The sequence below is a fragment of the Rousettus aegyptiacus genome, unplaced genomic scaffold, assembly GCF_014176215.1.
Source record: "Rousettus aegyptiacus isolate mRouAeg1 unplaced genomic scaffold, mRouAeg1.p scaffold_m13_p_3, whole genome shotgun sequence".
Classification (NCBI taxonomy): Eukaryota; Metazoa; Chordata; class Mammalia; order Chiroptera; family Pteropodidae; genus Rousettus; species Rousettus aegyptiacus.
The window spans coordinates 15,040,367-15,617,082 of NW_023416306.1; the positions used below are offsets into that span (position 1 = coordinate 15,040,367).

The 576,716-nt window shown below is 40.3% G+C and overlaps 1 protein-coding gene, 1 long non-coding RNA gene and 1 pseudogene across 2 annotated transcripts; 2 read left to right on the plus strand and 1 right to left on the minus strand.

Moving 5' to 3' along the window:
* Positions 1-2,107: 2,107 nt before the first annotated feature.
* On the minus strand, positions 2,108-223,539 carry PAPPA (pappalysin 1). Its single transcript, XM_016152350.2, has 22 exons — positions 222,691-223,539; positions 190,643-191,705; positions 172,030-172,175; positions 167,520-167,813; positions 160,033-160,225; positions 154,333-154,454; positions 146,327-146,825; positions 124,464-124,592; positions 119,968-120,059; positions 93,415-93,608; positions 67,813-67,926; positions 66,750-66,885; positions 64,229-64,442; positions 55,280-55,448; positions 52,889-53,072; positions 45,683-45,893; positions 44,828-44,999; positions 37,635-37,782; positions 32,428-32,537; positions 24,130-24,201; positions 19,426-19,524; positions 2,108-7,865 (listed from the first exon to the last, which is right to left on the minus strand). The coding sequence occupies exons 1-22, from the start codon at positions 223,109-223,111 to the stop codon at positions 7,758-7,760; spliced, it is 4,890 nt and encodes a 1,629-aa protein (XP_016007836.2). The 5' UTR covers positions 223,112-223,539; the 3' UTR covers positions 2,108-7,757.
* A 676-nt stretch (positions 223,540-224,215) lies between these two features.
* Positions 224,216-234,680, plus strand: LOC118614970. Its single transcript, XR_004956214.1, has 3 exons — positions 224,216-224,491; positions 229,011-229,071; positions 233,669-234,680. It is a non-coding gene; the product is annotated as an uncharacterized LOC118614970 (long non-coding RNA).
* A 112,079-nt stretch (positions 234,681-346,759) lies between these two features.
* Positions 346,760-346,877, plus strand: LOC118601514 (annotated as a pseudogene).
* Positions 346,878-576,716: the final 229,839 nt, after the last annotated feature.

Consider the following 576,716-nt stretch of genomic DNA (forward strand, 5'->3'; position numbering starts at 1 on the left):
GTGCTTTAATTGGCAGCCCAAAGGTTCCCCTTGCTGTGGACATTGCTCCTTCAGTCTATAAAACAACACTGACGCTTTCCAAAGATGGCATAAATTATGTTCTCAAAACCAGCAGCTTTGCAGGTGACCTGGATGATTTAAACAACCCCCTTCCCTTACCTCAGGTAAACTCTACCTTTATGTCCAGAATTTGTCCAGACTACTCATCATGGACATTTTTTTTTTTTTTTGGTTATTATAAGGGTTGTCTTTCCCACCCTAACTAGTCAGTCGAAGACAGGGTAGTTAGGGAAGTGAGCTAGAGAAGTGACCATAACCTGGGTTTGTGACCAGATCCATTCCAGGGACAAAAAATCTGCTAGTCATAGAAGGCAACTTTTGACAAAAATGCTCACTTAGCGCCAGTCATGGTACTAACTGGTAACTTGTTCAAAGGGATCAGGGTGGTACAAAGATGATTATGTCTCTAATCAAGTTAGACAGGAGGCATCCCGGATTAAGGAGAGAGAGGCCTGGCTAGGGAGGCAGAAATGGGGACGTGTGGCTGGATGATATGTAGCCCAGTCTTCAATTTATCATTTAACGGATAAATAATTGTACTAAACACCAAAAAGCAGATATAACATTTAAACTGCCATTATCCTTTTCATTTCCATAGTAGGCAGCTACAATAAGGAAATAAGTTCAGAGAGATGGTTTTCCCAAGGTCACATCACCCTTTTCCCTGGAGCCTGGGTGCATTATGAAAACCTCTCTCAAAAACCCAGCACTGCAATTATTACCAGTCAGTCAGTGCTGAGATTAAGTTGAAACAACTGCCATCACTGGAGTATTTAAATAACAGTGGTTTGGGCCCACTTTAGGACAGAAATGATCAATCTCTTTCTATAGATTAGGCAACTGTAATTCAAAGAGGTAGAGAACTGCCCGGGATACAGCATAGAAATGGCTAGGCTACCAGACCCCATCTGACTCTATCCTGATCCCTTCCCCAAATCCTCCCTCTCTCATCTTAGCATCTTTCCATGACAAAAACACAGAGGGGTCAGTAGGAATATTGCTTGAATTTCCAAACCTACACACCTGATCACATGGTTATGTTTTCATACCTTCCTGATAACTGATCTTTGAGAATAGCTAGATTTCCCCATCCCCATATTTTATTAATTAAAAGGAGACATAATAGGAACCCTACTTTCTGCTCAATTTTTATATAAACCCAAAACTTCTCTAAAAATAAGGTCTATTAATTTTTAAAAATCTAAAATCAGTTACTAGCAGTGGTATACAATGAGTTTTTAGAATCATAGAATGTTACATGATAAAGATCACGTTTTCCAATTTCACTGTTTAATAGATGGGGAAAAAAATCCTCTGCCTTCCCACTATTACCACTTTCATCCAAATAGCCATCATTTTTTCCTGAACCATACGATGTCCTCTACCTCCCTACATCTGCTCTGCCTTCCCTCAACGTTCCCCTTCACACTGCCAAATCTTTTCCAACCAAAAATCTGATCGTGTATGGCTCTTTAAAACAAAAACAAAAACAAAAACAAAAAAAACCATTCGACAGTTCTCCATTGCCGTTATTGCTGTTACTGCCTGAAATCCTCAAACTGGTTCACGATAACCAATCCATTCTCTCATTGGTCCACAGTTACCCTCTCTTTATACTTTCTAAGTGCATTACCCTTTCATTCAGTTTCTTGAGAGTGCATTTTTTAAGTTTTTTTTTTTTTATTATTATTATTTTGCTGGTCACATTCGCTAAAACACATCACCTGCCATTTTCTCATTGCCATCACCTCCTATCTGAGAAAAGTGGCTTGTTCCAGGTCACAGGAGGCAGATGGTACCCGAATCTGTTTCCCGGCTCTTGACTTGTGCTTTCGTTCAGCACTGCTATTTCCCACTTCAAACCTCATTCCTTTAGAGAGTTTAAAACATTCCTCCAAGGAATCAAGGCTTCTCCAGGGCCGAAGGCTAGAGAGGCTACGCTTTTGCCCTAGGTTCTTCCCGCTGACACTAAAGGTTAAGAACTGGGTGGATTTCCACAACAGACCAAAACAAACAAACAAACAAACAAAAACAAAAAACCACACCATTACATATTGAAGCATACAAGCTATTATATATTTTCATAATATAGAACTTTAAGGTATAATAATCAACAGTGGCAAAATATTTCTGTCTTAGACATTAGTTTTTTTGTGAGATCCAACCTGTAATTGAGACCAGAGAAAACAGTATGGGAAAACAAATCCATGAGAACAGGATAAAAATACCATGAACAGCAAAATATGTCTGAGTATTTAAAACCGTATAGAAAAAATAAATTAGATGAACAATTGTGTAAATATAAATTAAAAAAGATGACATTCTTAATAAATAAAGTTTACTATTTACATTTTTATATATTGCTGAAAGACTTAACTTAGATCCATAAAAACACATTAAACAGGAAAAAAATAAAACCCAAAATAGGAGCAGCAAATTTATGCGCGTGAGGTACAGAAAAAGGATTGGAATCGTGTTTTGTTTTTGGTGTTCAGATTTTTTTTTTTCCTTTTTCATAGCAGGCCAGTAGAATTCTCATGAGAACAGATTTGAAGCACTTCAATGGAGAGTCATTTTTTGGTAGTTTCCAGAAGGTGCCAAACAGATTTCAACATTATAATAATTAGAAATACCCATAACAATTATAACAATAATAAAAAGGTATAATATGATACATAAATATGGAAGAGCAGTTTGTAATATGAATACATTTTCTCTAGACGAGATCACAGTTTTATTTTGTAAATATTACATTTAAGTATATATATACACACATATATGTACAACTATATATACATGTGCATATATATGTAAATTTATATTTATATATAATATCTTTATATAGATAGATATCTGCGGACAGGTTATTGATTATAGAGACCCAAGAAAGCAACTCAATAATTGTTCAAAATCCTCCTCAATGACTGCTGGTGTATAGTTTAAGAAGCCCGAGTTGTTGACACTCAGAAAGCTAGATCTTCTTTTAATGAAACACTCGATGTGAAATTTTAAGTCTGAGAAAAAGAGGTTTTAGGGACTCCCTTCCTCTATAAAGTTGGAAATGGCCTGGATATATTGAATAGACGACAATAATAAACTGACTTTTACACTGCAGGAAATCATTGGCTTTTAATCAAATTATAGAACTGGCAAAGGCCAGAATAAGAGTGGGGAAGGGGGTGTTAGGGGGTGGGTGGGAGGAATCTGATTTACCTAAGAATGAAATATCCCAAATACAAGCCTCTCTCTTAAGCTCCAGCTTTATTCCTTGAAATATCAAATGAACACTGTCTTAAAAGGCCAACTGGCCTGTTCATTCTCGAAAGGTAACCCACGGACCTTGCGTCCAGCCTTGGCTCTCACAGACGGCCACAGCCTGTTAAAACCTCAGGGCCTCACAATCCCCTGGCCGCCCGCTGTGAGGTAGGTAAGTAGTAGTATCTCCATTTTGCAGCTGGAGAAACGAGGCAAATGGAGAGGCGAGCTGATGACTTGTTCAAGATCACTGAGCCCACTACTGCCTGGAGTCAAGAACTGTAGGTTCTTACTCTAGGGGCAGAATTCCTCTCTTGGCTATTAAACATTTCTTGTAAAGATCAATCGGTAGGAATTTGGCAAAACTTGAATAAATTTTAAAACAATAGGCTTTTATTCATTCACTATTTAGTTTTTCTCTTTGCTTGGTTTATTTCATTTGTCAGAACCATGGGAATCACCTGTCTGGTCATGTAGCAGCTTTTTAGGAAAGTGGACTGACTGTGCAGTGTGATTCTAAGTGCAGTTTTTATAAAGCCCAGTGCTCTACTGGTAAATATAAACATTTTATAATGTGAAAAGCACGACACAATATGCCCCCTTAATATTTGGTAAAACCATTTGAAAGCCCTCCCACTCCCTAGTATCAATGATTGCCACCAAACAAATAGACAAAATGCTCCCCCAACAACAACTACATATCAAGGGGGAAGATGCCTTATTTCCTGGACCTACCACAATGTACAGAAAATAATAGCGGTATAAAATCCCACTCTATGTCGCCTGCTAGGAAATCTTTATGCTTGTATCTACCTACTCAGTCTGTAGAAAAAGTTTCCTTTAGGAAGCACAAAAATAAGTTTTGCGAAAAAAAATTCTTATTTTTAATCATGCATTTTGTTTCCTTTTCCTTGTCTTCTATGAATTTCTATCTGTACAGTTTTGTCACCATCAATTTCTTTTTTATTTTCTCACTTGAAGTAATTCCAAAAAAAAAAAAGCCCATAAAGCCTCTAAACTGTTAAATGTATGGTTTCTTTTCTTCCTTCCTTTCCTTTCTTTCCCCTTCTTTTTTTTCTCTCCTTTCTTTCTGTCTAACACAGGTAAGACCTATTACGAATCGACAGTTACAACCAAGTTAAATCAAACCTGGAAGGGAGGTAGCCGAAATCTGTCTCTAAGAATTATTTTCAACAAATAGCATTTAAGCATTGGCCAAGGTGGGAACGAGAACAAGAGAACAGTCTAGGCAGTGACTCGACACGCTGCAGGCAGGAGTAGCACCGCCGTCCCACTGTTTATGATCATTAATCACTCCCTTCCATCCAACTTAGCCACCAACATGGACTTCCCAAGGTCTGTCTTCCTGTAATAGGTGGTTGGCACAGAATCTGGGGGCCGAGATGGGTGGGTGGGTAATACAAGTCCTCTGGACAGGCAGGTAGGTTGTGGCTTGAAAAGGCTTCCCAAGAGAGGGCTCAGAGGAATGTCTACCTCATTTCTTCTTTCTTGCTGCTAACAGGCTAATACTTCCTCAGACCCAGAACTCTGCCTCCCCCCACCCAAGCGCTGTAGGGCCCCTCAGCTGCTGACAGACAATAGTGCTTCAGAGCTGCCTTCTTGTAAGTATTCCATTGTCCTAGACAGAGGATAATTGAAGGGACGAGACAGTGAGTTTCTTCCCAGGAAGAAAATGAAGCTTAGTATCAGTGCATTGCACAAATAGTGGAGCCTCTCCACTAAGGTTTGGGAAGCGCCTATTAATTGCACCCTCTGACCAGGCGCAAAGCTGGCTATCAATTAAGTAACCTCTTTTGCCCAATAGCCTTGGGAACTATGAATTTGTAACAGGTTTGAATGACAGTGAAGGGACTGGCTGGATCTTTGCTCAGAAGGGATCGACTCAATCTGTGAATCTGAAGGTAGAGGTCAGCCTCCAGGAAACTCTGCTCAGCTGGAGAGTGTGGCAATGCACAAGGGCTAGAGTGAAGGAAGAAAGAGGACGAGGGTCGATTTGGGGAAGCTGGTGAGATTCTTCTGTGGTTCCTGCAACCCTGCCATTAGCAATGTTGTCGTTGGGTCTCCAAGGCTTTTCACACTACGTAGTGGTGTAACGCCGGAACTTGGAGGGCTGACACGTTACCTTTCTTAGTTTGGGTCTCCTACCACCACACAGGATGACAACTCAACCAGGGCAAGAGAGAGGTCTTAAGAGTTGGCGAGAGTTTTAAGATCTGGAGATACAAAATGGGATCAATTCTTCTATTATTATAATTTTGTTACCAATTGGCCCTGGTAATCATAGAAAAAAAAATGCTGAATATAAATGAGATATGAGTTTTTAAGGAGGAAACACAAAGGATTTGATCCTGGCCTTATTGATGATGGCAGTCTCTCCATTGTGGAACTCAGTCTCAGAGTTTATAATATAGTACAAGCCACACAAAACTATCTAAGCACTGAATCCTTATCTGTGGGCACCTGTGCGAAAAGCACCTTAATATGTTTTTTAATGTAACAGACCACAGATGGCCAATAAATGTCTTCTCAAGTGTTTCTGATCAGCTGGCAATTGCTGCTGGGAGTGACCAGGTAAGAAGCTTTCTGAAGTTATTTTTGGTCCCCATGGGAAAAGGAGCTATAACTTGTCAACAACGCCTGCCTCAGCTGCAGGGATGAGGAGGGTCAGCACACGTGCTCGGTACTTCCCGTTCCTGTGCTTGACTTTGTTTCCATTGTTTGTCTTTTCTAGGCTTTCAGTGACTTGATTTATAGCAAACTTTATGTGACACATCGAGTTTAGACCCTCCTGTCACCTCACTCTCTCAGTGCCAGGTCTTAGAAATTATGTCGAACTTAACCATTCTCTCCACCTCATTCTGTATTCATCTCTACCCATATTGATCAAAAGGAGTGGACAGGTAACTGGCTGAAAAGAGGCAAAGAGGAGGACTCCAAAGAGGTGGAGGCTCCCACGTGTGTTTGACTCATTTACTCTTAACTTTTGGAGGCTGAACTAGGGAGAGAGGGAAGGGTTACCTAGCCACAGGAGTACTGGCAGAGGGAAGACTGTGGAAGCATGATCATGTTGGGTTGTTGGGGCCTGAGGCTGTAAACTCTGGGGCTTTCCTCTGATGACATCTGGAACACAGACTAGATCGGTCATACTCAAGTGAGGTCCTTAGGACCAGAGCCTGCTCTAGCCTGGAGGGGCAGGAAGGCTTGATTAAATAGTAACTCAAGAGTTCCTACAATTCTAACAGTCTCTGGATAGCCCCAACATGATAGAACTTTTAACACTGTTCCACTTGATTATAAAATCTAACACTGGCTTAGACATTCTGGACTCTCAGCGAGGGTTCTAGCATCTTAAGTCCCTCGGTTTTCTTCCAGGATGAGAAGCTCAATCATGGGGGACTTAACTTCTCACCATGTGGACCAATGAGGGTTTTTCTCTTGCAGATGAGCTAGGAAGCAAGGAGCTGTGGGGGAAATGTGGGTCACTTTTAAGGCAGAATGTTTGGTTGTGTGGGGTTTTTCTTAACCTAGTCCTACCATCTTAGGGTACTCAATGTATAGGATAGAGCAGCAGGAAACATAGCAGCAAATGTGGTCCCAAGGCAAGATTTGGGGAATGGGTAGGTTATGGAGGGATGGATATTATGGCCTCAAGCCTCAAGCAGGGGGCTGTTATAATACCTTGACATTGCAATCCTAAGCCATTTCCAGCTTGGCCTCGAACCCTGGAGTTGGGATAAATCCCCCATGGCAGCGGAAAAATTGGGGAGCTTTGTAAGCCTTGGATTCTTTACCTCTTCCTGGATCCTACTTCCCTAGAAGGTAGGTGATCAGAGACCATCTCACTTCCAATCCCAAAGGACCACACCATTGTGCGTGCCCTACATATTCCAAGCCTCAAGGTGTGAGCTGTCTTGGCATTGCAACACTTGGCCTTAGCAGTTTCTGCAACTCTTTCTCCTAAGGACAGTGTTGGCTAGGAGCTTGGGAAAGGAAAGACTGGCTTTTTTTCCAATCTCTCTCCGCTCAGTCTCCGAAACTGCCCTCACACAGATGTTTGTATGGGTGCGTGTGCATGCATGTGTACTAACCACAGACATGCACACTCCTACATACAGAACATGTTTCTTGCTGTGGCCGTGTGACAAATGGTTAGAATCTTAGGAGGCTCTGGGGCTACAAGCTGTATATGTGATCCATCTAAGACTCTGGGATGAAATTCCATTCCATCATTCAACATGGCGAGACTTGGTTCATGCATCCCCACAGTGAGTCCTTCCTGGGTAAAATTAAAGGCAGACCGGTTGGGTGCTAAGGATCCCTGGTGTGGGGAGGCCATTCCATTGAGCAGCTGACTGTGAAATCAATACCAAAGGGATGCGGGTCCTGGCGCTGGGAATTCTTTGACAGCCCTTTGTCCTTCCTTAGCCATGGCTGTATCCCCGGAAGTCTTTCCGGCTGTGTTCTTGGGCCTGGGGGTCCCGACAAGCACAGTCACTTTGTAGGTCACAGGACATAGGGAAGGGGGTGACCTGCAGAGAAAAAGAGAGGTGAATCAGGTATGTTATATCTGAAGCACTGACTTTCAGAAAGGCAGTGCAGGACAGGGGACAATCAATGCATTGTGGGGAGAGCAGATTCAAGTTCAAGCCATGGCTCCTCCAGCCCTATGACAATTTTTATCAAGGTCACATGGTCATTATCGTAACAGCTTCCATTTTTGGTGGTATTTATTATGTGCTAAACACTTTCCAAGTAGAAAAACACCAAACCCTTTGACAAATCTGCACGATAGATAGTAAAATGATTACCATTTCACAGATGAGGAAATTGAGGCTCAGACAGGGGCAAGCATTTGCCCAAAGTAATATGTGACAAATCTAGAATTTAAAGTAGGACAGTCGGCTACCTCCTCGGAGCCTCAGACCAGAATCGATTCACACAATTGTGCAAAGGAATGGTGAACTTACAGGACTGTCATAGTGATCAAGGGGAATAAAGGGTGTGTCTCTTTTAAGAAAGACACTATTGGTCATTTTGGTTTGGGGAGCCAGTGATGGAAACGACGACGGCCCAAGTCCGTGTCTCAGTAAGCTCAGAGCACCTTCCAGGGGACCTGACGTCCTCCTGGTAGGGATCATTTTGTATAGAGAATCTATGGAGTAGATTTCGGCATAAGAAAAAAAGACATACGATATGACGATCTGCCATATGTGCACATTCCAAAAACGGGAAATTAAATAAAAATGAAAAGTTTTTAAAATTCAAAACAAAGAGAAAGCGAGAGGCCTAACTAAGTCTCAGTTCCTGCTCCATTCCTTCACATGCTCTGTGTCCTTGGGTCGGCTTTCCTTTCTAGAAACGGAGAGAAAAGAGCCTAGCAGCACGAGCTAGCGTCTTCCCCACGCAGCGGATGACCTGAGTTTCCAGAGCACGGGGCGCAGCACCTGCCCGAGCCCAGCCTGGGCTCACGCAAGCAGATTTCACCTCATTGCATCATGCCATTTGCATATAACCTCCCCCAGAGGGTCCCCATCTGCGCAGATGGATTTAATGACCTCATTCGCCTCCTGCCTCTGCAGAGTCGCCAAGTGCTCACAGAGCCTCAGAGAGCATTTTTGTCTCTCTGGCTTGTGGACGCATTCTCTATATCTAACTTTTTTTTTTTCCTGCCTCTTTCTCCTCCCTCCCAACCTCTCTCCCTATCCTGCAATTTGGCAACAATTTATAATGTAGGAATGAACAAGAAGATTGAAATAAAAGCCCCAGCAGCTCGGTCACCTAATCGAGGTGTGATCTGGAGCATGTGACATCTTCTCTGAGCCTTAGTTAACTCATTCATTAAATGGGAATAGTGGAAGCGTACACCTCCCTGAGGTTGTAATGAGGGATACGGGAACCAAGTGAAGAAAACGCCAAGCACACATTGCCAGACATGTGCTCAGAGCCCAGCCATGTATATGTCGGTCTCGTTCGTTCTCACTTTCCAAGGCCCAAGCCATGGAAAATGAATGAATGCACGCGTGTTCGTTTCTCTTTCTCTGCGACCCTTCTCTTGCACGCATAGCTAGCGCATCTCTTTGTTTCCTGTTTCAACTGAAATGCACGGGAGCTCAGTGCCCAGTAAGCATCTCACTGCTGCGTCTTCCTTGCAGGGCCTGTCTTTCTGCTTATAATTACTTGCTGGTCCCTCTTTAGGACATTTTTTTTTTTTCCCCCAGCCTCCATGCCTTCATGGAAGCTGTGACTTCTAACCTAGAATATTCTATAACTTCTTCACTTCCAAGGGAAGCACAGCATGTTAGAACTGGGAAAGATATGGAGACAACCCTCGAGGCCAAGTGGGGAAACTGAGGGCAGAGCCAAGTCTAAATCTAACAACTGAGGCTGAGTGGGGAGAGTCGATCACGGGAGCTAGGAGGCCTGGGTTGGTGTCCTCACTTGCCTCACACTTGAACGATTTCGGGAAAATCCCTTCATTGCCATAACCCTGAGTTTCTATCTTTATAAAAGAGTGATTTTAAAAATGCCATATTTCATACGGCTGTGAGGTTCAAAGAAGAAGAAATATGCAAACGCCCCAGCACACGGCCTGACACTCAGGAGATGCCTAATGCTCAATACACATGTGCTGACTCGAATTTCCCAACGGCTCGTATTTCACCATCTGCGACACCTTTTCTGCCCATTGTCCCCTCCCTCCCACCTCGCAGACATGGGCAGCCTCTCTGTCCTCAACTCACCCAACCTTTTTCTGTCCCCTTCTCCTACCCTTGCCCACCTTCTACCATTATAACGATCCAGTTACCTCTAATGTCCTGTGCACAATTCTGCAACTCTTTGCCATTGGGCTCCATGACCCATTAGGGTCAGTTTCACGTCCGATTTAGCTCTCATGCCTCCTGCTGCATCTCACACAGGCAAACATTCAACAGATTCTATGTCTTAAAACAAGACCTAAGGTCCTTCCCACGAGATCCTTGCAGGATCTGATCTCAGCATCCTTCACGGACCTCACTCAGCTTCTTCCCCTCTTCTCCCCCTTCCTCCTCTCGCTCTTGCAGCTTATTTATTTATTGGTTCCTCGAGTACTCCAAGTGCTTTCCTACTTTTAAATCTTTAGCCATTAATGTCCTTCCACCCTGCTGCTCTTTCCTGGCCCACCCCTCTTTGTTGTCCAGGTCTTATTTCAAGTGCCACCTCATCCCTCATCTGCCTGATCAGTGACACTATCACCTTCATCCCAGAACACAGCATCTGATTGATTTCTATGCCCTCCTTGTACTAAATCACTTCATCACTCATATGCCAGCCCAGCCTGGGCAGGGACCTTGTCTGTTGCTGAACTGAGTCTTCACATACCACAGAACGGGTGTTCAATGAACCCATGAATGAAGGGACAAATGACTACATGAATATACAGGCAGAATACAGGTCAGGGAGCCTCTCCTCTTGTACTCACTTGTTGGGTAACTGTACAAGTTCCTTCACTCCTATGAGCTTCGGTTTCCCTAGCTGCACCTTAGGGTTTGATTTTAATGGTCTCTCCCTTTCCTTCTGTCTGAAAATCTTCCTCAATTTTAGAAAAGCAGAAGGCAACACCTTGGCCACATGGACCTGGAAATGCAGATTCTCTAATTACCCCGCCTTGCATGGGATTTCCCCTTGTCACACACTTGCTCCTGATGGAGGACCTACAACTGGGAAGAGAAGGCGGAGATGGCCAGCTCCATCCACTCAGCCAGGCGTTCTTAGGTCTGGCCCGGGAAAGACCAGGGAAGCTTGTTTGTACAGGTTCCCAGCAGTGAACACCACTTTATACACACACACAGAAACACACACACACACTGGCATTTCCTGAGGGCCTTGCACATGTCTGGTGATTTGCTGATTCTGTACAATCTCATTAAGCTATCGTCTTTTAGCTACCTGATTTGCAGATGGCAAAATAGAGGCTTCAGAATGTTATAACAAAACAAACCTGCCTTGATTCTCACTACCAGTCAATAAGTACATTATGCAGGATCCTAAACCCCACTCCAAACACAGAGAGTACTCAGCCAGTGAGAGTCAGGGGAAGGCACCGTCTCCACAACCAGGCGAGGCTGACTGCTGATCTGTCTTTTCTAATAGCAAATAACACCCCTCCCCCTTTTTTTAAAAAAATCACTTATTATGTGCTTGGCTCTGAAACACTCAGTGTGCGTTGTCTCACTCACTCTGCCCAACAACCCTAATAAGGCAGCTATTTTTACTATCCCTGTTTTACATCTTAGAGGAAACTAAGATGCAAAGAAGTGAGTCACTGGGCTGGCTTCTACATCCCTGTTTGTAACCATTCCTCCGTCCCCCAAATGGCAAGCAGAGTGGGAGTCAGGGTCTCCTTTTCACAGAGAAAGAAACTGGGACATGGAGAGAAGAGTCACGTCCTGATAAAGTCAGTTCTTAGCAGGATCTCCAGGTCCCCTGACTCCCCCAGCAGCTTCCCACCTCCTCCAAATGGCTTCTCGAGAAAACCTACCACCCACAGCACACACGCCTGTGGTGGCCAGCTTACATTTGGGATTCCCAGCACCATGTGGCTAGGCTATCCCATAAATGGCTTGGCCACCCACTCTGGGATTCTGTCAACAAGCCCAGGTCAATGACTAAAGGCCAGGTTTGTCAACTTTTTTCCTCTGGGCTGGAGATGTTGCTCAGGCACAGGGGTTTCTCTCTCTGGGTGAGCTGCCCAGGCTGACACCTCCATCTGAGTGTGTGTGAGCAGCTCAGGAACGCAGCCCAGGCAAATGCACCACAAGGCCCTGGCTGCAGGTCTCATCTAAGGCTGGATTCTGACTCAGAATCAAGAGGGAGATCACAAGCAGAGAGTATGCGCTGTGGGGAGCAAGAGACATCCTGTGCCCAAGGTCAGAAAACCTTGACTGTCCACCTCCCACAGTGGGACCTTGGACAAATCATTTTGCTACTCGAGTCTCAGGGTGTTCATCACATGGATGGAAATATTTAATGAGATCAAGTAGACCAAGGTGTGATGTTGAGGATGTGGACCCCTCGTAAGCTCCTTGAGCGTAAGATAGATTTGAGCCTGGCAGAAGGCATGCCACAGTCGATGAATACAGACGCTTGTTTAAATGTGAACAAGTAGAAGATAAAATGGAGGGAAAAAATGCCAGCAAAGAAAAGCACCAGCCTAGAAGGAGACTTGGGTTTGATTTCTTGCCCTCTTATTGACTTAGCATATGCTATTAAACAAGTTTCTTCCCTTTGGGGGGCTTCAGTTTCTCTATCTGTAAAATGGAGGTAATAACAGTCCTGCCACATAAAAGCATTTTGGATAGAGTATCAAATTCAAGTAAAGCACTTAGCACAGAGCACAGCACATAATACATGCTCAGTGGTGATGATGATGATGGTAGTGATGATCTTGACGATGCTGGTATTCGTGGTGCTGTCGATGTGGTAATAATGGCGGGATGATAATACTGACAACAATTACAATGATGATAACTTTAGGGCATGGAAGAGTTTGATTCCTTCATAACAACAAGCTAAAATGAGTAATTCATACATATGAAAAGTCGAAACTACATCCTACAGGAGTATTTCATACCACTGTAGAAGCCAGTGATTTGGAACAAGGAGGAATTAATTAGTTCAATTGGCTTAGCCATTTGCCTGTTATCTCTTACTAATCTTCTAAGTTAAGCACATCTATCACCTCTTCCAGGAAGCCCTCTAGGCTCTTCTTGGCTGGTTCAGTGCTTAAAAATCATCGAACAGCCCCATTGATCTCTAAGTAAAATTCAGATCCCCTGGCTTGGCTTATAGAAGCCTGCTCATCCCTCCAGGCTCATCTCTTGCCTCTTCCTCTCTTGCACTGTGCTCTAGCCACACTCAGGAAATTATAATTTCCTTATCACTCTCCCTTACGTCTGGGTCTTTGCGCACACTGCATCCTCTGCCCAAAACACTTCTCTCTCTCATTCTTTTCTCTGGTCATTGCCCTGGATGGTTCACCCGGGTAAGACCTACTGCACCTACTGCATGTCTCACCTCTGGTGTTGCCTTCATTGACTCTCTTTGCTTTCTGCACCTCCATTAGCACTTACTATACTCTAGATGCCTGACCACTAGCCCAGAAGACGTGACCTCAGCATGGCTGCAGCCAGGTTCGTCTTGCTCATGGTCCAGCACAGTATCTATCACACAGCATCGGAATGTGGGATACATGAGTGAGTACAATGAATGCACATTCTCACCCTCATGAAACTGTCATTCTAGCAGCGAGAGAGGTAAGGATGGCCAGATGATAAATAATAAATACATTTTATAGTCTGTGGCAAAGTGATTAAGTGTTGTAGAAGGGGAAAAAAAAAGGAGAAGCCAAAGCAAGCGTGCGTGGAAGCGCCAGGGGTGATGGAAGGTGGGCAAGCAGGGAGGGGCTCGCTGAGAATGTGACACTTGGGCAGAGACCTGGAGGGAGTGAGGGGGTGAGTCATGGAGAAGAATGTTCTCATCCAAAGGAACGGCCAGTGACAAAGCTGTGAGGTAGGAGAATGCCTGGCCTGCGCAAGGGACTGCAAGCGATCCAGAGGGCAGGAGCTAGGTGAAGGCGGGGGCTGGGGGCACCGATAGTGGGGGCCGAGGCCCGAGAGGCAACGAAGGCGGGCAGAGCACGTGAATGCCTCACAGGCCGTTGAAAGGACTGGTTTTACTCTGAGTAAAATGGGGGAGACACTGCAGGGCTTTGCCAAGGTGTACCACCATTTCACTTGGTTAAAAGGGACCATTCTGGTTGCTAAGTTGACATGTAAGAGCCTCTGATGCACATCGCTGACATCCAATGTCCAACGCTTTATCATGGTCACTCTGCTAAGAAGGCTGCTTTCCATCTAATGGTGTTGATTATCTTCCCACGTCTTATACAATCACTAGCCACCTTAGACCAATGGGCTACATTGCGTTATAACATCCTTCCCTAAGAAACTATGTTTCCACTTGAATTTAGTAAATTAATGTGGTAGCCATACACGTAATGTCATCTGCTGGGCATGCCATCCTGTGATAAGACTTGTTTCTAGGGTTGACAGCTTACTCTCCGGGTCCCAGCTCCGACTAGCCTTCAAGTTTACACTCAGCTGACTATCTCATTCAAGAAGCCATGTGGAGGAGAGTCCTGAGACGTGACTCCAATCCAAATATCAAGAAATGAAAACATAAGGTGAATCTGGCCTGCCCAAGGTCACAGAGCTAAGTCACAGGGTTGGACTACTCCCTCACTCCCCAGACGTCTTCCAGAGTCAGTCTCTCAGCAGCTGCCTGAATGACCATAATTATTGTTCCAGGCCACCACGCCTTAGAAAGTTTGGGTATGTGGAATGTGTTAAGGTGGTTTTCCCTTCCTCTGTTACACCCCCAACACATGCTTGCTTAGAATAATTCCAGTTACAAAGGAATACTTTTTGTTGTTCTTATTATAAAGGGAAAACTGCTGAAGCAACCATTCTGGAAATCTGCTCTGTATTCGAGACTCCTCAAGGCTCCAACAGGAAAATAATAATCTGACATGCTGAGAAGCTGGGTCCTGCCCCTTCCTGTCTGCCTTGCTCTGCAGACAGGTGTCTGGGTGAGAAACTGGTCACCCCTGTCAGACGGAGTTTCCTGCACTGTCTTGCTCTTGTCTGTCAGCCGGGCCCAGGTCACCCCACAAGGCAGATGTGGGAAACAGCTGGTGTCTGTAGAGACAACTAAGGGAGGGAGGGTGGAGGGATCAAGCAGACATCGTTCTGGGCCAAGTGATCAGGAGGCCCCAGCTCTGGGGACAGGGAAGAAGTTTAGGTGGAGAACTGGCAAGAAGAAAGTCTAGGAGAATGTGCTGAACACTTAACCCTAGACCACGAGTTCTTGTCCAGGACTCCAGCCCAGGAGGACTATGAGGCAAGAAGCCCACTTACCAGGGGAAGGGCAGAATGCAGGCTCACTGCAGCAAGGTGTTCAGAACAGGTATTAGAGGCAGGTGCTGGGTCTGAATCCCAGCTCTACCACTTACTGGCTCTGTGAACTTAACCCTGCTAAGCCTCAGTGGCCTCATCTATACAATGAGGAAAAAATACCCACAAACAGGACTACTGCGCTGGATGAAATGAGACATATAAAAGCAGTTATTAGCACAATGCTTGGCAAATATTAACCTCTTGATAAATAGTAGCTGCTATTATTTGTTTGAAGTCAGGAATGCTAAATCCTACATGCAGCTGTGTACAGAGGATTACACCTCTCTGAGCCTCAGCTGTCTACCTTATTGGGTGGTTTTGGAGTCTAAGTGAGATACCCATGGCCAAGTCCATACTACATGCTCAAATAATGGAATTACTCTGATCAGGAAGGCACATGAAGCAAATCTGCCCTATCTACAAGTTTCTGAGTGCCAGTCTAGATGCTTATGGTCAGAGAACCTCCCATGATCTGTGTCGGGGGCCATGAGTACAGGGCGAGACCAGCAGGTAAGGGCCGTGATGGGGGTGGGGGGTGGAAGGAAAGAATCTGGCCCCTCTCCTGCCCTGAGAGGCTTCATGCTGTAGAAACAAGACAAGACAATTTTCTGCTCAAGGGAAGTTGCTGTCTGGGACGTGTGGGATGGCTGGCCAGGCTGGGAGGCTCGGTTACTCCCCACTCCGTCTTTGCTGCTGGGAAAAGCTGCCTTCACTTTTGCCAAGGGAAGGAGTCCCACACCCAGGGTTCCTTGGCAGTCTGGGTTCGCAGCGAAATGTCTCCTACCAGAACTAGAAAGGTCATGCCCAGGTGCTCTGAGGACAAGGTCCTATCCCCACCTGCTTTGCTCTTCTGAGACTCAGCCCCATGCAGAAAAAAGAGATGGGCTTGTGAGTCAGACTGAAGTGGGTTCGAATTTGGGCCTCGGCACACGCAACTAAGAGAACTCAAGCAAGTCCCGTTAAGTACTCTGAGCCACAGCCGGTTCACGTCTGCCATGGGGGTAAGAGAATAGCTAACTGCCGGGGTTGAAATGAGGATTAAAGAAGATAACAGAAGTCAAGTGTCTACAGTGTCTGGCTTATACAGCAGTTCGCTTATGGGCATTTCATATTCTTATATATTTTCTCCACCTATCATCTCTATAAACCAATCTATTACAGGGGATCATTGGGCATGTACAAGAGAAAGTAGAGAGGTTTCAAGACGATGGAGTTTATGTAGAAGTTAGACTGGCAGATTTAAATGGTAGGAAGAATGACTAATTTAAGAAACCTCTGTACTCAGAAGTCAAGACTTCCAGGAATCTCGAATCTGAAGGAAGCCTCAAACACGTCTCAAAAGCTAATAACAATAGCCAAGCCATGCACACACTAAAAGAGGCCTTTGGGCTGTAATCCATAGGTCACACAGAGCTCCGATGGCTCTCTTCATTCTGCCCTACCCACCACGCACCCTCACCAGGAAAAGGCCTCCTCACGGTTCAGGTCTCAATACAAACGTCACTGCCTCAGGGAAGCGTCGCGATCCAGCCCCTCTCCCGCACTGCCTTTTCCACACAGATGACTCAGTGCACAGTTGTCTGAACGCTTATCTCATCGCATGAAGGAAGCTTGGCCCTCTGCATTCTGTAGGCTTGGCTGGGAGGAAGAACCATTTAAGGTGGAAGAAGGGGATCTTTTTAACACACACACGAAAAGTTACACTGATCACGGTGGGAAAGAGAAGAAGGAGGACTGGGAAGTGCATCTAGACCTGGCGAAGAGCTTCCCTCAGTAGAGAGGCAATCCCCATCCCAGGGCCTCGGAGCCCGGAATTGCTGCCGCTGGACCCAGCTCACACACAGAAAGTCAGAGGGCCACTGGGGTGTTTTCATTTGCACCTGAACCTCGATCTCATGACTTCATGTCCCCACCCAAACACTGTAGAAAAGGCAATCCATTTAAGGAAGTTTCCCATTAAAAATAAACTAGTCTTATTTCGTATGTTTTAGTATGTGAGTTATATACCGTTGCTAGGGCAGTTCTTTTACTTGGAGCTGCTCCTCCACCAACTGATCGTATCAGAGGAATAATGTGTCCTCATGGTACGCAAACTTCTATTTACGATACAAACTTCATTGTTCACTCTTCTAAAAGGCTGACTCCAACGGCATGAAATAGATACCATTGAACACGACCGTATTCACTGGGCAACAAGTATCAAAAGCCTTAAAAATGCTCACACCTTTTATCCTAGTTATTTCAATTCTCAGATGCAGCTGTAAAAATGATTCAGTGAAGATGGTCATTAGAATCATTACTTAACATTGTGAGAAACTGAAATAACCTGAAGTTAAAAACAAAAGTCAGTGGTAAATGCTTATGTAACTCATCATACATCACAACCATAGAAGAAGAAGAATATAGCAAAGTAGACAGCTAAGAAGCTTAAACTAATATCGGATAATTCTTATGTGTAATCTTTCCTGTGCTAAGTAAACAAGACAAAACGAGACACCGAACTGGAAATGCTGTGATATATAAGTGGGCACAAATACCCAATACTGTTACACAGAATGAAATACACCACACGCAAAGTAGTTATCATCCTTGGGTAGTAAGACAATCAGTGCATTCTTTTGTTATCGTCTACTCTCTGGATTTTCTTAAAAGAGGAATATAGTTTCATAATAAAATTCATTATTAGAGAATGACTTTTATTATCCTATACTTGAATAGAAAGTGTATACCCTTCAGCGTTTTATCCAAAAAAAATTAAAGAATAAAGGAGGAGTAGGCATGAAAAGTGTTGCCTCTACAGTACCAACCGATCCCAGAGAACCCCAGCATCCTTATCATCAACCAAAAGATGCAGTAACAGTCCTCCTATTTGAGTGAGTCCCTTGGGTCTTGCCCTATTCATTTTTGGGTCAAAGCATCTTTCCTGAAAGAACTAATTCTCTTAACGATGTTGCAATATAAAAGGACTTGGACAGGAATCCAGGAGCCTTGCTCTGTTTCCATCATTCACTCTACCACCTTGGATGAACCATGCCTTTTTTTTTCCATGGGCCTCAGGGTCCCCATTAATGAAATGAAAATTTTGGACCAGATAATCAGAGAGAGAGCACTCTCCAACTAAGATGCTCTGCTTCTCTCGTATCAGGAACATAGTTGTCTTTATTTAAAATGAGAAATTAGATCAAATGGTATTTGAAATCTTTCAGCTCAGATTGTAGGTGAGTATAAAAATAAAAAGTGTCCTATTTATTCATTCATCACAAGAATACTTATCAACTCATGTTGCCCAGGTTGACCACCTTTCTCCTAGCTCTTGGCTGGGGCCCCAAACTCTGGTCCCAGCTCTAGACAGGAAGAAAGTGGAGGTGCCCACTCTTCTGTGAGTGGCTGATATGCATGCGTCTTGGTGGAATGTTTTGGTTTTACTATACACAACTCGAATCACTCCCATTGCCTCCTAACACACAAAGGAAAAAATAACAACAAAGACCACATCCCCTAATTCTACAGGTGTGAACAACAAAAGAGTTTATAAAATGCTCTAAAACCAGGACTGACCTTGCTGGGAATGCCCCATCTTTCCTCTTCTCCTAAACTTTTGTTGGATCCCCCAGAAATGCACGTTCTCTCCAGGATTTTGCATGCCAGTTGCCTGACCCTGACATTCTTTTCCTGGCCACCTTCCCACTTCTTCTCCTCATCCCTCAAGTTTTAGGCTTGAATGCTGATCCCTCTGCAGAGCCTTCTCCAATCCCATGCCTGAGCCCTTACAGCACTCTGTTCCTCCCTTCTGAAAGTATGCATTGCACTTTTGTCTGCTTCCATATTTGACTCTAAGCTCTGAGCGTAAGAGACCACAACTGCAAAAATCATCCATGAGCCTCCACGCCCTCCTCAGGGCCCAGCACAGGCTATTAGCTTAACTATTGACTAAGAATAAAAAATACGATACAATGTAATACAGCTTGTAGGCGAGGACTGGCACAACCAGGACAATGGGTAGTCCAACACGTAGGCGTGATCTTGGCCCGAGAAATGGAGAGGTCTGTAGGAGGTGGCTGCAGATGGCAGGTGAGAGGCGGGGGGCACAGCCTACCTTTTTGGTCTTCACCGTGGATGCGCAGCAATCCCCACCATCGTAGTTGCAGAAGGCTCTGTTGTTGATGGCATCACAGTAATTGTCTCCCATGAAGGGCTATGTAGGGGAACAGAGGCAGGAAGGAAAGGCGCCTCGTTAGCATCCTGGAGTGAGTAGGGGGTGGCCTCTGTAATCATTTAGCTGGCTCTCTTTTTTCACAAACCTCTACCTGACTTCAAATCCCAACACCCCTTGGAACGAGTTAACACTTTTTATAACACCAATTATAAAGAGCTGTCCAGCCAAGTTTCCCCCAACTAAGTATGGTTACCCTGGTAGATACATTCTGTATAATAAAATACACATGAGTACATTAGGAAGCTGAATGCAAACTGCCCAAGAATTATAAAGGTCAAACATAAGAATCCACACAAATCTGGCACAATGGTGCGTGATCGTGGCTCCTCCTCGTCTAGCATGAGAGTACAGATGTACTTGATGCCACATGCTTTACACGTTTGTCTTCTTCCTTTGTTCTCCAAACAACATGTGAGGTAGGCATTGCTATTCTCACGTTACAGATGAAGACTCTGAGGCACTGAGCAAGAAAAGGATTCAGCCAAGATCACACTGGCAGAGGCAGAAGAATGATTTAAATCTAAGTTTGTTCCATATTTTTTTCTTTACCATTCTAGGCTCTATCTAGCACATATTGGTTTCTTTCTTTCTTTCTTTTTTCCCCTCTCTGTGATGCTCCAAGATGAGAAAAGATGCTGGAGTTAAGTCACTACTGACATGACCCCAGAGCTCTCTTAGGGGAAAGTCTGGAGTCTCTGCAACCCCCTAGCACTGGTATTTCCCTATCTTAGCATGTAGCAAACTGTCTTCTATGGTCAGTTGATATGCAGCTGGTCAAGACAATGAGCTCCTCAAAGACATGGGCAATCTCCAGTTCATCTTTGTCTCCCAGTCACCTAGTTTAATGCTGGGCTCATCTTTGGCACCTTAGAGATGTTCTTTGAAATGGAATGTAATTATATTGGCCTAGAGAAAAAGGCAGTTGCCAGGGCTTTAGAAAATCTGAATTCCAGTCTTCCAAATTTCAGCCAACCGGGTGGTTATTTGATAGTTTTGGTTAAGTGGTTATCTTCTCTGGACCTCAGGGTTCCCAGCAGTGAAATAAAGAGTCAGGGTTAGTCTACTAATTTCTCAAAGCAGTGAACATACCCTTCCTTTCTCCCGTCGAAGGCAATACTGTGTAACGCCGAATATATAGAAAGCAGATGAAAGTGGACCCCCTCTCATTAAAGTTCTGGTAGGGATCTCTAATGCTCGGTGACTCACTGATGGGAAAGAAGATGTCATCAGTTGGCTACAACTGCATCCCATCACGACCCCTTCCCATCCTGACTTCTTCATCCTACTCCAAGCTCAGAGGAAGTCTACCCTCTAAGGCATCCTTGGTTTTGGCACCTCTGCTCCCAGTTCATTGCGTCTTTGTGCCCCCAGCTCATGACGCCTGACACCATTTCATCACCGTCCTGTTAGTGTCTACAAAATAGATCTTAGCAAGCCAAAGCCAAACACAGGCAAAAGCTGTGCTCAGGTGTATGTGTGTGTGTGTGTGTGTGCATGCACGTGGCTGTGAGCATAAGTGTGACTGACATATAACTGTCATAATAAACATATGATTACATTTATATTAGAGCAGAGAGGAACAAACAATAAACAAAAGTTAAGCCCTTTGTTTCTCTCTGTGCCTTAGGAGGTCGGCCTGTGGGCTATGTTCTTTATGTTCTGTCTCATATCATATATAAGCAGACTAATGTAGGAAACCAAATGTCCCGTCTTAGAATGGAAGGAACTGGCTCGCTAAAGGAGTAGCTCGGGAAGAAGAGGAGGAAAAGAAAAAAGATAAATGAAAATGATTTTTTTTTTAATTTGGCCCCTAAAAAAATTTCCAGACTCATCATTAGCTACTCTCTTCTATGTGCTCTTTCCTGCAGCCACATCTGTCCATCCATCCATCTACCCATCTCTCCATCTCTCTATCTATCCATACATCTTCTATTCGACCTCATTTATTGAATGCCTACTGTTATACATATGCTAAAGGACATAATAGTGAGTCCGTATAGAGTACTACTCTTCTAGATCCTACACTTAAGTGAGTAGATAGACTTCAGTCAAATAATCACACATGTAATGGGCGTTTCAACTCCGATGAGAGCTATGGAAGAAAGCTGCATGATACCGTTCGCATAAAGGGTAGAAGGATTTGACCTAATCAGGGAGTTTCGTGAAGATGTCCCTGAGGAAAGCACATTTCAGCTGAGATCACGAGATGAGTGGGAGTCAATTAGGGGTGAAAAAGGGAGACTTTCTAGAGAAAGGGAATAGCATGTGAAAAGATCAGCTACTTAGAGATTTCTCCTGTCTCCGGTATTTCTCATGCTGCTACTTTTACCAATAATGTGTACAGTTAAGCAGTTCATCCTTCAAGACCTAGACCAAACATTGCCCCTCTAAAATGCCTTCCCTGACACCCCCAAGACGTTCTGTGCTCCTACAGCTTCCTGAACTTGTTTGGTTATAGCTCTTGGTACCTATTTTAAAATGGTCTCTTTAGTTGTCTATTTCCTTTACTATACCGTGAGTTCCTTATGGACAGCAATGTGTCATCCATTTTTTTATGTCCTAGATTTACTAGCAAATTGCCTGACAAATTGAGCAAAACATTATCAGTTATGTTAAATGTTTATTTAGTAAAATGATGGATGGATGGATACACACATGCATGGGTAAATGAATGCATGGATAGGTGGAGGGCAAGAAGATACCATAGATCACCCAGAGAGAGCATAGTTACTGTTTTTACTTAAGATCATTTTATTCTCAGAACCGAGAAGAGTGTCGGGCAATAGGCACTCAGTGAAGCTTTCATAAATGAGGGAGTGAATGACCACTCTGGACATGGCTTGGGGTAGAGGGCTGGGACCTCAGGGGTCGCAAAACTGTTTCTCAATCTTGTCTACCTCTAGACACTCCAAGTTGATGGCTCCTCTCCCAACCCGGGATTTGTGTCTCTTTAAGTATACTGTTCAGCCCCAGACAAGAGACAAACTGTTAGCTCTCGGCTGTGGAAGAAAAAATACAAGAGGCCACCTGCAAGGGCAAAGGCGATAAGCATCACTGGCAGGGCTCAGAGTCTGACAGGTGAGGGTCTTTTAGGCCCCATTGCTGAGTCAAAGGAGGGATCAAATTCCGCTGTCACACTGCCTTGACCGCCGACTCAGCAGAATGAGTGCCCAAGTAACTCAAGCTTCCTTTTCCTGAAATGCTGGACTTATCCAGAGAGATGGGAGGAAGCAACAGCTACATGTCCTTGGCCTCGGTTTTGCTGTTTCTAGCTGACTTGGGAGAATGGGGGTTCTTAAAGACTTCGGCGTCAAGTGCCCTGAGAAGATGCCACAGGAAGTCCCTAACCAATACGCAGAAAAAAATTGTGTGACCTAGGGATTGTCTTGTGACACTTACAGGTCAGGGAATGGTTCAGGGACAGAAGACAGCTTAGTGGAGAAAAAAAAAAAAGCACTCGCCCAGAAGTCAGGAGACCTGGGTTCATGTTTTGGCTCTGTATCTATCATGCTGTGCAAACTTGGGCCAGTCCATCCTCTCTCTGGCACTCAATTTCTGGTCTACACAACAAACGAGTGGAGTTAGATAACTCTAAGAACCCTTCCAGTTTGAGCATTCCATCCAATTTTAGACCAAACGCTATCTAGGCTCCTGTTTCCCTATCTCTAGGGCCAGGTTTAGGTCACCTAGAAAAATAGTTCTGGTTCTGACATTCTAAGAATTTCATCAAATACCAAATTTTCTAGAGCACAACCTATTTCTTTTCACCTGCATTTTTCTGAGTGCGCTCTGTCCCACCCTCTCCTCCCCTGAGAGATGGGGATATCCACCTGAATGGGGTATGGGACTTCCTTTTCACCCCCAGGTGAGAAGAATCATGGGAGCATAGGGGTGCAGAGAAATGTCTTTTAGTTCCATGAGCAGAACCCTCTTGAGAACACAGATGACATCCCAAGTACCCTACCTTTGTCCCACCTCAAGCCTGTCACTGATACAGAGACAGATCTCCATAATGCCAAGTTCCAGGGCATGGCTAAACCGTGAAGCCAGAGATTTGAAAGGTAAGAGAGAATATTCCATTTTCAGCACAGTAGTTGGGTCTAAGGTGTCCATATTACTTTTGGGGTTGAAGAACAAGTAAATGACAAACATGTGGCAGAAGGAGGTGATATGTAAGATGCTCATCAGTAAAGTGGGAATTGAAAAAAAAAAACACCTGCCTTGTGTGGTTCTTTAAAGGTTAAATATGATGATCTTGGTAAAATGCCTGGCATATTATAGATGCTAAATCAATATGGCCTCCCTCCCACCCTCCCTTAGATGCAATATTATGCTGAACACCGGCTTAGGAGGCAGAAAATCCTGGCTTGGAATCCTGACTCTGTTACTTATTAAATGTATTTTTTAGTATGTTTGTTGATATCTCTATTACACCATCAATTCCACCATCTGTAGAACGAGATTGCTGATTCCTGTTCAAGAAAGCGGTTAAAGGGACATTTACAGCATCACTAGGTACAGTAAATGGTAGCCATGATTAATATAACAATAACAGTCACAGTAGGATCCTTTATAGGGACTCACCTCACAGCCTTTGACACAGTGAATCAGAGCAGGCTGAGGAAACCACTTGAGAGCAGCCGTGCAGACAACTCTCTGTAGAGAGAGGGAGAGAGAGGTCAGATGGGTTCGGGGCTGGGAGGGAGCCATCTGTCTGTTGGCACATTCAACCACACCACCTCCTCTTGGATCTTCAGAGTCCTGACTTCACCTTGGCATTTACCTGGAGGATTTGCCCGGGCATTGCAATAACAGGAGCCATAAGATTAAAATAATATTTGTGTTTGCTGTAGGTGTCCTGATTCTGTATTTCCCTGGCAATAATAAGGGCCAAAGAGAAGCAGAATTATGGGATGAAGGCAGGATCAGAAAGGCCCTTCAGGAAATGTGTGGCTGATGTTTGACCCCTGAAGAGAGTTGGGGCTAAGGTCTGAGAACAGAGGAAGGATAGAGCATGTGTACATGTGTGTGCTTGTGTGTATGCATATGTGTGATTACACATACATGTGTGGCTGCAGCAGGAAGATGGGAGAATGGCGTGGAGCAGGGAAAATGCCGCAGACCACCTTTCCAGGATCGGGAACACGTTAAGAAGACACATTCTTTGGTGCTGCCTTGGATCTAATGAATACGAATCTCTGAGGTCGGGGCCTGGGACACTGCATTCTAAAAACAAGCCTCCAGATGCTTCAGAGACACGCTGTAGTCTGAGAGCAGTGGGCCGGAGGATGAGCGAACTAACCTTTGGTTCGGAACCCTTGAGAAATGCCCCCTGCCTCCACCTGCTGCCATGTAGCTCACAGCTCTCCGAGGTGGCCCACACTTTCCGGTCCCATCCTTCCCTGTGATGCTGTGTTTTCTGCTCTCCCTCATTGAATGCTCTTCCCCATCTTGTCACCTGGAGAAACTTTATCTTTTAAATTTCTGCTCAAGACTTGACTTTTTCTGTGGTGCGTTCTCTCTCCCACTCCTGGGCAGAGCTTATAAGCATGCACATATGTATTTATTTATAGCCTCCTTTAATAATAATAACCATTGTTATGATAATGACAACTAAAATGTATTGAGTGCATTCACAGTGCTAATTACTTCATGCATTATCTTATTTATTTCTCACAGCCACGCAGTGACGTGGGCATTAATCTCAGGTCATAAGGATGATAAATTCCCCAAGCTCCAGAGCTGTTAAGTGGAGAAACCAGGATCTGAAACCAAGAAACTGTTTTTAGAAATGATTTAAGGCAGCTCATAACATCCAACATGATGATAATTTTTAAAGTAGGTGAAAACGAAGATAAAACTGGGAAGAAAAGTAGTATCAGGAATGGGGCTAACATTCTATTCTATCATAGATACTTTCATGCCAGATTATAACAATTTCTTTAAAAATAAAAAATAAAAATGGCCTGGAGGCAAACACTTAGATTGGCAATGGGAAGCAACTGCGTCAGGGGCCAGCCACGCAAGGTCTATATTGCTCTCCTGGCTGAGTGCCACTTGAATAATTTTAATTAAATGAACAGTCACATGGGCCAGAATGTGAAAAATCCATGTGACCAGCCCATTCTGTCCCTGAGGGCAGACCTATATGGGAGCCAAACTGTAATTCAGTTTCTCGGTGAGCTTGGAACACAGGGAATCGGGCGACACCAAGGGCCGGCTAAGACTGGGCTGGGCGCCTTTCCTCTCTGCCTCACAGCATCTCTGGTTCGCCCGTGGCTCTTCCATGCCTAGGATGGTGCCTGGTACATGCAGAATGCCCAATAAAGATTTATGTTCTAAATAAATGAATGGATCCATCTCAAAATAGAGATGATTTTATCAATGCATGATATTTTCTTCACCTATCTTCCTTATTTCTGGAGCATCAGAAGAATATTTGCAATGCCTAGCATGGTGTCTAGTTTAGAGGACCAGGTGAGTGTAGACTGAATTAAATTTAATATCTTGGATAAACAATCTGCCTGGAAGATCTGCCAACCAGTCTTGCAATGTGAAATCTATTATCTAAGCCTCCTACTGCCTCTATCGACACTGTCTACCTTCTTCCAGTACACATGACATGATGTCATATATGGTAAAGACTTCCGGCACTGAAGTGCAACAGGTGTGGTTGCAGTTCTTCTGACTCGAAATGGCTTGGGACATTTCCGCTCCGAGGCTTGGTTCTCCTATCTGTCAAATGGGTACTGAAATGTAATAGGCTTTGTTATAATGATGCATTGAGATCTACGTTAAGGAATGGTTAACCTCGGATCAATTCCTTAAGGTTCTAGAGGGCAGGGCCTGGAGTTGTAGACCTCTCTGTCTTCTTATAGAACCAGCATGGAGCACAAGCATGTTGGCCAAATGAAGGGACGTGAGTACCTCCAGCATCCCTCCCAGCTCAGCTATGTTCTTGTCCCCCGTTTCCCAGCCGTGGGGCCAGAAGTGGAGAGAATCACCTGCCTTCATTCTCTGGGAAACTTCACCAGATGCTCATCTCTGGATCTGAGAGTCTGTTCCCAGCCCCAGTTCAGGAATGTTGGAGGGGCACTTGGTAATGGCTCAAGCAGTAGAAAACAGCAGGGTTAGGATCCGCTAGGGATTTGATGCCCATCCCTCTCCCTGTTTATTTGAGAGCTAATTTAATCCATCTGTAGGAGTGTCTTGGTGTGGTTGTACATGTTTCTGTCAGCTGAGGTTTACCTGACGTGAGTTCAGAGAAAGGACTTTTATACTATCTGCATGAGTCTATTTATCTTTCCAAGGCGTTTGGATTTTCCACTATTCCTTGGGGCTGCATGCCCCACCTGTCTCACTACAGGGACCCCTCTGTATGCGAGGAGAACTGGGAAAGGGGACAAGCAGCAGGAGCTGAAGGAAAGGCTCGGCTGTTTACACCAAAAGTTGGGCGATCCCAGATGGGGCCCCTCAAATGTCAGGCTTGTTCCTCTTGACACCAGTAAGATTTCCAGCCCGGTCAGCACACTTTCAGAACAGGTTTTGTTAACCGCTTTCAGTTCCCACCTTAGTGCATAAGAAGAATACTCCGTCTTTTCCTCCTGGCTTCAGTGACCATCGGCATCAACACCACCACCAGCGCCATTATCAATATCTCCACCACCACCACCACCACCACCAATAACACTGGCACGACCACCACCAGCACCACCAGCAGCATCATTACCAGCACCTTCACCACCACCACCATCATCACCTTCGTCATCATTAACTCCATCATCATCATCCATATCCTCATTAACACAAAACCCTCTTTTAAGCAAATATAGTCCGAGCCCTGTGCTCAGAACTTTCATCTATTTAATTCTTACCATAACTGTGAGATAAGTACCATTTTTGACTCTGGTTTACACAAGAGGAAACTGAAGCACAGAGAAGTTAAACAACCTGCCCCAAATCACACCTAGGCAAAGACAGTCAGGAATTAAACTGACGTCTGTCTGATTTCCAGGTCTACACCTTGAATGCTACGTTCTTCTTCAAACTCCCCCAGCCCCTGAAGCTGTAAGTATAAAACAGCTTACTCTTTTGACCGATGGGAAGTCTCAGATTCAGAAAGGTGGAGAGGCTTTGAGACAAATCTAGAAGGGGGCAGAGTGTCTAAAAGATGAATTCCAGAAAAGATGGGCCCCAGACAGAGCCAGACATGTGAGAAAGCATGTGATGAGCACCCCCCGCCCTGCCATCCTGAGGCTCAGCACTGACACCCCCCCTCCCCGATATTCTCTAAGATGAGCAGTCTTTTCTCCTTGATTTTTTCCTTGATTTATAGGACCTTCTGTGAGTGAATCACATCATTTAACGTATATTTGCCTTTTGTCGTCAGTTCCTGAGCTTCTGGCTTTCTCCTGGGTAAGGTTTTTGAAAGCCGGGTCATTCTCCACCATATATCCCAGGTATGCAAAGAATACCTGCCATTTCAGTGGAGGCGCATGCTCAGAGTTTTTGAATGAGTTAATGAACAGACGAGCAGATGACCGAAGGTGAGAGCGTGTGCATGAGTGAATGAGAAACCACTGGGTTCTGGTCACATCACTCTATCCACGGGCTCCCCTGCCAGGGCGTGTAATCTCTCCCTCTCCACGTCAGATATTCACTCGGAACCCTTGCACCTCTGACCTTTAGACACTTGGTGGATTTTCCAAGGAATGAATTCTGCACCTTCATTTGCAAGTGTTGCATATGTTTATGATTTATAATGTGGAAGGTGGTTGCCTTGCAGGATGGATGCAGGAGAATTAGCCCTGGGTTCAAATTCTGTTGGAAACGTCTGCTGTGGCACACAAAGTCCTCAACAGAAGTCAAAATTATTTGCTAATATTTTTTTTAAATGAGAGATTTCATATTTTAAAGATTTCACATTCATTGTACTAAAGAAAAAATGGAAACTCCAGCCACCCTAGGCCCACGTGGCCACCTCGCCACACTCAGCTAGAGCTGCTTCATTTAGAAGTGGCATAGGTCTCCTCGGTTTACCACAGTCCCCACCCTTCCCTGCAGTCTCGCCAGCGCTGAGCCAGGGGGCATTTCAATCTGTCCTTAAGTTTGCATTGTCTCCTTTATTAGATTAGAGGAAGATTTCTTTGTATCCCTATAACTTTCAAAAAAGGGGGGGAGGGGCTACATAGGAGGAATACTTTAAAATAATAGAGACAGAGTGTTTTTTTTTCTTGCATGAAAGTAAAACTAAAACGTTTTCATACACCTGAAATTAATGTGATCTTATATGTCAATTATACATCAATTTAAAAAATAAGCAAAGCCAAACAAGGTTGCCTTGGTGTGTGGGACACTGTCTGGCATGGGGAGCGAAGGACTCGCGGGGAGTTAGAAAAATCGCCCCCAATGAGAGCACTGGTTTCATGACTGGGCACAACATAAATGTGTATCAAGCCTTATGCTTAAGATCAGCATGTAAGTTTATCTTGGTAGGAACTAAGGAAACTCAATGGTATTTGTAGTCTTATTTCTTAAGTGGGGTGGCATGTACACGAGTGTTATATTTTCTCTTAAGTTTTTCTGAAATATTTATAGTAAACACCACCACCACCACCACTACTACTACTGATGATAATAATAATAATAATAATAATAATAATAATAATATACCTAGATATTAATACCTAGATATTTAGCCTGCTTCACCCATTCAGCCTACCTGCCTGGTTCCGTAGGTATGTGAATTTGTTACTCTTGATTTAGGCCTATCTCTCGCTTCACAGATGGGAAAACTTCAGCCTAGAAAACTGATAGGATTTGTCCAAGGACATACAGCAAGGAGGAGCCTGGGCTTTAACTAGAACCTTTGTTACCTCACTCAGCAACCATAAATATTTAGTGAGCATCTGCTCTGTGCTAGGCAAAGAAGGGCATATCATGGTAAATGAGATGCCCACGGGCCTGCCTTCATGAAGGTCACCGTTCTGTCTAGCATACGGTCTAACACTGATCCAACACGCGTGCATTAGTCATGCCACATGATCTCAGTGGCGCTCTCCCATCCACCTAAGCGGTCACCTCCCATACATGCCAAGAGGTATGAGTGCTGAAGACAGAGCCTGCTGCGTGAGAAGCGCTGGTGGTGGGCTGCAGCCGGCTTGCATGGGCAGCTCTGTGTGCAGTGACAGCAACTTGCAAAACGTGACATCTGCCATGGTGGGAACGTTTACACCGCAGTAAGTGGCAAATGCCACAGATCAGAGCTCGTTTTTTTGTGGAGAGCTTGCTGTTAACTATTTCCCGGCACATCCCTGGTAGATCAGTAAACGTTTTGCTTTTGTTATTATGACTGAACAGTCAGGAAAGGCTGGCGTGGACTACGGTATTAGACTGACCTGGTCCCCCTTCGGTTCTTCTTAGGCAAGTGGCTTCTGTCCCTAAGGTTCCATTTCCTCTACTAAAAAAACGACGAGACTGATACCCACCTCGTAGGTGTCTGTGTCTGTGTGTGTGTGCGTGCGTGTGCACGCATGCACGTGTGCACACGTGGTGGGGGTGGGATGCGAATAAAGGATGGAAAAAGTGCCTGATGCAATGCCCGATGCACAGTGGGCATCCATTGACTGTCGGTTCTCACCTCTCACGTTCTTACCCCGGGGGCGAAGGTGACAGGAGCTGGAGCAGAGCCTTGCCCGGACCATCTCCCTCGCACCGGCACTCAGAGGCAGACACTCGGGAGGCGAAGCTCCCCGGGGCCCGCTTCTGGACGCCTGCACCAGCGGCTCTATTTCCGTAGCTCTCGCCACACAGGGGGCACGGGTGCAGCAGAGGCCAGCTTTTCTGCCGTATTCCTGGAAACCATCAATCTCTGCCCCTTCGCCCTCCTCCCTTTTTCTACCACATTTTTTTCCTCCTGGATAATGAGGCCTCCGGAGACCGGTGGAGGTCTGAACCTCGTTATGGCTCTCTCCGTAGGCCGGCATCAATAAAGGCCGGCAGACCAGCGAACTGGGTGGGGGCTGGGGCAGGCAGGCGGCGGGTGGGCAACTGGGGAGGGGGGCTTGCAGGCTTTCAGATCCAGGATTTATTTCACAGTGAATTATAACTGAACTCTTTAGTGCCTGAGGCTCATGGAGGGAAGGGAGAGAATTCACCCGGCGGGGCAGAGAATAGGCCTGAGTGGGCCAGGGCCAGGGGACATGGTCTGGGCCTGGCAACGAAGACCCCTGGTGCTGGATGTGAGGGTGGTCTCCCGAGTCTGCCCTGTGTGGGGTGCATTCCCCTGCTTTTGGGCGTGTCGGGGTCTGGGCAGGGTAGAGTGAGGGGAGGTACAGCGAGGAAGGAGCTGCCAATCGTGACCCTGGCTCCGCCTCCTGCATGCCCCTGGCCTAGTGCCCTCCCTCTCCACGTGGGCCCTGTGCAGGCCCCCGGGTGTGTGTGGCACATCTGCATTCGCCGGGGACTCGGTTAAGAATGTGGAAAGGTGTGTTGAGTGCAGAAAATGGAAGAAGGAGCATGAGCTCAGGGAAGCGCCTGTCTCGTGGATGTACGAGGGAGTCAGAGAGGGAGTCAGAGGCAGAGAGACGGAGGGAGACTGAGAAGATCGACAGGGAGGGAAAAGGTGGGCGGAGGGAGGTGGGGCGAGGCGATGGAGGTGCTGGGAGAGGGAAGAGAGAAACTGTGAAAATAGAGGCAGGAAAAGGAAATAGAGTTGGAGATGGGGTAAGGAAGAAGTGAGGAGAGGGGAGCACTGGGCTGCATCAGGGAGTAGAGTGGGGCTGGCCAGGTCCACAAGTCCAGAGTGCTGAGCAAGCCCTCACAGTCGTGCCCTCAGCTCATCTGAGAAACAGTACACCCCGTATCGAGTTCTGCCCAGCTATCCGGGCCGTGATCTGCAGCGAGCAGGCAGACCAGGAGGCCTCCCAGCACCCCAGGGAGAAGTACTGGTGGAGAGGCACCTCTACCTCCTACTTCCTCCATGGGGAGGAGCCAATGCCCAGAGCTGGTACAGGAGGCACGAGATGCGCACCGCCCTGGAGGACCAGAGTGGGGTCCCACATCAGTTCTGGGGTCTCTGACTGAATGGGGGAACACAAAGGAAAGTGGGAGTAGCCAGCCCCCAAATGGACCAGGCCATGACACTGGCTCCCTGGCCTCTGGCCTGGGCAGGTCATCGTGGTGCCATGGGAAGAGCATTGCACTTGGCCTCAGTCTTGGGTTCGAGCTCACCCCCTGGGCCCATCACTCACCCCTGAGATCTCACTGTCCACAAGCAGAGAATACGGACAATGCCTTCCACCCTACTCCATATGTTCTGAGATTTAATGCTGTCCTGTGTGCTAAGTGCTGGGTGCACAGAGTAGGCACTTCATAAATAATCGGTCTTATTACTTCTCCATATCACCTATTAATTGCTTTCCACCAAATAAGTAAAGCATGGAGTAAGACACCAGAAATCTAGGCCATGCAGTGCGGAAGGCCTTCCAAGAGCTTATACTAGACAAGCCCAATGGCACCATCTTTGTAACACACGACACGGGTACTGCGCACACCCAGGAACACACGATTCCGTGTTTTCTGTTTACGTGTTCTTGGTGTCTTAGTTTCCTCATCTGTAAACTATGAACATCAGTCTTCTTATTCCTAGACTGTCATCAGCACTCAGTGGAACAGTAAATAAAAGTTCCTTAGCACAGGGCCAGACAGAGGGAAAGTATTAAATACTTAAGAACTGGAGAAATGATTATTGCAAACAAGTCCCCACACCACAGGGATGTGTGACAATTTGATGATGATTTAACAAATGTAAAGGGCACGGTAAGTGATCGACATGGTCATCTCCCTCCCCTTAGAGGCCAGTGGGCAGCCCCTGTCACTTACCTCCACCCGTGTGGGGTTCAGCCAGTGGGGGATGTCCCGTACGGTCACGTTCACTGGCAGGATGACGGACTCGCTGTTGTGGTCCAGGCACGAGGTGGCACATTCCGACCCTGAAGAGAAGCAGAGTGTGAGGCAGCTGCTCGACCTTGTCTCTTGGCACCCATGGGCTGCTCTCAGGAAGTGTGGGCTCTGTCACTTCCTGGTTCCCAGTGGACTGGGCCATCCCACCCTGGAGGGCAATGGGGAGGAGCAAACTCCCCAGCATAACTGCTTCTGGTCTCCCCGACTCTATTCTCTTGTCTCCAGTCCAGCTGGCACCCATCGCCATACTCACAGGCCCTGAGCCCAGTTTGATCTTGTTCCTCTGCTGCTTGAAAGCTTTCCAAAGTTCCCCACACCCAGGACAAAGTCCAGTCCCCTCTGTCAGGCGTTCACAGCTTCCCATGGTCCAGTCAATCTCATGTCCCACTAACCACCTTCACGTTTTGCTTAGTCCAACTGGCCTGCACTTGGTTTTCCATCTGAGTCCCACACTTCCTCGCCTCTGTACTTTGCTGCTCCCATTCACTCCTTCTCTGGAATCATCCCCCATCTGCCTTCACACAGTCAAATCTTAACAGTTCTTCAAGGCTCAGTTCAAATTCTCCCAGAAACTTGCCCTGACTTCTGAAGCTGAGCGAGGGCAGTGTTTGACACCGAGTCTCGCTCCTGTGTTGGCCCTATCCCCCTGGGCCGCTTTTCCATGGTTACAGAGATGCCCTGGGAGGATGCAGACGAGGTGGGTTCATCTCTGAGCTTAACCTGGCACCTGACACGCAGGGATTCCGAGTGCACAGTGAGCACCTGAACGGAACACCAGCTTCGTGGCCACACGCTTCCTCCTTGCACGGGGCTTACATGCACGCCCTCCCACGTGCCTTCGCAACCTTTCCCGCTCTTCAACCAGTGATTCACTCATCACCCTTCAGACCTCATTCCAGTGCCATCTGCTAGGAGAAGGCCTCCATGCTTTCCTGGCAGGCTGAACTCCCTCGGAGGCACCCTTCACAGCATTTGTCACATTACCCCTTCCCATTGGCATTGGTGGCTTTCCTTTTAATATCCATAGCTCTCGTCCCTACTGGATTGTAATCTCTGTGAGGCCGGCACACTCTGAGCCCAGAGCCTCACCTGTGCATGGCAGATGTCAGACACTCAGGAATGAATGAAAGAGAGAATAAGTGAATGTCGAATAGGCATTTTTGAAGGAATAAGTGGGAGTGTAAATGGATGAATGACTGAATACACAGAAAGGAATACAAAGAAGTGGGAAAAAATGAATCAGGTAATGAGTCAGCGAAGGCACAGATGACTAACAGGGCCAGAGTTAGGACACAGAAGCCCTCGGTCCAGGGATTTCTCAGTGAAGACAGCTGACTTTGAAGTTCTGGGTTGGCAAATTGACTATAATTTGGCTAATTCAGTCTTTGCCCTGAGCTCACCCATTCTGAAAATCAAGCCTGTTCTATGAGGTGTCCCCAGGATTCCAAACAGGTGCTCCTTCATGCGGGCAAAGAACTGAGGTCTCAGAATCTGAGCAGGGCCCCGAGGCGGTCATTCCCCTGCCTCAGTGCCAAGACCACACTTGAACAACACTACGTGGTTCACGAGATACAGTCAACTCTTTTTAAAAAATATTTTACTCCATTAGCCATTCTAAAGTCTGCCTCCCAAACATATGTATATGTGTGCAAATGTGTGTATCCCACACACATAAACATACATGTGTGGTCGTACATATATACGTGTACTTATACATGCAGACATAGTTCATCTATCCAGGGCCCTTCCTGTTGCTGTCTCTCCATCCTCTTCAGTCTAAGAGACTCACCAGGACTGAAGAGGGGGCGAAGATGGGTGGCGGATGCAGATTCTAAAGGTTTAGAACCTCTTCATTTTAAACGTGGGGGACTGAGCCCAAAGAGAGAGATTCCTGCCTTGCTAGGTGTTTTTCATACGCTGCCCATTCTCCTGCGAATCGGCAAATCCAGCCCTGTGAGACAAGGGTCATCACACCGAAGTCCCAGGTGAGAGAGCAAAGGACACGGAGCTCAGGTGACAGAGCCGGCAAGGAGAGGGCCATGAATTAGTTAGTAGTACCCTGTCTCTCTGACTCGCAAGCACAGCGGTACAGGTGTGACGGAGCCACACGAAGTAAGGAGAAATGAAGGCAGCATTGGAAGGGGCCAGGGACAGGTGAAGGGCTAGAGGAGAGATAAGTAATGGGGGGAATGCAAAAAGGAAAAAAAAAAAAAGATGAGTGATGAGAATAAAGGGGAAAAATGCCGGGGAGTCAGAGAAACTCAGCCCTGCGTGCTTGTCATAGGATCACTGCTCAAGGTGTTTTTAGGGAGCAAGGACAAGGCAAGGCTGCAATGATAAAATTATTCTGAAAAAAGAAGACGCAGCCTCTGAGAAACAGACAAAAGCTGTCTTATCCCAAGAGGGGAAAAACAGGAAAAATCCAGCCAGCCCCAGAGGCCACTGCTGCCCCGTGCAGCAGCCCTGTCCTGGTGCCTCCCGCTCTGCTCCGGGCTGGCTCCCTCCTCGGGGCCCCTCCCCCACTCCTGGGCCGCTCTGGGCGTCAGGACCAGGCTGCTGTGTTGTGATATACGAACCCTAATTGGCATCATTACAGAGCGGTGATCTCACCAGGCTCCTGCCTCTCCTTCCCCAGGGTGGCAGCCCTGGTGGCAGGCGCGACTTCGCGAAGGCTCCTGACTGCCACAGAAGCCTCCTTGTACTGCCTGGAGAGGGGTCCAGACGTGCCCTCCAGCCCCCAAGCCCAACGCACACCAACACATACCTCACCCCTGTTTACAAGGCCTCTGATCAAGAATCTCTCCTTGGTTAGGTGGGCTCTCCCCAGGGAGGGGCTCAGCCTGGGAGGGCATCTGAAAGGCCTTCGGAGGTGAGGAGAAGAGGGAGCTGAGAGTCCTCAGGGAAACCTGCCTCACCTCTTCCTGCTCCCTCAGTGTCCGCACCGCGCTTTATCATCTCAGGTCCCCCATGTCCCCCCACCCACCATGTTCTTAAAAAAGCCGTCGACATGGCAGTGGGAGCGCAGGGTGCAGGGGACGGGGAGGAGATTCGGACACCAATATCATATAGACGTCTGTCCACTTCTGCTTCGACCATGAAAATGCTCAGTGGGAAATGGAATGCTACTGCCACTCCTCTGCCTGCTTCCAGATGTCCTGGGTATCATGGCTCATCTGGCTGTGACGCGTGGATACGATGTATGCACAGAGGGGCCACGTGATGTCCCTGGGTCCGTGTGTGTGAGCTCTTTGCCTCTTGCACATCTTTCTGGGAGTTTGGTATGTTCGAGGGCATAAGATGTGGTTGTACCTGTGACGTATGTGTACTTGTGTGTCACATTTGTGTGCATGCTAGGTGTAGCTATGTGTTTGAGTGACGCACCCGTGTGGCATTTGGCTGTTGTGTACATGTTAGGCATGAGTTTACTGAATGATGCGCGTTTGGGTCTGTTTCGTTATGAAGCATTTGTACTTGTGTTTATGCACGTGTGAATATATCTGAATGTGTCGGTGGATATAGACATGAAGAAAGTCTGCTTTTATAGTTTGTTTGTTTGTTTGTTTGTTTTAAATAGAAGTAACTTAATCAGTATTTTCTTCCAGGGGAGCTCATGATCGTCAGTCATGAGTATGACTGACTATTCATTTGTAGATCCTGAGCTGGGAGTAGGGACCACACCACAGAAAAAGCCTCGCCCTGGGAAACCCCAGGAGGAGGCTGTGGAGTGGGAGGGAATGCAGACTCGGGCAGGTTCTGCTAACGCTACTCAATGTCACTACGCTCCCTTCTAGAATGTCTGTATCAGCAGGTCCTATGAGATCCCCACTCTCTGCAGCCTTCCTGTCAAGGTCCTTGAACTGGTGGCTCCGTAGGATCTGAAAGCACCTTCTACGCCATCAGAATGGGCAACCTCGCGCCTTGGTGTGTTCCGACCCCTGCAGGAGCAAGTCCTGCAGACTAAGGGCAGAGAGGAGCACAGACGCCGACTCTAAGTTCGGGTGAAGAACCGCCACACTCTGAGGCTATGTGTGTCCATCTTCAAAAGGGGGAGGTCGGCCCCCGCCCACCTCAATGTCCAACCACAGCCCCGGCTTCTGGACATGAGGCAATAACTCTCATTTGGCTGGGTGCACAACGTGTTAGCTCCGTGTGACTGGGAGTGAGCGTGTGCACAGATAACCTTCTGCTCCAGACAGCCCTGGTGATTGTCCCATAAATCACACTGGCCATGAGAAAGGACATTCAATTCCCTGGGCTTTTCATCATGGTCAATTAGAGAATCAGCCCAAAAGGTTGGCATCACTGTCCTCAACTGAGGTTGTCATGACGTGTACCCAGTTCCCCAGAAAGCCTCAGCCTGAGACGAATGCATCTGTCCAGACGCCCGGTTTCAACCACGCAAATCCCCGGCATCAAACCCAGGTCTCCCCTCACTGCGAACGCTTTGCGAACTGGGCTATCGCCTCACAAACCGCATTTTGAAACTGCCATTTCTCTTCATTTTGGAGGCGACTAGGACACCATAAGAGGGACTCAGGCTGCGGAGTAGGACAGACCGCAGACTTGGGGCAGGTTCTGCTAACGCTTTGACTCTCATCTGTTAAAGGTTCTTGAGAGGATGAGATACAATGTTCTAAAGTGCTTGACGTGGGCCCTGACCCGTAGTAGGTACTGACGAGCGATTAGTGTCATGCACATTTTAAGATTACCATTAAAGGCAGCCACACAAACCACTACTGCTTTCCTAAATATGATGTGCGCTATCCTATCTCCTTCTCCCTGCCACATAGTTCCTTTTGTCTGGAATGTCATTTCTTGCCCAACAAGCTCTTTCTAACCCCTGTTTAAGTGTCCTTTCCTCTGAGAGCCTTCCGAGTCCCTAGAGGAACTGATCAGCTCTTCTGTACTCCAGGGCAACTATGGGCACCCCCCTACCATGGTCTTCCCCACATCTGTGCCCTTTCCTGTCTCTGGTAGGACGCAGTCTGGTCTTATTCGCCTCTGTTTTCCCCAGCACCTCGCAAAGGGCCCCACGCGGTACAGGTGTCCAACTACCCAGTCAAGCACCAGTCTGAGCTCCCAGAAGGCCCTGCCCTCCTGTGGCTCACCCAGGGCACCCAACGTACCTATGGCATAGCCTTCAGGGCACTGCAGTTTGAGGTTGCTGTTGAGCTGGCCCGGGGCCGAGCACTGGCCTTGCATCTCCTGGCAGATGTGGAAGGAGCCACTCCAGGTGCCATCTTTCCGGCAGTGGATGACATTGCTCACACGTCCCTGAATACCACAGAAACACAGTCAGGACCAAGAGAGACCCCCTTGAACCCTCGATAAGCTGTTCGAAATAAAAAAGAAACCATTCCTCATCTCCTCAGAGATCTGAAAGTGTTCTCTAAAATTTCTTAACAATGGCGGAAACCCAATCACCCCAACTAGAGACACTTTTAACATCTCTATTTCACAGGCGGGGAGACAGAGGGAGGGAGGACTCAGTGTGGGGAGGAACAGGCCCAAAGGTTCTCCGTGAGCCTACCTCCCAGGCTTCCTAAGTCCAAGAGTAGTGTTATGTCAGAGATTTTAATCAGAGGAATTTGTTTTGTTGGTTGTTTTTTAAACTTTTGTTTTAAGAAGTTAGGGACCCAAATGTACCGCAACTTGTACAGTGAGTAAGAGCAGGGGTCCTGGAGCTGCTCGTCAGGAGGCAGGTACACCCCGAGCCTTGCTTCCTCCCAGCCAGTGACAAAGTGACCCATGTCAGGGCTCTGCCATATGCTAGCTCAGCCACCTCGGCCCAGCTGAGCGGTTTTCTCTTCTGCGGCATTTACGTCCTCTCCTTTCCCTTCCCTTCCTTCCTTTGGCATCACTCCGTTCTGTTCCGTTCCGTTCATCCCATTCCATTCTTTCCGTTCCAGCATCTGTGCCCTCCCTCCAGTTCTTCAAAATAGGAACTACCAAGCTCCTCGAATCTTCTGCAAAGTGGTATGGAAATGCAGCTTGCAGACGCGGTCCACTTTCAGAGCCCCCTTTCAACGTCTCAGATTCAGCTCTGCAGAACTTTCAGAACTGCCCCTGAATTCAAGGGCCATTTCCTAGTGCTCGCCCGTGCCCACTCTTGTGGGGTCCAAAAGTAAAGCGAGCCAGTATCTGCTTCAGTGAGCCAGGAGGAAAGACACTCACGTGAGCAGCCAGCCGTGTCAGTATGACTGAGCTCCGTGACAGCGAGTACACGGGAGTCGCCGGCAATGAGAGGCAAACAGGGAAGTCCTCTTAGAGGTGACAGATTGAAGAGTTTTCAAGGAGGCATATACCAGGGATGGAAGCACATTTATGGAAGGCCGAAGTGCATGTGCAAATGCAAAAAAAGTGTAGTGAGCAGCAGGTTCCCACCCCTCCCCCCTCCCACACACTGCGTGGTTCTTATCTTGTGACTCAAGGGAGTAGATGGGGGAGGATGAGCTGGTAAAGGCCGATAAGGTGCGGGGCCTGAAACGTCAGCTTACATTTGGACTCTACCCCTCGGGAATAGAAAACCCCGCATGGTTTCTGCACAGCGAGTTGTATATTTTCTGCCCCTTTCGAGTTTATGATAAGAAAGGAAACTGAGGTCAGAGGAGCCGACCGTGCTCCACCAGTGCGACAAGCTGTGTGACGGCTCCCAAGCCCCTCGGCTTCCATTGAAACTCCCGTGTCTGGGCCCCGTAGGCTCCCCGGCCTTAACTCTAATTCTCCTGCGTGTTGCTCGCTACGGCACCTCCGCCGACCTTGAACTTCAGTTTAAATGGCCTTCGTTCTTGCATGCGCCATGAGCTGTTTCGCAGCACTGTGCTTCTGCACTCACCGCTCCTCCTGTCTGCTGGTTCTTTCCCTTCGCCTTCTTGCCCAAATAGATTATCTGGCACAAGCACCCTGTCCTAACGCCACCTCAGTTCTGCAGAGCGTACTACCTTCGGGTCTCCGACACGCCTCGCCTCTTTGTTTCTCATCTGTCCCATCTAGATGACAAGCTCCTCAAGACCCAGGATGGAGCCCTATTCATATCCACGTTCTCCTATTCATATCCACGTTCTCAGGGCCTCCCACAATGTTTAATAGGTCCTGACAGCCCAGCCCATTCACTACTCAATAGATATTTTTATTCATTCAAAAACAGTTTGTTTAACAAAAGATTGGATAAATAGGTAGAGAGTTTGGGAATGAATTTGTTTAATAAACAGGAACATTAATGAATGCATGGATGGGGACATAAATGAATAAGTGAGTAGATAAAGAAATGAGTGAATGAGGGAACAAATGAATGAGAGCACGCATGAGGAAATGAATAAACTCTTTGAAAGGGCTGATGCAGGCTGAAGCTCCCCTGTCTGAGAACACAGCTGCAAGGAGACAGGATTTAGAAAAGAAAAGGGGGCCCCTCTCTGGGCCTCTCCTAGGCCAGCACGAGGAGGGTTCAATTGCAGTGGCCATGGGAGAAGAGTGGCCCATCCCGAGTATGCAGCTGTGGGATGACTTGTAGAGTCCACCCAAGAGGTTCTGTGTGAGCTCAGGGAAATTTTTAAGCAGCATCATGTGGCTTCAGAGAACCCCGACTCTCCCTCCCAGAGCCCCAGGCCCCAGGCCCCATGATTCTGCTGGGCCCTCAAGGGAGTGGGAAATTGACCCCAATTTCCTGCAGCCTTGGCCTGAGCCTATGATGCATTTGGCCTCCAGCCCCTGAAGGGCTGCAGACCTCAGCACTACGTGGGCCAGAGCTGGCTGGGGAGCTTGCTTTGCAGCAGAGAATGTATTCGAATGAGCTGGAATCTGCTCGGGGAATTTCAAACTGGGAAGGCTCGGCCATAAAAGGTGGGAGCATAAAGGCACTGGTCTCGCTGCCTCCAGTCTCTCTCCCTCCTGCCCAGTGCCTCTGGCACTTTCTGCTGCTGACTAAATCTTTTAAAAAGACCGCTTCAGCTAAGACGCCTTAGCCTTCCAAACAAGGCATGCTCATGGGCCGGAAGTCCAGGGTTTCCACAAGGGAACCCAGACGACAGGTCTAGCCCTATCTCCTGTTGCGGGCGTGTCCTTCCGTCTGGTCTCTAGAGATTGGCATGTAGTAAATGCTCAATAAACTGCAGCTGCGATTAATGATTTGCCTCTGTTCCGAGCTGGTACCCTCATCTATATTCATTTCCTCTAAGCTAGGTACAGGATTGACATGTAAACCCAGGAGGAAGAACGTGCAGAAAATGTGGCTTGTGTGATGACTTGGTTAGGAGATCTGAGACTTTAAGATCTGACTCTGCTGGTCACTTGCTGTGTGATTTGGAGTAAGTCCCTTCCCCTCTCTGGGCTTCCGTGGCACCATCTGTAAAATTAGTGGGGGAATCTCTGAGATTCTGCACACCACAAACATCACATGGGTCTGTGATGTCTCTGACTTTCTCTAGGAAGCTCTGGGTGCATGGGTAAGCACTTGACAATGCTAAAGCTGGAAGCAGCCCCTGCTTGTGGAGGCTTAGCACACGCTGTGTCCAGAGCAGAACCCATGAAGGCAGGGCCCACTGCCCATCACTAGTGGCACCTCGGTGATCATGTAATGAACTGGGTGCCCTATTGATTCCACTCTCGCCCCCTCTCTTCCTTTCTTGCTCCTATAGAATTGCCGAAACCCACCATTAAATGCATGACTGTCCACAAAGCACCTTTACCCGTTTCGTCTCCTGCTGCGGCCTCTGTGTATGCATCTCGCACAGACCCTGTCCCTGTCCTGAGATGGCCCATCCTCTTAATCACAGAGCCTCCACCAAGCTCCTCACACAGAACTGAGCCTGAGTTATCACCTCAGACAGCGCAGGAGCATCTGAGCCGGATGAACGCTAAGACAATTAGCGGTTTTCTCCAGTGGCCTGGGATGGAACCTTTGCCACCAGCTCGCCCTGATAACGTCTGGAGGCAGTGGACAGAGCAGAGCTGTGCAGTCAGTCAACACTACCTGCCAACTCGTGGGCAAGCATTTAGCCTCCCAAGCCTTCTTTCATCATCTGTAAAATGGGCATATTGTTTCTTTTTCAAAGGTTTATCGTGAGTTGTCAGAATAAGAGAAAGTTTGGCATCCAGGAAACACTTAAAAATTAAAAAAATAAGAACTATTATTAAGCTCCTCTGTCTTCGTTTACCATAATAATACTATAAATTCTGGAGCTGAATGGTCCAATGTGGTAGGTACTTTACAAGTGTGGCTGTTTACATTTAAATGTGAGCTATTTAAACTTATATAAAATGTCGTATTTAGTTGCTCGGTCACTCTAGCATGTGACGAGTGCTTCACAGCCACATGTGGCTAGTGGCCACTACACTGCACGGCACAGATAGATACGGAACGCAGCAGAAAGTTCCACTGGGCAGTGCTATCTGGAGAGTCTATATCTTCTACATATCGTGCTTCCCTGTGGCTCATACGGGTCTCCCATCCCCACACCCTGGCCTCATGCATGATGATGGCCCCTTCTCTGACTTTGAGGCGCTAACTTTCAAGTCATCGTCTTTGTGTTCGGGTTCTGTAGGAGCCCACAGGGAACATCAGAGATTATTCTCCTCTGGAAGTGACCTTGGAAGCAGGCTAGTTTATCTGTGCCGTCCCCAGGGCTGCCACACCTGTGGTGGCACAGGCTGTGCGCTGTGCAATTCCAGGGGCGCTCACAGACATTCCGTTACCTCGTTTAATCCTCGCAAACTAGGAGGTAGGTGGTATCATTACCACCCACCCCACTTTCTGTAGGAGGCAACTGACACTAAAAGAGTTAAATAATGTCCCCAAGTCCTCCGGCTAGTCAATGGTGGAGCCAGGATTCGAACTCAGGTACCAGATCCGGCATCATACTGGCTCCCAAGGAATGAATAAAGTGGAGGTTTTTATTTGTTAATTTGCTTTTAGTGGCAGTGAGAGAGAGAGAATGTGAATCTCCCCTACAATAGCCCCTGTCCTCTCTGCCAGGATCTGGAACTTGTTTGGAAAGCAAAGAATTCCCGCTCCATACAAGCTGTTTGATTCAAGACGCTCTGGGCCGTACGTTTCTGCCGTGTTTACAGGCAGCAAGAGGGGATCTGAGGTGAATACTAGATTTGGCTCTCAGTCCCCTGGTCTGAGGGTAGAGGAAATTCATTTGCAGTACAAACTAGCAACGTCAATTGTATCAGGAGCCCATTTGGCACGCATTCCTTCATTCTTTGAGCCGACAAGCAATACCCTGCTCCTTTGCGTCTAGCCTCTCCGCCGGCTGCCAAACAGAACTGCTCGAGTTTCTTGATAAATTTACATTTTCCTCTCCTTTAAATGCAAACTGGCCATGAAAGGTACTTGGCAAGCCCCAGGCAGACTGGGTTTCAGTTTGATAACATGACCACGGCCAGAATATTATTTGGCTCAGTAGTCGGGGTAACTGTTAGCAACAGTTTTATGTAAGGGAGTGAGAGGGAAGCTGATCAGCCTGCGTGAGGCCGTGGTAATCTCTGGCCTTTGCTTGTTCCAGCACGGGCTTCTCCTTCCCTGGCAGGCAGGGATGGGAATGACTCGGGTACACAGACATCCATGAGCGTACACCAACAAGGATTTTCAGGTAGTACCTATCGGATTCAGTCCGTCCACAGTTGGGGGGACCTGGGTTCTGATTCTGACTCAGCCGACACCAGCCGTGTCTGTCACCTTGGGTGGTTGAGTGACTTCTCTGAACCTTCGTTTCCTGAACTAGAAAACGGGGAGATTGGTCCGGTTGCTCACTGCAGCTCTTTCTCAGGCCCTGTCATTTCCTGAGCCCCTACTCGGTGCCTGGCACTGCCCCAAGCGCTGAAATCACAGGGAAGAAGAAAGGTGTGGTCACAGGCTGGGGGAGGGGTATAGCAGGAATTATGGAGCACGGTGTCCGATGCTTGGAAGGGGTCCCCTGAGGAGGGACACTGAGCCCAACAGTGGAAGGATCATCATGAAAGGGTTCGTGGAGGAAGGGGTGCCTGAGCTGAATTGTGAAGGGTGGTTAGGAGGGAGGTAGCTGGATTAATAGAGAATGCAGAGGAAAGAGTCACCTCACTGGTAATGGGAGCGAGGTCTTGAATGCCACCCTGAGGACTTGAGATTTTGTCCTGAGAGGCAAGTCCCTAGTTCACAAGGGCCGTAAGCCGGGAAAATGTCACGATCTGATTTATGCGCTAAGCAAACCAGTCTGGCGGAAATGTAGACACTGCACTGGAGAGACGCAAGGAAGCAGGGAGATCAGGAAGCCATGTGGCGGCACAGGAAAGGGATGCTGGTGGCCTGAGATGGAGTGGTGGCATTAGAGACAGAGAACAGCAGCTTCGGGAGGTGTCTCAGAAGGAGAATGGGTAGAACTTGCTAGTCGTTTGGGTGTGGGAAGCAGGAGTGAGAGGAGGTGAGGATGGTGGTGTGCTGGTACCCGGTATTTGGCACGACCGATAACAACCAGTAAGGACTGGCTGAGGGTGAGACCTGCACCGGGCACAGCTGGCTGAACTCTGGCCGCACCTGGATGAAGATCCTTGCACACTCGAGAGACGTGCAGCGTGGTGCAGCAAGCCCTAACCGGTCGGGTCTGTCAAGGCGGAGCTCCTTATGAACCTTGGTCTTCGTCGGAGCCAGCTGGCTTCTCATTTCTCTTCCCTTTTTCAATTTCCCACACGTCTTATTAAGGAAGTGGGGATGTGTAAGGATTAAGGAAAATTCATTCACAGAACTCCAGCAAGGATAAGCAGGAGTATCGGGCTTTCTCTCACATCTATGTGGATTAAGATAAAATTTAATCCTTGTCATCTTCTCTTCTTCCTTCTTTTCCATCGTATTCTCAAAATTGCACCTCTAGTCAAAATATGACTCCCTTTCTATTTATGCTAGAGGATCCAACTTATGTCTTAAGATAGTGGTAGTCGTGTGATCTTACATATTTCAAGGACCAGTATAGTGGGATGGTGGTAGAAAGTTGGGGAAACAACCTTGGTCACGCCTATCAGAGTGACCTAACTTTGATCGGGTCCAGACACTGGGATTCCATATATGATTTGCTTCATAAGGGTTCCACCACTAAAATTTTTCAAAGCTAAGAATCCCTAAACAACTAAAATATGGTGTTACAGGAAGGAAAGCGAGGCCCAGAGAGATTAGAGAGAAGGTCATTAGAATCCAGTTTCTTAAATTTGGCATTGGTGATGTCGCCATTAGCCAATTCTGGCATTCGTAGAAAGTAGTCCTTAAAGCAGTTCTTAAAATATAGGCTGGTCTTTGATAAGCGGAAAGGAGAGGGACGAAAGTGTTGATCTCGAGTTCAAGGAGTCTCACCTGGGTGGCATCGCTGTCTTCGCACTTGATCCTACACTCGCTGTTGAACTGGAAGCCATTAGTGCATTGGTAGAGCCCATGGAACTTCGGCGCAGGTGGGTCACAAGTCACAGGAACACAGGCTCCCTCCTGCCAGCTGCCGTCTTGGGTACACTGAGTCTTGAAGGCCCGTCTTCAAGGAAGAGATAAAAGAAGAGACATCTCAAGGTCCCGATGGCTAGACTTGTGCCCTAAACTAAAACACGCACCCCCACCCCCAAGCTTCTCTGGAATCGCCCAGACTCCCATTTCCATTTCCCTTTCTGGATTCCCCGCCTGCCCTGTTGGGTGATGGGCATGTGTAGGGACTAAGGAAAACCCATTCATGGAACTCCTCCAACAGGGGCATGCAAGAGTTCCAGACTTCCTCGTACTTACATGTGGACTGGAATACAATCCAAGCCCTGCTAGTCCCGGTCCTCCCCCTTCCTGCCCGGGTGCCCTGATGGGTGCTGGCACTCTGGCAACAGGAACGCCCACCACTTACTGAACAAATAACTATGTGCCAGGCACCTCACGAGCACTTTACGTACATATCTTCATCTGTCCTTCATAACATTCCTGTGTGGTCACTTACTGCCATCTTCATCTAATTGTTGAAAAACAGAGGCCTGGAGAAGTGAAGTCGCTTGCCTGAGGTCACAGAGCCAGCAGGCAGTTATTAACAATGCCCTTCTAGATTCTCACAGGACAGAATGGGATAGATGGTGAATAGTGCCTCTGGCAGAGACCTGAGCACTTCGTTCTAATCAGAAAGCCGGGCCCGGCTCTCCTGCCGCCCAGAACCCGTGGGTGTGCACCTGCGGCCCCACTTACTTCTTCGCCTTCCGAGAGGAGCTGGGCACATGGTATCCAGGTTTGCACTTGTACTTGCAGAAAGAGCCCACCTTGTGCTTGTTCTCTCGGCACCGGGCGGTCTGGAGGTCCGCGTTGGGCACTGGGGGTGGAGCCAGGCACATGAGCTCGCACAGCGCTTCCGGGAAGGACCACAGCCCGTCCTCCATGCAGGTCAGGACGCTGTTGTTGCCTGGAGGACACGGACCGGCAGGGTTAGCAGATGGGGACGGGGCGGAGGGACTCCGAGAGCCAAGCTGATTCGCGAGCTGCCTGGACTTAAGCCAAGCACCAGAGGATTGTCCACACGTAATTCCAGACACTTTCCCTTACCACTGAGGAACCTAGAGACAATAAGAGAGCGGCCGTGGGAGAAGAGGAGATCCAGCTTGGGAAGTGACTTATCCCCCGTGCACAGTGAATTCAAATTCAAGACTCCTGACCTCCGCTTCTGAGCCTCGTATACGTCATAGAAGAAAGACCATCACACTCCTTCCAACCACCATCCTCCTTGCTCTGCCAGGAGGACACCTGGGCTCACACACGAAAGTACTTGCCTTCGAATAACTGAGAGTGTAAGCTCCTATCAGAACCTACTCAAAGCCTTGATATCCGTGTGCTCCGTGACCTCGGGCCGCCGCGCCTCCCTGAGCCCTGCACCCCTGCATTTATCCTAGCTCCCCTCGTGCCTGGAAGTGACAGCACTGTGGTATCTGAAGGCCTGACTTCCTTTTCAGGCCCCAGTGAGTGAAGCTTTGCCAAAGCAGCTGAGAGAGCAGCACTTCCCCCGCAGCCCGTGCCAGCTCTGACAGACGTGCTGACTGCCTTCGGGAAGCTGGCCTGATGGGGACCGTTGCAAATAAAAGTAAAACACGGAGAGTTAGGCTTTTCACTGCCAGGTCATATATTATCGACACGGCCTGCCCCAAACCTCCCCAAGACAATTAGAAATGGACCTAAAACTCGAGTTTCTCAATCAAGCTCTCTCCTTCCTGGTTATTACTGAATGGTGTTGACAGCCAGGGCTGGAAATACGTGGGAGGCTCTGGGGTTTGGGAGCTGGAAGGTCTGATTTCAGGTCGGTGGGGTGGAGTGATAAGGACGAAACTGACATTTACTACATCCTGAGTGCTTTTGATGTGCCGTCTCCTTCATTCTCACAGCAGGGCGCATAGTGTGATGCTTCGTGTTTGGAAATAGAGACCCAGAGAGTGACGTGACTTGCCCAAGTTCTCATAATTCATAAATGACAAAACTGAAGTTTAGAACCAATTTTGTGTAACTACAAAGATGTTTTTTTTTTTTTTTAATGAGAAGTTGGCTATATAAACTCACCAGAGTCCTTGTTACCCAACTCTCCTAACTACAGAGAGAAAACAATTGCTCTTGCCTCTCGTGGTGGTGAGATAAAATAAAACAACATTTATGAAAAGTCTCCAGAAGTGTGCTGTCAAATTCTTTACTCGCTCCACTCCCTCTTGCCTTCTTCCCATCCATCCTTCCTCGTTTTCTCCCTTCTCCCTAACCTTTTGACTCCATTAGTAGATCTAAAAGGACGGTGCGAGTTGCACAGAAGCCTTCATTTATTCAGCAAGCATCTATTTCTGCTTGCTATGTGCCAGCTGCTCTTCTCTGTGTTGGGACAAAATTTAAAACAACAAACAAACAAACAAACAAACAAACAAAACCTTGAACCCTGACCTCTTGAAACTTATATTTTAATGGGAAGGGGAGGAACACAATAAATTATACCACGAAGTCAATTTTTTAGTGCGCTATAAGGTGGTTCAGTCCTGTGGAGAGAAATACGGCAGGGAAAAACAGACAGAGCACCGTGGAATTGTGGGCCGGCTCCTCTGCTTCTCCCCCCCCCCCCCCGCTTCTCCGCCCCCCCCATTCGCTGTCGTCTTCCTCCTGCTGTCAGTGTGATTCACTGAGCGAGCACAGGACAGTTGAGTGTCTGTGCACCCCATAGAGGATTTCGTGTTGATAAACTGCGATACTGCAAAACAAACTACAGATATTTCTACATCGAGTAAAAGCAATAAAGGGTGTGGAAGGATGATTCATCTGGCCTCCATAAAAGCAGTGGCTTCCAGGACATCAGAGACTACAAACTGCTTTTTGAATTGCCTTTGTGATGGGGGTAGTGTTTTCGGGTGCCCGAGCATAGTGAAAGCTTAGTGGGGAAGGGGAGTTATAAAAGGTATGGGGAGAATGCCCTCTCTAAATTTTTTTTTTTTAATCCCCAAGAAAGATAAAATATCTATGGATAAAGAGTTGGGACTCAAGAGTATACCGTATCAGCTATGCGAATTGTAAATTTTGTAGTGAAAGTCGCAGTTCTTTTGTTGTGGCAAGATAACATAAAAATTGCAAAATGTTCATCAAGAGAGAAAATGCAACTGGAAATGTAAATTCTGGGAGAGGGTAAATAGGAGTTCGCCCTGTACCCCAGTCAAAAGAAGAACCATGTTAAAGCAGGAACTAATGATTCAGGACCATGGACATGCCCCCAGCCCACAACGAACAAAATCCAGGAGACACAGACGCTGAACTACACAGAATCGGTACTTCCGTGCTCCAGCTGTAGCCACTGCTGTGCATCCACCATGTGGCTTGGAAGAAAGTAGGGTGTGACACATGCTGAGCCTGCCTTGCCTGCATCCCCTTGGCACTGACTTCTATACTCCGAAGGATGCTTACCGCCCCTGCAACCCTGTCGGAGACCCTTCCTTCTGGTCATAGATGCCTGCTCCACTTGCATGCAAGGCAAGCTCACAGTCCTGTGATGTCAATGCCCCTGGAGGTAGCACCCAACCAGTGATGGGGTTGGCGGATTATCATGCCTGTTTCTAGAGTCGCAACGGCTCTGAGGAATATTCTCCCCTGTTCTTCAGAGGAACTGTGCTGTGGTGCCCCACATAGGCAGTTGGCTTTCGAAGAGAGCTTAGATGCATCTGTCACTTCCATGCCTCCCTTTCTCACTCCCCTACCTGTGCGATTCCTAGGGGAACATGACTCAGGACACCTGGTGATGGCATTTCTGAGCCTGGGGGGAAGAGTGCTGGTGTCAGAGGCTGGCCCCCAAAGGGTTATGTGAAGCTGACCTTTGGTTCATCTTTTGAAGTTAGCAAAATAAGTCTTGCTCAGCCCATCTCCAAATGTGCCTAAGGAAACTTTAATCTCTAATGAATAGTAAAATAACTAAACGCGCTGTCAAAAGAGATATGCCTATTTGTATTATTTAATTGAAAAGATTAACCAGAAGACCAATTCTCTTTGGGATTGCCTTTAAGACTGAAATTAACCTAGAGCAGAATACAAGAAATAAAATGCCAGGAGACCTATGGTCTGGTTTTCTAAGTACCTCATACCTGGTGTTGGCATTGCCCACATCCTAATGCCAGAGACTGCATCCTATGTGTTCTTTTATTACTAGCAATAGCCTAGTGCCAAACACATGGGAGGCCCTCAATATCTATTTGTTATGTGCATGACATATTACGTATCTGCCTGTGACCTTGAACAAGTCAACTCACCTTTCTGGCCCTAAACCAAAGCTGTATCGAGTTCTTGTCCAGCTCTAACATTTTGGGATGTGAAAAGCTACATATTGGCCACTGTATTGTTTTGAGAAAACAAAAATGCAGCTAGCTGGATTGGAACGATAACAAGCATTCAGGGGGCTGCGTCAGCCAAAGGCTGGCACTGGCGGACTTGGGAAGACATTTGGTTTCATTGCTTTTGGTAAGAATCAGATAGAAGTTACAGTGGAAGGAGAGGCAGAAGGAAAAAGAGCAGATAGTGGTTTGGACCCAGTGAGGTCCTAGACCCTGCTGTCTCTAAAACACTAGGGTGATAAGGTGAAACAACCCTTTTAGGGCTTGTATGAAAGATGCCTGGAAAGACCCATGGAATAAAGCTGAGTCCTTCCGGCTGTCTGCTTCTAAGAAAGATGGAAGGGTCACTGCCTGACAGGGGAGAGAGAATCTGAGAATTCCTAGAGGGGTCATGGCATGGTTCGGAAGTGACAAGGTAAGGGGTCAAGAAAAGAGCTGAGGACAAGCAAGAAGGTTAAGTGCTGGGGACTGTAAGATGAGGCCACTTCCGGTCCTCTCAGCTCATGTCCCTATCTTCAGTAAAGTCTAAAAAATCGGACAGCGCGTGATGGTATTGGGTATCTTATGGAAACTAGTGAAGAGACTGAGTTTTAAATCTCAGGTTAGAGAGGCAAAGTTGAACTAGAAAAGACAACAAGAGCCAGAGGATAAAGCAGGCTTTTAAAAAAGATCTCTGCAGGATGAGAGCTGGCTCGCTTTAGAAACCCCACTCCATAGTCGATATCGAGTGCATCTAACGTGGTTGAGTTGAGGTGATATAAGTAATGTTGCAGTTTTAGCCATTCCATTAAACATTTATGATTTTGATTTTGAAGTTGTTTTTTTTTTTTCTTAACTTGAGAATATTTGTTTTTCCTCATGCATTTTTGTAGGCTTATAGTGTTCATTTGATAAAGGACCTTGGCAGAAGTGATTCTAAGGCCATGAATTCTCGGGATATTTTTCATTACATCTTGAAGAGGGCTTGGAATTGAAGTCAGAGTCAAGAAAAATTCACTTGGAATGTAAGAAGCAAGTGGGTGTGCAGTGCTGTGTTACACCAGGTTCCCAGGGTCTACATGCGACTGCTTGTCCTAGGTGGTGGCTGCTCATCCAGTGACACTAACCTCCAGGTCCTGGAAGGAACAAGGAGGCTGGAGCATGTCTGCACAGCTCCAAGGACGAAGGCCTCCATGGGACAAACAGGTCAGGGGCTGGGAGAGCAGCCACCGCACAGGTCCTCACAAGGCCTCTTGGAGAAGATGTGTATTTACCGAGCACGTTCTCTGGCTCTGGCATTTTACACATGCCATCTCTTTTCCTGCTCAATCTGACCCGTCAATGGGCACTCCTGAGCTTATTTTATAAATGAAGGTCATGAGGCTTAGAGATGTGCAATGGCTTGCCTAAGATCAAACAGCTGGAGCAGAGCCAGGAGCAGAATCCTGGTCCTTCTGATTCTAAAGCTAGTGCTCATTTTGCTTTAAACTATATTGCAAGGGAAAGAAAAACAAAGGGAGGAAAGGAGGAAAGGGAAATAAATGAAATAATGGGGAGAAAATTGTTTTGATCAGTTTTTCACTTCGTGGCTCGGGAAGGGAGGCACTAATAAGCTCGGGACCTTCGCCGGTGCTTGCTGCCAGTGGATCCGAGCAGAGGCAACCGACCTGGAATCTGATCACCAGATGATGCTAGAAAACAAGGTGCATGAAGTGCCAGAGGGTCCCAGAAGGTCAGTGTGGCCAATGGGGAGATTCTTCTCTGTATTCTTAAGGGAAGAGCAAGTTGGGATCAACAGCCATCAAAATGATGGTCTTCCTGGGGCCTCCCCCCGACACACATACACACACTAACTACAGTCTGCAGAGAAGCAAAGGCAGGAGAGTCCGAATCACTTTGATGAAGGATTATTATTAGCCACAGTGAAGGTTGTAATAACCAACGCTAATTAATACACATCCCTTTCCCAAAAGCCTCTGATTGAGAGGAGAGGTGTGAGTTCCTGGTCTGGAGTTATTAACGCACAAACCTCTGGGCAAATGCGACCAAGTGAAGGGCTCAGATAGCCTGAAAAAATGGAAGAGTTTGCAATTTCCACTGGTCTCTTCACCTTGCTGAGATCAAATCTTTATAGTAGCTCAAATGAACTGCCTACAGCTGTTTTTTTTTTTTTTTTAATTCAAATCATCTTAGGTTAAAAATGAGGGAACCTAAGGGATGCATCTCCCAAGTTCTTTCTGCTTTTCTTTTGGGGCAGTTTAGTGAGATTATTTTGACTTTCGTTCATTTCGTAAAAGAAATATTTCTTGCGGTGTTACTGTCATCAATTCACCCAGCCATTTAGTCAATAGGTTTATTGAGTCTTACTCTGTGCGGGTCCTGAGTTTGCTGACAGCAATGTTAAAAGGAGTTCGACACAACCAATACCTTGTAGAGATTCGAGTCCAGGAATCTTTTGAAGTTCTGTATCCCCTTGAAAATCTGGGGGAACTGTTGACCCTCTCTGACCATCAAAATGCCTGAGACTCATGAATACATAATATTACCTCTAAGCTTGAGTGAATTTATATACCTCCCTCGAAAGCCTCCACACCCAACAGAAGTCTACTCTCGCACACTCTGCAGAATGATGGACCCCCAAATGGCATCTGTGCTTGAGTGAGATATCACTCTGGGTATCTGATAAAGGGATGATGTTTCCTCTGATGAACCAAACAAAGGGTCCTGGCACCTCTGAGAACTGGGTATAATGTCAAACTCAATACTCTCAGAAGCCAAGAGCATTTATCCTGATAGCATTGTTAACTTGCACTGTGATTTTTGTACAAAATTCCTCCTCTCACTGGACCCCAATTTCACCATCTTTCCAATAATCAGTTGTTCCTGCTCAGTTCTAAGAACCCTTCTAGTCCTGACATTCTAGGACACCCAGGCCAGCCCCTCAATCATTTCCAAAATGCAGCCTCTTTGTTACCTTCACAAATCACTTCTTATTTACATTCTAATACTATGAGAGCCCAGCCCAGGAGATGCTAGCAAAGGCTTACTACCCAAAGGGGCTCCTTGTTCCCCAGCTAACTTTTCTTAAAGAGCAGCATTTGGCTCTGGAGAAAGACAAAACCTGGCTCCAATATGAATCCCACCACTTATAAGGTGGCCTTGGACAATTCCTACCCTGTGATAATGGGAATGATACCTTTTAGGCTTACTGGGCCCTAACCACAGTCAGTGAACTAATCGCATCAGTTCCAAATGTTATTTTCTTTTAATCTTCTTTTCCTCCCTTTCTTCCTCCTTTCCTCCCTCTCTTCCTTTCTCTCTCTTTTCATTTAGCAAAATCTACAAGATCTTGGAGGGCATTCCATTGCTCATTGTCATACTTGTCCACACTCTGCTTTTTTCCTGAGCTGCCCAGCAGGGGAGTTTTAATTAGTGTAATCAGTGGAAAGAAATCAGGAGCCCAGATAAAATCCACCCAACGTAGGGTGTTTGAGACCCAGACGGAGAGCCTGAAAGCAGCCTCTGGACTTTCCACCGAGGAAGCGGGGACGGGGACGGGGCAAGCCGAGCCAAAGGGCCTCCGTACCTTTCAACTGCGCCGGGTAACGACACTGGAAGGAGCATTTGCTGCCAAAGGTGGTGCCCTCAGGGCAGGAGAAGGAGGCGGCGTAGACATGATGCTGCTCCGGGACGCCACAGTCCACAGGCTCACATGCCACCTGCTTGTTCCACTTGCCCTCAGTGCAGGTCACGGTGACCCTGGGTCCCGTCTAGAAGGAAGAGGTGGGCACAGTGAGTTGTGGCAGACCGTGGCCCCCAGGCTACAGCTCAGAGTCTCGTCTGGGCACCAGGAGACCGATGCTTCACATTTAACTGTAGCTCACTTTTAATGGCCCCAACAACTCTATGAATTAGGTATTTCAGTTCCCATTTTATAGATGCAGAAACTGAGGCTCAGAGACATTAAGTGATTATCTCCCAGTTACACAGCTGGAATGAGGAGAAGTAGGAATTGAACCCAAAGAATGTTCTCTTAACTGATAGCTGTAGAGTCTCCAGGTCATCCTTCCATTGTATTGATGAGAACCTTGAGACCCAGAGACCTCTGGGGCATCATGCTTCTTCCATGAAATAGCCTCTGAAACATGGCACAGCGTGGGACACTGGCTATAGATCTTTGTATCTTTTCTTGGTTCTGGAGGAGGTTACCGGGAACTTACTGCAGAGAGTGGGCATTGCCCTGGGATCTCGGAGACCCGGATGTTGGTCCTCTGTGCTGTGAGACCACGGGCAAGTCCCTTTCCTTATCTGGGTTCTCCCATTGGCATTGAATCCAAAGATTGTTCTAGGAACCACTCCCTACTCTGCAGTGTAATGGTTTAATAGTGAAGAGGGGTAGATGTGAAGAAGGAACACGACTGGAAATGGACAAAGGGTCGGCAGAGATCCGGAGCAAACAGGAAGATGGCAGGGCTGCTAGGGTAGAAGGGCGAGGCCGTGCTCCAGAGCCAAGGGAGGTGCGGTCCTCCCTGCCCGGGGGCTTCCATTCAAGGAGGAGGCCGCCAAATCTCAGGGGCTTAGGGATGCCAAATGTCGATCTGGGGTTTTAAAAGCAAAGGACATTTTCCCCCTCTTAAGCACACATCAAAGGGAATACAGATCCCTCTCTGCCAAAACAGCCTAATTGTTTCCGCAGGAGTTCAGTCCCGCCATGTCTGACACACGGAAGAAGGTGTCTAAGACAAGCAAGCGAGAGCTTCCAGAAGGTCTGAACAAATAGGTGTTCCCAGAAACGAGGAGCATGCCCTGTGTGTTTATCGCATGAAGGTGAAGTTGTGTTGGCGCGGCCCTGGGAAAGGCCACGTCCAGCGACAGAGCTCTTAATCCTCAAACCTCAGGGCTTCACTGCCACCTTACCCACTCCCCATGCCCATCTAGGACCCCACAGAAACATCCAGCTGAAGCAACATTCTGCCACATGTCAAAGCCACTCACTGCCACTCCCCTCAGCCAGGACACGTCCCTCTTCCCTGACCTCTTCCGATGACTTCCTGAGGGCTCTCCCTGCTGCTATTATTACCGCCAGTCTCCAAGCCACACCCAAGTGGGCAGCCAGAAGGACCTTTGTCCACTATGATCAGCCCAGGTCACTTCCTTCAACAGCTCCCTGTTGCCCAAAAGATAAACCTCAAACTTCCTGACCAAACTAACAGGGCCTCCCACCGGCAGACATGTTTGCCCCTCCGGCCTCACTGCTTAGGTGAGTTTGGAAGAAGAAATGTCTGTGGCACGCTTTTTCTCACCAATGGGCATCCACACACTATTCCTGCCCATGCCCAGAGCACTGCTTTCTTCCCGCTCCCCAAACCACACCCCTTTGCCTGGCCATCCAATTCTCAGTTTTCATGCCGTTTCTCCCAGGGCACTTCCCTCGAATCCTCCTGTGTTTTCACAACACCCTACACTTCCCTCCACAGAGCTTATCCCTCCCCGTGGTCATTACTCACTCACTGTCTGCTCCTCCATCACGAGTCACTCAGCTCCTTGAGAGCTAGGTTTATCTTAGTGACTTTTTTTCCCTTCTAGCATCCAGCATAGCCTCTGGTTCCCAGTGGACAGATGTTCTGTGACGCATTCATTTAAGTGAATGAATGAACACCTCAATGACAGAAAGCTGACCTCTTTCTAAAACAGCCCATTCAATTGTAGAGAAGTTCTGACTGTAAAGGTTACATTCAAAACGCTGACTGGCGACCTACACAGACTCTGATTCATGTAGTGTTGAACACTACTGTGCACAGAAATCATTACCTTAGAAATTCTAGATCAAGGATTCGCTCAATCAACACATATTTATTGAGTATCTATTATGTGGCGGCACTATTTTAAGGCCTGGAGAAAGAGCAGGGAACACATTCCACAGCTGGTCAGCCTTTCTGGGCTGGAGAGGGGCTCTGAGCCCAGCGTCTGCACACACCTGGCTCTTTATCAGCTCGTCGTCTCGCCGTATCTGCAGCACGTAGCCCGTCCGGCAGCTCACGGTGCACTGGGCGCCGTGGGAGCGATCGCTGCTGGAGCAGTTGAGAGAAGCGTTCTCCACAGCCAGCTCCGGGCAGTCAGTGGCCTCACATGCGAAGTGCACACAGCTGGAGAGGGAAGAAACGAGAGGGTAAGAAGGCGCTTCCTTGGAGGGCCACTGCGATCCAGCTGAAAGGTAAAGGCCAATGGCCTCCCTCTTCGAAATCTCAGGAGGCCAAGACTGAGGAGAGGAAGAGGAACTGGCTTGGGTGAGGAAAATTCTGGAAGCCATGGTCAGAGTTCATCATTAAGAACACAAGTTGTGACCCGTGGTTCAAATCTGGGCACCTGAAAGCTTCGTAGGTTACAAACCTTGCAGAGCCTCAGTGTTTCCATCTGTGAGGCGGGGGTCATCACGATGACAGGAAGTATGCACTGTGTTTCTTATCTGCCAGGCACCGAGTTGAATGAAGCCTCTTTACATTTTATAATGGCATTCACTTCGGTGGGGGCAGGGTAGGGGTCCTCGTGATAATTAAATCAGAGGGGATTCCGAAAAAAAGCACAGAGCAGAATTCCTGGCACTTAATTATAAAGGCACTCCATGAACAGTAGCTACTGTTATTAATGAATCTAGGCTCTGGAAGAGCTTATCTAGAAGCTGCGTAACTATGAGCAAGGTACATCACCTCTCTGAGCTTGTGTAGTGTCAAATTCAGCCGACCCACAGACTCGACTGAGGTGTCGAATGTAGAAGTCTTTAATAAACTGTAAGGTGATTTATGAATTGTTAGTAAGGCTGCACAGAAAGCATGTCTTGCGTGTTGCTGCAGCTGCTGCTCCAATCTTCCTGCCAATTTGAATTCTACCTATTCTTCAAGTCCCCGGGTGCGTGTACATTTCTACAGGACACTTTCCCTTTGTCCCTAGGTGAGCTCCCACCGTAGACATTCTGACCTCCTTTCTCTAATGCTGGTGCGTCTCGCTTCATGCACGAAAAGCACAGACCCCGGGTGCCCACCAGTGCTGGAAGGTGTGCTAGTCCCCAGGGACGCGAATGGAAACAACATGACATCCTTATGCTTGGGGACCTTTTCCCCTTGTGTTATAGTTACACCAACACTCAGTAACATTCACGACGATTCATTGATTGCTTATATACATGAGCTCACTCCATCCTCACCGCAACCTATGAGCTAAGTGTTATTCATTTTACAGTTGGAAAAATCGGGGACCAGTGAGATTAAGTTACTGAAGTTCCCACCCAGATGCGTGGCTCCAAAGTCCTTGTGGTTAACCTCACCCCGACACCTGGACTAGAACTTCCCTGAAGGTAGAGATACTGCCCGTCTCACCTCGGTACTCTCCTCATTGGCAATAAAAATGCCTTGCAGGTAGCAGACGGCTCCTAACTAGTGAGAAACAAATGGTGGCGGCATCTTGCAATTTTACGGAGGTCGAGGTGTTGATCCCTAACACTGAAAACTAAAGCTTCTGGGGGGCCATTTTTCTTTTACTTTTGCCTCTGTGCCTCTGTCTACCCAACTCCTGCCAAGCGTCTAATAGGTACAGATAGCTAGATCTGTATCCAGAGCCTCGAGGCTCTCATTTTCTTGTTTTTATCTAGGAGGAGTGCAGGGGTGGGGGTGGGGCGGGCAGGGGAAGCAACTGGTAGTCAAACCAGCTTAAGAAGAGTTCCCAACGTTTTTCTTGGTGCCAGTCTCAGGAGACACTGCCGAGGGTTTTACAGGAGCATGGCCACTCAGGGCTCCGTGCCCTGCTCAGAGGTATGGTGAGGAATCAAGTGGGGTGACAGAGGGGAGGCGCTAAAAACCTCCAAAACGCATCACAAGCAAATTCGCTTTTTTGTTGTTGCTATTCGACGAAATTCACTTTTTGAAATACCCAGAAAAAAACTAGCATTCGATTTAGGTTTCAGACTCCACAGAGACGTGGGCTTTGCACTCTACATAACCCCCTTTGGAAGGGCAGGGCGAGCAGATTAAGTGACACTTATGGAGATCTTCCGATTCTCTGCCCTCCTCCCTGCCCCCTGACAGCCTTGGCTTCGTGCCACGTTGCCACACGGAGACCATGGAGAGACTGTCACTGTGGCGTCAGCACAAGGCTCTGACACCAAACAATGCATCTGTTCACATTGGGTAAGTGCTGGGGGAACAGCCACATGGTTCCAATTTAAGTAGATTTACTCTGGAAGCTACCAGCTCCCAAGCTGGTCTTCTGACCCACGCCTTGCAGACTGGCTGGCCGTTCTCGCTCTGCACTCCCAGGGCACCCCTGGGCTCACGTGTGATGCTAACCCAGCGGACTCTGCAAGCCCTTTCGAAAGACAAGGGATCCAGGCTTCTCTGGGCTCTGGGGCCAACAAAGTAAGAACAGTGCCCACCCCCTCCCCTCCCATTCTGTGCACATTACTGTTCTTCTTATAGGAAAAGAATAAACTGAAAAACTTGAGTTCCTAGAATGGAGAAAGCACAGAGCTGAGCAATTGGGCAAATCTGGGCTCCAGTCCTAGCTCTGCCATTTGTCAGTTGTTTGACCTCGCATAGTCATAAAACACCCTGAGCCTCGGTTTCCTCATCTATAAAGTGGAGGCAATAAAACGATTTATCTCTCAAGATTATCAACAGGGTGACGTGCAGCCACACATTTACCTATTCAGCAGACTTTGCCTGGGGGCCTTGCTGCATACCAGACACCGTTCTAAACTTTGGGGATACAGCAGTGAAGGGGACCAGTCAGATTCCTGTCACCTGTGTATTTGAGAAGCGAGGACATGTGCCCAAGAAGTGTAATACTTAAGCCCATTTCAGACAGTGAGGCTTACAGTAAGGGCCCCAAACAAGGTGGATTTATAGAGGGCGACTGTTAGGTGGGGAAGGCAGGATCTCATGTATGGAAGGGTCGGGGGAAGCTTCTGTAAGGAGGGGACGTCTGCACTGAGACCTGGATGAAATGAAGGGACCAGCCACGCAAAGGTCTGGGGCACAGCGAGCTCCAGGCAGAGGCAGGAGCATGTGCAAAGGTCCAGGTCAGGCTGCAGCTCAGCGTGTTTGCAGGACAGAAAGGCCAGTGACTGAACAACGCTTTGGCAACTACTCAGCTCTGTGGGAAGGCGGCCTATCTACTATGGTTCTTTCTGTGCTAGAAGGAAAACACTCCCTGGACACCTGAGTGACCTGACCGAAAAGGTTCTCTGGTCGCATGCATAAGGCGACATTGGATTAAAGAGACCAGTCAGTTAGCTCTCTTTATGGTGGGCGTCTCAGAATCCTGAGTGTCCTAAAGCACACTGTAGATTTCCGGAAAAGTCTAAGGCACGCACCCTTTTGCAAAGCCTGATGACTGTTTTTCATGGGACGTTTCTTAGGGCTAGCGTCTTCCAGAACACACTTGGGGGAGTGAGGCACCCCCAGTTTTTCAGCACATCGGTCTGCACCTGGCTTGCAGACTTGAAAACAGAATGAAAGGGGAAGGGCGGCACTATGTGCTAGGCACTGGCTGCTGTGTTTTATCTGCATCGTCTTATTTGCATCCTCATGATAACTCCTTGAGGTACTATTATTAGTCCCATTTCTAAGACGAAGAGACTGAGAGAGTTTAAATTGTGAGAAAAAGCACTCTGTGTAGACAGAATTCAAGCTAGGATCTGCCTGCCTGTCCCCCCAAGTCCTTGCTCCTTCCTTTGCTTGCTTTCTGGATAGTTGGAAAGGGTTATGTGAACACACTGCCGAAAAATGATAAACATTGCCCCGACTACCCCTCCCAAATAACTCCCCGACACAGCCCTGTCATTTCTGAAACGCAAAAACAAAAATTAAGACGAGGAAAGCAAAACAAAAGAAAAGCCTCTGGCTTCGTCAAAAAGATAAGTAAATAAATGGGGGTAGGATGTCATGCCACTGATGGACAGTCAATAAAGATAATTTAAAAAGGAAAAATGAAGATATACTGTCTGACAGGGAGGGGCGTGGTTGATCAGAGGGATGGGGTAAGGGACACCGGTAATTTATGGAGGAAGTTCTCACTTCTGGGCAAAGCTGGAGACCTCTCTCCCACCCCGGAGGCGGAGATAATCGGATACTTATGAATTTGCTTTTCTTTTTCTTTTTATCTATATTTTATTTACTTACAGACTCAAGTTCCATATGGAAGGAAAACCTTAAGCTATCCGACAGCCAAGGCTCCACTCCCAATTGGAATGGCCCCAAGCATGCATCACGGAGGAGACTTGGGTCATTCCAGAACCAGGCTGGAGAAGGCCAGAAGTTAAAGGGTGGACGACAGCTCCTCTCCTGGCTCTGCCCCTCGACTCATGGCTTAGCCCTGGTGCCCTGCTCCTTAGCTGCAATTATGCCATGGGAAGTGGAGATAATAACGGGCAGGTTGTTTACAAATCATTCTGATCTGCTCAGACGGGGACGGCAAAAAACACAGCACGCTCGACACCGGAAAGTGAAGGGGAAAATGCTCTTGGGACGAAAGCTGCAGGGGCACTTGGGAAATGAGATGCACACAGAACTACCCCCAGGGGGCTCACCTTTGTGCTCAGAAATGAGGTGACTGGGGGAAGCGACCCTAAAAGGCTCTTCCGCCCTGGAATTTTAGAAGCCCGTGATGTGGTGGAACAGAGGAGAGGTTGTGCAGGGTAGGGGTGCAGGGCCAGTGGCCCGCAGGGTGCAGGCTGACGATGAGAATGGCAGGGGATGCTGGGAGCACCCGGCGAGAGGACACGTGTCCGGCCACGGCACCAGTTCTCCACGTCAGCTCCAGATTGCCTAGTGGGACTGAGGGCCTGGTGCTTCTACCCCTGGTGTATTTAAGAGGAAGAATTCTGTTTTTTAAATATAACTCTTCTGATATTTAATTGTTGGCAAGTAATTAAAGAAAATAACTAATGAGGGCCAAACAAACACAGGTGGCTTGTGGCCTGGGCTGGCCTGCGGGACAGCAGTGTTGAAACCTCTGACGAAGAGGCGAGAGCTTTGCCCTGGAAGTCCCGAGAACTGGATTCCAATGCCGGTGTTGCCCTTAACAGCTGGGTGACTTCGGGTAACTCACTTCCCCTGCCTGGACCCTAGATTTCCCATCCTCAGATGAGGGAGCAGAAGCACAGAATCTCTTACGGCTCCTCAGCTTCCGGGGGTCCTGGTTTCATGAGGACAAAACCACAGAAGGATGTCATTTCACAGAGCTCCCTGGAATGGGAAGCAACAGGCTTTGATCATCTCAAGTGCTGGCCGGGATGCAGGCAAGCAGGAACTCTGTCGCATTGATGGGGCTGTGAGCTAGACAGTTTGGAGAGACAGGCAGTATCCGGGACGGCCGAAGACGCACACGTGCTCAGGCACAGCCGTTCCGTTTGCAGGCATATTCCAGACCGGCGACCCCCAGCAGCTGTTCCGAGAGGGGCTGGTCCCTTTGGGCCGGGGACACTGGGTGAGCATGTGGACAGCGATCCGAGGCCCGTGGTCTCTGACCATGAGCAGCTTCATTTTGGGCTCCAAATCTAATACGTGAATTCCCACATATTCATCTAAGAGGGTATTCCATGCATGGGCTTCTATCGGTGCACAGACTCTAGGAAGTCTTGGCTCCAACCTGTAGGCACCCCTCACTTCTCACCTTGCTCCAACTGTGAAGTCTACCCTGGTTAGAAGGAGTTAATCTGGCCAAATGAAGACTTTATTTCCTCCTAAATTTGGCCTTCGAAAAGTTAGCTCCCTACCAGAACTGTCATCTTTGGATGGGCTGGCATGGAGAAAGTGGGAAGAGTTTAAGGTAGAGAAAGAAAAAATGCAAAATATAAAAGGGAAAGGAGAAGGAAGAGGGAAGGAAAGAAGGGGGAAGGAAGGAAGGAAGGAAGGAAGGAAGGAAGGAAGGAAGGAAGGAAGGAAAGAAGGAAGGAAGGAAGGAAGGAAGGGGAAAGGGAAGGAGGGAAGTTAACTGTCTAAACACAAGGCCCACTGGATTTTTTTAATAAACTGCTCCATCTCTGATTAGAACCATAAGGATAGATAGAGGCAGAGAGAGAGAGAGAGAGAGAGAGAGAGAGAGAGAGAGAGAGAGAGAGAGAGAGAGAGAGAGGCAGAGGGAGAGGGAGACAGTGTATTAGACACGCTGGAGACTCCATTCATGATTGTCTTTCTCACTGAAGAAGCCCCTTAGCTCACCCGTCACCATCACTATGCCCTGCCCCTCCATCTTTCCCTCTTCCCCTTAACTAGGTGTGGAGTTGGGGTTTGTAAGAATTCCACAACTGGACCTCTCATCAGAAACCTGATCTTGTTTTCTTGGACCTCTGAATTCATCCCAGGCACTGCCTGGGAACTGGGGACCCTGGGATCTGGGTCAGAACACACCACCTGAATCGATTTTGCTGCAGTGGTACTTCCGCTGTGGCACCCCACCAGATAGAACGTTCCTCCCAGGCAAAGAGAAAGAAAATGAGGAAAAATAGCGGTGAGAGAGGACGAGATAAGGGGGGAGAGGGAGGAGAGAGGAGGGGGAGCAAGGAGAGAAGGCGAGGAGAACAGAAGGGGGAGGAGAGGGGAAGGGAGGGAGGAAGGGCTGTGGGCGGAGCGTGAGGGGAGGGAGAGCAGCACCTTCCGCCACCTGGGGGAGAGCTGGGAGTGAAGGGGGATGTTTCTACGAGGACACCAGCTGAAATCCCTGCTATAAAAAGTGATGTCATTTACCTCGGTGTTTTTCAGAATGAAGAAAAACATCTCATGGCTTTGTACATTTGTTGCTTATTTTTCTTTTCTTCCCTCCTGGTTTGTTTGTTTTAATTCATTTACACATTTGCACAGTCCAGCCCGTTTGGGTAAATGCCGCTTCAGCTACCCAGGAGCAGCTGTTGTCCTTCTCCCCCTGGGGCATTCAGGAGGGGTTCCTGCGACCTGCAGCCTCAGCCCTGGGGGCTCGGCCTGTCTAAGCTCAAGGCTGAGCCAGCCAAGGCCCTCAGGGCTGTGTCTCCAGCGATTTACTCAGTTTCACTGACTAAATGCTCATATGTGAAAAGTCCTCTTCTCTCCTAGGTATGCCTTGCTCTGGTGTGCAGAACATGGCTTTTAGGGGCTGACTCACTCTATCAGTCCATACCTCCCAGGACAGATAATGAAATAAGAAAATAAAATAACAAACATCGACTCTTTCCTCTTCCTTCTTGCCCCTCCTAGCTCTTGGGAACCACAGACTGTTCAAATGGGAAAGAACCATGAAACACATCCAATCCATTATCGTTTCATGATGGGGAAACTGAAGCCCAGTGAGGAGTGTCTGGTTCACCATCGTACAACCAGTCAGAGACAGGACAATGCTTTGTCCCCATTCAATGTACTTCCACAAGTCAAATAACTCGACAAATACTTATTGATTGATTTGTTTCCAAGGTTAAACACTTCTTACTGTTTACTTGGGGCACAGGAACTGTTCATTAGGAATTCAAAGAAGTCAGTGCTGGCCTCAGTCAGACATCCCGCGGACGGTGCGGGTGGCTGGGTACGGATGGAAAGCATTGTGGAAAGGTCGAAGGATTTGCATTTTCCATCTGCATTGTTTCTCTGGGTTCTGAGAATTAAGTTATTTTTATAGCCTGGAGAGGCAGGGATGAAAAAGCCCTCTTAGGGTGAAATATAACAATGAGTGATATCTAAGGAGCTCTTTGGCCTCCGAAGGATTGCAACAGACTTTGCACAACAGAAGCTAGAGACAGTGGGTGCAGAGCAATGCGAGTTTTGCAACCACCTTTTGTATCCTCTGTGGCAGCAGGGGCGTGGGAAAGGCCGGTGGCCCCTTCCTCGCTCCCCTTTCCACGCTCCCAGGTACACAGGGCAGAGCCGAATCGCCTTTCAGAGGGCCTGACTCTAGGGGAGCCCATCGAGACCCCGACTCTTTCTCCTTCTGGATCTCATTAAACAAACACGAGAGAAGCTATGTGACTCTGGACCAGTACTTCCCCTTTGGGGGCCCTGGAATTCTAGAGGGTAACAAAGAAGTTTGGACACTTTGGATATGCTAGATGATCTCTGAGGCTTCTTCCAGCTGTGACTCTGAGTACTTTACATGGAATTCTGTGCTGAAAAGCACCACCATCATATGGAGACAAATGTTCTTTATTAATACATTATCTCTGTGTGTTGCCTAACCACTTAACCCTTAAGACCACCTCATGGGGTAGATATTACCCTTCTTTTTTTTTTTTTTTTTTTTCCAAAATAGAAAACTGAGACTCAGAAAAGTGACTTGTTCATGGACACATAGATTCAGATCCAGTAAGCGCATCACCAAACATCATAGTCTTTCCAGAAAACATCTTCCTCTCTCAAACCCTGAGGAAGTGATGTTATATAGCGGAAAGACAGGCTCTCAGGCCACCGGGGGGACCTCGGGAGCCTGGATGGGATGACATAGTGATTTCAGCCATCACTGAAATACACAGTGAACTGAGATGAAACAAATACCAGGCCCCCTCCATCCCGCTCAACTTTGGAGGGCAATGCCTCCTTTCTGTGTAACTTAGGAAGCAGAATATTTTCATATTCCAGAGCTGGAAGAGAGCTCATCCACAGACCTTCTCTTTGTTCAAATGAGGACCTTGAGACCCAGAAAGGAAAAGCGATATTCCCAGGGTCGCCCCGCAAGCGGCCGTCAGCTCTGGGATGGCAAGCCAGGTGAAGGAGGCCATCTTTCAACCACACATCCCTCCCTCGCCCTTGAAATTCAGAGACATGTGGGCCTCCCAGGCCCAAAGGCAAAGCTGATCAAGGTGCAGAGATGGAAAAGAGACTTTTTACAGCAGCGCACATGGCTGCCCGGGTCCCAGAATTCCTCCGTCCCACTTGGCTACAAGATGGCCCGGGCGAGCAGCCCCAGGGTGCCTTACCTCTGCTCGGCAGAGCTGTAGGTCTCTCCTCTCTGGCAGCTGCTCAGGGTGACAGGGTCAAAGTTGTCGAAGGAGCGGAGGGCCACCCCCGAGATGGCGACCAGGGGTGAGCTGAAGCTCACACGTACCGCCTGGCTGTGGTAGAAGGGCTGGCTGAGGTCATGGGCCACCGGGATAATCAGGGGATTGTTCCTGCAGCTCAGGACGTGGAGGCCTGTCAGGGGAGACAGAGGGCCGGGGGCCAGGCTCATTACTCAAGGCCAGTCACGCCCTCCCCAACGGGCCCTTCCCGAAGCCCCCAGACCCTTTCATGTCACTGCACAAAAGCACCATTGGGTGGCCGGTGGGGATTTTGAGTTTGATTGAAAGTTTCTTTGTCTGCCTTTTTTCCTTGGTTCCAAATCTTTCCAACCCCCTTGCCTCCCTGCCCCCTAAGCTTTCCCTTCACCTAGCGCCCAAAGCCCCTCTCCTCCCCCAGAGGGCTACCCGTCGGCCAAGCAGCACTGGCCCGCACGGGCCCGCACCTCCCTCCCACGTCGCATGGTCTGGGCTGCTAGTTTTCAGACAGCCTTCCCAGGAATAATTCACAGCAAGAGGCCGTTCCTGTGGGACGCGGGGAACCTGCTCTCTTTTTGAATCTAAGAAACTGGGAGGCAACCCTGTGATGAAGTAGGAACCTGTAACCAATCTGCAGACAGGAGAAGGAGAATCGTGAGCAAGAAGTGGCTTTCCAGAGGGACACGAAACAGCCAGGGATACAAAGTCCAAGTAGAATCCAAGCTTGCCCTCGGTACTTTCCAGAACAGGGAACAAGTCTCCAGGCTCCCAGACAGCAGGGAGAGGGGCAGGGGGAAGAGGCGCATCCAGCAGGAGACGGAAGGGAATGGTATGGGGTGGAGAGGGTCCAGCGGAAGCTGCCTTTGGTATTGGTGCAACTTGGTTCCATTTTGGCTTTAGCCGCTTCCTTATTCTGTGACTCCAGCAAACCCCTAAGACTCAGTTTCTCCACCCCCCCCCCCAAATGGGATAATCCTGAGCATCTCCCGGCAGGGCTGCTAGGTCGAGACATGAAGCTCCTAGTTCAGCAGTCCCCCCCGTCCCCCCTTCTGCAGTCCACTCTCTGAGCTGCGAAGCCTCTGCAGGGCATGTCAGGATGCTGGGGACAGAGGATGGGGACACGGTGGAGAGGGATGGGGATACGTGGAGGTCTCAGGCATCATGTCGTGAGATCTAAGGAGATTCTGCGGAACTGAACTTTCCCCCACTCCAGTGAACACCTCCCGCTCCAAGCCTGACTGTGGTCTTCTCTGCCAGGATGGCTACGAAAATATTTGCTTCCCACTTAGGGAAATTTCTCAGGAATCCAGATAAGTCCAGAGGGGTTTTCTTTCTCCCCTTTTATTAAAATGCTCCCCTCCCGTCCCATGCCTTTAAAATGAGTTAAATAAGTAAACATCAAAACAAAACAAAAATACCCTCCCTCCTCCCTTGGGTTCTACTTGACCCTAGAATGACCCCATGCCTGCTTGCCTCCCAGGGGTCTTTGAAATGAGCAGCTCCCTGTGGAATGGTGCCGGCCTGGAATTCCAAACACCTGGCATGACTGCCCAGAGGTCTGCTGGGCAAGGGGAACTGGAAATGTGGGAGCGAGTAAAAGGACTTCCTTAGTGCCAGGTCATGTGTTAGGCACAGGTCACAACAGTCTCAAGGAACATCTCCTTTACTATGTCGCTCTGACCATAAGTGGCATCATTGTCCCCAACGAGGACTGCGAGACTCCGAGTCAGGTATGAGAAGTCAAGAAAATTGCTCACATTATTAAGGTGAGCGAGTGGCAGGGGCGGGATTTAAACCTAGAATGCCAGCTCTGGAGCAGGGGCTCCTTCCGGTGTACCACGGCTCATGTGGGTATGCAGAGGTGGGTGGTCACGTGACAACCCCAGCCCTCGTCCTCCTTCTTCATCCTGTGCTGAGGCAGTTGATTCCTCACCAGCCCTCCTACTTCTGAGTCTGACCCTTTCTTATTCCAACTGCCATGGAAAAGTCTGAAGCTTATGCTGGACACACCCTGGCACTTTGGGGGCATTTACAGGCATCTCTGGCTATAAGGTAAAGAGCAGGGGGCTAATATTCTGGCAACCTGGCTACTCTACTCTTCTTGGGTACCGCCATATAACCCAGAGTCTCTCAATGCTTCTCTCTGGGTCTCGGGTGCTGACACATTCAGTGGGAAACAGCTTTTGCCCAGGCTTCCCAGGGGCTTGTGAGGACCACATGGGATGCCTAAGATTAGAGGCGTCTGGCAGAAGAGTGCTACTGAAGAGCGGACTCTCACACTGACCCCTCATCCTCATACCTGTCAGACTCAGACTTCCCTAGATACACAAACACGCCCTGATCTGAAGGCAATCGGAATGGCAGAGAACAAGAGAGAACGAAGGGGAGGGAAGAACTCATTCTCAGGCGAACCCTCACGACCGCTCGTGGGCAGAGCAAGTCAGGCCCGAGGGGGTATGCTCACCTAGATCGTGGCTCTGATCTTTGGTATCGAGCAGCTGGACGCTGATGGTTTCCTGCCTCTGGTCCCCATAATAGGTCCCATCAGTCACCAGGTGGACAATGACAGCTGCAGCAACCATCGGCTGAGAAAAGTATGCCTGAAATGCACATGACATCAGAGGGTCACTCATGCCCTCCGCCACAAGGTGGGGAAGCAGCCACAGGGAGGGCACCTCAAGGAGAAGGTTCTATTTCAAGAAGTGGACTACTCGTCATGGGCCCATGACGGAAGGAGGGAGGCAGTGAAACCTCTTAGGGACTAGCACAGACTTGGAGGTCAGAAACTGTGTCCCGGTGTCGGCTCTGCTCCATCCAAGACATTCCTGTGCGACATTCAGTGGTGGCTGAGCTGTTCTGGACCTACGTTCCCTCATCCCCAAGTGGTGGATTAAGTAAACAGCTACATCACAGGGTGACTGTGAGGCTCGGGAAGATAATGGGAGTAGGGTGTCCGGCACACGCTAGAACCACAAAAAATGGTACTTATTATTTGCCGCGTCTCCATGCTAACCTCTGTACCAGGCACCGAAGAGACAAAGCTAATAAGACATGGCCCTTGCATTTCTTCAGACTATGGATTCAAAGTAGGTCAGTGACGTGCAAATCAAAATTCAACATAATCCACAATCTTTAGTCGGGAAGGTGGGCTTGTAGACAGCTAAGCAATATCGTGCAACAAGTGTCAACCAACAGCTGACCAAACACGGACAGGACTAGAAGGAAGAGGACAGTCATTGTTTTCTGTGGGGATCAGTAAAGATTTCAAGGAAGAGAAGAGAATTTTTAAAAACCTGGGACAATGAATAGGAGGTTGCAGGAAGACAAAGGTATCCAAACTCTTGGCCAAAATAAGAACGCCGTGGGGATATTTCGTGGCAATTAAAGGATTCCATTTCAGAGGCATCCCTGTCCTTAAAATGAACACCCTCAGTGGGTGAACAAACCCTGTTGAGAAAGGGCCATGGGAGTCAGTGCTCCTGGGGGTCACTGCTGGAGAAGCTGAGGCTCTCGAAGCTCTGGCTTACCCGGAGCCAGAACGTGGTCTGTGCCAGCTGGGAGTATGGGTAGCTGATGGTGCAAGGATACCAGGCATGCTGGGAAATGCCTTCACTGAGATCGATCACCTTGGTTCGACACACCTGGGGGGAAAAAAAGAAAAACACATGTTGGAGAAGGTCTCAGAGGCTGAATTAAATTCAACTTGATAAGCCTTCAACTATCCACACATTTTGTGCTTGGCGCTGCAGGAAGAGACATGGATAAAGTGATAAGATTCTATTCCAGGAGTCCACATTCTAGAGTAGGAGAGAGACATCGTTACTGCTATTAAGAAAAGAACAGTTTTGGTGGTAGAGGTGAAAGAGTAATTCCCACGGAGACAAATCCTAGAGGAGCTGATATCTGAGTCAGGTGTGGAAGAATAGGTCAGAAGTAAGGGGAAGGACATTGCAAGTAGAGGGAACAGAAGTAGAGGCTCAGAGGAAAGCAGAAACCCAGAGTGGTTAAGCTGTGATAAGCTGCCTGGAATGATCAGAGCTTGAGGAAAGTGGCAGGAAAGGCTGGCTGAGCAGCTGGAGCTCACAGCCCCGTGAATACCAAGCAGAGCTCTTTAGGACAAATCTGTAAATTGTGCTCAGAACTATGTTAATGATAGAGCAAAGGCTAAGCTCTGCTTTTAAGCATTTCCACCCCCCCCCAAAAAAAAATCTCCATCACTTCATATATATATATATATAATAAATATATAAACATATATACACAAATACGTACACATATTCATTTTCAATGATAGACATACCAAGTGATTTTAAAGAAACACAAAGCCTGCATAGACAAGTAGAATTCTTCAAACTTAGGGGTTTCTTGTATATTCAAATGTCATTTCTTTCGCTGATTCATTCATTCAGTCAAATAATATTTATTGAATAACTGCTATTTGCCAAGCACTCTGGGACAAGACGGTGGACAAGACAGATGCTGAGGAGTTTAGAGTGACAATGTGTGCAATTATTCATCAAGTAATCACAAAGAGATACATAACTGTAAGCTGTAGAACAGAAAAGCACTATGACGAAAAAGGTTAGGAAAAGCTGAGTTGTTCTTCAGATTGGTCAGAATTTTCGCAGAAGGTCACCTCAAATTAGTGATTTTCCTCTGAGCTCTAATGTGCTCCTCTCTTAAAATTTCCCTGTGCATTTGGACCTGTCATTCCACATTGGCAGGTGTCAATCTACTCAGGAAGTAAGGCTGACCTATGACCTAGGGAGGCTCAAAATAGTCAAGGATCAAAAATATCCATTCCAGCAATATCTACAGTAGGGAAAGATTGGGAATAGTTTCCATGTTCATCAGTGTGGGTCTTGGCCAAACAAAATGGAAGAGCCGCTTATGAGTTCATAGACTTCAGCACAGAGAGACTGCACAGACATAACCTTGAGTGAATTAAAAGGAACAAGACACAAGTACATTATGATGCCATTTATAAAATCATGCAAAGCAAGACTTTCCCTATGGATTCATATAGACGAGAGTAAAACAAATTTAAAGTGGAGTGGAAAAGTTACACATCAAATTCACTAATCAACATCCAGATGTAACACATGGCTGCACTGTAATCTACAATTGCAAGCAACAGTGGTTTTCTTAAATAATTTTTTTGTTTGTTTGTTTTGGAGTAATTTTTATTTACAGAAAAGTTGCAAAGATAATTTCGGGAGTTCCCTATACCCTTCATCCAGTGTCCCTTAATGTAAATATCTTCATCGATTTGTTCTTGAAACCTCAAGTAAAGGAAGAAAGTTGCTTAACCAACTATAGAGAATCACACATTGTCACTCTTGGACAAGCTGGCTTTGGATCAATGAGACCTGGTTCTGGTCCGAGCGCCCGCAAAATGTGATGTTTAATTGTGGACTAGTTATCATGCCTCTTTGGACCTTGGTTTATCTTTCACATTTGAATGGATTGGGTCATAGGATTTCAAGGTGTCGCCTGTGAATTCCTCTGGTTCGTTCCTTGGAGGTGTCAGCCTGGGGTGGGGGTGGGGGGGTCAGAATGTGGGAAAATCTGCTCAGTTTCTGCTCCACTGTTTCAACCAGAGCATCATCTGAGCATCATCTGTTTTATATATCAAGCTGCTTTGTAATGTTTCATTTAAGGAAAGAGCTTCACTGTTTTAAAAACATTAAAAAGTATTGAAACTTGTTCACTGCCAAAGTTCCCCTCCCTACTCCCCAAGGCATCAGTGGGTCCTGGGAATATAGTACTAGTTTCCCGAATGTCACAGGTAACTTCTTAAGGAGAGTTAAGTTGCCAAGAATCAACCATCTCATTGGCCAGGAATTAGATGATGGCTTCAGTTATTCAAATCTCTGGAAGCCTAATACCCAGGAGACTATGGGTAAAACACAGTAACTTTAATGGGCTGGAAGATGTTTTCGAGTTTATTTATTTTTCTCAAAAACAACTGGGACCGAGCTAAGGCAGATCCGCCAGTGGATTGTGTTACATTTTACAACAGTGCAAGACTTTGCATAAACTATCTATGGCATTTGAAATCCAGGCCAGCAATTCGACATGTATTATTTTGGAATTCTTTCCTCTTGTGTTCTTAGCTGCCTGTCCCCCAGCAGAGCGTGGTGGAGGACATCTTTGGAGGGCTGGGGGAAGGAGGCTTATCTCTTCCTTAAAGCATTCACAGTCAGAGAAGTCTCGGACATGAACAAAGTCCTTATTGCTTAAATACAACGTCCTCTTATCTGTTATTTCGTCCCCTATCAGCACTAAACAGGGCTTCAGAAGAGCGTGCTGCTGTTATTTTACCCTCCTGTTTTCCTACTTAAGTTTTGTGTTTGTTTCAGGCTGGCTGGGATCCTGACCAGGGACAGTCAAAGCAGATCAGAGAGGAACAAACAAATCCAGCTGAACCTTTGCCCAAAGCCTCAGTGGATCTGAAAACCATCCATGTTCCTGGGGAGGTAAGGGAAGGCCGCAGGGGAGCAGACACTCAGCGAGTGTCCTGCTTTTATGGACCCCGCATGAATGTGCCCATTCAGCAGGCATTTGTTGAGGGCGTAGGGTACACTGGGCTCCAAAGTCCTGAGAGAAAAAAATGCCTTGCCCATGGGCATGAGGTTGGTCACCAAGAATATAAGTGTGATTCCAAGGTAACTAATTCTATGGGGAGGCTCTGTTCTTACTCACTCTCTTTTATGCACCTTCCACAAAAGCAAATCCAACTCTGCAAAGCATTACTGAGCAAAGTAGATTTTACCGAATATTTTGTTGGGGAGCAAGCAGGGGAGCTACATCGCATACTAAGGGTGGACTCAAGCTGTCACGTTGTCACCCCAAGTCCCTCCTTACCCACCGACTCTCCCCAGTGTCTTCAGGGTCTCTGGCTCCAGTGACCTTCCCAATTCTCCCAACCTTCTCCATATCTCCTAAAACTCATGCGGAGCCATCCTGATCTCCCCAGGTTCTCTACTCGGCCAGACACAGATCCTCCCGATGCAGCTGAGGGCTCTACCTCGCCTCCTAGCCCCATAGACGTCAAGAAGTTGAAGACAGTAAACCTTTTACCCTTTTTGTCACTAGTGATAACAAAATCTGATTCCTCCCATCACATTGCTCACTGCCATTATGGCGCACATCCAGGGGGCTCTAGAAATATCTGCTGCCTCTAAGTTTCAGGTTCCCTTAGGGAGATACAGAGGGGGTTTCCTGGAGCTGAAATCTGTCTTTCTGCTCACTCCCCTGTTCACTGCAGCATTATTCACAACAGCCAAGAGGTGGAAACAACCTAAATGCCCATCAACAGATAAATGAATAAATAGATGTGGTATATACATACAATGGACTATTATTCACCGTTAAAAAAAGAAGGCAACCCTGCCCTGTGAGGCAAGACGAATGAACCCTGAGGCCAGTATGCTAAGTGAAATCGGGCAGCTACCAAAGGACAAATACTGTGTGATTCCCCTTAGATGAAGGGCGGGATGGAATCAAAAGAATAGAATGGTGGCTGCCAAGGGCCAGAGGGAGGGGAAAAGGGAGTTACTGATGAACAGGCACAAAGTTTCTGTTAAGCAGGATGACTAAGCTCTAGAGATCTGCTGTACGACATTGTGCCTATAACTGACAATACTGCACTGTACACATAAAAGCCTGCTACGGAGGTTGATATCTTATTGTTATCGTAATTATATGAAATACAACAATTATTTTGAATGACTAAAATATTGTGTTCCCTGAATGAATGAATGCACTGATAAATAAATGATCTAGTAAAGGGGGAAGGGAGCAAATGTGGTGGGGTTGGCAAGCACCCCCACTTAGGTCTTGTCAGGGTTGGAGGAGGGATTTCCCAGTATCTTCTTGATTACTTCATGGGCCGATTTACTTGTGAACAGCTCTTCCCAACAGCCAGGGGAGAGATAGCTGGCTGTACTTCCTCCTGCTCTTTGTGGGAACTTGAACGGGTTCTTTCCTGAGACTGTTCCTTTTTCAGTGGTCAAGGAAGGTAGGTGTCTTCACAATATAAGACAAGTGGCAAAATGTTATGAAAACGCAACTTTTCACGCCTTTCTCTTGCCTATGTTCTGCACTCTCTCAATCCTGCTTTTGCTGAGTAGAATACTTTCTCCATCAAGACCTCTCCCTCTTCTCCCTAGAATTCACAGAGTGGATAACAGACAGGAATTCTCGTGCCCGTGCCACTCTCTCCTCCAGGAGGCCCAGCCTCAGGTTTCAGATGGAAGCCGAGCAGGTCACTGCCTCTTACCACCACTTAGCACCTGCAGGAACCAAGAGGCAACCAACCGCTTTCTCCCTTGGCCTTGAGGGGAGCCACTTATCTTTAGAACAATCCCTTAGACCAGCGGTCCCCAACCTTTTTGGCACCAGAGACAGGTGCTCCTAGGAGAATCTAATGCTGATCTGAGGTGGAGCTGAGGTGGTGATGCTAGCGCTGGGGAGCGGCTGCAAATACAGATGAAGCTTCGCTTGCTAGCCCACCGCTCACTTCCTGTAGTGCAGCCTGGTTCCTCAGAGACCACTAGTACCATAGGCTGGTACTAGTCCATGACCCGGGGGTTGGAGACCCCTGCCTTAGACTCCCCATCATCTTCAGTTGTATCTATACTTACTTCAGTACCACCCATGGGAAATAGAAGACTGGGTCAGTTCTGGCTGTGTCACTTATTAGCTGGACAACTCTCTCACATGCAATTTCCCACCTGTGACCTGTAGTAGTTGTAATGAATGACCTCTAAGTGCCCCAGGTGCTTATGGACGCCTACAGTAATAATACCCACCAAGGATCTCGGTCATAATATCACTACATGCTCAAATTTACTCTGTGAGGTTGGAATCATCATCCCATTTTTCTGAGGAGAAAATGAGGCACAGAAGCTTTAAATAACTCTTTCAAGATCATATATCCAATTGTGTATGACAGTCAGAAGTTGGAATTTGATGTCTCTGATTCCATGTTCTATGTATTCTATTGTGAAGCACAGTTATTACTTTACTTGGTTAAAACCTCCCCTTCCTCTGATGGAGAAGAGAGCATCGATTACCACTCCCTTTGCCTCCAGTTACCACATGCTCTCCCTGCTCCAAAGGTCCCCATAATTAACTTTCCAAAGTGAAAAACTAGTCATATCGCTGTTCTACTTATCATTCCCTCCATGGCTGCCCATGGACCACAGGATGAAAAGTTTACTAGACACAGCTGATTCCTTCACTGCCAGCTCTCTTCCCTCCGTGAGCAGCAGACAGGTGTCTGCATATATACCTAGAGGTGCTCCCTTCTCACTGGATGATTCCTTCTCCCACATGCTGTGGACTCTGCTACCATGAATGATGCTTGTGCCCAGACTTCTCCCTGCAACCCCTCTCCCCCGCCCCCAACCAACTCTACTCCAAAGCACTGGATTGACCATTTTGTGAAATACTACACATACTTCAAAGCCAGTTTCAAATATCACTCCTCCCCTGAAAGCCTTTGCTCACTCTCAAGCAGAATTAATTGCTCTCTCTTATGTGTCCATATAGTTCTTTATATATACCTTGGTTACAGCGCTTGTCAAGTTGGATTATAGTTGTTTAGAGACCAGTCCTATCCCTTTAAACTCTGAAGACTTCTAAGGTGAGAATCATGTTTTATTTATCTTCAAATAAATCCTAGCAGATTGCCAAGCACAGAGGACACATAGGTTCTCAATGAACAACAATAAAAATAGCAGCATATATTGAGCGTCTATTTTATGCTGGACACTGTTTTAAGGACTCCATATGTACTCAGCCATTCATGTAATCCTCTTGACAACTCTGTGAGGGAGGTACTATTATACCTATTTTATGGATAAGGACCTTGAGGTCCAGTAATTTGCCTAAGGTCATACAACCAGTTAGTAGTACCAGGATTCAAATTCAAGTATAAACCCAGCCCACACTCTTAACTGTCAATGCGAGGTTGAAAAGGTCCTGCCTTCATATCTCTCGGGGCTGTAACAGAGGATGGACTGGCATTTCTCCTTGCTGCCTTCTCTTGGGCACCTGAATAGAAGTTGCCTCAGCAGACAGAAGCAAGCCTGTCTAGGTCTACCTTGGTCAGGGCTATGCAGTGAGAGCCCTGGATGGGGCTCAGTTGCTTCCTTCCTTTGACACAAATTCCTTCCCACTTGCAAAGGATAAAGTAAGATGAATCCCCAGAAGGCTTTGCAGTTCTGTCCGTTTGCTGGCCTTCGATTTCTAGTGACTGCTGCTGAAGAAAGTGTCGACTCTGCAATGAAGCGTGATCATCCTGTTGGCCTCTGAGTTGACTCATGAATTTCATGTCTCTGACACTATGAGATGGAAAATTAATTTCAAAGCCATCTTTTCTAAGACAACCAGAGAATAAGATAAAAGTTTACTGCATCCATTCTGGCAATGTGTTTTTTTTTTTTTTTTTTTTATCATTTGTTTGTTGTTTTTGATACATGCTGCAAAAGAGCTTGACGATCTTCCCCCAGAGCTTTGAGAGCACTGGATTTGAGCTGCGATGGTCCTCAGACATGTGATTCTAGCTGTCACATCTGATAGATAGATAGATGGGAACAGAGCCCAGTGGGGAGGGGAGAAACAGGCTTGAAGGTATGCTATCAGCTCCTCTGGGATGGGCTAGGGTACCTAGCGGTGGTTGGGGTGCCCGGCCTGACAGCGCAGAGGCCTCTCTGGCCCCAGGACTTGGGGACGCGCATCCACTCCATGCACTGCCAGCCACTACATCCAGCACCCGCCACCAAAGCCCCTCCTTTGCCGACGACTGCTTTCAATTAGAGGAGTTAACGATGTCTTGCTTTCAAAGAGTTTTTTAAATCCAGTTTATCTTCCACCCACACACGACGTACACAAAGGCGGGGAGATAGAGGGAGAACAGGGGGAGCGGGAGTTCTGGTATTTTCCCACACAGGGGAGATGCCATGAGGTTTCTATTGAATTTCACTTTTACAGATTTACATGCCCTTTTGTCAATCACAGGAGGGAGGAAGTGCTTGTCAAACCTCTAGCCCATCCTCTCCAATTTCCTCTTTCAACCAAAGGGACTTGGGAATAAGGAAAAGGAATTGGGAGGGGGGGTGGAGTGTGGGGTTCATGCTGACAATAACAATACACAAAAATGCACAAGCGCACGCACGTGCGCATACACACACGCACCAGGCAGTGTTTCCCAATGTTTCTACTTAGGCCACATTTTAACCTCAGGCTTACAGGTCCAATGCCAAATTATTTTCCCAAGTATTGCAAGGTTGCAAGAGGGGCAGAGTTTCTTGATATGACAACTGGAGGGAAAGCTTGCTGGGAGGCAGCGCGTCAGACCCGGGCTGTAAAGGGCCCAGGGGGACGGGGACATGGCTCGGCTCAGGTAGGATAACGCCCCCTCTGTAAAGCCAGCGCGGCTGTTCCCTACAGAACACGTCGCACCCTCCCCAGTAGTCCCGCGTGGGAGGGAGAGGGCACCAACCCTTAAAGACAGCTGACCAGGATGGCTGCTTCCTGTGCATTATCTCATCTGACTCTCATAACAACCCTGAAATGTAAATATTTTTGTCCCCACTTTAGAGATAAGAACCCTGAGGTTTGGAAGGCATGGTCTTAGGAGTCAAAGCCAACTGGTCTGACTCAAAGTCCATTCTCTCCCCACCCTGTGGCTGGACTTCCCCATTACTCTTGGCCATGCCCTTTCTGCAATGCATTCGCAGTGCGGTTTCTCGTCTGTCCCTCTGTCTGCATGCATGAACTCTGAGGATAGCGGGTGAGCCTGATTTATCTCTCCTTTTCATTGGTGTCTAATATAAGTCACTGGGCAGCGCTGACCAAACGTTGCCTGTGTCGAACTAACGTGACTTTTCTAAAGTGACACACGTGGTTCAGAGATGACCTATCTGGCCCAGAAGCCCAGGTCTCCATAGGCCTAGCCCGACGTGCAGAGATGATGTAGTTGATGCAAGAAGGCCACCAGGAGACCCAAGAGTCATGCACAAGTGTTAGCAGGCATTGCAGCCAGACCCTTCTGCCACCCAGGCTCGCATGGACTTGATCTGCAGTAAATACGAGGATGACAATGGTAACTGGTAGTCAGGGTGATTTCTCTCATCGGTATAACGCACTCTAGAGCCTGTTTGATTCCATTATTTCATCTAATCCTTGAAACCGTCCTGTGAGAAAGGTATTAGTATTATCTCTCCTTCCCAGATGAGAAGCTGAGGCCGACAGCTGACAGGGAGTAAAACGGCCCTCGGGCCCCCTGGATCGGTCGAGGCAGCATCAGTGCTGCCACCCCCCATCTCCTTCCCGGGACAGACGTCATGAATTAGTGCATGTTCTTCTCCAGAGCACAGACCTCTGAGTCCATCTCAACACCAGCCTACTGCGAGCCACACACGATTGGTCAACACTGGCCCAGGATATGAACCTACCTGCAATCCCTGAGCTTGTCTGGTAGCTCACTGAGGGCAGGAATGGGGTCTTGTTTATTATATCTTCAGGATTAAGAGCAGAGGAAGCCCTAAAGTACCCACTAAACAAATATTAGTTGAATCAAAGAGTACACTAGCAACAATAACAATACATGATATTGATCCTTCACTATCTATCAGGCTTTCTAACAGGTGCTTCCCATGCCTTATCTCAATTGACACAGATATGAATACCTGCAATCCAAATGCTTCGATTCCAGGTTCAGAGCCTCTCCCACCCGGGTTGTCCTTCTCTCCACTCTTATGCCTGCCCCGACCTCTTTCCTGTGCCCCTCATTCCAAACTGACTCTGAACATCGCAAACTTAATGGGCAACAGAGGGGTAAAAGATATACGACACACATGTGTGCACACACACGCCTTTAATCCCCTCCTCCAACTTTCTTTGTACACACTTAATAGCAATAAGAGAGGTGGGAAGGAGGCAGAGAGAGAGAAGGAGAGAGAGAGAGATTGAGAGAAAGAGATTGACTGACAGACAGACAGACAGACAGACAGAGACAGAGACAGAGAGAAAAGAAAGCCAGGCTTTCTTTTATCAACCATTAGAAACAATTATCACTTTCCCCAGGCCTCAAGAGCAGCCTTCCCCTTTGACACAAGTCTTAAAGAGACAGAGGGAGGGGAGGGGAAGGGGTGGATTGCCTTTCTATCGATTTCAGGATTTATCATTTGGCATGAACAGACAATCAAGTAAAGAAGCATTTCCTGTGTGAAGGGCCAGTGTGCGGCAGATACCTTCTTCCTCACCCCTCGCCCCTCAGCCCCGCCCCCAGAGTTCTGGAAACAGCAGCAGACCTCAGGTCCTCTACCGGGAGTCACTTCCAGATAAGATAACTTGGCATTCTATGCCCTCCAGCCCTGGGGCTCAGCTCTGGGGTGATTAGCACCTCATTGCTCCCGGGGTCTGTCCCTAACATATTAAGCATTTCACACTCCTCAGGGGTCTAACATCCTCCAGGCCTGTACCTTCCCCCATGTCTGGAATCCTGTGGTTTGGGGTGCACGACCCTGGCCTGATCAAACAATCATGCAGAAAAAGTCTAGGCTTTCAAGAGGAATGGAGTGAAAAAATTCTTTATGACATCACTGTTCTACAGCATACTAGCACAGTAACATTTTTACAGGTGGCGAAACTAAACTTCTAGAAGAGAAATGGTTCAGCATCACAAAATTGATACTCGGGGACTGCTCATTCAATTGCTTAATTTCACAGACACAGGCATAGAAGGTGGATGTCCCGACCTTCAAAGCAAACGTTTACACGAGAGGTCTGACGAAGCATCCATGGTAGGTGGAAAAGCCAGAGTGTTTTCTGTACCCCTATTTGAACCAGGAAATGTGACCAGCAACTGTGTTCCAAAGGCAGATCCTCACAATCTTGTGAGGCAGGTAATACCATCCTTACTCACACTACAGATGAAGAGCCTAAAGGTCACAGGGGTAATAGGGTTGCCAAAGACACACCTGTCAGGAATGGTCGAGCCTGGGCCTGCCCCTGCCCACGTGACTCCAGGCTGTCTCCTATTATACAGGTGAGGAAACTCGGGCCCGCAGTGTACATGACAGGCATCATGAGAATGACGACAATAACAGTGATGACAGAGGCCGCCCAGCGCTCTCGCCTCCATCTTGCTCCATCCTTAAGTCACTGTGAAGATGCGTTTCATATTACCCAATTCCAGACAGGGAAACTGAGGCCAAGGAGGAGAAACAAATAATCGCCACAGCAGTGGTAGCGATAATTAAAATAAGGACACGGGTCAGCAACTGATGTCATATGAAATGTTCATTCTCATAGCCGTGGGGTCAGCATTCTCTCTCCATCTCGCAGACAGCAGAGCCAGGCGTTGGGCTGTGCCCATCACCGAAACCCAGACAGGAGGTCTGAGGAGGTGCTGGGCAGGGGGCTGGGGCTCCCCACAGCTAGTAAATCCTCTAACAAGGGAGAGTGATTAGTGTCGGATGTGGCGGTCTGCTTTTGTGCTGCTGACAACTCCTCCTTTTAAAGGCCTGGCCCGGCTCATTTCACATGGGCCCTCCAAGGCCTGCTCTGGTCTCTGTAATTATGCCATTCGATCGTCACCCAGGCCTGCCTCTGAACTCCTGACCCAGCACTGAAAAGACTCGGGATCTCGTTACTAATCTCTTAAGCCACCTAGTCCTCCGGAGGACACCCATTTAAGTTGGAGGCCAAGGCTTTGGAGGTGGGAGCTGGGGAAAGGGAAAGTCCAGCACAGGGACTTCTCATGACATGGCCATGTTCCCTCTCCGGGGCCTGTGGCCCACGCCACAAGGCAGCTGGCCTGGCTCTCCGGCTCAGCACAGGGGTCGGCTGCTTTGCTTAGAGACAAGGAGGCCTTCGGAGAAGGGGAAGGGCATCTGGGACCACCTGTTTGTAATTTCAGGGGTGCGGGCAGGGAATGAGGCCTGTGTTTGTTTTAATTATTATTATTGTTGTTGAAAAGGGAGGGAAAAAATGAGCAGAAACTGCTAACATCTGGAGGCTGCCGTCCAGCTTACGTAATCTCCCGCAGCCGAGGAGGGACACGGGATCCCCGACCAGATGGTCCGTGGGTGACTTCACGGCACATGTGTCTTCTCCAACAGTAAGATGCTGACGGGGTTAGGAGAGTGGGTTGTGGGACCTTCTTGAAATTCTTAAGGGGTGAGAGGCAGAGGTCAGGGGCTCCCAGATATTTCAGTTTTCTTTTAGAAGACTCAGATCTTTTTTTTTTTTTTTTTTTGCAGCGAAAGCTCAGATTTTTTTTCTTGTCTTTCTCTTTTTCCTTCGTAATTCATGTCCTCATTCAATATACATCTATATAGCATTTACTATGTGTGTTAGTTTCTTTATTCCTCATGGTTCACATGAGAAAATGGAATCCCAGAGAAATAAAAGCAATAAAGGGAAAATCTCTTCTCCTGAAGAGCTCCCAAAACCCACAGACAGAGTGGGCTGAGGGTAAAAGATTAAGTGAGCAGCACTCATAGAACAAGCAACAGGGCAGGTACTATGTTCCAGGTACCTGCAGGCCAAGGGAAGGGCGCAGAGAAGGAAGTTACCTCGACCATCTATGCCTGAGGGCTTAGACTGCAGTGCAAAATCTTAACTTCGAGTAGGCTCTGGAGAGCACAGGCTGCGGCGAAAAAATAAAAGGCAAGAGAAGGGAAAAAAAACTGGGCCACAGCTGAGCCATGAAAAACCCAGTTTCCCAGATGATGTCAATAGCAGAGGCATGAAGGATAAAGTTCGAGATGCGGAATCTTGCTGCAAACAGCTTTCTGAGCACATTGTTTTTTGAAAAAACACATCGCGGACTTTCTGGGTTTCCAAATCTCTCCCTCTTAAAAAAAAAAAAAAACAAAACATTTACACTGAAAGCAATTAATGAAATTTCATGAGTTCTAGATCAGGGTATAAAAGCAGTGTGGACAGTGGATCAGATCAAAAGGGCTCTACTAGCTTTGACCAGAATATTAACTCATCTCTAGATCAGAACACAGAGACATTGCTGGCTCCAGATATGAATCCTGAAGCATTATGATTTTGATTTCAGGGCTCAGAGGCATTGCCATTTCTAGAGAAGCATGTTGATCATTGAAACACTTCCAGGTTATCAAGATGCTATGATTCTAGAACAGGACCAGGTAGTGTTGTCTGAGCTAAATCCAGCACCCCCAACTGCCTGAGTAGAGAATCAAATACAGAAGCTCAAGAACACAAACGCAGTTAGCTTGAATCCAAAATACCCTCTCTACTGGTTCCAGGGTAGAATTGGGACACACCACCAACTCTGGAGTAAAACGCTGAAACATGGAAACCTCGACTACTCGGCTCAGACCTCCTTTCGGCCTTTCTCTGGGAGCCCTGGGACATTTATGGGTTAATCGGGAAAGCGATGACCACATCCAAGCTTCGTGCCCGGTCACCGAAACCCTTGGTTAGGAATAGCTGAGCAGTGGTTAATTGAAGTCTTGACCACACTGGCCTATTAAAGAAATGTCAGGGGAGTGACTTTTCGCTTAAAAACATCTCTGTGTTAAAAGAACAAGGTTTTCTCAAGTTTAGAAAACGAAGACTTCCCAGGTTGTTTTTTTCGTCGTCGTTGTTTGTCCTCCCCCACGGCCACTCGTCTCCTCCAGCTTTCCTAATTAAGATCTGTGTGTTCCGAGTTGTGTCCAAGATAAAGTATGAGTCACATCACCTGCAGGAATCCCGCTCTATGGCAGGATGACCACGCAGCGTGCATTGTCCCTGGGTTCTCCCTGCAGATCTTGGGGTCTCTGTTCCCCACCTACAACCTTGGTAAGGAAAGACTGAAAACCACCGAGCGAGGGGCTCTCTCCTCTTTGCTCTTGAAGAGCAGGCAGTGAGTGCTCTTGTCAGCGCTGCCTCCGGCTTGGTTTCTCCTACGATGAGGCTCCAAAGGATTCAATGCACTAACACGTGCAAGGAACAAGAGGCCCAGGGATTGCTCATACTCTTAACAGTGTCCTGCTGGACTTCCAGCTCAGACAAGGAGTCTCATTCTTAAGGACAAGGGTGCCGTTTCTCTCTGGCCTGCCCCTCCAAAATTCAGAGGTAGGGGCAGTGATCATGACATGCACACTGGGGGAGCTTTGCCCACCAAGTATTCAGTGAACACTGCTGACTTACATGTTTACCACCTCATCAGCAGATTCCTGTGAGGGACGGTCCTTCCAGAGCGCTGCTTTCCCCCAGTGGCACCCTTGGCCAAGGCAGCCCACATCTGCACAAAGAAGGGTGGTGAAGCAGCTGTTCTGAGATGAGGTCCCTGGGAACAACTGCAGCATGATCTGGGATGTGAACTTTTCAACAATCCCTACACCTGCCACTTTCCTGAACCTTCCTTGGAGCAGTGGAAGTCACATACATTTTACAGCCAAAAGGATGTGGGCTGGAAATTTCAACTGTTGCCATTTACTGCCTGCATGACCTTGAACTCTTCACAAAGCCTAAATTCCTACACTGCCAATAAGGTGACTGTGCCTGCTCTGGGGGGTTGTTACAAGGATGAAAACTGCCCTGGAACAATCAAGTGTTTAGACACTGCCCTTTATCTTAGAAACACACAATTAACATTTCCCTCCTTCATTCCTTCCTGCTTTCTTCCTGGCTCTGGCAGGGGTCCCGAACCACTGGGCTGTAGACTGGTGCCAGTCAGTGGCCTGCCAGGAACCGAACTGCACAGCAGGAGGTGAGCGTTGGGCGAGCGAAGCTTCATCTGCATTTGCAGCTGCTCCCCAGCACGAGCATCATGGCCTCAGCTCCACCTCAGATCATCAGGTATTAGGTTCTCATAGGAGCACCTGTCCCTGGTGACAGAAAGTTTGGGGACCGCTGCTTTAGAAGAGGAGAGACATGGGTGCAAATTCTAGATGTCCTCGCCTCATCCCCAGGACAGCTGCAGAGACTGGGATAAGTTACTTAACTTCCGTGAGAATCTACTTACTTCTCTGTAAATCAGAGAGTTAGTCGCTGTCTCATAGAGTGGTTAGAGGTGTAAAGGTGCTAAAACAGCATGGAGCTCTGGGCAGAGCTGTGACATGACTACCCTGATAGCCAGGTCACTCACATCGCTCCTGTCATTATTATCAACTTCTATAATTACAATTGTCATTGCTGTCATTCAGCACTGTTTAGTCATTGCTTTTCCTCTCTGCCTACTTTCTATTGTGCTCTTCTCTTCTCCCTCCACCTCTCTTTCCTCCCTTCCTTTTCTTTCTCTTGCTCTTTACCCCCTCCTTGGCTGGGCCTGGAAGACCTCTCTGAGGGTGAAACACACTCTCAAGCCAGCAAGACAGCCTATTATGTTTCCATCAACCTCTAGTCACAGGGATATCACCCAGACCCTAAGTGTTCCCACCGTAACAAGAGGGAAAGGGGTAGAGACTTGATCCCATGGTTCGGACTCTAGAAGCCATTTCCCACTTTCTACGCAAAGCTGTTGACAGAGGAAAGTGCAGGCTTACATGTAAATATTCATCGCATGCCTACAACATGTCAGACCCTGTTCTTGATGCTAAGACACATGGCAGTGAACACAGAAAAAAAAAAAAAAAAAAAAAAAAAACCCTTTCCTGGTACAGCTAACATTCTGGAGCAGTGGGCGATCCTGGAGGCACAGCAGAATGAAAGGAATTTGAGGCTGAGTTTCAAGACCTCGTCCCGCCCCACCCCCCACCCCCAACTCACCTGCCTCATCTGTAATGTAGAGGGTGAACCAGGGGACTTAAAAAGACCCTGTTTACTCTGGTCACCTATTGTATACACAAGAGAATCTGGCCACTTAAGGGAATCACTTAGAGATGTGGATTTGTATATTTAAGCCAATCACAAAGAAGACATCAGTCAGCAGGTGTTCTTTCTAACGGCATCATTCAGTGAATCCAGAAACATTCTCTGTGTGTTCTGTAGGCAGCCAACCCTGTGCTAGACACTAGAAGTGCCTAAAGGGATAAGACAACATTAAAATCCTTAGTTGTCACAGGCCATTTGGTATGAAAAGCCACGGACACAGGCAAATGCGAACTAAAAGGCGGCTTGTGCTCTGGGCCACTGGGTAACTCCAAAAGGGCCATGATATGTCAAAAGAGTAAGGGCTGCCCACAGACTGCAGTGGTCAGAGGAGGCCACAGGGAAGAGGTGCCTTTGAGCTGGACCTTGAAGGACAGTTAAGTTTTAAAGTGATGGAGAAACAAATGACAGATCTCCTGGGCAGGAGAAACATGTCTGGGGATTGCAAGTTGGCCCATTTTCTGCCTGGAACACACCCTTAAGGCCATGTGCTGTGAATTAGAGCTGGTACAGATCAGCAAGGCCCTGCCTGCTAAGGCTATTGGACATTGTAGACCATGGGGGGCAATACAGAAAGCTTCACAGGCAAGAGATCACTGAGACCAATATTTATTGTGAATGATGGGAAATGTATTCCAAAGTCAAAAATCCTCCATTGAGCAAATATGCAGACTTGTACGATTTAAGAAATCGTATCACAAAAAGATTAGTGTGTCATGTTTCATTCTGGGGAAGAGAACAATATTATTTTAAAAACCTACTGGGGCCGGGGGTGTGGTACACGGGACAGGGCATGGGCTGGAGAGCTGGCGCAGCTGCATTCACTCCTGCAGCAGGGGACCCTTTGTGAAACTTCGCTTCCCCATCTGTGAAATGGGAACATGATTCCCACCACATAAGTTGGTTAAAAGGATTTAATAAAACAACTGAATAAATTTAGGTACCATTTCTTTTACACCAAACCCTGTTCCAAGGGCTTTATGGGATCCTCACAATGACCACTTCGTTTTCCTATTTTACAGATGAGAAGACAGGCCCAGAGAGGAGAAGTAACATGCCTAAGATCTCACTATGAGTGGCCGCCCTTGGATGTGATATACTCTAGATAAGCTCAGTCCAACATGAAGCCTGCTACTCCCATGTGGCTATTTAAATTTAAATTAATTAGAATTCGAAGTTCAGTTCCTTAGTTTCATGATCCACATTTCAAAGGCTCAATAGAATTGGTGGCTAGAGGCTACTCTGTAGACAGGGTAGACACAGAACACTTCCATTGTCACCAAAAGTTCTACTGGCAGCTGCTATGGGACCTGAGCTCGTCACACTGACACAATTTTGCCTTCTCTGGAACATTAGCTCTGGCCCATAGCTCCTTGATGCATGCCAATGTAGCTCCTTCCTTGCACTGTGCTGAATTGATATTCTGTCCCTGGACCCCTTGCCTCAGGCAACTGCATTGCAGACCTGGGCATCACCCAGGTAGCATCCGCATTCTTGAAGGCAGTATCCTGCCAGCAGACCAGATCTCTCCCAAACCTGTGCCTCTGTCCCGGGGGGGAGAGACACACAGACATGAGCCAAACGTTCCTTTTCGCCAGCTGCACAGATGGGTCCGGTTTGAGAAAGGGTCCCAGGGTGGGCAGGAGCCCCAGGAAAGTCTTTGTTGAATGGCCCTGGCACAGAAGCATACCTCTCTGCAGGGGCGCCTCTCACATGCCTGTCTGAGTCCATCTCGCTCTGAGAAAGGAACATGTACAATGGTATCCAGGACCTCCTGGCACTTGGATCTGGCTAAAGAATTAGAAGAGTTTTAAGAAACCCATAGATGGGGTGAAAGAGAGGGTAGAAGGCCCTTTTTGGTCTGGTTCCATAGATAACCCATGCGGGCTAATTTAAAAAGTAAGGATGGGGGATAGAAAATGGAGGGCAGGGGACTGAGAAACAAACACAAACAAATAAGCACATACGCAAACAAAAACAAAATTCTGTGCACAGCCAAACCCCAACTCCCCCTCGGAACCTCATTCTTTGGGCCCAGCTTGAGAAAGTTTACTTTCAGACTTAGAGAAATGAGCATGTGGTTTGGGGGACAAAATTCAATACGGCCAAAGCAGCGGGCTCAGCAAGCTGGCTCTGGCTTCCTTAGTGCATTACAGCCTTGGAGCGTGAATACTGTTTACATTTTTTACATGTTTTTTGGGTACAGAACATGAAACTAAATTATACAGCAAAGGCCATGCTGGCTGAATATCAGTGCCCCCACTTAAAAATGACAACAGTAATTTTAAAGAAGAAAGAAAAGAAAAGACAAGAATGGGAAAGGGTCTTAAGGGAGCCTCGATGAATGATGGAGATGAGAGGATGGGGTCTGGTCCCAAATCCGAGAGTAGAGAAAGATGAGGGGCATAAAGATGACAGGATGGGAGCAGGTCAGGCTTGGAGAGGAGGGAAGACGAAGGCCAAGGAATCTTCCTAGTGGGGCCATGCAGGGGGTTGGCGGGGCCACGTCTGCTCTCTGTGGAGAGCCAGTGGAAGCATCACAAACCACAATGCCTTGCTCGTCCTTGGGCTTCAAGTCAGAACCCAACTGGCAAGCGAGAAATGAAGACTCGCCCTTCAAACCACGTGGCACGTTTCCTGCTCCATCGATACATTTTTGTGGCATGACTACAGATACTGGCACAACCTTTTGCTCACCCTTCCCCCTCAGTGGACATCCCTCTAAGGTTAGCTCTGTTTGTCCCCGGATGAGAACAGCTGGCCAACATTCGCCTTTTCTTATTCGAAGGGCCTATGTCAATGTTCCCTTTCCTCTACGGACACTACGGACTGCCGGAGGGCAGTGGTTGAGTTATTCATCTCATCCTCAACCCACTGCTGAAAGTGATGCTTTTAGACATAGGAAGTCCACAATAAGATGATATTGATTGTGAATCCAAATATCAGATTCATTTCATAGCAGAGAGAAGATTGAGAGGTTTAAGGAAGTTAATCAAAATCATATCTTAATTTAAGCAGCATAAGACCAAAGGACTCTCAAAGTCTCTCTCTGCTTGGAATTCTATAGCCAGAGGAGAGTATCCTTTTAAAAAATAGTATGAATAGAAACCATAAAACTCAATTGTTCCTAATTTGATCCCCTAGTTGCTAAAACTTCACAGGCAGAAAGAAGCATTTCTTAAAATGTTGCCAGTTGCTATCAGTATCAGAAGGAAAGTGACATTTCTGGATCAACTGTCTCATCCTTGACAAGCACCTGCCACATAGAAACAAGAAATTGCATAGGAACAAAGACAAAGTGACAGAGCTAGTAAGTGGTGGACCCTAGAACTAGAAACTAGGTTGGTCTAATCCTAAATCTCATTTTTCAAATAAAACTCTTGTCACTCAAAGTTTTCAAGGACAGGCATAGTGTCTGGCATTTCACTGGTATTGAAAGAGTGAATGAATGAATGAATGAATGATGGAGGGAGGGGACAAGAGAGGGCAGGAGGAGAATCTGATAGATTCCTTTGCTGGGATCCTAAACTACTCAATAGATTAAAGTCTACCCAGCCCCAGGTTCAATGAAAAGTTCAGGTGGTTACAGAGACAAGCTCTGGGGGCTCCTTGGTGACGCAGGCATTGTTTTTTACTCTTCTGGATGGATTCTGGGTGCCCCACACCAATAGGACAGGGTGTAACAGACCATGGGACTTTCTGTTCTGTCTCCTTAGATGACTCGCACATGTGCTCTTAAAAATTTTTTCAGAAACCACCAGGAGAAAGCAGATCCCTCGGGTATTTGGGAAAACTGCTTGAAACCTTCTCTGACATTTCAGCATGTTCCTCTCGCCTCTCTGCCTTCCACCATGGGCAGACGCTGTCCCATCCCAGCAGTGAGAAGAGCTGCATGCCACAGCGAAGATACATGTGGAGAAGGGACACCCCTTAGGAGTGACCTCAGCCTTGGGTGTTGAGTCCAAGATTTCTCTCTGCCCTCTGCAAATAATATCATATAAAAAGCCTCAGAGGATTGCTTATCTATGCAAAATTTGTGAGTGAGGCTATTTCAGTGTAATAGCAGGAACATGGTCCAAGCAAAGGAAATAAGGAAAAGCACCATATACGAGAGGCGGTTCATCCTCTGAGACTCAGATTCATCCTTAAGAGGGGAAGTAAAACCTCTCAGTTTTATAATGTGCTTCAAGCCCTTAGTTCAGGGCCTGTGTACAGGAAGTGTTCCACGCATGTCACTCCCCTTCCTCAAAGGAACGCCAGCTTAGCCCCCAGCTTAAATCCTCTGAAAAGCTCCCATCGCACTGAGAATAAAGCTTGCATTTCAAGCATCTGGAGGATGTCTTCGTATTCCATCCTAGCTCATCTCTCTTGACTTTGCCCTTATTTCATTGTGGCCTTTTTTTGGACGTTTATCTGTCTCTCACTCCATCTCTCTCTCCTCTCTCTCTCTCTCTCTCTCTATGCTCTTCTGCTCACACTCCTCTCTTATCCTTCGGTTTATCCATCCAGCCATTGCTTGGCAGCGACTCCCACCCCCTCTAGATTCCCCTGTCCCAGCACTTCCTACACTGCACTGTAAGTGCTTGTAGAACGATTTCTTACACTTGCATCCAGAGAACCCAGTGGGCATCCTCCCTTCCTCTGGGCACAAGGATGAAGAAGACACAGTTAAATGGCCCTGCTCTCCGGGCTCAGCGTTGGCGGCCATCAAGGAGTACACACATCTTAGGATTCTCCTACTGACCTTTCCAGGTTTCCTGTGTATAGCACATGGCTCGTGACAAACCTGTAAACTGAGCAGCTTCCTCTTCCCTTTATAACTGTCCTGTGTGTGCTTTTCATCCTTTTTGTCTCATAATCCAGAAATAATTAGGCATAGGTCCAAAATCTAAGAAATCGTTTTTACACTCAGAGCTTGACGACTTAAAACATTTTCTATGTTTCTCCCATTCTTTCATGCACGCTTTTTAGATGACTTTCTGGAGACTCAGGCAATGCTTAACCTTAAACAAGAGTGCTTACAGGTAGAGGTCTAGGCAGCATGGCAGAAACAGTGGAGACATATTTGGGGGATTGAAAAGGGGGGCTTTCTTGGCGTTCCTTGAACACATACTACACATGAAAAGATGCAAAAGACACCCGCTGTCCTGGCTTATCCTCCTGCGTCGGTCAGCGAAGCAGGCGTGAGCCGCCTCGTCCTGCTCTGGGCCCTACTGTGAACATGGGCCTGCATCCTGCCTCTGCCCCTGACGACAGTGTGCCCAAAGCTATCACTCGTCTCTCTGAGCCTTACCGTCCTAATCTGTAAAGTGAGAACAGTGATTCCTATTTTTGAAGCAGTTTTAGCAGGATTAAAAAAAAAAAAAAACAGATTCAGGGCCTGGAGGAAGTTGGTAAATGGTATTTTTTCTAATTCGCCCAGGACCTTCTGAAGATGGGCAGAGGACTTTTCCATCCCTACATGCTGGCTCTCACCCCCGTTGGCTGAGCAAACAGATAGTAGTGTGGTCCCCCCTCGGGAAAACGCCCTCTGAACCTCACGCTCTTGGGTCTTGGCCATGACCTCTGGTAGGACACACCCTCTGATGAACTGGTGAGCTCTTTGAGGGCAGCGAGAAGGCCAGAATATCTTTGGAGTTTCTCAGAATGCCTGGCGCAGTCCTGAGCCGGCAGGAAACATTCTCTAATACAACAGTGTTTAACTCGAGCAAATGTTGACTGAGCGCCTGTACCGTGTGGGTCACCGGGCCCAGCTCTGGGGTGAGGGTGTGGAGAGGAGCCTAACAGGAATGAAAGAGGGAATTGACATTTGGACTACCCGATAAGTGGAAAAAAACAAACTAATGCTAAGCGTGTTCTCTGCATTTGCGTCCTTAATCCCCAGCAGGTAGACGCTCTCATGCCCTTTTTCCAGAGGAGGACACTGAGGTCCCCAGAGGAGTCATTTGCTCAGAGTTCTCAAGTAAGAAGAGAAGCTAGGAGAACGAAGCCACATCTACCTGGTTTCCCTTTTACCTCATTAAGTGCCCCTGCCCTCTGCCTGCTCACATGCCTCAGTGTGGGCTACGGATACATTTCTGTTTGATCAAATGGATTAATATGTACATTATTCTAACACAAGACACATTATGATTTGTTTCAATAGAGGCACAAAGTATTACGGATGTGCCAAGGAACAGGTAGGAGCAACTCCTAGTGAAGGGGCAAAGAACTAATACAATAACAGGTGGATGGAATATAGAGTGAGAGATTCCGTTGCAGAGGAAGCAGAGATGCCTAGGTCCCTGATGCAGGAATCTCCTGTTCAATGCCCAGCTCCGCTGAATGCCTCATGACGGAGAGCTTCCTATATCACAAGGCACTCTACCCTACTGTGGATCGTCTTCATTCTTAGAAAGACTTTCTTTACTTTGGCTCTGAAACTACTGCCCTGGAAATGCTTAGTCTAAGTTTTATCCTCAGAGGATTAACCAAATCCACTGGTTGGTTGACTGAAGGTCCCTAATTCCAGGGAGAGCACTACGTGTCCCTGGTAGTCTCAGCGTTTCCATTTCTTCCTTAGGCCATTGCAGAAAGGGGCGGGGGGCGGTGTGTGCTTGGATAAGAGGAAATGGGCTTTTGTAGAAATGCTGGGGGTGGGGACAGGATGAAAGAATATCTGCATCTCGTTTTGGCAGCCTTTGGTGGAAAGCGCTAGAGAAATACAAAACATGGAGACGAAATAAGAACAAGACGAGATCTTTGCGAGTGCTTAAACCAAACCATTTCCGAGGCTCCCAGAAGAGGGAGAACTTGAATCTTTCAGTTCATTTCCATTTTTGTTCTGTCTCAGGGACTTCTTGAATTCCAGCTGGGCCAGGAAGGTGCGTGGCCAAAATATCCAAGGAATGTCTCTTGTTATAGGATGGTCAGCCCATTTGCACAACCAGGAAGTTTTGATTCTCCTGATAATGTCTGGATGTGAGACACAATGTTCAGGGTGGAGTAACGGCCCTAACCGAATTTGGAAATCTTGCTGGAGGAGAATGGATGAGAGGGACTGGAAACGATTAGAAGCGAAGGGCTTACACAAAATCGAAAATAAAGTTTTAATCAATTTTCTAGACTCATCTGGCACAAGGAGCGTTGCTTTTTCGCCGCAGTCACGGTGAGGGCCGGCCAACTTATTCTACCACGGCTGCTCCTCCCGATAGAATTCTCGTGCCTAAGTCTTGTCCGATGACAAGGTCAGAGGCGAGGTCTTTCGCCTTTCTGGTGTCTTCCGCAGACTCCAACCCAGGGCTGGACAGTTAACTATAACGGATACCTGAGTTTATCATTTTTACAGCATCAGGGAAAGATAAAATGGGACAAACGGGAACAACCGTCATCATTTCATCGCTGCCCAAGTCAATGGACATCCTTGTGAACAGCAGGGGACCAGGAAACAGGGATGCCTAGACTGGGAACGGCTGCAGTCGGAACCCAAAGGTGTGGTCAGTGACATGAGTCTGCTACGGGAACGTTCAAGTGCCTCGTGGGGTCACAGTGGCACCAACACTAAGATTCCCTCTGCTTGTTTCCCGGCGATATTTTCCAGGTATCCAGTTACTCCCAATGTTTGCACATAACCCGAGCTCCCACCATTATCTTCAGCGAGGTCCTTTCCATCCTAGATTCTCCACTTACGGGCTGTATGAATTTGGCAAGCCACTCCCCCTCTCGGTTTCTCCAAGGCAGGTGATAATCTCACCTTGAGGAATGACAAGGGGATGGGCTTTGAGATGTATGAGAGCGTCCAGGGCGGTGGCTGTCGGACTGGATAACCACCGGTTCCCTCCCCCGCTCTCCTCTGTCTGCCTTGGTACCTACTGTCCAGATCCACGCTCCTATGTGGTCTGTTCCTGTGTGCATGCATGTGTGTGTGTGTGTAAAAGAGACAGACTGGGGACAGAGAGGCAGAAGGAGGAGGAGAGTTTAATTGTGTAGGGGGAAGGTACATCTCAGTGCTTCCCAACTCCTTCTCTCAAGCCATCAGCCTCTTCACTGGAGCCTCTGACAGGGTGAAAATTAACTATCAGCCTCCTCTAATCACCACACAAGGTAATGAAGGCAGTGGTTACACTGCCTTCTCCTCTGCTCTGCTGTCAGAAAGTGTGTGTGTGTGTGTGTGTGTGTGTGTGTGTGTGTTTACGTGTGTGTGTGTGCATGATGGGGACACGGGGTGTGAATGATTTCTAGGCATTTGCTTTCAGAGGGGAAGTCGGGGGACTTTCGCCCTGCCGCCCTCCAGGCGGCCCTGCCTGGCCCTACACCTAGCCTGCACACACATCCCCTCCCCTGACCCTGTATTCTCCAGCGAGTTGATCTCATTAAGGCAAATTTAGTTACAGCTGAAGTCTCCTTGTAACAAAGATTGTGCCCAAGCCCAGAGTAATGGAGCCTAGTCGATTTCATTAAAATAAAATTGGTTACAATGAATAATTCAATAGGATGATTTTGTTTCCTCATCTCCTCTTTGTAGATCGAAGAGCGAGTATTTATAATGATTTTTTTTTAATTGGATTTTTGTTTAGGAAGAGATAATCACCCATAATTCCTGACAGCCCCCTCCTTACAAAAGTAGAATAATTGCCCCATGAAGTCTCTCTTTTCAAATGCTAAGACTGGGAGATTCTTTCTCTGTTTTCTCACACTAGTAGCAATAAGCTTTGGGTGATTTTCAAGCACAGCTGCTACCTCAGTTCTTGCCCATGTGAGATTCTGAGTGTGTTAATTCCCTTGTTTGAATGATGTTTTTAAACATTTCTAGGAACCGGATGCCAATGCTGAATTTGGAGTCTCTGGCTCTATTGCCAGCCAGCCCTGCTGTTTCTGAGCTGGACATTCTCTGTCATAGAGAGGTGATTCTCAAACATTTTCTCTTTGTATTTGTCCATTTGTATGTAGCAATGGGCGTACGTGCGTGTGCGTGCGCGTATCTCTAGCCAATTAAACACACATTTCCTGAGCACCTAGTCTTATCTAGAGTGAATGCCTGAAGATGAGGGAACAGAGATGAACAAACCCAAAACTGTTTCAAAGAAGTAGGAGCCTAATGCGGGAGTCAGACACACAAACAGATCATTGGAGTTCAGTACAATGGGTATAACCAAAGATGAATTCGGCAAGTACGGAGGTGGCAAGGGGGAGGATGAAGCCCAGACATTCATTCATTCATTCATTCATTCACTAGGCTGGCACTGTACATGGCACTCTACATCAGGGAATACCATGTTCCCATTTATTTCCATTCTCTTCAGGACAGTTAGAAACAAATGCAAATGAAGTATCTAATGAATGTAAACATGAGCAAACAGATAAATGAAAAAAATGACCAAATGAACGCTCTAACTTATAAACGAAGTAGTCTCATCTAGTACTCATCCAGTGATTTTTACTGGCCCCGGGAGAAGGTCACATCTCTCTTTCGTCTAGAAACCAGGCCTACCCCCGTCACCCCGAGTCAGGGAAGAAACATTAACATCAGAGCAGAATGGCTCATGTGTAAGGCCAGGAGGCAGGCTGGCCTCAGAGATGGCCAGTGGCCCAGGAGGCTGGAAGCACTGAGTCGTGTCTCTGGGAGATGGGAGTCTCGGAAGAAGGCAGGTGCTTGCTCAGCAGGATAATTGGAAAGGGAGCTCTAGGGACAGCACAACCATCCCTAGAATCACATAAGCTTTGGTGGCCCCAACACTCTTGCTCCCTCAACTATGTGGAAAGTCCTTTGGGGAAGAACCCGGGAACGTAAATAGTGCATTAAGGGACTGGGGGATGAGTCACAGCTTTTTAGAGTTGGGAAGGTCCTCGGAGATCATCAAGTTCAACTACTCTCTAATTTAAAGATGGGGAGAAGTGAGGCCCAGAAAGATGGGGAGACTGTTCCAAGGCCACACAGCAAATTCCCTGGGGTGTGTTTAAGAAGCACACAACTTAGCACACTCCACAAAATGTGACACTCTCCCAAAAGAACGTGTTCTTACCCCCACTGAATTACAGTGGTATATCCAAAGTGGAATTCTTTCCCTAAATATGAATGATACTACGTAAGGACATAGGAGCCCAGTCACCAACCCTGCTACGCTGATGTTCCTTGCACGTAACCACTCCATGTCTAATCCCTGAAAAATGGTACTCATGAGTCCCCAGAATTACATTTGGCTAGAGATATGGTCGAGTATGCCCACTGAGATGCAGTCTTGAGGAGCCGAGCAGAGATTCAGAATGTCTACAAGAAATGCCTTCCATGGCTGGGGTCTTACCTGGGATGCTGCTGGCTGGCCAATGATGACCCAGCCTGGGCATTGGTGGTCTTGATGGGAAACCGAAGCATTGGATGCCCACTGATCCAGGAACCCCTGGGGCGTGTAGACACCACAGTCCTTGATGCTCGTTTTTTGTTCAAACTCCTCACATACCCCATCACCATCATGGAAATAGCACCGGCTGGGTTCATCTACAGGAGGTAGACATGAAAGGGAGAGAACAGATGGATATTTGTTCTTTGGTTTCCGCTATCAGCAGCGGCTGTGGCATCAGACCAACAGAATGATCAATAATCACAGTGGAATATCATTCAGCTATAAAAAGGGAAGGAAATTCTGCCATATGCGACAACATGAATGAACATGGAGGACATTATACTAAGTGACATAAGCTAGTCACAAAATGACATATATACTGTATGATTCCACTTACATGATATATAAGTGGAATCATATACCGTGTGTACACACACACACACACACACACACACACACACACACACACACGTAGTCATTGAATTGAACAGAAGAAAGTATATGGTGGTTGCCAGGGGCTAGGGGAGGGGGAAATGGAGAGTTACTGTTCATGGGTATAAAATTCACTTATGCAAAGTGAAGATCTGCTGTACAACATTGTGCTCATAGTTAACAGTACTGTGCTGTACACCTAGAAATTCTTAAGAGGACAGATCTTGTGTTACGTGATTTTTACTACACATACACATTCACAAACTCTCCCACCTTCATTACCCAAGTGAGCCCACAGCAACCTTGTGAGGAAGGTATTATTTTAATTGTTATTTCAGTCTTCCAGATTAGGAAGCTGAGATTCCACGTGTCCTTAATAATTCGTGCAAGGCCACACAGTATGTTAATGCTGGATCCTGGTTTCAAACTCAGGCTTTCACTTTCCAAGTCCTGGGTACATTATCTGACAGATAATGCACCACAGAACTCCACAGTTGCAAACAGGTTTATTTAACTCCGAAGAGGATTTCGGTTTCATAAAAAGAGTGAACTTACTTATATATAAGAATCTGGCATCAGTCTCAGCTCTGAACCAAATCACTCTGTTACTTTATACAAGTCTCTTTGCCTCTCTGAGCTCAATCATCATTATAGAGAAGAGGGTTAGACTACTGAGCCTCTGCTGGGTCTCTGGAGCCCTTCCTGTTTAACGCTCTAGGTTCTAAGGGCTTGTTGGAAACCTTAGGCAATTCACGGAAGGTCAACTAAGCCACCATATAATTCAGATCATAGTAGAAATTTCCGCTTTGGATAATTTAAAGCTCAAGCTGGCTGCGATGATTCTCACTCAGCTGTAAGGACAAAGATCACAGAAGCACAGAGCTCATAGGATGCCTTCTAAGTAGGTAGGACCTTTGTGTATTTCTTGGTATTTAACACAGAACAATACAAGGAGAAATCTAGATATAGCCATCTGAAAGAGATCATCCTGCCCTTATTTTAATAACTTAAATGTCAGGTATTCTGTGTTTTCCCGAAGATTCTAGGCAAAGTTAAATACCTTTTCCTGTGTGGGTTCCCATTTTAGAAAGATCCCCACCGTAGCACTTTATCACACTGTGCTGCCATCATGTCTACACGTCATAGCTTCTCTAAAGATTGTGAGCTCCTTGAAATCTAGTCCCTATCCAGTATCTTAGGGTAATCGTATAATTGATCATCCACACTGTGCATTTTGAGAGTAATAGAGATTCCATTAAAAAAACAACAACAACAACTAGGTACAGGCAACAGGCACATATCATGGGAAAGGCTGACTATCCCAGGCAAAGAGAACATAGTCACCCTAAAGAGACTGCTTGATCTAGGACATCCTTCCCCTATTTACACCAGCATAAGGAAGTGGAACTCCATTTCAAACCAAGATTAGACTTTTGTCCCTATGTGAGCTATGTTACTTCACATAATTAGCTTTCCTGCTCAGCCTCTGGTTTCCCTGTATAACACAGAAATGATTGTCCCAGCCAAGACAACCCTTCAGGATAGCCATAGAAATCTCATAGAGAATAGACATAAACATGCTTGGTACATGCTAAAATAATGGTCAAGAGAAGAGATGTTCTTCATCTTTTAAGGGATGAATTTATTTCTAAGTGGTTGAGTTGAATCAGCTTGTGAAATCAGTACTCACTTGAAACACTTTTAAGAAGCATTCCGCTAAATAGAAAGAGCCCAGGTCAAACAACTGGAGTTTGGTTTCCTGTGATGCTGACTACCCGAAAAAGCGGTCAGTGAATTCAGGGGCAGCAAAATATTGAACCCCTTCCAAGCTCCAAAATCCCTTGTTTATTTCTGCAAACAGTTTACCTAGCAAAATACTATTAAGAGGGCCAGAATAAATTAATGCATTATAATTCAATTATTTAAGGATGAGTTTGAGCCAGCTGGGGACCCCAGTGACCAGTAGCATGCTTGGCAGTTCAAGCACGGAAAGAACACAGGCTCAGCACTTCTCAGTAGCTCCAATGTCTTGGTGGATGTGGCCAACTTACATATAGTAAAATTTAGGCCCAATCCAAAAGTGACCAACCATCAAGCCAGACTTTACTCATTAAAAACTCAATAAAGGGAATTGCAAAGAGCATAGGTTTTGGCATCAGGCAAAGCTAGTTTGAAATCCTAACTTGCCATAAATAAGCTATGCAGGACTTAAACGAAATAACCTAACTTCTATGAACTTCATTTCTCTCATCCCAACAAAAAAAGAGTCAGCGATGAGACCGCAAAGTGGCAAGAATTGAGACTAGAGTCGAGTTCTCATGAAGAAACATAATTTCTTCCTGATTATGTTTAAGACTTCAATATATCTGTCTGCTTGGAATCAGTGCAACCTGAGGAGAGGTAGATGTAGGCAGGTAAATAGATATGTAATTAGCTGATATGTAGATAGACAAGCAGAAACAGAGTTAAAGGAGAGATAAGAGATGGAGCTAAACAGAAAGAGAAGGAGGAGAAAGAGAGAGAGAATGAATGCTTGGTTTCTCCCCCAAGATTTTGCTGACAACGCTACTCTGAGCCCCCTTTTTTTTTAATAACATCCTTGGACTCCATTGTTCAGTTTCTCTTGCTACTGGAATCCCAGAGGCCCATGAGCTACGGCTGCCAGTCTTCATCTAGGGAATTCTCTGTCCCTCTCTACTACCATGTCCCACACACTGAAGAGAACAGAGTGAGGAATGGAATACCAATGTGTGGCCAGAAAAAACAAAGGCAGCAACAGCAAAACAGTAAAACAAAACTGGCCTTCCTGTTTTCATTACATCAATTTACTTGGTGCTTCTTAAATGCTTTATGCTTTATGCTGGGAGCTGAACAGATCGTAGTGAAAAGAGTTTGAAGTCAAATGATCACCCTGCCACCTGCCTTCCATGTAGTAGCTAGGTAGCATTGATAATTATACATCCCACTGGGAACATGTGTATTGGGTATTGTGAAAACCTATTATACTCTGAATAAGTATTTGCTGAATGAATGAATGAATGACTAAAATTTGGCATCCCTGGTGCTCATACTCTTGTCCAAATATAGTTTAGACTCTGTACCCTTTGAAATATTTTTTTACACTGGGTCTTAGAGTAAAGGGAATGGGGCAGAGATACCAGCAGTGACTGCCTTACAGTGTGGCTGCCCTGGGCTGTGTGACTTTTCTATCTCAGTCTATCTTCCCCTGACATAAGGGAACTCCTCAATTCAGATTCATTCCCTTTCATGCAGTGACACATTAGAAATCTGTTCTATCCACCTAGGAGACCAGACATGTCTGGGGAGGCACTCTGAAGCCTGTCTTCCCTGGTTGAACTTTTATTTGCAAGATACTTTCTTTTCCTTTTGGAAGAAAGGAGTTCAGCTCCAAGATCCCAAAGCAGATGGACTCTCTGTCAGTGGACAGACACAGCCAATGTTGCTTCTCATTGGCTTAATTTTCATTTTCCATCTGTCTGGAGCAAGGAGATGAAATGCCATGCCTCTGCATTCCTGAGGCATGGCTGAAAGACACTTATTTGAGATAGGCAGGTGTTGTCATCCCTATTTGAAAGGTGAGAAAACCACATCTTAGAGAAGTGAGACAAATTTACTTTTAGGTAAAAGTAAAGGCTGGGGTTCAAGATATTGTTAAAAGTTCTCATCCTTGAAGTCAGAAACCAAGTGGTTGTCTCTCAAACATCTATGTATGATGCCCAGCTGTGACTGAGAACTATTAACTCATTCGCAATAATTTCAGCAACAGATGGGCAATGGGTAAGAAGTACTAAACTTTCTGAAGATTCTAGGAGTGACGGATGTTATTATCCCCAGCTAAGACAGACTCTAGCTCCCAAATGAGAACTGGAGAAGACTATCAATGCTTTTAACCAATATTACTGAGTATCTGCTCTGTGTCTCTGATAATATTGGGGACACACAAATGAATTGGACAGGTCTCCTCTCTTGCTGAGGAATCAATACTACTTGGGAAAATGGGGGAAGGCTTCCTGAGAAGATGGTTTGGGGCAGTGTCTTAGAGGATCAAAAGAATTTGAGCATGTGGAGGGAAAAATATTAACAAGCCTTGACCAATATGTGTGTTTATGAGTATCCTGGCAAAGTTATGGTTAAGGGGGTGCAGTGGATCCTGAAAGTGATGAACTGAAAAGCTGATCTTAAGCCAGAAAAGCTGATCTTAACCCAGATTGAGGAATGACTGAAATGCCATGTTAGAGAATTTGAATTTTATCCTTCAGAAATGGGGACACTTTGAAGATTCTTCTGATCAGAAAAGTCATGTTATATCTGTGATGTCCACAGTCTTTGAGGCAGTGAGGTATAAGACCTGATTTTACTTAGCAGGTGTTCCATTTACAATTTATTTGACTTTGGGTAAATAACTTAGAATTTCTAAAACTTGGTTTCCTCATCTGAATAATGGCTGTGGGATTGAATGTTTATCAGAATACTAATAACAGGTGATCAATAAATGGTCTATGAAGATGCTTGTGGAGCTAAAAGCAAAGATTTCACTTTACATATGGGAAAGCTGAGGTTCATAAAGTTGGAACAATTTACTGAAGGCTTTAGAGAAAATATCCAGTAGAGATGAGACTAGACTGCAGGTTCTTGAACTCATAGTGCAGTGCCCTTTCTACAGAACCATGCTGCCTCATCAGACCAGGTTTTCAATATATAATTCTGGCCACAGAATAGTTTTTACTTTTAACCAAGTTTCAATATTATTCTGGGGAATTTCCGATTTCACTTATCACAACAGCCACTAGTATGGGCTAAATGTAACTAGTCTGAGAAGCTATTGAGTTTACCAAATCTACAGTCCATTGAGAAAAAAACAAAAAACAAAAAACAAAAAAAACCTATCTCCAGGTGGGGAGATGAGAGTTTTAAATAATAGGAGATGGATTTGGTTTAGAACTCAAGGAGGAAGTAAAGAATCTAAATACACTCTTCTTAGATGGGCTACCCTCTAAAGGATGAGTAGACTTACTTGTTTTTCTAAACTTCCTGTTTATGAAAATGGGTCAGCTTTTGAGAAATTAGCACGTATTTCTATTTCTAGCTGGGGGAACAGTGATTGACATTAGGGCATGCTCTTTTAGTCCAATGATCACTATTTTTTAAGCACCAAGAAAAAATAGTATTTTTTAAGTTCAGCTGTTTATTTAGGGATCGGTCCAACCACAACAAGCTTCATGCCACAAAACAATTCATCCAAACGACAACAACAAAAGACCAAAATATGCACAATCTTTGTGTCCAAATAATAGCTTCTTGGAACAGGGAAAATTGGAGTGCTTAACCCCTGCAAGTTTTCAAAAGTGAGGCTTGGGATGTGAGGCAGGGGTGGTGGTGGCTATATTGGCATGTGTTTCCTCTGGAACAGACATATCTGGACTTGACATCGTCTGTCTTTCAAAGGCTTCATGACAAACCCACACTACTGACCTCATTTAATTCTATTCAAGCCAGGTTTGTTCTTAATGTCCTCAACCTGATCAGCCTGTCCAGAGAACAAAAGACAGGGTGGAGAAGGGCTCCTGAAGAACCACGAATCTGCTAACAAGCTTCAGATGCCGATTAGGTCTATTGCATCTAAGGAGTTTAAGTTGGCTTCTGGTTCCCTCCAGGGTTGGCCACATATCGAAGTGGGCCAGAGATCCCTTCTTGTGTTTCACTGTGACAACCAGGCTCCATCTAGCAAAGCGAAACCACTACGAAGAGACGAGCGAATCTGGATGTCATCTTGCATTACCGCTCAAGTCCACGCTTAAGCCTATCATGAAGAGCCTCCTCCGGAGACAGCCTCGTCCTCTATCCACTTGGCCCTCACAGCATTCTCACAGCTGGCTTTGGGGCTTGCTTACTTCAATCCCTTCTAGTGAAGCCGCCTACGATCAGATGTAAATCTGATCATGTTTGAAATACTTAATCGACGCCCGTAAAATGTGAACTTCCCCATGGTTTATTTGCATCCTTTGTAGTCTAGCTCCGACGTTCCTATTAGTCTCATTTTCAACCTCACCTCCACTCTCAAATGCACACGGTTCCTTCCCAGGACTCAGAGCTCAGAGCTTCTGTCTTTATTTCCTTATCCTGATAGGTTAGGTTCTGCCTCTGTGTCTTCTATCAAGGCTTAATTCCAGCATCCCCAGCTTTGTGAAGGCTCATTTGCCACTCCTTTGCATCCCTTCTTGTCCAGCATGAATTAATTCCCTCTATTTCATGTATGATTATTTATTCTCTCCTTCCAAACCAGCAAAAGAGGATATTGCCTATATAAAAGTTTTAATTAAAAAATTAAGTAATATAAATTTTTAAAGTTAAAAATAAAATAAAATGTTTGATCATTCCACATCACCTTACCACTACATCTACGTCACGATTCTCTTTCCACCCTTCACAGTAAAATTTACTGAGAGTTACCTAAACGTACATTACCTGCTGCCTCTCTTAACAATTCTCTCTAATCTAGTTTCTGTACTCACCAGTCCACCAAGATCACTATTGACCTTAGTGTTGTTAAAATGAGCCACAATGTCAAACCATTTTGAAGCATATAAAGAAGTAGCTCATTCCTTTTTTTCCTGAGGTACTCTCTCTTCGATTCTATGGTACCATATCATCCTACTCCCTCTGGCTTTCAACTCTTCTCACATAGATTCATTTCCTGTGTTCTGCTTCCCTAGCTCACTACTAAATGTTACTAGGTTTCAGGGCTAGGTCTTAGGCCCTGTTTTTCTTATCTATCTACATCTCTCATCCAGTCCCAATTTTAAAGAAAAATTTTAAAATATGTACTGACTCAAACACATCTCCAAGTATGACTTCTTCTCAGAGTCCCAACTGCCTACAATGGCATTTCTACTTAAAGATCTATTTAAAGTCATCGCAAAATGAACATGTCCAAAACAGAAGTAATGCTTTCTCCCCACACCCCTTTCTTCCCCATCTTAGTAAATGACAACAGTCAGTGCTCAACAATGGAAAAACCAAAACCGTCTGAGTGATCTCTCCTATTTTCTCGACCCACCCTCCAATACCATGTAGTGTCTAATGCCCTATAAACTCTTTTACTTCAGAATATTCCAAAAGGATCTACTTTTGCTGCATCACTACTACCCTAATCCAAGCCACCAACACTATTTCAATGTTCAGCTAACCAGTCTCTCTGATTTCTCTGTTTCCTAATCTTCCCTCTGCCAGAGCACAGCTGGAATGCTCTTTTAAAAAAGAAAACTGTTTAAGACCATTCTCCTACCTAAAGATCTTCAATGGCTTCCCATGTCACATGAAACAAAATCAAAGTCTATACCATATCCTATAAGTCCCCACTTTCTCTAAACATCTCCTCTCACTCACCCCTTGCTCATTGCCTCCCACTCATTTATTCAGTCATTCCTAAATCCAGACATCCATCCAAACTTGTTATTGCTTCGAGAACTTGAACATATTCGCTTTACCTAAAATACATTTTTCTTGGATTATCTCACAATCTCTTCCTTTTCATTACTTAGGGCTCAGTTCACATACTCCTTCCTCAAAAAACAACCCTATCTACTTTCAGTAAGCTCACATCTGATTTCTCCACCCCCAGTAGAGAGTAGCATACCACCTTATTTCTATTACGGTATTATTTGCAATCTAAAAATAAATTTTATTTATGAGTGTTTTTTCTCCCAATATGACATAAATTTTGTGAAAGCTTGTCTCAAAGTGAAACTTTCTATAGGATCAAGAAAACTGACATACCATATTGTGACTGATATTTAAGACGAATGAATGAACATGTACAGCTCTTAGATTATAAGATATTTGGGGGCTGGCTCCATTCTTATTTCTATTTGTATCCCTTATACTTAAGACAATGTCAATCTAATAGCAGGTACTCAGTAAATGATGAATTAACAAAAGTTCTTTTGGAGTTTCAGAATCTCCGTTACTGATTATATTGAAGATGTCTCAAACCTGATTTGACTCTGTTTCAGTAGACTGTACTACAGAAAGATTTTTATAAAAAATATTAACTAGAATGAGATCATATTAAAAATCCAAGCACACATTGGGGTGGGGGGGAAGATCTAATTCTATCTAAACTATTGCATTTTTTTTCTTGTGAGACATCATGCTTCATCATCTGCCTTAAACATTGTTTTATTTTCTTTCTTAAATAAATCTGCAAAGAAATAGACTATCTAGATTAAAAAGGTGGTGCATACTAGACCGAAATTTAATAAAGAGATTTGATAGTCTTATGAATTGGGACTTGAAGATACATTTAAATCACCTTGAATTTAGCATAATTATTTGAATGGCCTAAAAAGATTATAAACAAAGATAGTGATCCTAATAAATGACAATATATTCAGTAGAAAAGAATGTTCAAAGCCCTGAATGATTTTTAGCTGGGTCTCTTTTGGGTTCCAGTGTTATCTCATGATATGGAAGAGGGGTGAAATTCAGTACCGCAATGAATTCTATAGTGGCCACGAAATGAGACAGGCATTCAAAGCACAGACAGGAGGAAGAGTACTACCTAGCACCCAAAGCCTTTAAAAGTATGAACAGGAAATAATAAAATGAGATTTATCTTAGATAATATAAGCCGATAATAAATGGAGGAAAACAACCTGCATCGTTCATATGCAGAGAATATGCAAAAAGTGACCAAAAAAAGGATGATAAAAGAGTGTCGGTGGTTTTAATGTGATCTCATTACTTTCAAATAAATAAATATATAAATAGGTAAAAAAAAAAAATGAATAAAGAATGGAATCATGTCTCAAAATCAGCAGCTTGGTCAAGAGAACTGGAGTCTAGAAGAGATGTCCTCTAATCTATCCATGGCTTCGGGCAAGTCATTTCCCTCTCTGGGCTGCAATTTCCCCTTCTATAGAATAAGAGAGCTAAATCAAGTAGGTTTATAAGCTCCTTAAATTGTCACTCTAAAATGTATTTGGTTATTGATCTATTTTTTTCCCTTTAATCATTAAACACTTTTTTACCCTGGAGATGGGGAAATGTGATTTCAGTAAAAATGAAGACTTAGGGGTGCAGATGAAAACATTCTGAAAAACAGAGCAGAGGGCTATAACGGAAAGTGGATGAGAGTCTGGAGATCAAAATTTGAAGCCCAACTCTGTTACTAACTTACCCTTTGGTACTGGGCAACACATGTCATCATTCTGGGTTTCATTCCTTTTGTCTATTAAAAATATGACAAAATTACTTTTCCTACCCATTTTAGAGATCGATACAATGAAGAAGTAAAATAATATGGAAACTACTCAAACATGTTGTTTTACATTTTGAAAATCGCAGACACGATCTAGAACTCATCTTCCAAATCATCAAATGGCCTTTTCAACTCCCTGTTTAAGTCTCAGCTCGACCATCACCTGCCCTGTGAGATCTTTTTTAACCATATTATCTTCACTGCAGTGTCTCTCTCCTCCACTAGTCTGTCATATTTTTTACAAGACATTACATTGCTTCTTCGAAAGTTGACCTGATCATCACATTCTTCCTAAAACAGAATGGTAGCTCCACGAGAGCAGAAATGTAGGCCGTTTTGCTCACTATCGCATTCCTACTCCAGGACATAAAAGACAATCCGAAAATATTTGCTGAAAGAATGAATAAATGAAAGTTTAACACTGCAAGGGTCTTTAAAATTATCTAGTCTTCATGTTTCATTTTGCAAATATCACAACTGAGATTTGGAAAGGTTGAGTAACTTGCTGAATGTTGCACAGTTAATTATTACAAGCCAAGAGTTTTGGTTGGATAAGTAAGGCTTATTTGATAAATACGGGGAATATGAAATGTCAAACATAAATTGGTCTGTGAGAAACACATCTATGTGAGCATAAAGAAAAACAATGCATTCAAATAAAAGTCAGCATGTACACATATGTGTATCTATTCTCCAATTCAGTAAAACAATCAGCCTATCTGTCTGCTGAGACATCCTCTAGATTCCAGGAAGGAGAGACTTTTGGACAAGTGGATGCTATGTGGATGCTATGTTAATAGTAGCCAAGGAATCGAGGATAAATCAGGGTACTACATGAAAACTAAGCCAGCTGCCCCTATCTGGCATAGTTGGTTGTGACTAAGTAACCACAATGGTGAGTTCTTGGAGGGGTTCCTATGCAAGAAACTAGAGTGTCAAGACAGATCCCTCAAACCCACAAGACCAGACTGGTGTGGTCCACCACGAACACTGTCCTCCTGACATGAGGTTCAGATAAATTCAAAAAGGATGAGGTTTTCAAGCCACAGTGTCTTCCATCTTCAGGTTGGTGAAACATGCTACAATGCTCTAAAGAGCAGAAGCCATGTCAGTGGGTAGGACGGCACTCAGGTGAGTTTTCTTTACTTTACATAATCGGTGGGCTACTCTTCTGTGCTTAGATGATTTCATGTTAATTTGAATCTATATGCTCTTTGATTTGTATTGTTGTACCGTATTTTGTTCTTACAGAAATCAGTGCATATGTCTCTCTCTGTTTCCAGTAAGGAAATAAGAAGGAACAGGAAGGAAGAAAGGGAAGAGGAAATGGAGGCAGGAAGGAAAGAAAGCAGAAAAGGGTAAAGAAAGAAGATAGAAAAGGAAAGGAAAAAAATTGGTTCTAAATCTTAAAGAGTTAACTGGAACATTTGAAAATATCAATCAAAACCACTGTATTTTGATCAGAGATAATAAAGGTCTGCAGAACTATTCATGTTCAAAGCAAAAAGTTCTAAGTATTAGTGGTCACTCAGAGATTAGTTTCCACCAACTGGAGAAGATGTTTGCCCAAACAAGAGCATGAGATTGCGGATTGCATTACGGGTTATAGATTCTAAAACTGAGGTCAGAGAGCTCCCCTCTGATTTTAGAGATGGCTGGACAGACCAACTCTGGGTCACTGATGACCAATGTGGCCCAAGATAGACATCATCACTAAACAATGTTTATATAGGTATGTATATGCTCAAGCTGAGGAAGAGAAGACTTAGAGGAGACACCATAGAAAACTCTTTGAACGAACTAGAATTTGTCTGAAAACGAAATTGGCTCAGAAGACACTGATACACTCTGCCTTTTCTGACAAAGCCTTGGTGATGACTGACAAGGAATAATTTTCTCCCTGTCTGCTTCTGCAGCCTTCTCTTGCCTTCTCTAATGCACTCTAGTCTCAGTTCCAGGCAGGCTGAAATCGTGCCCATTTCCTGAACGTACCATATTCCCTCTACATCCCCACCTTTGCGGCAATTTCTTCCTCCAAATCCCCAGCCCTGCTTTTCCTGAGTAAGTCTCCACTCATCCTTTATCCATAGTTGAAGCTGGCACTCCTCTGGAGAATCCCTCTGGCAACCCACCCCACAAAGGCTAGTTGTTCTTCTCTGTGTCTTCCCATAGCATCCTCTACTTCAGCAATTAAAATGATCGCTACCATGTAGTAAGCATATTTACTAAACGAATAACGGGTTGACATGGTACTTGCTAGGCGCTGTGTAAATGTGTAATGCCATTCAATCCTAGAAGAACCCAGTGAGTTTGGTGCTTTCATTATCCTCACTTAACAGACAATGAAAGTGATGTGTAAAGAGGTTAAGTCATTACATAAGGTTTCACAAGTTGCAGAATCAAATCCTAACTAGTTTGAGTCCCAAATCTACTCCCTTCCATCTACCCATGCTACTCAATTCATGTCTTTGTGTGGATGGGGCTACTGAGGTGTGTGTGTGAAGGGGGAGGGTCAAATTACTCAGTTGATCTTATTGCCTCTGAGATGTCCTACAATTTCACGGTACTGGGGGGCTCCGGGGTATGACAGAGCTGCAGTCACAAACCTGCTCTCCACAAATTAGCTAGGTATGGATGAGCATCTCACTTGATCTCTCAGTCCAAGTTTCCTTTTCAGGAAGTTGGTGAAATAATGACTGTCCTCCCAAACACTAAGGAGGTTGAAACGAGAAGCTGTCTAGAAAACGTCTAGCATGGCAGCTCGCATGAAAAAAGACCCTGCGAATGATGAGGACAGTCCCTTTCCCTGAAGGAAGCAATCTGTCTCTGCTCCCTTGTGCCAGTTAAACTGCAAAGGCTCACTAACTTACGTTTTAGTTAAACCTTTTTAATTTTTTAAAAGTGGAATCCGAGTGAGTTTTCGTTGGCAAGTGATTGAACACACTGGGGCCTTAGCCTCCAGGCTCACAGTCCCTTAGGGAATTTCCTAGGGGAGCTCGGAGCCTTCAACTCAAGTACTCCCTTCAGAGGCAATACTTACAAAGCCATCAATTTCCTTAACAAAGAGCGTTGCTTTAAATGCCCCTTAAAGCAGTGTTATTTACACAGCTATCCACTTCCTTTTGACTTCACCGCCTGGGGGGTGGCCTACCTGCAGTCCTTTCCAGCTAGAAGTTAATTGGCCTCTGTTCCCAAAAGGAAGCTAGCTGGGGCTGGGACCTCCTTTTGAAAAGCAGCCAAATTCTGGGTTATCAGAGTTCTGTCGCGTGATTTAAGTGACCACCGATGTCACTGGTTCTATACCCTCCCCACCCCCTTCTTCTAAAGCTGTAAAATGTTTGAACCTTGTCAAAGAGTTATGACCACGGTCAGTACTGAGGCAGAAGGAGAGTTAACATCCGCGCCCTCTCTCCTTCACAGGAAGGTAAAATGAGGCTCCGAGAACGCTAATGGCATGTACTGCTGTGTGTGTTCTGGCTCTGCGGCGTGTCAGGATAGTGATACTGCTGTTTTACAGATGTGGAAACTAAAGCAGCCCCCACCCCTTTCGTGGCAGAACCGGGATTTGAGCACAAGCAACCAAACTCAGAAGCCTGGGCATGAAACCAGCACTTCGAGCTGCCCGAACTGAGACATCTTGTCTGAGATGACAGCTAAGAGGTGCAAAGTCTGTGGTTCAAACTGAGGTTTGTCTGACTCTAAAGACCAAAAAAGCTCTACCCCACTTTGTTGCCAGAAAAATAAAACTTAGGAACGTTATCCTTAAGAAATACCCCTTTAGAAATACATCCTTCCATCACTCATATTCTATATTTATTGAGCCACGAATTATTTGCCATGTCCTGAACTAAATCAGATGAATTAAACCAGGTCTCAGAACACCAGGAGCTCAGAGTCTAGTGAGATGGGCAAGTAAGTAAATTACTGACTGCACAATGTTTTGCTCAGAGGTACAAGATGTGGTGGGAGCACAGAGTCAGGACCCCACCAACTCACACTGAGAAGGCTTCCCCTTAGGGGGTAACACCTGGGCTGAGTCTCTCAGTTAGAGGAGCCTGTGGGGATACATTCCAGGCAGGGGAACTCTATGAGCAGATACAAGGAAGCTTGAAGCAGGGTATAAAGCCCAGAAGATGCTGGAGCAGGAGCTGCATATGAACAGATCAGACCACACCAGCCTTGATGCCACAGTAAGGAATTCAGATTTATCTCAAGGGCAATGCGGAACCAACTGATGCTTTCAAACGGAGGGTGGTCAAATAATATTTGCATTTTAGGACGCTTGCTCTGACTATACTGGAGGATAGATGGAGCAAGCGAAGTTCCCAGGAACCAGGAACCCACCAGAGTTCTCTTGCAATACAGGAGCTGAAGTGGGTAAGCAGGGGGCAGGGGTCTCAGGTAAAACAATAAAGATAGGGAGAGAAGGGAGGGACTGATTTGGGAGGGAAAATGTTTTCAACATGAAGGGGAAAATGACAGAGAGGGAAAAGTGAAGGGTGTTTGCCAAGCTTCTAGGTTAAGGTCTGGTTGGCCCCACCAGGTGAGACTGAGAAAAACAGGAGCTGCAGCTTGTGTGGGGAGAGAAACGGTCAGCCTGGGGTTAGACGTGCTGAGTTCGCATGCCTGTGGGGCAGCCATACCGTTAGGAGACAAACAGGTCCATAGGGCATGGAAAAGGGCCCAGACCTACTGTGCCCAGGGATTTTGGAGTCTGGTTCTGAATGACGGACTTAGGGACAGAGTGCAGGATGGGAAGTGGGACTCTGAAGAGTGCTAATATTTAAAGAATGGGCAAAAGAAGGTCTGCGTAGGGATGGTCAGAGAGGTTAAGGGACATTGAAAGCAAATAACACTTCAGAGGTGCTGGGAGTTCAGAACTTCAAGTTGGACGGGGAAAATGTCGAAAAATGTCTATCGAATCATGCTATTAAAGGGCCCGCTTCGTGACTTCCCTGAGGAACGATTCCCAACTTTCTGCTTGTTCTCTTCCAGGGACTAGGAATCCTCTACTTGTAAGAGTTAGATTCTTATTCTCAATAGCTATTCTAATCAGTATTTATTAGTTGCTTTCTGAAGGACAGGAACTGTCGCAAGCACAGCAGATCAGGCAGCCTCGGTGCCTAGCACGGACCCGACACAGGGGCGCTCAATAAACACGTGATGAATAAATCCAGAAATGAATGAACGATGATACCATGAAGCAAAGAACATCACTCCTGTTTCTCAGATGGAGAAAGGTGTTCGGGGGCCCTCGGAGCAGCTGGGTCAGGCCAATGGCCTTGTCCTCTCACTCGCTCCATTCAGAAGTTCTCCTGACAAAAGGCAGCACACTGACAAATGGGGAAGCTGACGGCTTTAAGACACTCGTGCCCGCGCCATCCTGTCCTTGGTAATGGCGCTGAACTCAAGGTTTTCGCGTGGTTTTGGACTCCTAGACTGAGGGACCAGCTCCAGCCAGGGCCTTTCACGGTCCTGCCAACGGCGGTTGAAAACTTCAGTTCAATCTTATGGATAATTTGGGCCGGGTTCCTGACCGGTGTCGAAAGCCAAAATCATACTGACTTCTCTTCAGGTCACTTTGCCAAGAGTACTTTGCGAGCCCTTGAAGAACATCTCGCTGGGGGGAAGGTTGATCTTAAAACACTGCTCGTGGCACGTCATGCTTCTGCCAAGAAACCACTGCTTGCTACAGAATCACACTGACCCACCCGCCTACCTTGCAACTTCCCTAAGTAGCTTTCTTAGGGACTAGTTTACCCCCAGAACGACCCTCATTCTGGACTTTTATAGCAGCAGAGCACTGAGCCTGGTGTTACTGAGCCCAGCTGTTCAGGAAGCTGTCTCGGACTTGCCTACCCCCCACCAGAGGCTTTCCCACTCTTCTGGGTGTCCCCTCACCCCAATCCGTGCATATCCTAATGAGCACTGTCCTCTGAAAGTCCTTCAGCGAAGGATTCCTGTGGCCGTTTGTCACTCCCATCTGCATCCTGCCTAGCACAGAGCTTTAAGTATACAGCAGGTGCTTCATATGGACAAACCTAGTGTTCAATTGGTCACATTCGCATCCAGCTGTCTCTACAGGACCCTGTGGACGGAGGACAGAGGAGGCGACCCTAGCGCTCCTGAGCAGGGCTGCAGACACGGGGCTGGGTGGAGTATTTTATCTTCCTGTCTGGCAAATCGAAATTGAAGACCCAGTCCCTTAAAATACTATTATAATTTCAGATTTGCTTTATCTTCATTTCTCTTTGGTACTTAATCAGCAGCAGTCAAGAAAAAGTCACTTTTAGTTTCTCCCTCTGTTAAGTAGTTAATGATCTGTAAACAAACACTTCGGAGGGTGTTTCTTAAAGAGACCCTGGGATCTTTTTGTTAAGTGGAGACTCCTTTGGCATAGTCCGTTGTTTCCTCTTTTTGTTACCTGTGTGCTGGCAGGCTGTTCAGCTCTTGAGGGTACACATTTTTTTTTTTTTTTTTTTTTAGATAACCTTAATGATGAAAAGGTAGCCGAAATTACTAATTCAGCCTGAGGGCTTAAGAGCCAGACTTCCAGAGCCAGAATCCCTTACTGGGAGCCTTGAGTAAATCACTTAACATCTCTGAGCTTTTTTCTTATTTATAAAGCCAGAATAATATTAAAACTACCTTATAGGGTCAATGCAATTAATCATAGGAGTTAATAGGAAAAAAAAATAATCATTTTTAAATTAATTACATTAACGACAAACTATTTTTACTACGATGACTGTTGTTTGGGATGATGAGATGAAAGCAGGTGGTTTCTTTACATATTTCACCGCTCCTGCTTGTCTGGTATCTTGGAGGACGTTCCCAGGCTCTTCTAGTTTTGGAGTTAGGCAGGTCCTGGCTCAAACCCAGCTCTGCCACTTAAAAAGTACCTGCTTTGAACAGGTTATTTAATCTCTTCGAGCCTCAGTTTCTCCTTGCGTAAAATGCAAGTAACGAGACCCACCTCCTGCGGCCTCATGAGGATCAAGATGGAGAGAGGTAAGTGGCCCGTGGGCCCAGCGGGCGCTTCCTCTTGCGGTGTTTTCTCAGCTCAGTAAATATTTACTGAATGGAAGCCACTTTCTCAAAAGTCACTTAAACATTTGGGGGCTCTGTGGTGTCATGCGGGAAGTGGTGATACTGAAGCCTCACTGCCAGGGGTGCTGTGGGCTTGAAATGAGTCGATGCAGCAGGTTCTCCATAAACATTACTGCATTCCCTTCTATGTGCCAGGGGGCATCCGGGCCGCTGCCCCACGCTTTCGGGGGTAAGCTGCTTGGGCTCCCGAGGACCATTTTTTTTCTGCCTCAGTGTCATTTGATTCTATATACCAGACACTGCCTGGCTTGAGCTGGAGGCTGGGGACGCCGCGGCGGACAGCATGACTTATTCCCTCAAGGGTGAGGAAAATTGATGCGCAAACGGAAAATGTGGGGAGTTGACACAATCACAGCTATGCTGCTGTAGGCCCAGGAAGGAGAGGATGAGCTGATAGTCTCGCCCCTCTCTCTCTCTCTCTCTCTCTCTCATCTGCCTTGACCTCTCCTCAACTGGATAATTTTTCACCCACCTAGATACTCATCCATTTACGCCAACATTCGGTTAGCAACTTTCTCTGTGCAGTGCCAGACAGTACATATTTTGGCATTGTGGGGGCCATACGAAGTCTCTCTTGTAAACTGCTCAACCATCGTTGTAGTGGTAAATATCACCAAGGGGGCAGAATTGTGTTTCAGCCAAACTTTACCTACCCGAACAGGCAGCAGGTGGGGTTTGGCCATGGTATATGACCCCTGATCTATTCGAACATGCACTGGCCTACGGTGCCTAGTGCGGAATGCACACGTACAAGTCATCTTCCCCTTTCGTGCTGTAAGCAACAGCCTCAACACAGTCGTCAAGGACCTGAAGAATTAAAGCCTGCAAAGCTCCAGGCTCCTCACTCTTCCTCCTTCACTACCATCCGGTCATGCTGACTTTCTTTGACCTCTTCAAAAGTTCTTCCCTGCCTCCAAGATTTAATAGTCTGAATTTCTTGCGTCCTCACTCGCTGCCCCTGCTCCACATCTTCCTAGTTTGTCCACTTCCTATTCCGTCTTCCAGTCTCAGGTTAAATGCCATGTCTTTAAGGAGGCTATTCCTGACCCCTCAGTGTAAGGGATCCTTCACTTATACACCTCCCAGGATTTCCACGTACTGGCATTCTCAACGATTGCTTTTAAATAATTATTAGTGTCATTTTTCTGGCCTCTCTGGCCTCCCTTGTTCACTGCTGTTTTCCTTGCAACTAGCGCAGTGCTAGGCACACAGCAGGCATCAGTGAATGTGTGACTAGATGACGTGAGGTGACCCAGCAGCCAATTTGCACCATCTTCTGCCTAGTTCTGACGGCATATATTAGAGCACGGAGCTGCAGGCTGGAGCAGTGGGGTTTTCGCACCATCCTGACTGCCTATCCATCATTTTATTTTAAGCATATTAGTTCTCTGTCCAAAAAAATAAAAAAATAAAAAGAAGAAGAAGGAGGAGAAGGAGGAGGAGGAGGAGGAGGAGGAGGAGGAGGAGGAGGAGGAGGAGGAGAAGGAGGAGGATAGGGTACAATTAGGTCTACGTCCCTCACTTGCTTAATATTTCAGTTTCCCCCAGGGCACTCCCTTCAAGTAGAGATCACACTCATGAATATTAAATGTCTCTTCCAACCCAACATGTCCCCCAAGAAAGAGCAGAGAGCCAGGAGCTAGGAGAAGGCCCTGACACCTGGCCCCCAGGCCTGTCCCTTTCCCAGGCTACCTCGCTCACGACTACATAGATGCACAATGAGGCACATGCATGAGCAGGCAGGTTTCTGGTCACTTTAAATGCCACAAAGAAGCCCTTGTTCTTGGCTACCCGGATTCACCTGCCTTAGACTGGGGCTGCCTTTTCAAAGGCACACATCAAAGTTTGGTCCTGATTCCTCGAATTCAGGCAAGCTCCGAGTCCTTCCAAGCCCGACCCCTCCCTGAGAGTCAGGAAGCCAGCCTGGGCTGAGGGCTAGAATTGCTCCCTTCTGGCGTCAGAGGCTGACCTGCTTCTTTTCATTCCAGCCCAGCCTCTCTGTGGGATAGGCCTCCCGGGTTTCCAAAGAGGTGGTAAGCCATGGTCTGAGGCTGGATGGCAGGCTTGATCCTAACCCGTGCTGACTCAAGGGTGTTTGAATGCATCCATCAGACCTCCCCAGTGGAGGACTTCAGATCTTTGGTCTTGCCCTGCATGGAAGCCTTCCGCCCCATCGCCTCCTTTTCCTGCCTCTTTGTCCCCTCGGTGACCCCCTTTGACCCTTTGGGTTAAAGGAATTCCTTTCTCCTCCCCAAGCCCTCATTTCTTTTAAAATGCACAGTTTAAAAACAATAATGATCTGGGATTTAAATTCTAGAAGTCAGAGCTGAAAGGGCCCTGAAAGCTCATCTGGCTCACGCCCATCTCTTTATAGTTGGGGAAACTGAGATCAAGGGGGTTCAGTCACTTTGCCTAAGGTACCGCCACATTTTAATGGCAGGATCCAGTTTAGGACTATTTTTGAGTTGATAACTGAGAAAGGGGAGACGAAGGGGCATTGAGCAGCATTCTTGTGTGTTCACTAACTTCCATGCATTGTGCTAAACACTCTATAGACATTATTCCCATCTTTCTCTAAATGGAACTCTAGGTGCAGATGTTAAAAATATACGTCCCTTTCCCAGAAGGAGAGACTGAGACTCAGGGAGAGGATGGGAGACCCCCGAGATGGCACAACCAATAGGCATGTGAACTCAGGCTCCTCTGTCTCCGACACACTGCCACGACAACGGGAGTCAGTGTCGAAGTCCTCGTAAGCAAAAAAACAATCTATGGCTACTGTCAAAGGAGGGTGAACTGTTAAAAATGAAAATACGGCCCCGAAACACAGACGGGCCTTCTGTCGGAGGCATGGGCTTCATGCAGTGGAACGTTTACAGGGTGATAATAACTGAAAACTGTTGTGTTCCCGACTCATGAAAAAGGCACAGGAAGGACGTATGTACCCACTTTCATTTCCTGCTGTGAGTCAATGGTGCCAATGCAGAAATAGAGGGAAAGGGGGGCTCTCTGCTTTTGGGGGGCTTTCCCTAGATACTAGCATGGTCTTTAGAGGCAGGCTGATGGGATCTGAAGTTATCGAGCTCTATTACTTAGGGCAACTCGCTTAATCACTGGCTCAGTGCCTCAGTTTCCTCACCAGCAAAATGAGTGTTACTATTCTGATTAAACACAGTTGCTGGGCAGATGAATGAAATCATTTGGAAAAAAGGATTCTTGGCACAAAGGCTGATACAGTTACATGCATAATAAGTGAAATAACTTCATGGTTAAGTGTACAGACTCTGCTTAGGTACTGTGAATACTACCTCTATTTCTAGCTATGTGACCTTGAGCAAGTTACTTAACCTCTCTGAACCTTAGTTTCTTTCCTCTGCCAAACTGATAATGATATTATTTGTCTCACATGGTTCCTGGGAGGACTGATGCGACTTCTTAATTAATAACAATAACAATAGCAGCAAGTAGCAAACAGGCACGTGACACTTAAAACAGGTGCCGCTGTCTTAAATCGCTTTACCTATATAACCCCATTTCATTCTCACAACAGCAGTAAGAGGTAAGGACTGTTACTAACCCATTTTACTGATGAGAAAACGGAGGCACAGATCAAAAGGGTCTGGGCCAGGCTTTCACTCAGACTCCATCATGGGTGAATGCCGAATCCACGTGAATCCATAATTAATCATTATGCCATGCCGTGTGTCATTACGCCATTGCTAATCACGCCACCCATCCTAGCTGATGGGTCATCACCACGATCGCCCTCATCGCTACCTCCGCCATGCCCACCACTAAGGTTTCTCTTCTCTTATTTAAAAGGCCTGCCTTCAATCCAAGGGAAGCTTTATTTCAAGAAGGCATTTCCGTGAAAGTCACTAGTCTTCTACGGAGGGAGGTCTGAAGGAGTACACGCAACTAGGAGAAGTTTTGTTTTGTTTTTTAAATTTCAGTTTCTTTGTAAGGTGAGAGGTGGGTCATCTATTATGATTTCAAGTAGTTAGGAAGAAAAATAACAATAACGCGACTCCCAGCAGAGCCCATTCTCCGCCCCCCATCTCCCTCCCCTCCCCCCACCAGAGGCTGTTGTCCTTTTTCACCATTGTTGTCCTAAAGTCTCATTAGAACATCCACCGAGAAGACAGGGCAATTCATCTTTTTGTTTTCCTTTCTCGCCTTGGCTCGGAGCAGGCCAGGGCGGCCTGACAGAGGGGCCACAAAGTGGGGTGATCCTCCCCTTCCCAGCGACTGGTGGGGAGGAAAATTACTCCCTCCTCCTCCCTCTTATCTGCCTCACAGATAATTGAGTTATTGGCCTTGGCTCTAGGACAGGGCTGGAGATGCCGTGTGAGGACCAGAGACAAAGTAAGACTAAAGGCAGGGAACAGGGGAGAAGGGAGGAGTGAGGAGGGAGCGTGAACAAGAGACACACAGGGACTGCGTGTATGCCCGGGAGAGACAACGTGGTGGTCTCTTTGTTTTCTTAACTACGAATCAGCACCAAGCAGAATTTGAAACCCCAAAGCCTTTAAATAGATGTTTGACAAACGAAGGACTCCTGTGTCAGACGGGGAGAGAGAAGCGTTAGAGCCCTCACAGCCCAATCACTCTCACTTCACAAAGGAAGAAACTGAGGCTCTAAGATGCTAAGCGGCCACCCAGGCTTCCAGGTCTACACTGGGACCTGGACTGAGCTATCCTGAAGGACATAGGATTGTAAACGCAAACATGACATGAAGAGTCCTCCACCATCACATCTCCTGTAATGGACTAAATATCATCGCAGAAGGTAGCACATTTCCAGCACCGGCTCAAGATATATTACTAGCTCTAACCCCTTTCGGTGATGCTTCACATTTTGTCTAACTAATTTGACCATTACCTTCCCTCCTTCCTTCAGCTGTTATCAGCAGCCTGTCTGCAGTTTATGACTCAGTGCTTTTAGAAACAGAATTCCCAAAGCTGCTGAACAACGCCTCCAGCCAGTGCCTGTTGGGGGCGAGTTATCAGTTTACTGATACCACATTTTTCAACTGGAACCTCAGATCTGGTATATGTTATATTTTAAGAAGGGGAGAAAAGGAGAAGATAATTTCCATATCGCCGGGGATGTAGCATGCATTGCCTAAGAGATCTTGTGGATCGTGTTCCTTTTAAAGAGCAACTTGTTATGTGCTGGGGGTGGGGGTAGGGATAACAGCCCTGGGGGTGGGAAAGTGGGAAAGGGAAATCCCAGGCTGTTGCATAATAACGTATTGGCACCTTGGGAATACTTCCGGATGTGTGGGCTTCTGAAAAGTGAATGGGAGTGCCACCATAAATCTGTCACCCACCCTCACACTGGTGTTACCAAACCCAGGGAAAACATTAGCCTTACTAAATGGTCAGTGACAAAAAATAAGAAGAGAAGGAGTGAAGAAAGGAAAGAAGGAAGGAAGGAAGGAAGGAAGGAAGGAAGGAAGGAAGGAAGGAAGGAAGGAAGGAAGGAATGGAGGAAATTCAGATGGGGGCAGAGTAGAAAGAGCAGGGGCTCTCTGCTTACTCTGGAGATGGGATCATACCTCTATGAGCTGTGTGACTCTGGGTAAGTCATGACATCATTGTAGGTATCAGATCTGTCATCTAACATCTCTGGATATGAGACCTCGCATAGGCTCACATTAAAAAAAGGTGAATGACACAGGGCATACAACCTAGTGGGTACCCAAAAATGGTGGTTGTCATGGATACTTACCCCTTCACATGCACACATACACATGCACATATCCACACACCCACAACCCCCACACACATACACACAGAGAAAAGTAATAGTGTGCATTAAGTGCACCCAACTTGCTAAGAATGGGGCTAAACCGCATAGTATCTTATGACAACAATTTTCCGTCAGGATTCTGAGTGACGATCAACAGAAACCAACTTTGGCAAACTTAAGCAAAACAAGCAAACAAACAAATAATATTTAAAGAATATTGGAAATGTATGGAAGACGCTTCGGGAGGGCTGGAAAGCCAGGCTTGCATGCGCAGAAGTCCAATTTCAAGCTCGAGATTGGGCCCCGTGACAGGTTCTGTGAAAGCATCTCAGAGCTGTTGCTATGTGTCATCCCTTTAGTACTAATGCTAGTTGCTGTCACTGGTACTCTGGAAATGCAAAGATTGTGGGCACTCCCGCCATCTTTATCAAAATGGTTCCTTCAGAGTCCCTATGTCTTCTGATTCAGAGTCGTGGGGTGGTGTGTCTAACTGCGGGTCAAGGGGACAGTGTAGGTCTTGCTCCCACACTCAGCTACAAGGGGGACTGAGAGAGGGAGATGCCTGAGTTTTCAACTTCCATGTGGGGGTTGGGCTCTGCCTCATCATTATTATAATGAGGAGAGTTCTTTTCTAAATCTAGGGAGACAATGCAGATAGTGAATATCCAAAAACATTGGTAAATAACTTCCAGTTAAGTCTCAGGACTTTTACCTTTTTCTGGATGAGAACACTGAAGCTTAGCCAAGGTCACATGTCTAGACCATGTTATGAACACAAGTTAGTCTCACTCAAGCCTGTTCTCTCAGCCACTATCTTGACCACTGTCTTGACAAATGTAATAATGAGAACACTGTCCACCTCAGCAAAGCCTCCCACATTCCCATCCCATTTCTCTGACTCATTAAAGCTGGATCTTTGGGGAGACGAAGATTCATGTCTGTTCCTTAGCTGTGTTTCTTAGAGGATGATGGTTTTCTGGACTCAAAGCCATGGAGTGTTTATTCTTGAAATACAGTTCCTAGGATCTGGGATCTCTGGACAGACCCCTTTTTTCTGGAATGACCTGTGTGTCTGTGAGTCTCTGTAATGAAATTCTAAATGGCAAGGGTGGGGACTATCGCTGAGGTCCTACCCCTAACACAAGACAAACTTCCCATACAGGGGTAACCGAGGACCCTCCCTGGACACCATCCACACCACTGATGGTTTTGTATGCCGTTCCGTTAATTTATTCCATGAATTGTGCTGTAGTGGGACGTTCCTCATTCATCCCTGAAGCCCCACAAGACCAAGAGCTATCTTTTTGCATGCAGCTTACCACAGTGAACTCAGGGGTCTGCCACTTAACTGTTTATCCTGAGTTCACCTCCCTGTGCCTCAATGTTCTCTTTGTAAAAGCAGGGCAATAAAAGAGTTGTTATGAGGATGAGAGTTTATAAATGTGCTTGATACGTGATAGATGTTCAAGCAATGTCACCCTCAGCCGTAGAACGCCTAGAATCTAGTAAAGAATGACAGCATATAAAAACGGATCTGTGAGTGTCTAAGTCTCACTCTCTTGGTCACTTTCTCATCTTCACTCCTTTTCTCTTAAGCATTTTAGTCAACAGAGTTTGAAAATCGCTGAGGCCAAACCAGTTATTTTGGCCAAAGTACAGGTGGGGAAGAGAGGCCCAAGGACGTAAGGCAAGCTAGGGCTGGACTCAGAGTCGTGTTATTTCTAATGACGACTCCTAGGCCCCACCACTGTATATTTAAAATTCAGTTCTTTTTCTAAGAAATGTTGAACCATATCAGAATTTTCACTTCCTCTCTGTACCAGGCTCCAACCCCCAAGCTCATCAAAAAATCCAAATCCATGAAACAGGGGTCAGCAAATGTGGTCTAGAAAGGGCGAGGCAGTAAATACTTTGGGCTCTTGGGCCTGTAGGGTCTCTGTCGCAACCACTCCGTCCTGTTGTAGCAGGAAAGCAGCCACAGACAATATATGAAGGAACGGGTGTGCTGTGTTTCAGTAAAACTTTATTTACAAGCACAGGCAATAGGCCAGTTCTGGCCTATGGACAGTAGTTTGCAGACCTGTTCCACGGACAGTGAGCTTCTACCCGAAAGGAGCTATGCTATTTTTGTTTACTGCCGCACAATGCTAAAGCCGCAATGAATATGGAAGTCGGGAGCAATAACTTACCTTCACCACATCCAACCTTCTTTACGAAGCACTTAAAGTCACATGCGACCTTAGTGCAAATAAAACAGGTAGCTATTTTTCAGCATGATCTGAGAGTCATGTGGGGTGTCATGAGGATGACGGCAAAGATGAGGGTTTGGTTCAAGTTGAGCCACGATTATAAGAAATGGTAACACACCTTGGAAATCGTACAACGGAAGTGCAGGTAATGCTCTTAAAGTCTAATTAACCCAAAACTTTCAATTTATAGGAGATAAACTGAGTCCCAGACCAGGGGAATGACTTGGCCAGCTTTATGCAGTAAGTTCTCAGCGCAGCTGGAACCGAAGGCTGGATTTCTAAATTGTATAGTCCAAGGCTCTTTCCACCACACCATCAAGCTTTTATTACGAGCCAATCAGAAATCAACAGAGGAGAGGCAAACAACCAAACCAAAACAAAACAAAACAACAACACACACACAAAAATAAAAAAAAAGAAAACCGTCTGCCATTTAAAAACTCCCAAGGCCCTGCCTAGAAACTCCTGTCCTTCCTCCCTCCACATCTCCCTTTCTTCCATTCACAAACGGTTGCTGGACACCTCTATTGCGTTGCTCAGACCTTGGTGCCAAGAAGAGAGTAGGTGCTCAGTAAATGTGTGTTAAGGATAATGAAAGGTAAACGATACATGATAAAGACTGCACGGAGCTCACCATTTACCGGGAGAAGGTCTAAACGCGCCCCCGTAATGCACTGCAAATGTGAAGACCCGATGACATTTCCTCCCCTTTAGCCCTAGAAAATTGCCTTTCAGTGAGAAATCTTCCCACCAATGTTTTCATTCCCTCTGTAGCTGCCTTCCCTCTTCAGATAGAGCACCTCTGTCTTTTGTACTTGCAAATGAATTGTGATTAGTTTTCACCTCGAGCCCAGGGGATTAGCCCAGGGACCTTTGATCTTCAGGTATCGATTTGCATCTTAAAGGAAGTATGATCTCATCTGGGCCAGCTCAAAATTCCATCCCTGCCCCTCAACCCCTGTCTGTTTACCAGCCCCAGGCTGGCCAGGGCCTCCCAAGTGGGGCTGAAACAACAAGATCAGCCAGACTCCGAGGGAAGGCAGAGGCAAACAAATTTCCCAACTGACTTGGTAAAGGTGGGAAAAGGACATTTGCTTTCTAAACACAGGCTGTTCTGCTATTCCTCCTTCCTTAAGTCAGAGAGACTGCCCAAGGTTGTGAGTGTGCAGAGGGCACCATGGTGGCCCCTGGATCCTGGCGGGCCGGTGTATAGCAAAATGAACTGAGCACATGCTTGAGAACCAGGCAAAATGAGGTTAAAGTCCCAGTTCCGTCTTCGATCACTTCTATCCTATGCAACTCTGGGCAAGGTTTATAATTTCTCTGGCTTTTGATTTTTCTCATCACTAAAGTAAGAATAAAAGCCTTAAAAATCTATACAATAACCATCCTGAACGTTGGCTTAAAGAAGAGCAATAATGTAAATATGGTGAAGCTAGATCAAATAGTCATCACTGTCATCTGGAACATAAGCTCCATGAGGGCAGGGGCATCTGCTTTTTGTGTATTTCCAATGCTACATTCCCTGCTGCCTAAAACGGTGCCTGGCCCATGAGAGGCACTCAACACATATTTGTAATATGAAGGGACCAATCATTTAGTCGTAATGACTGCTGTTATTATAATTGACCAACTATTCCTCATTGTCCACTTCTCCAGACAGACTCAGGGAAATGACAAGGACTTACCAATGCAATTGAAGGAAACTTCCTGTTTGCAGAAAAGGGAGCAGCCATCACCATTGAGCTTATTCATGTCATCACATTCTTCACCTTCGCTTCTGCGGAAGACAGAAATGTGTCACATCAGCTTCAGAACCACAGCTGCACAGGGGACTGTCCCTCCCTCGTCATGAATTTTTGTGAGGCCTCGGGCAAGTCCCTTTCCCTTTGTGAGTCTCTGTTTTTACATCTTCAAAATGAGATGCTGAAAAGGTGTAAATTTATAAGATTCTATTATAGTTGCCTCATTTCTGATGACAAAGTAGAATTTCTGCTTCAAACTCATTCTCTGAGATCTTGGTTAACTTAGTGAGTCAGATAGGAATGAGAAATGGATGAATGAGTGAACAAATGAATAAACACATCCAGTTTCACTGTGTCTGGATAAATGTCACTGCCGTTTCAAAATGGTAGATTTAAGAGAGACTTTGAAGTTTTCTAAAATATAAATAAATGCCTTTCTTCACTATGCCCCATCTCAACCCTCTCCCTACTTTTCCAATACCCTTAAAAGTCAAGATTTTTCCATTCACATGCTCAGGTTTGGTCTTTTACCAAAAAGTTTTGCCTTCTCTATTGGTTGTGCCATTTCACAGCTTTAAGAATTCCTAGGCCTGTAGGACTATACTTCCAGGAAATAAAAATGCCTCTTCTCTCCCTTTCTCTCTTTCTCTCTCTTTTTTAAGGAATGATTTTCATCACCTAAGGATGATTCTGCAGAGGTTAGGATGGGCAGAAAGCGAGCAACAATCAATGAGAATACAAGCTGAAAGACTGGATGAATTGCCACTTTCTGGAAAATTCCCATCCTTTCAGAAAAATAAAACGTTTGATCCCCCTGTTCCAAACTACCTGTGTGATTCCTGACAAGTCACTTGATCTCTCTGTCTGATCTTTCTATTTTTGAAAATTCAAATCGATTAACAATAATTTAAAATTCTATTTCTCAGCTACGGTCGCCACATTTCGAGTCCTCAGTTGTTGGATGTAGCGAGTGGCTATTGTACTGGACAGTACCGAATATATGTCCATCGTTGCAGAAAAATCCATTGGACAGTGCAGTGCTATTTTAGATGTTGATTCTCAGTTTACTTACAGTTTAAAATGGAGATAATTATACCTACTCCTTAGAGCAGGTACAAGAATGAAATAAATGCACTGTAGAGTGACTGGCACCGAGTGTGACAGGAATGGGAATCACGGTTCCCATTCCCACTTTGTCCTGGGAGGTCTTCGCAAAGTGTGTGGCAGCTGTCCCTCCCTCCCTAGAGACCAGCTGGGATCTGTCACAGAAGGAAGAGGCCTCAGACTTTTCCTTTCACCCAGGGCAATTAACACTGGGAAATGTTTGTTGCTTTTAGGAGGTGTCAGAGTAGCAGGATGGTGCCTTGCAATCCATCTATCCTAAAGATGGCTAGGACATTGCATTGATCTCTGAAGAGCCACCCAAATTCTCTCCATGAGCAAAGAAGTCCAAATTCCAAATCAGGCCCACATTCCAATCTCTGCCAGTAAATCTCACACATTGGCCTTGTGCTTCTAAGCTATTCCATGGGTTATCTGGGGAGAGGTTTTTTTTTTTTTTAACCTGGGCTGGGTTCCCTAAACCACAAAGAACACTTCTTCCCTCACCACCCAAACAGTATGTTCTATTGGTTTAAGCCAAACATTAGAGTCACCACAAATATCTTTTAAGCACGACAGATCTATCATTAGACAGAGAGGTTCTGAGAAACCTTCCTTGACCTCCCAGGCTAAAGTGAGGCTATCTTATCTGTGTCCAAAGATACTGGGCTCCATCTATCACAGCACTTGTCAAACCCACTGCCCTTTCCTGTTACTTGAGACCCTCCTACACCAAGCATGAAGATGCCAAAGGCAGGGACCATATCTTTGTCACCCCAGCACCCCAATGCCTGGGACATGGCAGATAGCATGCAGCTACTCCTTTACTTGGTAGCTTTGCACAGCTGTCAGTCACACAGTCAGGCAATGGGGGATCCAGGGAAGGACTTGAGCCCTGGGTTCACATCTTGGTTCTGCTCTTCACTGTGAGCTTGAGAAAACCACTCCAGTCTTTGTGTTAGTCGTCTCTTTTGTAAAGTAATATAATAGGACCTATCGCATAAAGGTTGTTGGAAGAACACAAGGAGATGACATTTATAAATAGTGTCATCATCATCATAACATCCATCCAGTGTTTTCATCCACTGAGGACCTCGCTGAGTGTTGGGTCAATCTGCATTTCTTTGTAAATTCCCTTATGTATATGTAGCAAATTAGCATGTACCATCCCATGAAAAATCCAATTAACTAAGATACCATCCCTCCTTTTCTTCAAAGTTGTGTTTTTCTGTTTTGGTTTTTGGATGTTTTTGTTTGTCTGTTTTTGCTTAGGGAACCATTCATAAGCTGCATTCAGTTTCTATAAAGCATGTCAACAGTTATTTGGTAACTGATGGCGACTTAAGTATTTGATGTCTCTTCAGGATAACAACTCTGGGTAAAAACACTAAAAAATTAAGTTAGGATACCCTTTAAATTAATAATAATAAAGTTTTACATCAGCAAGGAGAATGACACTGTTGGCAGTGTTTTACCAATGCCTCTATATCTGGCTCCAACATGGATAGACTGAGCTATAGATCAGGTTCCACGTCTAGCAAGTTTCCTTTTTTATTCTTTGTGCTAAATTATAAAATCCCAGATCACAATTACGGGTTGTCAGCAATGACCGCAAGTGTTTCCTGGATATTCCATATACGCTGCTCCCTCTTGGGCCCACAAATGATGGGGCGCTTTCCCTGGAGCCTGCCTTGCTCAGCTGCTCAGTGTGCCACCAGACAGCATCTGCATCAAACGCTGGAAGTTGCTGTCTTCCTTTCTCCAATTTTGCTACATTAAGCATCAGAAACTCCATCTTCATGTTCAGTTGAGAGACTGCAGAATCTTGTACACACTACAATCTTTTTGCACAGAAGGTTGAAAAGTAATTTATTGGCCCTCATCAGATCGTATTTGCATCATTCATGATTCCCTTGAATGCTGAGACATAGAAAGTAAACTGCCAGCCAATAACTGATATCTGTGTGGACTGGCATTCATGTGCAAACTCTTTACTAGCATAACTGTATCATCCTTGTGCTCCTAGCTGGTCCTTTCATCTCAATGCAGGTTTCCAGTTTACACTCCATACGACAACATCAGCAGCACCAAATTAAATTGCTCTTCCCCTCCAGCACTAGTGTCGATGATGAACTGAAAGGAATAGTCATCTAGCACTGCACCTATTAGCTGATTCATGTTCTGCACATCAGTGGTTTCATTCAACTGTGAAATAAATTCTTTTTACAGTGCCCCTCCCCCCACAGAAACAGTCATTGCAATTGTATGTTGCACAGATATTATGTGACACCCAACAGTGCCATTTAATGAAGGAATTTTGCCAATAGCTTGATTTGTTTTGCCATCGCCACACATAATGTTTATCATTAAATTTGCCAATAGTTTTAAAAGTCTCTTAAGAATAGTGTGACTTGCAACTACGTTAGCGATAAGGAACATGACTTTAGCAATAAGGAACTTAATGGTGAATGATTTTTGGTCTCTGCTTCACATCTAGGGATGAAACTATTTGATTTTGTGCCAGAACATTTTTGTGCTTATTCTGGATGAAAAAACTCAAAGGTTTACTTCTTTTTTTAAACAATGTGAAAATCTTGATGGGTTCTTCCCCCAATTTTGTAGTTGCAAGACATCTTGCCCTGTGGACAAGGGGAAGACTGGACTAATGAGCCAATTAGATCCATTTTTTTTAGACACACAGCAATATATTTTCTAATCACACTTTCCCTTTTTGGCTGCTCATGTGGAATCTTCACACTTACTGATTAATTTGCTTCCTTGTACTTATATTCACATTCAATATTCACTCCAGAGTACTATTTATTATTTATGGTTTCAACATTATAGTGAGTTAAGATATTTGGCTATTTTTATGAGCCTCTGACCCACTTTGTAAATTGTTGATATAATGCGATACAATAGAAATAAATAAATATGCAATTTTAACATATATAAGTGGTAACCAGCAAAAAATGTAAAAGTGTTTTGACTTAGATGCTCTGTGACCTGTTAACTGAATGTGGGCTGGGATGGAAAAGGCTGCTAGAATCCTTGTGGACACACAATCGACTAAGAAAAAGAGCATGCTGGTAGTAAGTGCATTACGGTTGCTCTGTCGAAATCATATATTGTATTACATACTTGAGAGATGTATGTGTTCAAAAAGGAAGCATTGCTTTTCTTCTGAGACCAGCAAACTGCTTGCAGACAAACTGGTAGACAGCTGGAGATTGCTGTTAACTCACAGCTCACACGGGAAGAGTTCTACTCAGCACCCTGATCACCTCTTGGCCTAATTAGCATCACCCCCTCCCTTTTCTTTAGTTAGAACTACTTACTTCTGGATAATGCCATCACCACAGTACCCACTTCCATGGATGTATATGGCAGCAGGTGATGGCTCACTCTCTTCACTTCCTGAAATGGTGATGACCCGGTACTGGTACACGCTGCCAAGATTTAGGTCCCTGGAAAACATAAAGAAGAGTCTTAGCTACACAGATAGAATGCTGTGGGCAGACAAAATTGATCCCCCTTCAGCACATCCTATCAATCTTGCTTATTTTTGAAATCACACGCACATTTGGTTATCCAGTAATTTTTATTGTCTACTGAGGTTAAGGTCCTTTCCTACACATGATGGACTACACTAAAATGTACAATAACTAGCATCATTTAACAGCTGACCATGACTGTTACTAGGTATTTTTTATTGTTAATTTAACCTTGACAATAACCTTGGTGGATAAGAATCAGATGGTATGTGGCCCATTACGAGGTGTTTGGGTGAGTGCCGTCCAGAGAAATATAAATGGGATAAGCAAAGGCAGAGAGGTAGGCAAGTACCAGGACGGATTCTGTGGGTGTTGTTCGATCCTTCCCCTCATTTTAAGACCTGAGCGGAGACCACGTTGCACGTGAGCAAGCTCTTTCCTAATGCTGCACCACCAGCAGTTTCTGCCCCCCGCCTCCACTGGCTCCTCCCTTTGTCTCTCACTCTTGACTAAAGTAATAATAGCAGCATCCATTAATTGAATGTCAGGCCCAGGGCTAAGCGCTTTTCACGTACTTTCTCATTTGAGAATCAAAACGACCTTCCATGAGTACCAGTCTGTTCATGTTTATTTTACACAGGATGAATCTGAGGCACAGAGAGGTTAAGCATTTTGCTTACAATCATATGCTATTAGATGGCATCTTGAATTCTGTTTCGCTAATCTCTAGTTTAGGCCTGTTTTAATAATCTCATCTCTTGCAAAGGGGGATCTTGTCCCAGAATGGCCATTCTAGGCACTGGTTCCTACCAGATTTCCAGTCGGCCTAGAATGCATCTCTCTTCTGACCTCAAGACCTTCTAGTTCAATGCTTGTTGTGACTTCCCTCCCTCACTCAGCCCCTTTCAGCCGCTGCTTGAATTCATCCCACCATCACACAAACCTGGCCACTGCCAACTCTCCTCCAAGGCACAGACGAATTTATGTCAATTCCACATGGCCAAATCACCATCCCCACTTCCTGTTTGACCACTTTCAAAGGGAGATGTTATTCTTCCATTTCCTCTCCCTCTGCATCAATTATTTACTCTTTAATAATTAAGAAAAGTGTCATGGGAAAAAAACACAAAATGATAACGAAGAGAATTCCTATCAGATTCCAGAGTTGGGGGGGATTTCATAAACAAAAGGACGATGTCAAAAAATCTCAAGTTCTCCTGCCTATCTGTTGTTTCAGCTGTTGTCAAGGCTAGGGCTGTTTGGTTAAGGCCAATAAGATACCAGGTGCAGGAGCAATGGACAGACAATGTCTTCTGACTCTCAACACATCAATGAACTAGAGCTTACGAGAACTGAAGGACTCTGGAGAGGAACACAGCCTTCCTGAGAATGTGGGGCTTATGACCCAAAAGAATTTGAGCAGTGGTGGAACAGACAGTAATAATGAGGGTAGAATAGAATTCCCTGTGTATTCCATCAGTGCTCTGTTAGACTAGGTTGGTTAAAGGCATACAAATTCTGAGAGATTTTATGGATGAATGTACGAATCACTGTTGCCTTGTAGACTTCTGAAACGCTAATTTGTTAACATAATTACATTATTTCTTTCTCTTTTCCTCCTTCCCTCACACCTTTCCTTCTTTTCTTCCTTCCTTTTTCCTTTTTTTTTTTTTTTTTTTTGGTTTATTGGATATTCTATCCACCTCTAGACTAACAAATGTATACTTTTTTTCTAGTGGTGCTTCTAAAACTGGAATGTAGTGGGGGAAAGTTTTTTTCCCCCCAGGGGATACACGAAGGCACAAGATAAAGAGGCAGGAATTCTATATAGTACATTCATTTTGCTCTAAAATATGGAGGCATGTTTTATATTAAACAAACATGGCCATGTTATGAAATAAAAAGAAATTTTCTTCAGGCTACATCCCAGGCCACTGGGGGCATATGCTTACTTTCTGAAGCAGATGGAGTATTTCTGTGAAAATGCATGAGTATGAAAACTACTTCTCTACATTGTGTCTTTTATTGGTGGTATGTGTCATAAACCATTTATGGTTGATAATATTTAAGGTTCTCTAATAAAATTTGTGAATGTTTTCTCCCTCCGCCCTTCCTTGCTCTCCTTCTTCCCCTCATTCTCCTCTGCCCTCTCAATAAACACAACTTTGAGGCAAGCAAACACATGTTTCTATTCTGACCGCATCACTTACTAGCTGAGAAGTCATAGGCAGGTGTTTTACTGCCTTGAGCCTATTTCGAATTAGTCATAAACCTGGCCTCACAACATTTTCCTATAGCTTGAATCTGAGAACATACATAAAGACTATGATAAATAGATAATAAATATTAACCCATTACTATTCATATTTAGTTATCAACATTCTCATTCATTGGTGTTAGGCTATCCTCTTTTTATTAGAAGGAACGGAGTAAAGGTAACTACATGGAACCTGGATCAGGTAAACTCATGAGGATTGGGCCACCACCTACTATGTATGTCATAGCTTGACAGAAAGTCTCTTTTCTACTGTATCATTTGGCTAGAACACCCTCACTGCTTGCGGCTTGCTCTCTCTCCAGGTGGCTATTCCAACTTCTGAAAATTCTGGATCCCATAAGTTTTGTCTTTACCCTGGGGCAAAATCTGTCTCCCAATAACTTCCACCCACTATCTTCCTTCTTACTCACTGGCATCACATAGCACACATCTGATTGGTAGACCAACCTGAATAACTTTCCTTTTCCCAACTGTGTGTGCGTGGCTCAAGTATCATTCTCTCAGGAAAGCCTGACAACAGCTCTATGGAGTAGGGGTTGTTATCCCAAGTTATTGGATAGGAAAATAGAAGTTCAAGTCACTCCTTTCATAAAAAGGTAGGGATTTTTGTGATAAAACTACGTTTTCTTCAAGTTCAAATTAAAATGCAGGCTAAACAAGGGTGTTTAAGAACCTAGGTAAGACAGAATTCCCTCAGGACAGGCTAGTGTCTTCTGAAGGCTTTGCTGAAGGTTAGGACCTATTTCATGGTTGGTCTAAAAGTAGGACATTTATTTCAAGTTGTTCCTTTCAGCTGCTCCTAACACCATCTGGAAAGTCTCACACTCACTTGAGCTCCTTCTCCTCCTATGCCTCCCACATCCAGGCAGACCCTAAACCCTGTCAGTTCTTCCCACCCAAAAACTTCCACATTGTTCCCTCTGCATCCCTGCTGCATCCAGCATCTCAAACTTGATGGCTGAAGCAGCCTCTGGCTTGCTCACCTGCCTCTCGTATCTTCCTTTTCCAGTTCTGCCAACTCCATGAGGATACCGTTCAATACAAAGAGCCCCTCTCCGGCTCAAAAATCTTCTCACTTAGTGCAGTGGTCAGCATGCTACCAAGCTGCAACAACTTCCTACTTACTCTTTGTTTGTAACTAAAATTTTACCACTTCATTTGAAGCATGATTGTTTCACCACTTCTGATTTCTTTCATAAAATTCTGGATGCCATTTTAAATTAAAAAAAAAAAAAACCCAACCTCCATTAGTATTTAATCATCCATTCTTCAAACTGCATCTCAGATTAATTTCATGTTTTTAGGTAATAAACTTAAGTTGCAGTGTTTAAATGTGATGAGATTGTTTGGCTGTTTTCGAGGAGTCATTTTGTGCATCCTTTGTATGACTTAAAAAATGTTTTTAACATTTAGCTGTTGTTCTTTTACAAATATCTCAAATGACATATTTGCCTTAGGTTTGCATTTCTGGCAAGTTAGGACCAAAAATCTGGCATTCTTACCAGGTATGATTTTTCAGTATTGTTCCTCAAAAATGTCATATTAATGGTAATGTGTATCAAATTTGGAGTGTGATCTTATTGTAAAATTTAGTTACAGACTGTAAAGTCTTAATATTCATATATACATATGTATACACATGAGAAGACTAAGCACCCTATGACTTAGCTTTTGGCACAAATTACTATTTTTTAAGGTGCTGGTGTGTAGTTAATACGGTAGGTCAATTAAAACCCATCCGAAATCTGTACGTATGTCGCTTCACTTCTTTAGCTCAGTTTTTCTACATCTTAGTAATCTATGATCTTCGTCTCTAACCAATGTAAAGATAAAATGAGAAATATGAAAGTATAATAAAAGAAAAATGGGAAAGAGAGCCTAATTGCACTATGGCAACGTCCCATTTTGTTTCTTACAAGAAACCGTCTCTGAGCCTTGATTTTGCTGTACTGACTGCTTATTGTTTCCATATCACAGCATTCATTTGCCACACTACCTCTCCGAACAGTCTGCGACTGAATTGTATTCTTTGAAAATTTTTCTTCCGAAATAATAATAGCAATTGTCGTTCCTATTTGTTGACTATTTATCATATGCAATTGTCGTTCCTATTTGTTGACTACTTATCATCTAGAACTTTCCATGAATAATCTCTTTTAATCAAAACAACAGTCCCTTAAAGAATTATTATTATTTCCCTTTTCAGATGAAGGCACTAATACTTAGAGAAGTTAAGCTACTGCCCAGAATCACGCTGCTTTTATCACAGGACAGGAGGGATGTGTCCCGTGTCTCAGGTCGGTCTATCTAACTTCATCCCAAGACAGTGCTTTCTGGAGCTGGAAGCTGTCTTGAACTGGAACAATATAGCAGAACGGAAGTTAAGAGACCTAGTTTTGAACCAAGTACAGTCTACATTCTAAAGGCCAGTTAGAAAGTTCTAGAAGTTAGGAGAAACACACATTCTCTTAAACATTACTACTCCGAGAAGCCATTTCCTCTTGCTAACCATTCATTTCTTTATCCATCTATAAAAATGGGAAACTGGGAAGAATGTGATGATCAGCTCTGCAATCCAGAGTTCTAATCTAATGAGGAAACCTTTGTTGTATCTTTCTGTTATGAGGTTTTCCGCAGGCTAGGAGCTGCCTGAGCAGTTAAAATTCCGCACAGAGAATGGGTATAGTTCAGGATCTACCACCCAGACTGTCCAAGCTGGAAGGCACAGTGCCGGGACCACCTAGGATGTCTCTGGCTCAGGAAGAGCCCAAATATTCCAGTTCTGCTTCAGGCTAAGTATCAGAGAGTAATGCCTGAGCACTTGGTAGACCTGCTTCTAGCCAAGAATGGAAAGAGAAGAACACAATCACCTTTGAACCATGAGATGTTGTGCCAAGGGGCCTTATAGTACTATTATTATTGTTTTAATTAGAAAAAAAATATATCAATGCTATAGAAAGGTATAGACGACACTGTAACAAATGTCCTTAGACTTACTACCCAACTGTGTCAAATTATAACGTTTTGCTGTATTTTCTTCATATCTTTTACTTTTGATGTAGAAGAAATTAAATATACTGTTTTGTATATTTGTTTTCAATCCACTTGAGTGCCCTTCCTGCATCCTATTTCCCTCCTTTCCATCTTTTTATACTTTTTGTACATATGTATTGCTTTGCATATTTTAATCTTCATAGGTGTGTCAATACTATTTTTATTATGTATCTGACTTTTTATTTTTTTTTGCCCAGTAATGTTTTTGAGATCATACATATTGATACAAGTAAACCCATGTCATTATTTTCACAGGTGTAAGTATTTTACTTTACAAATATACACACATTATTTGACCATTCATTTCTTGATAGGCACCCAGGTTGTTTCTATTAATATTACTATCATTACTGCTTAATTCTTTTCGGTTGTTTTCCGATAACAATACTGTAAACATTTATGTTCATGTTCCTTCACACATGAGCAAGAGTTTTCTGAAGGAAATACTTCCAAAGTGGTATCGTTAGGTTAAAGGTAATCTCATCTTTAAGTTTATTATATGTTGCCAAATTATTCTCCAAAATGGTTGTACTAATTAACATGCCTACCAACAGACTTCCCATTGCTCTAGGTCTTTGCCAGCAATGATCCTGCCAAACATTTAATTTTTTGCCAATCTGATTAGTATTAAATGATATCTAGATATTGTTTATTCTGCATTTTCCTGATTATTAACAAGACTGGATATCATTTCATGTGTTTGTTGACCGCATAGGTTTCTAGCTATGTTCACTGTTCATCACTGGTGCCTGTCTATTGATATGTAAGTGTATTCACATATACTAGATACTTGTCCTTGGTAATTATAGGTACTGCAAAATGCCATTGCCAGTTCTGTGACTTTTATTTTTTTTTATTCCATTTATCCTGCTTTGTTGAACAGAATTTTTAATCATTTCCTTCATGACTTGTGCTTTTCATGCCTTGCTGAATACACATTTCTTTACTTCAAGGTCATAGAATAGTTTCTTTTATTTCTTTTGAAGAGTTTTAAGGTTTTTATTTTCACATGTATGGCTTCAATCATCTATACTGTAGTTTTTAAAATGATGCATGGTTTTTTCCTTCAAAATTCCTCTTTACTCTTCCACATGAATTTTAAGTTTTATTTTTAAAAATTTCTGTTGGCATTCTGATTCCAATTTCATTGAATTTATAGATATATTTAAGGAGAAAAGATGTTTTTGTAATATTGCATCTTCCCATTTATATGCACAGTTTATCTTTTTATTTATGTAGGTTATCTTTTATGGTTTCAGTGAAGTTTTAAGGCTTTCTTCATAAAAATTGTGATGATTTTTTAAATTAGATATATGTTCTTAATTCTAAGTATCTTAGAGATATCAGTGCTATTATAAATGGTACCTTAAAACTATCTATCTATCTAATTTGCACATATACACATTCATACATGTATGTCTGTATTTGTATAGTCATATTTGAGGATGATAAAAAATAATTGAGTTTTATAAATTGATATTCTATTTCAAAGTCCTCACAGACTATTTTATTAGTTCTAAGAATTTGTTGATTCTTATTAATTTTTCAATGTAGTCTCTTACAGATGAGGATAATGATAGTTTGCTTCCTTTCAGTTCTCAGAATTTTTATTTATATTTTTTGTCTAGCTGTGCTAGGTGAGACCAATGGTGTTAGTGGGCATTCTTGGTTTAAACCTGAAAACAGAAGGAATATTTCTTATATATTACCATTAAGCATAATGCCCACTATATTTCAGTACATGTCCTTTATTAAATGTTTCTTTCTATTCTTTTAATCATGAAGGGACCTGATTTTATCAAGAGTTTTAAAATGCTGCGTCTAGTGAGATAACCTTGTTTTTATAAAAATCTGTTAATATTACTTCATTTTTAGAGCTCATGAAAAAAAGAGTACAGGATAATTAAATCCAGCTAATTAGCTTTATGTTAGCTAATTATATTTATAGTTTTGACTACTTCTTCCAAATTCTGGATAAACATACTTGTATCATTGAATTTGTTTATACATTCATTCATCCAAATAGTATTCATCGAGTCAACCCAGATTCTCCTAGGTTTCAGGGATTCAAAGATCAAGAAAATATGGTCTTGCCTTTCGGATGCTCAGAGGCTTGTAGGGAGAAAAAAAAACATTAAAATTAATGGCTTTAGCATAGCCTAGAAAGTATAGGGGGCTGCAGGACCTTAAAGAGCAATATGTGACCTGGGCTGATCTGCAGAGAGTCTGAGAAATGGCTTGACTGGAGAAAGGTAAAGAGAAGACAGATCGGGAGAAGCAGGAGAGAACTGGCTTCCTAGGCAAAGGACATAATCATATTTATTTTGTGGAAGACAATTCTGGTAGTGATATAAATAATTGGTTTTGGGGAAAGGGGGAAAGGGAGACCAAATATTCTCTGTGGAATGAAGGATGCAGGAATAAACTGAATACCTACCAAAGTTGGAAGCTAGGCTAGATGTCTTCATATTCTATTTTGTGTAAAGAGGACTACAACAACAAAATATCCTTCTCCACTGAGTGACTCTGGAACCGGGTCGTCTTCTCAAATAATTTATTTCTTAACATTCATACATTAAGGTTACACTCAGTTTTTTCTACATGTGATAACAATATACTCGATTCCATTTTCATCTGTGTATCACCCTGAATTCGTAAGAGAACACTTTACTTCTGTTTAAGGCTGAGAGGTATTTTGGTCTTACTTTTTATTGGGGGGGGGGGGTGGTGGCTGTCAACAGATTCAGGATAGGGAGCATCATATGCCCTTGGAAGGGATATCTGAAAGGCAGTCTGACATCACTATGCATGTCATCTAGATCACATGTCAGGAAAAATGGTGTGGTTCTTTCGTTAGCTTTGGTTGTGATTTTAGATGAACGAGTTCTCCTCTCTGAAACGCAATTTCCTTGGGCCATCACGTGTGTGTGTGTGTGTGTGTGTGTGTGTGTGTGTGTGTGTGTGTATCAAGAATAAGATAATATGGTCTCATTTCCCTTGTATAAGTCAAATAAAGGGCACATGTGGACTTGCTAGTAGGAGTCATCCCAAAGATGAAGATGCCATCATTGGTCTCAAACAGTTCAAAGGGCAAAAGGGAGGATAAGAACAGTATGATTGTAATACAGGGAAGAGTCTAAAGAGTACCAAGAGAGAGGACTAAAAAGTGGTTGGAAGGATGAGAAAGGCTTAGGGAGACTTCTGACATCTCGACTAGGTCAAGTCCCTCTATAGGTGTCTTTGACACCCCATACTTTATTATAAAACTTGGCACACTTCATTACAATCAGATGTTGAATGCCTGGTATTCCCCGATGTAAAGTGCTTCAAGGACAGAGAACATGTAAGCCTTTCATTGCTATAACTCTGTGCCTACCACAGTGCCTAGCTTGGAATAGGTTTCCAACAATATCTGCTGAATGCATTAAAGTTTGAGCCAGCACACGTGAGAAAATGTCAAAAGATAAATGGTAAGTATGGTGTTCTGAGCAACAGGAATAGCACAAAATAGGACACAGTTAAACCTTTTTGGATAAAGAACGTTCATTTAGACTGAAGTTCAGGGTAAGCCACGGGAAGTGCTAAAGTTTTACTAGAATGGTCAATTTAGCGTGTGCTATAGATGGTGGATGCCGGCACTGAGTGACAGAAAGCCACCGTTATAAAATCAGGGGACGATGACTTCCTAAGCATACTCCACTCCTCCAGCTGTAGAAGTCAGAATTAGACGTGCTAACAGCAGTCAAGATACTGAACCAGCATCCAGGTCCTTAGACAGCCCGGGCTCCCTCCACTCCCATCTATCCCTCCTTCCAGGCCCCGGCACTCAGCAGACTGCAGTGCTTTTCACTCCACATGCCCTTGGATTAAAGCAAAGCTGTGATGCTGAGATCCAGTTGCCAAGACAGAATCTTTGTTTGGAAGAACGGACCTTTTTTTGCAATATCCATTGGCTTATCCTTCCCCGGAGAGCTCCAACCCATTGTCTGGATTCAGTGAATGAAGAATGAGATGACAGGGGTCTGAGAATCCACAGGATATTCAGATCCCTCCCAACGGGACTGGAGTTTGCCCCTCTCACACAGGTAATGCAAAATTTCATCCTTTTTTTTTTTTTTTTCATTCTGACAATGCCGCCCTCACTCTGCATAAGGCTCAGAAAGGAGCAAATGTATACATGCAGCTAATTAATTCCAGCAGCCTTTGATAGAATTGTCCAAAGATTTGCCCTGGTACCAATTTAAAGCACAGTAGCAAATTTAATAAAACTAACAGTTTGCAGCCAAGGCCTTTGTTATTTTGTTTTAATCATCTTTTACCACCAATTGAAATGATTTTCTACTTTCTTGGTGCAATGAAATGAAAATACGAGGGAAAGAATGGAAGGACAATGTGGAAATTAGAAAAGACCCGGAGCTTCAAACCCTGGGATAAGGTAATGGCAATCCCGAGGTTTAACTGGTTGTTTGAATCAGGCAGAGATTAGAAGGGAAGACATTTACCAGTGTGGGGGAAATGCCACACCTGGAGAGCATTAAAGAAAGGCAAGCGGAAAAGATCTACAAGGGACTCTTGTTTTTCCTGAATGCAACCAAAGGCGATGTGTGACAGCTTCCCCAAACACCCCTGCCGGTGATGGACAGGTCTCTTGATTACAGAGCAGGGGCTTGTGACAAGGTGACTGGTCGCCAAGGCCTCTGGGAGCCCAAACACCAGATACAGTTGGAGGTAAACAAGGCATGCAGCATAGTGTGAAAATCGAGGCCAAGCGGGGCCAGAAAGTCGAGCAGAGGGGCCCAGTGACAGCTGGTGATTGAGCGGCACTAACTGAACACAGTTGTTAAGACCAGGGGCCAGTGGGGAAAGCAATCTCCTTTCTCCTCCCTGTGGCCTCTCTGGGTGGCCAGCAATTTTATTACTGGCAGAGGGCGAGCCCAACAGCATTTTCGAATTTGGCACCACATCTAAAACCATTCGGGGGCTGGGCTTCTCTTTCTTCTCTCCCCCCACCATGAATGCTTTGGTTTCGGTGAAAGCCGGCATGCAGTTAGCAAACTCCATTTCCCCTCAAATTTTGAAACCCATGTGCACTTGGGGAAAATGTAATCCTTATGTTTCTGATTCATTTACACTTAACTCATCAAAACGCTATTTTGTAAGAGCTATTTGATGTCTGCGAAGTCTTCTGAGCTCTTTTGTAAGCCTCGCTTCTTAGAAGCAGGAAGTCACGTTTCTGACGAGAGGGAGAACTTGAACCTAAAAGGTTGAGTTTGTTTTGAAATGAGGGCTCTTGGAGGGTCACGTGGATCCTGAGCTTGGCCAAATGTGTTCTCTCATTTCCTATACCAGCCCCCCTCACCAGCACCAGCTGCCATGACGTTACTGCTGTCAGCTCTCTATGATTTCACTCTGAGCATCCACCGGAGACTTCTCTGTGATCAGAGAGAGCCCAACTCAAATCTGAGTCCCAAGGTCTGGCCAAACTCCAGCACTCCATGATGTGGGAGAAACAGCACCTGGATCAGGAATCAGGTACCACAGGTTCTATTCCTTGTTCTGCCATCAAAGGGCTGTGTGCCTCTGAGAAAGTGGCTTCCCCTCTCTGGACTCAGTTATGTCATTTGTAAAGTTATCAGTGCTCCAATGCTCCTTCCAGGTCTGAGAGATTTTCAGCCTAATTCCTAGACAGTAGGAAGTCTGAGCATCTCAGAATTTTCTTCAAAATTCTGGAGACCAAGTTTGTGTACAAGGGGCTTAGCTCAAGAAGGAAACACAAAAATGTGAACACAGAGCTGAATGGCTTCAGATATCACTTACCCCAAAGTTTCTCATTGTGGGTTGGATACCAAAGCCCAGAGAAGGAGAATAAATTGCCCCACATCACACATAAAACTAATGGCAAAGTCTGGCTTTCCTAATATTTTTGACTAACGTCTTTGGATGGAAGTTTCCAAACTTTTCAATTCATAGGACATTGATGCCGGGGCAAAAAACCATCCTACTCTGACAAGGATGAGAAAGCCGGCCTCAGAATGGAATGGGGGGACTGGCACTTCTGAGTGAGGCACAGTGAGGTGGCGTCTGGCTCATATTAAAGCCCATGAGTGAATGATTAATCCTGAGTGGAAAATAAAGCCCACGCCTTGTAATGTTATAGGTATTAGTGCTACGGAAGATTAACCCCACGATCCCCTCAGGGGACCTTTTCAGAACATTGGACTACACTGAGAATCAGGGGATGATGAAAACAGGTGGTCTCACAGGTCCTGTCCACCCGCCCCCAATACACAAACATACTCATTCACACACTCATCTGCGCATATGCACATGCGCAATGCTCAGGCTTACCTCGATTGTTCTGCAGCTCTACACAGGGAAGAAATGGGGTTCAAGGTGAACCTGCGCGCCCACCGCTGGCTCACAGGAGGGTGATGGAAAGGGATTCAGACTCAGCCTCCTCTTCGTGTTCCAACCCAAACATGCCTCTCCCTCCACGTCCTGTTTCAGTGAGGCCAGCAACACAGACATCTTCCATGATCCACTCACCTGCCTCCTCCCTCTATTCAGGCACCAAGTACTTCCATCGTATTAATTAGTATTGCTCAGCCCCATCCGGTTTTCTCTATTCCCGTCAGGACCACCAGTGCCATTCGCTCTTCAGTTTTGGTAACACCGTCTAACTTCCCTTACCATCCCTAGGTCCACCCAGGTAGCCACACATAGACCAAGAGCTGTCCTAAAAATGAAATTTAATCAGGATCCTTTCTTACTAAAGACACTCAAGGGTGGCTCCCCATCACCCTTGGGCTGAAGTTCAGACCCTTTAGCAGGGCACTCTAGAACCATCAATACTGGCCTCCTCTCTAACTGCCTGGTTTCTTTGCTCAAACTCTCTCAGATTTTACCCCTCAGCCAGCAGGAGCAAGGAGAATCAACTCCTTTCCCTGCCTAAATCCCCTGGCCTTAGCTTAAATGCCACCTTTTCCACAGGTTTTCATTGACTCTTTAAGATGAATAATAAGAGAAGCTCATGAGCTTCTCTTATTATTATTATTACAATTTTCTCACTGTTTTGTTACCATTTGTTCATTTGGCCACTTCCCATATTAATCAGACAAAGCTCCAAAAGGGCTGTGGCTTCCTTACTGCCTAGCACAGGGCCTGTTGCAGAGACAGTCCTACACAAACGCTTCTCGAATGAATGGAAGTCTGACTTCCATCACCTGGTCTAATCCCTTCACTTTCAGGATAAGGAAACTGAGGCCCCAAGAGGAGAAAGGACCATGCCACATGATTCTCTTTGGTCCATTTTATTATCTGGTAACTAATCTACCTCAGAAGTTAAAAGAAAGACCTCCAATATACCAGATATCATCTGTTTTATCTCAGATTTCTGACTACTTATCGACCTGCCACAGGACTGGTTCATCCATTCATTCGTTTATGCATGCATGCATTTATTAACTTTCTTTATTGACCATGCCTGGCCTTGCATGAGAAGCTGAGAATAATGTGACAAATACTACCTAGTCCCAAACGCTAGTACCTCACTGTCAAGTCAAAACGCCACTTAACAGAAAAAACACACCAATACATGCTGAAACTATCACAAAGGGAGAGCTTGGTAAACTCTATGAGAGAGAAAGTACATCAGGGAGGAGCTCTGAGTGTCCAAGTGTGCCTGGAAGTTTTTCTTTAGAAATGGCCAGTCTCCGAGCTCATGGTACAGACTTATTGCCAAATGCAACGTGTAACCTGCTCCTTCCACCCTTACAGAATTAGACACAGTCAGTGGTCTGAACAGAATGTCAGTACTGGGAATGTCCTTCAGAGTCATCTGACTATGCTTTCATGTTATAGAAGAAGGACTTGAGTCCACAGATGGGGAGTCACAGACCAAGGACATAGCAAGATTTCAGGTCAGTACTGTAATCCAGGTCTCCTGATCCAGGGCCAACATTTTGGTGGGTTTCCTCGTTTTTTTCCTTAGCTCCAGCTGCATAGATTAAAATGCGATTTATCTTTTCTTTTTTCTCATCCAACACTGAACCACAGCAACTCCAGTTTGTGTTTAGTGGGAAACAGTTTCATGTGTGTGTGTCTGTGCGTGTCCATTTGTTTGCCTTTCACACATACTCTCTGTCCTCGCCCTGGCTGAGAACAAACCTAATGAAAACCAAACAAGAGAATCACGAACATTTAAATCTTCATAGTTCCCCTGACTGCATGATGTTCTTGCAAGTCCATTATCTCATTAGTTTTTCAGGACACCCCTTGCGAAACTGCACAGACAGGAGTCATCACCTGCTTTTTCCAGGGGGAGCAACTGACTCTCAGACCACTGAAGAGACCCGGTCAAGGTCACACAGCAAGGCAGTTATGTGCTGGCCCGGGGATCAGATGTCCTGATTCTGAATTTGGCATCTCTAAGGCAAAAGTCTGAGGTTCCTGTTTTAACAGACACGTCACTAAGACACGTTCTAAAGATTCTCATCATGTCCAAGCACAGACTGGATGAATTTCGTCCACTCCTCTTGCCAGTCCCCACTGTGAGACAGAGTCCTCCATTCTTCCCACATCTGTAATTATTCTGACAGCTACTCGTTTTTTTCTCTTTCCTACTCATTTATGTGTTTTCTTAAAAATCAGGAATTAAAGCTGCACAGCCAAGTCCAGTCCATCCTACCTACTCCCAGGGTGAACAACAAAGAAGCAGAGAAGTAGGTGACATCAGGACATTGGTACGATCTGATTTCACTAATTCATTGTTTTCCAAAGGATCTCTTGATCCACCCCACCCTCTAAGCAAATTTAAATTAAAATCTATTCTTCTATTTCAGGAAATAACATTTCCCTCATTCCGAATTCTCCAACCAGAAATGAGAATCATTGGACAGCTCCTTCTTAAAACCTCTGCATCCGATACATCACATCGCCAAGTCTTGTTGATTCTACCTTTGAAACATACTTCCAGTTCACCCACCTCTCTATGCAAATAATCACAATCTCAGTTTGGACTTTAGCTATAACTCCTATTTGAACTTTCTCACTTTTCATCAATCCTTTCTTTACAGAGTCCCCAGAGTGATTTTATAAAATCTCAAATTTAATTGGTGTAGTCCTCTATTTCCAAGTGAATAAATCCAAACTCTATAACATGGGCCACAGTCCCTTCATTATCTGGCCCCTGTTTAGCTCTCCAGTTCTGCCTTCTATGTATTTCCCCTTCATTTAAGGGGGGGAATTATATTCTTTATAACTTTTTGTAATGATAATCTTTAGTTTGTAATTAGATTTTTATTTGGGCTATTATTCGGTTCAGCCCTCCTATCCAATTATAAAATTCAGAATTATGGTGCCAGCATTGAGACTGGCATGCTGTTGGGACTGTTATTGACTGAATGAAAGAATCAGTGAAAGAAGGAAGGAAGGAAGGAAGGAAGGAAGGAAGGAAGGAAGGAAGGAAGGAAGGAAGGATGGAAGGAGGGAAGGAAGGAACAAAGGAAGGAAGGAAGGAAGGAAGGAAGGAAGGAAGGAAGGAAGGAAGGAAGGAAAGAAAGAGAGAGAAAGAGAGAGAGACAGAGAGAAAGAGAGAAAGAAAGAAAGAAAGAAAGAAAGAAAGAAAGAAAGAAAGACAGAAAAGAAAGAAAAGAAAGAAAGAAAGAAAGAAGGAAGGAAGGAAGGAAGGAAGGAAGGAAGGAAGGAAGGAAGGAAGGAAGGAAGGAAGGAAGGAAGGAAGGAAGGAGAGAAAGAAAGAAAAGAATTTGTCAACAAAGCCTTGGGTCCTTCGTTTCACTTCTGTGGGCCTCATTTAGCATCTGCAGAAGAGACACTGTAATGGCCTGCTTGCTTTAAAGTTCAGTAGTGTGTCAGACTGATAACATAGAAATTTTTAAGATAAGTGAATTCAGTGGTGTTAGCATCAATCAGGGGCCCTTCACACTTTCAAAATCATGAAGATACTCAGAGACAGTCAGCACTTCTATGGCTGCTGCTGCTGACTCTGGAGATCTGTTGATTTTGCTAAACCTTTTGTTTACCCTAATGTTCTCAGAACTCGTATTTCATTCTGAGAGATACTTGGCCTAAGACTGATGAGAGGAGTTATAGGTAGATGATGCCCAGCTTCCAGAAATAGAGTAAGATTGTGCTGATTATGTACCCTGCTAACCTGGGCTAGGAAAAGAGGTATTTGCTCTGGGCTAGGAGAAACAGCTTTCACTCCTGATGCTGTTCTTTGTCTTGGGGAGCAGAACATCAGAACACAGCCCAGACCGTGTTCGGTAGACTCTGCTGAGGAGGTCTAGAATGGAGGACGCATTTCAGCAACAGGTTCCTGGAAACCACACTGGTCTGACAATGTCCACACTTTAAGACTCTTCCTCCTAATCTACTTACATTTATTCAAAAAACAAATGAAAAATCTGCTCTCTTCTTTTGTGTGTGTTTATTCAAGAAAAGCTAGTTTTGACAGCTATTTTCTCTATCCATCAAGATGTTGCCTCATCCTTTGCCTGTTATCATAGCAATGATTATGCTTAAAGTTTGTCAGACATATCCTTTGGGGTCAGGCAAGGAGATGTTAAACTTGACTCCAGCATCTATTAACTGAGGGACCTTAAATGAATGTGACCTATCTGAGTCACAGTTTCTCCACCTAAAAATAAGGCATACTGATCCTATGCCTCACTGGTAGGCTTACATGAAGTATAAGATGCATCTATGAAGTATTCACTACATGGTAGTTATTATTACTAGCGATGTTAGTACTACTAGTAGTGGATGCTACTAGCTTACACGAGGGTAGTTAACACAATGACTACATTTAGTCTCCACTGAGGGCAGAAATCAGGTTCATTTTTGTTACCCATTTTGTCTTCAGAACGTGGCATGTTTCTCAGCACAGAGAGCATATTAAGTTAACATTTAACTAATATATCAATGCATACATGATTACGCAGAGTAACTATCATAAATAACAGCACCCTCCGGACTACCTACTCCACCCTAGATTCTAATAACACTGATGGATATGAAAGAAGGCAAACGTTAAAAGCCCAATTTAACAAATGGCCAAACTGAGGTGTAAAGAAATTAACAACTGGATAAAACTTAAAGATATTAATAGTAAGTCACAGAAAAAAAATGTAAATAGCCAGTAATATTTGAAAGATGCTTAGTTGAGATGTTCGGTCACAAGAACATCAATGAAAAGTCATGTTTTACTCATCCAATGGCCACAGACAAAGCACTCTCGTTTTGTCCAGTAGGAGTGATGACGCGGAGCAGCAGGTCCTGCACCACACTGCTGCTGCGATGTGAGCTAGTTCACGCTCTCTGAACGCCACAGGTTGTAACCATTAAAACGAAAAAGCCTCATGTTTTATAACCCAGCAGTTCTATTTCTCAGCATCAACCTGGAGAAATGCTCACATGTGCCTGCAGGAGGTTTATCTAAGAGAGCTCACTGCAGCATTTGTTTGTAATAGAAAAATGTGAGAAATAAACCTGTTTGGCCAGCTTTAGGGGTCTGGCTATTCCTAATATGGAATACTAAACGGCAGTTAAAAAGAATGAAGTAGATTTAAGAACTAAAGTGATTCAATAGCTCAGATTACTACATTTTCCACCTCAAATCTCTACATTAGTTCTGCGATTGAACATGCACTTATGCTGTGAAGTACCATATGTTGGCGCATTGACTCATCGATTCATTCATTCATTCCTTTGTTTATCAATGTTTGCTGAGCATCTACTTGGTTTCAATCATCTGTACTGGCAGATCTCTTCAATGCTCAACTCTTTCATCTTTCAGGTCTCAGCTCAGACATCTCTTCCAAGAAACCTTCCTTAACCACTTCAAGCTGAGTTAGAGCCCTTCCTATGTTTTCCCACAATCCCTTGCACTGCTCGTACCATAGCACTTTTCACCTGATTCCTTACCTATTTCCCCTTTTAGTCTGTGTGCTCATGAGTCCAGGGATAAGGACTCTATTCTCCATTCCATGGTAACTGATACCCAGTAAATATTCGCTGAATGAACCGATGAGAAATGGATGGGCAGATGAATAGAGACATAATGACAGTGAGCTGCTATTCACTGTTCCTAATTTGCCTTATGCCTCATTTACTCTAAGACAGAAAAAAAGGCTTAGTTCTGTCAACTCTTTATTTCTTAGAGAAATTTGAAGATTCCATGCAAACCCAAGCAGCATGGTGCCCAGTACAGAGGAGCCAGGTTAACAGTTAAGTTGAGAAACAGAAGCTTCCCCTGTTCTATTCCCTAGTTAGACCCATAAAGGACTGGGTAGGTAACGCGTGTTGCTGGGCTCCAATACTGGGTCACAGGAACTGCCTGGAGACCAGAGGTCTGTGAGTTATAAGCCTGTCTCCTACTTGCTGTATCTTGAACTTTAGACAGCGTGGATGCATGTCTGAGCTCTAAAATTCTGCCTTTGCATTATTACAGCAGGAGGTGTTGTGGTATTGTGGTCAAGAAGGTAGGATTTGGAATTAGACCTAGATTTTAGACCTGGCTCTGCCATTACCAGATGTAGGAGATTGGATGAGTAAATTTTCTGAGCCACAGTTTTTCTCTGAGCTTCATCTGCCTCATAGATATTTGTAAGGTACTTAAAGCAGAGTGAGTATTCACAGTAAATGGTTATTATTAATTATTATTATTATTATCATCGTGATTATTGTCCACACACTACACAGTTCACTAGGGTATCCAATACCACACTGGGTATTAATTGTTGTAGACAATCTCTGCTGAGTCCCTTTTCCTAAAAAAAAGTGAATGAGTAACCTGTCACCTAAGAATAATTTCTATCCACATAGAATTGCTTAATGAGTTTTCCCTTCATTTTACAGATAAGAAAATTGAAGTCTAAATAAGAGATGCAATGTGTTTTAATGTCACACGGCAATTTAGCAGCAGAGTCCATGTGGGTCCCCTTTTCCTCTGCTTATGTTAGCTCCCATTCAATGAAAGGGTTTTCACTTTAGGGAGACATTCCACATTTCTTCCTTGTCCTGGCAAAAAGTAAACAGTCTACTGGGATTGTCCATTGGGTAAGCACAGAAGCGTCTCCCTTCATCAATGTCATACCTTGGGAAACTATCTCTAGTATAGATAACAGAAAGAATAAATATTTTTGCTAAGAGGAAAAAAATGAAGACAAAGGTCAAAGGAGATCATGTAATGGGTTGAGTTGGGGAGGGGAAAAAAGCATTTTTTTCCTCTCTCCTCTTTTTCTCCAAAACAGTCTTTATATAGAACTTGCATAAGAGCCAATTTATTTGATATGGAAAAAATGTGAAAGCAGCAAAATACACATACACACACACAGAGGTATTTGTGTTGGAGCTCAGAACTTGAATTACTAAGAGATAAAGGAGCTGAAATGGCAGGTCGACTTGGAATGATGTTTTACTTTGTTCAGAGTCTCAGAGAACATTCAGGTCAGGAAGCCCAGCCCAGCCCAAGTCTCTGCTGAATTACTTGGGACTCAGGAAAGACAAAGAGGATGGCCAGTGAATGCCTCAGTTTAGCCCTCACGCTTGTCACATAGTAAGGACTAAAGAAATATTTGTTGAGCGGAACGAAAGAATAAATGGTACACAAGAGCATGGACCTGTGGTGGTTTTGGAAACCAATTGGCACAGGACTAGGGATTTTTACTGAGCAGTTGAGGTCTTCAGTACTAAAGTGTGAGTGCCTACAGGGAAGGGATTGGGTCTGAGTCATCCCTCTAATCTCTACCTCCCAGTACAGACTCTGGCACATAGAATGTTCTCAAGGCATATTTATAAACTGAACGAGTGGCTGTATGAGTGAAAGAGACCCCGCAGATTCCTGGGCCCTAGAGATCATTTAGAGAACTGGCTATTTATCTTTAACTAGCATCAGAGTCATCTGGAAGGGTCCTGTACTCAGAGTCTCTGATTCAGTTGTCTGATCTGGGGCCTAAGGACCTGGCCTTTCCGTATACTTGGCTGATGTTGATGCTGATGGTCAGGGGCCATGCTCTGAGAGCCTGGTTTAATGCAATGGTCCTTAAATTTGGCTGCACATTATCAATACCTGGCGAGATTTTAAAAGTCTGATGGTCAGGCCTGATCCTTAACAATTACATTAACACCTGGGAGGCGAGGGAAGGGCTGAGAAGAGCTGAGAAGGTATGCAAGTGAGATGCAGGCAATTTACAAATGTCCTGTTTTCATGTTGTGCAAGTAGAGTTTGAGAACTTCTAGTCTAGCACAACCTCCCCCTTGCAGGGGAGGTCTCTGAAGACCAGACAGGTAAGTGACTCACCTCAGATCATAGAGCAAGTTAACAACTTAACTGAAACAGAATTCAGGTGCTTTGACTTCTTTAGTTTAATTTCCACCATTCCACACTCATCAACCCATGTCAGCTCTAACAGGCTCATAACTTGAGGCGAAAAATGAAGGCTGTGTTTAAACGGAGGTTTTAAGACCTCTATTATTTATTATTGCCATTGTTTTATAAAGAAATTTTCAGTGGATGCATATTTATAGAACTTTACTTCTCTAGACAAGTTAGGAGATGGAAGAGACAGAGTTATGGAGGATTTTCAAGACAGGACGATTCTTTAAATTTTAAGTACATTTTCAAACACAAACCAAGAGCTCCCTCTGAGTTCTTAAACAGATGTTCTTCATCTCCGAGTCAATGAATGGGCAAGGGTTTGCTTGTGATGTGCACATTAATTGCTGGCATGTAAAAGGAAGTGCCGGTAAAGTGTTTGAAAGTGGTTCTGTCTCTTAAAAAGATTAAAAGTTTCCTCCAGAACTTGGTTTCTATTAATGATTGGCTTAGTAAATATTTTCAAGTAGACAGAGCAGAGATTGTGTCTTATATCATTTTAGAATCAAAGAAAGAGCCACAAAAGGCCCGTAGAAACCATTGACTTTAATACTGTCATCACACAGAAGAGGAAATTGAGGCTCAAAGAGACTGACTAATTTATCTAACATTAGTAAGTGGACTGGCTGGAACTAGACATAAGGCGTCTGACTCCTGAACTGTTGTTCTTTCCAATACTCAGAGTATTCCCTACCAAAGTTCACTATACATAGTACTGTTCAACAAATGTTTGTTGATTGACTTCACAGATTCTTGGTACCTAAAGTAGGTGGCTAAGGCTCCCTCATTTGTTAGGTTAAAGCAGAATTTGGAATCACATTTTTAACTCAATGCTAGTTAAGTGCCCTGGCTTAGGAGTCAAGATGGAATCCCAATCCTGATCTCCTTAGTTCCTGTGAGATCTTGGACACATGACTTCATATCTTTAAGCTGCAGTTTTCTTTGTAAAACAAGGATAATAGGGCTGTGGATGTAGAGAAGGTGAAATGAGTAAAGGACGCAAAGACTTTAGCTCATCGTCTAGCAAACAGGAAAAACACTAATGATATCATTTGAATGTGGCTTCTCTCATAACAGCGACCGGTGCTCCTATGAGAATCTAATGCCTGACGATCTGAGGTGGAGCTGAGGTGGTGATGCCAGCGCTGGGGAGCGGCTGCAAATACACGTGAAGCTTCACTTGTTCGCCTGCTGCTCACCTCCTGCTGTGTGGCCCAGTTCCTAACAGGCCATGGACCAGCACTGGTTTGTGGCCTGGGGACAGGGGACCCTATTCATACAACCTAAATGCTAAGGATGTTTGAGGAGGGGTAATAGAGAGGTGGCTTGAGAAATAAATATTAAGGACAAACACTGTGTCATGTTTAAAAGCAGAGTACCCAAAAGAATCATGGAGAGCTAGAGCTCCGAGGACCCGCAAAGATCCAGTGAGTTTGAACGTGTGTTCCACTTTAGAAAAGAAAACAAAACAAGGACTGTAACTGGTGTAATTCACCTTCCAGCAAATTCTCATGCAAATATCCAGGAACATGGCCAATTCCCAGCCAACCCGCTATGATTTCACCTTCTTTTTATCTACTGAAAAAGCAATCTGAATGGATGAATCTTCTTCAATTTAATAAAAAAAGAAATCATTAGCAAACTTCAATTTTTCTACTTTCATTAGTAATAAATGACTTCCTCATTGCTAATCTCATCCAACTATTGGGAACACTAAGTTTCAGAAAAGTTGGGAAACTTAAGAGTCACACATTAGAGGTGTCACCAGAATCTAAGCCTCCTGGTTCCTTGTCCATTGCTCTTCTCGCAAAATCAACTCTGCCTTTTTAAGACAATTCTATACCCAAAGCCAAGCTATAAAGCCCCAGAAGTGACTCTGGCTGTGATGAACCTTTCTCCAGTCCAGGTCCCTCTGATTCTCCTTTTATCCCTCCATAGCCCACCTACTTGGTCCTCTCTCTATCCAGAAAGTGCACTTACATGTCTGTGAATCTTCTATTGAGATGTAGGATGGAAGCCACATCCACTGGGAGAGGAGGGTCCCGGACCACCTTGTACTGTAGGGGCTTACACTCTAGGCAGAGCGGGCTGTCTGCAACGGAGGTCATCATGACGGCATCAATCTCCAGGTGCTCATCCAATGTGTAGATCTGAATGCCATACACCACCTCGACCACATTCCAGAGTTTGACGGTCACTGGGACATCACAGAAGACATTCTGAGGGCCCAGAGAAATGTTCTTCCCGCTGGTAGTCAACAATTTGATGTCATTGACAGCCCCGCTAGAGTCCCAGTCAATGGAGACAAAGGTCACCCAGATCGTCAGAGATTCAGGGACCAAAGGGTAGCGGAATTCCAGTTCAAGGTAGCAGCCTTGTGGCTCAGGGCAGGCTGGAGGGACTGTGTGTGGGTTGACAGCTGAATTTGGGCTCCACGTGCGGACACTGGATTTACAGGGCTGTTCAACATCTGGATGACCTATGCAGAAGAGATGAGGATATGAGTTCCTGAAAGACCTATCTGGTCCTCAGAGTTACCTGCAGACCTTAGGAGAGGGTTTCCTTACCGGAACTCAGAAGGAGGAGAAAAAGAAAGTGCAAACTCTCAGTGTTTTGGTGAATCTGCTATATGCACAGTAACCAGCTCATCCCCACCACTGTAACACAGATCTTGAATGAATTACCAGACATTGGGTCAAAACTATATTCAAGTTAGTGTCTTACTGTTGAGTTAATGTCCAGACTTTCTTTCCTCATCTTCCACTTGTAGGCTTTGTGACTAGGATGTAAAGAAGAAAGAGTCTCATATTTGTCAAACACTTACTGTGTCCCATAAACTTGTTTAACTTTTGCAAGAATTCATTTCTGAAGTGAAGAAATGTGGAGTGAAATGACCAAAGTCCCATATCTTGAAGTGCAAAGGTCACCATTAGACCCCAGTTTTGTTTCTTCCAGAAGTTCGTACTCTTTGTTTTCACTACTGAATGCCACTAAAATAAACTAGAATCCCTGCGGTATCGCCTTTGCTGCAGCAGGCTTAATGACAGAAGGGCTAGAAACCCTCAGTAAAGAGGTGGTGAGAAAGGATAGCATCTGCCTCTTGGACTGAGGATTCTGGGAGGAAACTGTCTAGAGCAATGAATGACAGAGCTGGAAGGCAGCCTTGGACCCATCTTATCTCTCCTCCTCCCTTTCTCTACATGAGGTCATTCCATACCATTGAACTTCTTCATGCTCTATCCAGTCTGACTCAGGAAGGGATGGGTTGCGTGAAGAAAGGGGAAAAGGAAGGAGGGATTCTTCTGTTCTTTCCTCAAGGAGACAATGCCTCATCCCCACTGATCTCAGACTTCGGCAACTTCTGAATTTTTCTCTACTGAGATCATTAGTCCTAGACCCTCAGAGAGCTCTCCTTTGCACTGCTGAGAATAGTAATCAGCACTCATTGTAGTGACTGCTTATAACTTGTTTAAAGGAGTCTAGCAAGATATATAGATCTGGAGAGGGTAGGATGGAGGGTCTCAAGTCATCCTATTTGACACAATTTTTTTTTTCCTTTAGCATCAGTGGTTGGTGGAGGGTGAGGACGCTTGATATTTCAAAAGCAAAGGGGAAAATCAATCTTTGAAAAGCCTTCATGGTGCTGTTATAGCATATCAGGAATCACCATACCACAATATAAAAACTAGAAAGTCATTCTGGGTGGAAAAGCTATTCCAGTGAAGGCAGTTCATGTCTCCAATCTCCTTGTCTCTGTCCAGTCAAGGGAGAAGAGAGAAAATACCAAGTGGAGATGGAGAGAAGGTAAAAGGAAGAAAGAGGGGACAAAGAAAATTCACAAAGATCTTTTTAGATATAACACATCAGAACAAGGAGAGATGGACATAGCTATGAGATTCCCTCCACTTATAGGAAATGCTAGCTAGAAGCAACCCATAATTTAAGTCAAAGGCACAAATAAGACTCCCCATCCAGGCTGAAGTCTTTCTTGCCATCTACTCTCACGCTACTGAGCTCCTCATTCTCTTGACTTTGTGGGTCGTTGGCACACATATACCACTTAGTCATTTAAGCTTTTTTGAGCACAGCATTTTAATACACACAAAGTACATTCCATACAGCCATTAATTCATTCATCTGATTGTCACACAAATCCTGCAAGATCTTTATCATTTTTGTCTCTATTTTATAGCTCTGATTCACACAATATCATATAGCTTTGCTTAATACAGTGGCTGGTCCAAAGACAGTGAACATAGTGGATGCTCAGTAAATATGTGTTAAAAAAAGAATCTTCCATCTTGTTAACATAAAGTTAAACAGGAAGTTAAGGCTCCATGGGAGATAGTAGCCTGTCGAGTTACGGTGAGTGCCAGGTAAATATTCCATCCCCTCCATGGACTTTCTTCTGGAACTGGCAAGGTATAGAGCAATCTTTCTCCCTTCCTTGGAGAAAACGACTGTCAGTGGTGGAAAGCCACAGGAGAGCAAAGATGACAAATCCGTTTGGCTCCTGCTTTCTCTCTGGTTTCTTGTTAATTGACAGAGGAACCAAATGCTTTCCAAAGGACAGGAAGGTAAGTCTGGTCATTATGCTTAAGTAAATAAACATAAAAAGAAATCTTAGCAAGGTTTGTGCTTGTCTAGTTATCAGAGACACACTTTTAGGTGTAAAGAAGAGCCTCAAGTGTCACCGGTCCAACCCATCACTAAAGCAGCAGTCTCTGTAATGGTCCCAGTAACACCAGGCTTCGTGAGTGGACCGTCCTCTATGTGCTCCATGCCAAGCACATCGCAGGCCTCAGGTCCTTTCATCCTGGCAATAAGTTTATAATGCAGGTCTTAGGGAACTCGTTTTAAAGAAGAGGACACTGAGACTCAGACGATTCAGTAATTCCCTGATAGGGAGCAGAATATCACGTGATACTGCTGGTCTAAGTAGCAGGCTGAGCGGTGAAGCCATGAAAGTTGGGCAAAAACATCAGCTGTACAGCTTCTCGCCATGTCACCTACTGTAATGTTACCTCGCAGGGTTGCTGTGACACTCAAATGGAGTAAAATAGTTAATAGATGCTCACATATATCTTAGCTCTGTTCTGAAAAGTAAGGAGGAATTAACAAGGAAAAACCTGGGAAGAGGAGGCATTCCAAACAAAAACAACAGTTGACAGAGAACATGAGTTCACATAACTGGTTTGGAAAGCAATGTGAGAGCAGCGAGTGATAAAGCTGGCAAACTCAGTAGAACCACCACTGCGAAGGGGCTTGTACGTCACTTTAAGGGACCTGAACTTTATATTGAGACAGATGGGGAGCTATTGAAGGGTTTTCATCAAACAAGTGAAAGTTGTCTTTTAGGGAAAAAAATAAAAAAAAAAAACATTGTTTAAGAGACACACATACTATCCACCCATCCAACCATTCAAGGAGTAATTATTGAGCGCCTGTTTTGTGTCCAGGGTTGGGCTAGTCACTTAGAAAACAAGTTTCTAAATACATAATCTGCGTCCTCATGGAACTTCCAGTCTAATGAAAGTCATTTAGGAGGCTGCTGTACTAATGCACAGCTGTGGCTGGGAGAGAGGGGATATCGCAGGAGACGAGAAAAAAATCAGAGTCCCTAAGGAGAAAAATGGACATAGCTGGGAAATTAATGGAATGTGTGCTTGTGAGGCAGGGAGAAAGGCTGAGAAAAGAAAAGAGAGGAATGAAACAGTAAGGAAGGGAGGGAGAGAGAAAGACAAGTGCCAAGGCACTGTTACTTCATTATTAATAGGTATTTATATATATATATGATGACTAAATAAAAAGTTACATGTTTATATAAGCTGTCCACTGGCAATGAGGCCATATAGGTATGTAAAATATATTTATATATACTTAGGTTGATTTAAATTTACATTTATGAAGATCTATACAGACATCTATTATAGGTCTATGTATATATACACTGCAGCTGTTGACACAAAAATAGTCATAAAAACTTGGTGCCAAGTTCTTTCCAGATGAATACTTCAGCACACCTGAAATACTCTAGGCATTAAAAGAGGGGGAAAGACTCACGAATTAAAAAAAAATAATAATGGAAACAGTGCCATGTGTTAATCTCTCATGAAAAATCCAACACTTATCATGCATTATATACTTACATAAGTGATCTTAATTGGGATTTGAGTCATTCAGAGCTTGCTATCTAATTACTGGGCTACAAATGTAGCATGGTATTGAATGCCTCAGGGGAAAAAAAATCTATGAAATATAGTTTTTGCTAAAAAGGTAGGAAATGGGGTTTCTTTTGATCACAACCACTTTCTGCGGACAAAGGCGAGACTTTCTGTGACTGTATTTACCTGAAGCTCATGGAATAGAGTTAATAAAACAATGACTATTCAATAAATATATTAAATGAAGAATCTTCAATTTCTTGATATGGAGATAATAAAGAAGTTAAGACTCCATGGAACATTAGAGCTGGAAAGGACATTCATTCTGTGGATAAGATGCTATCTTCAGAGAAGCTAAGTGATTCATTCACGGGCATAGAGTATACCCGATGGCCAGAACCAAAATCTAGTCCTCTTCCCTGCCACCCCCCTCAACATGCTCTCTCCCCAACCCCAAAGATACGTCTGGCATCGCTCATGGATTTGGGAGTTTTATGTTAGTTTGGGAAGTCCAAAACCTTAAACACACAAAGATAAATAGGATGAAAATGAGTTGAGAAATAAATTACAGAGTTTGGCTCATGGAAAAGTTTATTTCTTCAAGGATATTAAAAAGGGTCTGAGCCAAACAGATCACAGAGCCTGTAATAGGATGCTCTAAAAAAAGAACAGTGTCTTTTCCTGGCCTGCATGTACTAAATTTACATATCCTGAAGGAAAACCCAGGGCTGCTGGGGTCCCTCAGAGGCCTAAGTCAGCAGAGGGAACCAGGGGCTCAGCACTTCCAGTTGAACTTGTCTCTGCATATCATGTCTTATGAGGGTCAGGGACAAACCAGCAACAGACTTAACCAATTGACAGTGGAGTTGGATGGAGATGTGAGGAGATGTCTGGAAATTATTTCATTCACACAAATGGTAGGAAAAAAAAGAAAAAAAAAAAAAAACAAGACGACTTTAGCCAGAGAAGTCTCAGGAGAGAGTCCTGCTGATTCTGCCTTCCAAATATCTCTGTGTCATTGATGTCTCCCTATCCTCACTGCCACCGACCTCACCCAGGCCACCGCACCTCTCCTGCAATGCTGCAATAGGCATGTAGCCGTTCCCTTTCCTCCCTCCCTCTCTTCTCCACAAAGTGACCCGAGCCATCTTTATGACACGTACATCTCGCCATATCCCAGACCCTTGCCAAGGCCCGTGACGTGTCCTCGCCACCCCGAGTGAAGCCACACCATTCCTCGTCTGGCCATTCTACATCTCACCCGGTCCAGCCTCTCCCCACTCCGCACCTTGCTCTTTACACTCCAGATCCACTCAAGCTCTTCCGGCATTTGGGAATAGCTTTTGTTTACGTGGGTCATGTCTATTAGTAGTTACCGTATCGTAAACTAAAACCGAGAAACGTCAAAACACAAGAACACAGAAGGATGTGATCTATATGCTACCAGAGTAATAATAACATCGCATTCCATGTAACTGCTGGAAAGCCCTACTGCTCTCAGGAGGGAGTCAGAGTGAAAAGGGTGAACGATGTCATGGTATGATTATGAAAATAATTTTAGATTTTGCGGATACCCTAAAATGTCTCAAGGAACCAACTTCATAAGCCTCCAGGATCACACTGGGAAAAACCACTGATCTACACATTCCAAATCTCTTTCACATTCTCAAATGCCCCTTACTGGCTGACGTGGTGACATTGCCCAGGAAGCCTGCGTCTCCAGTTCTGGGTGAAGCCTCTTTCCTCCTGGTGCCCCAGTGCTCGGTACTTCTATTAGCACGTGCTTCAACACACCGGACGGTGATGGCTCACTTACTTCTCTGACTCCCCTGTTACGTCAGCTCGGCCTCGCCCATGGCCTCAACACAGTGCCCACGCACAGCTCCTGTGACAGCCATAGATGAGACTGGTTCACACTCTGCAGGCACACAAAGCCTTGTCCGGTAAGAGATGCACGCTCTCTTTTCTGAGAACGCAGCATGGGTTAGGTTTGGGTGGGAAAGTCACGACTGCAGATTTGAGGAAGAACTTTCTAACAAATGGAGCTAGAAAAAGAAGGCCGCGGAAGTGCGTGAGCTGGTGTCGGGAGAGCCTCCGTGAGGGCGGGCACCAGGGGATCCCTGCGCTGGGTGGGAACTGGGGCGAATGACCCTAAGCAGCCCTTTCAAGTCTGACTTCCTGTGATTCTGTGAGGCCGAACTGAGGGTTTCTCCCAGACTTCCCTCTTGCTTTGCATTCCAGATGGGCTTGTTTATAAGAGTTCCCGAGATTGACTCTCATTTTTATTTTAAGCTACTTTAGAAGATAAAGTATAGTGTTGTCATTTTTCTCCTTCACTTTCCTCTCTGATCTCTCTGCTTTGCTTTATTCTATCTTGGCCTTTTTCTTTTCAATCTTCTAAAAATATAGAGGAAAACGGAGGAGTTCTCACTGAACCTCAATGAGGAATCGGATCCTGCTCCCTCTGACGGACTGGTGACCCCACCCAGGGACTATTGGCCTGAACTGACCTGCATAGGAGCAAGAGAGACATGGCTGGGGGTGGGGTGTGTGGAGGGGGAGATGTCCTTAGTGTAAGTGTCTATGAGGGTAAGGGAGGGAAAGACAGAAGACTGAGAAGAAAATGCAGGGTCTCTCTCTCTCTGCCAGCCTGCCTTCAGGGCTGAGCCTTGAAACAAGAGACATTGCAGAAGGAAAATGAAAAGGCATTAATTAGCCCACGAGATTCTCAAAGTTCCGAGCAGCCTTGCTTCAGGGACACAGTGCAACAAAACGCTGGGCAAAAGGCGCTCTCTTCATTTCTATAGAAAACCAAGCGGATCTGGCCACGATTGGTGCTGTGAGGGAGCGCAGAGCGCGGCAGCCCCTGGAGGCCCGGGAGGCCCAGGAGCCCTCCACGCACTCACCCCAGGGCACAGAAGAGTCTGGTCATGGGCAGAAAACACACCAGTGGTGACCACGAGCAGCTTACCTCAAAGGTCTGCCTTCAGTGGATCCCCAAAAGAAGGGCACATGGCAGAAACTGAGAGGAAAAGTTAGGACACATGCGAGAATGCCTGGGTGTTCCCAGAATAACTGAAGGAGAATCAAAGACTTCTGAGGTCTCGAAGGCCCTAACTATGTATATTGATACTAGGGTGATCTTGTTTGTACCTACAGCTCTCAGAGTCTGGAGGAATATATAAACACACACACACACACACACACACACACACACACACACCATGTCTTTATCAGGTGTGTGCCCTTGGGCACTTATTTAATATCTCAATGTTTCCTTGTATAAAAAGTGGGATGAAGTATCTAGGACAATGCAGATGCTCAAAAAAGACATGTGCTGAATGAATACAGGATGTTTTCACTCTTGAGGTTCGGCGAATGGTACAAAGCTCCAGTTATAAGGTGAGTAAGTTCTGAGGTTCTAATATGCAGCATGGTGACTATAGTTAACAATCCTGCATCCTTGCTAAGAGTAGCTGCTCAATGCTCTCGCCCGCCCGCCCCCCAAGTGGTAATTACTTGAGGAGATGGCTGTGTTAACTAACCTTATTGTGGTAATTACTTTGTAACATATACATGTAGCAAATCATCGTGTTGTATACCTTAAGTTTATACGATGTTATATGTCAATAATAGCTCAATAAAGCTGAGGAAAACAGGAGGAAAATTTAAAAATTTAAAACATGCTGGCCTTGTAGGGCGATCTTAAGATCAAGTGAGATGGTATGTGGAAAAGACTACTGAAATCATAAAACTCCAGATGCATTGATAAAGTTGTTCTTTGCACATCTAACATGCAAATGAGCTTCCGGGCTGGCTTACCTTCTGCTTCGCGGGGACTCCAGTGTCCCGAGGGGCCACAGGGCATTGGGGAGGAGGCGTTGAAGGCGTACTGCACCAGGAATCTCCCTTCCAGGCAAAGGTCACATGCTGATCCCAATTCTCTAGGAGGCCAAGGAAAGAAGAGAAATGCACCGACTTAGGAACAGTTGAATGAGCTTCTGAGTCAGTTAAGCCAAAAGCAATAGGTCAGAGAACACACCTGTAGTATGTTATTGCCTTTCCTCCCTATCCATACCAAAGCTTCCAGAATATGACCATAACCGACATCTCTCTCCATTGCCCAGCGAGGACCTTGTTTGGGTCTAAGTGGCTTCTGTTCTGATGGGGGATACACTCCTTTAACTTCAAGCAACTCAGAATCAACAGGCCAAAGTCTCACTTACTACTGGCAAAATCTTAATTTTATCAGCCATTCAAAGCTCCACTGAGAATTTTATCTGTGGTTGTGAAAAAAAATCTCTTGCCCCATTTGACCTCAAATTTTATTCTTTAATTAATATTTACCAGGTAGTTCCCATGTGCCAGGCACCATCCTGTGTCCTAAGTATTAAATAGGAAGAAGGCACGGTTTCGTTCCTTCATCTGGAAATGAGCGGGCTGAACTAGATGATGCTTAAAGAACCTTCCAGCCCTGACAGTATGAGGATGAATAGGTCACTCCTCGATTTAACAGTCAAAAGCAGTTTCCTTACCAGGCCATCTAATTCCTTTAAGTGGCTTTCCAAGGGCCGAGCCAACCCCTTAAAGGGACCAGCTTCAGAAGTGGAATATCGCGGTAGCTTCCCCGCCATCTGGTGTCTTTTGTATTCGGATTCCGCCTCCCTTTAGCCAGAAAAGGCTCTGGGATGCCACTTGTTCTCCATACTTGGCATACGTTTAGGAAGAGCAGTTACCAGGACGAAAGGGGGATGAGCTCTCTCCTTACTAGTATGGACCCTAAACTCTGCAAATCTTACTGACCTCTGCAGAGGAACTGGAAAGGGGAGAAAGACATCAAGAAATGTGCCCGCCCAAACCATTATTTTTCAAAATGCAATGATCCTGCCAATATTTCTTTCCTCACTCCTAGAAGGAGCTCCATCCTATGGCTACCTGCAAGGACATTATGGAAAGGCTTGTGATAGGCTTTCTCTTCAGAAGGAAGTCCTACAGCTCCTGGGCTCAAATGGTAAGAAAGAGCGTGCTTGTGAGAGCATCACAGTCTTCAGATGCTCTCCATTCCTCCTCCATGCAGCTGCCAGAGAGCTCATCCCCAAACCGAAATCTGAGCAAGTGATGCCCCTGCTTATCTGCTTATATGGTGGTCAACATGTGTACTTGGATGGATGGATGGATAAATACTAGTCACTCGGACATGTTGTTAAGGCTCCTAACTAACCTAGTCTAGACCCTCAAATTGCAGATTTTACATCCTCACCTCTATTAGTATAAATATGAAGGTAGAAATATATAGGTAGAAATTTTACAAGCACACTAGTATTCGGTGATAGCAGAATGACTGAATAACCTAAGGTTAATCTGCTCAATGGAATGGTAAACAGTTATTACAAAAAAAAATGTGTAAATTACAATGTTAAGTGAAAAAGTCATATTCAAAACTGAATCTATAGCAGCATCTCAGTGCTGTTCCAATAACTTTAATGTGATAAAATACTACTGGCAGTACTTTCCGGGTAGTGGAATATAGGATGATCCTCCACCCCTATTTTTATTCCTCCTGCTTTTCTGAATTTTCTCTATATTTTGAATATGTATGAGTTACTCCTGGACTAGCAATAATAACAATTATACAAATATATTTACAGGCAAAGAATGAAGAATGAAGAGAGGGACTTCCTCAGTATCACTCTGGAGGCCCGAGTTCTATTACAGTCGCCATAATCCATGCATAAGTGGTTCTGAGTGACACGGATGGCTTCATGGTGACAATGAGATTACAAATGTCCTGAGATGAAATCAGGAACCACATGATATTAATTGTCATTGAGTCTTTCTAACATTTAGATGCTTATTTTAAAAAGTTACACACATAGAGTCATCTGTACTTCCTTGAGTTCTTGACACATCCTAGGTTCTCAATAAATACTTTGATGAGTATTTGTCCACCTGACCGAAAAATGTGTCTTGTTTGCACAGAGTTCCACAAAGTGTATCCCCCCATATTCAATCATTGATTCGCATGTTCATTCGTTGTTTCATCTACTCATTCAATAGGAAGTCACCGAACAGCTTCTGGTTGTTGGTGCTGTATAAGTAGTAGGCATTGATCATCTAAGAGTGAGTATATTGGATGTGATGGTCCCATTTTACAGACTAGGAAATTGTGGTTCACAAGTACAAAGTAATCATCCTGAGGCTATTGCTTGGAAAGTCATAGAGTCAGTCTGGGTTTTACCCAAATCAGGCACTCTCCTACATATCCAGGTAGTGTATAATATGCGTTTCTTACTTTTGGCATTTATCTGATAATTAGGGGTACCTATATCTACACTGTCAGACACACACACACACACACACACACACACACACACGCACGCATGCACACACTCTGAAAGCATAGAAATACAGGATACCAATGCTGAAAGAGACACTGTTTCATTACCAGTATCATGAGAGTCAGTGCTTAACTCCAAGTCTATGCTGTCCAATATGACGGCCACCAGTCACATGTGGCTATTTTAATTAAATAAATGTAGAAACCTATTTACTTAGTTACACTCATCACATTTCAAGTGCTCCACAGCCATAACTGGTTAATAGCTACCATGGAGGGCAGTACAGATAGTGAATATTTCCATTATTGCAGTAAGTCCTGTTAGACAGGGATTGTTCTAGGCATCCGCCATATATAATGAATTAATTTCTCTCCCATGCATCTAGAATGGTGCTAGTTATGTACCTGCCTTAGGAGAATTAAGAAAATAGTTACTCAAGCCAGTTCCTGTTTTCTGAGATTTAGGACAGGAACCTCGGTTGAGAAAGGCTAGAACCCTTTGGTTTACAGGCCAGAACACAGGCTGAAGAAGAGGGCGTGGATGGGGTCACAAAGGCTTCGCACCCAGGTGTCTTGGTCCTCAGTCCAGCACTCTTTCCAATGCACCACAGTCGGTTGTGCAGATAGCTGAAACCATCCAGTCAACACATGTTTGCAAGACAGATAAAAATAAAGGAGTTAGAAAACCCGGGGGTGGCCTTGAATTATTTATTCAGTTGCCCATGTGTGAGGACACAGGCTGTGGGAGGATCTGAATATGTTTTTTTAAGGAAAACCCTTGTATTCTCTTAGACCACAGATGTGAGGAACAGCAGGAGGACATGAGGATGGCCAGGGGCGAGAGGTTGGCATTGATGGATGTGGTGGAAAACACCAGAGATTTTGCAGGGAAAGAACATTTTCAAGAAGCTGAACATCTCTGGAAATTTTTTGTACAAGATGGGAGCTAATATTTTTTGAGCATGGAGTGTGTGTGCTAGGCTTATCACAGATGTCGTCTTGTTGAATTCCCCACAGAAGCCAGGTGAAGTGAGCACCTTTTTATGGATGACTCAGAGGGTCATAGAGGGCCAGAGAGGTGAGATGGCTTGCCCAAAGTCCCAGAGACTGGGAGTGGTGAAGCCGAGAATAAAACACAGATGACCCGACATCAAAGCTTGTGTACATTGAACTAAGCCAATTCACAGGAGTATACACTCTGTATGTAAGAGAGAGTGATATACATAGTTCCATTCCTTCACGAAAAGTTATTGACTTGTAGGTTTTCCTTTAGCCATAGACTATGGTCTACGAAGCTGTTAACTCTAATTAGACATGTTTCTAAAATGTCAGGTTTAATTTAACATATGATAACTCCGTTATGAAACCTTAGACTGAACAGAATAGCTATTGTATGAACCTCAAGTACCAACTGACTATAGGTTATTAAAAACATATTGATTGAAGCTGAGGGCACTATGTAATAGAGACATATCTCATTACACAACAATTTACCCTCCAATAGGTTTCCAACAATCAGATGGTATTTATTTAATGGACAATAACTGCTTTATGAAATACAAATTGAATACATACACAGGAAGCTTCATTTACAAAACTTCCATTTTTAAGTGGAATCGAGGCCAAGTCTTGACCAAAAGTCCGATACTTCTCATTGCCACAGAAAAAATAAATAAATCTACGGGCTGCTGGAAAGCCTGTTCTGAAGTGTCACATGAGGTTTCCCAAACCTGGCTCTGCGTTCCCAGTGAGGGCAGCTGGGGCAGGGGCAGGGGGCTTTCTACAGAGGGCTGAGGGAATGCATTTCCTTTCCCGTGGTCACATTCCCCCAGCTGCCAAATGAAGGTTGTAGATTCAGGGACTGATGGTAGAATGGAAAATTAGAGTCCAAATTTAATGTGGTGCCATGAGCTAATATATTTTTACACACACACACACACATACACGCACGCACACACACACACGCACGCACCTCCTTCATAATTCAAGTTTTAGAAGAACATGATGAAAACACATGAGAGTCTGAGACCAGACACTGCAAAATGTGAGCTGGAGCCCAGCTCCTACCACCTTCTGTGGGCTCTTGGTCAAATTTCTCAGTGGAATGGGGAAGACGATCTTCCTTTTATAGAGTTACTGAAAAGATTAATGAGACTCTGTATATAAAGCATTTAGTACATAATCCGGCATAGAATAAACACTTGATAAGTGGTAGCAACCACAGTGACAGAGTAATATTAATGACTACCTGGTTATTTTCAACATCATCAATATTATATTATCATTATTGGATAAACGTCCCCAAAAAGGGCTGGGGAAGGGGCACTATACTAATCTGTCCTATATTATAGCTCAGTTCTAAAATAGACATCAACATCTTAGTCTGTTTTTCTGACCCTTTAAAATCTGGTCCCCTTAAAGCTTGAGATCCTCAAGAGACTGTTTGAATCAGGTCTCCATCTCAGGCCACTGCGGTATCATTAGACCTAATTTTCAGGGGAGGATAATAAGACTCAGGAAGGGAAAGTGACTTGCCCAAGGCCATACAGCTAGGAAATGACAGACAGCGATGCAGAACTGAGGTATTTTGTGTCTTAGTTTATCAGTCCCTGGTCTTCTAAAAATTCTACCTTTCATTCTATAAAGAAACACTGAGCACAGTCAAAGATTCTAATTATATATATTATATATACACATGGGCATTCGTGTATAATGTGTGAATATACACATATATATATATACATACATACATACACATCCCTTCATATAGAATGCGTCAATGAAGGTCTTTGCCAATTTCAGGTCTTGAGCTTATGAAGCCCACATTAGTACCTCTATCCCAGAAGTGCTGGCAATAGAAGTTTCCAGATTTTTAATAATAATAATAATAATAATAATAATAATAATAATAACAACAACAACAATGATAATACTAAAGCTATTCACTTAATGTTTTCTTACTTATTAATTTCTACTAGCCATCACTCACTTATTCCCTGATCCTCAAATTTATAACATGCCTATATGGACCAGTCCCTGTGCTAGGCAGTGGGGGCACCCTTTAAACCAAAGCAAAGACAGGGTACACAGCGACATCCCTCTCCAAGTTTTGCTTCCCTTCCAAGATTTCCTCTTCTTGGCAGGAAAGAGAGAAGGAGAATCGACACTTCACGGGCCACACTCACCTTTCAAAGAAGCGGCCGTCGATGGGGGGGAACCACTCCAGCATCACGGATTTGGTTGTGTGGCCCACAATCTGGGGGGCAATGGCGACAGGCGCCGGCTTCCTGGAGGGCTGCCAGTTCTGGTACACCAGGTCCAGGTAACAGTGCATCCTGGCGACTTGATTGGGCGTGAAGGAGTCAGTGCAGTCGTCATCTGCAAGTGGGCCAAGGCAGAGATAAGAACCTGGCTGCATGGGTGGGCATGCAAGAGAATCATGACGTCTCTTGGTGGCCAGAGAACCAGCACCTCGGCCCTTGCCAACTCAGAGCTGGCCTCTTCTAGTGCTCAGGAGTTAATGGTCTGTGAACAAATTAGTGTAGTCATCACTTCTGGAGACAGGTGAGAGGGAACAGGAGGAAGGGGAGGGTGGATGGAACTGAAAAAGTAGGTCTGAGACCGGAGCAGGAACGGCCCAGAGGTCATGGCTAAGGACGAGGACAAGACAAACTGTTTTCCATGAGCCCCAAGTCCACTGGTTGGTAAGTCGCACATTCCTTTATCTGTTCCCTCCCTCACCACTCAGTTACTATCTCTCATTCATTCATTCATTCATTCATTCACTTGTCTATTCATTCACTTATTCGTTTATGCACTCACTTGTTTCTTTATTCATTGCTTCACATTCATCTACCCACTCATTCATTAATTCTGCTATTTACTAATACAGTCATACTGTCCTTCAAACAAAGCTTCTAAGCCTCTATTACACATTTTCTGCTTTGTGCCAAGGGCCATGGAAAGGTAAAACTTAAAACGTTCCTGCCGTCGAGGAGCTACCAGTCTAGTTATAAAGTCATCAGTCTATTGTATAACAACAGTCAAGGTTGTTATAAGGCTGCTAAGGTCTGGGATGCTGAATACTGATGAGCAGAAAGAGACAACATGCTGGGGAAGGACAGTGAATCAGAGAGGCTTCTGAAGAAGGAGGTACTTGAGGTCAACCAGATTGCATGGCTAAGACTAAGAAAGAAAGCTGAGGGATTGAAGGAGACAGAGCTGCAAGACCGCAGAGGCATGGTGCCCTATGCTACGTGGACAGTCTAGAGAGTCACGGAGAGCTAAAGACAATCCAGGCCCCACATCCATGCTGGGAGTATGAGCACAGGCACAATTTCTGCACAATATTGACACTGGGGCACTAATCCTGTGCTCAGCACAAGCTGGGCATGGCGCACCTTGCTTTGGACACATTTCACTCCCCCACTATTTTTGGAATGAATACTGTGATTTTCTCCATTTTACAGAGGAGGAAATTGAGGCTGAGGGAGGTCGGGCAACTTTTTTAAGATCACGGAGCTAGGGATAACTCTGAGATTTGAACCCAGTTGGTCTTGACTCCAAGGCCAGGCTTCTAATCAATATGAGAACTTCTTTCTGAGACTTTGTATGGGTCAAGCATCCTACAGGTGCTTAATAAATAGGAGTTGAGCCTGAGTCTGAGGGGGCTGGAATATAATCTTTTAAATTTTTAGGTGTGATGACCTTCGATTCTATTCTCTTTTTAAAGATGTGGACTGAAGGCCATGACCCAAGTCTCGGCCCCCACAGAAGAAGCTTGCCTCCAGTCTCTTTTTTCAACAGCTTTATTCAGTGGCCCTGGGGGCAGAGCGAGGCACTACTTTGGCTTGGTTTCCAAAAACACCACTTCCCAGAAGCGTCGCCTGGTCAGGGTTTCCACAGCTGGACCCCAGACGGAGGAGCACGGGGCTCACCAGATCAGAAAATAAACCCACCACTGGGAATCCTACAGCATAAACTCACTTCCCTTTATCAAACAAACAGAAAATAAGTTTGGGCAGGTGGTGGACAGTTGGACGTGACCTTGAGAATCCAGCCTGGGAAAGGACAGGCGTGTGAAGAGGATATACACAGAAGCTGCCTCTAATCCCCTTAGTAATTTTTGACAATCTCCTTTCCAGCACGCTGGGTGAGTCTTTCATACATCTGAAGGAAGCAGAAGAGCCTGGTGCCCATTAGCAAGCTCTGTAAAAGAATGACTAACATAAAACCCCTCTCGAGCCCTGCTGCCCCTTGATACCAAATGTTCTATGGCTCCCCATCGCCTGGAGAATAGAGTTCAAATGTCTCAGTCTGAGAAAGGCCGAGTCATTGGGTAAATTTTGTTGTTGTTGCAATGAACTTTGAACTTCCTTCTGGAAGGCTTGAAAAAGCCACTGAATAGGCCAGAGGCAGGAGATGGGCATGATGGCTAAGGAAGCATGGTTATATAGATAGACTGGCGCATGAAGAATCTGGAGTCAAATGGGCAAGTGATTTCATGTCTTGAGTGCCTCAGTTCCTCATCTAGAAAGCGGAGATGATGATGATGATGATAAGAGAGCTTATTTCAGAGCATGGCTGAGGGTTAAGGAGAGTGGAGCACCAAAAATCATGATAAGTGCTCATTAATTAATTATAATTAAGTCTCACTTATTGGGAATAGTGCACACGCACACATGCGCATGTGTGTGTCTATGTGTGTGTGTGTGCACATGTGCATGCATGCATGCAAGTGGTTGGGAAACGGAAAGGAAAAAACAGAATATAAAATATTCATGTGATCTAGCATTATCACATTTAGGAATTCCATAGATAGATATTCATGAACAAATATGGAGAAATAAATGTATAGAGATTTTAAAAGCATCATTTATAATAGTAAAAATATTAGAATGAACATCTCTCTCTATTAATAAGGCAATGTCTGTGTACCTTAGGCACAGGCATAGAACAGAATACTAATCAATCACTGCCAAATAAAGGAAGTAACTTTAAAATTCAGGTCCCTTATGTATAAATTAGGGATATTTAAATCAATCCTTCTACATAGAGCTGTTGTGAGGATTCAATGAGCTGGCGCATACAAAGCATTTATCAAGATGAATGGAAAAGAAAAAACAGCATTTTTTTCTCTAGCCACCGATTTGTTTCTTCCCCACCCCCTCGAAGAAGTATATTTTCTTTTTATAATTTAAAAATTATCCATTTCCATTTTGTCAATTAAAAAAAAGAGTTTAAAAAGTGGATAGGTGAGAGAACCTGGTAGGGAGACAGACATGAATTTGAACTTGAGAGCTGAAGTCAAAAAATGGAGTCTGTCCCAGGGCACATCACGTAGAGACTGAGCCGCTATCACAGCCTTGGGCGAGGTACCAAGGGGTTTTCATTTATCATGAATGCTCTGTCTCAATTAGCTAATGTCTACAGTCAGCCCCTCTTGGCTTGCTGCCATCACAAGCTTCCCTTCCTGAGAACTGTGGCCACTTGATCCTGGTCTCCAGGACCATCGGCCCATTTTGTTCTTCTGTCTCCACTTTGTCCCCTAGCAGAAAGGACTTTGAGGATGTCATCATGGTGAGAGCCTGCACCCGTCCCCAGGCTGTTGATGCAGTGCCTGTGCTTGCTAACAAAACTTTGTTCTTAAGAATGTATTTCCTCCTGCGGGTGGGTGGCCATGGAGCATGAAGGTACAGGCAAGGACATGGTATCTCCATTCCCTGTGCAACCGTGGGCAAAATGCTGACCCCTGACAGCCTCATCTTTACCCACTGTAAAACGGGGAATAACAATGTCACCCACCTCCTAAAGCCGATGGGAGCATTTAAGAAGCTAACCCATGTCTGGTGCATAGATAACTGAGTTGCTCTTTATAAAAGTCCCTGCCTTTTTTGTTGTTTTAAACACAAAGATAATGACAATAGTAGTAATAACAATAAGAGATAATGAAAGTTATATTCACCGTAGAACACTTTGAATGTGGCAAAAAAGATTACAAAGAAATAAATATCACCCTCAACGCATTACCTACAGATAATAAATTAATACTTAGCACATAGGTATATGCATGTGTACATGGATATGAATATGTATAATTAATTCGCATCATCACGACCACATGCACACATACACGCACCCCAATCTTACACGATACATAAGATTCTGTGACTGTGACTGTTTTACATTAAAGAGCTAACAAATGATTCTACCAATTGTCATTGATTGAACACTGATTATGATACCGAGGATGGTTCTAAGTCTTTCACCTGTGTGATGATACCTACTATCACACAGTGTGAGTGTGATCATTCTCCATGGTATCGGTGAGATAACTGAGGCCAGAGAGAAGTAAATTGCTTGGGTCAAAGGCTAGAGCATGGAGGATTCGAGCTGGGTCCTCACTCTCCAAGCTTCATGCTCTGAACCACTAGGTCACTCTGCTTCTGTTTGTGCCCCTCGATCATCTCCCACATCACCTTTAGTGGCTGCATAATGTTATATCATATGGGTGCCTTATTTCAGCAATCCATTCTCTTTAAACTTGTAAGCGGTTTCTAATTTTGCACACATAGAAACATTCTTCTTCTATATCTGGTGGATAGTAAATACCTAATTGATATTTGGAGAATGAACCTTGCTAAGAACATTTGTATGACTAAATCTTTAAACTCATTAACTGATTTATTTCCTCAGGATATATTCCTTAGAAGTAAGACTGCTGGGTATGTATGTACATGTTAAGAGGCTCTGACACATAGGAAGATGGGAATAAGCCAGCTGCTCCCACAGGCTGGAGAAGGGCAGGTCACCATACTCTTAAGGAGGCCTTGACTTGTGGTGGGTCCCCTAGGGCCTATAATCTTCAGAATTAGGGCCAGGCAGTTGTCCTACCTGCCCAGGGCGTATCCAGCAGTCAACATGACCATACATACGCTCCTATTGTTCAACGAGGCTTGCCCCCCATCACGTGCCTGGTGCCTGCTTGATCTGAGCATTTGAGACCCTCTTAATGTTCCTTAGGATCAGAAAGGGAGCCATATAATTAATCAATAACAGGCTCTGTAGTAAGGAAGACTTGTCTTGACTTTGCTGTATGATGCATGGCAAGCTGTTTAAGCTACCTAAACCACCCTTTCTGCATCTGTAAAACGGGTGTAATAATAGTGGCACCCACCTCATTGGGTTATTTTGAGGGTTCTGAGACAAGCCTATGAAGTGTTCCACACAGTGTCCAGCATATCACAGGCACTCAGTAACTACTGGAGACCTGTGCTGACCAATATGATAGCCACTAGCCATGTGTGGTTACTTCGATTTAAGTTAATTAAAATTACTTAAGACTAACAATTCAGTTCCTCAGTCTCACGAGCCATATTTCAAGCACTCAATAGCCGCCTACGGCTAATGGCTAGCCTCCTGGACAGCAGACACAGGACACCTATCTTTTCAGAAAGTTCAATTGGGCAGTACCACACCAGACTCTTTACCCGCCTGGTGAGCAGGCCTGAGGAAGAGGCACCCAGGAAGGAAGGAACTCAAAGAAGTTGACCCTGCAAGGCCTCCACTCTCGCCTGATCGCACAGCCCCTGTGCATTGCTCTCCCCGGCCCTGAGAACCCGATCCTGTTCTGCATTCTGAATTTCATCCAGCTGCTTTTGTCACCTCATCTATCAGAGATCCTAAGGAAAACAAACATTTCAAAGCTCGTGGTCGCCCCGAATAAGCTTTTGCGGGTGTAAGTTTGTTATCGTAGCTCAGTGAATTAGTTCTGCTGTTAATGGGTCACTGAGCTGAGGGGTTCCTTTAAAAAAACAACAGTAAATCAATCACCCTTTAGATCTGTACAAAGGGGAACAGAAAAGATTTAGTTTATGGGGGTCTGGTAGCTAGTGGCAGCTCCTAGGTCCCTAACAGGCCGGCAAACTTCCAAACTCATGTTATTGTTTATTTTCCATGTGCGTTGAGCTGGCCAAGGAAAGGTGCTACAGAAATGGAACGTAAGCAGGGCTGTGCGAGGGGACAGGGCACCGGATGTGGGATGTCGGCTTGGCTGGGAATGGGAGCCCAGTGGGAATCTGCTTTTGAGGAAATACCCAGCACTCTGGTCTTTTTAAGAGACCTAAACCTAAAGACTCTTTATGGTGCTGGGCTAGGTTACCGACTCAACAGACCTCAGGTTTGGACTGTACGAACCTGAGGTCCCGAGAGGTCATCGGTCCCAATGGGAAAGCAGGAAGACCCATTGGGGAATCATTTAATTCACTGGATTTTAATAGCAACATCATTTCTCCACGCGTAATCTGAAGCAAAACCCCAACAGAAATGGAAAACTGTCAGAAGGGAGTATTCCTGTTTGAAGCAGAGATGGGGCAGCCCCCGAGGCCTCTCTGTGGAGAGCAGAGTGTGAAAACCACCCTGGTTGTTCCATTATTTAGGTCCCTTTTAAAGAGCGCCACAATAGTAAGAGAAAAAAATGCCTGGAGTCAGATGTGTGACCTGGGGCAAACGAAGTCCGTGAGCTGACTCAGTACTGTCATCTATAAAATGAGAGTAGTTCCTACCCCATTGGTTTTTGGTGAGAATTAAATGAGATGGTGTATATTAAAGTTCTTTATGGACCATAAACTTTTATATAAGTAGAAATACTATTATTTATTAGAATTAGTGTTATAGGCCTGTCACTAGAGGATTTATTCCTTTTCGTCCCTCCATGCTTCTGTCCCTCCCTTTCTTCCTAAGAAAAATTTATGAAGCATGAAGGTCCTGTTCTAGGTGCTAGGGACACAGTGATGTATCAGAGGCAATCTGTGTCTTCACAGAACTTGTCTGTAGTAGGGGAAACAGACGCCCAAACTGAATCTCATAATAGGATGTGTGCTGAGCCACCATTTGCAATTCTGCTGATCTCGCCTTACACAAGGGCTCTTTGCTTAAGAGGCCAGTGGTGAGGGTGGTGACTGCCCTGAGGAGGGAACTGTCTTGTTCTAATTTGCCAAAGATGTTCAAAGTGCTGGAAGGGGACTTGATGTATGCTTAAAGGAAGTCTAGGATATCCTAGAGCCCAAAGAATGAGTCCTGTACTGTTACCAATGGTATAAAAAAGGGCTTTGACAGGATATATGCAGTTAGGAAAAGGACATATCGATTTCATGTAATAATTCTGTGTTTGTACAACCAAAAGCAGTCTCTCTCTCTCTCTTTTTTTTTTTTTTTTTTGGTAATAAAACAGTAAAGGAGGGTGTGGGAGTTTTATGTTTAGAAAAAGTTTAAACAGCCACTGGCTGAGAAAAATAGAGATGTGAAACAAGAGGACACTTAAGAGGCAGAGTCCGAAGAGTCCTTTTTCCAGAGAAAAGAGAGGGGATGCTATGGACTGAAAAGCATTAGGTGACCTAGTGGCAGAGCCAGGCTTCCCACTCAGGTTTCCTGACTTTCAGTCCCAGTCACATTCCCAGGAGGGTCTTTCCGAGGAGGTTTCAGAAGCAACATCTTCCTCATACCCTTGGGGTGCTCGCAGAAGGACTATTATCCTGATTGTTCGGGATGAGAAATTATTGGGAAGAAGATATTTTAGCAAGGGTAAGCGGCTTGCCCAAAGCTATTGCGAGCCAGGACTAAAGCTCACATCTGACACCCAGCCCCATGCACCCGGCAGAGAGTAGGGTCCTACCTGCGTAGCTCATGAAGTTGTTGTAAGGAGTGTTGAAAAAGCTATGAAAGCCACAAGTGTCATTTCCTGGGCCTGGGTCACCGCAGAACTTGTGTTTTGGAGCTGGGTTGGTGTCACTGCAGAGGTCTCCGGTCTCAAAGGAAGGCTCGGTTTCCATGCAGGGGTCACTGCAAGACTGAATTTCCGAGATGCCCCGGAAGATGTGATAGAGGCCCAGGCTGTGCCCAATCTCATGGATCATCGTGTGGGTGTGCCCCGGAATGCCATAGAAAGATGGGTTCAAGACAATGCCACCTGCAAGGAGAAAACCAGAGCATTAGGCAAGCTGCGCACATTGCTTCCTGGTGCTGGAATCTCCCAATCGATGGGGTGCTACCTACCCAAAGTAACCACAGGCTTCTCCACCCTGTGAGTCCTCTACCCTGGGAGGTGTTATAACTTGTAATATGAATCATCAATTGAGTATGAAAGAGTCTCAAAAGTCATTTTGTGCAATCCCTTTATTTTTCAGATGAAAACAGCAATGCCTAAAGAGGTGAGGCAACTTACCCAAAGTGATTTCAAACTATTTACAAAAGAGGTGGCATGATGAGAATCCAAGGACTTTGATATCTGGGCTGGTAAACGTTTTTGCTGCAACTTCTTTCTTAGAAAGTAAGTCAAGACAGGGTTTATAAACATCTACATGCTTTTGTTTAAATGAAGCCCTCATGGTTGGACACTTCGGTTTCAGTTTTCATTCAGCCTTGACTAACTCTGTGAATTTGAGCAAGTCAGTTACCACGTCTGAATCCCATTTCTTCATCTCTATCCTCTAGGTAAGTGAATGCTCACGAAGGTCAGCACCACGTTGCATTCACCATTGTAACAGTGATCATAATAGTCAACATGTCGCGAGCATTTATGATGTCTCCTCAGGCCCTATGTAGAGTGTTTCTTGTGTATAATCACACTTAATCATTCACATCCCAATGAGACAGGCACTGATTCACAGAGAGGTGAAGAAACTGGCCTACGATCAAGAGTTAGTCAGTGTGGAGCTGAAATTTGAAACAATCCTTCTAAAACGAGGGGCTCTTAATCGGAGTCCTGCCGTTAATGCCTAGCACAGGGCCTGGAATATGGCACATCAGTACATGTGGGTTCAATATTTGTTGAATGCTGACCCAATGAAAGAAATTTTACCAGGTCTAATCCCATGTAAGCAGCTAGCATAGCACCTGACCTACAGCGAGTGCCCTACTTATGGTCTTAACTACTTGCTACTCTGAATGTGAGTCCGGAACGAACAGCATGAGCATCGCCAGGTGACTGGAAATGCAGACTCTCAGGCCTCACTCAAGACCCATGGAACCAGAATCTGAATTTTAACCAGAGCCCCAGATGACCTGTCTGTACATTCTAGCTTGAGAAGCAATGGTCTACACTGCACATCTTAGAAGACTGAGCATCGCCTGGCTTAGAGAGACAAATGGTGTAGATCTCAGAGGAATCAATTAATTGTTCCATGTTCATTTTAGGTATTAGATAAATATATAGAGGCTAGCAGAGAGATGCTGAAACTTTAAAATCTAAGTATGTCTAAGGGAAGGTTAAAACCCAGGTCTGAGCTCCCTGTAAGTAGTAACTTTAAGTGCGGAGCAGTGTCTTATAAAAGAAGGGTAAGGGGGCAGGGCTCTCCCACAAGTCTGGAGTGGGCATGGGGGAGTTTGTTTCAGATGGAACTACTGGGAAGGTGAGCTCGCTCAGTCATGGGGCTCACAGAGTCTATTAATCCTGAGCTTCTCAGAGCCTTCTAACACAGAGATAAAGGGGTGTGCGTGTGCGTGTGCATGTGCGTGCGTGCGTGCGTGCGTGTGTGTGTGTGTATGAGGAGGGGCAGGCAGAGAGGCAGAGAGGAAGAGAAATTGAGATAGGAAATCTCTCTCAATTAGTTTCTGTCAATCATAATATGAAATAAAATCCCCTTCCCACACAAGACTTTTTCAAGGGATCATGGTGTTAACAACAGAAGAGGGTAAAATATAAATATAAATATATATATATATACATATGTATGTGTGTGTGTGTGTGTGTATATATATATATATATATATATATATATATATATATATATATAATAAATTGGATTTGTTTGAGACTACTGCAGAGAAATTGCTTATGATCAATGTCTCCGAATGGGAAGGTGGCAGCCAGCTGGAGTTAGCCTGACATGGGTTGTAATCCTCGATGTGCTTCACATTGGCTGTGTGATTTTGGGAAAGTGCCTTTGCATCTCTGATGAACTCTCAAATAAATAGCAACAATAGTGCCCGCAATTCTCTGTCTCTCCATGAAGCTTCGACAGTGAGGTAATGGGGATCAGGTGGTAAAGACCCCACAGATATTTCCAGGGATAAGGACAAGATTGCAGACTTAATATCCAGGCTGGCTCTGTTGGTTTTACCTCATTCCCTCCCAACTCACCCTTTTTCACAGAGCGACACCACAGAGCCTGAGTCCTGTTTCATTGCCTCTCTTAAAAGGTGAAATAGCTTGAGCCTGACATCATCCTGAAACACTATAACATGCTATGGATTTATAGCCTTCTGTATTCCTGGTCCTGAGCCAGTCTCTGAAATTTGTGGAATTATCAGGAGTATTTTTCTCTAACTTTAGAAGCCTGCTGTTCAACTTGTCTAAGACCCTGATCATGGCCTTTTCGCTCGCTTTTCCAATAGGACAAAATTTCAGCACTGAGAAGGGTCCTTGGAGGCCATCCAGTCTAACCTATTCATTTAAAATCTGAGGGAAGTGGGACCTGGGGAAGGAAAGAGACTTGCCTAAGGCCATACTAAGTCGTCACAGCTGAAAACAACCGTGGATTTTGGCTCTGGACCAGCACGATTCCCATACATAATACTGGGCGTATGATATAAGTTTATCATCTACAAGTTTACCTAAGTTGCACATTCTCTTCTGCTAAATCCCTGTCTGCCTGTGCCTGTCTGTCTGCCTGTCTGTCTGTCTGCCTACCCATCCATTATCTATCTTAGGGTTTCTCAACCTCGGCACTACTGACATTTTGAGCTAGAAGTCTTTCTCGTGGATGCTGTAAGAGATTTAGCAGCATCGCTGGCCTCTACCCACTAGATGCCAGTAGCATCCCCCCATTTGTAACAACCTGAAATATCTCTAGACATTGCCAAATGTCTCCTAAAAGATAAAATCTCCCCAGCTAAGGACCATTACATATTATTTTTATATCTATCTTTATTTGCGCGCGCGCACACACGCACACACACACACACACACACACACACACATTGGTTTCATTTTCTTAAAAACAATTGGGAAATGAGAACAGTGTAGAGGGAACTAAGTCTGGAGTTTGATTTGGCACGATGTCATCATCTGAAGCTGCAAAGTTCCTCATCTCCAAGACATCATAGATTTAGAGCAGCTACTGGACTCAGGGTACACTCTTGGGAGACATCCAGACTGTCACTCTGCTGAGCCATAACATTCTCAGATGAAGATGCTCGCTGAGTCATCACTATTCATTGGTGTAAATAATGAGAACATTCTATCAAAGGGAAAATGTTTAAACAAAACTGTCGTGCCCCTCACTCAATGGACTATTATGTGGCCATTACAAATCTCAACTTTAGAGAGGTGGAAATAACCCAGAATGATTCTTTTGTGATGTTATGTGGAAAAGAAGTTGGATGGGAAGTGACAATGAAGCCTGCTGCAATGTGAAAAAAATGTAGATAGCCTAATATTAAGTGAAACAAAATGAACACAAAATCGCATCTATGCTATGATTTCAAATATACACCAATTAAAAAAATGCACATAGACATGTACTGGAAGAGCACATGGAGAAGTAAAAATTGACCAACTACAACATTTGCTGAAGGGCCTGGTTCAGTAACTGTTATCATTTCTGACTTTGGTGATTGGTTTATATAAACATATTTCTTGTTTATGGATATACAAAATTTGAATGTAAGAAGAGTTCCTGGTGTTGTTGGTGGGTAGAACAAGGAGGAACAAGGAGTTCTTACAAATACACTTTCTCTTGCCCCTGTGGTATCTTTTAAGCCAGCTCATGACTAGCTGTGCCAGCACGTTGTGGTTATCAGGCTGAGAATATTTTTGTATGAACAAAGAAGCAGGGGATATAAGGAGAAAGCAACCAATGGACAGAGTTGGAAACCTGAATTCGAAATGTGGCTCTGCCACTAACTAGTGTGTGACTTTGGATAAGCCCTAGTCCCTCTATGAATGTCAGTTTCCCCATTGGTAAAACAAGGTTAATAATATTGTGTTATTTTCTTCAGCATATTGCTTGGTGGTTGGAATAAGGAGTGCCGAAGTGTTCTATAAATTAAAAAGATAGATCATTCACCATTCCCACTATCACTACCATCACCACCACCATGATTATGATCACCATCATCATCGTTGGTGCTAAATTATTCCTATACTCTGCCAATTTCCTCCTGAAGAAAATTCTAATTCTCACCCAAGTGTATTAGAGCCTCCTTGTCCCATGGCCAAGTGGCTACTCCTGCCAATTCCATCTCCGAGGAGTTCGCGAAGAAGATATTGAGGTGTGTTGATCCATCCAGTCTAAGAATGTTCTTCAGTTCATTAATATCCAAGTATGCTCTGTAATAGAAAAAGAACCTTGGCTGTCATCACCATCCAAAAAAGTTATTATTCATAAAACAGGTACTACTACTTAAGTAAGAGTGACTCTGTGCCAGGCACTTGGCTAAGCTCTTTATAAACATCACCCCATTGACTTCCCCCAATAATGATATAAGGTATGTGATACGATCCCATGTTACAGATAAGAACATTGCGATTCTTATGAGTTTAAGAAACTTGGTGAGGTTACTCAGCTTATAAATAGCTGAGTTCAGTTTGGAACCTAGATGGATCTAAAGTCAACATCTGTGCCCCTAAGGACTCTGCTATATTGACTATTGACAAGGCCACATAACGTGGGTATACATCAAGAAAACAGATCATGGAAGAGATTACATGTTTTCTAGTCTAGGCTTCCTTCCTTTACTCATTCACTATGGACCTGGAACCACTTATTTGGCCAACATAGAGCTGTACTAGGAGACCTGCTTTGCATCTCTGTACCAACCTTGCAAAAGAAGTATTATTACCCTGTTTTCAAGATAGGCAACATGTGCCCCGATGTTATTAAATAGGTTGTCCAAAGTTGCACAATTGGGTTTCAAGGCCAATTCTGTCTGGCTTAGAAACCCATCCTCTTTTCACTGGGGCATCATGCAGCATATGATTCTACACTCTCTAAGCCTCCATTTCTTTGCCTGTAAAACAGACTAGAGAGTGTTATTGCTTTTGAGGTAGCTGCTCCTATAGTCTGACATATCTGGAAAGTGAATTACCGCCACATACGACAATCGTCAACTCTTTAATACATGGAACAAACACATGTTGGAGAGAAAAAGCAACGGTCTTTGGAAAGAGACTGGTATATCCTAGGTGCTCAATAAATAAGAACTCTTCCCTTACAGAGTAACACTCTCCCATTGGAACAGAAACGCTCAAGTTTTGGCTCAGTCACAGGCATATCATTCAACGGCTCATTTCCTAGATAGACAGAAGCATCCTGCTCCCCTCTCATGCTTCTTTCAGCTCCCATTTTATGTCTGTCATCATGTATTTTAGGGATCCTTGTGAGCAAGTGATTATCATTTCTTGAGAAAGTTGGAAATGAATCAATGCATAAATGAATAAAAACATAAATAAGTAGGCGGCTTGATACGGCAGGTGAGATAAAATCTACAGATAATGATATTTAATGTTTGTTGGACTCCTCTATGTGGCTTGACTTTACATTGATTATCTCCTTTAATCTTCTTAATAACACTGAGGTAGACAGTATTATTATCCCTATTTTCTAGAGGAGAAAACAGAGCCTTATTTGTCCCCATCTTACAGATGAAGTAACAGGGGTTCAAAGATCACATAAGTAGCGACAAGGCCAAGTACAAATCTGGAAGTGTCTAACTCTTCCCACAACTTCACCCTCATTTCCAAGCACACTCAGGGCCATGGTGAGAAGGGAAACAATGTGTGGGAGGAGAATGAAAACACAGAGAAGTTGAAGTTTTCTTGGATTAGCCCTTTCCATGTTATTCATTATTTTCTAATTGATTTGTCCATTTCCATCAAGTATTCTCTCGGGCAGAGCACACGAATGTTATTAGATTAAGTCACCTCTTTGCCCCATTGCTCTAGGCTGAGAACGCTTCTTGAGAGCAGGGAAGGGTGGGGTAGGCTGGGGAGCCGTTTTAATTGGTTGTTTATTCAGTTGTAATTGCAGAAGCAATCTTTTCAGGGGGTGGTATTCATTCTGTCCCAAGGCAGAGATGTGAGATGTTGGAGCCATTCTCCTGCTTGTACGTGTGTTGTTGTTGTTACTGTTATTGTTTCATACTTTGAGAAGTCTCTGTTTCTCAAAAAGGAAGAATCAACAGTAGCTATCCAGGTCCCAGGCTCTACTGGCCTCTTTTCTCTCCATGTTTTTGGGGGAACCCACCCAAAGGAAAAGAGCTCTATAGCTAAAAGTTTTCCTTCTGCTGGCTAAGGTCTTCTCGTCAATTTATAGCCAAGCTGGGTTATCTCCCAAACACATCAGGGAAAAATCTTGGGGACAGGAATACATGTAGGTATCTACCTCTTTCCCTCTATCTCTTTAAGATACTGTTTATTCCTTTCAGTTAAAGGATGGAGGAGAAATCACAGAAGGTCAAATCAAGAAGAACCATGAGAGGCCAGAGAGATTGATGATGAGACTTTCTTAGAGCCACTTGCCTTTCCATTTTGTCACTGTGGGAAGGTTGGCCCTATGTGTATATTAAAAATCGGTCAAATTTAGGTGCTTTTAAAAAGATCGGTAGCCCAGAAAAAATCAATCCAAATCCCAAACTCTATGTGTTTGTTTATGTATGAGGCAGTGCTACTCAGAATTGGATGGACAGACCTATGTCCATGGGCAAGCGGCTTCACCTCTCCAAGTCTCAGCTCACAGGGACACCAGCAGCGCTAAACAAGACAGCACAGCACAGTGCTGGCCCGCACGCCCCTCCATACCCTGGTCTATTTTCTCCTGCTAGGGAAAAACCTAAACTGATATCTGCCTCTAGGGGTGGCTCTCCCAGTCTCAGCTTTCAGTGTCTCATCTCTGCCAGGCAACCTTCTTCTTCCTCCCATACCCTCCCGCTCACGTTCTCATGGTTTCCTCATCTGAGAATCTCTGGTTTTCCCCAATTATGCCCATTCCCTAAGCATGCCCATCGTTCCCCCACCTCTGCCCTGCAATCTCTTTCCCTGACTCTCAACCTTTTAAAATCTTACCCTGCCTGCTAAATTCACTTACATGTGATGTACTCTACATGTACACTCGGGACCACCCACACCTGTGCAATGGGATAATGATGCCCATCTCTCAGGGGTGTCGGGAAGACTAGAGTCAACACAGAGGCAGTTCCTTTCACAGTGCCTGGCACACAGAAGGTGCTCAATCACTAGCCTTGGCTATTTTTATTGCAATATTATTATTATTATTATTATTATTATTATTATTATTATTATAATGATAATGAGTAGCAATGCCAAAAACATCATCACCACCTCTAGCTGAAAATTATTCCTTCCTCCTCAGAGCCCCCATCCACTTTTAATTCTAGTGGTTCTATTATTACCCTGCTTCGTGTTGTCTTTGCAGTGTGAGCACCTGTCTTCTCCATCAGGCTATGAGCTTCAAGCAAGTGGGGGCCAAGACTTTATCATCTCTGTGTCCTTGGAAACGTCCCCTCAAGAGAGCGTGCTCCCACTGACTGGCAGTTACTGAGCACCTCTCTCTTAAACTACATAATTTCAAAACAGGATAGGTAGCGCAGGGCTCAGGGAGGTTCAGTGACTCACCCAAGGTAACATCAAACCTGATTCACTAGCCTACATGGCAGTGCTTTTGCACCAGTTGGTAAAAGTCACCTCTGCCCTCAGGGGCACATGGTTGCCTGGGAGGGAGCATGGCTTGGAGAGTCCAGTGTGGAAGGGATTGCAGTCCCCAGCCTCCCCCTAGGCTGGATACCTCTGTGCAGAACCTGCATTGCCTTAATTTCTGCCCTGTTCCCACCACCCTCTGCCACCTGCTCTGCAGTTCAGAGTCCCCATATGGTCAATGAGCTTGTGAACTAGCTCATTGCCTTCCAAATCATGGTATATAGAAGGCTAAACCCACAAGAAACATAAGCATATTTAAAGAGAAAAAGTTTCTGAGTCAAATGGGCTTAGGATATGCTCTGTTAAACAAGGTTAAATACATATATTTTTTTAATTGCAAGAATTTTCAGAGTCTTTAATATGCAAAATGGAAGTCGGTTAGATAATGTATGAAGTGTTCCCAAAAATGTTTGACCATAATCCCTTCCCCCGCCCAAACTCTGTGTTTGCCAAAAACCAAATAACAGCATAACCAACATGGTTTGGAAAATGTTGGGCTACATCCCTCCTAACTTAGATCCTCTCCCAGAGTTGCCTCTCAAGAGAGGCGTTTTGCTGTGTCTTTTCTTCCTGCACAGCCCGTGCACCTGGATCCTACTGGGAAGGTTTCAGGTCCCCTGGAATGTCAGTTTCAAGGGGCCCAGCCCCAGAATGCCAAGGCACCCAGACTGTACCTTTCTGCCAGAATTGCATTTCAAAGCCATGAGAGTAGTTCTGGAGGGAGATCAAAGCTCTCTCAACTCAACTGTCATTAGGATATTTTCTTTATGCATCTCACTCGCTAGTGAATGCCAACAACATATTTCCTAAATGCACTGGCCTGAGATGGTACAACTCTGTAATAAGCTCAATGAGAGGGCTGTCAGGGCCTGTTTTATTGAAAGAGAAGCAAAAGGGAACCACATTCAAAATGCAGAACAACAAATCCTTTAAATTAAATCATGGAAGGCTCTAGTTTTTCCAGCTCCAGAAGCATAATACACTGGCTCCCCCATTTTGTAGATGGTTGGTCAGACTTATGACTCACAGCAAGCCCAGATCCAGACTGATCAGCCTCTGGTTCTATTCCCACCCAAAGCAACTGAGTCCCCACTGCAGAAGTAAGAGCTGAGCTGGTCTTTGAGAAGTGTCATGCCAACATTCCACTCCCAGGGCACTTGACAGGTACAGCTGGGTTACAGCAATGGTGCTTGCCATACACCAACGTCTTCAATTTGAGGAGGGTTAACCCTGACTGAGAGTGGGCCCCTTCCAAGCCACAGGCTGGTGACAGTTCTTTCCTGTTAAGGAAAAAAGCAGCAAAGTGCTAGAGAAAAAGCTACATGTTAAGAGAAAGACAGACTCGGTTCAAACCCGCCCTTTCCAACCAAGGGGCAGTGTGCCCTTAGAGAAGTGACAATCTCGATGAACTTCAATTTGCTCATCTGTAATATGGGAATTATCAAGTTCAACCTAGAAAGGAGAATATAAAAATTCGAGGAAGCAATACATGAGAAAGGCCTAGAAAAGTGCTAAACCCATGAAAAGACCCGAAGATGCATAATTCTCTCTTTAGCTAACTCATGGAGCTAGAGAAAATGGGCCTTAGCTCCCAAAGCCTGTTGTGCCTCCCTTGCATCAATGAACGCTGGTTCCTATCCCTGGACCTATGTGTTTACCTTCCTCACAGGCGGTTGCCCTGTTTCTCCAACTCACAGAGCAAGGCCTGTAACATTGTCGATTTCCAAATTCTGATTGCAGCCTGTTGTTTCCAGGGAGGATCTCAAGTCCGTGAACGACTCCTCCACTTTCAGAACACACTAAACCATTTGAAAGTGATTATCAAACGTAAAGATCAAAGCCACTCAAGACAAGTCATTAAAGCAAGATAAACCTCAGAATGTTTATTGCATCCATATCCTTGTTCCAAATAACAAGCTTTCTCCAAGTTGTGACCAGTTCTAAAACCTGGATTTTGTACTTATACCCAAGGGCCCTAATGATCTGGACTTTATTCTCCTGCTTAGTTTTATTGTCAGAAATACTTACATATGCCTCTCTTGTCTGTAAGGACAGGCACAGGGGGGAAAAAAGTACTTGGAAACTTTATTAAATTCTCAGAATCCTAAATGATTGGTTTCCAAAATAATAGGTTTTGTAGAGAAGCTTGACACATAGTTTAAGAAAAAAGTAACAGCGCCAATCAAAGATCTATTGAACGATCTATCATTCTTTCATTCATGTATTGAATATCATTATTTCATTCCCCCTCTTTCCACCCACTCTTCCTCCCTTTCTGACTGCCTTCACATCCTCCTTCCTTCCCACCTCCTTCCCTTCCCCCTGCGTATCATTCATTCAGTCTTTTCCTCTTTCATTCACCAATATTTATTGAGATTTTATCATATACTATGTTTTCAGCTAGACACTGGGCGTACAAACATAAAAGAGAAACAATTTTCACTATAAAGAATTAGCAGTTTTATGAAGAGAGCGAGACAAATAATCGGATGATCACAACATAATGCGATCATACTAATAAAATCACTATTTGGGGGCGCGTACTACATTCTGGCAGTGCCGAAGTATGTTTTTATATCATCTCTTTGAAGCCGTACAAAGCCCTATGTATTAAGCATGAATATCCCCCATTTACAGGGGAAGAAACCAGGGGAAGAAACCATTTTTCCAAAGTTGCTTCTCCCACTCAGGGGTTTCAGAGTCAAGACAGGCCCCTAGTCTGCCGGCTGATGCTGACCTTACTCTTTACCACTGTCTCTCACCTTCTCTTATAAGACGTGTCATGATGGGAGGGATGCTGAACGTGACGGAAGCACAGAGCCGTGCCACGTACACAGCCGAGGGGGGGGGGGTCAGGGATCAGCGAGGTCCTCACATGAAGAATACACCTCGATTGGGTACGGGACCGAGCGCGAAAGACAGAACACGGCAGAAGCTCCCGAAAGCCGAGAGGCATGAAAGGACGTGAGGACGGTGACAGTGCCAGTCCTCGGGCATGCAAGGTGGAGTGTCTTGAAAGCTCCAGGCAGGCTCTGACGGACTGGCTGGAAGAGAAATCGATCTGGTTCATGCTTTCCAACGATCTTTCTTTCCTTTCTGGAGGAATGTGGAAGGCGGACTAGAGGAGGAAAGAAAGTGGAGAAGGAGGCATTGGCGGCGGCTTCTGGAAGAAGGGGCGGGTCCGAGAACACCTAAGCAGAGAGGTCCTTACGCAGGGGGAACAATTTGATGCTGAGCGTAGGGGGAGTGAGAGGAGGTGAAATGGTGTGTGTCGGTTATGACGTGGTCTCCTGGAGTATTTCTCCTTTATCAGTCTCAGACTCTATATATCAGTGCCCCCCACCCCCACCCCTTATTGCTGACCTAAACTTAGGGCCCAACAGGAGCAAGAGAGTTGTCTCCTGGGGTCGTACCATCTACAGAGTCACATGGAAGGTCGGCTCAGGAAAATCACTCATCTGCACCTCTCTGGACCACAGTGCGACCAGGAGATGGATGGGATCAAGAGTCCTGAGGGTCTGGGTGGGAGGAGGAGAAGGTGTTGATTCACAGAAGCAGGCTGGGCCAACGGAGAGCTTCTCAGACCTCTGGACTGTTTAAAAACATCGAGGTGGAAGTAGTGACTTTTAACTCTAACGAATAAATAAAATTCATGATGTCCCTCATATAATAAAGGGTATTGGAGTAGTACTCCAAAGAATAAAATAGTCTCAGAATAAAGGACACTCATTTGAAATGAGTACCTTGACTGGGAACTACTCAAATCCTATTTTTCTCATTTGCCTTTTTGAAAGTGGTTGCTGGGGCAGAAGGCAAAGTGTCAGAACACCTGGTTCCTGGCAAGCTCAGCTACACTCACTTGGTGAACACGATTCATCCTTCAGGACTCAGACTAGAAATGACTCCGACCCCTTATAAATGAAGTACGCATCCTCTGTGTTTCCGCAGTACCTTGAATTTCTCCATAAAGCACTTCTCCAACCAGCTACTTATCTACCTGCACGAAATTCCACGAGAGCGGTATCATACCCATCCTGTGAAATGTTCATTGTTGTACTCCCAGCATCTAGTCTTGTGCCCGCACATAGTAGGTATGCACGTGCATGCGAGCACGCACACTGCTGAATGATCAGTCACTTCCTGAGAACTTAGCCTGGGGTTCTACAATCTCTGCTCTGACAGTCCCAGGCTCTCAGAATGGTGCTTCGTTTCAGGGAAACCATTAAGCATGAAGAACATCCTGGTAAGTAAGAAGCAGCAACAGTTCGGTGCCATGGTGTGTCGAAAGTACCAGAACGGTAATGTGATCATCTCATGTCGCACTGTTGCTTCATGACAGAAGCACGCGGTTCCAGGGCCCACAGCTACCTCTTCCCACCGCCTCACTTTCTTCTCAGAGGGTCCAAAACCACAATTGATAAATAATACAACTGACCACATAGAGCAAAATACAACAGCCCTGTGGTATGTGTTATATTGGAAGCACAATTAAAGACAAATCACCTCCATTTCATTAAATTGTAGCAGCCACAATGTTCTAGGTACAGGCGGTATTTCTTGAGACTTGTTGTTTGGCTCTAATTTTTAGCCATAAAATCGTATAACTGATGTGAAGACTGATTGAACAATATTATGTTTGGAAAGCAGAGAGCAAGAATTACAACATCATCACCAATATCTGTCAAAATGGCAACTTCCAGATTTTGGTATGGACTGTGGTCCCATACGAACCGCCTAACCTTAGGCAAATAGCAGAATGATCTAAAGTTAGAACTATATACAGTTGTTACAGTAAATGTAGATCTCTCTGGATGACCTGAACAGGTCTGGTAACCTCCCCAACATTGGGTTTCTCCTGGAGTTAAAAAAAGAGCTAGCTCTCAAAGGGTCTTGTGACAATTAGAGAATTCAAGTATGGAGAAATAATGCTGGAAAGCATGACATTGTATGCCAGGCTGTCGAAAGGAGAATTAAATGCAAACTGATTTTTGGAAAGAGGATGCTACATTCAGGGCCTGAGGGCCCTGGATAAATAAAACAGCAGACACGCAGACCGCCTGAGGTGCGGTACCGTCATTCGGCTGCTGCTAGGACTTAAGTAACAGGAGTGGGATTTTTTTTCAGCTTGTCATAGAGTATAATTGTTCCTTCACTGGTACTTCAAACACATCATACTCAATTCAGAATCAGGGGCTGGTAGAACACTTTGAAGGAAAGGCTGTCTCTTATTTCCCTGGACATCCACAGTGTCAGCGTGTGGCACTGTTTGTGCCTTTTTAAAATGATACTCCCCATTTGTACTCTAATCCTGGTCCCCACAAACCAGGAACCAGGATTACGGTGTCTGATTTGAAAAAGTCTGGAACACAGAGATCTTGGAAATAGTCTACCCAAATGCTCCCATTTTACAGATAAAGAATTCAGAGTAAAAGAAATGACTTTTACTCCATGCTGGCTAAGAAGTTACTGGAAATATCTAGTCACTTCCTTCCTGATGTTTTGCCAAGCCACAGGCGAACTGTGTTTTTCTACCATGAATCCTCACGGGAAAAAGCTCTCTCTTATGTCTCTCTTCCACCCTCTGTAAGATTCTGAGATGCTTCACGCTTTTTGGAGTTACAGTCATCATTGCCCTCTGTGGCCATAAAAATAGTTCAGTAGTCAGAAGTCACACTCAAGGCTAAGAGCCGCGGCTGGCTGTCTGAACTCAGAAAAGGCTGCAATCACAAACATCAGAAGCTTGATACAAAGACAAGAATCCCCTGACCTCCATTCTTCACCATCAGACCTCCAAAACAACTTAAAACATGGCAGAAAAGGAAGAAAGAGAAGCAGAGAGGGAAGGGGAAAGACAGAAAAATGTCCCTCCAAAAAACTGGGGAAATGAGAGCCTGTCCGGCTTAAGCAAACACACCCGTGAGCAAAACCCACTGCTGTTCGCACACTGGTGCTGTTTCCAGACAGTGAGAGAGAAGGTGTGGAGGTTCCCACTCAGGAGGTGTAAAGATCAGCCAGCTGTGAGTTTGAAGATGCAAGCCGAGCTGTGATCAATTTAGGGGAAATATGGTACGCTAAAACAAAACGTACTGGTGTCTGTCCTCTCGACCCTCCCTCACACCCCCACCGCTTTGTTTCCCAACCTGGAAGGGCATCTGACCGAGAGCACTGAGGCTGTCATGAGTGGTCAGTGTCACCAGTGGATAGAGAAAGGAAGACGAGAGTGCTGACCATGCCAAACCCAGGGTGGAAAAAACCCAACTGCCTCCCGCTGCAGCCTCAAAAGGGCACCAAACACTCCCGTCTGTCCAGGGAACTAGAGGTGAAAATACACATCTAAGAAAGGGGTGACAGAGGGGGCACCTCAGATCTCCATGAGCTGGGGGCTTCTCTGGCGAGTTCCCAAGAAAGCGTTCCAACTTTCCCCTGTAAGCTCTGAGAGACAGTAAGAGCAGTGGCCGGAGTCCCGGGCCAGGAGGTGGCCTGTTTCCCCTCGCACATTGCTCTGCGTGGTCCTGAGTGTGCCGGGGCTGCCTCCTTTCCTAGGACACGCGAGAACTACTCAGAGAGCCCCATCCCGGGGATCCCAGACATGACTTTGCTTTTTGTTGGCAAGGCATAAACTGAGTGTGGCATGCTGCTTATCTCTTGCGAAAATGAATACATCAGCATTTCATATGTGCGGGGCTGTGGAGTAAAGGAACTTTTTAAAAGTATGAGCTCTCCAGGACCCAAAATAAAAGGGCACTTAGGTTGTAAAGAGTGATCAGGTCAGCTCCAACTCCCATGCCAGTCCTGACATTCTAGTGAGGGGATCGAGGATCAAGAGGCGCTGGGAATTAAGGGATATGTATGTAAGAGGTCAGAAGATTTCCTGGAGGTGGAAAATCCCCAAACGACTGCCACTGTGATTTTGCATTTGCTCAGTGCCAGGCACTGCTCTAAAGGGTTGACTGTGTATTATTTGATTAAATCCTCGAAACCCCCAGTGCAGTAGGCTGTGTTACTTTCACTCCTGATTTAATAGTGGAGGCAACTGAGTCTTTGATATTTGTCTAAGGTCACAGAACTATTAAGGAACTTGACTCAAATACGCTCTGTCTTCCAAAACTTGCAGTCCTATGCATTTGCGAGACTGTACTGATCCTCCATTGCTTCTCACAGGTAACTGTTTTGAGTTCCTTATTCCTCACCTTTAGGGACCACAAGCAGTTCTTCTCTCGCTCTCCAGTCACCCCTCCATTCTGCTCTCAAAGACCAAAGTCACATGTGCACAAGGGTCACAGATAGGACCAGCGAGTAAAGGTGGACTCTGTTCAGAAGAAAAGCATGAGGGACACCCAGACCGATTCAGAGAAGAAGATGAGGCCCTGCGTACAAGTGGGCCTGGATGCGTGTGTGTGTGTGTGTGTGTGTGTGTGTGTGTGTGTGTGTGTGTGTCTACACTCAGGCAGGCATGTGTGCTGGAGATGGTCGAAAAATCGAGGAACTTCAACCAAACTGGCACACCACCCATTATGACCAATCCCAACACCGACTGGGATTGTTCCATGCAGAAATATGTGCTCTAACACGGTTAGACATCTGGGTCATTTTCAAAATAAACTAGTGTGCCAGCTCAATGAGTTTGATATAAGTTATGTGGTCTCTATTCAAAACGCCAATTCTGCGGCCAGTCCTAAAAAAAAGTTAGAATTTTAAGAATGAAAGTCATCTGGGTCAAGGCCCTCAGTGTGTGTATTGGTTTCATCCAGGCCTTCTTTAAGAGGCTGCAAGAAGGTGTCTCTGAAAAACAGTAGCGACAGAGAGGAGCCATGTGTGTCCTTGAGAAGGGTCGGGGCACTTCCTCAGCACCTACTATGTGCCAGACACTGTGTTACTGAAGTCTTCTGACATGTCCCATTTAAGTTTCCCGACATGGCCCAGGACGGCTGTTCTCACCCAACTTTTACAGATGACAAACTAGCAATTCTTACTGAAAAGTGGGCCAAGGTCAGACAGTAAATGAAGAGTGGAAGCAAGATTCAAACCCTGGTCAGTCTCCAACACACATCATTTTTCCACTACACCAAGCCCGACTCCCGTTATTGCTTTAATGAATATTAGTCACGTTAAATAAACTCTGATATTCTGATTATAAAATTCCAAGCAATTTCTCTTACATGATTACTGGACAAGAATGAACAAAGTTACTAAAAAATAACAATGCCTTCTTTAATCTGCACCCTGGTTAACTCTTCCCAGAACTCTTTCTGGGATATTACTTTATGTGACCCTAAAGGCAATCGTGTGATCCAGGCAGTCAGATATTATTATCACTCCCTTTTGAAAGACAATGAAAATGGAGGTGCAGGGAGACCTGCCTGAGACTGCATAGCTAAGAAGCTGCTGAGCCAGAGCAAGAATCCATTATCCTTGAATTTTTCTCTGATTCTAGACCAGTCTGATTCTTCAAGCTCTGTAAGCCAAAGAACAAATCATGGCATCTACCTGCATGAAGTCCCAGACTCACCCCTTTCTTACACCCTTCCCACTCTGCTCCCCATCTCAATCCTTTTGCTCTTACCCACCTCTTTCTATCACTACAAAGCCAACTAATGCTGGAAGATTGTTTGAATACCTTCTCCACCGGAAAGCCTTTCCTAATTTCTCCAAACCATTGTGAGCCTGCCTTTTCTCAGAGCGCACGTAAGCCTTATTGTCTACCTGGTTCACCTGGGAATTAATCATCTGCCTCCCTGCCATCTCCGGAATGACTGTAACCAAAGGTCATTAAGTCATAGCTTACAAGCACCTTCGAGACAGAGATTACATCTCAGATCCCTAGGGCATTTATTACAGTGCCTTGGATACCAAAGTGTGTTAATAAAATAAGGATGATGGGTAAGAATATGACCATACTAAATAGTTTTTCTAATTTTCAGTGGCAAGCTTCTAAGATAGCAGGACAATGTAGGGGGCTGAAATAACTTGGGACCAAGAGATGAGACTGGGTCTTGCTCTCCGCTTGGCCCCACACCCACTGAGAGGCCTGGGGCACTGCTTGCCCCTCCTGGGTGCTGAGTTCCCATATCCATAGCAAGAAGGGGATGGACCACTCTGCTGCTCTTTTCATCTCAGAGACTCCTTGATTCCATATAACTTTTCCAGATTTGGAGAGAACTTGGGTGAAGGGAACATATGTCCCAAGAAATCATCCCAGAAAGAAGTGAGAGATCCCAGTGAGCGAAGATGAAGCACTGAACGGCCTCTGATAGGAGGTGGGGAAGAGGCTGAGGAGGACAACAGCTGTCAGCGGAGGGGTCAAGGAGGCTGCCTCAAGGCTTACTGTACCCTTTCCAAAAACTTCCAGCAAAGTCAACTGGGGTCTAACAACAACAACAACAACAACAACAACGGCAACATGGCTGCAGGGAAATACCTTGTTACATTAAAAATAATAATAATAATAATAAAGAGAAGACAAATAAAATGCTTCCCTATGAGCCAACACTATGTATGGAAAGTCTCTTTTATCCATCTGAACTATTCCACATGAATAGATATTCATGGATAAAGGTGAAGTTCACCTACTGGTGCCAGAGCTTGTAGACCAAAGGGGTCCAAATGAACTTGGTGGGTTCGTTACAATAGCCTCTCTCAGTGGGGTGCACACAGCCCAAGGTGTCAAATGCCCCTGGATTTCCTACTAGTGTGGATTTCTATTAATGTCCAGGTGTTCCATTTTATTTATAAAAAGGCATGGGAAGCACATTCTTACTTGTATGTGGACATCTTTAATGGCTGCAGATGAAGTTCTGGCTCATCCCCAGCACAGTGGAGAATGGCTGAGGTTCATAGGAATGTCTTTTTCTGACTGACTGGTCTGATAGAAAGACTTCTACTGCTCACACAGACTGCTCCTCCTGGCTGACTCTGGGGGTCCTTCCTTCACATCAGTGATTGCAACGTTTACTTGCCTGTCTTAGCCCCTAGATGCTGAGCTCCAAACGGGCAGGGACCGGGCTGGGAAGTGGGTACATTCAACAAATATTTTATTGAAGGCGGAAAAGAAGAAAGGGAGGGCACGAGGACAGGAGGGAGGAAAAAAAGTAGAAAAGGAAGAAGAAAGGAAGGAAATAAGAAAGAAGGAAATAAAGTGAGGCAGAGAGTCGAGGCGGAAGGATTCAGCCTGAGATTAGGGTTTCCCGTGAGATAAACTACACCTTCCTCGGCTCACGGTCTGGCTGCCTGCCATCCCGACCGACTCCGTGTCCTCCCAGCCTTTCCTCACCCAACCCCTCTGTCTTGCTTATGCTGTTCTCTCTCCATGTGCTGGCTTTCTCTGGGTTCTGTTTGCTCGTCCACATCCAGTCCCCACCCCTCTTCACCTGCTCCATGCCCTTGAGAAGCTGGCCTCCTCGGGTCACATAAACAGGTTCCTCTGCCTTGTGATTTCCAGTCGGGTTCCCCAATGGGAAGCACTGGCAGGAGACTAGGAGGCAGAAGAGAATGACATGTAGAACGCAGTCTTCTGGCTTCCTTCTGGCCGAGGGCTGTAGGTTGGCTGTCCCTCTCTGCGGAGAGTCACAGATGCGGCCAGGAAGCCCTCTCCACACAGCCACTCTCAGTGGGTTCCATGACCACTCCCTCCTCTTGCCTGTACAGGCCAAGGATGAAGATGACTCCCCACTGTTGCTGACGCTGGCCTTGCTGTTTGTCCTAAACCCCGCTGTAAACAGCCTCTCCTTCAAAAGGGCCTCTCCTTCGATTCTCTTTATTCTTTTCGAGTGTGCCGTCTGTTTCCTGCGGGGCCCCTGACCGATGCACACTGCGTCTCTACCTCTCAACATGCTGCCTACTCCCCGATGCCTACTCAAACCATGCCTGCCTCAGCCGACTTGCCTCGTTTTCCCTAGTCGGAATGAATTATTGTGTTTCAGGTCTCCTGCCCCGCTGCGTGCCGCTACAACCACAGACCAGATCTTCTTATGTTTGAATGTGACTCCCCTACTATAGTGGAAGCCCCCTTGAGGGTAAGTAACATGTCCCACTCATTTCAACATGCCCAGCGAACAGCAGAGAGGCTGGCAGGGGTAGACGTGCCCAATAAATGCCTGTTAAAGAGGACAGAAACAGTTATCATTTGGTTCCCTAACCTCCTTGGAATTAGATGCCAGCAAAACATCAGGCTGTGTAGTGCTCAGTCTCAAACCCATCGAGGCCACCTTTTCCACCACTGCCATGATCCTGGCCACAGCCTCACCGAGCACACCTCAGGTGACGGAGCTCACTCAGCCTGCAGGGAAGCTCTGCCCTGGAAGGGCTGTTCTGATTACCGACGACATGATCTGTGCCTCAGTTCAAAGCTGCCTCTGTAATTGTAACACTCTGGTCTCAGCCGGGGCTTAGGAACCACACAGAAGAATTCTGCTCCCTTTTCCATGGGACCTGTCTTCTGATGCTTGAAATGCATGTGGCGTCTTATGAGAATTCTCTCATCTGGCCAAACATTTTCAAGTGGTTCTATGATACGGCTCTGGCCCCCTCACTGTCCCAGGCCCCTTTCCGGGGTGCATCCTCAGTTGGCTAACCTTATGACAGCCTCCCAGTAAGGAAAACTCACCGCCAGTGTAGCTCTAATAGCTCTCCAGGGGCTCACGGAAAGATTCTCCTCCAAACTCATTCACTCGACACTGCACAATCCTAAGCCCTCAAGGAAAGTTGGGAAGAACAGAGCAAGAACAGAATGTGAGGCGTAAGTATCTGTGGCCACAAGGATGTCAGGGCAGTGCTGGGACGTTATGCCATAGAAGACAGCCAGGATGCAGAAATCTAAAACACCCTTAACCGCAGGGTGACCACTAAGGGACTGTGTGAGCTTTGGTCCCAGTTTCTCTCCATGGACGGTAAGGGGTTAGGATAGTGATCTCCAAGGATGTTTGACATTTGATGCTATTTTGATGTTTTCTGCAGTCCCAGATCTGCTAGGATTGGGTGCTCTCCTGCAGTACGATAATTCTTGAGAACACAGAACACAGACTCAGGCACCCAAGGAGTGTCAGATAAAGAATGAGTTTCCATGCAGTAAAGGAAATGGCACTTCTCTGATGGAGCCTGCCAACCTGCCCAGCCGCGTCACTGGGCAAATGTGATTTTACCTAAGGGAATTCTACATAAATTGTCAGAATGATGAGTTTTCAGTAGTGCTACTCTATGTAGACAGTGCACCAACTACTGCTCGCTCGTCCAAGGCACAGCGAGTCCAGTGATGGGGAGGGAGCATTAAGAAACGTTCGCAAAACTCTGACACCGCTTCACCGCTCTTGTGGTATTTCATTTTACACAAGTTCATTTTTGATGCATATTACAAAGACATTGGTTTTCAGCGTATAGAGGAAAATAAAAAAAAAAAAATGAGTCCTTCGTTCACCGCCACAGATTGAAAAGTGGTAATTTAAATACTCTCTTTAGACAGAGAGAGAGAGAGAGAGAGAGAGAGAGAGAGAGAGAGAGAGAGAGAGAGAGAGAGAGAGAGAGAGAGAAACACCCTGGGCGAGAATTAAGTTCAGCTCTTTATTAAAAATCACCTAGGTCATGCCAATCTAATGTTCACTGCTTCTATCACAGGTGCCTGTCTTCTTTCCTTATTTCTTTCTCTCTCTCATTTCTTCCTTCCTCCTCCCTTCTCTACCCGCCCCCCCACTTTTTTTTAAAGTCAAAAAACAAATATTTCTGTACAAAGTTGCACAGGTTTCTCTGCACACAGCAGAGCTGATTCTGTAGGATGCTGTCACCCCCAAGCCCCGTCAGGAGATGACACGTTGCCTGGTGGGGCTCACCCAGGGCACACGACTTTCCCAGCCGGCAAACAAACGGGCTGCGGCGTGAGTGGTCACAGCGCTGGCACAGGGCTGCTCACAGGCATTCTGGGCGTGCAGTCCCATGACTTAGAAAAGAGGGAGGCCGCTGGAGCCTGCCAGCTCTGTCTGCTGATTGTGAGGTATCTCGGACCTGGGGCCCCATGGTCCCTCCACAGCAGCACAGTGTGCCCGCCACAAAGGCCAGCTGCCCTCGGTCCTGACCCAATCGTACTCAGCAGTTTTCTCCCAAGGCTTTAGTAAAGCCACCCTGCCTGTCACCCCTGTCCTTTAACTCTGCCTCTAATTGTTCTTTGAACTTGAAATACCCTCCTTCACTGGGAGCTTTGGAGTCCGTAGACCTAGGCTCAGTTTATTAACTGAATGACCTTGGGTGATCCCTTTATCCCTCTGAATCCTGGATTTCCTTCAGCAACATAGGGTGCAGAGTACGCACCTTACTGGCACTTGGTTGGTGCTGAATAAACACATGTTGCATGAATGAATGAATGAATGAATGAACAAATGGGTGAATAACTTCTATCTATTCCTGGCCCTTCACCTTCCCTCATGCCCACTCTGGCTGAGCACACTGGTAACTCCTGGGAGTCTAGCTCAGTAGTGTACACATTGCATTAACCTCAGAAGACTTGCATCTGTGACTTAACCAACTGACTTTCCTGACCCATGACCTTGGCGGAATCATTTCACTCCTGAAGTTCCTCTATTTCCCTGTCCATCAAACACAAATGCTAATGCCTGTCTTATCTCCCTTGCCAAATTCAGTCAAAGCCCAAATGACAGCAGAGATGAAAGGGCATTGTGACCTGGAAGGAACTGGCCACACACCAATGCTTCTTCCCACATGGGCTGCTCATGTGTCTGAGCCAAGGTGAGAGTCCAGGGGACCGCCCGGTGCCAGGAGGCTGAGCTGACGTGCTTCCTGGCTCGCCGCCAGGCACGACATTCTCCTGCCAGCATCGTCATTCCTTTGCACATAGGTATTTTGTCTGTGCATGGGAGGCCCTTGCTCTTTTGAGAGAGACATAAAGAGAAGAGTCAGCAGAAAACCTGCCGAGGTCTGCAAATGTGCTCGGACTATCAGCAAGTCCAGGGTCCCGTGGGCTGGACAGAATAGAAAAGTTCAGTGCGAATCTGGGACATCAGAAAAGTGGACATGGACTCTCTCTCTCTCTGGCTTGGAACTGGTTCTTCTAGGTCCCACATTGCATATAAATCGTCCATAGGTTCACCTGTGGGTTTTTCTTTGTGGCGCCTGGTTAGAGCTGATAGCACAAGGCAGGGGCTTAGGGAGGCATGAGACAGAAGGGCTCCCTTCCTGTCCTCTTCTCAGCAGGACATGAAGAAGTCCCTCTGCTTCAAGTGTCCTCTTTTCTCCCCTAACTGAATCTCTGAGGTCAAAATTGTACCTAAGCCTTCCCTGAGATACACAAGCTGCAAGTCGACTTTTTCTCTTTGATCTCTTACGGCCCTCCCCAAACACAGCACACGCTACCTGTCATTCATTATACCAATAATGACAAGTACACTTATTGAGAATTAATTACCTGCTAGCCACTATAAGAGAGACTGTGCTTTATATGTCCTTTCTCACTCGCTATCCTCAGAGCTACTTGACAAAGTAGGTCCCATGATGAGCCAAAACTGAGGAAGTAGCTTCTAAGAGGTCACATGATGAAGAAATAGTATTACCGGGATCTGAACCCAGGCTGTCCAATCCCAGCTGACCCTGGCTTTCCCTGCACTATCTGACAGACGACATTGCTCTGTCCAGTATGGTGGCCATTAGCCCTACGTGGCCACTGTATACCTGAAATGCGGCTAGGAACTGGATTTGAAACTACATTTAATCTTAGCTAATTTCAATGTAAATAGTGACACATGGCTAGGGACTACATATTGGCTAGCAGAACTCTACTGTGTATGGTTCAACAGCTATTTGTACTCAGTTCATGTCACCCAATTTAGACTCTGAGTTCTTTGAGAGACAAGGTTCTGAGCTTTCCTTCTTAGCTCAGAGTAGGCACTCAATAAATATTTTTGTAACAGACTAGGCTTGCATATGGTCCCCGTGATCACCTGGGTAACAGACTCGCCTCAGTCACAAAGCTGTTGTGTGAACTGGAAAATTCCCGTAACCCTTAGGGGCATCAGGTGACTTGCTTATAAAATGGGGGACAAGTTCAGCTCTTCACTGGGCACCGTCTGCCCAGGAGGTCTTCTTACCTGTATGGAGAGTCGGGATCAAAGCAAGTCTTGGTGACATCCGTAATGTCAGGGTCACAGCACTCTCCGCCATCGAAGTTGAACCGTTCGTAGTTGCAGTCCATGTCGCACACCCCATTCTGCTGCTTCTTCATGAAGGCGGGGTGACGCAGGTGGCGGCAGTCCCCGCCGTCGTGGCCGGTCAGCGTGTGGTTGCACTCGGGGTCGCAGTTCTCGTCCCCGATCTTGCCGATGTCACAGTTGGCCAGGATGAGGCGGTGACGCAGAGAGGAGTTGCTGATGTCCAGCACCTCCAGCTCCCAGGAGATGTTGTAGAGCCTGAAGGCCTCGGCCAGCTGCTGGTGCTGGAAGTCGATCTGCTGGCGGCTCACCGTGGGGTTCTCGTGGTCATCGTCGTACAGGTTGATCACACGGTACCGCACCACCTTGGGCCGGCGGAAACGTGGGAGCTGGTTGTAGCTGGCAATGACCTCTGCATTGTCACACAACGTCTGCCCACACAGAGGGGGCTCCAAACTCGTGTCCAGCAGGAAGCCATGGGGACCACTGAATTCCACCCGGGGGATGTTGCCGTCTTTCGTGGGGGACCAGGCGCGCTTCACGTTGTCCCAGTTCTCCTGGAGGAGGAGCTGAGGTAGGGGAGCATAGAGGCCACGGGCTTCCATGTCCAGCAGCAGCTCCCGCTGAGTCCTGGCCACCTTCCACAGACTGAGACGCTCGATGTGGCCCCGGAAGTTGTGATTCAGAGCACTGCCTCCCAGCATGAGCACTTTACACTTCTGGGTCAGTGGGCTGAATATGCCGCCCACCTGCTCCCCGGAGGTTGCCACCTGGGCACCGTTCACATAGAGCTTCATCAGCTGCCCATCGTAGGTGGCAGCTAGGTATACCCACTGCCCGGGGAGGTAGGTACGGTGGGCACTGATGGTGGTCACTTGCCGGGCCCGGTCTGTCTTCAAGGAGAAAAAGTAGCGTGGGTCTCTGTTGCCTTGGTCACTGATGGCGTGAATGCCCACAACCCATCCTCGATCACGAGAGGCATAAGAACATTTGTCGTACAGCCCTGTATGACCCCAAAAGAGAAAGATGAATAAGTAAAGGATGAAGGAAGATGGGGGTAAGCTATTTTTTCTCTAATAAATTTCTACTGGGATGTCTAGACCAAGGTCTTCAAACTATGCCCTATGGGATCCTGACAGTGACTAAAGGGGCCTCTGGGACCACCCCTAGGGCAGGGTGAGGGTTAGAGAAACTCACAGGACAGGTGAGTTGGGTGTGGGGGCTTCTCACCACAACTATAACCCAACTGGTTTCACTTTTATTGGTTGTGAATACGTAGCACACAAAAATCATTTTTGTTTTAAGAATGGGTACTTGAGCTAAAGAAAATGACACCACAATGATAATTAAATTAAATTAATTCAATGGTAATTAAAATCTAAAGACTTTTAATTTTGTTAATATGTTAGATAGGGAAGAAGACTTTATAATTAAGAGGGTATTTTACGTGTAAGATGATATAGGATGTAAGAGGAGAAACAGAGGAAGATAATAATGAATAGAAGATGTTCATTTCATAGGCTAGCCCCCATCGTGGTCACCATAACTGAGTGTACATCAGCCATTAGCAGTCATCGAATGATCAGTGGTGGTGATTTGTTGAGAAAGTTGGCCTGAAGACGTGAGGGTCAAGCAAAGGTGATGCTTCTGTTCTCACAGGGGTCCTAGCCAGCCTGACATTTATTCCCCCAAAAATGGCAGGCATGCTTCATATCTGAGCTGGAAAGAGTTTTAAAGATCACCACTTTCAACTCCTTCACTTGACACGTGAAAGGATTGAGACCCAGAGAACGGAAGTCATTTTTCAGGTTACACAGAGTCACTGACAACTTTCCTGAGACCCAATTCAGTTTGTTTTTCCCTAACACTAAAGTTAATTTTTTTTAAACGTGCAGCTTCTTAACATTAGCAGATGTTGGGGACTCCTGCATAATAGCTAATAATAATAAGCAAAAAGTACCAAGCTTCTATGGGCAGATCGAGCATTGTGCTAAATTCTGTGTGTGCATTAATTCATTTAACCCATGAAACACTCCCCAGGTGGTGATATTAAGTTAACAGGGAGAAAATGGAAATTAAAGGTAAAGAGATGGGTTTAAGGTCAACTGGTTGGTAAGTGGGTCTTGAATCCATCACACCCTGGGATTCACCGTCCTTTGCACTAACTCTACAGCACCTCCCTCTCCCTCATCAGTGCCGCAGTGGATTTGGATCGCACCATCTGCTTGGGGGTATCACAAGTTTTAGTTGGGTGTTTGGGAAAGTTCCAAGCCAGGCATCTCTAGATTTACTCTGGGAACCCCAGGAAGTCACTTAGCAGATTCTCTCTGGATCTAATTATCTTTACACTCACCAACCCTCACTCCCCAGCCTTCCTGGAATATACCCAGTGTCTTTGGCACAGACAGGCTGTTGGATGGAGAAGAGGGCTTTCTAATTAAGAGTGTATTTTAAGTGTCAGATGATGTATGAGGCCAGGTGGGAGGAGAAAGAAAGGGATATGAGAATGAATAAAAGATGCTCATTTAGAGGGACAGTCCCTACATTCAGCTGGAGAACTGTTGCGGTCACCATAACTTTGTGTATGCATCTGCCATCAGTGCTCATCAAATGAGTATGGAGAGCTTCCAGAAAAATCAATAGAGGAGGCCCACACAGTCTTTCCTCTTTTGTGGGCACTGGGGCCTTAGAATTTGTGTAAATCTCTCTGTCGGCAGCTGACGTGGATGGCAGCTTTGGCCGGGCATCTAAGTCTGCCTACTCCCTGCTTCTACTCCTACTCCCTGTCCAAAAGTCCTTCGGGAAATGGCCAGAGTGTCCTCACAAAGTCAACCTGCTCTCACAGGCTGGGCAACCGTGACGAAGCTCCAAGTACTTCTTCTGCGTCTTTGGTTCTCCACTTGGGAACTAAATGAAGTTCACCTCACATGCTTGATCCAACTCTGCTTTTCTGTGATTCCAAGAAGCTCTCCCTGATAGCCCTGTAAGGAATGATCATTCTCTTCTCTGAACTCATTTTGATTTTAGGAAACTGGACACTTGCTCGTTTTAGAGTCATCCCACTCCACCTCCCCTGACCCCAAACGAGGGCTTCTGGAGAGTGACGACTCTGTGTCATCTGTGCCCTGTCTAGTTGCTTGCTCCATGCCTTGCCTACAACAGGCACACAGTAAGCGCCTCATGAATGAGGACAGGAATGACAGGCTGTCGGATGGAGAATAAATAGAGTGGGAGAAGAGAAAAGGACAAACAAAATCAAACGCACTAATTTATGTCTCCATGGCTAAAGGACAGAGAGAATCAGAAGACAGTGTATTCTTAGTAGGGTAGAAAGAACAGGATCTCTGGACTTGGGGTAATTCTGATGCTAGCAATTACTAGCTGTACATCTGGGGCAAATCACTTCATCTCTGTGGGTCTTAATTCCCTCATCTGTCTCTCTCTTTAAGTATTTTGTCATACTTAAAAGATATAGCAGATGAACCATCTTTGGCATACAATGGCTCCCCAAATGGAAGTTCATTTTTAACATGCTGGAGGGTCTGGGAGTGATGTCAAGGATGAAAAGTAGTAAATAACAAGCAAAATACAGAAAAGCCAGAGAGAGAAGGTACCCTGAAGGCATCTTGACCAATACAGCCGGAGCAGGTAGCATGCAGTCTCAGAAAAGCACCAGTCCTCCTCCGATCCCCTGGCAAACCCCACTTAGAAACCATAAATCCCCATGGGCTTACAGGCTAGTAGGAGACGGGGAGTTAAAGGCTACCTCCCCACTGACCCCACCAAAGCCAAGGTCTTGCTCTAGATCTGGAATGCGTTACTTCACCACGGGAATCAAGGAGAAGACTGGTTCCCGAAGTCCCCACTCTTGTGCCCCCAACCCACCACCCCTCAACTCACCTTCTCTCCCTCCCCTGGCTCACCCCCTCCCCTTACACACTTCAACAGAAAACTCTTCTAATGAGGAAATTAACATCTGAAACAGGATCCTTGCTCCCTCTCTCTTTTTCTTTCTCTGCAGGTTTTTATTTTGCCAGGGCCTCTCAGTCCCTGGTTTTCCAGTTTTCTTTGGAAGGCTGTTGGTAGGGTCAGCAAGGTAAAATGTTTACACATCTGTAGGGTGCCCTCAGTTCAGAGCCTTCCTGGGGCTTGGGACCCTGGCTCGGGCCACCTAGTTTGCAGTTGAGAGAGAAGGAAAGAGTGAGAAAAGGCCAGACTGGGCAACACCAAGCAGAGGGCTGAGAGGTGGCTTAGCCCCAGGAGACAGAGAGGAAGGGCAAAGAGTTGGTTTTCAGTGGAACCAAAAGGAAACACGTTAAGGGAAATGAGAAGCTGGAAGCGGTGGCTTCAGAAGTTCCAGGGACGTATTTACTTGGAGTGTACGTGGCAAAAGGACTTCAGTAGGGATGGGTGAGGGAACATGATGGTGATGGGGACCTATTTCTGTATGAAAACAACTTCGTCAACAGAAGTCACACTTCAGGGGGCTGGCAGGGGGGACACTGCTGTATTACCAGCCCAGAACCAGAGATCTGGGCTCAGCTTGCTGGATAAACTTGCCCCGAACAAGCCAGACCACCCCGTATGCTGGTGGGGCCTCATTTACCTTCTCTGAAAAAGGAGGGGTTCGGATGAAATGATCCCCAGCTACAATTTAAGAGCTTTTTTGTTCACTGTGAGAATGATCCCTTGTAAGTAGGGGGTACTCAAAAATATGTGTTGATTTGAATCGGCTGTCTCATGTCATTCCCGATTCTGGCATGCTTAGGTCCCCTTTCCTCTGTGTATATCCACATGGGGCATGGAACCATATTCTCTGGAGGATACGGATTTAACCCTGACACCTCCACCCCGTCTCTCCTCATGGCTCTTCAGGAAGATGGCGACATAGTGAAAGAAACGGTGAGAGTCTGTCTGAAGTCAATGCCATCTGCATGGCACTGGAGGTGGATCCCAGGGGATGTATCCCCACCTGGCAAGATGGAAGGCCTCAGGCCATCCTGCACAGGTCTACATCCGATTAGCATAAGCCTGCCTCAAGGCTGTAAGCACATGCAAGGGGCTGTGAAAATGGGAGAGAGGCCCCTTCCAGGCCTATATGAGGTGTCTGGGGTCTGCCTCACAGATGGGAAGACGAAGGCCCAGACCAGGAAAGGAGCTCGCCCTGGGCCTCACAGCAATCACCCGTCACCAGAACCCTGGGCAGCCGGCCCCTCTAACATGTCCCGATCTTCTCGCAGATGGGCTTGCTGTGTAAAGGGCTCTATAGCCCCACCTTAAAGTTTGGTGTTCCCTCTAATTGCCTCTTTTTATCTACCCATTAAACCTCACCCCTGAAATGAAGAGCATGTATAAGGAGGCAAATCCGGAGGCAAAAGCTTGTGGGGTGTATCCTGAAGCCTTGGTCAAGGTTGGACTGAGAGACCCCTTGGGCTTTGGAGTCACCCTCTAAGGATCGCTTTTACTGACCCTCGTCTGACCACTCCATTCCACCCCAGTCACCGGCAAATCTTCCTCCCATACATTCATCATACTTCTTCCCGTCCGAAAATGAACCACTTCTGTATATCCAGTGTCTGTGTTTCCCACATATGTGTCTATTTGGTTCATTTCAAAATGCCCAGCATCTAAAACAGAGCCTGGTATCTTGTAGGTGCTCCACAGAGTTTGTTACTGAGAAAAAATAAAGGAAGGAAGTGGCGAGGGCCATCTCTCTACTGTCTTCTTTAAGGAGGGAACAATTGTGGGGATCATTTTATGAACTATGTAGATGTCTAACCAATGTACTGTATACTTGAAACTAATTATAATAAATTTTTTTTAAAAAAGCATATTACCCTTTATTTAGGAGTTGCTAAGCACCATGCGCTCTATATTAAGTCTCTCACTCAATCTTCACAACTATTGGCATTCCCCATTTTTCAGAGAAAACTGAGCTCAGGGAGGGGAAGAGGCTTATCCAAGGCAACACAGCTTAGATTTCCGGGCCAAGGTTCCTGATCATGTCACAGCCTTGAGCATCAAGTGTCGGCTGTTTGGAGGCATGGAGCCCTCCAAAAATACGTCTATAAGGTCCACAGGGCCAGCACAAGAAGCTGAATAGAACTGCAAACCAGGAGGCTGTTGTTCATGTCATTCTTCTGGCTGAGCCTAACTTAGAATCAATGGTTCTTTATGACTAGCGCTGAATCTCTTCCACTTGGCTCACTCCACCTCACAGGGACCCAAGATTTTCCCAGGCCTCGTTGTCTCTCTGGAGTTAGGAGTGCCTCTCAAGGTTGCTGTCACACCCTTGGCTGCCTCCCACCTTTCCCATTTGTGATGGGCTGAACTGTGTCTTCCCGAAGATCATATGTTGAAGTTCTAGCCCCTAGTACCTCAGGATGTGACTTTAAATGGATCAAGGGTCTTTACAGAGGCAATAAAGCCGAAGTGGGTCTGTAGAGTGGGACCTAACCCAGTATGACCGGTGTCTTTGTAAGAAGAGAAAATTAGGACACAGACACGTGCAGAAGATAGACCGTGACGTCGGGGGGAAGATGGCCATCTACAAGCTAAGAAGACAGGCCTTAGAAAAATAAATTAAGAGAAAATAAATTTCTGTTGTTTAAGCCCCCCCAGTCTGTGGTTTCCTTATGTGATGGTAACCCTTGGAAACTGTAACACCGTCATTCAACAAGTTTTCTAAGCTCTCCCGCTAAAATTTCTCTAATATCTTGCCTTGTGCCCCATTCAGAATCCTGTCTGGTTATGATGCACTGCCTCAATTTACTCAACACCTATTGTTAGCAAAGCAAGGTGTAAGGAAGATACAAAAATTGGGGGTTTGGTAACCCCAAGGAAATGTTGCTCCTGGTTGAGGGGGGCGGGTCTGAGATCTGAGTTTCAGCTCTAAGGTACATTTCTGAAGCACCTGCTGTGTGTTGAGCAGATAGATAGTTGCTTCTGTGCCAAGATGTCTCACATAGAACCCTCATAGAACCTTGTATAATAGCTGCTATTTACAAATGAGAAAACAGACTCAGAGAGGTGAGATCACCTGCCCAAGGTCACAAAGCACTAAGCAATGGGAAAGACTGGAACCCCAGGCTCCTAATTTCAAGTTCAGTCCCACACAGACTAGCAAGAACTCAGCTATACCTTCATCCTGTTTGCTGTTGTTGTTTTTGTTGTTGTTGTTTGTTTGTTTGTTTTAGAATGTTTTCCTGAGATGGTTTAACGCAACACAAAATTAACTCTGATAACATTCGACTTTCTTTCATCACCGTCGAAGAAGAACAATTAGTAAAGGGTGACAATTTATATCAAGTTTCTATTATTATTTGTTTTCTCTCATTTGGATAGTGGAGGTGGGATTAGAGAAAACTCTTCCCGGGTCATTTCTGCCTGTGATAATGTAGCATTTTCAAATAAGTAACAATAATAATAATAAACATTTGTTGAAAGCCTCTAAGTGGCAGTCTCTCTGCTGTACACAGGCACCCTATTTAGTGCTTATAATGACCCAGCAAAGTGGGCTTTCTTGGTATTCTTTGGACAGAAAAGGAAACTGAGGTATAGAAAGGCTAAGTAACTTCCCTCCCCAGGGGTCCCAGCTAGAGAGGGGTGGAATTACAACCACACTCACTTCAAAGCCTGAACTCTTCTGGATGCTTTTCGTCCATGGGATAACTCTTAGGCCAAGGTCAAGGTTCTTGTGTCCCTGCTCTGCCACTACTCTGCTGTGTGTCCCTGGGAAAGGGGCTCCCCTCTTAAGCTTCTTCATCTCCCCACCCTATGAGATAGGAGGGTTACACCAGAGTTGCCTTTTGTCTCATACACTCTGCGACTCTGAGATCCCAGGCCCTTCAGATGTCACAGCTTTGGTTCCCACCACAGCATAGGCAAGGTCACGGAGGAAGGGAAGAAGGAAAGGAAGGCGGTTTCAGGTCCTCCAATTTAAGGATGACCACTAGCGGTGGGACATCTGCCAGGGGAACACAAGCAGAGGTGAGAGGAGGTGGGGATGAAAGGGGGGAATTTAGGTCAGCAATCTGGTTTCTTTCAGGAGGCTAAAAAAATTAAAAGCTAAAGGTTGAAGCTGGTGCCTTTTTTGTTGCATTTTGTTTTGTTTTCCCTTCTGTGATTTAATGGCTGGTATCAAAGCTACAGAGGAATGCTTGAGAGAGCAATCCTATGGAAAGCTTTTATCTGCCCAGAGGATAGTGATTAAAACAGACAGATTTGGGTTAAGTGTATCCATGGTCCCTGCACTTGGTTCAGTCAGGGGGAGGACCACCAAAATGACCCTAGAAGACTCAGGAGCCCAAGGCATTCAGAGGAAGGCTAGGACGTCACAGAGGCAGGTAGATGAGGGGCTGCTCCTCAGCATCCTCATCCCTCCAGACCCGCCTTAGATCAGAGGATTGATCTTAGACTCAGTGGAAGGAGGCGGCTTGAAGTAAATCGTACCTGGCTGGAGGCTTATCTCAAACTATACTGCATTCTGGATATGCCTCTCGCCTGGTGTAAAAGAGGCTGGAGCATCGAGAGTGACTCTTCGGAGCAATTCCCAAGGTCAAGATTAGCTCAGACGTCTCTCCTGTGTTGACCATGCAAGTGAATGTGTGGGGCCAGATTTCCCTTTGCAGGCCCGTGTGGAGCAGCAGAAAGAGCATCCATGGTGGCATGCACGTCTGCTGTCTGCCTCTCTTATTTTTCCATGTTGGGAACCATCATCTGAAAGTCCCCTGACTACATGAGTCTGCTTACCTTTTGTAATAGTCGTGTGACCTTGGATGGGTTCATTCAACTTTCTGAGCCTCAGTTTTCCCACATGTACTTCAGGGATTAAAAAGTTTCCTATGAACTTCATAGATCATTTTTCAGAGAGAAAGGAGATCAATGTATGCCTATTTCCCTGTAAACTATTAAAGGCTCTCCAGATGTAAGGCAAGGTTGACGACAGTATGCCTAGGGGCTCCTATAACCCATAAGCTTTATTAGACTTATGCTGTGTGTTTGGGATGGCAAAGTGTCCTTGAGGGCTCAGCGTGCACTTGCGTCTCCCTCGGGCTCTTGACTCTCCAGCCTGCCTTCTTTGCTTCTATGTCAGTAGGCTGTGTAGATACAGCCAGGTTAGGGTCTTATAGATCGACGACTGTGCATTCAAACGCTGGCTCTCCCATTCACTAGCTACGTGATTTGGAAAATCAAGGCTCTCCTACTCTTAGTCTTCACATCTGCAAAATGGAGAAGATACTATCTCCTGCCAATGGTTGTAGGGAGAACTAAGGCGATAATGAAGGAACCAGGACTTGGCGCGTGGTCACTAACAAGATAACACGTGTTAAGCATGTGTACTGTGGAGTCTGATCTGTTGGAATCCCAGCTCTGCCACCTGTTAGCTACGTAGCCTTGGGCAAAATCTCTTCACCTCCCTGATAGCTTCATCAACTGTAAACTGATAGTAACAGTACTTAATGCGTAATGCCATTCTGAGGATTTATGAGAGAATGCAAACACTCATTTGCATAGCGTGTGATAAATGTTGGCTACACTTTTTATTGATATTAGTCATAAAATGTCTGTTCTTTTTTTCTCAGAATTAGAATCATTTGTTTTTTTCCCCTTCTTTTGTGCTGTTAAACTTTATTCTTTCTGACTTGTTCCCTGAAATAGACATGCTTTTTGCTCTCTTTTTTCACACATTGTCAATGAAATCAGTGCATGTCAACTTTAAAAAACGGGAAGTAAGAGGAGGAGAGGGAAAAAAAAGACAAAGATGAAAGATAAGGGGGAGTTAGAGGGAAGACGGGAAGGAGGAAGAAGATTCGAGCATTTTCTTTTTGTTCACCCTTCAAGGTTGCTGTAGCATAAACCAGACCCTGGTAGACTGAGTGGTGCTGATGTTGGAGAACACAGCCTACGTGTGGTCACTTTGCCAATGTGAGAACCTACAAGCTCTCCCCGCTCACTTACCAAAACTCAGAGACAATGACATCACTTCTCTGCAAATTGTCAAGGACCAGCACATCCTGCCATCAACATCCTTCACAGCAGCTCCAAGCCCTCACCTTTCATCAGTCATGGAATCAGGCATAGTCAGGACTAGAGTTTCCCTTAAATCTTTAAACCATCCCTTTTTACACCCAACCTCTAGCTTGAATCGCCTGTAACACATCTCCACAAGTTACTGTTCATACTTCCAGAATCAGAGAAGTCCTTGAGGTCTGAAGAAGGCTTTTTCACTTTTGGGCATTTCTCAGTGCTCTCCTGGAGTGAACCCAAATCATCTCCCTCTCCTTTCTACCCAGTGGTCCAGGAACTGGTGTCCGGAAACACACAGAGTTATTTTGTGCCCTTTACTCCAGGACAGCCCTGGAGACATTTGAGGCTTTTGATTATTATTCCTATCTCTTCTATTCCCCAAATTAACAACTCCGAGTTCTGCCTGTTTTATCTACTTATCCGTTCACCGATCTAGTCAACATATATTCAGAGGCATCTACTGTATCGGGTCCTAGCTGGACATCCAGGTTATGGACCACACACAGGCTACACCTTCTGCTATTCCCTAATTCTAGTGCCAGTCCTTCTTGTGTAGATACAATAGCAATGATACTATGCAATTAGGAAGACTTATTATTACCATAGCTGCCTCTTGATATTATCCCTAAGATCATTACCCTGATTTTCTAATGCCATGCAGAGCCACTTGAATCAATTGAGAAAAAAGTGGAGGCATTTCTAGGGTTCCATGCACAAAGTCAAAGAACTTTATGTGCATTAGCTCTTAAATTATTATAAATACTTTATAAGTTCTTTCAGTCTCATTTTCTAGATGAGGAAACTGAGACTCAGAATGTTGCATTGACTTGGCAAAGTCCAGTTGCCTTGTAATAGCAAATAGGATTAGAATCCAGCTCTCTGACTCCAAAGCCAGGTACTTAACCAATGCCTTATGTTTTCTATGAATAAATATAAACAAAATTATTTTTAAATTAGTTGAATATTTATTTCTTCATATAGAGAATTTTTTAAATCTTCCCCATATCAATTATATACATTCTGTTGGTTATAACAATACAGGAAACATTCTTAAGTTTACTTAAAATTTTAAAGTGTACAAAGCATCTCAATTATTTAATTTGCTTCTCCCAGAACTCTCTAAACGAGGCAAAACAGAAATTATGATTCCGTTTGCACACATGGGAAAAATAAGGCTCCAAGAGGGTAAAGAGTACATGTCTGTTCACCACTTTGCATCCAGACTTCCATATGGTTCCTAGAACATAAATACTCTGTAAACATTTGCTAAATGAATAGATGGATGGAAGGAAGGAAGGAAAGAAGGAAGGAAGGAAGGAAAGAAGGAAGGAAGGAAGGAAGGAAGGAAGGAAGGAGAGATAGAAAGAGAGAGTTAGAGAGAAAGGGAGAGAGAGAGAGAGGGGAGAGAGAGAGAGAGACTCGGATTCTCTGACTCGATCGCTACGCGATATGCGAGAAGAGGAGAGAGTAGATCCTTCGCAATCTCCCTTCCTTCCGTCCTTCCTTCCTGTCCTTCCTCCCCGTCCTCCCTTCCGCTCTTTCTTGAGAGAGAGGGAGGGAGGGAGGAAAGGAAAAAAGGGAGGAAGAAAAGAAAGTTCCAAGGCTTGTGAGGAAACTTAATTTGAACAGATTTTGACAAACCATTTTTAGACTACTGGAACAAAAGCCTCAACTTGGGGGCAGGAGTGGGCATCTTTGTGCCATGGGCAAGGCTCTTCTATCTTCTGACCCTCAATTTCCCCATATACACAGGGGGAGGCTGGCATCAGCAGTCACTAGTTTGGTTGTATAAAGTACTAAAATAAGTAATAAGGATCAGAAAAGCACAATGAAGCCGAGTGCTGGCATCGCCAAGCTGTGTGACCTGAGGCAAGTTGTACCCTCTCTCTGGGTCCCTTTTTTTTGTCATCTGTGCAAGGTGGAGATTATAATGAAATAACTTCTAGGGATTTCCTTGAAAACATAGAGAAAAGATTTCTAAATTGGGGACAATATGAACTTTTGCCTTGATTTGCCACTAATGTACTACTGATCTTGGGCAAGTTCCTCTTCATCCAAGGTCACATCACCACTTTCACGGGCCCTGAGCTCTTTTTCCATATGTGTGTGGAAATCATATGTGTATGATTGCATTTGGTATAAATATGTATATTATCAAGAGGCTGGGTTCACTTTTACATAAGTTTTTCTTCTGATTTTAAAAGAAATTAGTCCATTTTTATGGACCCCTAAAAGTACTGTGGACTTTAGGCACTGTGCCAACTTGCCTAATGGGTAGGTCAACTTTGGTTCCATCTCTAGACTTCAGATCCTCATCTGTAAAATGGCATCAGGAGGGAAACTGAGCACCTGTAGCCAGTCCAGAGCGCTCAGAAGGATGGGAAAGGTTCCCACACAGCCAAGCCAAATGATGTCAGTTTCATAACTGACGCAGGCCCACAGCAAGTTATGTAAAAACACACCCCAGACAGTGTGGGCTGAGCTCTGGAAACAAAAGCTCCTCTCTGGGGTGAGCCTGCCATCACCTCATCCAGGCCCACACAGCCAGGGGAGAGCCTCTCAGGGAGAAAGATGACAAAGGGAGATAAGGCAGGGGCGCGGCCAGACAGGCAGATCCCCTCTTTTCAGGGCTGGTGCCATCTGGAATTACTCTCCTGTATAAGGACAGCAGTGACAGCTGATGCCTGCCGAGCGTCCACTGAGTGCCAGGCACTGTGCTAAGCTCTTTGCACGGATTAGCTCAGGCAGCTTTTATAAAAATCCAAGCAGGGAGTATTGTTAGTATCTCCATTTTACAGATGAGGAGACTGAGAATCAAAGAAGTCCAAATTACTTGCCCAAACCTGAGTAAGTCACGGGTAGGTGACAGGGGTGGCGTTCAAACCCAGGCAACCAGACTCAAGAGCTCTTGTTCTTAACTTTTACCTTATGCTGTCCAGACAGAGGAAAACTGACCATGTGAGGAGGAGGGGCAGGTTTTAGTTATCAATAATTAAAGTGTAACAGAGTGAGTTCTAGCACAGGTAGAAGCAAACAGAGCTACTTGATTCAGACAAGAAGGCTCAGGGAAGTTTTCCTGAACGAGTAACTCAAGGACTGAGCCTTGCACAATGAATAGGAATCTGGTCAGGGAAAGCTGGACAAAGACCTTCTAGCAAAAGATGAAGCACAAGCCAAAGCCATGAGCTGTGACATCTGCTTTTGGTGGAACAGAGGGTGCACAGAGTAATAAAGAGAAATGAAATAGCAAGGGCCGTCTGAGGCTAGATTGCAAAGGGCTGTGAACGGCATGCCAAGAAATCTGAAATTTATTCCGTAGACAATAGGGGCTCTTTGGTGGTTTTTCAGGAAGAGAGTCCATGGGGGTGGGAATCATTAGCTAGGGATTTCATGGTGTTCTTATTCGTAGGGTCACAGAACTGAAAGACCAGGACATGTCTCAGGACTCCCTGTCCAGTGCTCACTGGCAATCTGTAGTTATTCAGCCTTAAGACTTACAATGAAAAGCATATCATAACTGTATGTAAGCAAAATTTTGAAGAGAGAGGGCTGATAGACTTTTCTCATATTAATTTTGTTGTTTCACCATCTGATAGAAAATTGTGAATTGTGACTCAACTCAAAGGAGCTCTTTAAGGCTCCAGATGAATAAATGGTATTTAGTTGCTCATTGAGACTTCAAAATTTTAATTTTATTCCACGAGGTGAAGGATGATCTAGCTTGGCTTTGAGTTTGGTCTCTAGTTAACCCTGATCAAATACGGTTGACCTTCTGGAGCTTGGTTTCCCCATCTACTCCACTGGAAAAGGCTGAAGAGTAGGTCTCTAAGTTCCTTTCTAGCTCTGACAGTCTATCACACAAACTCTTGAGATGCATGTATTGTGTTTTCTCTGACCTCATACTTTGAGTGCTTAGTCTGGGACTTGACACAGGGTAGGCCCAATGAACAATTGCTGAATACATGGAATGAACTGAGCTTTTAACTCAGGACTCCTTTGGAATCTTTAGGGGATTTTAAATGGAAAGTTTGGAATCAATGACCATTTTGTAACCTAAAAAGCATAAAGGCGAGCAGATCAGTAACCCAGACAGACTAGGGTTTCCTCTCTGTCTGTAAAAGATGTTGAGGAAATGAACAACTCTGGACGTCTTTCAGAGGAGATTGATGGGGAGGAGGTCAAGGACACTGCAAGGTCGAGGGGTAAACCAAACGTGAGAAAGCGTGGAGGTGGGAATCTATGTTCTAGGAACACCAGCTAACTTTGTTTAGTCAGAAGGATCCCCATAGGTCAATGGTTTGCAATCAGTGCATGTTTGGTCACGCTTCCGCAGACATTTCTGGTCATCACAACCACAGGGGAAAGGGCTGCCACTGCATCACGTGGGTAGAGGCCAGGGATGTCGCTAAACATCATACAGAGCACAGGACAAACTCCCACAGTAAAAAACTATTCGTCCCAAAATGTCAACAGTGCTGAAGTTGAGAAACCCTGCTATAAGGAACTAGAATAATTGTGGAGGGAAAGAATGTTCAGGGAGGAAGTTGAATGTGAGGCTAAGGAATTCTGACCTGATCTAGAGAGTTTCGTGGGGGAGTGGTTACGACATGGAGTCTGGGGACTGATTCTACCATTCTTTGCTGTGTGACCTTGGGTAAATCTTAACCTTTCTGTGCCTCAGTTCTGTTATCTGAAAAACTGGGATTATAATAATACTGATTTCAGAGAGTCATTTGAGGATTAAAGAGTCAATGCCTGCAATGTACTCAAAACATAGTACATGCTAAATATGCTCTTTTCGTCATTACCATGTATAGGTAATAGGGAGGCAGAGAAGACTCATGCTCAAGATGGTGGCAAAAGAATTCCTAGAAAAATGACGTAGAGCCACACAATCATCATGTGACTATGATATCTACCCAAATAATAATCCTTCTTCAATCAGCATCTGTTTCAAATGACACTGCGGGCTGGATGTGTCTGGGTCTGTCTTGCTGTTTGCAAACAACTCCCTGGCTGGGCTCTGTTTTCCAGATATCCATGAGGCCCAAGCCAGCACCCATCTGCTTCTCCAGTCCAGGCTCCTCGCGGCTCTAATGAATAAGTAGAAGGAGACAGAGGAAGCCAGACACGAAGACAAATGGAAAGACAGAATGGCAGGAAGCCTTCCACGAAAGCTGCTGCCAGTGACACACACTGCTCACAAGGACTCCAAGGACAGAGTCGAGAGCATGTTTGAGAGGTTTGTTTGAGCTCCCGATACTGTTCTCTCAGAGCTCTTGTTTGTAAACAGATATTTCTGCTGACACTGGGCTTTGTGAGGGCGAACAGAGTGGGTTCGGGGAGGGAGGGTGTTGGAGAAAAAGGCAGGTTATGTCCGCGAGCTTTAGACCATGTGTTTGTTGTTGAGAATACAAAGACTTCACTGTATTAAATGAAAATGCTTGTTTTACAAGGCGAGGGGGAATATGATAGGTACATGTCGAAAATGCTTCGGAAACTGAAACAACCCCATGCTACGAGGGCTTCCTGCTACATCATGCATCCAGGGGCACACATGGATCATGAAGGCTCAGAATCTCTATACAAGGGATTTGGGGGCTATGGGCAAAGGGAGTCCCAGGAGTCAAGTAACCGTGAGCTCCCTTCTCTGCTCCCTTTATAAAGCCTGCCCTTTCCCAAAGATCCCTGCCTCTCTTTCACTTTTGCTATTGGTTTCCCACCACCTGCTGACCTAAGGGTAGAAGCCGTTATTGATCTAAAATATTACTGTTGATAAAGGAGCCTCCAGTAGTCTAGACTCAGACTCAGAGCACTACCGGGACTACTTATAATTATATAGCTATGCAAGCAGACCACGTTAATTTTTTCAAAGTAGTTTTCAACTTCTGAATTGGGTTTTCACACTAGTACTCTAGTAGAAGCAAGGGGTTCAGTGGAGGTTGCCCAGGGGACTTTTTTCAAGGACTCACAGTGGCATAAGAACAAGCATTGGCGTTTCCTAACTCTTGACCCCTAGCATAGAGCCTGGAAGATTATATAGATGGAAGGGCAGATGGATGGGGGCATGAACTGATGGAAGAGTAGAGAGCTGAAAGAACCGATAGTCGAATGATGGATCAGAGGGAAGAAAAAAGAGGGAAGGGAGGGATGGAGGAAGGATAGGTGGGTGGATGGTTGGATGGATGGAAAAGTGGATGGATATTTAGGTTCACAGATTCATGGGTAAAGTCCACAGTGAATAATTATGGTCAGGACCACCTCAGACCACATTTGAAGTGGACTTGCCAATTTTAAAACTCAGAGAAACTCAGAGACCAGAGTTTGAATAAACAAAGTTGTAGATTATATTTCTAAGGAATAAACTAACTTCTCCTCAGAGGGAAAAACGTCCCAAATTCTATTTACTCCAACAAGGGTACAGATGAAGGAAAGTGCAATTCCTCAGACTGATATGACAATTCAACATCAACATTCTCATTTTCACAGATCTCCTAGAGTGTTCAGATTTTAAAGCTGGGAATAGGCTTCAGGAAATGACCTCTTATGCCCCCTGCTTTTCTGCATTAAAATCATCATTGAGGGGCCATAGACCCCTTTAAGAAACTAATGAAAACTTTGGACCCTCTATCCAGAAAAATGTGTACAGGCTAAAATTTTTACAGTAAATATCTTGGAGTTCACAATATCTTCAAGTCCCCTCCCTGCCCCAACTCTACAGATCTAAAATACAGTGCCAGGCAGGTATTTCAGTTGGTAATGGTAATAGTAAGGAAAGAGAACCTAATGATATTAACCAAATTACATTGTAACCTAATGATATTAACCAAATTACTTTGTAACCTAATGATATTAACCAAATTTAGTTGTAACTAAAATAACATCTACAATCAATTCACACTGTGACAATGGTAGAACTAAGATTCTACACATGTCCTCACCCTATAAATTCTCCACATTGAGGTCAGAGAGACCCCTGGAAAACCTACACCAGATATTGTAACTTCCTTGTTTGAAACTTTCTGATAACTCCCGATCTCGTCTAGATTGAAATCCAGATTCCATGACCTGGACTGCCTTCCCCTCCAAACACACACGTCTCCCAGTGGCTTGTACGTCTGCCGCTTAGACATCCTGAACTTAGAGTCTATGAGGGTAGGAACCTGCTCTGTCTTCTCACTGCTGCATCTCTCAAGGTGTCAGGTACATACCATCTGTTTGTTAACTACCTAGAGACACATAGACAGGCTTTTGGAAGCCTTGTTGTTGTCACTGTCTCACTGTGGGCCCTTGAACAAATCTTTTCCCCTCTTTGGACTTTAGACTTCCCAGTTGTTAAAGGATAGTTTGGGTCCTATCCAACTACAGGGTCCAATGATCTGAAATTTTTGTGACCAAATTCAAGAGAGCTGGGCCCGAATCCAAGAACAATATAGCTGGATAGAAAAAAGAAGATAACTGGGCTCTAGTCCTTTTCTGTCACTAATTTGAGATGGAACTTGGAATAATTTTCTTGCCTCTTCTGGACATCAGATTCTTCATTTGTGAACTGAGGAGACTAAACCAGATGCACTATAAATTGACAGCATTTATTCATCCAGAAACCCATCCACAAATATTTGTTGAACCCCTGCAGTGTGTCAGGCACTGGGAAGGTGCACTGATCATGGCACACACGATTCCTGCCATAGTTCTGCTCTTACACCCTCTGGGAGGTCCTCATGGCATAGGGAGGGACTGCAGGAGGAGCACGGTGCACCCCACACAGTTACACCTGGTTCTGTAGCAGCTCTCTCCAGGGATGGAGTTGGAGAAGCTAAGAGAAAACATGGGGAGAAAGGACTTAAAAACCAATAGAATGATACACTGCCTCAGCAGAAAGAAGGGAGACAGAGTGATGGAAAAAAGTGGTAAGAATACAAACCTGTAACTGGTCAGCTCAGAGAGACCAGGGCCATATCTAATGGCTAATGCCTTTCATAACATTTGCCTTCACTGCTTGGATTTTCTTAAGGCCCATGAGGTCTGTTCTCAAAGCACCTTTCCTTCATAGCACTCAACTTCCAGTCGCCTTGTCTCTCCCTTAGTTGGAGCCATCTCCATTTCCTTTACCAAAGTTTACCAAGCACCAACCAGTAATGTGTTAAAGGTAGGAATAATGCAGAGATGAAGACAGAAATGGTCTCTGCTCCTAAGGAGGAGCAGTTTGGAGGCAAGTAGGGAGAGACAGACAACTTTGAAGGCAAACCCGACAGAGTGATAAATGCCATGAGGGATATAAGGGGCTGTTGGCCTCGATTCGAATGGCGACGTATTGGACCATCCAATCGTTTCCTACTGTGATGCTCCTAAAAGGTACTCTGGGTCAACATCCTTGGCTGAGACATGAATCAAAAGTGTTTATTTTTCTAAGTTGATCAATGATTCTACATTTTAAATGACGTGCATGATATATCCACATGCAAGACAAGGCAGACACCCCATACACATACCACGCCACTTATTTCATAAACGACTCCTCAACCTTTCCAAGCGGAAGGGACCTCTTGTGCCCCTGAAATCTCAGAGCACTTTCTAGCCCCCATAATAAACACGAGTATTCAACAACACAGTGTTTCTGCCTCTGCGCCTGCCCAGGACTGTTAATTGCTTAGTTATAGCAGTTACCATGATGTCATGTATCTGTTTACTAGTCTGCTTCCACCACTAGGACTGGGAGCTCCTTGAGGGATGGAACTGTGCCCTGCTCTTATTTTTAACCCCCTATCCTAGCTCAATGTGTAATACACAAAGACATAAAGACTTCTCGATAACTATCTAATTTGATGGATGGAAGGAAGGACGGATGGATGGATGGATGAAAAGAAGGAAGGAAGGAAGGATGGAAGGTAGGAAGGGAGATTTACCTCTCCTGACACATTGCTATTTCCTGAACCTCCAGGATGCCCAGGACAAATGCTGGGCATGTAAGAAGTGCTTAAGAAAAGCAACTCAACAGCTGTATGATGTTTTCTAATAAGTTCACTAATGTGAACCCACAGATGTAACTGTCATCCCATACTATAAAGGAAAATGAATGGATCCAGCAGAAAGAGCACTGATTTGGGAGTCAAGAGACCTGAATCCCATTTTCAATTTTGCTGCCAATTTGTTGCTTAAGCTTACTCAACTTAGCTTAATTTAACAAGTTAACTTGCCTAGACCTCAGTTTCTCTACCTGTAAGGTGAGCAGATTTGATAAAGCAGACTAACATCGTTCCAGTTTCAGAATCTGGGAAAGGGATGAACAAGATGTTTTATTAGCAGATCAGACCTAATCAGCCCAGTGGGGCTGTTCTGTACAGGCATCATCCTGAGAGCTTAATACTAGCTCTACAGAGGCTTCATCAGCTCCGATGAGAGCACAGCACAAATCAGCCTTGTTACCCAACAGTCATTCTTCCACTCGGAACCCCATACTTCATGCAGCACAATCACCTACGCACATCTCAGATTTGGCTCAGAATGTACCAGGGCTTTCCTCAGAGTGTGATAATGTCTCAGTTGAGCATATCTGGGGGAACATGCCCCAGGCTCTGATTCCCAAAAGAGAAATCTGGAATCGTTTTTGGCAAAGAGCGTCTTTGAAATAAGTGTATATCTCCCTATAGACTACTTAAAGGTGGGAAATGCTCTTGTGGATGTAAATAGTCTTTTTGTTGAAAAGTCACCTGCAAATGAAATAAATTCTGCATATCAGAGATTTCTTAACCAATCTCTTTTAATGTTTATTCAAATTTTTCCTCCATCTCACCCTCCCTTCTTCCCTCTCTTCTTCCTTCCCTTCCCCTTTCATCCTACAAACAATCTCTACATGTTTGCATTAGCCACTGGGGACACCATCATTCTTCCATTCTTCCTTCCATTCTTTCCTCCTCCTCCTCCTCCTCCTCCTCCTCCTCCTCCTCCTCCTCCTCCTCCTCCTCCTCCTCCTCCTCCTTCTTCTTCTTCTCTCTCTCTCTCTCTCTCTCTCTCTCTCTCTCTCTCTCTCTCTCTCTCTCTCTTTCTTTCTTTCTTTCTTATATTCATCCTCTCATGGAATATTTACTGGACAACTGCTACATTCCAAGTAATGTGCTGGCCTTACGGATAGAGAAAAATTAAAATGTCCTGGATTCGAACCCTAGTTCCACCACCTTTTAGCTGTCGGGCTTTCAGTGAGTCCTGTAACTTTCTCAATCTAACTGAGAGGGTTCAAAGTGTAGTAGTCAGCATAGTGCCAGCACATAGTAAGTGCTCATTATAAGCTAACGGCTTTTATTACTGTTATTACTGCTGAGAATGCATACTCTCCCCAAGGGCATATAAACAGTGAAGAGAGGATTCCAGATCCTGAGGTCACCACAAGGTCTCACAAGATCAAGGGGAGCAGACAGAAAGCCCCCTCCCCCACCCCCGCCCCACAAGGAGGAGGGAAAAGGATGAAAACCCAGGCAACAGATATGACTGCCAGGACACTCGAGGTCCACTAAGAACCCGATAAGGGGTAGAAGGGGAAATCTGAGAGGAGAGAGTAAAGCTTAGGATTAGGTGTTGCAGTCTACATACAAAACAAATGCTTTGCTAACAGGTGAGGGCTGAGAAGGGAAGACCAAGGCTAAATAAAATGCGGCTTGGATTAAAAAGGCCGAAATGGGAGTTGAGGAGGCATTTAAATACACTGTCCCCTCCCCTCTCTGTTTTGGAAGACCAGATTTCTTTTCCCTGTGACTTCTTTGCTCAAGGGGAAATGGAATTAACCACTGTGTAATGTTTTTGAGTGTGACGCACGGGGATTGGTCATGTGCTTTGGTTACGTAATGCAACATGCCTAAGGTTCCTGAGATCTTTCCTTCCAGAATCATCAGATATTTAGCTGGTTCTCTTATGCAGTCATGTGTTCATTAAGGAAAAATACATATAAATCCTCTATGAGCCAGGTGCTCTGCTAGACAGCGAAGAAGTTAGGATGACCTCAAACATGCACGCAATTAAACGTGAGAGAAAGAATTCCAGGTCTTTTGATACACATGTGTAGAGGGTACAGTGGAGATGAATAAGGAAGGTAGGGAACCAGTTATACTTGGAGAGGAGTCAGGGAGGGTTTCCCAGAAGAGGGAAACTTTGAGTAGAATCCTATAGAGGCTTAGGTGTTCTGCAAAACGGGTCGTGGGAATATAGGAGGCACACCAAGTAAAGAAAATAAGGTGGAAACGCATAAGGTATCTGGGAGTACTGCAGATATTTCCAGTGCTATCGAAGGGCCTCTAGCTAAAGTTCGCATCTTGGAAAGATCTGATGACAGCTGAATGTTGAAGGATAGGCTGAAGGGGATATAGGGGTTGAGACTCAGAGAAGTGGGCATTACAATACTAGGGAAAGAGTAAAAATCAGAAATGCAGAGAGCCTACGCTAAGAGAGTTTGGCTATAAAAATGTCAAGAAGGCAGGCTAGATAGGAACGAACGAATGGCTGCATACGGCGGTTGATATATCTAGAGTAGGTGATACTAGGTGAGGACACAAGGCATTTCAGAGGACAGAGGGATTAGCTTTGGACATGCAGAATCGAAGGGAATCTTATCCAGCTTGGTCACCGATTTGGGTGAGCCACTTTTTGTCACCAACCCTCAGTTCCTCATCTATGAAACGGTCTAGGATGAGTGCTCTCACACACCTTGGTTCTTTGGACTTACGTGAATGTTAATTCACAAAACAGAATACAATATGTATTTCTTATGCTTTCTGTGTACCTTCACCTATCTCTTAGAGCGAGGCTTACTTGTTCCTGATTGGCTTGTTATCCTATCTTTCTCTATTTTCTCATCAACTTTTGTCGCTGAAAGATCTCCAATCTCATTGGGAGAAATAACCCCTTCCATACAATCACATTTAGTCATATTCTGCCTAGCCACATTTTGTCTTTATAGAGCAACAGAAATTAAAGAAAGATGGATGTGGGACAGGGTCACCTCTTCTACTCTTCCAGGTTTTATGGACACAGGGTTTGCGGCAAATAATACTGGAACACAAATATAAGTGGCCAAAGTAAATGCAGTAGGTATAAGGGGCAGAGAGAGAGAGAGAGAGAGAGAGAGAGAGAGAGAGAGGTGAAGACAGAGGGAGCACAATGTATTTCATAGGTAATGGTACTGGGGGTTCCAGGAAGGAAAGCGGAATAACCAATGGCTGCCGACTCCAGAGTTTTACTATTTTAATCATGAAATTATCGGATTAAAATGATAAGCAAGACTAAAAGGCCGGCGACCTACTCTGATGTCTGGGAACTTGCCTGGAATGACCTACTCTGGAATGACCAGCGACCTACTCTGATGTCTAGGAACTTGCCTGCATAGTAAGAAATATGAAATTAGAGTAATCTAACCATAAGTTAACTAAGTGATCACTGGCAAAGTCATTCAGTGTTTGTTTGTTTGTTTGTTTGTTTGTTGATATTTATGGCAGCCATTATTAGCCATATTATTAACAAAATGACTTCCAGCTATTGGGAAGTACCAATATTCCCTAAATAATGTCTTCAGTCAGTCTTTGAAATTCTAATCATTAGCCTCTTAGTTTTTGAATCAAAGCTTTTGGGGGAAATATTAAAGTATATATGTCTCTGGAGGACTAGCATTCTGAGTTCTTACCAGTCACTGATACCTTAGCAAGAAGGAACACCATGTCCTTGTTTTGAGGATGATGCTGGGAGAGAGGAAGCGTGTGGGCACTGGGCCCCTGAGGGAGATAGGCACAGGCACCACCTAGTGGAGGAAAATGCACCAAAAGAGGAAGAAAACCATAAGTAATACTAACTTTGCAATTTTGTCTTAGGACAGTCCTGACTAGGATTATTGATTCCTGGAGATCTCTGTTAGAAGGTTCTCCACGACAAAGATAAATTCCTCCCTACTCCTGTTGTTTAGATGACGAAAACTGGCCCCAAGACGTAAAGCAAATTGCCCAAAGTCGCAGAGCAAGCTAATGGATAAATGGTCTAAATCTGACATCTCATAGCTCCTGTGCACTGCTCTTTCTTCTCCAATACACGGTGGTCTTCTTTAGACAGCCTTGGGTCTGCTCTTGGAGCTCTTCTCCGGTGATACTGCGCGTTGCTGCCCCTCCTGACAACCCTGTTTAAATTCTACTCCTCCTGCAACCCCACCCCCATACAGCATTCCCTAGTATCCCTTCTCCACTTTATCTTTCTTCTCAAACATACACCTGACATTATATCTGTCATTCATTTGCTCATTTGTTGTATATTTGCTCATTCATTTATCCTCTCTCCTCACCTTTCCCCTCTCATCCTCTTCCAATATAAACTCCCAAAGGTAGGAGCCTTTTCTCCTTGTGTTCACTGCTCTGTACTCAGGGTCTAAAACTCTACCTGGTAGCAGTCACTCAATAAATGCTTATTGCATGTGGGTATGATCAAATTTTTACTTTGTCCCTTGTTTTTAACTACATTTCTTAGATTCCCTGTAAAGAGCACTCATTGCTTTTGTAATGAGAACAAGAGCGTTTATTGTCTTTCATTTGAATATTTGTTTTATGTGAAGATGATAGTAATAAGTCTTTCCTGAGTGGTAAGGGAGAGAAAGGCAACTCCTGCATGTCTAACAGTGCGATTGAGAGAATGTGAAATAATGTGTGGCAAGGCACACATAATACCAATATGAGTTAACGTTTACTGGGTGCTTACCCATGGTCCGGATTCCATTACTAAGCATTTTCCACATGGAGGCTCAGTTAATCTTCAAAACAACCCTATGAAGTAGGAGCCAGTGCTATCCGCATTTTGCGAATGGGAAAAGTGAAGCTTGGAGATATTAAGTAACTTGCCCAAGGTCATGCAACTGGTAGGTGGGAGGGTCAGGAAATCAAATGCACAGGCAGCCTGACTCTTGAGTCCTTGGTCAACCACTACAAAATACTTCTTCAGTAAACACATGCTCCTTTTCCGGTTCCTGATGGTGTCAAATTTTTCTGAGATTAGACAACTGCAGGCCATTCCGACAGGGCTCTAGTAGGTTGTAGGAGGCTCCAGAGGCAATTGGAGATGGAAAGAAATAAGGAGCCAGTAACGAAAAAGAGAGGTGTGTGGAAATGTGAGTGTGTTTGTGTGTGTGCATGTTTGTCATCACAATATGTTCTGGGTCGTCACGATGACTAGCAGATTCTAGGGAATTCTTATGCATAGAATCAAGGACACTGCATGTTTCACTATATGTGGGGCAGTTCTATACAGCAAAGAATACCCTCACTCAAAAGCTTCTTATTGCCCAGCAAGGCTCCAATTGCCCCTTCTACATGCCCCTCCTAAGGCTCTCCTCTTTTTCTTCCTTCCCCCTATCTCTTCCAGGATAATCAGTCACCTGAGTTTGCAGGTGTGCAGGGAGGTGGGCAGAGGAAGCTCCTAGTGTTTGAACCCCAGAGTGTGTTCTTTCAATTAATCTCTGTGTGACCTTGGGAGAGGCCTGAAACCTCTCCAAGTGTCACCTCTGTACTTGGAAAACCAGAAGCTCACCAAACACACAGGAACCTAAGACTTTAACTCTTCTTGTGGCTCTCAAACTTTTTTATTTTAAAAATTTTAATTATGAAACTTCTCAATCACAGACAGAGGGAAAGGCAAAAATGTATAGAAGCCCCATATTTCTATTACCTGGTCTCGACAATGTTATCAGGTTGCCAGTCTTCTTTCATCTGCACCCCCAACCCAACATCTTGTTTTGTTTGTTTGTTTGTTTGTTTGTTTTCTGGAGACTTTTAAACAAACAAAACAGACAGAAGATCATTTTACCCATAAATACTTCAGTATGCATTTCTAACAGATTGGGATCTTTAAAAATACATGCCATTATCACTCCTAACGAGATTAACAATAATTCCTTAAATTTATCCATGTCCATTCAAATTCTGTAATTAAGGAACTTGAACGTTCCTTCAAATGGAATCTTGTAGACAGACTCACAATTTAAGCAGAATAAGGTCAAGGGAAGGTGTGGGGAGGCAGAGACCTCCCCTTCGGCCTCTCCCTAGTGGCTCCATGAAATTCTGGGGGCACAGTTTAAGAGTCCCTATGATATCCCTACCCCTCATTGTACACCCTGAGAACACTGAGGCCCAGAGGACAGTTAATTAATTTGTCAAGGTCACAGGGCAAGTAGTATTTTTGGCAGATCTGTAAAGTCCCATCATGGAAGGACTCCAGTGAGGCCACAGGTAACAAAAGATTTGATAACTGAATCACTATTTATCATTTGCAGTGAGAATAATAATAAAAGAACCTATCCAGGAATGACCTTGATTACAAAAATCCCTCACATCTCTCCCTTTCTGGCTCCTATTATTACTGTTGACAAGAGGACCGAGTCTTGACCTTGGCCAAGAACTGCTGTGACCCTTGTGTCACCTGGTTCCTGTGACAACCTGCAAGACAGGGATGTTGAGTATAACCACTCCTCGGTCCCTCTCCCATGAGGCCCCAGTGTTTGATTCAGAGGCCCCAAGACACACAGCTTAGAGGAGGCCAAGCCAGGACTTGAACTCAGAGCTCCTGAGTCCCAGTTTCAGGTCTTAGAAAGAGTTAAAGGGCTGAAACCCACAAGTCAGTTCTCAGTTGAGCATTCCTGGTAAGTGCATCAAGGCATGACACGGAGCCCTTAGTGCAACAAGAAGAAAGATAAGGGGACGCTGAGGGGAAGAAAATTAAATTCCAAGGAAGGGGTAGCAGGTGAGAGGGGAAAAGACATCTGCTCAATTTCTGAGCACCCAGCTGAGGTAGACAAGGCACAAACTGCCTGTAGAGACAGTCTTCCTACCTGGGCTCTTCACCCTGCCTCATCTGAGAAGTCTGCAGCCAGTGCCGGTTTCAGAGCGATCGAAAGGTGAGGGGGGTTTGAAATATTAGGAACATAACCCCTCCCACAGGACTAGCCCAGGGCAAAAGGGGAATGCCTTAGAGCTGAGCTTCCCTTTTTTTTAATATCCCTTGTTCTTGCTCTGAGAGGATCCCCTCCCAAGCCCTTGAAGAGATTCATTTAAAATCAGATGGATAGAACCCAATGTGTTAGCCCCCACAGGAATGGCAGCGCCTTCAGGGCAGCCCCAAAAGGAGAGGGCGTGGCTTCACGCACAGGAATAGCTCTGGAAAATTTGAATGTCATGGCCAGGGTGCCTAAGGGTTGGGAGTGAGTGGGAGAATTAAGAATGGGAGAAGGCTCCTTCCTGGTGTTTGGCAACTCAGAACTGGAACAGTTAAATTTCTCTAGAGGCTCAACCACTAACCGGCTCAATAAGCCCAGAATGAAAACTCCCCTTTGGGTCTCAGTTTTACTACCTGCAAAGTAGGGAGACATCAGATTGGATCAGTGATTCTCTCTACTGATGGTCCTTGCACGATACCAGAGAAAACTTTGAAAACTACCAGGGTCCAGACCAACCCCACACTCGTGACATCAGAATCCCTGGGATGCAGCCTAAGCATTGGGACGTTTTCAAAGCTGGTGATGATCCTAAGTGCTGCCAGGGAGAGGAACAACTGGGCCCAATGACCTCTCCAGCCCCTCTGATAGGGGGTGGTTTATGAACATAGTTTAACTCTTAGTTCCTGTGTGACCCTGGTTCTCAGTTTTCCTACTACACAATGAGCTGCTTAACCCAGTCCATGCCTGGGCTGCCCATGCATGACCCACACGCCTGAGCCCCAAGCCTCTAGACTCACTTTGCATTCCTCTGTGCAGAGGGGCAAGGGTGATATAGCCTCCATCACCCCATCTGTCCACGGTGAATGGCTGTTTGGGGGATTATAGAAGTTGGGGTGCATTTGAGGAAGGGGTAAGAGGCATGTGACAGTAGAACTGTGACTTGGTCCCCACTGTGTCCATCCTCTGGCTTCTATTCCTGGGTGTGCATGCTCCCCATTTGAATCTACTGGTTTTCCTATCTACAGGTTCTGTGGTTCTAGGCCTCTTCTGGCTCTTACCACCAAGGGGTCATCCAAGTAGGTCACAGAAAAGGAAATCAAAGTACAAGAAAGGGATCTGAGGGGGTCTAACTCTTCCCCAAGATCTATCATCTAGATGGACTCCCAGCAACTCAAGAGGGGAAGCCCTAACAGGGCATAAACAGGCCCCAGTTTCTGAAGGTCAAACTAGCAAATTGGAAAAGAGAATGTAGTTACTTACTAGACTCAGCTACTGTTGACTGAGTCCCTAATATGAGCTGGAACTATGCCAGGTACTTTCTGCATATTTATTTTATTGCAATATCCTGATCTCATTATGCCCATTTCACAGATGAGCAAACCAAGGGATAGAAAAAGGAAGTGACTTGATTCAAATCAGACAGCAAGTAACTGGAACAGAAATTCCAAGCCTGGTCTGACAATCTGGCATTAAAGAAAAACAGCTACTACATCAAATCCAGGGTTCCACATGAGATTTCCATGTATTATCTGTCCTCTTTAATCTGTACGTGGATGGTTAGCACACAGAGAGGCAGAAAGGGATGAGCACATTCTGCAGCGAGACTAAGGAAGGCGGTAAGTCATTTTTTTTTCTCCCCAAAATCACTGCTGAAGAGGAAACAAACACTTGGGACTCAAGTTCACATCTGCGCTCTGCTCTCCCAACAGCCTGGGAGACTTTGGACAAAGTCATTTCAACTCTCTCTGACTCTGTTTCCTCATTTGTAGAGGTGAGGGTGCCCACCACTCAGGGTGGTTGTGAGAGCGAACTGTGCAGGCACAAAGCAAGCACCTAGTACAGTGCCTGGCACCTTGGAGGCACCCTGGGACAGCTGGTTTCCTTCCAGCCTTCAAGTGTCCTCAGTCCATAAAGTCAAGACTGAGATCTTTGGAAAACCATGTCCAATAACAAGAGTGAAGTTTACTAAGCACTTACTGCACACCAAATCCTGTTCTGAGCACTTTCCGTATATGAGCTCATTGAATGGCTAGGTGCCCATACCATCCTAACTTTGTAGAGGAGGAAACTGAAGCCCAGAGGAGTCAACTAGCTTGCCCAAGGTCACACAGCCAATTAGAGGCAGAGGTGGATTCCCACTTAGGCAACTTGACTACTAAAGCTGGCTTCCAACCATTGCGATATTCTAGAACCCAGGTATGATTATGAATGTTGGGGGAGGCTGGTGTTAATGTGTGGACTCCTTGAAACCTAGCCTCCCCATTACAGCAATGCTAACATTAAGTAAACGCTGGCCCTCTTTTTGTGGGGGCTGAGTGGGCAGCAGGAAGTGGGGAGTATAGAAAGGAAAGGGGAAAAGACTTCCGAATCATCAGGAAGTCCAACATTTAGAACAAAGGAAGAAAGCTTAGCAAGCAGAGGGACTGGATGGGGTTCAGGTAGATCCCTTTCCCCTCCTGAGCAGGGATTGCAGACCCCTAAGGGCTGAGGGTGGGAGGAGGGCAGCACTTGTGGGGTCCACAACTCACTTATCTAACAGGTCAGGAGAAACTTTAACAAGATTAACTGCTGCTCAGGGCCTCTGCTCCAAGGAGCAAATTCAGCCTATTGTTTTCATTTTCTTCTTTCTCTTTCAAACTGGAGGGCCTGGGGGTGGGGTGGGGCACTTGGTGATGAGGGGCAGGGGTCCGGATCCTGCCTGCTATGGCGCAAAATCAAAGGGATGTGTCAGAGAGTCCCCCACACCCCCCGACTTGAAAGAGAGCCCAAATCATGGGCATGAAGGCTGAAGGCTGCACCTGGGTGGTGGGTCTGTGAGGGGTGAGAGGTGATGGTGTTTATTAGAAGCATTCTCTCAGGGATGTGGGAGTAAGGACTGGAAGTCAGGATGCTGGGGATCAAATCATTGTTTCTGCCTTTGAGGATCTATGTCATCCAGCACATGCCCATCCCCTCTCTGTGTCTCTGTCTCTCTATTCGGCCAAAGAGAGAACTGGCCTGGGTAACCTCTGAGGACACTTATCCCAGTATCTTTAAAGGATTCTTCAATACTAAAGACCATCCATTGTCATCCAGAGAATCCTCCACACAGGCACTTTCTAACTTTAGCTTTGTTTTTGCCTGTACAAGCCTTTCCTTTTATATTTATTAATATATATATATGTGTATATATATAAATGTATGTATGTATGTGTGTGTATATATATATTTTTTCTCTCCTTCCCTTTTGGAAAAATAAAAGGCATGTTTTCTGAGCTTCAGAAGCAAACTGCTTCTTCACTCCTTCCCCCTGCCTCTCCAAGCGCCTGTCTGAACTGGTGTCAGTGAAGTTTGAACCGGGGCAGAAATAGCATCCCGGACAGATCTGGGAGCACAGCCCGCCTACCAGGAGCGGCAAGGCCTGCCTCTGCCAGACGACAGACCTGGTTAACAGCACCGTAAAATTAGACCTTTACGAAACCCAATTGAATCCTGCAGCAAAGAGTGATGTAAGGCAGCCTGGCCTGACAGCAAGGCAGCAACCCTCTGCCTGAAATAGCAGCATGGTCCCTGCTGAGAGATGCCTGCTCTCTCAAGATAGGTGACCAGGGATTCCTACGAAAGTGGCAACGCCCAGAGGAAAAGAGCCAGCAGAGGTCAGGCAGCAGACTGGGTGCCGGAGGTCACAGGCAGTGGAACGACATGACTTGGCATCAGCACCCCTGCTGCCCGTCTTGCCCCTGCCTCTCCCAGCCCAAACTTACATGAAGGGAGAAGCTGAAAAAGTCCTTCTGCAAAGAACCTCTGTTTGTTTGCTTTTTAATTCAAGGAGAAGCAGGTTCTTTTTAGTCCGACAGTCTCTACCGTGTGGAGGATACATAGAATGAGTCTTTTCTGGCTCAGGGCCAGGTGTTTACACACCGCCAAATCTGGCTCAGGCTCGACCAGGGGAGGGGGAAAAAATCCACCAGTATCCTCTGGAGAAAAGCAACTAGCTTTCTGGTGCTACGCGACAGCAGTGCCTTTTTTTTTTTTTTTTCTTTTTGAGAGGAATGTTATTTCCACACATAAAATGGACCAGGCATTTTATACAAGCAATAATAACCCAACGTCCCCCCATCCAATTAAAGTATTTTACTGCACAATCTTTGTGTGAGAGAGTGAATTGAGTGCTCAAGAGAGCGCGTGTGGAGAGAGGCTCCTTGTCTGAATTACAGACATTTATAAAGCAGGCTCCCGTGGAATCCCAGGTGTTTATATATATATACATACATATATATATATGTATATACACACACACACTAATACATATACATATATGTGTGTGTGTGTGTGTGTGTGTGTGTATTTTAAAAATGCATTTGCTACCTTTTCATTGATGAGACCTATATAACCCTGGGCTCTCCCCTCTGGAGGGGAAGCCTTCCAAATCACTGGTTATGATAGGTAAACACAAGGGGAAAAAAAGATCTACTCATTTTTTTTTTTTTTTAAATCATCTCGAAGCTACAGTCTCTGCTTTTCCTATGTTCCGAAAGAGAAGTAAACACATCACGGTCCTGAATTATCATCATCATCGCTATTATGAATAACCTTTTTCCTCTACCCTACATTATAACCTGCTCTGGGTGACTAGGGCTTGGGGGCTAAAAGTGAATGAGCCCAGTTTCCCTCTCCTTCCTCGGGAGAAAAAAAAAAAAAGAGAAAGAAAAAAATAGCATGCGATGACGTCATATGTGGGGGAAAGTCATTTTCTTGCTCTCGGTTTGGTAGCGGAAAGCGGGAGCTTTGGGGTCACATTCTTGTTACAGCAGCAGAGTTTAGGTGCCCCGACATGGACTTTATGTAAATAAGACAAAGTCAGCGCGACGTTGGAGAAAGTCCACGCCGAGACAGAAAGGAGCAGAAGTGCCGAAGGGCTCAGAGCTTTCCCTTCTAAGAAAGTGTGTGTGTGTGTGTGTGTGCGCGCGCTTAAGGGAGTGGGATCGCGAAATGTCTCCCCACGATCTTGGCCGGAGCGAAGGGGGAACCCCTACTCACTCGAAGATGTCCTAGGACATGTCAAGATCGTGCAGGAAGGGAATCTCCCAGCCAGAACAGGCAAAACTTTTCTTCTGTCCTCCAGCACCCCCCCCACCTCTGCCCCCCAGTTTTATTAAAGACATTGCCACAAATTAATTTAGACGGGGAAAAATGGATGTTGGACCATTTCTAAGGTTTGCAACCCTCGCAAAGTGTCCGGTTTCACTAAGGGCTTTGCTGTGGAACAGCGAAGGGGAGAGAGAGGGAGGGTGAGGAGGGAGAACTCAAATTCATTACGGACTCTCAAACTCCCAAATGAGAAAAGCGCCCCGTTTCGCAGCGGAGTTCGGGAAGGCTGTCGGGGTGTGCATTAGTAAGGTCTCGCCCCAGCCCTGAGCAGCGCAGGCAACGGTCTTTAAAAGCGATGACATAGGATGGATGGTTGTGTATATGCGTTTGGCTGGGAGGAAGGGGTTGAATCCCAGAGACAGACATCAAGCGGAGAGCAACTTTGGGGCACTGCAAGGACTTCTAAGTCCAGGCGGTCACAACAACCTCCTTGTAGGCTTCAGAGTAACAGGGTCACGTGAAGTGGGGTCACCTCCATTAAAAAATCTAAGAAATAGAAACTCTCTTAGCCTATTTTCACATGCATCCCAATGGGGCCATCCTCCCCTCCATGCCAAACAGGGACAGTACTTCCAACCATCCCGAGCACGGTTTACGTGCGTGAGGCTCCCCGGTACTGACTGCGGGTCTCCCTGACAGGAGCGCTCCCTGGGCTCCTCCTGGAGGGGTTAGGTGGCTACGCCTTCTGAAAGCGCCCATTCTGCAGATGGGGCAAAGCGAGTCTCGAAGCTCGCCCGGGGTGCCCGCTCGCCTTCGGCGGGGCGGCTCCCGCGCAGACACACCCGGCAGCCCCAGACCAGCCCGCCACCCGCGCCCAGGCACCCGCGCGCCCCTGGGGCCGCGGGGACGGTGCAGCGCCCGCTAGGGCACTGTCGCCTACCTGTGATCACCGCCGGAGACCTCTGGCCCCCCTCCGCTCGCAGCCACACTTGCAGCGTGAACGCGTCCCGGGGCAGCTCGAGGTCGGCCCGCAGGCGCAGCTGCTCGCCTCGCCCGCTGAAATAGAGCGCCCGGCTCGGCGGGCTCGGCTCCTCGGCGGCGCCCCTCGCCTCCCGCTGCTGCCGCCGCCGGGGGACGCGCACGGCTTCCCAGGCACCGCCCGGCGGCGGCGGCGGCGGCGGCGGCGGCGAGGCGCGGCGGCCGCGGGCCGCCCGGGTGGCGCAGGTGGCCGGGCCGGCGGCGGGGCGCGGGGGACGGCCAGCCCGTGGGTCTCTCCGGGCCCGGCGGGGGCGCTCGGCCAGTCCGCAGCCCAGCGCGGCGCTCAGCAGCCCCAGGCGCAGCACCCAACTCCAGAGCCGCATGTCCGACGGTCCCCCCCGCCCCCCCTTCGCCCCTGCACCGCCGCCCGGAGCTGCCAGCTTTGGGAGCCTCGGCGCCTCGACTTTCTTCGCTTCTTCACCCTTCTTGGGCGAGTCCCCCCCTTCCACTTGCTTTTTTCTTTTCTTTCTCGCTTTCCTCCTCAAGGTGTGTGCTCCACTCCCCCCACCTTTGAAAAATACAGCCCAACTCCTCCTGGTTGGCAATTAATTTCTCTCCGCGCTCCTTTATCTGCCTTATTTCCCCCCTCTAACAGCTGGTTGCCTTCCTCCTTGTTTTATTTCATTTTATTTTATATGATTTCTAGCTCTACCAAAAAAAAAAAAAAAGCTTCTCTAAGACACTGCTCCGCTGAATTCCCTCCCCCCAAAAGATGCTCTAATTTATTTATTTTTTGCTTCCTTTATAACACAAGCCACAGCCCCCTTCTCCCCCCCCCCCCCGACTCCAGTTCCCCCTCCCCTCCCTCCTTCTTCACAAAATGAAAGGAAAGAGGGGGGAAAAATCCCTCAGAAGATGAGTAAACAAGCGTATGCTAATCTGCTCCCGAGCGCTCCACCTTCCCAATTGAATGAGTCCCTGTTAAAACTGCGGGGATCATGACTAATCAATCAGTTTGGAGAGGCCGAGCTACCCAGCCTGCCTCCACTTTGCCGTTTGCCTCCTTTCCTCCGCTCCTGCTTCTCCACCCCCTCCTTTTTTTTTTCTTTCTTTCTTCTTCTTCTTTTTTTTTTTTAGAAGACAATCTTAAAGTAACAATTTAATGAAATTCTGTACACACCCCCTTACGGTCCTCCCAGCTCTCTTCACTCCTGCTCAAAACACACATTCCTGTTTTTGTTTTGTTTTGCTCGCTTTTTCCTCTTCTTCACCACCCCCCTTCCCCTTATTATTTTTCCCTCTCCTGGCAGGAGAAAAAAATCTCTCTCTTCTCTCAGGATCCCCTTTGCACTTTGCTGGTAAACCTCATCCTCTATAGTACATAAAGAGTCTTGAAACTTGATTCTCAATTTTTTTTTTTTAATGCTGTCTTTCTCCCTCTCTTACACTCTACTCTTTCTCACCCTTTCTCCTCTCTTCCCTTCTTTCTCTCCCTTCCTCCTCCCCTCCCTCTCTCCACTCCCTTTCTCTCCTTCCTCTTCCCCTCCTCCTTTCCCTTTCCTCCCTTTCTCCTTTTCCCTCTCAGAATTCCCTGAAAGTTAGGCAATGAAGAAAGTCCTCCCTCTTCCCTGAGCCTCGGTGCTTCTGGCTTGGCTGGTCCAACTGTTGTGTCCATAATCCTCACCGAATCATCAGAAGAAACCAGAGGAAAGGCATTTTCTAAGGCATTTGCCTTTCAGAAGCTGTGGACTCAGCACAACCAGGTCTCTGAATTCTCCTAAATACTCTTTAAGATATTCTGTTGGTTGTTAGAAATTAGTTTCACATTTAAAAATGAGGGGGAAACATTAATTTGCCTTTTTTCCAACCTAAGAAATTCCTCTGACATTGTTCAAATTACAGGTAAGGATCTAACCAATTTGCTGCTTTGTAGATCTGTTTCGAACTGGGACATATATGTAATATATTTTTGTTCTTCTTTTTCCCCCTCTTTATAGAACTCAAAAGCTCCCCCTTATGGCAAAAACAGTTCTTTTTTTTTTTTCTTCTCCAAGTGTTTAATAAGTCCAAATGAGTGAGTTAGCAGTGGTGGATTACACATTATTAGTTACCAGTCTGTTCAAATAATGTAGTGATAAAAATATGCTGTGTGAGGTTTGCATGTGGATAGCATGCTCTCAACCTGGGGTGATATTAAGTCCACTAATGTGGGGCTTTCCTGCCCATGGGCTCCTGTCCTCAGGGCTGTTCCAGATCCTGAGAGCTGGGATCATTCCTGTCTGCTTCAGGGAGAGGGAACACCAGTGGAGAATAAGTGTTGGTGAAACTATGCAGATTTATAGAATGAGAAAATGAACCAGACATCCCCTCTGAAAAAGCCAGAAAGCAGTGTGCGGCGACTATGGCACCATTCTGAAAAGAGGGGAGCCCGGATTCAGATCTTCTTGGTTAGAGGAGAACATGCCATATGGTCTTGTGCCAAGAAAATTTGAACTCAGTTTCTCCAGTTACAAAATGAAAATGGCATCATATCCTGCATGCGTTTCCAGAGACTGGCTGAGAAAAGAGGCTCGTCAGTGTACGATGCCGTGGGTAAGGAATTTGCCTAAGCAAATCTTTGAATTTCTGCAACTCCAAGTTATCTAGAAAAGTCATGAGGCTGCCGTTCAATTAAAAAAAAAAAAAGCCAATGTTGAGCTGCACAAATTATATCCCCCTGAAAATCATCCTCTTTCCCCAATAAAGGTTGGAACATGACTACTAATTTACTTTGATTGTGGCAATTAGGCATTTGGAATCTGTATTTCTTCCAGGGCCTTATATAATTCTACATAAATCATTATATAGAATAGTTTTGAATATTCCTAGATTTTTGGGACTTTGTCATCTCTTCCAGGGAGAGCCAGAACATGAGAGCTATAGTCATAAGTCCCCACTCACTCCAACACGTCAACTCTATGCCCTAAGCGAATCGCTTCACTAGCCCTGTACTTTCTTATCTGTAAAATGGGACTAGGTATTTCACAAATTTATTTTGAGGACAAAATATGCTCTCGGAAATAATAATACTTTATAAAATATAAAAATGCTATATAAATATCATTTAATCTTTTTTTGTCAAGGACCAAGTGCTTCTTAGGTTCTTAAAGACAAAATTCTGGGAGACCAAGTTTTCGTTTCTCTCCTTTTGCAGACATGAAGATGAAGGGACAGAGAGATCTAAGTCTCAGAGCTCCTTGAGCCCGCCCCCCACCAAGGAGTCCCTTGTTTCTTGGGATTTTTATATTAAAACTACTTTTTAAAACCAAAATACTTCTGTTCCCTTACTCTTATGATATGGTCTTTTAATATTCATTTTATTTGAGAATAAGCAAAAGCAAGGTGTTTTGGCAGCGAAGTGTCAGGGTCTAGTGGAAGTGAAGAGAGCAGTATCTAGCTGGAGTCCTAAAGTGTGGGAAGGGTTTGCACGGGTGAGGGTGGTTAAGAGTACACACTTCAGAGTCAGCTTGACATGAGTTCCTATGATGTTCAGCAAGTTGCTTAATTTCTCTGAGTCGCAGTGACCTTATTATAGATGTGTCCCGAGGACAATGTGCCACTTAACATATAGTAGATGCTCAATAACTGAGCGCCCTCTCTTTCTTTCCAGGGATCTAAATTTTATGGCCCTCTGGGCTTTTGTCAGCTTTCATCTAGAGTTGAAGTCACATCGACTTCCTGCTCTAAGCTAGGAAGATCATTCTCATCGCAGAATGCCTAGACAAGCATTGACTGGATTAGATAGGATCTTTCATTGTTCTTCGTGCCCTGTTTACATCTTTCCTGCAAGATTAGAACCCTTCCAGGGCAAGGATCCTCAAAGGCCAGTTCTGTCACCACATCCTTCCCCCACCAACCTGAAGGGCTCCCTCCTCTGGGCTCTCATAGAACTTCCTCTGAATTTCTCTGGGCATATCCCCCAAACCAACTATCATACTTAATTACATATCTGTTTGTCTCCCTTTCTGTGCAGGCAGAGACTCTGTTGCATTCATATTTGTATATCCCCAAATGCCTAGCCTAGTGCTTTGCATCTAGCTGCTGGTTCAGAACCATTAAATTAAATTATATATGTATATGTATGTGTGTGTGTGTATGTGTGTGTGTGTGTAGAGAGAGAGAGAGAGAGAGAGAGGCAGATTTGTAAGTCTATAGATATATAAATGTATGTATATGTATTTTTTCTTTAGTTTTTTTTTCTGTGATACCAATATGTTAAATGCTATGAACATATTAGTTTCTTAGTAAATACTTAATTTCTTCATTTTGCCAGCCTCCCTTTTCCCAGTTGATGCATATGTGGGCATTTAGACAGATATATTGAAGTTCATTGGCTGCCCAGGTGAGAGACTCTAGAAAGAATGTGGAGTTTGGAGTAGAAAGAATTAGATTCAAATCCTATCTTTCCTAAATAACAATTCTATTAATAGCTTACATTTATTGGGTATGCACTGTGTTCTAAGCAATATTTAAGTGCTTTTTATAGGAATGATCCCATCTAACCAACATACAGAGGAAGTCCTAATCATTCTATTTTACAGGATGAAAAATACCCCCCCAAACCTTGAATCACTGGGACAAAAAAATAGTGGAGACTCCAGCCAATCTGGATCCAACACTCTATGTTCTAACTTCAGGAGCTACGACGAATCGCTTAACCTTTTGAATCCTCTTTTTCATTTATATAGATTTCATGGAGTTGTCTGGGAGATTAAATAAGATAGATGATGGATATCATGTTGAATAGTGACTAGTACATATGTCAGCAGATGTTGAATAAACATTAGCTTCTCTACATCCTACCTAACAGTAGTTTAATTATATTAACACATGTAGTAGAGTTGTCAATTATAGGAATCATGCCAGCAGAAATAGCCACTCACCTGCATTGAGTCCCTACTATGTGTTAGATACTGTACTAAGTTTTTAAGTTTAAGGTAGGTTATAACTCAGCCTATCTGAATTGCACAGCAGTTTTCTGTCTATCCTTCTACCTTCTTAACTCACATTACAAAATAAATTTATTTTTAGCCCTATTTTTTAGCATCTCCAAGCGCTGTCTGAAAAAAAATTAAGTCTGTAATTTAATAATTGCCTGTTCTACAAAGCCACAAAGGAAAGAGAGCCAGTGAGCACATTGATTGCCTGAGGTGCGGTTGGTGGGGAGGGGCGGGTTGAAAGTTAGGAACCACTCTGGCTGGAGGTGGAGCTGGTGAGCTCCACGTGTCTTCTGTGTATTTTTTGAACATTCGTCTACAAGTAGGTAGCTCTGGAATGAACCAGAGTCCTCTCTTAGTCTTCCTGCAGGCTTATGACTAGGGAGCTGAAACAACAGCTAGATTCCAATTCTGATCCCTGGACTCACGCCAAAGAGCCTCATTTTGTTCATCTCAGGTGCCCAAGGCATTTCTTAAACTTAGAATTTTAGTTGAAGATGAAGATCGCTCTTGACACTTCATTATTTTTTTTTTTTGGTAGAAAAATACATAGTTTCATGAATTTTATTTTTTACTCTCTTTAATAGGAATAATAATTAGTTATAATTTATTATGAGAGACACTATATTGAGTGGTTACTGTATTATTTCATTGAATTCACAAAACTATAATCTGTAGTTTTTCTTTTTTTTTAAGTGAGGCTTAGTAAAGTTGGATTTTATGACACATTTGAACTCAAGTCTCACTCACTCCAAAGTTCACATTCTTAACTGCTTGGCTCACCTGCCTCTAATCTCCTTTTAATCTTGTTGTTGTTTTAAATTGGAATCAGCAAAATATCTCCATAATGTCGTGGAAGAGGGAATTTTGTGAGAAATCAGAAATGGGCAACGGTGGGTGTTCTCTTCCTTTCACCATGTTTTGTTTAATGACAGATAAAACATTTGATAACCCCTTCCGCGTAATTCCAGGACAAATGTATCTTGTGGCATATATGAGAATAGGCCTTGAGCCACATGATGGACAATGATTTCAATTCTGTTTTCTTCTGGAAATTGCAGAATTCCTCACTTTCCTTTTGGCCACTTTTTATATCAACTGAGGTTGAAGTCCTACAATTGATTGTTCTTCAGTGAAGACCTTTCCATGGGAAACTCATCCGGCAATGCTTTCTGATGAACTTATCCTATACCAGTTAAGAATAACATGACTTGTTGAGCACCTTCTGTGTGCTATGTGTGGACCCGAGGGCACATAGTCTTACAACCACCCAATTAGGTTGGTTTTGTTCTGTTTCTTTTAACAGATAAGGAAATTCAAGTTCAGAAAGAGGGAGCAATTCATTCCAAATCACCTAACTAGAAGAGGTATGTCTAAACGAAAACTCTAACCTATGTGCTTTTCTCCAATCTAGTGCAAATGTCACTTTCTCCATAACATTATTCTTTATTAAACATTAAAATACATCATTCCCAGAGGATTATTTAGCTTTCTTTTTTGGTTTCCTATATTGTTAGACTTATGTCCTTGTCTTCCTTTCTGTGCCAGATCTTAAGTTTCTTGAAGACGAGACCTAAGTCTCCTACCTTTTGAGATCGCTTACGAGGTTAACCCTCTATGGTTTATGCTGAATAGAAGCTCAGGAAACATTTGGTGAACTCCTGGGGACCTGCGTAACTCTTAGCTATGTGTGACTTCCAGAATGACCCCCTGCTTCTTTCATTTTACCTTAGCTTGAGTCCTCTGAATTCTTAAAACCCAGCTGAACAAAGTCTAGGCTCTTTCAGGAAACTTTACTAACACCGTCTACCAGTCAGAATAAATTTCCCCCTCTTCTAAAACTCTCTCTCTTCTCTTCAAGCCGTTCAGCCAGCACTGTCATACATAGGCTTGTATCACTACATACCTTGTCATGTGGATGTAACCCAAACTGGATGGCATATGAGGATGATGTTAGTATGTGCTGCACCAGCCCATCGTCATATATGTTTTTTAAAATCAAAAGTGCCTTAAGTCTTGTTAAATCTAGCACTCTCACTTTATAGATGAAGACTTACAGAGGGGAAGGGATTCTCTAAGAGTTACACATCTAAACCTTTCCTAAGTGAAAATTTCCAGTTTCCTGGTTCCTAAACCAGTATTCTTCCTATTATAATGATACCCGTCTTATGCAGATGATAATTCATTTATTTATTCAACAGCTATCAGTTATAAATTTTGTGTCTCGCATTGTGCCAAGGTCTGGCTAGCAGTCTAGAACAATTTTTCACTCCTGGATTATCATCAGCATCACTAATATTTGAAATTTATTGTTTGCTTTCATGTGGTAAGTGCTTATACATCATATCATTTAATCTTTATAACACCCTTAAGAGACAGGTGATATGACTACTTTGATTTTACAAAAGAGACAAAGAGCTTTGGAGCACTGCATGAATTGGTAACAACTGAAAACCAAGTATACCTGCTTTCAAAGCCGATGTTCTTAACCATTAGGATAAACTACAGCAATGAGAAATTTGAAAGTTTCATCCAGATACTTGGAGATTTATTGTAAAGTGTCTCGGTGTCCTGCAACTAACTCATCAGTATAGAGAACCAGCAGTGGTCAGCCTTCCGCAGTGAAGTCAATTAAACTACTGAACACTGATAGAGAGTACCACTCAGTTCTGAAATAGTACAGATCATCAACTAACTTGGACTACGTATGAAAACACTAATTTTAAACTGTGAATAAATAACAACAAAAGCAATAACAATAGACTCAGATAAATGGCCCTATTATATGCAGAGAACTTTATGCTCCTCAGAAGAAAGAGGCATTTAACATTATTGTGTTGTATCATGTTGAGAAATGACCAGTTTCCACTTAGATCTGTTCCTGTGTTCAGTAAGGACATCAAGATACACTGGAATGACTAAGAAACTCTTGTAGGAGCCAAGAATCCATACTTTGTTCCCAGTTTTGCCACTAAATGCCCATGTTGCCTTAGACAAGTCCTTTCCCTTTCCCTTTGAGAATCTGTCAAACCTTCAGAGGTAGAAAACTACCTAGCCCCTGGACTGAGAGCCAACAGATGTGCTCTGGTAAGGCTGTGCTCTAGGACCATTGTCCATTCTGTTTCCTAGGGCCAATGTTCTTTCTGATGGGTTGGTGTCTGTGACCTACCAGTTGTAAAATGATTCTCAACATTACCCGCATGTTGATAATTCACTTCTTATTTTAGAAGATTGATCATCATCATCCTCATTCCAATGGCAATCCTGTTAAGACCCTTGAATGATGCTGCCTCTAAGAGTCCTACCCACTCAATTGTTCCTTGATTCTCATCAGTACTCTGGAGTCACCCCACATTGTTCAGGGTGGTAACACAGTTCAGGGTGGTAAGCTACCTCTTAAAGTCAAATGGACTCTGAGGTTGGAAGTAGTTCTGTGGCCAATGGTCTCAAAACCTTTCTGAAACTGTCTGGGCCACTCAGCACACATGTTCTTAAAAGCAACATATACGAATCGCATGTCCCACATTATTACCTTTACTACTCAGAGGGGAGGAGGAGCAAGCACTTTCCCAGAAAGATAAGTAGAGAAAATACTAGATGATTGTTACTGGCCCAAGTCACTCAGTGTCTTCGTGCTAAACTAGTTAACAAACCTTTTGGAGACAGAAGCAAGGCTGAAGAGAAATAAAGAGCATCCACATGGGCCCACACTGGCTGGGTTTGAATCCTGACTGTGTGACTGTGCAAAAGACTTAACTCGTCCATGTCTTGGGTCCCTCAGCAGTAAAGTGAGGGCAGTGATAATAACTATCCCGTAGAGTTTCTGTGAAGACTAAATCACTCAGTGTGCCTTAAGCACACAGAACTTCTCTGTGCAGAGTAAATGCTCAATTAGTACAAGCTATTCTGTTTTAGTAATCTTCCTACTAAGCTTTCCCCTTTCCTTAGCATCTCCAGATAAAAAGGAACACAACATTCTCTTACTAATTTAAGAAATATCTGTCAATCACCCACTGGGTACCAGGTACCAGACTAAGTGCCAAGGATTCAAGGATGACCTATGTCTTCATGAGCTTGTCTGTCTAATAACAATAATAATGAACAGGTGTTGAGGATCACGGATGCAAGGAGCCATTCACCTATTTGCTGTACTAACCTTTTTAATCCCCACAACAAAGTCCTGAGTTAGGTCCCAATAATGCCCTCACTTTACAGAGGAGGAAATCAAGACCCATAAAGGATAAACAACTTGGCCAGTGTTAAAATAGGGAGAAGTCATAATTCAAATTCAGGCAGTTTGGGTTCTGAACCTAGTCTTCAACCTTTCGGCTTCACAACTCCTTAGAAAGGCAAAACATTAAATAACTAAAAACCAAAAATAAAACAAAAATAAAACAAATATGATAGAAGCAGTTGAGATGCTATATAACCGGTACCTTTGGGGAAAGTGATGGGCTAGCCCAGGGCAAGCACACAGGAATGAGTCAACGGGACTCTTTGTATGGTTTGCTTCCACGTTTACAATGGAGACATATTTGTGTATGAATTTTGATATTAAAAAAGGAAAATACTTAGAGGTGAATTAGCAGTACAGACTCTATCTATACCCAGCCCACTTTAGAGTTTGCAAAAAGTTTTTTTTCTTCGTTCATGTTATTTGAAACTCAAGACCTCCCTGCAAGCTGGGTGAAGCAGCAGCAATCTTGACTTTCTCCACTTTAGCAATGAGTAGCGTGAAGCTGAGGAGGTCCAGTGACTGAACTAGGGTAAAACAGTTTGCTAAGAGGTAGTGAGCCCAGAGTTTCTCATGTGCACCTTGGTGCATGGGCACATTCCATCTTGGCTGGCTAACTCAGGTCGCTGCAATAAAACAAGATGATGATGATGATGATGATGATGATGGTGATGATAAAATAAGTAAAATGTCTAGGGTGCTTGCTAAGATCATGAACTCTGCTAAGCTTTAACTTATTAATAATTCTCAACACCCATTTGACATAAGCACAATTCTTAGTCATACTTTCCTGATGAGGAGACTGAGACTTACCAGGAAGACTAACCAATTCATTTGAGGGTCATAGGAGGATTCCAGCCAAAGCCATTGGACTAAAGACATTTTGCTTTTACCTGTTCTGCACTAATGCTTCCAGTGTTATCAGAAAGAAGAAAATAGACTCCTACCACCTCAGTGTCAAGGCCAACTCCAGAGAAAAACGTCCTTGAACTCCTGAGCAGCTGTCCCACCGTTATCCTTCTAACAATCACTCCAATCATCTACACCTCAGTTTTACCACGTAAAAAATGGAAACAACAATACCTCCTTCACTCACAGAGTGTGGTTATAAAAATAATATGATCCAATATACCCAAATCCCTGTGCAAAGGAGTACGCTTTGCAGAAGCAGCTCCTTAGCTTTGAAGTCTTATACAAATGCCCTCTCTGGCCAAGCGGGACGTGAATATCTGGAGAAGGTTTGTGTCTTGGAAACAAGCTTTGGAGCATGACAAGCATGAGTTTAATTTCTGGCTCTGTCACTTACAAGATGCATGCCCCTGGGCAAATTACCTCACCTCTCTCTCTTGGTCTGTTTCCTCATCTGTAAATAGGCTTAAAACTGCCTACTTTGCAGTGTTATTGTGAGGCACGAATGAGATAGAGCACTGGAGGCCCTGGACAGTGCTTTGCCCAGAGTACATGCTTAGAGACGTGGCTGTCTGTGTTAGGTGTCTGTATCTCATGCTGCATCAGCTTGTTGCCAATGTTCAAAACCCATGGAATGATAGACAGAGAATTACACAACTTTCAAAGGAACAATTCCAACCACAGATATTTGTTCCAAGGGATCCCATTCTATCCAAATGGACTCATTCATCCTCAGTCTGTATTTCATAAGGAAAAAAGAAAAATGACATTTTTTTTTTTATTTTCATTGGAACTTTCTTTTTTATTTTTTTAAATTTCAGACTCCTGAGGGACTGAGGAAGGTAACCTGAGAAGCTAAGACTGGATGCAAATGAATATATAATTGCTGGATTTTGAGCTGTCATTTTCTCTCTGCCACATCATGTGTTTCTGCCATGCCAGGCAAGCAGAGAGGAAACTGAGACAGCCCCTTAACAAGCGCACTTGACTCGTGTCCACTAACATGGCTTCCAAACTCCCTGCCCAGGCAACATACTAGGCTATAAATACCTTTTTTGTTCTTTTTTTCTGTTACCAAAGAGGATAAATATTTGTTTAGTAATGACAATGGAACCTTTGTAGTAGGTGTTGACATTTAGAACATGAAATGCTACTTATTTGAGAGCACAGGCAAGGAATGCTGTTGGACTCAAGTCTTTATCTCTGTCTCTTTCTTTCTCCTCTCTCTCCCCCTTTCCCTCTCTCTAAAGCTCCTTCCTTCTTTCTTCTTTCTATACAAACAAACATAGGCTCAGGAGTAAGGAAAACCGGCCTCCAAAGGAGATTTGGTAAATGGGCCAGTTGAATCATGGGTCTACGTGTCCTCCTGCCTACCTCACAAGTCTCATGTGCTGAGCACTCACTTTGTGCCAGACGCCATGCTGTAAGCTTCACCATCTCTATCTCTTGAAGTCGTACAGCTCGTATCCATCGAACGAGGACTCAACCCAAGTATCTTGCTCTCTTGCTCTCTTTACCCACTAAGAAATAACATAAACAAATTTAATAGTTTTCTGAACATAATATAAAACCAGATAGGAATTATATCGGTATTAACAATCTGAGTACTAATCCAGATCACAATGGCAACTGGTCCACTTAAGTACCTTAATGTACTTGATCTGATCGCTTACAGTCGTAGTAGTTGTGTGATTAATATTGTCTATGAACTGGTTGACGTGGCTCTCATTACTTTTTGGATTGTTACAAATACTTCAATGAACACTAAACCTCACAAAGGTTGATTATAAGATCTTCCTTATATATTCCTGATCTCACTAGTATGGAAATTTTGGTGTGTTAATAAAATGTCTCTGACTGTTTTTTTAACAATATTCTATTATAGTATCATTGGTGAGAAATATGCAGCTGAGCTAATAAAACCCATGGAAACATAGAGGTCAAGAAAGGCAGAGCTAAAAAGAAGCTTGTCTTATCCAACAGCTAGCTCCCATCCCTATTTTAGAGATGGGAAAATGGAGAAACAGAGGGGCCACCTAACCCTGGTCTTTGCTGAAATAAGATCCCACATTTCTCGAGTCCTACAAAAGCACCCAATCCACAATTGCTGTGGATGATGCTAGTTCAGCTGAACCTTTTTGGTCAAATATGCTAATGAAATGCTTTTGAAGCCTAGAAATGTTGATAGGACAATGAATAAGCCCAACTACCCATCAATCATAATAATGACACTATTAGGAATTCCATCATTCCATTCCTACAAATGATGCTTCCCTGTGCTGGGTTGGTTCCAATCCAAGGAGTTATACAACTCTACAATGCAGAAGAAAGGTTGCCACAGAGATAAGCATGCTATTTTAAAGCACTCATTAGTATTCCTTGTCCTTGAGGAGTGACTCTTATGCCCTTCACATACCTAAGAAAGTTATGCATATGTCCTGCAACTCCCACCCCACCCAGGTGCACTTTTGAGGTGATTATATATGTTTGTTGTTGTTGTTGTTCTGGATTAATAAGCTCCAAACAACACCTTTATTGCCTGGGGAAAGAAGTCTGACAGCTCCAGATGGTGGCCCATCAAGGCTGAATATGCATCTTGAATCCTCCAATTTCATGGTAGTAAGGTCCCTCCTGAGACCAACCACCACTGGCTTGCAGTTTCAACAGAGAAGGCTGGAAGCACTGGCTACTACCTACATGCTCATCACCTGAATCTCGATGGGGAGAGTTAAGACTCTGTTCAAGATCAGTAGCTCTCCCTTAATTTCTGCCTCTATCCCACTGAAACATAAATGGGACTATCTCTTGCTTGAAGGAATGCTTTTGACTTCTGATAGCTATGCTGTCCATGTCCCCAGATGGCACAGGAAAATGAAAAATCTCACCTCACTTGATTTTTCTTCAGATCTTTACGATAACACTAATTACATAGTCTAATTAGCAGGCTCCTGTCCGGAGACTGGTAGCTACATGGAAAAGAGGGTAAATCTTGAAATTTGCTTAATTTTATTTTTGGCTCAGTGCTTGGTGCCTTGACCTTTTTATAGAATGAAAGGGCCTAAGAATGAATATAAAATTTGATGATTTTTAAAATACCAAGTGGTAGTTTGAACAATTTCAATTTTTTAATTTAAAAATACTATTTGTCAGGCGACTGGGATGCAGTCTTTGTCCTAAAAGACTTTGAAGTCTAGAGAGGAAAACAATCTTGCAAAGATATGAGCAAAATAAAGCATTTAAACTGCTCTGATAGAAGTGTACGTGGAGTACTATGGCATCTCGAGGGAGAAATGGTTAATTCTTAGATAAGAGGCAGAGAGGGTGAAAGTTAGAGAAAGATTCAAAGAGGAAGAAAACATAAGTTTAATTATATAAGGAGAAAACTGACGTTTTCAGGCAGAGGTGACAGCATGTGCAAAGGTCCCATGGAAAAACTCAGACAATTTGAAAAATGCAGTTGGTTTGGCTGACTAGTGTATAATGTGTGTGATGATCAAAAAGCTGGAGAACTGTCCCTATAAGACATTCAGCAATATTGGACTTGATCCTGGGGCCAGTGGGTGATAATAATTGCTGTATGTAAGAGACAGAATTATGAGATTTGCATTTTTAAAGGCTCACTCTGGCTACTATTTGAAGAAAGGGCTCTCCTGGATGCCAGAGGTAAGGAAACAAGACTAGATATGAAAGACTAATGTGAGAAATGGTGAGACCTGGCCAATAATGCCTAGGGAATGAAAAAAATATGTTTAGGAAGTAAAATCAACAGGACTTAGTGATGGGAGAAGGATGAGACAAAAGGAAGACAGACAATTTTTAGAATAATAAACTTTGGAACTAGATCAAGGGGCACTGGAGCATGAAGATGGAACTTAACTCCTCATCCTTGCTAGTGGTCTAGGTTAAAATAGTCTTAATGAGGAAATCAGAGCCAGGGAAGGGTCCGGGGTAGCCATCTGGATCCCATAGGTAGGGGTAGTTTATTCTTTCAAAGCCAGTTGGCTGTGAGCTTCCTGACTCCCATACTCTCTATTTTCTAGAACAAGAACCAAATTCACTAGTCTTATTTACAACAAGGTGCTATAAATAAGAGACCCTCAGGCATTTAAAGTCCTGCCCCCGCCCCACCCCCCACCACTGCAGGAATTTCTCTTTAAACATTCTTTATCTTGGAACCCATCTGGCCTCCTTAAATACTTTCATGACCAGAAGCTCAATAACTTTCAAGAATGTTCTGTGTGAATTTGAGAAAGTTTAATGGCAGACATTAACATCAATAAATTCATTTTCAGTTTACACAATGCTGGTGACTAAATTAAATGCTTTTAGGTCCACTACCATCATGCCAGGTAGATTAGGAGACCAGTAGGTGGTTGTATCAGGTCTGAAACCCAGAAAAGGTACCCGGCTCTTCTGCTCCCATGATGCATATGTGTGCCTTTGTTCTTTGACATTGCATCGTCATCGTTTTCTGGTTTTGTGTCAATTTCCCCCCATTAATTGTAATCCCCTTGAGAGCAGAACTCTTTTCTAATCGCTCATCACATGCCTTGCTCAGGGATTGGCTCAGAATACATAGGTATTTAATAAATGTTTGTTGGAAAAAAAAAAGATTATGTTTTGAATCGGTTCTTTAAGTTGACAGCATAAAGTCTAAAGTCATCTTCCCTGAAACTTTTGATCATGGCTTCACTCTCTAAAGTCACAGAGAAGTATTTGTCTTTCACCTGAGAATCTTCAATCATGCCCTGTTAATCCAAACTTTGTTGTCCATAGTTTTTACATATGGCTTCCAGTTCTTCCTCCCAGAGGTAAACTTTCCTTTTTCCCTTTGCTTGTTCTGCTTTCTAAAATGTTACTAATTAATAATGGGTGCAACAAATAGATTCTCTACCACAACCAGCTGTTCCCTGATTAAAAAAGCCTTGCCCATGTATACAAACTCTTGATGATTTCAAGAGACCAGAGGAAAATTGTCACGGCATCAGGATTCAGTGCCCAACCTTCAGGCAGTGCCTAAGTAGTGCCAAACCATGTGGATGAAAAGAAAACCAAGATGAGTCAGTTGCCCAGATGTTTTGTTGTTAGGTCACCAAGGATCTGGATGATTGGAGGCCTGGATGCCAGAGTTTGTGTGGCCATGTATAGCCATGCTTCAAAGTGAACACAAGCTTAATAAAGCAAGGGCTGATTCCAGAACTGATGGGAGGTGAAACAGGGAGAGAGAGAAAGATTTGAGCAGAAGACGAGTTTCTAGGGGAGGAAAATTAGGCTTTCAGGAAATCAGGGGTGGGGGACAGGGCTGGGTCTACCAGATAGGCTGGTATTGGGGCGCTCGCAAGGTCTTGGGTTGCTGTTCCTAGAAGGAGGGGCATGGCACCAAACATTTTCTGAGTACCAACCCTATGCTAGAGACTGTGGAATATGCTGGAAGTAAGTGGCGAACAACACAGCCATGGTATGTGCCCATGTGTAACTTAGTGTTCAGTAGAGACAAAGGACATTAGAGTGCCTCCTGGTAAGTGTCCCCAACAGAGAAGTACAGGACACTAAAGGAATTCAGATCTGCGAGTGTGTGTGTGTGTGTGTGTGTGTGTGTGTGTGTGTGTGTGTGAGAGAGAGAGAGAGAGAGAGAGAGAGAGAGGGCATTCCAGAACAATTCCTCGAGGAAGTGAAATCTAAGCTGAAGACTGAAGCATGAGTAGGATTTAGCTAGGCTCTGTCAGGGGAAGCCTGTTCCTATCAAGGGAAAAGTATTGCGAAAGACTGGAGGTGAGATAACGAGCAGTTCAAGTAATGCAAGAAAGTTTGGTGATGTGCAAGGGGTGGCAAGAAACGAGTCAGGAGGAGTAATAGCAGGGCCACGTGCCGTAAGATCTCGTAAGCCATGCTGACACTAAACAAGCTGTGGAGTGGCATAGGTTTGCACTGTCCGAAGCCTTCTGCTGTGCAATGAAGAAAACTGGTTAGGATCCACAAGATGGGAGGCAGAAAGGTCAGTTATTTAGCTGTTGCAGGAATTCAAAAGAGAGATGATAGAGGCCCAGACACATACCAGGGGGAGTTAATTATCCCCTTTCAAGTTACACTTTGGTCCTTCCTAATTTATTTTGAGCATTCCTTTCACTACATCTTAATCCTTCATGTATTCCTACATCTAGAACATCTCCAGGCACATAGAGCTGCTCAAAAAATAGTTGCTGAATGAATAAGTGAACAAACTAGTTTTAATCTTTTTGTTATGGAAATTCTCATTCTCTCTCTCTCTCTCTCTCTCTCTCTCTCTCTCTCTCTCTGTTTCTCTCTCTCTCCTCAATATAAACAATTATCAACTTCCCAAAAGGATTGGGAGCTTATTAAAAGCAAGAATGATAATATCTTCCACTTCTCATATATCCATTACATAAATGGATTCCTGATGACTAGATTTGATTTTAACTTTTTAATTTTTTTTTTCTATCCTCTCTTCCCCACTGCAAGTGTATGTACAATCAGACCTTCTGATTTAATGATCTCCCTTAGGAATCATATAACCCAGCATTGGAAGGGACTTTAAAGATAACAGAGTCCTGCCTCTCTAATATATCTAATAGTGAATATATTAAATACTACCAGGTAACAGACACTGTTCTAAGCTCTTTTTGAAGTTTATCAATTTAATTCTCACAAAGACTCTTCGTTCAGGTACTATTATGATTCCCATATTATAAGGATTAAACTGAACCACAGAGAAGATAAGCAACTCACTCGAGGACACACAACCGGTAAGTGGTAGAACTAGGACTCACACACCAAGATTTTGGCCTCCAAAGTCTGTACTCCCCCAAAACTGTCATCTATGATGGCATTTCAATGCCATCTAGAGATTGAGGTCCTTCAGCAACACCCCCCAAAATGGATTTTCCATTTCTTCAATGTACTTAATGACAGGAAGGCTGGAAATACACGAAGGAGGAATGCCTCTTTCCAAAACACAAAACTAGATTTTATGAAAATGCCACCCATTGGGATAGTTGAATGATAACTTTCCTCTTCCCCCTGGGATTGTGTGGTGTGGGTTACATACTCCAGGAAACGCTGTCCTCTTTGTCATCCATCAATTCATCACTCTCCTTTTTAACTCCTTCCTCAGGTTTAGAAGGCTTTTTGTGATGATGAGGCTGGGTTATGTTCATCAGCTCTGTGTTCTGACAAACCCTTTCATGTTCCTAACCCAGCTCTTTTAACATGATTTTACAACTGCTTGAGTACTTGACTTTCCCTTTTGAGAGAGATGCTTGCCAGAGTGAGGATCTGTCCTGCCCTGTTCCTTACTGAGTCCCAAGTCCTAGTGCTGCGTCAGTGGATTGCAAATTGCTCAGCCAAAGCCTGTTGAGTTGATGAAATCTTAAGAAATAACATTTTCTATCACAGGGATTAATTTGCTCCCCCATTCTAAATCTATTTTTCTTTTCTTTTTCTTGTCCTTTTGCTTTCCAAATGAGATGAAGGGACCATCAGAGCCACACGATTAATTGGAGGTGTCATGGAAAGATCTGGCTTAGCCTGATTTTCCTCATTCTGCCAGGAGTGTTTGCATGACTTTGGGCAGTTCACCTGTGTTTCCTGGACCTCTATAAAATGAGAGGCTTGGATAAAGTTAGAAATTGCAAAATTGCAGCACATGGGCTGTGTGGGACATGCTATGTTTGACCTCCATAGTATTTTGTAAAATACTTGCATTTAGTGCCAACATTAATGTTAAAAAAAATTGCCGACTCATCAAAATCTGGATGCATTAGAGCCTTCCTATAATAATAGGAACATCACATCGATCCTGAGACCTCAGTAGCAACTTTCCCTTCAGATGAAGCTTGACCTTGCCTAGGTCACTTTTGCGACCGGTGTTACTCATTTACCTTCCCTTCCGGGCCTTGGTGGACATTTAAATTCATCACCTCTGGACCAAACGATCTCAAAGAGCTGCTCCACACTTAAAGTCCTTGGAGGCCCATTCCTGGTTATATGACATAATGGGAAGCAAATATCTTCTATTGATGCTTTTTTTCCCCAATAGAATAAACACTTTTAATACATTTTTTATATTATCCTGTGAAGCTATCACTAAAAAAGCTTCAAGGCGAAACTGGAATCACATGGAGAAATTAAATTATTTTTTGCAACTGCTAAATCCCTGGCTATTCTACCCCATATGACCCCCACCACCACCACCACCAGATAATTGAGAGTAGTGAGCAGCATGAAAAGTTGAAATGCAAGCACACTTAGGTATAAGTAGGGAAAAGAAAAGCTCTGGGAGACCTGAAAGTGTCACTTATTATGACTTAGCCCTAGCCAGGACTCCAATAGCAATCCTTATCCAAAGGTATGGTCTGAAACCAGTAAGACAAGATGGACTTAAAAGCAATTTAAGCATTAGAAGTAAAAGCTAGACCGAGATTTAAGGTGTACAGTCAGTACGAAGTCTACATGAGAAACATGTGCAGTATCATCTTTTGCAGGAGAGACGCACAGATGGATGTTGGGGATAGACTTGTACTTAATTGTAGAACTGACCACCTCTTGATGCCATGCCTGAAGAAGGGGGACTAACATTTGTGGGTACCTACAGCACATCATACACTTTGTATTTTGTCATCCCATTTACTATGCATTACGACTCTATAGAATAATATGTTCATTTTACAAGTAAGGGACCTGTGAACCTGTGACTCAGAGAGGTGAAGATAATTACCCAAAGTCACAGAGCAGGACCTGAACCCAGGCCACCTGGCTTTAACTCAGTGCTCTTTCTGTGGCACGTGGGCCGCTCTACCTTCTAATTCTTTGTTATGTTTGTTTCTGACAGCACCTCCCATTTATTTAGGTGGCTTGTCTCCTGGTGCCATCCCAGCAGGCATAAGGCTCCTAGAGTCCCACACTGTAGCAAACAACCTCTCTGTTTTCTGACCTAGAGTGGTCAACTCAGGTCTCTGGGTGGGCTCAGCTCTCTCTCTCTTTGAAAATATATGAACTCCTAGTCTCATGCCAAATATGAGGGTAAAGGTGAGAAACAGACTTCTGGCAGACTGTCCCTCTATCTGAGGCCCTAGCAGTGTGATCATACACAATAAGAGGGTTGGAATTTCCTTGATTCAGGAGAACAAAATGGACGCAGTTGGCCCGACTTTGTTTCCTGGTACAAATAAAGATGTGAGATGTATGAAATGACCTCACAAACTCCCTTGTCACTTTGGGTTTGATAAGCAGTAAAACTGGTCTCTATTTTAGATAGGTCAGAAGAGGACAGGTCTATCATATTTTAAGGGGATAAATGCCGCTGGGCAAGAATCCAGAGGAAGATAGAACAAAGGCAGTAACTACGCCATCACGGATGAGCTGGATGGTATACTCCCCCTGGACTCTATCAGAATGGGTCTGAATTTTGTCTCTTGCTCATGTTTTATAGAGGTTTTTAAGACGGTAGTAAAATATACATAACACAAAATTTACTGCTTTAACCATTTTTAAACATTCAGTTCTGTGGCATTCAGTACATTCACATTGTTGTATAGCCATTACCACCATCCATCTCCAGAACCTTTTTATCTTCCCCTGCTGAAACTTGGTTTCTATTAAACAGTAGGTCTCCACTGCTTTCACACTCGTTCACACCTTCCGGCAACCATTGTTCCTCTCTCTAATGATTTGACTATTCCAGGTACCACATATAAGTAGAATCACACCATATTTGTCCTTTTGTGACTGGCTTACTTTGCTTAGAATAATGTTTTCAAGGTTCATCTATGTTGTATCATGTGATAGAATTTTCCTTTTAAGGTTGAGTAAAATTTATATGTATAGATGTATATGTGTGTTTGTATGTGTGTGGGTATACACACACACTGCATTCTGTTTAATCATTTATGTAATCAGTGGATAATTGGGTTGCTCTTACTTCTTGGCTCTAGTGAATCATGCTGCTATGAACCTGACTGTTCAAATATTATAGAAATATATTTTTTTAATTACCACTGATACACATTCTTTAAAAGTGAGGATTAGTAGCTAACATCATGCAGCAAAAAGAGAAGCCCTCTGGACATATTTTAATGAGAATGATTTTTAGCACAACATAAAATTGGATGATGCTAAGGGGATTATGGAAAATTGGTCTTCCTCATTTTGCCAACAGTCTTTTTCTAAAAAAAAATGATAAATTCATGTCCTCTTCCTCCTTTAAATATATTTTCACATACGCATTAGTTTCGGAATAAAATACAAATTTCTTAACATGGCATGCATGGTCTCAGCCATATTTCCCAGCCTCAACTGCCATCAGCCTCCCTGCTCAACATTGTATGTGGAGCATGCTCTATTCTTGATGCCTCAGGGCTCTGCACTTCCTAATCCTTCTACCTTCACCGTAGAGAGCCCCTCTCTGTAGCACTTATGATATATTATGGTATTGTGGTCTTTCCCCATATCATCTCCCTATGGACTAAGGGATTTTATATTATTTATTTATATGATACTTGTATTTAGCATGGAAGGAACTAACATTTTTCAAGTGAATGAATGCATGAATGAATGAAAGTTCGAATCTCTTCTCTTTCAGTAGGTAAAACAGGAATTAAACATCTCAATCAAACACTTCTTTTTCAACACAGTACGAAAGAAAATATAAGTCCCAGACATATCTGAAGTGTGAGGATTTTCATTTGAGGAGTCAGACAAGAACTATTTAATTCAACTTTGCATTTCAAGTCTACAAGTAGATAAGAAGACTAACATCCAACCTGGAGTAACTTGTCCAAGTTTACAAAGTAAGTTGGGTGCCGAGCTGTGATTAGAACCTGTGCTTCTTGATTTCTAGCCCAGTGCTCCTTTTATTGCACTCGCATGTTCATAGTTGGTCCTTGTCAAGTATTTCCTGAGCAAATTATTGTTCAGAAAATACAGATTTTGTTGTTGTTGTTGTTTTTCTCAGAGAAGAAAGATATGCTGTTCTTGTCGAGGGTTGTAATAGGTAAAATAAAAGTATAGATCAAAAGGAAAGAGAGCATGTCTGCAGGTGTCAGAGAGGTTTTTTAAAAAGCTTTCTAGAAACATGTCAGCAAGAGCAGGACTGATTTATTCTGATGCCACCAGGATGACCTGGCAACGCTGAGGCCGGCCCTCTTCAAGGTACCAGCAATGGGTTCCTGGAAGGTCGAAACTTCTCATGTGTCTTTGGTAAAATCATAAGGCAGGATTCAGGCACAAAAACATTGTTAATTCAAGTCCCGCTAATTTTGAATCTGTTATAATAAAGTGAAGGTATGTATGATGCTAAAACATGATCCAGGCCACAATAGGAATGACATCTGCTCTTAGTGGGAACAATGTATTTTTGCGTAATGATATCTTCTCCAACTTTACTTTTCATAATCTACTTATTCTTATCCATTTAATCTTATGGTATAAGTCTGTATAATTTCTACAAGTCACATCTGTGTGTGTATGATATACTAGTGTATATCAATTAAACTTATATATATATTTCTTTTTTCTGTAGTGAGATCCTGCCTCAGTCTAAAGGGAATTTAACTTTATTTATGTATGCCTAATGAAGTGATAGATTTGGTAGACTCATAGATATTGATTTGCATGAATTAATTTATATGAGAGCCTGTGTTTAGTTATTTTCACTTAGCGAAGGAGGATGGAATAGTTTGGTACCCTCGTGAATGCAGAGAGAGGAGACAGGGAGAAAGAAGAAGAATTGAGCAGAAAAATAGAATGGGTAATAGATCATGTGCCTCTTGATAGCACGATGGATTATTTTTGTAAGCAGATCCCTGGGGAAGAAGGTGAAGAGAAGAGGGGAAATACAGGAGTTGGAAAGTAGAGAACAATGCTTCTTTCTCAGATGGGTACTGACCTTTTGGAAAGACATCTTAGTGGCACGATCTAAACAATCTGTTTTTATGAGATAATTTGTAAGAGATAGTAAATACATAATAAGTTAGCCATATCAGTTATATATAGCTATATAACAAAGCCCTGCCCCCCGCCCCTGCCAAACATCCATATGTTATTTTTCACAAGGCTATGAGTTGATTGGGTAGTTCTGCTGAATTGGGCTGGTCTTGATCAGGCAGATTCTTTTGGTCTTCCTGGGACTCAGGCGATCATCTGAATGTTAGTACATCTATAGTAGTTTTAGCCAGGCCAACTATCTGTGCTTCACCTGTCTCATCCTCTAGCAGTCTGGTCCAGGTATGTTTTTACAAGTACTTTTACAGGGTTCTACTTACATAAAGTTTGTTATTATCTTATTGGACAAAGTCCGTCACATGGCTCAAGCCCAGAATCGGTAGGCTTCCTATCAAAAGATATGGATTCAGGGAAGAGTAAAAAGTTTCGCAGTCAATCTATTGCATATAAGCCAACTTTCTCCAGGCTCAGGTGATAGAGTTGAGGAGTGGAACATTCTCCCCATATCTGACTGGAACACAGCTTGACTCTGATGTAATGTGTACTGTAGAAAAAAGACAGCAGGGTTTGGCAACCCAAGGAGCTCTCTCTCTACTCATTGCTGAGACGGTGGTAGAAGCATGTGATGAGTCAGTTACTCCGTGAGCAGAACCTCCCTGATGTTCCACTTTGGGCATGTAGTAGGAGTAGTACATAAATATTTGGTAGTGTATTTTAAGGGACCCTGGGGTGAATCATCCTTGGCAGGAGCACATTATTCCCTTTCAGGGTCCTGAATGCCATCTTAATGGTGAGCAACTGCCCCAAGTAACTTTGTGCAGGAGACAGCATTTAAAAGGACCAGAATAGAAGGACAAATATAACTCACTGAGCATACGTTGATACAAAAACAATAATTGGAAAAAGAGTTTAGCTGGATGGGTGCTGATTCCCCACAATCATGCCCATGAGAGCTTGGAAGAGTAAAATTTTGATGTTCATGCAATGGAAACCTTAGGTTGGTATAACATGAAATATGCCAGTTTTATTTACAGATTTATTTGTTAAGGTCCAAGCATTGTGAAATGTTACAACCTAGTCTTCCTACCAATTAGGATAAGATTTTTTTTTCTTGAATTAGGAAGGTTTTAATCTCATCAATTGAATGAATAATGCCTAGTAGTTTTTTTATTTGCATATTTTAGCAAAAAAGCAGCATGAGAGAAAGGGTAGAAAAAATATTCTGCACTGGCATGCAGACTGGGATCAGCATCTTAATTTTACCTCTAAATTGTTTGACATTGGCAAATTACCTAATCTTTCTAAGTATCTGTTTCTCATCTATAAAATGAGAATAACCCTATCTTTGTTGCAAGGTTGGAGGAAGGATTAACAATAAAGGATGCAAAATATCTGACGTGTCACAGGTGTTCTGATAAATGTAGTTGTTTTCATCATCAAACATTTATTACTTGTCAATTAGAGGCCAAACACAGCCCTACATGCTGTAGATTCAAAAATCGTCAATGGTCCCAGAACCTCATATACAGATTCAAAGCATAAACAAATAAATAATGATATATGTCTGTCTCTCCCTACATAGCAATGAGTTTCTTGAGGTCACACTGCTATGTTCCTCTTTGTAGACCCAGCAATCTCCAGAATCTAGCACAGAGCTTTATGAGTCAATGTCCTTCAATTGAATTGTATTATATCTCAGAAGCTAGGTCTTCCATACCATAATTAACACAGAGTCTCACACAGAATCGCCATTTAGTACATTTTGAAAGAATGAATGGCTAAGTGATCAATAGAGAAGGAAAAAAGAAAAGAGGGAAGAAAGAAGGGAAGAGAGAAGAGAGGAAGGAAGGGGGAAGGGAGAAAGGAAGGAAGGAAAAGGAAGGGAGAGAAGAAGAATAGGAGAATGAGGGAAAAGAAGAACGAAGGAAGGAGGAGAAATAAAATAAATGCGATTAAAAGAGGGAAAGAAACAAAGGAAAATGGAAAAGTCTCCTCTCTCTTTCTTTTCCACTAAAATTTTCGAATATTTGCCCCAGAGAAATACCATTGCCCACCTCAGATGGAGATACAATTGCAGGAATAAATGGGAAGGCAACAAAACATAATTATGGCCCCAGGCAACCCAGAGCAGGAAGGTAGAGGAGGTCTTTTAATTCCCTAAGTTCCCTATCTTCTTGGAATGAAGTTGCCTTTTTCGCTTTCTATTTTTTCTAACCCTCTGATTGACGACCAACCCCCTACCCCTGACCCCCAGTGCTCATGTGTGCTCATCTCAGATACCAAGCTCTCCCCCAGTCCTTTTCTCTCAACGCCAAGCACAGGGGTAATTTATCTTCCCCTGGCTAAACCCCGCTGGGGAGCTCTGATCTCCCATTTGCCTCAGCCCCTGCTATATCCTAACCTTCACCATCCTACCACTGCCCCCCTCAGCCCTTGCTCCTACCCCTCAGTTGTCAGAATGTGTGAAAATTAATTGATTTGGGAAAGTAGAATTCAGGGGTTTGTAGTAAATCAAAACATTCCATTCATACTGCCCCAGCTTTCAAGGAGAACAGGGAGTCTTCAAAAAAATAAGGAGGAGGAAACTAGCAGTGAAGGGGATGGGGTGGGGGAAGAAAAATCAGAGGAAGAGGAGGAGATCTGAAAAATTGGATTTAGGGTTCACGTATTAGAAATTTGGCCTGCATGCTTCTTGGGGCAATGTTGCTGCGTGAAATAAATACTGTCTTGGGCTTTCAGTGAAACTATTGCCATATGTTGTGGGGCTGGAAAGTTGCCCACCCCTTCTCTACACCCCTTAAGTCTCCTTCTCCCCCCACCCCTGTTGATCCACTTAAGGCTCTGATTAAGTTTGGTGAAATTCATATCTTTGCCGTCACTTTCCTATATGTTACAGATGGACTACAGAGGGAGGGCTTGCTGCCAGCCAATGGAAAAGAAGGGGGACCCTCTCGTTGCTGGATGCCGAAAGGCACAGGAGTTCAAATGCTTGCAGTGGTTTTAGTCTGCTTGCGTTAGAATACTGGGAAACCCCAATGAGGCCTGCAGGCTGCCTTGAAAGAGTAAGGGGACAAAAATCTCTCCTGGATGGGCAAGTGGAAGTTGATGGGAGGCATATTTCAGCCCAATGGAAGGGAAAAGCAGAAATCTTCATAGCAATTAGAAATATCCTAAAATAAAGCAGACTTCCCCAGGAGGTGAAATGCTTTCTTTAACTCACCATGTTTAAGCATACATGTCACAATGCTGTTGAAGGAAATTATGAATTGCATGAGGGCTTGACCTATAGTTTACCAACTTTTATGGCTATGGAAACCTTTGTTTGTTTACTGGAATAACCTGTACTGGAACCCCCTGCATATGCATATATATATAAAATTTTTTCCTGGAAATGATTTAATATTTTTATTGTCTTGATTAATATAAAAAAAAACTTCTGAAGTTATGATATTATGACTCAGTACTAATAAAATCCTGATTAACAAAGATGTGGCTGTCTACAACAATGTTAAAAAAAACTTGCCTTGAAGACTATGGATAATATTTTTTAATTAAGAGACGATAGGAGAAATTGTGACCAGAGTTCTACACCAAAAGCAATGAAGTTGGCAACCCATGTTAGCTCATTTGGAGTATCTTAATATTTAGTGTAGAACCAATTTATTCATCATATTGCACAAAGGAAACGTGTCCTGAGTCCCAAAAGCACTGGGGATCCATGAAACATAGTTTTAAAACAACCACTCTATAGATCTGTGAGCTCCTTCACTCTTACCTCTGAAGGTGTACAGGTTTAAGAGTTTTGAATATACTTAAGTTAGAGAATTTCTTATCTAAAGGATGGGCTGAATGAATCTAGTATTTCTTTAAGAGTGTGGATTATATTCATGGGGCTATTTTGTGTTTAGGAAGTTACTGACCACATAATGCTTCTGAAGGCAGACAATCTTTTGTAAAAGCAAAGTTGAGAAACAACTTAGCCTTACAGGACTAATCAAAGTAGGTGTCATCAATAAATACTGTAAGAGATAAGAAATCATCTCAAATATGTGTCTTAGATCAAGATCCGCAGAAGCAGACCCTGAGGCAAGATTGAGTGTAAGTAGTTTGTTTGGGAAGTAATCAGAGGAAACACCAGTAGGGGTGTGGAGAAATAGGAAATAAAGACAAGGAAGAGAAGGAAACCAAAAAAGCAAGTTACCACAGAGTAGACAACTGGAACTCTTATCCTGTTCTGAGAACTATGAGAGCCAGTGTTGAACAGGCACTCAAAATTCTCCTACAAAACCCACTGCACACTTATTAGGCTCCAACTATCAAAAACAAAACACAAGAAAACAAAACAGAAAGTAACAAGTGTTGTTGAGGAAGTAGAGAAATTAGACCCCTTGTGTATTGTATGGTGCAGCCACTATGGAAGATAATATGACAATTCTCCAAAAAATTATAAATAGAACTACTATATGATTCAGAAATTCTACTTTGGGGTATATATCCAAAAAATTGAAAATATGGATCCAAATAGATATCTGAACACTCACGTTCACAACATTATTCACAGTAGGCCCCAAATAGAAGCAACCAAGAGTCCATACACAGATAAATTGATAAAGAAAATTGGTCTATACATAAAATGAAATATTATTCGGCCTTTGAAAAGAAGGAAACCTTGCCATTTGGGACAACATGGATGAACTTGGAGGAAATTTTGCTAAGTGAAATAAGTCAGACATAGAAAAATACATCCATATGATCTCACTTATACCTGGAATCTAAAATAGTCAAACTCATAGAAGGAAAGAGTAGAATGGTGGTTGTCAGAGGATGCAAGGAGGGAGATATTGGTCAACGAGTGAAAAGTTTTGCTTATGCAAGGTAAATAAGTCCTGGAGGTTTGCTATACAGTACAGTGCTTATAGCTAATGATACTGTATCATATACTTAAAATTTCTAAGAGGGTAGATTTTGTGTTGCTGTTGTTATTACTATTATTAAAGAGGTCAAGAGATAATAAATATGTTTATGGCTTTGATGGTTTGATGGTGACAATGGGTCATGGATTTATACTGATCTCCAAACTCACTAAGTTGTATACATTAAATACGTACAGCTTTTTACATGTCAATCATATCTCAGTGAATGGTTTTAAAAAGGCTAGATATGCAATCTTAGGACAACTTTTATATTTCTCTGGGGCCTTATGCTTTCCTCTATAAGATTGAGATAATTGTACCTACAGTATGTAATTGTCATTTGGTCTACCACAGATATGGACTTCTCAATTTGGGGGACTGTATTATGAATCTTGGAGAAGTCCAAGATTCCATATGGAGAGATGCATTTCTTAAAGGCATCATTAAGATCTGGCTGACTGAATGATTCTGCCTTGGACTTTGGAAGTTGAGTTAGAGGTTCAGAGATGAAGAAATGAGGGAAAGGAATTTTCAGATGGGTAGTGGTGTCCAGGAGTTTAGTCTGCATCCATAGGTAGTGGAAGCCTGCAGAGGGGACCCTATGTCTGCTGCCCAGAAACAGTCTGTTGCTTGAGACAGGCAGAGGTGACTTCTGTTGGTGCCGATACCATCCCTCTTAGAATTCTTGTGGGAAAGAAATGAAATTAGATATGAAAAGCATTTTGTATAGCCTCTGGAAGGGAATAGTATGGCTGCTTTCCCTCCTCGACAGCACAGAAACTTTTAAACAGGATCAGACTATTACTTCTGAGCGCAAGCTAATGGTTTTTTCCTTTTCTTGCGTCCATCCATCATGCACTCTCTCCCATGTACACTTCATGTATTCTTCCAGGAAACAAATAAAGGTGAGCATTTACAGAAGTTTGTTCCATAACTTAATTCTATCCAGAAGAAGGCACAGAATGATGAATGTTTAAAGTTTGGTTGTAGTTCATTAACATCATCTATCACAGTGGTTTGGGGACTTTTTTTCTGTTTCTTACCAGAGGACAATTTTTATCTCCCATTGAAATTATACAGTGAATCCCAATATGTGAATTAAAAGTGCTATTTTTGTCTCTGCTTTGCAATATAGTCTTCTTGTTTTCTGAGAACGACTTTCTGCTTTGTGTTATACTAATTTGTCCTCTGTCTTGCCTTACTTCCTTGGTTCTTCCTCTAGATAACCCCTCCCTACCTCCCTTCTCATCTTTACACATACTATAACATTATGCACACAGCAGACATTCAGTGATGATCTATCAAAGGAAAGGCTCCACAGTGGGGGTGTAGGCAGTATTTTTTACTCTTAGTTTAGCTTCTAGTGAATTTTAGTTTAAAGTAGCAGTTGTCTGTTGTTAAAAACTTTTTTTTATGATGTTCTATGGGAAAAGGAGGAAGAAAAAGTGCTGAGATGCTCAGAAAACATTAGCTTATGGTCTCAGGGGAGCAGGAAGAAAAAGGTATCTATTAGAGTTAAATGATGATGAGTAGAATATTCGAGTTTCTTTTATTCTTGGATTATAAGAGTTACAAAAATAGTACAGAGAATTCCAATACATCATTCATAGTATCCCATAAAACTATACTACATTAAAATATCCAGGATATTGACAGTAGTGCAACACTCCTAAAACTATTGATCTCATTTGCACTTCACAAGTTGTTACATGCACAACTTTTTTTGGTGTACGATTTTACGAAATTTTATCATGTGTATAGACTTGTATAGCCACAACCACAATCAAGACACAGAACTATTTGATCACTCCTAAATATATCCCTCATTCTACCCTTTAGTAGTCAGTCATATCCTCTCCTAACCTTGACACTGGCAACCACTAATATGTTGTCCATCTCTATGTTGCTTTGAAAATGTTATAGAAACAAAATCATAGAGTATATAATATTTGGAGATTTATAAGAAAACTTTGCCTGATGACTTTGAGATTCATTCAAGTTGTTGGCTGTTTTGATGGTTTGTGCCTTTTTATTGCTGAGCGGTATTTTATTGAACAGATGTACTATAGTTTATCAATTCTGTTGAAGGGTGTTTGTGTTGTTCCCAATGTTTTAAAATTGCAAATAAGGTGCTATAAACATTTATATAGAGGCTTTGTATCATATTAAGACATTTCTTTAGGGCAGATACCCAGAAGAAATGCCATTACTGGCTTACATTGTAAATATATATTTAACTTTATAGAAAACTGCTAAGATATTTTCCAGAGTGACTGTAACATTTTACATTCTCTCCAGCAATGTAAGAGATATCCTCTTGCTTTGTGTCCTCACCAGCATTTAATATTACCTGACTTTTTATTTTAGTTTATGTTATTAAGTGTGCAATGGCATTTCACTGTAGTTTTAGTTTGCATTTCTCTAATGGCGAATAATAATGAATATTTTTTTAAGTGCTTATTTGCCCTCTATATATCCTATTTAGTGAAGTGACTATCCAAATCTGCCATTTTCTAATAGGATTGCTTATTTTCTTACTGTTGAGTTTAGAGCATTCTTTTTGTATCCTGAGTACAAATTCTTTGTCAGATAAGTAGTTGGTCAGATAAGTAGCAAATATTTTCTTCTATTCTATGGCTTGTCTTTTCATTCTCTTAATAAGTGTCTTTAAAGGAGCAAAATTTTTAAATTTTTATGAGGTTCATTTTAATTTTTTCCTTTATTGATTTTTTTTTTTTTGGTATTACATCTAAGAATTCTTCACTTGACTTCAGATCAAAGATTTTCCCCTATGCAGTAGTTTAAGAGTTTTATAGTTGTATGTTTTATATTTAGATCTATGATCTATGTAGGGTTAATTTTTGTTTAAGATGTGAAGTTTAGTTCGAGACTCATTTTTTATTTTATTTTTGTCTATAGATGTTCAATTGTTCTAAAACCATTTGTTAAAAAGGAAAAGGATATCTTTTCTCTATTAACTTGCTTTTGCACTTTTGTCCAAAGTAAGTAAGTTGAACGTATTTGTGTGGCTCTATTGCTAATTTCTCTGCTCTGTTCCACTGATCTACATCTCTAACCTTCCATCAATGACACACTGTTTAGATTACTGTAGGTATAAGTTTGAAAATCAAGTAGTATAATTTCTCAACTTTATTCTCCTTCCTCAAATTATTTCAGCTATTCCAATTTCTTTGGCTTTTCTTATAAATTTTAGAATCTGCTGGTCTATATCTCCAAAAATTCTGCTGAGATTTGATAGGAAATGCATTAAATCTATAATCAACTTGGGACAGACTAACCTTATTACTTTATAGAGTTTTCCAATTCACAGTATGTTTTTCTAATAAAAATATTTCTTAAAAAATTATTTCACAAGTGTTTTGTATTTTCACTTACTATCACTAATATTAACAGTATACATGTTTTGTTAGATTTATATCTAACAAAAAAATTTCAAATTTTTTATGACTATTGTTTAGTATTGTATTTTTAATTTGGGTTTCTAATTATTCTTGCTAGAATGTAGAAATATGATCAATTTTTTTTCTGTTGACTCTGTAACCTCCAACCTTACTAAACTCACCTAATAGTTTTTGAAGTCCTTTGTAGAATCATTGGGATTGGGATTCTTTTTTTTCTTTTTCTTTTTTTTTTTTTTTTTTTTACTGTTCTCAGTAAATGAATTTCTTAGGGAAGTGAGGACCAATGCTACTATACATATCCCCTTAAGGAGCAGAGAAATAAGATTCAGAGTCTTGGGGTTCAGGTGACAGAAAAAGACAGCTATTTAGGGTTAGGAGAAACACCTAACTACTAGAATATACTTTTAACTCAAAATAAGTTAAAGATTTAAATGCAAGACTTGAAACTATAGAACTCCTATAAGAAAACATAGGCAGTAAACTCTTTGATGTTGTCCTTAGCATTATCTTTTTGAATATGGCTTCTCAGGCAAGGGCAACAGAAGATAAACAAATGGGACTACTCCAGACTAAAGATATTTTTGTGTCAAGAAGGAAACCATTAACAAAATGAAAAGACAACCTACTAAATGGGAGAAGATGTTCTCCAATGATACATCTCATTAAGGGGTTAATATTCAAAATACATAAGGAACCCATACAACTTAACACCAAAAATATCCAAACAACTCAATTTAAAAAATGAGCAGAGATCCTGAATAGACATTTCCAAAGCGGACATATAGATGGTTAACAAACATGTTATGAAAAGATGCTCAATATCAATAATCATCAGGGAAATGGAAACTAAAATGACAATGAAATATCACCACCTCACACCTGTCGGAATGGCTATCAGCAGTAAATCAACAAATTACAAGTGCTGGTGAGGATGTGGAGAAAAGGGAACAGTTATACACTGGTGGGATTATAAATCAGTTCAGCCATCATGGAAAACAGTATGGAGATTCATCAAAAAATTAAAAATAGAGCTGCCGTATGATCCAGAAGTGGAATTTCTGGGTATTTATCTGAAGAAAACAAGAACACTAATTTGAAAAGTTATATGTACCTCTATGTTCATTGCAGCAGTACTAGTAATAGCCAAAATATGGAAGCAACCGAGATGTCTATCAATAGATGAGTGGATAAAAAAGATGTGGTATATAGAATATACTTTTATTTAGAGCGAATTTGAGAAAAGAACTAATAAAGGCCAGGAACATCTCAATTGAATAAATGCATATATAAATAAATGCAATAAAATGAATTTTCTAGCTTTCATGATTAGCCTGATACAGTCAATATTCCAGTTTCTAGACTGGGTCACATGAGGCAAACAGCTACTACGCTGCATTTAAATATCACAACCTAAAGCCAATGAGGCTTATTGTTCTCAGACAGAATACATTAGGTGGCACTATGCTGTTAACTCTTGATTGAAAACTTATATTTAAAATGTCTCCTTAGTGTATTATACAGATTTATCACACACTTGGATTCAAGAAGACCTCCTTCAAAGACTTGGTTTTAGTTCTTACTGAATGTTCTTGAGTGAGTTACTTGATTTCTGTATCTCAGCTTCTTTATCTGAAAAAATGGGAATGGTCCAAAATATTTCAGTTTATATGCACATTTCATAGATCCTTGCAATACAGTAAGATAAATGTCATTGTCCCAAATCTGAGACCCTTGACATAAGGGTTTGACTGATAATCTTGCTCAAGATCATGTTATGACTAACAGGCCAGGTGGAGACTTGTAACTTAGGGCTAAGGGACTCTAAAGCTCATATATTTAACTATTAAACTATAGAAAGTTCCGAGGGGGCAGAATAAAAAAGCTAATAAAGTATAGTGGGACCACAGAGGAAAGATGAGAGGTACCATGCACTACAAGGCAATAGTCTTGCCTTGGAGGAGGGAGCATTACCTACCAGGAGAAGCTTTTTGATTCATGGCAATTATATTGTAAATGTGAACATTAACAGTGGAGCTATACGAGGACACCTTAGTGCATTGAAAAACAGTTATAGTCAATGAATTTTAATTTAAGTTTAAATGTCAGAGATAGAGTTGAATTTTTAATTATGGATATAGTTGTCTCCAAGCTATTTACTGGAATTTCCACTGAAGAAGAATAACGATGGACACGAGTATCCAAGAGAAAAAGGAAAAGGAAAATTTCATTGTCTTTCTTTGACAAGTAGGCATGGGGCTAAATTAAAGAGATTTTTCAGCCACCTTAATTTTTTTTTTTTTTTTTACCAAATCATAAAAATACTGAGAAACATAAAATAAAACATTAATTGTGTGAATAATGTATGCATCCAACAATCCTATCAAGCAGATGCTTGTCTCATCTTGAACATAAGGCTCAAAGAAGTGAATAGGCCTATTTACAGTCACAGAGTCAGCGAACTATAGAGTTGGTATCTAATTCCAGGCTCCCCTGATTCCAAAAATTTGTTCTGACCGATGCTTTGTGCTGCTTCTTAAAGAATAAACAACACTTCTCTGGATTTTGATTCAGAGGAGTGACTTACCAATTTTCCAAAGGAATTGTATAATGGATATATTGTGTGGCATTATTACTACTGACGGAGCCAATGAATCATTAACGTCTCTAACCGGTGGTGTAACTGTTCCTGCCATGGTTGTCTCGTCCGCTTTCCATCCAGAGTATTGGATTAAATATTCATTCGCCATTAAAATATTAATGCAGCCCTACTGTTTCTGTAACAAATATTAATTTCTTATGGCATTTCCAGGCAATGCATAAGTTATATATTTCATATCCCACAGGAAACTGCTCGTCTTCTGGCCCCTTTTGTTCACGGTTCTGTTCATTTCTTTGGCTGCAGAAGTCTAGAAAAGAGCAGGAAGAGAGAGAACGCTGGTTTGTAAACTGAGGCCCCGCCCAGTTATTGCTCGTCTTCCTTCTTACTGCTGTGTTGTCTCTGGTCCAGGGAATGTTCCAACCAGCAATTCAGCAATTCTCTGACCTTTAAACTTAAATTAAAATTCATTGACTATAATTGTTTTTCAATGCACTAAGGTGTCCTCATATGGCTCCAGGGAGACAAAGCAAGGGAAGATCACTGTGATCAGAACCACTGTCTAAGTTAAACTTCTAGAAATCGCGATTTCATCCTCCTTCATTATCTCAACCTCATTCACTTTTCCTCTCTCCCTACATGGATCCATCTCCCCATCCCACCCCATCCCGCTCACCCAGCTTTACAGCTATTTTCTAATTAGTAGGACACCATATTTACATTTTTTTTTGGAGGGGAAGACAATTCTTACTAAGGGCTCTACTTATAGTCTCAGAAAGTTTTCTTTGCAAATATGGTGCTCAGGATTATTTAGTGGTACTTGTCAAAATGTAGATTCTTTGGGCCACCATAGATCCACTATATCAAACTGTAAACCAGAGTGTGTGTTTAAGGCCTAGGAGATTACAATACATTCTAAATCTGAGAAGCTTCAGACTAAGTATTGGCTTAAGTAGGCTTTGATTTCACAGACTTGGGTTTGAATTTTGGTTTGATTCTCTATTCACTCTGGGATGCTGGGGAAGTTAACTTTATAGTTTACCTACTAATAAAAATGGGGATAATAACAATACTTAATTCAATCAAGGTACTAAACATATCCATCACCTCTAAAAGTTTCTTCCAGACCTACTTTTATAAAGGCTGTTGAAAATAACAATAATAAGACTTACTTCAAAATATAATATTTGATGATTAGACAAAATATTGTATATAGAACATTAGCACATTGCATGGCACATAGCAAGTGTTCAATAAATATTACCTATTAATAGTAAAGACAGTGTCAAATTCACAGGTGAATAACTTGGCCAACAGCAACCTGTACACAGGCAATTATACCAGCTAGCCCTGTTTAGCACCTTCTCCATCAATGTAGGGATATCCCTAGGATCCGAGGAACTTGCAAGAAGCCATAAAAGAATTTCAAAGTTAGAACTGGAGTTTGTGGCAGCCTGATAGGAAGCCTCCAACATGTTCTCTGTGAGGCTTTTCGTTTTCAGAATTAATTCATACTGAGGAGCTGAGAGAGAGCTCCCTTTTGGCAGGCCTCAAAGGGGAACAATTCACTGGACAATTACTCATGACTATTTCAGGTTGCTGAAAATTGCTTATTGTCCAGCCCTTCCACTTGACATATCTCCAAAGAAGAGCCCACTAGCCTTTGCTGTTCTATCCTGGCAATACTGGAATTCATTTAAGGGTTTGAGGGAAAAGTCTTGGAATTGTAGAATTCTAGAGCTTGAATACTGAACACACCTGGGCAGAAATCTTGACTTCATAACCTATCAGCTGTTTAGAACCAGACAAGTCTTTCAATCTCCTAAATCCTTAGTTTCTGCAGTTTTAAAGTAGGGGCCATATTCTTCTTCATGTTATAAGGTTTAAAAGAGAAGATATATGCAAAGCACTAAGTCATAATGGTTAAACTCTCTTCTTAATATTATCTTGAATTCTTTTCTTTTGCTTTATAATTTTAAGATTATTTTTCTTGAAAACTTTATCAAAATAATTGTTATAATTCATCTTTTGCTTTTCATTATGTACACCTCCTCCATGGCCCCACCACGTCTCTCCTGGCTTCTTAACTTGTCAACTTCTCTGGGTATAGAGATAGCTCTTAAACCCAGTTACCAGAAAATTAATGACTAGAGAACTTTGGGGGCAGGGTGGTACTAAACACAACTTCATAGCCACTTACGTGTCTGCTTTCTTCAAAAGTTACCATTATCAATACCCCACACCCCCTTCCAAAGCAACAGTTATTTAGAAGGCTGAATTATTATAAAGTGTGTTGGTGTTCTAGTGTGCTCAGGTTGCAAATCCGGAGTGTGCCAAACCAGAATGTGTTGATAGAAATGAAGTGTTTAGAGCAAGGGAAACAATGGTTTTGTCCTCATCCACGCTGGTTGGCTCACAGCTGGAATGGAGTATCTAGTTCTGGGTATTGCACTTCGATGCCAGTATAGACCAATGGTAGCATATTAAAGATAGGATCATTGTGAGGATGGGAAGATGGTGGTGGTGGTGGGGAGGGAGGGAAGCCAGGAAAAAGTAGGTGAAAGAAAAACCTGTGTCATGAAATACAGGGATAAGATGATGAGGGATGGACTAAGATGTGATTACTGGCTTCAACAATCTGATGGGGAAAATGGGATTCGGGACACTCTTTGAAACTGCAAATGGGTGAAATTAGAGTCAGTGATTAAACTCACAGAGTGATGTGGATAGAGCATATAATAAACAATTGTCTAACAACAGGGGTATCCAAGGATGAATTTGGCTGACCCATGAGATAGTAAACCCCATTTCTGAAGACTTTTTAGCAAAAACTGGAGGGTGGGATGTTATCTATGTCAATCTTTTAGTAGAGATGATATTAAAAAATGTTTTTAAATACCTGAGATTCTATGAATGAGTCGTAGAGATACTGTACAATAAGGACACAATAAGGACAATATTTCTCTAAGTGTTTTCCTCAAAATAGACATGTGTTAGTTTAAGGATTCCACAATCAAGTTTGAGAAATATTTATTTGGCTTGGTTAAGCATCTTCCCAAAGGATTATTTTAATTAATGAGTATTGTGCATCTCCAAACATATAGAGATTATATAAAATGTTCCCTAGAATTGGTTTGGTCATCGAACCCTTTCATTTACCATGCAGTTTTTCCTAGTGGAACATCTCATACTACCAGTGTATGGCAAACCCTTGTGTACTGTTGAAGTGGAAAAGTGAGCTTTGGTACGTGAAAGAAAAGAGCTCAGATCCTGGCTCTTCCACTTATTAACTGCACATCTCTGAACAAATTTTATTTTTCTGAGCCACCTTCACCTCATGTGTAACACCCACAAGGTTTGAAAGCTACAGGGCATAATACTTTGTACACTGAAAAAATATGAGTGTTAACTACCATCAGCATCATCATCATCAACATCATCATCATCATCATCATGAATTATCATTATCAATATTCCTGACAGGATCTGATAGGGGTTCTGCTTCTACAATAGTCTTTAGTTGAGATTTAATAGAATAAAATTCTCATGACATTAGCTTTCATGAAAATACAGATTTAATTTTAAAATGTGTTTGGGCCCTGGGTCCTTCAATCTCTTGGAAGGAAGCTACATTAAAAAATATTTGCACATATGCACAAATATACCTGCACACTGGAGCATCATATACCAAAAGATTTTTTAAAACCTAAATATCTATCACTAGAGAACTTGTTACCAAAAGAAAACAGAAGAAAACAAAACCAAACTAAACTTTCCACTGTGGAATTCAATGTGGTCATTAAAAAGAAAGATACAGATCTGTTGACATGAAAAGATTCTTCATGTCTGTGTTCCAGTGCCTGTAGCATAGTGCCTGGTGCATTGCAGGCAATTAATAAATGTTTTTGAAATACAATGAATCAATATTATGATATATTTCTGAGTGAAAAAAGCACGTTGCAAGAAAAAGGTATATATACTTTTCTGAGTGTGTATATATAATGTACAGATAGATGTACAGTATCGATATATATATGCATGTATATACACATATGCAATATAGCAGATAAACATATATACATACATATATATGTGTGTGTATATAATTTTTATATATATATATATATATATATATATATATATGTATAATCAGTAACTGAGGACTTGAAGCATAGTTAACCTTGGCCTACACCTAAATTTCAGGTCTTAATATTTAAAACCTGGGCCCCTCAAGGCTTTTGAGCCATGCTTCTCTTGCTCAGGCTCGCTTCCACGTCTGGAAGAGTACTTTTCCTTCACTTTTCCTTCTAATAAAGCTATTCTTTTTTTCTATAAAGAAAATATTTAAAAGCATTCCCTGTGATTTCTGTAAGTTCCAGGACTTGCCCCCTCATGCTTTCCTCTATATACATGATTTTACAAATACTCATGCTGCTTCCATTACCTCTTATTTGAACTTGGGGTGCAAAACTCAATACTTTCACTGGTATGTCAAAGAATAAATTCACGCTGAAGTTTTAAAAAAAATTGACATTACTTAATATTTGTTGAGTTATTATTGAGCATATAGGGTGACATTGAAACAAATAAAACCTTCTGCCATCCTGCTGGCTTCCATATGACTTCTTGCCCCTTCCTCCTCTTTTCTCCTTCTCCACCCCCAGAGTAACAACCTGATCTTTGTTCTTCCCAAACCCTTCTAGCCACACTAGGGGCTCTGATTTTTTTTCTTCAGAGCTCATTCTCTAACTCAAACATATTCTCAAACAAATGTCCTTTACATAATGAGTTTCGCCTAATACAATTTTCCATCTAATTATAATGATAAATTTATAGACAAAAGTGTGTAAGAGTATCCATTAGACCATTAATAGTCATAATCTTTAGGGTGTGAGCTTTTAGAGATTGGGGTTTATGATTGGCTAAGGAATTTTACAATTTCATGGACATATTTCTTTATTTCTTAGTATGTTTTATGTTTATAATCAAATGAATAAAGGAAATACAGAATTTCTACTGTCCAAATAAAAGGCAAGACCATATGACCATGAAAAGCTGAGCCTCTTTGGTTGACAAAACACTACAGGATAAGAGAAGAGACAAACCCTTAGAAGGGACTTGACTCTGTTCCAACTGATCGAACTTTGAACCCAGTGTGTCGGGAAAGGGGAACTTGAATCTTCTTAGGTGATCTAGGAGAGACACACGAGCAGCCAAAAACCAGCATTTCTATATGAAGCAGATGTGCCTGAAAGTAAAAGCCCTTCAATTTAGCCATGCAAAGAGCATGTTGTTCAAATAAAGTCCTGCTAATGCCGTGGTTATACACCTGCAAGTGAGAGCTCTGCTGAGAAGCTTGTCAGCAGCTCTCCATTATGTTAAATAGCTGTGGAAGTGTTGGATACCTGGCTGCTGAGATAATAACACCGATGGCATTGGAACATTTTAGAGCTGTGACTAATCTTAGTTTCCTTCTCTTTTCTCATGCTTGAAATTAAATACTTCTCTTTCTTTGAGAGCGTTGATTTCCCTAGAAAATGTTACTAATTGATAGCCCGCAGGATGTGAAGTATCCATTTTTCTTGGAGGCCCAAGAAGTCTGCAGGGATTTTATTTGGCTTTACGTCTTGCTCTGGCCTCAGAGGCTCATGGAACAGCAGAAAAGGAATAAAAATCACAATAAAGACAATATTAGATATTAATGATGGCAGCTAAAATTTGAGCTCTAGGTGCTAAGTTCTACAATAAAGAATTTTATATGCAAGAACCAATTCAACATTTTTAACAGTCTGTGACTTAAGTGTTATCTTCTTAGGCTCATTTTTTACAGATGAAGAAACTGAGGATCAATTAGGTTAATGTGCCCAAGGTGGGTGATACAACTAGATGGTCTCACCCAAATGAGCCCTGACAAGAGCTGTCTACTTTACTAAGTGACTGACAATCATGAAATTTTGGAACTCACAGGATGCTCAGGGACAAGAGCCCAACCTCCTTATTTTATAGATGGAATGCCGACATTCAGAATAGTACTCAACATCATGACATCACAGATGAGAGCTAGCTGTGTGAGGCAAAGAAACTCTAGTACACTCTAGTGTGTAAGAATTGGTCCAAAAGATGGGAAGTCTTCAAGAGTCTTACCACCTCACGAAGCCTCACCAACATCTGTGCAAATCAGCCCCTGGTATTATGTCGAGCTTCTCAGAAGACGGCCTTTCTCCTGAAGAGAGGGGCCTCCATCTTCTAGGAAGAACCTCAATGAGACTTCTCAAATGGCTCAGACAGGAAGAGTGTTGGCTCTATGATATCTGGTTTGAGAATGGGAACAGATTGCTGGCATGTTCTGAAAAGACCATTAAATATCACTAAATTATTCAGTCCCTTCCTTGCTCCTTACAGAGTGATCTGTCTTCTATGGTTCCATTTGGTTCTTTCCAACTCTCCAGTCCTCAAGAAGAAAGTCATGCTTTACAAGCATTCTGGCATAGCTAAGTATGGAAGAAAATGCCTTGATTAGACCATATTTGATCCCATTTTATCTTATTTTAGCACACCATTGGAAAAATCACTGGTGTCAAGGAATGTGCGTTCAACTTCCAATTTTTTTAACCACTTTATTGAGGTATGATTGACAGCTCTCCCATCGTTAACTCTAAAAACTTGTGCATGCCACTTTATTTCTCTGAATCCACTTTCTTCACCTCTAGTTTTGCAAATGAACAACAACATAACTTTAACTAACTCATGTGGGTGTTGAGAGGGATAGGGGAAAGAAGTAAATATTAACTGCTTGTAAACAAAGACATACAAAACCAATATATGAAGGACGTTGATTTACTATTAATATAGAATTATGGAACATGAGACACTAGAAGGAGACTCTAGATTTTTTTAGATTTCTCTAGATTTTTGTGATTAACTTTTATGGGTTTTGATACATCTCAAAAAAGAAAAGAAAAGAAAGCTACAATGCATGTAAAATGGATTTCAAAGAATTTTAGATCATGAGGTTTTGAAACGACTATTTCCCTTAACATCGTAGTCCAGGCTGCTGAGTTTACTCTTCAGAGAGGTAGAGAGATCAAGGACTCACTGTTTTATCTCCCTAGATTTTTTAGATATCAGTGTTTTCCTAAGCTACCATTCCTTCCAACTCATATACACCTTTGGATAAGGGGAAAAAAGACAATTGGCACAAATATGTTATTTATGTTTCACATTATCCCTCTGAGCTAGAGGGGCCATCCTGGAATTAGGTACAGAAAACAAAAATAGTTGATATCTTTGTCAGACAAACAGGAATAACAGACACATAAATGTGATGAAGATTGAAGAACAGAGGGTTGAGCAATTGCCTAACGTGACTCATTCTTACCTCATTCATATTTAACAACAACAACAACAACAACAACAACAATAATAGCCTGTGGAATGGCTCCTATGCGTCAGAGCCTTATTTGTATCATCTTATGTAATTTTCCTAATAAACCTGTGGTGGGAACTTAATACTCATTTCTAAGAGTTGAAGAAACTGAGGATCAAACATATTATGCAATTTACTCAAGATCGCAAAATTAGTAAGGGATAGAAACTTGATTAGAAACCAAGCTCGCCTATATATATAACACTTCTGTATACAACATGGCAGTACTTCGTCTTAGCTAGACAGACTTTGACTGCCTTCCATTTTGGAATTGTGCCTGGCATGTAGTCAACAACTATTAGACACTGTTCCTTGATTATATTTAGCTAGCATTGCTATACAACACACTGAAAACCTGGAGAAAATGTGAGAAACTTCAGAATAGATCAGATTGAGTGACAAGAGGTTAGAATTATTGCTAGCCTATAAATCATTAAGCCTGAGTTTTTTCCCATCTTTAACATTGTTGTATTGTGTGACCTTGAGAAAGCCACTGAATCTCTCCATGTCTTGCTTTTGATGCTTATAAATGGGGACTATTGTACCTGCCTTACATACTTCAGGGTGGTTTCAGCAATCAAATAAGATGTCAGGACAAGTACTTGGCAATAGAAAGCCATTGCTATTATTATTGCTCTTTATGACTAAGCATAAGGTTTATGGTATCTCTCTCTGAAAAATAATTGTGATAAACTCACATAAGCAAAGGGCTAGAAGGATTGTGGGCAAAGACATAAATGGAGGTAAGTAGGAGGTGTGTGGGTGAGCAAGATGAGTAATATGGGCACTTTGGGGCATGATAAATATTATAAGAATTCACAGGAGGCTGAATTCAACCCAGGATAACAAGTCTGTTGGGTGAGCTGCAGGTGAGACAGTGGGTATTGGGACAGAGGTGGGTATTGGGAGAAGTCAGATGGGGATTATTGACTCACCACCTCACTTCTGGACCCACTCCTAGAACCACAAAACAGGTGTTGACACTACAAAATAGCATAGGGCTGAAAATAAACTTCACTTAATGGGTTCTTACTGGTTACTTCCTAAGTCCATGGGAATGAGAAGACAGTAAGAACGGCAATCATAAAGAGAATAGTTGTTATGTACAAAGAGATGTATTGAAAAGTGATTAAAACAGAACCTGGAATAAATTCATCATTTAATGAATAGTAGTGATGATAGTGGTGGTAATATTCATCTGATGCACAATAAATGTAGGATATAGAGGTGTATAATATATAGTCCCTGCCTTCAAGAAGGCTTGCAATCGCTTGGACTAGCACTAGAGCAGGACAGGAAAGACCTGAGAGAGGAAGAAAGAGGATGCGACCATGGTAGATTGCTTGAAAAATAGCTCCAATTCCTGCTCATCCCTGCGTCAACACCTTTTGTAATGCTACTTATGGCTTCTCCCATCAAGATGTAGAGTCTATCTGACCAACCCTTGAATTTGGGCAAGACTTAGGACTTTCTTTGCCAATAGAATGTGGCAGAAGTGACTTTGTGCAAGTTTTGAACAGAGGCCCAATAGGACTTGCAGAGGTCTATGTTCTCTCTTGGATCTTTGCCAGCTACCATGAGGACAATCCCAGGCTAGCCAGCTAGATGATGGAAGACATATGGTCAAATCGCCCCTGTTGCCCAAGTTGACAGCCAATTTCTAAACAGAGCGAGGCTGGACTAACCAGTCCTGGTTGACTCCCTAGCAGACGATAAGCACACGTATGAGCCCAGATGAGATTTCCCAAACCTGACCACATCAGAACTTCCCAGTGGATCTAAAGACTTATGAGCAATGACCAGATGTCTTTGTTTTAAGCCACTAAATTTTGGGGTGGTTTGGTGTGCAGGACTGATACAGGAACTGATATTCATGTACTACCATTTTTCTCCTACAATTGTCACAACTAGTCTGACCTCATTTTACAGATGAGGAAAAGAAGATTGAGTGGTGTACGAAGTAACTCACCCAAGGTCAGAGAGCGAGAAGTGAAGTAACAGAGTCGGGATTTCACCCAGTCTGACTCCAAATCCTGTGTACATTATACTATGTCCTATTACCTTGAGTAAAGTAAAAAAATGGTTTATGGGTTAAGGTAGTTGGCTTTGAGGCAGAGTTGAGCCAGGAAGATGGGCTATGCATCATCTAGGGTGGGGATCCTTGAGGCATGCACCAAACTCTGAGCAAGAGAACACCAGGAGTGAAACCCACAAAGGTCAAATGTGATGGTTCTTGTCTAACCTTTTAAAACCATGAGAGAAATGAAAAGTTGATCACCAGTAAGAAACAGGTTAGGAAACATAAATTTCAGACAGAAAAAGTGACACAGGTGAGGGCTAGGGACATGGTGAATTAATATACCCATTCAAAATAGATGTGACCTTAGAGAGGAATGGTGAAAATTTAGAATATCATAGCCAAAATTAGGCCAGCACAGAATTTCCAGTAATCCCTGTAACTTCCCCAGAGAAGAAAGAAACTTGAAAGGGAAGTCTAGAAAGAGCATTTCAATGATCAGAACCCAGAAAAATCTGTGTCTTTGAGATCTTTTATTCACCTATTTTATTATTCCTTTTTTCAAGACTCTTTCTCTTTCTCTATAAGAAGAGAAATTCTTCAAGGTTTTCTCCTTGGGGTCAATGTTACTGATGTTCACCTAAATAATTCTGATCACAAGGTAGGATAAGCCTTCTGGACACATAGTAGGATCACGCTTCCAATCTTCCTTGTGGCTAGGTGGAACATTATGCCAGTCCTGGCAAAAAAATTATAAATATAAGTAATGGGTATTGATTCCATCCAGATAATTTAATATATGAACATGAGACCCACCAGAGCTCACTCTCTATTGCAGAGACCAATGACTTTAAAGTTGGTGGCTACTACACCAGTCTGGCTCCCTGAATAACAGCTATTAGTAAAGTTTCTCTGTCAGTGGATGATGGATAAGAAATAAATAGACCTGTGTTATTTTAAGCCACTGCTACTTGGAGGCTAGTTGTTATTGAAGCAAAACCTAGCTTGTGTTAATCAATGGAGCCCTCTTCTCTTAGCTAGTCTAAATGCACACACAAGGAATACTAGCCATGAGAGTTCTCTGTTAAAAGGATTTTATGGTTAACAAATTTTGGGAAACACTAGCTACCCTATTCTCATCTTAGAAAATCCCAATAAACATTTTAAAGCGAATTGGAATACACTATTTTTGACCTTACCCTTGGCAAATCTATCTATTCTTAAGGTCTAAAACACTAGAAATATGCAGCTTATTTCTAATATAAAACACCTACATTAAACATCCCCATATATAATATTCTTCTGGCATTTCAAATTCAATATGGCAGATCTCAAAATCATTGTCTTCCTATAATTCAATCAACCTTTGTGACTTCTCTCTTTGTGGACAAGTTTGGGGTAGATCTTCCATCCAGGGTTCCATTTTAAAGTTTCCATGGAGCTGCGAAAGTGAGTGGGGTTACCCTGACTACTAGTGTTTGCACTTAATACATGTACTGAATAGTGCATTCTCTCTTGAAAAGACTGCACTCTTGGAAAGGTGCATGGTTTATTTGGATGCTCTTCTTTTGAGTTCAGTCTTATCAGCATCACGCAGACATGCTTTCAGATCATTGGTTTCAAAAGGGAGGCTTTGCTTGCAATCTCTTTTACACAGGTAAAATGTGAAGCTGTTAACTTACCTTCATAATTCCATAAAGAAAAGAGAGGAAAATAGATCAAAATAAGCATAAAGAGTACTGCCTCTGGACTAGGCACAATGCTAAATGTTTCCAGTGGAATTCTGTCATTTGTTCTGCCCATGTGCCCTAAGGTAGGTATCATTTTTAACCAGTTTTACATATTAAAGAAGAAAGGCTCAGAGAGGTTTAGTTATTTTCCAAAGGTCCCACAGTAAAAAAAGTGGTAGAGTCAGAAAAAAATGTGTGCAATATGACTTTAGGGCTGTGCTCTAGATTACTACTTCATTATGCTGTCTCCCTAAGGAATGAACACGTGCTAAGTTTCTTCTTCATGTTCAGTATTATGCTAAGTCTTTTGTAGCATTTTCATATTTAACCCCATAAATTTGCCCAGGAGGTAAACGTGCTTATTCATGGGAAAATTAATTTTCAGAAAGAAAAATGAACTTGTGAAAGGTTCCCAAGCGGTAGAGACTTCTTCTGTGGTTTCTTTCACTGGGCTGCTTCCTCTGGAGTCCCCTAATTTTCCTCCCCTTGCTATTGATCTGGCAGGGAGTTTGCATAATCATTCTATAGCTCCAGAGAGTTTTCCATACTCACAGAATCATGCTTCTTTGGAAGCCCATGTATTATTCACTCACTCAACAAGCGTGTATTGAGATTTTACTCTATACAAGCCCTTACTGAGATGATGATGTAGAGCAGTGAACAAAACAAAGCCCCCGTCTTCATCCAGCGCACATTCTAAGGGGAAGAGACCATACAAAATGTACTAAAAAATAAGATAAGTAAGATAAAGTGAGAACTAGAGATAAACAAAGCAGGATGAAGAAATGGAGAAAAGTAGAAGAATTTTTGAATAGAATGACCCGAGAAGTCTTTTGGGGGAACTGACATTAGTGGGAATAATTTCACTTGAATAAAGTGAGTGGACAGTTCAATCAGACATTGGAACATACAATTCTCTTTTCTCTCCTCCCCCTAGTGTCTTTCAGCACTCTCCCAACACACACACTCTCTTATGACAACATACACACAAATATACACACATGCAGACACCCATACACACACCCAGGCACCCACCCACCCATACCCACAAACTTACATACACACATAAACACAAATGCACACACACTCAAATGCACGTGCACACACACATATGCACATGTGCATATCCTGCATTCCTCCTCTGGTCTGAACCATCAGTCTTGGTTATTTCTGCATTCAAAGCAAGAAACTACCAGTTCTCCATCCACTGTTCCTTTCACAAAGTGGTTTTACAAGATCAATTTCCACACGCATTATCCTAAAAGCTCTTTAAAATGAAGATTTCTAGGACATAGCCCAGGACATCCCAAACTAGCAGGTCTGTGGTGGGAACCAGAAACTGCACTTTCAATCTAAACCCCAGATGATGTGGATGTATTATGAGGAGTCCACTGTCTCATCATTTAGAGCTGTTCTACCTCTGACACCTCAAAAAGGAAAAATCCTCTTCCAGAATAGTGGGGGTGGCCCAATGGTTACCTTTGGAGTCAGAAAGACTTAGATTTCAAATCCTCTTATTAAGTTTCCCTACTTATATAATCTGTAAAATAGGGGAAATAATACCTCATCGAGTAGCTGAAAAGATTAAATTAGATAATAATATATGTGAAGTATGTGAGACTAGCTCTTGAAGAACCTTACCAAGAAGTGTTTCTCTTCATCTCTCTTATGACATTGTCTAACCGGTTCCAACATACTCACCATTTAGAGACTCTAAATAAATTCAGGAGCCCCCTAGAATTCTCTTTGCAGTTTAAAAACCACTGACAAGAGCGAATCAAGAGAGAATGACTTGTCCCAGTTATGCAGAAATCGAGTTTCTGAAACAGAATAAGAGCTGAGCTTGCCTAACTCCCAGATATTTTTTCACTACTTAGTCATTTCTATTCTCTGTTTTAAAGTTGTGCTTCCCTGAGTTCCCAAGGAAAATGGGGTCCAGAGGATGTTCTATTTAGAGACATCACAGTAGTGCGAATATAGGTTAGGTCTCTTCAGTCAGATTGCCTGAGTCAAAGCGGTCTCCATCATCTAGCTATCTAGTTGCTTCATAGCCTCGGGCCAATATACATTGTGTTATATATATTTCTATGTTTAATATATATATATTACTTTACATATATGTGTGTATATGTATGTGTGTGTGTGTGTATTTGGTGTTACGTATTTTTGAGATGTTAACTTAAATAGCATAGCCTAGAAATTGTGACCACAAACATCTAGCTTCAAACCCATGTTCACTAGTTCTATGACTTTGGAGGAGTAGTCCAAACTTATTGAGCCTCAGTTTTTCCAATTCTAAAGTGGAGACCATGATATGTGATTCTTTGTGTGTGTGTGTGTGTGTGTGTGTGTGTGTGTGTCTGTGCACACGCACACACACATGTGAAAATGGATAATGCATGTTTAACATACAGCACAATATCTGACATGTAGTAGATATTGAACAAGAGTGGGCATCACTGTGTCATACATCTCTGGCAGAATTTGAAGCTATGCTAGACCATTTGGGTTAACTTTGCCAGTGTGAGAGTTACCTAATTCTAGCCCTGATTAGAAGGTGACTGGTTATTTCATGAATCCCAGGGACAACAAACTCAACACCTTGCTAGATAGTATCTAGTAACACCTGTTTTCTAGATAGATATGCAAACCTCTACTTCAGAAGAGAAAATTTGGTTTTATTCTCTAGTGTCTGCATTTTTACTGGGCAATGCTTTCCCATACAGTACCTGTTTTCTATTGTTGATATCTACTTTACTATCCTGTTGGCTGTCCTGCGATTCTGTACTTTGGCACTGAACTGTAACCTGCAGAGTGAGCTGAAGTATTTCAACCTGCTCTCCAACTCTAATACCTAACTTATCTTCCCATTAGAAAGTGTTTCACAGTTCAATGGCCCGTATTTTAAAACTTGTCGCTAAAAAACAGAGGTGTTATTCAAGGCTTTCCTGCATGGAGACACTATTTCAGGCATTTTAAAATTTAATTCATTTTTTATGTGCTATTTTAGTTAATCCTCATAGAAAGCGTTTGAAGAAGATACAGTTGTCATCATTTTAAATGTAAGGAAATTAAGGCTCAGAGAAAATGGCAGGCCTGGGGTGAGGGGAAACAGCTAAAACCAGAGAGCTAATAAATGCTTTGAATCCAGGAACATGTGAGTCAACATTTCATGGAGAAATAAGGGAAGTGGAGGAAAAGAGATCTCAGCCCACATCCCACACTCTATTGCTTATTACATGAGCAAAAATTACTAGGTAATTTTTGAGAAATTCCTTGAATGCTTTGAGCCTTATGTTCCTTATTTGTTAAACGGGAACACTCCAGTCTACTTCACAGCGTCATCATGAGAATTCGGCAAGGTATGATCTGTAAAGAGTTTGGCATAGCACCATAGCATGGCACGGACTAAGTGCTCCAAAGATGTTGGTTTCCTGCTCTCTTTCCTTTTGACTCTTAGCATATTTAGAAATGCCTTTACTTTTTTCCCCCTCATGTCAAAAACAATGGAATTGGAAGAATTAAGGTGATTGGACATCCACAGCAATATTTCAGGTAACGGGTTATTAAGCAAATGCACACACACACACACACACACACACACACACACTATATATATATATATTTTTTTTTTCTTTTTTTTTTTTTCGGCAAGGAGCGAGGATGTGGAAAGATAGAAAGATTTTCTTAGAGGGTTATGAAGATAAGGTAGCCAGAAGGGAAGGAACCCAGACAAAGATACAAAGATGGGGTGGTACGAACCATATACGGCAATCATTTGGCAGCCAGATGAGCTTTGGTCGAAGGTCGGTATAAGGTAACAGGGGTAATTGAGGATAAAAAGTTAGACTTGGGGATGGGTGGAGGCACTGGTGTGACCCCGAGAAAGGATGACTAAGCTCTCAGTGGGTAATGGCATGCCTGTATCTAAACATAAAACATTTAAAAAAAATCAAACTAGGTGTTTGGTGACTCAAACCTAGGGAGAGATTCTTCAAACACTGGTGAGAATAAAAACACCAAAAACAGAAGAATATTTTGGGGAAAATTAATTATGTTTGAATAACGTTGTTTATTTTTATTGCTATAAAACAGCCTTCTAATCCAGCTTTTTTTCTGGCACACAGCATCACCACCAGGAAACACCCATGGATTTCTGTGCCTCATGCTGAGCTCCATCTGCTGCCATATTACTCAATGGCAAATGGCACCCATATTTCCCCTTGTTGAAAATATATTTATTTCTTGGGATGTAAAAAGCATATTTCTTTTGGTTTATTTGATGTCATAAAGGGATCAATCACAGTTAACTCTAAATATTTGAAATCTGATTGATTTACTCAACTACTGCCACAATGTTTTCATTGAGAAGAGATGCAGATGGAAAAGATTCCTATCTTTGAAATAGTTGGGAAACCACTGACAGCAGAGTAGACCATGGATCTTCACAGGAAGGCAGTGTGGGCTAGGAGTCAACACTTTGTAGTCTTCTATGAGCTCAGTGGAAGGCTGGTTTTGTGACCTTTAAGAGGCTAGACTGTCTGTGTGTTCAAAAGGGCAGCTTATGGAGACACACTGGCTCAAGTTAAATTTCTAACTTTATCACTTACCAACTACGTAAACTTGGGGCCTGTTCTGAGCCTTAGTGTCCTCATTTAAAATGGTTTAATAGTGCTAACTATCTGTATTACCAGGTAGGAGGCACACTGAACAGAGCGCTTACTCAGAGATCAGGCCCACAGATGATGCTCATACCAGAGGAGTTTTTCTTTCCTCCTAATTTTTCTTGATTTCTTTAACTGAAAAATGAATGCAGTCATTCCTTGACAGTTCTAGAGAGTTGCAAAATTCAAATAAATATATTTTGGGCACATAGATAAGAAGCTTTACAAACTGTAAGGGTATTGCTATTTGAAAGTGTCCTCATTTTGGCATTATGTGGTGTAAAATAAGGATGCAAGTGATTATGGGTGTTTCTTAGGTGCCAGATACTATGCTTGGTGCATATTAGTTGTATAGGTCAGAGCCAATAATACTAGTTGCTATAATAAACAATCCCCATATAATCTTGTATATATTGCCCTTACCACAGTCCAGTGTAGTTGGGGAGAATTCCTTGCTCCAAGTGAGTGGGACCTATTGTCTGGTCCTCCTCTAAGACCTCAGAGTCTTCTATTGGACTTTGTTTTTTGTTTGTTTGTTTGTTTGTTTTAAATCCAGCTGGCAGCTAAGGAGCAATCATTGAGTAGAAGGTTCTGAGATGGATATGGCCTATGTCACAATGGCCCCATTCTTTAGGCTAGATTTAAGCATCAATGCCCTCACTTAGAAATGGGGGGCAGGGAGATAATGTTCTCAAAAGGAAAATGAAACATTTTGCAGAACACATTGTTTTGCCTCTGCTATATTATCTCATTTAATCTTCACAAACTAGTTGCAAGAGATGACTTATTATACGCACTTTGGACATGGTATAACTGAGGCTTAGAGCTGCTAAGTCACTTGCTCAAAGTCATATAGCAATAGTCAAGCATGTGTCTTTTAAATTAACTTGAATTGCCCACACTTTGAATTGGAAGCACCCAAAGAAATACTAAAATATTTATGGTTGTAGACCGTATGCTTTCAATGTCTAGCACCCAACAGCCTCATCTAAATACTAAAAGAGATCATTTCCCTCAGAGATAAATTCACAGTACACAAGAAATACACAGTACACAGTACACAGTACACAAGAAAAACTGAGATCCTTTATGAACTTAGGATGGAACTAGAAATACAAAGTACAAACAGCATATTGATGTAGTTTCTGGCCAAATGGAGAAATGCTTGGCTAAGACAAATGCTTCTCTAACACTTAATAACAATGACATCATTAGGATAAAAGAATATACCTGCAGAAGGCTATATGAGCTAATTTTTAAGAGATCAGATCTTTGGGTGAGAATATATAGGTCTAAGCCTTTCTTTACTCCTTTACTAAGGTTGTGTTTTGGGTAAGTTGTTTCCACTCTCAGTTTCTCCACTTGTAAAAGGTGTATTTAACTATTTAACAACTAATTAGGGTTATACACACACATACACACACACACACACACACATATACACACACGCATATATAATGTATATGGATCTACCTATCAATCATCTATCATCTATCTAGCAATCATCTATCTCTAGGTCAATGGATTGATCTATGTACCTACCGACCTACCTACCTACTTACCTACCTACCTACCTACCTACCTACCTACCTACCTACCTATCTATTGTTTGGTTTAAGGCAGAAGTTCAGGAAATATTCACTTTCATCTTTCATCTCACATTAATACTATAAAAATAATTTTTAAAGTATTGCCATTTATTAGAAGTCCATTATGTCTCACTTGATGTGCTAGGTACTTATATGGATTATTCTATTTAACCCTAACAAGTCTTTTCTTGAAGAGGTCAAGTCATGTACCTGATATCACTTCGAAGTGGTAGAGACACAATTGGATCCTTAGTGCTCTGGTTCCAGACCTATTAATACCACGAAGCATCACTTCAGCAGTATATATCATATGGACCAATCATTAGTTGTACTCTTATTCTTTTTCTGACATCCACACTTAGCTCAGAGTCTTTCCTTGAATACTCCTAGTGTTAGAGAACTCACACCTCTCCCCAAATCTTAAAGCATTTATCAAGCAGCCCTCTGGTTAGAAATTTCTTTCTGTTGGGCAGAAATATCCTTTCATATAACTTCCATCCATAGGTCATAGATCTGCCTGCTGGGTTTCACCCATAAAAAGTGTACTTCTTCTGCCTTGAGATGGCAACTTGAATATTTAAATGCATTTATGATGACCTGAAGTCTTTTTTCCCCTAGTAAAACATTCCTGGTTTCTTTAATTTTTCTATGATGTCCACAAGTATAGTCCTTCATCCATCAGTATTGTTATCCCGGACAGTTTCCAATATGTTACTATCATTTGAAAAGTGCTGTGCCCAGAAGCAGAGGTGGTTTCCAGCCAGTGGTCAGAACATTGTAGAGCAGCCCCTGTCCTAGACTCAGCGTTCTCATTCGTAAGAGCCTGAGATCTCATTAGCTTTCTTAGCAGCCTCATCCTGTTATTAGCCCATACTTTCCTTGCTGTCATCTTCTATGCCAAAACTGGTGAATCATGGGATGTTGGGGCTAGACTTTTGATAAAGGGTAAATTAAGTCACCTAGTCCAGTTTTAAACAGAAGTTTAGACACAACTGAAGGAAGAATTAGTCAAACAGATAATACATTTTAGAATACTGTTTAGAATATTACTTAGAATGTAGCACAGAGATTCATAGATTTAGAAAATATGGAAGTAAAGTTGTGAGACAGGGAGCCTGATTATTCGGTCATTCACAGGGCATGTTTTTCATGATTACTTAATGATTATAAGGATGAACTCTAAAGGTGGATTGTTTAATAAACCCTGGTCAGCTTTTTTATGCTGCAACATTCTTAACCCAACTAACATCTTCCACTCTTTGCCATTTTTCTCATCTCTAACTGCCTTTACTGCCCTCTTGATCCATCTTTTCTGGCAAAAAGTCTCAGGCCCACCAGAGCTGAGGCAGCGATTCCAATGTTTGGAAAGGCGGGGGGGGGGGGGGATTCCAACAACAACATGGACAGCTCAAGTAATAACGCATGTCCTAAGAAAGCACACCTGCACATTTCTGGAATATTCTAAACTACAGAGCTATAAATCTTTAACTTTAAAGTATTCCCAGTCCTGTCCTTATACCTAAAAAATACATATTATTATTATGTTTTTAACATAGTTATCATTTATCCAAGTTGAAGATGATTCAAGAAAATAGTTCTGTCTCTTTCAACATGCTGGGATCCACAGACAGCTTCCACCAATGAATTAAACATTTGGTGATCCATCACGTAAAGTTATTTCTGGAGTTGTTATAATTTAAATCATTTTTACCAGAATTTATGGGCACTTAAACCTAGGTACCATATGTAACTGTGCTTTATGGGCAACACAAATGATTCTGGGCCTTTCTCTTCTTTCCCTGTCTGTTCACATTACAAAAAAACATATATCATAAACAGAAGTGTGTAGCATACAGTAAATTTGTTTAGCCTGATGCTTTAGGTAAGGGATGGATATGTGAGAAGGTGCTGGCATGGTACAGGGATTTTGGCAGGGAGAAGGGATTCTGTTATCTCTTGAAGGAGTAAGTACTGTTAAGTTCCATTAAAAAATGTCCACGAAAATCTAGCTTTTTATGAACATTGTTAATGGTTTAATTATAAATGCCAATTTCCTAAGGAGAAAACCACCTCAAAGAGATCAAACCAGTTGTTAGCTATGGTGCTCATGGGACTGTTATGTGTTGAATTGTGAACCACCTCTACATTCATATGTTGACGTCCTAACCCCTTAGTATCTTGAATATAACACTATTTGGAGATAGGGCCTTTAAAAATGTAATTAAGGTATAATGAGGTCATACGGATAGGCACGAATCCAGTATGACTGGTGTTCTTATAAAAAGAGGAGATTAGGATACAGACAACACACAGACCAAGGGGCGACTGTGTGAAGACATACAAGAAGGCAACTATCTGCAAGCCAAGGGGAGAGACCTCAGGATAAAACAAACCTACAGACACTGAGATCTTGAACTTCTAACCTCTAAGACTATGAAATAATAAATTTCTATGGCATAATCCATCTGATCTGTGGTACTTTGTTATGGCAACCTGAGTTGACTAATATCGGGCCAATAACATGCCTCGGACTAGGGCTGGAACGAGAGAGTTCAAGGCAAATGAGTCACTTATATCATCATCAAAAAGTTATTATGGAGGCTTGCACGAACCAATGAATGAATGCCTTCTTCATGAATGAGTGAATGAATGAATGAATGACTAAATTTCTACTTTAGGCCTCTTACTTGCCTCACCCTAGTTCCTACTCCGCCTCAAACAGCAATCAAGAGATTGCATAGCACCTAACTTCCCTTCAAACCTCACAATATGGTATTTGGATTGAGAGTGGTCATTTTATCATTTAGTCATTCAAAAAATTTTATTGAGTGCCTATCACATTTAGGGCATTCTGTTAGCTGCTAAAAGGGAATAGCAATCAAGAGGTATTTATTAAGCACCCACTGTGCACCAGCACTATGCCAGGCCATTACAAGGAAGACATTTCAATAGATATTTGATAAACACCTCCATTGGATAAGTTGCCGAGTTCATCAATGTGGGAGCTAGGCAGAGCTGATTAAGACATGAGCTGTGCCCACCATTGGTTCATAATCTTTCTGTGCAAACAGATAAGTTAATGGTAACTCTTGCACAGGCTGTGGTTATGATAGAGAGGCAGAAATACTTCATAGGGGCATAGAAAAGGAAAATATTTTAACTGAGTGGATTTGAGAAGACTTTTGTAGAAGATGTGGGTTTTCAGTAAAACTGAACATTAAAAAAGAACTTCACAGGAGAAGATGGGGAAGGCATCTGGGTGACAGGTCTTTAAAGAACACTTGCTACATGAACATCCTTGTGTGATACAAGGAGATGACTCCTGCCTTTAAGGAGATGATGGTTTCTCTGCTGAAGGTAAGAAGTAGACAGTCCTGAACACATTGTGTAAGATGCCTTACACAATAGGGGAGTGTTCCATAAACTTGATGTTTGGGCTCATATAGTTAACATCTCTGGATCTTCATCTTCTCTTCCAAGAGAAGTGGGAGTTGTACTAAACCACTAATTTCTAGGCTTCTGGATTATACTTTAAGAAAATCAAGAGTGGAGTGTAACATGTTTTTAATTTTCTGAATTAGGATATTAAGATGTCCATGGTGTTCTACACTTATTCTGCAAGTCTGTGGACTTACACCTAGGGGCCATCCCCTGGGGCCTAAGATCTGCCTGTCTCTGGGGCTTGACCCTGTGGGGAGAGCAATGCATACTATTTTGGAAGATTCTAAAGTTTAACTCATAGCTTGTAAATTGGTGGTCCATGGGCTGAATTCAACCCGTGGCTATGTTTGGTTTGGACGGCAATGTGCTTTAAAAGAATTTGAATCAGATGCCAACATTGAAAAGTGGTGAAATTCATATAAAACATCAAATTCTCATTGTGGTTTCTCAAAAAATTGAGTATCTGGCAACATTGCCTGCCAGCCACTGATGGGACTGCTCCTCTTCAACGTGGTCCTCCAGCCCCCTCCCAGGAACTGAATCGTATGAAGTTACCTGCCTGGCCCCCAAAGGTGTTTCATTTGAGATCCCTGATTCAAATCATTTGCTGTGGGACTTGGGTATGATAACTCCACTGTTATCAATGAATCTCAATTCTTTTACCAATGAAATGGACATAATGTGGGGATTAAGTAAAAGGACAGGTGTAAGTATTTTAGAAGCTGTAAGTGCTAAGCCAGTGCAAGGTTATAATAGTTTATCACTGATGGTGAATTTGGGTCATTCAGATTCCATTTCACAAGGTTACTGAGCCAAGCACTTGGGGTATTGAAGCAAATAGGGTGGTTTCTGCATTCAGGGACCTCAGGGTCTAATGAGTGGAGTAAGGTCAGGCGGTGAGGTTAGACAAGACAGTACAGTACAAATGGTGGAAGTTCAGTTAGCATTTTTCCCTGAAAAGATAAGAAGGCAGAAATGCTGAGAACTGCAAGAAAACATGGGAGCCATCGTTATAAACCTAAGTCATGATTAACCTTTATTATTATCAACAGTGATTTTCATTATGCAAAATTATTCTGTACTACTGACATCCAACAATGCAATGATCCCAAGCTCCATGTACTAAAGGCTTATTCTGTGCCAGAGGGTTTATTCCACTTAATTCTAAACATATTTATTGAGGCCCAACCATGCGCCTGATGCTGGGGATACAGTGATGACCAAAGCAGGCATGGTCCTTGCCCTTATAAGGTTGAGTGTGGGAGACAGACATTAAACAGTTGTATATATGAAACTCTATTTCATTATCATATAGTAAGTGCATAAAGAGAAAGTTCATGGTGCTGTTTGGGTGTGTAACAGAGGGTTCTAGCCTAGTCTGGGAGGGTCAAAGACAATGTGCCTGAAGAAGAAACATTTAAAAGTAAACCTTAAAGGTATATAGGAGTTAACCGGGCAGCAGAGATGCGGAGAGCTGTGTAGAGAGAGAAAACAGATTTATATGGATTCTTTCCTCTAGGCCTTGTGAGGATTATTCCCATTTAACAGATCAAAAATCTGAAGTTAAGAGAAACTGAGATAAACCATAAGCAACTATGGTTACAATTGGACCACAGGGCAGACATCAAAGCCATGAGCAATTTCTGAGATTACTTCTCCTTAGTTTTGTCAATATTCTATTTTCTATGATTTATTGCATTTCTTATAATTAGAGAAAGAATAGATGATTTTACCGTGACATTTTCCCCCTCTCTCATTACCTATTCAAGTCTTACTTATATGTCTCATCTTTGCTCCAATCACATTTTTATGAGTATTTGATTCATAATCTTCCTCTCCTTCCTATACTCCAGACTATAAACTTCACGAAGGTTGGGGTCAAGTATGCTTTTGTTCAGTATCATTCTACATGACTAGCCCTGTTCCTGGCATATAATAGGTGCTCAATAAATATTTGTGGGGGGGGGGGAAATCAACAGATATGAAGCAGAAAACACTTGCCAGAATCTGTGAGCAAGGATTTAGACTTGAATTTTCTCTAGAACAGACAAGGGGGAACTGTGTATAATTTCCCACAAACAGAAGATCACTTTTTGCTGTGACAGCACAAGTGCATCCTGATGGGGGAAAATGTAGTCACATGTTTGCCCCTGGTGTAAAGTTGTAGATTTTTGGCAGATGAATTCCACCATTTTAGCTGTCAAGCATGTGTGTGTGTGTGTGTGTGTGTGTGTGTGTGTGTGTGTGTGTATTTCTTCTCTGTCAGTCTCCTTCTGTTTCCATGGAAAAAAGCCAAAGGAGTGTCGGGGAGGGGAGACTCAAAGAAAGAGCTAGATATTCAATATCCATCAGAAGTGATCAAGGGAATTTCTTTATTACTGGCAAAAGACTTTAGAAGCAGTAACAATAATAGTAGCTGTGGAAATAACAACAGTAGTAACAATAAATAATCATGATTGAATTCTGTGGACAGCAATTTAAAGGAACTAGGCATTTACTGAGTATCTGCTGTATGCCAGGCCATGTATTAGACATTTTTTTTTTTTTTTTACAAAACTATCCCATTTAATTCTAGAGACCAACTTGTGAGGTAGGAAATACTATCACCATTTTCCAGATGAAATCATTGAGCTGAGAGAGAGGAAAAAGTATAACATGATCAAGATCATCTGGCTTGAAAATGGAAGGAGGTGTAATTTAAACTCAGGCCAATATAGTCTCTCCCCTACCCTCCACCCAGTATCATCCTTCCTCTTTCAAAAGATGAGACTGATTACTTTTAGGCTGTTTTTCATTTTTTCATTGTTTTTGAAGAGGCTGATTTGCTTCCTCTCTTGACTTTACTCCTCAATGATATTTCTATTTTATTTGGTTGAACTGTAGAGTAAGGACTAAAATCCTGGTTCCACAATTAGAATAGTATTAAAGTATTATATCAGATTATCAAATTATTAGGGTCTACATCTGATTAGGCAACCTCAAAAAAAGTTTACCTGCTTATGTGGTAAGCTCGAAAAAAAAGTTGGCTATATAGCAGACCTGAGTTCAAAATTCACTTACATTACTTAATAGTTGCATTATTTTTTGGACTAATAATTTAACCCCTTTGGGTGTCAGTTTCTCCTTCATAAAAGGTGCTAAATACTAACCTCTCTATAATACTATAAAGACTAAGAAGATCGATGTATATAAAATCCCTCTTCTGCAGATAGGCAGTACCTGTTCATTTCTCTCCTTTTTTTCTTTGAATTCTGGCTCAACTTATTTGTTCTACCTTCCCTGATATGTCCCAAGAGCGGCTCTCCAAACCTGAGCACTTTCATGTTGTTTTCCTTAAGTCTTTGTCCAGCTATGCACTACATTGTTCCTTTAACATTTCTTTTCTCATAAATCAATCATATTGGCCCTTTTTTCTCTACAGAGTGATCTACTTTATTTCTTTCCCTATTGGAGACAAAGCGGGATATGAAACTTAGCTACACTCACAGGAGTTGTAGGAGAAGAAAGATGTGGGCTCACGGGAAGATACAAGGAGCTTAACTGTCCCATCAGAGGTCGGAGGAGCTTGGGGGAGAGATTTCCCATGACTCACGATGATCTTTCCTGATATTCCTAGAATCAGAGAGAATTCCAGCAGGCCCGTTTCTGGATCAGCACAGGATATCATAGTACAGACAAAGGCACCTAATCGTTCACCTCTTTCTGACACGCTGCCTTCATACCTGAGGTATTTCCCTCCTTACACTCTGTCAAATGTGGTTTTAATCAGCTGTGACCACAAAAAACTAAACTTTAGGATTCTTTTTGGTCAATTTCCATGCCTGAATAACTTTGCAGGGACCTACAGGAGACTAGTCAGATCGTCTAAGGTGCAAACGAGCAGATGGAAAACAGGTGGGCAGTGAAACAAGCACTGGCCGCGAGCATCACTTCTCGCACAGGCAGCGTACCCACTGATGCCAACAGAGACAGGGTGCACATGGCTTCCCAGCTCAGAACCGGAGTCCGGCCCGCCCTCGCCGCTGCCAACCCGTGGCCCAAGGTGCTGCCAGCAGGTGCTGCCAGAGTGAGCTTCCGAATATGTAGCTTTGAGCTCTCCCCAAATCCCTTCACTGGCTTCCTGTTACCTAATACAAATTCAAGCTTTGTGCCACTATTTGGAAGATTCCTAACTACACAAAATTCTTGATTCCTTATGCCTTGATCACTCCATTCTTGCTTTGTCCAAACAACTAAGTCTGACTCATCCTTCAAAAACCCTCTCAAAATCACTCCTGCCAGAAAATTTCTTAGCCCCTAGACTGGGTTAATTGTGTTTCCCCAGCACTTTCGGCTTCTCCAGGTTTGCCTTAAGACATTATTCTATACTACTATATCATAATTATTTACTTATTTATCTATCCTGTTAGACTGTGAGTAGAGGATAGAAATATGATTTTATTTTTCTATAATTCCCCATATTTAACATGGGCCTGACTCATATGTAAAAACTACATATTACATAGCATTAAAAAAAATGGGCCTGGAGTTGAATAGACTTGGATTTGAGTCTATTCACTGCCATTTACTTTCTAGGTCACTGTGGCAATGTTAGTTAACTGTGTTAAGCCTCAGTTTGCTCATCTGTAAAATAGGGATAATACCAAGACCACCCTCATAGCATTGTTGTGAGGACTAAATGAGGTAATGTCTGCAAAGTGCTTAGCACAGTTCTTGGCACATGGTGAACACTATTAAACTTACTATAAATATTAATTTTAGTGTTCCATGAATGTTTCATGGGTGAGTCACTGACATGAACCATGATGGTAAATGGTTTTAACAAAATGGACTGACCCCAGTATTTTGCCTTAAACTCCATTGACCTAGGAATAACTCTGAGGCTTTGAGCTGTTCATTAAGATTTTATTAACATTATTTTAACCTTTGGTGGTTGCCAGAGCCAGACATGCCGGGGAGCTGAGGTTTGCCACAATGAGCTGTGTCCTCCCACGTACCCCCACCTCTGGCAGAGCCATAGAGGGGCCTAGGCGGAGGGCCAAGGGAACATACTCCTCACTCAAACCTGTACACTGACGTGTGTCTTCTAAAAACTCGAAGAAAAGCTCAGTTTGAGTCTTATATCTTAAAAATATCTACATACGCCCACCTGACTCCAAAAACCTAGTCTGAACTCATGTATGAGCCAATCTGACCTTGTGTTGCTCTCCAGAGATGGCATCCCTGACTCTCACCTTCTGTGTAGCTGGGGTACCATCAGGGCTACCGACGAGCCTACACTCCAATAAAAGAGATTCCCCAGGTGTTCCTGCTGTAACTGTGACGATCACTGAGTGTTCTATCTTGAAGAGAGATTAGATGTCTCTTGGCCCCCACAGAGATGCTCTCAGGACCTTACTGAGGGGTGCAGAGCTATTTACTTGCCCATAAAGGGGATTCGACGGTTCTACTTTTGTGGTGGTTTCTTCTCTTCCCTTGTCCCTGCCTGCCTGCAAGTAATGTCCCTCCTACTTCCTCACTCACAGTTCTGGTCATCTTTATTTATTGTGGTTACAACGTCAGCTTTCCATGTTCATTAAGACTGTGTTTCAGTAAGGTTTCTGGGACTCGACAATAAGCTCTGAATGAGGACCCACAGTTTTAAAATGTACGTGGCTTCCGACGCTGTTTTGTGTACCCCAAAGTCATTGTTCTCCCTGCTTTTCAGATTAGAAGCTTTGGGCCTGATCCTGAGGTCCGTATTTATGACAGTACGCAGGGGTTGCAGTCTGTGAGGCACAGACCGCACTATCAGAAGGGGGAAGACAGACGATGGCTGTGAGTGGGAGCAGGGAGGGATGGCGCAGTGACAAAAAAAGATGATTTCTCAGCTTACGAAAGTCGTCTCAGAGTCCACGTCTACACTGTCCTCCTCCTTTCTTTGAGGGGCCATCCAATTATTCCTCCTTTCTTTCAGTTTTCACCTTCTTTTCCCTCAATATTATGTACTCTAGAGGAAATGCCAGTCAACACAAGGGCATGCTTTATGCTGAGCCAATAGGGCTCTTGACTGTGATTTTTCTTCTCCAACTAAAACCAGGAGGAAATAAAAACTCTCTTTTTTCTTTCTTTCTTTCTTTTTTTTTTGAAAAGCTTTGATCCTGAAAGCTGCTAGTGGCTTCATTGAGAAACCATTCTTCTAGTTTTTCCAGTTTAACTCCTGCCCTTCTCAGTTACATTAGACAAAAACAAACAAACAAATACTTCTTTCCTTCATATAAACTAAGTCGAGTTGGTTTTATGTCCCTAGATGGCAGGGGAAAGTATCCTCACTAATGATATAGGAGGACTGAACGAGAAATTAAGAAGAGTCTGAGGCTGCATAGTGAGTTTTACATGAACAAAAATAGGAGGATGGGTGGGTCTAATGAGGGCCATATATTTAGAAGATGTCTCACAGAAATACGAGAACCAGATCAGACGGTGGAAGTTTTGAGAAAGTCTCAAATAGCCAACGAAGTCATGAGAAATCCATCCCTTTTTCCATCTCACCACTTCCTACCTGAGACTGTCTTCTTGTCTTAGGCACCTGCTTAAATGCAGCTGCAGCTTACCATGCTACTTTAAGCTTCTGTGCCTTTGCTCTATTTTCATGGGTCACCTCTATTAGGAAGCTGTGTTGGATTTCTACTGCCCCTTCTCTATAGCTTCATTATGCCACATTTATGCTTTTTTATTGCAATTGTCCCTTTTCTGTCTCTGAGCTCTTATAAGCCAATGATGGTGCTTTATTCCTTCCTATGGCTTGGGAATCTAATAGAGAACTAAACAATGAGGCAACTGGGATGGCTCCCAAAAGCCATTGCAAAAATAAAAACCTGGTTCCTGAAGGGCTTGTTCACATCAGTTTTCCACCCTTTATCTGGTTATATTCCAGTGCCCAGATTAATGAACACCTTGACAGAAGTAAAAGGGATAAATGAAAAAACAAAATAAGAAATGTGAGAAGTCTCAGGTATTGTTTTATTGTCTTAGTAAAAATTTAGACTTTAACTTATTCTGGACTTTTGGTATGTTTGAGGGTAAAATAATTATTTTATCTGACTTTGTAGAAGTACTATTCCTTTAAAGAGTTCTTAAAGAATATTAAGTCCAATGATCTCATTTTATTGAAAAGGAAATTCAGATCCAAAAATGTGAAAGTGACTTATTCTAAGTGACTTTTCCATCAAAACCTGGCCCCTACTTATTTTTTGGAGGTTCACTTATCACCACCAATGTGCACTGTGCTCAGTCTAGACTACTGGTAGCTCTCTACCAAGATTCTTGCCACTAAGACCTCTCAATGCCATTCTCCATCTAGAATTCTTATTATGTTAGTTTCCTAGGGCTATTGCAATAAATTGTCATAAAATTGTGTCACTTAAAACAAGAGAAATTTATTCTCTTGTAGTTTAGAACTCTAAAAATCTAAATTCAGAGTATTGGCAGGTTTGTTTCCTTCTGGAATCTCTGAGGGGGGATCCGTTCCATGCCCCTCTCACAGTTTCTAGTGACTGTCAGTAATTCTTGGTATACCTTGGCTTTAGACAAATCACTCCAATCTCTCTGCATTAACTTCAAATGGCCTTTTCCTTTATTGTCTCTGTCTTCTCCTTTTTTAAAATTAAAAAAAAAATTTTTAATAAGAACACTTGACATTGGATTCAGGATCCACCCCAATCCAGGATAATCTTATACGAAGATACTTACTTTAATTATATCTGCCAAGATTCTTATCCCAAACAATGTAAAATTCTAAGGTTCTGTTGGACATCTTTTGGGGTGGCCACTATTCAGGTCACTATAATTACTATTCTCTACCATGTTAGCTGCATTTCCATGTCTCAATGGTGTTCTTTTTTTTTTTTTTTTTTCTTTAGTTATAGCAGAGAATACCCTGCATTTGCTTCCTCTACTAGAATGGATACTCTTTGAGAGTGAGTGTTCTACCTATTTTATTTATTCTCTTGGACCCTTAATTAGAACAATGACTAGCCTTAAGTAGGTGATCATTAAGGATTTTTTTTAAAAGGAGTTGTCTTCATTTTCAAAAGGAGATCTTACCATTATACTTCAGACAGTAGATATGAGAACCATGGGAGATAATGCTTACAGATAGTCTTTCAAAATGATTGGACATTAACATGTAATGTATATTAGTGACAGATCAGAACTAGACTGAGATATTTCAAATCTGTACCTATTATGAATTGTATTATGTCCTCCTAAAATTTATATATTGAAGCACTCACTTCCAGTATCTCAGGATATAACTGCATTTGGAGATTGTGTTTTTAAAGATGTAATTGAGTTCAAATGATATTATTAGGATGAACTCTGATCAAATATGACCAATGTCCTTATAAGAAGAAAAAATTTGGATCCAGACAGTTCCAGAGAGAAGACTATGTGAAGACACAGGGGAAAGATGAAGATTTAAATATCAGAGAGAGGTTTCAGGGGAAAAAAATCAACCTGTCGACAGTTTCATCTTGGATTTCTCACCCCAGAACAGTGAGAAAATAAATTTCTGGTTTTGAAGCCACTCAGTCTGTGGTACTTTGTTATGGCAAACTTATCAGACTAATATACCACCCAAGAGGAGCGCTACTCATGATATGTTCAAAAAGAAGACATAGGATTTGAAGTTAGGGTCATTTTCTAACTATATGGTGAGTTACTCAAGTTCTCTGTGTCTTATCTGGAAAATAGAAATAAGAACTTCTTCCTTCAAATTTTCTTAGTGTCCTGAAAATTCAAGTGTATTAATTTATGTGTTTGTTTATTTCTTAACCACATGTGTGGTACCTACTCTGCGACCATGTCTATTTTAGGTACTGAGGACAGATCCTTAAATATGGTAAACAGGGTCATCACTCATATGGCAGTCATATTATAATTCAGGGAAAGAGGCATAGCAAAAGAATAAATAAGAAATATCAAGTAGTGAAAAGTATGACAATGAAAATTAAGGAGTGGTGTGACTTGGGGAAAAGATTTCTTAAGTTTGGCGACTGATTTAATTTACTATTGAAAAAATTGTTGTGAAGGTAATCCTGATTAACAGCAATTAATGGCACCCTCAACTCAGTTTTCTTTCAACAAAGCAAACATTTTAGTTTTGTATCTTACCACTGTGTTAAAAATCTCACGGTTTATAGAACAGATATACAGACAGAATTAAATCTCATTGATAACTTTGAGGAGTGTGGGTCAGGGGGCAATTCTCATAACTTAGATGTGGAAATATAGGGCTATAGGGTTTAATTGTTACACTTACTATCAATGATCCATTGAGGACAGAGCTGCAATCAAATCACTCAGTTAACATTTACTGACTAAAAGCATGATTATCCTAGAAGAAAACAGAGGGGAAACTTTATAATATTGGTCTAAGTAATGGTTTCTTGGAGATGATACCAAAAGCATAAGAGGAAAAAAAGATAAGCAAAAACAGACAAGTGGGGCTACATCATACTAAAAGTTTCTGTGCAGTAAGAAAAACAATCAACATATTAAAAAGGCAACCTATGTAATGAAAGAAAATATTTGCAAATCATATATCTGATAAGGGGTTAATACTCAAACTATATAACAAACTATATAACAAACAAACTATTCAATATCAAAAACAAACAAACAAACAAACGTCTTGGATTCTGGTCAAGATGGTGGAGTAGGTAAATGCTGTGCTGGCCTCCTCTCATGACCACATCAAAATTATAACTAAACTACAGAGCAGTCATCATTGATTGACAATTGTTTACAGTCTAGTTGAATGGAAGTCCTATAACTAAGGACATATGGAGAAACCACATCGAGATTGGTAGGAATGGCAGAGACACAGAATGGGTTGGTCCCACACTCAAATGTGTCAATTGAGAATCAGGAGGGATATATCAGCTGCAGAGTGTCCTGCTGAGGACTGAGGAGTCCCAGCCCCATGCCAGGATCTTTAGACCAGGGCTCCATGGCTGGGAAGAGAAGTCCCCACAACTTCTGCCTGTGAGAATGGCAGAAATTGTGGCTGAATGAGATGGAGGGTGGCTGGAATCACAGACACTCTTCTTAAAGGGCCCAAGCAGACTTCCTCGCTGATGGACTTACTCACCCTGAGCTCCAGTATTGGGGCAGCAGCTTGAAAGATGTCAGGGACATAGATAGAGGAACTGAATTGTCTGGCATCAGGGCAAAAGTTGGAGGGGCAGCTTTTTCCCAGAGAGAAGTGCTAGAAGAAGCCACTGATGCTTTTTAGAACCCTCCCCTCCCCAAGGCTATGTACCCAGTAGGGAGTCATATTTGGGTCTTCATCAACCTGGTTAACACCATTAGCTCTGCCCTGATGATTCCCTAGGATCCTGACCTACCCAACTTGTGGGCCCACCAAAGCCTCTTCAAGCACATCAACATTCTCATCATAGGGATACCAGAAGGAAAAGAGAGAGAACAAGGAATTAAAAACCTATTTGAAAAACAATGACAGAAAATGTTCCTAACCTAGAGAAGGAAATAGACATACTAGCCTAGGCAGTGCAGAATCCCAAACAAGATGAACCCAAAGAGGTTCACACCGAGACACATTATAATTAATTCGCAAAGGTTAAAGACAAAGAATCTTAAATGCAACAAGAGAAAAGCAGTTAATTACCTACAAGGGAGCCCCTATAAGGCTGTCAGCTGATTTCTTGACAGGAACTTTGCAGACAAGAAAGGAATGGTAGGAAATATTTGAAGTGATGAAAAGTAAGGACTTATAACCAAAATTATTCTTGAAGTCAACAGATAAAGATTAGCTTCTCAGACAAGAAAAAAGCTAAAGGAGTTCATTACCACCAAATCAGGATTATAAGGAATGTAAAAGGGACTTCTTTAAGAAGGAAAAACAAAGATTTAAAAAATGCTTAATAATACAGCAATAACTACATATCTATCAACAATTACTTTATATGTAAATACATTAAATGCCCCAATCAGAAGACATAAGGTAGCTGAAAGGATAAGAAAACAAGACCCTTACGCTGCTTACAAGAGACTCACTTCAGATTGAAAGACACACAGAAACCGAAAGTAAAAGGATGGAAAAGATATTTCATGAAAATGGAAATGAAAATAAAAAGCTAGGGTAACAATGCTTATACCAGACAAAATAGACTTTAAAACAAAGGCAATAATAAGAGAGTAGGAAGGACCCAGTAATCCTACTTCTGAGTTTTTATACAAAGAAACCCAGAACACTATTTTGAAGCAGCATGTGCATCTCTATGTTTATTTTAGCATCATATACGGTAGCCAAGATATGGAGGCAACCTGGGTACCCAGCAATAGATAAATGGATGAAGAAGAGGTGGTATATATATACAATTGAATGTTACTGAGCCATGAAAAAGAATGAAATCTTGCCATCTGCAACAACATAGATGGACCTAGAAGGTATGCTGAGTGGAGTAAGTCAGACAGAAAATCACAAATGCCATATTAATTCACTTATATGTGGAATCTAAAGAACAAAACAAACAAACAAACAAACTCATAGATACAGAAAACATTTTGATGGTTGCCAAATGAGAGGGGGGTTGGAGGATAGATGAAAAAGGGGAAGAGATTAAGAAGTACAAAGTGGTAGTCACAAATTAGTCATGGGGATGTAAAGTATAACATAGGAATAGTCAATAATATTGTAATAACTATATACAGTGTCAAATGGGTACTAGACTTATTGGGGTGATCACTTTATAAATAATACAAATGTCTAATCACTAGGTTGTACACCTGAAATTAATATAATATTGTATGTCAACTATAATAGAAAAAATTTTTAAAAATGATTGCAAAACTAAAACAAATAACATAACTTAAAAAATAGGCAAAGGACTTGAACAGACATTTTCCCAAAGACAGAAATGGTCAATAGTTATATGGAAGGATGCTCATTATCACTACTCATCAGGGAAATTCAAATCAAAACCACAATGAGATATTATTTCATATCTGTTATGACAGCTATTATTAAAACAAAAGTAAAAGATAACAGTGTGGTGAGGATATGATGAAACTGTGCACTGTTGATGGGAATGTAAAACGGCATAGCTTCTATAGAAAACAGTATGGCAGTTTCTCAAAAAATTGAAAATAGAACTACAATATAATTCAGCAATCCCACTTCCAGGTATATACATAAGATAGTTGAAATTAGGCTCTCAAAGAGATATCTGCACTCTCATATTTATTGAAAAAACTTGTATGTCCCTTGATAGATGGGTAAAGAAAATGTGGCATATATGTACAATGAAAAATTATTCAGTACTTAAAAAGAAGGATATCTTGTCATATACAATGTTATGGATGATCCTGGAGGACATTATACTAAGTGAAATAAGCCAGTCACAGAGGGACAAATGCTGCATGACTCTACATGTATGAGAGAGCTAAAATAGACTCATAGAAGCAAAATAGAATGGTGGTTTCTGGGGCTAGGATAATGGTACATGTGTCCCATTTTGACCCACAATCTCTAGCATTCAATGTCAAATTGACTTTTTTATTACTATCTTTAACAATAAAAGTCATATTTTCTACCGTCGGAAATTCTTTTTTGCTAAATTTATTTTTCCATATCTTCTGGTTTAAAACATATTTAAAGTACATTTTATAATACATATTTTTATGCCAAAGAATTGCAAATTGCCTTTTTTTCTTAGAAATAATGTGGATTTTATGCCAACATCATTCTAAACAATGGGGGTGGTTTGAGGTGAGGAGACAGAAAGAATTAGAGACTTTTTTCTTTTTAGACAGAGAAATCTAAGGCCATTTCCCAGCATGTGTTCAAACTGAGTTTCTCAAAGAGAACTATATTAAATACACCCAATACGACTAATTATTAATAGCTAAGCACTCAGGAGTTTTTGAGGTGATGTTGGCTAAATGAGATAGTCTAACAAGGTATATGTCAATTAAACATTTTGAGAAATTGGTGCGGGACAGTACCAATTACAAAAACTACTTTCACAACATTTTAAAAAGGCAGGTCATTCTTCTCCTGGTGGGAAACATGTCTCTCATCAATATTACATAAACAGACTTTTTAAATGTAAACTTTATACATAGGATAATCAAAGGAAAGGAAATAAAACTATTCACATCCAACCATCTTTAGACAAAAAAAAAAATGTTATTAAATGAATACATTTTCTCCATCAAAATTTTTAGCATGCTTTCATGTCAGCAAATACATATTAGAATATTAAAAGCCTGAAAATTATTTTACATGTTAACTATGAGATTCTATTTTGAATATTGCAATTTTCACTTTATTTTTCATTATTTTTTGTACAAGATGCTGTGACCAAAGCCTGTATATTTGTTTTTGAATACTTGTTCTTTTTTCTCATTTCAACCCCCCACATCATCTAATCCATTTTTAAAATGAAGACAGCTTAGCTAAAGTACTTATTTCGTGTAAGAATATCAGCATATTGAAGAGAAATTATTTTATTAAATAATTCTCAAGCAACTAAGCTAGGTAAAGCTCTGTTAGGGTTGCTGGTGATAGTCCAGTGGCGCTTATACATAGAGTTCTCTTTATAAAACTAACATTCTAGTAGCAGTAAGATTTGTAAAAGACAATGAACATACTTTACTATGTTCTTTGTCTCTTACTTCTGAGCATGTATCCATAAGCTAAGTAGAAATATATTTTACTTAAAAAATAAAATACAAAAACAAACAAACAAACAAACAAACAAAAAAACACTTCCGGAGTTGCTGAATGTAAAATTTGGCAGAGTGTTTTAACATTTATTCTTTCAAGAGGGAGAAAGGTGAAGGCTTTTTTTCTTTCCCTAAAGAATAAGATTAAATGAACAATTTACGGGTTCACAAAAACTCATTTTGTTTACCCAGAGGTTCCTATGGAATCTATCATCTGAATATCACTATAAAACATCCTGGCAGCTGAATAATCATAGCAATAACATTTGCTGTATTTTATTTCACATGCCAAAATCACTTGATTATGCATCTCTAGGGGTGTGTTAGTTAGATTTAATAAGCAAGATGGCAAACGTTATAGCTACTAGCCACATATGATAGCAGAAATGCCGTGCAAGAGCAAAGTCTTAACAGGTATTTTGTGAAGGAGAGAGCATCACACAGTGCAAGGGACTATTGCTTATTGTGTACCTATTATGTGTCAATTGCAGTGTTGAGCAATTTTACATACTTTCTCTATTTTTCAATAGTAGCCCTATAACCTTTGGTTCATTTCTAATATATAGATGAAGAACAAATAGAGGTCAACTGAAGTGGCTGCATTCTGATGACCAATGAACAATCGAAGCAGGGTTTGAACACACATCGTTTAGTTCTAAACCTAGCATTCTGTTTCTTCAAAGTTGGACTAGGAGCCTCATAATAAGAGATAGTAAAGCAGTGCCTGGAAGACTACACGTGGTGAATTTTATTGAAGAGATTAAAGCATTTGTTGGGGAATAAGATGGATGAACTTCAATCCGGTCTCTTCTTAAGAGTTCCTATTTTTGTAAAAACTCTTAACTTCCATTGCCACAAATACTTACACTATGATCATGGACTTGTGTTTCTAATTGTTACTATGACAATGATGCACTAATCTTAGGCATGAAAGACCAACCTGTATTGAAACTTATAAAAACTTTGACACCTAGTATCTGTCTCTGGGCCTCTTGGCTTTGTTTATATAAAAAGTCTAATTTCTTTGTTAATGATGACTGTTTCCTTTATGCCATCCTCTTCTTTTTAGCCTACCACTCATTAGAGTTATTTATGCTCTTCTCTTATTTATTTTCTACACTGTGACCCATGAAGCAAAAGAATAGTGACTGATGTCTTATCCAAGTGCCTAGCTTGACATGCAGCATTATTGTTTAAGGAATAAATTGAGCAAATAGGTAAGAAAGGAGTGACAGGGCCAGTGCTCCTAGAGGGTATCTCAAGGCAAAAGAAGCAGTGTGTAGAGAAGCATGGATACCTTTGAATGAGAAAGTGTGCCTGGTATAAAGAGTTAAAAGACTTTTAGTATGTTTAGTAGCAGAGAATGCTTATGGAAGGCAGTGAAATCATAGAGATAGATGGCCTTGTGTCTATTAAAAAGAATCACTTGAAAAAATCTAGAGGATAATGAGGAACTTCTTACTGAAGGGTATTAAGCTATACAGTGGCAAAGTCAAGTTGGTGCTTAATATGATCACTCTGGCTACTATGCAGAGTAGAAGGGCATAGCTATGAGTATAAGGACCAGTTAGGAGGTGAGTGGCAAGGAAGGCCTAACTTTTGCAAGATGCAGTGGAGGTGTTGGGGGGAGAAAAGTTAAAGAGGTAGACTTACTAGGATTCTGGGAATGGTAGGGCACAAAGGATGAGGATTAATGGTGTGTCAAGAGTAACTTCCTAGTTTCTGGGTAAGTGGTTTGCGAATGGTCCTCCTGTCCATAAGGACAGGAAGTAGAGGAGGAGGAAGACAAACTCAGTTTCATGCCTTCACATTAGAGCTGTCTAGTAAACAGTGACTATGAAGTTATGGAACTAATAATAATAAAAAAAATAGGGTGAGGAATTTAGACTTGAAATGATACAAGGGTTATGAGGGTTCACTAAATTTAATTTGGATTGAGATATTTAAAACCTTCCTATAATATAACTGAGTCCATAAACATTGCAAGAGGTCATCCTTGGATGAACTGGAAAATCAGCTATCTTTGAGGCTATATTGGAGTTACCAACTACAGTTCTATTGTCCTAAAATGCCTTATGAAATAAGATGTTTATTTCTATTCATGTCTCCAAGACTAATTAAACTGTCACATCTGTGTACTCTAGACTAGTATCATGTTGATTCATTGTGGTGATATAGGTTATCTCCAAGGGAAAATGGTTTATATTTATTAAATGCAATGTATTTGAGAGATAAAATTTGTTCAAGGCAGATGAAACATCAGGAGGGAAAAAATAATAAACTCATAAGAGAGGCTCAATAAATGAATGAATGAATGAATAACACTTTACATACAATTAATTTGAGTAAAAGCAAAGTTAAAGGTAACAAAGTTTCTAGAAATATTTGAACAGAACAAAGATATAGGATGGAGATGGAGATTTGTAGATTGGATAATCTGACTTTTTTTTTCCCCAGAGAGATCAATTATTTTTTAAAATCGGACATAAAACAGAACATAAAATCTGATTGAAAAAAGAAATGGGCTTTAAAAAGTTTAATTCACAAAACCAATCATAAATTCACTATGGCATACAAGGGGTAAATAGAAAGGTAAATAGTATTAGTATGTTCATCAAAGAAGAGAGAGAAAATTGGGAACACGTGTCATAATAGATCATCCACATCCAATGAGACAGAAATAAAATTGGAGGACGGCCAAGAGAGGTTTTTGTAAAACTCCAAAGATGTACAACATAGTTGAAGAATTCCAGGTTCTATGGGCAGTGCAGATTGGAAATTCAGAATTATTCAGGAAACCTACCCTTGTATTGCCCCTTTCCCCTCCAGCATCAACAGAAAGGCCCTGCTTAGAAAATCTTGGCTTCTAAAACTGTGAGCCAAATATATTACAAAGACAAAGGACATTTGGTGAGCAATGGCTGCAGGAAGCTACTTTGACAAGTGGTGTTGAGCTGGGCCCCACAGGGGTGGGATTGGAAATGGTAGTTTATGTTGGCAAATTTGTGTCTTAAGCTCTTAGTGTGTTGGATGTCAATATGATAGAGTAATGTAAAAGAAACCATATACCTTGGCAGGCCCCAAGTATTTTGTATTCCCCAAAAGCTTCTATAAACACATGCATGAGTGCGTGCGCGCGCGCGCGCACACACACACACACACACACACACACGCCTCAGCTATTTACATATCACCGTGAACTATTTTGGTTCCTCCTCTCTCCTCTCTCTTCCTCTTGTGTTAAGTCCATAAAAGAACACTTAAGTATGTGATTCTTCGGAATTTGGATAGTGCGGTCAATGGAAACCACTGTTTTAAATTCTTTGGAAACATGGGTCATACATACTAAATTTAAATAAATTTTAGAGACATCAGGTGGCTCGATTTTTCCACCAATATTTTTACCTTGTGTTGAGTGATTCACATGCATGCCCTTCTGAACCGTCTGTAAGCAAATGCATCAAATTCCCCATACTCTGACCTACACACTGTTAGGATGTCAGAGGCCCATGAATATATATATTTTTTTTTTGTGAGAGAATTTTCCATGTGGGTTGAAAAAAAGTAAAAGGAAGAGGAGCAGGGCAAGAAGTGGTCACTCAGCCGCTCAGCAGGGATGGTGTGAGTTGAGACATGGTTTTTAAATTATCACTGGGGTATAGGTCCAGCTTGATCAGCAATGTTGCCAGCCAGAAGTGAGGGCTGGAGTAGAGGCTTGGTGGCTAAGCTGAATCCTAAAAATTCATAGGGGGCAACATGCAGGATGTGACCATCCCTGACGTTGAGCATGTTGGATTTCCCTTGGGAGTTGAAGATGTGGTTTTCTTCTGTTTCGAAACATCAGCAAAATATATTTGTACTTGAGAAGAACCACCACATGAGAATTGAACTGCCCTTTTCTCCCCTTCCAGGATTCAGCTACCCAAAGACTGCAGCTATGTGTGCTCCTCACAAAGTCCCAAGGGACAAGGGTTTTATGAGTCAAACCTCAGGTCACTCCCTGGTCACCACAGAAGAAAGTGAGCACTCTGGCCTCCAATTCAGGAGTTTTTAAGGTTCTGTTTGTGGTTCAGTTGCTGAATCATCACCACCTTGGGCCTCATTAGTTTACCTTCCTGTGATCAAATCTATAATCCTTGGTAAAAAGAACTGCATGGGACCTAGTTCTTATCTCCTGGCTAAAGGCAATAAGGCAGAATGTTTTTCAAATGCTCTGTCTACCCACTTCTATATATAAAATAACTTAAAGTATGGCACTTCTTTTAAACATGTATTTTTCCTAGGAAATACTGTAATAGAAGAATACTTTAAAAAATAATTTGCGTAGGTTAAAAAAAAAAAGCACATGTGCCTAATGTGAGAAACACTTTAGAAAAATATAAAGTCAGTCTCCTTTTACTTAAATTTCAATCATGGGAGCAAAGGTAAACACATTATTTCCAACAAGATTTCACAAAGTTCCAAACTCTAAGCCGGGGTTAAATGGGGTTAAGTGTGAAGGGAGGTACTTCCATTAGTTCTCTTTGCTGTCACTTGCTAGCCATATGGCACAGAACTGACTATTTGCAACCTTTGGGACATAAGTGGTTCATCTGTAAATGGAGTTACACCCATTTCGTGATTTATTATTTTAAGGTATAAACCTTATGTCATGCTGTCCTTCCAGCCAGTCATTTACTCATTAAACATATATTAGGTACATACTACATGCCAGGGACTGTTCTTGGTGCTGAGGAGTATCTTTGAGCAGTAGACATAGATCGTTACCCACCTGACACTTACATTCTAGAAAAAAGCCCAAGTAGAACACATAACATATGTCAAAAAAGATTAAGGAGAACAAATAAAACAGGAAAGGAAGACAAGAATTGTTAGAGGTATGGGAGGTAAATGGCCAGAAAGGGTCAAATGTAAATGATGCCTTTTAGTTAATAATGGAAGGGAGCCACCAAACTCTTGGAGGAAGGTGAGAGGATGATTGATGTGTTGAGGTTAATGTGGTTAATATATAGAGAGAAAAAGAAGGGTACTGAGATAGACAATGGCAGTGGGCAGAGCCTGTAGGACCCTATTGGCCACAATTTGTACACTGGCTTTCACTCTCATAGAGAGGTCACCTTTAGAGGGTTCTGAGTACAGACTTTCATGACATACATTTAAAAAGACTATCTTAGCTGCTATGTTGAGAACATTTTGAAGGGAAGAGGGGTAGAGGCAGGTTAAACAGATCATGGGCTATTAAAATAATACAGGTGAAAGGATATGGAAGCTTGGACCAAGAAGACAGTAGTGGAATTGGTAAGAAGTAATTTCACTATAGATATACTTTAAATGATAAGTCAAGAGGATTGATGGATTTGAGAGTAAGAGAGCAAAAGAGCAAGATCATAAGGTTATACATATTTTGGTCTTAGGAAAGAAAAATATGGCATTTTTATGATCTATAGTATAGAAAATTATGAGTGGGATGGGTTTGGTGCAGGTATGGCAGGGAAATATTGGGAGTACAGTTATGGACTTCTACTTTTAAATACCAAATGAGACATCTATGTGGAGACATTGGGTTTATAGCTGGTTATAAAAATTTGGGATTCAGGAGTTAAATCACTAGGCTGCTGGTAAAATCTGGTAGTTATCACAGAGATGGAATTTTAAAAACCTGGAATTGGACAAGTTTAACCAGTGAGTGAGTCTAGATAAAGAGAAACCATCCCATATTTGAGTCCTAGGTATTCAATATTTAGAAATAGAAGTGATTAGAAAGATTCCTCCAAAGAGAGTAAGGAGTGGCCAGAGAAGAAGGAAGAAAAGTAGGTGAATGAAATGTATAGGTTGACAATATAGTATTTCAGAGAGGAAGAGATCAGCACTATCAAGCCCTGCTGATAAATCAGGCAAGATGAGGACTGAGGATTGACCATTGGAGCAACATAGCAATCATTGATCACTTTGATAAGATTTAGCAGGAGGTTTTGGTAGAGTAATGTGGGTAGAAGTTGACTAAAGTGGATTCAAGAGAGAGTGGGAAAAGAGAAATTGAAAAAATTTCCAACTTCTTCCATAAAGGGAACAAGACAAATGTGGTAAGTAAGTGATGGAAGGAAAAATAAGGCCAAACATTTTTTTGGTTAGTGAGGGAAATAATAACAATTTTGCATGCTCAATGGAAAGATCCTGGAGAAAGAGAAAATTAATGATGCATGAGAAAGGAGGGAGAATTCCTTGAGAAATGACTAGATGAGAGAAGATGAGGTCTAATGAGAAGGTAGAATCTTGGTCTTGGCTAAGAAATCTGAAAACAACTATTCTAGTACAGGTCAGAAAACAGATTATTAGTATAGATGGAGGGAGGTCAGTAGATGTGGGAGTTTGTTAAAATTACGTCTTGATTGGTTCCAATTTCTTGGTGAAATATCAGGCAAGGCTTCCAGCTGAGAGTGAGGATAGGGGAAGAGGTTCTGGATATTTCAGAAGAGGCAATAAAATGAGATATGGAGAATTTTTTGTGTTGACTCAAAATCTGTCACTCAAAGTGCCACTCAGTGGTTTTCACGGTTATCTAAATAGGCACTTTCCAAATATCTGGAGAGGGCTATTATGAACCTCATGAATCATCTGTTCTCCATGGTTAAAAACTTTTCTAGCAACTGTCCCCTGTAACAAAATTTTTGGACTTTTAATGATCTTATTTAGTCAGTCTTCTTTGGGACTCTAGATGGTCAATATTTCTCTTAAAATAAGATGTTCAGAATTAAAGTCGATGCTCTTAGTGTGGTCTGACAACAAAAATGACTGGACATCCTATTACATCAAGTAGGTGACATTAACTTTGGAAATGTGATTTTGACTTTAGGCTTCTCATTCAACAAATTCATACTAAATCTAAAGAACCATCCCAACATCATCCCACTGACTGATTCGAATTAAATTCAGTCTCACACAAACTCTTTTAAAATCCTTCTTTGTTGGTTGCAGATTAGTATTCTAGTTTGTCAAGGCCACTTTAAATGTTGTTTAAGTCCTAGGTGCAAAACAAAACAAAACAAAAACTAGGCACTGGGTATCTGGAAAGTGTCAAACACTGGGGTAAGGTCTTAAATTCACTGAATGAATTCTCTACACAACACCTGAGAGAGAGTTGTTACCCATTTTGTAGATGAAGAAATTGAAGTACTGAGAGATGAAGTTATTTGTCAAGTGGTACCAAGTTAAGGTACAGAAATGGATTCAAAGTAAGACCTTAAAACACCAACGCCTCAGTTTTATGCTCTACAGCCAAGAAACAATGTTTTTAGAAATCTAATGAATAAGCTCAAAGTTGAATTCAAGTTTCTTGATCCTGAGAGCTGCTTCTGAAAACTTAGACCCTTTCTTAAGTCTCCTAGCTTCCCATTGTCTCAAAGATGGCTAGACCTATAACTTTGATATAGCATCTCTCATGTTGAATCCCTAAATGCTCATGTTCTAACACTCATTTCTAAAATATTAGTCACTTCCAGATTTTATGCTATCTTCAGATTTAAACAGCGTCTAACCTAAATGGACAGGCATAAGAGAGGGTTGGGACACCTGCTGAAAACTTAAAAAGCTATCCCATATGTATCAGTTTTATCTATAATCACATTTTATTATCTTTTTACTTTTATATTTGATGATATTCTCTTTTTTCTGTAATGACCATTCATATTTAATTACAATGGAAATCTCTCTCCCCTCCTTGTCCTCATCATACACATACATTTTTAATATAGTTTCTAGAATAAACAACATGTTTCCAAGACAATTCTTGGTTCCAAAGACTATGACACCCTTAACAAGTTTTCCCAACTTTTAAGCCTCATCTGGAATTCTCAGCTGTCCAGTGATTTAACTTGTCAGATTGCTGGAATCAAGTCACTCATACATATTACCCCTTAACCTCCAACTGGCAGCCATAGCTGCCTCCTTTGCAAAGAATGACACTTCTGCTTGACACTCCAAACTATCTGCTCACCGTTTGTGCACAGCTGTAGCAGCTGAAAGCATCTGGCATGCAACATATGGAATTTAATTTCCTGATATTTACATAGATTGAAACTGTTTTTGCTCCAGACTTCAGATGATCTTTTGCACCAGACTTTAAGGCAAAAGTTTTCAGACAGTTTCATGCCCACCTCCTATACTCCCCTGCTGCAGTGCATTCAGTGATGAAGATGAGAATCAGAATGTAAAGTCTGCCAGTGCTTCTGCATGTTGAAAGATTAAAAATCCTTCATTTATTGACTTTGCTGCGTTGGTGGTTTATATAGTTCTGCTTTTAATCAGGAAACTCAGGGTTTTAAAATATGTGTTCTTTGGGGATTTCTTTTTTTTCTTAAATAAAATTTAAATTTTAGAAGTTTAGATTTACAGAAAAATTGTGAAGATAGTAGAGTTGCCATGTACACCACATCCAGTTTTCCCTGTTATTAACACCTTATATTGATATAGTACATTGGTTATAAGTGATGAACCGATATTGATACTATTGTTAACTTAAGTTCATACTTTATTCCAATTCCCTTAATTTTTACCTAATGTGCCTTTTCTGTTTCAGAATCCCACCCAGGATACTGTAATACATTTAGTCATCCTGTCCTCTTTTGTTTCCTCTTGGCTTGACAGTTTCTCAGACTCTCCTTGTTTTAGATGACCTAGAGAGTTTTGAGGAGCACGGGTTTGGCATTTTGTAGACTGTCCTTTGAATAGGCTTTGTCTGAGGTTTTTACTTATGTTTAGACTGGGGTTACGTATTTTGGGGAGGAAAATCACAAAGGTAAAGCACCATTTTAATACCTTTATATTAAAGGTGTATATTGTCAGCATGACTTATCATTATTGATATTAACCTTGATCACCTGGCTAAGATACCATTTGTCAGGTTTCTCATTGTTTACCCTTTTTTCCATACTATACTCAATGGAGAGAAGTCACTCTGTATAGTCTTCCTCCTTGAGAACAGAGTAATATACATAAATTACTTGAAATTCTTCTGCATGAAATTCTTCTCCCTAATTTATTTATTTAGTCAATCATTTATTTACATCAGCATGGACCCATGGACATTTACTTTATGCTTAAGGTTATAATCCAGTGCCACTCTATGTATTTTGTTGTGCAAATTTTTCCAGCTTTGGCCATCAGCAGCTCTTTTAGTTGGCTCCTGTGTCTCTTTGGCATATTCACATAATTGTGGGATTTATTTGTTTGCTGTTTTGGGGGTGCTTCCTTTCTTTCTGGCACCGTAAAATGTTCTAAGCTATTCTTATATATTTCCTGCCCCTATTCTAGAATCAGTCATTTTTTTCCCCCTTGGGTTTTGATATGACGTGAATTGTTCTAAGAAGAAAGTTCTCACTGGGTGAGAACATTTTTTTCCCCCTGTAATCATGGATAATAAAACTTGGGCCCCGGAAAGTCAGTTAGCAAGAGACAGGACACATTATTACGATTTCAATTGCTGAATATTGAAAACCTCATGCATTCGGTCATCAAATATTTGTTGAACACTACTGTGTTCTATGCAAAGAAATAATTAGATATTGAGGATACAGTGGTTTATGGGCTTGGTTCCTATCTCACAGAGTTCACAGTCTAATGAAGGAGGCAACTCAATGAGCAGGCAACACTGATACACTGAGTAAGTGCTGTGGTGGATGTATGTAATCCCAGGATTAGAGAGGAGTGTAGGAGAGAGTCATCTAATTCAGGCTGAGAAGATTTTCTTGGAGAGAAATTTGATGAATGAATTGAGAATTTCACATTTAATGTAATTCCTTTAAGCCTCTGATCCAATAAAGTTTGAGCTTTCTCTAAAGTATATGTCCTCATGGATCTTCTCTCTTGTAATCTGAATAGTTGCTTTGTTTCCAGAGCTACAATAAAAAGAATCTATACCTTACCACCATCTCATCATGAATAAAGAGACAGAGCTCTTTAGTCTTTATCTCAGGAAGGGGTTATATTAATGACTGGGCTGGTGATTGGCTCCTGAGGTCTCTGAATTTTAGAGATGCGGAATCTCTCAAACCTTTAGGTGGCTTCTGCATGAGTGTTGGTTAAAGTTAAGGACTGCAAATATGTTTCCCTATCTTTGAATATCTAAAAGCAATGTTGTTTTGATATATGTTTAGGTAGCTTGTATTTTTGGAAGATGTTTGCAACATTCTCTGCCATTCACAAATTTCTCTCACAATGTAACCTTGACATTTCTCTGACTGAGTGGTGGGAGGGTCTATATTGTTCTTCCCTTGAATCTGAGTAGACTCATTCCTGTGACAGAAGTGACATATGTAACTTCCATGGCTAGGTCATAGAAGGTTTGCTCCCTAGCTTCTACTTAGTTCTCCTCTGAGATATTTACTCCTGGCATCCAGCTGCCATGCTGTGAGGAAGCCTATATGAAGAGAGCACATGGAAAGTCCATGCGTAGGGCTTGTGCCTGACAGCCCATTTGAGATCTTGGCTAATACCAGCCTCAAATGCAAGACATATGAATGAATATGTCTCCAGATTTTCCCAGCCTCTCGCTATCAAGTGACCTCTGGCTTACGAGTCTCCTTGGCTTATGTTCCAGACATCACAGAGCAGAAAGAGATCATCCTCCCTTTGCCCTGCCTCACAGAATTCATGAGTATAATAAAATTTTTGTTTTACGCCACCATTTTTGTGTGGGGTAATGTGGGGGAGGAGGTTGTCGTTATGCAATAATAGTAACTGAAGTAGAAATAGTAACCTTTTCAGTACTCCATGCAAATGACCCTTGTTAGGAGAGCTAATCTTGACATGTAGAAAAGCCTAGCACTCTCTTAGAAGCCCTTCTGCTACCTGTTCTTTTCAGTTTGTCAATTTATTGTTACTTGTTCAATGTCTATTCCCTCTCCTTAGTCATATACAAGAGGAGGAAATTGTGTTTCCTCATTCATTTCTATATCCTCAGTGTCTAATATAGTGCTGGCAACTTAGCAGGCACTCATTAAATGTTGGATGAATGTATGGTTGCAAAGAGACATGGTTGTTTGAATATGATTGTCTTTTCCCAGTGTTCCTGGAGACACGGTAAAACAAAACCTGTTTATAACTGAGTAAAGTAGAAAATTAATGTTTTTTTTTAGCTATATTATATTGTGAATACATAATATTTTGACATTCTTTTCTTATCTGAGAATTTCAGGTTGCTTTGTTTGTCTATTACTATACACAAATTTATCCCCTAAACTTTGTGGTTTAAAAATATTTTATTTAATTATTACTCTGGATTTGGTTTCACTGAATGATTCTTTGTTTCCCTTAGTATTGGTTGGGGTTGGTCCAAAATGGCCTCACTCGCGCAGCTGGCAGTTGGTGTTAGCTGTTGGCTGGAAGCTTATCTGGGGCTATTAGCCAAGGGTTATGGTTCTACGCCATGCGAGTTTCCATATGTGGCTAGTTAGTCTTTTTCATAGCAATTAAACAGCATCAATTCTGCCACATTTTATTGGTTAAATCAAATCAAAGAGCCAGTTCAGATTTAAATGGAGGGAAATGAGTGTTGCCTTTTAATGAAAAAATGGCAAGGTTACATTACAAGACAGAATTTGAGGTTGGAGATATTGTTGGAGCCAGAGATAATTTGATTGATTGATTACATATTAATTTATTTGCTTGTGACCTGTCTATTTGGATTATTGTTTCAATTCCTGGAAATTTTCATTTCCCAGTTACGCACAAAACCATCATGCATCACAATAAGTACTTTGAGTACAGCATTAAATTTCAAGTCAGGAGAAAGTAATTTGAATTCTAGATCTATCATGTAACCTGGGTAAGCATTTTATCTATTGGTTTATTACCTAACTTCCTGAAGAAAGTGATCTAATTTATAAAATAATAATAGTCAATATCTTATTAGATATCCCAATTGTCTTAAAAATAAAATAAGTCAATTATCACAAAAAAGCTTTGAACTCTCTGATGCGCTGTACCATAGTGACAGCTCCTGTATGTTCTAGGCATTTTATATGCTCTGCACTGTGACGTATGCAATGCATATATTAACTGTTTTAATCTTCACAACCCAAAACTTCAGAATTAGTAGTTGCATTTTACAGAAGCAGAGTTAAGTAACCAATCCAAGGTCAAACAGCTAGTAATTGGTGATCTTAGGCTTTCAAAGTCAATAGTGACTCCAAAATCATGATATATTTGATAAGAGACATATCTATAACATATGAAGAGCTCTTACAATTTAATAGTAAAAAGATAACACAATTAAAAATGGGCAAAGAGCCAATAGATATTTCTCCAAAGAAGATCTATAAATAGCAAGTAAATAAAAAGATTCTCAACATCATCAATCATTATGGAAACACAAATAAAAGCCACAATTAGTTAACACTTCACTCCCACTAAAGTGGTTAAAATAAAAGAGGTAGACAATAACAAGCGCTGACAAGAAATTGGAGCCTGTATACATTGCTGGTACAAACACGAAATGGAGCTGCTGTTTTGAAAAACAGTGTGACAAGATCCTCAGGAAGTTAAGCTGCTGTTTTGAAAAACAGTGTGACAAGATCCTCAGGAAGTTAAGCAGAGTTACAATATGACCTAGCAATCCCCTTTCTGGGTATTTATGCAAGAAAAAAATAACAATATGTGACTACAAAAAAATCTTGTACACAAACGTTCAGTATTATTCATGGTAGCCAAAAACTAGAAACAACTCAACGTCCATTAACTGGTGAATTGATAAAAGGTGGTATATCTACACAATGCAACATTATTCAGTCATAAAAAATGAATGAAGTACTGATCCATGCTGCAATATGAATGAACCTTGAAAACATGTAAATGAAAGAAGCCGGTCATAAAAAAACACATATTGTATAATTCTATTTTAATGAGACTTCCGGAACAGGCCAATCTGTAGAGACAGAATTTAAAATAGTGGTTGAGGAAAATAGGCAGTAACTGGTAATAGGGAAAGGGTTTCTTTTTAGGATGATGAAATGTTCTAAAATTGCTGGTGATGATGGTTCAAAAACTCTGTGAATATACTAAAAACCATTGAATTTTACACTTTAAATGGGTGAGTTGTACTGTATATGGATTATATATCAATAGCCTGTTAAAAATAATAGTAGTAGACATGTATATCATTAACTATGTGTCAGGTACTCTTCTAAGTTCTTCATAGATGATAAATTATTTAATCTTCACTATAACCTGTAGCAATATTATTATTTTCTCTTTAAAGATATAGAGAAAGAAGGAGAGATTAGATAATTTGCTCAAGGGAAGGATTGGGGCCAAGATTTCAATCTTGATAGACTGATGCAGAATGTCCAAGCTTAATTACTATGCTATATGTCTTCTTATCAATTATAAAATATGTGTAACTTCTCTGTTTCTCTCTTCCTCCCTTCTTTAATTCTACTCTTGTTGTACACTTCCTCTTGCCAAATGATTCGTGACTGAAATCTTTATTTAGGTGTCAATGTCATTCCAAAAAATCTGTCGTAAGTACACATGTGTGTTGCTCCTTTCCTAAAAAAAAGTTTGAGTAACTGTAAACTAATATCTTCTTTGCAGAAGGTTAGACTATTCTTTCTAAATTTATTTTCAGGAATCCAGACAATATTGTAGGATGGGAGAGGGCAAGGGTGGACGTAATATAAATGTGTGGTTTAAAAGGAAAGGCATTCATGTCATATGATCTAGAATCTGAAACATGGCTTCATCTTTGCTAGCTGCATAACCTTGGACTAGTTACTTTATTTCTCTGAGCCTCAGTTCCTTTTCCTTTAAATTGGGAATGAAGACAATACCTACTGGGATTTCTGTGATGGCATTGCTGTGGGAATTAATAGTGTAAAGTGCTTGGAGTGCTGCCCATGCTTAGTAAACAGGAGCCATCCTCCTCATTCACGCTTGAGTCCACCAGCATCCCAGCTTTCCTAGCACTGTTAGCAGAGCATACTGGCAGACAAAAGTCCTCCCCAAGCCCAGAAAGCTCTCTTTTCATCAAGCCTGGGAAGTTCTGTCCTCTCCAAATGGCCAACTTAAACCAGATTGAAAACCTGGGGCAAAAACATGCTATGACTGGGGAGAGAGTGCATGACGGGAGTTGGCTAGGTCTCTCAGCTTCTCTAGAGAAATCAAAGCGGTTAAGATGTTTAAATCCTCAGCCAGAATCCCTGATTTAATTTGCTTTTATAGTTCCAGGGATTGCCTTGTTGTGGTTTCCCTATATCACATACAGAGCTGGCCTCTCCCCCCTGTGGAGAGGGAAGCCAGTCAGTGTAAACGTGCTGGCAAAGCATTCAGTCTCAAAGACTCTTTTCCACATGCTGCCGCTTCTGCATGGAGACCCAGCTATAAGGACCAGAGACAGGACAGGGACTGAATAGGGGAAGCCTTTTGCGGTCCCATAAGTATTCTCAGCTTTGGTTTACATCATGACTCCACAGTCCTGTTGTACAACATCAGCCAAGTCTCCTGCCTGGGCCTCCATTTATCCACATGTAACAAGGAAATAATCCATACTTCTTAGGAATGATGTAAGGATGTAGAAGCTGATGAGTGGCACTTAATGAATGTTCATTAGAAGTCCACCAGGAAATAGAAGTAGATAAATAGCATGCACAGGGTGTTGGATGAGTTTTGTCAACGTCAGTTTTACCACTCTGGGCAAAAAGGAATTGAGTGAGCAGAAGGAAGATATTTCTTTTTTTCCTGGTCTGAACAGACATCCCATAAATGTTCATGAGATGTCCTATTCATTCTATACTTAGCTCTAGAATTCCAAAATATCAGCAAAGGAAGGAAGAGTAGAGATGGTATAGCACTACCGACTCACTTAACAATGAGGGAGACTGAGGCTCAGAGAGGGAACGTGATCTGCTGAAGGACACACAGCAAGTGAGTTGCAGAGCCTGAACTCAAAATTTGTGTGTGTGTTGTGTGTGTGTGTGTTTCATGATATAAAATTGTTTCTGGAAAGTCATCTGGGACAAATTCAATGAGAGGCATGACTACAGTGGCTATTAAGACAGGAAGTGCCTGGACAAAAAGGACTCCTTTATTTGGCCTGAGGAAGTGTGAAGGTGGGGCAGAGGCAGCCTGCGAGGGCCTCCTGGGCCTCACAGAGGATTTATCTTGAAGGCAATGAGAAGCCATGTTTATTGAAATATAAATGACCTGTGGTCATAATTCTAGTTCATATCACTTTTGTGAACCACTTTCCGGCATGTAACATCTGGCGTATAGTAGAGATTGAGAAGTCACTGCTTGGTGATCCTAGATTTTCAAATCTGAGTGCCAGCCTTCCTGGAGAAACTTATAAAAGCCTCTGAAGTTTTCTAAAGTAGAAGAAATGTTGAAATCTATCAGTAATCATTCACTTTTCTAAGAATTCTTGAACATGGGAAAGTAAATGCAGGAAAATCCTTCAGCTGGCTTCCGTCGGAAATGACTTGACCCTGTTCACACACTGAGCAGGTAATAAGTAACCTCTCCGGATACCTAGTGTTTAGTACATGACCCTGCATAATGCTGGTTCCAGTGAGTGAAGTAAGTAGATGCTACATAAATAAAACTTAATAGCCAAAGAGATCCTTCACCTGGCATATGCTGCAGCCTCGGCTTCTACTCTGAATGTACCTGTGTTCCACTGCTTTTCGCCATCGGTTCAAGGACATCCAGTGGCAGGCTGATCTTTGGTCATCCTCACTATCTTTCTAACTTTGTAATGGATTTTTTTTAAAAAAAATTAGGTTTATTAAGGCTGGGGTTTGAAAGAAATAATTAGACCTTGGAAGTCTAAGGATGTAATGGGAATACCAAAATGTGGACATATCACTTCTCTAAAAGTGTAATCTGTTATTGAAAAGATTAACAAAGTTGAACTAAGACAGCACTAGCTAAAAATAGAAAAAGACCTTGAACTGGCCTCATAAATGATGGTTTCATGATGGAAGGGGAAAGGGCTCAACATTCATTAGACTTTTTCCATGTACCAGGCACTAAGGGAGGTGTTTGCCTCTTGTAATCCTATTTTGTTATTATAACATCTTTACAGCGTGAGATTTATTATCACCATAATTTTGGTCCAAGGACTCAAGCTTCATAGAGACAAGGTTCCATGAAGATAAGAACTGTGTCTGTTTTCCTCACCACTATATGCCTGGCATTTACTAAGTATGTTAAATGTCTTTCCCATGGTCATAAAACTGGAAAGTTATAATATAGGAAATTGAACGGTGATCTATAAGTGTGTATGTGATGCTGCATATACGTGCAGAAAGCCCTAGCTTGGATGACATCATCCCTTTGTTAGTAAATTTTTAATAACTTTTCATCCTACAGGACTTATTCTATTTGGTCCTTATCTTTATCTATTTGGTCAATATCTTTATCTTTGTCCCTGTGCCCTCTCCTTTTCATGTCCCAGCTTCCGGTTTTATTGGTTTGGTTTCTATACCTTCAATACGCTGAGCTTACTCTTGTTTGGCTGTTGTTCCCCATGCCTAAAATAATCTTTTACTATTTTAGCACAACTATCTTTTCTCATTTTTTTTGGGGGGGGGGGTTGTTCAGCTTAAATGACATTTCTTCAGAGAGCCTACTCTGACAACCCAATTTGTACTTCCTACCCAGCCACTCGCTGGCACATTACTCAATTTTGTACCATATTTGTTCCTATCTGAAAATAACTCTTTTACTTAATTTTGTCCATTGTTTGTCAGGCCCCTATCAGAATGCTAATTCCAATGAGGTCAGGAAAGTTGCCTCTGTTTTATTCACTGTCGTATTTACAGCATCCAGAACAATTACTGGCATGTAGTAGATGGTCAATAAATATCCATTTAATGAACAAATTAAAGAAAAAAATAAACAAACAACTGACTGTCACCTTCCAAATAAAGTCCCAAAACACCAGGCCCCAACTATTTTTTTACTGCTTTTTGCATTAGATCCTTCTATAGTCTTCTGTCTGGTCCTCTTCCCCATCTTAGCCTTTTCTGTAGGGGCAGCAGTTTGTTCAGTAAACATTCCCCTTCTTCTTCCCTTTGTCTCTGACTAGGGCGCTGGTATTACCATGCTTCCCTTATCTCATGTCCCAGCTGTACTTGACTCTTTACAGTTTCTCAAATGCACCATACGTTTCTGGGTATGAATAGATACTTGAAACTTTGTTCTTGCTCTTCCAAATTCTCCCTGGACCATTCTGCCCTCTCAATCTTTTCCACTGTATAAGTCCCACAGAACCTGCTTTTGCTCAGCACAACTATCCCCTTTCTAGGAAGCCTTTTCTCATCTTCCAAAATGGTAGAGTCTCCCAGTGTTCCTTCAGCATCTGTTCTATATTCATATTGTAGCATTTATCCCACAACAGAATTATACTGCCCTGTCATGTTCCTCTTGGAAATTGTTAACCAAGAAAAAAAAAAAGTAAATTTTAACTCTATCTGAATCTCAGCTGGAGTATAAAGGTCAGTGTGAGATAGCTGTTCATTGACCAGGTATGAATGAAGTAGTGGATGAACATGAAAAAATGAATTAATTGCTTCTTAAGGAAACACACCTGAGAATGTCTACGCCAGGATTCACTGTGTCAGGTGGCCAACTTTCCTGGTGTACCTGGGATGGAGGGCTTCTGGAGTGAGAAACTCTCATGCTACAGCTGGAAAAGTACCACAGAAACGTGAATGAGTCGGTCATTCTATACATGCCCAACTTCTTGAGAATGACAGTGACGACATGGTGAGAGATCCATGCAGCGAACTTTTTCGGTTAGGTCAGGACTCAGGTAAAGGCTAGTAGGCAGGAGCACAGAACTGCATAATAGACACATGACTAAAACTGAAGTCTAGATGCAGAAACAGCGACTCAGGTCACAGTGATACTTCCTCCGACAAGTTCTGATACAGAATTGTTGAACTTTTGGAGTGATGTGAAATACAAAAGGGCAAAGTGAAGATGAGCAGGCCTGGGCGTCGCTCACCTGCCTCTCCCTATCTCTGTGACACTGGGCAATGTCTATGAAGCACATTATCTGTGAAGTACATTTTCCATTGCCCAATGCAGGCCATTACAGGATATAGTCCTGTGGTGACACATAGAAACTACTCAATAAAGCACAATCTTCTTCACCAGGCTATGAACCAGATTGTCTCCAGACTCTGCAGTAGGGTTGTTAAACATGTAAGGTTAAGTAACTATTACATTTTTCCAACCATGAAATTAGCAAAGCTTCTGGTCTGATGAGCCATTGGTTTAATATATAACAAATACTCATGTGTAATGCGTGTGTCCAAACTCTAGTTTTGTGATGTGGTGGTTCCCTTCTCACGGTAGTATGCCTGATGTGGTGAGGTTACAGAGATATCCCTCACTTCTCAACAATCAAACAAAAAATACCAATATCCACGTAAAACATGTTATATCCTTTTGACTTTGCAATTCTTTTTCTAGGAATTTGTCCAAAGGAAATAACTAGAGAACGCATGTGCAATGATTTTCATCTCAGCATTGTTTATTACAGTGAAAAATTAGAAACATCTGAAATGGATAACAATAGATATCTGGCTAAGTTAATTACATTTCAGGCATTCAATTGAATACCATGCAGACATCAAAAAATTGTGATCCCTAAAAGCATTTAATGAGTTGGAAACATATTCAAGGCATATTGTTAAATGAGGAAAGCAGATAACAAAACAATGTGTTCAATATGTTTCCAATTTTGTAAAATAAAAATTATGAAGTAAACAATAATAATATTTAATAATACCAGTAGTATCATAAATGGTTGAGAACATAGGCTGTGGAGTTAGAATTCCTGCATTTGAATCTTAGCCCTAATACTTTCTTGCTAGGTGATATTGGAAATTACTTTACCTCTCTATGTCTCATGAGTAAAATGGAGACAACATCAATACCCACCTCACAGGGTTTTTCTGAAGATTAAATGATTTTTTATATGAGGCTTTAGAACAGTACTAGATTTGACACAGAGTAAACATTATAAAAGTGTTGGCTACTTGTTTTATTTTTTTTAAATGATGCCATTCATAAGCCAAATTTTTAAAAAAGTTTAAACAAAAATACAAATCATATCTATGCAAATTCATTCAGCTAATAATTGCTTGAACTAGGATTTGAACTTAAGCCTGTCTGGTTCCAGAATTTGAGCACCTACCCATAATGTAATTCAGGAAAAGAAGTGTTGGCCATCATTGGCTCATATTTGCAGGATGATGAATAATTTTTACTTTCTTCTGTGTGACTTTTTAAATTTTCCAATATTTTAACAATGAATTTATGTTACCTTTATAACTCGAAAAATATTTTTATTTATATATTACATTTTAAGTTATTTAAAATGAAGTAAAACATTTCCTATTTGATTGCTGTTTATAACAGCTAGTTAGCCAATAACTTTATTTCTGTACCATGACTATATGAAGAGTGAATTTCACAGGATATGCCTCAAATAGTACAGAGTGTCACAGAAGACAGGTCACAGACACTCTATAGGGTGGGCACAAAATTCTAGAATTAGCATGAATTCCCCAATCAGACAGAACCAAGTTCAACTCTCAAAGCTATCAGCTACAAGTCCTTGGATACATTTCTTAACTGCTCAGAGTCTCAGTTTTCTCCTCTGTGAAACAGCATAATTAACCGATGTCACTCCAATAAATTTAATAAAAAAAAAATTAACAACAAAAAATAAAATATCATCTTGGTGTCTCAAGGTGTGAGAGCTTTATGTAAAGAGATCATCACTCTCCCAGGTACACAGGAGGTGCCTAACTATTGGTCATAATAAGATTATTGACTTTTCTTTCAGAGTTACTGAATAATCCTACACTGACATGAAGTTGGGTGAGTCTTAAATATAAGGCGAATTCCTAAATATTAACCTTAAATAGTGGCAATGAATGCAAAGCCCCCAACTTCTAGTTGGGTGGACTGACATCAGAAAGATCTCTGTGACCTATTTCCAGGTTGCAGGAAAATTTTGCCATTGTTGTTAAATATGTGTCCTCCCTCTCCCCTCATTAAAAGATAAATAAAATACCAAATGAAACAGCTTTTTATAAGATGTTAAAAATATGTCAAGGATTAAATCCTACCTGCCTGTTGCTGGTTTGGAAATGGGCTTAAATGTATTCCTTACATTCAGATTGGATTCTCTAAACTTTATTCTTCAATACTGCCAGTAATTTATTATTATTATTATTATTATTACTATTAGAACTTGCTCTGAGTCCAGAGCAATAGAAATTATCTCTGGCGATTCTGCATTTCACCAGTCCTTAAATCTCAGCAAGCATTCTGAATTTCAGACGGAATTGATTGGAAAATTGGCCTTATAATTCACAAGGGTTCAGATTTGAGATCAGTTAACACCAGACTTCTGAAAACATTGGCTGCCCCCTTGGGCCAATGAGTGGTGAGGTTTTCTCCTTGAAAACAGAGCTGAAAGTCATTCCTTTCTTGCTCACTCCTAGTTATTACAGACTTTGCGTCTTGAGAACTATTCTGAGAGGGGGAGCAGATGCTGTCTCATGCAGGCTTCACACAGAACGAGAAACTTGTTCATATAGAAGGGGATCTCGAGACCCACATTCTCAATTTATAGATGGTAAAGTTGAGCCCTAGAGAGAAGGCAGGATTTGCTGAAGTTAAATCGGGAATTACAGAAGACTGCAATTCATATCTTCCGAATCATTACTTCTCGATATCTCATTTATTAAAGTCTTTGATGTTACTCTAAATGCTGGGTCACCTATGGATTGACTAATCACACTATCTCTTAAATATAGCTCAGATCTCAGCAGCATAAACCCCATCTAATTAATCAATTGGAGAACAAGGTCCATTCATCATCTTTCCAATTGTGGCTTCCTCATAAGCTCTTTTGGTCCCTCACTGAGCCATTTTGCCATGTAGAGCAAATACAGATACTTTTTAGAAGTTGCAACTCTGCTTTGGAATGTGTGTTTCTTGTTCCAGTTGGACTGCCCTTTGAATGTGGACCTATTAAAAATCAGAACACTCCTTTGCTGGAAGCGGGAGAAACGTATGAGAAGACGTATGCTGGCGGTGTTTCCTGTAATGCAGGCTCTGACCCATCCTATGTTTAGTCTTTTAAAACTGGCATCTATTTAAACATAATGGTTGACAATCTGAGAGAGCCATCTATCTGGAATTGTGGATTCGAGCTATAAGAATTAGGCAGCAGGAGCTTCGTCCGAACTGGACTTCTGACACACTTTGAGAGGACATTTAATTGCATAATCAATAAGATTTCAAAGAAAGCTCAGAAGGTCACCAATATCACTGTGGGATGTAGTAAAATATGATAGAAGGAAAACCTGAGAGCTCTGTGTCAAGAGTCCAGTCGATAGCCACTAAGTTATATCTGTGTCAAATTTAAGAACATGTGACATCTGTACCAGAAAACTGCAAAGGCAGTTATGCAAACCATCCAGCTGCTTCCCAGAACCCAAAAGTTCACTGAAGATCATCTATAAAGAATACACAGAGGAGAGCCATGAAGGGACTCAACACTACTCATAAAAGCTTGCAGACAAACAGATTTCCATGTTGGCAAGCCGAGTCCCAAATGTTGCTTACAGCTGGGTAAATTTGACCTTCCAAAGTGTTTGCTCTTCTTTGTCACCCATTTTAAAAACAAAAGCTCCAACTCTGGTTTACAGGGAGAAAGTTTTAGCATGGCAGGTTTGGTTAAGTTATTTGGCTGTGGAGATAGATAGCTTCAGTTGGAATCCATTTCTGCTACTTACTAACTGCATGACCTTGGGCAAACTCAGGCTGCTTGATTTCTCTAAACCTTTGCTTCCTCATCTGTAAAATGGGTAAAATAATTATGTCTACCTCATAAGGTGCAGTGAGGATTGAATGTATTAATCTATCTAAAGTACACAGCACAGTGCCTGGCACATAGCAAAGATTCGATAAATGTAAGCTTCTTACTGAAATAGTTTCTTGCTTCTTGCTAACAAAATATGCTGCAAATACAATGACACATTGAATATGTCTGGGCAGATGGCAGAGAAGACAGTGTCCAGGAGAAAAGCAAAGATTGCTTAGCATAATCATTGTAATTGCTACCTCTTACTGAGAGCTTATTAAGTACCTGGCACTGTTTCAGGTATTTTGTGAACGTTTTCTCTTTTAATTACCATGAAATATTATAAAGTAAGTACTACACCCCATTTTTCATATGAGCAACCAAAGCACATCAAATGAAGTAATTTCCCCAGAGTAAGACATCTAAAATGTAGACTCAAATGTGAGACCTTCTGACTCCACAACCGTTGCTCCTCCAAAGTATACTGTGATCACTTTTAGGTCCCCTGAGACAGCTTGGTGCAGTTTTGCATGACATCTAATGAGCCACTCTCAGATGCTGGGAGATGTCTCAGTCACACCACACCAACGTAGTTCTGCATTGTAGGATGGGGCTCCGCTATGTGAAGCATATGCATTTTCATGAGAATGGAAGGGATGGAGGTTTCTACATGTCCATTCATTTTTGGAAAAGCAGAAAGGAGCAAATACATAACAAAACTAAGACAGATGGTTTCCTGTCTCTTGAAGTTCTCTTTCCCCTGATACGCCATATTGACAGCTCAAAGACTCAAAATTAGTTAAAGTGAGCATAGCAAACTTTTATAAAAAGTGGTATATCATAGGTATTGTCTAGGGGTCAACACAGAAAAATGAATCATACTGAGATCGTACACAAGGAAACTCTTGGAAAAATAAATAAGCAACTATAAAACTGTATATTAAGACATAGTGGCTCCTATGATAGATGATTGGTTAAAGAAGCTGTGGCACATATATACAATGGAATATTATTCAGCTATAAGAAGAAATGAAATACTGCCATTTGCGACAACATGGATGGACCTCAAGATAATCATGCTAAGCGAAATATGCCAGACTGAAAAAGTCAAAAATCACATGATATCACTTATATGTGGGATATAAACCTAAAAGCAACAAAGGAACAGGACTAACAGGAACTTAGAGACATGGACAATGGACTAGTGGTTACCAAAGGGTAGTGGGTGGGGGAAGAGGGGCGAGGTAGACAGGGTAAAAGGAGTCAAATATAGGGGGCTGGGGGAGGGCGAAGTAGGTAAAGAGAATCAAATATATGGTAGCTGAAGGAAACTGGACTTTGGGTGGTAATCGCACAATAGAATATATAGATGACAAACTATGATGTACACCTGGAAATTATATAATTGTAATAACCAATATTACCTCAATAAACTTAATTTAAAAAAATACTGGGAGAGCATTTTAGTATATAGCTGAGACCACTGATACAATAAACAGTTATACAACTTCAAAAAAAAAAAAAAAGACAAAGTGGTGAAGAGCCTGGGCTCTGGAAATAGAAGACCTTGATGTGAATCCTACCTCTAGGCTTACTCATTATATGGTCACCAACAAATCACTTAACTTTTGCGTCCATAAAATGGGGCTACTATGTAACCCCTATTGCACGTAACTATGAGGAGAATGAAATGGGATAAAGCAAATAAACAACTTAGTATCTGCAGACAACTAGCATTCAACAGTGTTGGTTTTCATGACTGAATTAGACCACCTGCCTGGGTCTAGTCCTAGCTCTACAACCTACTGGCTTTGTGTTCCTGAGCATGTTATTGAACCACTCTGTGTCTCACATGTGCCATACGTAAATTGGGATAATAACAATACCTGCTTCCTGAGGTAGTAACAACGATTGAGTCAGTAACATTTATAAAGCTCTTAGAAAACTGTCTGGCACACAGTTAAGGTTCAGCATTAACTACTTACTACAATTATTGTTGTGATTATTTTTTATAGAAGTAAGCACAAGATGTAAAAAACAAAGAGGCACTTCACTAAAGCTCTGGTGGGTGGGCAGGAAAAACTTTCTAGAAAACAGAGAGCAAGTGAGCGTATTCCAGGTAGAGGGGCAGAGGGCAGGGGACAGCAAAGGCATGGGAAGGAAGGAACAGCATTCTCGAATTTCCTTTATATTCAGTCTTCAGTGGAGACTATGCCTCTCACATCTCCTGCTTTTGCTCATTACAGTTCATGGGTCCTGCAATTGGTTTGAAGGCAAATTCCAAGGCAGCAAGGGAGTGGAAGGGGGTAAGAGGAGAATGCAGTACCCCTTTTTGAAAAAGGGCTGTAACCATTTAGCCGATTATTTAACATTGTGGAATGCAGTAAGGTCAGGGACTGGCTCACCTTTCAATGTAGCTACAGTTTCAAGGAGCAATCTCTGAAATTGCTTGAAGTTATTTACACCAGTGAATGCATATGCATCAGGGCCTGGTTAAAGATTTAGAGGATAAGCTGGTTAATAGAATTAATTTGATATATCCGGTATAATTCAGTGAAACATGTGAGTGCCCTTCAGAGCTCAAAACTGTTGGGAGGGAAACAAATCCTTGTACCAGCCATTAAAGAAGGATTAGCTGGCCTCCGGAAGGAGTAAGCCCATGACTTTCATTCTTTTCTAGCCATATGAAAAATGGGTGCCTTGATAAATGGCGATGCTGTAAACAACTTATCAGAAATTTGGACTGTTGATCTTTTTTGGCTACTCCAGATTTACTCCACAGTCATATCTGATCACCTTTCCCCATTTCTGAAGCAAAAGAGGGCCAGGGCACCATACACTCGCCAAGGACATTATCCTGTGTGAGATGGGTAGGTAGAAGGTCACTACCCCCAACCTTCCGTGAACAGGCTGAGTGGGGACCCTGGAGGGAACAGTGGCTAGTTGCCTTGAATTAAAATGTGGGCTGGCCCAGTACCGAGGCTGCTGGTGGGAGTTGAGAGCAAGCCAGCAGAAAGAATCTAGTATTTATTGCAGTTCACCAAGACGTCAGCGTCCCCATATTTCGCAGTTGAAACACAACTTTGTAGGGACAAATGTCTAGTTTTTTGAAGGTGATTCAAAACAGGAGTTGATAATATTTTGCTAGGAGAAATAAAAGCTTCCTCCTTCATTCCCTTTCATTTTGTAATGCCAAATTAGGGAGAACTTCTGGCCCAGAAATAGAGGGAAAAAAATTGGAGATGCTTTAAGATGATGAGAGTAGTTCTTTTTATGCCACTCTAAGTATATATGATTTTTTTAAGGTGTCAAACTGAAATAGTAGTAAGCTTTTCCATTCCAGGAGAAAGACCTTGGGAATAAATGCTGGTTATTCTTTTAGGGTATGTGTGTCTATGGCCAGCATGACCCTTAAAACAGTCTGTGTCATTGAGAAAGACACCAGAGAGGGGTTTTTATAAAAGAAAGTGAAGGAAAAAGGAAAACATACATTTTCTATTTACATAAAAGTGTTACATGGAAAGTTTGTTTTGACTTTCAGAGATCCTGCAAAGTGTCTGGCAAAGTACCTGGTATATGAGAACCATGTAGAAAACAAATAAACATGAAAGAAGGAAATGTGCTCGAAGTCTATTTGGACCAAAATGGTATAGGTGTTACATCTTACATTAATGCATGTTCTTAAATAAATTATCTTTCTTTAAATAAATTTTCCTTTCTCCTGGAAGTCAGTAACTGTTTTTCCTGTTTCTCTCTTTACTTATTGAGTCAGCATAAGTGCAAATCCTGGGCCTTAAGAAAGCAAGCCCTGGGCTGATAGACCAGTTCTGATTGATCTTGAGTAAGTCCCTTCACCTCAGTATGCCTCAGTGTATTGATGTAAAATGAGGATAATGATGCTTACCTTACAGAGTGGTGTTAAAGAATTCAGTGAGAATGTTTTGACAGCAACCGGCATGGAAATGCACACCTCGTATTTTCAATAATTGTCTATTTCTTTCCCTTTGTTTTTCGGCAAAGATTCTGTCTCACGTATAGAACATGATTGGCGAGCATGAGCTTTGCATCGAGCAAAGGTGCTTGGTGGTGACTTGGTTGACGGAAGTTTCTATGTCAGTTGCAGCTGCTTTGGTTTGCAACTTAAATGCATTCTGAGAAAGCCAAGGGTCAGCATGGCAATGGAGCATATCCATCATGCTCTGGTCATAAGAAGCCTTTTTCACGTCATGACAGAGCAAATCCATGTTGAATCCGAGGAAGAAAGAAGAACAGAAAGACAAATAGGAGGAAACAGAGGGATTAAAAGAGAGAGAGGAAAAATAAATGTGTTTTTGAAATACCCTTCTAATTCTTTGAGAAGAAGACAGCAGTGAGCTACTGACTCCAAAATAGATCTAAGCAAACATTTGCCAATGATCTGGAAAAGAAAAATCTTTCCTGACACTTCTCTTTAAGCAACCGTGGAGCTTAGGACTCCAGGAAGGGAGGGTAGTGCTGAGGCCAGGCAAGGTCCTTCCCACACTGCATAGGGTTCTCTGGAGTAACACCACCAAAGCTTGGACCTGGCTTGTGACAAGAAACCCTCTGAATTCTGTGGTTTGAATTTTGCTTGTGGCTTAATTTTCATATGTGAGGTCTTCTCGGACCTAATAAACCAGGCCTTGCCTAATCGAAATCAGACAGAAAGGCCACACACATTTGCAAGGATGCATGTCATTTTGCCCTTCTTTTTAATTTTCAGACTCTCTGAAGAGGAAGGAAAGAGGGAGGTAGAAATGGGAGTTAAAAGTGCTCGGTCCCTCTCCCTTCCTTGTACCTAGACTCATTTTACAGAGTACTCTGGGCATGGTAGCTGATATTTACAAGAAAAATGTTGTTTGGGCAAATGAATTAAGAAAGTGGATTTGACAAAATTAGAGATCTTTTTCCCTACAGGGCACATCAGTATGTTAAACATATATTGGCTCTCGATCAGTCATCTTGTTAGTCGTTCTATCAGCATTAATTGACACCGTCGCCTACTCTCTCTTTGAAGTACTTTCTCCAGGTCGCCACCTACCATCCAGGTCATTAACCTCTCTCTTAGTTTCCTCCTTTTTCATTGGCCTCTCATATTCGGCATCCCTTACCAGGCCTTCTGTTCCTCTTCCACACCTGAGGTGACCTCCTCTCCCAAGGAGCTCACTCAGTGGGTGGTTGCATGGACTTCATGGGCCCTCGAGACCATGCGTATGCCAATGACCCCCACGCTTTCTTTTCTCTTACTGTGACCTCATCAATTATCTATAGATTTACACCTTAATTACAAAAATGACATCTACACTTGCATATCTAGTAGATCTTACCCCCGCAGTATGTTCCAAACTGAGCCTCTGATTTCCATGCCCCCTTCCCATGGTTTCTACATTGTCTCCCACTTCCACTGTTTTTCTTATTGCTCAGGCTCAATACGTATGAGTCATCCTTGAGGCCTCTCATTCTCTAAAAGTCTACCTCCAAATCAACCCCACGTCTTAACTGCATTACCTTCGAAATATGTCCTAAATCTGACTGTGGTTACCACTGTCACGCTGTTTCAAGCCATCACCAGCTTGCACTCAGGCTACCGTGATTGTCTGCTCACCTGTGTCCCTGGGACACTCTCATTCTCCAACATCGATTACCAGCACTCTGTGATTCAAAATATAAAAATCAGGTTACGCAACTCCCTTCTTCCAAAACCTCTGAGGACGTCTCATTTTACTCAAAATACGCTATGAACTTTCCCCCATATCCTAAAAAGCCCCATTTAATGTTATCCGTGCTTACCTCTGTGACCTCATCAATTACCACTATCCCCTTTACTCATTTCCCTAGAGAAACACCAGTGTTTATGTTACTCTGAATAGGTCAGCATCAGCCTCGGGGCCTTTACGTGTGCTGCATCATTGGTCAGTGCTGCTCTGCCTCAGATCTTCAGCTTTTGCCACCAGTTCACTGAATCAGTCAGTACCTTTCCCTCTCTGAACCTCCGTTTCCCCCTCTTTGAGATGATCTCAAAGGAAATGTATTATACTATTATTGTATAAGGGAAGTATTGCATGGACAAGGGTGAAGAGGGCCAGGATCTGTAGACTGCAAAGTGACAAGACATGAAACATTTGGTCTCACAGAATAGAATTGATTCATATTATCAGTAACCAAGTAAAACGTAAATACGCATTGCAAGTTTAACACTATAATTCAATATGACCTTTGTCCTTTCAGTATAGGATATCTTAGTCATTTCAAAGTGACAACATAAACTATTTTAAGTCTGGCTTTGTTTTCCTTGGTTAGAGATTGCACTCCAATTGAACAAATGAATCATTTATTTACATGATAACAATATTTCAGAGCCTTTGTAAGATAGTTCATTTGTTAATAGATTTTCTCCTCACAAAAATCCTCGGAGGGGGGATATCATTATTTCCCTTTTATAGATGAAGAAACTGAGGCTTGGTGAATAAGGCTGACTTCCTCCTCATGCACACAGAGCTAACAAGTAACATAGCTGATTTTTAAAACCAGTTTTTTCTACCATTCACTTTGTTTGCTCATAAAACATTACATTCGGCTTAGCTATAAACTTTTAAATATATTGGCAAAGAGGATTCCATCAATAGTAAGGACATTTGAGTTTGTGTGTATGCTTGGAGGCATTGGGGCTTAATATAAAGAAGGAAAGTTTTAGTTTGCATTGTTTTGGGGTCTCCAAGTTTTGGATCACGTTTATAAAAAAGAATATATGACATAGGAAGGATTCAAATGATAAAACCCGGAGTAACAGAGCATTCCTCAAAGGTTTTCATTGATGGCTGTGCTACATTAAGAGACAGCAGTGCACAGTCAGGAACTGGACAACCTCTGGTAAGAGATGCCATACACTGGAAGGCCTTCCTGAATCACTAGAGTGGACTAGATATTTCTACGTAAGCTATACTGGATGTTGTTCAGGAATTTTTTCAAACTTGTCGTCTTAGCTTGGTTTCATCCAAAGGCAGAATCTGAGATGAGGTCAGAGTATTAGACAGTTTATTTGGGAGCTGATCCAGGAAGTAGGGGCGAGAGTGGAAAGAGAGAGACAGAATGCAGGAAAGCTAATCAATGGCAGGCTACTGAGCTGATGAGGATTAAGATCCTGCTGAGACCCTTCAAGGAACCATGGGAACTGAGCTTCCATCCACATCCTTCCAGAAAGCTTCCACCTACCTGGTGAAGGCTTTACCTGCACAGGAGCTAAGTAGGCTTTTCTGGGTCCAGAAAAGGCCATAAGAACAAAGTGTGGAGAAACTGGTGGTGTACCTTTGAGACGAGCTGAAATCAAAATGCACAGAACTGCCCATAGTAGCTACACTTAACAGAGGCCAAAGGCATTTAATGTGGGGTAAAAACACTTGTTATACTAGTCTTTGGTTTGGTTTGGTTTGGTTTATAGGATGAGGTCTGGAGCAATCAGCAGGAGCCCCATGACAAATGCCTCTTTCACTGGTCTTCCTGTGAGTATGGGATTAGCCATGATTCCTGTGCCACCCACCCCCCACAAAGGTGCCCACTTCCTAATCCCTGGAACCCGTGTCTATGTTAGGTTATATGGCAAAGAGGAACTAATGCTGTATGTAGATGGAATTAAGGTTGCTAATCAGCTGGTCTTAAGAAAAGGATCCTGAATTATCTGTGTGGGCACAATCTAATTACAAGCATCCTTAACAACTAGAAGATGAAAAAAGGGGGCTACAAGCCCAGGAATGCTGGCAGCCTCTAGAAGCTAGAAGAAACAAGGACATGGATTCTTCCTTAGAACCTTATGAAGGAGTAGAGCTCTGTCAAGACCTTGATTTTAGCCCAGCGAGGCTCATTTCAGAATTCTGATTTCCAGAACTATAAGATAAATGTATGTTTCTTAAACCAATAAGTTTCTAATTTGTTGTAGCAGCAAATGGAAACTAGTATAGTACCCTATTCCACAACAGTGTGGGGCAATCTATGGAATCTAATTCAAAGAGAAGCATCATATCAGTCAGCTTTTGGCTAAAATAATGCTGCTGCATGTCAAACAATGCCTCCACCCCCTCCCAAGTCTCTGTGGCTTAAAACAATGAAAAAATATTTTAGGCTCACAAGTTGCTACTGAATTCAGCTGTAGTGTGTGTGTGTGTGTGTGTGTGTGTGTGTGTGTGTGTGTGTGTGTAGATTGATGATAGATGGATATAAATATATAAATGTATAGATATATAGATATCTTCATATATTATCATATGGTTGGGCTTGACTACACTGGGTTGTAGGTTTAAAGATAAAAATGGGCTCTAGTCAGCTCCAAAATTTGCATTCCAGAACCCAAGCTGAAGAAGCAATGGCTCCTTGGGGTGTGATGTTCTCCTGGCAGAGGGAAGAAGCTCCAAAAGGCTGGCATTTATTCACCTGGCCTCGTAAGGTCTCAAGATGAAGCCAACACACTTCTGCCCACGTTCCATTGTCCCAAGTAAGTCATAAAACTCTGCCCAAGTTATAGGGACCAGGAAGGATACACTGCCAGAGAAGCACAGCAAAGGCAGGGAGGGAAGAAAGAATTGTAGACAAATAATGAAGTCTACCCCAGTCACTGAGAGGTGTTTGTGTCTGTGAAGCTGTGGGTTCACCAGTCTCCTACACAGACAAGTCCCGTCATGGCCTGGCCAAAATGGTTGAGTTTCCTAATGAATGGTCCAAATCTACAGATGTCTATTAGACTACAATGTGTCTAAATAAACTCATTCCCAAATTTAAGAATCACACAAGGAAGTAAAACCCAGTTACTATTTTTAATTGGGAAAAACGAAACCTAGAGAAAAAAATATAATTTTTCTAAGACCATACAGTAAGTGTTGGAGCTGATAATAGAACAAAGGCCTCCATGATTTCTGTCCAAAGCTCAACTGACAGCTTGCTTAATTTTGCAATCCTGCTCCTGGATACCCCAAAACTTGGTTACTGTTCCAAGTCCTTTGGGATCTATATACTAATAGCTCTACTGAATTGTGAAAGGTGAGGTTGATTATTCCAGCATCAGACCCACAAAGTCTTCATTTTTATCTTCTAAAGCTTAGATTTGAACAAGGCTTTATTTTGTCTGGAGCTAGGGAAACCCACTCTGCTTCTGGCTGAAGTTCTGCTTGGGTGCTGTGGAGTGGTGATTCAGAGGGAAAGCACCTTTTAAAACCACATGAGTTTCTTCACTTTTTTCCCCGTCTTACAGCAGTAATTTTTATATTGGTGTGAGATACCCAAATTGAGATGCTTAAGACACAGAGGTTCTCTTTTTTGGCCACAGGTCAGGAAGGGCATCTTCAGGGGCTTTCTCAGATTTTATTTTCTCAGGATGCATCAGTCTTCCAGAGAAAGAAGGTGAAGTCTGCTCCTTATGCCTGAAATGCCTTTTTGCTATCTTTCAGTTCCTCCTAACCATGGGGGGAACTCCGGGTCAGTTGTTATCTGTTCCAGGAAGGCTCCTCAACTTTTCCTGGGCAGAGTTCATGGTTTGCTTGTCTCTGCTCACGTAGCAGTCTCTATTCTATCACTTACTGTATTGTATTATGTGTTTTTCTTTACATAGCCATACTTCCATCACCAGATTATGTCCTCTTTTGTTACTGGGACTCTATTTTCTTTAGCATTATGTCCTAGGCATTTAGAAGAATGTCTACCTTATGGAAGGTATTCAGTAAATCCTTGTTTGATTAATGATGAAAATGATTCTATTGCTTATTTTATTAGCCAACCATTTGTGATAATGTCATATAGCGAAATACACACAACAATCATTGATTAAATAGTCCTGAGTAAATGAATGAAAGAAGTGAGAATTAATAAGTATCTTCTAGGAACAATATTCTACATATGCCATCTTAATGCACAGAAGCAGACACACAGATACACACATGTCCACGGTTACACAATGAACAAAATAACAAAGCAGAGCTGATGGGCATAGCAATTTGCCTCTTTTTTTTTTTTTTTTTTTTTTACTAATTCAGACAGAAACAAATTAAAGAACACTTATTGGGCAGACATGTTTTCAGAACTGTAGCTTCCACATGATTTGTGTGTGCCCAGCAGTCAACCAATGAGCTCCATTTTATTGATCTAAAAATAAACCAGGAGTGCTATGTTGCCAGAAATGATGTCAGATCACCTCTGGGAGGTGAAGTCTCCCATGGAGGCACTTTTGTTGCTCAGCTGTAGAATGGAAGTGGGCCCTCTGCAGCCATTTCCAGTTAGCTACAGGGGTTTGGAGATAACTTGGCAAACCTGACCTAGCTTAGGGCACAAGTTTGTTTCATTCCTTGCTGTGCACATCTTGCCATTTCTGAAGCTGTGAGTCAGGCTGATGTCAGCCAAGCAAGTAGCTGAACCAGCAAGTCCAAGGAGATTAGAAGTGTCCTTGGCGGCTGTCTTAGATGCTACCTACTGACAGATGTCCTAGAAGTGATGTCACTTTCTTCCTGTTCAGGTCATGACTCTACAACAGGCTTTGGGCAAAGATGTCAGAGTAAAATTATGAGTGTACTAAGAGTGCTTTCTTGGGGAATGATTGTGTGTGTGTGTGTGTGTATGTGTGTGTGTGTGTGTGTGTATCTATGTATGTATATCCATTTAGTTACTAGAGACCCAAGAAATATGAATTTTAGTTCTCGTTCTGTCGTGATTCATTATGCAACCTTGGGCACAATGATCTTTTATCTGCATCATGGTTACTTTGAAACAGTAATCTCTGAGACCCCTTCCAGCAACTTTGTTCTCTTAATTACTGGAGACCAGTGGAAACATTTATTTTACTGTATTGAAGGAACTGTTGTATCCTTCTGAGGACATTTTGCTAGCAACTCAATGATCTTGTTTATTACTACTGCCTCTAACAGGTCTGAGATTCATCAGAATTCAACAGTCTTGCCAATCAGTAGTGGGATTTAGAACAGAAGCTGTGTTGCCTTCTGCTGGTTGGCTATGGCCAGATTTCAGCAGTACGGAATTGAGACCCAGAATCCGATGGTGTAGCAGAGTTTTGAAGACAGTGAGGCTCTATAATCAAATTCCAGATTCTAGATTTGAATCAAATTTTTGGATACTTTAGATTTTAAATTTTTTGATAATTACAAAAGTCATAGCACTACAGATCTCTTTGAAATAAACTTTTCTTAGCTTTACTACTTAATAACTCATGACCTTAAAACAATTCCTTCTAATATCTAAGCCTGTAAAGAGTAATATTTGGTTCAGCCTCTAAGATCATCTTTAAATAGTAGCTACCATTCATGCAAATGTTGCAGGTCACGAAGATATTATTGTTCACTTTTATTCCATTTGGAACTGTTACCACATCTTCTGCCTCATATTCTGATAATCTCCCTCAAGTATCACTATTGGTCTGAATGTTGAAGTGAACAGAAAAGAAGAGAACAAAGGCAGAGGAACTGACTTTGATTGAATGGTTTCTGTAAACCAAATATACTGCACTATGCTTGAAATATTCCACCTCCTCCAACCTCATACCAGTACTGTGGTTTGGGAAGTTTATTGATGAGAAAACATAAAACTCAAATCACATTTAAGAAGTCTATATCAAATAGGTTCATCATTGGACAAAGGAAAGTGCTCAAAGCTTTTGATGAAAGTAATATTTTCATCTCTTGAATTTGTTTTAAAATTCGATTTATTTTTGTATTTTAAAACGAAAACCTTAAGTATTTTTGCCTAACTTTGATTTTGGGAGTTGATGGCCTTCAGTACATAAATCTTATTTAACTTTCTTAAATGAATCTTTCTTAACTTCTAAAGATTGTTAAATAAATCATGTCTCATGTACAAAATCAGAAAAAAAAAATATTCATTTCAGCAGGTGTCTGAGACATCAATTGAAAAGAAAAATGAACTTGGGAGAGGACGCGGCATTAGGAACTTTTACTTCTCCTTTGTTTATGTCATTACCCTCCCCCTGGCAACACCTCCCCAGCTGGTCTCTCCTCACAAAAACGTGTAGAGGTAAATGGTAACTAGATCCGTCTGTGTGACCTGAGAGCTGGTGTGGGCTGGGCTGCAGCTCCTATCAGCTCTGTGCCTCAGTCTTGCACAGTCACATACTGAGCTTCATTAAGTTAGGATGCAAATAACCAGGCCAACTAAAAGGATTGCTGTTAGGATTCAATGAGAAAATATACTATGTGGTCTCCATACCAGGTAAGGTGTTTCCCTTCAAAGTTTTGCCTTGTAAAATAGGATCACCTTTCATTCGAGAGCTGGCAATGTTCTCTCAATTACTATATTCTGAATAACCTATTTTGTTTGGGGAAGGCACATTATGCTGTAACAATCTCCATCAGCTCGAAGGTTTGAGGCAATTAAATGTAACAAATATTTAGTAAATTGCTCTATTTTGGGAGTAAAGCAAGGGCAGAGAGGGTAGGAGAATGAGGTAAGAAAGAAGATGGCAAAATGTACAAATAAACATGCCCTGGAAATGGCACTTTAAAAATTAAGTTGTTCCATTGTGAAAATCTTGGATAATCATCTGTAGGAAGAAATAATAACCTTTCATAATCCTACATGAATGAGTGCTTTTAGTTTAGGGAAATAAAATTTCAGTAAATAGAATTACATGTGGTTTAAAAAATTATGTCTGAAACAATTTAGATGAATTTTAAAGAGATGATCTACTAATGACCAAGCAATACTTAAAAATACATGTAAAAAGTTTGAATAAAATTGTTTTATGAAATAAAGAAGTGGGGGAGGGAGCATATTTCTAAATTAATATATTATTTAATACAAGATGTAACTTTAAATATATTTAACTAAATGTATACACTATAAAAATAGATATTTAATTATTTAATCTATATCAGTAAAATAAATACTTTCAAGTTGTTTGAATTTGTTTTAACCTTCTCATTGGGAATATGGAAGATTTCTGTATATCTGGGGTTCCTTTGTTTCTGGACACACGTGATATAAAGTGCCTGGCAAAAGTGATCTCCCAATAAAAAGCAGTTATGGTGGAAGTGGTGGCAGTTAACTTTTGTGTGAAAAAAACTCTCTGACCCCCATAACTAGTTTTTTGATGATGAATAAATACTGATTAGTGGTCCTTCTGTTTCATGCCTCAAATTTTCTCATCCATTTACTTATTCACTCATTCACACAACAACTAAACATTTAATAATCGCTTAGATGTGCAAGGCTCTGGAGATTCAGAAATGAAGACCACAAGAGCCCTACCATTAAGGGTCTCATATTTTGGTGAATTCACATCAATATTTATATCAAGATTTTTTAATCTTGGCACTATTGACATTTTCGGTTAGTAATTATAGGGTGCAGAGTAGTATCCCTGGCCTCTAATTGCTAGATGTCAATAGTGCCCTCCCCAACTGTGACAACCTAAAACTGTCTCCTGCCATAGCCACATGTTCTGGGATGGCGGGCAGGGGGCGGGCGGAAATCACCACTGATCGGTATCAGTATACATATCAATACCTAGCTTTCTGAACAAAGTAAGCTCTTAAAAATTTAGAGACACACTTATTGATATCTCTCCAGTGCTTACACAGTATTGGATGCATAATAGACATTTTACCACTATATTGCAATAAAATGTTTTTTAAATGCTCATAAGGTTTTTAGACCCTAAGACCTAGAATACCGAACTCTAAAATATAATATGTAACTTTATTTTTTGTTGTTTTGTTGTTGCTGTTGATGTTTTTGCTCTGAGCACGTTCTCTTCTGAATCCAAGCAGAGTCATACATTAGAAACTAGGGCATGGAAAAGAAGAAACAGAGAAAAAAGAAAAGAACCTTAAGTTTCCACGGCCCTTGAACAGACTTCCAAGTAGAAGGCATTATGTAAACACTCTGAAGCTTTCCTGATTCTGACTAATACGTATCTATTGGTATAAATCTGTAATGCTTTGAATTACACAGAGTTTAAAAATAAATTCAGGTTATCTTTTAAAGAAGATATATTTATTTAATCTAGAGTTGCCAAGTAGGTGTCTCTAAGGACATATCTTAGTAAATAAAAAGAAGTGATTTGTAATAAGCTTATCAGTAGTTGGTATGTAAAGTGCTCGAGAATAGCTTGTTCTCTTTATAATGTTTAAACATTCTTTCCAAGGATATCAAAGTTATTTGTTTGCTAAGCAAATCGTTTCTCTCAAAAGAGTGCAGTGATAAGCTTCATTCATTCACATGTATTTATTATATGTACAATTTAAGTACAATTTTTCAAACATTTAAAAAAATTAAGAAACTAAATTCATGAAGTTCTCTTTAAAATGCTTTGGAAGAATAATAACAGGTAAAATAAAGAGAAGACTGGAACTAGGTTTTTTAAAACAACTGGTTTCTTAACAATTTTAGATATTTCTGTAGGAAATCTTTATGGAGGCTGGAGTGGGAATGTGTAGAGGGAAGCTGCAGATGTGGACAAAGCTTCACCAGATGTTTACTGTAGTTACACTTTTTCCCACCAGTCATTTGACAAGATGCTCAAAAAAGATAGATATCTCACTTTTTTTTTTTTTTACAACTTAAACCCTATGTCTAATATTTCTACGTATTAACACACCATCATAACTCAGTTTAAGTGTCAGGAAAACATCAGTGAACAACATTTTCACACCTCAGGCAGAGAGAGAACCAACTTTTACACTCCATCACCCAGAATACCCTTCTTCCGTGAAGTGCTCCTCCTTTATGCCTTTCTAGCCCTTGTCCTCACGTCACATCCCTGCCCTATATCCACAGAGTACATCATCTACACTGTTGATTTATTCGCCGGCTGCCAGAAAACTACTTCTAAATAATCAAAAAATAGGCCTGTGGTGAACTGTAAAAGGAAGAGATCATGGAGCTGGGCAGACCTGGCTTGAAGGCCAAACTTTGGTATTTTCTAGCTCTCTGACCTTAGACAGGGCACTTAAACTCTCTGAACCTCAGTTTTCTCAGCACTTTGGGATGACTCAGATGAGAAATACATTGAAATTTTTTTTTTCAGTGCCTATTACCTTGCAAGGGCTCAGTAAATGGTAGGCCATCCTCCTCCTCCTCCTCTACATCATCATCATCTTGGTTATGGGGTGTGGTCTGGGATGTCCTGAAGCTCCTCAGAATTGAACTCATGTCTTTTACTTCCCAGGGTCATGACACATGAGATACATTTTCTTTTATTCATTTGATAACTGTTTTTTTAATGATCATATATTATTTCCTACTCTCTGGGAATGAGCAATGCACTGAAACAGTGCCCCTACATGCCTGGCAATTAATTGGTCATATAAACTAACACACAATCATACATGAAAAATGTCCTACTAGTGAGAACTGTGAGAAAGTTATCAGGTTATGGAAAGGGGTGTGTGTGTGTGTGTGTGTGTGTGCGCGCGCGCGCGCGCGCACGCGTACACACTGATTTTCACAGAGGGAGTGGGTTAAGAGGAAGCTTCAGTGACATGGTAAGTTAAAAATATATTGACACCTAAAGCCTAGAAGAGAATTAAGCAGGTATGAGTGAAGAGATGGGCATTCCGGGTAGAAGGCAAAGTAAGTGTGAAGTGAACAAGGGAGCCATGAGTCTTTAAGCAGAGATAGGAGAGGTGGTGAACATTGGACCACAGAGCACTTTGTGGACCATTCATGGAAGAATCTTGGTTCTTATCTGAGGAGCAATAGGTAACCATTTAAGAGTTTAGGCAAGGAAGTAACAAAAACTAATTAATAATGTTAAACACTAAACTGGCACTGGAAAATGTGTTGGAAGAGAGTAAATATGGCTGCCGGGAAAACTGTACAAATTTACGCTAGTGGGCCAGGAGACAAATGACAATGGCTTGGATGAAGGTGGTAACAGAGAAAAGTGGACGTTGTCAGTATACTCTTTATAAGGGCTCAGCTAAGATGACTGAATCATGAATACATGTTTCCAGTGTCAGCCAGTCTACCTTTGGGACCAGAAAAATATCAGAGTTGAGATAAAAGATGTGGCAATATGTGCTTCACAATTAATTAAGTTATCCCAGTGATTCTTGCAACCATTCATTCATTCTTTCATTTTCTTATCAAACATTTATTATTATGAAGATCTATGGGACTCCCTAGACAATACGTCATACAAGTCTTTAGGACTAGAATTGTCATCATAACTGAGCTCTACCCCATTCTAACATTACAGATGAAATGGAAAATATGTTTTAAAACCAGACACCCTGGCATAATCCAAAACATGTGTGAAACAGTCAAGATCAACAGAAATATGGTAAGGGACAGTAGACTCTAGACCAGATCCAGAAAGAAGTCACAATTAACAGATCCTGGAAAGAACAAGAAAGATGGTGAAGTCCTATATGGTTGGGAAAAATCTTCTCTGATATCATGGCTTGTGATACATGCTCAGCGAGTGGCTGACTTCTGGAAAAGACAAGCGTTTTCCCATTTCTCCTCTTTCGAGCCAGAAGGACATGCATAGGAAACACAACAAAAAGGGTGCACACATCGCTCCGCGTTTTCTGATGGGTTGGGGATATTAATGATCCCATAGCCAGAGCTCTCTGTGGTTTCTGCTTTGCTCTTTGAATAATCTAATAACCGGGCAATAGAAACCTGTATGCCAGCCAGATTCAAAAATTCCTCCCTTTAGATTCTGCTGCCACAAGCTTTTCTGATTTATACTGAAATTGCGTCTCATCTCTTTTAGCCATGTTACAAATTTATTATCTAGACTGATGATGACATCATCTGGAGAGGGACCAGGGCTGTGGTCATCCAGCTCCTCTTTCTGCATTACATAGGCAGCTTCTTCTCTCCCCTTTCAGGTCATTAATTTTTTAAGAGAGAGCTTGCTTTAAATATCCAGAGTGGTGCTTTCAGCTGTGACACAGAGAAGGTTTCCCGTTTCAGAGCCCACAACATGTGCCTGCTTCTGATTGAAGGCTGCTTGCCCAAGTGGGCATTTGAGATCTCCTGAGAAGTCCTTGGTCAAAGTCATGATAAAGGCACTTGTTAACTTTGTTTCCAGTTTGGAAAGAGCAGGAGAATTGGCCTGGGGTTGTAGATAATGGGCTACAAATGCGGAGATTGGAACAGTTTCTTTGCAGATTCATTACAGGATGTCGATCATTCCTTTACGGCTCAGCATTCTTCTGTGTGAAACAGGAGCATTCTCATCTCCCATTTCCAACTTCCAAGATTGCAGGAAGACTTGGAAGAAGTAGAAAGTTTTGTAAAAGCACTTGGAACCTCAGACATTCCACAAGTACATGCCGAGTGCCAGCTACATATAAAATACTGTGTTAAGCATCAGGTGTCCAATGGTGACTAAAACAGGCCTACATGCCATGATGGGGCTTATAATATAGTTGGGAAGACAGATAAACTAGTGTGCGTACAAGTATATAGTTACAAACCAAAACCGAAACATACACTTAAAGGAGGGGTGGAGTATGATGGCATGGAATAGCATACTGAGGCAAGAGGAGTCACGTAGAGTGGTCGGAGAAGTCCCCTCTGAGTAGCTGGCATTCAGATTAAGGCTTGAAGGCTGAGGAAGACCCAGCCGTGCAGAAGGTGTGTATGTAGTGTGTGTTTGTGTGGTGTGGTGTGTGTGCGTATATGTGTCACAAGCACATGCACCAGGAGAGACTGGTGTTTCATACAGAACAATCAATCTGCGTGAAGGGCATTAAGTGGAAAACGTTTTGGTGTGCTTAAGGAATCAAATGGAGTCTGATGTGGCTGGTGGCCAATGAAAAAGGAGCTGAAAAGTGTTACCCACGTAAAAGAAATAATAGTTTTACATTTTGCAAGCAAATGAGTGAAAATAGTTAAGCTAAAATGCATCCAAGTAATAGATTAAATTTTCCAATCAAATTACAGAACATTGAGAACTTGTTGGCAGGTGTTGCAAAAAATGAATGACTCCTGGTGCCTTGTCCTCAGATGGCTCACAATATGCTAAGGGATGTAAGGACACAAGAAGGAGCCATAAATCACTATAAATGCAGGATAAAAATAAATAAATGCTAAAAAAGCTGGATATAAAGTGTTATGGAGGGTCAGAAAGAGGGAGAGATCACACTTTTTGGAGTGGGTTTGTAATTTGAAGGAAAGCTTCCTAGAGAAGGGGGCCTTTAAGGTTGCCCTTGTTTTTGTCCTTGGTAATTATGTCGTGCTCTGCTTTTTCTTTCCTTTCTTCCTTTCTTTTCTTCCTTCCTTCTTTCCTTCCTTCCTTCCTTCCTTCCTTCCTTCCTTCCTTCCTTCCTTCCTTCCTTCCTCCTCCTTCCCTCCCTCCCTCCCTCTCCCCCTCCCTCCCTCTATCTCTCTCTTTTTCTTTCTTTCAACTTTATATGGAGACAATCAGCTAGAACATAAAAATAATTAAATGGTGTGAGGTCAGGACTACCTTTGACCTGTGACAAACCAAAGAGAAAGGGGCAGGAGGAAGGAATCTATGAGTCTATTTTTATGCCATTTGCTTACATGGCCCCTTTAACCTGAAATGTTATGCTTTACTTCACTATAGGTACTGTCCACTTTTCCAATTGAAAAATGTGTTTCATTTATTCAGTTGTTTATCTACTCATTAAAATATACTAACCCATTATGTCCAGCACAGAGTCTGAAGTATCATAGACATTGAATAAACACTTGGTAAATAAATAAAAGACATGGGCTAAAAAACATTTTAGGCAGAGGCAACAGCATACACAAAGTCACAGAAGCAGGAAACATGTTACCAGAGATAAAAAATGATCATACTCTGCTGGAAGAAAACATAAAGGAGAGGCCTGGGGAAGATAAGGCTAGACTAATAGATGAGGATCAGATCATGGTGAGTCCTGGGTTCCAAACAGAGGATTCTGAATGTTGATCTCAAGACCCTGGAGCATTCACTGAAGGATTTTAAACAGCTTACAATAACCCCACCACCCAATGAAACAATAATAACACACCACCATCCAATGAAATATAAACAGGAGAACACTGGAAAGATCCCATGATCTGAATGTCAGCCTTTCTCTGCAAACACTTGTACAATGCATAGAAGGTCGCCCTTCCCTCCTGAACACGTTTTCCACACACAGAATGTGCACGTAAGATGGCCTTGTGAACACAAACATTTTATAGCTCCTGATACTTAAACTAACTTTATTTTTCCCCTCTCATCTATTTAAGGCCAGTAAAGTGAGATTATTTTAAACTAAGATTTTAAATCAAATACACTATGTTTGAATATGGCTGCCAGAAAGGAAACACCTTAAAGCATGGCGACCACAGAACTGTTTGCCTGGGACACATCGTCCTATTGTCAGAGTTTATTATTTGCCTAAAGTTGTCCATTTTTAGTAATTTTTATTAATAGTTGCATTTAAATTAGTTAGGATGGTATAGAAGCCCTTTGCTTTATGTTCCAGATTTCACCGTGGCCTCATTTAATAGCGCATGAGACACTGAACACTGAGTTCTTCCTTGTACCTAGAGTTATGTTCAAATGACAATCATCCATAGCTCTTTCTTCTTTTCAGACTGTCTACACTTCTAATAACCAATCCTTTCCTTTTGGACTCAGCACATTGACAGGACTGGCTGGCTAGGACAGGCTGCATCCTTCCTATGTCCAGAGGTGCTAGAATAAAGATTTCAACAGTGCTGCCCCCGCTGGTCACTCAGTGTACCTTGCAGTAATGCCTCAGCTCTTGCCACAAACTATGAGATGGGGGAAATGGCCAGGAAGGTCAGTGAGAAATTAAGAGTTGAATCATGCATGAATTATGTGTGGGAGATAAAGACTGAGTTGCCCTTCTATAAAGATCCAAAATGCACTTGATACAGGGATTGTCATCACTTATTTTATAGTATAAATCTACAAGTATATATATGGTTTGAATATGTGTTTGGTAATGCTTTTTTAAATTTACAATAAATCCTTTCATTATCAATAAAGTAAAAATATAAAAATGTCTTTTTAATCAAACAAGAATCAAGTACTGAGTTTCTGAATCTACTTCGAAAGATTTTTAAAGATTATTTTGAGACGATTGTTAGATGACGATTGGATGTGGGTGGTGGCAGAGTGAGCTTAAATGCCATTTTGACGTATCAAGATTTGTAGCAACCATCTTTCGAAGGAGCTTCGATTGTTAATTAGATAAGTTTATAGTCTGTACTATATTGGAATGGAATTGAGAATGTGTATAATTTTGTAGCACCTAAATTTAGTATCACTTATTTGGTGAATTTTTATCTTGTGAAAATATTCATTGAAAAACTATTTGGCTAAATTGAGGGGAAATGATAGTACCTATAAAAAATATTTGGGCTGAAGTATTTGCACATTTTACTGTGAAAAAATAGAGTTGATAATTTCCTCTATTTAGTAGAAATTGCTCTGAGGTTCCCAGGTGCCTTGGTATTTTCCACAGAGAAAGCACTTTCTCAACATTATGGTCTGCTGAAAAGAGTCAGTAGAAGGTATGAACAATTTTAAATTTCTCAACCATAACGTTGAGAAAGATTGCAAGCAATTTAGTGAAAATATCAAAACAAAAAAGACCTTACTGAGAGCAAAAAACATTCCTCAGAAAATATCAGACACCAAATTAGATAGAGATATGACAAAGAAAGTTATATATTATGTATTAACAGGTAAAAATTGTTTTTTTAAGTTAATCAATATGTAGAATTTTAAAAATGTTCTTAAAGTATGTGTGAACTTATGTCACTTTTAAAAAACAATTTAATTCTTGAAAATATCTTTTGTACTGTGCTATTTCATAAGTCCACCCATGTAATACAACCAATTAGTTTAAAAAAATCATTATTACAAATTAATTTATATTAACATATAAATTAAGTATATAATTAAAATAAGTAATTGTTTTAATGCTTTTAGTGCTCTTTTAGTGTCTTAGTGAGCACTGTGAATTATGTGATTATATCCTTTGAAGCCTCTTTTTCTTTTCTTCCATTTTTTTGACCCGGTAGAAGTTATGTCCTAAGGCCAGAATTATTTACGGTCTCTCTGCTTTCACAAATAAGAATATAATGAAAGATGATTTTTTTCAAATTAATTCTGGATACCATCTCCTACTCCATTCCAACAGTTACTTATGTTTGGAGAATTTGTTGGATAATCAGAGTTTCCGGAAGGAAAATCCCATTGGATGCTGGTTACAATGGTCCTACATAAATAACTTGCTATAGAGACTTAATAATAGCGGAGATGGGGGTGTCTTTTCAGGCTAATTCATCTTATTACTCTGGACATGAACAGAAAGCAGTAATAGTCTCAGGTTGTTTAGTTTCATCAGAAAACTGTGTGCCTTTCCTCCTGTTTGTACTACAAGGGAATTACTGAAGTTTTGTTCTTTCATTCACATTCATGGCATGAGGACCCCCAAATAGGTCTATACTTAATTGTTTAATGTTTTTCTATTATTCTCTGCATCACCTCTCTCACTATAAAACCATTCTAAAATTTAGGGGCTTAGGACACTAATTCATTTGCTCACAATTCTATGAGTCAGAAACTTGGGCTGAGTTTTTGTTGGGTGTTCCTTATGCTGGCCTCACTTGGGGCCACTTGTAGCAACAGCAGTTAACTGGAAATTTGATTAGGTCTGGAGAGTCTCGTATGGCTTCGTTCAGGTCTGACACAATTGAGAGCCTGTTAACGGGGATGTCTCCAGCAGGTGAGCTTGGGCACTTACTATATAGTATGGTCTCAGGATTCCAACAGAGAAAAAAAGAGTATGAGCTCTGATGCATAAGAACTTTTCAAGCCTCTGCTTTTGTCATACTTGCTAATGTTTTGTTGTCCAAAGCAATTCACAGGGCCAAACTCAAATTCAAGGGTGGAGAAATAAATTCCACATCATAATAGGAGGGGCGGCACAGATAGATATAGGCAGATATACGAGGATGGTGAAATTGTTGTAATTATCTTTGAAAACAATTATCCGCATCATCTAATTGTTGCTCATATTCAAAACACTTTAAGAATCCAACAATGGCATAATGCTGATAAAAGCACAAAGAATGCTGCAGTGAGGCACATATGGGTGAATCTTTTCAAGGGTCGGTTACCCCAATTACAGTGGGGGTAATAAATAAACTCTGCCAATTTCACAGTTTGTTGAGAGTTAGATTGATATCGTAGATATAGAAATGTCTTCTAAATCGCCAAACGGATGAGAAAGATAATCATTAATCAAAATCTAACACAAACCCTACCCAAACACTTTGATATTCCATTCCTCATTAATTTCTTGAGTCCACATTTCATTGGCATTTTAAGTCTGAACCACATATTTTTGGCCATTAAATTGTCTGCTGCTTTATCTAATCTTTCAATTGCCACATTCAACAATTTAGGAGACACGTGCTAAGCATGATTCAAGTGTCAAGTTTAGCTAGTCATTGGAAAGATAGCAATGAATTGGGCATAATTTTTGATTTATAGAAGTTTATAATTCTAGATCTTGACCTTTGCTAGCCAAACAATCCCAAACACACTTTCAGTTTGTTTAAAATTAGTGTCCATACTAGGTATCTTAGGAGCCAGCCACGGCCTGCGGACATCTCTCTTGCCCTCAATCATAATGCCCTCCCTTCTCAAAACTCTGCAGTCTTTATAGATGCTATGAATGTATGAGTCAAACTTCCTTATTTCTTTGGCTACTAATGCCCTCAGAACCACATTTCTAAACCACCTTGACAGGCAGAAGTTATGTTTTATTTAAAACTGCATCTGTAGTACCCAAGATAGGTCCTTGGTAGATATATTCTGTGTGCAGAACATATGAACTGACAAATTTATCAGTATATAATACTGCCACTAAATCTTCTCTTAATTTTTTTCTGGAATTTTAATACTTTTGTTCTGGCCTCAGGTTAGAGTCTACTTTCAACCAAATATTTCTTTTGGTAGCATCAGTGTAAATACTGGAAGCTTCAAGTGGTCAAATTCTGTCATTGGAAGTTGCAAGCAATGATTAGTTGACTGCTTTGCATCAAATGGTGGGTTCTAGTTCAGACTCTGATGCAATGTAGCTGTGTGAATTTACACAAATCATGTCCTCTTTTGGCCCTGGTCTTTTCCTCTATTAATCCGAAGGCGAGGGAGTCATCTTAAGGGAGTCAGCATCCCCTCAGAGTCCAGCAGCCTTCATTGGCCTTCCAGTAAGTGGCTGTGGCCAACAGGATTTTCATGGCTTATTTGGTCTCATACCCTTTGCCCACCATTGATAAAACTGACCAGAGAAGGCTATGTCAACTCTTCCTGATACCACTTCCAGTAATACATCTGGTGATAGCTCCAGTAATGGGTGTGAGCTCAGTTTACTGGAGCTGTTTTCCTCAGAAAAGCTTTATGGAGAACTGCTCCTCACAGGCGGAAGCCTGCTTTTATCACACCATATATCAGGGAGTGAGTGATGGTGAAATCCCTGCCTTACTGTGCCAGCCAAATGGATAAACAGGAAAATACAATCATCTCACAGCCAAATCACCACTGGCATTTATATTGCTTAAGGGAGGGAGGGACCACATGCTTGCATTTTGTTCTAGGATCCATTCATTCATCCACCAAGTATCTTTCTGTATGTTGCCGCCCTTCCTCCACATACTGTACCTGGGGGTTGGTATGAGGGTGAGGTGTGGTGGAGGTAGAGGGTGGGAAAAATGGAGAATTTGCTCTAGGCCAAGTCGTCAAAGGGTTTATAAAGAGGGCCAAGTTCTCAAAGGGTTTATTGACAAGTGAGAGGGATAAGATGTGCATGAGAGTTTATTTTGTTCTTTGGCAAAATCATTTCCACATTGTTTACTGTTTATTTGTTAATTTATCAATTTACTCCTTTGGACAACTATAACTCTTTCAGGGCAAGAACAATGACTTGCTTATTTTCCCGGATTGTCCTAGGCTGAGTTGGGTGCCTCTACTTCCCTACTAGACTACTTCTCAGATTGGGTGTTGAATCAATCATACCCTCCCAGTGGTCCACAAGAAACAAGACAGTAAAGACAGGTTGTGTTTTTCAATTTTGTATTCATTTATTTACTCAACGGATAGTGACAGGACATCTATTATGTGTAATGTGCTCTTCTAGGCACAAAGTGTCAAGCAATTAATAAAACAGCTAATATTCTAGTGGCGGAATCAGACAATATATGAATAGAAAAAAATTAAGTGAGTCAGAAGATGATAAGTATTATGGAGGAAAGTGGATCAACCAAAGGATAAAAAGAATTAGCATGGAAGGTGACTGCAATTTAATGTGATGTAGTCAGAGAAGGCATGACAGAGCATTTAAGCAGAAACTTGAAGCAGGTAAAGGAAGAGACAGGTTGGTATTAGAGGAAGATCATTCTGGGCAGAAAGTGGAGCAAGTACAAAACACAGAGAGGTGGGAACATGTTCAAGGAACAGACAAAAGGTCACTGTGGCTGGATGGAAATGAGAGAAGTTCCAAGCATGGATGAGGACTCAGATCATGTGGGACTTCAAGGCCATTGAGAGCCACAGGCTTTATTTAACTCTGAGTGAGACCCCCTAGTTATAGTACAGCTCTTGGTGCTCAGAAAATGTGTTGAATGCCTTTTGAGTCATATTCTTGGTGCAGGAATAGAAATCAAAGTATCTGGGCCCTATTGCCAGTTCCCCCAACATTCAGTGTGATCTGTTTTTGTGCTGGGAAGGTGAGGGAGCTGCTGCTAGATGGAGTGTTAAGGCGCTCACAGGCTCACACGTTCCATACTAAGAGCCATAAGAGAGGAACCAGCCAAGTAGATGGTCCAGAGGATTGAAGGATGAAATCAGCATAAGAGGCCATCTAAGAGTTAACACTGGGCTTAGGCTTTGAAGGAAACATGAACATTAGAAATGTAGCATGAAGAGAGGGAGGTCCCAGGGAAGAGGAATAGCATATTCAAAAACATAAAGGATGAAGAATGTGTTCAGTGGACATAGAATAGTCAAATATTGCTGGATCAAAGGGTAGGTAAAGGATAAAAATAGGTGGGTATACTTTACAGACTGTGGCTTGAAACAAAGACCTTGATTACCAAGTTCAAGTATCAAGGGAAAGAAGAACCAGGGGTGGTTCTGGACCAAATAAGTGATAAAACCAAGGAATCAATACCTGCTGACTCTGGTCTAGTAAGGGATGGAGAAACCAGTCAGGGATTGTTGTAATGAGATCTGATCTAGGTCTGTGGCTAAAGCAGCAGGGAAACTGAGTGAAGGCAACACAGGAACTGTGGAGGAAGGCAAGTCCCCATGACTTAGGAACACTTTGTAAGGGGGCAAAGGAATTCTCCCAGCCTACACTCTCTGCAGGTTTTCTTAATGATTGTTTATGTTCAAATATTAATCAGCATGACTTGCTCATTTCCTCTGTCTTCTTCCCTTAAGGAAGTGATTTAGAATATTTTCAAAACTCCCACACTTGCAGAAATGCACGTCAAATGTGTGCTGTGGCTCAAGTAGATCCTTCTTAAATGTAAACTCCAAGCAAAGATTATTCAAAAGTGGAGGGAGTGTGAACATTTCTCAGGAAGGCCTGGAGTAGTGCAAATGTCAAGGCCACTGAAATGTATTTTCTGATGTTAAATTACCTTTGATTTGTGATACACAGGAAAAAAGAATGAGGCTCTCCTGAGACACGTTACCCAGGAGGGACTATGTTATATGGAAATTAGGAAGAAGAGATCTGGAAATCCACGACTGGGTTCAAATCCCAGCTGCTACGCTTACTAGCTGTGCGACTTTGGACCAATCCATTAACCTATCTGTGTCTCCATTAGCTGATGACTAAGAATGACCACCGAAGAGGTGTGCACACTCCATCAGGTCCACACACCACATTCCTGACGAGCCACAATTTGGGTGGTGCACATATACAAAAACGCATGATTATTATTGCCACTAAAAAGGCGATGTGGCAGGGAGGACCCAATCTTCTTCATGATGGCATAAAGGACACTGCCATCAGCACTTATACTACATAGTTGGCCTACCTTTCCAGGCAGGACTAACTTTAGAACACAAGGCTAATAAGTGGCACAGCTAGTAGATGAAGCCCACTCAAGCTGTTGTCTCTATACAAGATATACCTTGAGAATCACCTGGTTCCAACTTCTCACTTAACAGAGGAAAGAGAGGTGCAAGGGGATTAAATGCTTTACCCACAACCCCAGAGCTAATTGATGGAAGATCTGGGACTAGTACCAGAGTATCTGACTTTCAGGTGAGGATTCTTCTTTTCAGCTAATATCCTCTTCCTCACAGGTTGTCACTAAATTAGCCCACACCTAAACTTAGTCTACATAGTCTCTTCCCATTCACAAAAAGCAATGGCATAATTGAAGAATCCATTTCTTTCTCTGCATAGTCATTTCCTCCAAAACAGTCTCTGGGTTATCACCCATGACTTCAGTGTGAACCTCATTCACCACTGATGACAAAATCAAGACAGGGAGGTACCTCAGTTGCTCCTTAAGCTACTACCAGGTATGATTCACCAATAGTACCATTCTTCGTCCCAAGCCAAATGCCACTGCCCCATTTCCACCTGAGGCCTGATTTTCCTGGGTAGGGTTTCCTGGTTAGACAAACTCGTGTGCAATGTGTGGGATAGATGAGAGAGGGTTAAAACAGCCCCACCATGAAAGGTTACTTTTAACCATAGTCTCCTGGAGTTCCAATCTCCTCATTCTTTTGTACTGAAAACCATACTCTGTCCAGAAAAATCTGCAGAGAGTGGGTTGCTGAATTGTGGGAGTAATTAACCTCTCCAGAATTAACCCAAGGCCAGAAAACACCTTGTTTGGAGGCTGGCCTATTATTACCTATCCCTCTTAAATTGAGAAGTCCAGCCTTTTAAAATTGCCAGTGATAGCTATCTTCAACCTGCTCTGGTCAGACCACATCTAAAGTGTTGCATTTTATTTCAAACTATGCATTTAGTTTTCAAAATGAAAGTATATTTATTGATCGCTTCTTAATATAAAAGTAATTTGTGCTTATTTTAAGACATTTGAGGAGTACTAAAATGTAAAGTAGAAACTGAAAGTTCATCACCCATAATCCTACTCCAGAAATAACCTTAATTAATGAGTTGAACTTATAGACTTTTCCTGTGTGTATATTTGACTGTATTTTTTTCTAAGAAAAATAAGATTATAATATATATCATAGCTTGCAGACTATCTTTAGTTTTCAAACAGGTTGTACCTTTTCTATGTCAACATTTACAAATTTACATATTCTTTTTTCCCATAGATTTATTGATTTATCACCTTTCGATTTATTCACTATTTAGTCATTTTTAAATAACATTTAGTGAGCACCTGCTATGTGCCATGCATTTAAAATCAGAGCAAACCTATTTTAAATGATTGGGAAAAGTACCCTCTCATTTGAATAAGAAAGTATACATGAAACAGGGGTGAGGAATGGGGAGTGGATATCAAGGGATATATTTGCTCATATTAACAAAAATAGGAGTAACAGTAATCTGGGTAACAATTAGATCGAGGGACTAAAATTCTGCACAGACACTTCTTAACTCTCAGGTCTATTTTATTCTTTATTTTGGCCACATCTCATACTGCAGAAAGACTCTTTCCAGGTGTTAGGGGTTGAGAGGTTTTGGCCATTGATGGCTCCAAACATTTTCCTAGTAATAGATTCCAAAAGAAGGAGACTTTTCTCCCCTCTGTTGAGTACATATACATGTGAACTTCTGAGTCTTGTCTCTGGCCTATTCTTGATCTTCAGCATCAACGAATCAATGTCAGCAGCAACATCACCTTGAAAGCTGCTAGGAATTAAAATTCTAGGGTCCCACCCTAGGCAGATGGAATAAGAAACTCGGAGGTGAGGCCCAGCAATCTATAGTTCCACAAGCCCTCCAGGTGATCCTGATGAACACTTAAGTTTGTAAACTGGTGTTCTAGATAAGTCATTGTACCTAAGGAAATAGGGTACAATGACCAGTTCCTGATCTCACACTCAGCCCGTGGTCTGAGGGCAAAATTCTGTAATTGATAGAGCCACCATAATAATCTCCTGAATAGTTTCGTATAAAAGTGGTTGCCAATGGCAAATATTTGGGAGTTTTCAGCAGCAGAGAGAACCAATCAAATTTTTATTTAAGTGACAATAATGACTGTTATGTGACAGTATGACAGGGGATTCAGGCAAAGAGAGCAGTCAGGAGACCATTACAGTTGTCTAGAAGTGACAGTGGTCAAGTAGAGAGCTTGAGAAATATTTAAGAAATGAATTCAAAGGTAGAGATATGGAGAAATATCTAGGAAATGAATTCAACAATACTCAGCGATCAACTGGACTCATGGCATGAGGGAGAATGTAATGTGTGGTCTGACTCCATCATGAGGCCGTATATATGTTTTTTCCTATGCTTGAAATTCCCTTCTCTGCTCTCTTTACCTGGCAAAATGTTACTCCTTTGTCGAATCTTTGCCAAAGTGTCCCTTCTCCAGGGAAAACTAATCCTTTGGCCTCTCTCCTAATGCTGTTTAATTTCCTTTCATATTGCTTATCAGAGTTTATTAAACTATTTTCATCCATGTAATTATTTCTTTAATATTTTAGATCCTTTAAAATTCTGTTTTGTCTCTGAAAGCAGGAGCTATTTCCTCCCAAGAGACAGAAGAGCTCAGCTATTAAGTACACAAACTCTGGAACCAGAATGCTTGGGTTCAATTCTCGGTCATGCTACTGGCCAGCTGTGTGATTCCATGCAAGTTAGGCAACTTCTCTGTGCCTCAGTTTCCTCACTTCTTAAATGAATATATTACTAGTCTTGCGTCATGGGGCTGTTGTGTGGAATGCATGAGGTACTACATGCGAGGTCCTTAGCAGAGTACCATGCTTATAGTAGGCATTAGTTTAGTAATAGCTACTTTAAATATTTTTTTTTTTGTCCTCACCAAATATCCCAGTGTCTGGCATCCAGTAGGCACACAATAAATGTTTAAAAATGAATGAAAAGTAAACAACAACCTTCCAGGTATAACTGTGAATGTGGGCACCAAGTACTGAGTAGAAACGGCGGTAAAAGGTGAGCATAGTCAAGAGGGGTAGGCAAGGCATACTACCCAAAGCCATCTGTAGTTCAGTGCAATCCCCATAAAAATATCAAAGTCATTCTTCACAGATATAGAAAAAAAATTCTAAAATTTGTGAACCACAGAAGACCCTGAGTAGTCAAAGTGATCCTGAGCAAAAAGGAGAAAGCCAAAGATATTAAGCTTCTAGATTTCAAACTATACTAAAAAACCACAGTAATGAAAACAGTATGGTACTGGCGCAAACATAGACACATAGACTAATGGAACAGACTAGAAAGCCAATAATTAAATCCCAGCATATCAACAAATGTTCAAGAAGGGAGCCAAAAATAACTAATGAGAAAAGGATAATTTCTTTAACAAACAATGCTGGGAAAGCTATAGAAACATATGCAGAATGGTGAAAATGGACCCCTATCTCACACCAGTCACAAAAATTAACCCGAAATGGATATAATGGATATGATAGTAAATATATTATAGACTTCTAGAAGAAAACACTGGAAGAAGCTCATCAATATTGGTCTTAGAAATGATGTTTTGGGCATGACACCAAAATCACACACACACACACAAAAGCAAAAATTAACAAATGAGACTCTATCGATCTCAAAAGCTTCTAGACGGCAAAAAGAGAAAAAAAAGCTCAGAATTTTGAGGAGCTATATGAACTCCTATACTTATTATGGCATTATTTACAATAACCAATATATGGAAGCAATCCAAATAACAATCAATGAATGATAGTTCATTGATTGAAATAATGGTATTTCTTTGATAAAAAATATGTGGTACTTATACAGCATGCAATATTATTTGACCATGAGAAAAGGGGATATCTTCCTATTTGTGACAAAAATGAATGGACGTTGAACATATTACGCTAAGCAAGATAAGTCAGACAGAGAAAAGACAAGTACTGTATGATGTCACATGTGGAATCTAAAAAAGTTAAACCTGTAAAAAACCCCAGCAAAATGATATCAAAGGGTAGGGGTGAGAAGATAAAGAGTGATGGTGTTTAAGGATACAGACTTGTAACAAGAAGTAAAAAAGCCATGGAGATATAATACATAATATAATAACTATAGTCAATAATAATGTATTATAATTGTGTAATATGATGAATATCACTACATCTGCAATCATATTATAATATATACAAGTATCAAAGTAACAGGTTGTACACCTTAAACTTGTACAATGTTACATGTCGAATTTATTTACTTTTAAAAAAGAGGGCAGGAAAAGTCATGAAGTCATATCAAATGGTATCTGCCTAGGGGATCATCAAAGAAATATGTTGAGGAACAGTTGGAAGTGTGAGTCTGAAGATGGGAATAAAGGTCTGAGGGTTTCTATTCATTTCCCAGCACTGCCATAAAAAAAAAAATACTACAATCTGGGTGGATTAAAACAATAGGCTTTAATTGCTTTGCAGTTCTGGAGGCTGGAAGTCTGAAATCAAGGTACTGGCAGAGTTGTGCTTCCTCAGAGGCTCTAGGGGAGGATCCTTCATTGTTGCTTCCAGTTTCTGATAGCCCCAGGTGTTCTGTGGCTGCCACACAACAATCTCTGTGGCAACAATCTCTGCCTCTTTTTTCTCATGGCTGTCTTCTCTCTGTCTATGTCCAAAGTTCCAGGTTCTTGTAAGAACACCAGTCATAGTGGATTAAGGGTCCACTACACTCCAGTATGACATCACCTTAACTAATTACATCTTCAACAATCCCATTTCCAAATAAATTCATGTTCTCAGGTAGTAGAAGTTAGAACTTAGACATATGTTTATGGGGGACACTATTCAGCCCAAACACGAATGATATCCATTTGGGGAGTGACTGGCATTTGGATGCTATTTATAGCCATAGTAATAGAAATAAATATAGTCTAGTGGTTAAGAGCACAGGTTCTGAAGCCAGACAGATGTGAGATTGATTCTCATCTCCATCACCTACCTATTAGCTAAGACCGTGAGCAAGTTGCCTAAGCTTTCAAAGACTTAACTTTCCTCACTTGTAAAATTGAGATAATTAAAATATTTACCTTTAGGTTTCCTGTAAATATTAAATGAGAGAATGATTGTAAAGGGCTTAGTGTAGTACCTATCACAAGGTAAGTGTTCAGTAAATGGTGTCTGTTAGCTCAGATCTTCTATGGAGAGAATCGAGGATGAGAAAAAAAGAGCAGTGAGAAATAAATTGTTAACCAAGAGGAAGCACCCTATCTTTAGTTAGAAATAGCACAGAAGAACAACTGAGATGATGAGAATACTAGGAATTATTTCTCGATGTTTAGGTGCATGCTCATCCCAAGAATTTAGCCCTGTGTCTGGCCTAACACAGGTAACTTAATATGGGATTGCTGACTAAATTGAATTAATATGAAATGGGAAGAGGACCCGAATAGGCATTTCTCCAAAGAGGACATTCAGATGGCCATTAGGCATATGAAAAGATGCTCAGTCACTAATTATCAGAGAAATGCAAATTAAAACCACAATGAGATGTCACCTCAAACCTGTCAGAATGGCCATAATCAATAAATCAAAACAAATGTTTGTGAGGATGTGGAGTAAAGGAGACCCTCACGTACTATTGGTGGGATTGCAAATTGGTACACCAAATATGGAAAACAGTTTGGAGAGTCCCCCAAAAACCAAAATAAAACTACCTTATGACATAGCAAATTCACTTCTGGGTATTTATCTGAAGAAAACCAAAACACTAATTCGAAAAAATAGGTGTACCCCTATGCTCACTGCAACACTGTTTACAATAGCCAAGATACGGAAGTGACCTAAGTGCCCATGAACAGATGATTGTATAAAGGAGAAGTGATTCATATACACAATGGAATATCACTCAACTATTAAAAATGAAGTCTTACCATTTGTGATGACATGGTTGGACCTAGAGGGTATTATGCTAAGTGAAATAAGTCAGACAGAGAAAGACAAATACCATATGATTTCATTTATATGTGTAATCTAAAGAATAAAATCACAAACAAAACAAAAACAAACACATGGATATATAAAAAACTGATGGTTGCCAGATGTAAGTGGGGTTGGGGGGGGGTTTGGATAAAAAAAGTGAAGGATTTAAGAAGTACAAATTGGTAGTTACAAAATAGTCACAGAATGTGAAGTATAGCACAGGGAATATAGTCAATAAAATTGTAATAGCTATATATAGGGCCAAGTGGGTATTAGACTAATCAGGGTGAGCACTTGGTAAATTATATAAATGTCTAACTGCTACACTATACACCTGAAATTAATATCAAATAATATTGAATGTCAACTCTAATTAAAAAATAAAAATTAAAAAAAAAGAATGGATATGGAGAGCACATTTAGTTGGCAGAAGAGAAATATTTAGGGTAGGTAGGTAAAAAGGTAGGAAAAAGGAGTGAAAGTTACCTATAGCTCTCTAAAAGCCTCTCCTTCAGAAGAGAAATTATACATACACTGTGAGTGTAGAAATGGAACTGGAGAATAGATATTTTAGGGACAACTGTTTTCATGCAATACTAGAAAACATTTTTTATAAGGTCCTTAGTCCTTGGTGCCTGCAAGCAGAGATAGATAGTACCAGCCAAATCGTTTATAGAAGGTGTCATTTTACTGGGGAGATGTTCCAGTTTGAGGCTTGATAAGTTTCTTTCTACCTGTAATTCTAAATTGGTACAGAATCCACAAATAGGGGACATTTACTGGATAAAAGGAACATAATAGAAACTTTAAGAAAAGATGTTAAATGATATGAAGATTCCTTCCTAATTTAGTTTTAAACTCAACACTATTTCCCCAAGGCCAAGGGTACTAACCATTAATTTCATCTTATACTTAATCTCTTTTAGGTTAGATTTTTAGAGAGGAGAGCCAGTAGTCTTTGGGAAGCACCTGTGGATTAGAACAATAATCCTTAATTCTTTAAGTAAAAGCTAATGGTCCTGTTAATGTCATTTAATTGGAGAGACAAATTGGGCTAGTAAAATAGATTTTACTTCTCATCCTTTTTGATAAAGCATAAGACAGAGACCAATTGGTGTCTAGTCACAAGGTGAAGTTCATGATTTCCAGAACTTTGAAGGGCAATCTGGGAGAGGCAATCTGAAGAGATTGAAAAACACAAAGTAGGGAGTCTCACATTTTAAAGCTCTTTCTGACGTGAATTCTAGTTTGCCATTCAGATCCCTTTGAGAATGCAAGACTCATCCTTTCAGTTGCTGGGAATGCTGCTGACCAACAGCATTAAGTGGCCATGCTCCTTAAGGAACTGCTTTGGTGGAGATGGGCCACCTTACATAAGAGTGTGTCCTCACTTTCTGAGGAATCTTCATCCAATAGCTAATCAATGAGGGTATAAATAGGCCCAACTTCCTCCCTTCACCAACAAACACCTCTGAAGGATTATCTCAACTTCAAAGCTCTCCCTGGAGTTGAAGTTTTCGTTGGACTTCATCTCAGTCAACTTCTCCCTCTGTTTAATCTTGTCTTCTCCTCCAAGGACATTGATTTGGAAAGTATGACCTTAGTAAACATTCTGCATGCCAAGCTTCATCACAAAGTCAGCCTCCTAGTAAACCGACCTTTTCCGCCTTCTTTGACCTCTTACTTCCTTTCAGTTATCACCCCACTTTCCTGCTTGCCTTTACATCAGAAGTCAAAAAGATTATTTAAATTCTTTATCCATTAATCCTTCCATGAACACTTAGGTTGCTTCCAAGTCTTCCCTATTGTGAATAATGTAGCAATGAACATGAGAGTATAAAAATCTCTTTGAGATTCAGATTTTAATTCTTTTGGGTAAATACTCAGAAGTTGGATGGCTGGATCATATAATATTTCTATGTTTAAATATTTGAGGAAACTCCATACAGTTTTTTGTAGGGGCTGCCCCATTTTATACCAACCTTCTGCCAATGGTTAACAACACTATATTGTATACTTAAACGTTTATTAAAGAGTGTAGATCTCATTTTGTGTTCTTAACACACACATCCACTATTTCCACTTCTTCACCTTTCATTCTCTCTTGGACCCATTCCAATTAGACTTTGTCATTAACACTCTATATAAATTATTCTTGTCGAGGTTACAACAATTCATCTTTCCAAACCTGGTGAGCAAATCTCAATCCTCATCTTAGTTCACCCCTCAGCAACATCAGTCAAAGTTGAATATTTCCCTTCTTAAGACACTATCTTCACTTGATTTCTAAGACATCACACTTAAGGATTTTCCTCTCCTCATTGACTGCTTCTTCTCACTGTTTATTGTTGGACTAACCTCATCTTTCCAATCTTTAAATGTTAGAGAATCCCAGAGCTCATCCATGACCTTTTCTTCTTTACCTATACTCATTCCCTAGGTTAGAAGTTGGCAAGCTTGTTTATAGCCATGCCACCCTGAAGTGCCCTATCTTGTCTGATCTGGGAAGCTAAGCAGGGTTGGGCCTGGTTAGTACTTGGATGGGAGACCACCTAGGAATACCAGGTGCTGGGCATTAAAAAAAATAAAGAAGTTGGCAAGCCTTTTCAATAAAGGGCCTCATAGTAAATATTTTAGGCTTTGGGTACAGATGGTCTCTGTTGCAACTATTCAACTCTGCCAGTGTAACACAAAAGTAGCCACAGATATTACATTAAAACTGAGTGCAGTTGTGCTCCAATAAAACCTTACTTACTTAAACAGGCAGCAGTCAAATTCAGCCCACGGGCTGTGGTTCTACAACCTTTATTGTGGATAATCATATCGAATCCCATAGATTTAAATATCATGTCTAATTTCCCTAAATTCAAGATTTAGTTATCAAAGTTGCCACTTGACAGCTCTTCCCATAAGTAACATGTACTAAAAGGAGTCTTCTGACTTTTATCCATTTATGCCCCACATGCCTATTTCTTTTCCAGTCTTCTTTGTATCAGCAAATGGCATCATTATTTATACCATATTTTAATATCTCCTCCTCCATTACTGACAGGTGTAAGACACAAACGTGGGTGATTTCAATCATGCTCAATGGCCTTTCTGCTTTACCTCTGATCCCCCTAGAATCTAGTCTTTACATGCTGGCTGAAGAAACTTAAAAAAAAAAATTAAATTACATCTTGACATTTTGATACTCAATACTATCCAATGGCTTTCCATCTCACTTGGAATAAATTTCAAACTTCCTACCAAGGCCCAGAAGGTTCTAAATGATCTGGCTTCTACTCATATTTCTGGCCTTATCCTCTATTAATATTTCTTCTTGCAACCTGAACATCTATATGAAAATTATCTATAAATGTTATTTGATATAGAAACATTTTGCCCCGAGAACCTATTAGATGATATGCTCCCCAAATTGCAAGAGTAAACTAAGAAAGAGAAAAATAAAAAACTCAAGAAAACTTGTATCCAATGAAGGCAAGAAGAAAAGGGAACCATGAGATTATTGAGATGAAAACTCTCAAGATGACAGATAAATAAAAGGTCTAGGAAACAACCAATTCAGATAGGAGCTAGAAGACAGAGAACTCAAGAAGGGTCATATTAAAGTTTAAATAGCTAGAACTTATTAAAAAGTAGTGTTTTTGTTCACACTAGAAAGGGGTGTGGTTCTATTGAAAATTCAGGCTAATTTAGTGGTAGGTACTTAAAAATCTGAGCAAATTGTAAAGCAGCAATTATTAATTCCAATAAAACAAAAAATTACACAAAACCAAATTGTAATCGCAATGTGTATACTAGTGGCTCAACTGGGTACAGTAGTTATATAATTATAGAATTACATGGTATGAATGCAATTTTAAGCAATGGCATAGAGAAAGTTTGGTGTGGTGTTAATGTATTTAATGTAAATATACTAGGGAACTATTAGAGTGTTTTAGGCATGATTGTGAAAAAAATTATACTAAGAAAGTCATAATTAGAGGATGTATGTAAATCTCTGTGTGTTTGTGTGTGGAAAAAATATATAAATTCTTATCTTTTATAAGTAAGTAAAAATAAAACACCTACAACCATAAAACAATACAAATTAAAACAAACAAACAAACAAACAAACAATCAAGAGTGTTAAACTGCGATTGCCTTTCCAAGAATGATCATCTAGGGTATAAAAAGGGACTACTTCCTCTTTTAAAAATGTTAGGTCTTTGTAAAGTACATAATTTTTTGCTTTGATAAATATTCTTAAATATTAATTTAAACAAGTATAGAATATATCTATTAAACAAATAAGATAATTTTGACTTTTCCTGTACCAGACTGAATTCACCTCTCTAATGTTTTTTTTAAAAAAATAGAATGAGAAAACATAACATGCAAAGAATATAGTACATAGTAAACCTTTACGAAATATATATGTAATTCTCTTATTATCATAAACAAGAGGTAAAATTCCAAGTTGGAATTTTAGGTTGGTTAATAGCATTTAGTTTTGTTATAACGACAAATTAGTTTACAGAAATGTTTATTTTCATAAAAGAATTATTGAACTTCAGGAATAACAATAGTTCTTCTGCCAGCTTCAATAAAATTGTGACTAGACTAACAGTAGACACTCCCCTCCCCATCCTCAGTCATCAGCTTTCTAGCCATCCATCATTTAATGTGCTTCTGAGAACCCTGCAGGAGTTTAGAAAACAATTGCCAACTCACTGTCTTGCTAGGATGAGCTATGGCACCGCTAGAGAGGAGAAAGTGAAATTGATTTGTAGGAGGCCAACTTTTACAAAGCACAGTTTCATTGGGTTAGTTACAAGTATTCAATTTCCCAAATAAATATAAAGGGCTTATTAGGTGACAAAGTACACTTGCAAAGTAGTGAAAACAAATCTAGCTGTTGGATGCTAATGCAATTCTGCTTTATTCTATACATTTATAGAGAGAGACTGTGTTTTCCCAAGAAGTTGTATTCTTGTTCAGAAATATGTATCTTCTCTGATGGAATGCATTCTTTCATGAATTAAAGCCATTCTTCTGGAACTGGTTGGTGCTGAAGCCATTTATGACTCATCAAAAAATGCTAGCTTGTGACTGTTGCTCATAGAAGCCCATATGTCTGAGAAACACGTTCTTCCAAATATGGCATATTTGGGTTGTTTTGTTACTGAGGAACCACTCTATTAAACCAAAGGATCGAAGGCTGTGGGTGGCCTTGCTTTAATCCTGTGTTTCTAAGAAAGGAGTTAGGAGAAGGTTCTTTGCACCCCCAATAACCTGCCACTAGGAATCAATTATTTTATTCATTAAAAATGTGTTGAAGACCTTTTATGCTCAGTACTGATAGGTAATATCATAATGATCTCTGGCATAATAGGTGTACAAGGACATCACAGGTAATTATAAAACTGTGCAAAGGACTATGATAAAGAGAAGCAAAAACTATAATGAAAAGACTAAGATGAGAGTCTAACCAAACCTGGCCCTTCTTTGCAGAAAGGAGACAGAGTAAGTGGGAGCTTCCTTAGGGAGTACCTAGACCTGGTTTATGTCCTTGAGGCTGTATAGATGGATAAACATATCTCCAGCCTTTGAAAAGATCATAGGCTATTAAGGAAAGAACCTGGAACAATTATGAGGTCTTATCAGTTTTACCTCCATTCTCTTCGCTCTATCTTCAATACCATCAGCCATCACATTTATACATACTTTTATAATAGTCCCCTTATAGAAACTTGCCTCATCTCTTGCTTTCCTTCATCCTATTCAGTGTAGCTAGAATGATCTTTGAAACACATAGCCAAACTTTGATTTTTAGTAAAAAATCAATAAAACAAGAATTATAAACTTTATGCTTCTCTCTCATTTTTGTACCCTTCTACATGCTCCCCACATTATTTCATATTAGAAATGATTAGATTGTGAATTGATTTGTACTAGTGACATTTCTTTCACATTACCACTCATTTTCCACCAAAACTGAACAAGAAAAAACTAACCTTAATTCCATGATGATGGTAATACAAGAAAGGTCAGCATAAGATCTAGAATAATACCTGCAACAAAAAAAGCAAAAAAGAAACCTTACAAAGGAGAGATAATTGAAGAATATCCCCACCCCAAATCTTCCACAGATAAAATGATATTCATTACCAAACACTTTGCTGCATTTATAAAACGTAAATACAAATGTTTACGAATTAGGAGCTCAAAAAAGATTTAGGAACTCAAGGAACAACAACAAAAACAACAACAACAACAACAACAATTAGAGAAATGAACTAAACAACAAGGCCATGAGTAAAATGAAAGTAAAAAATGTAAATACTACTGAAACCTGCCTTAAAAGCACCATATCTACAGTGGAAATAATGTCAGAGCTGTGGAGATCATGAATTGCATACTTGAGAAAAATGAGCTAAATAGATTAAAACCAGTTTAAGGAAAGAATCAGAAAAAAAAATGTTCATAGAAGACAAAGGAGATAAAACATACACATAATTGGTTTCATTGATACCACAAGAAGGACAAACAGAAGAAAAATAAAATAAATCAAATATCTGAACATGTAACTCTTTTGTTTAAAATTTCAAGATACTTCTCATTCCTGACAGAAGAACCGAAAGCCCTATTGTGCTTACAAATTTCTTTATGGTATACCATGGTAGATATGGCTAGAGAGGTGAAGTAGGGTCCTATGCTGTAAGCCCTCGTAACTTAAATAGAAATTCAGTGAGTGTTATAAGAAAGGGCATGACATAATCATCTTTGTGTTTTAGAATAGCAAGTCTTGCAGCTGCAGTAGAGGGGGAGAAGAGAGAATATAGGAGGCTTATTGAGTCTGTCTCCCTTAGAGTAAATAAAATACATAGTAGACATTCAAGACAGTACTATTGACTGGGGGGTAGCTGTCCTGACTTGAAATGTTTTTACAAAGCCCTTCCACGAGTTAAAAAGAGGGAAGGCTCTTCATACACCATGTGAAGCTTCTGCAAGAAAATCATTTGTTTCAGAATTCCAAGTTGGTCAAAAGCTCATTTGTTTATTTTGCTTTGACTTTGTATGATAAATATCTTCTCAGATGCATGTGAATATGTTAATTACAACTTTCCGCATTCATGGTCCATTACTATACACCACGACCCAACTTCTAATTTTAGGAATCCAAAGCCACTTGGATTCCTACTCTCAGACTTTCTAAGAAGTCTCCTCTTGAGTGCTACCAAAAGATATTCATTCTTGGAGCCAGTGCTCCAGTCTGGGTTGTGTTTGTTAGAACACACTCTTATATGTTACTGCTTCTTTGAATACCAGGAGGCTCTCTCAAGCTTTGCTTATTAGCCTGGGCAGAGAATACACATTGATCTGAAATGCACTAAGCAGCACCATTTTCCCAAATGCAACAAAAATTACACCAGGTATGTGTAACCCCCTCCACTTCTATGGTCTATATTGACTAGTTCCTTGAGGGTCAAAAGCATCAATTTTGTAATCTGACAGACTATACCACTTAATAGCTGTATAAATTTGAGAACATTTCTTAAATTCTCTGGGTCTCAGCTTGCTTCTCCATCTGTGAAATGGAGGTAATACTAACAGTCTTTACAGTCCTCTTGGAAGTATTAAATGAGGACATAGTTGTAAAAGTACCCAATATAGTTTCTGATCCATATTTAATGGATCAACAAAAGGTAGTCATTACTATTTACAAGATTATTATTATTATTACTGTCTCATGTCAATATAAGATAGGTCACAAACATTTATAATAGATGACTAGTTAACATGAAAACTTGATATACCAATAGATTATTTATTTTATATGTAAGATAGTAGGTAAAGATATTTGCTTCCACGGAATCAATTCTTATATGAGGCATTAGAGGTTCTCTAAAGATTTTTTTTAGTAGAATATTAATTTAGTATTTATTAAAATAAAGAAGTTCTACTATATGATGAATGTGGGAATATCTGATGGTTTTCTTCAAAAAGACTCTCCAAAGTCTTAAATATCCTGTGGTTCAGTGTGATTCTCTAAGAAGGGGCTATAATGCACATCATTTCCCAAACATTTTGGTGTGGCACTATTTTTTACTCAGAATCTATTAATATCTCTCAGAACAGATGTTCTGTGGAAGTCACTTTGAGAATTACTATACTAAAAAATAGAGGATTATAGTCATTATTTTTATGAGGAACTATTGCTAGCTTCTGCTAATTTAGGAGGCCATGAGGGGTGCCTAAGAAGAGAAAAAACAGGGGATGTCTGCCAAATCTACTCCTGTCCTTCATGTAAAACTCATGTAACAGAAAAGAAGCATGTAAGAGATAACGGGTTATGGTGATCATTTGAACTTGGGAGTCAATTTTCAGCTTTCTATCTGATGGTTATAAATTCCTCCCTGAGGTCTCTAGTTTTATAACCATTTCCATGTGATTATGGCATGCTCTTCTATCTCTCTAGCTAACACTGATGAAGATCTAACCATGAACCAACTTTGAAGATACCTGAGACCTTCAAAGTCAGTCCATGCTCTATAAAGCATAGGATGGTGCTCAGAGTAGAAAGACAACATTAGTGAAATATATTTCCAAAAAATTCCGTTCTTCTTACTGCCTTGTTCCAACTACAGATAAGCTTTTGTCTAGCCAGATTCTCCTTTTGACTGTCTCCTGGTTCTTATCTTTGCTGCACAATTTTCTAGGTTCAGCTCAGTATACTTCTTGGAAAAAACACGGAAAGGCAGCTACCCCCCTCTTAACAGAGCCTTATGATGTCATGGATATGCCTAAATTCTTCTCTACTGGCATTCCTGTGTCCTGAGCCCTGAGTTGTACATCATGAACACAAAAGAATCCAATCAGATTAATGAATATGCTCATGTCTATTCCTTTGAGCAACTGTGTGGATAGGACTTCAGGCATAACATGAGACACCCACACTTTGTATCAACATTTTAGAGTATTACCAAAACTCAGTGTTTACGACTAACAGTTCTTATGGTCTGCTTGTACATTATTAGTAAAATGTTGCACCAATTCCCCAGATTTTGTAGGTTTTCAAGAGAAGCATTTAAGTCTTTAATCCTCAGGAAACGATGGAGATTATTAAAGGTTTAACAGGATGCCCTCTGGGGTCTCATTTATTAATTTAACAAATATTTATTGAGTGTCTAAAATATGTCTGTCTGACACTGAACTAGGAATATAATGATAAAATGCAAACCGGGTCTTTAGTTTCCCAGGACTCACAGTAAATGGGAGAGAGCAAACTAAACAGAATTACAGTAGAGCATGTTAAGTGTTAAAATAGATGGCAAAACAGGTCATTCTAAAAAGACATGGTCAGGTCTTCCAGTTTTGCCAGGAAGTGGGGGGAAAATATTTAAGGAAGTAATTTCTAATCTAAGATATGAAGAATGAGCAAAATTTAGCCAAGCAAGTGCAGGAGAAGAAGGAGACCCCACTGACAGAAAGACAGAGACCTCAAAGATTATTATAGTTAAAAGAAATTCTGAAGGGCAAAATTGCATTTGGGAATTGTAGGAGGTAGGGATGGAAGCAGAGAAAATGAAGCTGGAGAGCTACGTGGGACCGTGACATAAAACGAGCTTACTGTAGTGATAAGAACTCCAATGTACATAGACCAGGGACTCATCAATGTGTTTTAAAGCAGATATGTGATGTGATTAGATTTGCATTTTAGAAAATTTCCCTGAGAGTCTCTGGAAATCAGACTCGAATGTCCAGTTTTCAAAGGAAGGTAATGAACCAGGGAGGACTTGCAGGAGGCGCCCCTCGGACTCACTTTGAAGACTCAGATTTTTTGGGAGCTCTTTGATTTCCATCCTCCAGGCATCTTTTTGGTCAACCCCTACTGGGGGACCAGGCCCACCCACAAACCCAGCTATACTGCTTTGTCTTTGTCCAGTGTGTAAGAGACATTGTGGACAGCCAACAACTGATCTCCGTTTAGAAGTGAAAAGCCTTAAATCACTGGACATGCCCCAGGAGGCAGGTTTGGGATCATGTTATTTTATGAACTGGAGGAATATGACCTTTCCTCTTGGGGAGCGGCACGACTAACTCTCTAGGCCCCAAAGGGATTCCCTGGAGTAAGGAAGGTGGACACCTGTCTTGATTGAGTGACAGATTCATACAGGGGCCCTGTGGCTGACAAACAAATGCCCTGGATATTAGCTGGCTCTAATCCAAGAGTTCCAAAGCGCTTTTCTATCTAAAAGAGTCCATGTCTCTCCCCGGGTGCGGTAATTTCCAATTACTTTAGGAGGAAGAAGAAATAGGGGAAACTTCATGAAACGGCAGCCAGGCCCCTCAGGGAGGCTTGTCCTGAACGCTTCTCACCTCTGAGCTCCTTGTGCACTGCCCACCCACAGGCTCCTTTATGAAGTTCAGCCAACAGAGCCCTCAGCCCCCAGAGGGAAATAGCCTAATTAAAATCACACTTTGCCGCCAAACTGGATATGCTCGCCTCAGCTCCAAGAATGTTCTTGGAAAGGTATCTGGAGTTGAGTGAGTCTTTCCCAGAAGGGACATTTTCTTGTTAAAAAAAAAATGGCACATTCAGCATAAGGAGGGAAAAGGAATCTTAGTTTTAAATTCTCTACTGGTCCACAGCTCACTCTTCTTGCTTTCTCTCTGTGCCCCTGTTTCTTGTTATAGGTTATGGGACTTCGATTTTCTCCCTTCACATGAATTTTGTAAGGGTGATAAGAGGGAAAATTAATTGGCAAGCAGCACAGGGTGTGTAAATGCAGTGATAGAAGGAAAGAACATCGGGAACAGAAGAGTTATGTTTGATTTTTGACTCTATCTTTTAATAACTGAGCAAGGTATTTCATCACTTAAAACCATGGTTTCCCTATGTATAAAATAGGCATAGTAAATTCCTCAGGCAGGTGAAAAGTGCTTGGCACATTCTCAGTACTAGAAAAATGATAGCTCTTATTATTATAATTATCAAGTTCCTTGTATTCTAGGAGTGTGATCAATAGAGAATTATTGGAGTAAGGCATAAGGTAATTATAAATAACCCTCGAATGCCTGCTCATTAGCTGTTAGATCTTAGAAAATTATTTTGCCTTCATGAGCCTCAACATTGTTTTCCACAGAAAGGATATTTAGAAAAGCCAATCTCTCTAAAATCCTTTCTAGCTCATATCCTAGAATTCTAGATTTACCCAAAATAAATTTTTATTATTCATTTATCCATTCATTCAATAAATATTTTTTTAAAAATCTAGTGTTTATTTAGCCCTTTCTGTATATCACATGCTGTGTGTGTACATATAATGTATGTGCACAGGTTATCTCATGCAGTCCTAATAACAACACAAGTATCATCTAAAAATATTTTATCTTCTGCTTTAAGGTTTGTGAAGGGCCTCATTCTCCCCTATTCAATCTATCTTCTTTGGCATAGAAATGATAATTTTAAATAAAGTTCTTAACTACATAATGAAAGAGAAAATAACTAATATTTATTAAATTCCTTCTCGGTGCCAGGCATTGTTATCAACAATTTGGATCCTCTATTGGACACATCTTCTGCACTATATTAGAGTCTGTCAGTGCTACTTTCTTCTAGCCCTTAATTGCTGCTACCATATCTGCCATCACAGCTATTCACCAAGGACTGGTTAAAAAGTCTGTCTCTATGGCCAACCACCCCTGCTTAAATATGCATAGTTTTTGCCTCTTGTCAGTCTCCTACCCCTTGGTTACCCATGCCAAGCGAGACCGACCAGCTGCATGTCCTGGATTTCATGTTTCCCCTTCTAATTCTAGACTTGAATACAATGCACAGCACAGGGTGGGGGATCAGGCTTTCTGAGGAGCTGTCCAAAGAGCCAGATGCAGTAGTACAAGAGAGTAGGGTATTAACTGTGAGCAACCAAATGTGGGAGAATGAATCCCATGCCTGTCCTCTGCTACATGGACCATTCTGAGGTGTAGATCCTCTCTGTTTGGAGATGGCCCATCTGACCAAGTGGATCTCACTCTTATGGTAGAGTTGTGTTTCTTCATAGCTGATTATAAAAAAATGGACAGCAAGTAATGCATCACCTTGCATTTATGTTCATCCTTTCATGCTTCACTTTCCTTTTCCTACATTTTTGCTACCTCGGGATCGCATCTGCCAAAATTAAGCTTTGAAACTTAATCCTTGCTTCAAGCTCTGTTTTCTGAGGAAACTGGGCTAAAACCATACAATATCATATTTACTTCTCGTAACAACTTTATGGTATAGAAACTATTTCTGTTCCCAATTTACAGAGGAGAAGAGTTTAAAAGTGAAAATAAATTGGCCAATATCACAAAACAAAAGTGAAATGACACTAACACTTAAACCAAGAACTGTCTTATTTCCAAGCCAACATTCTTAACCAATATCGTTATCTATGATAAATTAACTTGTAATGAACCATACAATCAGTAAATATTTATCAAGTCCTTCCTCATTCAGACATTAGAAAATTAAGATTGGATAAGACAAACATGATTCTGATCCATAGATGTTTATTATTTTGAATGCAAATATTTAGGATAAGTAATATGAGTTGCCATAACAAACATCATAAACTCAATGATTTAATACAATAAAATGTATTTTTTTCATTCACATCACAGAGTAATGAGAGTATTCCTAGTCATCAGCCTTACAAGAATCATAATGAAATCGAGGATACGTTTGAAGTGGTATGAAATCACACAGAAGGGGTTCAGACCTGAGTCACAGAGAGAGATGCATGTTTAAATTGAGATTCTGAAGAATGAGTAGGAACTGGCTAGGTGAAAGGGCTAAGTAAAAGTATTATTTTTTTTTTAGATTTTCTTGAAATTAATCATTTTTTTACAGCAGTTTTAAGTTTACATAAAAATTGAGCTGAAAGTACTAAAAGTTCCCATATTCTTCCTCCTCTTCTACTCCCTCCTGTAGTCTCCCCTATTATTAACATCTTACATTTCTGTGGTAGCTTTGTGGCAATTGATGAACAAATATTTATAAATTATTATTAATCAAAGTTCATCGTTTCCATTTAGGTTCTTTCTTTGTCTTGAAATATTCTATTTTAACGGCTCCATTCCAGGTAACCCACATGTTATGCAGAAGATGGTTTGGTAAGCTCTAGCTTTTCCTGCTTCAGAGTATGTGCTATGTATCACCAAACTTACTTTCTCACTGAACTACTCTAATGAATTTTACTCTTCAGAATCTATTCATAGCTACCCAATGTTCAGAGGATCAAGTCCCAGATCCTTCTTTGCCTAGATCTGAAGGTCTTCTGCATGCTACCTACTTCTCCAGGCTCATCTCCTTTGGCTTCCCCATTTTTACCTGTTACTCCAGCAAAATTTCACTACTTGACAATCACATAGCATAATTTATGTGAAACTATGTTTTTCTCCTCATCGTTACTTAAGCCATTTCCTCTGTTTGGAATACATTTCCCCTCACTGACATATGCTTTTATTCTGCCTATTATTTAAGAGTCGTTTCCACTATTAATTCTCAGATTTCCATAATTCCTCCAGTTGATAATCTCTCTCTCTTGGGCTCTCCTGTACTTAATCTTCTTGCTTCTTATGAGACACTGAGCCTATCATGCCTTGCATTTTATTAAGCCCTCTCCACTTGTTATCTTTCCAAAGGTGGAAGCCAAACTGACATATTTTTGTTGCCTCCATATACTAAACATAACACTACCCGTTTAGCAGGTGCACAATGTGTATGTGTTGTCCTGTGATTAGGTCTTTGTGTCCTTTCCTTGTGCTTTTTTATTGAATTCTATCCTAAGGTAGAATTCTTGTTCTGATTATACTAGAATATAAAATAAAGAATGGCTTCTTCTGATTTTCTTCATTCCTTGGTACCTATTTGTATTACCAGCAGAGCAGATGCTCAATAAATATAGAATGAAATAATCAGTTTTTCTGTCTCTGATCTTACAGCACTCTGTGATTATAACTTGTCCCTCTGTAGATTCCAACTCCTATATAGTAGTTGATGCTAGTGCCCACATTGATTCCTTTCATCCTTCAGCCATTGTGAATCTTGGATGCTAACAGCTCTTAGCCCTCACAGCTAGAGAATTCTCCTTGGCCAAAACTGAGTTACCTTACTCAGACAATGTTGGTGATGACCCTTGCCTTCAAACTCCTTGGAAATCCTGCAGCCAAGAACTGACACAGGGTCATAAAACAGGACTTCCTTGCCTCAAGATGGGGAAATCCTGTGGCACCAATAATGCTTCAGAGTAACCCAATAGAAGCAAATAAAGCTTTGCCTACATTCTTTCTTTGCTCTACTAGCAGAGGTCTTTATGCCTTTTCCAAGAAGGAGGGCCTCTGCTAGAGATATTTCTGAAAACAAGGGAAATTGCTAGAAGAATACATACATACATACACAGCATTTCAATGCACTTCAAGCAGAAACAAAAATATCTATATCTCAAGCTTTGTATAACACCAACCTGATAACCCAAATATCTTTTTGCTTACTGCATCTCAAAAGAACAAGTGCAACCTTTGATTTGTTCCAGCCATCAACTCATTCCTCTTAGAATCGGAAATTTGGTATAAGTCATTGTCTACCCATTTACAACCCAAGGGCATAACACCATGTATTTTACATTTTTCCAAGGGTTACATCTTCATATTATTGCTTTTATATTTCTTTCCTTTATCCTAACCCCACTTCCCTCCCTACCCCTGAGATCACAGCTGAATTTCTACTGGCTCTCAGGGACGATCCAGCAATAATTCGAAGTGGCTTGGTAGAGAGTTCCATGGCAGAGGGCCAGTTCTCCCTTCCAACAGCTCAACCCAAAGAGAATGAAAGGAAAAACATACAGCACTCTGGAGGCAAGAATCCTTAAAAAGCCCCTTCTCACTTAGTGAGAACGAAAAAGTTTTATTCATGACTTTTACCACCAGGTTTAGGCCTCTGCTGAAAAACAACAAGGAATTTGGAATATCTGTTTAAAATGAGTGTAAATATTTACCCACATATGCTGAAATATTCTTGTGACATTTAGCCTGATGCATACTGCCAGGAGAGAAGCAAGCTCCTGAGCCAAACACATGATTTAAAAAAAAAAAAAAAATCTTCTCTGGGAGTAGAGCAAACATTTGCAATGATATAAAATGTATTAAATTCACTGACCCTGGAATTCATAAATGGCTTTGCATCAAGTACTATCATCTTATTCAGAACCCCAATGTTTGCAAACTCCACATTCCTTACTTTTATTATTCTTAAGAACATGAACAGGGTTTTTCATATTATTATCATTATTAAAATTACACAGGCAGAAATGTATACAAATATTTGTCTTAATATTGTAACAATCACATTAAAATTATTGAACATGTCTCTATTTGTAGAGTGTTTAACTATTGGCAAAGTATTTCTATATTCAAGATCCAGGACTTAGTAGGCACTCAAATGTTTGTTGAGTTAATCAATTACTTGCAATTACTCATATTATATGACAGACTCTTAGCTAAGCCCTGCACGTGCATTTTCTCATTTAACAGGAGAATGGATGAACTAAATAGGGCAAGTATTATTTTTTTATTTTCACAGGTGAGAAAACAGAGGCACAGAGAAGACAAACAATTAGAATTTATATAGATTAGTGAGAGAAAAAGGCACATAAAAAGGCACATAGAAAATATCACAACTGCCCGCGGTTTAAGCACAGTGATGGGACCACAGAGAATGAAGTAAAAACAAGATCGAGAAAAGTTTAATGAAAGAGAGTGAGATACATCTGAAGACTAAGTAGTTGCTGAGTAGAAATGTGTATGTGGCAGAGGGTGGAGACAGAGTTCCGTGCTTATAGAGGGAATCTCAGGTAGTGAATGTCCACATCATGCATAAGATAATGGATGCATGAGGAACGTGCCTAGGGTCCTAAATGCTTGCTCTGGCTACAGGAGAGAGCACGTGCAGGAAAGGTGCTCAGCTATCAGATTTTGGTACGTTCTAAACTACGATGGGCTTTGAATGCCGTACTAAGGAGTGTGGGTCACACAGGCAGGGACTCAAATCCTCAGGTCTCCTTACTAGTTCTGTCACCCCCAGTGACACTCCCTACACTGTGCAAATATGTGTGCACATACATGTGTGTGGTTGTGTGCTTTGGAGCCCACATATACACAATACTTTATTTTACATTTCAAGATCATTATTTTGGCATATGAAAAAGCAGCACCTAATTAATGTATACAACTAGATAAGTTTAGAGATAAGTATACACTCATGAAACTATTACTACAACCTGTACCATAAACCTAAACCTATCTATCACCTTCAAATATTTCCTCTAAGCCTTTTGTTTTTTATTATTGTTATTACTATTTTGGGTTAAAAACACTTAACATATGATCATATTTCTGCATTTCAAAGTCTGTGGGGAAACTGCTGAGGAATGGTTATTCAGCTAACGGCAGTATAAATCACAGAAATATTTCTTTTTAAAACAGATTCAGTGACTTGAAAACTGAGAAAAGTTATGTGCAGAAAAATTCATTGAAGATTCTGAAGAAGAGAAAAGGAATGTTTGTAATTGGACAAAAACATGAGTAAATTCCTTGGAGCTCCTAGTGTTTAGATGTTGTGTGTTCTTTGTAAGTTGTTGTGTTCCTTGCCGACATATTTACCAGGATGCTTTTATTTATTCATATTTTTAAGCTGATGATGCTTTGGAATATTCCATGAGGTCTGCTGTCCAAGCTTACTGATCCCCAGAACTCAGTTAGTTAGACCTGGAAGAGGGGCCTAATATCAGTTCTCTCTGCCTCAAATCTGTTTCCCACTTTTTTATTCAACCTAATTTCATCTAGTCTTCAGGTCTTAAAGAAGACTTTCTTGAATTTCTACACCCTAAATCAGTCCTTTAGTACAAGATACTACTTCTATATGTAAATTTTCACATTTAAATTATAATTTAAATAACAATTTATACAATTGTTTGCATAGTGTGCATGTCCATTCTCGCCATCATTTCATGTAATGCCCGGACATTGGGAGTCTGGTTCACTGCTGGTGCCCGGTCTTAGTAGGCACACAATGTGTGTGAGTTTAATGAATAAATAAAAATTAAACAAAAATGAGAATAATTCATCATGATGGCCAATTTGGTATTCAAATAAGTCATTAGCATCCAAAGGATTATACTATTGTTTACAAAGAAAGAAATTAACTTTGTGGTTTTAAGAATGATGACTTCAGTTAACATTTATTGGTTACACACCATGTACTAGGCTCTGTGCTAAGCATCAGTGTATGTTTTCTCATTTCCCCTTCATGGCAACTTTGTGACTTAGTAATGGTGGCTGAGACAGAGATTCGTGCCCCCTTGCATAAAGCAAAGTTGGCACTGGGAAGTGACTGCCTGGCAGGGACTCTTTTTCCAGACCCCTTTGCATCTAGCTAGGGCAGTGTGAGTGGCTCTGTTCAATAAAACATGAACAAGAGTGCTGTGTGTCACTTCTGGGTTGAGGTACTTAGGCTCTGGCATCCTGTCCCCACAGTCTCCCTTTACTTCCTCCAGTGAACTTGGAGACAGCATGTTGAAGATAAAAGCCGCAAGGTAGGAGACTGTGTCCCTGAAAGCTTGCATGGATAAAAATACTCCAAACCTGACTAATTTGTGTGAGTAAACAAATAATCTTTTACTTTGATAAGGTCACTAGGATTTCAAGATGCATGTGTTATGATATTTAGCCTTACTCGCTCTAACTAATTAGGGGTACAGACAGTATGGCCATGGTACATAAGAGGAAAGTGAGGCTTAGAGAAGTTATGTAACCTCCTCAAAGTTACGTAGATGATAAATAATAAATAATTACCACTAGTAGTGACTTAGTAGTTTCTTTGGGGTAGGGGGACATATGTAACTATTTGGAAAGGGGTAGTCTAGATACCTAAAGCTCCGTTTGCATTATGTACAATAGAGAAAACTTCAATTATCTAATACCAAGAAATGAGGGCATGATGAAGGAAGGTCATGAGAGGCTATAGCAGTTCCACCTCAGGTCAGCTTGTGGCATCATCACTGGATTCATGTATTAATGTTCATACATGTCGATTACATTACATAAATATTTCTAATGTAGTAACAATGAGAGGTAGCTGGTTTATGCCCATATTACAGATGACAAGTTAGAGTTTGAGAGAGACCAAGTGACTTGCCTAAGCCTCTGCTAGTAATAAGCAATGGAACTGAGAATCAAGTTTAGGTCTGTCCAACTCTTTGTATCTCAATCATTCTGCCTCTAGTTCAAAAAGGTTTGACTTTGTTAGTCTCAAAAGGAGACATACATAATATCGAAAACATCTGTTGCATCTTCTGTACCCTCTAAAGTTTGCATGTTTCAATGGCATGATCAGTAATGGTGATTTTTTTACCATGTCCTAATGTTTTCATATATGGTCTGATCATTTGGGACCTTATAAGAATCCAGGCTGTACACTTTGTTTCCTTGTTTTAAGATGAGGAGAATGGGGTATGGAGAAAAAAAGCAGAGCTTACCTAAAGCTACTCAGTGAGGTGGTAACTGACATGAGATGTAAACATGAGCTGGCTAAACCTAAGGTGAGAGATGTTTTCATTATAATAAGAGGTGGGAGCTGTAGAAGATCTCATGGAGTAGACGGGAATTGATATTTGCAGCAGTGGTCCTCAAATATCACTATACATAAGAATCAACTAGGAACTTGTTAATAATACTAAATACTGAGCCCAAATTCAGCGTGTCTGATTCAATATGTCTAAAATGAAAACTAGGAATCCATGCTTTGTTTGTTTTTTGTTTTGTTTTTCTAACCAGCTTCTCAGATTAATGTGCTGCAGGTGAACTTCAATTTCAGACCCTACCAGCCACCAGGCAGGGTTTCCAGTCTGGCATTTAGTGAGGTTAGACATTGAAATCCTTTATTGCTATTCCCAGCACTGAGGGAGAAAATGACACATCTCCTTCTAGAAGGAGGCGGAGGCCTGGAGCTTCCAGTCCTGAGCATTCTGCACTTGGCTTCCGTTCTCTGTGTCGATTAGGCCTTTCAAACCAATTAGCATTATATATTGCTTAGATTTATAGTCCTCGGTATTTGAGGTTACAGGACTTCCGTTCTCAGGAAGAAGCTCCATGCCATCACTTCTAATCGGCTCAGCACAATGTCTGATTTCCCTTCTGTAAGAGGGCACGCTGTTCCATTAGAGTATTAATAGCCAGGCAGAGTGGCCTCAATTGCAGTGCTTGGAGAAACATAAAAATTGGCTTTGGGGGAATCCAAATTTTTAAAGACCTGTCCTCCTTCTTATCAAAATCAGCTCAATGATTCAACAAAAATGAATAGAGGAAAAAATATCCCTGACTTCTTGTAGGTAGCAGGTAGCATGTATTACATAGATAGTTAATCTCTCCACAAGGTGGGCCAAATGGTCTTCACTGGGCTTACTACAATAGGGAGGAGAATTTCTGTCAAGGTTCAAGGCATAAACATTATTCAGGACAATTTATGAAATACCGGTTTATTTAATATTTACTAAATATTGAATGAATGAATGAACGAATGAATGAAAAAATGAATTAGCAAGCAGATGAGTACAAGATAGTTGGGAACATATCTTGCATAGCCATTACTTATGTGTCCATCTATCCATTCTTCCATTCATCCACCTACTCACTATTTACTCAAAACAATTATTGCCTGTTATTTCCCAGTCATTATATCATGATCATGAGAAATTCAGATACAAAACTAAATACTCTACCCACAGAGAATTTACAATCCACTCAGAAAAGATGTGTAATGCTTCTCCATTGCCTATAGAATTAAGAATTTCTAAGATGTTCTATCATGTGCTCCTAGCCTACATTTTCAGCCTCATTTCCTTGTACTTTTATCACATATTAACTAGTCTATGTATCCTTGCATTTCCTTCTTCCTCACAGTAAAATGGCTGTTCTTCTTCATTCATATCTATGTTTGTCCAAACTCCAAGCTTTCTTCCAGAGCTGTCAAAAAACTCCCCGTTTTATAAGTCTGTCCTGACCCTTCCATTAGGTAAAATAATTCCCTCCTTTGAAAGGCCAAAAAAGTTCTTAACATTAATGGATGTAATTACTCTTTGCTCTATCTCACAGATTTTTTTTGTTAATTGTCTTCTCAGCACATAAATTTTGAGCTTTTGTAATTTGAAAAAAGAGTAACCCTGGTAATTCCTTGCCAACATTAATAGCTCAAAAATTTCAGAAAATTGAATGAAGGCATGCTCTAGGAAGGTACGATTGTCCCTTAAGTCCTGCTGTCAAATTTCTATCCTAACTCCGTTGGCAATATCCTGCTAATAACAACAGTATTAATACTAAAATTGTATTGATTACCTACTCATTTTAAGTACTTTTCTAATTATTTGGCATTTTTTAATTTCACATATCCTTTATGCCCCCTTGTTGAGATAGTTAAGGTCAGCTTCAATTTAGAGACGAGTATCTTCTGCCTAAAGTGATTTATGGATTGTTTGTCTGAGATCCAGGTGTGTATGCTCGGGGCTTGTGCTTTTGACCATTAGGAGATATATAGTCACTCTTGCTCTAACTGGATGGATTTCACAGACTGCAGCAAAATCTAGAAAAAAGTTTTTTTTTTTTTTTTTTTTTTTTTTTTTTGTGGTAGTTCTTGAGATCATCCTGGTTCTAGGAGAGCATGTGAGGAAGAGGAAACTCACTTCCCTGAGGGAGAAATAAGCACTCTATAATACCATGGGGGCAACCTAAACAACTAAATTAATGTTCTAAATAGTTCTCCATCTGGGCAAATGCCACCTATGAATGGAAAAATGCTCTTGGATCCATGTTCTGTAAAGAATATACTGCCCTCCAAGGAAGGGACTCCTTCAGCCCCAGCATGATTTTTATTCCATTTTGATTTTGGAATTACTCCAACAAGACAACAGCTCATCTGGCTGAGATATAAAATTTTATGCACAACTTCTATACCCACTGAAGTATGTAAACTCTGAGTCCATGAATTTAGAATATTTAGAACAGCAATCCTGTTTACAAACATGCTACTTTACATAACCTAAATATCTCCATTTATTAGAATACTCAGAGAGAAAAGAAGACATAGTTAACATTACATGTGACTTCCAACGCAACAAAGCTTATCAGAAAACATTTCAGTCTTTCCTATCAGTTTACCATTTACTCCCTTCCCCACCACAATAATTTAGGTTTTCTCTAAGGTTATCTTACATGCCTATTAGTCAGTGTTGGCTATTTACTGTGAATTGGTGGTGCCTACCAAAAAAACCCATGATAAAGTATTGTCTCTAGCTCTGCACTGTGAGGTTGGCAAAAAGTTGTCCATGTTGGCATCTTTTTTGACATGGATCTCCACTTATTCACCTGGTATACCAGGCTTCTTGTACTATGTGGCAGCTCATCACTTTCCTGCAAAGGGAGAAAATTATTTGTTCCCTCCCTTAGGGAAGTTCCACTACAGGGCTCCTTGGGGCACCCTGTGACAAAGAGCTTATTTAAACAACTCTTTCCATTATACCCACCCTTTTATTCCCCAAGCGTCTCCTTTTTTTATTATGCATTCTTTCTCAGCAAATCCAATTTTTCCTTATAACCCAGTTTTCAGCTTCCCCCCCCCCCCCCCGCTCATCACTTCCACACACAGAGTGTTATTAGTGACTGTATATGTCTATAACTAAGTTGTAGGTGCTACTTTTTCTAAGTAGGCTTCTCAGTCCCCAGTTTACTAGATTATGCAAATAGGGACTTGAGACAAGAGTTAACATCATATACTAGACCTTACTTAGGTTGATTATCAGCACTCTTGCTATATTTACAAAGCATTTTCACATTCAACATTTCATCAGATGTTCACAGAGCTCTATATAAAGCATGACGTGTACTCTTATCCTTATTTTAAAGATTAATAAAATCTGGGCAGCAAACATTAATTAAGTAGTTATGATATGTGAAGTTCAACACTAAGAACTGAAGATACAGATAGGTGTATGCCACAGATGGCCCCTTAGGGATTAACAGATTCATAAAGAGGGAATGATTAATACCATTTCTTCTATTCCACTATCTTTTCTTTCTTCCTTTCTATCTCCCATTTTCCCTTCCTTCTTTTATATTTTTGTCTCCTTCCCTCCTGACTTCCTCCCTTCCTTTCTTCTTATTTTTTTTGTTTTCCTCCCTCCCCTTTCTTTCTCCCTTTCTCTTTTTTCTTCGTTCCTTCCTTCTTCCCTTCCTTTTCCTCTCTTTCTTTTTTTCTTTTTATTTCTTCTTTCCAAGAGGAACTTTTAGAATATCCCCATATGATTGGCTTATGCTAAATATAAGAAAACAAGAGGTAAACTAAGACTTACTAAATATTAAAATTATACATAGGAAGGCATTTTTATATGAGCTCTAATTTTTAACCTTCTAAAGATAAGTAGACATTATCATCAATATGTTTTTCTCTTTTTATACAAATTAGGCATGGTTAAATGACTTGTTAAAGGTCATACATTTGAAGGGGTGGATATAGGATTTCCACTCAAATTTGCCTCTAAGACTCAGATTTATCACCTTAAAATAGTAGACTAAGCACATAATCACAATCCAATGCAGCAGAAGTACTTGAATAATGGAAGTGACTATATGGTTCTGTAGGAGCAACTGCCGCTGTGGGACAAGGAGGCTGGAGGCCAGAAAGCATTTACGGAGGAACGACTTATGCCTAGAAAAGACAAAAACTTGCCTAAGAACATGCAGTGTGTGTGTGTGTGTGTGTGTGTGTGTGTGTGTGTGTGTGTGTGTGTAAGAGAAAGAGAGAGAGAGAGAGAAGAGAAGAGGAGAGGAGGGGAGGGGAGGGGAGGGGAGGGGAGGGGAGGGAGCATGCGCTAGCATTTAGATTTTCTAAAGTCAAGTCCAACCCATGTGGCATGTTCTTGGACTACTCACTCTCCACTGTTTGAATTTTATATTTTAAACATTCAGACTTATTTTTTTTTACAGGCTCTGGTAACACTAGTATCCCCTACTTGGAAAACACAGTGGATCCTAGCAATTGGAGTCAAATCCCAGCTTTTTATATCTTTTGTATTAGATGTGATTTCTGTGCATGCGTATTTGTGAGGAGGTATGTTTCTTTAGAAGCTTAAAATATACTCTGAATTAGTGGGGGAAGATCTCAAAGCCATTTATCTCAGAGCCTACTAAGGAAAAAAATGAGAGACTGAGAGAAAGACATATGGAATGCTTTCTGTCCACTCGTGGGCTCTGAAGTACTAAAAAGGGTTTATTTGGGTGGGATCAGCTGGAGGAATTAGAAAATGGAGGAGAGGATCCTGTTCCTCTGCTGTCCCTCCTCTGCACATCTGTTCAACACTACTCATGCCTGCTCCAGCCTCTTCCCATGTGTTGCAAGTGTTTTTGGCCTATGTGGTTCCTCCCTGCATTAAAGCAAGGATCTTCTTTCTAAACTTCTCCTTTATATAATATAGAACCTGGCAGGCTCAAGGAAAAAAAATAGCCACATCCTCAAAGATGAATAAAAATCTGGACCTTTTTAAATATTTTTGCAGACCAGCATCAATTAGAGAAAGACAATAAGGGCTGGGTTTTACCTTCTAACTTGAGAACATATATGAGGAATCCACAGGTTCATTCCACGGAGTGTGGCTAGAGTTGAGAAGCTCTGACAAGACCACATAGAGATCAAGAAGTTCCATCTGGAATATTTCTTCTGGAATGGGAGGAAACATTATTTCATTAATAGTTTTATTTTTTCATCAAAGACTAAAACACATGAAGACTTTGTTGGGCAGGAAGTGAAACTTTTCTCTATCACACTGGAAGATAACAAGTCTGAAGTTATTGCAGAATTATAAAAGCCATGTAAGAGAAGTCAGAAGATCTAGGTTCTGTACCTGGATGACATCCGTCTAGTCACTATCACTTGCTGACATTACAAATGGATTGCAAAAGTCAGATCTGAAATGGCATACGCCTATCCCATGTCAGGCCACCAATACCTTCCGTGCTCATGGTAAACATCACCAATCTACTATGACCCTCTTTTATGATTTGCAAAAGTGTAGCTTCAGGATTCTCAATACTTTACACTAGAGGACAGATCTCTACTAAACCTATTACTCATCTCCAGAATAGATAATCTTTTACATCCTTTCTAGTTTTTTTTTTTTAATCTAACCAAAGAAGACTACTTTTTTTCATCTACTTATACATTTTTCTTTGGAAGGCATGTCTTACCCTCACTCAATGAATGAAAACCTGCTTCAGCTGCATCTTTCTCAGGCATGCATGAATTTATCCACAATAAACTTTCAGCAACTTTATAAAATTTGGAATTAGTGTAGATAAAAAACCAAATGTTTGGATACTGAGCCGAAAACCATTTGAAGGGTTGCGTGTGATCTGTCTGAATCCAAACACTCAGTTGGCAACCTCACAACAGACTTTCAAAACTTTCTTTTGGTATTTAAGATCCAGCCATACAAATGAGCAAGGAACATGCTCCAAATATGATGCAGATCTTTCTAGCCTCATTGATCACTATAAACTTTGGCACTGACATGGACCAAAATTCAGAAAGTGGAAAAAGATTTTTTTTTTTTTTAAAAAAAGTGACCTTCCTTTTCATACAGCCAAATTGGGTAGGATAGAATTCAGTAACCTAGAGATGAAGACCTGGAGTACAGACAGAGTAGGAGTCCCAGGGTGGTCTGTGCATCAGGGGTTGTGAATTTTGGTCCATATTCTCCCCCTATCTTGTTATGCTACTCTGGACCTCTCTTTTCTCTTCTTCAGTTGTATAGCCCTTGGATGCAGAGCACCCAATCTAGTTCCCCTGTTTTACAATGAATCTTTTTTTTTTTGAATGGTATATGGATAATCCTGGGATCCCTAGTTACTCCTGTTTACATTTTCTGTTCTACAATTGTTTAGAATTTGAGAAGAGAAAGGAATGCTCTGTATATTACTCTTGTTTTCCTTTTAATATTACAAGAAATTAACTTTTTATTGTGTGTTCACTGACTCTCATTTGTATAAGCAGGAACTTTCTGAATTTTTAGTTTTATGATTATAATACACACTTTGCTAGTTTTTTCTTTTTTTTTTTTTTGATAAACTTGCTATGAAGTTTGTGGACTTTGGGTTTTCTCCATTCACTCTTTCCTACCAAAGTCTCACTATATCCTCATTCTATTCTTTGTATATGTAAATTATACACATACTTTAAAGCCCAGTGTTTTGTCTTCTCTATAAACTCATCCAACATCAAATTCTATGATCTGTTACACACTAGATCATGAATAATCTTATTGCCTTTATTGGTATTTTATCCTTTTATCATTTTTCCATGCATTTATTCCACATTTTCCAATAACATTTGAGGAGGCACAAATACAGTTGTAATAGGACTAACCCCCTCTTAAATTTCAAGCACTGCAGTAGGTATACTTATGTATATTTTTAAACATATAATATTCATAATCACATCTAGATGATATTATTTTTTTGTTTTTTGTTTTTTTTTGAATTGGTGTAACTGAGACTAGTGGAAATTAAGGTATAAACCTACTAACGGACAGAACTGACCTTGAAACTCAGTATTATGTGACTTCAAAATGCATGCTTCTTCTACTACCACACACTTTATTCTCTCTTTGTTCCAAGTTCTTTAAACAACAGGTGGAAAAAGTCACATATTAAAAGCTGGAAAAGAGATGGGAGGATAATAATGGAAAGAAAAATAAAAGTATATTTTAAAAAATCTTGGTTGAGTAAAATTAATGCAATTGTGTGCCTAAATTAGCTTTGAGCTTCCCATGTAGTAGAAGAATGCATGCATAGATAATTTTGTTCTGGATTTTACTGGTGAGATGACCTTGTCACAAAAGACACTGAGCAATACATTGGAAGATGTTCTCATTAGCACTTTGATCAAAATTCCAAAAGATGTTCTATGGATATTTGTTTTTTTATAATAGAAGCAGCCTGTATGAACACAGAGAGTAGTGCTAAATCATAATTTGAAACAACAACAACAACAACAACAACAATTTTTTAGGGGGATCAATGAATTTAGTCCAGGGATGTAACTTTCTCTCGATATGACTTAACACAGGGATAAAATGTGGAATTTTTAATTTAAATTTTAAAGTTCAAATATTTAGCATGCTCTTAGCCCAGTATTTCCTTGAGATGTAAAGATTTTGCTTTTTTGGATAAAAGAATACATAATATGTTTTTCTTAATTTTTAGCATGATAAAATTGTTAATTGCTTTATAGTTACATTATTATGTGGTTGTTTTACAAAAGCTTATTTATAAGACTCAATAAACTATATTTGTAAATAGAAGGAAGTCATAGGAGAAGTAATTTGGTGTAAAAATTCATGTTTTGGGGGTTCTTTTGGGGAAGGAAATAGGCAACGAACTATCTCTAAAGAGGTGACATTTGAGCTGATAACTAAGGGATAATTAAGAGAAATCAAGAATAATAGGTTCAAGGTATAGAGATAGCTCAGAAGATGAAGTGATGTAATCTCTGAGAATGAGTCACAGTAGAGGTGACTTTTGAAATAAATATTGAAGAGTGAGTTTTCCCAGTAGGCAAGGAGGAAGGTCATTTTGAAAAAAGAAAACTGCATTTGCAAAAGCATGGAAGCACAAAATATGAAAAGCAACTGTACATTCAGGTCATTTTAAGTTGCTTCATGTGGTCAGAGCTTACCCATATAGGAAAGGGGCGAAAAATCAGGTTAGAGGTCAACAGAGTCATATGATAAAAGATTTCAGATGAAAGGCCAAGGAGTTTCAGTTTTGTTCTGGGCAGTATGGGGTTTGTATGTGAGCAAGACACTTTGTGAATGACTGTGTAGAGTAGCTGGCAGGAGTGTAAAGCTGGAACCAAAGAAAATAGAGAAGATATTTCTGTGGTCATACAGGTAAGAGTTGATAAAACTAGAACTGAGGCATTCTTGAGAATGAGATGGAGTGAGGGAGTAGAATGGAGAGATATTTAGGCAATAGAATTAGTTGAATTTAGTAACTTGTTGGCAGGGAGAGGGTTATCAGAGAAGAAGGCCTCCAAGTTGACTCTGCAAATGCTAAGAAAAATGGGAGGAAGAAACATATTCATCCTGGTGTCACCATCTCCCAAGAATTTGCACAGTGCTCTACTTATGATAGGATTCCAATGACCTATTGTTTAATGAATAAATATTTCTGTCTTGATGACTGGGAGAATAGTAATGTTGCCGCCAGAATTTAACTAATGATGTAGAATTGAGGACATTAGTTGAAAAATCTTCTCTAGGACTAAGGCATATTTATCTAGTTATTATAATAGTAAACATTTAATGAGCTCTTACAATGTGCTGGACACTTGGTTAAAATACATCATGGTATTACAATTTATGGTCATGGCACCTCTATGAGGAGTGAACAATTATTGTGATGGTCATTTTAGGGGTGAAAAAATTTAGACTTTGAAATGTTAAGAAAATCATCCAAAGTCACAAAACTAGTGAGAGGCAGAGCCAGGATTTGGACCAAGGTCAGTGTGATTCAAAGCTTATACTCTTAATCACAATACTTGGAGATGAAGAGAGAACAACCTCCTCACAATCACTTAGTAAACAAGGGTTTAGTAGGGACTGGAGCTACATCTCTTTATCTGTTAGTATGTATTTTGGCTGAGAAGACTAAGTAAACCCTTGCAATGTTCTACTATAGAACTTATGCTATAGATATGTGTAAGCCATTTTGGAGAAAATGCTAAACTCTCCAATTCACTTGGAAGATAACAGTGAATTCTCTTGCCTCATTAAGTTTTCAGCCAATGGGCTGTCTACTTACCTAACTTCACTGTTAAAGATGGCAATGTGTTAAAAGAAGAAAGAGGGGACAATGCTTGGGTTTCCTTAGTGGTACCAGAATAAAAGAAGTCATTTTATTCTTACTGTAATTTGCTGACAAACAAAGGATTTGGGAACTGCAAATTATATTAGTAAAAAAGAGTTTTCATAGAACACTGGAATATTTGCACTCCCAGTCAACTGATATTTAGAAGGAATGTTGAGGTTTATTGTCTCTCATAATTGCACATGAACGTTCAAGGCTAAGCTTCTATATCAATATCGTCTATATCTCAACAGAAGGAGACTGTCGAGAGACATGGTCTTATAAGCCAGAGGAAAATGCTTATTATTGACAAGCAGAAGAGAGGTGCCTTGAGAGAGGAAAGTCAAGCATCAAAAACAGTCCAGAAGTGATGTTATCCAGTCAAATTTTCCTACAACTGTTCTTTCATCTTCTTAAAAATTTCATGCATATAGTGCTTCATGAGGAATCTCATTATTTGCTGGACAGTTCTAGCTTGTGGAGTCAAGGTACTTTATTGACCAGGGTCTATTAAACCGTAACTTTAGTTCTTTCTTAAGGAAATCCTGTTCCTCCACAAAAATGATTCCTCACATTTTGAAGGACAGTTCTTTCTCACAATGTCTTTTCTCTGCAAGGTTTCAGAATGAACAGCTGAAGTCACCAATATGACAAGAATATAGACAAAAACAGCTTTCATTTATGGAATACACATTAGACCCTGTTCTAGATGTGCTCAGTAAAATAGCTGGCCTGGTATTTTATTTAATCCTAACTGCAACTCAGAAAGGGAAGTAATGATCGTCTCCATATTACAGATGAGGATATTGGGTCTCAAGGAGGTATAAAAAAGAGTTTCCACTTATTCAGTGAGTAAATGGTGGTTCCAGAATTTGAATTCAAATAGGTGTGATTCTGGAGATCAAGAATTTTCTCATATATCACACCATCTTTTGAGTTTTACCGATTTTGATTTTTTACATCTTTCATTTACCCCCTTTACATACATAGATATCTACACAGGAAAGAAAGCACCGCTGAGGGGGAAAATCTGCTTAATCTTCAGAGAGTTTTATATCACACTTATTTTAAGTTATTTTCTAGGGAAAGTTATAATCAAATGAAACATCTAATGTGCTTCTTTCCTAATTAATGGCAATTTTAAAGAACATTGTTTTATGGTGATTCACTTATTCTAAGGAAATAATCATGGCTCTCCTGAAAGATATTACAAGAATGTTCATGGTTTAAAATAGCAAAATGTCAGAAATAACTTGTATTTCTGGAACTTTCAATCTAGTTAAATAAATTATGGGAGTGAAATGATGCAAATCAAAAATTAGCAGATATCTGGATGGTGATGTTTTTAAGCATTATTATTTTGTTTGTTTGTTTGTCTGAATTTTTAAATCTATTTAAAATGAGACTGTTATATTTTCTAAAACAAAAAATGTCAAAGCTATGTTTTAAAAGTAAATCTGTCCTTATTTGACTGCACTTCTGCACAGCAGGGTCCACTGATTTTCCATTTAAAACATAGCCCAAGAACTCAATTCAGTTAGACATCCTGTGAGGACTTTACAAATACTAGTGATAGATTTACTATGTAAGAATATGAGTCCAAACTGAGGCTGACACTAGGATTCATACACGTCTGGAGAGCTAGCCAGGTACATGTTTATTTATAAGTGTAGTTTGTACCAGTTTGAAGGGGGTGGAGTGGGGGAAAGCTGCAGAGAAAGAAGAAAGGGGGATGGTGAGAACAACTGGGTGCCTATGATGTGTCTGGTGTGGTCCAGGGATTGAAGGAGCTATTTATTTAAAAGTTTTGTAGAACACAAAAGTACAACAGGGCATCCTTAACACTCAGGAGATAAAACGTAGCACAGAATGGGTAGGAAACAAACTCCTCCTCATTCAGAGATAGAACAGAGTCAAACTTGAGCATTTTGAAGACGCTTGGGAATACGGACTGTCTGGAAGAACGAGTTCCTAATACACGAATACCCTGGAATGTGCTGAGCATCCCTCTCCAGATGGATTTATCATCATCCAACATAAAAGAGGGAGAGCTGGGAAAGTAAGAAAGAGCATGGTGACATCATAAAGTAGCTAGAGTGAATGGGCTTGTTTGTGAACCTGTGTATGATACCTCCTGTGGTCTTCAGAGAGTTAACAAATAGCGATTTGGAGTTGTGATTCTTTGTTATACAGAAGAAAAATGGGTCAACCCTGTCTCAACCCAGTCTATATGCAAAGGGCAGTGTAATGCAAAGGGGGATTGAGGTTACAGCAGAATAGAGTCTAAGCCCTGAAATCCTAGAGATGAAGAGGGCGCTGAGGTTTGCTAACGCCTTCTTTCAAGTCCACAGCCACCCAGAGAGATGGTCCCTGAATAGCTCCTTTGATGGGACCTAATGACTCCTTTCTGGTATAGCAAGGTGATCTCATTTCTCTCCTCTCTCAGTAATGTCCTTTGGAAACATGACAGCGTGGCTGAGAAGATGAGTGCGAGTGGGGCCTAAAATCCAGGCTGTGCTCTACTCACCATCTGTGTGCCTGGGCTTAGTGAAATGTTGTTTTGTTGTTATTGTTTTGTTTGTTTTCATCTGTCAAAAGAGAGCACTTTAAAAAAATACTTTGACCTAAAGGATGCATTTTTTCCTTTTTTTTTTTTTTTTTAATATTTACTCATCGCCACTGCACATGCTTAACATGCAAAGCTGAACGTGGGCCAGGGTCTGTGACAATCCTCACCTTTGTCTTTTGGGGCACGTGGCATGTTGCCAAAGTTTCAGCTGCGACAATCCTACAAAAGGTCTTCATTCTGCAACATAGCCATCTTTACAATTTTTAGAAACTACTCTTGGGGTAAGTCCTTCCAGCTCTAAGCCCTTGACTTTGTTGTTCAATTCTTCCACAAATTCTATGACATTTTAACAATTGCCCAACATAACCCTTTCCTCCTTTCAAAAAAAAAGCCCTCTCCTATCCTTCCACTAGTATATAGCCCTGGGTCTATCCAGTATTTATTTACAGCCTCATTTCTCTACAAAATTCCAACTGAATCACATGCAGCCTTATTCTACATCTCTTTGGCAAATGTGCACACGAACAGATCTACACAATTGCAGAGAAGTCTTGCTTGCTTCTTCTTCTACAGCTGGTCTCCAATTGTTTTTTGTGCATTTGTTTTCTTCCTTCAACTTGACTAGAAACTCCTTGACAGTAATGGTGTGTACACAGAACTTATATAATAAATGTGTACTGGTCGATTTAATTCTTTTGTTACTCGGTGCCCCCTACCCACTCTCTGCCTCTCCCTGTCCTAGTAACCTGGTTAAATAGGCTCTTGATAAATACTTACTGAATGAAATAATGAACCAGCACCAACTAAATATAAGGTGTTATTGTAATAATTGGCTGGATCAGACAGATACTTGGATACCATGTGGAACTCTGTGGCAGCACTGGAATGTCACTGGATCTATGGAGGTCTGGCAAAGAGCAAACTGTGGTTGGATTTGGGCAAAAGAGGGTGAGGGTGGGATTGGGAAAAACTGAGCAGGAGTCATTATGTCTGGGATGAAATGGAAGGTCTGAGCAGGGAAGAAGGCAGATGAACAGCAGACTGGCCTTTAGTATTGAAAAATCAGGTGCAAAAACCAACAACATTGAAAACAACAATAACAAATTGATAATATTGAAAGTAGACTATCTCATGGTTTGTTTGATGTTAGTTTAATTATTCTGTGAAGTTGCCAAATCTTCATCTCGAATATGGAAACTAAAATGCACTTTGGGGAAAAAAATGGCAAAGTATATTAAATTCTCATTAATAACATGCATACTAGCATATTTGGGTGAAGTATGATGATAACTTCAACTCATTTTGAAATGCATCAGAAATAAGATGGATTGATAGAGGATGGAAGCCTAGAGATGGCTCGATAAATAAGGCCAGTACAGTAAAAGTTTAATTATAGAATCTAGATAGTAGGTATGTATATATACAGAGAGGGATGTGGACTGTAAAAAATATTTTAACTTTTCTGTATGTTTGAAAATGTTCACAATAAAATGTTGGGGAAAAATGCATTGTGGAGCAATGGCTTCAGTTCCCTTAAAAATAATTATATTGGATCCTACAATTATCAGAGCAAAATGAAGTTCCTTAGGTAGAATGTTCCAGAGTGGTAATAATAAATCTCCATATTTATACAGGGTTTCATAATCCACCAAATACGCAGTTGGATGACTGAGAGAAAAGACGCTGGAGCCAGACTAGCTGGTTTCTGATTTCTAATTACAGACATCATTTAACTTCTCTATCCCTTCTTCATTTATAATATTTGTATAATAATTATTCCTAGAGATGTTGTAAAGATTAAATAAAGCAGTAAATGTAAAATACTTAGAAAGTGCTAGGAAACTACTAAGCTCCATATTAATCCTTGCTTTTATAATGATAATAATTATTAGACCTTCCTATTCACTCTTTGGAATAAGTATAATTACTCAGCTTTACAGCCAAAGAAACAGGTTTATAGAGATGTCTCTTGTCCGAGACCATGTAGATTATTAGTCAGAGGTAATACTGGAACTAAACTCAAGTTTTCTTTGCCTCTTTCAAAATATGCTTAGCCTAGTCTCTCAACTTCCATTCAAATGTTCAGCCAACTCCCAGTTGGGAAGGAATGCTAAATGCCCAGAAGAGTGGCTGGCACATGGTAGACGGTTAGAAAGTAGATGAATGATAAACGTTCATTTATAGCACTTACTGTGTCTCTTACCCTGCTAAGCACTATACATTACCTCAAAGCATTCTCATAAAAGCTCTAAGAATTTAGTTATACTAACCTTACTTTCTAGATGAGAGCAGAGGCTTTAGAAAGCTTATATTACCCAAGATCCCACAACTAGCAAGATTGAGCCATAGATCCATCTGGTTCCAAAATCATACATTTTAAACCACACTGCAACATGTTCATGAATGAAAGAAAGGCAGCTTCAAAGCTTAGCCGAATGGTAGAAATTAGGAGACATGAGCCATTTTACCCTTAATCCACAGAGCTCCCCCTGGGTCCTTCTCATCATAGATGCATTGTATTACTAGCAAATGTGAATGTTTTGATGAATTAGGCAAACACTTGAATTGCCTCTGCATTGCAACATCCTCCCTTCAAAGGCCAGGGAATGTAGACTGTACGTTCTTTGTCCAGCTTGTCTGAATGCGTCAACGCTGTCTGGGAGGCACAGAGGTGGATGCTTTCCTAGCAGGGGTGAGGCTCCTCCTGCATGTCCAGCTCCTGTATTTGTAGCATTGCCATGTGTTGTACCACTGGGCCAAGGAATGAAGGGGCCGATGGTCCCAGCCACCTCAGATTACGCAAGCCAAGAAAAATGTGCAAATCGCATGAGAAAAGCAGGCAGTCCCCAAACATCTTTATTTGTTCATGTCTGTGCCCTGACGCTTTGATTGCAGTCTTGCACTTAGAAATTTCAAGATAAGTATCAGCAGCTGGACACTGGGTAAATCAGAGGCACAGACTATGTGTAAATACTGAAGTTTCGAAAGCACGAACTTATGTCCAACAGCTTGGAACACAGGACCCAGTAGGAAGGGAGGGGGAGTGGTGGTTCTGGCTTTGGCAAAGTAAACCTTCTGAGAAACTCGTGGACATGTCTGTACATGTCCGAACTTGTCTGACAAAGCCGAGCAGAGATTTCAGGACCTGCCAGATCCAGATATAAGTGGCCTGTTTGCTCGGAACCAAAAAGGAACAGTCAGAGGAAGTGAAGGATTAAGATGAAGAAACAAAAGATTACAGGGATAAAAGCTGTTCACAGAGTAGAGGCTGAGGGCTGGGCAATCACAATGACAACATCTATGAGGGGCTAATGCTGACAAGGTCCCAGGTTAGGTTTTTTATATCCCAGTCACATAGTTAACCTTACCGATAATCCTGAATTTGGACTGATTTTACCCCTTTTTACAGATAAAATTTTTAAAAGGAAACTGAGATTACTAGGTAAGACAACTATCTCGAGGTCAAGAACTAGAAAGTAAGAAGAAATAGGGTTGCAATACATTCCTGTCAGATCCTAAGATCACAGTGTGTTATTCCGTGTGAGAGAGAAAATGTTTCTTCAGGGGTTAAAATACTAGGCGCAGGCACCCTCCTAACATAGTATGAGCTGAGACGAGAGGGTTCGCTGGTAAGATCTGTCAGGGGCATACCAAGATGAGAGGCTGGAAAAGCACAGACAACACTGCGTGTGATTAGCAGCCTGGCCAGGTCAGCTAAGAATGTGGCTACATTGGTGAGTAAAATTAGAATAATAGATATATTAAGTTTACTGACGCTGCAGCTATGCTGTGAAGTTTAGCATGCTATTTAGGATCTGCTGGTTGCAAATAACAAAAAAATCCAATTCGTGGTAGCATAAAAAAAAAGTGGTAATAAACACTTGCAGGGATTTCTCTTGGAATAGCATGTACAAAGCATAGTGTATGTATGGGAAAGAAAACTCAAGGTGGCTGGCAGAATAGGGAGAGATGATGCTAAAGAGAGTGACAGACTACAAGACTTAAAGTTCTTTACAGGCCCCATTAAGACACTCAGATTCAGCAGTACAAGCAACAAGGAGTCAAAAAAGGAGAAGAAACATAGTTCAGCAGCAGGAAAATTGGATAATCACATAAAATGGTCATTTGATCTGCTGTATGAATTAGAAAAAAAGTGCCAAGGATGACCACTGGTTTCTTGGCTATGCATGTGATAGTGCTGTTAACGGTGATAGGTAACATAGAAATGGCACTAATGAGGTACGACAAAATGTTAATGATGTATTTAGTTTGGGGCATATTTAGTTTGAGATGCCTATATGTCCTCCAACAGATATAGATAGATACTTAGATGTATGAGTGTGTTGTTTAGAAGGACTATTGGGCTGAAATTATAAATATGGAGTTGCCAGCACAGAGATGCTAACTGAAGCCCTAGCAATGGATCAGGACAACTGAGGAGGTCATACAAGATGAGAGAGCAAGAAAGAAAGTCTAATACAGACTTCCTCCAATAAACAAAACAAAAATAGTAGTTTTTCATAAGTAGCCAGAGAGATAAGAGGAAATTGGGGGAAAGATCACTTCCAGAATGGCAAAGTAAGGACCTCTGAGAATCTACTTCTCCATCAAAGCAAGGGGAATGCTGAAAAAACTGTGAAAATCAACTCTTTGTAATTTTAGAAATTAACTAAAAGCTTACAATAATCTGAAGAGTGTTCATTGAAGAAAAACAGCTAAATTTCAGTAGGAACAATAAGCAGCTTTGTGGCCTTTTAACACATTCTATTTCTATTTCCTTCTTCCCAAGCAGTAGCCATGAAAACCAACCGCCTCATAATCACAGTAGCTGTGAAAACCAGCAGCCTAACAGGGACAGAGTTTAGAGATCTCCTAAAAGCCCAATCCCAAAGAATTATTACTATCTAATCTGCCTGGCAGCTCCCTGAAATAGTCCATTTACAGGGCTTGTCTTTATTTGACCTGACTCAAAGATGCCAGAAATGTAAGGATTTTTTAATATCTAAAAATCAATTGGTAGAATGTACTATATCAATAAAGGACAAAAACTGCATGATCATCTCAATATACATATAAAAAGAACTTGGCAAAGTCCAACGCACTTTCATAATACAACAATTCAACAAACTATATATGGAAGGGAACTTCCTTAATCTGACAAAAGGCATTTATGAAAAACCCACAGCTAACATTATGCTTAATGTTTAAAAACTGAAATCTTAGGCTCAGGAACAGGGCAAGGATGCCCATTCTCACCATTTCCATTTTACTTTTGCTGTTAGGTCTAACCAGAATAGTCAAGGGAAAAAAAATCATATGGATTCTAAAGAATAATATGAAACTATCTCTATTTATACATGACATGATTATATAGGAAATCCAAAGGAATACACACACACACACACACACACACACACACACACACACACCCTAAAATGTGAGTTCAGAAAGGTGACAGGATACAAAATTAATATGTAAAAATCCATTGTATTCTGTATACCAGCAATAAACAGTTCAATAAGAAAATAAAATTTTCATTTACTATAGCATCAAAAAGAAAACATGTAGGAATAAATTTTAAAAACTGCATAAGACTCATTGCCTAAAACTATAAAACATTGTTGAAAAATTTAAAGACTTAAATAAAACAAATATATCTCATGTTCTTGAATTATAAGACTTAATATTATTAACATGGCAATACCACAAACTATAGATAAATGCAATCTCTATCAAACTAGAGATAAATGCCATCTCTATCAAAATCTCAGCTGCCTTTTTTTTTGCCAAAAAAAGTTAATCTTAAAATATATAGGGAAATATAAGGGAGCCAGAATAGCTAAAAAAGTCTTGAAAAAAGAAAAAAGTAAAGAAATCCCATTTCTTAGTTTCATAACTTACAATAAAGATACAGTATTCAATACAATGTGGTACAAGCATAAGAATAAGCCTATAGATCAGAATAGAATTGAGTGTCCATAAATAAATCCTTATGTCTACAGTTATTTGATAAAACTCCCCAGACAAACCAATAGGAAAAGAATAGTCTTTTCAACAAATTGTACTTGGTAAACTGGATATCTACATGGGAAAAATGAAGTTGGACCCTTCACTGCACTATACAGAAAAAAAATAACCTAAACTGAATTATAGGCTTAAATACAGTCATGCATCACTTAACACTAGGGATATGTTCTGAGAAATACATCATTAGGTGATTTAGTTGTGCAAACATCACAGAGTGCACTTACACAAACCTACTACACACCTAGACTATATGGTATAGCCTACTGCTTCTAGGCCTCAAGTCTGTACAGTATATTACTGTCCTGAATGCTGCAAGTAATTCTAACACAATGGTAAGTATTTTTGTGTCTAAACATATCTAAAAAGTACAGTAAAAATAAGGTATAAAAGGTAAAAAATTGTACATCTATGTAGGACATTTACTGTGAATGGGGCATACAGGACTGGAAGGGGCTCTGGGTGAGTGAGTGAGTGAGTTAGTGGTGAGTGAACATGAGGGCCTAGGACATTACTGTACACTAATATAGACTCTATAAACACTGTCCCATAAGCCTTACCCCTGTGACCTTCCCAAAAAGTCAGAAACAGAACATTGATTCTATCAGTGCTGCTCCATGAATAGGGATGTCATTGGATTGATTGGAAATCTCAAGGATAAACTGAGTAGGTAAGGCAGAGATCACCATAATAGTGACTGTCAGGAAGGAGTGAGAGGTGGCCTGAGGATCAGTAAGAATAAGAAGTTAAGATGGAGAGAGAAAGGAACATGTAGATTGTCACGGCAAGTGTTCTTGGCTATTGCATGTTGGAGCAGTGGTCAGGTTATGGAACTTTGTGGTAGTCATAAGAGGGTGTTTAACATGGAGAAGGTGTAAAACTGAGGATTCAATATTTTGACATTGAAAATTTGTTTTTGGTTCTATTGACATAAAGAGCTCCCTCTGACATAAAAATTATTGATGCTTTACATCGTCACAACCTGATCATGTTTCCCAAGGGACAGGCTGGCTCCGTACTACCACGGAAAGCATTTACTAAGATGCCAGCTGCACTTAATATTTGATAAGGTAACTGTTGTGGACCTGTGTGTCCTTTTACTGGACTTAAGGTGCTCAAAAAAGAATTCGCAGCAGTGTACTCTCAAGACCATCAAGCTAGATGGGTGGGCTATTGCACCCTCTGAATGTAGTGCTGTGGGGACAGGCTCCTCTGTGCTGAAATAAATCAGTGCCTGACTGATTGGGATGTCATCTGTACACTCGAAATTGAGATGTTGTCACTGAGAGGGAATCTGTTCCCAAGCCCTAAAAATATTGCTCCCTCAGTGGAAAAAAAAATCCTGTGAACTAGGTATCCTTCTATTTCTTACAAGAAACTCAGCTCCATTATAATCTTATGGGACCATTGTTTGTATGTGCTGGCTGTCGTTGACAGAAATGCTGTTATGCAGTGCTTGACTGTATTAGAGAGAAAACCAAAAATTCTTAAAAGTAAACACAGTATTAAACTGCATGACTTTGAGTTAGACAAAATTTTCTGACATGTGACATCAAAACTATAAATGAAAAGAGAATAAATAGATAAGCAAAACTTAATCAAGTTTAAAAACCTTTTGCTTCAAGGACACCATCAAGCACATGAAAAGACAATCCACAGGAGAAAATATTTGCAAATCATATTTCTGATAATGCACTTGTATTTAGAATATAAAAGAGCTATTAAAACTCAACAGTAAAAAGACAAATAACACAATTTTAAAGTGGGCAAAAGAGCTAAATAGATATTTATTTCCAAAGAAGATATATAAATGACCAATAATCTCAATAAAAGATGGTCGACATCATCAGCCATGAGGAAAATGCAAATCAAAACCACGATATACCATTTCACACTCACTAGATGGCTAAAATTTAAAAAGACAGATAATAATAAGTTTGGTAACAATGTGGAAAAAGACTGGACCCTTATATATGACCAGTGGGAATATTATATGGTGCAAGTGTTTTGGAAATCAGTTTGGTCATTCCTCAAACTGTTAAGCATAGATTTACTACATGACCCAGCAGTTCTGCTCTTAGTAATATACCCAAGAAAAACGAAAACATATCCCATTTAAAAACTTGTACACAAATATTTATAACAGCATTAATTATAATAGCCCTAAATTTTTTTTAAAAAGTGAATATCTATCAACAGATAAATGTATCATCAAAATGTAATAGAGCCATATAATGGAATATTATTAAACCATAAAAAGAAATGATGTTCTTGTACATGTTACATGAATGGACCTTGAAAATATTATCCCATGTGAAAGAAATCAGTCTCCAAAGACCACACTGAATGATTTCACTCACATAAAATGTCCAGAATAGCTAAAAAAAAAAAAAAAGTAGAAAATATATTAGTGGTTACTAGGGAATGGGTTGGGAAAGGGAATTGAGGGTGACTGCTATAGGATATAGATTTCTTTAAAGTGATGTAAATGCTATGGAATTAGATAGTGGTTAGTGTTTCACAACTCTGTAAACATACCAAAAACCACAGAATTGTACATTTTGAAAAAGGTGAATTTTATGGTGTGTGAATTATATCTCAATAGAACTATTATAGATAAAAAAAAGAGAGAGAGAAAATCAAAGGACATGGTGACAGAAATGTCATATGTGGTGAATAAATGTATTTATATAAAAAATAAGGAATATTTACAGGGTTTAGTAACAATGAGGTCTTAGATGAAGTCAGCTAAAGATAGTGGAGAATTGGCACAAAGCAAGTTTGATTCATCAACTAATATTTATGAATTGCATATTACACACTGGCATGTGCCATTGAGATGAGAAATGAAGAAAGCTAGATGGCAATGGGTGGAATTGAAAATAGAGAAGAAAGGGAAGACTGGGAATATAGACAGTCCTTATAGAAATGTGGCTGCAAAGGGCAGAAAACAAATAGCTTGGTAACGACAAGGAGACAGATTTAGGTTTGTCTGAGATTTGTTAGTGTGGAATAAACTTCGATATCTTAACATGAGTAAACTAGATGTTATTTCATGCTGATGGGAACGATTCATGGTAAAAGGGATGATACAAAATAGGGAGGGGATAGATTGAAAAAAACTGAGTTCTGGAGAAGTTCAACAGAGCACTGACAAAGGAATTCTCTTCAGATAGGAAGGAAGGGACACAAGCGTGTGTGTGTGTGTGTGTGTGTGTGTGTGTGTGTGTGTGTGTGTGTGTGTGTGTAATAGGAGGAACAGAGGTAGGGTGGATGAATCTTAACTTGAAGATTTGTAGGAGAACACTGAAAGAACTCCCCTGTGTTGGCTTCTATTATAAGGCAGGGTTTATCTGTGAAGAGCTAAAAAGAATCAGTGGAGCTTCTAGATTTCGGTGGAAGTGATGAAATAGTTGCAAAGGAGGAAGCCTGAGTGTGGTAGTGTGTGTGGAAAACATGAAAGATTGCTCTCAGAGTTCAAGGCTCAAGCGAGGTTTGGGACTATCAAGATGCTGTGGCTTTAATCTACAGTTTGGGGGCAACATTTTTATTCTCTCAGTGTTCAGTAGCAGATGGCAACAAAAATGAGGCAGACCTTTGCATTTATCAAGGACAGTTTTCCCAAAGAGGTTTTCCCACATTTTTTAATGAATGTTCCATGATGAATGAAAATACCTTATTGATAAAGGAATCCTTTAAAGTGGGCACCCAGAACCTAAGCTGTGGAAAGGAAGTAAAGTCTGGGTATAACTGATAGAGAGAAATTAGAGAGGAGTCAAAGAATTGGAGATGTTCCCTTCGCCTTTCCCTCTCCACAGCTTCTCGCTAGCCTTCCATTTGTTCTTAAAGAGATGCTTGTTTAAAATTGCTTTTCTTCCCAGTCGGTTGTGTTCTTGATGGCTGAGTTCAGTTCTTGGAGAACTGCTAACTCATTGGTGCTTGGATAAGAGTTAGGCTTGTTTAGGAAACTACATAGTCAACTCATGTTTCAGCTATAACAGAGATTCTTATTTGATCTTCACAGCAATCCTATCCCACAAGAGAAGCAAAGAGAAGAATTGACTTCAATGCATTAGGGGAAATTTGAAGGACGTTCCAAGAGGTTTAGGGAAATTCTAAACTATGAAGTACATGGTTAGAATCCGGGCCTGCCTTGTTAAACTTTTCTCCATGCCCTGCTGACAGATCATTTAATTCATAAATGAGAATACATCCCTTTGATTCAGCAAAGAGAGTCCTACTTAATTAGAAGGGTGACACTAATCACAGAAGACACTTTAAAAATCATAATCTACCACACATTAGAATGTAATTATTACTCTATGAACATGTAGTCCACAATCTGATCCACCTTTCCAATATATTCAATCATTACTCCCATCCTCTCACAAGCAATTTCTATAAATTAGGACCCATATACGAACTAGGAAACATCCTACACAGTATGAGAAAGGCCACTGGTTTCAGGAGACTTAACATGCAACTGGGAATGTAAAACATATCTGTACATATGCTTATTTGAGTATGTAACATATGTTATGTTGGAAAGAGTTGATTATTTAACTTATTATCAACCTCCATGTAATGACACAGTTTCCCCAGCAAATTCATTTGAAGATCTGTTTCCTCTGGTAATTTAAAAATCAACATTTTTTAAAACATTATTATATTAGCCCAATATTCAGATAAAACTTTCTAGTCTCTGAAATTTTGATGGCTGGAATTGTGTCATTGGTTATCTTCAAACTTAGCGTCAGTGTCTAAGAAATGTTTGCTGAATTTAATTAGAATGATGAACCAAAACAAGTACTAAATCTTAGTACGAATGTATATCAGCACTGGCTTTATGTATCTAATAATTTTCTAGCGTTAAGACACAAAAATCCTCATAACTAAATAGCTTTGTGACTGTAAGCAAGTTGTCTCATGGAACTCCTGGATGTGTTTTCTCACTTGTTAAATGAGGACAACACTTTCTGCTTTTCTTACCTTATAGGGATGGTCTGAGGATCAACTAAGATAAGTGAAAACTTTATAAATCCTGGTAAATGTACGACAGATGTAAGAAGTTATGGAGAGTGTCATTTACTCAGAAAGAGACACAGCATAAAATAATATTCTGCAGATTTATAGGTCAGCTATGACCTTTCAAAAACTTATTTTATAGGTAAAACCAAAAAATATTCAAAGGGATGTTGAACATACACTCACACACACATACATCCACACATGTACACACACACTTGATCTTTTAAAAAGCCATTAGATCTGGGAATCAGAATATCTTCACCCTTGATATGGGTGAATCTGAAGAGACTATGAGATGAATCTAATCATGGATGGCTATTATTGATTGATCATGTAGGGAAAAAAATCCCAAATGTTCTTGAATGTTTTTATTTGGATACACCTTTTGAATGCTTGAGAAGATAATTAGTATGTGTCAACCTTCAAATGAAGATTTCTCAACCTTTGTAAATTGGGTCTGGGTAATTCTTTGATGGGAAATGAAGAGACTGCCCTGTGCATTGCAGGCTGCTGAGCAGCATTTCAGTACCACCCTCATCTAAGTATGACAACCAAAAATGCCTCTGAAAGTTGTCTTAATGTTCCCTGTGGGGTTGGGGGTGGGAAGCAAGTTACCTCTACTTGAGAACTGCTGCTTTAAATAATATGAGCTGACACATTCGTGCCGTATTTTGCAGAGCTCTTTTAAAATAGGCATTAAATTTCCCCAAATAACTAAAGGCTTTGAAAAGTAAATCAGTTACCAGAGATAACACCACTGAGACTCAGGGAAGCCAGGATTCAAGCTTTATCTTTGGGTGTTCCAAATCTGTGATGATGCCACTATTCGTCCTACCTCTGAGTAAGGACTTGGAAAAGAGCCACCACATCCTAACCAAGCAATCACTTCCTAGTTCCACACAGAACCATGAAGAAAGTTCTGGAAGAGAAAAGCATTTACTAATTTGTCTCTTACCTATTCTTCCCTGATTAATGAGACAGTAAGAGTCTGGCTTTTAACGAGTCTTGTTATTTGATTAAACAATTAGTGTTCAATAGTGTGGTGTTTATGGTCACTGTTTCCATCTGGCCTGGCATTTCCCCCTCTTTTGGGCTAACTTACCCTTATATGTAGTTTCTTTTTTCTGCTTTTATTGACATATGATAAACTCTAAAGGGGTGTTTGTTCTCTATGGGACCCTTGAGTCTATTTTTCAACTGAGCTAAAGATGCTAGGTAACATGACCAACTTTTCCCAGTTTGCCTGGGACTTTCTTGATTTTAGTACTAAAAATATCAATCCCAGGAACCCCTCGGTCTAGAGGTATACCTCCTGTACTCTCATGTAACTGACTTCTGCTCTCAGAAACATAGAGAAGTTAAAAGGCAAAATGGAGTTCTCAAGTTAGTATAGAACAATTGATTCTCTGATATTAACCCAGAAAGAGAAATCTAGGAAGGGATAATCACTTATTTTTAATAAAGTGTATTTAAATGCAGAGAGCAAGAAAGAGAGAAAGAGAGAGAGCAAGAGCAAGAGAGAGTGGCTAGCTTTCTACAGCAACTCTAAAGTGAACCAATAGATGGATACACATGGAAATGTCGATGTGTTGACATGGCAGTATGTTGACATGACTTGCATGGAGAGATGGGAGATTTCTTTAATGTAGATTCTAATTTAGAGTTAAAAATACACTTGTACTTTATTCTCAGAAACCCCCAGAGTATCCAAAAATAAGTATCAATGTCTTTAGCTTGTAGAGAAGCAAATCAATGTTTATTAGAATAAGTCCCTGAGGACACACAGCCATTTAATTGCACAACTGGGATCTAAACCCAGGTCTATTTGATTCTAATCTCTCCTCTCTTGCCTCTCACATATTCCCCTCTCTCTCCATAGCTGACATCTAGAAATTTCCATTATCTTAAGGTAATAGGCAGCTATTAGTTCTCCTTAAATTCCTCTGAGGAAAACAAGAGTCGTTATTAGGTTTTCTATTTAACTCAACTCACATTCAATTAATATTTATTGAGGGTCTTTAGTGGACTTGAAACTGCACAGTACCCTTAATGAGGTAAAGTTTGAAAATTTTAATCCTCCCTACTATAAGAAACTTTGAAGTTTTTTTTCCTCTTTGATTTTGAGAAATTCTCATCACCTCAGTGCACATCAAAGCACAGTCAAGGGCAAAAGGGCTTCTTTTCTGTTATCTAAAATACCTATGGTATTTTATGGTGGGACTATTGATGCACTATGAATCCATCTAGTTGTAGTACTTCCAGACAGATGTGTGACATGCTTAGAACACATCTGCTGAGTGTCCTACTACAGTCAGGCAGTATGGCTTGTGTCTTTAGAAAGCAAGAGTCTGATAAGGACAGTGGGAATATGAGTGACTTAAATGAGAGCTGCAATTTCCTCTTTGCTAGCCATTTCTATATTTCAAATTTCTAAGACCCTATGAGGCACATGGGAAGCAACTGTACTGAATTTTGATTTCCACGCTTTCCAACCCCGAACTTCTCTCCTCTGTCCCTTTATTTATTACTTCATTCATTCGACGAATAAAATGGACCTAGGGGACAGGTCACACAACGATGAGTATAAGGCACCACCCTTTCTCTAAGGGAGCAGACGATGTAGTGAAGTGAATGAAGATATAAAAATAAGGACACAGGAGAGAAAGTGTGACAGAGTCTGTGCAGCTTTCAGTGGAACCTCATCGGGAAAGCACCTAACCTATGAGGAGTCAGAGGAGCCATCCTGGAGAGGAGACATCTGTGACAGCTCACATACAGGGGAAAGATAAAGGGAAATTTATGCAGGGTAGGGGTGTATTGGGGATGGGGCATGATCAGGTTGAAAGATCAGCTTAGGCTAAGTTACACAGTCAAGGAAACATTATGCCACTCAGTAGAAGAAGCATCAGAAACTTATTCTAAGTAGAGAATACAGTGCATTAGAGAAAAAAGTGGCAAGCGTTGAAAGGAAGGGGTACATCAGACTGGAATATGAAATACGTGTCATACATGTTAAAGGGGATATGCCATTGAAGAGTTTGGGCAAGGGTTAGATCTCGTGCCAGTGCTGGTTTTGAAAAATATCCTGCATGCTTCATTGTGGAAGATAGATGGGTAAGAGGCAGCCTCAACGTCCAGTTTTGATGAGAGGCAAAAAAATCTTTGGACAAGGGCAACATTGGAAGGATGGAGAGAAAAAGTCTGATATAAAAGGTTTTTGTTTTGTTTTGTTTTGTTTTTTTGAGAAAAAGGGCCATTTTTTAGATAAGGAAACTGAGGCCAGTGAAGAAAAAGTGACCTGTTATACATGGACATCATAGGAAAGATGTCATATAGAACTACAGTACAGGGCAGAAATTTTGGAGGAGACAAGGATTCAGTCTCATCTTGGTCACATACTAGGTGTGTGATGTTGATGAGCTCCTAAAGTCTGAATTTCCTGACATGTAAAATTCGGATAATAATATAACTATCATAGTGTTATTTCCAGGATTCAGTGGATGGTATATAAAGTGCTTAAACCAGTACCTGGAACATATTAACTAGTCAATAAACACTCCTACTAAAATCATTATATCTTTTCTTTCTCTTACCTTAAATTGCCTTCACCATGAGGAGTAGGAATGTGAATGGTGGTTGTTTATTTCTATTCTGCAGCAAAGAAAACTGGGGAGAGAGACTGACTGGATTCCTTGATTTCTTAGAGTTGAGCATTTATGGTTTTGAACTAAATAGTTGGGCTATTTTGAATCCAGTGTGTGTTCCTTTCACTCCCACTCCCCCCTCCTCCCCACTGTCCCCACAGTTAGAACTTCTTGACCCCAGGTGGGGCTTTCCCTGGAATTTTGGGAAAGTCTTTGCTTATATACAGATGGAGCCAAAATTTGGTGTTGCCCCATTATGGTTTGTCTGGGCAAGACTTGGGACACATCTTGATTTGTTTTTGAAGCTGGTTTTAGTTTTGACTAAAGACAGAGTGAAGGTAGTACCCAGGAGGACATGAGTGGTGTCATGTCATCCAGAAGATGTGTGAATCACTCCTCTGGGGGGTGTCCTGGGATAAAATGAAATCACATAGAGGTAAGGTGGGCACAGGGAAGCAGGCTCTTCTTTATCATGCTGTGCCTTTAAGTCCCCAAAGCATAACAGGAGTCTTTAAGGAGTCTTCATGAATTTCTTCTTAGAACACTCTGAGATAGAAGAGAATGGATTACAGTGGTCCCTAACCTTTTTGGCATCAGGGACCAGTGCTCCAATGAGAATCTAATGACTTATGATCTGAGGTGGAGCTGAGGCATTGATGCTAGTACTGGAGAGCAGCTGCACAGACAGATGAAGCTTCATTCACTGGCCCACCACTCACCTCCTGCTGTGCGGCCTGGCTCCTAACAGACCAGAGGATAGAGGATCCCTGAATTATAGCATGATAGCTCTGGGAAGACCCTAATAGACCACATCATTCAATGGCTCTTCTCTATTTTCAGATATGGAAACTGAGCTCCTAAGAAGAAACTTACTACAAGCCATCGCATAAATTTTATTTTTTTTAAAAAATGCTTCCTCGTTGAATAAAAACTGTTCATTATACCTGCAATGCGCCAGCTTCCCACAGCAGTTTACCTGACTCTCTTGTGGCGTATGTCTTTCCTACCTGGTTGCATATATATATATATATATATATATATATATATATATATATATACGTATTTTTTTTTTTCTCACCATTAACCTGGTAAAACCCTGGGGGAGGAGGTTCATTTTTTCCCACCATGATACACAGCCTCAAGCCCAGAACTTCGTACCTGGAAAACTCTCGATAATTAGTTATTGATCATTAATAATGGGAAACAAGTGTGTCAATTAGAAAGCTGGCTCTCAGGCCACATCAAGTCCACATTAGAAAGTATACCTGAGAACATGCCCCCTAACAACACCCAGAGCACCATGTTCACCAGCAAAACCTTGCAAACCTTGTTGGGATTCCAGGGAGTCGCCCAGATCCTGAAGTTGTATAACCAAGGTATACAGTGGAGCTGGGAGATAGAGAGCAAAACGTCGACCTATTAATGAAAGAGCTGTCTGAGAATGTGCCGTGGAGCTCTTCCAGGATTACGCAGAGGTGTACGCCCGGTCACAGCAGCCCTGGACATTCCCAGGCCTCTCAGGCACATCTGGGGGATTTACTGCCTAGTTTATTACATGACAGAGGGAAAACCAGAGCACAGGTTCACAGAAGACAAGAGGATCTCGAAGAGAAAAAGAAGGGTGCTGAGCTAGTAAATAAGGGGTGGACAGGACCCAGAAGTGTTTGCTTATGAGTGTCCCTCTACTTGGATACACACCACATCTCCCCCCAACAACAGTATTCCCAACTGCTGCAGGAAGAGATGTAGTTAATTTCACCTTTTCACAAATGAGAAAGCTGAGACTCAGAGAGTAAGGGACTTGCTCTAAGTCACATGATCAGCAAACAGCTGGGCCCAGATGTGAAACAAGGACTGTCAGCAGGTCCCAAGGTCTAAACAATACATTGAATTACATCACTTCCTCTCTCAAAGGTGGTCGTTCCAATTCCCTGTGTCAGTTAAAAGAGAATTCTTTAAAAGGATGTTGATTTATTAATTCACAACCTTTATCTGAGGGGTCATTTTGCCAGCATTTGAATGGAGATTGATGAAGGCAGAGTATTTGGCAGGGCTCTGATGTTTGAAGTGCAGGAGGACTTCCCTTCACAGCTAAGGAGGAATACAGAATGTGAATTGGAAGGACAAGGGGGTTGGTTGACAGCACTCCCCTGGAGAGGGTATGCCCTTATTATGCATCATAGAACCAGACGATCTGGGGTAAAAACGCCTTCATTTCAAAGTTTTCTCCCACTGGCCACCAACTCATCTTAAAAATAAAATTGCTGTTTTGTGCAGAAGAAATAAGTAAAAATCAATATCATTTTTGATCACTTAAGGGTCAGGAGTTATAGCTAAACTGATCTGCCTGCCCATAAGAGAGCAAGAACATAAGAACCTCTGCTCTCCATTCATGTCAACCAGTGTTATATCTGATAGGGCAGAACATAATACAATTTTAGCCAGAAGGGGTTGAGCATATGGCGCCTCACCTCAAGAGACTCATGGGACACCAGGAAATTCATTTTACCTTTTGGAGTCTCTTTTTTTTCTCTTTCATAAAATCAGTTGATTTGTGCCTCACCCACTAACATTGGAAACTATGTTTACAAAATAGCAGGTTAAATTCTAGAGGAGAGTAGCAGTAAAAGCACAGACCTTGGAGGTGAGTAGACTTGGTTTTAAATTCTGGCCATACTGCCTACTGACATTAGGTGATCACTCATCCTCTTGAAACCTCAGATTCCTCATATAGAAAACATGAATAATAATACTTACCCTCTCACTTCTTCCAGTGATACATTAAAACAATGTAAATAAAGCACTTTACACAGTGCTTAACACATAATAAATGCTCGCTAAATGGTGGCTGATTACATTATTATGGTAATATTAGACACTATTATTATCATTTGATCCCTAGTAAATATGCATTCATGGATTAGTGTAAACAGAAAGACTTTAAGAGAAGAAGGCTCATAAAACTCACTTTTCAAAAGCATTTTAGAGATATTGAAGAGGACACTTCCCATCATATTATATGTTACTCCTTTAATGAGAACCCAGGAAAGAAACTGATTTCAGCTTAAAACCAGCAAATAACTTTTTTCCCTTGAGAAGTAGTATTTGAATCTTGTGATTGCATTTCCCTCTTTGTTTTCAATGCTAGGAAGCTCATATTTAAAGTAGGACAATAAATTAACACTTCATAAATACCCTTTTATTCAAGGGCTCATTATACCAATGAAAACACTATAGCCCAAAATGATTTGTTTTATGTATTTGACACAGTTGACTTTCCCTCATATTTGAAACTCTTTTGTTCTTGACAAGCTACTCTTCTGAAAATGTTTTCTCTTTTTTCTCTTCTGTTTTTATTTTATTTATTTTTTACTCTTATATTTCACATATTTAATGTGCTTTACCCACATCGTCATATTTGATTCTCCAAGATATGCTCTGAAATGTACTTGACTATTACTTTCACTTTACAAAGAAGGCAACTGAGGCTTTGAATGACTTGCATCTACCTGATATACTAGTCTTTCACTCACTTCCTTCACTACCCTCTCCTTCTGAATAATGACAAATTTATGTGGCATGAAGAAGAATGGCACCACACAGTATCAAATTAGTCTCTATAGATCACTTGAATGCTAAAGTATTACCTCCAGATGACTACTAGATATTCTACAGAGACTCTGAATTCAGAATGTTGAGAACCAAACTTAGTATTCCTCATCTGGAAATCATTTCTTTTCCTGTAGACTCACTCTTAGAATGAAACAATTAATACAATAAATTTTTTTTTTTTTGAGCATTTCTCAAGTTCCTGGCACCGTGCTATGTTTCCAATGCACTATCATTTAATCCTCACAATAATTATATAAGGTAAGTTGACCATTTTCTATACCTGAGAAATATGTCATTTGCCTGAGGCTACTCATCAAGTATCAGCTGTAACCAGACTGATCCTAAAGAAAAGATATTGAAACAATAGCCTTTCTCCAACTCACATGGGCTAGAAAAATTTATCTTTAAGTAGTCCTTCCTTACTGGTCACATCCAATCAGTCACCCAGAGCTGTAATTCATAAACCAAGGGTTCTCAAACTTAGCTACACAATAGAACCACTTGGAGAGCTTTACAAACTATTGCCACCTTGCGCTGCTCCCCAAAATTCGGATTTGATTGACTTGAGCTGTGTCCTGCACATCAGAATTGTTTAGAGCTCCTTAGGTAGTTACATCTGAGGACAACTGACTTTAACACTCTAAGTATGTATACCTGCATCATCATCCATCATCCCACTTCCCTTCCCCAGCATTGGTTTCATTGTCTCTTCCAGTTCAGCTTTTTTTTTTTTTTTTTTTTTTTTGGTCCCTTGCCATCCACCCTTCATGGTGAGAGTTAGAATGATCTCAACAGATCTGAACAGTCTACTTCCCAGACTAAATCTGGTCATGGTTTTCTTTTGCCCTTGGGATAAATTTCCAGATCCACTTTCCTCTTCTAGTTGTACCTGCTAAGCTCTTTCCCCTGCACAAGTCCCACGCTGCCATGACTTCATGCTTGAGTCCTGCTGCGGCCTTGGCTGGAATGCAAAGTCTCCCCCATCTTGTAGATACCACGACAGTGGATCTGATAACTGAGATGGCTAAAAAATGACTAATGGGTGGGAAGCCGAGTGCTCACAGTGTGGAGACACTAGATAAAGATGGGAAAAATCAAGTCCCGGGTGGGATGGAGTGGGATGCGTGAGATTTCATCACATTACTCAGAATGGCATGCAATTTAAAACTTATGAATAGTTTATTCCTGGAATTATTTATTTAATCTTTTTGGACCTCAGTTGATCATGGGTAACAAACTGCAGAGTAAAACCAAAGATAAGGGGGACTGCTGTAATAGATTTATGATGAGAATTAAATCAGAATGTTTATTGCAAAAATAAACAAATATAATAAAAGTTTTTTTTTAAGACAGCTTCCTTTGATTTTTATTTCATTTAAATCAAGTGGGATAGCTCCATCTCCATGAGAGATTTCTAAATTTTATCCCATAGTTGGGAACCTAAGAGAAAAAGAGTAGGCTCCTGGATTTCTCTACAAATTGTTGTAGTTGTCATGGGAAAGTAAGTTAGCCTTTTTATACTACAGTTTTCTAATCTATAAAATAAAAACAACTATAACATTTCAAAAGATTGTTAGGAGGATTTAATGAGGTATGGGTAATGGTAATAAGTATTACAGAAAAAAATTTTAAAAAGGGGGGGAGACAGAAAATCCTGGAGTAAGATTGCAATTTTAAGTAGAATGGTCAGCTACATTCTCCCTGAGAAAGTCACATTTAGAGGAAGATCTGAAGGAGGTGGAGAAATCAGCCATGTGGGTGTCTAGGGGACAGAATTCCAGACAGAGGAACAACAAGGAGGCCAGTGGGACCAGCGCAGAGTGAGCAGGGATGGAGTGAGTGATGAGTTCAGGGAGGGAACGTGAGGTCAGATGGAATAGGACTCTGTCAGTTACCTTAAGGATGCTGCCTTTTATTTTTAGTGAGATGAGAAACCTTTGGAGCAAACTGGCTTGTCTACCAGGATCATTCTTGCCACTGAGTTGAGACCAAGCATACAGGACAAAAGCAAATCAAGAAAGACCACCTAGTAATCTGGGTGAGAGTAGTCTTCTACCAGACAGATAATCACAGAGATGGCAATGACTAGCTGGATCCAGGATATATTTTGAAGATACCTCAAACCAGATATCCTGTCAGACTGAGTGTGGAGTATAAGCAAAAAAAAACTTTTCTTCTTTCTTTTTTTTTTTTTTTTTTTTTTTTTTTTTTTTGCTAATCAGTGGGAAAGGTGGACCTGCTACAAACTAAGACTGGGAGTCCATCACAGGAGTGGATTTGGTAGGAAAAAATTATTGGGGGTTTAATTTTGAAAATATAAGTTTGAGGCATCCAAGAATAGATATCAAATACCAACCCAAAGTTCAGAAGTGGTCCAGAATGGAGGGCAAAAAGAGCTGTGAGTGAGCAGATGGTATCTGAAGCAATGATAGGGAATGAGATCACCCAGGGACTGGATGAGAAACAAGATGTTCTAAGGATAGAGTCCTAAGATAATCCAATATCAAGACATTGAGTTGATGAGCAGAGGCCAGCTAAGAGACTGAGAAAAACCTGGAAGTGAGGAGCCAGAAAAACCAGGAGAGTGTGTGTGATGTCTTAGAAGCCAAGTGGAGAGTTTGAAAGAGAAAGAAGTGATGAACAATATTATATTATATGTTGTTAACAGATTAATAATAATGAGGACTAAGAATCGACTATTGAGGTTAGCTATGTTCGTATAATGATAACTTGATACGAACAATTTTTGGTGGAGAAATGGAGGTGAAAGCTTGATTGGAGGTGATAAAGGAAAAATAAGTGATGAGTCTATTCACCAGCTGTGAGGCACTGTACAAATTACAGAACTTCACATCCTTTATTCATCTCTTCCAACTGCCCTTCCTTCCCTCCTTCCCTCCTTCCCTGATCTGTAAAGTAGGATAATAATATCTACTTCATGAGGATAATATAAAGTCGTGTATGTAAATTATGGTGAGATATGGCATGGCCCCAATAAAAGTTCTTTCATATGTCTTGCTTCCTCAGTGCTTGGTATAAGAGCTTCATAAGTCCTATTAAATGTCTAATGATGGGGATTAATAAGGTCCATAATTCTTCTTCTGTCCCAAGAACCTGGTTATTTGTTTGTATCAAATAGGAATGTGTTCTTGTTACAGGTGAGGATGGAATGCTGGAGGCCACTGCTGGCTTTTCAGGAAAGAATGCTTTTGGCTCAGAACTCCATGAAGCATCTGACTGTAAATAAAAATTGCAATGGCTTCTGCTTGGAAGTGGGGATAAAAGGAGTGAGAATAAGTGCACTCTGTCCAGGGCGGCCTATGTGGAAATGATTTCCGGAGCAGAGTGCCAAAGTGCTTTTGTAAATGACTCAGGCTCACCCTTTCCCTATCTCCTGCCCTGTGTATGCAACATTTATAAAAATAAACATTTGCAGGAGGCATTTGGGAGGAGGCCAAGGAGGAGCACCCAGCAAAGGAAACAGATACACCAAGAAGAATGTTAGTTTTCAGAGGAGGGAACAGAAAGACCAGTGGGTATTAGGGAGGATGGTGGGAGAAGAAGAATGTGTGCATTTCAGAGCTTCGACTGTCTTCTCTGAGCTCCCCTCTCATTCACTATTTTGTGCCTCACCCTCTTTTTCCACTACAATGCATGATATTTGAGGGCAGGACCACTTTATACTCATTTTTTGGATTTGGATTATTTATCCAGAATGACGCATATATCATGCACCCAACTTGGTGTGAGGAACTCTGCTGCCACAACCATGTCTATTGGGTATTAGATGTTCTCTAACTAAATAAGCATTCCTTCACCCTTAAGACTTTGTACTGGCATGCTCTACTCAGATTACCAGAAATGTTACCTCCTTACGGAAGCCGTCTGTGAACCCCTTCCCCAGGCTGAAAGAAGCTAAGCTGTTCCTCCTGCTTGCTTCATCTCTCTTCAGATTCCTTTCATTTACAGCTCTGAAACAGAAGGGCTTTTTTTTTTTTTTTTTTTTTTTTTTTTTGCTCCCCTGTAGGTCCCACTACCTGGAACAGTGCCTAGAATATGGTAGGTACGCAATTACTATGAACAAATGATGAGTACCCATTTCATGGTCATTTTAGCCAATTGCTTTATGTCTATCTCCATTGTTAGACTGTGATTTCTTTGATGGAAGAGATGGCTCCAAAAGACATTCTTGATATCTCCATTTTCTAGCACTTAGAAGGTGCTCAGTAAATGTTAATGAGATCAATGTTTAACTAAACCTCTCTCATGTTTTACAAGTCTGTTGAATTATTCTCCTCTATTAACTAATAATAAGTAATTTATTAAATAAATATGTATTACATAAAACATGGCATAGAGCAGAGAACAGCAGTATAAGAGACAAGCGTAAAATAAGGGAGGTATAACCATCATGTTCATCACCGTCAGCAACAAATGTTTGCTGTTATATTCCCCAATTTGAATTTATTTACTGAGTATTTACTATGCGTTTTTGCACTCAAAGAAGTCAAAGGTTATTGGCAAGATAAGGGTACTAATAGAGGCTGTGGAAGAACAGTATAACCCAGATGGATATCATCAAAGAAAAAACTCCCAGAGGAAGCACCGGTAAAATTAAAGAGTGAGTTAGAATAAATCGTTATTAAAGTGATGAGAAGTCTGGGTTTAGGCAAGGGGTAGAGAATGGGAGAAGGTGGGTAGGAAGAAGCTTGCCTGGGCAGAGGGAACAGAAATTATCACAGCATATTAGTAATAGAGTAAAAAGACATTCAGGAGGAAAACAACAGAAGTTAAAAACAGCCAAAAAACTAGATTGCCGGAGGTCAGGAGCATGAGGAGAGAGCACAGGGTTTAGGAAGTCATCCAAGTAGAGTCCTATTATTTATGAGCAGTTTAGACTTCCTTTTCTCAACACCAAGTCCTGTATTTTCTCACCTTTGATCTTCATAAACACACAGAAGCATGAATAAGATTAGTCCACCAGAAGTACTAGGGAAGTGATGTCCTGAGAACCTGTCAGATGAAGATTGCTAGAAGAACTAGACCTGAATCCCAAATCTCCACATTCTCAAATTCAAATCACTGCACTGGGAACGGAAATTAGATATCGTCTCTTGTACCAGTTACCATTAACTAATAGAGGGCGTCTGGAGTCAATATTTGTACAATTCTGTGGTTTCATCTGCCTCTATAGAAGAGAGAGCCAGGATGAATTCATGCTGTCAGCTTTGGGTGGGTGAAGGGAGAACACAGCCCCACCTGCCACGTATTAGGCATATCCTGCATTGTGACTTTCTCAGTTATGCCACACAGTCTTCTTGGTGAATTCTTTCTAAAGGATCATGATTCTTTATGTTACCTCTTTTCCTCGTTTGAGCATTTTCTCACTTCACTATGACACACACCAGAGATTTTCCTAGAAATCCAGAAAACTCTTAGCATGGGCCAGTTAGACTGACGATTGTGAAATTCTCCCCAATTTAAAACTGGTTCATTTGAGTGAGACAAGCCAGAAGGATCTCTTATGATTGCTTTCCCCTCCCTTACAATTCCCAGATCTGTGAACTAAAGGGAAATTAAGGTGATCTAATAATAGATATCTCGACACCTGTTTACCACCCTGAGATGATTGCTTGTTCATTGCCATAGGACACATTTTAATTAATCAAGCCTTAAGTACTGAAAATCTAAGGTGTCAACCCACCCACAGTAGAATATTGGTACTTCTATGTAGGTACTTATCACATATTTTCTTGTCATTTTGATAGTACATTTCACTTAGTAGGTAATTCAGTAAATGTTTATTGAATAAAGGGATGAATTAATTGATGAAATAAGTAATGAACAAATGGAAGCAGAAATTACTGACTCTTGCCTAGTTCTAATTAAACTTTTTGAGGAGAAGAACCATGCATTCTTTCATCTTCATGCTGTCACAGAGTCGATCATAGCATCTGACATATAATGGTTTCTCAGTAAATGTAGAATGGATTAATTGGAATATTATCTCTCCCAGTAGAGCATATCTCTCTACATACTATGGATTATATTAAATAAGTAAAGAATATACTGAATATATATACATACATACATATATACGTACATACATACATATATTCTCCAGAGCCTACCACAGTACCTGGTACTCAGTAAGAGTAGATGAAGCAATATATATTTCATATTATCTTCATGATTAAAATTTCTCCACAAGTGGTTCATAGACCATTTGTATCAGAATATAAAAATTAAGTAGTGATAATTCCCAGGTCTCATTTCAAGACCAATCATGAGCATTTTTTAACAAGTTCTATGGATGGTTCTGATGCACACAAGTTAGAGAACCATCTTCCAAACTGGGAGTTACTTGAGGGCAGGAGCTAGGTTTATGCATCTTTGATTCTCTTGATCGTAATGCAGCCTAATACTCAGCACATAATGAATCATACTCATTGAAGAGGAGACTTTTCAGGGTCAGTTTCACACATCTTTTATTCCCTCAAGTGCAGTGAGTATAATGCTCAGCACATAGTGGATCTTACTTATCAAGTGAAGGAGATTTTAGGGGCCGTTTCTTATTGGCTGTGATGAATGTAAAACTGATCTTTCAAACTAAACTAATCAAGGAAACAGATGATTCTACAAGGGAGAAATTATATGTCACAATTATTTTCTCCAACAAGCTTCTGGAAGTTAAGAGAGAGTGCCCCAGATTTTATGAAACTACAGGCTCCCAGTATTCTCTACTGTTTGAGACCAGATTTAAGGAGCATGCTACTGGTATTGTTATTGGAAATCTCTGAATTCAACAGTACTACCTAATTAATTGCCTCTGATCAGGACCCCTGGAAACAGACTCCGGGACAGGGATTTACATGTCCTAAGTTGATTAGGAAGTGCTTTGGGGAGAGATTTCTGTGGAGGAGTGAGGGTGCTATAGCTGGGCAGGAGGAGGAACTTTCATCATACATGCAGTCACAACAGAGGCCTCAGCTGATCCCACTGGGGGCTCTGGAGCTGGGATGGCCCTAAGAGTCATTTCACATGAGGCAAGGGGGATAAGCCTTTGAACTCCACATTGAAGAGTCATTGGAAATGGGCTGATCCTGTGACCTTGGCTGAGAAGTGTCCTTATCATGGAGGACAAGTGGTACTTGGAGAGCTGACAGTGACCAGCAATCTCAAAATCTGAGCAAATGAGTCCCTTAGTCCTGAAGGAGGATATCTGCCTGGCACATCACAGAGTCTGATACCCAAATTACCTATACCCATCATCTCTACTGATTTTATGGTTAGAAGATGGTGCAGTGTACTGCAGTTAACCATGGACTCTGGGGTCAGGAAAAATAAATCTTAATCATGACTCTTCTTTTTACTCATTATATAACTTGCACAAGTCACTTTTTTTGAGCTTCACATTTTCCTTTGGAAAGTGGTGATTGACAGTGCCTGGCTCCCAGGAAATAATAATATATGCAAAGTACCTCTGCCTCCTCACCCTTTCCCCTTAAAGGTCATTTATGTCAGTATAATATTTATCCATTCATCATGTTTTGGTTGGTTTGACTAATTATATTATCTATAAACAAAAATGACTTGGGAGTGGATACTGCTGTAGCCCCTGAGCTTGTTCTCAAAATCGGTACCTTTAAAAAGATACATTTTAAAGTAATATATTGAGAGGTTTTACAAACATAATGAAAATTGAAGGAAGCAATGTGAAATGAACGATCATTTCTTTAACAAATATTTGAGTGCCTATACCCTGTACTAAACCTATCCCATGTGCTTGAAATTTATGGGTGAACAAAGTAGATGGCACCTTTTTTTCTGAGTGCATCTTCTAAAAGATACTTATGTATTTTAACAGTTTAAATACATACATACATACATACATACATACATACATACATACATACATACATAAATTAGAAAGTTATGTGTTATGGGAGAAAACCAAGAAGTTTTGAAGCAGGATGCAAGTTGCATTTTAAAATAGGATAGTCAGAGTTAGTTTCATTCAAAAAACAAAAAATGACCTTTGAATGAGAGCTGAAAAAAGTGTAGGAGCCAGCTTAGAAGTAAAGAATTTCAAGCCAAGATAACAGCTAGTGCAAAGGTCTCGAAACAGAAACATGCCAGTCATGTTTGAGGTACAGCAAGGAGTCAGACTATGAGACACCTTGACTGTTTAGCCTCTGCACCAACCCACAATACAGGGCTCTCCTCCCCAAGCCCTCGTCTGAGACTCTGCGTGGATGGAGTAGCTTCATGCTTTTTATCATGTCCCTCTTCACTTTCCAGCTCTCCCTATAGAACAGTGATCTATACATACCATGATATTTATTCCAGCTATCCTCTTCTGCTATAGAAGCCCCAATAATGGATTCAGTTTGAAAAAAAAAATCATCAAGATAAAGTAAAAAACATACAAACACACAAAATCTAAGTTACATGCAAGTCTAGAACTGACATCCTAAATGAGCTTGCACAAGAAAGCCCAGGTCTTCATCTTGATTCAGCCTATTGGTAGAAGTCACTGAGAGAAACTGAACTCTTATATTTCCACAGTTTGAATGTTTCACTCTAGAAGGAAATTTATAAAATGGAAAGAAAAAGAATCATAATTTATGGTGTAAATAATGACACCTCTCAGACTCCATTTGCCAGGATCTGGATTCCACATGGATTGAAAATATTGGTAGATACAGTCACACGGAATGGTTCACATTGTTTGAATTCACACTCATAAGCCAGCTTTAACATCCTGAAAAGATTTAATGGTGGATCTCAGAGTCTTGTAGAGAAAACTATGCAAGATTAAAATCTTGGATTCTCTTGGGATCTCTTTTCTGAGTATTCATGAGGAAGGATAATTCTAGAACCTTCCCCGATGTCCAGCTGAAGCTACAAAATATCAGCCCTTGATAGACACAGTGTTATAATCTAGATCTTGGCTGACTGTGGTTTGCTGCATATGACAGTATTCAGTTCCTCTTGAAAGGCATGAATGGTGTTGTGATATTTCAGATGAACAACCCAAAGCACATTTTTTCTGATTTTTACCTAGTATCTCTGACAATAACCTTGACTTTGCCACCAAATAATGGTATTTTTGGCCAAGACACTTAAATATCTTGAAATCTCTCAAACTCTTTCCTTATCTACAAAAAGAATCTGGTACCTAGAACATGAAGACAAAGATTTGATTCCTGACTCTACCACTTGTTAACTCTGCTCCATTTAAATTTCTGTGTTAAAAGCTCCTCATCTGAGTAAGATACCTTATAAAATATTATGGTACTACACTAGTTTTGCAGAATAACTATGAAATGATGTTGAAATGAAAGAGATATCAATACCTCTTTGTGGTATCACTGAAGTCTGCTCTCTGATGTAAAATTTGATATCTAGAGAAGTCACTTAAATTTCCTTAACTCACAAAAGAAAAAAGAAAAAAAAGAAAGGAAAAGAAAAAATCAAAGGCACTTACATACATATTTTCTTAGTCTGTTAATATGAAGGGTGTTTCCTCTTGGGTTAACTTCTCTGGGACCCAATCCTGTGTCTTATAGCTTTGAATCATTATCTTGTTCTTCACTAAGAGAATTAGTTTATGTTAATAATTAAGAATTCAGCCTTCAGGGCCAGAGAATTTCCAGACTCTTTCACTCACTAGCTTTGTGACCTTGGGCAAATTTCTTAACTTCTCAACACCCATATTCTAAGAAGCAGGAGTAATAATATTACTTTCTTAATAAAATGTTGATTGGAGTTAATAAAATAATGAGTACATCAGTTTTAGCATAGTGTCTGCTATGATTATTACTATTACTGTGGTTATTGTCAATATTATTATATAACTATAAATACTATGTAAGTATATTTTTAAGTTAGGCATTAAAAATTAGCCAGTCAAGGAAAATCACTCTGTGGGTCATTAAGATTGTAATTTCAATACAACTATGATATTGTTAATATATTTTGCTTGCAAAGCATCTTTTTTTTTTTTTTTTAAGAAAGCCATTTCAATGCATTATTCTGATCTGTATGTTAAAATCAGGATGGGGGTAAAGGATGGCAGAGAATTGAACTGTCAAGCTTAACTGAGAATCCATTGTAATTAAAGTGCTGGTCTAAGAATAGAATTAAGGTATTTGGACTGAAATCAATATGTACTTAAAAGAGAGAGGACTTTCAAGTGAAAACTAAAAGAATTCTCTGCCAGCAACAATTCTACCACCATGCACACTGCTCCCTCCAATCCTGCTAGAAAAACACATGCATAGAAAGCACCAGAAACCTCTGGTTCCAGGCTGCTTTTACCTACTATTCCCAGTTTGTCATGCCTTCATTACAGCCAGATGCTATTCTTCTACAGAGCTTTTTTTTTTTTTAAAAAAAAAAAAAAAAAAAAAGACCTGAAGTTTATAGTTACTTTGTGACAACACAGAACCGCACAGAAATCACAGTCTGATCTCTGTTTGAATCTCAGTTCAGCCATTTAGCTGTGTGACCTTGAGAAGATTCTTAACATCTCTTAGCATCTTTTCCTCCAATCTAATGTTATGATTAAATGATAAAACTGAATCTACTGTCTCTTGAATCCCAACCACATACTAGGCAAGGTGAGGGATACTTGAGAGATATAGAGAAACGTACATATGAAATCTAACCTTGGGAAATACCATGCAAGTAAGATCTATTGCCCTGAGTAAATAGCAGCACCAGAAATACAAGCATTAACTAGTCAGATTCAGAGCAAGATAATTCAAACACATCAAAATGAAAGTCTCTCCTCAGCCACTGAAATTTACATGATCACTTTGCCTCCATCTGCCTCAGTTTCCATATCCAGAAATTAGGAGAAATAAAACCTATCCACAGGACAGTTGTGAGGAATAAATTAGGTATGTATGTAAATCACACTGCATTGTTTTACCCATAATTATTACTTAATAAATGATACCTTTTTAAAATTATTATTGTTGTTATGGTAGAAGTATGATCATGGTTATCTGTTATGGAAGGAAGTGGGCAGAAAAAGGTGCACAGGTTTTCGAGATAAAAAAGCAACCTGCGCAAATGTGCTTGGGCTGGAATCCAAGATGTAATTGGGGGAGGGCACTGAATGCCAATGTGAGCGGATAGTGCTTTATAAATGGAAGAATTAGAATGTAAATGTGATGTCTGGGCCCCACCTTCTTCCTCTTCCCCTTCCCCTACACCCCTACACCAGTAAGGGAAAAAACAAAAATAGGAGAAGGTACAGATTTTGATTTGCCTCAAGTCAGCCCTTTTCTCCCCATCCCTATAGCTAGCACTGTGAGTTAGTCCTCTCTCTGCAGTAGAAGTTCCAGTAACCAGAAAAGATGAGAGAGAAGAGGGTTCAAAGAAAGCATCCCTGAATATCCCTTGGAAGTTTCCTCCAGTTTCTGTCGTTCTTGGTGTGGAAACTGATGTGGTATAGGGTAAGTGAGACAGGATGCCAGAATACCAACACAGAGCTCAGCAAATTTGCTCAATTCCTTCCTTTTACATTTTGAGACACTGAGGCTCAGGAATGGGGCAACTTGGGTCAAGTGATACAACCAGAAGGCAGTAAAAATGACAGCAGAAGAGAACTCAGGGTGTGTGGCTCCAAATTAAATGCTGTTTTCCCTATATCATACTTCTGTTCGCTTCCACAGAGCATACATAATAACGGAGCATTACAAAAAAGTAGAACTAAAAAGATGTTTTACAAACCCTGGTCTCCTTAATTGATAGATGGGGATTCTGAGCCCCACAGAGAAAAATGGACTTATCTCAACTAGTAGCCAATGGATAGCTAAATCAGAATTAGAATTCAATTCTCTGTACTCAGTGTACGTTCACATGCCCACTCCTATCCTTGTACAGAAAGCCCACGCGCTAGAGCATTGCAGAAGAGGTCTCCTCTCCTCAAGATTTTCTGTGCATAGACCAGGGGTCAACCTGGGAAGCCTTAAGCCAACTGCCTGTGGTTGACTGTGCCCCACGCTGGCTCCATGTGTCTCTCAAGTGGCAATTCCCATGAAATATCTCACGAAAAAAAGTAGTGGAAAGGAATGCAGTCTTTTATTAAATCTGTTTTAGGCTTGTTGCCTGCTGTCCTATCTTGGCAAGCTCAACATCTTCCTCAATCTCTTGGCTCTTAAAGTATTATACAGGTGTTGAGGTTGGGAGTCCATAGGGCTCCAGAACCCTGGCCCCAGGGTGGACCATCACCCAGGTGCTTTTTTCACCTAGAGCACATATCAGCTGTGTGTGCCTGGCCAGAGCTGCTGCGAGAGACAAGCCATTCAGCTCCTTGGCCCAGGTAGAAGCGAAAAAACCACAACAAACAGCAGCATCTGGAAATGTGTAATCAGAATTGGCGCGACTGCAGGGGAAATGCAGTGTGATATATTAAATTATTTCTGCAACTGTGGCTCTGTCTTTAAAAGGGGGAATAAAAGTAATCACACACAATGTCCATGTTTCAATTTTAAAAGGCGTCTCGGTTTTTAATGTCAAACGTAGCTCAGAAGAAGGAACATCATTTGGTTTATAATTTATTTTCATGTGATTATTTATTTATTTGGGGTTACAAGAAGAATTTGAAGTAAAGGATTTGTAATTTTTTTCTTTTCCGACTTTTTGGAACTTTTGGTCAGGCCAAAAGTTTTATTAAGTGGCTTATTGTGGTGAAAATTGGAGGAGGGGGGAAATAACAGAAAAAGCATGATTCTTGGCTTCAAGGCCTCAGTGATACAAAACAAATATGTAATAATAATAACTCAAATGTACACAACATTATGGTTTCTCAAAATATTATCACATGTTGTAACCTAATTAAATCTTTTCAGGTGACACTGTGAGGAAATAGAATTTTCTTGAGCTTATTCATCATTAAACTCATACTGAGAGAACAAAGACAGTCTAATCAGGTTCACCTGATTGGAAGCTAGTAGAACCAAACCTGGAATCTCAGAATATTTGAGTCTGAAATCAAATCCTTGATTGACCAGCATGGGCACCAAGGAGGAAGAAAGAAAAGATGAAGTAGTTTAGAAAGACTTTATGAGACAGATAATACATGGACTGGGTATAAAAGTTAAGAATTTGGTTTCAGTGGAATTGAGAAAGACATGGCAATGCAATGGAGAACTACCTAAACCTTCACAAAATGTGCTAACTCAGTTTATGCACATTTCAGGGAAGAAAAGTGTTTTGCAAATTGTAAATCTCAGTTTGTGCATAAAGAGTTTTCGCCCCTGTTGCATTTATTTCTTATGCATCTGTTCTTCTGCCTCCTCAGTGTTCCCACTAAAAGACGCTGAATCTAATAGAGGCTCTGGTTTGAGTATTCTCTTCCTTCCTCTCAATAGCTCAATGCTGAGGTTGCCGCAAAGAAAGAAGAGGAAAAGATAAGAAAGGCTCATTCATTTACAAAGATTACAAGGACATGACCTATAAAATCAACTTGCTATTTATTACCCCTCATCATCTTCCTCAAGGACAAAAATAGTAACAACCTAATATGCCTTTTGGGGAAAAATAAATATTTTCATGAGCTTAGTACAGCTGTCTTTTAAAAAATCTTTCATTATAAAATATTTCATAGATGAACAGATAAAGGATTCATATTCAAATTTATAATGAACCTAAAAAAATCAGTAAAAAATCAATTAAAATGGGCGAAGGTTATAAATAGCCAGCTCACAGAAGAAAAAAATGTAATTGTCTATAATGACCTAAAGCTTATGAAAATGCACTCCGCCTCATTAGTAATCAAAGATAAAAAAAAAACAGAAAAAAATCATAATATCAAAACTGACCACTCTACATCCATCAGCTCAACAAAAATCAAAAAGTCTGACATATCCTTTTGATAATTCAAAAGATTCTAGTAATTCTGAGTCCTCTGTATTTAAGTCTCTTTAAAGAAATTCAAAATCTTTTATGGTGGAAAGAGTCAGAGGGCACTACAATTTTATTTACATAAAGTTTTCCATTTTATTTGCAAAGTCTTGTTTATTCCTTGGTAATTATTCACTCGACAGCGGCTCTGAGCAGAGTCTCATTAACAACGTTACTGGCCCCATCCTGTCTACCAGTTTCCCTCTTTCCCCATCCTCGGTCCTGCTGACCACTCTGGACATCTGTGGTTTAAGAAAACCCATCAGGGTGCTACCAGTTGCTCAGCACTGAGTTATGCATTGAGATAAAAACATTTCATTAATAAACAACTGGTTTTGTTCACATCGCTTCAACTCTCCAGGTTTTAAGATACTTTTTAAAAGCATCATTGTCCCTGTGTTAAGTGGGACATTGGCCTCAGTGACCTTAGATTCTTTGTGACTTTTTGGACACTCTGACTCTATAGCATTCCAAATGCTCTTTTATTATTTGAAACATAGTATTTAATAAAAGAGAATTGGTTGGGAGGATTGGCAGAGTTGGGGAGAAGATGGGGGAAAGCGGGAGGTCGAGGGGTCCCAATTGTGTGTTGAAATCCTGTAAAAACAGCCTTGGGTCCCAGATGAAACCTATAGGGGGTTTTAATATAGCAAGTGCACAAGTTAGAGTCGAAGCATGTGCTTTGCCAGAGCACATTAGTCTCCATAGTTGGCCAGCAGCCTTGGGAGGTGGGGCCTTGGAACCACCTGTAGTAGCGCAGGTAGCATTTCTCTTCCAGAGTCCCCTGGGTATCTGCCCCCAGAACCCTCAACCATCCTGTACCAACATGGAGCATCCCCTCAAAGTCCTGTCTCCCTGGTGTTAGAATGGGTACCATCTACACAGCCAAGACCACGCGCTCCTACTCAGAAAAAGTCTGTTGGGACACACATTTGGCTCTGTGCACATCTGAGGGTTATGTCAAAGACTTGGGAGGAAAGATCAAGCTCTTTGAAAATGAGATTATATTTGTGGCTCTTTCCCCAGCTTACTGGAGAGTGGGGTGGGATGGAAACAGGGAGAAGGAAGAATTATCCAAAGCCAAGATCACTGAACTGGAAGTCAGAAGAATTCATTATCTTAATGTGGGTCAGGGGTGGGGGAAGGAGAGGGGGGAGGGGGAGGAAATAACAAAAAATTCAATTAATAAAGTGATTTATTTTATTCATAAATATTTTTTAGTCCCTATATGTGTCAGGGACATGTATTCCTGGAAACACCTTAATGAAACAAAAGAAACAGGTTACCCTTTCTTGTGAATTTATATTCTAGTGAGAAATAGAGGATATGAGGCTGAGATGGTTTACTTAAATGGCTCATCACTATTTCTAGTACATATTAATATCTCAAAAAATTGTAGTTATTTCAAAAATGCCTTATGGTAGGTAAATCCACAAGGGCAGGATGTTGTCCTACATTATCTTCCTCACTTCTGTAGGCATTTAATAACTATTTATTGAATGGTTGAATGAATAAATAAAATAATCTGAATTCTGGACTGGGCTCTGCTAATTAAGTGTCTGTGGGACTTGGAGAAAGATACTTTTTCTCTTCTTGGGACTCAGCTTCTTCTCTGTACAGCAGAGAAAGGAGATTGACACTATTGATCAAGTGGTTCCCATAGAGTCCCGTCAAAGGCCCCTCTACTTCAGCCCACTCCCAGTCCAGAGAATTCAGACCTAATTCCATAGTCTCACAGGACTTTCTACAGGGAAAATACCTATATTTTCAACTTATTTCTCACTGCCCTCCTATAAGACCTCTCTATGTTCAAGATGAATCAGTCTAATCACAATCCTCTAAACTTCTCATGTGTTTTTGACCCCTAGGCATTTGACTCACAGTACAACCTCTAAGAACTTTCTTTTCTTCATTGGCTTTTTCTTTTTTTGTCATTAAAATATTTTATTATAGAATTTTCAAGCTTATTCTTGTTATTCAAGTTTCAGCATCAATCACCTTCTCCTGGGAATACCCCCTATTACACTCCAACCTTGCACACTGAGGGCGAGGTAAGAATCCCTCTACTGTGCTAGTAAAGCTCCCTAGGCTTGTCACTAACTTATCATGGACCACATTTAATTGTGGTCCTCTATTTTTGTGTATTTTTTCCTTTTGAGATTAGTGACTATTTTATTCTCTTCTGTGTCTCCAAAGACTTCTCAGTGCCTTTCTCATAATAGATGCTCAATAAATAAATGTTCTTGAACCAAAATGCCACTGGGAAGAAATCACCAGCCATTATTTTATAACGAATTGGCATAGATGTTCACAAAAATTCGTTATTTGTACAAAGATTAAATTTTGGAAGACACTTACCTAATACAGCATTTCTCATATACTGTCCAGTCAAAGAAACATGTAGGGGACATTTCAAAGTTCTGCTGTTAAAAATAATCTATCATTCCTTGGTAAACTGAATCGATATTACAAAGAAATGTCAATGCATTGAAGTGGAAAGTCAATGATACTTGACATAAATGGGCCTTAAACCCAAGCTCCGCCACTTGATTTAGCTCATTGCCTTCTCTCGGAGGCAAAGGAATCTAGGAGAAATGACACAAATCTGGATTCAGTTCTTATATACACCTTTTTATAAGTCTGTGAACAGGTAAAATGTATTCACATTCTCTAAGGTTCAGTTCTCTCATCTGTATCGTGGCCTAGTTAAGTGTAACACATGGGTTGTTCTTAATAGTTTATGAAGTGATATAAAGGATTTAGCATGGTTTTTACCTGTAAGAAATGTATATTGGTAACAGCCCCTCATTTATAAAACTAGGATCTTGGGGCACAGTGCATCTAGGCCTTAGCCATGTCTATGAACACGGTATGCCTAATTACTGTCAATAGTTGACATTTAATAAATATGTTACTATAATGAAAATAATGTCATAATTGTCCTTCTGTTGACCATTAGCACTACTTCTTCGAATGTATTTGACCCAGTTAGCATCTGATTTTCTAAAGGAGAAGGAGGAGAAGGATGTAGAGGAGGAGGAAGAGGGAAAAAGATGAAGAAGGATGAAAAATAAGAAAAAGTAAGAGTAAAAATGGAAGAGGAATAGGAGGGAGAAGAGGAGAAAGAGAAGAATTAAATTGTTATAGAAAAATGAGAAAGTTTAAAGACTTTTTTAAAGGAATGTGGAATGTGATACCCCTATTATTGTGACGAATGAAATATTATCACTGGAAAATATTTCTTGGAGCTTTCAGTCCAGAATAGTCCTAGTGGATTTTGTCTGTACCAAAGGATACCATAAGAGGAAATTGGATGAAGTTGCTTTTACCCTGATGTTAAAAAGTCTTGTCGACATTTCTTAGGGTGAAAGGCTCTGCACTTGTGAATTTCTTGGAATTGCAAGATGGCCATGGTCTACGTTTCTGTGACCCAAGGCGGCATAAGTGCAAAAGTCTGAACTGGGTTTCCTGATTTAGGTTCAAAAGTCTGATTTTTTAAAGAACTTAATGGAAGTTAAAAATAGCCAAGACTTGACTTTGGGGAATTACCATGTAAAAAATTATTATTTCTTTAGAAAGTGCCACAAGTCTGTTTTTTTCCATCTCATCATTGGCATGACCATTTTTGCAGACTTAATAATGATACTCTTTCTAAACTTTAGTCTCAATGATGAGGCCTTTTTAAGAGAGAACTGAAGGCCCTTATTTAACTCTTTAGGTAAAGAACATGGGCAAAAATTTTTGAGCTAATTACATGATACTGAAATAGGTAATACTGCAGCAAAAACTAGCCATGAGAGGCCATCAAGTCTGACAGTGCAGTGGTTTTAGGGTTGGGGAATATACGTGTTAGTAACTTAGGGCTTTGCATTTCCTTGACTATCTGATTTAATAATTTTATTAGCCATTTTCTTTGTTTTATCTCTTTTAATTCATTTTGTGTTTCTTTCATGTTGTAACATTAAAAACTAAAATGTCAAAGGCACAATTTTTTAATTTTTTTCCTTGTCCCTGATTATGAAAGGAATAAAGGCTCAATGGAGAAAATGAAAAAAAAAATAATGAAAATGCTAAGAACAGTATAAAACATCCATATGCCATGAACCAGAAGCATGTGTGTACACACACACACAATATTATAAATATACTGCTCTATTTCTTTCTAGTTTTTAATCTGTGCTTTTTTGTCTTTACATACTACTTGTATAATTCTATATTCAACTTTTTTGTTTGTTTGCACCGTATTTTTTCCCTCAATCTCAAATGAGGCAGGTAATTGAATCAATATCATTCTTTATTTCATGATAATTATCACTGATTCTTTCAAGGCTCCATACTTGTATTATTTAACTTTATATTTTATGTTCCATTAATTTATTCTCCTTCCCCCATTTTCTTCCTTCCTTAAAGCATCCAGACAAGTGTATTTGATGTTTCCTTAGGTATATAGTCAATATTAAAAAATATTTTATGTATGAACACACTTTTAATTTACTTAAAGTTATACATTTCCTGTTTTATTGTTATATTTCTTAATTTACTCAATAAATACTATGTTTTCAACATCTAAAATTTTTCTTCTAAGTACATCTAATTTATTTCTTCTAACTATAACTCTACTACTCCATTGTGATCATCTTTTTTATCTGTCCAATCTTCTGGTAATGGGCATTTAAATTGGCTCTACTCCTCCACTACCATACATATTTTATGAATCAATGTGTCATGTATGTATACAATGTTTTCTGGGCTAGATACCCAAGAGCAGTATTTCTGGGTCCCAGGACATATACATATGCAATTTCACCTCGTACTACTTGTTTTGTTCTACTCAATGGCTGCATCTCATTCTCCCCCATGCAGTTCAGAAAGGTGGGTTCCCATTTCACCTCCCTCTTCACACGCAGCAATGTGCAATGCTTTCTGATTTTTAAAAATCTGTCGACTAAGTAGGCATAAAATAGTATGCATTCGCTCTGCCTGCAGTGTTCCTCTCCATTCACAAAGCTCGTTCCCTCTCTTTTAAGTCTTTGTTTATGTGTCAACCTATTAGTGAAGTGCTCATTGAGGCCCTTTTAAAATTGCAAGCACCACATTTCCTATTCACATTTTCTACTTTTTATTAATTAGGTGTACTTTATGACCTCTTGCATGTTAAATTTTGAGACTATTTTATATCCTTGAAAAAAAATGCATATTCTTGGTTGGTCATAGGATTCTGTATGTATCTTATCAGTTTGTATATAGTATTTATATTTTTGCAGTTTTAAAAATAGCCTTGATTATTTTAATGTACTTGATCTATTAGAGAAATGTATTAAAATCTCAACCTACAAATTATTGACATATTTATTTCTTCCTGTAGTTCTGCTAGTGTTGATTTATTAGTGTTGAATCTATCTTCTTAGGTACATATATTTTTATGAACATTGTGCCTTTTTGATCTACTGTTTTTTAATTATTCTGTTCTTTTCCTCTTATGCTACTTTCACCTCGAATTATATTTATCTGTTATGAAAACTGCTACCTCAACCTCCTGGGGTACACATCTTCCTCATATTCATGTTTCTATATCTTTGTGTACACCATATATATTCCATTATTTTAAAAATCTTCTCTGAAAGATAACAAATTAGTGGATCTTGGCATAAAATATACAACGTGACAATCTCTGACTTTTCAGCAGTAAATTTAAACCATATACATGTAATTCATCATTGTACTGGTAGGATGCCACTTATTTCTGTATCTTTAGTTTGTACTTTCTACTTGTCATATTTTCTCTCTCTTTCTATTTCTTATTTCATAACTTCTAATGGACAGAGTAAATTTTATTCTTCTTTATGCAAAGTTATTCATTCCATAGGACAAATTTATTAAGAATTATAATTATTTTGTTTTCACTTTCTTATCAATGCTTAGGATATACAATGTGTATATCTTCCTCTGATCAAGACACTTTAGCTCATTTTCTTCTTCGATCTTGTCCCTTTCACACCTTCATTGTATGATACCAAGTTTTAGTCTGAATTCCTATATATTTGCCTTTCTTTAGTTTTTTTTTTTATTTTTAGAATTATCACTGATTAAGATAAAAAAAAAAAAACTTTTACTAAGGTGATTAATTAACTATCTTCCACAGATCTTCCCAGATAAGTAATTACCTACTTATAATACTTCCTATAAAAGTGTTTTCAAATAGTTATTTTTGTACTTAGACTGTGAGACTTTATATGCCTAAAATGACATTTATTTAACTTTTGCAGTTGAACTTGATACACAAGTCCTTTTTTAAAACGCTGAAAATATTTCTCTATTCTCCTCTTGAATCTAGCGCTGCACAATGAATGTTAATTTCAACCTGCTTTCCTATCCTTTTGTAAATTATGTATTTTCCCTTTAAAATTGGATAGAATTATAATTTTCTGTTCTTTAGTTTTACCATACTATGCTATGATTAGTTATTGGTTTATTTCTTTTTTTTTTCCTTGTTTGTTTTTGCTTTCTTTACCCACATTATTTAGCACTCTGAGACTTTTCTATCTGAAGTGATACTTTTCAAAAAAAAAAAAAGATTTGGGGACATTCTCAATTGTTATTTCTTCAAATATGACCTCCTCTCCATTTTTGACTTTATTCTGATACTTCTATTACATGGATATTAATACTTCTGCTTTCTCCCCATACATTTCTTAACTTAAAAGAATATTTTTTCACCTTTTTATCTCTTTCTGAAGCCTTCTAGGAATCTTTTTTGACCTCATTTTCCAGTCTACTATTTTATTCTCCACTGTATCCATTCTGTCATTTACTCATGAGGACTTTTTTTCAATTATTTCATTTTGCCTACCTGATATCTCAATTTTTTAAATGTTATTTTTTTCCTAATATAAGTTTTTATAAGTCTTTTCTCCTTATGTCTATCTTTCCAAGCAGATCCGAGCTTCATGAGGCAGAGGCTACATGTTATTCACCCACTCCTATATCCCAGTGCCTGATAAATTTAGGTAATTCAAACAATATCTCCTAAATTAGCTAAATTACTGAATGAAAGAAAAGATGAATTGTATTTATTATGTAGTTTTTCAAATGTCTTAATAAATCTTTAGCATTTTCAAAGCACAGCTATTGAGCACTTTCCTCAAGTTTAGTCTGCTAAAATTTTATTGTTGCTGAGTCTCTAGTACCTAGACATATAGTAGTGGCTGAAAGGATATTTGAGTGATGTATGAATAAACAAAAGATAAGTCCCATAAAATGGATTCCATGGTATAATGGGCTGAATAATGGCTTCAAAAAGAACATGGCTACCTTCTAATCCCTGGTACCAGGGAATATTACCTTATATGATAAAAGAATAAATGCTACCTTATTTTGCAAAAGATGTGACTAAATTAAAGATTTGTGGAGGAGCCTGTCTAGGATTAGTTAGGAGGGCCTTAAGTCTAGTGACAAGTGAGTCAGAGGGAGATTCAACAGACACACACAGAGGAGAAGGCAATATGGCTATGAAGGCAGGGTTGGAGTGATGCAGCCACACACCAGGAAATGCTAAGGGCTGCCAGATAGTGGAAGAGGCAAAGAACAGACTCTCTCCAAAAGGTTCCATAGGAAGTGTGGCCCTGTTGATACATGGATTTTGGACTTTTAGCTACTGGTATTGTGAGAGAACAATTTTCTGTTATTATAAGCCACTAAGTTTGTGGTAATTTGTTACAGCAGCCACAGTACACTAATAAGCATGCTAAAATGCTTAGGGCATCTTTTATGTAATGGTTCCTCTCCCCACCGTTTTGAGATTTATAATATCCTTTAACATATTAAAGGATCTACAAAGTCCTGTGAATTTATTTAGGTCAATATTCCCAAACTTTTTTGAAACTGGTATTCTTTTCTCTCCTCTCTCCTTGCAGCTGTGCAACTATGGTTTTGCAGAATACACTTTGAAGAATACTGAATTACATATTCTTCACCCTAAGGTTAGGTCAAAAATAGTTGCAAAATCATGACATATTTTTTAGCACTCTTAGAATAATCAGTACGTTTTTAGTGATATTTTAATAACTGTATTATAGAATTTAGGTTTTTAACAACAAAGTAGATTTGTAAGATATCACACATAGGTTAGGATAAAATAAATTAATAACTTAAAATTTTTACATAAATTTAATTATTTCTGCCTCAAATTTCACAAACATTAATAACATTCTGTATAGTATATCAGCCAAGACATTTCTTAGACACTGCTCCAACAAAATCTCATGTCACTGCCATTTACCTAAAGATATCAGATTGTCGCTCCAATAAGCGGATAGCAGAAAACTATACTTGAGCCACATATTCATTATAGTTCACAATAAACTAAATAGGGGTAAGTATTTAAGTAAGGACAAGAAATTCTAATCTCTAGCCTATTGCGTTTTGGAAAGAAGACCTATTTTAAAGCCTGAAACGTAAGGGGTGACAAGTGAGTCAGAGGGAGTCAGCAGAGTACCATCAAGCATATTGACATATATCTTAAATCAGAGCAATTACTTATTAATTCATTTAATATTTTTTGAACAAATATTTGTTGAGATTCCTTTGCTAGGTGCTGGTATCATAAATAATAGTGGAAAAGGATTTAAGAAAACATTGTCTAATTAATACCAAACATTTATGTTTGGGAATACTGAGATTTACGGATACAAACAAAAGTTCTAGAGGTCACACAGTCAGTTAATAGGATAATAGGCTTGAACTGTAATAATATTAACTTAATAATTCTATTGACATGATGCACAATCAATTTATGTTAAGGATGAGAACAGATCTAAAGGCTACCCTTTTTTAAACCCAATCATATAAAATTTATTGATACTTTTTATTGTTCAGTAAATGATTTATCTTGGTGAACAGTCTATGTATACAGAAAAGGAATGTGTTTTCTGCTGTTGTTGGGTGGAGTATTCTACACATGCCAATTACAATACATTAATAGTGTTGTTTGAGTCTTCTACATTCTTACTGATTTTCAGTCTACATATTCTGGGTTACTAAAACAGAAATGTTGAAATCTCAAACATAGATTTGTGTGTTTTCCTCTTTGTTCCTATCAGTTTTGCTCATGAATTTTAAAACTCTGCTGTTACACACATGCACATTTGGGATGTTAACTCTCCTAATTAACTTGACTGCCTTTATTATTATGAAATGTCCTTCTTTACCTCAAGAAATATTCATTTTTCTGTGCCTGTTTTGATTGATATTAATATAGCACCCTAGTTTTCTTGCAGCCAATGTTTGCATTGTATATATTTTTATACTTTTGCTTTTATACCTTTTACTCTTTACTTACACGTTTTAGCCTATATGTGTTTTTAAACTTAAACTGAATTACTGTAGTCAGCAATTGGTTGGCTCTTACTCTGTTTCCAATGTGATGATTTAATTTTTTATTGAACAGTTTTTATCTTTAGATCATTTGCATTTAATGTAACTATTGAAATGGTTGGCTTTAAGTCTATCTTGTTGAAATGTGTATAATTTTATCTTTATTATTTAAAAAATTTTTCTGCCTTATCTTCAAGTAAATGAATTTTTTTAGTGTTATCTTTTATTTTTTAATATTGGCTATATCATAACACTATTTTTTAGTAGTTGCTAGAAGGTTTACATTATACTTTTTCTTTTTGCCTTATTACAGTCTACCATCAAATAATATATACCAATTCAAAGTATCTAATATCCTTTTTCCTTCTTTACCTGGCTAACTCCTAATTTTCTTTGAAAACAGTGTAGGGATTAGTTCTTTTTTTCTCCTAGGATAATATAGACATTTCTCTTTCTCTGTTACCCCAAATCTTCTATTGTACTCATAAATCTAGTTCCATTATTTACTGGATATAACCCTAAGTAAATAACCTCTATATTCCTGATTCCTCTCATACATTTAACACAAGGACACATCCACCTCTTGGAATCATTACAAACATTAGATATCCCACTTAATAAGTGTTGGCTATTATTATTATTCTACATTATTATAGCTCTTTTGCATATATTATAATTCTATTTACTATTCTGTTTTCTACTCGACCCAGAAAGCAGTTCCATGACTTACTTTCATTATATATTCCTTGTCATTACTCAAGGACCAGATATGTGATAGACATTCAGTAAATCTCCACTGAGTAATACAAGGAAAAGGATCTTCATTAGGAATCAAAAGATCTCATTTTGTAACTGACCTGTTGTGAGATATTAGGCAGATCATTTCCTTTTCTAGGAATGATTGGATTAGAAGATAGTTAAGGCCCCTCCTAGTTATATATAGCTATTAAATTATCAAACTATAGGATGAAATTTTGGGGTGCTGTTCATATGTCTATTTAAAGAGTTTATTCCAATTCTAGGGTGGTGCTACCCAAATACAGGCTCTCATACATTCCCTGGTAAATTTAGAAACCCCATATACTTAGTGTACTGAATGTTACTTAAACTGATAACTCTAACAGCCTAAGTACTGTTTAGCGGTATAGCAGTTGGGCACACAGAAGTGCCCCCTATCCAAGAGGGATATATTTCAAGACTGTAATTATTACTGAACTCTCAATATTATAAGCCCTCACCTATCATTATTGATAGGTTCTTGGAAACTGCAACATTGAGTGAAATGACATATAATGAAACCAATTTTATCATAGGCTAATTGATATAAATAACAGTTAAGTTCCCATGGCATATTTCTGGTTACAAAAACATCATCAAACTTCTAAATAAAAACCCAAAACACTTCTAATATTACACACTGAAATAAATATGAACTATAAATACATTTCACAAAAATCAATTTAAAAAAAGATAATTTAATTTCAAACCTACTGATTCCAGTTCGGGCTTATAGGTGGACTATAGTCTGCCCTGGCAGTTCAGGACATCTAGTTGGGAACTCACCCTGGACAGTATGCCCTTCCATGGCAGGGCCATTCATGCCCACACACACACTCACTTGGACTGGGCAATGGAGAAACACCTATCCACCTCACGTGCGCAGCTTTGAAATGTAGGAGGAAACCAGAGTACCCGGAGAAACCCCATGCAGACATGAGGAACACGCACAGTCCACACAGATAGTGACCCAGGTGGGAATCAATTCTTTTTTTCTCAAAATGACGTTGACGAAAATGATGTTATACGACGACTTACTGTACTATGTTTTTTTCTACACGTATCTACCTGTGCTAAAGTTTAATTTATAAATTAGTCACAGTAAGTAATTAACAAAAACAACTAATAATAAAATAGAACAATTACAATAATATACTACACTATCTCTCAGAATATCTTATTGTACTATACTTACCCTTCGTGATGAGGTAGGATGATAAAATGCCGCTGTGGTCATAATTTCTGCAGTTTGAGGTGCAACAGAAAAACTAGCACGGATTTCTTTTTTCCTTCTTCGGAGACAGAAGATTCGTTCTTACCGTAGATCTTAGCAACCTCAGAATACGATTTTTTTTTTCGTTCCTTATTGAGAACGTTCACCTCTACACTTAAAGGAAGCACTTTGCAGCTTCTCTTTGGTGTATCTAAACTGCCGACGTCACTACTCTTGCACTTTGCAGCCACTCTGAAGTAAAATACGAGTGACTCAAACACAATCACTGTGATACTGCGACAGTCGATCTGCTAACTAAGATGGCTACTAAGTGACTGGAGCGTGAGTAGTAGTCACTCTACTACATGTGGGGAGCAGAGTGTCTACAGCGTGAAGATGCTGAACAAAGGAATGATTCACGTCCTGGGCAAGATGGCGCGGGACTCGCGAGATTTCATCACGCTACTCAGAACGGCGCATAATTCAAAACCTACAAATTGTTTATTTCTGGAATTTTCCAGTTAATATTTTTGAACCGAGGTGGACTGCAAGTAATTGAAATTATGGAAAGCGAAACCGCAGATAAGGGAGACTACTGTACATTGCCCCTGCTCTTTCAGAAAGACCAGAGGGATACATTCATTATTTAGTATGTCGGTCACAGATAAAGAAGTTATCTGTAATTTTCACATATTAAAGTGACTACAAATTGAGCTGCCAAAATGAATAGTTGCGAAATTTATGATCATCTCTATGCCTCAGTTTCTATACCTGTAAAGTGGAGATATTATCTACCTTGTATGATTACTGGAAGAATTAAATATGATAAATTTACAAGCTCTTGATCAATTCTAAATTACCAATCAACATAAATTCTAGTTAATTGAGAGAGTCAAACTTGGGCTTGTATATTTAGCATCTTTACAAACCAAATAATTCCAGTTTATACTCAGAGGATATAGATTATATTGAAGATAATATAAACTTTGCTTAAACATTTTAGATCTTACAGGGCTTTGAGAACATTTTTTTGTGAATGGAAAATTTCACTGTATTGGAATGAGGAGAAGCAGAAGGATTTGAGTTTATTCTAATTTTGTGTTGATTACACACACACACACACACACACACACACTCACGATTTCATCCTTCAGCTTTATATAGTTGTCATATTTCTCCTAAATAGGAAGAGCAGAAAACCAAAGAAAGCTACACATGTTGGTCCTAAAGCAGGGACACACATTTATGTGACTAGAGTGTTTCAAATAGTCACATTATACATAAGTTTCATACCTTGGATGCAGCTCTGGGATGTGAAGAATCATCAAGGGATCTGAGGTCAAAAGCCCTGAGTTCAAGTTCAGCCTCTACTTCTCTACCTGGTCTTTCATGTGTGACCTAGGACCTACCTCTTAAATTCTCACAATTTCCGTCTCTTTGGGTGTAAACTGTGATACCCTCACCTGCCTCCCAGGGCTGTTGTGAGGAGGAAGCAAGATAATAGATGTGACCTTGCTCTGTAACTGGCAGCATGTTCTGTAAATGTGTGGTAAAAAATGGGTTCTACTCTAATTATAAGAAAAGTATTGAATAACTATGGTGTACACCTGAAACCAATACAATACTATATGTTAGTTATATTTTAATAAAAATCTTTAAAAAAAATAAACAAGCAGAGGGGCCCTCATTATAGGTGGGGAATTACTCTCCCTTCACTGAAGCCTTGAAGAGTCAACAATGGGACCCAGCCACAGAAGGCACAGAAGAGGAGCTCATTACTATACAGCATTCATACCCTGTCTCCAGAGCACAGCGTTTCTTAGACTAATGATCTCACAAGTGCAATCAGCAATAAAAAAGAAACAAACTTTTACTGCTGAGCAGATGAATTCCTTTGCAAGAGGAATCCAGCACCTTGTTTCATCCTGGGTTGGGTGCAAACACCATTCTCTCCCTGAGTCTAGCTGTGTCAATTTACACAAAAGAAAGGGATTAATGTATCAAAATTTCTTCTCTGAGTCCTCAGCCATCCCTGATTTGAAAGAGAAAAGGAGGCAAACAAAGGAAGGATGTAACTAACCTTCACCTCTGGGCATGCATTGTTATTTAACATTCATATGTGTGACATTCATTGGCAATAAATATGAATACCCATTTAATAAAATATTAAGAACAGAATAAGAACGTTTGGAAATTTGACAATACAAATGATGTCCAAAGAACTCTATGTCTGTTATATGTGCTATTTTCTGTCCTATCTATGGAAAACTACTTTAGATCTCTTGCTTTTGTTTTCGTTTTTCTATGTTTACCTACATATAGTAGCTTTGTTTTGTAGAATGAGCTATTTAGAGAGACATGCCATGTCTTCTTTAACTCTGCTTAGCACAGGAATGGGCACAGAGAAGTTGCATGGAGGGCCATGCAGTTCTGGCCACCAGACTTCAGCAAAAACACTGGACAACTGGAGATGGAGAAGGACATGGACACCATGTCATGGGAGGAACTAGAGAAAGAATGCAAAGGGCTCTTAAACTAAGAGACTAGAAGGTGGGGTGGGGATGACGAGGCAGTCTGAGAAATGGTTAGCAAGAGCCCCTAGTGGCTTGAGAGAGCAGTTAAAAGAAGGAAGGATTCTATACCCCCACCTGTAAATGTCTTCTCCAACACTGATGGACTTACATATAATGGGAATTTTTACCTATAGGGATTTATTTTTTTTTTTAGATCAGAATATCTGATCTATTCTTGAATATCACCTGTTCTCCTCTATTCTCAAATATTACTCCAAGAAATTTAGAGTCCTGAGTGAGGTCATTTGGCTTATATGAGCATTAAAATACAAAATAGTAATAAAGCTTCATCTGGGCACATGATTTGTTTTTCCATTCTTCTTACTGAGAATCACTGATTTTTCCTCTGATGGGAGAGAATTTTTCTAAAACAGCATGATGGCATTTCTTTTTCCCCAAAGTCCCAACCTCAGAGCTTTCCAAAGAATACACATTCCAGATTTAGTCATCAGGGACCCCTTATTGGAGAGCTAATGTTTTGGTACAAAGGAACCTAAACAGAAGCAGTGGGGAAGAGGTTTCAATTGCTAACAAGCTTCAAGAGATGAGAGTGTCCAATGCTCTAGAACTATAGGATGTTAGGCTTTGAGGAAATTTTAGACATGGGGAATTTGAGGTCCAAAAAGTGACTTTCTCAAGGTGCCTCAGAGGACGAGCGGTAATCCCTGTATACTACAGCACTAGAGTGATCTCAGAAGGTCTATTCTGAGGACTGGACTCTGCCATTGGGTTTCAGAGTCCACTTGGCTTCTCCAAGATTCAGAGACAAAGCTTGACTTTGGATTTTGTGGAGGAATTAGAGGGAGGGAAAGAATAAGGAGAAAGGTACCCCAAACACCCCTGCTCAATCTCCATAATTTCCTAAAGTCAGTGGGTGAATTACCAGTAAATCTATAAGAATAGGGCAATACCCTCAATGTTCCTTTGTCATCTCCTCGGTACCAAACACAAAGCCAGGCGCCTAGTGGGTACATAGCCCAGCCCCTAAACCTGGTAGGGTCTCCATTATCATTTGTTAACCGAGTAAATGAGATATAAAGGGGAAATAATTTTCCCCCCGTTAATTTCTAGAACTATTCTGAAGAGGAAAAAACTGAAGGGGAAGGAACCAAACACACATTAGGAATCATAAAATCAAAATTCTCTAAACCTACCACAGGATCTTCTATGTGGCAAGTAAAATTGGTACAATCTCAAGGCATTTGCATTCTAATTTCTAGTTCCCCCTTTAATAGAGAAAATTATTCTTTAAAAATCACATCAATGTATTTCATACTTTGCTAAATTGAGGGATAAATTCCATTACCTGCGTACCTAAAAATGGGTAATGTATTTTTCCATCTGATTAGTACTTGGGAGGTTTATGTTCTACACTGTAATTCTTTAGGCAAGTTATGCCTTGTCTCTTAGCCTCAGTGTCACCATCTGTAAAATGAACAGACTGGGGTAGATGTCCTCTTAATTCCCAGGTGTGGAATGACTTAGCCTCACCTGGGAGCCAGAAGGAGGCCTGTGGTATTTCACTTTAATCTGCAATGCCACCTTGTGGTTATCAACTAGGACCGCACTAGGGACAGACAGGAGACTGTGTGACAGTCTGTAACACAGCAGCCATGTCAGAAGATCACCAAAGGGACTGTGTGCTTGCCCTTTTTATCTCCGTGGAGGCTGGATCCAGCAAACAGGGGCAGGAGTTTTCTTTCAAGTCCACATCTCACGTGAAGTTTCATGCTGCTTAGAAACACCAAGAGTGTCTTCTCGTAACATAGTTTGGGGCTGCCTGAAGGCTTAAAAACTGTCCGTTCCCTTCACTCCACACGTGCATGCCCTTCCTTAAGTCCACAGCGTGATGACGGATGGAAGGAGGCTGAAGCAAGACACTGGAGACAGAGACGACAGAAAGAAGGCCAGCCAAGTTTCCAGGCCAAACTCCTCTCACTCAGGCTATGGGGGAAAGTATGTTGTTGTCTCCAGGGTCCTGGAAGTCTGTACATTTTCAAACATCTGATTTCATTTACTTCTTCTTAGAACCACTTTATTTCCTTTTTTTTTATTACCATAAAAAAGAATTGTCATATCCCGGTGAGGTCATATACCAGGTCCCCGGCCTCAGTTACATCCTGGTCAACACTAGAGCTGTGCTATCCTAACCCAAACACCAAATTGCAGGTTAGAATTTGCTGTGAACTAAAGTATATTTGCACTCTGATGGCAAAGAGACTAGGCTTGTAGGACTAGAGAGAGCCAATTTGAAATCATTTCGTTCTTAAAACCATCCATCAAGTTTATTATTTTGGTATGGGAAGCAACATGGCAAAATAAAACAATAATGAAGACAAAAGCATCAATTAAAGATTCTTTACCCTGTACTTGCCACTGAGCTAAATTTTAAGGTGCATCATTTTACCTAATCCCCATAATAATATGAGATAGCTTTATTATTCTAACTTTTATAGTTAAATAAGGGGCGGGGGGTGGTTAGTAAGAAGTAACTTGCCTACAGTCTCCCAGCTAAGAAGTGGTGTCACTAGGAATTGTACCTTCTCTTAACTCCTGGCCTCCTTTCTGACGAACATTAAGAAGAATGTGAGACATGGAATTCAAAGACTTCTATTTTAGTTCTTACTCTGTCACCTTGAGAGCTTGGACCAGTAACTCAACATCTCAAGATTCTGGTTCCCTGAAATCTAGCAAGGAGGTGATACAATAAAATCGGACTACAGACAAAACTCTGGATCAGCTTCTGCTGCCGAGTTCCTTCCAAATTCCAGGACTGTGTTTTGTGATACACTGGTGGAGATTGAAGCCGAGGCTTGTAAACCAGCATCCTATAAGGGAATTCAGATCACCAGTTTGTTTTGTTTGCTCAAAAATCTGTTAAAATTCTGAACTTGAAAGATTGATCCTCCCTTTTTCCCTGGCTCCCATCTCTCTGTACCGTATTGTGCCAGGTCAGTCGCCTGTCTGAACATGGAGACTCTGTGACCTTGGTTTAAGCCAAATCCAGCTTTGATAGATTGGTAATCAGAATGCAGGCTGTGGTAGAGGCTAACCTTATGGCCAAGCTGCCTCTAGAATGGTTTACTACTACTTCTACTACTACTATTACTACTGTTAAGGCATTAGTATCTCAAACTCTGTTTTATGCTCTGGGTATTTTATGAATAACTCGGGCTAAGATTATAATTACAAAAAATATTCTGACTTAGATTTTGGAAGACCTGAATTCTACTGTAAGTTGTATGAATCTGGGGAAATTTAGGAATTTCTCTGAGCTTCAACTTCCTCATCCACAAGAGGTTTCTAGTAAACCTTGCAATTCTGTGTCGCAGAAAAACTGACCATTCTATTCTCATTGGTTGATCAGTAGTTTTCTGTCTTAGCTGCACATTTGGGGTGTATTTTTAAATACCTAGGTTCCACATATAGGTATTGAATTGATTCATGTATCTCTATTTTTTAGGAGCTCCTTAGTAGATTCCAATGCACAGCCAAAATTGAGAACCACTGTACTAAATGATGAATGTTGAAACAGATTACCTTTTCCATAAAAGACATGGAGGTTAAAAAACTGCCCAAAGTTTTTTTTTTTTTTAATTCAGTTATATGTTCAAAATCAAATTTAGGACTATCTAACACCACACCCAGATTCTTTTCCATGGCATAGTACTTAAAGAACCCAATCCACCTTTCCTTAGAACACATACTTCAAATACTTTTTTAAATGCTCAACGACAACAAGAACAAAATATGTAGCTTGTAAAAACAGTTGTGCTATGGCTTTCCTGAGTTCTCTAGTTCATGGCAAAAGTATAGATGATATCTAGGTGAGTTTTTCTAACCCATTGGGCCTCATGGCTTTATTTCCATTGAGCTAGACATTCTTTAAAGTGAAGAGAGAAGCTAGAACTTTATGGGAAGGGTGAAGAAAAAGCTTGCCGAATTCCAACAGTTAACTGATGCTTATATACAAACTGAAAAATCAAACAGCACTTTTTAGAATTTTTAATCAGTTAAAAAGCCCAGATTATCACCATCCAAGGAGAGAGAAAGGGCTTGGAAGTCCGTTTCTGCCGACACCTGCAGCTTTCAGCAACTTGACTCCTCGCTTCGGGCTCCAAATCCATCTGTCAAGTCACAACAGCACATTTGCAAATGCTATCTGGCTTCCCAAGGACTCCTTTATTCATCACATTTATTAAGTAATAGAAAATGAGTTATAGTCGTTAGAGAATATAAAAATTATTTTCATTTGGGTGTCCAAATGAGTCTCTTTGGCTAGAACATGAAAAAGGAACCCTGGCTGAACTTCTCTGTGCCCAACAATTGTGCCAGGAGGTGGAGAGTGTTGGGCAGCCCTTTCTAGAAGATTAGGTCAGCACTTAAGCTAATTAAGTTTCATTCCTTCAGATTTGTTTGCTGAGTGTCAGATATATGCCTGGCCCTGTACTAGGACAGTATGACTTTGGAACAGGTATTTAATTGGCTTGAGCTTCTTTCTCTTCATCTTGAGATGGGCATAATAATATCTATGTCACAATGCTGGAAATGACATAAGAAAAATTAAAGCTCTGTCAAATGTAAAACAACATTGGCAAAATTTTGTTTTCTTATTATTACCTTTCATTTTCCAGAATTGCATTTAAGATGGGGTCATTTTTATGTGATATATAATTACTGGATTGATGGAACTTGAGGTTCCTAACCCACTTGCCAGAGTAACTCAGATTTCCCTCATGCCCTTTTGATCGATGTCTTGTTTTGTTTCCCTGATAAAAGCAATTAAACTTCTGTTTTTTGACCCAGTCCCTCAGAACCTTGGCCTCCTCTCTTCATCTCTTTATGCTGATTTTCAGTGCAACATTAATGAATCTCAGGGACATAAGTCTCTCCAAAGAAGTAATTTATATTCTCATGGAATTATGGATATTAGACTTGGGTGACTTCTCAGTCTAATTTTCCACCTAGTCTGGAAGGAACTTGGACTATTTAGCTGGAGAAGAAGAGATCCAGAGAGTCCATTGGATTTACCTGCACATATTTCAAGGTTTGAAATGGAAGGGAGATTACACCAATTGTCTGAGGTGAAAAAGAGGATGACATCAGTGGCAGATTGCAGTAATTAGAGTTATGCCACATTGGCGTGGGCTGCCTGAGAATTCATTGAGTTCTCTGTCTCTGAAAATATTTAATGACTAGCTATATTAAATAACATTGGCCACGTTATATGAAGGGCTGAATTGATTCAGTTGCGATTCATAGCATTCCAATTACAGGTATATATCTTTGGTTTGTCCCTCCAAGTAAACTTTATACACTTCTCTACCCTTCTCAATGCTCCCAGGTGTCTGGTCTCACTGGGCCCATAAAATTCCACATCTTTCTTTCTACCAGGACTCTGACTGAGAAAGTGGGATAAAAATAAAACATGAGACTATATAACTCAGTAGTTCTCCTTTATTCACAGGGTATAAGTTCTAAGACCCTCCAGTAGATGCCTGAAACCACAGATAGCACTGAACCCTATATATATAGTTTTTTTCTGTACATATGTATCCTATGATAAAGTTCAATTTATAAATTAGGCATATAAGAGAGCAACAAAAAAACTAATAGTAAAATAAAATATTATAACAGTATATTATAATAAAAGTTATGTGAATGCTAACTCTCCCTCTCTAAGCATCATATTATAACTGTACTCACCCTTCTTCTTGTGATGATGTGAGATGATAAGCTGCCAAATCCATTCCTGAATCTCTGGAACCATCCCTTGCAGTAAATGGCTCTGAGTCAGGCCTTCAAGAGATCGCTTGCTGAAGTCCCCATATAGGGTCAATGCTTTCTGGTGTAACACCTTGCCACCAGTCAGAACCCGTTTTCTGTTCATGTCTTCCACCTACAAATTTAATGCCTTTTCCATCTTAATTAAGTACTTATCACACACTGTGCTCATAATTTTTTGCAGTTTGAGGTGAAACAGCAATAATAGCATAGACTTTTTTTTCCTTCTTCACAGTTTCACGCACGGAAGATTCATTCTTACCATACATCTCCACAAGTTCAGAATATGATGTGTTTCTTTCCTTATTAACTTGAGAATTTTTACCTTTTCACTTAAAGGAAGCACTTTACAGCTTCTCTTTGGCATATTTGAACTGCCAGCCTCACTACTCTTGAGCTTTGGGGTCATTCTGAAGTAGAATAAGGGTGACCTGAACGCAAGCACTGCGATTCCACAGCAGTCAAACCAATCACCAAGATGGCTACTAAGTGACTAGTGGTTGTGGAGATGCTGGCCAAAGGGATAAGTCATGTCCAGTGCGGGACTGAACAGGACTCACACGATTTCATCATGCTATTCAGAATGATGCACAATTTAATACATGATTTTTTAAAAAAACTATGAATTGTTTATTTCTGTAACTTTTCATTTAATATTTTTAGACTGAGGTTGACTGTGGGTAACTGAAGCCACAGAAAGCAAAAGCACAGATAAGGGTGGGACTACTGTATATAAAAATAAGTCTCAGAAAAATTTCCTTTTCGTTACAGTGTTTTCTCTGAACCACATAGATTGTAGGTGAGACCTGGAGAGTAAGTGACAGGAAGTTAGTGGGAGGGCTAGGATTAAGAATTTATATTTCCTGACTTGAGATCAGACACCTCAAACCTTTCTCCTGTTGTCTCTTTGAATATTAAAGAGTTGGTTGAAAATTTATCCATTTCTAACCTGGCAAACACTACCAATGCCAGGTCATGTCAGTTAACACCCTCTGTGATAAATCATGTTGACAGCATGTACCCTTGATGAGAGGTGATGGGAACGACACGTCACCTCTGAGGTCTTCCTCCCACCAATCCCAAATCCCAATTCAACCATGACAAAAACATCGGGCAAACTCACACTGAGGGACATTCTAAAAAACGTCCAATTAATGTTCCTCAAAACTGTTAAGGTCATCGAAAACAAGAAACATCTGAGAAATTGTCACAGGTCACAGTCATCTAGGGAGACTTGCCAACCAAACATGATTGGTGTCTTGGATGGGGTCCTGGAACAGGAAAAGTATATTAAGGAAAACTGGTGAAATCTGAATAAAATGCAGGATTTAATTAATAGTAACGTATCAATATTAGCTCCTTAGTTGTGACAAATGTATCACAGTAATGAAAGATGTTAATAACAGGAAAAAATAAGTAAGGGAAATAAAGGAGCTCTCTGTACTATCTTTGAAGTTTTTACAGAAATCTAAAACTATTCTAAAACAATGATAAAAAGATTTAAAAATAAAAAAAAAAGTAAGCTACACATTATCCTCTGACATAGGACCTAGTGTCTGAACCACCTCCCCACCCCCAGTGCCTAATCAATAAAGATTATGCACGAATAATAGAAGTTAAATTCAAGGTTTAAACATTAAAAAAATGTTTTAGAGCATAATTTTTTTAAAAAATTCTATTTTATAAGCTTTCATGAAACACCAAAGAGCATAAAAAGACTTTTTAAAGCATACATAGACCACAGATCTAAAATAATGTCACATGTAATCAATTTTCACTATTTGGCTTTGGTATTGTTTTATTTTTTTAACTGAATATAGAGAATTTGGGTTGGAGAATGGCAGAGAATAAAACACATTTAAACTCAGATAACAGATATGGTTATACCTCAACCTATAGAGCCTAAATATATTTATCCGTATTTTGAATTAAAGAGTTTGGGATTTCTTCTTTTTAAAATGAAAATCTATCAACTCTAATTGTCTGCTGTTTGAAAAAAAAATTAAACGTGTATTTTTAAAAGAAGATATCAAATATCCTACAGAAGATCACATTTTGTGAATCAAATCTAGGGATTAAGTTTTCCTTAGGTTGCACCTGAGATTTAAAAATAAAGAACAAGACAGAGTATTTGGGCAAGTACATTTGGAATTTTATTACATTTGAAAGGAAATTCCAAATTCTTCAAAATGTAGATACATATCTGAAATTGGATTAATTTCTTATTTCCTCTGAGCATTGGTAGGTCTAAAAGCCTACAGTTCACCTGCCTGTCAGGGCAACCATGGAGATTTCTAGAAATCAAAAGGCATGGAAGAACGGGAAAAGGAAAGGGAAAGAAATATCAAAGAATGGAGGAAGAGACTGGAAAGGAGCAAAAAGAAAGAGCATAAAAACTCTAATGCCCGATTTGGCAATATGTTATTCAGGTATTTTACGAGTACCTGATATATGCCTCTAAGTTTTTTGGTAACATCTAGAGGTGTATTAAATAGGGTGGCCATATAATCTATCTCTAAGGTGGTACACTTTTGAGAGTGAAAGGCACTGCTACTTACAATTACACCAGGACAAAGATGTAAATCAAGACCTTTCCGGGGAAAGCAAGACATATAGAGTAGTCCTCCTTACCTGCAGTTTTTCTTTCTTTGGTTCTGCTTGCTGCAGTTTCAGTTACCTGTGGTCCAAAAATACTAAATGGAAAATTCCGGAAATAAACAGTTCATTAGTTTTAAATTGTGTGCCTTTCCGAGCGACGTGATGAAATCTCGCGAGTCCTGCGCCATCTCACCCAGGACGTGACTCATCATTTTGTTCAACGTCTTCACGCGCAGATGCTCCGCTCCCCGCCTCTTAGTCACACAGGAGTCATGTTGGTGGTCAGAGCGACTGTCGTGGCATTGCAGTGCTTGTGTTCAAGTCACCCTTGTTTCACTCGATAATGGCTGCAAAGTGGAAGAGTAATAATGCTGGCAGTTCGGATACGCCAAAAAGAAACTGTAAAGTGCGTCCTTTAAGTGAAAAGGTGGAAGTTTTCGAGTTAATAAGGAAGGAAAAAATCGTATTCTGAATTCGCTAAGCTCTACGGTAAGAGCAAATCTTCAGTTCGTAAAATAGTGAAGAAGGAAAAAGAAATTCATGCTAATTTTGCTGTCGCACCTCGAACCGCAAAAGTTCCAGCCATGGTGGCAACGTATCATCCCACATCATCACAGGGAGGGTGAGTACAGTACAATAAGGTATTTTGAGAGTGAGAGGGAGACCACATTCACATAAATTTTATTGTAATATATTGTTGTAATTGTTCTATTTTATTATTAGCTACTGTTAATCTCTTACCGAGCCTACTTTATAAATTAAACTTTATCGTAGGAAAGCATGTATAGGAAAAAAAGCAGTATAGCAGGTCCTCAAGTAATGTTTTGTTCAACATCATTGTGTTATAATGTTAATGAGAAAAAAATACATATACATATATATCAATTCATATATATGTGTATATATATATGAATATATATATCAATTCATGTGTATGTATATATATGAATATATATCAATTCATATATATGTATATATCTATATTCCCAGCCAGGGCCACTATCTGTGTGGAGATTGCACATTCTCCCCATGTCCGTGTGGGTTTTCTCTGAGTACTTCAGTTTTTCTCCCACATCCCAAAGATGTGTATGTGAGGTGAATGGGAAGTCTACATTGTCCAATTCTTAGTGAGTGTGCCCTAGGATAGAAGAACATCCTGTCCAGGGTAGGTTCCCTGAGCTAACAGGAGAGGCTCCTGCCATCTTCAGCCTTGACTTGGAATAAGCAGATTGGAAAATAATGATCTTACTTGTTTTTATTCAACTTTCTGAAAGGTATGTATAGCTCACATTTAGTTCCACATTCTATATTAGAAATGTTTTAGGGTCCTTATTTAGAAGATGGTGATGTTTTTGTAACCAGAAAAATGTCATAGAAACTTAAGTTTTATTCATATCGATTAGCCTGTGGTGACTTTGGTTTCATCATAAATTGTTTTGCTTACAATTGCATTTTATAAGAACCTATTGACAATAACAAGTGAGGACTTACTGTATATACAGGGTTCAGTTCTATTCATGGTTACAGGAATCCATATGGGGTCTTAGGGCATATCCCCCACAGATGAGTGGAAACCACTGTAGTCACTCTAGTAATAAGACACAATATGCCAGTATTCCTCAAAATGTAAAATAAAAGAATGACCTTAATTTTAAAAACATCCTTTTCTTATACCCATCATAGCAATACCCTAGGGATTATTAGAAAACCTTTTTTTTTTTTTCCTATGATAAAATGCTTCTGACTCCTCATTCTTACTCTTGATGTAAACTTTGATGGTTTGTGCCATAGTGTGGGTGTCTCATATCTGTTGCAGTATCTGGGCAAGATATTTTGCCTCAACGAGTCCATTTTCTCTTGTATAAAATGAGAATTTAAATTGTTCCTTCTCAGGGTGTCTGTGAGGACAAGAAACAGTGTTTGTAAAGTTTTTAGCATAGTATTGGGGGCCATGTAATGAGTGTTCCCAAAGTTTTTGACAAAGTTGTTACCCAAATCAAACTGTCCTTTTCATTTATTTACTCTTTCGTTTATCCATTAATTTAATGACTTTTTATCCCACACATACTGTGCTTCAGGAACTGTGGAATACTGGTGATAAAATGATGATGAGTAGTACAGACACAGTCTCCTTGTTAGAATTCGCTGTAGACTTTAATACAGTGATCAGTTAATTACTTTATGGGGCTATGAAGGGAAATTTGAGAGATATGAGACCTTCTGTCACAGGAGCCTGCTTTAGGCGATGAGAGAACTCTTCCTGGAGGAAGGGGAAACTAAACCAAGATCTAAAATATAAGAAGGTCCATTTGAGTTCTTTCTCTTTTTTTCTTTAGCCAGGGGTTTGCAATTTTATTAACCTTCTCAAAGAGCCAGCTCTTTGTTGCATTTATTTTTTCTATTGTTTTCAAATCCATTTATTTCTGCTCTAATTTTGATTATTTTTTCTTTCTCCTGACTTTAGGCTTCATTTATTCTTTCTTTTCTAGTTTTTTAAGATGGAGCCTTAGGTGTGGGATATAAACCTAAAGCAATAAGTAAACAGGACAAACAGAGACTCATGGACATGCACAATAGACTAGTGGTTACCAGAGGGTGGAAAGGAGGGGTGATGGAGAAAAACCGGTCAAATATGTGATGACAGAAAGAAATATAACCAGGGAAGGTGAACACACAATGTAAATATATATACCTTACTGATAAAATGTACAGCTGAAACTTACCGGATTTTGTTAACCAATGCCACCATAAAAAAAAAATAATAAATTTTAAAAAATAAAATAAAGAAAAAGAAAAGAAAAGAAGGGCTAATCTAGGTGAGGAGGGTAAAAGGAGAGAGGGACTTACTTCTCTGTCAACAGAACCACCTGGACAAAGGCATGCTATCTCATTCCACTTTTCAGGAGCTTGCTGTCCTCCATATTCAATCCTCTCCCTTTCTGAGCCAGTTATCTTGGTTATCAACCAATTCCACCTTAGTGAAAAGAGGATTAAGTCATAAAACTATAGAGTTTTAGTAGGGAAGGAATTTTGCATTTCAGAAAGGGCATCATACTAAGTGAACTTAAAGTTCTTTTTCATCTTGACAGACTAAAATGCAATGGGGCAAGAAAATTACATGGCTGAAGCATTTCGGGAACGTCTAATAGTAAAGACTGGGATGGGGTAAGAGAGAATGATTTGGAAGCTGTTGTGATAGTGCAAGTATGAAGGGGGAAAGGTTTCATCTAGTTGACATTGAAAAGGAGAATGGAACCACAAGTAGAAATTTCTGAAATGAAAATTTAGCAGGTCTTGGGGATTAGTTAAGGAGATAAGTTTAAATCTCTGGATTTAGGATCCTGAAAGTACAGTGGAAAACAGTGGGGAGGAGGATTTAAAAGAGGGAGTTTGGGAAAATAAAAATGAGTTTCAAGGAGCACCACATGCTGGTGAGACAATCATGTGAAAATGTTTAGGTAGGTGGGAGCTTAGAGAACACCTTGGTGTGGATATTTCTAAGCCTAAATCAGGAACCTTTAAGTGACCTATATATTCTTATGGGTTTCCATTTAAGAGTCAGCTCTCAAGCTTGGAGAATGTGCAGAACTTTACTTAGTTCTGTTGTAAGGCATCCAGGTAGCTCACTGCTCTGACTCCAGCAAATCTAGGCTAAATCCAATCCATGCTATACATTACTGACCAGTACCCTAGAATGAGTTACTCTTTATCCTCAGTATAAGGTGGAAATATTACTTATCTCATAAATTTTATTTTTTTTGCGTATTTGTTGAGATAACAATACAAAATGCCTGAAAAACCAATCCTCGGCATATAGAAGTTACCTACACTAGTGATTGCCGTCTGGTATTTTGTATAGAACATTACAGTTTTCAAAAAATTTGTCCCATATACTTTATACATCACTTAATTTTCACTATAAAAAGAGTATTAGGTCATTTTACAGATGAGAAACATGTAATTGATAACTTTCACAGCTTTTAAATGATATTGCTGACACCTATGATTCCAAATCTTTTTTCCACAATGCCATTCTTCCTCCCGCAGATCAGGGGCATGGGAGCTGAGAATTCTCAAGATTGTCACCATATTATTATATATATGTTCTCCTGAGAGCTATATATTTTTAATGTATATCAAACACTTTAAATTATTAATAAATAATGTAAACCCAAATTTAACAAACTTTTCCCCTATGGTTTGCATTTTTGTGGCTTTAATAGCTTTAATAAGGTATAACTTACATACCACAACAATTCACCTATTTTAAAGTATATAATTAAATTAGTATTAGTAATGTAATTGTGCAACCATTATCAAAGTCCAGATTTATTTCAATCACTCCAAAAAGAGCCCTTGTGTCTGTCTATGTAGGCTTATTTTTTTCCTGGACATGTCATATAAATGGAACATAGACTATGTGGCCTTTTGTGTCTGGGTTTTTTCACATCCTGTAATGTTTTTGAGGTCAACCACATGTATCAGTAATTCAGTCCCTTTTATCGCTGAACAATAAGCCACTATATGGATATATTATCACATTTCATTTATCCATCATCAGTTAGCAGACCTTGCCATTGTTTTCATGTCCGAGCTGTTATTAATTATGCTACTATGAATATTTACATGCAAGTCTGTGTGACAAATCTTTGGTTTTGTTTTCATTTCCTTTGGGTATATAACTCAGAGTAGAATTGCTGAGCCATGTGGTAAGTTCATGTTTAAGTTTTTAGGAAACTGCCATATTGTTTTCCAAAGTGACTGAACCACATTACATTGCCAGCAACACAGGAATATTCTCATTTCTCCATTCCTTAACAACACTTAGTGTCATCTGTCTTTGTGATTGCGGGCGTTGTAATGGATTTGTAGTGGTATCTCATTGTGCTTTCCATTTGTAGTTGCCTAGCCACTAATGATGTTGAACATCTTTTCATGTGTTTATTGGCCACTTGTTTATCTTATTTGATAAGATGTCTATTCAAATATTTCGCCCATTTTAATTGTATTGTTTGTCTTCTTATTATTGTTATAGAGTCCTTTATATATTCTGGATGAAAGTCCTTTATCAGATATAAGATTTTCAACTATTTTCTCCAAGACAGTAACTTGCATTTTCATAATCTTTTTTTCAGTAAAATATTTTAATTTTGATAAAGTCTAGGTATTTAACTTTTTCTTGTATGGATCATGCTTTTGGTGTCATATAAGAACTCTTTACTCAATCTAAGATTACAAAGATTTCCCCTTAGATTTTCTTTCAGAAGTTTCATAGTTTTAGCTCTTTCATTTAGCTATATGATCTATTTCAATTTTTTTTCTTTTTTCTTCTCAAGTCAGTATAGTAGTTCTATTGTGTTAGCCCTTTCAAGAATAAGATCACATCAATTACTTCTTTGTTTTCATTTTTCTTATGCTTTGCTTTTATATTTTCTTCATTTTTCTATTTTCAATGTTTTAATTCAATGCATATCTCATTTACTTTTTCAGTTTTATTGAGGTACAATTGACAAAAAGAAATACAGAATTTAAAGAGTACAAGTTAATGTTTGATATATATGTGTATGTGTGTGTGTATATATATACATATGTGTGTGTGTGTGTGTACACACAAAGTGAAATAATAATCACAATCGAGCTATATTAACATATATATCAACACACATAGTTACCATTTTCTCCCCCAAACTCGCACTACTGCACCATGGTGAGAACACTTAAGACCTACCCTCTTAGTAATTTTCAGGCATACAATACAATATTGTTAACCATTGTTAGCATGCTGTATGTTGGATCCCCAGCCTTTTGACCAACATTTCCCCAACCCCACAGACCCTGGAAACTGCTGTTCTGTTCTCTGTTTTTATGAGTTTGACCACTTTAGATTCAAAATATAAATGAGATCATACAGTATTTGTCTTTCAGTATCTGGCTTATTTCACCTAGCATACTGTCCTGCAGGTTCATTCACATTGTCATAAAGGGCAGGAGTTCTGTCTATCTCATTAATTTTTAATCTTTTTTTTTTTTTAAATAAAGACTATAATTTTTTTTCCCTAATCACTGCTTTAACCATATCACACAAAGTTTAATAATTCATGTTGTCATTGTGGTTCAGACCTAAATGTCTTAATTTCCATTATGCATTCTTAACTATAATTTAATTAATTTTAGTCTCCCAAATTTGTAAGAAAATCCTTGGTTATCTTTAGGTTATTGATTTTTATTGTTCCTTCAGTGTGGTCACACAATAGTCAGTTTTGAAATCAGGTCTTTGGAATTAGCTTAGGACTCTCGTGTGGCCTAGTTTGTATAACATTCTTTAAGAACACTTCATATGCTTACATATTCTTTTCTTCACCTAACAGTTTCTGAGAGAAGAAAATTAAAATCTTTCACTATAATTATAAGTATATTATTCTCCCCTTATGATTATGTTAATTATTACTTAATATATTTTAAGGTTATGATGGCATCTTATCCTGTAGGATTATAATTTATTTTTAATTAACGTGTTTTTTAATCCTTAAATATACTTTTCATAATAAAGCTCTTTTCGTGTAAAACAAATATTTTTTTAAATGACAGCTTTCTCTCGGTTCTATGTGCTTTAGATATCTCATTCTGTCCTCTTGTTACTGACATTTCTGTATTTGTTTTACTTGAATCTCTTATATATACCATTTAACTGTCATTTTTTAATCCAGCCTGAGAATTTCTGTTTTTAATCAGTTGAAATGAGTGTTGTCCCTTAAATGATGATTACTCACTTTTTGAGTTTATTTCTATCATTCTACTCTTTGTTCTCTGTTTACTATGCTTTTCCTGTGTGGTTTTTCCCTTTGCCTTTATTTGGAGTAATAAAATTTTGTTTATTCTCTTTTATTTTCTCTACCAGTTTTGAAGGTATATGTATATATGTTTATATATGTAATACATGTATGTGTATGTGTATATATGTACAAAGTGTATGTATATATGTATATACATAACATTTCTATTTTTTTAGTGTTTAGTTTTAAAATGTTAAGATACTTATAGAACAACAAAGTCTAAGGTTTAACAATATTTCTGAACTCCCGCCAAGCAATTGAAAGAGCCTATAATATTTTATGTTGTTCATATCACCACCCCAATTCTTCCTGTTAGTATTTTGGAGTATTTTCCACCTTATTTCGAGTTAGCACTATTTAGTTATTATTGTTTTTGTTTCTGTTTATTTGGATTTACTATCATGTCTACCAATTTCTTTACTCACTATTATTTTTGTGCATCTGTAATGCTTTCTTGATACACTTTGCTCTTTTATGAAATACATTTGTTAACAACACTTTTTATGATGATCTGTAAGTCTTCAGTTTCTGCTGAAAATTTATTCAATTGGCTATCAATCTTAAATGGTATTGAGATTTCATATAATGATAGGCTTAAAATTACTGTCTTTTGCCTTAATGTTATTTCATTATAGCTTCAATTTTTTTCTGATAAGTATTCTACTAAACACAATTTCCGTTTTTGTTTTTGACATTAATTTTTTCCTTTGCTTTTTAAGATTCTTACTACTTCTCCAGTTTCACTATGTTGTGTCTAAGCATATGTTTGACTTTTCCTCTTCAACTTGCTAATTTTCTTTAAACTGATGTGTCATTTCTTTCTCCAATTTTGAAAAATTCAGAGCTATTATCTATTTAATTTTCACGTCTTTACCATACATCATCTGCCTTCTCTTTCTGGGGTTTCTAATCATTCATTCATTCATCTTTCATCTTTCAACAGATATTTCTAGAGTAACTTTTATGTGCCACATACTGCTTTAGGCAGTTAATAATATATTACCATTATAAAATATTGAAACTCTTAAATTTCCGTTCCGTGGCTCTTAACATCTTTTTCTTTATTTATATCTTTTGTACATCTGTTTATATCTCAGTGCTGCAATTTTGGCAACTTCACCTTTTTTGTCTTCCAGTTCTTTACTTCTCTCTCCAGCTATGACTAATCTACTATTTAGCCCAGACACTGATATTTTCAAATGTAAGATTATATATATTTTTTTCCTTTATAATATTTATTTTTCTAAATCTAATTATTCATTTTTTGGTAGTTTTTTGTTCTTTAATTTTAATTTGTTTCCTTCTATGTTCTCTTTAATCATTTTAAATGTATTTATTCCATAGCCTCTTTCTTATGTTCTGTAATTTCAGTTTCTTGTGGTATTAATTTTCTGCTTTGTTGTTTATGTTGGTCTCTTATGTGGTAGATCTTCCTCCAGTAATTTGTATTTTTGTATTATGTGTTTATTTTACATGGTAACCTTTCCTTCACATTCTATCCCCTATGTCAATGGGAGGCGCATAGTCCCTGGAGTTTGGAAGTGTCTCCACAGTGTGGTTACTTTCATTTGTTTCTGCCAAAACCATGGGGTTTGCAATGGCCTTAGAGTGTGTTTTGCATTATTTTCCTCACTTGTGATCCCTACTCTGTGAATAACAAATTTTGGCCTGACATGCATGCGTGGCACATGTGAAGTCTTTCAATTTCTCATTGTAGATGTATTTTCTTTTCCTCCATGAGCATAAATAGACAAGCTTTCTTGCTACTTTATTATTGGACTTGTAGGAAGAAATTTTTTTTCTTATTACAGGGATCCTGCAATCTTTCAGAACCCTGACTCTATGGATAGCACCTAGTTAAAGTTCTCAATTTCCCATAGTCATAACTTTTTACTTCCTGTCCCTACAGAGAATTCAGTTTTTATCTTGTTTATTACTGTTTTAAGCTACCACTGCATTAATTTGAAAACACATGCATTTGGCTTAGATCTATCTTAAGTTTCATGCTTCAACATTCATATATCTTTGTTTTAATTTTAGCTATGTATTACTATATTACTGTTGTTATAATTAATGCAGCATTTCTATGTGTTCAGAGTAAGAGTGGATCCCTGAAAGCTTAGCCTGTGATTTTGTTAGAGGTATAAAGACGTCAGGCCAGAAAGAAAAATTGTCTAACTCATGGTCTTTAGCATGTCCATTACAAAGCCAGATCTCCTGACTCTTGGCTTAGTCCTTGTAATTCCACCACAGAATGGATGAATATCCGCATGTTTTAATATACTTTTTACTTCCTTCTCCCATAGTTTACCTTCATCACTACTTTTCAGTCATTTTGCCTTTGTCACCACATTCTTTCTAAAGATCGTTTGAAATAAATATTTCTTAAGCCAATGGTTTTTATAAAGTGCAGAGCATAATATTACATATTTAAAACAGTGGTCGCATTTCTGCAGCGTGCTGGGTAATAATGTAATACTCAGTAATATATACAGTATAATAATAAGTCCCCCAGCTCAGTTCTATGATGGCACTTGAGTAAGCTTGGAGAATAAACCTCCTGAAGACATAGACTTTTGTTATGTAATTTTATAAGAGAACTGCATTGCCCAATGTAGCAGTCACTATTTGAACATTTGAAAAATATTGATTAAAACTGAGGAAATACACTTTAAATGTTTAATTACTTTAATTTAAATTTAAAGTTGCAAGTGGATCATCAATTTTATTATTGAAAAACTTTTACATACATTTGGAGGAACTTGATGTGGGAATCTTCTTTTCCAACTTTGAATTTGATGGAATTTAAATATAAATGAGCTATTTCTGATGGCAATTTAATAATCAAATTCAGATGTGCTATAAGGGTGGGATAACCACTTGCTTCCGTTTGCCTGGTACTGGGATTTCCAGGATAAGAGACTTCTAGGGCTAAAACTGGCCAGTCCCAGGGAAACCAGATGAGTTGGTCATCTTATTTAAGGGCAAATATGCACTCAAATTCAAAGAAGAAGTATTTTTAAAAGAATGCAAAATATTTTATTTATATTTTAATGCTAATGATATATTAATGCTATTTCATTAGCATAAAATAGCATTAATAGAGTGTGAAATTTAATTATATCTAAAATATAATAAAATACATTATTAAAATTACTTCACCTGTTTTTTATTTTTATTTTTTTGCTTTTATTTAATGTGGCTACTAGAAAAGTTAAAATGACATGCGTAATACACATATTTATTTTGAGCAGAGTTGTAGAACATAGGCCATTTAGAGTGATTTTATCTATCATTTCTCTCTCCTTCTTCCCTCCCCTCTTTTTCTCATCACCATCTCTACTGTGAGCATTTGAAGTTTAATACCTGCACCTATAAAATCCCTGAGTAGATTGTACAAGTCTTAATTGATTTTATATTCCCAGTGTCTAACAGTTATATATTATTGTTCATAATTGTTATCTTTTGAGTAGTTATTACATTCCAGCCACTGTGCTTTTTTATATTCTTCAATTTTATGTATTCTAACTTAAAACATAGACTTGAACCTTTTAAACAGCTCAATGACATAAATCATTTCATTGTATCTCCATTTTACATAAGAAAATTAAGGCACATATGGAAAAATAACTCCTCAGTTGACATTTTTCTAGTCGGTGGTAGAGCCATTCTCCAACCCTGAATAATTCTCACCAAGGTGACTAACACAGTTTAACCCAAGGCTGGTCACTTGGCTTCTGCATGGGCATTTATGTGACTGCAGTTTATAGTGACACAGGAACAGAAGTGAGAAATAAGAGCATTGGGTTATCTGGATAGATGCTTCCAACCAATAAATGTCAATAATTAAAAATAGTCAATATCTTTTTCATTTGAGTTTTATATTTTGTATTCATAGTAACCTAGCTTGTGTCTAGAGAAGATGTTAGTCTTTCTAACATATTGCTGCCCCCTGGTTTAGGGTTTGCTGTAAACAAGAACAAAAACAGATAATATGTGTCTGGTGGATAATACATGTCAAAAAAAATATGCTAAGTTCTGAGTATACCTTATTTCATCTCATCTTGATCTCAGACTTCTGAGCAAAGGTATAATCTCCCTTTTATAGATCAGAACATTGAGGGCCATAGAAGTTAAACAATATATTGAAGATTGTTTCAGTCTAGGTAGAGACAGAATATCAATCTGGGTATCTTCTAGAACAAAAAATTTCTACCCTCTCATACCCTGAAGATGTAGCAGATGCTCTCAAGATTCTGGGTCCAGTGAGTCTGAACTTTATTTAACAGAGTCTAGCTAACTGTTGGCTTCATGAACATAAACTACATCTTCTGGGGGGAATGTCACCAATGATTTGAAGTTCACACTCTATTAATGCTATTACAAATTATAACTTGACTTAAAATAACACAGGTTCATTCTTTTACATTTTACATTCCTGGAGGTCAGAAGTCTGAAATCAATTTCACTGAGCCCAAGGCATGGTTGTTCTCCTTTGGGAAGCTTTTGGAGGAGAATTCATTTGCTTGGTTATTCCATTCACTAGAGCTATGTTTCTTACATTCCTTGGTTCATGGCTCCTTCTTCTAGCTTCAAAGCCATCAGCTTAGCACCTTCAAATCTCCCTGCATCCTCATCACATCACTTTCTCCTTATCTGTGTTGTCAAATCTCCTTCTCCCTTCATCTTATAAGGACCATTGTGATTACACTTAGAGCCCAGCTGGGTAATGCAAAATAATCTCTCCATTTTAAGATTCTTGACTTACTCACATCTATAAATCCCCTTATCATCTGTGACAACATTTAAAAGTTATGAGGGTTAAAACGTGCACATCTTGGGGAAGCCATTAATTCAGCCTTCCCCCATTCCCCTAAAAACAGTACCTAACTGTGCACGTCCATCATTTCCACAATAGTCATAAAAGTTGGCGTAGATGGGTCTTTTAGAAAATGTTAGTTTCTAAACAGCTGCACAGAAGTCTTTTTATTAACGTCCAAAATATTGCTAAACATTTTTATAAAGTTGTTTCACAGAAGAACTAGATACATTGATAACATTAATTCTAAATCTTATTTTTTTTTTCAACTCAAGTAAGTATATCCAAAGATGTTTGCATTTTGGTTTTCTTCATAAAATGTAATAGTATGATACTTCAAACAGTGCATATGACATAAACTAATAATAAAAAAGAATGAATGAGACTAAAATGACTTCATGTGACTACCTCTTATCTACTTATAGTGGATACAGTTAATGTGTTTTTATTTTCTGAGCAGCTTTGTTAAAAACCTATGAATACATGTAATACGAAAGCTCGTTAGTAGAGGAGCTACTGTGCATGTAACAGTAAACTTAAAAGGTGCTTATTGAAATGATTCACACTGCTTATAATATGTGAGAACATGTCAAATAAAACCCCTTTATGCTCACAGTCTACTAAGAAATGCATAATTTGTCTTAAACCATCTCTCTTCCACATAGGACTTCAACATGTTTCAGAGTGCAATTATGCTATGCCCAAATTATCCTCATAAATATCTTTGAGATAGAATAAGTATTATCTCAGTTTTGGTGTTAGGGGAAGGCTATTGAGAGACAGAGAAGCTCAGGTTGGTCCTCACCCAAGGTTTCTGATCTAGTTACATCCAGAAGGTGACCAGAACACAGATAAGAGATCTTGCAGCTCCCTAATTCTATATATTATCTTTTAAACTACCTTCTTATTTAAGCCATAACCATGTGTCTTTATTTATTCCATATTTTCTCTAGCATAATCTAAACATTTGGTTTACTTGTCTTAAAGGAACTGAAAAGTTCTGTTAGATAGATGGAGAAACAAAGACTCTAATTCAATATGTTTAACACAGATATTCACTTGGTCTTTTCATCCATATCTTTACATATTCAGGGGATTCAACTCATTTAAATCTTAGCTCAAATAGCGCTTTCTCAGGAAATCTTACTTTGTTCTATTTTTTTTCATCATACTTATAGTACTGTATACTATGCAAATTGTATGTGTGTGCATATATAATTAAATCATATATCTACAAATAAATTATACACATAATTTACTTATTGTCTATGTATTTATGCTAGAATGCAATCTCTGTAAAGGCAATGACTTTTGTATATTTGGTTCAATGATTTAGCCAAATGCCTAAAATTGAACCTGATCTATAATAAATACTCAAAAAATTGTTGAAAAATGAATTAAGAAATTCAAATTCTTACCCATATAAATGAATGTGCCTCTGATAAAAATAATAGCTCTGAAAATAGTTTCTTAAATTTCGGAGTATTACCTTAAAAACTCTAAATATTTATAGTATTTTAACTACTTATGGCATCTTTCATATAATTTATTCTCATTGTACAAATGAGAGAACTAAGGCTCACAGAAATAAAATGACTTTTCATGATTACTCAATAGTTTGAATATATATGATATATGTTTGATATATATATCTTATATATCTGGATATAATACATATAACAATATTTTTGGTTTTAAATAAAATAGTCTCTCCTTCTCCAACCCTTATGATCAATGAATAAAAAATTCACAGGTGTAGAAAGGTCTTGTATTCTCTAGTCAAGATTCATGCTTTCATTTAAATCTAAGAGATAAAAGAAAACAGTATCCCAGGAAATTGATTTTTAAGATCATAGAGAATGGTTATTTCTATTAATATTTATCATGGAACAATATATATTCACAAACTTTCCCTGGACCACCCTCACCTCTATCACCCCAGCATTTTTCTTCTATGCTTGGTTGTTTATATTTTTGAGAGAATTATAGGAAATAGAACAGAAATAATTCAGCCAGCCCTCATTTTTATCCCACTTGTACAGCTGAAATGAGACTCAGTATTAGATATTAATTCTTATTTCTCAAGAAGAACAGAATAAAACACTCCATTTGCCAACAGTGTCCATGTTGATTAATTTACACCCATGTTGTGGTTAGGTCTGGAAAAAGTATGTGGCTGTATTTGCGTAATTGTTTGCAAACTCATCATACTCCTCAGTGGGTGCATATTTCACTACAGGCTGTATTCAGCTGAGATTAATATTTTCTAGAGTAACAGCAGAAATGCAATCATTCTAGTAGGGCAATTGTGTTCCTCAAGGGGCATCAGAAACACCTAGCTCCTTCACTTGACTGCATTCCAAATAAAAGCCATTATTGTGGCATCTTGTTGTTAATAAAAAGAACTGACATTTATTGAATGTCCATTTATATCCTACAAGAACTAAGCAAAACAGCAAAACAGGTGTTATGTGTTTTATTTTACTACCAAGGAAACTGTGACTCAAAGAATTTAAATAATTCATCAATGTCAAACAGTTGCTATATGTTGAACCAAGACTTGAGTTCAACTCGATTCCCAAATATTTATACTACTTCTCAGTGCCAATCTGTTTTTGTTGCTGTTGTTTTTTGTTTGCTTTTTCCTAAATCCATGCTTGCTTTTAAAGAAGGGAAGAGTGTGTGAAAGAATTACATATGCGGTCTCTGCTTAAGAGGAAGTTTGCTGAATAAATATTCAAAAAACGTAGCAATGAAAAGTTTTAAAGGAAGTTCAAATTTTGGGGGTGCGTGCATTTATTAAGCACTATCCGTGCTTTTACATATTTTCTACAGCATACAGCAGCAAATTGTCATTGCTCGATGCTGTTATTGGGAGTACTTGTGTTCTTTGGGAGTGAAATACAAATAAACAAATAAAACAAATATAAAATACCAAAAAAATGTTTTCACTCTATCAAAGACTAGATGGTTAACTTCTCATGTTAATATGCTAGAAACCTGCTAAGAATATCCTTCCTTTACAGAGAATTATTTGCTTAGATCATACTAAAGTCTGCAAAGAAGGGGGGGGGGGGAATATGTCAAGTTGTCATTCTCAAATCAAGCCTGAAATGGCTTGACCCAGTTAATGGAAGCTAGTGAATGTATCAGAGATGAGGAAAGGAAGATGTCTGAGGCCACCTTCCTTGTATTACCCATGTTCATTCTTCTGATGATCATGGAATTACTGAATTCAGCCATGAGTAGAAGGAATGAAAATCTGGACCATTATTGACCACTATCGAATAGCTACTCTATGCACCACCAATGCCACTGATATCACCTATGAACCACATTAACACTCCCAACCCAATATTTACACTAATAAGCATGTTAACACAACAAAAAAGTAAGGCAGATAAATGATGTTATAAAGAAAATATAATAAGGAAATGTAATTTGGGGTAGAGTAAAGGTAACTTAAGCTGGTCTGAGAAAAGCCTCTCTCAATAGGTGATACGTGGACTTGAATGATAACAAGAAACTCTCCATGAAATCTGGGGGAAGAATTTTTTAATAGAGGGCTTGGCATGTACAAAGCTCCTGAATTGAATATAAATTAAATGTATCTGAACAACAGAAATAGGCCATCATGATAAAGGGAGAGAATGACAGTAGCTGAGTACTGAGAAGCATCATGAGTAACCTGGTAGGTCACTCTGGTAAGAATTTATTCCACTTCCATTGGGCCATTGTTGGAGAGGTTTAAACAAATAAAATAAAGTACATAATATAAACTTTTTAAAAGATGACCGAGTGGAAAATGTAGTAATTTATTGCAAGGAGGGGAAACAGGAAAGGACAGTGCCTATGATCCATAGAAATAAAGGGGAGTACGTATTTGGCAGCCTTGGCCCATCATGGTGGGAGAGGGTGCTTGGGACAGCAGGCTGACTAAAGAGTGAAGGATTTACAGTACTTGGTTCCAAATACAACATGCCCATTGAGCCTTACCCTTGATGCTATTACCTTTCTTTACATACTGTGAAACATTCATGTCGTGGCACATGGATGCGGTAACCAAGGAACAAGTCTACGTGGAATCACAATGTGTACCCACTGATGTGGCTGTAGTCTCCAGGACTGTGCACACGGAAGATAAGAGCATGAGAGACTGAGAGAGAAGGTGGAAAGAGAAAATTTCAGCCACTTCTTTTAGTGTTGGAGACACTTTGGGAGAAATGATGTTAGTCTGGGGGCCTTAGAGAGCCCCCCCCCCTCAACACAGAAAAATTAAAAGCAACCTAAAATGGAAAATGAGGAGGAAGGAATAAAGAAAGGGTAGAAAATGAGAGAGAAATGAATGGAAAGGAGGAACAGAAGGGGGTAAAATAAGAAAGAACCAAAATGTACATGAGAGAGGACATGGTAGACCTGCAGCAGTAGATTTGAATTTCTTTCTAGTCCTGAAATAACATCCTTCAAAGGAACACTGGATGTCCAAGTTTAAAATACTTATAATTAGAACCACCAATCTCTGATGTTTTTTCTGATTAATAACATATCCTTTATATCTGAAATTTTCGAGAAAAGTTATTGTTATTTGGGAAAACTGATCTAACACCACATTTATTCTGTTGTTCCAGTCATCCATGTTTGTTTGTTTGTTTGTTTGTTTGTTTGTTTTAATAAAAAAATACTGTGGTAAGAGTTTTATATGCCGGATGTGGAATCTAAGACTTTGAGAGGTAATAGAACTTGTCTAAAGCCTGATGGCCATTAATTTGCAAATTCAAGATCCCGATCCAGATCTGTCCAATCACAAACCATTTCTCTCATAATCAATTACTTTTTGGCCTATTTTTGAATTGTACATAAATAACATAATATAGTATGAAATTCTTTGTGCCTAGCATATTTTCTCAATATTATGAGATTCACCTGTGTTATTCTAAGTTCTTTTTGATTACTGTATAATATTCTATTGTTGATGGACACTTGGGAGGCCCCTGGTTTTTATTATTACAAGTCACACTGCTATGAGCTCTCACATGGGTGTCTTTTGGTGCATAGGTTCACTTGTTTTTTTCGGTATATGCTTAACAGTCGAATTGCTTGATCACAGGGTATACATATAATCAGCTCTAGGAGATACTGTCAAAGAATGTTCCAAAATGGTTGTACAAAATGCCTTCATTTTTACAGATGGAAAAAGTGAGGCTTTGGAGAGGAAACACTTACCAAAAATGAGTGAGCTGAGCCTAGACTAGAACCTGGGTTGCCAGCTTTCCAAAGCTTAGTGCTCTTTCCAGCACGGTGGCCTACTCTCCTTCCTTATTTGGAACCATTCAAATAAGAACGTGCTCATTCATTTCCATCGTTGGTCTTCTACCTAAAATGTTTTCCTTTCTCTTCTATAAAAATCTAGGATAAAATTCTGTAAGCAGAATTAATTTAAAAACAACAAAACAAAACAGTGTAGCCATTTATGGAAAGGCAGGTTGATGGGAAAACCAGTTCCTGCCATAGGTCTTCAGTGTACCTTTGAGTCAGCTGGGATTTCTTAGTGAATTTTGTTATAGAGATGAGTCATTGCCTTTTGACCACACTTGAGAATAAGTATCATTGTATTAAAGAAAGAGTGGCAACATTTTCCAAAAATTTTATTTCCTTCACTCTCTTTTCTCTGGATACCATTATTTCTGTATTTACCTAAATGTGATATAAGTAGCCAATTCCACTAATTGCCATAACAAGCCAAAATTTTTATTTAAGCACATTACTATATAACAAACATATATATTTCAAAGTCTTACATAAAGGAACAAACCACAGTGGACAATTTCATTTCCCAGTGTTTTCTTGATTATGGAGAAAGCAGTTAGATGTGAAAAATTCAATTTTTGTGAGTGTTTTTATTTTCTAAACTGTTGTAGGGATTATTTACTATTAGAAATCCAAGTAAAGCATGTTGATTTTATATACAAGTAGGTACAGAGAGGTTTCGTAGAGTACCCACCCCTGCTCGACTTCTGATGGTTTAATTTACTTTCGACTGAAAAGTATATGCATTATTCTGTTTTTATTACAATCACCAACAAAAACCTTGTCAAATTATTCCCCCTCTTTTTGAATCTCTGATGTTCCTTCTTATCAGAAATGTACCCTTTATATCTGAGATATTCTAGAAGAGTAATTGTTATTTGGGAAAACTGATCTAATATCACATTTATTCAGTTGTTTTAGTCATCATTCCACAAATAGTTGAGCACTTACTGTGTGTCAAGTCCTAGATGTATCACTATACTAGAATTACAATTGTGTGTGTGTTGTGTGTGTGTGTGTGTGTGTGTGTGTGTGAGTAAGAGTTTGTTCTGAAGGAGAACATTGTGTAATAGAGGTCCATCTTTTTGTGCCATCTTTGTGCCATCTTAGAGGACTCTATTAAAACAATATCTTAGTTTCAGTCTCAGTGAGAACGAGGGTCGCAAATGATCAGCATCTCTACTTAGAGTAAGTGGTATATGAAAGCATGTATTTGCATCATCATCTAACTGAATTCCTGAAAAGAAGGACTCAGAAGATCACAGCAGAAAGAGAGAGAAAAGCCACAAGTGGCCAGTTTAGCAACCAAGAATCACACTGCATATGTCTAAGAATTTAGAAAAATTCTCAGCATGTGAAAGTATTGGTGGGTCTCAGAAGGATTCAGGGCATGCTCACCATCACCTTTAACTCCCAAGTTAAAAACAAAACAAATGACGACAAAACACTTCAGCAAATGCCTTACATTGCAGAGTAGAAATGTGTCAGACAAAAGGAAAAAGAGATTTATTGTCTGTCTGTGTGACCTTGAAAAAGTCAAGCCTCCCTTCCTGGAATCAGTTTTTGGTTTTGCTAAAAGAGATTGAAACTTGATGAGCTCAAAAGATGCATGGAGAAACTTTTCTGCTTCTTTAACACAGCCTGCTAAATAATTGGAATGAGGACTTTGCCTAACACACCTTAATGAGTGAGCAGAGCACCCTCTTTCTAAGAGCTGATCTATAGAAGTCTTAGTGGGCCCCTTTTGGGTGGAGTGACTGGCCCTGTTCAGCAGATGGACCCAAACTACAGTCAGGGGCTGGTGAGTCATCTGAAGCACACGTTAGTCATTCAGGTGCATTTGCATTGGACTCTGCAGCTGGGAATGGCCCCAGACTCAGAGTTTGTTTATTTCCATGGACGATGAATGTCTCAGAGCTTGTTGTGAAATAAGAAATTTATAAATTGTTATGTTCTTCTGCTGACAGCCTTCTCCCTTCTCTTGATGATCAGCAGCTCTCAAGCAGTCCTTTGTTCCATTTTAGAGACTGAACATTGAACAGGTTGTCCTGCCCTGGGTTGGGAACTCAATATCGATTATCTCATTTTAGCTTCCTAACAAGTCTGTGAGATAAGGTATAATTATCCTCATCTTAGAGATGTAAGAATAGAAGCCAACAAAGCATAAGAGGATTGGCAAAGTTCCACAGTTAGAAAGTGTAGAGCTAAGATTCAAACCCACAACTGTCTTTTCCAAAGCCACTATTATATACAGCTTTCATCCTGGAAAAGATCACACATTCATATATTATTTCATTTTGGTTCTCACAGTTACCTTCTGAAATCGAGAGGCAATATGAAGTTACCTCTGCAGGCTGGACAGATTGCAATGAAAGTTAACAGTCACATTTTCTTTTCACTCCTTTTTTTTTTTCTTTTCTTTTCTTTGTGGAGAAAGACCACTACTCTATGTTTGTAACTTAGGGCCAAAACTATGATAGGACTTAGGAAATGTTAATGGAACTGAACTAAATTCTTTCTGTGTTCAATGAGAAGATTCTTTTAGAGCTTCTGTTTGTGTCCATTATTGGGGTAAATTTGAATTACAATAATGTACAGAAGCAATGATATGCTTCGGTGATAATTCATTGAAAGAAGAAATGGTAAAGGAAATACAAAATAATCATGTCTTTGTTATACCATGATTTAAAAAAAATTAATAATCTCACATTTCCAATTTCACATTTCTAATTATTTACAAGAAAAAAATGAAATCTTGAGCTAATACATGAGAATTAAGTTTAATGGAAGACCTGCCAGATTCTAGTAGCCATGATCCTCAGTAACCTGAATCCCTAATTCATCCCTAAAAATGACAACTTTTTCAAATAACTGTCTGAAATTATCCCAATATAGATAAATCTATGTACATATCCATCTATCTATCACCTATCTATCTAACATTGAATGTATCTACTCTGGTTTTCAGCATTTCACTGAATGGAAAAGAAAGAGAGAAAGGGAGGGAGGAAAGGAGGAAGAAAGAAAGAAGGAAGGAAGGAAAAGAAAGAAAAGGACAATTTGAGGGCAGGTGGCACTCAAACAAGGTTATATATATTTAGAATCATGGAGCGTAACTTTGTGATAAAAAACTGCTACTGAAGAGGCTCCTGAAGGGAAACAGATGTCTTCATGTCTCTGGCTCATATGAACTCAAAAGAAGTGAGCTCTGAGGCAAAGTTTACAACATTGGCATTCTGGAAATGTTCTAGTTTTATAACAAGTCAATATCAAGTATATATTTGCCCTCCATATCTGTCCTTCCCCGCCCCCCCCCCCCAAAAATTATTTTGGCTCTTCTTGTTTTTTTGCATTTCTATTTGAATTTTAGAAGCAATATGTTAATTTCTGCAAAAATCCCCTCTAGGATTTTGATTGGTTTTGCACTGCATCTATAGATCAGTTTTGAAGGAATTAATATCCTAATAATATTGGGCTAAACAATTAAAGGGTGCCATCTGCATGTGTTTAGAACACTCTCTCTGTATAGTTAATTCTCTGTTACTTTTTATTGGAAATTCTAGTTACCTTGGATTCTCAGCTCCATCTCCTCAATTCAAAGAGTCTTTAATGGTTCAGACTCTGTCTCATTTTCTTGCTACTAGATCTGGAAACTCTCTCAAGATGGTAAGCTGTGATAATTGTATGGTTCACCCTTGTTGCCTGTCTCTGAAGGATCATTGCTTTTCCTTACCTGATGACTTTAAAACTATTGGTTTATATATTTCTTTTGTTTTTGATTTCAGTATGGTAATAATGATCCCTATTATTCCTCCTTGGTGGGAAACCAAAATTAGTTAATCATATTTTAATAGGATAAAAGTATTTTGTTTTTATGTATGTATTTACCATCTCCAATATTATATATTCTTTTGTTTAGAGGCAAATTTCTCTACAACATTATTTTCTATCTACATGAAGGATTTTTAAAAAAATATTTCTTCTAGAGGTAGTTGGCTAGAAATGATTTCTTTCAGCTTTTTTATTGTCTGTAAAATTTATTTTGTTTTAAAAATTTAAACATGTTTTTGCTGTTTATAAAATTTTAGATTAAAGATTGATTTTTATTTTATTTGATACTTCAATCATGTTACTTTGTTGTGCTCTGAGTTCCATTTTTCCTGAGAAGTAGGCAGTGTTATTGTGTTTTTTTCTCTTTTGCTCTGAAGATTTTTTTTTTTGGATGCTGATTTAAGAAATTTGATTGCGATATGCTGTGAGGCAGTTTTCTTTGTCTTTCGTCCACGTTCTGCTGGGGGTTTGTTGCATTTCTTGGATATGTGGATTTAGTTTTCATAAAATGTGGATAATTTTCAGTCATTTCTTTAAATACTTTTTGTTATTTTTCTTCTTTCACTTCTCCTTTGGGAACTCCAATTATACATATATTCTGTTGCTTCTAGTCCCATAGATCACCAATTACTTGATTATGGTGGTATCTGTCATGTTTATGCATGTAAAGTTATTCCATTTATAATTACTAAGTAGTATGTAGGGAGATACTTTGAAACTATTAAAATGTCCTGTTTCTTATTATCACTAAATTACTGTGGTATTCATTGATACATGCAACAGTGTTTGCCAAATAGTGATGTTCTATTTACATCATTTATTTTATATTTGTTAAGCATAATTCTATGTGATAGGCAGAATAATGATCCCTTCACCAAAGACATTTGCGTACTAAGCCTCAGACCCTGTGAATATATAATGTTACATGGCAGGGAAGAAATAAAATTACAGATGGAATTATGGTTGTTGATCAGGTGACCTTAAAATAAGAGTATCCTGAATTATCTATGTAGTCCAATGTAAACAGAAAGGCCCTTAAATGTGGAACAAGGAGTCAGAAGTTACTGTCAGCATGCTTATGATGGGGAAAAAAGTTCTACTGGTGATATCTGTCTTTAAAGCTGTTTACTGAGTAAGCAGGTCACCAGCTAAGGAATGCAGGAAGGCTATAGAGGCTGGAAGAGGCAAGAAAATGGATTCCCCCATGTACCCTTCAGAAAAGAATACACAACTGTCAACTCCTTGAATTTAGCCCACTGAAACCCATTTCAGACTTCTGGCCTCCAGAACTGTATTTTATTTTATTTTTTTAGTTTTAAAATAAATGTGCGCTCTTTTAATCCACTAAATTTGTAGTAATTTACCAGAGTAGCAATAGAAAACTAATATATTCTAGCATAAGGAAGAGTGTCCCTTTTCCTCTGTTTTCCTCACTCATTCATTCACTTGCTCATTTATTATATCAGTATGAACTTATGGATATTTTATAGTTTAAAATAAATGTAAGTACAATTCAATACTATTATTTTCTATTTTGTTACTCAATTGATCCCAGCTTTTGCCTTTGGCAATTTCTTCAAATTGACTCTTGTGTCCTTTCAACATAACTCTGTTATTAAAATATTTAGTTGCCTCTCAGGATTTCTGGTGAAATTGATGCTGCCAAAAAATAGTATAGCCAACAACAACAACAAAAGATATTATACACGAAGTGAATTCTCACATCTTTAAAAGCCTGATTTCCAGTATTTAGAATTGACGTAGAAAGCAATCTTATGAGTTCTTGAAATGCCCTGACTTTGTAATTGGAATTAACATCTTGCACCATAATTTTGTCTCATAATGCCTTTATATCAATATTTACTCATGAATTTATATATTCAGAAAGTAAATCAGAAAACAAGTATCCAGTACTAATTAAAGACTCATCATAGCCAAAGTGTAAGCTTTCAAAACTAATAAATCAGAAATTATTGCCCATTCAACCCAAAGTATTTTTGCCTCTTTAAAATGTACCTCTAAAACATTTAATTAAATTTGTATTTATAGTTTATTAATGACTTGACAATGAACTGAGATATTAGAGGCCACGAAAAATTTTTAAAAAATATGTTTTAAACCTACAATTACAACATATGTAAATAATAATATGACATTTAATATACAAAAGATTTCTCAGAAATGTAGATGTCATGCAGAACAAGACGTACTTGCAAATGTGAAAAAAATATATACCAATACTTCAAGGGCAGTAGGATGGCAAACTGTAACGTTTGTAGGCTGCCTTCATTAGTTTTATGCCCTTAAGTAATAGTTTATTATGTTGTAATTCTTTGAATTTCTTTTGACAAAATAAGTAGCCCTCCAGGTTTTACAAAATTCCAACCCAAAAATCTAACTCAGTAGTGTTTTAGGTATTTAAATGAGGTAACATAATTGACTTATAGAGAAACATTCCAGAGCAAAACACTGGTACTTACTTGGATAAAAAATAAAAGACAGAGAAAGCGAGTCTTTGAATAATGAGAGAAAGAGACAGAGCAAGCAAGTCGGGCTTACTTCGCCACTCCATGAGTAAGAGAAAGCTCCAGGGCCATATCCAAATCTGATCGTTGCAGCTTCAGTTTTGTTTTGTTTTTGTTTGTTTTTTGTTTTTGTTTTGTTTTGTTTTTACTACTCTAAAACTTAAAAGAAAAGTGGGGAAATATTGGATTCATTTGAAGTGGGTCTTAAAGGATGAGTAGGATTTTCTATGCCTGAGAAGGGCAGGGTAGATGAAAGAATGGAGACTCAGAGGCCAGAGCTTAGCATTTCACATAGAAATTTAACCTGGGGTAAAAACACAGAAATGAAAACTTTGGGTAGTTAATTCAGTCTGACAAGAAGTGATATAAGAAGAAATGAGGGAGAATGGAATCATAGGTAGGAACTAGATTGTGATGAGCCTGGGATAGGATCTTCAGGGGGAAGGGCACTGTTTTTGCTTGCCTTCCCCACATCTATTGCACCTTCCACAATGGTTCATGTTATTTGTTTAGAAATCTCTTTAACTCACTCTCTTGAGGGTGGCCTCAATTCCACTGAACTAATGGATTATAGTAATCCCACATATCTCCCCACAGCATTCAACTCAGAGATGATGTTAAACTCAATCTAAGGCAGTCAGCTTCTGACATCTCTGTAGAGCTAGTGATTGCTCCAGAGGTGCGTCCACAGCTTAAGATGGAGCAATGAGAAGAAATCTTTGACTTCTGTTTGTTTTTCTGTTTGTTAGTCTGGATGGTGGGATGTGGAGATAGCATATCTGTAACTGCTTCAGAGAAGCCAGCTGGAGAATAAGACTGACACTTGCAGGGGAACCAAGAGAGTAACCAAGAAACAGCATTAAAAATCTTGATCAAATTGTGTCTAAAACCTGAATAACCTCGGATTTTTCAGGTAGGTAAAGCAGTAAATTCTCATTACCTTTTAACTTGATATGATCTCATTATTGTTCCTTGCCATGAAAAGTGCCCTGACTTATCATTCAGAAAATAAGACTTCTTCAAAGGTTTCCAAACCTGGATATGAGGTGATCAGTATGGTATTCTAGGAAGTACATTCTGACATCTCAGTGGGAGCTGAATTGGAGCAGGCAAGTTTGGAAGCAGAGAGAGAGAAAGCGCTTTAGGGATAATATCACACTAGAATAGATGGCAGTTGAATCCTAACTTGAGGTGTGGCAGTATGAATATGGAAATGCTGAAAAATTGAGAAACATTACCAGAGGTTTGAAGAGACTCTTATATGTTGACAGCTAGACGAGACATATTTTATCCATAATTTATGCTCTGTTTGCATACATACCCCACCACGCACACCCCACAGTACTGCATGCTAACATGAATTTCCCAGTGAGCTATGCAAAGGAATTGTTCTTCACATGGTAAGAATACCCAGCACTTCATTATTTTAGATTATCCATTGTCCATTTCCTGGGGCCCAGCTGTGGCAGAGTGTCAATTATAGGCATGAGAGGGCAGAGGAAAGAAAAAATAAAAATGGAGAGGGAGGGAGGTAAAATGGGTAGGGAGTGGATCCAGAGTTGGGTGGCTTCCAGAAAGACGTTGATCCCAAATGACCTGAATGGGGTTAGAGTGCGGTGAGGCAAACAACAAATGTGGAGAAGATAACGAGGGCATGGTGAAGATGAGGAAAAAATGGGTAGAAATAGAAATAATGACAATAATCATGATACTAATAAAGCTAATAGTATGAGCTACTATTTATTGGAAGTTTCCTTATTCAGCCACTGGGTAAATAATTTATATGCTCTGCCTTATTTAACCTTTACAATCACCCTGTGAACTAGACGATATCAGCCAGCCTTAGAAAGGTTAAGTAACTTGCTCAAGACCAAACAGATATGAAGAGTTGAAGCTTGTGTCAGACACAAGTATGTCTGACCATACTGTTGCAAATATTGGTTTTCTAAAAAACTTTTTTTTTTTTTTTTTTAACATACCATTCGAGTTCTCCCTCCCTAGTTGAATCTCTCGCCAAATAACATTCCAACTCCAACCTGGAACGTTTTTCCTTCTTGATGTTAGCATTCTACACCCATTCCTTTCTTTCTTCAGCTTGAATGTCACTTCTCCTGGCATAATTTCCATGACTCCCTGAAAGCATATAGCACCCCCTCTTATGGCATTTCCTTCCTTGCCCCCATGAGAGTAGTATTGCTGAACGATCTTCTTTCTACATCAGACTGTGGCCTCTGTGAGGGCAGAGGCTTGCCTGTTTTGCTCACTAGACATACCGTGAATATTCAACGATCGAGTTGAATGAATGAACGAGATCAGCAGAGTGAGTTGAGAACAGAATGTTATATGTAATAAGAAATATGCATGTGTCTTTGTGTGGGGGGCTTGTTTTCAGAAATAAGATCTGAAACAGCAAGAATGTTTTTGGGCTTCCTTTCCAGTGTTCTGGGAACTGGCTGGGATAGGGAGATTTTAGCACTATGTGGCAAGGTATGTTTATTTAACCTTATGATTCCCATGCCTCTTTTCAAAAGCCTGGATTTAGCATGGCGATTCCAACTTCAGATGTTCTCCAAAGACATCCCTGGTGACCAGACATTTGTTGGTGAAAGGGAACGAAGGAAAACCAAGACAAGAAATGGTCAAGGAGAGAACAGGCCAGACAACCAAATCTCTTTCCACAGGCACTCAAGTAATTAAAATAAAAACAATTACTCATATACATAGAGCAGGTCAGCATATTTTTTACAGAACAAGGAAAATGCACAACTCCTTAGAGGCAGTGATATAAATATTTCAGCTGATAGTACATCCAGGACTAGGAAGGTAAAATAAACTAGATTTAAACAAACAATTTGACACAGAACTGCAAAAGGCATTGTGAAATTCTGCAAAATTGCAGATCCAGTTTCCCTGGAATATACTTAGGCCTAGCAAAACCCGGACAATTATTCATGTTGGAAGACTAGGCAGAAATGCAGACAATGGGAAAACAAACACTCAACCATCAGGTTTCAGAATGCCAGTGTCCAGAAAATGCCTATGTTTGCCTCTTTTTCTCTGGAGTCTGGAACCAGCCTCTTGCTTGCTATACCTCTCAAAGTATATCTCACTATTAACAATAAAATGTGGGTTCATGGGAGAAATTCTAGAAAGACTTATGGTAGCAATGAGCTTTGCCTTCCTATTGGTAAAAAGGGGGTCTATCCATTGTACTGAGTTTACTTTCTGATTTTCTTTGTTGAGAAGTTATTATGTTTCAGGTCATTAGTCACTCAAAATTTGTTTTGTTTTTAACGAGCCCCAGAGTTATGAGGTTGTGTTCTTCCTTATGTACTAGCCACGCATCCAGATTATCACTCTACAATTGCAGATCTGACTCACACCACTGCTTTCCATGTTTCTATAACCTTCCATTGCACTCAGGATAATGTCCACATTTCTGAGCCTAGCACTAGAATTTCTTATATTCGATCCCTCCTTAAGTTTGCAAACTCATTCCCCAAACTATGTGGAGTTCTCAGTTGGCTGGATTGTTGTACACCTGCAGCACCATTGTGACTGATTTTCCAGCTGTAATACCTCTCTGTCACATCATCCTTGCCCATCTGGCCATTTTTATCTAACTCTTTAGTCTGAGCTCAAGAGTTACCATCTTTGTAAAACCTTTTCTCATTCTTATAGGCAGACCCTGGAACTCTTCTGTACATATCCAAGTTTGGATTTTTCAGTCCTCTACTTTTCACTTGGGATACCTTATCATCCCTTTTTCCTTACAAATCAATTTCTTCCCCAAGGCTATGTGTCCTAGGGCAAAGGTTGTGTGTTATTCTTCTCTGTGGTCGCATCCTGCTGAATGCAAAATTGGCGCTCAGCAACCAGTTCTTGGCTTCAGAGGCTGTTAAGTCTAACTTTACTTTTCTGATCATTGTAATTTTTTTGTTAGTTTTTTATTCATTCATCAAATGTTTATTGAGTGACTATCATGGTCCAGCCTTCATACGAGGCACCAAAGACACAATGGTAAATTCTTCTGAAGCATACTGACTTAGGGAGGGGTAAAAATTTACTCCATTAATCCCATCAATGAACATATAGCTACAAATGAAGTGCTGAAGCAAAGGCTGTTATTGCAGCCCTGTGATTGGTGGATCAGTGTAGGCTCTATACAGGCAGTGATGATTATACATGGATATTAGCAATGATTAGACATTAATGGTTTAGGGGTGAGGAGAGGGAGTTTATTTCTAAGGAAGGAGTTGGAGAGTTCAGAAGTTTCATGATGAGAGGGAATATGGTTTATGTGAATGATCATAGTTCCTGGAGAAGAAAGATCTAGACCAATGGTTCTCAGTTGAGGGCCATTTTGCTCTCCCAGGGGACATTTGGCAATCTGAAGAAATTTGTGGTTGTCATAATTGAGAGTGAGTACTATGCAGTGGGTGGAGACCAGGGATGCTACTAAATATCCTAGGATGCTCCTGACAGCCCGTCAAAGAATTATTTAGTCCAATAAATTGGTAGTGAAAATGTTAAGATATTCTAATGTGGATTCTGGTATTGGATGAGGCTGAGGAGGCAGACATAGGCAGACCACGAAAGTCTTTGCAGAGCATATAAAATAGTTTGATCATTATGAATACTAGAAAGTTAAAATATTGAGGATATGGAGATAGCTTTAAGTGGTTTTCCTTTTGTTAAAATCACCCAGGCTGCACTATGGAAACATTCTGAACATCCATCTGATCATGGATCAGAGAGGAGCAAGAATGGATGGAAGACAACAGTTAACAGATTTTTGAGTATCCAGGCGGGATAAAATGTTTTGGACTAGTTTCGTCTCCATTTTAACTGTTACTATCCATTACAGGGCTGATGTTCAGGATCTTCTACTGCTCATGTAATCATCATTTCTCTTAATTATTTTTATTTATTATTTTTTATCTGCATCTTGCCCACAAGAGTGATACCTGTTCTGAAGGGCCACCATGACTAAGTAGATATTGCAGATTACCTTATAGCTGAAAAAAATATCTTTAATGTCATATAATGTAAATTCTAGTCTAGTGGTCAAATGCTAACTTTGAATGCTAACAAAGGAAGCTTAACATTTTCCAAAGGAGCTCTAACCTTTTAGATGGGTGCAGTTTACACCACGTTCTTGTCAGACAGAGGTTTATGAGTAGCAGAGGGAATGTCTTCACATGGCTTTAAGGTGTTTCATGAGACATCACACAGCTATCTCCTCTCCGCCTTCAACAATCCTCTTTGTGCTTCGACTTCTAGCACAAACACTAAATTGTGGTCCTCTTAACATGTCATCCTGTTTCACTGCTCTGTAGTTTGCATATGCTCTTCCTCTGCCAGGAATGCCCTCACTCTGCTAACCACATTTGCCTGGTAAACCACAAAACATCTTCCACAATGATACTCAGGCCTGGCCTACGCTGAATAGCTTCACCAGAAATCCTGTTAGTTAACTCCCAACACTATCCATTGCATACACTTGTCAAAGCACAATGTGAGTTCCTTGAAAATAGAATTATTTTTTTCTTATTCATCTCTGGTTGTAAGTGTTGTTTATATTGGCTTATTCTCTTGATAATACTTCCGAGGCTGGCGTGGACTAAGAAAGGGTCTTTCCTCCTTGGTTTCTTCAACAGTTTTTTCTAATTCTCCCTTCTAATCATACTTGCTTTCCTATTACTGACCATGAGGACTGACCCCTTACTCCTAGGGTTGCAGGCTGCCTCTGCTTTTCCCATGGAATTTCATGCTCTAGATAGCCACTGTTTTCCAGAAGGCATCTCATCTAGGTCTCAGCTTTTAGTTCCCCTTTTGTTATAGCCTGCTCCCAACTCACATCTAGGTCCTGAAATCTCTGTCAAGCCCTAGGATCCACCTTAGCTTGCCAAGGAAGGAAAACCAGAGAAGAAGCTAACATAGTCCTTAGGGCAAAGTAGGGGTTGTGTATATAGCTATAGATAAACTAAACTCTAAACTCTCATTTATACTTTTTGTAAATACATAGGATCCTATCTTTTTCTATATCCCTGCGTGATCTTAAACAATCATGTGATAATTTTAATTCAAATTATGGAATTCCTTTAGCAATTGATGAAATAAACTGTGAATTTTAGGAAGACTCTTACCTACCTCTCCTGGTTTCCATTTTGCTATCTGCAAAATGAAAAAACAGAATATGTGTTTTGGGATTATTTCTCAATCAGGTCTGTTCAAAAAGTTGTTTGGTGACAATTTCTAAGGACATTGAGATCTAGTGAAGCAGACTCTTCGTGGTGGGACTTAAGTGTTTGTATTTAAAGGAACATCTCCAAGTCATGCTGGTGGTTAGCCCTGGCAGAAAGCCAATAAACAAGAGTATTTCCAAGGTGTCTGTGTGATGGGCACGTAAGCATAAAGTCCACAAAGTTCTAGGTTGACCGATGAACGAAGCACTTGTGGAAGGGGATAAAGCTTGCAATGGGCTGTTTGTCAAAATACCCACTTTATTTAATATATTCATATGGAGGGCCACTGCTGTAAAATTCCACACACAGCCCCATCCATTCAGAGGATGTAGAGGTGAAATTGCTGTAGTCAAGTACTCTGGTTAATGCCTCAAGTTTCTCCACACAGCTTGGATTGCCTATTAAAAATTCTATTCTAGAATGATTAGCATCTTATTTGCTTCTCAGGTACCTAAATATGGTACTCTTTCCTATACGTTTCTCAGACTGAAAAATATATATATTTCCAGGAAACAGGAACATGCTAAAAAATGTAAAATGTTATAGCTAAGAAAATGGTAAAGTGCAGCTGAAAACTTACTGAATTCAAACATGGTTCAAATTCTGGATCTTGTGGTTATTTGCTAATCATTTCAAAGAAAATCAATTTACCTTCATGGGCTTTAATTTTCCATCTGTAAACTGGATAAATTACCATAACTTATAGGTTCTTAACTAATGAATGAGGTTCGAGGTATTTGTGAATTTCATCAGTTTTGTATATGACTTGATGAATGGTGATGCATGTGCTTGTTTCACATCAATCTAACCCAGGAGAAGCTCCAGAGGTAAAGCTAATTCAATGTAGTGTCTCAGTAGAGATTATGACCAATAAGTAAATAAGTTAAAAGATACCTTATTCTATTATATCCTATAGTTACATCAACCTATTTGACTGTTAATTCAGAAAAATCTGCTACTTTGGATTTGATGTATGTTGTAGCCAGGCAGTGCACAGTGATGGGAAGATTTGGAAATTATATGGGTGTGGTCATTTTAGTATATTAAATCATAAATCATAGCAATCCAAACCAAAAATCATCTCAGGTGCCTACATTATTTTATGTTTTTTTTTTTCCCTATCAATTTGTGCCACATCGACTATACTTTGCCAAGCTTTCGTAGAATTTGCTGAAGTGATGATAACAGAGCAGTTTTAAACTCTATAACAGATTGAAGAAAAAGTCAAAATAAAAACCATTCTTTTGAAGACAGTTTTACATTAAGCTTCAACATTCCCAATTCTTGAGAATAGCATTATAGACTGAGAGGGTCATGAATTGTTACGTCCTAGAATGAGGGAATCTGGGGTATGGAGAAAAACTTGCTCAAAACTACCTATAATAGCAACACTTAAGCAGTTAGTTTCTGACCCCAAAACACTGTTAAGTTCAACAGAGACCAATGCCATTCTCTACATCTTTCCCCAGCTAGAAAAAACCATAATCTCTTTCAAGGATTCATCATTTCATAGGGAGAAATAACTAATTAATGAAAACACCCCACCCTTACTTCTCCTTTCTAGAGGGACTCTCAGAGAAGCTAGATCTTTCTTCCTAGATGAGTGTCTTTATGCAAAATATTTAACTTTTCTGAAGTTCAGTCTTTCTTACTTATAAATGGGGGATGGATCTAGGAAAGTTCACTTAGGGCAAAGTCAAGTCTTTCTACAGGCTTATCTCTAGCACTGAGTAGGACCCCTTGCAAGTAGCTGATTACTCCCTTTCCGCATCCTCACTAACTAGTCACCCACAGGAGTCAGTGTCAACTCCAAAACGTTATAAGGTATCAACTGAGAGAATAAGTACTCATACAATTTTAAAATATCCTCCCCAAACTGCTTTTTCCAACTGATTCCCTCAATTCTGTTACTATTCTTCTAGAGAATTGCTTATCCTCACAGCCATTTCAACCTCTCTCTTACATTCTCTTAGTACTTCCAGCTGTTTTTCCTCATTTCCTATTTGGCATTCATGTTCTCCATTGGACCTGAAGGAGTTTCCAATTCGTGGGTCATAGAGTTTCTCAGGTCATTAGTCCCAGGTTGTGAAGGGTTTCCCACCTAATTTGGGTTTTGAGACCCCGCTGTTAACCTTACCTGGGATGAGCCCAAGCAGCTCCCATTAGACGCAGTTAGAAAGCTAGCAGGGGAGACAGGAACGTTTGGATTTCTTGGCTCTTCCAGGCCTTACTCCAGTGACCATCCAGTCAAAGCACTTTCTAGCCACATAATTGGAAACACTGTGAGTAGATGTCTCCCTAGGTATCAATAGATATATGCTTAGAGTTGATCAATATTAAAGCTGTCATATCATATTTATATTTTTTAATAACGAAACCCAAATGGATGACTAATAGTGAGCAAAAGGTCTTCTGTACTTCTCCAAGAAGCTGAAATAAATGACTCTGCTCCAAAACAGCAGACACATAATTTTTTCCTACCTTGAATCTGATCCAAGTTCTCTATTTTGAGTCATTCTTTTCATTTTATTTTTTTGTTGTTGTTTATTTCCTCATTAAAAAATGGGGAAGGGGAGACATCTATTTAAACAGACATTGTATCAGGCCCTCGGCATTTACAAATAAATAAAATATATAGTTTCTGTCTCCAAGGAGGATAAAGTTAGTGAATAAAGACAGACACACACACATATAAATTTCAGCACAAAGAAATAAGTGTAACAAGAGGTGTGTGCACTGTATGAACATGTCATTAAAGCATGGATATCCATTTCTTACAACCCCTTCTTGTTAGGAAGGGATTCCAATTTAGATGATTTGATCTGCTTTTTGAAAATGCAGTAATCAAGTAATGGAGGAAATTGTGTTGGAAAAGTCATCTGAGATGTCATTGTGAAATAGGACATATTACAGTGTTTAGACTTGACCTTCACAGTCATGGACAACTATTGGAATGTGTTAAACAGGAAATAAGCCATTTAGAATGCTCACTCTGACCACCAGTAGAGACGCAGATTGGTAGGAAGAATAATGGAAGCAAAAATAAAAAGTGTTTAGGGTTGGTAGCAGTAGTTCAAGTCAAGGATGATGGGTGTCTGAACCAGGGAAGTGACAATAGAAATGAAGAGAGGCGGTATATTTTAAAAACATTTAGGGCATGAAATTAATAGGGTATGATTAGCAAGAGAGGTGAGGCAAGGAAAAATAGATTATGGATCCTACACTTGTGATTGAAATGTGGTTCTTAGATATAAACATGGCTCAAAGAGTCATATTAAGTTGCTTTTATTCTCTGAAAATATTCCACAATGAACAAGGGAGTCTACAGTGAACTTCATTTTATCTCTGTATTATTGAAAATGGTTTTCCTTTTTAGGAACCACCACTACCACCAGCAGGAGCACCAGCACCAGCACCAGCACCAGCACCACACACACACACACACACACGTTATTACCTGGCAACACCCTTGTTCTGTTCAAAGCACGGATAAAATATCATGTCTTTTGTGTATCCTCATCGTTACTGCCCACCCCTCAAATGCAGAGCTTTTTCCACATCTTCTCACCCTAGGCCCTTTGCATCTACTCAATTACAGCACTTGCCACTCATTTCTCCTAAAAAATATATTCATTAAGTAAAACACCATGCCAGTGGCTACAAATACACTGACAAATAGCACCATCTAAGTTGCTACTACTCTTAGGTCTTGCTCCCTAGTAGAAAGACAAGTATTAAACAATCTGCAGTTGTATGGGTTATTAAGAATATACTTTGTACTTTGAGAGTGTTGTCCTTGAGTTTAACCAGGTCAGGGGTCATTTGTACTGGATTATAACATATATATTATAATTATACTCATGGAGGAGGAAGCTAGCGTAAATGTTCTTGTGACAGACCAATTGAAGGCTGAAGGAATAATAGAAACTCAAGGACTATGCAGGCACCACCAGGGACATGACTTAGACCCAATCATTTGAGGCAGGGGCATTGTGATTTATAATAATAAATATATATTAGGTTTTGGACCATATTCCTGGCACAGAACACCTAAAACTTTCAGAATTTCCTGTGACAAGAGCCATAAAGCTGTCTTGGGTTATGTTAATGAGGAGACAGGGAAAAACCTTTAGATAACCTAAGGGTGGAGGCTGGTTGCCTAGGGAACCAACCCTGTGATTAGACCATTGGAACTTTCAGTACCCCTCCCCCACAACCTCCCTGGAGGGTAAAGGGGCTGGAGATTGAATCTAACACCAACAGCCAAAAATTTAATCAGTTGTAGCTACTAATGAAGCCTCCATAAAAAACCCGGGTTTGGAAAGCTTCTAGGCTGGTGAGCAGGCGGAGATGGGGACAGAGCAGAGGGCCTGGATAGGACATGGAAGCTCGGCCGCTTCCCCACACCTTGCCCTATGCATCTCTTCCCTCTGGCTGTTCCTGAGTTATAGCATTTCATCAAGCGGATAATCTAGTAAGTAAAATATTTCTCTGAATTCTGTGAACCACTCTAGTAAATTAATCAAACCTCAGAAGGGGATCATGGGAACCTCTGATTTATAGACAGTCAGAAGCATAGGTGATAACCCAGACTTGTAACCAGTGTCTGAAATGTGTATGTGGGGGGCAGGGATCAGTCTTGTGAGTCTGAGCCCTTCACCTGAGGGATCTGGTGCCATCTCCAGGTAGATAGCATCAGAATTGAATTAAATGGTAGGATATTCGGCTGGTGTCTTAGAGAATTGCTTGGTGTGGGAAAAAGCCTCCAGATGTTGCTGAGGAAAAGTGTCCAGAAGCGAAGTGTTTTATGTGCGTAGTAAAGGAGACTCACATGGAAGAACCACAGTAGGGAAGAACTGGTGTTTTCCCACATAGGAAGGGAAAATTTGAGGCTTTCCCTTTACAAAGCCCTAAAGCTAGGTCAAAGTTCCTGGACTGATTGAGATTTGACTTGAGGAAACTGTACTTTGCTCCAAGCCTGGCCTGATGGGTAGCTAGAAGCCACCGTGAGTTTTGTATGTGAACTCAGGTTCTGAGTTGCACTTGTAGGTGCAGAATGAATTCTCCGATGCATTCATACATGGAGGTCTGGGAAGAACAAATCCAAAAGCTTTGAGAAGCAATTGAGGTGCATTGCCAATCTCTGCCTGTGACTTTAGCGGTGAAGAAGCTTTCATAGAGATTGTGTGTGTGCGTGTGTGTGTGTATTGTAAATGAATTGATGGATGAGTGAACAAATACATGAATTAGAGAATCAAAGAGTGAGAAAACTGTAAAAAACCACTTTGAGTAAGTGAATACATAAATGAATGATCAAGTGATTGAAAGTCATGAATGAGTTAATGACTGACTATAAAATAAGAGTAAGTCAATACGTGAATATGTGAATGAATACACACGGGTGAGGAAAGGAAAGTGAATATAAAGTAAACGAACATATGGTTGACAAGATATACAGCGAACTGTTTAAAATCAATTTTCCAGAAGAAAAAGTAATACAGATTTTGCGTTTTGTAGGAACTAGTGCTCAGAGAAAGGGTCAGGCTTCCCTGCCTCCATCAGAGTCCTAATTTCTGAAGTGAACTCCCACCTCAAGAAGAGTGGGTCCTGTGGATGTCTGAGGTGTGACTGTCCTAGAGCTCTTGAGACTGGACTTTGGGGGCTTCAGCAAAATAACTTTGACTTACTGGAAGACATCTTCTACTCAGCCCTGCTGAAATGAGAAAAACGGCAGGAATTGTGGAGTGGGTATCACCAGGAGATATCAAGAGGGCTGCTTCCCATGAGATGTTAGACTCATGGACGTTAATCTCACAAATGTACCAAGTTCTGTTTTTTTCAAGCCAAGAACCCCCCCCCCCCCAGTATGAAGAGTAATGTTTTATTAAAATGAACGCATGCTTTTTTTCTCTTTTCCTCAAACTCTCCCTGAGATGGAGATATAAACCAAGTGCCTTTGTATTCATTTCCATTGAGAAACAGAACTGCCAAGGGGACTGTGATTTTCTCATTCAGGAGGGTGACTCTCAGATATGGGATCCTTAGGCTGTTTACTTCCTAGTGGGATATGCGATAAAAATGCCCCTACTGAGTCAGTACATTTGCAAGTATAATCTGGAGTCCCACAGGTGAGAATTACTGATGCAGGTCGGATCTCTTTGGCTAGCAAGGTTTTAATGGGAAGATTTACACTGTTTACATTCTGAAGAACGTGTTCTCAGCTAAAACAGCTAGGATGCCTCACTGTACAGAATCCTTTCAAAGGGAGGTCTGTTGGTTAATACGCTATCTTCCTTGAAGGGCTCTTGAATGAACAAGCTCCCTCTCTAGGTTTGCATTGATAACCCAGCTTCCTTTTGCCTAACCAATGCTTGGTGAGGCCTGAGAATCTTACTCTCCCGTTTTCATAGATTTTGTTGTCTGTTTTGTTTTGAGGATTTAAACATGTGTGCTCCAATTTAGTTTACTCTTTCTAGTGTTTTAGTGGTTATGCTAAAAGTTATATACAATAATTAGTGAATTCCTCTGTTAACAGATACTTTTATGTCCATGCTGAATAACACATGGACTTCGAAATACTTTTACTCTTCTCACTCCTCCTAATATATGTGGTATTGTTACCTAACATTTAAGTTGCATCTTGGATTTTTAAATTTTCAACCTCAAATCAAATACTATTATTGTTTTTAGGATAGTCAGGTTTTGTTTGGATATGCCCAAACATTTGCTGTTTCTTTGTATCATAGATCTTATTACTGGTGTTATTTTTTTTCTATAAGTATATCCTTTATAAATGTCTTTTATGATAATTTATTCATAATCTATTCACTGTTTATTTGTTTAAAATATCTTTATTTCAGCCTCATTCTTAAAAGATAGTTTTGCTGGCAATGCAATCTTACCAAATATTTTCAGTGCTTTGAAAGTATTATTTCATCATTTTCAATTTCTCTAGCTCTAGTTGATTTCTATTTCTTTGTCATAATTTAACTGCCAGCATTCATACATTTATTTTAATTTGCTTTAAAATTTTTTTGTCTTTTAATTGAAAAAGTCTACCACATTGGAAAAAGCTTTGGATTTGGTTACATAATCTCTCTGATCCTGTTGGTCATCTCTGTAAACAGGAATTATTAATAGCTTTTTGATAGAGTTTGTGAGAGTTAAGTCCGGTGAGCTGGCACTGGTAAAGTGAGGGCCTTTGTTTGTTGCTCAACAAGTTGTTTTTATATTGTGGGATAAGCGAAGAATTTTGATGAAATTATTTTTCATGTCTCTGCAAAGGTGAGTTTTCTGCAAGGTGTTCAATAAACACTCAAAGATTTAATATTCGAAGGTTCCTGAGTTGATATAAAAGTATAAGCAATTTCAACTCTAACGTGGCTGGACATTTTACATGCACAGACATAGAACAAGAAGACAGTGAGAATGATCCATGGAACGCTCACAGCACTGTAGAAACCTGGCTTTTTTTGAGTAAGGACATCTGTCAGCTACTGGCTAACCTCTGGCATGGAAAATTACCCAGGAGTCCTCTCAAAAAACACTACATGAATACATTAGGTCGTGTTACAAATATTAGATAAAATAAACAAGCTGGCATTTTTCTGAGGCCCTTTCTGTGTTTCCATAAATCACAACGTGCCTTTATTGTTTTTAAATTTAGCTAGTGCAATTCCCATTGGTTTTGGAGGATAATGATGCAATGGTAGTGATTAATACTACAGTTTTAGCTTAAATTTCTATAATTTCTTATCTCCTAAAGTTTTCCAAAATCCTGGCTTGCCGTCATCTACAGATATTCTGACTACAACATACTTCAAAGAACTATAAAGGTAGAAACCAGTTGCTAATAACTGTTTTAAAGGGGGCCAGACATTTGGAGTCAATATATAATTACCTTTGGACTCCCAGCCCAGTGCTCAAGTTTCAGGAAGGATGATTCTCCCTGCTTGTAAAACACAGAACCGTGTATGTTTATGGTTTGGAAAGAGCCCATGGAAAATAATGCCATTTCGATCCCTTTTTTCACAAGCAGGGAAACTGAAGCTTAGTGAAAAAAATGGGCTTTTCAAAGCTTTATAGTATTGTAGTGGCAAAGCTGGGAGGCGGGGCCCACGCAGTCTTGCGGTCTTCCTGTCCAAAGTTCTTGATTACTCGGGGCTCCACAGAGAGCACCCTTCTCCCTGATACTTTTAGAAGGTAGGTGCAAGGGGTTAGGATAGTCATTTGTTCAGCTGAGATCGACTGGTGCTTGTAATATTCATCAGGAACAATAAGCTTCCTAGGAAAAAGAGATGAACTGGACACAGCCTCTGCCCTAGCCTGGAGGATTGAAATAATAATAGTTGAAATGTATTGAGTTTTTACTATATGGCGAGCTACATCCTAAGAGCTTCTCTCTCTCTTTTTCTGTCTCTGTCTCTGTCTCTCTCTGTCTCACACACACACACATATTGAATGTTTACAACAAATTTGAAAAGATGATGCACACACTGAGTAGTCAGTGCGTATTTTCAGAATTAAATAATATTATATCATTTCAATTGAACTTTTATTTTGACTTAATTACAGATTCACATGCACTTGTAAGAAATGATGCAGAGGGATCCTGTGTACTCTTTACCTTGTTTCCCTCAATGACAGCATATTGCATTAACACAGCCGGGAAGCTAGCATTGATGCAATCTACCCGTTTTTTTTTGTTTGCTTTTTTAATTTTCCACGTTTTGTATGTACTCATTTTTGTGTGTGTTTATTTTTATGTCATTCTATCACACATGCGGGTCGTGTACCCATCACCAAAGTCAAGGAACAGAAGTTTCATCATTGTCAATATCTCTTATATTGTATTTAATAAACACACCACCACCATCCCTCTACCACCACAGTCATTCCGAATCTCCGGAAATCAATAATCAGTTCTTCATCTCTCATTTCACTATTCAAGAACACTAAATCAACGGAATCATCTAGTACATAGCCTTTTGAGATCAGTTTTTCTTTGAAATTCATCCAATTTGTATCAAGTTATTATTATTTTTTTTTTTTTGCTGAGTAATATTCATGCTATACATGCACAAAAGCTTGTTTAACCATTTCTCATTAATGCACATCTGTATTGCTTCTTTCTAGTCTTTGGATATTATTAATAAAGCTATTATGAATATTTGTGTACAGCTTTTTATATGAACATAAATTTTCATTCTCAGAGATAAATGCCCAAAGGTAAAATTGCTGGGTCATATAGTAATTGCATAATTAATTTAAAAAGGATGTGTCAAACTTTTCCACAGTGGCCATGTCATTTCATATTTGTACCAGCAATGTGTGAGTTATCAGTTTTTCCACATCCTTGCCAGTATTTGCTTTTTATTATAGCATTTTGATAATGTAACTGAAACACAGGATATTAAGTAACTCCAATGCCTCAAGGTTCGTTCTAGATTTCTCTCTTTTTATATTTGTAAATCATTTTTCCAACATTGAGACAACCAGCTCTTAATATTCTCAAACTACTGACTCATTTGCTCAGTCATTCAATTTATTTGCTTAATATAAGCAACCTGGCAACCATGCTGGCTTCCTCTTCTGCCCCGTCTGGGCACACCATCACATTTACACACTCTCCCCACTGCACACACACATCACTGCCTCTCTGTAGCAGGGTTCAATGACGTCTCTGTGTCTGCTTCCCTATCCCCACTCTATGTCCTTGGCTGCAGGGCAGGCTGATACCCCTGCGAAGGAAAGGGGAAGGAAAAAGGAAAGGAATAAGGAAAAGGGACGGGAAGGGCAGAGGGAAGGAAAATGCTATTGTTGTTTTTATTTCATTATAGCCGTGAGGAATCTCAAGGTCCAGATTTAGACAACAGTTGGCAAATTATAGCTATATAGACGTTGATTTACTGTCTACTCTGATTTAGTACATAAAGGACATTTTTAGCTGCACAACTTATGAGTGTGTTTCACATTTCCCGAGTTGGGTCCTCCACCTTCTGAACTTACCTCCTTGCTTGTCCAAGAATCTGCTTTATCATTTTACTTACATCTTACCTCATTAGAGTTGTCTTTCATTATCTCAGGATTTTTAGTTGTTGGGCTAGTTTCAAACTGAGGGCAGGGGAGGCTGGTAAGGAGAACATAGTATACTCTTCTTGGACAACCCCTAGAAGTACCTGGACAAGACTCTACAAGGGACTGGTGATTGCACAACAATGGGAGAGAGTGAATGCCAGAGGAATTATTTTTATTACGCACAAAATGACCCTGTTTTTACAACCTCAAGAGCCATTCGTGTAACACATACGCACTTTGAAAAGGAGAGTGTTGTTTATCAAATGTGTAGTCTTGCCTTTTAATGCAATAGAACTGGATTTGAATCCTAGTTTGCATTCCCTAGCTCTGTAGTCTTAGTCAAATAATTCCCTTCTCTTAGTCTCAGGTTCTTTTTTGACAGAATAAGGATACTTATTCTTACTTTACAGAACAGGCACCTAGAAAATTACAGAAGTGTTCTTAAACTTTCTAGTGAGTTTCTTTACAAAGAAAGTATATTCATTAAACCTTTTTTTTTTTTTTTGGTCATATGATCCCCGTAAGCTCTGTGTTGTATGAACTCTTGGTTGATATTGATGCGTATTTCCCACTGGATGTTGCTTATAGAGACATAGGTTCTACTCTTATAAGTAAATAGAATCAAGCCAAGTTCTCAGTGTTTGTCTTTGTATAAGACCCTTCCCAACTGAGACCCTTAGCTTCCCACATTTATAAACTGAAGAGACTGGACTATCTTAGATTCCTTGGTCTGAATTTCTATTAGGAACATCTGGTGAAATTTTCAAAAATAAAGATCCCCTTAGTGTCTTCTAGACTTAATGAATCAGAACGTGTGTAGTTGGGTCCTACTTATCTGTTTTATTCAAAAGCTCTGAGGTGATTTAGGATGTAGCCAGTCAAGTGAACCCCTACTAGATGGTCCAGAGAATAGTCTTACAGAGATGACATAGCACGTGAACTGTGATTGTGGGGACAGTTGAGTATAAGTTTAAATCAGTCCCTTTATATACTTAGGTGGGTTACCTTGAGTAAGTCATTTAAACATCTGCTGACCCTGTCTGTAAGATAGATGTGTAATTACTTGTGTATAACCTCTGGGTAAGCTCAGAGTCCCCAGCCAAACATGCACACATAACACACTTGAAAGTGATCAAATTGCTCCAAACTTCCAAGTTGACCTGTGGAAGTTTAAGTCCTGCCCTAGATTTATAGGAATCCCTGGAGGATATTTAGTTTCTCTAGGGATCTCATGTTCTACCTACCATCTCTTCCCTTCACTGCATTCATTTAGGCATTATTTTCTCCTTCAGCTTACAGAGCCTTAACGACAAAATTACTCGCACCAGTGTGCATAGAATTGGGAGATTTTACTGGAGCATATCTGGGGCTTCTTGGAAGGCTGTGGACAGACCTCTGTCATCGTGATGCTCCCTTCTTCTCTGTTTCTCTCTTTTCTTTTTTTCCCATTCATCTTCTCCATCTTGCAAAGTCCTGGGCATCCAAAAAGTAGGGTGTGGCCACTTTTCTCAGGTTTTAATAGCAAATATACATATCCAAAGCCATCAAAGTTTTCAGAAGAGCCAAGGTCTGACAGCTTCACCTTCCTTTGAACACAGTTACCTTTTAGGGATAGTAAGCAGGCATACTTGGTTTGCTGTCTGTCTGTTTCATTCTTATTCCACATGTAAAGTACTTAGGGTTCTGGAATCTGTGGCTTTCTGATCATGTGTGACACAGCTACACAGATGCAGCTCAGCCATGCTTTCCTTCTGGAGTTACTACTCCTCCTTCTCTCCCTCTATACCTGCTCAGGCAACTCACAGTTGTTCTTACGGGAAAACAGCTGGCATCAACCACTTTGCTCAAATCCAATTTAGTACGAATGTCTAAGCATAACCAGAGAATGATATCTGAGTAGTAGTGGTTCAAAAGTCTAAAATCTGACTAAAACAACAATTGCTAACATAATTGAGTATCAAACAGGAATTTACTATACAAATTCTTTTAATCTTAAAAGCATATCCATGCTTTCCCCCACCCCATAGAAAAAAGCTGAGGTCCAGGGAGATTAAGTAGCTGAGCCAAGATTTGAATTCAAGACATGTTGCTACAAAACCTTAGCTTGCATAAAATTGTCTAAGTAATTAACAGAGAGGTCTAAACTTTGTCACAGTGCAAAAATGTTAACTAATCTAAAAGAGGTGTCATCAATATACATAAAGAGTTGATAATAAAATACTTGTCATTTAATGATAATAGTCTCATTGCTTTGATAGCTAATCTTAATTGAATTTTATATTTAACTTTATGTAGCATGCATTTGTCAAAACATCAGTAATTTTTAAAAGAAAATAAAAGATGATTCAATGTTTCCCTATGTCTTAACACTAATTATATAATAGAACTGATTAGCTCTGTGTAGATTTATCAGAAAAATGACAGGAAAAATAGTACCTTGTGCAAAATAGTTGATTTGCATATTTGAGGCTTTGTGACTCAAAGAGATAGATATAAATATTAGTGGCAATTCCTATTTTAACAATTCCTAATATGGACTCACAAAGACAAGCATTGCACTTAAACTTCTCACTTGTAAATTTAGTTTTGAAAAAAAAAATGGGTAGAAAGAGGAATAAAATGGAAACAATACACAGGAAATATATATCAGAAATACTTCAGTCGTAGAGGCATCTGACATTTATATATCACTTTACAGTTTATATGAATATACCTTTATTGGCTCATTCCCTCCTCATAACATGAAGAAATTTATTATTATCATTTAATGAATGAGCAATCACTCATTCAATTACTATTTATTTAGCTCCTACAATGTGCCAGGAAAATGGCAGTGGGTATCCAGGTAGGGCCAAGTCACAAGGTCCTAAGCTGCATGGAGCTGGCAGACAAGGAGCAAGGGAAGCAATTACATATATATAGGCTCTGCCCAGTTTTAGATTCATTAGAAAGAGCAGAAAACTAATGTTTAGATCTATGTTGGTATATATTTCTCGATGTCTTTATCAGAAAATTACAGGATGAGAGGCACCTGCAACCCCAAGCTGCCCTGTACGAGTCTGTAACAGTAGCAAATACATCCATGAATTGTGGCATCCAATCTCTCTTCATCTACCCTGTGTTTTTCACAGCTTTCTTGTGTCTGACAATAGTACCCTTTTTTCAAACATAGCAAACATAGATTTACCCGGGAAGTTTTACTAGAGACTTGTCATTTAATGATAATAGTCTCATAGACACTTCACCTTCACTATTTTACTTATTTATTTATTTTTTAAACAAAGAAAAAGAAGCTCATTGGAAGCTCATCAGCCAACAGTCTCTAGACACAGGAAATACATTTCCTCATTTTTTAAAACTTCAGTATTTAACAAAGTTTCATATTTTCAAGTATTTAATATATTTTTAAGTAAATGGATATATCTTTTTAGTTCTTTGATGCATATAAAATAATATATGTAAGCTTTATGTATGCTGTAAAGCATAATCATGTAATGAACCCTTTTGAACTCAGCACTCAATTCAAGGACAAGAACATGATCTTTGATTTATGTCTGCCTTTGTGTTCCTCCCCAACTCATTCCATGGTTTTGTTGTTTGCATGGAAATATTTTAAAAATTTAAACAATATTATAAGACTTTTAACAAAAAATAGTAGTCTTTGCCTCTTCTCATAATTGGTTTTTATTTCTTCGTGGCTCAAAATTTCAATGCTTTCAAAATATTTCATTGAGTATTGGCTTTCATTTGTCTAAATTATGCAATATATAGTTTAGTCTTAACTGTAGACATTATTCATTGACTTTCAACTATGTATGGTGAAGATTTGGTTGCTGTCTTACAATGGCCCACTGTTTGTACCAACACGTAGACACACGTTTCCTTTCACATTTTAATTAAATCAGCATTTACTGTTTACATTATTAGACTGTCAATATTTTCAGAGCTGAGCATGAAATGTAGCATAATTATTTCCTTTATTTGTATAAATTTTCTTCCCCTTGAGTTTAAAATTGCCTTGATAATCCATTTGTTCAGGGAATATTTTAAGCCTCCAAATATCCACCATTACAATAAAACTTATTTTGATTAAAAACAAAACAAAAAAATCTATGTATCCATCAACCATCTATCTATGCATCTATATACTTATCTATGTACTTTTCTGTCTGTCTGTCCATTCTCTCTCTCTCCCTCTCTCCCCACTTATCTGTCTATCTGTCTGTCTATTTGTCTGTCTATCTATCTATCTATCTATCTATCTATCTATCTATCATCTATCATCTATCTATTTTGCTGTCATTTTTCCCCTTAGAGATCTCTTTCCTGGAGCCCATCATCTTTGGGCTCCATCTCAACTAACTACTAACTGTTCTCTAGGCCTTTCAAACAGCTCTTAATCTTCAAAACTTCCCTTTTCATCATCTTAGGGACTCCTTTTGTTTTCTCTTCAGTATAGAAGCCACTGTTTTCTGGATCCCAGTCTTTTCTTATTTACATTTTGGTTCTTTATTTTATTGAGACCCATGAACCTTCTATGTAAAGTTAATTTTTTGAGTCCTTTTATATTTCAACCTGTCTTAGTTTTACTTTTACATTTAAATAACAGTCTAGAAATTAGATTGTGAAAATTCTTTACAATGATAAAGACCTTGCTTCATTTTCTTCCGGGGTCTAGTGTTGTGTTGAGAACTATTATGACATTTTTATTTCCTAATACTTCGAATATCAACTGTTTTCTTTTTCTCTCTTTCCAACATCCTCAGTGTTCAGAATTTTCACTATGGCGTGCTTTGATCTGTATTCATGTAATTATTACACATATGCACACACATGCACACATGCACACATGCACACATACAATTCCCTTTCTTCTACTATCTTTGGTCCTTGTTTTTGGAACGTGTACTAGTTATTTTATTTCTTGGACTTTCTAGTTGATCTTCTAATATCATAACATTTTCTTTTCTTATTTTCCATATATTTATCTATTTTCTCTACTTTTAAGATACTCTCTCAACATTATTTTTTATTTAAGTTTGAAACTGTGTTTGAACAGGTAATCATGATTTTAATTTTTAGTAATTTTTTTTTTGTTCTTAGAGCTTTCCTTTGTATGGCATCATATTGTTTGTGAATGCAATAATTTTTTAAAATAATTATTATAAACCTCTCACTATAGTTTCACATTTTGGGTTTTGCCTTTCATGTTAGAGCCTGTCTTGAAATGTCAGGTAATATTGGACTATTAATTTATATTTAGAATGAAAAACAAAAATCTGGTGGTGGGAAGGGCAAGGGGTCTTAATTATTGGGTGGTCTAGTATTTACCCCATTGTTTCACTGGAATCCTTAAAAGTCATTACGTCTTGTTTCCTCTGGGCCAATCAGGATCCCCAGAGAGGATACCACCCCCAATCTCCATCTCTCGTCTGCATTTTAGGTGGCTAAAGAGAGTATTAAAGAGTACCATCACCACCCAGAATAATCACTTAATTTCCTTATCTCCAAAGTGGCATCTCACCTTTATCCCTCACTTTACTGGCCTTCCCACTTTAAAGCAGCCCTCATTCTATATCCATGATTTTTCATCAATCACGCTTTTTGCCTTATACCTCCCAGGCTACCTAGTACCACTAGTTTTTGAGCTTTTCCAGAGTTCTGTGGTACAAATCAATTTGATGTTTATTATGATCCCTTTTGAAATGGTTTCAGAATTTTCTAGTCAGGTCAGTTGCTACTTATTTATCTGCTTTTCACCTTCAAAAAAATGTGTTAATGCCTCTTTTCCAGGTCATCTTTTCTCTTTATCCTCATAAATCTGTACATTTTGATTACATTAATACCATCTTCCTAGTGATTCAGAAGAAAACCAAAAACACATGCACTAGATTGGCATTTTAACTAAAATTCTTCTGTCATATATTCACATAATGTGAATTAATATAATATAAAATATATAAATACAGGTTATTTGGCTATTATGACTATAGATGAAAATAATATAAAGGTATTATCTCCAGAATTGTAGAATACAGTAGAAGTTCTAGAACTCAATCCTTTGCTATTATTTGTTATGGGAACTACTTTATACAGGTATTTTCGGGTTTCATGCACTATTTCAAAAACATGTAACTTATGCATTTTTGAGGAAGGAGCACATGGTTTTACAAAAACGCTTCTGAATATTATACCAATGGAACCAGGGATCTATGAAAATACATGGAAAAGAGACCTTAAGAATTGGAAGAGAGGAAGCATCCTAAGGAAATGACTTTTAGTCGAGACATAGAGGATAGGTAAGAACTGGTCAGGATAACTGTGCATCTGTGTTTGTGCACATGCACATGTGCTTCTTAGAAATTTAGTGCAGAGAGAATTGGAGAATAAAAGTGCTTCAGCCAAAGTCTGACACACTTTGATACACTTCAAGATATTAAGTATGGATGGAAAGCAAAAGAAACCACTGAAGAATCTTAAAAACGAAGACTGAAAAGATCAGTTTTTAATTTTAGAACTATATCTCTGGCTCTGGAATACAGAATAGACTGTACAGGGGAAAAAGTAGAGGTTGGAAGTTCAGATAGATAGATGGCTGTTATTGACACCTAAGCAGGCAGTTTGGATCATAGTATGCTTATGGTGCATTGGAGAGAAATGGAACATTTAGAAGTGTTAGGAATATGAATCAAAGCACCTTGTTGATGAATTAGGCTTTGGAAAAGAGAGAAAAGTTTAGTATTATCATTCATTTATTTATTCATTCATTCATCTTAGAAAACTGAGTGAATTTTACTTTCAAAAGCGAACATACGTGGTAGAACATATCGAGATAGAAAATTATAACTAATTTTGAGATGCCTGCAGGTCATTCAAGTTGATATTTCATGTGAGAAGTTGGATGTGCCTTGAAACCATGGATTCTTCTAGACTGAATGGAGATCTGGAATAATCAGCATAAAGGGCTGAAACTAAAATTGTAACAGCAGATGAGTTCACTCAAGGGGAGCATGACTATTGAGAAGAAGTAGGAGCCTGGAATTATTTCTAATAGAACTAGCATTTAAAGGACAGGTAGAGGAAGGGAAACCTCCATGGGAGTTTGAGACAGAGTCACTTGAGGAGTGGAAGGAAAACAAGTCAAGTGAGTTATCATTGAAAGAAAGGAAATAACATGTTTGAAGAAGAAATAAATGATTGATTAAAGAAAGAGTTAAAAAGTGACCAAAGATTCAGCAACAAAGAGGTCACTGATGACCTTGTTGAGTTGCAGTGCAGTGGTGGGGGAAACCTAATCAGAGAGGTTTAAAAAGTGGCTGAGAAGTGAAGATATGTAGACAGCTAGTATAAACAAGATTTGCAAGAATCTTGGCTAAGAAAGACTGGGAAGAGAAAAGGGGAGGAAAGAGGGAGAAGGAGAAAAGATCATTCTGCATTGTTTATAGAAAGATAATTAAGCATATTAAAATGGTAGGAAAACTCTAGTGGGGAGAGAATGAGACAGAAATATGGATATGGATAAAGGGAGAAATTTGAAAAGTCAGGAAAGGATTGAGGTATGTAGCACGGGTGTAGTTTTTTTTTCTTTTTTGGGGGTGGATAAACAGGGGAGGGGGAAGATGGGCACACATAAAGGGAGATTTACAGGTCAGGATGTGGGAAGTTGAGGATGTGTATTTTTAATGTTTTTATATACTTGGTTAAAAGAAAGTGAAATGATCTGCAAGTGAGGTGATAGAGAGAATGTAGAAATTTTGAAATAGTTATTATGGATAAAAGAAAAAGTAAATTTAAAAATGTAATCGAAATTGCTTTGAAGAGGGAAAGGCTATGCTAAAACCGATGGTAATTTTATAATGACATCACATGTCTGAGGTAGAAGAATGTTGGCTTTAAAGACACAAAAATCTGGATTTGAATTCTGCTCCAAGTGTGACAGTAAGTAAATTAATTAGGTTTCTTGAATCTCCATTTTGTCATCTGTACAGTGGGATAGTTTTATCTACTTTGCAAAATTGGCAGCTCTTGGCAACAGTAGCTATTATTTTTATTAATACATTTTTTCTTTTGATGCATATCCAAGGTGTATTTTGTTCCAAGTTTTAAGAACATACATTCTTTAAAAACTACTTAGAACATGTACTTTTTTCCCCATATAAGTTAAAAAAAAGTGGTTCTGTGTTTTCCAATGTGTTCTTTGGAGAAATTAATTCCTTATGATGCTACTAGTTACCCAGCCAAAACAGTTTTGGTGGTCAAATATGTTTGAGAAATGTTTCTTTACATTTACATTACAGTAAAGAAATGAATTTCCATATGACTTATCAGTGTCTTTAATATACCTGTGTGCTTTATGAATTTTCACAAGAAATATAATGTATGACAGTATCCAAGGTTTTTGTATCAAGATTATCTTTTCCTAGGAACAACACAAGGGACCAATGTGATGTTGAAATCTTCAGTAAATATTTCTACTTGTCAGAGACCTTTTTTGAAAAAACAGACAAGATTATTGCAAAATCCAATAAATGGCAGTAAAGAGACATTGGCACACCTATCATTGCAGCATTATTCACAGTAGCCAAGACATAGAAACAACTGATAGATGAGTTCACTGACAGATGAATGGATAAAGTAAATCTGGTATATATTTATGAATGAATAATATTCCATTATATATACATATACACATATACATGTAAAATAAAATACTTGTTAATAAAAAAATAAGGAAATCCAAATATTTATGACAATAATGCATGAAGGACATTAGGCCAAGCTGAAAAAGCCATATATAGAAGGAATACTGTATGATCTCACTTATATGTGGAATCTAAAGAAGATGAACTTGGAGAAGTAGAGAGCATGGTAGATGCAAGGGGCTGTGGAGTGGGGGACATGGGGAAGTGTTGGTTAGAAGGTGCAAACTTTAATCTATAAGACAAATAAGTTCTGGGGATCTAATGTATAACACAGTGACTATAGTTAATAATATGTTATTGTATACTTTAAATTAGCTAAGAAAGTAAATCTTAAGTTTCTTATTATACCGAAATGAAACAAAACAAAACCAAAAAACTGTGTGAGGTGATGGATATGTTAATTAGCCTGATCATGATAATTATTTCATGAAGTATAGGTATATCAAAACATCATGCACCTTAAATTATGCAATTTTCATGTGTCAATTATACCTCACTAAAGCTGGAAAAAAATAAATGATAGCATGCTATGGTTCTCTTACCATTGAGAATCCCTGATGTAAATCATCAATTCGATTTGTTTATTCACATGTTTATTCTTTTACACCTTTTGTTGTTGTTGTTGTTTATACATTTAGTCATGTACTGAAGAGCTAGCTTGTATTGCCTCGCAGGAGACCAGTGTTAAATTTTCAGGAATTTTGTGAGTCAGTTGACATCATGTTGATAGCTTGAAAATGATCACGGTGGGAGTATTTACACCACAGAAATTGGCAAACGCTACAAATCTTAGCTTCATTTCAGGAGAGTCTGTTGTTTAACATTTACCAGCCCACCACTGAAACTGAATTGAGACCGTAAGATATTAGGGTGACTGACTTGTTTTCTGCACTAAAGGGCCTTGGTATCTCGTGAGGAAAATAAGAAACAGACCCCAATAATATAAAACATGATGAAAAGTGATTCTTAATAACTATAACCATAACACATTGAGTACTTGCTCTGTATTGCATATTGTTCTAAGTGTTCCTTAGGTACTATCTATCAAATTCTTAAAACTAATTTGGTGAAGTAGATGATGTTATTATCCTCATGTATATAACAAAAATGGAGGTACAGAGAGTGTAAATAATTGCTTAGAAATTATGTAGTTAGTAGGTGGCAGAGTCAGAATTCTAACTCAAGGTGTTAGACTGGCACCGGGCCACAAGAGTTGTCTTATCGCATCTTCAGTGCATTAAGAAATGGTCAGCTAAAGTGGTGTGGGTATTCTAATGGGTGGAAAAGGGAGGGCATAAAGATGAGAAAACTGGCAGCCTTTTGCAAATACTTAATTTGTACTTCCAATGAGCAGATACAGCCCCTTTTCCCACCTGCACTTTCTACACAGGCACAGAAGAGTGAGCTGAGGTGAACCATGTCATTAGAAGCCTAAACTCCAATTGTCCTTCTCTCTGGCCTGGAGCCAGATCCCCTGCTTTAATCCGTGTCGTTTTTCTCTGAGGTATGCACAACGTAGAGGTTACTCATGTCACATCTGTTTCTGCTTTGTGGGTCCATTGGAAAAAAAAAATCACTGACTTCATTTTCCAAGAGAGACCCTTTAAGAAAGGCCGGATGCAGGGTGGTCAGGAGGGAAACCTGTGTTCGTCCTTAAAAGCAATCCTTTCAGCTTTAGCATTTATAAAGCATACCTCGGCATATGTGTTCAGACTCTAATGATTCCCCCCAACCCTGTTTGGGTTTAGAATTTCAGAAACGTCACAATGCTACATTCCTTCTCTGCAAAGGAAATCGGACCTCTATGTCTATATTACACACCCATATGCAAAATCTTCGAAAGATAGGGTTAGCTTTTCTATAGTTTTTTACCAGAACAGCTTCCAACTTTAAAGCAGCCTTTCGTTTTTGAGTTCTGGTTTTCTAACTGAAAGGCTTTCTTCTGCTAAGAGCCTTTGTTTCAAATTAATAGTGTTTTTTTTTTTAGGGAGCCTTATTTCTATGGTTCTTCCATATCATCTTATATATTCTTTCTTTTAAAACACTCATGCTACACAGCTGGATATTGTTACAGGCAAATTCTACATCTATGTGGCAATTTATATTTGAAAGTAAACTGAAAAAATGTGGACAATTTTCAGGATATTGTGAACACAATTCCTTAAAATGGGGTATCCCGCCTGGCTGCAAAGCTGATTTCAGGAAACTTGGGTATTCTTTCCCCACCGCCCTTATGGTAGAGTAGTAATAATTCAGTTAGTAAGTAAACATGTAAAACCCTCATGGCTGTGGAGAGCAAGGTCCCTTATCCTTGTGGGGCTAAAGAGTCATTGAAGTACTAAGCTTTGATGTGTCATAGTGTGGTCTATATTTTCAGGAAGGCCCCTCTAATAACTCTATGGAGAATGAGTTAGATGAGGAGACCCTGAAAGTAAGGATCAGAGGAAGGATGAAGAAATAGAACATTACTCATATTCATCACCAAATTAATTAGGAGTGGGGAGAGGTCTTGTTTCTGGTCAATCTTGACTGCCTTATTTAAAACAGGCTCTTGACTCTGAACTTATGGAGTGGATGTAACATTTCTGCCTCATTGCCCTGGGTAGCTAATATTTTTTATGCACTTAGGTCTTGTTTCCACAATTGTATCCTGGCAATTCTTTGTGGGCAGGAAAAAATGCTCTGCAATTATATATGTCCTTCATTTCGGCCAATGCTTTCTATTCAATAAGTATTTTTTAAACATTTTTATTTATTTTCGACAAATGAAAATTGTATATATTTAAGGTGTACAATATGATGTTTTGATGTCTGTATACATTGTGAAATGATTACCACAACCAAACTAATTAACATGTTCATAACCTGCCACATTTACCATTTTTTCATGTGTGTGTGTGGTGAGAACCTTTGAGATTTACTCTTAACGTATTTCAAGTATACATTATTATTAACTATAGTCACCATGCTGTACATTATATCTCCAGAATTTATACATCTTATAACTGAAAGTTTGTACCCTTTGATTAATATATCCTCTTTTTCCATACCTTTCTTCTCTAGTAGCTACCATTCTATTCTTTATTATTATGAGTTTAACTTTTTTTTTTTTTTTAAGATTCTACATGTAAATGAGATCAGTATTATTTGATCACACTATTACTGGTAATTCTCTCTGTCTCTCCTCCTCTTCCTCCTCCTCCAACAATCTACATAAGCCATCCTTGATGATTTGATATCCTGAATACCTCTCAGTTCTCCACCTCCATTCATTTATTGAGACAGATCCTCACACTGGAGACAAAAATGCATGAGCTTCTATTTCCACCTTTGTGGCCATTCTTTTAAGACTCAGCAAAATCACTAACCAATCTGTACCTCAGCTTTCCTGTCTGTTAAATGTAATTATTACATTAAATATGTGATAATGGCTTGGAACAGTGCCTGGCATGTATTAGGCATTTAATACATATAATTTCCTGCCCCTTACCAAATTTTTCTACATTTTGGTCAGTCCCTTGCCAGCTACCTCGTCACCCTTTGTCTTTTGGCAGCTCACATTTTAGCTTTCTTATAAGAAAACAAAATAAATTAATACAAAGCTATTGTAATATCATCTCTTTACAAACATGCTTGGTCGGAAAAGAATGATGTTTTGTTGTCTTGCACCACCTGACATACAATGCCGGATCTTCATTTATTGAGCCAGTTAGACATGTGTATGTCCTGCAAAAATTCACTTGAAAACAAATTGATCATCACTAAGTGGGATACAGTTTACCAAAAGAAAAGGACAGTTAAAAAGAGGGTTACGAAGTGCCATTTATTATGCATTCTTCAGCCAGAGTAACCCAGAGAGTGTCTGTATGGGTTTATATATTGAACACCCATTTATAGAATATCTTCAGGGCTCCAGACCAGGTAGTAGATGCTTCACGTGACTTTAAAATGAAAGACAGCATCTTTGATCCAAAGGCGTCTATTAAGTGGGGAAGACAGATGAACTAAGACTAAATGACAATGAGGTGGGAGGGTTTTCTGCTGTTAATGCAGGATGATTTGGGAACATAGGAAAGAAAACAAGACACAGAGGAGGCTTCCTAGTGGGCACAATGGGAATATGAATGAAGGAAATGAAAGCTCCTCAACCGTCAAGCACTGGAAGAACCCTTAGAGCTTATCTGGCCCAAACCCTCCTACTAAAAACCAGTTAACTAAAGGCTAGAGGAATATCTGAGCTCATGTATCACACTCTAAGAAACTGGAATGAGAATCTTTTCAGTTTACGTATGGTTCTGTGAGATATGGACAAATGTTGCAGATTGGGTTCTCCAGGAGTAGACACTGAGATGGAGTTTAGAATGCAAGATGTGTAGGGGTCAGTACCTGTGAAAGGAAGAGGCAAGGTGTGGAACTGATGTAGGGAGAAGTTCAGAAATGTAGGCCTGACCAAGGCTCAGACAATACAGAGAGGAGCTTGTCAGAATGTCCCACATTAGGGCCCAAATGGCTAAGCCTTTAAAGCCCTTCCTAGGTCTCTGGATTCAGACTGTCTCAGGGAGGGCGCAAGCTCCATGAGGCAGTTTTCTGCAGCTGAGATGGACTCTGAGTTGCTGGCAGTTGGAGGCTCTCTGCTGACTGCATTTCCAGTACCCAGGTAGCATGCCCTTCTTTAAAAGGGGGTCTGGGTAGCATGGCAGTGTGCCTAGCAGAACAGAACTTGATTCAACTAGTATTTTTTGAATACTTATCATGTGCCAGACACTGTCCAGGAATTTTATATGCATTATCATGTTTGATTCTCCTAGCCACCTTTTGAAGGAAGTGTCATGATGCCATCTATAAGTTCACGAATTTATGGACCGATTCCTTCATAGCTGTGAAAATGCCACAATAGCAAAACCATCTTTTAGGTGAACATCCCAGAGTTTCTGAGAGTATTTGTAAAACTATCATCATCAGTATCCGAGTTCAGCAACAGGCATGGCAACACCCATTTATTGTAGGAGGGAGCTGAGATAGAATCAGACTAAGGTTTTGTTTAAGATGAACTATCAAAACTGAGTCAAAAGGACAAATGTCTGGGTCAGTTCCACTTCCTCATCTGAGGAGGTTAGAGTAAAGGAATTGGAGATCACTATATTTTAATTCATATAAACGCAGTGCTTCAGTTACAAAGATCACTTATGCACCTAAATTTGTTTTCTTAATAGATTTTTTTTCTGCTAAATGTAATATGTAGTGGATCCAACTATAGCTTCTCAGCCTCTGGGTACATTAGATTGTTTATGAGGTACAGAAATACTATGTCTATTTTGCATGTTTAAATACATTGGATAGTTTAAGTCACTTCTCCATGTTATGTAGGAATAAAATGAAACTTGAAGTGGTAATCTCATCCAAAATCACGCTCAGAGCCAATATTTGAACTTAAGGAGTGCTCATTCTTACACACCAGAGGAATTTTATCATGTATGGGTTGTGGCCTTTTTGGAAAATCTAATTAATTTTCTCCCTGGAAGGAGGGGAACTGTGAACACACACATACAAATTTTTGTTTAATTGGAGGAAGTACATACACCATCAAATGAGAACTCCTCACTTAAAGACACTATCGTCAATGGTCTCAGTAATTCAGAGATCAAACTGATAGGGAATTATTTTTGTGTTCCGGCTCCTAGGTAAAAGAGTAGAATTGTCAGAGAAAATACTAAATTATTACGGAGCCACTGTAAGAATAAGTGGAACTTGTATGAAAATTTCACATCTCTTCTATATTCAGAGAGGCTAATGTTCTTGGGATAAAGAATAAAATCATGGGCACTCAGAACAGTGCTCCTAATTTTAAAGCTAATCCATGTTCTGTTAGCTGCACATGTCAGAACACTCTGATTCATAACTCCATGAGACCCAGAGCTATCTGTCCCAGGGGGAAGCAGAAATAGAAAAGAAAAAAAAAAAGTATTTTGTAATGTCTTTGGCCAGGCCTAGACACATGGAAATATTTGTTCATTTCATATAACTTCCAGTCCTTTTAGCCATCTCATCCTCTACATACAAACCTGCTATTATTACCTAAATTCAACACATTTTTTTTTCTCTTTCTTAAACTATTATGAGCACTTCTCAGTTCTAATTGTCTTTTTACCTCCCTGCCTCCAAAACCTCTCCACTTTCTCAGGTATCCTCCATATAAATCTTTTCCTACTTAGGACCTCCCAAGACAGAGAACTGGTTAAAAGTACAGCTTCCTGGGCCACACCATCAAAAACCCAGTTTAACGTGAGCTTTGACATTGAGCCTAGGCATCTGTGTTTATAATTAGTTGCTTCATTGATTCTGTGGCTCAGTCATGTTTGAGAACTTCCTCTACATATACCAGGTGGCTCTGTACAGTTCGATAACCTATCGTATACTATTAGTTGTTCACAGTAACTCCTCAGCACCATGAAAGCCTCACTGGAGCTATCTTAACTTTCATGAGCTTCCACAAGAAGTCTTACCGCAGCCAGCATTTTTTATTTCTTTGACATTTTCCTGAAGATGTATGAGATTCTCAGGAAGAGTCATATAGTACAATAATGATGTTTTACTTGAGATAAATCCATTAGATATATCTTCTCTCCTAAGGATTTCTTCCTCAACTTCGGTCCCATCTAGGTCACTCCCATCTCTTCCTCTAAGCAGTGACAATCTTTGTTCTGGTCTTCCTCTCACCTTAATTATGCAGAGTAGACTCTTCCTTATGACACCCAGCCAGGACCCAGGGCTGACTTCCACTCTAAAGGGCATCTTTCAAATGGAAAAATCTCTGCCTCCTAAGTGATTCATATATCAATGATCTCTCTAACTCATTACAAGACTATTACAGTTATATCCTTCACCAGCCTCACATGGCCCCACCATAACCTAAATGATTGATTCTCACAGTAGCTGCACGTTATATTTATCAGGGGAGTTTTAAAAAAATACTGATGCCTCAACTCCAATACAGATTATTAAATACAATTCTGAGGGTGGGCTCAAGCATAGATATTTTAAAAAATATTTCCCAGGTGATGCCGCTATACAGTCAGGGTTCATACCTATTAATTTAAAAACATTCCAGACTCCTACACCTGCCCATGGGTCCCTTTCATAATTTAACCTTAATCTTCATTTCAAGTTTTAAGCCCTCTTATTTTCATCACACTCTATGTATTAGTCATAATTCTAGGAGGTCTCCTATTTGGAAATAAACAAAAACACTCATCCTTCAAGCATCAATTAAAATGCTGCTTCTCCCATCAAGTCATGCCTGGTTTCCATGAGGTGAATGCAGTCTCCTCTTCTAAACCCTCCATCCGTTTCATTTCATCTATGCCACACTTATCACAACAAGCCTATTTTATCTCATATGAAAGTTCATATTCGTGTACCTTCCTCTCCATTAGCCCATCAGCATTCCCTATTATAAGGCATTAAAATTAGCATTTGTTCTATTTCAGTTGCTATATTAGTACAACCTGTATTTGATGAATAGTCTTATTAATGGCAAATTTAAACATCCATCACACTACATTTATAACACTTAGCTTCCTATGCCTTAAAGGAGACAGAAAAATTAGGTGTAAAAATGGTAAAACCAAAAATAGGGGATTTCAAAATTAACAGGAATCTTCAAACTTTAGAACTGAAGGGACCTTAGAGATCACGTAACTTCTATCACCTTATTATACAGATCAATGGAACAAAGACCAATGAGGGAGAGAAATTTGCTAAGCTCATTCAGGCAGTTAGTAGAGAGCTGGGATGAGACTAGATGACCTTGGCAAGCACTCTGGTGCTCTCTCTACTAGATCAAATAATTCTGTTCAAAACATCTGTAGACATAGTTATCGCCCAAGAATGTTAACTGAAAGCAACTTGACAGCTTCACACTATGCTATATGTGGCTAGGGAAAAGTCAATTTTAATACAGGGGCCAGCTACAGGTATTTTGGTCCCTGTAATAACCATCACTGAACATCCCAAAGTACATTTTCATAAAATCCTGTCATCAATGTGGATGAATTAGTCACAAACACATCTGAATACATCACGTAAACATGAGTCAAAGCTCCAACTTAACCTAATTCTTAGAAACCTTTTCTTGGAACCCAGATACATTTTCGTCTGCTGTGATCCAGGAACAGGATTTAGTGTTAAGAAAATAAGACTAATTAGAGCCTTCTATGTTCCAAGCATGATGCTGGAGGCTTTAAAGAAAACTAAGATATCTATGCCGTGGTGAGTACCATCTTAAAACTTTTTATCTAGTTTAGGAAAGACCACCACTATACCCAATCACTCTAAAATAAGGCCAGCTGACAGGTGTAAGAATAAATGATCTATGAGTGTGTGGTGAAGAAAATCTTTGCTATTTAGAACCAAAACTGCTTTCTCAGGAGAGTAGTGCCTACCAAACAAGAGACATTGAAATTGTTTCAAGCATCTTAGTAGGTTTAGTTATGCTAAGATGGCCTGGAGCTGAGTTCAGAGATTGGAACTATGAAGACTCAATTCACTCATTTTTTTCTAGATACCAATGTTCTCACCTAAAAAAGCCCTGCTTCACTATTTCCTTTTTTAGGAGCCTTATCAGGAGTCACTGAACCTGCTTTTTATTTTCCCGTAAGTATTTAGTTGTCATATGAACCAAGAAGAGCAAAATTGAAGCATTAATTCAGGCCTTAAATAAAACGATAACATTTGGCTCTATATTATAATCCCATGCACCAAATTATTGCTCCAATTGGCCTTTATCTCAAGGCTTTTCCAAGTATAGTAACACAGGCTCTTATGAGGGAAGGTCTTTCTTCCTCACACATCATTTGTCCTTCTTGATGCTTGTTGGTTTTATGATGCATTATCTGTTTTGATCTCTCAATAAAAGCCTTTACTTCTATAACCTGGGCTTTAGTTACAGCTGAAAGCACTATGGAAATTGTCTTTTTCCTTCCATTATCATTTATCTTTTCCGTTATTGTCCTAAAGAGGTGCTATCGTGACTCTTAGCAATGAAGGGCAGTTTTTTTTCTTATCTAGGCCTGGGTTTCAGCATGCTAATCTAAGATATTAGGGCGATGCTAAATTTTCCCATTTCTTTTAAAGATGACACATGAAAGGTATTTCACATGGCAGCACCAACCAAATCATATCCGACCCATCCCTCTAGTGACATTTATGGAGAAACAGGGCTATTGTTGGCCGGTTACAGAAAGGAAAATGTCTTTGTTATATAATTGATATTTCCAAATCCTATAAACATCATGCTCTCTAGAGTGCTATATTTTAGAGTATAGTGAGCTCATGTTTTGTTCACAAATTTTAGGGACTTTGCAGAAGGATTTGTGGTTCTGGATGTGAACGAGGCTTCTGAATACCAAATATTCAGGACTGGATGTTTGATTTTCTGTGTTTTTGTGAATGCAACCTCAAATGCCAAGATTTGAATCAGATACGTCAGAAGGGTAGCTTTGACTTGTCAAATGATATAAAACAGTGATTCTTAATCTCTAGTGTACGTAAGAATTGCCCAGAGAGCGTTTTGTCACACCAATTCCCGAACCCCCAACCAACCAGATTCTGATTCAGTGGGTTTGGGATGGGGCCCAAGAATTCATATTTCTCAAAGCCTCTAGGTGATGCAAGTCTGCCTGTCCACATATCCAAATAGTGACATAGACTATTTAAGTTAGGTGACAAAATATAAGGTGACCCTTCTTTCAGATGTGCATTGTTTATTTTCACAATTTCCACCTGAGCCAAAACCTTTTTGAAAGAATTGCCTTTTTTCGGTTGCTCAAACTAGTCAGTCGAAGCCTCTAGGATTTCGCATGTGTTTCATCTATTGGGAACCTCTTTTGTTATCTGTTGGTGTGACTTATTTTTCAAGCCTCCATTTAAAGGGCATTTTCTATGAGAAGGCTTTCCTAACTTCTTTGTGTTGATTTGTAGCGCAGAGTTCCCACTATGGTGTTCCTGTTGCCTCATGGACTTCCACTTGGTCACTACCCTTTCAATTTTTTATTTAATTGTATGTCTAACCACTTAGATAGCAATCTGCATGAAGTTTTAGGTGTTTTCTAGCAGGCTCTCTATTACGTCTTCAACCCCAAGCAACAGGATTAGCACGTTATAGTTGCACCCTATTTGTTATATGCACAACAGAACTCAGAATTTCGTTTAGGACATATAGGAAGATAATCGGTGAAGTTCTGGAAAAGAAATGGAACCTGGTAAGGCCAGAGCCAGTAAACCCTTCAGAAATTATCTGGTTCAACCAATTCATTGTATTGGTAAAAAACTGAGACCCAGAGGGAAAAATAGGACTGGTCTAGCTAGGGCTCACTCCATTCTTATATCTTCTTCCAGCCCCAACTTTATTAAATTTGAACATTCTTAAAGAGAAGACAAGAATTCTAAGTCCAAATAGAAATTGAATTAAATCCAGATGACGTAGAGTCTACCTAATACCCATATTCTTCTGACTTCTCCACCTCAATAGAGTATGAAGCGAAGGCACACTGCTATCATTACCTAAAATTGGCTAGCTCATTGCTCCTTTTAACAAGATCTCAGTTTGTCTCCCTCCTCCCAAACCCTTGTGTTATTTCTGTGTGTCACAGGTTGAACACCCCGAATAGCAGACTGTGGTTGGAAATTTGCATGTGGGTGGTTTGACTGGGAGTGCTCTCAGAAACACGTGTGAGGGAGTGAGGGGAGCAGAAGTGAAGAGAGAGAGGTCGGACTGCAACTTGGTAACATGAGGAACAACTGGACTTCAGTTCTCTGAAAGCTGTCAGAAGTGGAGGAACAAATCACCTCCCTTGATACTGCCTTCCATTTTTACTTATTTAAGCAAATGCTCAAAAGATAGGCCTAAATGATGCTGCTTTGGAATAGATTCCTGAAAATTAGTAAGATTCTGGGAATAAAAGTGCCAGGGCTAAAATATATTAACTGCTACATGGTAGGTCATACACACACTCTCATTTATTTATTTATTTATCATCATAGGTCTATGGGGTTGACTTTATAAGTTAGATAAGAGATAAATAGCTTTTATAAATTAGATTTAAAAATTAAAATTAATAAATGCCATACATTTTTTCAAGAATCTCACACATTTATCAAATGGAGTAGCTAAAAATTAAACCTAGATTATTCTATTTGTATAAAAGCCCATGGTTTTAAGTGGAATCAGTGGCCAGAATGGTGAGGAGACTTGAAACCATGCTATATCTAAGAAGCAGTAAAGGAATCGGGGAATGTTTAACAAGGAGAGGTTCAGACTTCTGCAGAAGTAGAGAAATGATCAGCATTTTAAAGTCTTTGCAAGACTGTCATCTGCATAGAGAGTATGTCAGTGTTGAGGAGGACCTAGACCGCGCAGCAAGACAGTTGGAGCTGAATATTAGGACTGGCATTCTGATGATTGGCATTGTTGAAAACTGTGGCAGGGGACTTTTGGGAGCAAAAATGACATAATTGTTAAGCCCTCATTTTCATGCACAGGAAACAGAACTGGGAACATAGCACTATCATCTGCTCAAAAACTTATAGTTTGATAAGGCGACATAGGCAATCAAGTAAGTGCCTCATTATTGTAAACACTAAAGCTGGACAATTACGTGGTGTCCTTGTTGGTTGGGGAACCAAGAATCCCATGGGAATGATCAAACAAAGCACTTCCAAACTATATTTTGCAAAGTCCAAGTGTTTCCCAGCACGTCAGTAAGTGGCCAGAGGAATGGTTTTGCAGTCAAATGAGTTTCGAAAATACTTAATTAAAATTAAATAAGTTTCTTTTCTGTGAGACTTAGAACTTTTAAAATGGGCATTGTGGAACTCTAAGAAATTAATATAGTAGGCACAAATTCATAAACTTACTCGATCAGGAAACCCCTTTTCTATGGAAACTCACAAATATCCAGTTGGGGATATTGCTGGCGAAGTGATGATCTCCGAAGTTCTGTCTCATCCTGAAATTCTGTAATTCCTCAAGCGCCACATGAGCCAAGTAACTTAGACTTTAGTACTAATCTTGGAACAAAGTCACTGTGTTTTCCTAAACAATTTTTTTTTCCTTTTCTGAGCCTCAGTTTAGAGTCCCTGGCTGAAAAAATTATTGCTAAGACTTTTCACCTCTAATATTTTGTGGTTTTATGTAGGCTTCAGGGCATCAAAAGAGGAGTTTCACCTATTTGACAGTTCTCAGGGGCTTGCCTTCTAATGCTAGTAAGTTTCCAACCTGGTGGCTTTGAATGAGTGCGTATTGTTTTCTGGTTCTTATTCTGCTGGATAGCAGCTTGAAGACAGGAAGCCAAAAGGACCTCCCATTCCGAAGGTTTCCAAATTAGTTTTGCAGAGCTCAGCAGTTCAGAGTGTTTGAAGACACTGCAGAGATGTGCAGCTCTGCGGCTGACCCTTCTCAAACAGTACATAATTCTGAAAAACTTGGAGCTCTTCCATGAAGCCATATTTCAGTTGCACATTTTAGGCATGAGATTTCAGCCAAAAGCCATAATATAACACTGCTGAGGATTTTTTCCTTGCAAAAATATGCATTTGGACAAAACTTAGGAACCTAAAATTATAGAAATTGTATGCACCTTCTATGTTAACCAAAGTACTACAGATCAAATGATAAATCATAGAAATGTAGAGTTTGACATCTTCTAAGAGATTTCTTAGTCCAAAATCCCAAAAGACTTCAGTCTTTTTTGTATTTTTGTGAAGTCATTGGTTAGCTCCTTCATCACACTTATTATGGAAAGCATGAAATTTTTGAGAAAGACCAACATCATACATCTCTTATCATGAGAATGGCCTCTATTCTCTTAAAAGTATGTCTTCTGTTATATCTATCTGTATTTCACTCTCAGCATTCTGAGAATATAAGGGGGGAAAATCTGTTCTTCCTTTTCTAAAATGATCTTGAGTCTTGGAGACAAAAAGCATTTGCCCCTACCATCTCTAAATAGAGTTTCAATCATTCAGCATAAATATCCCCTGTGCCTTTACAAGAAATAATATAAACAACCAAATAAAGCACAGTCTTTGAATTTAGAAAGTCTTGGATTCCTAAAACCTAGTCTTCTACTTGCACACTAATGACCTTGAGCTATCTACTGAATATCAATGAACCCAGCTTTCTCATTTTAAAATAATAGACAGCAATAGCTACATCACAGGGTTATTGTTGGGAATAAATGAAGCAAACCACATGAAGTCTTCTCCATAGTAAGCAATCAGTACAGTACATTCTACTTCTCCCCACTTTGCCCTGGCTTCTGACTTTATACAAACCTGATGTGATGTGACATGATTTTAGAACCCTTTATCATACAATGCTCCTGACTGTCTCCCAGAAAGCCAGGGTCTCCAGGCAAACATAATTCCAGGTAAATTGCAGAACTGGAATCTCACCTCCATGATTTTGGCCATTACACTTCTATAAAATAAAGCTACTTTGTAATATTAAAATATTTCATTTCTCTTCAGATGTAATAATGTAGACTGAAGAAAGAAGACCATGACTATCTTTCAATACAATATTAATATTAGTGAGAGTGCATTTGAGGAAGTCAAAACAGCCAGTGTGCTTAGACAATAACTAATTTCCTTAAGGATTATTTTATTATGTACTCAGTGTTCTGAAATGCCAATATCTGCAGATACAGTGTGATTGCTTTGCCTTTTTCATTTCAATTATTTTTTAAGAAGAAAGATTATTTCTTGTTATGGAGAAAGAAAAACCTTATATGCTCCGGGCTAACATAATAGAAGAAAACAACAAAACATCATCTCCCCGTGAGGTCTTACATCAGATTTAATCAGGCTGAAGGCAATGCAGGTCACTGGACTAGGGTAGAGGGGCCTGGGTCTGGCCCCCTGCTCTGCACTGAATTGACGTGTGACTTTGGCAAGCCAAAGCTTGGCTTTCATGATTCTTGGTGCCTTTCATATGATCATTAAAGAATAGGACTAGGTGATATTTAAAGACAGTTGTACCTCTGTGTTTCTAGTGTTTACAACAGGAAGGAATCTAATCAGATGAGCGATTCCCAATGGTCAGTCCAAAGTGCTTCCAACATAAGGAAACAAAAAACATGCATTTAATCTTAGAGAAAGTATGAGAATTTTAAGTGAGGGCTGGATGCCAGAGAGGCAAATATCACCTCTTTTTCATCTGAGAGAGGGAAATGCAACTTGCCTAAGATCTTTACAAATAAATTACCTGCCAATCAAGGACCTCTTTCTTTGCTGTCTTTCCATTCTACCCCTCTGTCCCTGGAAGCCACTCGGATTTGAGCATCCTTATTTCTCTTGTCTCATCTGTCTACCTTTCCACATCAAAAGGAATTAAAGGCATAGAAAATGCTGGTATTGCATTTGTAACAAGTCTTCTTAAGGTGTTATACTAAAACAGGGAATGATGACTTGAAATTTAGCTCTTGATTTAGACAACTTTCATATTTAAAAGCTTTCATTCCTCTATAAAAATGATTCAATAACACTCTGAAAATTCTCTCCCAAAACAAAGTTTTCTAAATTATATGATATAAACAACTAATCTATGCTTTGAATTTCTCTTAACAAAACCTGTTTGATTAAAAATATGGAGTAGTGTTATACAAAAGAAGAAACATAGGAGTAAAGGATTTTCAAAGTTTGCTGATTTTGAAGGTTAGGAGTCCTGTGATCCTGAGAAAAATTCACCAGAATAAGCCTGTTTCCTTATATAACATAGATATAAAAAGCCTCGGTTTCCTATATAAAAGGATAAAGTTCCCATTTCACAGAACTATAAGCCTTAAATTAGATGAGATATGAAATTTGTTTCTTAGTGCCCAGAATACAGAGCCTCTCAATACATGATAGGTATTGTGATATTTGGACCCAAGCAAAATTTTATAAACACTACTTCCCAGGTCCTTCAGTCAGTTTTATTTGAACCATCTTTAGGTAAAGTTCCTAATTTCAAAGATGTATCTGAAAGTACATCTTGAATCAAGAACTTAAATTTATGTCTGAAAACGTGGTCTATCAGCAGCCTATAAATCAGGTTCATCTACTCGTCCTACTATAAGATTGATTTTCATATGATAATTTAATTGCATGCCAATTTTATATTTCCTTTTTTTATCTACAAAATAAAATTGTAAAAATTCTACACTTCATTGACAGTAGATGTATTTTTTAAATCCACAAAATAGATATCCACAGGTAAGAGTATGTAAGGGGGTGGTAAGATCTGATTTGTATCACTTTAGTCCTTGGGCCAACAGGAAAAAGAAAAATATTCCTGGCAGTTCTAAGTTTAAATGAAGCATAGCTATGTTGATACTTGAGCACGGACTTGAACATATGCTGTGACAATGCAAATAGGTGGATGGTGGCTTTCAGAAACATTTGCACAATGTAGTGAGTTATTCAAAGCAAAACATTCACTGCTTCTTTCCACTTTAATGCCAGCAGGTTTCAAGAGGGTGAAAAAATACTTATAGAGCTCTAACTCTGTGACTGGCTCCTTGCCAGGTTCTTTACAATCAGCATTTAATTAAATCATCCCAGGAACTCAATGAGTTAGATATTGTGATGCCCATTTTACAGATGAGAAAACTGGAGCTCAGAGAGGGAAAGTCACTTTTTTCAAATTCTCATAGCTCAAAAATTAAAATCTGTCCTAAACTTGAAGTGATCCTACTAAGATTTGAAATCAGAAATTTTGCTCTTCTTGACTAGAATTCTATTATTTAATCTTTAGAGTCACAGAGACCTGTAATTTAGAGGCTGATTTTACTGCCCATGTTGTTATTTTGTTATCTCCGGTCACATTATTCCCATGTTCATGCTATCGCTAACCTTTGAAACTTCTTCGACTCTTTTCTTAAATGCCACTTTCACTGAGTGAATTAGTTTATGTAAAGTGCTTAGCACAGTATGTAGACTGTAGTGGTAACTCACTTATTTACTGGCTTTTATATATCTTCTCTATAGCATATGTACCTAAAATAGTTCTAGGTAAAGCCCATGCAAGAATCTGCATGATCAAGAGTCACCTTAATTTTTGACATCATTCTGGAACATGAAATCTTATTACAACTTCATTAAAAAATATTCCTCAGTTCCTCAAGGCAAAAACATTTGTTTTCTCATTTTAATTTCTAGAGAACCTAGAATATACAAGACTTCCTAACTTGCTTTATGTGTTTATTAGCTGCTTTGTCTATAAGACATAAATTCTTGTAGCGCAGCTTCTACATCTTTTTATTTTCTTTACTCCGTTTCTTCAGATGGTATCTGTCTTACAGTATATGTTTAACACATATTTATTATACAATTAACATCACTATAGCATATTGGTGCAGAAGGTAAACATGGAAATTACTAAATTCAATCATAGTACATATGGAAACGCTGAGGCTCAGAGAAGGGAAATGAACTAAAGAAATTGTAGAGCTAGTTATTGTCCAAATTAAACCTAGAAACCAATTTTATAATCTCTAAGTCCTTTCTGGCATAACATTTCCACTTTTCAATTAGATATACCTTGACATAATTTATTAACTTGCTTTTCTTTTCTTTAATTTTGTGATTGAACTTTAGGATGCACCTCCATTAAAAGTCTACAAAAATAGTACACAGAGTTTACAGTTTATAATATCTAGTCTGTAATTCAATGAACTGACTCACCTTTAGGGAAGACTGAGTCACTAAGTCTATCCTAGAATCGAAGAATTTAGAGTTGGTTGTCTATGCTTAAGAGGAAAGACACTGTCTCCTTTTAATCTGTTTCTCTCCCAGATTATAGTCAGCACCTTATATGTACTAGATCCTCATTACACATCTGATGCCTTGAATTGCATCTAACCCAACTTCCCACCAAGTGTGAGAATTTCTACTTCTTGCTTAATTGTCCAGTGTTCACCCAATGTCACCTTCCATACATCTAGTAACAGAACACTTATTGCCTCCAAAAAGTCATTGTGAGGCCATTAGCTGCAGTGACTTGAACTGAGAAATACCTCATGGTAACTTTGACCTACTAGCCAGAGTTCTCTTGTCTGGACCACAAAGCACATCACTTAATTTTTCCTCAGAGAAGACCATCTGATATTTGGAAATGGTGACCACTGCTTCCCCCTCCCCTTCCCTCCATTCAATTCATACTCTGTACATACACACCAATCAAAGTCATCTCCCCTCCAGGCAAAATGTCCTTCTGGCTTAAGCTATTTTCAGTGGGTAATAAACCAAAAATGTTTGGTCCCTTTCTTTTCTTTGATGGCAAAATCCCTTTGATTTACCATGAAAGATTGTTTTTGGACCCAAAATGAAAGGGTAAGTTGACCAATAACAAACATATCATTCAATGGTGTCCTTCAGAGAGTCTCATTCCACATCATTTAAGTGGCATGTGGGAAAGAAAAAGGAAACAGCATTTATGGAATACCTACTATGTTTTGGCCACATTACAGTGATTAAGTCCTGGGACCTTTACAACAATCCTTTGAAGTACATATTATTATACCCCATTTTATAGGTGAGAAAACTGAGACTTGACAGTTTTAAGTAACTTACTCCAAACCAAACATCTAGAAAGTGGTGAAGCTGGAATTTGAACCCACGTCTGTAGAATCCCTCAGGCTGTCCTCCTGGCAATCTGCCCAGCTGTCTCCTGTCTCACGGTACCCAACTGTGGTCAAAATTCTGCTTTGTTTACTTGCCATGAATACCTCCCACGAACCATAAACAATATGGCTTTCCAGTAAACCTCACATAAATTTACTAAGGGCCACAACTGACCAGTTGAATGATGTATCTTGCTTAGCGGTCAGTGTTAGAACATGGTTCCAAAAAAGCAGAACCATGTGACCACTGATATTCTGTACAAGAGCACAAGGAAAAAAAAAGAAATAAAACTAAATGCCTTACTCAACATTTTAAACTGATTTCCCTTGTGCAGTTTTTTCTATGAATGACACAACCATTATCTTGTCATTCTTGTCTTTGGCTTTATTTTCTCCATACATTTAAATTCTCACTGACAATTTTGTCTATAAAAGACTTCTTGTATTTGCATTTTTTCTCTTCATCTTTATTGCAATTTCTTTGTTAAGACTACCTTCCTCTTTACTTGTTTGTCCTTATTACTCTTTTCCCTCTTACAGGTCAGCCTGACGGCACTTACATTTACTCTAGTCCATCTTCCAAAGTGCACCAGGAGAGAGATTTCAGAAAGAGATCTCGGCATGTCTCCTCTTTCTTCAAAAAGTTTTCAATGCTGTCAGGGGGAACAGTCATTACATTCCCTTTTTCAGGAGACTCCACTAACATAACACACTTTGTCATTTAGCCTAACTTTACTCCCTTTTCTCGTAGAGGAGAAGTGAGTAAACCAATTTCTCGGATATAGAGCTCTGTCTGCATTTTTTGACTCATTGGAGCCAATCTACTGAAAGGCCATGAACACTAAGAATGTGTTCTTTCTTTTTTTTCTGCCAAGACCAGTGCGACATAGCACACTGTGACTTAGGACATTCTAAAGCAAGAATATGAACTTTGCAGACTAGAGTTTTTCTTTATCTTGTCAGTATCAATCAATGTGGATAGGTTTGCTGCAGTAATGGTCCCTAAATTTTAATGATGTAAAGCCATAAGTATTTATTTCTCACTTATGCTGTTTGTCTATGACCGGTGAAGTAATAGCACAACTTCATGTCGTCTCCCTGACCTCCCACATCCCGGGGCTCAGACTTGTAGATTAGCCTCTATTTGGACCATTGTTGATCATCAGGCAATGGGACACACACACTCTCTTTCACAGATACACACACACACACACACACACACACACACACACACACACAGAGTTTTAGTGAACATCTCACTGGCTCTCAAAGCTTCTGCTCAGACACATGGCACTTGTTCTTATATCACACTGGATAAACAAGTATTTCGACCATGCCTGAGTTAAAAGTGTAAAGTGTAATACCCTGTCACAGGTAGGGGTACCACAGAGAAGGGCACCAAATATTAGTAAATAGTAATGAATAATACCACACCTGGAGCTCTCTCAAAGCCTAGACTGAAGAGTGAAACAGACAGCTTTAGCAAGCCTTTATTCTTATACCGCAGCCAAATCATCTAAGTTAGTATTTAGTCATTAAAATGAAAAAACTGACATTTGAGCTGATGCTCAGAAAGGGAAGTGATTTGCCTCCTCCTGCGAAGCCTCGAGTAAGGACTAGAAGCTAAAGCCCTTTCCACTACATCAGATTGTTTCTCAAGCTTCGTTGCCCATGTCTGACACAAAAGAGGTGTCTAGTACACGCATACAGGATTGAATCAGATTTATATGACCCACTGGTCAATCTCTCCCCGAAATGCGTTTTTTTCTGTTCAATAAACACAGCTTCCACCTGTGTTCTATGGGCTAGGAAACTCTACCATGCTCTTAATACAGAACTTCCACAGTAAATAAATCCCCTACCCTTTGCCCAGCCTGTCCAGACCCACATTTTGATTCCTATGTTGGTGTCATATCACTAGACCCCCAAAACAATAAATGAAAAACAGACAAATTTCTTAGGAACAGGAAAAGCCTCCACGTGCCACCCCTCATTCTTAGTTTAATGTTAATCCCATTTCCTTGCTTCTAGGCCAAGAATCTTCTCCCTGAAGCCCCAATCCTATCCTTCTCTGGAAGAAAGACTAGGTATTTCTTGAATTCATTTAGTGTGTTTTTCCTTCTCTTCAGTCATCTTCTCTAGTAACGTCTTCCATATGTCTGTGAGCCGTTGTGTTAGAGAGCTCTGCCCAAAGTCCTTATTTATTCTGAGTGGATAGGAATGTCAGTCTTAAGTCTGGTATTTCCTCACATTTGACAGCTTGAATTATGGACTTTGGGTACATTTAACGTAATCCATTCATGTGGAATGACTGTTGTTCCTCTCATAGTAGTTTGAAAATATAAATATTTACAAACTCCTAAGACAAAAGCTCTTCCTGACAAGGTCTCTAATGCAACAGCTCAATTCTCTTGGGTCATGTGCATCCATTTAATGCTAATGGAATCTTAGTGAAATCACTGGAACTTATATCTTTATGTGTCCAAAGAGGGAGGGAACAGAGTGAGAGTATGGGGGACAGATTTTCTCAGCAGGGTACATTCAACTAGCTCCTTTAAGGCTAGCCAGAAATGAAGTTCCGAGAATCGAAGAGAGTGTCTGATGCTATGGGAATTCCTACTACTTACGTGCCTTCTCTCTTCCAGGTACTGTGATAAACACTGCATGTCATAATTTATTAATAACTCATAAACCATTTTATTGATGTAGAAATAAGGCTTTGAGAGACAAATGAATTTACTCAATGTCAAACACTTAGCAAGTATAGATTCTTGGATTTGATCACAGGCTTTGTCCTTTCTGATAGGACTGGAAGGACTAAGAGAATATAATATGTAAATTGTTTGAAGGTAGATAGAAGAGGAAATACATCCTGTATCTATATTTCTGAATTTTTTCTCTTTACTACACATAATCTACAATAGCAACATTTGATCATCTCTATTCACGTCAATAGCCTTTACTTTTTTTTCAAGATATAACTATCCCTTTTTAAAGATCTATCCATCGATATTAGTTGGGATTGAGTTCAGTCATATATCAGGGGAATAAATAATAATACTTTAAAATAAGATAAAAGATTAACTCTCCTATATTACACAGCTTATTGGGGGAAAGAGGTTTGAATTTTATACGGTGGCTCTACGTCACTGACACAGGTCCTTTCACCTCTTCACTCCATCACCCTTTAAGTGTGTACTTGATTCTTATGAGTCAAATTGGCAGCTACAGTGGCTTCCACTGAAACCTTGCTCCAAGCATCAGGAAGGGGGGAAAAAAGAGTGAGAATGAGAGTGAGAACGAGAGAGCGAGAGAGACAGAGAGAGAGAGAGAGAGAGAGAGAGAGAGAGAGAGAGAGAGAGAGAGAGAGAGAATGAATTCAGCTTCCCCTTTAAGAAGACTTCTTGGAAGTATCTTCTGCATACTCCTTCAGCTTACATCTCTTTAGCCAGAATGTCCTTACACGATGACACCTAGTTGCATAAGAGTAAGGAGAATGGGAAATGTAATCTTATAAGTGGGTGGCAATGTACTCAGCTGAAAATTGTGGTTCAACGTTACTGGGAATGGGACTATAAAAATTGGCCAAGTTGACAGATATTGGAACCAGAAGTAGAAATCTTAACTATGGCTCTAAAATTATTGTCTTGACTAAAGAGAACTTTAGCAGAATAAATATTGAGAAGCAACTAGAAGACTTTGGCTCACCATATTTCAAATCCTAGCTTACTTAAGTACTACCATAAGTGGTTGAAAGAGTGCTACCTTTGGCATCGAACAGACCTGGGTTCCATCCTGTTTCTCTCTAGATAGGTAGTTATGGCATAAATAGGGATATAGATATAATTGAGCAGCTCAAAGAGTGGAGTCATATATAAAATCTCTCTCTGTCTCATAAAAATGCTATCATAATACACAGTGGATACTAAGAAAGTGGCATTTTTTTTTTTTTTTTTTTGTAATCTAAGTGAATCAAAGGGTATAACCAGCATAGTACAATAGATTGGTAGAGCTCAGGGTCTTAAGAGAACCAAAATGTCAGGGTGCAAGACTTCAAAAAAAAAAATGACAATGATAAAGTAAAGGCTGAATTAATGTTTGCTCTGCCCTAGATCCAAGATATTAACTTGAGGCAGAAAAACATAAGGAGCTTGTAGATAAGCCTTGTATCTAAGGAAGGTAGAAAGGAAGATGGAGAAAGTGAAAGGGTTTTGTATTATTTAAGTATTCATACAGAAGCAGGGCACAAAAGTGGCCCCAGCTGGGGACATGGGCTAAATGTCCGATTTCCAAATATGGAGGCCAAGGCCACTCAAGGAGACTAGCCCTGAGTCCTGGCAATAAAAGGTCCTTAGGGGCACTAGACAGGATGGGGGCAGATGGCAAACAACTGAGGAACCAAAGTTTGGCCACATCCTGGAGAATCTGTGGTCAGTGATACATTAACCAGCCTTGGCCTCACAAAGTTTTAATTGGAGTCATTTCCCATGAATGTGGCCAAGAAAACTGTAAAAGAAAAGAAGGGGATGAAAATGAAGAAAAACCAAAACCAGTGGGGGCTCAGTGGATTCTAGCCCCAGAGCTGACAGAATAAAAGCCCTTGGGATTTTAACCCTTTCTCTACTTGGATTCTGGAGTCAGAGGAATTCTATCATGTTCTCGTTTGGGGGATATTTTAAAAAGAATGCCTTCCTAACAGAGTGGTTGTGTGTATTATGCTGTATGAGAGACCTGAAAGATCTTTGTAAGCTGCAAAATGCAATATTTATGTGAACATCTCATGCACAGGACTTTCATAAAGCATTTTTTCTAATTCTGATGATTCTGTACCCAATCGCTTTCTATATAACTTGTCTTCATTCTAATAATGGTGACTTTATAGTCTGTATTTTTGGTAATGTCATAATACTAACATTTGTTTTGAGCTAGTATAGTCAAATCATGTCTTATAGCTGTAACACCTTGCCTGTTGAACAACTTTTATAGGAATATATTGTGAAAATTGGTCGAGATGACAACCATTTAGACAAAAACTAAAATTCCTGACTATTATTCTACACTTTTTGTCTAAGAAAAAAAGAACTTTAGTGGATTCTGCCAAACCTGACTATAAAATACAACAGAGTATTTCTCTATGATTGCACAATTTACCAATAATAAAGAATGAGAACCCAGAAATCCTAATCCTGATTAAACCTGAGTTTATAATCAGTAAACATTCCCTGTTTTCAGGGAACATGATAATGTGTTAATGAGTTTAAGACATTAATTTGTTATGAATGTGGTAAACCAAAAAGCATAGGAAACTTCAAAACATAATTACCAATTATGTTTTTAAATTATACAACTGAGTTAAAATCACATGTGTGTACATGAAGTTCTTTCAACAATTTCCTTAAAAGTAGCATGAGTTCACACTAAATCTAGTGATCTTTGATTTACCTAATATTCGATATGACTTGTATGTCACTCAAGACTAGCTCAGGAGAATAGTAAAAATGTAATTTGAAGAAAATATGGAATGGAAAGCTTTGAAATGGAGAGAGAGAGTGCATAAGAAAAATACTATGGGAATTAAAAGATAAAAAAATATGGAGTTAAGTTTTAAGTCTAGGCTCTTTTATTGATTACCTGTGTGACCTTATGAAAGTTAGATATGTTCTGAAAGCCTTATTTTCTCATTTGAAAAATGGTATTCACCATACCTCGCTCTCAGTGCCCTCAGGAAAAGTAAAAGTAATATGACATGAAGAGTAGACTGTTTTCTTTTGATTCTTTACTCTGCCATATGTTACCTGTATGATCCTGGACAGATTTTTCACATTTATGTGCCTCAATTTTTTTCATCTATAAAATGGTAGTAATACTAGAATCTTTATTATTTGAATGGTATATTAAGTATGTTCATACATGTTGATGCTTAATGCCCGATATGTAAATATTATGACTACTAATGTCTAAAATACAGCATCTGACATGAATTAGGAGCACAGTTAATTATAAATATCATTATAGTCATTCAGGAATACTTTCCCTTCTATGCTTATAACATGAAATGGAAAGATCAAACCCATTTCACAGATGAAAATACTAAGGTTTATCAGCTGAGATCTATTGGGATCCCACAAATACCTTGGGCCATAACCTAAGCTTTTTTAAATCCCAAAATTAAGTATTGTTTTATATAAAGTATTTCAGAAGGCAGGCAGACCCTCTGGTTTTTCTAAAAACATGCTATTTCCATTAGAGCTTTCTCACCCCAAATTGCAATAGCTAAATTGAAAAAGAAAGTTACTGCTATGAACTGACAGTTCAGAATTCATTCCACTTGTTTAAGTTCTTAAGTTTCATATATATGTACATGGAAGTTAAATATATTTTCTTGAATGTGATTTATGAGGCCTTTCTGACACAGTTCAAGAGGATCACTCATAATGTACCCCTGGACTGCATGCCATAATCTAAACACTGGAAAGAAAGTTTAGGAAGGCAATTCCCTAAGCAGTCTCACCATGGGTGAAATCACAGTATCTTGTATTTGGAGCATTGGCCCCAATGATTCAACTTGCCTTAGAATTGAAATCGACTGAAGTTATTATAAGTTTGTGGCTTATCTGGTTTACATTAAATATCCAAAGAGAAACGGATACATCTATGGCGTCAGTGGAAGAGAGAAAAAATGGTGTCAGGCTCCAAGCCCAGGGGAGGTGGCTCTTTTCAAGGAACGATTTAAGTAGAATTACTTTCTTTCCTCTTCTGGGAGACAGAGACAGAAGTCAAGTGACTAGGCAGGGAAGGAGAACAAACTAAGACTAATCTCAATTTAAAAGACTGGCCAACTTCCATGGCCTCTGTTTTTGGACTACCTTGATTTAATGGTATTCTGCATTGTCCAGTACCATGAGGATTACTTTCCATATTGTGACATTCTTGGGGCCACACACTTCAGCAGATCCCAGTTGCCAACCAAAGCCTTAATGTGCCTTCCAAAGTTACTGTGTCAAGATGCTTTGAATGGCAAGTAATAGCGAACTCAAGCAGAACTGGTTTAAACCATAAAAGGGATTTATTGGCTCATGTAACAGAAAAGTCCAGAACAGCACTGCTCTCATATGAAGCTTAATCCACTGGTTCAAAGAAAATGTTAGAACACAATTTTTTCCCCCTCCTCATTCTTCAGCCTTATTTTCTTAGTGCCAGCTTGCTTGCTTGCATTTACTTACTTGCTTGCTTACTTACTTACTTACTTACTTACTTGCTTACCCTCTGGCCCCAAGATGACTGTCAGGTGCCTTTGTCCACATGGAGAGCATTATCCCACATTCTATATTGAAGACAAAGAGGTTTTCTTGCATAAAACCAATAGAAGAGTATATTTTTTAACTCTCATCATCTAACATCTCCAAACTAATCATTCTGAATATGGGAATAGGATACACTGAGAGGTTTAATCTAATAGAAACGACCCCCATAAACTGGGAATGGAGCTAATCCCATTAAATCTTTAAGGCTTAGAAATGTGGAGGATGGTGGATGGATAGTTTAGAAGCAACCAACAAGTTTTTTCAACTTCTAGACTCAACCTATTTGTTCAGCCTTACCTCCTACTTGGGATTTTTTTTTTTTTTTCATGCACAGTGAACTACTTTTAGTTTGGCAGACACACCTTGATCTTGCAGCATCTGTTCCATTCTACTTACTGAAATTCCCTTCTCTTTCCATGTTTTCTAAATTATATCCATTCTTTAATGCCCAATTCAAGTAACGTCCATATTATTCTCAGCTGGAAGTTCCCTCTCTGTCATCTTACTTCCAACAGTAATTTATGTATCCTGGCTTTCTGAGTCTGATAGCTTCCACCCTTGTATTCTGCTGTACTTCATGTATCTCTTCTAAAGGCCGTGAGTTCTCTGAGAAAGAAGGTTGTACTTCTCTTGTCATTGATTCTCCTTAGAGAACCAAGTACCTGCCCTGAATGTTGCAGGGGAAATCAGCCAGTGGGTTTTAGAGGTCATTTTCCTGGAGACACATAGTTTCTATATTTCTCTTACTATCGATAATTCCACCTCTATTTCTTTGCAAAGGTCTAAGCGTTTAGCATTCTGGCAGTTTTCTTAGGTAGTTGCCAATTCTTCACCCTTCCAAGCTACTTAGAGTAGTGAGCTTGTCAGCTGACAGCAAAAAATGGAAAAGAAACCAGGAGCTTAGCAATTGTTTATTTTGTACTTTTCAAAATCATCCCTATTACAACAGCCATGGGGCATAAGTCAGTGATTCATGGATCAGAATAAGGTAATATTTTCTTTTTTTTTCACTGTCTTCTTTCTCACTAGCATCACTCCATTTAGATGACATGTACATGAGAAGGAAGAAAAAAACAGTGTATGTTTTCAGAAATAAATGCTTTATTTAAAAAAAAGGGGGGAGGGGGAACTGTCTGCAGTGTTGGAAAATAGGATAAGTAGAGCTCATGGTGGGCGACACATCACAGAGAGCCTTAAATACTAGGCTAAGAATCAAGATCCTTATCCAGGAGGTAAACTGGGGCCATAGACAGGCTAAACTAACAGGTGACCGGATCACATTTTTGTTTACCTTGTTGAGAGTCCTATCAATTTTCTTACCACAGGGAAAAGGATCCCCTTTCACTCTTAAATTTTGCTAGTTTTATCTTCAACTATATCATTCACAGATATCTCAGATTTAACACATATAAATTGTGGATTTTCCTCCTCAAATATGATGCTTCCCTCTTGTCCTCTTTATCTCAGCAAATGGCTCCATCGTTAACCTTGTTTCCCAACCAAAAAACCTGGGGAGACATCCCTGATGCTGCCCTCTCTTTGGCTCTACATACCGATCATAAAAAAAAAAAAAAAAAAAAAATCCTATAAATTCTCTCTCTCTCTCTCTCTCTCTCTCTCTCTCTCTCTCTCTCTTTCTCTCTCAGCCACATTGTCTTAGTCCAGCAGCTCCTGGATAGCTCTGATAGTCATCCCATGGTAGTTTCCAGGTCTGCTGTTGTCCACTTGTAATCCATTCTCCACACAAGGCAATAATCTGGTCCCTGATTCCTCCCACTTTAATTCTCTCTACTACTTTACTTCATCCAGCCAGCTCCATAAACTTGTTCAGCTCCCCCCACCCCAACCCCTGAGCTTTTGTATATTTCTCTTTGCTTGAAATGTTCTTTCTGCAGCTTCCTCATAATGCTGTACTTTTTCATCTTTCAGGCCTCAGCTAAAATGGTATCTCTGCAGAATGGCCTTACCTTAATACCTTATGTAAATAGTGGGCTCCTATTATTCCATTTTAATTCCCGTTCACAGAATTTATCACGTACTTTATGTAAATTCACGGGGTAAGAATTGTGTCAGCCTTTTGCCCCATGGTATTCCAGCCCCTAACACTACTGCATGGTCAGGGCTGGATTACATTCCTACTGAATGGAAGGAATCTCATTAATTTCCACCACTCTATTGTATTTCTAGAATGTTTCTTGAATCTAAGCTTCCCCTGTATGTGAAACAGTGGGTAATTTAAACTGCTTTACTATCTAAATAGCCAGTATCTTAAAAAAAAATCTGAAGACTTTGTGGGATTTTCGATTCTCTTACCACCAGGAAGCATCCTTGATGGAACTGATGAATGCACTTGAGGCATATCTTGAAGAACAGAAGGTTGGAATCTGTAAAAAATGACAATTTGTGCCCTTATAAGGCAAACCAGACTTTGACAAACAAAGATTCTCAAACCCACAGAGTCCTTGTGGTCTGAAATATGCCACTGAGATTCACTAAATGACACTAAACAATGTTGTCCAAAGGATGAAAATATAAGCTTTTAGCTCCTTTTCTAGGTCCTTTTACTCTAAACCCTTCTCCCTAATAGGGGGTTTTGCATGATCTATTCCTGTACCCCTTTTTGTTTCTATTCTAGTTCTATGCTTTATTTCCATGAGAGAAATTACTTCATCTCATGCTTCTCAGCTGTCAAATTTCTCTAGACAAATCTTAAACCCAAGTTTCTAATCTCAATCTCATCATCTAATCAGGTTTGTTTTTCCATCAGCCAGCATCATGGATTCCTAATTGTTCTGCAGACTGGATTCAAATCTGGGCCTGACAAATATGAATCCATCAACTATTCCTCTAACACTTAGCTATACAATTTGCTACTTTCTTTCATCAATGTCTTCTTTGCACACAGCCTTGTATTTTCACTGTATTAATTCATGTTCTTAATATATGAGTGTGGAAGAGGGAAATATTTCTTAGTTTCATCTTACACAATTTTAGAGTTTGTGCACTGCATGATAAAGGATGTCATTTATTCTGCAGTTTATATGAATGGTGCCCTCTGAGTTGTGTCTGGAAGAATCTCTGACTCTCTCCTATTTTTTCCAACATCTGTGCCAAATGCAAGCCTCTCTACATTGTGTGCACCAAGAAAATGCTGTCGAAAGACTTTGGTCAATGGTGAGAAGCTAAAAGTGTCAGAGAATGTCAGATCCACACCCTAAATCTTTTTTACTGGATTCTGTGGACACTTGCCATGACTCTCTCCTCATGCAGGTTGCTCCACTCTGAAAACAACATGTTTAAGTTAACTGTTGTCAACTTATTTCTTACTTCCTTATATAATCCTCCTATTGTGCAGGCATCAAGCTCAACAAAGAAATGTGAAGCTGAATAGTAGTTATTTCCTGATGGCTCTGCACAGAAATTGGTCATGGTGGTTACTCAGTCAGAAAGTTGGAACATGGACTCTCTGTGCCGAGCACTTAGATCATATATTTACAGTAGTGATTAGCAGAGGGCTCTCAACCAGAGTCCCTAGATAAATAAACTCAGAAATAACCTATATGTTCCATTGCCTCTCCCAGGACTTAGCACTTGGTAGGGATCCTCCAAACATATGCCGCATGAATGAGTTAAAGTTCTTCTTTACAACAGTTGGATGTCCTTGCTTAACTGTCCCGAATCTAATGTGGTGTTCTATAATTTTTAAAGGCTTTAGTTACAATTTACATCCACTTAGATTTTACACACACACATTTATATCTTTTTATGATTGGAATTTTATAAATCTATATCACATTTAAGGGTATCTGCAGTAAAAATGATGTATCTGAGCACTCATCACTTTTTGAAATGATTTGTATATGCACATAATTTATTGTCAATTGATCCATATGAAATACATAAAATATGCATATTAAAAAATGAATGCAGAAAACCCTTTTTATTTTTACATCTTTTTCTTCCTTAGTTCTCCTAATAAAGATTTTGGCACATGATAGTCAATAATTTTATGAGTTAATGAACGAATCAATGAGTAAAAATTGTATCTCCCATTACTGGCTAAAGTTCTTTGAGACATAATGTATAGTCTTCAAAGAGCCTAGAACATCCCTTAAGCCACTAGCTGCTCTGGGTGCTTTGACAAGAAAGAGAGACATAGTATGACTGGAGCCTGATAGGTAATAGTGGTAACTGCAATTGCATATTAGATTAAGCTCTGAGCTTCCTAAAGGTCGAAACAGAAGGGGCTGACAGTGGATTAAGTGCATCTCGTTGTCTGCTTAAAACAACATAAAAGAGTGAGTGGACGAGATGATATGGATAGATCAAGGAAAGGAGAAGTTCATATTGGATCATATCCAGATCTCTTCTCGCAGCGACTTTCTGACAAAATAGTTTAGTGTGTGCCTGCATCTATAATGAGGCCAACCCAAAGCAGCCCTGTGTTTCAGGATGTTTTGCTTTAACTGCTGCTCTCAATTTTCCCAGATGGAATAGCTCTAGTTCCCTTATAAGCTCTCAGAGTTTTTCAGTGTTGGTCAGTCACCCGACTGCACCCCAGTTATGCTCTCAAACTGGTCTCTTCCTATCTCATTTTCTTTCCCACCTCAAATCTTTCCCTTCTTGCCTCTCTTGGTTCTTCTCATTCCTTCCATTTTTTTTTTCACCAAAATGTGTCGAACATCAAGTATGCATCTCGTTACACATCATGCAACATATCAGGCATTGGTGACATAAAAGTCAATAAGACATTCCCCTCTCCTTCCAAGCTGTGCTCTAGCCTTTTACACCTGCTGCTAAAATGTTCATATTCACAGGCAATACCTTCCATATATGAGCTACATAAAAACAAGACAGTGGCTGTGTGTTATCAACCGTTTTTCCACTTCCCAGCAGAAATGCCTGGCACATCAAAGACACTCAATTCCTATTTGTTGAACAAATAAATCTAAGTTAATGTCGTAATCTAGTATTCTCCTAATTATTCTTTAGAGCACTAGTCTGAATACATATGTACATATATTTTTTAAAGAAACCTATTAGTCTAATGTTTTGGGGCAATGCAACATCCTTTATCTTCTACTAAGAAAGTCACAAATCATAAGAAATTGTTAAAGGCTTTAAGAAGTTCTGTAGAATTAAATATGTTTAACCCAACTTATGACAATTTTTCTGTTTATTTGACCAAAGAAATTTATATTTCTAATATAGCATCACATGGAACTAGTACTATATAGAAAAGGACTTCCGGGTTACTCTCTCTTCAGAAGTAAAGCAAATCATGGGAAGCTGATGATGGATAGATTTGAGGACAGATAGTACTAAATCAGATTAAAGTCATTCAAGGAGCTTCACCTGAACTTTTTCAGCTCTTCATCCTTTGTTCCCCTGCCAGCAAACTGTATTCCAGCTGCTTCTCAAAGACCAGAGCCACAGTTCCTGCCTTTCTTTCCTTGTCTCTGTTAGTTCCTCCTGAAATGAGCACCTTCTCCCTCGCCTCCTCCCAGTTTCCTCTTGCCACCTATTTTCTAATAGTCATCCCAATAAAAAATCCTGTTCTTGAGACCTGGGTCCGATACTTCCACTTTTTAAATGCATCCATAGTCACTTCATTTTACAAGAGCTCCCACCCCTACCCAGTGTCCCCAAGAGGAAGTAATTTTTTTCCTTAGCAGGTGACTGAGCATTTCTTTCTTTCTCTCTCTCTATATTTAATATTCCAATAGCATACATTGGTTTAGCTCTTTGTATAGTGACTTGCAAGTAAGAGCTTGTTAATAAATATGAATTTTTGATTGAAACCAATTTTTGTTTATTGTTACTAGATCACAGCTCCTTTGTATCCTTCTCAATTCCTCGAACAATTCCCTTCGTACAACATTGTTAAAAATTTGGTGGTTTTACAAAACTATGATCAGAAACCAGTCAGTGTTAACTTTTTAAAAAAAATTTGTTGGGGTAACATTAGTTAATACAATTATATAATTTTCAAGTGCACATTGTCATTTGACATCTGTATATTATATTGTGTTTACCACCCAAAGTCCACTTTCCTTCAGCCATCGTATATTTGATCCCCTTTACCCACTTCACTCTCCCCCATCCCCCTATATTTGACCCCCTTTACCGTGTCCACCTCCCCTTCCTCCCCCACCCCACTATTAACCAATAGTCTATAGTCCATGTCCATGAGTCTCTGTTTGATTGTTCTGCTCATTTGTTGGTTTTAGGTTTATATCCCACAAATAAGTGATATCATGTGATGTTGTATTTTTAAATATAATTTTCTGCTCTTATTTAATGTTTTGAAAATAGCAGGAACACCATGCATCACCCATTCATCTCGCTTAGCACCAGTGTGCTTCCAAAATAAAAGGGCACTTTCCCTTACTGACCCCTGAGTTTATGGTTAAAGTGATTATTTAAATATATAATTTATAGGGAGAAGCCCTCTGTGGAGTGTATATGATATATCTATTTCAAGTTTAAAATCTTCACAGATTAAAAATGGTTTTTTGCAACTTACAACTTCATTTTATTTGTTTATTCTAATTGTTTTTCTAACTTTGGAAGGAGGGAGTATTTAAAATAAAGTACTCAAAAGCCTGAGTCTGCAAACTGATTCCAACAAAAGATGTTTTGGAGAAAGTTTATCATAAAGTTAACTCTGAAATGTCTCAGAGAAGAAAATTATGACCCATAAATAGTTTGAAAAGATCTTTGAATTTTTTTAGCTTATAATCCCAGAAGGATTTTGGAACAAGAGAGAACATTCCCCATCCCACCCCACCCCCAGTTTTAGAGAGGAAAAAAAATGCATATTCATTTTACTAAGTCTTTATTTCCCATTAGTACTTTAAAGTTTACAAACTGTTCCCATTTGAGCTGAGTAGTTAGCACAGATTTAAAAATAGCTACTACCATTTATGAGAGATGCCATTCTCAGAGATTTGCCTTATGGATGCTCAAGCATACCTATGAGATAAATACTATTCTTTCCATTTTGCAGATGGAGAAAGTGAGGCAGGGGGAAAGTAAGCAACTTTTCTAAGGCCACACAGCTAGTTTGGGCGTAGAGCTGAGGTGCAAACCCAGACAGTCTGGCTCCATAGGTTGCGTTTTTAACCAATGCACTAGACTGTCTCCTGAGACCACAACAGTACTCTTTTTTCACAACTTGCTTGAAGAAAAATGATACGTTTACCATTAGCATGACAGAGTTGCCTTTTGATGGGTAAAGAGCAATGCAGAAGGCCAAATCTCTAACAGCTCAGAAACTGTGGAGCCTCTTTGCCTAACAGAATGGGACCTCCACTGTGGACATTGTTCCCCAAATTATATAGGTCTTCTCAAGTAGTCCCTTTTTAAGTGCAGATGTCCCTAGCAATTCCATCTGTAGATTTATAACCAGGAAATGAAACCCCGGAAAACCAAATGGCTTACACAAGACCACGGACCTACTAGTTGGCAGAGCTGGGGCCAGAAAGTAGGTCTGCAGACCTTCAGAGCTGGGGTACACCTCGCTCTCCCTTTTTTACAATGTTCTCTTGCAGCTTCAAGCTTCTATCTAACTCTGAACAGAGTTCTCACACTTCCCCTGCCTGAGCTTGATCTCTCTCCAACTCTTAGTTTTCTCCTCAGAAAAATGGGGAGACCCAAACTTGCTCTGCTGAGTGAGTTTTGAGAGTTGATTATGCAGAAAAAATATTGTAAGATAACATTAATAAAATCTATACAGGGCAGCACTTCATTTTCTAGAATCACAGTGGCATGCTATATTCCATTATAAGTAGATTTTTCAAGTTGCTAAACTATTTATGGAGTGTGTGCGTGTATCCCAACATTTCTTAAAATCTTTCATTTTCAATCTTTTGAAACTATACCTGTACATTTCTCGGAAGAATAGATGCCAAAATCTGCATTCCCTACCTTTGAATGGTTTCTAATCAAGAAGTCGAGACAACTGTGTACAAATATCTGAGGCAGGTAATCAAGAGAATAACTGAAAAAAATACAATGTACAGACAAAAAGAGAAATTATGAATTCTCACCTAGAAGATTTGGAGGTTTAAAGATACGAGTAGCACTTACATGCATGTAAGATATAGAATTTCAGCAGGCTGAGATGAGGGCTAAAGATATTCATTCCAGGCTGAAGAGGCTATGTGGGAAAAGGTGGGGCAGTGAGAATGTCAGGCATGTTCAGGGAATAAATATTAATTTAATGAAAAGCTACTCAGGGTTTCTGTAGTGTCCAGCGACCAGGAGATCAAAAGCCAGATCTCATCTCAGCAAACCTTGTATAACAGGTTAAGACATGTGGGCTGTTGTTCTCAAGCAGGTGTTGAGGATGGAACAGATTTTTTTGTTGAGCAGAAGACAGTAAGATCAGAGCAGTAAATGTTCTGTAGGAGGCAGTAGTTCAGCTAGACCTGGGCAGGAAGGCCAGGCACGTCAGATTAAATGTAAATAAATGTGGGCTAGACAGGTGAAGGCAGTGGGCTTGGGAATCAGGGAGGAGGTAGATGGGTGTGACTTTCAGGACACTCCGAAAGGATAAACAATAAGTCTCTTATCTGAGAGAGGGGCTCAATAAACAGACTCCTGTGTGTGTGTGTGTGTGTGTGTGTGTAGAAGAGAGGGCGTAGCTTGCAATCATTTTGGCACAATGAACATTTCATTAAAAAGGCCGAGACACTTCAGAGCATCGTCAATTATTCACCTGGTTTCTGGCAACCTTTCAACACATCTTGTATATTATTTACTCCTTTACCCTAATGCATTTCTTCTTCTGTGTTATCTCTACCTCAATCCTGAAGTGAAACAAAACTGCAATTAATTTTACAGCATGTAGAAAAATATACCCCAGAGAAATGGAGCTCATTTGCTAGAGGGCAATGACTTTCAACTGCATGAGGAAGTGGAAAACAATTTTTACCATCTTAGGGAGAAGAAAACAGCAATTTCCAGTTAAGCTGTTTGCTCTGTCTATCCAGGAAGAATGGACTGGTTTTCACTTATTTCTATTAAACAGAATGAAGATTATGGTACAGGGTAGAGGACACGAGCAGGATGTGATACAAAATTATGGGTAGCAAGGGACATAAAATGGCCAGCACAGTGCCTGGCACAGTGTGTGTTGCTGTTTTGTTGTCTTTATTTCCCTAAGATTCTGAATTTGTTGGTTCAGGAATTTTGCGGAGGTCAGACAGATACTCTCATTGAATATGGGGACCAAAAAAATGCCCTCAGGATTCTGGCAACAGGTCTTAGGACCACTTTTTTTCTAACTTCAGGGATCTGGTTACATGAATGAAGCATCTATTCCTTTCTTTTAATTTAATTAAAAAAAGAAAAGAAAAGAAAAAGAAAAAGATAAACTTACACAAAAATGTTGAGAAAATAGCACAAAATGCTCTTGTATACCTTTCAGCAGACTTTTCCAGATGTCAACAACTCGTAAAACCATGGTACAATGATCAAAACTATGAAAGTAACACAAAGATAATTCTGTTAAGTAACCAGCAGGCCTTCTATGAAGTTTTCCAGTGCTCCCACATGCCCTTTCTCAGGCTCAGGATCCAATCCTAGATTACGCATTGCTTTTAGTTGTTGTGTCTCCTTAGTCTCCTCTATTTGGGACAAGTTTTCAGTCTTTTTTTTTCATTTGCAACTGTGACACTTTGGAAGAATGCAGGTCAGTTATTTGGTAGAATGTCTATTAGCTGTTTCCTCATGTTTAAATTCAGATAATTCATTTTTAGTAAGACTATCATAAAAATTATACTGTGTCCATCTCATTACAACATACTAGGATGTGAGTTGTGTCTGGATGTTTCATTGTCGACCATATTAAATTTGATCATTTGTTCAAATTGTTTCTTCCTTGTTTACCAATATAAAGTTACTATTTTCTCCTGTGTATTTAGTAAATGTATGTAGGATAATACTTTGAGATTACACAAACATCCTGTTTCTCATACCTTCTCCCTCAGGTTTTTGTTTCTATTGATGAATCTTGCCTGCAAAATTATTACCGTGGTGTTCACCAAGTGATGATGTCCATCTGTTCTTCATTTATGAATTGGAATACTATGAAAAAAAGAGCTTTCCTTCTTCATTATATCAGTACATAACAATGAATATTTTATTTTATGGATTATGCTCCATTAATATTGTTTTTTGTTGTGTTGATTATTTTGTTGTGGAATTGGCCATTGTAAGCTTCACCCAGTTGGCTTCTATGTTCTTTTCACATGACCCATCATTTTTGGATCATTCCTTTACTTTCTGGCACCATAAGTTGTCCCAGGCTCATCTTGTATTTTCTCTTACTAATGGTAGAATCATCCATTTCCAAAAGGAGTCTATTCATTTTATTAAAGAATGGTATATAGAATCCATTTTTGGGCTCTAGGTGTGTTCGATGTGACTTTACTATCATCGCTTCTAGACTTCAGCAGACAGATCTAGAAAATATAAATATTCATACATAGATGCATATTTATCTATTTCTACATCTATTTACCTATGTATATACATATGAAAACATGTATATAAATATGTACGTGTCTGTATGTATACACACACATTCTAAAATCTCAGAATGAAATTCAACAGAAGTTTCTTTCTCCCTTTAATTATAACTTCTTTCTTCAACAATGAGAAATTGACTCTCATTATCTACAACATATTTAATTTGCAAAATTCTAGAATACATACGAAATAATTTCAGAATTACTAACTGTGAAAAACAACTACTAACTAGAGTGTAGAATTGTGTAGAGTTCTTTTTGTCATTTATTTGTAGTCGTAATACTGTTTTCCAAAATTATTTAGGTTAGTCTTTATCTTTTTCACCTCCTTATATGGGATGGCATTTATTTTTATTGCAGTTAGTTCATTCATTAGTTTGTATTGCACTTGAGATTTACCTCTCTCACAAGTCGTGGTGTATGTATGTATGTATGTATGTATGTATGTATGTATGTATGTTTTCCTATGTGATACACTACCATAATTCTAAAAGTCAGAACTTTACAAAGAGGTACACTTAAGAAAATGAACTTGCTCTTCATTCCTTCCAGCCTACTTCTATTATCTCATTCTTTACTGCCCACCCTCTAGGTAGTCAATTTCAGTTTCTGTTTTACTTTCCTGTACTTGTTTTTGAATAAATGTACAGGTGTATATATATATATATATAAATATATACTTACACCACCTTCTTTGTTACATAAATATTGTATACTAGAAATATTACAGGAGAACAAAGCCTCTATTTTAATGTCCTGAAGTACCGAATAACCTGAAGATATAGAACTAAAGAATAAGGGTAGACAATTAGTGAAGTCACATAAACACAGGGTTGTAGGAATGAAAGATGATAGCTAAAAAATAAAGTTACTCAAATGTCAGTCTAAATACCTTCTGACAGCCAACATAGCAAGGTTTCTATATGTTCTTCAATGATCAGAAATCCAGATAAGTTGGAAAACAGAGCCAATCTTTTATAAAATTATAACTTAATCTGCTTATGAATATTTTAGAACTTATAAAGCATTTTTGGATGCATTATTTTACTAGGCATTCCCGTTATCCTAGGCAGTAGCTTAAAAATGTTTTCTCATCTCCATTTTACAGATAGAGATACAGAGGTTCCATAATTTGTATATATGTCTACTATCCCCACCAGACGGTGAGGCTCACGGAAAGCAGTGTGTTGTGTTTTAATCACCCCTCTGATGTCAAGCAGATCTCCATGGTACATATGGAGTAATAAGGAAACATTGTCACTTCAAGAATTATTCCCTTTTGATCTATGAATCTTTTTACCTGATTACCCCAATTTTATTTCTAGATTGTGGCTCAGTGTCCGTCTTCTGTCTCTCCCCAGAAAGTCTGATTCTAATATTCTACTTACATCATCTCTATTGTATTTTCCTGGCCATGAGGTCAATCAAAATGCAGACCTGATTAAATTGGAGCATCCTTTGGATTTTAATAGCAAGTTTCTATGCCAAAAAAACCACAAATGCCAATCTATACATCTCAGATCCCCAGAATATTGAAGTGGGAAGGAATCTAGGGAGAAGACCTCATTTTACAGATGGAAAAAGCTGAGGTCATAAAGGAAATCAGTGATATTACCAAGATTAGAATTTAATCTGCTCTCTGTGAAGATTGAATTCTTTCCGATCCATAAATGGGCACATGAAAAGAACAAACCAGATCACTGTAGTTACCCTTTTTGGACAAGTTAGTCCCAATTCTCCCCTAGTGTATAGATATGGAAATCCTTGGGAAATCTGAGCCAAATTTTATTTTATTTTATTTTTTTTGGATCTCTCTCTGAGGATTGAGAAATTAAATAATGAAAATTTGAAAAATTCCCTATTTTGTAGACTGAACTGTGTCCCCCTTCCTCCCAGATGAAATTCATATGTTAAAGTCCTTATCCTCAACATGAGTATATATCTGGGGATAGGGTCTTTTAGGAGGTAACTAAAGTTACCTCTAATCTCATAGGATTGTAGCCTTATAATAAAAGGAAAATCTCTCTCTCTCTCTCTCTCTCTCTCTCTCTCTCTCTCTCTCTCTCCCCCCCCCCACCTCCTCTTTTTCCCTCTCCCTCCCTCCCTTTCTCCTTGTCATGTGAGGACAGAGTCAGAAGACAACTGCCCACAAGCCAGAAAGAGGGCTCTCACCCAAACTTGATCATACTGACACACTGATATTGGACTTCCAGCATTCAGGAATGTGAGAAAATAAATGTACATTATTTAAGTCACCCGGTCTATGATATTTTATTATGACAGCCTGAGCCAACTACGGGGTTATATCCTATATAAAATGTGGGTACATTTTAAATCTTTAACAAATATAATTTATATCTGACTTTCTTAGAGACTGAGGAATCAAGCATGAATTTGCAATTACATTTTTTTCCAATAAGTGCTCTCCAATTCTGCTAGAATTAATATCAATAAATCCTGAATGGTAATGCTAGGTGAGAGATGGGAGAGGAAAGGGGAAACTCAGAAGGAATATTATATTATGTTCTCATTCAGAGTGTCTGTGTTCGAAATGACAGTCTTCAGAACTGGGGAGACATGTGAGGCAATGATGGAGAGCCCTTGTATTCCAGCAGCAAATGGGCACTTCTCTCTTCCTATACTCCCACCGGTAGAAAACTGCTCCCAGTGGGACACTGGGATTCTTCGCTCTGGTCTAATTTTAAGTGAATCAAATGAGGTGGCACTCTGCCACATCCCTCTGGAAACTATTCGAAAATTGAGTAGATCTCATCTTTTGAAAATGTTCCTTGAGTAATGGAAACATGAGGAAGGGGAATATAGTACAGACCCCGGATGCATCTTTCAACCACAATGGAATGCAATATGCCATCCACACTTTTATAGTGGTCAGGATGGACGTGGGAAAGATTTGGGAGAATAGAACAATAAGCTATGCTGTCATCTTAAATCACTTTCACTGGTAGACGCTCTCAAAGATTAAATAACACAGTGCTGGGCACATCGAGAGGGGTTAGAACCATTATAACCAAAGATATATAGATGTTGTTTTGTGGCAGCTACCATCTATGTAACAAACTAGACAGAGTTTTCCACTTTCCATGTAAATATTACAGGGTCAGAAGAGAAAAGATGAATTCAGTTAGGAATCATTCTGCCCACCAACTTGTGCAGAATTGTAGCTAAAGTTTCAGCAGGGCTTCTCTGAATCTCGCAATTTTGATCATATTTTTTTCAGCCCCTGGATTTATACTCACATCCAAAGCCAATTTCAAGATTTTTGTAAATTCCTAGCAAGATTTTATTCTCAGTGTCATCTCTGTCTCCTGGCTTCAGCACCAATGGGTGTTTCTTTATTCCACATCTTGTTAATTCTTTTTTATTTACCCCCAAACCTGGCTACAGTAGTCCCTTTAAAGTTTGATATTTAACTATCTGGGGAAAAGACAAAATGTATTTAAAAAGAAGCAAAGCAAAATATTTCCAAAGGTATTATTAATTCTCAGTTTGCTGAAAATATTTTCAGTTGTTCTGTCACCAAAATGTTTTAACAAACCCTGTAACTTGTAGTCTGAACCTATTTTGATCTTTCTGCTTCTTATCTCTAACTCCATCCCCATAAACCCACTCCCATCTCTTATTTTCAGAGTGTTTCAAAAAAATCCATCCTGGTTTAATTTAGTATACTGAGAGATCATCTATTGTTGCATTAAAACTATCACTTTTGGGTTTTTCCTTCCACTGGGCCATTCTGATAGGGTTTTTTCATAAAAACATAAAGATAATTTTTTTCCTAAAAGGAATTTTGACATCTGAACCCAAGACAACTGTTCTATTCTGCTACATTTTCAACTGCTTATCTACCACTCTGAACTCCATGGAACAGAGTGGTCAGAGGTGCAATTATCTGTACCTATGAATTGGTTCTGTACCAAGGCTATACCTTCATTGAAGTGAAACCATAGACAAAATGTGTCTTTCTCTTCTGCCAGGCTACTCGACCTGTCTCACCAAATTACTCCTTGCTCTGAAGAGAGGTTTCAAAGTCCTCTGTGAAATGGAACTCAGTTGGGAATCTGTCATGCAATGGAAAGGTATGTCCCTGTTTGTTGAGGACAATTGCAGTTTTAATTCCATCCCTACTGTATAGTCCAAGACCTCTCTCAACCTCATTTTATATCTTGCACCTGGAAAATAAGATTGATAAAATTATTCTGTAGGGTATATGAAGACTGCTTTATAAATGTTTAATTCTATATTGCTAATGCTATTTATTATGACTTCATTGTTGATCATTACTTTCATGTTAAATTGGAGTTGTTTATTAGGTTTCAGAGTGAAGATTCTTTAGGACAGGTAAGATTTGTCTGTATATGTGCATAGGAAGAGGAATGCCAAAAAACTGAGAGCATGGAGTCTGAGTGGTTTTCTCTATTAGTCGATTCTCCAGAGAAATAAACCAATAGAATGCATGTGTGTGTGTGTGTGAGTGTGTGAGTGATCTTTATATATATATGAAGAGATTATAAAGAATTGGTTTACATGATTATGGAGGCTGAGAAGTTCCAAGATCTACAATCTGAATCAGTAAGCTAGAGATCCAGGAAGAGCAGATATTTCAGTTCGAATCCAAAGGCAAGAAAAACACCACTGTCCTAATTCAAAGGCTGGCAGGCAGGAAAAATTCTCTCTTGCTTAAGGGAGGATCAGCCTTTTTGTTCTATTTAGGCTTTCAACTGATTGGACGAGTCTCACCTATATAATGGAGAGCAATCTGATTTACTCACTCTAACTATTTGAATATTACTCTCATTCAAAAACACCTTTAGACAAATACCCAGAATAATGTTTGACCAAATATCTGGGCACCCTGTGGCCCAGTCAAGGTGACACATAAAATTAACTATCACAGTACCATAGGGAGTGCAGAAAATCTAAGGAAGAATTCTGGAAGAGAGATAGATGGGAGAGCCAATTCTACTAGATTAGAAAGGCTCTAGGAGTTTATTTTGTTCTAGATTAACTTGCTTATTTAAAAGAGGGTAAACTAAGTCTGGGCAGGGTTCTACAGTGGATTCACACAAGAGAGAGTACTGGGACTCAGATAAGAATCTACAGCATTTAACTTCCATTCTAACTTCCTCTTTACATCTATGCTTCTCCTTTCCCAAGGAAATTTCAAATAGTGTGTTAATTTTTCAGAGTAAGAGTTTTGTTTGTTTGTTTGTTTTTATAAGTAGTTATTGAAAGGGTTGAAACTGCAATTGAAATCTAAAGCTTTTAGATCTGAGATTTCATATTCCTGTCAGAAAAGATTTATGCCTTCTCTCTTTCTGACAGCCCTGAGGTCGGAGTAAGCTTCCTAAGCTGGGAGGCAGACAGGACATGCTCCTTTATCCTAAGCAAATGACTCACAGAATCATGAAAGCTCCACTTGGAAGGCATGAGTAAGACCATCTTATCCACTGCCACACCCCACATACTTAAAGGGTAGGAATAATGCCCTTTCAAATATCAACACAGTAGCTGCCCGACTTGAATATCCCAGAAAGGGAAACTGCCACCTGTTTTCTGAACACTTGACTCTGCATATACAAAACCAACATTTCAATATATTACTAATTTAATTCTAGCAACCACACACTTATTATTATCTATAATGCGATTATTAGTATCTATAGTGCACAGATGAGAAAATCGACCCTGAGGTATATTCAAGACAAGTTAGTTGCAGACCCGCTTTTCATCCTGGCATGTTTATCTCGAGGCTGTGTGTAGATAGCAGTTAGGGGAACAGATTTGGTGTCAGTTGGAATTGAGTTTGGATCTTGAGTCTTCACTTCTTAACTGTAAAGCTCTGGCCTCGCAGCCTAGTCCCTCATCTGAAAACAATAAAATGAAACAAAGAAATAAAAATAACACCTCATTCTGAAAGATTTCATGAGAATCGAGTTTGTCTTTGTGCAGTGCTTTCCACGGTACCTATCATGCTAAGTGCTCAGTAAATAATATGTGTTATTAGTAATATTATACCAACCTATTCCTCTGGGTCCCATTTTGTCCATTTGTAATGAACATATCTGGACTAGAAGTCTCCAGACTTTCCAGCTCTGATAGTCTATGGCCGTATGCTTAACTCTCAGTAACTGTTGATACAGCTATCAAGCCTAAATCTAATGCAGAGATGTTGATGGCCTTCATTCACTTTGAGGACTCATAATAGAAACAGTTCTTTTCCTCTTTTTTATACCCCCCATGGTAACATAGACAACATCTATTACTATACTCCCTCAACGACAGCCCAAGCTTTAGGAAAACAAACAGAGGCTTTAGAGTGTTCAGCTCATCAGGATTTATGCCACTCCTCCCTTGCGTGGGATAGATGTTCCTAATCAGAGTGAGTGACAGGCACATCCGTTCAGTGGGCGAGAAAGGAGAGTTTCATCCCATGCATTTCGTTCATTCATCTCCAAGAAGAGAATCCCAGTCAAAGGTAAAAACAATTCTGCCTCTACTTGTACCTAATTATCCAGCAGCAGAAAGGCACATGACGGAGGTGCCTGCCCAGTGTCCCAAAGCAGAGCAGATGTTTTCAATTGCTCCTTCCTTTGTAATTCTACCCTGGAAATAATTTAAAATCTGGAAAATAATAAGAATACATGAACCTCACAAAGGGACATACACAGCAGAAGAAGACAAACAGCATGGGATAAGAGAGTGGATGCCTTTAGAGTCACCTCATGGGAGTATTTAGGAATTATTTTTCCAATCAATTCAGTCTCTGGGGACACGATTGCATGACTAAATATCTTTTAATTGAGGAAAAAATATGGCAGGTCCTGTTGAATGTATTTTTTTTTTCAATAACAGAAAAATATCAGAATTTCTTTCTGATGTCAGGAGCACTGGGCTAACACGTGTCTTAGAAGCCCTGGTGTTCTGATGGATTTGGTTTATATGCAGAAAATATTGATAAACTCCAGATAAAATAGGGCTTTATTAATAGTATCATGTATTAAGCTTTAGTAGAGTTCTAAAAGATATCTGAAGATAACTTGGAATCGGTGTCACCAAAGGTAAATCTATAAAATTCCTGACAATATGAGGGATCAAAAAATCCAAAATACCCATTTTACAAATGGAGAAACTGATAAATGGAGAAGTTAACTTGCCTAAGAGAATGAATTGAAGACAAAGTAGAACCCATACCATCAAACTTAGGAAAACTTGAACTGTATCAATACATAATCATATTTATTTGCCTCCCATATAGTTGTCCCATTGATTTGAAGGGCAATTAAAACAATTCCAAATCTAATTTTCAAGCTTATATAGTAAATGATTAGTACGCCAAAGAAAGAGAATGCTAATTCAAGAATATAATGCTACATTTACTCTATTCTGCCTTGCTCTGGCATTATATTGAGAAAGCAGTCACCCTAAACTGACTCTTCTGTCTAGCAAGAAATCAGCACCTTTGAAAAAAATGTTACCCCAATAAATTTAATTTAAAAATTCCAACAGGGAAATGTAAAACATAAATGAAAAGTTTATATTTGCTTCTTTCTTTTAATCTTTTATTAAATTTATCGGGGTGACATTGGTTAATAAAATTATATAGGTTTCAAATGTGTAATTTGATAATACATCATCTGTATATCGCTCCTTGGAAGGAGATGGTCTGTGGCATCATCATATGGTAATAAACTACAATTTGAATATTGCTCTAGATGACTCAGAGTATCTATTGGATATTACAGAATCCCATATTTTAGGAGACCTTGTATACTACTTGGAGCCATCCCACCTCATGCAGCATACCATCCCAGTGTAGCATTCATGGGGTGCCTCAGGTCAGCTTTATTTTTAAATCTTCCACTGAAACAAAACATCTAGCATCCAATACATGTAGCTGCTAGAACATTCTTACTTATTTTTAGCCAGAGTTGGACTCTTTGGAGCTGCACTTCTCGGTCATTGTTGGGCCTCCAGTGACCTCTGAAAACAAGTTCCACTCAACAACTGCCGTTTAGATGTAGGAGCCCAGAGATCATGTGCTCCCTAAGACTTTTCATTTCCAAATCATCGCCCAGTCATTTCTACTTGGAAATCCTCTTTAGTATCTGGCGCTGTGATGGTTAATTTTATGTGTTAAATTGGCTAGGCTATGGTACCCAGTTTTTGGTCAATGCCAATCTAGATGTGAATGAATACTCGTGAAGGTATTTTTAAGATGTGATTAATATTTAAATCACTAGACTTTCAATAAAATAAATTATCCTCATAATGTGAGAGGGCCTAATCTAATCAGTTGATACCCTTAGCAGCAAAGACTGCAGTTCTTTTAAGTGGAAGGGAATCTCAAGACTGCAATATAGAAATCATGACTGAGTTTACAGCTTGCTGTGCAGCAGAATTAGGTTGAAACTGCATCATTGATATCAGCTCTTACCTAAGTTCCCAGATTGCCAACTCTCCCCATGGATTTCAGACCCAAGGGTCCTCCGTTTGTATAAGCCAATTCCTTAAAATAAATCTCTTTCTTGCTTTCTCTCCCTCTCCGTCCTCTCTCTTTTTCTTTCTCTGCAATATCAGATCTTTTCAGAGTCTTATTTCTAATCTGTTGCCCATATTGTGGATAAGCCAATGTTAGAAATGACATTAACTTAAAAGATAATGGAGGATGTTTCACTTCTCTTTAATGATGGAGATGGCAAAAAATAAATAAATTAAAAACAAAAAAACAACAATGAACCAACCAACTAACCAACAAACCAACCAACCAAACAAAAAGACCTCCCAGTGTATAAAGATTTAATATTTATAACTAGTCTCACAAATGTTTTCTCAGAGGATTTTAATTTCAGTCCTATAAGTAAGACACTGACTTCATTTTACAGATGATAAAAGAAGGCCCGGGGATGTAAAATAATTCACCCAAGACCCCAAAGCTCATAAGTGGTAGAACTCCAAGTCCGATGTTCTCCCTACCACCCCTGTCCATGGCTTCCTCTCGATAAGCAGACAGAGGAACTATAGATGAGATTCTTCTTTGGAAATGCTTCTCACTCATGGGAATCTGACCCATGGCAACCAGGAAAGGCAAAAGAAAAAAACTCCACCAAGGTCAGACCATGCATTGCCTGAGGTTATTGTTCTCCATTCCAGCCTCAAGAACTCGGAGAGATCAATGAAAGCATACATTAGGAAATAAAAGAGGCATGAGAAAATTTTACAAATTGGCTAGTTTTTGTTTCCTGTTGGCTTTTCCAGCACATTCTTGGCACCAGATGAGAGTAATGTGGTAATGTGGTAAACTGTCTCTGTGAGAGGCTATCCATTTAGAGACAGGGGACAGTGAGATACCATAGGCCTTGGTGCCCTAAGGGCTCATCTGGACATCCTGAGGTTTTCATAGTAACCAATGAGGTCAACTTTTGTCACATCAAATAGGTTGGAAGTTTAGAGAATCTCAAACATCAGTGTTATGGCACTATATTTCCGCTGCTGGCTCTGATTTGGAAATGCCGATAAAGAAGGTTGCTTCATGCTTACTTGATGTCTAAAGAAAATATGCAGGCTCGATCTTGTCTTATCCTAACTGGCATAATTACCCATTGAGGTTTGTGTTTCACAGGATTAGAATTAGTAACAAGAAGTCACATAGTGCCCTATTTTAAAGAAAACAAGTGTCCAGGCTCTGAACCTGGAAAACGGATTCGATAAGGGAGTTAACCTTCATGTTTGAAAAAGATTCTCATGTTATGATGTAATAGCAGTGCTATGATTTATTGAGCACCTACTATGGACCAAGTATTTTATAGACATTATTTACAGTTCTCAATTCTCAATAACCCTGAAAGGCATGTGGGAGAAAACTGATACTTGGTGAAAAGAAGTAACTTACCGAAGGTCACATGGCTAGAAAATATCTAACCTAGGCAGGCATGTCCAGCAGATGTTTCTGCTACTACACCGAAGCATCTGTCTTCAGATCATGTATAAAACACATTAACACTTTCTCTCTCTCTGCCTCTCTGTCTCTCTGTCTCTCTCTCTCCCCCTGCCCACTTTCTCTCTCTCTCTCTCTCTCTCTCTCTCTCTCTCTCTCTCTCTCTCTCTCTCTGACACACACAGAAATTCTTTCTATTAAAATGGAATTTAAATAAAACCTGGACAAAAACAGCTATTCCATCAAAGTATACTTTTCTATCAGGACATAAAAAGTCGCTACGGTTATCTTAGGTGTTCAGTTAATATTTATGAAATGAAAAATGCACATTTATTCCAATTGATAAAAAGCATTTTATCTAAGATTTTCTCTCCCTACCACTCTATCACATATATCTCTAAAAAGAAAGTGACTAATCCTGGTGGAAGATGTATTTCTAGGAAGTGGGGTACATATAGATTTATAAGGGATGGAATATTAACTTCTAGAGAAAGAGGACAGTTTCTAGGTGAGTCAGACTTGTAAATTGACAATATCAGAAGGTCTAATTAGTCCTAGGTATGTGCACATGAGGCTGAAGACAACATAGTAGAGGACACTATAGATAGCCATGGAAAGAGATGAAAACCTGGAATGTTCCAGTGCTTGACCAAGCGTAGGGTACCCTGATTTTCTCACACCTATTCTCATGAGAGGCCTATAATTGCATGTGAGTCTAGGTTTTTCTCTTACAACCATAGGACCATGGGATTTGGCAAATATGTTGGTCATTTTAATATCAGGTTTTAGTTTTGGGCCATAGGATGGACTAGATAATTGAAAAAACTCCACTACTATACAACACTTAGAAATCCTAGATATAATATGAAAAGCCCTTTTAAATACATAGCAAAATTCAGAAGAAAATAAGAGAAATTTATAAGCACCAAAAAAATAAAAGAAAAGAAAAGAAAAAAAAAAAACTCGAAGAAGAACCTGAAATCCAGATAATAAACAAATAAATGGATGCTATAGCTGCCCTAGGAAGGTGGGCCACAGGGTGGGGTACAAAGGGAGGGTGGTTGTTGGAGTTCTGGTAAGGTAAAGGTTGGGAGTCAATGTCACTTTAGGATTGACACAGAAGGATTTGGGTTTGCCCATGGATGGGAGTTGGGATTTAAACTTCTGCATCAAGCCAGAGCTCTCAAAATTCTACACCTCAGTTAAAGGTGGACTAAATTTGCATATCGGCCTCGAGCAATATTGTCGTTCATGGCAGTCTGACCTTGTAGACCCTGGGAAGTTACAACCCAGTGTAAAGGATACTACTATCTCTTTTTTGTGTAAGTACTTCTCCATGGTCTCTACTATTTTCCATTAAAGAAAACATATCCCTCTTTTCCTTGGCTCTTAGATGAAAAAAAATTGAGGGATTTCATCATGATAGGAAAATGCAATTTGATAAACTTGTCCAAATGCACATTAGAAGATTTTGTTCCAATTTATATTTTCTCCAACAGTGTATGATGAAGTCCCTTGCTATCCCTCCTTATCAGCCTCTGGTAAAATTAAAAAAAAAAAAAAAAGCTTTGCCAATCTGACAGAAAAATAAAAAAACACATCTTTTTAAATTCAATGTGCATGTAATTGTTTTTCATGAAATCAAACATCCCTCCATGTGTTTTAACTGTGGTCGTGTCACCTGTGAATTATTATTATATGTCTGTGTCAAATCCCATTTTTTTCAGTCCAGATGCTTTCCTTTTTTCCTCTTGTTGATGGTTAATTGTATTTAATATTTATACAGCATGTATGTCTTAGTGACAGGCACCATTTTCAATGCTTGACTTGCTATTATTCATTTAATTTTTATAATAAATCCTATAAGATAGGTGTTGTTATTGTCTCATTGATACAGAGGGCAGAATAAGTTCAGAGAGGTTGATTGACTGATAAAGCCAGAAAAAAGATCTTGAGGACTTACCCCTTCTGTTTGATACGTCTGCTGACTTACCCTCATGTTAAATTATTTCACTGTGTGCTTTGTAACTAAAGACTGTGAACCCATCTTCAGTGAAGTTTTATCCAGGAAAATCCAGTGGGACCTGAGATGAAGATATATTCCTTCAGAGATTTTTATTTGTCTCTATTAGACATTTTGGAGATTTCACTGATGATTTTAAATCACATTGAGATATAATTCATTTGCCATAAAGTTTACCTGTAAGGTGCACAAATCAATAGTTTTTAGTATATTTATAAAGTTGTGCAACCATCCCCATAATCTAATTTTACAACATGTTTATCACACCCAGAAGAAAATTTCTGTCCTGTAGCAGTCATGTCCCATTCCTCCTCACCTACTAATCTACTCATCGTCTCTGCAGATTTGCTTACTTAGAATACTTCATATAAACAGCATCATGCAGTATGTGTTTCTTATGACTTTTATTTCACTTAACAAAATACTTTTATATTACTTTCTCAGTGTGAGGATTTATGGAGAATGCTAATTATGTAAATTAAATCCTCAAAGTTACACAATGCTCAGGTCTATATTAACGAAGTCTGGAGTTTTTTCTAGTTCCAGTTTCTTGTACCTACCGGGAAGGCTGTTATTGCTTAGCCAGTTATCCAAGGTAGTTAGGAGGCACTTGGAGTGCATAAAACCCCATAAAATAGAAAAACAGACTTCTTATACTTGTGGAAATCCTCATTTTAAGCAGTGGTATCTTCATAAGCCATTTTGTTCCTGTGTGGAGTTTGGGGACTGAGAAGTTAAACCCTGGTCTAGTATAGTGTGTTATCTCCTTCTCTAAATAAATATCTCTGTACGTGTCTGTGTCATTTTTCATTAAAATAACTTTACATTCTCTGGGTCCATTGGTATCTTTCCAATGATTACAGCACTATGGTATGTGTGACAAGCACATTGTAAGAATACAGAATATCAATAAGATAATTAGCATATTAATTATATGATATAATATAGTCATGAATATAATCCTTATGCAACAATTGGTGAATACCCAGTTTCTTCATCACTCATTCTTTACTCATCAAACTCCTGCAACTAGTCACTCCTGTAAAAGTATAAGATATATTATTGAGTAAAATCAAGATCCTTGGCCTAAGAATGTTAAGTTCTAGTGGGAGGAACTTACTTTTTTTCCAGTTACATGTGGAACTATTATACAAATTGAAACTGTAATCTAGCTGAACTATTCGAAGATAGGAAATAAAATATTAAGGTTAAATATCATACCCAGAATCTCAGAGTGCTGTACCCTGATCTTCTTAGGTCTGTCTTACCTCTGGCTGCTGCCCAGCAGAAGCAGAGAACCAGAAGCACCTGGGAGTTTATATCCTTCCCTGAGTAGCTCTTACCAATGGCAGATAGGTGCAGCCATGTGAAAACCCAGCTCTCTTGTCTTGAGTTAGGACAAAATCTGAGAACTAACATGCTTTAGAGTTCCCTAGAGGATCAGGCTGAAATGGGGGCTTCACTTGAAATCACATTCTTGCTTGATTTCATCCCATCCCTCTCCTGCTTCTCCCTTATCAGTCTCTCCTGGGGCCATCTTTAAAAACAGCATATATACGGATCCTCCTTGCAGTCATTGCTTTTGGGAAAGCTAACCTACAACACACATTAGCGAATGGTAGAGCCAGAATTTCTATCTCTAAATTTTGTATCTAAATTTAATACATTCTTTTTTATACCACAGAGGGGAGGAAAATAAGATTTAGAGATGTTCATAGTTTTTCTTAAGGTCATGCATCTTGCAAGGGACTCAAATCTAGTATTCTAAAATCCAGTGATGTAAGCTGTACCACATTGCCTTTTAAAATTTATCAGAGGCAAGTAAATCTATATCAATGAACTGCAACGATTTCTCACAACCTCCCAGTCAGAATTGCATTTATACTCTGAATCTCAGTTTCTACATCTATTGAATTAGTACACTGCTGTTTTCTTCAACATCTTTTTTCTTTCTTTTTTACTGAAAAATAAAGGGAATAACATGCAACATGAATAGTACTTGACACATAGCTGAATGAACCATGTATGCTGTCCTTCAGTAAAGAGCCAGGGTAAAGAAAATTTAACCAGATGAGGATTCTAGTGATCAAAATTGTTTTGACCAACCACAAGACTTGCTTGAAGCAAGGCCTCCATTTCCAGAAAAATACTGAAAAATAACAAATAATCCTGTCAGCTTCCCATACATAATGTACTACATCAACGTCTCCATGGACTTGGTGAATAAATAATGGGGTCTGTTATGTTCAAACGGTTTCTTAACAAAGTCCATCCCCTTCCCAAAGAAGAAAAGCCATAGAAGACAAGCACATCACATTAAAACTGCAGTGAAACAGCCAGCCCTTCCTAACTGCTGAGTCGTCAATTCTCAGGTGCCAGGAAGAAAATCAAGGATGTAAATGTGAAATGAACCAAGTATGCAATCGATTTTACATTCTCTCTCTTTTTTTCCTTCAGTTTTGTTTTGGCATGGTGTGTGTGTGTGTGTGTGTGTGTGTGTGTGTGTGTGAGAGAGAGAGAGAGAGAGAGAGAGAGAGAGAGAGAGAGAGAGAGAGAGAGAGAGAGAGAAATTTATTTTTATCATGATCAGCACATTAGTACTCAGAGGAAGGAAAATGCCTCTTGAATGAGATGTTTGTAGGGAAATTACAAGGGAGAGGATGCTGGCTTTGACCCAGCACTGCCCTCTGAGGGTTGGGGTGGATCAGAATGGCTTCTCGTGTTATTTTCTGCTCCCCTAATGGAAGTAAAATAACAACATGAAGTAGAGGAGATGGAACAGCCAGCAGAAGGATAAATACCAAGGAAGCGATGTAAACACAGGCCCCAATTTCCCCAGCGAGTAAGAGAATGAGGAATGTGTTATTTATCTCTCTTCGTAATCTGCAAGGCAGAGTATGGAGCTGCCCTCCTTTGGGAATATCTTCTATAAATAATCAAAGAATTGCAGGATGGGAGTGTGAGATGAGTGAAAGGAACCCAGGAGACAGGATTTCTTCAAACTCCAGGTCTTCCAGCATCTCTTCCTGGAATCCTCTCTAGATGCCCTCAAGCAGTGAAAGAACAGGAAGAACAGACCCTGAAAAGCAGAGACATTTTAGACACGACTGACCTGTGTTCACTCCTCTTGTCATTTTAGGGTAAAAATTGATGCAAACTATAGCCAAATGACTTAAGATTGTCTGGTACTTGCAGATATGTATGTGATGTGGGTTATGAAATTAAACCATGCATCCTGAACTCTGCCTTTATTACTCACTGAGTGTGTTACCTTGAGAAAGTTACTTTACTTCTCTGAGCCTCAGTTTTCTCATCTGTAACACTAGGGTAAAACTAATAATAATTTCTACTTAATAAGATTACTATAAGAAATAAATCTGGCAATGTACATGAAGTTCCTAGCACAATGCTTAGAACATATTAAGAGCTCCATAAAGCCTAGAGATTAGTCTTCTTATTGTTATTGCTATTAGTTGTAAAATAGAAGTAGAACCTAAATTCGTATCTTTCATCTTCAGGTGGAAGTCTCCTCCATCTACCTTTCTTTTCTCTCCATTGTGTTATTTTTAATCTCTTGATTAAGATTACACTTTCTTTTCCCCCCAGTAAATTGTATTGTTCAATATATAATACCTGATGACATGTATGTCTACTGCAATAGGGTATATAATAGGTTGTGGAACTTCGCAGACCAGGCCTCAGCTCATTCAAATCCAATATACTTCAGTCAATGTGAGCCAGATAAACATGGACCTATTTCATTAGATATAAAGAAGTATGATGAATTTGTCTTGGAAACAGAGTCAACCATCTTTGATAAAGTATTTGCTAAATATGCATTAAACAAACCTTCATCTTAGTTTTTAGAAATGGCAGGGCTAAGATGATGAGGAAAGGGCTTGTGGAACCAATGGTCCTTGTACTGGAACTTGAAGAACACGTGGTCCTTAGATGAAGGAAGGAAGAAGAAAAAAGAGGGTTTTCTAAGTGGGCCAGCCACATAAGCAATAGTGGACTAGAATTTACTCATCGAATAATTTTTAATCTCTAGGCTTCTTCTGAAAAGCCAGTAATTCAAAGATGCTTTTCTCAATATCTCAATAGAATCCACCTTGTTTCCTTTTTTGTAGTATCCTACAATTTTACTTTGAAACTCATTATTATTTAAAACTGAATATATATTCATATATATTGATAGGAGGGGAGTGGGGTGTATGTGTTTTCAGTAAACAGCAGTCTCCTCCATTAGACTATGAGTTTGTACTATAAGGATGGAAATCAGGCCTGTTTTTACTTGTAGCTGTTCACCATGCCTACCTGACGCATTGTAAGTGAATGACGAGATGAATTAATTAATCTTTGAATGGGACAATCAGGAGACCCACCTGCAGAGAGGGAAGTGTTGGAATACAGTGAAAGGGAGACAGATGATGAGAAAGACAGATCACAGCCCCTCATCCAAAAGGACCATGGATACATTTCTATGCTTTTCTGGGACTCTCTCACATTTCTGTAAAGTCAGAGTTGGAACTGAGGCCATCATGTGGGTCATTCTAGGTTTTTATGATTCTCTAATTCTTAACCTGGAAGCTTTGCATTATCCTGGCTAGTACCCATTGGTAAGGACACAGATATGATAGTGCTTTTTAATATGTAGATAAAGGATAGCAGAAGGTTTTTTTTTTTTTCTTCATTGTGTAAATATCCATTGAGCACCTGCTTTGTGCAAGATCTTTAGGGGAGCAGAGGTAATACACAGCCCCTGACTTTGAGCAGCAGAGACAGAATGAAAGATGAAGGAAAGGATTAGGATTAAAAAGGACAAGAAAAGAAAAGGGAAAAAAAGAAAAGTAAAGAAAAGAAAAGAAAAAAGAAAAGAAAAGAAAAAAGAAGTGGAAGAGAAGGAGAAGAAAAGAGCATAAAGGAAGAGGCAAAAAAGGCATTTTTTTGAGCATGGTGCCAAGTGTTTTATGCATCACATCCCACTTTACAAATGTTGAAACTGAGGTTCCAACAGATTAACTGGAAAGTTATCGGTGGGGCCTGGATTTATACTGAGTTTTACTGCTTATGATCTTGACACTGGGGCCTGAGTCCCCCCTGCCTGGTGAAAACACATACAGGTAAAAAGGCAGTTGCAGTGATGTGATGGGAACCTTGACTGTATGGTTTGCATTCTTAGTCCTGGACCAAGGGCTTGCTCTTGTATTCCCCTGGGTTCTCCCTCTCAGTGCCTGAGTATGCTCACCCTTCCCCTGCCCTTGCCCATACCGAAAAGCTTCCTAGAGCCAACTGCAGAAAGAAAGACTATTTTCCCCAAAAGCTACAGACAGAGAAGAAGCTTGCAGAGACATGGGCCAAAAGCAGGGTGGGAAGGTGGCAGAAAAGGATCAAACTGAAGCCTGAGGCATTTTGGCTCCTCTCCATTCTTCCTTCTTTTCTCTCTTGTAGCTTTTAAGTTTCATTCACTATTTCAGAGGGATTTAGGGATTGGATTGAAGTTTCAGTAATAGAGGTGCTGGAGGCAAACTGATTTTTCAGCTTCCAAGGAAAACAATTATTCTAATCTGGCCTGCCATCCTTACTTCTCCCCGCACAGTGGAAATTCACTGGGTTCAGAGAGCATTCTGTGGAGAAGACACATTGCTTTTTGTGACTTCACTTTGCCCAAACTTCTCTTTTTTCTCCACTCATTTTATTCCTCCCTGGTTTATTAAGCATCTACCCATCCTTCATACAACTGGCATTCATTGAGCCTTTACTAGGAGCCCAGTGCTCAGCCAAAGGCCTTAAATCATTATTTCATTTAGTCTTCACAATGACCCGCAAGGTATGAGTGATTATAATCCTTAAGAGTTAAGTAACATTCTCAAAATCACAGCTGTTAAGAAGAGGAATCAATATTTGAATGCAGATGTCCAACTTCTGAGTCTGTGCTCTTAACACATCATTATACAGTCTCTCAACCAAAAAACCAATGTGTTCATTGTCATTCTGTCCTTTCTAGAAATCTTGAAACCAAGGCACAGTGAGCTGAAGCCATTGGCCCCAGGTTACATAGCTCGAAGGTGGCAGAGAAAGAATTTAAATTCTAGCCCATAGGATCCTAGTATTCTTGTTGCTCCTACCACAACGCGAGCTCTGTATGGAGGCTTCTCTGCCAGGTTGAGGTGATCAGGGAGGTTTGCATTTCAAAAAGACCATGCTGGCTGGCATGTGGAGCACCATGCAAGGCAAGCAGGGTGAACCTGGGAAAGCCAGCCCTTCCCATAGCCACGCCAGGGCAGGGCTACAAGTGTCTCTTTTTTTGCTTGCTTTCCCCTTTCGCAATGCTGCCACATGTTCATTTCAGTCTGATTTCCGTTGTTGGATAAGAAGGTGAAAAAGTGCAATTTGCATTCAAACACTTTCTGTAGGAAACATGAAAGAGCCTACATTTTTTAAGGCCTCTGAAATAGAAATCATGATCAGGCATTGGACCTTTCTTCAAAGTGGCTACTAAATCAACAGCTGATTTTTCGGGGAGGTTACTTCCTCTTTCTGGGCTTCGGTTTCTCAGAACCATTAAGTAAGGGGATTAGATAAAATCTGAGCAAGTTTCTTCGGAGTAGGCACCAGTAGCATGCGTGTGTGTGTGTGTGTTCATGTGTGTTCAATAGATTCCTGCAGATCCAAACCAATCCTATTGATTGGAGGTATAAAAATCTGCATTTAAAAAAGATAGCTCAAGGGATACCCACTGAAGTTGGACTAAAGGACTTAAGATTCACTGACCCTCCTTAAAATTAACAAAAAAGAAGAAAGAAGAAAAGAAGGAAGGTATCAAGGAAGGGAGGGAGAGAGATAGGAAGGAAGGAAGAGAGAGGGAAAGGAAAGGAAGTTAAACTCCTAGAAAACCTTTCCTTTTCCCATTACGGCTATAGAAAAATAAATGATAATATAGATGGTGGGTGAAGAAGAAGCAAGTAAGTGGTTGTGAATTGGTGAAATATTAGATGTGTGCATATATACTGACATATGAGACCAACTTATTTTTATGTGCATATAAACATATAGGTATATGTAGTACTTGGCATGTTATCCAAAGTATGGATGAGACAGAGTAAACTCTGTCAATTTGGCTGTTTTACTTGTATTTCTCAATGACGGCATACTTGGAACCTCCACTTCTGATTGCCCCCCACCCTCAAACCCTTTTTTAGGACTGGCTACATAATTTGTGGGGTCCCTTGTTCAGAAAAGATTCAGAATTTTCAAGACAGCAGCGGCCAAACACTAAACTAAGCACAGAGTCCTGTGTAGCGTGGGCTCTGGCTGCACAGATAACTCATCCTGAAGCTGGCCCTGAACTTAGGATCAATCATGCCCTCCTTCGTCTTCATGTAGGATTTGATTGTAACAGTGATAACAATAACAAAAATAATCTTTAAGTCATTGTTCTGTTTCTGGTGTAGAAGTCTGCACCTTCTTTTATATTATAAACTAGTTGAGACCAGAGATGGTGTGCTATCACAGTTGTAGACCTAGCACACAATGCAGAATTTCACATCACAACTGCTGAATAGTGTTGGCTGAAGTCATTCACAGAAACAAGGGGAGGGGTAGAATTACAGGTGTGCAGTGTGATTTCAGCCAGTTTCTAGAAAGTCTTATAGACTAGCTCTGAGTATCTAGACTATATCCAATGGTCAGTGAACCTCTGTTACCCAAGAGGAGGGATCCTCTCCCGGCATGTTGTCCAGATGCTTGATGTCTTGAACAAAGAATTGACCAAGACACTGAAATACAGCAGAAATGAAAAGCTTTATTAGAAGGGAAAGTATACTTCCTGACATGGAAGCAGGCCTGAGCAAACAAAGTCTTTGGAGTTTTTAGCCCTATTTGTTGGGGTTGGTTAATTTTCTTGGAGAGGTGGGCTTCCTTGATTGGCAACTAAGTTGAACAGGACTCGATGATTCATCATTTGCTTTCTGTGTATGTTGGTTCCCAGAATTCAGTCTGTTATAATGATATTAATGAACTTCTGGGCATATGCATCGTATTATAATGATGGTATAATGAGGCTCGGGCAAATTGAAGATCGTTAGAGTCTTTATTACACAAATGTGAATAACTGGTTAAAACTAGTGCCCAATTTTCTGCTCACTTATTTCTTTCTATGAGTCACTTTGAGCCCGAAAATGCCTACTAGCTTGCTTAATTGTGGGAGGACTAGGGCAGACACCTTCTAGGATAGAATGACCTCAGTGTCTTTGCAGGCAAACCGAAACCCCCTAACTTCCCTGCCTAACTCTTTTCTAAGATCCATGAACCCCTTTATTATTAATATGGATGTTGAGGGATAGGAAGTCTCTTCTATATCTGCTTCCTGATGAGAAGGGTCGTTGTCCCTGCCTATTGGGGTTTCATGAAGCTCTTTCCCTGTCTGCCTTAGTCAGGGTAGATCTTGATTTTCCTGTTGAAGTGCATCTCAGTCCCTATACAATGAAAAAAAGATACAAACTTGTTATTAATATAAATATTAATTTCTATTACTGATTTTCCTATTTAGCGAGTAATGGGAAACAGGCTTGGTTAATATATTTCTTAAAGAGTAAAAATAATACTTTGGCCTAAAGTCCCCTCCGCTTTCAGACTCTAAGGGCCCTGTCTGTCCTACCTCCATTTCTGCTAATAATAGGCCAATGACCCTTATCAATAGCCAGAGGATCTCAGTCACCAGTTTCAGGGCAGTTATCTCAATTTGAGAGAGAAAAGAGGAAAGAAAACTTTAACTAAGTTACTAAAAAGATTAAGAACTCTGTAAGAGATGTCCCTTTTCATTTCCTGCTGAAAGATTAGAATTTTACAAGCAATGTCCGCACCAGATCCATTAAGGAATATTGTTGTGGTTTTCTTTAGTGACTTGAATAGAGTATGGACACTTTTTTTTTTCTGTTTCTCTCCAATAACTCTTGTGATATTGTGATTTATAATAATAAATATATATTTGACCTTTGTCCCCTTTTCTGGCGCAGAGCTCCTAAAACCCTTGGAATTTCCTAAGTGATGAGAGCAGTAAAGGTGTCTTCTGTTATGTTAATGAGATGACTATAGGAAAGCTCCTAAGAATAGGGGCTTGCTAATCAACCTTGATTAGAGGGTTGGGGCTCTTGGTCGCACCTCCAGACCTGCAGGGAAGGGAGAGGGGCTGGAGATTGAGTTCAATCCTCAATGGCCAATGGCTTAATTAATAATGTCTATATCATGAAGTCTTCATACATAAATATCCAAAGAATTGGGTTTGGAGAGCTTCCAGGTTGGCAAACACCTGGAAATTTAGGGAGAACAGTGTTCCAAGAGAACACAAAAGTGCCTCACTCTTTCCCCACATCCTGCCCTATGCATCTCTTCCATCTGGCTGTTTCTGAGTTTTATTGTTTTAAAATAAGCTGGTAATCTAGAAAGTAAAATGTTTGTCTGAATTCTGTGAGTTGTTCTAGCAAATTAAATAAGCCCAAGGAAAGGGTCATGGGAACCTTTTGTCTACTTTTATGTATAGTCAGTTTGTCAGAAGCACAGGTAATAATCTGAGTTTTCAAATGATATCTGAAGGAAATCGGGGGTGGTAGTATTGTGGAACTGAGCCCTTAACTTGTGGAATCTGATGTTATCTCCAGGTAGAGTGTCAAAACTGAGTTGACTTATAGAACATTAAGCTGGTGTTGGAGCATTCATATATTAGAAATTGGATTCAGCATCCCAAAAGACTCTTACTTCTCTCTCTGTCTCTCTCTCCATACACACACACACACATAATGTGTGGGCTAGTTATGTTTTTTCTGATTATAACTGCAGTATAGGTTATTGAAGAAAATATAAGACATAGATCAAGTATAAATAAGACTATAAGAATCACCCATAATTCCACGTGAGAACTGTTAATATGTTGAATATTTTCTTAGAAAATTGTAAATACATATAGTATTGTATTGGACTCACTCCAGAGATTTATTAACATCCATTAAGTTAATAAGTCCCTGCTGCTATTAATCCTGGACTAGGTAACACAGCGTTGGCCAAATAAGAAGCAGCTGGATCCCAAGTCTACTTTAGAATGCAGAGCGTCCTCCCATGTGAGTTTTTAAAAATATTTGTATAGCACTTAACATGAGCCAGCATTGTTCTCAGCATTTTGAAAATATTAATTTATTTAATGCTAATGATAATTGCATGAGGCAGAAACTATTATTATCTTCATTTTAGAGATGATGAAATTGAGGGTTGAGAGGGCTTAAGTAACTTCCTCAAATTCACACTTTAAAGGGTGTTGTTTGTTATCATTTTTCATTGTCTCTATCCATGGCCTCCTGTTAAGGATGGTGTGGTAGGTAGCATAATACTCCCCATCCCACCCCCCACATCAAAGATGCCTGTGTTCTAATCCCCAGAGTCTGTGAATATGTTACCTTATATAACGAAAGAGACTGCTCAGGTGTGACTAATAAGGATCTCGAAATGAGATATTTACTCTGATTATTTGGGTGAGTCCCATAAAATCATAAGAGCCCTTATAAGAAGGAAAAAAAATGTAATAACAGAAGCAGAGGTTAGAGTGATGTGAGGTCATCAGCCAAGGAATGCAGAAAGCCTCTAGAAACTACGAAGGACAAGGAAATAGATTTTCTCCTTCAGGTTCCAGAAAGAATTATAGCTCTTTGAACACCTTGATTTTAGCCCTGGAAGTCTCTTTTTTCAGATTTCTGACCTTAGAGCATTAAGATAATAAATCTGTGTCATTTTAAGCCACTATGTTGGTGGTAATTTGTTATAGCAGCAATAGGAAACTAGATGACATTAAGAATTTCTGTCCTGTGTGTTTGAGGTATGAAGCAGGGCCCCCAAGCAGACTTCACAGATGCTACACTTTAAATGAAAGGATCTCTAACATCTTCACTATTTTACCTCACCTATTTTACCTAGTACTAAAACAACACACACATACCCACACACACATTCAAGTTTATGTGTTTCTCAGACTTCTATTTATTATTACTTGAGAATTTACCCATGTCACTAAACACTATGTTCCCAAGACCTTTCCTGATGTCTTTGAGTCTCAGGAGTGGCTCCAAAGGCCCAGATTACCAGTTACCACCTTACATTGGACAGAGTAATAGCTAAGGATCTGGTTTTGCCACTTGTCATATCCCCCATGTAGTAGATACAGAGGAGATGCTAGAGAATTGATTCAGAGAGAAGAGGCTTCAGAGACTCATATATACCCTGGCCTTACAAGAACATGGGAACAGGAACTTGACTAATGCCTGAAAAGATTTAACGGGGGGAGGCTTACTGAAGGAGTCTTCAGCAGCTGGGGCTGGTTGTTGGAGTCTTGCTTCCTACCATGATGGGGAAGGCACATGTGTCTTCTGAGCCAGACAAGGCACTAAGCCTCCAGGTGTCTTGAAAAGAATTCTATTCAAAGACTGCCTGCCGGGCGAGGAAACCCAGCAGTGACAATCTATGTGGGGCTGAGGAGTGGATTGCCAGGCTGAGGTGTGGTCAGAAATATTCAGTCGGAGGGACATTGGAATCAGATCATCAAACGGGAGGGTCCTGGTGACGGTGAGCTAGAGCAGGAGATGCCTAAACATTCTCAAAGCAGAACACATAGGAAAGAGCCAGGCTTTGAACATCTGCCACATTCAGTCCAATGTCAGCTTTAAATTGTACTGGTCAACAGGGCTGCCTCTGTCCCTACATCACCTTGGGAAAATTTTAATGAAAGTCACACTTTCCTTTGAGAGGCAGCACAGACTAGGTGATAAAACAACTAGGTCATAATTTACAGAAATGTTCCCTTCCCTCAGATGGATGGAGCCCCACACCCAAAGTACATAGCTTCCCAAGTAGAGCGAGCTCAATGCCTTGTTCCATTGGCTTTAAAGTCTCGTGTAGTATGTAACCTACAATACTGTATGTGACAGCCCAGGTGGGCAAGTAAGATATCCGTTGCCTCGTTCCTCTATAACCTCACTCTGATCGCCCTTTCCATTCTGGGAGGAGTCAAGGGGAAGAGACATTATGAGTGGAGGAGGAGGAATAGAAGTGCACGGTAGGGAAATGGTGAAGAGGCTGGTGAGAAGTCTTTTGACTTCTAGGTTTTCCAGTTGTGTGAACCAAAATTTGGGAAAGAAAACAATTTTTCAACTGGCTGGATTGACTTTAGTTCTACACTGAGCTGGGAAACAAGATCATGTATTAATACTTGAGAAAACCAGAGAAACTAATGGACCTTCCTGAAATACAAACCAAGAGTATGGGAAAAATCAGTCTCCAGAGTAAGTTAGAGAGGTATTGATGTAAAAGAAGAGTTTCTTTCTATTTGTATCATAGATCGGTGCATTCAATAAGCCAGTTACAAATATTATGAAATTGGGACTTTAAAATATTCTATGAAGAGCTCTATCAGAAACTATCATGTGGGGGAAGGGGAAGAGAGATGGTTAATGGCTGGGTCTCTAGCTCTCTTTTTTCTATTTTGGCCACAGCAGGTACTCTATCATCAGTTCTATTTACTAGGTCCCTTTTGCAATTTCACTTAAATGAAAATTTCACAGCCAAAATATTTGAATGCTACTAGTTTAAGATACAATTTTTTAACAACTCCATCTAATTAAATGAGCCTTTTATTATAGTTGACTATTTATATATCTAGAACAAGGAAGTTCATAGGATACTCACCGAATGAGTGAATGATTCTCTCTGACCTGACCTGTTGGAGTTCCACACTCAATGACAATTTATTTTTTTTGTCTTCCAATAGTGATAAGATTCCAGCTTGATAGGAAGATGGTCTATATTAGTCTTTATATTTAGTAACACAAAAATAGAACTTAGATCCATATTCTCTCCAGGTATAGGATTTGGTGGCATAAAGCTAAGCAGCCTAGGCGATGATAACTCATGACTCCAAGTGACCTCCCAGCACTAACCATCACTTGTAGCAGGAAATTGGTGATTTTGACATGATGTGTAAAATTATCTGATGTGAGTTGATGCTAGATGGCTCCATTATTACTAAGCAAATGCAAAATGGCTCAGTGCACAGGAAGCATTTAGTGCAAAGTGAGCTGACATCGATTGGGCTGTAGGGCAGAGGTTCACAGAGGAATGTGGGAACTAAAAATGGCAGAGGAAGACCAAAGTTGTCACATGAGATGAAGCCAGCATGCAACCTCTAATTCCTGTGAGATAACTCTGGTGGAAAGGAATCAAGAGGCTCAGACTCTGGACTGGTTGTGGAATGTTGTAGAAAGCAGGTGTGGAATTTTGTTCTTGCAATTACTTTCCCTTCAGATTCTCACGTCATTGTGTAATCTGGCCTGAGATTTGCCACTAACCCACTCTATGACCTGATGCCAATTGCTCCTCCTCTCTGGACCTGCTTTCTCATCTGTGCAGTATAGAAACTTAAACTGGTCCTTTTAGTGATTTTTAAAACTATAAACCTTGTGCTGAGCACTCAAGAAATGTCTTGTTAAATCCTCACTAAATCCTTGCAAGACAGATCCTCTTCTTTTAATTTTATAGAAGAGAAAATAGTGGCTCAGAGAGACAAACCAGTTTGCTGAATGTTGATTGGCTAGAGCATAGAGAAACAAGCATCTAAAACTACATGTGTCTTATCATAGATGCTAAATTAGTCTCAGTACATTGTACTCTTAGAAGAGAACTGAATTCATACTTGAGCTACATCTTTTTTTTTTTTTTTTTTTTTTCGTAGTGGAAAGAATATGAAGTTCTAAATATCATGCCTGGATTCTGATTTAAACTGATATTTATCATGGACAAGTCATGATGGTCTTTTGGGCCTCAGTTTTCTCAACTGTGGTACACAAAAAATGTCCTCCAAAAATACCCAGGCCCTAATTCCCAGAACCTATGAACATATTACAAAGTAATGTGGCAAAAGAGACTTTGTCGATGTGATTAAGGGTAAAGACCTTGACATAGGGAGATGATCCTAGATTATCTGCTTGGGCCCAATCTAATCACATGAGCTTTTAAGAGCAGGCAAGAGAGATGCACATGAGAAGGATTCAGCATCCTGTTGCTGCTTCTGAGATGTAGGGGGCTAAGTAAGGTCCCCAGCAAGTAAACAAAGATCCAGTGCTACGGCCACATGGGACTGAATTGAATTCTCATCTAGACTGTCCAGAAAGGAACACAGGCTTCCAAAACTTTAATTTTAGCTCTGTGAGACTCAAGTTAAACTTCTGACCTACCGAATATAAAATAATAAATTTGAGTTGTTTTAAGCCACTAAATTTACAGTTACTTGTTACAGCAATAGAAAATTAATGCACACCTCTAAAGTATCAAATTAGGCAGTGTCAGAGTTTTCTTCTAGATTACTAGAGGTGATAGTGAGAGCAGATGAACTCAGAAGAGACCAAAGACAGCAAGTACTCTGCTTATAGAATAGGAGGATTATGAGAACATCCCATGATTACTAAAACTTAAGATAACATGGAGCTAGTATTCCTTGAAGTTCGTGTTGTAAGAACACTTTCTCCTGGATACAGTCTAAAAGGAGGACATTGCACCTTATTTTTGGAACTGATTTAAAAGGGAAAAGTTCAGAAATAAACTCAAAATCTTTGGCCAAAGACAAATTAAATGTGACAAGGAATCCCTAAATTGCTTATAATCCATCCTTGTCTCTGGGGTAGTGACACTGAAGTCAGAACTAAATTATACCGAATGAGGTTGCCAGACTTGGGAAGAGACAGACACTAATGAATTCAATATTATTCAGGAAAAAATTTTTTTTTTTCTAGTTTTGGGGAAAAATAACCTGTAAGATCTATTAGTATTTTTAAGCTAACTACTCTTAGCTGTAATCCTTTATTGGCTTTGAACCTAAGTGTCCAGGGATCTAAGATGGCTAGTGGATGTTTCTTGATAGTTTTGCTGTTACAGAGAGGGCTGTGCAGTGGCCTGAGGTCAGGCAGTGAGAGCCCAGTGGGCCTTGGCTTGACCACTTCAGCTTCCTGCCTTTATTCCCCTTGTCCACATTCTCAGTGGGTACAGCCCTACTCGTCCTTAAAGAATCAGTTCAAATGACACCCTCTCTGAAGCTTATCAAGTATAATCTAAATGCCTACCACTCTCACATTTCATCTTAAATTCAGTCAAATTCATATACTCAGTATTCTGTTTGATATCTGCACTTGGAAGTTGGAAAATGTACACATCTGAAATGCTGACTCCCATGACACCACCATTGTATTCTACTCCCCATCTCTGCCATTGCAGTAAATGGGGAAGAAAAAAAGAAAGAAAAAAAAACTAACTTATTTGGTAAAACTAGAATTGTTGAATCATTATTCATTCCATATATTTCTTCACTAGCTACAGTCAAACCATTGGTAAGTTTTAATTATTTCCCATTCATTTTTCTACTCTATATTGACTGCATTTCTAATGCCATCATCATAACTTTATCCACCATTTCTTACCTGGACTATTGATCAGCTGCCCAGCTGTCCCCTCCCTTGCATCCTCTAATGGCCACTATAAATCATTATCTAAAAGAAGCCAGAGAGATCTCTTAAAATATAAATCAGATTCTTTTACCCTTCTGCATAAATATTTTCCTGAGTGAATAAACCCACCAAGCAGAATTAAGTGATTCTTCCTGTTTCTTCTATAGCATTTGCATTTTACTGGTCATTTGGCCTTTGCGTAGAAAGCTATTTTCAATTTCCTTGCAATTTCTATACCGATCATATATTCCTTAACCCCTACACTAAGACTTTCTAAGTTGGCGGATCTAGCTTAGCGAAAACAAGACTCAAGCGGGAAAGCTGTATAGTATAGATAAGAAATACAGCAAAGTTGAGAAAAAGTGATATACACAAGGTCAAACAGAGAGATGCAGGCTACAACAGGACTAGAATCTGGGCCTCCTGACTCCTGATCCAGTGCTCTCTCCATTAAACCTCACTAATATCTGGTCATAAAAGCTTCAGGCAACAGAATCTTCACCTTAGTAAGTGACATCATCCCTTAGTTCTAAGAGGGCCACATGTCATTTCCTTCACCAAACACCCAATTCTGTGCTAATTTCCATTTCAATTAGACACTGTCTGGAAAACATGAAAGGGCAGAATGTTTTCACACACGACCAGAATTCCAAGTTGGTTAGGAGAATGCATCCCAAGCATTTACGTTGTCTGGAAAACACGTGGAGGTGCTCAAAAGTGTGTTTTCATGGAGAAAGTTTTTGAGATTGGTTTAGTACGATGGAGGTTTTTCCAAAAAGTTAATGGAAGAGGATGATCTATAACGTATCAGAGTAAAATAAAGTTTAGAATGAAAACTATCTTATAAAACTTTTGATCATACGAGAGGGCTAATTTCATGCATTTCTTAATGATCACTTAATTCCATTTACAATGAAGAAATCTGTTACTGAGATTTTGACAGGACAACCACCGAGGCCTGATATATGTTAATCCTACATGACCCGACCTTTCTGTTGTTCCACAGCTGTGGAATCCTATGGAATGCATTGAGTATGAAAAGGATGAATAGAGACAGTACTCAAGGAACTTAAAGTAGCAGGAAAAATCATATTCCTATGGTATGTGTTGTTAAAAGATAAACTGATGCATATTATAATTTTTGAGTTTATTTGAGCAAAAAATAATTGAAACCAGAGAAGCACCACACCAGAAGAAGTTAAGAGCATTCCACCAACAGGAGCTCAGGAGAGGGACTTTTATAGAGAAAAGGTGGAAGCAAAGTAAGGCAGTACTTGATTGTCTCTAGCTTACAGCCTAGTCAGCTATTTGTGATAGGTCTCCCTTAGTGTTTTTATTTCTTAACCTTGAGGCATTTGCAGGCTTAGATTTTGGTGTCCTTACATAGGCTCTAAGGTATTAGAGTCACATCAGTCTAATGTCCTCCTTGTTTAACTAATTTAACAATTTCTCCCTTTTGCTCATCCTCTCATACAGGAGAGATTGACCAGTAATTTGGCATTAGCCCCACTCTCAGTGACCATCAGAGTTAAATGGCTCTTGCCTCATTGTGAAACGCATAAGTTATGATGTCAGTTCCTGGAAGAATATTTTTTTGTCATTCATCTCATTGTTCATCTTGTTTCTGATTCTCCAAGCACAATCTCATGTACTACTGATGACTGTGATTATGAATTTAAGATTTTTGAGAGAACATAGTATGCCAGAGACTACAGTGATAATTATTAGCGGGATAATACGAAGATATGAAAGTATACTCCTTAGCCAAGATCCCCATGAAGCAAACCAATTAATATTAAATAAATCAAAGAATGTCTTTGAAGGGCCATCGACTAGTTTTACCCAGTGGCTTATTTGTTAATTGTTTGTATTTGCTATAATACCGAAGGCGTGATCTATGTACAGCAGGAGATACTTTTTATGGTACAGACTCTTTCTTGTTCAACCAATAAGTAATCTAAAGAAATATATTATATAAAATCACCTTAGCAAGAACAACTAGGGACTTCTGTTATGTAGCTATGGCCTTGTCAGTAGAGTTAGCAATAGTTACCAGGTTAAGGAACATTGTCTTCTTGTATATTAATGGAGAGAAAAAGCTAGTAGAAAAGACCAAAAAAAAAAAATGAAGTTTTCATAATGGAGATAAAGATATTGAACCATGATCCTGGGAGAGCTATTCTCCACAAGATGCTGTCTGCTCAAGGGGAGGAACCTCCCTCGTCAATGTTAATTTTACATCTCCAAGAGGGGCCTTTTTAACTGGGGGATGTGGACCCAAGTTTCAAGTCCCTGAAGTTCGTCTGCCATTTAGGTAGTGGGGAAGACCTGACATGGTCTCTTCCAAGAAAATTCAAAGGAGCGGTTTGTTCCAAGTGGTTTCAAATTAAAAGAGTGGGGATAAATTGGAATCATTAGTTTGAAGAGTTACAGCCAAATATTTGAGGAAACTAGAAGAATTCAGAATCCAATTTGGAATATAGATATGAAATAAAACCTTAAGGACAATGAACAGGACTAAAATCTGATCTCCACAGGTTGTGTTATAATTTTCTACTGAAATGTAATTTTTTCCTCTACAATCACTTTTATTTCTATCAAAGATAATAAAAGCAAGACTAATTTGTTTGCAAAATAAGTCTAGCCTCATTAAAACTGGCCTCATTATTTATGTAAGTGCAGCAAGAAAAGTGATTGACCATACAGGTTCTTTTTATATTTACTTGGCTGGAACTTTTAAATTGGACTTTTAAAAGCCACTCAAGGCTAAGAAGCCAGGCCAAGAACTCATCATCAGACTTTGCCTGGAATACTTATAGATTTGGATGTGTTCCTTTCTTCTTAAGGTCTCCACGATATCCTAAGGTCCCTGTGCCTGCCAGTAAGTGATGTTTCCTTACTCATCTGGTAAGGCTGCCAAGAACTTTATAACCAAAGTATCCTACCAGTTTTTCCAACTTGCTTTTATTGGCTCCATAAAGTCAACCTTAGTTCCTTAAAACTGTCTGATCATTTCTGATTTCATACATGTTCTCAAATACGGCATTCCAGTCAGAGCCTTGGTAATATAACCAATCTTTCCAATTGTGCCCTATTATAAGGAGAACAGATTCTTATTAAACTTATGCAAATAGGTATATTGCCATGAAAATAAGAACATTCAATAAATTTCTGAATTCTGGAGGGCTCAGGTAAGGGAGAAAGTAAATGTTTTAATTCTATTTACAGAGATATACTTTGCAAAAGTACTGTAAGTCACAGATTGCCTAGAGAAAAGAGAAAAAAAGATTTCCTTAAATCTGTAAAAATAGAACATTAAAGTTCTAGTAATGTTCAAAAAATGTTGTGAAAAAAATTAGAATTATCTTCATCAGTTTATTCAACCCTTATTTTAAATTCTTATTCTGCTTGAATACAGTTTTACATTGGTTCTAGAAATTCTTATTCGGTTTAGTTTTATGATCTTGAAGTTATTAGGAAACTGTATTCTAGAGTACTTGTCAGAATTCTTTCTATGAATCTCTGTGGAGATAAAGAAACTTTGCAAAAGCATCAGAGTAAAACAATAATTGTCAATGACAAAAAGATTTAAAAATGACCATGGTTAAAGATCTAATGAGCATTCATTTGCTAAGAAAATTAAGTTATTTCTGTGGCATTTAATAATTTAGGATCATAATTGGATAATGAGAGTACTGGCAAATTTCTAAAATCTTTAAACAAATTCTAGAATCCATATATTAATAACATACATGCATATACATATAACCCAAGAAAGTTTATCATACTCTTATTTGATAATGCTTCCCACATAATTTTATGATACCAAATAAACCTAATTATTTTAACATCTCTCTTTTACAAAATTAAAACACAAATCCTTTGAACTTTTCCAGGGACCCTCTGAGAAATATCAAAGTTACTTTGAGGTCAAAAAGATTCCATTTAGAATTGATTTGGGGAAGTTGTCAAAATGTCAAAAGGTGTGAACGTTTGACTAAATGGAATTTCAGATCATTATGAAATAATATTAAATTATCTATTGAGATAAAGTGACAGTAGAAGATTTTAAAGGCAAATACCGAAAGTTACATAGTTGTGAACAAAACTTAGCTCTTCTAATGTTGAGAAGACTGGGTTTTCTTAATTAATCAAAGACATGATAAATACAACATGAAACAGTTATTTTGGTAAGACACACAGTCTTTGCTTCCCAGGTAGATTGCCCAAAGTGTAAAAAATAAATAAAATAAAATAAAATAAAATAAAATAATAAAATAAATAAAATAGCACCTTTCATAATCTCTAGTCAAAAGTGACCAATAGTCCAAGAAAACAGTGTCCTTTTAATGGACAGAAAAACAAATTCTAATTTTATACCATCTTACTTTTGATATTAAAACACATTCTTTAAAATCTTAAATTCATTCTGATTTTAGTCAGCTTGACCCCACCAAACATTTCTTTTTCACAAATTTTTACGGCATTTCTTACCCATTGAGGTTTTGTCCTATTTTTTTTCTCTCTCATTCTGGAACAACCAATCATTCTACTTTCTTTATCTACTTTTCATACAGAGATGTTTCCTTTAACCCTAATTATTTCTAAGTAGTTTTAATTACACATATTATAATAATTAGCATATTTTATTCCTATTGAAAGCTAAAAAGTAAGCAATTGTGGATTGATATGTTACAGCAGCATTCTGTGGATTGGCAAATTTATAAACACATTTTACAATTCCTAAAAGTCTATTCTTCCTCATAGTAAATTTTTTAATATTACACAAAACGTATTTACTGATAGACTAAAATATCTTTAGTTCTTCTTTAAAAGGAAGCCAAAAATGAATAAACCTATGTTCAATAATTAATATTTCAGTATTTTATGTTATTTGAGAATAATCTAAATGTTTAACAAGTATCTATCATTTAACTTATCTCAGTATAACTTTAAGGTTTCAAATTACTAAAAAGATTTTGGAAAGTATTTTTAAGTAAACATACTATAAAGCATAATTATTATTGAAAAGTTCATTTATAAACTTTTATTTTACTCACATCTATTTAATTTATTCTGCTCTTAACGATTATGTTCAGATTTTTCAACAACATTTTATGAGACGTTAAACAGCTAACCATCGTGTTAAATTATATTTCTGGTTGACAAATTCTATAAAAGAGGCAACATAAAATAATTTGACTTTTAGGAAAGCTAGGTAGAATAAAAGTATTATATTTAATGCTTATAACCAACAAACTTAATGAATTAAACCAAGAAAACAAAACTAGCTTTTATTTACCAAAGATTATCCTAGGTCACATAAACTTGAAAAACATTTGGGTTAATTGCTACATTTCTGAGAGTATGCTTGATTTATATAAATACCTGTTTGTCTTTAAGCCAATTAAAGAGGACTTTTACAAATAATTTTGACAATAGCATCTAGAGGTAGGAGAACACCACACATCTAGAACGTATATTCAGAGACATACGTGAACATCCAGAAAGATGTAGAGATCTTATAGCTTTTCTTATAAATTTTTAGCTATGAGACAGGTATGATAATGCAATATTTTCTTTCCCTTTGGGTACATAGTTTCATTTTAGCTCATAAGAGAAGCCTTTTAAAAAGTTTTCTGTCAGATTTTGAATATCAGCTTCCAGTCTGGCCAACTTCTGACCATAGAGCTACTTAAAAATCCTTTTAAATATCTTGGCATGTTTCGGCCTGGACAAATAGTACATGTTCCTGCATTCCTGGCATTGTTGGACATGAGAAGGATTCCCCCAACTCGGGTGCAAAGGACATCACCCTCCCAAGGTCCAGAGCCATTCCTAAAGATAACCAAAAGAAAGAAAGACAGATATCTCTCGTAAGAGCTGGCAATAGCTGGTAGTACCCTAGCTGCGATAGAAGTCCAACCCACATTTCTGTCCAGCCACACTAGACACAAGTAGGGTACAACTCATATTACTGTCTGGCAATATTTGAGGGGCCACCAACCTGATGGTTGCCTAGCCAAGTTCTTAAGATAGATAAGAAAGCAGTATAAGCTGTCCATGGAAGAAAAAGGTTGATTACCAATGTTATTTTCCTGCCAATTTGATTTTGGAAAAGAAAGGACAATGTGAAATTGTTCCTTCTTCTCTTAAACAGGTACAACTTGGGTAAAAATTCTTACCCTTTGTCGTCTTCTGCCGATTTTCTGTATACCAATTGCAGGCTCTGAAGCAAGTGGGGTGTCCCTGTGGGTCTCCTTCTGGTCACCAGTAACTGTAGAGGTGGAAAAATAAAATTTCCTCTCTCCTTTATGGTGAGTGCTTCTTTGAGATCTATTTTTCTCTAGGGTATCTTGCAAATGGATAAGCTTATCTAAGATGATTAAAAGTTCTCCACTGTGGTTTGTGTAATTCAAGATTATCTTTGGTAAGGTTAACCTACTGACTCAAGCTTAAAACAAAATTTTATTCACCTAAGGATTCACATTGGACCCAATCCAGTTGAAGTTGGATCCAATCTGCTTCCTTAGTTGGACACAATTTGACCCCAGAACTAGTCCAGTTTCTAAGCTGGACCTAGTCCAACCCAGTTCTAGTCAAGTTTCTAAGTCAGAACTAATCTCATATATACCAGTTGATTTTTAAGTCGGACCCTATCCAGTTTTTAGGTTGGACCCAGTCCACCTGCCCTGGTTTCCAGACCCAGTCCAGAGAAAGAAATGCTCAAATAAAGTCTGAAAGCTCATAACAGGAAAGCTGCAGAGCTGGAGTCCGAGAGGGACTTACCCACTACCTCCAGAGGCTGCACGGACGCAGCAAGCTCCAGGAGCTCAACAGGTATCTGTGCCTCGTTGTTAATTCCTCTTGGGGGTGCTAAGGGTCTCCTTTGGGTTCCTCTTCTGCCACTAGAACCTTTAAAAGATCAACTGAGGCATATTACAATTTTTTAAGCATTTATTTGAACAAAATTTGATTTGAATTGTGCAGTGTCAACCCAGAAGTGTTTAGGAGCATTCCATCAACAGGGACTGGAGAGAGACTCTCACAGAGAAAAGGCAGAAGCAAAGTAAGGCAATTATTGATGGGCTATAGCTTAGAATCTAGTTGGCTGTTTGTGATTGGTTGTCCTTAGCATTTTATTTCTTAACCTTGACATATTTACAGGCTTATATTTTGGTTTGTTTATGAAGGCCAGTAGCAATTTCCACACTTCTTCAACATCTTCCACTAACGGTTTCTCTACTACTCTTCTAGCCTCTGCCAGCAGCCTGTTCCCAAAGCTAATGCCATGTATTTTGTATTTTTGTTGCTGCTGCACTAATTTATTCTTAAAATTATCTATTGCTACCTAATATACCTCCCAAAACAAAGTGCTTAAAACAACAATATGTATTTTTTAATCTATTAAATTTTCAGAGCAACTGAAAGTTCTTCTGCTCCATGTGGTGTTGACAGGTCAATAAGGGAGATCTCTTTAATTGGGAGGTTGGCTGGGGCAAGAACAGCCCAGAGGCTTTACTCAAGGCCTCAGTTCTCTTCCATGTGGCTCTCTTTCCCTCTCTCCTTCTCTTTCTCAGTGCTCTCTCATCATTCAGTAGTCTAGTTCCAGCTTATTTATGTGGAGGTTGTGTTCCAAAAGAGGCAGAAAAGGAAGCTATCAAAACCCTTAAGGGCTAGGCCCAGACTGGAACACTGTCACTTCTGTCACATTTTATTGATCAAAGCAGCTCTCAAGTTTAGGCCAGAATTAAGGGTAGGAGAAACAGAATCCACTCTCTAATTTTATAGAGTGTCATAAGGGTATAGAGATGGAAGGAGCTCCTGTACCTATCTTTGCAGACGACTATGCTATACTGTCCTTGAACTTTTCAGGTATCATAAGCCAAAAGAGCTACTCTCAACCCATTCCCTTTTATTAATAGTTTTAGTTAGGATTCTGTAACTATGAAAAGGATCCTGACCAACACATATAAAAAGAAATAAGTATATGGCTCAGTTGACTAAGAGAGGACGGTAAGGTTTAAACAAGAAAAAATCCTGGAAAAAAATGTCAGTGCTGAATGTGAGTTAATTATCTGGAAGTTCAAGTCACAAAGCATGGTGAGTGGAAACATTATCACCTATTGCAATGAAAAAATTTAAGAAAAAAAAAAAAAGACCCAATGAACTTGTGAATATTGCCAAGAAAATTATCAGGAAAAGTATTGATAGTATTAATTGGCTTCTTTTATCTGCTAAATTAAGAAAATGGAGAATTAAATTAAGAAAGCCCTATTCAGTTTTCAAGAAGAATTCAGAGAAAATATTTTCAACCTAGGATTTACAGGATTGGAAAATAAAACCATTTCTCACTCCTTCCTATTTCATCTGGAATAAGATTAGAAAAGTTAACAACCCACTCCAGGGCAATTATCATATCTTGGGTTGAGCCTGTGAAATGAGAGGATGAGCTCAAGATAAAATCAAAAGTGTTGTTATAAGACCCATGATTAAGACATCAGAAATTCTTTGTTACCTTTAATCCTTTTTCACATGGTCCATAGTTCTAAGACTCTTAAGGACATTGTCTAATAGCACTCTGCCTCAGAACCTAAAGTAGAAAGCTCTATTTGAAGAGAGATTGCGGATGTGGGATTAGTTTATGGAAGAGATTATAAATTGGTACGTAGTAAGCCCACAAATTTGTTTATTTGTTTGTTTGTTTTAGTCTAATTGTTCCAATCGCTTTTTAAAAATAATTTATTGAGGTAAAATTTGTATACAATGGAATTAACCCATTTTAGCTGTACAGTTTCTTGAGTTTTGAAAAATGTATACAATCATGTAATCACCACTAAAATCAAGATATAGAACATTTTAATAGCCTCTTTGTTGTCAAACCCCTCTCCCCAGCAAAGATTTGTGACATTTATGGACTTATTGTTTGTTTGTTATAATTTTGCCTTTTCTAGATTACCTTACAAATTGTAAAATTATGTAGTAAGTAGAAATTTGTGCTTGGCTACTCTTCCTTAGAATAATCCTTTTAAAATTCATCAATGTAATGGATGTTTCCATAGATTGTTTCTTTTTTAAGGCTGATTGGTATCCCATTAGTAGTATACCATAATTTCTTTATCCACTTACCAGCTGATGGACATTAGAGTTATTTCTACATTTTGGTTATTAATAAAAAAGCTGCTATGAGCATTTGAGTATAGATTTCTGTGAACATAGGCTTCCATTTTTCTTGGTTAAATACTTAAGAATGGGATTGCTGGCATCTTAGTAAGTATATATTTAGTTTTATAAAAAACTGCCAAACTAGTTTCCAAAGTAGTTTACCATTTTGCATTCCCACAAGCAATTACTCCACATCTTCACCAATACTTGGTATTATCAGTTAACCTAATAACCATTAGATAGGTATACAACAGTATCTACTTGTTTTGATTTGCATTTCTCTAAAGACTATTGATGTTAAACATCATTTTTCATGTGCTATTGGCCATTCTACATTTTAGAATGGGCTGTTTGTTCTTTTGTTATTCAATCATGAGGAAAAATATATAATAAATATAAATCTTTGATCCAGATATATATTTTGCCAGTATTTTCACCTTACTCTGTGATTTCTTTATTTCTAAATAATGTCTTTCAAAGAGTAAATTATAAAATTTTGATAAAATCCTCTCTCTCTCTCTCTCTCTCTCTCTATATATATATATATATATATGTGTGTATATACATATACATGTATGTATATATATACACGTGTGTGTGTGTGTGTGTGTGTGTGTATTCACTTTTGGTTTATAATTGTGTGTCTTATCTAAGAAATATTTGACTAAGCAAATGTCAGATTTTTTTTTTTCTGTTTTCTGCTAGAAGTTTTACAGCTTGAGCTTTTGTGTTTAGCTCTATGTTAATATTTGTACATGGCTTTATTTGAGTCAATTTTATTTAATCACAAATCTCCAGTTTCTCTAACAACATTTGTTGAAAAGATAATTATTCACCTATTGAATTATCTTAATATTCTTTTCAAAAATACATTGACCATATATATGTATGTCTCACTCTATACTTTGAATTCTGTGTCATGATCTATATTTCCTTACTTATGCCAATACCACATGGCCTATGTCTTTATAGTAAGTCTTGAAAACAAGTAGAGTAAGACCTCCAAGTACATTGTTTGTTCTTTATCCAATAAAATTTTGGCTCTTCTTTACATTTTCGTGTAAATTTTATAATTAGCTTATTTACGTCTATAAAAATTCTGCCTGGGATTTCGACTGGGATTATTTTAAATCTATTTGACAAGAATTGTTATCCTAATTAATTGTGTCTTCTCATCTATGAACATGGTATATCTCTCTAATTACTTAAATCTTCTTTAATTTTTCTCAACAGTGTTTTATTAATTTTGTTAATTTTTAATTAAAGATTTATTAATTTTTCTCAGTGTATAGTCTTTGCACATATTTTGTTATGTGTATCCTTAAGTATTTCATAATTTTAATGCTATTATAAATGGTACTTTTAAATATTTTCTTTCAGTTTATTGTTAATATATACAAATAAATATTTTTCAAAAAATAATTTATGGAAGTATATTCTCACAACATAAGATTAACCATTTTAAAGTGAACAATTCATTTGCATTTACTATATTCACAATATCATGCAACTATCAGCTCTATTAAGTTTCAAAACATTTCCATCATTCCAAAGTAGAATCTATTACCCATTAATTAGTTTTTCCCTGTTTCCTTCCTCCTCCAGCACTGGCGACCATCAATCCTTGTTCTGTCTCTATGGACTTATTATCTATTCTGAATATTTTATACAAATGGAATCATAAAGTATGTTACAGTTAGTGTCTATTTTATAGATCCCTAGGCCCATGGTTTTTATTTCTATTCTTCATAATTTAAGTGTTCTTTGGAGATTTCTGAGGGACCAGCTGGTGGGAGGACGAGTCTTTCTTCTCCTCCAATCAGAGAAATTCAAATTTTATGTTTATTTTAATATTGAACATCTCTTTTCCCCTCCATCCTTCTTCCCTTTCATCCTTCCTTCTGTCCTTCTTTCCTCTTGCCTTCCATGTGGTTTATCTTCTTTCTTAGTCCATATTATTCTGAAACAGCTGGCAAGTACCCATCCTCATATCTTTAACAATAGAGGTACATTATTGCATTGAACTTTCTCAGAGTATAAGAAATAGGGAGTAGGAGTTGAAAGGAGACTCTCTTTCTCTTCCTCCCTCTTCTAGAACCATCTTGCTATCACACACTTAGGGTCTGCTTGAGAACAAAGCCAAGTAGGTACAGACACATGAGAAGTAGAAAGATGGATCTCTGATGACAGCTTTTGATCTCTGAACAAGCCAAGTCTGATATGTTTTATTTTTCCCTCTTGTTTTACTTATAAGTTTATTTAAATTCCTTTTCTGCCACTTGTAAAGAGTTTTGAGAAGTATTTATATATGAGGATTTCATATATGACTTTATTTAAGGGAATATTTTTTCCACTGTTTTTATCTGACAAAATATAAATTTAGGAACAACTGATCTCAACCAATGCACTTGTTTACAGAGGAGGTAACAAGGAAAATGCAGGAACATTTTCCCAATGAGACTACAAATACATGACAGAGCTGGTATCAGAGTGCAAGGTCCATATTCGTTTTATTGCTCCATGGCTTGATCTCACTGCTTGTCTCACTCTGATGTACCTGCCACATGCAAAATTCCACCCCCCCCCACCTTTGTCAACATCACTGTAACTTAACAATATTGAGAAAAATTTTTTTCTACTGTCCAATGGGGAGTTATTTGAGAAAGAAGGCTTATCTATTCCAACAGATACCCAGCAACGATTTCTCACATTAGCCACACACAGAGTTGTGTTTAGCAATAGAGAAGAAAAATGTGCCAATCAACCAGACAGTGTGGAAATGACCGTGCAGGGTTCTTGGAAGTCCTTATCCCCAGTAGGGGCAGCACTGCTTGGACAGTTAGTTAGTGGTCGTATCATCATAGTACTGGAGCACCACCTCCTGGCTATCTTAAAAGTTTAATTTGCTTTTTCTGAACAAAGAAGGTCCAATATTTACTAGAAATTTAGGACCTTAAGTCTAGAAGACCAGAATCAGAGAGAAAAGTTTTTCTTTTCATGACCATAACAGCCAATTAAGAGCAAAGATAGAATGAGAACGCAAATATTTTTATTTCCATTATAGTACCTAATTCTGTGATTGTAAAAGTTGAAGATTTTGGGGTATGAGAAAGTGAAACTAGTCTCGAGGGTGGGGGGATGGGGATGAAAGTATGTGGGGACAGAATTCAGAGGTCAGTTGAACCATTGGGTCAGAAACAAGAAACAATTGGGAATCTAGACAGAAGGAGCTATAGGCGATCTCTTTAGGACACCATCTCAATTCAATCTAAATCAGCTTCAAATGTGATTTAACTCCTGAGGAGATGAAGACTGGCTGACCTAGCTTGAGACACTTGCCAACACATGGCAGGAAAGTATGGGGCCCCTGACTAATAGTTCCAAGATTTTATAGGAAATACCTCTATAGGGTGAAGTATTTTCCCAAAGGAAAATTGAGTGCTATTCCCAAAAGAAGAGAGAAGGGATGCTAGAGAGACAAAAACAACTGATGTCCACTGTAGGAATGAAGCCAAGGATGTGATTCAGGCATTTCCACAGTAGGGTCATGAAACATCTACTCATAGAGCAGAACGCCTTATTCACATTTGGGGAGCTTTCTATGCATTTCAGATGGCTTAGCTCCAAACCATGGGAAGCCATTAACTAAGCACCTCTGAGTATCTGATGCACCTCTTCCTCACTATTCTTTGTTCCACTGTTGGTTGAGCCCCAGATAAGGGTTATTCCACTTTCACCTATTTCAGGACTTGGGAACCAAGTATTATATACGAGACCATTTAATTAATACCTGAGCTTTGCTGTTAATAAAAAATATGAAGGGCTCAATAAAAATGCTCCAAAACTACAGCACTTTTTAAGTCTTCTTCTGCAAAGCGGGATTAATCTAGTATGTAAGGACCCCTTTTAGGTCAAGTCTTCTCTGCTCTGGCACTGTTGACATTTGGGGCTGGATAATTCCTTGTTGTGAGGAGCTGTTCTGTTCCCTGCAGAGTTTTAGCAGAATTCCTACCTCTACCCACCAGATGCCAGTAACAGCCCTTAAGTTGTGACAGCTAAAAATGTCTTTGGACTTTGCCAATTATCCCCTAGCAGGGGTAAAATTGGTCCTAGTTGATAACTAAGGATCTTTCTGTTTGGAGATGACTTTACAGATTTGGGAAATTGATTTAATTGCTACCACAGAGGGAACATTTTCAAGTCAGTATCAATCAACAATGGGACAATTTGTCCTGGAAAGGAGGGAGTTCACTCCACATCTAGATACATCAAGTAGAGACTGGATAAAAACTATCTAGAGATGTCGTAGAGAGAGGAGGGACATCAAATAGATGGGCTGCTTGTTTGTTTTATTTTTATAAATGAAAAAACTCAGATTCAGTTATTGGATCATTTTATTTTTGCTTGTTCAATAAATGCTTGTTTTTGTTAAGTCTTGGGGAGTTAATAAGAGCCAAATGAGAGACTCACTTTAACTCAAAGAGTACATGTCTACAGGAAATGGAAAAGAGAAGTCACAAAAAGTCAAAGTATTTTTTAGGACCTAATACTCTCTCCACTTCTCTCCTTCCCTCAGGAAGCTGAGAGTCTTTTGATGTCTCTCTAACCTTCTGCTCAATTGTCCTCTCTCCACTAGCTGGCTACCTTTACTTACTTATAGTTATTACTAATAAGGAAGTTTAGCAGTGACTCATGAAGAAAACTCCAACTCTTTCTCTAATTAGTAACCTGAGGGATTTTGCATCTAACCTGAAATTTTATTCTTTTAATAGTTCCAAGTTATGATTTCTAAAAAAAAAATCTAAAAGTCTAGTTCATCCTTTAGCATTAGGCAGCACCATAGGTAATTGGTCTGTGTGTGGATTGGCTGCTGTATTTACTACTGTGTCCTTTGTTACAGATAACAAAAAACCCTGATTCAATTGGCTTAAAGAATAAGGAACATCTATCATTTACTAATAAGTAGCCCTGGCATAGGGCTTCTCCTGAGTCATGTTATTCAGTATTTCATTTATCACCCTAGGATCTGGATCCTCTACATCAGCTTGCTTTGCTGTCCTCAGTATGTAAGTTTGTTCTAAGGCTAGCTTCCCGTCATGATTTTTGTTGTAGCCAATCTAAGCATCTCATCCAAATATGGCAACATCCTGTATAAGAAGACACTAAGTTTTCTTTTTAAGAATGAAGAAACTTTTCCCAGAAGTTCTTTAGAAGACTCTGCCACATCAACCTCACATTCCATTAACTGGACTTATGACACATGCCATGCCTAAACCAAATGCTGGCAAAGGGAAAAGGATTACTACAATTGGCTTAGGTTTTACATCTGAGTGAGAAACAGTCAAATTTCCTAAATGATTGATACCTACCTGTACACACATCAGATTGTGTTATCAAGGAAAAGGTGAAATTGAGTGTTGGTAATGATGTCTGATTCAAATGGCTTTGGATCAAGTGGCCACTTCTAGTCCTTTCTTCTATGGCTAAGGGAGATAATATCCCATGACACAACTTTGTTTAGCTAACCTATGGATATGTCTTCCTTTAGGTCTGGTACCCACTCTGATGCCAGCTTCTTATGTGGCAAGGATTGTGAGTGGGGCAATATTCTGATGGGACTTGAGGAGCTGCTAATACCATGATCACGTGTCTAAAACAAAAATTTCCCTTTCATCTTATATATGTCCTCATTTTCCTTACATATTAAATTATTTGTTTATCAAAACTATATTGAATGACCATTATATATGTCAAGCCCTTTAGACACAGAGATGAATAGACATAGGGCAGAAATTGATGATGGGTTTACAGAAGTATAAAAAAAATTTACAAGGCACTTTAAGGTACCTGTTTAAATTATGTCAGAGTACACATATAGCAATTGAAAGAGCAAGCTTTTACACAGAGGCACGGACTACATCGTAGAGTAGGAGGAAGGCAAAGCCACCTGGACTCTTCACTTTAGGAAATTTCCAGTGGAGGCTGCAATGATTAGTAATAGAGTAATCCAGCTAACCCCTCCAAGAAAAGTGCCATTCCAACCAGGAGTCTGTTAGTAATAAAGTGCCAAACAGTGTCATTTCTGGAAAAAATAACGAGTTGATTTATAAAAGATAGACTTTTTTTTTGCTTCAGTTTGAGTCTTTAATAATGTTAAAAACAATTAATTACTTTTCATTCTCACATTGCCTTGTAGTACATAATGCACTCTGATATTTGCTAGCAAAATTATCTTTGTATCAGCTCTATGAGTTCTACAAGTTTTCTTTTATCCCCATTCGAGATGGTTCTAGAAAGATTAATCCCCACTTAACCTAAATATGGACAAAGTAACATAACTAGGAAATACAAGATCAGGAACTTGAACCCAAGACCTATGGTATTATAGCCACTATTTTTCTACTCTTGTGTGCTGCTTAAAGCCCTGTGTTTCTTGATAGAAGCAAAGTCATAGAGTATTATGTGGAAGAAGTTGTGGCACTCAAGACCTGACTAAGTTCATGTCAATATTTTAAAAGTTTGATAATTATAAAATAAATTCAAATTGACTTCTTTCAGGACAACATACATTGGGTCAAATTAAGTTAAGTCTCTCAGGTAGAAATCTTCAGGGACCTTTTATAATAAATAGATAAGGATAACTGTAACTAGCATGTCATCTCTGTATGTATATAATTGTGTTTTAAAGATATGGGGAGAAAGTTTGCTCTCTTACAGAGTTTAAATATTGCTGCCTGCCATCCTGTTTACACTGTTAATTTGCTTTCCAAATCCTTTTAGCCAGATAAAGCAAGGTAAACTTCAGAACAGGCCCTGTACAAATTATCACCAATTCTAAATTAATGAGCTTTTTACTTTATCTGAGTTGAGGGAAGACTAAACAAATGTGCTGGAGTCATAGATTTTATTTCCATCTGAAAGACTGTATTCCCCTTTTAGCGCTATTTCCTCTCAGGAAATTCAAGAGGCCCACCAGTTTAAAAACTTCCAATGTTTCAGGCCCACCCTGACTTTCTTTCTTCCACCTCCTGCCTTTCTTTGTTCTACCTAGTAGGTGACTAAGCCTCACTTACTGATTTAATCTAAATTTTCCATTTCCAAATTTACATACAAGATCATCAAACGCTAATGTAATTGTGTATGAGGTCTTTTTTTCTCTACAATTGTGTAGTAAGAGAAAAACTCTTTGTCAGTGGGTGTGGCATCCTGCATAGTTTAACTGGAATAGCAATGGTTTATTGTGCCCACTATCCCATCATCTGGCCCTGTTGGAGCCAACTAAATCCCATTCAAATACTATTCTTTGCCCACATTTATGCTAGGACTTCAGACCCACTCTTCCCAATTCCAGAACTTTGTAATGGAGAACACAAGATCCAGTCAGATCTTGCTTTGATTCTAGCTCTGAACCTTCAGGCACATTACCTTCTTTCATTAGACTTAATTTCCACATGTGTAAAATTAGTGTATCTGATGTGATTAAAATCTCTTTAAAATTTTCAAAATGTTTTATTTCCACTTGGTTACATTTTTGTCCAAGTAGTATTCTTTAATTGCCCACATCATCACAACCACTCAAATATTATTCAAACATTTCTGGATATCCATTCAGCAGAAATGGATATCTGCTAAACCCAAGGCCACAGACACAGAACCCAATTTATGGAATGCTTTTGCAAAATCTCTAATGGTAGCCATAGTATAGAAAGCAAACACTGGTTTCAGGGAAGAAAGCAATACTAACCCTTCTACTTAGAAGCATATGCCAGGAAAACTAATGTTGATTCTTTGAAATTTATCCTTCCCTTCTTCTGTGACCGGATTGAATGTATGTGTTCATGACCCAGACAGTTTTCCTGCCACCTCTAAAAATTTTATTTTATTTTTTACCATTTACCATTCCATCTGTATCATGTACATCATGATTTCAAAACCTAATTAAATCTATATATAAGCTTGAAAATAACTTCATAACAACAATAAAAATAACAAAAAAGTTACAAACAGGTACAGTTCGTAAAGGCTATTTGCTCTCTTTTTTTTTTAGAATACTTTTTCAACAATAGCAGCCAAATAAGCAAATGTAAAAAAAATATAAATATAACCAATCAAACGAAAGCAAATTCTTAAAAACAGTCAATCAACCAAGCAAGCAAGCAACCACCACGAAAAATCACAGAAAACCCAAGGCTTTAACTACCACCTGTTGCAAAGTGATTTTAACTCCACAGACCCAGGCCAGATCTCTGTCCTCCTGGGGTTTATGTACTTGGTGCCTTACAGACCTTTCTACCTGCATACACCACAAGTACATCTACTGAAATGCTCAGGACTGAATCAGTTTCTGCTCAAACCTCCTGGATTATCTGTGTTGCCTTATTTCAGTGAATGGGAAAACAAGGAGAAAAATATGAAGCATTAATCATCTCGACTCCTCTTTCTGCTGTGCTTTTCACAACAAATCATGTCCCAAGTCTTTATGATCCTAACATCTAATATTTCTTAAATGTTTTCTACTTTGCTTCCAGCTTTTGTTAAATATAAATGTATATTTAATCAACACCATCTTTGCAACTGGCTTCTTCATGATGCCACTACTTACTGATGAATGAGTTCTCCATTTGGCAGGTTTCAAATGAGAATGGGATTTTGTTACTTCTCTGCGTAAAACTCCTCAGTGGTTTGCACTGCCCTTCAGGTGCAGTGCAACTCATTTACATGGCTTGCAGGTGTTGATGAAATCAGGAATCTGATGCCTGTTCTAGTGTTACTTTTATTCTGCTCACTGCTCTCCCCCAGTCTTTATTTCAGTGTTCTCAAACCTGACTGCACCTTAAAATTACCTGAAGACATTTGAAGAAATAAAAAAATACATGCCTCTTCTTTTCTATACAAAAATGATGACTTAGCTGGGATGAGGTGAGGTCATTCATCAGTAGGAATCACGAAGCCTCCCCAGGTGATTCTCTTGTACAACCGGGATCGAAGCCCCTTCTTGAGATTCAGCCTTCTCATAAAAGTTTTGGTTTCCCAACACTAAGTGTTCTCTTGTCTCTGCATAGTCTTTCTCTTGGGAATCCTCCTTCAATTTGACTGACTTCTCCTCATGTCTGGGTCTCCGATGGAGACTCTGGATAAATGCAGACAGGCAGGAAGGTAGGCAGGATGAGAAGTATGAAGAAGAGTAGGAAAGTGTGTTGAAAGAGAATGAAAAGGTCAGGATTTGAACCCTCATTCTGTTAGGCAGTAGATGTGTTAGAACATTACTTAAACACACCAAACATCATGTTCATTGTTTGTAAAGCATAGAAAATACTATCTGCTGCACAATGTTCTGTGATAATTAAATTTGACAGCATATGTACATTTAACAAAACAGGGACTGGACGACAACAGTGGTGAAGGGCACTGATAGCAATGATGCCTATAAAGCAAGTTGCTTAAACTCTCTCAATCTCAGTATCTATAACCTCAAATTAGGGATAATATTATGAAAACTCAAGTTCATAACATGTATTCAAATATTCATAGAAAACACTTTTTTTTCTGGATTCATTTTAGAAAATGTAAGTAGTTTCTAAAAACTAGAAATCCACTCATTGTTTACACCTTGTATCAGAATATGCGAGAAAATTGAGATGTGTAAGTGTTTATTGCAAGATAAGATGGAAAGTTAAATTTTAGAGGGAAGGCATACTTAGCCAATTTGTAAGTGTTGGTTTTGTTTGGAAGGTAGAGAGAAAATGGTTAGCCATCAGAGTCAGCATCCAGAAAAATAGGAAGGGAATGAGACAAATTACTTCTCACAGAATAACATGAGCAGAAATACACTTAAATTTCTGCTGCGAAGTTCAAGTAACTAATTCCACAAGACCATTTGATAAGCTATCTCTAAACAGGAACGCTGTGCCACCATGAGAACAGGAGGGGACCTTTATTGTGCAATCTGTTAATTTATTCCACCACTTTAGTTAGTTCTCATAATAAACATCTGAGACAAATTTTCTCTTTCTCCATCTTATAGTTAGACAACTGAGGTCTTGGAAGGAGAAAACACTTTTATAAGTTTATAGAGCAAATGGAAAAATCAGGAATGAAGTTTGATCTCTAAATCGTTTCATTCTATTTGGGTTTTTTCTTCTGAAAGTCTATGTGAATTCTACTCTTAGCCAAGAAAGAATAACAGAAAAAATAATGAAATAATGGATCTCAAGATACTACATATTAGACAAAAAAGGACAGAAATTATCTGGGCCTTATAATTGTCTCAGCTTATTACTTCAAGAAGTATTCTAGGTCATAGCACAGAGAGGGGAAATATAGTCAAAGCTTAGTGCACTCTCTGATTTGTGGTAATAGAGTAGTGAATCCACAGAGAACAAAGTATTTGGTGTCCATTAAACAAAATATTTATGAAGAGAGAGCAGTGCAAAGAGAGAAATTAATTGATAATTGATAGTGTAAACAGAAATAATAATATAATGTGGAATTTACGACATGTAAATTCCACATTAAATTATTTATATATCAAAAATAAATAAAATTTGCTAGGAGAAAAATGGTACAATATCACCCGAAGATAGACTGATATATTAGAAATGTATATTACATCTTCTAAAGCAATCACTAAAATAACGAGGTAATTACTAAGCCAATAGGAGAAATAAAATGTAATTATACAAATATTCAATTAATTTAAAGGTCAGAAACAGAGGAAAATGGGAGCAAAGAACAGATGTGACAAATAGAAAACAAATACCAATTTAACTAGCAATGATAAATTTAAACCTAATTATATCAATAAGAGCCCCAGGAAAAGCTGATGTTTCAGTTCCAGTTCAAAGGCAGGAAAAGGCCAATGTTCCCATTTAAAGACCATCAGGTGGAATCATTCTCATTCAGGGGAGGATAAGACTTTTTGTTCTACTCGGGCTTTCAAGTAATTGGATGAGGCCCACCCACATCAGGGAAGGCAATCTCTGGTCCTCCAGAGTATTAAGTTACATGTTAATCTCATCCAAAAATGCCCTGAGAATAATGTTTAAGACAATATCTGAGCACCCCATGGTCTCTTCAAGTTGACCTATAAAACTGATCATCACAGTGCAATTAAATCTTAGAAAAGAGACTTCCACCATGGCAGTGTCATGATGCTCTTAAGATGTGATACTTGAACTGAAACTTCAACATGTTGAAGGAATGAGCCATGAGACCCTTGTGGAAAAAAACCTTCCATTTAGTTACAAAGGGAACAGTAAGCAATTCCAATGACTGTGAGTAAGAATGTTTGCCATGCTCTTGAAATAGCAAAAAGATTGGAATAGCTTGTTTATCGAAAGCAGTGATAGAAGAAGACAGGGGTCAGATCAAGAATGACCTTGTAGAACATCAAAGGACACAAGAACTGTATTCTACTTGTGACAAGTAAGCACTTGAATATGAGCAAGAAAGTGACATGAAGTGCTTTGGGAAAATATGGAAGGCTGAGGGGCAAAAATGAGAGCAAAGAGATCTATTGAGAGCCTGTTTCTATAACTCGGTTTCATTTCCTTGAAAGGAGAGTATAGGATGTGTCCTAGTGGGTTGCAATATATATCCCAATTTGAATGGTGCTCACAACAGGGACAGCCTCACGTCCCAAAGATGCCTTCCTTTCAGATTCTGAACTGAAATTTAGAAGTTGGCACGTCCGTGTCACTAGCCATCCTGATCTCAAAGTGCAGATGCTGACTACCCCCAGGATTTCTTTTGCAACATCAGAAGCTGTAGGCTCATTAGACTCAAAACATGTGAGCCACTACCACAAGTCAACTTTGATTTAGAGTAAAGGAGCTGGCATTGCTCGAAGGTGAGGTCACTGGAATCGGAGCCTTGATGAAGTTTCTCAGAAAGAAAACATTGTGCTGTATTTGTGTCTCCCTCACATTCCTTCTTCCCTCTCGCCTCGCTTCCCGCCACATGTGGGTTGGCTGCTCCTGAGGCCCCAGGGAGTGAAGGAAAGTTGTTGAGTTTGAAGCATATCAAAGAGTCTACACAAAACCAGGGAGAAGTCCCCTCAACCTGAGCACAGTTTTCCAAGGGAAAATACTCTAAGTTTAATGGAGGAAGGAGACCAGGAGAGGAAGCTACTTCAGCCTGTTACAGAAAACAACACTTCATGTGTATTTATGGCATTCACTACATAATAAAGAGGCCGATTCTTCAGCTGTGAGTCAGAGTCTGGCTGATGTAAAGTAATGGAGGAAAAAGCTCCTGGAGTTTTATATGCAGGAAGAGTTTTTAGAACTCTTTGTCCTATCAACAAAGGCTGGGACTGGAATGTCAGGATACTTGTGTTGTAGGCTAAGCTCATCCAGAGTAATCATGTAAGCCCAAGCTGGTCACTTTCTTTTTGGCTTCAGTTTTCTTTTCTATAAAATAAAGGTAATAATATTAGTTCTTCTGTAGGGTTAATGTGAAGACCAGAAGTTATATGAATGAGGAAGTGCTTTGTAAATTCCAAAGTCATTACCAGTATAAGTGTGTTTTACTTCATATCATTCGACTAATATTTATCTTGAAGGCCTGCTCTGTGTATGACACTTTCTATAAATGGATGGGAGGAGCTTCTAACTAAAATCTATCCCTAAGAACAAGATATTTTTATGGCTGAGTAATATACTATTCTATATATGGGCCACATCTTCCTTATCCATTCATCTATTGAATAAACAAATAAGCACCAACCTTGAAAATTGCCTAAACAGACAAAACCAGTTTAGTCATACAAGCAAAACTTAATTTAGATTATTTTGAAGGCTAACTTGACCTGGATCATTTCTTGCTTATACCTCTAGAAATCATAAGCAAAACTTGAAATGTTTCCCCAAATTGATACCATTTAAGAAAATTTTAATATTATAACCAAGCACTATAAAGAATAAGCAGTCATTGGTTTCTAACTATAGAAGTTGCTTTATAACAGTTACCCCTGAGGCCTCATTCCATGTTTTGATTTGAGTATTTCTGGTTTGCATACTACCTTTTTGATGTGTGCACAATAAACTTTTACTAATTACTGTAAGTAAGTAAGTAAGTACAGTCTAACCCTAAAAACAAATCCCTAAAACTGTGTGAAGTCAAGAGAATGGCTAGAGGTTGTCTTTCTTGTTGGACTTTTAGGAATTTTAGTGCTTTTTTTTTTCACTCAATTACTCCCAACACAGTCTTAAATGTTATACTTGGAAAACTCCAGAATATCAGAGAGGGGGAGGAAATTAAAGTAATCTAGTTCAACTTGTACAATTTCTAGATGGGGAGATTGAGACCTGTACCACTGAGTACGACAGGAGAACAGTTTGAGGTGTTAAAATGAGTTTGTTAGTGGTAGATTTTGGAAAAGAACTTCTGAGACTGAGTCCAGGGTAGTTTCCATGAAATCTGATTATTTCTTTCTTCTTTTGGTTTGGCCTTCATTTTCATGAATATTAAATGTACAAGAGCCAGCGTTTGCTTTTAAAAAATTGTTTCCATGTATTGAGTGCCTACTACATGACAAGAACTCAATATCCATGGTTTCTTTTAAGGTCACAACAATCTTGTAAAGATATTATCATGGTCCTATTTTACAACTGAGTATAGTATGTAAAGGTATGAATTAGTATATATATATGTAGTTAGCAGGTGAGCTGGCATTCAAATCCAATTTAGTATAACTCTGAGCCTATTGTAGTGAGTTGAATAGAACCCAAAAGATAAGCCTATCTGGGACCTGTGAATGTGATCTTATTTGGAAAGAGAGTCTTTGCAGTTGTAATTAAGTTAAGGATCTTGAGATGAAATCACCCTGGATTACCTGGTAGGTCCTAAATCCAGTGACAAGTGTTGTTTTTTACAAGAGACAAAAGAGAAAGATACACAGACAGACAGAGGGAAAGTGATGTGAAGACGGAGGCAAAGATTAGAGTGACCTGTCCATAAGCCAAGGAATGACGAGGATTGCTGTCAGCCACTAGAAACTAGGAGAAAAGCATGGAATGGATTCTTCCTCAGAGCCTCCATCCAGAAGGATCCAACACTGTCAACACATTGATTTCAGACTTCTGGCCTCCAGACCTGTAGGGAATGCATTTCTGTCGGTTCAAGCCACCAAGTTTGTCATAATTTGTTTCAGCAGCCCTGAAAAATGAATATAACTATAATTCTTTCTTTTTCACATCAGTTTCTTCTGTATATTTTTATTGTTTTAGCTTACTCCCTAGTCTCAAAGTGTGCCTCGACAGGGAGATTTAACAGAGGGTGGAGAGATAATGGCTCATACTGATTGCTATTGTGCAGGCTCTTTCTGAATCAGTTGATTTCATTACACAAGTAGGAGTTCCTAAAATAAATTTCCTTGGAAAAGTGAGGGGGAAGCACCCACAGTGAATTGAAAACCATTATTCCAGTTCCTTTTTATAAAAAAAAAAGACACATGTCCCTAAAATGATTCACAAACCATATGATTTTAATCCAGATGACACCATGCAGAACTTCTTCATTTACATGAAACTTTCTTTCACACGCATGTCATTTCCTTTCCATGTCAAGTCTATATTTTTGGTGTTATTTTATTCATGAGAAGACAGTGGTTCAGCAAGTTACCCGCCCAAGGTACCATAGTTAACATATGTCAGAACAGGAATGTAAGCATGGCTTGTTTGATAAGATGCTTTTAAAATAAAAGAGTCACTGGTTCTTTACAGTACAACCCCCTTGTTTTAATGGTGGAGAAATGACTTATCCTTTGAACTTTTAATAGAAGCAGAAGAGAGGTCAAAATACAACTGGAAAGATTACACTCCAGGCTCTTGCTTTTCTTATTTGATCTGGTTCAAAGTATTTTCTAGATAAAGGAAAATTATTGTGTGAAGCATTATGGAATTCAAAATTGAGATTAAAGTCATAAAACAGCCAGATGTTTTAGAGCAAAGCATCCAAACATTCTTGAGACTGTACAATGATGACCACAGCTCAGCCATATTTGAGACAGATTTAGAAGAGGACATGTGCTTTTCTAGTTTGTTCCAATGGCCATATTTGACATAATAACTAAAATGGAAGTGTGATGTACCTTTTTAAAGTTTATAACATTTATAACATATTTCCCTTTTTAAAATATCTTTGACTCTCTATAGCCCTGAGACATAGAAGGCATTATCACCATTTTACAAACGAGAACACTGAGGCTTAGGGGAATCCAGTGACATGCCCAAGGTCACACAGTAGGAAAAGCTTAATGACTAGGATTTTAACCCAGGATTTACATACTCTCCTTTCCATAAAACTTCATAATGAAGTCATACTATAGAGGTAAACTTGATTACTGTCAGAGAATCAGAAGTGTCAACTGTGGTGATGGGCAGTGGATGACAGAGATTATTGATGCCCTCAAGAAGCTCACAGCCAAGTGGGGGGAAAGCAAGAGAAAACCTCAGACCAGCACCTAAATTGCAACGACCGTTCTAAATACTTATAATTTAAAAGTCTGTATCGAGTCCTTAGCCTGTGCTCGCCACAATTTGGCACTTATTCTATACCACCTAAGATGCCAATTAGAAACAAGTGAGTCCCGACTAATACTAGTTTAAATAAGATAGATATTTATTAACTGACTTATCAAGTAGGCTGATAAATGTCAATTCCAGAACTGGTTCTATGGCTCAGTGATGACATCAAGGACCTAGGTTTTCATCTGTGTGCTTGTGATCTCATGGTTTTAAAATAGCTCTTACAGCACCAGACTCCACATGATCAAACTAGTGATCTAAGGCAGGTTAAGGGGTTCTGTAAAAGGCTCTTTTTGTCAGAGACTTACTCTGTGTCAGGCATTGTGTTTATCTCATTTAATTTTTACTTACACGAAAAATACCATTAGGAACATTATCATATTGTCTATAACTTACAGGTAAGGCAACGGAAGGAATATTTCATTTGCCCAAGATCTGGGCCCACAGTTAAAACTCAGGTCTGAAATATTCCAAACAGTGGACTTTTAATCACCAAGGTGCCATAAAACCTGCTTTACTGATGCTCCCACGGCGAGATTTAAACAGCAGTCAGATATTTGTAGGTCTATCACATGGCAGCTCAAAGCATTTTACCCCCTCATTTCACAGATGAGGACACTGAAGTAAAGAAGAAAGTAAATCTTCCTAGTTCATACCACTGTTTAGGGTTAATCAGGCCCCAGACTCCTACCTAGTCCTCTGCTGTACAGAGACCTTTCACCCTTCTCCCCTTGTTTTTATTCTATTTTAGTCCGGGAGAAGACAGGTCTAAGATGAGCACATGCTTTAAATATTTCAGTGAGCAGATGGGTAGATGGGGTGGAGTGGGGTATGCATTGTACTCATCTCAGGCAAGTCTAAAATACCAAGAATTGTTCTTCATTTTCCAGAAGACAGTGTCATGAAACAAACCATGTCGATATATTGTTTCTGTGCCATGTAAGAGTGTGTGGTGGGGTGGGGTTTGGGAGTAAGAAAAAAGAAAAACAGAATCTAGGCTGTCTTTCAATAGACATTAGCAATAAAGCTCCACCACTCCCTTCCTCTTAAGCACGACTTACATCATTTGAGAGATCATCATTTATCTTCCCTTCTTTCATAAGGACTTTCACTCCCTGAAGTCTAAGACAGTGCTGGCTGCCTAAGAGCACATGAGTCGAAATGGGGTACTTAGGTTTGCCCTGTCTGAAAGGATTGTGTCTGTAATGTTCCTTTGATTTCTTTTTTTTTTCTTTCTTTCTCATTCTTGACTATCCTGTTGTCACTTTCTCTGCATCAGATTTTAATGCCTTCAGGATTCATGATTCCTTTGTCTTGACAACAATATTCAGTTAGCTTGGTGCTTGGTAGCCCTCTCCAAAGTCCTGTCTCGGTGCTTCATCAAATGTAATTTAGGAATAGGGGTGAGGGATGAGATAGAATCTAATAAAGAATTATGCTTCCACAATGCCAATAGTATTTTCACATAAGTTCTAAAAATTTAAACTATAAGGAGATGATAGTGGGCTTGTGGAGTCTTAAATCAATCTAATTAGCCAGGCAAATTAGGTAATTAATAAACATCTTTTTAAAGCACCATTAGCAAATTTAGATCGCAACTGCAACAATTATAATACATGTTTTTCTCATAAAACAGCCAACATAATGACTAGTAATTAATATAGGAAATGACAGAGCTTTATTTCTCCTATTTCTCAAGCATATTTGTGCTGCCATGACAAGAAAAGCCCAGGAGATTTCTTATTTGTTTAGTGTATATTAATTTCTTGAATTTATTTATACTATACATTTGTCCAAACAAAATCTATCTGGCATTTTAATGGTAATAATGTCAATAATTTGAAATCTTAATTTCTCATAATTAATGGTTAGATGAGTCTAAGTAATGTCTCCTCATTACCGAGATAATATATCTAGATTTTTTCATACAAAAGAAGGTGTAGATAATACTCTGCTTTTGTTAAATGGATAATCGCTAGTGCTTCTTGAGCACATACACTGCTCCAGGCATCAGACTGTGTGGCTTCTGTTTATCTCATTTAATTTTTATTAATTCTTATTATGAGGTGGTTTTTATTAATCTCATTTTGTTGATAAGACCTCTGAGGGTTAGAGAAGTAAACTCGTTTGAATTAGATCCATCCGATTTCCAATCCTATGGTTTTTCTTCTACACCATAGTGTGTATGTGCACATCTATACATGCACACATACACACACACACACACACACACACACACACACAAACACTTACCAATATACCCGAGGTACATATATATTCATTTATATTTGCACTAAATTTTTTTCTGATTTGCCATAAGTTGTCCCATTAGAGCTAATCCATTTAGGTTGAGCCTTTCCAGAGTCACATGTTCGCAAGTCACCACACATAAACCATGCCATTTTAATTTGTGATCTTTTCCCAAACAGCTAAATATATATGTGAGACACATAACTTCTCTCTTTCTTTCTCAATAAAATCTCAACTTTAGCCAAGTTTATAGAACTTTAAACAGAGGAGACTACATAGTTCAGAGGGCGATAAAGCATCTCTCAATATATCTTTATGCCAAAGAGACAAATTTTAGGGAATAATCTCAGTGCAGATAAGCTCCTGCAAGAGCAAAGGAAACCACCAAACTTGTGTAACACAACAAAACTTTTATACCTGGGGTTATATTCCATCTTAAAAGATTAAACACTTCCAATATATGTGTTTCTTTTCAAGGGACTTGACAAGTAAAAATTGTTTTTATTTAAGCTGTACAACATGATGATTTGATATACATGTATGTAGTAAGATGATTACCACAGCCAAGCTAATTAACATATTTCCTCACATAGTAACCTGTGTGTGTACATGTGTGTGTATGTGTGTGTGTGTGGTAAAGTACCTGAAATCTACTCTCTTAGCATATTTCCAGTATTCAGTACAATATTATTAGCTATCGTTATTATGCTGTGTATTAAATTTTTAGACTTATTCACCCAACATAACTGCAGCTTTGTACTCTTTGACCACTATCTCCCCATTCCCTCCAGCTTACTGCCCCTAGTAACCATCCTTCTACTCTCCGCTTCTATGTATTCAACTCTTATACGATGTAAGTGAGATCATGCAGTCTTTTTTTCCTTGTCTGGCTTATTTTAGTTAGCGTAATGTCCTCCAGATTCATCCACATTGTCATGAATGGCAGAATTTTTTTTTTTTTAAGGCTGAATATGCACACACAAATACACACAAACTTTATCCATTCATCTGTTGAGGGACAGTTAAGTTGTTTCCATATTTTTGCTGTTGTGAATAATGAGCTGCAATAAAAATTGGAGTGCAGCTGATGATATTTCTTTGATATAGTGATTTTATTTCCTCCGGCTATGTATACAGAGAAGTGGGCCTACTGGATCGTATGGTAGTTCTAGTTTTAGCTTTTTTGAGGAAATTCCATACTTTTTATTTTTTTTCATAATGGCTTTGCCAATTTATATTTCCACCAACAGTGTATAAGCGTTCCCTTTTCTCCACATTCTTACCAAAACTTATTATCCTTTGTTTTGTTTTGTTTTTGTTTGTAAAAGCCATTCTAACAGGTGAAAGGTTATGTCTCACTGTGGGTTTGATTTACTTTTCCCTGATGATTACTGATGTTGGGCATCTTTCCATATACAGTTGGCCACCTGTATGTATTCTCTGGAAAAATGTCTGTTCATGTCCTTTGTTTATTTTTAATTGAGTTGTTTGTTTTTGCCATTGAGTTATATGAGTTTCTTATTTATTTTGAATATTAACCCCTTTTCAGATATATGGTTCGCAAATATTTTCTCTCAATTATAGTTTTCTTTTTATTTTATGGATTGTTTCTTTTTCTGTGCAGAAACTTTTTAGCTTGATATAGTCACACTTGTTTATTTTTCCTTTGATTGCCTAAGCTTTCGGTGCCATATCTAAAAGAATATTTATATATATATAACAAGGTGAATATCAAAGATATTTTACCTTATTTTTCTCCTAGAAGTATTATGGTTTCAGGTCTTGCTTTTAAGGCTTTAATTCACTTTGAGCTGATTTTGTGTATGATGTATAAGGGTTGTATTTCATTATTTTACATGTGGATATCCACTTTTCCCAAATCTATTTATCAAAGACACTATCTTTTCCTCATTGTAAAGTCTTGATTCCCTTGTTGAAAATTAGTTAAGCATATACGCATGGGTTTATTTCTGGGCTCTTGATTCTGTTCCATTAATGTATATGTCTTTTTTTTATGCCTGTACCATACTATTTTGATTAAGATAACTTTGTAATATAATTTGAAATTAGAAAGTATGAAGGTTCTAAATCTTTTTTTTTCTCAGCTTTTGGGGCCCCTTGTGGTTCCATATGAATTTTAGGATTGCTTTTTTTCTATTTCTTTTTCTGTAAAAAACACTATTGGAACTTCAATAGGGATTACATTGAATCTGTATCTCTTTGGGTAATATGGACATTTTAACAAAATTAATTCTTCCACTTCATGAACATAGGCTGTCTTTCCATTTATTTGTATTCTCTTCAATTTCTTTCTGCACTTTTTATAGTTTTCAGAATGTAGATCTATTACATCCTTGGTTAAATTTATTGATAAGTATATTTCTTTTCAATGCTATTATGAATGAAATTATTTTCTTGATTTCCTTTTTTTTTACCTTGTTTGTTAATGTAAAAAAACACTGATTTTTAATGTTGATTCTGTACCCTACAAATTTGTTTTTTATTAAATTTGTTTATTAGTGCTAACAGGATCATGTCATCTGCAAACAGAGAAAATTTTACTTTATCCTTTCTAATTTAGATGCATTTTATTTATTTTTCTTGTCTGATTACTCTGGCTAGTACTTTCAGTACTATGTTGAATAGATGTGGTGAGAGTATGCATTCTCGCCTTGTATTCCTCGCTGATTATAATGTTGCTTTTAAGTTTTCTATAAATGGCTTTCTTTGTAACAATGATTTTTTCTTCTGCATCTATTTTATTGAGAGTTTTTATCATAAGTGGATGTTGAACTTTTTCAAATGCTTTTTAAAAATCTATTCAGATAATTGTGGTTTTTATCTTTCCTTCTGTTAATATGGTACATCACATCATTTAATTATGTTAAACTAATGTTGCATACCAGTAATAAATTTCAATTTGTCATGATTTATAATGTTTTTGATGTGTTGTTAAATTAGGTTTTCCAGTTTTATTGAGAATTTTTTTTATTTATGTTTATCAGAGATATTTTTGTGTAGCTTTTTTTTTTTCTTGTGTCTTTTTTCTGGCTTTGATATGAGGCTGATGTTGGCCTCAAAAAATATATGTGGAAGTATTCTCTACTTTTGTTTGTTAGAATACTATAAGAAGGATTTGTATTATTTCTTCTTTGAATGTTTGGTAAAATTCGATCCAGAAGCCATCTGGTCCTGGGCTTTTTTTGTTGGGAAGTTTTTGATTACTACCTCAGTTTTCATGTTTGTTATTGGTCTGTTCAGGCTTTCTATTTCTTATTGATTCAGGTTTGGTAACTTGTATGTTTCTAGGAGGTTATCCATGTATTTTAGGTTATCCAATTTGTTCTCATATATTTTTCATAATGCTCCCTAATGATTATTTTTATTTCTGAGGCATCAGTTGTAATGTCTCATCTTTCATTTCTAATTTTATCTTCTTCTAGCCTGATGGTCATCTCTGTATAGACTAGTTGTGAACCCCTCTGAAAAATGTTGGGAAGAAATGTCAAACAAAGCATGACCTGTATCCTACCCATCTTTTTAGGTTGTTTTCATGATTCTTCTGCCTGAGACCTTTCCAGATGAAAGCTGGATATTATTTCTCTTTCCTCTAAATTCCCCTTGTTAGAATAATGTTACTCTAACATTCATTTGCATACAATCACCTGGAAAATGTGTTAAAATTCAGTAGGTCTGGGATGGGATCTGTGATCCTGCATTGCTATCAAGCTCCCAGTTGGCGCTATTTGTTGCTGCTAGTCCATAAACCATGCATTGAATATAGCAAGAAATTCTGAAGTACTGGCCACTCCTTGCTTTATATTTACTTGTTTGTGTGTCTGACTTCCTCAATTGAACTATAGTAATTTTACTGACAATCTTATTACAGCTCATAAATTTCTTTCTTAAGAATTTCTCTGACCAATCTTAATAGCGACTCAGTGACTCTCTATCACAGAAGCTTGTTTTGTCTGTATAGAAATTATCTTCTTTGTTTGTCTATCCCCTTCATGGTAAAGCAACAGTATAACCTTTCAGCTGGGACACAAATATCAAAATATGACCTAGCGTAGAGTAGGTATTTGGATCATGTTTGCAGAAGCAATGAGAAAACTCTTTTTTTCTTATTTCTAAATTTATTTCCATTATAGTTAATGGCAGATATAGCCATAATCATGATGGAGTAACTGTGATAGTTAGCTTTCTATGTTATTTAAAGTTCATTATCTTCTGTAGTTCATAGATACTGTAGGATGGCAGTTATACTGAATCAAGAGTTACTAGATACATTTTAAACCAAAAGCCTTTGTGTATTGGTACAAGTGAGTGTAAGTGTGAAATATGTATGAAAAAAATGTAAAATAAATAATAATTGTTTTCCTTTTTCCACTTGGGTCCCTATCCCACTTGTGTTTTTTAAATTAAAAAAATTTTTTTTTAGATCCTTGATTAGAATCAGATAAAGCACAATCTCTTTCCTGGGCGGCAAAAACCCAGTATTGATTTTTCTTTATTGACCAATCATACATTGCAGTATAAATATTTATTATGGCTTTACATAATAAAGCATAAGTTAAATACCACAGAGGAAAATGAAATGTAAATGGGAAAGGATTTCTCATGGGTAATATATCACTTTATAATCTTACATTACTCTGAGAAACACCCAATGGCTTTCTAGAATCAATGCTCAGATTACTAGACCTCCATCATCACAAACAGACATTTGCAATTTGGTCTTGTGTCCTCTTGGGGCTCACTCATGTCAGGTTTATTTGCCGATTTAGCAAGTGAAATACAATATATATGCAAAGCCCTTCTAAAGTGGCCAGGTGTTTAAATGGAACTCTTCTAATATCTTGAAGAATTTTTGTAGATCCTCCAAATGTCAGAGTTGAAAGGAGCCATGAAAATCATTATTCCAAGGTTTTCCTTTTATGGCAAAAGGAACTGACATGCAGAGAGAAAAAATGCTGGCCTGAGGTCATTCAGCATGTTGTTCGTTGAGCAAAAATTTTATGCCCCTTCTAGTTCAGTGGTCTCTCGTGAACATGTCTCCATTAATTCTGGAGAAGTAAGGGTGGTTTGAAGGGGGCAGTCAGGGATGCAGTAGGGGTGGAGTGTGGGTAGATAAGATTATAAAAGATGTTTTTTCCTTCAATACTTAGCCAGACAGTATTAAAATTTCAACATAGTAAACAGAATCTCATTCTCTTACTGACTTGGTTAGAATACATGGAGGCAGTTATTTGGTTTGACATCAGTTTCTGTTTTATCTTCTTTAGAAGGGTGGTGATTAATACTAAAAGTTTTTAGGTTGAAAAGGTCCTTAAATGTTAGTGACACAAATCTTTGAGGAAAAGTGAATACTTCCCATCTCCCTCTTCCCCTTTCATAAGTGTAGTTTCTATTTTTATAGATGTAGATATTTTTTTGATAATTCAGGATAGTTGAAGATGCGAAACCCCAATAAATTACATTCACAGAATTAGAAGTATTACATGTGCAATGCGTGTGTGTGTGGGGGGCATAAATAATATTAGTAAAATAAAATTTATTTTATACAGCTAAAAATAAGCTATGCTTTTTTCTTCTATACTATTATTTACCTTTCTTCTTATTATTCAGTCTCCTCACAATTACTATATCTGGAAGCATACAAAGTCTCTCTTCTCTGCCATCCACCTCCCCAAATACAACTTGTGAACATTACTCTCAAACTACAAACGAGTATGAAAAAACATCAGTGAGAGAATCTCAGAAATTATACATGTATCTAGATTGGGTAGAGAGTACAACTTCCTTATTCAAAATTGCCATGTTTGACCTCAACAGAAATGCCTTGACAGTAAAAAATGTGTGTGTGTGTGTGTGTGTGTGTGTGCGTGCATACACACACACATGCATGTATGTATACATGTTTTGTTTTTTTTTTTTTTTAAGGAAAGGGGAAAAGAAAGTAAGCTGCTATCATGCACAGAAAAGGTGGTTACTCAGAGTAGCTTAAGTGTTCATACCAGAGCAGCAATCCAATACAGTTTGAGATTTGACAGAACTCCCTCAATAGCTCTAAAACCAGAGTTTGGATGATGAGAAGGATACCTGATGTTTGAATTGCCTTTGCAACTATGTTTTTTTAGGGCTTTCAAATCGCTGCCTGCTAACATTTACAGTTCTCTGCAGCCGTAATATACCACCACGGGATTTGGGAGGAGATCAAAGAAGCAAAAAAGAAATTGTTATTCTCAAATTTTTACCAGTAAAAGATCGGAGCATGTCAAATAGCTTTTAATGCCCACAAACCCAATTCGGTATACACACAAGGCCATTTCCATTAGTAAAACTTACACTTTCTTCACTGAAAATCTGTTCAGCTCCAAAGAGGAAAGAAACTGCTATGAATCTTAATAGTTATAGATGTTAGCCTTCAAAGGAACTTTCTTAACTTTTCAAGTCCTTTTCCCATTGGTTACAGAATATAAGTGTCTTTTGTTAAGAAAACTTGCTCTGAATAAACCCATACTTTAACTTAAATAATGGGTAGGTTCCGGAAAGTAGAATATTTCAAAGAACATTCTTTATTTTTGAAATAAGACTTGACAAGATCCAGAAAAGCATGTATAGCATATGTTACGTCTTAACTAAAATCCACATATGCATATGTATAAAAATAGAAGAATTAGCAAAAATAAATTAAAGCTGTTACTGATAGGTAGAGATTACAATAAAATCTGGCTTTGTCTGAATATATTTCATTTTATAAGTATCACTTTGGAGCCACGTAAATATTTTAAATAATTAAAAAAAGAATTTAGAAGTAAAAATAATCTATAAAAATATAAAGCAAAATGTAAGAAATGGATCTACGTCTTAAGATCGTGACTCAGCTATACATAGAAGACTTAATTGACTATATAATATGGTAATATATATGAAAGACAAAATGAACTGCAAAAACAAATCTTAATTTGCTTTTAGCAATTGTAATAATAGTAATGATATTGGTTTTCTTATTCTAATACTATTAACTATTATAACTAGATAAAACAAATAAATATTTAGAAATCCAAACTTTTCAGCTGATGATATAAAAGTTTAAAATAAAGATGTTAAGCAGAACTACAAATTACCTAAATTTGATTGATAATACAGAAATATTTTCCCTTAAAAAGATGTAGATTTAATAGATTTGTCCACTGAAAGGTCAAAAAACAATGTCTGGTCAGTATTAACCAGTACCAATGAGCACCGTTAATTCCAGACAGTTGTAGTCTCAAAATGTTATTTCCCACTAAAAGAAAAAGGGCATTTTGGAGAAATAATCAATTACTTTTAGATCTGGGGCCAGAAACATATGAGATGAGCCTGGGACATCTAACTATACTTGAAAGCAAGTCTATCAGTGAATGAGATTGTGTCAAAAGGACTTAGGAGCTGACATTGGCCAAAAATAAGATGTTTGGGCCACAAAGAGAATAATAAGTAAAATAAATTAAAACATATAAAATATTTTATTATTCATGAGCTCATAATTATACTTTTTAAACAAAAATCCCACACTCTCATATTCTTACTTTTATAGGAGACAACTTACTCTGAAAACTGTTAAACATGGAGAAAGAATCAAGTATTAACTTGTCTTACCTATAAGAACTGTACCTATGTATTTAAAAAATATGGAAGGAAAATCCATTTTTATAGAATAATTGCAGTTATTAAACATAAGAGTAAATGAATATCAAAAATTTGGCACCTTTAATGAAATAATGAGTGATCATCGATGGCTTCTCAAACCTTAGGTAAAAAGCCGATGAGGAACTTTAAAATAGATGGATCAGACTGAAAACATTTGAATGCACTGATCACTCTTAACATCACAGGGAGAAACATAATCACGTGTTAGTTTTCTTCTGATGAAATGCAACAGGAACTATGGAATACCTCCTATAAAGTATTCTTACCAAGGATTTGAAATAAACCTTATCATTCACAGAAAACACAGGACCAGAGTAAAATATTAAGCAAAAATACAATCTAAAAATCCAAAACAAGAAAAATTCTGCAGGGATAAATTTCAAAGTTTCTTCACAAATAAATCACACACAAACTCATACATGTGTGCATATGTGCACACGCACCCACACATGTACACACACACACACACATGCACACTCCAAACACACACACTCAGAGGGATAGGGAACTGCAAGTTAAAATTTCAGAGACATGTTACCCAGATTAGTTGTTTTAGATACCATTTTGATCCTGTTTCGAAGAGGATATGGTAAAATACATTTACTAAACAATCAGGGAAATTTGAATATTGGTCTATTTGATAATGTTAAGGGGAAATTTGTGTGTATGTGTGTGCCTATGTGTGAGAGAGAAATCTTGGCATTATGGTTACATTTTAAGAAAGAGTTCCTAACTTTATATATATTTATATGTACTTATGTTTGGAATGATAAAATATCTGGCATTGACTTCAAACTAAATCGATCGTGTGTGTATATATGGGAGGTAGGTGAGATGAATGAAATGAGATTAGCAATACGTTAAAACTTGTTAAAGATAAGTATTCTTTACACTATTTCTATCTTTGTATATGTTTGAACACTTCCATGATAAAGAATTTTAAAAATGCTAAAATAGGGCTTAACTCAGATTCTTTAAAATATTAAACATTAGGGTATCAGTACTTTTTAGAGAGCAAATGCCAGAATCCCACTCAAAGTAGTTTAAGAAAATAAAAAGGAAATGTATTTGTTTATATTACTAAAAATTGCAGAGTTGGAGCTGGCTCAGAGACCCTGAAATGTCTACATGTTTCATTTCTTCCCCCTCTCTCCCCTCCCCCCACTTCCTCCTACTGCTGTACCCCCATCTCCCCTGTTTCACCCAACCCCTCTCTCCTCTAGGCTCCACTTTTTTCTATGTTCTCAGCTCATTTCTCCTTTCCGCAGTCACGATTACTCCATGAGAAGGGAGTAGAGAAGCACAGCTGGAAACAAAAGCAGCATTTCACAATCCCAG

Excerpts from the sequence above, each read along its gene's own strand:
- PAPPA (XM_016152350.2), bottom strand. The coding sequence starts at position 223,111 with ATGCGGCTCTGGAGTTGGGTGCTGCGCCTGGGGCTGCTGAGCGCCGCG. Across the intron at positions 146,826-154,332 it reads GAGTCCCCGCGAAGCAGAAG|GTCATCCAGATGTTGAACAG; the intron begins GTAAGCCAGCCC and ends TCTTCTGCATAG. Across the intron at positions 55,449-64,228 it reads TACAGCTCTGCCGAGCAGAG|CTGTGTGCACTTCGCATGTG; the intron begins GTAAGGCACCCT and ends TTCCCTCTCCAG.